The sequence below is a fragment of the Mugil cephalus genome, chromosome 4 (genome assembly GCF_022458985.1).
Source record: "Mugil cephalus isolate CIBA_MC_2020 chromosome 4, CIBA_Mcephalus_1.1, whole genome shotgun sequence".
Classification (NCBI taxonomy): domain Eukaryota; kingdom Metazoa; phylum Chordata; class Actinopteri; order Mugiliformes; family Mugilidae; genus Mugil; species Mugil cephalus.
This window is the reverse complement of record NC_061773.1, coordinates 5,587,928-6,024,016: the sequence shown is the minus strand read 5'-3', so window position 1 is coordinate 6,024,016 and position 436,089 is coordinate 5,587,928. Positions and strand designations below refer to the sequence as shown.

General features: G+C 40.5%; 38 protein-coding genes, 3 long non-coding RNA genes and 3 pseudogenes across 74 annotated transcripts; 25 read left to right on the top strand and 19 right to left on the bottom strand.

The window, feature by feature from the left end:
• Nucleotides 1–10,569: 10,569 nt before the first annotated feature.
• On the top strand, nt 10,570–16,073 carry synprb (synaptoporin b). The gene is made up of 5 exons (XM_047583437.1): nt 10,570–10,649; nt 11,176–11,300; nt 13,423–13,621; nt 13,753–13,944; nt 14,019–16,073. The coding sequence occupies exons 1-5, from the start codon at nt 10,626–10,628 to the stop codon at nt 14,388–14,390; spliced, it is 912 nt and encodes a 303-aa protein (XP_047439393.1). The 5' UTR covers nt 10,570–10,625; the 3' UTR covers nt 14,391–16,073.
• A 5,270-nt stretch (nt 16,074–21,343) lies between these two features.
• Nucleotides 21,344–23,420, bottom strand: LOC125006909 (green-sensitive opsin-like). The gene is made up of 5 exons (XM_047583423.1): nt 22,948–23,420; nt 22,694–22,862; nt 22,401–22,566; nt 22,047–22,286; nt 21,344–21,937 (listed from the first exon to the last, which is right to left on the bottom strand). The coding sequence occupies exons 1-5, from the start codon at nt 23,330–23,332 to the stop codon at nt 21,839–21,841; spliced, it is 1,059 nt and encodes a 352-aa protein (XP_047439379.1). The 5' UTR covers nt 23,333–23,420; the 3' UTR covers nt 21,344–21,838.
• Nucleotides 23,421–31,244: 7,824 nt separating this feature from the next.
• On the top strand, nt 31,245–33,310 carry LOC125006910 (green-sensitive opsin-like). Its single transcript, XM_047583424.1, has 5 exons — nt 31,245–31,708; nt 31,794–31,962; nt 32,077–32,242; nt 32,363–32,602; nt 32,725–33,310. The coding sequence occupies exons 1-5, from the start codon at nt 31,324–31,326 to the stop codon at nt 32,821–32,823; spliced, it is 1,059 nt and encodes a 352-aa protein (XP_047439380.1). The 5' UTR covers nt 31,245–31,323; the 3' UTR covers nt 32,824–33,310.
• A 2,903-nt stretch (nt 33,311–36,213) lies between these two features.
• LOC125006915 (green-sensitive opsin-like) lies at nt 36,214–38,805 on the top strand. Its single transcript, XM_047583429.1, is given in 5 exon segments — nt 36,214–36,374; nt 37,848–37,932; nt 37,935–37,960; nt 37,962–38,063; nt 38,172–38,805. Coding segments are annotated over 5 exon segments (462 nt in total). The 5' UTR covers nt 36,214–36,224; the 3' UTR covers nt 38,271–38,805.
• Nucleotides 38,806–39,967: 1,162 nt separating this feature from the next.
• Nucleotides 39,968–46,740, top strand: LOC125006913 (green-sensitive opsin-like). The gene is made up of 5 exons (XM_047583427.1): nt 39,968–40,337; nt 45,339–45,507; nt 45,937–46,102; nt 46,223–46,462; nt 46,572–46,740. The coding sequence occupies exons 1-5, from the start codon at nt 40,013–40,015 to the stop codon at nt 46,668–46,670; spliced, it is 999 nt and encodes a 332-aa protein (XP_047439383.1). The 5' UTR covers nt 39,968–40,012; the 3' UTR covers nt 46,671–46,740.
• Nucleotides 42,377–43,695, top strand: LOC125006914 (annotated as a pseudogene).
• Nucleotides 46,741–48,130: 1,390 nt separating the features above from the next.
• LOC125006911 (green-sensitive opsin-like) lies at nt 48,131–50,056 on the top strand. The gene is made up of 5 exons (XM_047583425.1): nt 48,131–48,554; nt 48,640–48,808; nt 48,923–49,088; nt 49,209–49,448; nt 49,558–50,056. Exons 1-5 carry the CDS (start codon nt 48,170–48,172, stop codon nt 49,654–49,656), a joined length of 1,059 nt encoding a protein of 352 aa, XP_047439381.1. The 5' UTR covers nt 48,131–48,169; the 3' UTR covers nt 49,657–50,056.
• A 6,184-nt stretch (nt 50,057–56,240) lies between these two features.
• LOC125006912 (green-sensitive opsin) lies at nt 56,241–58,904 on the bottom strand. The gene is made up of 5 exons (XM_047583426.1): nt 58,479–58,904; nt 58,152–58,320; nt 57,383–57,548; nt 56,989–57,228; nt 56,241–56,686 (listed from the first exon to the last, which is right to left on the bottom strand). The coding sequence occupies exons 1-5, from the start codon at nt 58,840–58,842 to the stop codon at nt 56,588–56,590; spliced, it is 1,038 nt and encodes a 345-aa protein (XP_047439382.1). The 5' UTR covers nt 58,843–58,904; the 3' UTR covers nt 56,241–56,587.
• Nucleotides 58,905–66,639: 7,735 nt separating this feature from the next.
• Nucleotides 66,640–77,210, bottom strand: LOC125006908 (sodium- and chloride-dependent GABA transporter 2-like). 3 transcript variants are annotated; one of them, XM_047583419.1, is made up of 15 exons: nt 77,097–77,210; nt 74,136–74,338; nt 73,800–73,934; nt 72,653–72,793; nt 72,482–72,566; nt 72,275–72,407; nt 72,052–72,186; nt 71,290–71,393; nt 71,059–71,183; nt 70,864–70,976; nt 70,650–70,787; nt 70,317–70,419; nt 69,938–70,038; nt 69,082–69,252; nt 66,640–67,781 (listed from the first exon to the last, which is right to left on the bottom strand). In XM_047583419.1, exons 2-15 carry the CDS (start codon nt 74,329–74,331, stop codon nt 67,617–67,619), a joined length of 1,845 nt encoding a protein of 614 aa, XP_047439375.1. In that variant the 5' UTR covers nt 74,332–74,338; nt 77,097–77,210; the 3' UTR covers nt 66,640–67,616. The 3 variants fall into 3 exon arrangements, with proteins under 3 accessions (XP_047439375.1, XP_047439376.1, XP_047439378.1); XM_047583420.1 differs by lacking the exon at nt 77,097–77,210 and having other exon boundaries at nt 73,800–73,869; nt 74,136–74,269; XM_047583422.1 differs by lacking the exons at nt 66,640–67,781; nt 69,082–69,252 and adding an exon at nt 69,471–69,861.
• Nucleotides 77,211–88,284: 11,074 nt separating this feature from the next.
• LOC125006297 lies at nt 88,285–92,489 on the top strand (annotated as a pseudogene).
• Nucleotides 92,490–98,131: 5,642 nt separating this feature from the next.
• LOC125006170 lies at nt 98,132–115,397 on the top strand (annotated as a pseudogene).
• A 1,032-nt stretch (nt 115,398–116,429) lies between these two features.
• Nucleotides 116,430–131,890, bottom strand: fkbp5 (FKBP prolyl isomerase 5). Of its 2 annotated transcripts, XM_047581968.1 has the most exons (12): nt 131,604–131,890; nt 130,496–130,545; nt 126,927–127,059; nt 126,635–126,779; nt 123,517–123,659; nt 122,620–122,734; nt 122,365–122,521; nt 121,207–121,297; nt 120,964–121,047; nt 120,687–120,872; nt 120,306–120,545; nt 116,430–118,968 (listed from the first exon to the last, which is right to left on the bottom strand). In XM_047581968.1, exons 3-12 carry the CDS (start codon nt 127,029–127,031, stop codon nt 118,867–118,869), a joined length of 1,368 nt encoding a protein of 455 aa, XP_047437924.1. In that variant the 5' UTR covers nt 127,032–127,059; nt 130,496–130,545; nt 131,604–131,890; the 3' UTR covers nt 116,430–118,866. The 2 variants fall into 2 exon arrangements, with proteins under 2 accessions (XP_047437924.1, XP_047437923.1); XM_047581967.1 differs by lacking the exon at nt 130,496–130,545 and having other exon boundaries at nt 131,604–131,885.
• A 7,575-nt stretch (nt 131,891–139,465) lies between these two features.
• srsf3a (serine and arginine rich splicing factor 3a) lies at nt 139,466–144,838 on the top strand. Of its 2 annotated transcripts, XM_047581970.1 has the most exons (7): nt 139,466–139,615; nt 140,634–140,679; nt 141,405–141,615; nt 141,693–141,827; nt 143,896–143,934; nt 144,017–144,103; nt 144,190–144,838. In XM_047581970.1, exons 2-7 carry the CDS (start codon nt 140,673–140,675, stop codon nt 144,215–144,217), a joined length of 507 nt encoding a protein of 168 aa, XP_047437926.1. In that variant the 5' UTR covers nt 139,466–139,615; nt 140,634–140,672; the 3' UTR covers nt 144,218–144,838. The 2 variants fall into 2 exon arrangements, with proteins under 2 accessions (XP_047437926.1, XP_047437927.1); XM_047581971.1 differs by lacking the exons at nt 139,466–139,615; nt 140,634–140,679; nt 141,405–141,615; nt 141,693–141,827 and adding an exon at nt 142,679–143,139 and having other exon boundaries at nt 144,190–144,248.
• A 65-nt stretch (nt 144,839–144,903) lies between these two features.
• On the top strand, nt 144,904–167,779 carry rab44 (RAB44, member RAS oncogene family). 6 transcript variants are annotated; one of them, XM_047581966.1, is made up of 10 exons: nt 144,980–145,125; nt 145,394–145,547; nt 158,925–161,320; nt 162,457–162,524; nt 163,743–163,918; nt 164,000–164,081; nt 165,310–165,424; nt 166,299–166,397; nt 166,540–166,616; nt 166,719–167,779. In XM_047581966.1, exons 2-10 carry the CDS (start codon nt 145,412–145,414, stop codon nt 166,804–166,806), a joined length of 3,237 nt encoding a protein of 1,078 aa, XP_047437922.1. In that variant the 5' UTR covers nt 144,980–145,125; nt 145,394–145,411; the 3' UTR covers nt 166,807–167,779. The 6 variants fall into 6 exon arrangements, with proteins under 6 accessions (XP_047437921.1, XP_047437920.1, XP_047437919.1 ...); XM_047581961.1 differs by lacking the exons at nt 144,980–145,125; nt 145,394–145,547 and having other exon boundaries at nt 157,652–161,320; XM_047581962.1 differs by lacking the exons at nt 144,980–145,125; nt 145,394–145,547; nt 166,299–166,397; nt 166,540–166,616; nt 166,719–167,779 and adding an exon at nt 165,881–166,289 and having other exon boundaries at nt 157,652–161,320.
• A 780-nt stretch (nt 167,780–168,559) lies between these two features.
• trub2 (TruB pseudouridine (psi) synthase family member 2) lies at nt 168,560–172,114 on the bottom strand. The gene is made up of 8 exons (XM_047581969.1): nt 171,847–172,114; nt 171,559–171,693; nt 170,405–170,479; nt 170,258–170,319; nt 170,083–170,164; nt 169,784–169,856; nt 169,200–169,336; nt 168,560–169,103 (listed from the first exon to the last, which is right to left on the bottom strand). The coding sequence occupies exons 1-8, from the start codon at nt 171,962–171,964 to the stop codon at nt 168,778–168,780; spliced, it is 1,008 nt and encodes a 335-aa protein (XP_047437925.1). The 5' UTR covers nt 171,965–172,114; the 3' UTR covers nt 168,560–168,777.
• A 927-nt stretch (nt 172,115–173,041) lies between these two features.
• hdhd3 (haloacid dehalogenase-like hydrolase domain containing 3) lies at nt 173,042–175,884 on the top strand. 3 transcript variants are annotated; one of them, XM_047584117.1, is made up of 3 exons: nt 173,042–173,126; nt 174,642–174,976; nt 175,234–175,884. In XM_047584117.1, exons 2-3 carry the CDS (start codon nt 174,647–174,649, stop codon nt 175,627–175,629), a joined length of 726 nt encoding a protein of 241 aa, XP_047440073.1. In that variant the 5' UTR covers nt 173,042–173,126; nt 174,642–174,646; the 3' UTR covers nt 175,630–175,884. The 3 variants fall into 3 exon arrangements, with proteins under 3 accessions (XP_047440073.1, XP_047440072.1, XP_047440074.1); XM_047584116.1 differs by having other exon boundaries at nt 173,074–173,259; XM_047584118.1 differs by lacking the exon at nt 173,042–173,126 and adding an exon at nt 173,309–173,916.
• A 1,690-nt stretch (nt 175,885–177,574) lies between these two features.
• Nucleotides 177,575–183,721, bottom strand: tgfa (transforming growth factor, alpha). 2 transcript variants are annotated; one of them, XM_047584114.1, is made up of 8 exons: nt 183,422–183,721; nt 182,794–182,823; nt 182,476–182,655; nt 182,139–182,324; nt 180,841–180,955; nt 179,798–179,947; nt 179,597–179,688; nt 177,575–179,161 (listed from the first exon to the last, which is right to left on the bottom strand). In XM_047584114.1, the coding sequence occupies exons 1-8, from the start codon at nt 183,459–183,461 to the stop codon at nt 179,154–179,156; spliced, it is 801 nt and encodes a 266-aa protein (XP_047440070.1). In that variant the 5' UTR covers nt 183,462–183,721; the 3' UTR covers nt 177,575–179,153. The 2 variants fall into 2 exon arrangements, with proteins under 2 accessions (XP_047440070.1, XP_047440071.1); XM_047584115.1 differs by lacking the exon at nt 182,794–182,823.
• A 2,050-nt stretch (nt 183,722–185,771) lies between these two features.
• LOC125006837 (solute carrier family 2, facilitated glucose transporter member 11-like) lies at nt 185,772–192,984 on the top strand. The gene is made up of 12 exons (XM_047583267.1): nt 185,772–185,943; nt 186,237–186,335; nt 186,909–187,069; nt 187,416–187,540; nt 188,109–188,238; nt 188,372–188,520; nt 188,695–188,882; nt 189,441–189,551; nt 190,928–191,029; nt 191,320–191,395; nt 191,546–191,673; nt 192,271–192,984. The coding sequence occupies exons 1-12, from the start codon at nt 185,920–185,922 to the stop codon at nt 192,487–192,489; spliced, it is 1,512 nt and encodes a 503-aa protein (XP_047439223.1). The 5' UTR covers nt 185,772–185,919; the 3' UTR covers nt 192,490–192,984.
• Nucleotides 192,985–194,360: 1,376 nt separating this feature from the next.
• LOC125006838 (solute carrier family 2, facilitated glucose transporter member 11-like) lies at nt 194,361–200,334 on the top strand. Its single transcript, XM_047583268.1, has 13 exons — nt 194,361–194,373; nt 195,607–195,705; nt 196,202–196,362; nt 196,955–197,079; nt 197,167–197,296; nt 197,523–197,671; nt 198,315–198,502; nt 198,615–198,725; nt 198,918–199,019; nt 199,108–199,183; nt 199,269–199,396; nt 199,493–199,751; nt 199,877–200,334. The coding sequence occupies exons 1-12, from the start codon at nt 194,371–194,373 to the stop codon at nt 199,685–199,687; spliced, it is 1,467 nt and encodes a 488-aa protein (XP_047439224.1). The 5' UTR covers nt 194,361–194,370; the 3' UTR covers nt 199,688–199,751; nt 199,877–200,334.
• Nucleotides 200,335–202,535: 2,201 nt separating this feature from the next.
• Nucleotides 202,536–215,415, bottom strand: patz1 (POZ/BTB and AT hook containing zinc finger 1). 2 transcript variants are annotated; one of them, XM_047581822.1, is made up of 6 exons: nt 212,918–215,415; nt 210,784–210,847; nt 210,516–210,687; nt 209,485–209,643; nt 206,602–206,814; nt 202,536–206,263 (listed from the first exon to the last, which is right to left on the bottom strand). In XM_047581822.1, exons 1-6 carry the CDS (start codon nt 214,165–214,167, stop codon nt 205,785–205,787), a joined length of 2,337 nt encoding a protein of 778 aa, XP_047437778.1. In that variant the 5' UTR covers nt 214,168–215,415; the 3' UTR covers nt 202,536–205,784. The 2 variants fall into 2 exon arrangements, with proteins under 2 accessions (XP_047437778.1, XP_047437777.1); XM_047581821.1 differs by lacking the exons at nt 206,602–206,814; nt 209,485–209,643 and having other exon boundaries at nt 212,918–215,253.
• A 151-nt stretch (nt 215,416–215,566) lies between these two features.
• On the bottom strand, nt 215,567–227,097 carry eif4enif1 (eukaryotic translation initiation factor 4E nuclear import factor 1). 11 transcript variants are annotated; one of them, XM_047581811.1, is made up of 19 exons: nt 226,980–227,097; nt 225,586–225,681; nt 225,433–225,506; nt 224,726–224,853; nt 223,590–223,864; nt 223,230–223,428; nt 222,942–223,096; nt 222,098–222,236; nt 220,661–220,864; nt 220,247–220,518; nt 219,684–219,758; nt 218,868–219,048; nt 218,615–218,700; nt 218,347–218,480; nt 218,074–218,149; nt 217,854–217,977; nt 217,448–217,762; nt 216,747–216,917; nt 215,567–216,518 (listed from the first exon to the last, which is right to left on the bottom strand). In XM_047581811.1, exons 2-19 carry the CDS (start codon nt 225,673–225,675, stop codon nt 216,331–216,333), a joined length of 2,886 nt encoding a protein of 961 aa, XP_047437767.1. In that variant the 5' UTR covers nt 225,676–225,681; nt 226,980–227,097; the 3' UTR covers nt 215,567–216,330. The 11 variants fall into 11 exon arrangements, with proteins under 11 accessions (XP_047437767.1, XP_047437765.1, XP_047437772.1 ...); XM_047581809.1 differs by having other exon boundaries at nt 225,586–225,721; nt 226,980–227,073; XM_047581816.1 differs by lacking the exon at nt 226,980–227,097 and adding an exon at nt 226,408–226,767 and having other exon boundaries at nt 216,747–216,878; nt 225,586–225,721.
• A 17-nt stretch (nt 227,098–227,114) lies between these two features.
• Nucleotides 227,115–235,110, top strand: sfi1 (SFI1 centrin binding protein). 2 transcript variants are annotated; one of them, XM_047581806.1, is made up of 30 exons: nt 227,115–227,682; nt 227,766–227,837; nt 227,929–228,039; nt 228,141–228,235; nt 228,327–228,444; nt 228,539–228,641; nt 228,733–228,889; nt 228,979–229,140; nt 229,257–229,327; nt 229,427–229,519; nt 229,619–229,716; nt 229,803–229,869; nt 229,955–230,085; nt 230,178–230,259; nt 230,341–230,519; nt 230,591–230,666; nt 230,828–230,923; nt 231,029–231,105; nt 231,202–231,304; nt 231,400–231,496; nt 231,951–232,111; nt 232,193–232,267; nt 232,410–232,484; nt 232,595–232,771; nt 232,856–233,046; nt 233,123–233,206; nt 233,316–233,496; nt 233,587–233,825; nt 233,978–234,077; nt 234,817–235,110. In XM_047581806.1, exons 1-30 carry the CDS (start codon nt 227,519–227,521, stop codon nt 234,988–234,990), a joined length of 3,609 nt encoding a protein of 1,202 aa, XP_047437762.1. In that variant the 5' UTR covers nt 227,115–227,518; the 3' UTR covers nt 234,991–235,110. The 2 variants fall into 2 exon arrangements, with proteins under 2 accessions (XP_047437762.1, XP_047437763.1); XM_047581807.1 differs by having other exon boundaries at nt 227,664–227,682; nt 227,910–228,039.
• A 313-nt stretch (nt 235,111–235,423) lies between these two features.
• On the top strand, nt 235,424–242,647 carry sxph (saxiphilin). The gene is made up of 17 exons (XM_047581820.1): nt 235,424–235,557; nt 235,818–235,981; nt 237,235–237,334; nt 237,419–237,595; nt 237,672–237,834; nt 238,238–238,302; nt 238,584–238,741; nt 238,837–239,023; nt 239,107–239,255; nt 239,342–239,432; nt 239,878–239,925; nt 240,014–240,196; nt 240,343–240,490; nt 241,149–241,231; nt 241,327–241,511; nt 241,970–242,156; nt 242,244–242,647. Exons 1-17 carry the CDS (start codon nt 235,503–235,505, stop codon nt 242,285–242,287), a joined length of 2,187 nt encoding a protein of 728 aa, XP_047437776.1. The 5' UTR covers nt 235,424–235,502; the 3' UTR covers nt 242,288–242,647.
• On the bottom strand, nt 242,505–244,310 carry LOC125006097. 2 transcript variants are annotated; one of them, XR_007112533.1, is made up of 3 exons: nt 244,162–244,310; nt 243,207–243,275; nt 242,505–243,097 (listed from the first exon to the last, which is right to left on the bottom strand). It is a non-coding gene; the product is annotated as an uncharacterized LOC125006097 (long non-coding RNA). The 2 variants fall into 2 exon arrangements; XR_007112532.1 differs by having other exon boundaries at nt 242,505–243,056.
• On the top strand, nt 243,513–247,014 carry sirt4 (sirtuin 4). The gene is made up of 4 exons (XM_047581829.1): nt 243,513–243,718; nt 244,177–244,682; nt 245,393–245,687; nt 245,772–247,014. Exons 2-4 carry the CDS (start codon nt 244,177–244,179, stop codon nt 245,922–245,924), a joined length of 954 nt encoding a protein of 317 aa, XP_047437785.1. The 5' UTR covers nt 243,513–243,718; the 3' UTR covers nt 245,925–247,014.
• A 249-nt stretch (nt 247,015–247,263) lies between these two features.
• c4h1orf74 (chromosome 4 C1orf74 homolog) lies at nt 247,264–248,368 on the bottom strand. Its single transcript, XM_047581830.1, has one exon. The coding sequence runs from the start codon at nt 248,137–248,139 to the stop codon at nt 247,348–247,350; it is 792 nt and encodes a 263-aa protein (XP_047437786.1). The 5' UTR covers nt 248,140–248,368; the 3' UTR covers nt 247,264–247,347.
• Nucleotides 248,369–249,399: 1,031 nt separating this feature from the next.
• Nucleotides 249,400–251,491, top strand: LOC125006096 (ubiquinol-cytochrome-c reductase complex assembly factor 2). The gene is made up of 4 exons (XM_047581833.1): nt 249,400–249,594; nt 250,615–250,689; nt 251,149–251,215; nt 251,314–251,491. The coding sequence occupies exons 1-4, from the start codon at nt 249,457–249,459 to the stop codon at nt 251,421–251,423; spliced, it is 390 nt and encodes a 129-aa protein (XP_047437789.1). The 5' UTR covers nt 249,400–249,456; the 3' UTR covers nt 251,424–251,491.
• Nucleotides 251,492–251,730: 239 nt separating this feature from the next.
• Nucleotides 251,731–254,255, bottom strand: tspo (translocator protein). 2 transcript variants are annotated; one of them, XM_047581832.1, is made up of 4 exons: nt 253,938–254,255; nt 252,723–252,940; nt 252,506–252,644; nt 251,731–252,390 (listed from the first exon to the last, which is right to left on the bottom strand). In XM_047581832.1, exons 2-4 carry the CDS (start codon nt 252,893–252,895, stop codon nt 252,217–252,219), a joined length of 486 nt encoding a protein of 161 aa, XP_047437788.1. In that variant the 5' UTR covers nt 252,896–252,940; nt 253,938–254,255; the 3' UTR covers nt 251,731–252,216. The 2 variants fall into 2 exon arrangements, with proteins under 2 accessions (XP_047437788.1, XP_047437787.1); XM_047581831.1 differs by having other exon boundaries at nt 252,723–252,930; nt 253,938–254,123.
• Nucleotides 254,256–254,475: 220 nt separating this feature from the next.
• frs3 (fibroblast growth factor receptor substrate 3) lies at nt 254,476–265,049 on the top strand. Its single transcript, XM_047581823.1, has 6 exons — nt 254,476–258,756; nt 258,868–258,956; nt 259,073–259,259; nt 259,595–259,756; nt 262,152–262,273; nt 262,357–265,049. Exons 2-6 carry the CDS (start codon nt 258,891–258,893, stop codon nt 263,680–263,682), a joined length of 1,863 nt encoding a protein of 620 aa, XP_047437779.1. The 5' UTR covers nt 254,476–258,756; nt 258,868–258,890; the 3' UTR covers nt 263,683–265,049.
• LOC125006098 lies at nt 262,472–272,998 on the bottom strand. The gene is made up of 3 exons (XR_007112534.1): nt 272,704–272,998; nt 272,555–272,601; nt 262,472–262,614 (listed from the first exon to the last, which is right to left on the bottom strand). It is a non-coding gene; the product is annotated as an uncharacterized LOC125006098 (long non-coding RNA).
• A 125-nt stretch (nt 272,999–273,123) lies between these two features.
• Nucleotides 273,124–289,818, top strand: LOC125006090 (sodium- and chloride-dependent GABA transporter 2-like). Of its 2 annotated transcripts, XM_047581824.1 has the most exons (17): nt 273,124–273,224; nt 273,815–273,906; nt 274,189–274,376; nt 274,508–274,642; nt 278,731–278,871; nt 279,084–279,171; nt 280,580–280,712; nt 281,022–281,156; nt 281,330–281,433; nt 281,979–282,103; nt 282,583–282,695; nt 282,792–282,929; nt 283,131–283,233; nt 284,406–284,506; nt 285,521–285,691; nt 286,779–286,922; nt 287,453–289,818. In XM_047581824.1, exons 2-17 carry the CDS (start codon nt 273,899–273,901, stop codon nt 287,465–287,467), a joined length of 1,842 nt encoding a protein of 613 aa, XP_047437780.1. In that variant the 5' UTR covers nt 273,124–273,224; nt 273,815–273,898; the 3' UTR covers nt 287,468–289,818. The 2 variants fall into 2 exon arrangements, with proteins under 2 accessions (XP_047437780.1, XP_047437781.1); XM_047581825.1 differs by lacking the exon at nt 273,124–273,224 and having other exon boundaries at nt 273,269–273,906; nt 274,087–274,376.
• Nucleotides 289,819–289,960: 142 nt separating this feature from the next.
• Nucleotides 289,961–305,711, top strand: slc6a11a (solute carrier family 6 member 11a). Of its 2 annotated transcripts, none has more exons than XM_047581826.1 (14): nt 289,961–291,164; nt 296,035–296,169; nt 296,257–296,397; nt 296,668–296,755; nt 297,963–298,095; nt 300,047–300,181; nt 300,271–300,374; nt 300,590–300,714; nt 300,992–301,104; nt 301,208–301,345; nt 301,784–301,886; nt 302,560–302,660; nt 302,756–302,926; nt 303,056–305,711. In XM_047581826.1, exons 1-14 carry the CDS (start codon nt 290,903–290,905, stop codon nt 303,140–303,142), a joined length of 1,836 nt encoding a protein of 611 aa, XP_047437782.1. In that variant the 5' UTR covers nt 289,961–290,902; the 3' UTR covers nt 303,143–305,711. The 2 variants fall into 2 exon arrangements, with proteins under 2 accessions (XP_047437782.1, XP_047437783.1); XM_047581827.1 differs by lacking the exon at nt 289,961–291,164 and adding an exon at nt 292,624–292,708.
• A 3,023-nt stretch (nt 305,712–308,734) lies between these two features.
• On the bottom strand, nt 308,735–310,369 carry ppil1 (peptidylprolyl isomerase (cyclophilin)-like 1). The gene is made up of 4 exons (XM_047583310.1): nt 310,158–310,369; nt 309,775–309,929; nt 309,180–309,248; nt 308,735–309,030 (listed from the first exon to the last, which is right to left on the bottom strand). The coding sequence occupies exons 1-4, from the start codon at nt 310,211–310,213 to the stop codon at nt 308,810–308,812; spliced, it is 501 nt and encodes a 166-aa protein (XP_047439266.1). The 5' UTR covers nt 310,214–310,369; the 3' UTR covers nt 308,735–308,809.
• Nucleotides 310,370–310,927: 558 nt separating this feature from the next.
• eno1b (enolase 1b, (alpha)) lies at nt 310,928–316,836 on the top strand. Of its 3 annotated transcripts, none has more exons than XM_047583814.1 (12): nt 310,928–311,078; nt 312,568–312,665; nt 312,891–312,986; nt 313,560–313,618; nt 313,715–313,784; nt 314,005–314,138; nt 314,260–314,482; nt 314,680–314,877; nt 315,578–315,779; nt 315,991–316,099; nt 316,285–316,343; nt 316,483–316,836. In XM_047583814.1, exons 2-12 carry the CDS (start codon nt 312,581–312,583, stop codon nt 316,550–316,552), a joined length of 1,305 nt encoding a protein of 434 aa, XP_047439770.1. In that variant the 5' UTR covers nt 310,928–311,078; nt 312,568–312,580; the 3' UTR covers nt 316,553–316,836. The 3 variants fall into 3 exon arrangements, with proteins under 3 accessions (XP_047439770.1, XP_047439771.1, XP_047439772.1); XM_047583815.1 differs by having other exon boundaries at nt 310,942–311,066; XM_047583816.1 differs by lacking the exon at nt 310,928–311,078 and adding an exon at nt 312,354–312,407.
• A 988-nt stretch (nt 316,837–317,824) lies between these two features.
• Nucleotides 317,825–327,394, top strand: rereb (arginine-glutamic acid dipeptide (RE) repeats b). 2 transcript variants are annotated; one of them, XM_047582926.1, is made up of 17 exons: nt 317,825–318,178; nt 319,418–319,466; nt 319,865–319,989; nt 320,554–320,653; nt 320,749–320,847; nt 321,039–321,119; nt 321,230–321,383; nt 321,499–321,585; nt 321,678–321,871; nt 321,989–322,147; nt 322,299–322,409; nt 322,552–323,681; nt 324,226–324,430; nt 324,524–325,226; nt 325,349–325,486; nt 325,591–325,765; nt 326,380–327,394. In XM_047582926.1, the coding sequence occupies exons 1-17, from the start codon at nt 318,153–318,155 to the stop codon at nt 326,411–326,413; spliced, it is 3,570 nt and encodes a 1,189-aa protein (XP_047438882.1). In that variant the 5' UTR covers nt 317,825–318,152; the 3' UTR covers nt 326,414–327,394. The 2 variants fall into 2 exon arrangements, with proteins under 2 accessions (XP_047438882.1, XP_047438881.1); XM_047582925.1 differs by having other exon boundaries at nt 317,828–318,178; nt 321,986–322,147.
• Nucleotides 327,395–328,032: 638 nt separating this feature from the next.
• Nucleotides 328,033–333,731, bottom strand: LOC125006666 (PPARGC1 and ESRR induced regulator, muscle 1). Its single transcript, XM_047582927.1, has 4 exons — nt 333,548–333,731; nt 329,496–332,371; nt 329,289–329,405; nt 328,033–328,946 (listed from the first exon to the last, which is right to left on the bottom strand). The coding sequence occupies exons 2-4, from the start codon at nt 332,344–332,346 to the stop codon at nt 328,858–328,860; spliced, it is 3,057 nt and encodes a 1,018-aa protein (XP_047438883.1). The 5' UTR covers nt 332,347–332,371; nt 333,548–333,731; the 3' UTR covers nt 328,033–328,857.
• Nucleotides 333,732–335,283: 1,552 nt separating this feature from the next.
• Nucleotides 335,284–341,299, bottom strand: c4h1orf159 (chromosome 4 C1orf159 homolog). The gene is made up of 9 exons (XM_047584190.1): nt 341,095–341,299; nt 339,721–339,801; nt 339,551–339,635; nt 338,537–338,632; nt 338,393–338,449; nt 338,085–338,219; nt 337,876–337,901; nt 337,695–337,719; nt 335,284–337,121 (listed from the first exon to the last, which is right to left on the bottom strand). Exons 2-9 carry the CDS (start codon nt 339,790–339,792, stop codon nt 337,018–337,020), a joined length of 600 nt encoding a protein of 199 aa, XP_047440146.1. The 5' UTR covers nt 339,793–339,801; nt 341,095–341,299; the 3' UTR covers nt 335,284–337,017.
• A 6,483-nt stretch (nt 341,300–347,782) lies between these two features.
• Nucleotides 347,783–361,776, bottom strand: LOC125006935 (golgin subfamily A member 6-like protein 6). The gene is made up of 3 exons (XM_047583470.1): nt 360,598–361,776; nt 351,703–351,706; nt 347,783–348,205 (listed from the first exon to the last, which is right to left on the bottom strand). Exons 1-3 carry the CDS (start codon nt 361,578–361,580, stop codon nt 347,942–347,944), a joined length of 1,251 nt encoding a protein of 416 aa, XP_047439426.1. The 5' UTR covers nt 361,581–361,776; the 3' UTR covers nt 347,783–347,941.
• Nucleotides 361,777–388,775: 26,999 nt separating this feature from the next.
• LOC125007186 (interactor of HORMAD1 protein 1) lies at nt 388,776–392,044 on the top strand. Its single transcript, XM_047583834.1, has 8 exons — nt 388,776–388,850; nt 389,085–389,157; nt 389,403–389,550; nt 390,363–390,499; nt 390,603–390,651; nt 390,749–390,833; nt 391,027–391,142; nt 391,247–392,044. The coding sequence occupies exons 2-8, from the start codon at nt 389,105–389,107 to the stop codon at nt 391,973–391,975; spliced, it is 1,317 nt and encodes a 438-aa protein (XP_047439790.1). The 5' UTR covers nt 388,776–388,850; nt 389,085–389,104; the 3' UTR covers nt 391,976–392,044.
• Nucleotides 392,045–392,699: 655 nt separating this feature from the next.
• Nucleotides 392,700–396,659, bottom strand: kbtbd12 (kelch repeat and BTB (POZ) domain containing 12). Of its 2 annotated transcripts, none has more exons than XM_047583831.1 (6): nt 396,533–396,659; nt 395,038–396,181; nt 394,678–394,948; nt 394,410–394,560; nt 393,482–393,679; nt 392,700–393,378 (listed from the first exon to the last, which is right to left on the bottom strand). In XM_047583831.1, exons 2-6 carry the CDS (start codon nt 396,108–396,110, stop codon nt 393,209–393,211), a joined length of 1,863 nt encoding a protein of 620 aa, XP_047439787.1. In that variant the 5' UTR covers nt 396,111–396,181; nt 396,533–396,659; the 3' UTR covers nt 392,700–393,208. The 2 variants fall into 2 exon arrangements, with proteins under 2 accessions (XP_047439787.1, XP_047439788.1); XM_047583832.1 differs by having other exon boundaries at nt 395,038–396,114; nt 396,533–396,553.
• A 794-nt stretch (nt 396,660–397,453) lies between these two features.
• On the top strand, nt 397,454–403,282 carry slc26a6l (solute carrier family 26 member 6, like). Its single transcript, XM_047583830.1, has 19 exons — nt 397,454–397,689; nt 397,773–397,912; nt 398,102–398,212; nt 398,287–398,462; nt 398,587–398,751; nt 399,338–399,490; nt 399,760–399,842; nt 399,929–400,076; nt 400,167–400,280; nt 400,785–400,862; nt 400,959–401,054; nt 401,152–401,258; nt 401,413–401,482; nt 401,577–401,669; nt 401,828–401,938; nt 402,071–402,493; nt 402,592–402,646; nt 402,720–402,865; nt 403,023–403,282. The coding sequence occupies exons 1-19, from the start codon at nt 397,544–397,546 to the stop codon at nt 403,047–403,049; spliced, it is 2,442 nt and encodes an 813-aa protein (XP_047439786.1). The 5' UTR covers nt 397,454–397,543; the 3' UTR covers nt 403,050–403,282.
• Nucleotides 403,197–409,206, bottom strand: p4htmb (prolyl 4-hydroxylase, transmembrane b). The gene is made up of 9 exons (XM_047583833.1): nt 408,173–409,206; nt 407,983–408,064; nt 407,094–407,284; nt 406,886–406,982; nt 406,043–406,205; nt 405,742–405,927; nt 405,411–405,501; nt 405,116–405,239; nt 403,197–404,001 (listed from the first exon to the last, which is right to left on the bottom strand). Exons 1-9 carry the CDS (start codon nt 408,503–408,505, stop codon nt 403,784–403,786), a joined length of 1,485 nt encoding a protein of 494 aa, XP_047439789.1. The 5' UTR covers nt 408,506–409,206; the 3' UTR covers nt 403,197–403,783.
• A 9,582-nt stretch (nt 409,207–418,788) lies between these two features.
• Nucleotides 418,789–429,911, bottom strand: LOC125007181 (myosin heavy chain, fast skeletal muscle-like). 2 transcript variants are annotated; one of them, XM_047583829.1, is made up of 41 exons: nt 429,891–429,910; nt 429,610–429,666; nt 429,207–429,422; nt 428,803–428,946; nt 428,572–428,728; nt 428,452–428,479; nt 427,948–428,056; nt 427,747–427,839; nt 427,596–427,659; nt 427,402–427,500; nt 427,214–427,317; nt 426,780–426,918; nt 426,586–426,704; nt 426,341–426,490; nt 426,032–426,202; nt 425,632–425,938; nt 425,450–425,526; nt 425,231–425,318; nt 425,015–425,132; nt 424,789–424,912; nt 424,543–424,679; nt 424,215–424,470; nt 423,878–424,120; nt 423,602–423,778; nt 423,367–423,512; nt 423,180–423,270; nt 422,708–423,097; nt 422,499–422,625; nt 422,116–422,234; nt 421,830–422,026; nt 421,559–421,742; nt 421,312–421,477; nt 421,078–421,202; nt 420,394–420,702; nt 420,107–420,310; nt 419,901–420,026; nt 419,638–419,808; nt 419,446–419,550; nt 419,242–419,337; nt 419,028–419,159; nt 418,789–418,927 (listed from the first exon to the last, which is right to left on the bottom strand). In XM_047583829.1, exons 3-41 carry the CDS (start codon nt 429,408–429,410, stop codon nt 418,907–418,909), a joined length of 5,817 nt encoding a protein of 1,938 aa, XP_047439785.1. In that variant the 5' UTR covers nt 429,411–429,422; nt 429,610–429,666; nt 429,891–429,910; the 3' UTR covers nt 418,789–418,906. The 2 variants fall into 2 exon arrangements, with proteins under 2 accessions (XP_047439785.1, XP_047439784.1); XM_047583828.1 differs by having other exon boundaries at nt 419,242–419,550; nt 429,891–429,911.
• A 1,031-nt stretch (nt 429,912–430,942) lies between these two features.
• LOC125007190 lies at nt 430,943–433,980 on the top strand. The gene is made up of 4 exons (XR_007112662.1): nt 430,943–431,278; nt 432,587–432,657; nt 433,407–433,485; nt 433,625–433,980. It is a non-coding gene; the product is annotated as an uncharacterized LOC125007190 (long non-coding RNA).
• Nucleotides 433,981–436,089: the final 2,109 nt, after the last annotated feature.

The window sequence follows — 436,089 nt, the reverse complement described above, 5'->3', positions numbered from 1 at the left end:
GAGAATGAAGGATGCGCGGCTCGTCCTTCACCGTAGCTCCTCATAACATCCTGCAGTGGTACACCTAAGATGGCTGCCACAGGATTTCTCTGTTATTGTCACTGACTGAAATGGGGAACATTTCAGTCAAACACAAGTTTGTGGCCAGCCTGTAGTATGCAGAACAACTGGTGTGGAAAAAAAAAGAGAAATTCAGAATGGATCCTGGGCCACGTGTTGTAGGAGGGTGGGGTAGGATAGGAGTATGAGGAGTGAACTGCTCTCTCTCCCTCTCTGAAGGTTTCTGGTGGAGAAATTAATTGTTGCAGCAGGCTCTGGTGCCTCTTGTCTGGAAACTGAATCACTAGCTTGTCATCTACTGAACACAGATTAATATTCAAGTTGAATGGAAACCTGCGGATGATTGACTAAATTACAGAATCACATGTGTATTGATTTTAAAACACAATATGAAAACACGATGAATACACAAGAGATTATACCAGCTGTACTGCACAGGTTTACAAGGTTATATGAGATATGGCCTTATAATACATCTGATTTATTAGACCGCCAACCTTAAATTCTCCAGCAGACCTGATAATGATAATAATGCATCAGTTTTGTATAACACGTTTCTAAATATTCAAAGACTCTTTACAGTGAATACATTACTCATCCACCCACACAGTCACACCCTGGTGGTGGTAAACTACCATAGTACTCACAGCTGCCCTGGGGCAGACTGATTGTGATACTGGTCGCCACCTTTTCTGATTTTCTCTTTCTGACAATGCATTTTCTCAAAATTCTGTCTAACCTCTCAGTTTTTCAAAATTGTAGAAGCAGTTTTCTGGTCAGCAGTGCATATAGACTGATGTGCTTTGCTTTGTGCCTTCAGTCTAACAGACATAGTCACCCCAAAGAGTGCAGTTATTGGGGGCAGAGCAAAACTCCCTATTATCAGAATCAGAATTATTTTATTCTGACTCTAAGAAATGAAATGAAATTCTATAAATATGAAAGAGTGCATTTATTGGGGGCAAAGGAAAACTCCCAACTAAAAGCCTTTGAAAGGAAATCCAATAGAGGACCCCAAAAAGGATTGAATCCTGTGACACTAGAGGAACTAAGTTCCTAAATCTATTTCACAGAAAAAAAGGGTAAAGTAACAATGAACATGTCTTTGTTATCTGTTGGAGGAGAAGTGCGGTCTTTTCACAACTTTGAATTGTATTAAGGACTACCTGGCATTTATAGAGCTATTGAAGATGTTCTCATCACAGGCTTGCCAAACTTCTTCTCTACCAGTCTCCCCTAAATGTGTTTGACTGTGAACGTTTTTGTTGAACAGTGGAGAATAGAATGGCCTTTACAATATGAAGCCATAGTCATGATAATACCCAAAACAGCACAATGGTGTAATGAATTCATTCATTTTCTGTAAAATGAATGGGGTCACAGGGGGCTGGAGCTTAAACCAGCTGTCACTGGGTGAGTTGCGGGGTACACCCTGGAGAGGTTGCCAGTCTGGGGCGACCTGTCCAGGGTGTACCCTGCCTCTGTGCCAATCGCAGGGCTAATACAGTGCTATCAGCCACACACCACTATGCACACTGGGACACAAGCTAGTTGTAAATAGTGAAAGAAATCTAAAGTTATGAGCTGTTGATATTAAATATGAATGTAATTATAAATCAATATGTGGTGGTCACTACAGATACACAAGTACAAACATATCTCATTTGCATGATCTGCATAACACTTGTAGTGTGTAAAAACTGTTACCGACATTTTCATGCAAAATCTACAACATTTAGATGTTTCATGAAAATATGCATTTTGTAAATAGTTTTTGTTATAAAAGGGTACATTTAAACACTGTTTTGGTTGATTGAAAACAAATACAATAATAGACCTTCCAAAAGAAAATAGGAAATAATCTAGTCCTCACATATATTTTCATTAATGTGGGACATGTGGTTAAGGAACACACATTTATTCTTGCAAGAAGAAATGCAAACATTTCAGAGAAATCTCAATCCTCCACATTCCCAATGCTCAGAACACTGACACCACAGGGGATGACTTGTTGGTAATTACACAGTGACTCCCCCTGCTGATGAGACATTTTTCTGAGGCGTGAACTTGATGTGCTTGTCTGACCCGCTGATCTCACATCTCAGAGGAATTTCTATATCTTTAACGTGGCTCTTCTTCTTCTACCCGGCTTTATTGCAGTGGTTGCCAATTTATGGTCTGACCATGTTAAGGAAACACTATCTCACAACACATAGACCAGCAGAATATCCATGTGTTGTTCCCTCTCTGGATGTCTAGAGGGTGAAACCTAAGATTACAAGAAAAGTCTGAATAAACACTCAGAAATTGTTCAGCAGGAACATGTGCTTGTTTTGTGCTGATTGATGTTGCAATATGCGAGTTATCAGCGCCTTAAGTTTGAAACAATTCCTGTATCATTGAGATGCATTTTAAATTTCTCCTGGATGCAGGGAAAATCACCAGTGCAAACAGTAACATTAAAAATAACTACATTTTGTGTCTTCAAAGTTATCGTCCTCAGTAGTTCACCAGGTCAGATAATTTATGTTATGTGCTTTCAAAAAGTTAAAATCATTGTAATCGTCACAGTCATTGTAAAGAGAGAAGAAGAAAGAGAGAAGAAATATACTTAAGTCCTCCCGACTATATTCGTCCATCCGTCATCCATTATACAATGCATCCATTCACCATATCACCATAAGATCAACATATACTATTTATCATCATATACAGCATATATATTTTAACTATTTCAAAATTAATCTTTTCATATGTCACTTGCAGCACTGGATTTGACCCAATGATGAAAAGTTTGTATTTTTATTTGAACTTTATAACAATTTCCTGGAAACTTATTTAAAATGTTAATGACTCATCCTGCTCTTTCTGCTCTATCTTTCTGTTGCAACCAATGAAATGCTTTCTTGAGTTTTCATGTACTTCCCTCCCTCTTTGTCTCTCTTACATCCGCAGCAATATAGGTTCAAACCTGAATGGGTGGTGTGGGCTCGACCCAAAGACCCAAAGAGGAAGCTACATTTTTACAGGAAACATAAGTACATAAGTACTTAAGTACTTTAGTAACTTCATAACATAAGTATTGTGAAACAAAGAGCATTCTGGTAGCTGTTAAACCAATATAGGAGATAAACTACACATTTGAACATTTCAATGCCCTGGAACAAGATGAAGCTGCTGATGATTCTAAGTTGAAAAATGAACTTTCAGCCACATTGTATAGCTTTGTTTAAGTGTTCACCAACAAGCTTTCAGTGGGTCTGTTTTGAATAAAAATAAAGAAGCCCTCTAAGGTCAAAAAACAAATTAACTTTAGGGTATGGTTTATCTTTCCCATGATCTTTCCGTACCACTCGTCAGTCCTCTGACCCTGCATTCTGTTTACCTCCCCCACCCAGCCTTGACAGCTTGTGAACTGTGAACTCAGCATGCACACGAGTATGAGCTTCATACTTCACCTCTGAGATTAAATAGAATCTGACAACTGGACTGACTAGCTGCTAGTCCAGATGTTCTCTATGCATCTGACCAGCAAATGCCCTGCAGGTAATGATGCTTTCAAGGACTCATCATCTCCAGTTCGGCTCCAAAACAAGTTCCTGTTGTCGTGAATTGGCATTTAATGGCCCTTCTCTTGGTCTCACTTGCACAGCCACGTCCTCGAGGATGCGCTGCATGAAGTTTGCCTGTGTTCCCTGTGGTCCACAGCTCATTAAGTCCTCAACAGGCCACTGCAGCTTCCTGTTGGGTGCAACGGTTTGTAGACTGACACCCCCCACTCACTGCGACTGCACACTCTTGAGATTCTTCGTAGAGGTCTAACACTGAGGCTAGCGACAGAACTCCCTAAGCCTTTTAAACATTAATAATTGACTGATGTTCTTTGCTCCGCTCTTCTACTTCAACTAGAGTGTGTACACATTAAATGTTGATGTTCTTCAGGGTACAACCAGACAACAGCCAGACAGCATGGAAGAATTTACAGTTTGTCAAACAACAATCAAAAAAAAAACATTGTTGTTGTTATTTTTTGTTTTGTATTTTAAGGAAAACCTTTATGCATTTCCACTGTCAGATTTGTGTTCTTGATTTAAAAAAACAACAACAACAGTCTCACCACCACGTCTAATTAGTATCTGTCCTGCAAACATTTTGTTGTGAAAATGTTGGAGCCTTTGAGGACGTTTCAATCATTTTATTCTGGAAATTCAAAAAACTTGTTTGCGATAGACTTGTGACATGTCCAGGGTGCCAACGACCCACACCTAGATCAGGACAGACACCCCCACCCCAGAGCAATGGCCATTCCCAGCAGGATGCAGCCTGACACACACATACATACAAAAATAGTTTAGGAACAACCCAAAAAACATGAAGAAAAGGTGTTGACCTGGCCTCCAAATTTACTAGGTCCCAAACTAATTAAGTATCTGTCGGATGATCCACAGAGGCCCCTCCCCTCAAACCATACGACTCAAAGACCCCTACTCTCAACATCCTGTTTCCAGACACCACAGGACACCCTCAGAAGACCCATGTTCATTCTTTGATGAGTCCCAACTGTTTTAGAGGCACAAAGTAGACCTACACAATACTAGGAAGGTGGTCATAATGTTATGCCTGATAATGATGACTTCTAAACTGACCTTATGGTGAGATTCTTTTCTCGGCTTCTGTTACCAAGGTCATGAAGTTTGAACCTCAGTGTTTATGAAATTCGAGGCAATGTGCTTGTCACATGACGCATCACATTACTACTTAAAAGCATCCTATTGAGTTTTTAAGCTGTGTGCATGAATGCAACCGTATCTGTAAAAACATACTGGTTGTTGAGTTCATGAAAAACACTGCATTAACCGTCAGATCAGTGAAACTGACTTGAATCGTTTGAACTCCCACTGACCCAGCCCTGGTAATTCATTATTAAACACAGTCCTACTAAATGGGGATTTGCCTACATCCATCGTCACACCTGGTGCAGTCTGAACATTTCTTAACTCCCTGTCTTTCTTTAATTTAAATTTAAATGATACATGACTTTTTTCACACCGAAGCACGAGTAGAAACTATAAAGAATAGAAGAGCAAAGGACGAGGAAAATGTAAGATCATAGACACGCAAACAGACCCAGTGAAAGCACTGAGGAGTCGTGTTTTGATCTTCAGCATGTCTGTGTGTGTTTGTGTGCACACTGTTATGCAGCTGTCTGTGGAGAGTTGACACAGAAAGCATATGTAAAGCGCACAGCGATAAACCAGACAGTGCAGCACAGCTGAAACATCACAGTCTAACTGCATGATAATATATTCATGACTTCCCTCCCTCAATTCTCCTCATGTATATATCCCCGCAGCTATTCTGTGCATATACTGAGCATGTTTGCTTTATTCGGTGTATATGCTCAAAGAATGAAGTGTAAGGGAAGTTGGGATTGTTTTTCACAGTGATTTGTTTCATGAACTCAAGTTCATGTGATTCAGCTCCATATCCCTCTTCTGTGTTCAGGTCGTGTTTAGTCATCAACAATAAGCCTGATGTTCAACTGCATTTCCTCTAAAAAAAAAAAAAAAAGAAGCTGTTTTTTCAGAAGGAAAGTGACACACCCACCCACATATCCACGCACTCACACACACACACACACACACACACACACACACACACACACACACACACACACACACACACGCTCAGAGCTTCTCCAGAGTTAGCTGAGGATCTCTTTGAAATATTTAAATGCTGGGAGCGTTTTTAATGTGAGATTGATGGAATAGGGTCAGTGTCAGCACTGCAGCTACTATACAGCCGTCTCAGACAGGACTTCACGCTCAGGAAGCGATGACGCTCGACATTTTCACATGGAATGAGTTTACATCTGGGGAGAGTGGCCATTTAAGATGCTTATGATAACATAATTTTTTTCGTGTGTGATTTCTGCATAGAGTGCAGAGACATGCAATGATTAACACTTCTAGGTGTAATAGGGGCATCACATGTTTCTTTTTTTTTTTTGTAAAAATCCTTGAAGACTTCCATGCCGTCCCACATGCTTAATACATTCATGTCCCCATCTCGACAGTAATCCTCCAGTGAATTTAAGGTGACAACCCTTCAGGTCCGGTAGACACATTCATATTTTCATTTCATCAGTAAAATGAAAAGCATCGTGATATAATCTTTTAGACATACCCAGTATTGCATGGAGTCAAATCCTGATGTTATGGGTTTACATCTTTGCATAGTCCAGATAAGTCATCAAAAAAAAAAAAAAAGTCTTATTACTTCATCACCTCATGTTGTGTGTTGTGGTAGGTGGGGGCCTCATGACAACCACTAGATTTATGCTTGTCTCTTCCCTCCTACAGTTTTCAGGGTAGAGAGAGGAGATGATGCCAGAAAAAGATTCATTAATAATGCAAGGAGAGGCTGGAGCCTCACCACTTTAGTATGACGGAAAAAAAAACAACACAAAAAAAAACACCTACATCTGTTGGACCAGCGCAATCCTCTCTTCAGCTGGAGAATACCATTTATCCAACCGGGGCACACAACAGTGGAAGAGTTGCAGTATATTTAGCTTATTGTGCATACAGCAGACACATTTGTCTGATGAATTTTGGAGCGAGACGATGGATCAAATGCAGTGTGAAAATAGGAAGAGCTCGTCACTGCAGTTTTCTTCTCAGTCATCGTGGTGAAGCACTGCCCTCTGTTGGCCGAACCATCAAAGGCCGTTCAAAGTGATCTGGTTTATTGCATCAAGATAGCAAACGTCATTTTGTGTGAATTTTAGATAAAACATCACTATTAATTTCATAAACAGATAACAAGAAGACGATGAGAAATCACGTTCGACTGGTTACAGCATCGCTTGAAATGCTTGTGCTTAGCAGGCATCAACAAGGAGACACACCCGGCTCAATGGTAGTAGAAAAGCCAGTGTAAACAACGCTTATATTAATTGCAAAGTTGGTTTTTCATTGTCTCTGGAAGCTGCATCAGCACACACAGACCCAGGATCCTAAACCTGAAGCATCCAAATCCAGAATTTATAAATAATGCATGAAAATAGAGCCTATATCTATCTCGATGAACTGTTCTTAAATAAATGAAATGGACTGGATGAAACAGATTACAAGGCATTCAGGTTGGTGTAGGACTGTCCCCCTTTCACGCGAACGCTCTTTGTTTTCTCTTAAATATAGGACACAGGTTTAAAAAAAATAATAATAACCCACACATTTCCACTTCAGAGTCAGCCTGGTTTTGTGATATAACTTATCGCATTACGCCAGCAGTGAAACTCCTCTTTAACAAACCAAACCATTACACCTTCAGTAAGACAAGTACCTGTAAATAATCTTCCAGCGACGTGTTTTGAGGGGTAGCTAGATTGCTGTCAGGCTTTTCTTGGCCGCGGATCTGACAAAAGGCTGGATGAAACTCTGAAACTGCTACAGGACTGTCTGTGGCGGCTGTTACTGCCAACACAGTGTTTTACTGTTGCTAAAAGGATCACAGGGGGGAAAAAAAAGGACAACGTCTGCACTTCACACAGCAGCTTGTTGAAATTACTGGGGTGTTTGGAATTATTCATCAAGCTACCAATTCCAGGGAACGCTGATGGACACTCACTGCAGGTAAGTGCATTTAGTGAAGCAGTGTTTAAGTAGAGTTCAAGTGGTCTACTTGAACTTAACTAGAGCAGGCCTCTATCAATTTTAATGCTCCTTTATCCTTCCACTCTGCTGCTGCATGTCAGAGGAAATAGCTAGGGCTACTTTTCAGATGTATGTCACAATCAAAATCCACAGCTTATATCTCAATATCAACATTCACTATCTGATAACTTACTAACAAAAAATTATTCTTGCAAGTACATCTGAATAGTTCTTCAGTCAGTGCTGAGAAGTGTGTGTTTTGTTTGTAGACTAGAAAACAAGCAGGCCGGGTTAGAGCTGATGCAACAGTACTGAAAAAGAAAATCTTCTTTCAGCTTAGGTGATTCACCAACAACCTCTGGCTCTATTTCATGTGTGGTGTAACTATACACATAACACCCCACTGAATCGTTACACTGGTGATTTCCTGTTATGCCTGACCCTGAAAACAGTGAAACAAGGACTTTCCTGGCATGCTGAGAGCTCCTCGCATCAAGACCTGGATGTTGCAACTCAGACCCAGTATCTGGAATCGTTATTTTAAATCAACACAGCACCGTTAGCTCATTCAAATGAAATCTATTCCTAACCTAATTTTAGGTCGTATTGTATTTGCAAATGAGCCTTATGGCACTTTTTCAGCTGAGAGATACAGAAAAAAAAAATGAAAAAGGAAAAGTATTTTTATCCCGGGCAAAACTGGAGAGGGGCTTTCATGTCTCTTCTTGTCAAGGTGGCTGCATCAACCTCCATTTTTGCACCAGTTTAATGTTCCTGTCAACCTGCAGCTTGAGCAAATCGGGGTTGAAAAGAGCCCCCGTGACGTCTTTCCTTCCCTACGCTGGGTATCAGTGACTTTCAGAAGTGATTCTGAGAGATTTCAGATCACTTGAGTCTGGCATTTCCTTTCACCTCACAGCAGGCAGCCATTCTGTGTCATGTAGACCTCTGGCAACACCAAACATAAAAATCCCGCCTGGGGGGAATGAACCCATCAAAGTCACTTCCTCTTTTTAATAACTTCTCAAGACAGATGTTTAATGAAGTCATTATTCTCAGCGTTTTAATCCTGAATTGGCTGCTGCTCTTGTTGTCCGATTACTTTCAAGCATCCCATGGCTCATTTACTCCTGTGTAGAGTATTCCAATAATCCATCCAAGGTTTTCTTTTTCATTTCAAGTCCATGTCAACCGCAAACCACTGTCAGTGTCGTACCTACGATGGCTTGAAATTAAGTCTCACAGCTGACTTAGCCACATGGAAAAATAAATAATGTTCAGATGTTTGGTTTTTTTTGCTCATGTTCATTTCTGGTAATTAACAGTCGGCAAAGCATAACACACTTCAGGAAAATATATCTCGAGAATACACATTAATAAAAGGCTGGCATGCAAAGCTGCTGTTATATTATTAAATCGGTTTAATTTATGCAGTATGATGTCACTTATGTGATGTGATTCTCCTCTTTTGTCCTCTTTAATTAGATTTTCTAATACTGATTTAGCTTTGGATTGTTTCACTTTAAAGTCTTAAATGATTTATTGTATATTTATCCTCTTGCTTTATTGTGCATTACATCTTTTAATTATTACTTTTATCTACTTTTGTCTGCGTTTGTTGCTGTCTCATCTCCCATTGCACTACGTGTGTTTGAAATTTCTTTTAAAAGTGTTTAACAGTGTTATGAGGATACTGCAACACATGCACACATGTGAATAATGTAAGTGGGAACCAAACTCCAGTGTAAAAATCTGTTTCCATTAATTCCCCTCTATTACTCTTGTTATATTTGTTCTTGCTGCCATATTGTGAAATCAGTTCACGGTGAGTAAGTACTATTTGCAAGTTAGCTGAGATATGAAATTTTCTCAAAGGCTGCGTAGGCATCATTATTTCTCGGACACTGCAGTGCAGATGTACTGTCTATGATATCACCTGATATAATATTCATTCAGTGACACTCGTTTCATTACTGCTTAAAAATAAATCTGCAATACAGATTTGTCACCAAAAGAGGTCAGCATGCTACTTTTTATAGGAGGTGCATGCGGCCTGAACATCAGCGGATCATTAGAATATAATAAAACATCCATCAGTGATAACAATCCACATCCAGATATAATCCCTAGTTCTGTTAAATACACCAATGTTTTTAAGATCAGATTAACTGGAAGGTGCTTCAAGTAATGCTTTATTCATACTGAACATTTCAGTTACCACGACAACCCATGTTTTGATGAGGAAACCAGCTGCAGAAAAGAGTGTTAAATTCAGTTAATTCCCTTACAACACCATGTCCGCAAAATCATATTAAGATGAAAAGAGGAACTAATTACTCCATTTGTGGAGCTTTTCAGTCAATTAGAGGCTGAAAGACAACAAACAGACAAATAACACATAATGTATTTGCCTTATGATGATTGCAGGTACCCCTGTGATAAAATATCCAAATGCACAGCATCTGATAAGACTAAAGTGGTACAATATGTCATGGTAATGCAAGTTCAAAGGTGTGTGTTTAAACAGCCACCAGATTTAGTCCAGAGAAATAATGAATGGGATGAAAACGCCGCTCAACATTTGCATTTGTTTCATGTTTCCAGTGTACCCGTATTTTGAAAAAGATGTTTTCAGAGTGAGGTGTCTCCATATGTTAACCCAAAGGGAATTAATATTCCAGTGCACATCATACAATTACAAACCTGTACATAGTTTATATATTATCATTTGTGAATAAATGTGGAGTTACAGAACATCTCAGACTCCTCCTTGGGGATGGCGCCTCCTTGTCAGCCCTCCTCTCTGCTGGAGGAGTCGCTCTGGTTTTTCCTGTCTATATCAGTGCCATTTCAACCTGATGACTAAAGCTGCCAGCACCGTGCGGAGTTGGGCTCTTTCATTTTTAAATGTGTATGGTTATATTTGCTCCGGTAAGATTAATTTCTGTGTTTTTTCCTCTTCTGTTTGCTTATAATGAATTCTGCTGCTGTTTAGTTGTAATGCATATTAAATTATAAATAGCAGTGTGAGTCACGTTACGATAAAATTTAATTCTTTGAATAGGAGCAGTATGCTACTGTTGAAAAGTTAGAAATACTGGCACACATTAAGAATCTTATTTGTTACAGTATAATTATGTTGCAAGTTAAAGATATATAAAGACGAAACACAGATAGACTCCAGAGGTGCATGTACAAACTAAACCTCCCTGTACTGCTGTGGCCTCCCTCCAGTGCACAGTGAGCGGCTCCGTTAGTTGTCTTCCAACCTTTCAATTATTCAGGTTTTGTTTTCAGTCCATTTATAAATCTTAATAATCAAGCACGTAATTTATTGATGTCTATACATTATGCAGGAGGCTGCAACTCAGATGAGTTGCCTGCTTCTTGAGAACCCAAATAAATGAGCTGCCAGTTGATCACTTCATGATGTTTGTTTTGTTTTCTTCTCTCATAGATTTTTGCCATTTGTGCCTTTGCAACATGTGGAGGATACTATGGTCATCTCCAGGTTAAAGTGGACTGTGCAGACAGGAGGCAGAGCAACCTCAGCATCAACATTGATTTTGGCTATCCTTTCAGGTGCAGTAGTTGCATATGTTTTCTTATACAATCACGGCCGACCACCAACCTTTTAACTCATTAGTCTCATAAGATAATTAGATTAGGAAAATTCAGTAAAGTATCTGACAATGAATTGTCATATTTTGTTTTAGATAATTTCATGCCGTTTTCAGAAGTGATTGATTTCCTTACCGGCCTGTCCCCACCAATCATCTGTGGGTATTTCAAGAGGACACAGAGAGAGTTTAAAACCCTGCACAGCTGTACTCCATCATGCTGTCAGGCTCCGAACAAAGGAGCTGTCCTGTCCTGAAGCCTGCTAAATTTAAGACAGTTAAGCAGGAAGCTGACTCGATTTAAAATACCCAAGTCGGCATCATTATACGCAATTGTATCTGAAGTTCTATCCATCAAGACTCAATCTCAGGTGCTCTCTTGTTACAGCACTTTGCCTCTTTAACTTAACAGTGTGTGACTGGAAGTAGAACGGTATCTTTCTTTGTGACCGTTAGTGAAGCTCTACTGAACATGAGACAGGGCTGTTTCTTCTTGTCAGTCTTCTTGCTATCTTAAACATTATACTCTTTAACAAAGAGATTAAAATATATTACTTTATGTTTCACGTTGCTCAGCAAGAATTTGGCATCATCCACGAATGAAAAGAAACTGCAGCTGGATACAAAACCTTGTGCCAAAAACAGATGAAAAGTTTAATTTTAGAACATTTAAATAATGAAAGTGTGGCCGAGGGCATGCATTGTTTAATCTTTGTTGATGCACAATGGAGCGAATAGTTTTGAGGTTCAGCTTTCAGTTGTGCACACATAGTTAGAAAGACTAAATTTAGCTTGATCTGAGTGTCTTCCATGTCCCTCCATATCCTGGGAATGCTGTAGAGGAAACTGTGTTTCTGATGCCAATTTACCCACCTCCAAGCTGTGTGAAGGAGGAAAATTTACATGAGGAGGTCAAGGCTCCAGCTGTACTTATAGTATATGGAACAGCTTTATCTTGCTCAGCATGTCACATTCATATCCTGGGGACCAATTTTAGACTGCTTCACTTGTGGTTGTGAACTCTATGGCTTTTTTCAGCTGCAGTGTGGTCGACCAACTCCATGTTTCTGAGTCACTGTCAGAGATGACCAATTAATATCAATAACAATAATTTATACAGTGCTGATCACACACAGGAAACTCGGATTCATTTGTGGACACAGTAGTGTGTACAGTAGGAGCAGTGGCATGCAATTTTGAGGCTAAATGCTTGCTCAGGGAACCTCGTCCTCCATGGATGCCAGAGGGGGTTAACAACATGTGACTTCTCTAATAACCGCTGACCCCAAAAACCAAGGACTTATGCTTCCACCTGGTTTCGAACGAGGGACCTTTCGCACATGAGGCAAACGTGACAACCACTACATGACAGAAGCTGTAGTGTAGTTGACTAGGCCTACTTTAGGCTTGGATTCAGAGTTATAGTCTCTGATATAAGTGCCACAATTAAGTTGATGGTTTCCATGTTAAGTGCTGCACCATATTTGAGTGTGCGTGCAATTTGAAGGCGGTGGTCCTGCAGCATTTTCTTATTGTTGTCTGGAGTCTGTTTTAATCCTTTACTTATCTCAAGCTGATACCTTGCTCCCACCCCGTGGAGACAAATGTCAAGCAACAGACCCCACACCCATACTACAAGATTACTAAACAATTAAGTCAATAATGACACACCTCAACTAAATACATAATTAATATACAATAATGTGTAGAGGATTAAAAAAAGAAAAGAATTTGACCTCTGAGACTTGCTTTGCTTTTTGCTGACAGAGTTGCAAATGGCTTTCTACTCCAAAGGTTCTTCCACTATTCTTACAGCTACTTCTTTAAATATTGTTGAAAATGTTCTTACACACACACGAGAAAACGTCTTATTTTCAATTCAGCACCTCAAGGTTTCTAAAGTGTCTTTGTTGGACCTTTCGTTTTTTGGGGCCATGCCCACTAATGAAACTGGGTCCAAAGCACCAGTAAACAATGGGAGGCTAAGGTACTATGTGTCCCGCAGAGTGAATCACTTTAAATGTCCCATTTTGTGTCAGCTTGTTTGTTCCATTCTCTGAAAACCACCTATTTCTGTTCTGTAGATTACAGCAAGTGCATTTCAAGGCCCCCTTGTGTGAGGGGAAGAGAGAAGAGGTTCTTTTCCTGGATGGTGACATCTCCTCTGCACCTCAGTTTTTTGTGACTGTGGGGGTTTTTGCTTTCCTGTACTCACTGCTCGCAACAATTGTCTATGTCTTCTACCAGAACAAGTACCTGAAGAACAACAGAGGCCCACTTGTGGTCAGTGAGTTTTGACCTTCAACACACTCTCCTCTACGATTCTACTTTTGATTTGGTATAGAGTGATGTGTTTTCTATTATGTAACACTGTCTGTGGATTCTCCCTTTATGTCTCTCTCTGTCCTGAGCAGGATTTTGTTGTTACCGTTGTCTTCTCCTTAATGTGGCTGGTCAGCAGTTGTTGTTGGGCCAAAGCTCTTCATGATATCAAGACAGCCACCAACCCAACACAGGTGCTTCTTCTCATCTCTGCCTGCAGAGCTCAGGAGAACAAATGTACGGCCACACAGGAGCCTTTCTGGTCTCGCCTTAATACATCTGCGGTAGGTATTCAGTCAACAAATGACACATTATGCGACCCAAACAAGTAATTTACACGTCTCTTTTCTACTTCCAGATTTTTGGGTTTGTTAATGTTGTCCTCTGGGTTGGGAATATTTGGTTTGTCTTCAAGGAGACAGGATGGTACAAAACTGGTCAGCGATACCCAACTCGTAGTGCTTCCGGGAAACGTTCAAGTGAAATGCGACAGCGGCTCTACAGCGAGAGCAGCTTCGACCAGCCAGAGGAGAGTTACGGCCCCTATAGACAAGACAGTTTCAGTCAGTCACAGGGGGAGTTTGGGCAGCAGCTCCAGAGACAAGCTAGCATCAACCAGTCACAAGTAAGCTTTAGCTTACCACAAACATATCTTGGTAAACCGGTAATCTATGAGAGAGAGAATACAGTAGCTTCTCAAGGGCCAATGATATTTGTAAATGAGATGTGAGTTGGATGTTCACAGTGAACTGAACATTTCTGTAACTTGCAAATGGTTTGCCATGAATAGTATTCATGATGTTGCTTGATTTCTTTGATTTGTATATTTCAACATTTGTATTTTTAGTTGTTCTCTTGAAAAGGTCGGTGTGGTCAATAAAAATTATGTCCTAGCAATTGAGGACACAGTTACAATGAGGACAGTGCAGAGAGGCATGCTATTGTATTCATTCATCTAAGTCCACTTTTCTAACATTAAATACATCAATCAGCCTTGGAACATAAGGGAATTTGATGGCACCTGAGTAAAAACAATGTAAATACTATGCTCATTATTCTTGTGAAACTATTAAATCTGTCCGCAACCAACTGTTAACACCTTGGTTACAACATGAAAGGAAGAGGAATCTTAATAACAACAACAATAATAATAATATATTTTATTTATATGGCGCCTTTCAGGTCACCCAAGGTCACCTAAAGAATATTTGTCTCAAAGCCTTGACGTTTATCACTTTATTGGAGGCAGGATGAACTTAAAGTAGCAATCTTTGGAGGCAGATATGGCAATAAATGATGAATGCAAGTGTGTTTTTGGACCTTGTTTCTCACAGACCCAATTAGTGGTGCATTAGTCTATTTTATCTATCTATTTTAATCTCGTACATAATGTGCGTGCTACTACACAGATAAGACATACGCTATCCCTCAGGTGGTTCTTCACCCGGCTCTGTTTACCTACTTCTTCTGCGACTGGCTTTCTTGGATGTTTTTGTTCTGGTGTCACACGTCACCGCAGTGGTTGTGGAGCATGCGAGCACGCGTTGACCAGTTAAATGTTTGTTTTAGCGTACACATGCCGGAAAAAAACGATTTCCAATTGCATTATCTGAGTGTCTTAATCGGATAAAGAGAACTCCGAAGTTTAGTTGAAGTAACGTGTTTGCATGCACTTAAATCGGATTAAGGCAATAATTCTTTTTTTTTTTTTACATGCATGTAAACGTACTGACTATGTAGGCACCATGAAATATAGAGAAACATATTCATGTTGTGGTGGTTTGGACCTCAGAACTAATTTATTTAAGTGTACCATACATATATCAATATATTTAAATACATTATCTTAAACCACGCTCCACTATGGTCTTAGAAATACACTAGCGTGCCAACACAAAGGAAAGGTGTAATACTGGAGTTCCCGTGATAAATATTTAATGTTTGATTGTATAATTGATTGCCTTTGTCATTATTAATTAATTTCCTGATATTATTAACTATGTAGCACCCCAGTGTCTTCATTTGAACCTTATGATTAATATTTTAATGGGTAATGAGTATTGTTTCAATGGACTTTCATATATGTTATTATTTTAAATCATGTGTGTTTTCTGTGTAAATGTATAGGTAATATAATTTTATTATGCTTGTGTTTGTACTTTAATGCCTGTACACCCATGTTTCATACTAAGACAATGACTCATAATTGTAATGTGTAATATGTTGCTCATGTAATCCGTCTCTCTCTTGTACAGTAATTTGAGGGTGTATCTAATCTGTTAAAGATATGTTAGATATGACTCCATTTCTGCTTTAAAGTTGAGTTTTCTTGTTTTGTTATAGCCATTTTCCTCTGCATATTCTGTCTGTGATATGTTTTACTGACTGACTTTAAAGTGTATGTGAATATCCACTGGTGCAGTTGTTACCGTTTTATTTGTTTCTCATGTGGTGAGAGACATCTTCATTTCTGTAGGAAAGAAACAAAAGCAGACTGCGAAGTGAGGAGATACTGAAAAGGAAATGTGGGAAATCTGCATAAGGAATCACTAATGCATTCTGACTGTTATGGAGACACCAGCATACATTAAAGCAAGCTTCACACTGTGTATCAGGATTATCTCAACTCTAAAGGCCAAATGGATAATCTCTCAGGGTGTCTGTTTCATCCCAGTTAAGTCAGTTAACATAATACTAATACCTTAAACCTCTTAACACTCTGGCCATCATACAACCCATATCACCTGGTATCTGACGGTGAGTTGTGTTTGTGTTCATGTTTTAATCAAACTATAGGTTTTACAGTCTTAAAAGTAAAGGTCAGAAGTGTTGATATTAAACTCAATCATGCATAATACGTGAATTAGGAATGTTGTGTTGATTAATTTAAACCTTGCATGAACATTAGTTGTCTACTCCTCTTTGTTAAATCAGCAGCTTCCTTCCATCACCAGTAAAGTTAATATTATTTGCTGAATAAATTACTTTGTAATGACTGTTAGTGCTACGGGTTGTGATTTAACCTTCAGCAAACCTTGTTCATCATTCATCTGAAGGGAACCTTAACTCGTTAGGAGACGTCTGTTTCCTAGGTGATGTCATCCGTGTGGTACCTGATGCCGCAATCGAACAATCAAAGACATTTTTACCACTTATGGTTTCTGCAATACTCCCACATTTTACATAATTTCCACCTGGCTTCCAAAACAATCAGATTAGTCTTTTATTATTCCTGATCCAATAAAGATATTAAAAGACTGTATGTTTGTCATTTTGTTTTTGCTCCTCTGCACAGCTTTGCTGTGAGCTGCTGTACATATCTGTTGAAAGAAAACTCACAATTTAAGCAATGTTTTTTATTTTCTACCTCTGTGTGCACGGAGCACGTGGAGTATTCAAGATGTTAGAGAAGTTGTTGCAAAACTCAACTATTCTAATGATCGAGTATCTGAACAGAAAATATGGCAGCACATGAAATGTCCTCATCTGAAGAGTAAGATTGTTTATTTAAATCTGGGACTTGGGATTGTATGAGTGGAATTTATTTTATTTATTTGAGTTGTATCTTCTCCAACAAGCTGATATCAGACTTTGACATAATTTTTCTTTATCTCTAATAATTCATGCTTTTTCTTGCAGGTGTCCACTTTTCCTTAAAACATTGCAGTGTGCTAGAACTGTTCAGTTACCAGTTTGGCATAACAAGATTACATCATTACAATGACACATGTATAAAGCTGTCAAGGCCAAAAAAATCGTTTCCATTGTGTTGCTTAGCGAACAGATGCAAACAAATCAAAGTAACTAGAACATATGTCATAAGATCAACAACCACTACAGACAAAACAGATGTAGATAGAGTTAAATATAAATTTGAATCTCAATGCTAAACCAAACATGATCTGATCGTCCTTTTGTTTGGAATCATTTTAACCCCACGTAAAATGTTGACACCATTACTGTACTACAATCCAGGTTGCTGCTCACGATGCTGTCATGTTCTTCCAGTCTTACTCACCGTGAACACTAGCCCGGGAATACAGTCAGACTATCCTCAAGTTTGTTATTAAGGCCTCTGTATGCAGTCCCTCCCCTCTGATCCGAGCAATTAGAACTAAGACAGGCAACGCTCCTTTCTGCCGGCCCCCTGACAGAGACACTAAGCACATGCAGGTGTCCAAAGCAGGCTCTTTGAAGAAAATTATAGTCCATGTACCCCCAGCATGACAATTAGGGTCAGGTTATCAGCAGGAAATAAAGGGCTAGCATGAAATAGATGGCCCATCGGGTATGGAAGAAGGGTATATTTAAATGTAATTAATCCCCTGTGAGCTGTAACATTTTACATACTGGTGTGTAACACATATCATTGGTTATGTCTGTTTTCCCTGCAGAACATGAAACCACTGTGTCTTCTTTTTCCAAATGGAGCACACTGTGCAATTTTACTTTGTAGTTGCGCCAGTACATAGGCCATACTTCACTGTTTTGTACTGACCTGCAGGGGGCATCCTTCACAAATTTATCAGCAGAGGGTTTTCAATAGAGGCACTTACTCTGCACCTCTCGGCCACATACAATTTAAATGATGTTTATCTTATTTGCCTTTGTGTACTTTAGTCCACCTGAGCTGAAATCATGAGGAAGGTTAACTCTTTTTTTTCACATTACTGTTGTTTCACGTGTACATGTTCTGATGTTCTGAAATGGCCAACCTTAGCTTGCTGCTCTACAGTAATACTGACCGACTTGCATGTTAGAAATGTGGTCTCTAGGGGGTAGTGTAACATCACCTCAAGTTCTGTATATATTGTTTGGGCCTGATTCTTTCAGAATCAATCGTATTGACAATGCTTTTTAACATAGACAACAGTTAAACACTGAAAAAGCACAAACTTAGTTGGATTTGTATTTATTTGTACTGAAGTTCATTCATCCTCAGTTCATGTGAAATATTTTGATAATTAGTACAAAATAGAGGTGAGGAAAACTGCCAATCATGGTATCGATCCGATGCCAAGTAAATGCATGGCTAGTTTCGCCGATACCGATACTTGAAATGTCGTGAGCACTGAATAACTTTGTAACTTTGCCTTCAGTTAGTTGATTAAGATTATGATAAAACACACAACAGTAGAACAGAAAGTCAGTAACAGAGTCAGTTGAGCAAATAAGTAAAGAAAAGCAATAATGTAATAATAAATATACAAATTGCTCAGACAGGGACGTATTTCAATAAAAGCATCAGTGCCAGCTGTGCAATGCTGCTGTGATGTTAGGATTTGAGCGTCAAACTCGGTCCTTATCCCACCTTTTGCTACAGGTGGGAATGGAGCAGCTCCTGTCGCACACAGACTTGCAGAGAAGCTGTGCTCGCATGAACTCTGTGGCCTATGTCACTATAATGTCACAATGTTAGCTGGAGGCAGAACAGGGCGAATCCTGATGCTGACACGTCACTTTCAATCATGAATATGTCATCTTGCTGTATTTTTTTGGTGCCAAAACTGAAAAATCAAAAACACTAACTTGAGGTTTTATCACATACCAGCCACTGCCAGTTGTAGACAACTTTGGTTTGGCTTAAGTGATTACAAGAAAGGATTGGAGTGAGACAATCAACAATGCGCACACTTCATATCAGGTCAGATTAATGTGTAATGCATCAGTTTCAGCCTGGATAACGTTAGGGGTTAGAATAAATCGTGACTAAAATTATGTTATGTTAATCATTATTTATGGGATTCTTGTTAGATGTTAATACTAATGCTAACTGCTAGGTAATGCAACGATAGTTGTGTTTCAGAGTGCCCAAGTAGGAGTTGCATTTACTACGTTATCCTCCACAGTGTTTCCACTTACTTTTTGTAACGTCTTTGTTGGAGAGACTTCACTTGATAAGACAGACCAGACTTCATCCCCTCTGTGTCCTCCATCAGTCAGAGACAACTTTTTAAAATAACACTCACATTCTCGGGAAATTAGTGTATTAGTATATTCTCTAAAATATGCGTTTTCCTCGTTTATTCTTGCCAGTCTGTTGAAAAATGCCAACCGTGGTTTACAGGCTATAATGTTTGAGATGTTTTGCATCCAGTTAAGCCCCCCCAAAAACGGACGTGAATGGGTCTATAGAGGAGCAACTGTAACAAAAGTATCGATCTCATCACGCTAGTATCGATACGATACCGGTGTTGGTCCTAGTATCGATACTATCGATATTTAGATTGATAAGCACGGCCCTAGCACAAAATAAACAATGTGTAATTAACGTTTAAATAATAATTAAAATGCCATTTTGATTTACAGATGTTGGCACATTGGCACATTTTCTCTTAGACCAATTATCCCACTGTGTGATTATCTTATCCTAAATTAATTGCAGCTTTAGTTCATTCAGTATATGTGGCATCCTCAAAAAAAAATAAAATAAAATAATAATAATAATAATAATAAAAAAAAAAAAATTAAAAAAAATTGCTCTGGGTGTGAACCTGATCATTTTCAACCACAGAAACGATACTGTGTCTCTAGTCATTTGCCTTTATGGTGTTCATTGCATTCACATGATGACAGTATTTTCAATCATGTGGGCCTTATGTCTAATATTTTTAGAAATTTTAGCAAATTGAAACATTTCTTGCATTGTGTCTATAAAATCCTGAACTGACAATATTTCACTCTACTGTAGTCCATTATCTCACTGGTACAACAGTATTTTTTGATGACAAGAATCCTCTGTGGTTTTAGAAGTACATTATTGTTACCCAAAGTGAGTGGGCAAAACTCAAGTAGTTATTAGCAGCACTTCAATACTAAGTCCCTCAATTCATATTAGCACTTTAGAGCAGTGGTTCTCAGCCTTTTTTGGGTCCTGGACCCTGAGCACATTTTTGATCTACCCTGAGGTCCCCCACGACCGGTCTGGAGGGGGTAGGGGTTTTTTGGATAACTGTGTTTATCATCCCATCTCATTTCAAGTGCTAACCTGAACAGGCTGTTAGTGGGTTTCTCACAACACCTTCCTGCAGATGTTTCACAATAAGATCATTATTAAGAAATGAATGCATGCAGAAACTTTGAACAATGCAACCTGGAGCAAGATGTCTTATCAAACAGAGTAAATTACACTTGTGAAACAGATGTAATTAGAGAAAAAAGTCCTGTTATCCTATAAAGGTCTCTGTCACATGTAAGTAAAATAATCCTATTTCTATACATGTCATATGTTATTTGTTTCAAAGAATATTTTATTTTCATGGACCTTTTACAATTACACTACAGACCACTAGGGCTCTGTGGACCCCTGGTTGAGAGTCACTACTTTAGAGGATTCACAAAGGATTACCAAGAGTGTGATTATAATGTGATGACGTCCATGTGTGCTCAAAAGCGGATCAATTACAGTCACGCATTTAGACTGACTAACTTGTCAGTGACATCAGGAGAATGTAATCACTAGGTGACAATTTGTAGACTTTATCTCAGTGTTTCTATGAGGTTCAGTGTTGATGACTTGTTTCATATGTTGCCCAGTCAAACATTTCATGGCTATATAAAGGATAATAAATTGATTTATAAATACAGTTTCAAATTACTCTTGTGCTTTGCTCAAATATGAGACTATCTCTTGAGTTTCAGCAGCAGACAATTCAAAAAGCAAAAGAGAAGACACCAGTACAATTCTTTTCATGCATGCATTTATTATCTACTCCACCCTATACATGTTTTGATATTTCATAAAATACATAAAAATGATGCCACTGGTAGACCAGCAAACCAAATGTTACCCCATATAATTACATATATACCCCACACTGGATTGCATGTTCAACAGTGCAAAAGTGTTGTCACATTTCAGCAGGTTTTCAGCTTGTCTTGAAGGATGAGGTGTTTTGAGTGTCATCAGAAACTGGGTTCACTCGCTCGCGTTTACTCATATGCACTCACACACACACAGATGCACCAATGCTGTACAAGATAACCTGCATTTCTTTACATTTTACACACATTAGCTGATGATATAGGATTCCTTAGTGTGTTTGGTTCAGAGTCCATTTGTTAAAACCTTAAATCCATTAAATCCATTTGGCAAAAATCCAAGTTTCTTTAATGGGTTCTTGTAAAATTTGAAAGCAACCAGGAAGGAAAATGTCCACAGACTGAAAAATGTCAAGATTAAGACACAGAGGACACCTCTGTCTTGCTGGTTGAAACTGAGGTCTCATCCTCCACCATGCCACCCATTCCAATAGTGCTCAACATGCAGTTACGGAACTGAAAGACACAGCAAAGAGGGCAAATTCAGAAATGGAGCACATATAGTTCACAATATTAAAATAAGCAAATGCAAATAGTAGAACTTATATTTAAATATTGAACCAACCTGTTTGTTAAACAGCACATAGATGACAGGGTTGTACAGGGCTGAGCTTTTTGCAAAGAAGGCGGGGATGGCTGCAGTCAGGGCGGTGAAGGAAGCTCCCTTGTTCAAGAAGATCCAACCGGCGAAAGTGGCATATGGTGTCCAAGCTACCAGGAAGCCCATGACCATCAAGACGCACATACGTGTCACTTCCCTCTCAGCCTTCTGAGTGGACTCTGACTCCTGCTGCTGGGCTGCAGCCTGAAGTGTTTGAGAGCAGAAAATATAACCAACATTCAATCATGCTGGATGCAGTAATGTGACATTGATTGCTCCAGAATAACTCATGAATGATGTCAGAAAAACTTCACTTACAGCTTTGACTGTCGCCACAAGGCTTCCATAAGTGAAGAAGATGAGGAAAACAGGGACAAAGAAGTGGACAATAAACATGTACATGACGTATGACTCATTATTGAAGCCTGGAGCCAGAGTGTAGTAGTCAGGTCCACAGGAGCACTGCATACCCTCAGGAAGGTACCTGAGATTAGAGAGTAGAAAGCAATCCAACTTTTTACTCTGCACCTATAATACTTTGTCATCCCATATTTTGGCGGTCTAATTGTAAAATCTAAAAGTAAATTAACATTTCTAAAGGTGAGTATTACCTGGACCAGCCAAAAAGTGGGGGTGCAGCACAAGCCATAGCCATGACCCAGGTGAAAGCGACTCCAGCTCCAGCATGTGTTCCAGAGAACTTGAAGCTTCCCATGGGTTTGCAGACGACGATGTATCTCTCAATAGCCAGCACGACCAGAGACCAGAGAGCAACTTCACCTGTAGATAGAAGAAGATAAGTCAAATAGGAAGCATCATTTTTTTAATATAATTCCTGAGAGGTGTCTTGCTTTTTGTTTCATACCTCCCAGTGTGGCCATGAATCCCTCAATAGCGCAGAAAGTGGCTCCAAGAATGAAGTAGCCATTTAAAGCAGATGTGATGGTGATGGTGAAGCCAAACATGCACATGATGAGTCCAGCCACAGCCAGGTTGACCAGGATGTAGTTGAGAGGTTGCCTGAGTTTCTTGTTCTGAGCCGTCACAAACAATGTCAGACCGTTGATGGGAGTTCCAGTGCAGATCAGGAAGAACATGTAGAAAGCCAGAAGCTTGAACATTATCGGGTCTGCCAAATAATACTGCGGGTATTCAAAAGGACTTCTAACAATCCCAGTCCTGTTGGACATGGGGATGTAGAAGTTCTTGCCCTCTGTGCCATTGGGCTCGATTCCTCCATCCCACACCATCTTCGGTTGTCTAGTTTGCTTGAGTTTGAGCTGATGGAAAGAGTCCAAGTGGTATGAGTCAACCCCACACTGGCAGTCTTTCACCTTATAGGCCTTTTATACCCTCTTGAGGCGACCCTCACATTAGTGAAATTAGATTACAAGAGGATTGTGAGGAAGTGGACAGCTCAAGCCTGGCTCATAATTGCCTTTAAGAAAGCATCAGGAGATAATTACCTTTAAGGGTCAAATAATCGAGTTACTGTATGTAGATACCTCTTGCCCCTCTTGTTGCCATTCAAAATCCTCTTCAGAATCCTGCTTTGCATTTTACTATAGTAACTTTTCCATTTCTTAACGCGTAGCAGCATAGCAAATACATCTTTTTTGTTTTATCATTTTGCTACAAACTGTATATTTTAATTACATCTAAATATTTGTCTTACTTAAAAAATATCGCCAAGATACTACTACTACTATTTAAAACCACATTTGAACTACTTATCATGTAAAAGTGACAGTAGATTTTCTTTTTCTTTTTTTTAATCCAAATTTGGTCACTCTGGATTTTTTTTTAATCCTTCACCAATCAGAGTTTATACTCAGCTTTCGCCGGAGGAAATCAACCTGAATACCGCAATATAGACTACGCCTGGAAACATGTAAGTACCCCCGATAAAGAACGTGATCATCAAATTTGTGCATGTTTTCCCATGAGCTGCAGCACATATTTTAGCGGCTGTTACAATGACTGCGTGTCACTGCTTGTTAAAGAGCACTCAGCTATTGAGATGCAATCATCTGTGTCATGTTAGTGATAACGGAGTTCAGCAGTGAAAACAAATCACCCTGAAGTATCGTCAGTGTTTTGCGCCTGTGTGGCTGCGTTGAAAAAATATATTCTCTACTTTAATACCGTAAAAATTATAGAAATAAAACTTACACATACACTTACACAAAAACATATAATAATATATAATAATAGGGATATGAGCCAAATGATTGCTGTTATTTAAATGCACATAAGGTTAAACAGATGTGGAGGAAATAATCAGATGTTTTATTTAAGCCAAGGATATACTGTAATAGATTTAGATTTCTATTCCTATCTATAAGAATAAAGTGCATATCTTGTATAAATACCATATGTAATAGTAAAGTAATTAAATATATCAAAATAAAAGTACTCATAACAGCCACTTTGTAGTTCTTTACTTTACTCTTTACTCTTTACTCTTTACAGAAAGGTGCTGACTTCCCTAATACATCTGAAACACAGCTCTGGCAAATTTGAATGAATGGAATGAAGAGTTTTTCCGGGGTGAAGCATACCTGGGGCAAAATATTACAATCAATCGATTTATATCGAGCATTGATAGTGGCCAGACTCTTTTTACACAGTACTGTCCAGACTTCCTCATCGACAGTGATTCAGAGGTCCAATTCCCTCTTCAATCCAGCTTTATGAAGCCCAGGTTTTGGACCTTCATTTAATAACAGAAGTCCATATATTGATGTTGTTCAGAGTCATGGGCATAAATTGATTTTGTCTTAAAGGTGTTTCAGGTGACAGTCCCACGTTAAATCCAAGGCTTTTGTAGACCTCATACCAGATTTTAATCAGATGTTAACGTATAAGGTTATCTGTCCTTTTGTTTACAGTTCTGAATTTATAGTTCTAAATAAAGTCACCGTATACATGTTCTTTTATTGCATTCAAAGTTGTAATAATATAAAATACTTTTCTGCATTATGAGTGCTTTACGTCATGCTTCTTGCCACTGACAATTTCATTAAAGGAAGGAGTCCAAGCAACCATCACCTGAGCATAAAGTCCCTCAGTGATTTACACCATCGTTAGGCTTATTATTAGAAATCATGCTTACTATTTATCGATCAGCACAGGTGGTTGACCTAAAATGTAGTGTTTGTATGTAGTCCGCCCTGTTTCTAGTACATATCATGTAATAATAAAAAGTAAAACTCACATAGATCTAAAACTGAAATGATTTCATTCTAATCCATGATTAAAAACAATTTCTTTAACTCAAAGAAATTTACGGTCACTCAAGGGTCCGGTGACACAGATTTGTGTGCTAACAGTCTGTAATAGGACTTGGGTTTCACAGTGACAGTCTGTCTAAAACTGGATGTTCCCTTTCACTATGTCTCAGTGTTGCCCAGGTTCTCTGTGTAACGATTGCTTCTCTTCTGCTCACAAGCGTGTGGCGCTCTCCAGATTGCTGATCCTGTGGTCTGGAACTGCTCATGGGTTCTTACTGTGCTCCCCTGTCACAACAAGAGAAGATTGTGGCCAGCACAGTATGTCAGCCATTAATCCACTGATGACATTACCTGTTGCTGAGAGTAGATACAATGGCAAGTACAAATAATTATCTTCTGTGTCTCCGCTGCTTACAAATTGGATGTACATAACACGAGCAGTCCACTTAGATCCCAGACCTTTACTGAACAACAATGCTGTAAAATTACTTCAGGAGAGACGTTGAAACCAGACACCCCAATTCATGTCAAAGCTGAAGAAATAATGTTTCAGGGGCTGAAAAGTGTGCAGATCTGATCAGAAAGATCTGTTTGAAAAAAACAAAACAAAACATGTGAGCCTACTAGTAGGTGTAGCCTATGGTAGATACAGTGGTGAGGTAGACATTACCCAAAGAAGACAGTGGGAGGGGCACAACATCACAAATGGAGGAAATATAAAAGATACAAAAATAATTTAATTAATATTATGAGGATATGTAAGGAGGATTATTATAACAAAATATTAGAGAATAATAAGAATGATACTAAGGGAATATGGAATATATACAATATTATTAAAAATAATAATATAAGCTGCCCCAAGCTCTTTATTGATAAGGATAAGACTTTGAAAACATAAGTGATAGTGGGTTTAGCAACTTCTTTGTCAATATAGAACCATAAATCGGGAGATAAACAGTGTTTCACCAATTATAGGTCAGTATCCATACTACCACAGTCGTCAAAAATATTAGACAAACTTTTTGTTGACAGACAGGACAAATTTATTGAAAAGCACAACTTGACAGTCAATATGGCTTCAGAAATAATCAACTGAAATGGCACTTATGGAATTAATAGAAGCGATAACAACTTGCACTGACAATAAAAATATTGCACTGGGAGTATTTATTGTGCTAAAAAAATAACTAATTTGACACCATAGACCACGGTATATTATTTAAAAAAAAAAATGGAAAGAGGAATCAGAGGAATTGGTTTTGATTGGCTGAAAATGTATATGCAAAAATGCCAACAGTTTGTCCAAATAGGCAGCTTTCCTAGATATAAGGTGTGGAGTCCCACAAGGGTCAGTGTTAGGGCCAAAACTATTTATTCTATATAACAATGACATATGCAGTGTGTCAAAACACTGAGAATGATATTATTCACTAATGACATAAATATCTTTTGCTCAAACTAATTATCTTTACATTTCAATAAAATTAAGATTATGTTATTTGGAAACAATTTTCAATTGCTCAAACACAAATCATGATTGGTAAATGAAACCTGATTTCTGGGTGTGATCACTGACAATAAAATCTGCTGGAATTGTACTTATCCTTGAAATGTCAGGCCATGGGATATATAGAATAGATTTTTTTGTTTTGATATGTTTTGTTACCACATAAATCCTGGAAGTTAATACTTTTGGTCATGGGAGCAGTGATTACAGTGGCCACATTCAAAGTAAGCATGAGGTTTAGAGAAAAGATAATTCTTCAAGAGGCAGCGCACTGTAGTATTCCATTTTTTCTGACAATATTTTGCTTCTGTGCTGAATTTAGTAGAGAAGAAAACGCTCTCTGAACATTGCCTAGAGCTCCCTCTTCATAAAAGGGGCTGTCGTTCAAGATTTTTTGCTTTATTTTTTGCTTTATTGGACAAAGATTTGTCAGACTTCTGATATAGCCTCTTTGATCTTCCATCAAAATCCCTATCATAAAAATCATTAGTATGAGCACATATTGGCTTCAGTCATTTTCTACTTAGCCTGACAAATATTTATCAGAAGAAAAATAATGATCGTAAGTCTATTTGTATCAGCTAAAATCTGTAACAAGATAATGTTATGATTAGAAGTCACGTGTATCACATCAAATGTTCACATCATGAGAAGTCAACAGAAATCTGATTTAGATTTTTTTAATCTCATAATTCTGACTAAACACAAACATATCTACATTCAAAGCAGTTTTCATCTGTTCATGTTTTAAACTCAATAATGTGCTTACATATGTTTGCTTCAGTGGGCAAACATATGCAAGCCCATACAACATGGGCGCCATGTTAGATACATCGATGGGAAGATTCTTCAGTGTAACCCTATGGGGCGGATAAAATAAATAGCTTATTTTCACCATTAACAGGCCCTTAAATGTTACTGACAATGTCTGTCAATATGTAAAAGGCCCACATTTAAATATAGAGCTGTGTTTACCTTCTCCTCAGTCTCCCGTGTTCATCCATCCGCTAAAAATTTGAAATTACTCTGAAAAATTCTAAATACTTAGAAGTAGTGAAAATTAAACTAGTCTCACTTATTTTTATTACATTTTATTTTAATCTTATTCTATTTTAGCTGTCTTTTTACTTTTTTTTACTGTTTTTTAAGAATGTTTCTTTAATGTGCTAAGCTACTGTGAACAAGTTATATCATTACAGTCTGTGTTATTACTAAAGCATTATTATCATTATAAAATTAGCATACTAGCCATATTAACTTAGTAGTAACAAGGCAAAGTTACGTGTCATTTAGATTTAGCTATCTGAACACAGTACATATGTGGACCTCATACCAGGTTTCACAGTATATATGACGGTAGCTGCTATTTTTCTAAGTCTTTAGTCTGGATAACCAGCTACCATAAGGCTAGGCTTGATTAACTACAAACTTAATTAATTCGTTTGTATCATGTAAAGAAATTATGGAATACATTGTGTTTGTATTCATTATTTTTAATAGTTATGTGGCTATGTCACCAAATTATTTATAGAAGATTATAGGTAGGTCATGCAAATAAATTAAAGATAAATTCAATGCTTTTTTTTTTACTGTAAGTTGCACATGAACAGCTGAACTACCTGATGTTACAAAAGACTTGGCAATGGCATTCTGAAACATCAAATAAGTATTAAAATACTTCTAACAAGTAACTAAATTAAGTCAAAAAATAAATAAATCATAAATTAAACCAATATCAGGCATTTAGAATTTCTTGACCATCAGAGTTTAAATGGTGTGTGGTCATCACCTGTCTTTTCTTAGATATTCATAATGTGGGAGCAGTCTTGGAAACATCAATATTTTTCCATAGACTAGTTTTCATTTTTCATACTTTTCCAGACAAGGTATTTTATAAAAATCAAATTCCATACTTTTCCAGACTTTTTTGAGACTTTTTTGTATGACTTTATTTTCCTATATGAAATCTTAACAAATGTCAAAGAGACAAATTGACTTTTACCTCACATAATAGGGAGAAATCAGTTGACATCCAGTTTTTCCTATTTTCTAATCTAATCTAATATCTCGTTTTTGTATTCTGGAGAAATGGAGGAGTTCCCCCGTGTTTTCCTGATCCTGTGCTGTAGCCATAGACTGAGCACTTAACTTTTAATCCAGTTTTATTCTCTGTTACTGCCACTTCTCTATGGGTGAATATTGGTTAGATGTAGCAAACATGGCGCCCATGAACCAATCCGCATAGCGCATTCCCTAGTTGGCCAGACTCCGACTCTCGGACTCTCCTCGACGGATATATCGGGCCGATATGTTGTGCACTTTACTGGTATCGGCGACGGCCGATACGCGTGTGCGTTGGCAATCGGCCAAGGCTGAAGTCGGTATCGGCCCTAAAAAAATCCATATCTTTCGATCTCTGCTAAATACGATGTATTTCAATATACCAGCCACGTCACTTCAATACAATACTCATTCCACCTTTACGCTCCTTTCATCTTTAGTATTCTATTTATTTATGTGCAGTGGCCAACCTCAAGAGCAATGGTCTACCTTAATGTGCAAAGTATTCACCTTCATGTGCGTTTTTTCTACCTTCAGTTTTCAGCCTCAAGTGGAATTACACTAGGACATGTGCAATGATTTCAAATTTACGTTAATGTAAGTACACCTGTATTTATCCCAGTGTGTGTATAGTGTACAATTGTTTTTATATAGTAAAATATATATTTTTATATAGTATACCCCCTTTTGCCTGCGATAGGTTGGCGGTCTGTCCAGGTGTCCCCCGCCTCTCACCCGATGCCAGCTGGGATAGGCTCCAGCAACCCACGCGACCCTAGTGCGGGATTAAGCGGCACGGAAAATGAGATGAGATGACACTTTTACCCCTTTTTACGGGGGTATACTTTTAACTTCTAAATTTTATTTCATGTGTCGAGTCACTCATCTTGTGAAGTTGAAATCAGACAAAAGTGTCACGATTAGAGAGTCAGTCCGTGTCTTACATGGGCAAGTAAAACGTATTCTTTTGACATGAAAAAAGAAAAAAAAAAAAGAAAAAGAAAATGCTGGCTTGCCAGGATTATTCCAAGCACTTTAACTCAGAGAGCGGCAATGAAACTCCTGGACAGCGCAGTCAGTGCAGTACTGACGCCGGTAAGGCCATCATCGTTCTGACCACAGGAGATGTTCAAGTGTTTTTAAAGATGTGTTCCTCAACACTATTAAAATCTGTAAACAAATAAGCTTAAGCCAATCAAGGTTTCTTATTTTATAAACTGTGACTGCATCTAATTAGCAAGATTCCGGGTTGGTGAGGTAATGATCTTAAGTCGTCCCTTAATTTGTTAGGTGATAAGTCAGGTAATAAGGATGCAACCTGGGTGTGAAGCTGATGAAGATAATCAAAAGCACTGTTTGTGCTGTCCTGTGCTCAGACAGTTCTTTTCTACATGTGTACACACATTCATTTAGCATGACTGAAAAGACAGTCAGTTAAATGTCAGTCTTTCTATATCTATGAAATCATCCCATAGACAGAAAATATACAGAAAACAAATGCAAAACACATTAAAAACCTACATCTGAAAGTTAACAGAACGTCACAAGCAGAATTTCTTGAATTAATTACAGATAATATGTGATGATATTGCTGTGTCCAAATTTCCTTCAATCCTCTGCGCCATTCATGCCTCATTCAACTTTTGAGAACTCTTCTCATAAACAGCCATATATATGATACAGGGCCACTGATAGTGTTGCTGTGGCTTAAGAAAGACTGGCTGAGTCTTCTTCTTCCTGGCTTGTGACAGTAAGCTTTTTGCTAGATCACAACCAAGCAACTGTGGGTGAGACACTGAGGTTAATCCAGTCAGGATAATGACACCTGCAGCTCCACCATATGGACACACTGACACTGAGGGTGAAAATGCCTGATGCTGGCCTGGCCTGAAAAATCTTCAAAGTCAAAGAAAAAAGTGAAGAAATAACTAGCTGTGTCAATGAGAAAAGAAAAGTGCATCAGTCTCATTCTACTTTATCTATTATATTTTCTCAATGGTCAATATTGAAAGCAGTACTTAAGTTATCCAGAGAATGGAGAGTACATATCAGCAGATAATGAACTTCATTGTATTATCATATCATCAATGTAGAAATATATCATCATAGATTTCTTATGATTCCAGGTTTTGATTGTTTTTTTTTTATTTTTGATAATGTCCCAACATCTTTGAAAGTTGATTGTATTGATTCCCATTGTTGAGTCGAGATTATGAGAATTCCTCGAGACTCGTAAAGTGGAGCACATTACATTGAATCCCTGTTCTCTATCCGGTGATAAGATAAATCACAGGACAATCCTGTAATCCTTTGGCACTCTGACAAAAGGGTTACTGGGCAGGTATAAAAATCACTCGCCACAGCTCTGCATTCTGTGTCCAACAGCCCATCTGGTTTGCTACACTAAGAAGCCCAACAGAGCAACTGACTAACAAAGATGGTGTGGGAAGGAGGAATCGAGCCCAATGGCACAGAGGGCAAGAACTTCTACATCCCCATGTCCAACAGGACTGGGATTGTTAGAAGCCCTTTTGAATACCCGCAGTATTATATGGTAGACCCGATGATCTACAAGCTTCTGGCTTTCTACATGTTCTTCCTTATCTGCACTGGAACTCCCATCAACGGTCTGACATTGTTTGTGACGGCTCAGAACAAGAAACTCCAGCAACCTCTCAACTACATCCTGGTCAACCTGGCTGTGGCTGGACTCATCATGTGCATGTTCGGCTTCACTATCACCATCACATCTGCTTTAAATGGCTACTTCATTCTTGGACCCACTTTCTGCGCTATTGAGGGATTCATGGCCACACTGGGAGGTATGAAAGAAAAAGCAAGATATCTCTCAGGAATTATATAAAGAAAATGATGCTTCCTATTTGACTTCTCTTCTTCTATCTACAGGTGAAGTTGCTCTCTGGTCTCTGGTCGTGCTGGCTATTGAGAGATACATCGTCGTCTGCAAACCCATGGGAAGCTTCAAGTTCTCTGGAGCTCATGCTGGAGCTGGAGTCGCTTTCACCTGGGTCATGGCTATGGCTTGTGCTGCACCCCCACTTTTTGGCTGGTCCAGGTAATACTCACCTTTAGAAATGTTTATTTTACTTTAACAGTCAACATATGGGATTAGAAAATATAGTAGGTGTACAATAAAATGGTTGGATTGCTTTCTACTCTCTAATCTCAGGTACCTTCCTGAGGGTATGCAGTGCTCCTGTGGACCTGACTACTACACTCTGGCTCCAGGCTTCAATAATGAGTCATATGTCATCTACATGTTTGTTGTCCACTTCTTCGTCCCTGTTTTCCTCATCTTCTTCACTTATGGAAGCCTTGTGGCGACAGTCAAAGCTGTAAGTGAAGTTCTTCTGACATCATTCATGTGTTATTCTGTGGCAATCAATGTCACATTACTGCATCCAGCATGACTTTTATTGACTGTTGGTTATATTTTCTGCTCTCAAACACTTCAGGCTGCAGCCCAGCAGCAGGAGTCAGAGTCCACTCAGAAAGCTGAGAGGGAAGTGACACGTATGTGCCTCTTGATGGTCTTGGGCTTCCTGGTAGCTTGGACACCATATGCCACTTTCGCCGGCTGGATCTTCTTGAACAAGGGAGCTTCGTTCACCGCCCTGACTGCAGCCCTCCCCGCCTTCTTTGCAAAGAGCTCAGCCCTGTACAACCCTGTCATTTATGTGCTGTTTAACAAACAGGTTGGTTCTTGTGAGGTCTACCTTACTTTCCCTTTTATCCAGCGTAACTTTTTAACCAGCGCAACTAATCGCGATGATAATGCAACTTTATTTCAACATGTCTTTTTTTCTTCACTCTTCAGTTTCGAAACTGCATGCTGAGCACTATTGGAATGGGTGGCATGGTGGAGGATGAGACCTCAGTTTCAACCAGCAAGACAGAGGTGTCCTCTGTGTCTTAAATGTAGAGGCATTTTCACATCTCTGGACACTTTCCTTATTACTCTCTTTGACGTGGAATAATCCTCAATGTGGACTGTATAAAGTTCATGGACGTCTGAACTACTTGACCAGTGATAAACGGCTCCAGGAACAACCTCATGAATGGAATTTTCTCTCCTCTTACTTGAGTGCTGTTGGAAAGTGTATGAATTTGTGACGCATGTATGTGGATGCTAACTTTGACTTCCCCTGCCATCCAAGGTACAGAGCCATCTTGTACCATTGAATCTACACAACATCCTTAAATATTATCCAATTTTAATGCTGTATTTATTTATTTTTTACAGCAGATCATTAACAGGGAACATTTTTTTACTGCACTTTCAAAATGAACAACTATATACAGTGTAAAACTCTATTTTTTATCACTTGTTGAGTTGGTCGTCATGAATTGTAAACATTGTACATATGAGGAATAGTGTAAATAAATAAATGCATGCATGAAAATATGTTGTCATGAGATCATTTTACAAAAACAACCTGAAACTGTGTTTGTGAAAAATGTACAGTAGAAAATGACAAGTTGCTCCCACACCGACATATAAGCGTACTCACTGGGTCTTGGGTCAACGTTTCGGTCTATCATCGAAGCTTTAAATGTGAATGCAGTAGCAACTCGGGGAATTTTTACCATCAACTTTTCTGGGGATCTGCTCCCAGCACCACACATTTCAAGGAAAGTATGCATGTTGATTGAGTCTTTTTAATGGAAAATATACATATAGAAAATGAAGAAACATATTCATTTACAGATTTCCACAGATGTACTTGTGTGCTAGATTTTGGTTAAATGAAACTCTGCATTTCTGTGTTCATGTCGTTCAGATCTAAGATGGCTGACCAAATGCTCCCTATTTAATCTCAACCTGGCACAACAGAGGTCTTGACATTGTCAGCTATTCGTTAATTCCTCTTGGAAAACCACCATACAACTTCTTGCTGTCAATTTAAGCCATTTAAACATGTATTGGAATATAGAAATTCATGCGCATGGACCTTGTCTGTTCAGTCAGTCTTGGCCAACGTCCCAGAAAAGGATGATTTTCAGTAGTTTCACACCATTATAACAGTTTCAACAAAACGAAACTGATTGGTTGGCTACAGGTGGGGAGGAGTCGTGGTTTAGACTTAACTCTCCCATCGTTGGTGGACGGGTCGGTCCCGACCCTTGGACACTCAGGTCCGCCAATCCCCTGGGACACCACCCTAGAAAGAGGAGAAAGTCCTTCCTACCTGGCCTCCCTGATATAGATCTCACATGCTCTGTACCACGCTCATCCTGTGACTCCCTCCTTTGCAACTTTTATCATTTCAGAACAGCTCCTCATTGTTCTCTATTTTGTCTCTCAGAATCGCTATATGTTTCCTTCTTGCTCTGTCCTAGTCAGCTGATTGCTACTTTCTCAACATGTATCAACCCTATGCAAGTAAACTTGAACGGGTTTGATGCTCTTGACCCTCCCATTATCTAGGAGCTCATTCTTTATTTGATTATATGAATGTTAATATTCATTCTAAATACAACCTAGGAAATCTCAACTGATTATCACACATCTAGACAAATAATAAAATTCTAATAACATCCTGGTTGGGGACACAGGTAAGTAACATCACAATACGACAGGGAACAAACGGAAGGCCGGGCTTTATAGACACAAGAGGGCTCAGGGATGACAAGACACAGGTCGAACGAATGACCGCTATCAAACCAGGCGAAACCAATAAGCAATTACCACACAAGGAGGCACAAGAGACAGGAACTCCACAAACTTAACAAAATAAAACAGGAAACTCAAAACATGCACAAATAAAGGACAAGGACCCAAAACCATGATAGTACCCCACCCTCACGGGAAGGCTCCCAGAGGTCCCTAAAAAGAAATCGGAAACCAAGAGTCCCGAACAGGGTGGGCGAAGGGGAGATCGAAGGCAGGATCAAAACAAAGTTCCGCGCAGCTGAGACAGTTGTGCTAGCTGGTTTGTATTCAAACATCAGTTCATGATAATAAAAAATGACTCGCCTTCTTTCTTCTGCCTCATCAAAAATGAAATTCTGTTGGGATTAATGATGTTGAAGTGAGGACACAAATTGCAGGACAAACGATGAGGAGGCAGGGAATCCGGGGAAATGGTATTTAATCAAACACAGGGGAAACACGGGGGGCTGCACAACACAGGTAAATAAAAAAATAGGTGCAGGAACAGGGGCATGGAAAGAGCTCGTGGAATACACAGGAAGTTACACATGGATGTAACATCATGACGCCGCAGGAAACTGTAGGGCTGTATATACACAAGAGGGCTCAGGGATGACAAGACACAGGTGAAACTAATGATCGCAATCAAACCAGGAGAAACCAGTAAGCCAGGAGTGTCAAATTCATTTTAGTTCAGGGGCCACATGCAGCCCAATTTTACCTCAAGGGGGCCGGGCCAGTTGCCCAATAGCTTATTACCTGGTACATAACGACAACTCCAAATGTTTTCCTTTGCTTTAGTGCAAAAAAGTACCGCTACATGTAATGAACAACTGTGAAATTTCTTGTTTGTCAAAGATTTTCAGCTAATATCTCCAGTGTAATTTTTGCAAATTCATCCCAGGGGCCAGATTGGACCCTCTGATGGGCCAGTTTTGACCCCCGGGCCTTATGTTTGACACCCCTGCAGTAAGCAATCAACACACAAGGAGGCACAAGAGACAGGAAATCCAGAAACTTAACAAAATAAAACAGGAAACACAAAACATGACACAGACAGACATCATGACAGAACACAAGGCATGACAGACAAGAAGTTACTAAACTAAAGGAAAGAAAACAGGAAACTCAAAACATGCACAAATAAGGGACAAGGACCTAACAATGACAGTTTCTTTAAGCAGCAACCTTACTATGACCCTGAGGCCAATCTTGTGTGGAGACAGACAGTTCATCCCCTGCTGTAGGAGCTACAGGACTCATTCTCTCATTTTACTAGATGTTTCGGAACAAAGTATGTGGAAAGTTTGATGTAAAGCAACTATATGAATTGCATGTATTTTGTATTTGTACCGTGGTGCATTTTAAAATAGACGTTTTAATCTTAACGTGGCCTCATTATTTTATCCTAATTTATTTTACATGTAATATGTAACCAAAAAAAAAATTATACCATACAGTGTAAATATGGAGTAAAACACCTGCAGTAATAAGTGACACTATGAGTCAGTAAATATTTCACACTCACGCTCACCCCCAGAGCCTCATCCTCTCTCCCCGTCTCTCTCTCTGCAATTCAGCTCTGATGAGAAAATGTTATAGGTGCAAAGGAAAAACATATAATTTCTTTCCGCTCTCTAATCTCAGGTACCTTCCTGAAGGGTATGCAGTGCTCCTGCGGACCTGACTACTACACTCTGGCTCCAGGCTACAATAATGAGTCATTCATTATCTGCATGTTTGTTGGTCACTTCTTTTTACCTGTCTTCATCATCTTCTTCACTTATGGAAGCCTTGTGGCGACAGTCAAAGCTGTAAGTGAAGTTTTTCTGACATCATTCATGTGTTATTCTGGAGCAATCACTGTCACATCACTGCATCCGGCATGACTTTTTTTGACTGTTGGTGATATTTTCTGCTGTCAAACACCTCAGGCTGCAGCCCAGCAGTGTCATGATGGTCTTGGGCTTCCTGTTAACTTGGACACCATATGCCACTTTCGCTGGCTGGATCTTCTTAAACAAGGGAGCTTCCTTCACCGCCCTGACTGCAGCCCTCCCCGCCTTCTTTGCAAAGAGCTCAGCCCTGTACAACCCTGTCATCTATGTGTTGTTTAACAAACAGGTTGGTTCATGTGAGGTCTACCTTACTTTCCTTTTCATGCAGCGTTTCAAATAATCATGATGATAATGCAACTTTATTTCAACATGTCTTTTTTTCTTCACTCTTCAGTTCCGAACCTGCATGCTGAGCACTATTGGAATGGGTGGCATGGTGGAGGATGAGACCTCAGTTTCAACCAGCAAGACAGACATATTGAAAATGAAGAAACATATCTAATTACAGATTTAGAAAGTCAGATGTACTTGATAGAATTTTAATTGGCTAAATGAAATTGTGCGTTTCTGCAGAAAGAGTCTGTTTTCATGTTGTTCAGAGCTAAGATGGCTGACCATATGTTCCCGATTAAATCTCAACCTGGCACAACAGAGGTCTTGACATCCTACCTGTAGATGGCATCAAATTTAAAACAGAAAAAAACCCTATGTACTTAAGTTGTCCAGGAAACAGAGTGTAAATATCTACAGATAATGAAGGTCATTATATTATCATATCATCAATGAAGAAATATATCATCATCGTTTTCTTATGATTCCAGGTTTTGATTGTTTTTTTATTTTTGATAATGTCCCAACATCTTTGAAAGCTGACTGTTTTAATTCCCATTGTTGAGTCGAGATTAAGAGAATTCCTCTGGACTTGAAAAGTGGAGCACATCACATTGAATCCCTGTTCTCTATCCGGTGATAAGATAAATCACAGGACAATCCCTCTAATCCTGTATTGTCAATTTGATAATAGGGTTACTGAGCAGGTATAAAAATCACTCCACAAAGCTCTGCATTCTGTGTCCAACAACCCATCTGGTTTGCTACACTAAGAAGTCCAACAGAGCAACTGACTGGCAAATATGGTGTGGGAAGGAGGAATCAAGCCCAATGGCACGAAGGGCAAGAACTTCTACATCCCTATTTCTAACAAGAGGGGATTATTAAAAGTCCTTTTGAATACCCGCAGTATTATATGGCAGACCCGATGATCTACAAGCTTCTGGCTTTCTACATGTTCTTCCTGATCTGCACTGGAACTCCCATCAACGGTCTGACATTGTTTGTGACGGTTCAGAACAAGAAACTCAGGCAACTTCTCAACTACAACCTGGTCAGCCTGGCTGTGGCTGGACTCAACTGACTGTTGGTTATATTTGCTGCTCGCAAACACTTCAGGCTGCAGCCCAGCAGCAGGAGTCAGAGTCCACTCAGAAAGCTGAGAGGGAAGTGACACGTATGTGCGTCTTGATGGTCTTGGGCTTCCTTTTGCCGGCTGGATCTTCTTGAACAAAGGGAGCTTTATTCACTGCCCTGACTGCAGCCCTCCCCGCCTTCTTTGCAAAGAGCTCAGCCCTGTACAACCCTGTCATCTATGTGTTGTTTAACAAACAGGTTGGTTCATGCAAGGTCTACCTGACTTTCCTTTTAATACTGCATTTCAACCAATTACGATGATAATGCAACTTTATTTCAACATGTCTTTTTTTCTTCTCTTTTCAGTTTCGAAACTGCATGCTGAGCACTATTGGAATGGGTGGCATGGTGGAGGATGAGACCTCAGTTTCAACCAGCAAGACAGAGGTGTCCTCTGTGTCTTAAATATAGAGACATTTTCATATCTCTGGACAATTGCCTTATTGCTGTATCTTTTCAATGGAATAATTCTCAATGTGGACTGTATACAGTTCAGGGACGTCTGAACTACTTGACCGGTGATAAACAGCTCCAGGAACAACCTCATGAATGGAATTGTCTCTCCTCTTACTTGAGGGCTATTGGAAAGTGTGTGAATTTTTAATCAATCTAAATAATGATCAGACGCATGAACGCATCTATGTGGATGCTCACTTTGACTTCCCCTGCCATCCGAGGCACACACCCAGTTTTTTACTATTGAATCTACATAACATCCTTAAATATTATATGATTTTAATGCTGTATGTTTTATTTAATTTTTTTTTTTTTTTTTTACAGCAGAGGGAACATTTTTACTGTACTTTCAAAATGAACAACTATAAATAGTGTAAAACTCCACTGTTATCACTCGTTAAGTTGGTCTGAATTTTCATGAATTGTAAAGATTGTGCACATGAGGAATAGTGTAAATAAATAAATGCATGCATGCATGGAAATATGTTGTCATGAGTTCATTTCACAAAAACAACCTGAAACTGTGTTTATGTGTGAAAAATACATAATAAAAAATGACAAGTTGTCCTCTCCATCACATTTATGCTCTGTTCACTCTGTCTTGGGTCAACTTTTTGGTCTATCACTGAAGCTTTTATTTCTTTTTTAATTTTTTTTTTCTTAGGTATTTTAGCATTTATTTAAAGTGAAATGAAGATAATGGACAGGAAAAAGGGAGGCAGAGACATGCAGAAAAGGGCACCCGGTGCGGAATTTGAACGCTATAGCCACCCTGCAGAGAGGACTATAGCCTCAACATATAGGGCAGGCACTCTACTGAGTGAGCTAAACAGCGTCTCGTCTCACAAAAGTGTTAAATGTGAGTGCAGTAGCAACTTGTGAATTTTTACCATTACCTTTTCTGGGATCTGCTCCCAGCATCATCCATTTCAAGGAGAGTATGCATGGTGATTGAGTCTTTTTTTATGAAAAATATACATATAGAAAATGAAGAAAAATATGTAATTACAGATTTAGACAGTCAGATGTACTTAACAGAATATTAAATGGTTAAATGAAATGTGCGTTTGTCCAGAAAGACTCTGTGTTCATGTTGTTCAGAGCTAAGATGGCTGACCATATGTTCCCTATTTAATCTCAACCTGGCACAACATAGGTCTTGACATCCTGCCTGTAGATGGCATCAAATTCAAAACAGAAAAAACTCTATGTACTTTAGAAGTCCAGAAAATAGAGGGTAAATATCTACAGATAATGAACTTCATTGTATTATCATATCATCAATGTAACCATATATCATGATCGATTTCTTATGATTCCAGGTTTTGATTGTTTTTTATTCTTGATAATGTCCCACCATCTTTGAAAGCTGACTGTTTTGATTCCCATTGTTGAGTCGAGATTAAGAGAATTCCTCTGGACTTGAAAAGTGGAGCACATTACATTGAATCCCTGTTCTCTATCCGGTGACAAGATAAATCACAGGACAATCCCTCTAATCCTGTATTGTCAATTTAACAATAGGGTTACTGGACAGGAATAAAAATCACTCCACAAAGCTCTGCATTGTGTCCAACAACCCATCTGGTTTGCTACACTAAGAAGTCCAACAGAGCAACTGACTAACAAAGATGGTGTGGGAAGGAGGGATCGAGCCCAATGGCACGGAGGGCAAGAACTTCTACATCCCCATGTCCAACAGGACTGGGATTGTTAGAAGCCCTTTTGAATACCTGCAGTATAATTTGGCAGACCCGATAATATTCAAGCATCTGGCTTTCTACACGTTCTTCCTGATCTGCACTGGAACTCCCATCAACGGTCTGACATTGTTTGTGACGGCTCAGAACAAGAAGCTCCAGCAACCTCTCAACTACATCCTGGTCAACCTGGCTGTGGCTGGACTCATCATGTGCATGTTTGGCTTCACCATCACCATCACATCTGCTTTAAATGGCTACTTCATTCTTGGACCCACTTTCTGCGCTATTGAGGGATTCATGGCCACACTGGGAGGTATGAAAGAAAAAGCAAGACACCTCTCAGGAATTATATAAAGAAAATGATGCTTCCTATTTGACTTCTCTTCTTCTATCTACAGGTGAAGTTGCTCTCTGGGCTCTGGTCGTGCTGGCTATTGAGAGATACATTGTCGCCTGCAAACCCATGGGAAGTTTCAAGTTCTCTGGAAACCATGCTGGAGCTGGAGTCGCTTTCACCTGGGTCATGGCTACAATAATGAGTCATTCGTCATCTACATGTTTGTTGTCCACTTCTTTGTCCCTGTTTTCCTCATCTTCTTTTCTTTACTTATGGAAGCCTTGTGGCAACAGTCAAAGCTGTAAGTGAAGTATTCTGACATCATTTATGTGTTATTCTGGAGCAATCACTGTCACATTACTGCATCTAGCATGACTTTTATTGAATGTTGGTTATATTTTCTGCTGTCAAACACTTCAGGCTGCAGCCCAGCAGCAGGAGTCAGAGTCCACTCAGAAGGCTGAGAGGGAAGTGACATGTATGTGCGTCTTGATGGTCTTCGGCTTCCTGGTAGCTTGGACACCATATGCCACTTTCGCCGGCTGGATCTTCTTTGCAAGGAGCTCAGCCCTGTACAACCCTGTCACCTATGTGTTGTTTAACAAACAGGTTGGTTCATGTGAGGTCTACCTTACTTTCCTTTTTATCCAGTGTTTCAACCAGTCGCAAGGATAATGCAACTTTATTTCAAAAAAAAAATGTCTTCTCTTTTCAGTTCCGAAACTGCATGCTGAGCACTATTGGAATGGGTGGCATGGTGGAGGATGAGACCTCAGTTTCAACCAGCAAGACAGAGGTGTCCTCTGTGTCTTAAATATAGAGACATTTTCATATCTCTTGACAATTGCCTTAATACTGTATCTTTTCAATGGAATAATTCTCAATGTGGACTGTATAAAATTCAGGGACGTCTGAACTACTTGACCAGTGATAAACAGCTCCAGGAACAACCTCATGAATGGAATTGTCTCTCCTCTTACTTGAGTGTTGTTGAAAAGTGTATGAATTTTTAATCAATTTAAATAATGATTAGACCTGTAAACGCATGTACGTGGATGCTCACTTTGACTTCCCCTGCTATCCGAGGCACACACCCATGTTGTACCATTGAATCTACACAACATTCTTATATATTGTCCAATTTTAATCCTGCATTATTTTTTTACAGCAGAGGGAACAGTTTTACTGCACTTTCAAAATGAACAACTATATAGAGTGTAAAACTCTATTTTTATCACTTGTTAAGTTGGTCATCATGAATTGTAAACACTGTACATATGAGAATAGTGTAAATAAATAAATTAATGCATGAAAATATGTTGTCATGAGTTAATTTCACAAAACAACCTGAAACTGTGTTTATTTGTTAAAAATACACAATAAAAAATGAGAAGTTGCTCCTTCCCTAACATTTAAGCTCTATTCATTGGGTCTTGGGTCAATTTTTCAGTCTATCGCCGAAACTTTAAATGTGACTGCAGGAGCAACTTGTTAATTTTTACCATGAGCTTTTCTGGGGATCTCAACCTGGCACAACAGAGGTCTTGATATCCTGCCTGTAGATGGCATCAAATTCAAAACAGGAAAAAGTCTATGTACTTAAGTTCTCCAAATAATAGAGGGTAAATATTTAGAGATAATGAACTTCATCATGTCATATCATCAGTGTAGAAATATATCATCATTGATTTCTTGTGACTCCAGGTTTTGATTGTTTTTTTATTTTTGATAATGTCCCACCATCTTTGAAAGCTGACTGTTTTGATTCCCATTGTTGAGTTGAGATTAAGAGAATTCCTCTGGACTTGAAAAGTGGAGCACATTACATTGAATCCCTGTTCTCTATCCGGTGATAAGATAAATCACAGGACAATCCTCTAATCCTGTATTGTCAATTTAACAATAGGGTTACTGGACAGGAATAAAAATCACTCGACAAAGCTCTGCATTCTGTGTCCAACAACCCATCTGGTTTGCTACACTAAGAAGTCCAACAGAGCAACTGACTAGCAAAGATGGTGTGGGAAGGAGGAATCGAGCCCAATGGCACGGAGGGCAAGAATTTATGCATCCCTATGTCCAACAGGACTGGGATTGTTAGAAGTCCTTTTGAATACCCACAGTATTATATGGTAGACCCTATCATCTACAAGCTTCTGGCTTTCTACATGTTCTTCCTGATCTGCACTGGAACTCCCATCAACAATCTGAAATTGTTTGTGACGGCTCAGAACAAGAAACTCCAGCAACCTCTCAACTACATCCTGGTAAACCTGGCTGTGGCTGGACTCATCATGTGCATGTTCGGCTTCACTATCACATCATATGTTCTATAAACGGTTACTTCACTCTTGGACCCACTTTCTGCGCTATTGAGGGATTCATGGCCACACTGGGAGGTACAAAACAAAAAGCAAGACACCTCTCAGGAATTATATTAAAAAAATGATGCTTCCTATTTGACTTCTCTTCTTCTATCTACAGGTGAAGTTGCTCTCTGGTCTCTGGTTGTGCTGGCTATTGAGAGATACATTGTCGTCTGCAAACCCATGGGAAGTTTTAAGTTCTCTGGAGCTCATGCTGGAGCTGGAGTCGCTTTCACCTGGGTCATGGCTCCAATAATAAATCATTCGTCATCTACATGTTTGTTGTCCACTTCTTTGTCCCTGTTTTCCTCATCTTCTTTTCTTTACTTATGGAAGCCTTGTGGTAACAGTCAAAGCTGTAAGTGAAATATTCTGACATCATTCATGTGTTATTCTGTGGCAATCAATGTCACATTACTGCATCCAGCATGACTTTTATTGAATGTTGGTTATATTTTCTGCTGTCAAACACTTCAGGCTGCAGCCCAGCAGCAGGAGTCAGAGTCCACTCAGAAGGCTGAGAGGGAAGTGACATGTATGTGCGTCTTGATGGTCATGTGCTTCCTGATAGCTTGGACACCATATAGCACTTTTGCCGGCTGGATCTTCTTGAACAAGGGAACTTCTTTCACCGCCCTGACTGCAGCCCTCCCCGCCTTCTTTGCAAAGAGCTCAGCCCTGTACAACCCTGTCATCTATGTGTTGTTTAACAAACAGGTTTGTTCATGTGAGGCCTAACTTACTTTCCTTTTTATCCAGCGTTTCAACCAATTGCGATGATAATGCAACTTTATTTCAACATGTACATTTTTTCATCTCTTTTCAGTTCCGAAACTGCATGCTGAGCACTATTGGAATGGGTGGCATGGTGGAGGATGAGACCTCAGTTTCAACCAGCAAGACAGAGGTGTTCTCTGTGTCTTAAATATAGAGACATTTTCATATCTCTGGACAATTGCCTTATTACTGTATCTTTGACCAGGAATAATCCTCAATGTGGACTGTATGAAGTTCAGGGACGTCTGAACTACTTGACCAGTGATAAACAGCTCCAGGAACAATGAACAGAAATCTCTCTCCTCTTACTTGAGGGATGTTGGAAAGTGTATGAATTTTTAATCAATTTAAATATTGATTAGATGTATGAACGCATGTAGGTGGATGCTCACTTTGACCTCCCCTGCCACCCAAGTTACAGACCTATGTTGTACCCTTGAATCTATGCAACATTCTTATATATTGTCTAATTTTAATCCTGCATAGTTTTTTTTTTTTTTTTTTTTTTTTACATCAGAAGGAACAGTTTTTAACTGCACTTTCAAAATGAACAACTATATACAGTGCAAAACTCTATTTTTATCACTTGTTGAGTTGGTTGTCATGAATTGTAAACATTGTGCACATGAGGAATAGTGTAAATAAATAAATGCATGCATGAAAATATGTTGTCATGAGATCATTTCACAGAAACAACCTGGAACGGTGTTTATTTGTGAAAAATACACAATAAAAAATGACAAGTTGCTCCCTCCCTCACATTTAAGCTCTGTTCATTCTGTCTTGGGTCAATGTTTCTGTCTATCATCAAAACTTTAAATGTGAGTGCAGTAGCAACATGTGAATTTTTACCAGTAACTTTTCTGGGGATTTCAACCTGGAACAACAGAGGTCTTCACATCCTGCCTGTAGATGGCATCTTATTTAAAACAGAAAAAATCTCTATGTACTTAGGTTGTCCAAAAAATAAAGGGTAAATATCTACAAATAATGAACATTCATTATATCATATCATCAGTGTAGAAATATATCATGATCGATTTCCTACGATTTCCAGGTTTTGATTGTTTTTTATTCTTGATAATGTCCCAACATCTTTGAAAGCTGACTGTTTTAATTCCCATTGTTGAGTCGAGATTAAGAGAATTCCTCTGGACTTGAAAAGTGGAGCACATTACATTGAATCCCTGTTCTCTATCCGGTGATAAGATAAATCACAGGACAATCCTCTAATCCCCTATTGTCAATTTGATAATAGGGTTACTGAGCAGGTATAAAAATCACTCCACAAAGCTCTGCATTCTGTGTCCAACAACCCATCTGGTTTGCTACACTAAGAAGTCCAACAGAGCAACTGACTAACAAAGATGGTGTGGGAAGGAGGAATCGAGCCCAATGGCACGGAGGGCAAGAACTTCTACATCCCTATTTCCAACAAGAGTGGGATTGTTAGAAGTCCTTATGACTACCCGCAGTATTATTTAGCAGACCCGATCATCTACAAGCTTCTGGCTCTCTACATGTTCTTTCTAATCTGCACTGGAACTCCCATCAATGGTCTGACATTGTTTGTGACGGCTCAGAACAAGAAACTCAGGCAACCTCTCAACTACATCCTGGTCAACCTGGCTGTGGCTGGACTCATCATGTGCACATTTGGCTTCACCATCACCATCATATGTTCTATAAATGGCTACTTCATTCTTGGACCCACTTCCTGCGCCATTGAGGGATTCATGGCCACACTGGGAGGTACGAAAAAAGCAAGACACCTCTCAGGAATTATATAAAGAAAATGATGCTTCCTATTTGACTTATCTTCTTCTATCTACAGGTGAAGTTGCTCTCTGGTCTCTGGTCGTGCTGGCTATTGAGAGATACATCGTCGTTTGCAAACCCATGGGAAGCTTCAAGTTCTCTGGAACACATGCAGGAGCTGGAGTTGCTTTCACCTGGGTCATGGCTATGGCTTGTGCTACACCCCCACTTTTTGGCTGGTCCAGGTAGTACTCAATTTTAGAAATGTTTATTTTACTTTAATATGTCTTCACCATGTGCAGTCATTTCTGTGGAATAATTTCCCGCTATGCAATAACCAATATTCAATGTTATTATAGAGCAACAACTCGGAACACAGGTTCACTTATACTTTTACATATTGTTATATATATTTCTTATATTTTTTTCACCGATGTGTGGATTCTTACTATAACTGTCTACTTACTGATTCTTATTGCCTACATTGCTCTTTGTTCTGAACACTGGTACACTTTGAGTAGGAGCTGCTGTAACAAAAAGTAATTTCCCCTTGGGATCAATTACCTAATTCTGATTCTGATATATTTTACAATTAGACTACCAAAATATGGGATTAGAAAATGTTGTAGGTGTACAGTAAAAAGTTGGATTGCTTTCTTACTCTCTAATCGCAGGTACATTCCTGAGGGTATGCAGTGCTCCTGTGGACCTGACTACTACACTCTGGCTCCAGGCTACAATAATGAGTCATTCGTCATCTACATGTTTGTTGTCCACTTCTTTGTCCCTGTGTTCATCATTTTCTTCACTTATGGAAGCCTTGTGGCGACAGTCAAAGCTGTAAGTGAAGTTTTTCTGACATCATTCATGAGTTATTCTGGAGAAATCACTGTCACATTACTGCATCTAGCATGACTTTTATTGGCTGTTGGTTATATATTTTGCTCTCAAACACTTCAGGCTGCAGCCCAGCAGCAGGAGTCAGAGTCCACTCAGAAAGCTGAGAAGGAAGTGACACGTATGTGCGTCTTGATGGTCATGGGCTTCCTGGTAGCTTGGACACCATATGCCACTTTTGCCGGCTGGATCTTCTTGAACAAGGGAGCTTCTTTCACCGCCCTGACTGCAGCCCTCCCCGCCTTCTTTGCAAAGAGCTCAGCCCTGTACAACCCTGTCATCTATGTGTTGTTTAACAAACAGGTTGGTTCATGTGAGGTCTACCTTACTTTCCTTTTTATCCAGCGTTTCAACCAATTGCGATGATAATGCAACTTTATTTCAACATGTCTTTTTTTCCATCTCTTTTCAGTTCCGAAACTGCATGCTGAGCACTATTGGAATGGGTGGCATGGTGGAGGATGAGACCTCAGTTTCAACCAGCAAGACAGAGGTGTCCTCTGTGTCTTAAATGTAGAGGCATTTTCATATCTCTGGTCTCTGGTCTGCTTTCCTTATTACTGTATCTTTGACATGGAATAATCCTCAATGTGGACTGTATAAAGTTCAGGGACGTCTGAACTACTTGACCGGTGATAAACAGCTCCAGGAACAACTTCGTGAATGGAATTGTCTCTCCTCTTACTTGAGGGCTATTGGAAAGTGTATGAATTTTTAATCAATTTAAATAATGATTAGACCTCTGAACGCATGTACGTGGATGCTCACTTTGACTTCCCCTGCCATCCAAAGTATAGACCCATGTTGTACCATTGAATCTATACAACATCCTTAAATTTTATATGATTCTAATGCTGCATGTTTTGTTTTGTTTTTTTACAGCAGAGGGAACATTTTTTACTGCACTTTCAAAATGAACAACTATATACAATGTAAAACTCCATTGTTATCACTTGTTAAGTTGGTCGTCATGAATTGTAAACATTGTACATATGAGGAATAGTGTAAATAAATAAATGCATGCATGAAAACATGTTGTCATGACTTAATTTCACAAAAACAATCTGAAACTGTGTATTTGTGAAAAATACACAGTAGAAAATGAGAAGTTGCTCCTTCCCTCACATTTAAGCTCTGTTCATTCTGTCTTGGGTCAACGTTTTGGTCTATCACCAAAGCTTTAAATGTGAGTGCAGTAGCAACTTGTGAATTTTTACCATCAACTTTTCTGGGGATCTGCTCCCAGCACCACACATTTCAAGGAGAGTATGCATGGTGAGTGAGTCTTTATTCATGAAATATATACATATAGAAAATGAAGAAACATGTCTAATTACAGATTTCGACAGATGTCTCATTTCATCTTCTACTACCACTTATCGTCACTTGTCGCTTGGAGACATCAGCGCTAACCACTGAGCATTCAGACAGATGTACTTAACAGAATATTAAATGGTTAAATGAAATTGTGCGTTTGTCCAGGAAGAATCTGTGTTCATGTTGTTCAGAGCTAAGATGGCCAATCAAATGTTCCCTATTTAATCTCAACCTGGCACAACAGAGGTCTTTACATCCTGCCTGTAGATGGCAGCACAGTTAAAACAGAAAAATCTCTACGTACTTAAGTTGTCCAGAAAAAAAGAGGATAAATATCTACAGATAATGAAATTCATTACATCATCATCGATTTCTTATGATTCGAGGTTTTCATCGTTTTTTATTCTTGATAATATCCCAAGATCTTTGAAAGCTGACTGTTATAATTCCCATTCTTGAGTTGAGATTAAGAGAATTCTTCTGGATTTGTAAAGTGGAGCACATTACATTGAATCCCTGTTCTCTATCCGGTGATAAGATAAATCACAGGACAATCCTGTAATCCTCTGGCAATTTGACAATAGGGTTACTGGACAGGTATAAAAATCACTCGACAAAGCTCTGCATTCTGTGTCCAACAACCCATCTGGTTTGCTACACTAAGAAGTCCAACAGAGCAACTGACTAGCAAAGATGGTGTGGGAAGGAGGAATCGAGCCCAATGGCACGGAGGGCAAGAACTTCTACATCCCTATGTCCAACAGGACTGGGATTGTTAGAAGCCCTTTTGAATACCCGCAGTATTATATGGTAGACCCGTTGGTCTACAAGCTTCTGGCTTTCTACATGTTCTTCCTGATCTGCACTGGAACTCCCATCAACGGTCTGACATTGTTTGTGACGGCTCAGAACAAGAAACTCCAGCAACCTCTCAACTACATCCTGGTCAACCTGGCTGTGGCTGGACTCATCATGTGCATGTTTGGCTTCACCATCACGATCACATCTGCTTTAAATGGCTACTTCATTCTTGGACCCACTTTCTGCGCCATTGAGGGATTCATGGCCACACTGGGAGGTACGAAAGAAAAAGCAAGATATCTCTCAGGAATTACATAAAGAAAATGATGCTTCCTATTTGACTTCTCTTCTTCTATCTACAGGTGAAGTTGCTCTCTGGTCTCTGGTCGTGCTGGCTATTGAGAGATACATCGTCGTCTGCAAACCCATGGGAAGCTTCAAGTTCTCTGGAGCTCATGCTGGAGCTGGAGTCGCTTTCACCTGGGTCATGGCTATGGCTTGTGCTGCACCCCCACTTTTTGGCTGGTCCAGGTAATACTCACCTTTAGAAATGTTTATTTTACTTTAATAGTCAACATATGGGATTAGAAAATATAGTAGGTGTACAATAAAATGGTTGGATTGCTTTCTGCTCTTTAATCTCAGGTACCTTCCTGAGGGTATGCAGTGTTCCTGTGGACCTGACTACTACACTCTGGCTCCAGGCTACAATAATGAGTCATTCGTCATCTACATGTTTGTTGTCCACTTCTTTTTACCTGTCTTCATCATCTTCTTCACTTATGGAAGCCTTGTGGCGACAGTCAAAGCTGTAAGTGAAGTTTTTCTGACATCATTCATATGTTATTCTGTGGCAATCAATGTCACATTACTGCATCTAGCATGACTTTTATTGAATGTTGGTTATATTTTCTGCTCTCAAACACTTCAGGCTGCAGCCCAGCAGCAGGAGTCAGAGTCCACTCAGAAGGCTGAGAGGGAAGTGACACGTATGTGCGTCTTGATGGTCTTCGGCTTCCTGGTAGCTTGGACACCATATGCCACTTTTGCCGGCTGGATCTTCTTGAACAAGGGAGCTTCTTTCACCGCCCTGACTGCAGCCCTCCCCGCCTTCTTTGCGAAGAGCTCAGCCCTGTACAACCCTGTCATCTATGTGCTGTTTAACAAACAGGTTGGTTCATGTGAGGTCTACCTTACTTTCCGTTTTATCCAGCGTTTCAACCAATCGTGATGATATTGCAACTTTATTTCAACATGTCTTTCTTTCCATCTCTTTTCAGTTCCGAAACTGCATGCTGAGCACTATTGGAATGGGTGGCATGGTGGAGGATGAGACCTCAGTTTCAACCAGCAAGACAGAGGTGTCCTCTGTGTCTTAAATGTAGAGGCATTTTCATATCTCTGGTCTCTGGTCTGCTTTCCTTATTACTGTATCTTTGATCTGATATAATCCTCAATGTGGACTGTATAAAGTTCAGGGACGTCTGAACTACTTGACCAGTGATAAACGGCTCCAGGAACAATGAATGGAATTGTCTCTTTTACTTGAGGGATGTTGGAAAGTGTGTGAATTTTTAATCAATGTAAATATTGATTAGACATATGAACGCATGTATGTGGATGCTCACTTTGACTTCCCCTGCCACCCAAGTTACAGACCCATGTTGTACCTTTGAATCTATGCAACATTCTTAAATATTATCTGATTTTAATGCAGTATTTTTTTTTATTTTACTTTATTTAATTTTTTTACAGCAGAGGGAACATTTTTAACTGCACTTTCAAAATGAGCAACTATATACAGTATAAAACTCTATTTTTATCACTTGTTGAGTTGGTCGTCATGAATTGTAAACATTGTGCATATGAGGAATAGTGTAAATAAATAAATGCATGCATGAAAATATGTTGTCATGAGATCATTTCACAGAAACAACCTGGAACGGTGTTTATTTGTTAAAAATACACAATAAAAAATAACAAGTTGCTCCCTCCCTCACATTTAAGCTCTGTTCATTCTGTCTTGGGTCAACTTTTCAGTTTATCACTGAAGCTTTAAATGTGAATGCAGTAGCAACTTGTGATTTTTTACCATTAACTTTTCTCGGGACATGTTGACTGAGCCTTTATTTATGAAAAATATGTAGAGAATGAAGAAACATATCTAATTACAGATTTCCACAGATGTACTGCACTTGTGTGCTAGAATTTGGCTAAATGAAACTGTACATTCTCCTGGAAGACCGTGTTAATGGTGTTCAGAACTAAGATGGCCGACAAAATGCTCCTGATTTAATCTCAACCTGCCACAACAGAGGTCTTGACATCCTGCCTTTAGATGGCGTCACCTCCAACAGGGGATACCTTTATCTTCGGATAATGTCATCCTTGTTACACCTTCAAGGCGCCGTTGATGAAAAAACAGAGTGTGATAAGTTGAAGGCCAGGTTAATCCATTTACCCAAGAGAAAAGCCGGGTTAAGAATCCCAGTGTGCAAGCGTTAGTTTGAACAAAGTGAACACTACTAGCGTTCTGGTAGTTATGGCAATTCATTTGGAAAACCAATATATCAGTTATATGTTTGTAACTGTGTTGTGGTTCAGGAGATAAGATCAGGAAAAATGTGTATACCATGTGGAAGGCAGCACTTGTCTGAAGCATTGTTTTGCTGTGCTTACAGCAGGAGGGAGGACAGTAGGAGAGGGGCTTGTCAGGATTATTTAACACACAAGATTGAAATGATGCACATTAATGTGATTTCCACTGTCAGCCTACTATAATATCTTAGAATAGAGTATCTTACTTTGAGAGGGAACTTGGGAAAGTTTTTTTAGACACACAATGACATGCCATTATTTATTATTTTATTTTTTTTAGATATGTGAAAATATCATTATTGCAGAAAGTATTTGGTTAAATTACTTCCTGCTGTACATGCCAGTGCTGACCAATGCAGAATAAATAATGCATGTCTGCATGTATTTGTGTTACACTTGGCTGAGTAAAATTTTATTTATCTACACCAACTAGTGTATAGATAGACCATGATAATTCACCATCATAGACTATAAGGGAATTCTATATTTTAGATGAAAAGGGTAGAAAACAATCACAAAGCATGTGTGGACAAAAAGTGTGTCTGCATTAGTGATTATCAGTGCCGGCCTGCCCAGTATTCACAGGGTGCACACGACCAGTGTTAGGGAAAATCCCTGCAGACCCCTCCTACCTTCTGCATAACCTGCTCCCTAATTGCCATGATCCTTATAAAGAGTTTAATCAGTTACCCGTCACCATAGGTAGGTTAGACTTAGTAGCCTTAGCAGCAACAATAGTAGTAGTAGTAGTAGTAGTTGTAGTACTAGTAGTAAAAGTAGTATAGTATTAGTACTAGTAGCAATACTAGTTGTATTTATTTATTTATTTATTTATTGTGTTATTAACTCAAACGGGAATAGTGCTAACAGTCTGTGCTAAATGTCAATCATTCTGCTTGTTTCACTGCCACTTAAGCCGGATTTCCATACACGGCCTACCTCTTAAACCACTCCGCATCGAACCACATTTTTTTAACTACCTTTTCCATTTCCACACTCACTAGCATTTTGCTACTAGCAACAGCAGGTTACACAGTAAAGTTATGTTCCAACAACCAGTCAGCGAAAGAAAACAACCATTATGCAGTTATGAGCTTTCAAGCAGAACACAATGAACATAATAAAAAATAAAACCTTAGCGGACGACTGTGCCAACAGTGTCATGGATTTGAGGCAAGCTTCCCTACCAGCGCTCCCTGCTCCTTTTCCAGTCATTAATGCAAATGTACCGACACAAGAGCAAAAATTGTGTCGATTTTTGTCTGACCAATCAGTAGTAAGGAACGTTTCCAAGTCACAGTTTCGGCTCCAATTTACCTACTTTGGACCGAGTATAGAGCAGGTACTAAAAAGTACCTTAACAAGTATCTCTTTGACCTCGTTCAGCCTACCTTCTAGCAATGGAAATAGCTATTTAGAGTGGGCGGTGCAGAGTGGTTTAGAGGCAGGCTGTGTATGGAAATCTGGCTTTAGGGTGCTCCCAAGAGAAGATGGTGATGCATGCAGTTACATTAGCCCTATGCTCTCCCAGTCGGTGCTTTAAATGGTTTGTTATCTATGTGTTTGTTGCCGTCCAGCACACATTCTGTTGGGTGACCGACTTCCACGGACCACGGTGGTGGTCCTCATATCTGGGGCAGATGCATCTGTCTACCGGGATGAGGTGGAGCAGCTGATAGGGTGGTGCAGGGAGAATAACCAAGGAGCTGATTATCAACTTCAGAAGGAAGAAAATAGACATCCCACCACTTCTTATCAGCAGAGTATGTGTGGAGAGGGTGATCAACTTCTGTTTCTTGGGAGTCCACCTCAATGAGAACATGACCTGGAGTGTCAACATCTCTGAGTTGCTGAAAACCACCCAGTAGAGAATATACTTCCTCAAGAAGAACAACATTGTGCAGAAACTGCTGGTGTCCTTTCATCAATGCTCCTCAAACTCACAGCACCTGCAAGGACCCCTCTCATTCCGATCAGTCCCTGTTTGGTTCAGGGAGTGAACAAAAGACTCTGGGACAGTTTTTATACAACAGTGACACTGAACATACGGCATAAGCACAGAATTTGCACTACTTTTTATTTATTTATTACATACTTTTATAGCTGCTTTTTATGCTGTTTGTATATATAGATTATTGACTCTATATACTGTGGACAAACCCATTGTGACATCACCCGATTCTGAACCTTGAAAATGAAGCCTGAAGTAAGCGGAGCCTGCGGTTGCCATGTTGGATCAATCAATCAAACTTTATTTATGGGGCACTTTTCATACAAAGGATACAGCCCAAAGTACTTTACATAATTTTTTTTTTTAAAAAAAACAACAAAAAAAAAACAATAGACCCAAGAGCAATGAGGAACAACACTGAGGAATTTAAGAGCACTGAGGAAACACAAAGACTTGAACATTAGAGACATAAAAATAACTGTAATAAAAATATAATGAATAAAATCCAATTAAAATGTATATTAAAAGGGTAAAAATATAAAATAAGTTTAAAATTAGTTAAAAGTCAGACTAACAAGATAAAATGTAAAAAGGTAGGTCTTTAGTTTGCTTTTAAAAAGGTCCACATTTTGTCTGTTTTCCTCAGGCCCTCAGGCAGACTGTCCCACAAGCAGGGACAGGCTGCTGCCTGAAGACCTGAGAGTTCTAGGGCTCATATGTTAAAAGCAAATTGGATAAATAATTAGGACCAAGACCATTAAGAGCTTTAAAATACATTAAGAGGATCTTAAAATTTATCCTGAAGCAGACAGGTAGCTGTCTTTCTGGTCCTCGTCAGAACTCGTGCAGCTGCATGTGGAGCAATACCTTTTTTAGGGAAACGAAAGAAGAGCGTTACAGTAATCAGTTCTGCAGGTGATAAGAGCATGGATTAGTGTCTCAGTGTTGGCTTGAGATAGAAACAGCCGCACTCTGGTAATGTTTTTGGGATGATAAAAAAAAAAAAAACAATGTGACAACAACAAACATGAGCATTAACATTTAGTTTTCAATCTAAAATAACACCAAGGTTTTGTACCTGTTCAGAGGCCAGGTCTTTGAATGATGTGCTTTGCGCCACCCACACTTGGATACTTCAAATATAGATATGGGGTCATGTTGGGACAAAGCTAAAGCTGCCTGGATGCTGAAACCCACCCAAACAACTCTGCACTACCAGGTTAGCTCAGGCTACTGAGTGAGCCTAATTGCCATCTGTGGTGCTAGCAGCCGGCTAACATGGTGGTCTCGCTCCTGGTTTGATACCATTTGTCGCGACTAAAATGTAATTAAATACAGAGATTGATGCCTTTAATATATAGTTGTTACAAATTATGGGTCACATTTCAATTAATTCTGTTGAAAATACAAAAATCATAATTTTAAGAGCAAAAATGACAAAGTCACTGTAACCACAATTGTGATGTGTGTTAATGCATGTGACTTTTGCACTCTACTCCAGGCTCAAAATTAAGAAATGAGAACATAAATTATAGCTATGTGGGATATACAATTGATTTGGAGGGGTATTTGATGAAAATAAACAGGATAAAAGTCGTCCAGTTCATCCTCCAAAAAAGGGCATGCTATCATGAAGAGAACAAGGAGTTGGACCTATATATACTGTGTTGCTCTCATTTGACATAAGTGAAACTCCAGAAATCTTTAAAGGTAAAAATCTAATCAACTACAATGATGCACCTATTAATCAAACCTCTTACGGCAACTCGATACGCAGCCTTTATTAGTATTCCAGTCAGGCCTGACAGTAATAAGACCTAATGAATGAAGAGAAATATTGTTGAAGATGATGTGGAACCTTTTAGATCCAACAGTAAAGTCACTTTCTTTGCCTCTTTTTAGCAGACAATTAATACCAAATTGTCTTCTGTCAGTTGCACTGTAGTCCAAATGTTTAAGTAGTGATATATTATTTTTTCTCTTTCTCTTTCCTCTATAGTTTTTTTTTCTACATCTTTTTGAAGCTTTCAATGTTGGTGTTGTATTAATAAGGAAAACATTCAAAATAAACCTTCTTGCTGCTTCTGTATCTTGCTCAAATATTTTGTCTACCGATATGAGCTTGCTGTCATTATACATAATCTGTGCTAATAAATACTACTAAAACTAAAAGTCAACCAGATAATGAAATGACTATATTTATAATATCTGGATGCAGGACGATTGAAATTATCTAACATGTGTAGAAAGACTATGGAAATGCTGTAAAACACATTCATTTCTCACGGTGTTGACAACAGGTCCAACACAGGATCGATCTTATCCTGATTCTTAGCCTGGTCTGGAGCAGGCTAGCTGCGGAGAATAAATCACCATGGTTACTTCTCTGGGATAAAGTTATCCTGCGTTTGTGCAACCAACTTGACGCTAAATTCATCCAGGAGAACAACATATCCAGGATTAATCCCAGTTTTGTGCAATACCCCTCTGGAGGTTGCTGCGTGATATAGACCCCTTTATGGTCTACGTCACTGTGACGTCACGATATGAATTGTTTACGATGTGCCAGAGGTAAAAAAGAATAGGCAAGCTAGATATTCAGCCTTCTTGCTGTATTTTTTGGTGCCAAAAATCGAAAAATCAAAAACATTACTTGAAGTCTTATCATACCAGACACTGCCAGTTGTAGACAACTTTGGTTTGGCTTTGCCGATTAAAAGAAAGGATTGGAGTGAGACAATCAACAATACACTTCATATCAGATAAGATTAATATGTAAAGCATCATCAGTTTCAGCCTGGATAACATTATGGATTAGTGTAACTCGTGACTGAAGCTACGTTAAGTTAATCATCATTTCATCATCATTTAACACGTTAATGCCAATGCTAATGCTTACCGCAAGCTAACGCAACTTTAGTTGCTGTTTCAGACATGCCCAAGCAGACTTTGCATTTACTACGTTACCCTCCACAGTGGTTCCACTTACTTCTTGTAACATCTTTAAAATAACACTCACGGTCTGAGAGTGAGTTTATTAGTATATTCTCTAAAACATGCGTTTCCTCACCCATTATTGTCAAACCAGTCCATTGAAATATGCTAACCGCCGTTTACAGGGCTATAGTGTTTGAGATGAGTTGCATCCAGTTAAGCCCCGCCCCTCAAAAGTGTCACATTGTTTACAAACCGTGAAGGGGTCTATAACTGACAGGTCTAGGCTATTTCGTTGTTTCCACAACAATGACAATAAAGGACATTCATTCCTTCATTTATTCATTCATTCATTTACTTCACATGTTACCTTCTATATCTACTTATCACATCAAAGTCACGATCCATTACTTGCAGTTCTCAAGTAAAAAACATGTGTGAATTGTGGAACTATTTAAAGGTAAATCAAGCCACCAGTGCATCTTTTCATCTTGTTTATTTAATATATATTCTCCTACAAATGTTTTTATTAGTAAAATATTCATAGAATATTATGACAGAGGCTAGCACACAGACTTTCCATGCCAAGACGTCACAAGCACATGTTGCAATTGCTATTTCTTCAGGTTGGGTTTAAGTTTAGAATTGTTTTTGTTTGTTTGTTTGTTTTTCATGTCAGATGCTCAAAAGTCAGGGTCAGATTTAAGGTTGGAATGAAAGCAGTGAAATCTGTCAATAGCCTGTATTCTGCTTGCATCCATTAACTTATGCACACTTCAAGACAGACATTAAGAATGAGGGCAAAGTTGGGAGCAATGGCGTTATTCTTAAGAGACAGAGGAGACTTCTGTCTTGCTGGTTGATACTGAGGTCTCATCCTCAACCATTGCGCCCATTCCAATTGTAGCAAGCATGCAGTTACGGAACTGAAAAGGGAGAAAAAAAATACAAAGGCAAGATGTTACAAGAAGAAATCATGATCTTGAGGTCATACTAAAACAAGAAATCAAATATTGCTGTATAATTTTCAAATGCACTTCAGCTTTTTAGCATTTATTACCTGTATGTCACCATTTTACAAATCACAAAACTGTAAATATAAAAATACAATTAAGTTATGCCACTAGCCTGTAAGAAAATAATTTACTGACACCACAGTAACCTCAAACTTGATTATCATCATTTTTTAAATACCTCTAAATGAAGTATAACAATAAACTAACAATACCTGTTTGTTCATCAGAATGTAGATAACAGGATTGAACAATGCTGAGCTCTTTGAGAAGAAGGCAGGAACAGCCATGGAGGTAGCAGAGAAGGCAGCCCCTTTGTTGAAAAATATCCATGCAGCAAAGCTAGCATATGGAGTCCAAGCAATTAGGAAGCCCAACACCATCAGGACGCACATACGTGTCACTTCTTTCTCTGCTTTCTGGGTGGACGCAGAGTCCTGCTGCTGGGCTGCAGCCTGAAAATGAGGCCATCGTTAGTTAATGTCTTTGTTTTTTACAAGTGAAATTTAAATGTAACCTATACATATTGGAAAAACTTGTCCTGCAACAACATTCTTAAAAACGCGCAATTGCATTTTAAAAGAATTACATTAAATTGAAGTCTCTTACAGCTTTTACTGTAAACACCAAGTTCCCATAAGTGAAGAAGATGGTGAAGACAGGAACACAGAAGTGACAGATGAACATGTACAACACATATGATTCATTGTTGTAGCCTGGTGCCAGAGTGTAGTAATCAGGGCCACAGGAAACCTGTATACCCTCAGGAATATACCTGCGAATAAAAGACATACAGAGTAAGATGCATGAAATGAATTAATTGCTTTCTATATTATAATACTCCATCTAATTGTCCAAACACAGCCTTGTTAGGTAGTTTATCATTCTAAACTGATTCTTAATGAATGTGAATGTGCATGGTGAGATGACATCCACACTGTACTGTACTGTACTGTACTGTACTGTACTGTACTGTTAATAACAACCACTTAATCTACTTCACACCATATTGGCTATACAGTAAATGGTGCATGTTTGTTAATATGCTCCATACTGATGTATACATGACTATATCTGCTTGTTTCAGATTCCCTGGTTGCTCTGAAATTTGAAGTTGAACCTTACAATGGGAGCATCTTATGTAGATAATATGGCTAAAACAGGGGTCACCTGTGTGGCAATGAGGCCTTTTGTATTTATGGCTCCAGTGGTATCTAGTAAAGTCACCACAGCCCAACATCTGAGTGAGCCTATTGGAGGTCAAAATCTTTGCAAGTTAAGCAGGACGAATGGACAAGATGACAGATCTGTTAAATTGGAGAGCATTGTACACTGTGCCAACACAGATGTGACAACAGATGAGGAATCATCTCATTACCTCGACCAGCCAACCAAAGGAGGAACAGCACAGGTTGCCGCCATGAACCAGGTAAATGCGCAGCCTACTGCTGAGTGGGAGGCTGTGAATTTGAAACTACCCATGGGTTTACACACCACAATGTATCGCTCAACAGCCAGGACCACAAGAGACCACAGAGACACTTGACCTGTGGAGACAAAAAGAGAGCAACGGTAGGACTGTCGACTGTTACACCAGCAAGGATCTTACAACTTAAATGAAATTAATAACTGAGAAAAAGTTTGTCAACAAACAAACAATACATTATTTGTGCGTATATCATCTAACTGTAATTTTAAAGTTTACCTCCAAGTGTGGCCATGAATCCTTCAACTGAACAGCCCAAGGGTCCCATGGAGAAATAGCCCATGATAGAAGAAAAAAAAGTGACTGTGAACCCAAAGCAGACCATAATCAGTCCAGCCACAGCCAAGTTAACCAGGATGAAGTTGAGAGGTTGCCGGAGCTTCTTGTTCTGAGCTGTTACCAGTAGTGTCAAAAAGTTGACGGGAAAACCAGTGCAGATCAAGCAAACCATGTAGAAAGCCAGTAGTTTGAATACCCATGGATCTGCCAGATAATACTGTTGATATTCAAATGGACTCCTCACAAGCCCTGTCCTGTTGTTCATGGGGATGTAGAAGTTTTTGCCCTCTGTGCCATTCTCCATTCTAGCAAGTTAAGGTTTGGGACCACACTATGGATTAACCCTGTAAATGCAGCAGAGTCTGGTCTCAGACCTCTTAGTGATGCAGTCATGGTTATATAGCCCTCCCAGTGGATATATAAGACGATGAGAAGTTAAGCTGGAAAGAACTGCAAAGCATAAGGTATAATCTCTGAATATACACTCAGCTTTGTTTGTTTGGCCTCTCTGCAGGTGTTGTACAGGCATGTACCTACTTTGCTTCCTTAATTCCTATCATGACATGAGGTGTGTAACTGTAAACTGGACAAATTCTTTCCAGTTTTCCCCACTGAAGTTACTTTCTAGTTTACGCACAGGACCATGTTTTTGAGACTGACTTTGTTTTTCTATAGTTTTAGAGATCATATTTTAAAAGTCCGTTTCTATAGCAACTATAAGCACTGGTATGGTACGTCCTGGAATTTGTCAGTTTTCTAATAGACACATGAATTGCTCAGAAATTGTGTGATAGAGACACTTAAGTTTTTATCCATCACACAGTGCCACTACCATGGGAAGCTTGAGTCATAAAGAAATATCTTGCAACAGATGGTATGGTCCTGATCTCAACATCGAATTTTATTCATTTTTATCACATTCATACCATGATTGATTTAATTTATTTACCTTTTTCCATATCTGCATATCAGATGTAATATTTTCCTTGTGCATAGCTATATGTGCTATATTTCCAAGGTATCTGGAAGGTTTTTCTAGTCTAGTCCTGGAGAACCTGTCAGGAAAATCAGGAAAATATGCCCATAGACTATAGCAACACATTTAAAACTGAGCAGATAGTTTGTGAATGTCTAGGGAAAAAATAACAACAAAAAAACAGTCCAAAATGATGTCCATATTAGTATAAACATGTACGTCCATACATTTGTTACTGCATAGAGTAGTGATTCTGCAGAGATAACAGAGACAGAGTTAATCTAATTGTTTAGAAGCAACCGAGAAGTCAAATGTTGTGATTCAGATAATGGGGATCATGCTCTTATTTAATTAGACAAGCCAGAAACCTGTTAACTCATTATTGTTGGCTTGTAAATTAAATTATTGGTAAACCAGTTGCTACAGTTGAGGACAGGATCAGAGCGCTCTCAGCTAAACACGCTGTTTTAATGAATAGACAGTGGCAAGTCACGGATAAAACTGTGTGATCTTTCAAAGACATGAGAGGTATAGGGTATTACTGTGACTAAACGGAGAGGTAATTAATAACTAAAGGAAGTGCTTTAGTAAGTAGCATCTATTTATTCCTCTGCAATGTGTTTGATAATTATATTTTCATCCCTTAGGCTTTATAAACATGTCAGATGATGTACTTTTATATCAGATAGTAGAGGTTTAGTGTTTTGTTTCACTCTGTGTTGTATTTGAAAATGACTGAGACTTTAAATCTTCTTTATAAATGCTTTATAAGGCATAGAAAGCCCTCGCTTTATATTAGATAAATATCAGTAAATGATTTATAATGACCTTCATTAACCATGAATTACAGTAAGAATTCATGTTTCCAAACCCTTTATTAACAAACTTAGTAACTATTAGTTTTTTGTGGATCTATCTATCTATCTATCTATCTATCTATCTATCTATCTATCTATCTATCTATCTATCTATCTATCTATCTATCTATCTATCTATCTATCTATCTATCTATCTATCTATCTATCTATCTATCTATCTATCTATCTATCTAATTCAGCTCACTTCACTTGTACATTCTGTGTCAAATGTATCACCTTTATTGTTTCTTTATATATGCATGCTGTCTGTATATGTAATAATGTAATGATAGCATAGTAGAGTAACAATATATTAGTACTACTAATACTACTATAATAGAGTAATAATATACTGTATATCAATATCATAATATGTAGGCCATAACACTGTTGTAGCTCTTACAGCTTTTATACAACTGATAAGTATGCAAAACTATATTTTATAGTTCAAATGAGGCTTGTGTAATAGTAAGTGATGAGTAAATGCAAGTAAGTGAAAAGACCCTCATGTGCTGATTAGATTAACTGGTGATTCTAAATTGGCCATAGGTGTGCATGTGAGTGTGAATGGTAGTCTGTCTCTTTGACCTGTCTAGGGAGTATCCTGCCTCAGCCGATGACAGCTGGGATAGGCTCCAGCAACCCCCGCGACCTATAGGATAAGCGTACGAAGAGGGGACAGATGAGTTATTGAATATAATATATGTTGTTGTTGTTGTTGTTCTTCTTATTATTATTATTACTATTATTATCTTCAATAACCACTTGTCCTCTTGAGGTTCATGGAGGGACTGGAGCTAATAATAATAATAATATTAATAATTATAATAATAATGATAATAATAATAATAAGAAGAAGAAGAAGAAGAAGAACAACAACAACAACAATGTTACAGAAACTGATGTTTCTTATACTGTGAATCCGTGTTAGTTCAGAGTTGGAAACATTGATATTACAAACTGAACAGACATTTTGGTTCATATTTCTAATCATCATATTCATCATCATATCATATTTACTAATTTGGATTGTGATTTGACAGTTTAGTTTTCTGTTTAGGGGGACTACAAATATTCAAATATGTTTGTTTTTTTGTTGTTGTTTTTTTTTTTTTTTTTACCACAATATATTTATTCAATTCAATTCAATTCAGTTTTATTTATATAGCGCCAATAACAATACAAATCGTCTCAAGACGCTTCACAAAAACCAGCCTGCAACCTCCAGAGTAAGCCTGAGGGCAACGGTGGCAAGGAAAAACTCCCTTTTAACAGGAAGAAACCTTGAGCAGAACCAAGCTCATATGGAGGGACCCATCTGCCGAAGGCCAGCCGAGTAGAAACAGAGAAGATATTGTTGGAATACGATTTCTTGGAGTGTGTAACACTTAACAGGTACAATATGGGGTCAGTTCATAATGAGAGCTTAAAGCATTGTATCATAATAAGTAAAATAGTAAAATAAGTAATTTTACTATGAGTTCTGTGTTTTCTGGCAGAATTTCTGTCTTTCTTTTATTACTCTCATAGGTGATCTACATACTATATATAGAGTCTCCATGTTATCTTAACATACAGCAGTTTCTCTGGCTCAGTGCTGAGTTTAAAGTAACACAAAAAAAGCATTATTGTAGTTGAATCTATGCCAAGCAAAACAATTTTCTTTTAAACTACTGCCACTAGATGAGAAAGTGAAATGTTAAAAGTCTAATACATTTACTGATGAGAATGCCCTGGAAACAGGAAACCATCTGTCACAGCGTTCATAAGTATGCCAATACCCACAAGTGGGATTTCCAGACCAAGAAGCTTGGGTTGATCCGCTTAGCATCCAAAAATTGTCACTTACAAGCTGTTAAACCGGAGGGGTTTGGCCCTGTCTAATCTGCAATCCTCACAAATTGGATTCACACCTCGTACGTAATTCAGAAGAGTTGAGTAGGTTATCTGGGAGTCAGGGTGCACCTTAGAGGTGACACCTGTCTCCTTCAATTCCCATGGAAAAGTGATTACCACAGCCACACAGCCTCCATTGGGTTCTCAACGGGGGCAGACGCTAGAGGTCAAACATAGTATATCAGTTTATTCACTTCAACAGTATCATGTGAGTGTACTATAATATATACTGTCTATAATACAGATCAGTACATATTTATCTGTCTATCTACAATAACAGACAGACATATAGATTGATAGATTTTCTCAAAAGCCACACTTTTATTGATTTAAATACTAAACTATATAGTTTGAAGTTTCTACGCTGAAATTAAAATGACATTAACAGGACTTTGTGATCTAAGTTAATAATAGCATTAATTACTGCCCCATATGGACTATACAGTGTTGTGCCATGTCAAATGTAATCTACAATATATTATTATCTTCTAGGAGGAACTTATTGATACTTTGATACTTACAATGATAAGTTGCACTTTTCTTTTCTCTGGGGCATCTAACACACTGTCTTCCAGTGCCTGACAGTAAATAGGCTAGTAGGCCTCACTCCACCAGTTCAGTATTGAAAGAAGCCAGCTTTAAATGATTTCACTACACAGCAGTCAGATAGGTATGTCCCTATGAACTTTAGTCCACAGCATTAGGGAGCAACTTATACATCTTCGACACTAGCCACACACTGTGGTACATTCAGCAGCAGCATAATAACAGACACTTCACATAAACGGAAGTCTCTATGTAAAAAATAAAAATAAACTGTAAAACATTTTTGTATGTTGGAAAATGGTTGGTAGGTCAAATGTGTGATTTCCTTGTAGGACATTTGGCAGAATGATAATGTGAGAGCTGAGCACTAAATGAGATTTATATAAAAGCCTGAGGCAGGTGAGAAGTCAAACCACATCTAAGATCAACTGGGTGCTGACCGCGTGTCTACATTCACACGTAAACAACAGTTAATAAGGATTAGCTCTCTGCTTCACGGCTACAAGTGCTTAACACACCAATGTAACCGGAACTAGAACTGTGGCTAATCACAAGGTCAAGGAGACACATTATGTGACTGATTCAGAACATTTTGTGGAACTGTCCACCAGTGAAAGTATAAAGATGAAATATACCATATTGCATTAATAGAATTTAAATGTTTCTACTCACAAGTTATCACATACAGCATGTGCTGAGTTTTACACTGGATTTAGTGAGGAAAAAAGCAATAAGTAAGTTTAACGAGCACAATATGAAGGAGAAGTAGGATTCTTTGAAATTAATTAGTAAAAAAATTGGATGATTAAAATATAGTTCCAGACTGTATGAATCCCAGAAAAAACATATGCCATATTTTACTTAAAATTAACCAAGGGAAAAAGAACATTGTTTATTTGAGTGGTAGGTTCCACAAGTCTAAAACTCAAGACACTTCACTCAAGAGAGTGTCTGGTTCCTTGAGGAAAGAAGAGTATGAGGCTGAGAGATAGAAGTGTAAATTAATAATTAGTGTATTCATTGTTTCAGTAAGGTGCTATTGTGATTTTTGGGCAGGACTAAATAGTAGAAATATAAGGAAGTCCCTGTAAATAGTGTCCTACTGTGTCAACAGGTTTTATCAGAGTATATGTGTGATAGGTGAACACTTTCTCTCCGGCCCTGCTGTCACAGTGTGTCTAATCTCTGCTTCCAGAGCGGGCCAGACGCTCTTGAGCATCAAGGATTAAAGTCTAATGTTCTTTTCTCCACTGCCCTACTCTCCCATGCATACGCACAGAATTACAACCCACTGAAAATGCAGCCGTTGAATTATGATCAGTTCCGACATATGCATAAAATCTCCAAACATCAAATTACAATAATGTTAAACACACATGCACAATAATGGTTTTATTTCCTTAGAACATCCACATAGTGATGTATTTTTTTTAAACAAACTGAAGAGGTCTGTTAGATGATGTAGACCTTTGACCATGACTAAATACACTCAACATCTAAATTCTTTGTTGTCACACAGAAAACAATGGGGATCTTTTCTGCACAGTAGTATCCTTTTTATGTTGATTTTATAATTATACAGTTAACATGTCAACCCGCCCGTACAGTTCATGCATTTGCCCTGTAAGATACTGTTTCATACTGCTTTACCTATATCAATGTCTGGAAATGAAAATCAAGGGAAGCCACCCACTCTTTGACCTCATTGTCATCATTATCAAGCCATTGAATGGCATAACGCAAGATTAACAAGTCTGTGTTGACATTTCATTATCAAAATTAGCAAGTGCAATGATGGAGGGTGGTGATTTGGAGTATTTAGTAAAAAACTATTTTACAAAATTACCTCTACAGCAACAACTTAGGATAAAATTTGACAGCAGCAGCACCTAAACTAAAACTTCAGAGAGGAAGAAAGTTTTTAATCTGGAGAATTACGTACAGTACGCCCAGTACTAGTGGTTGCTGGTAACGCTAAACTTTAGTGATTATTTTGCTGGCCAATGGCCACTAAAGTTACATGAAGTAGCAACGTACAAGCTGGAACATATTTTTTCTGTCCCTTACCTCCTAAAAAAAATAAATAAAAAAAGAGAAGAAGTAACTAGAAATAAGTTACTTCTTAAAAGTAATGTGCCCAGCACTGTGTCTGATTTCCATCTGACCAAAACGCATATGACATCCCATTCTTAATATTCTTATAACGTCTGCCCACCCTTTAAATCTACAACAGCTTCAACTCTTCTGGAAGGCTTTCCACAAGGTATGTTTATGTGAATTTTTGACCATTCTTCCTGAAGCTCATTAGTGAGGTCAGACACTGATGTTGGCTGAGAGCTCCTGGCTCACAGCCTTTATCTAATTCATCCTAAAGCTGTTCTGCTGGGTTGAGATCAGGACTCTGTGCAGGTCAGTCAAGTTCCTCCTCACCAAACTCTCTCATCCATGTCTTTATGGTCCTGGCTCTGTGCACTGATGCACAGTCATGTTGGAACAGGAAGGGGTTCATCCCCAAATTATTCCCACAAAGTTGGGAGCATGAAATTGCCCAAGATCTCTTGGTATGCTGAAGCACTCAGAGTTCCTTTGAGTGGAACTAAGGGACTAAGCCCAACTCCTGAAAAACAACCCTACACCATAATCCCCCCTCCACCAACTTCACACTTGGCACAATGCAGTCAGACAAGTACTGTTCTCCTGGCAACCACCAAACTCAAATTGGTCCATCAGACTGCCAGATGGAGGATTATGATTCGTCACTTCAGAGAACGCCTCCACTGCTCTAGAGTCCAGTGGTGGTGCTTTACAACACTGCATCCAACGCTTTGCATTGCACTTGGTGATGTATGGCTTGGATGCAGCTGCTCCGCCATGGAAACCCATTCCATGAAGCTCTCTACAGACTGTTCTTGAGTTAATCTGAAGACCACATGAAGTTTGGAGGTCTGTAGTGACTGACTCTGTGTCTCAGCACATCATGGCTGTTGTTCCTAGTCACTTCCACTTTGTTTTTACCGCTGACAGTTGACTGTGGAATATTTAGTATTGAGGAAATTTCACCACTGGACTTGTTGCTCAGGTGGTATCCTATCACAGTACCATGCTGGAGTTCACTGAGCTCCTGAAAGGGACCCATTCTTTCATTCTTGTAGAAGCAGTCTGTATGTTTGGGTGCTTCCCCTTATGCACCTGTAGCCATGGAAGTGGTTGGAACATATTCCCTCTCAAACGATGCAGTGCAATGTTCTCCCAGGAGGTGGCACTGTCGCCTTCAAAAAAGGAAGAAATAAAAAGAATCTGAGCTGCCAAATAGTTCTTCTTAAAATCGGGTCACTTGAAACCTCCTGATGAATAGTCCCTGTATAGTTTTTCCAAACACACTCTTGGCACCTTGCCCTTCCATATAACCCTTACCCTCTAAGTTTCCCATCGCACATAACAGAACAGAACTTTACAAATTCCATATAATGAAGTTTGGCGGACCTTGTGTACAGTAGAGACTAGTGGGTAGTATCAGCTCATTAAATCTTACCATAAAACATTACTGTTATTCACAAACAGAAAAATCAGTGACACCCTGTGCAGATGCACTGTAACTACGCTTCAGAGCCCTTATTGCAGTGACGTTGAAGCTGGGTGTCTTGAACACTGACCTGCGGCGCCTCCCAGTGGCCAAGAATCGGAACACACTACGATAAGTAATAGACACTGTATAACACAACATGTACTGTGTTTGTTTCTCTCTAATATTTTTAGGTGTCAGGTCCTTCAAAAAAGTACTACAGCATTCTTGACAAGACGATGGAGAAGCCAAATGATGTATGGCACATTTAGTCTAAGTTTATTTACAGGTAATTTCCACACACAATGAAATAAAATAAAACCTTGTTCAATGGCAGGCATATATATATAGTAATAGAGCCATATTTTTACATATTGTGAGATTTTCTAGTTTATATTATATTTATATGGTATTTCTCCAGGTGTATCACTTGAAAAGGCAGGAAATTTGAGGCAATAATTGAACCAACAACACAACAACTGTTCTACCTGTGATACCTGCTAAATTGCAGGAGCATTGTAAAGTGCTATTATCTGACACCTCAAAGTTTATCATTTGTAGATCATTTTGTTACCAACAATAAAGAAAAACGCAACAACAACAACAACAACAACAACAACAACAAAAAACTATACATCTGACATAAATCTCATCTCATCTTCTTCTACTGCTTATCTTTACTAGTGTCGCAGGGGTTGCTGGAGCCTATCCCAGCTGTCATCGGGCACCCTGGACAGGTCGCCAGCCTATCACAGGGCTAACACAGAGACAAACAACCATTTGAATTCACCCTCACACCTATCGTCAATTTAGAATCACCAATTAACCTAATGAGCATGTCTTTGGAGAAAACCCACACAGACACAGGGAGAACATGTAAACTCTACCAAGAAAGGCCCGATTCAGACTTGAACCAATAAATGTGCAATAAATTCAAACCACAATTTCTAATGTCAGCAATAATACCTAAAACTTTAAACAGAAATAAACGTTTTGTTTTCTTTTTTGATTTTACAAATTATCTTTGCAGTGGACTTTCTCAGACGAGAGTCAAGTCTTCACACAGAGTGCATCCAGCATCATCTGGATTTTGGTAGCTGGACAGTCAGCAACATGTTGTAGTAGTGAAGGCATGTTTCCCCAGTGGACACACGCCTTTGGTTTCTAGACAGCTTTGGTGTCCCAGTAACAGAGTGTTCCTCACTGATAAGGTTCTGTTTCAGTTCCCTTTCCCTTGCAGTTTAAATAATAGATGATGTCTGAGTTCTGTCATCTCTGTCGCCAGGGTTTTCTATGTTGCGAAGTGTGTGCAAATCTCTGAAACTCTGAAAGACTTCGTGGTTTGTTGCCCTGTTTAATGTTGCAGTTCGTAAGTCCTTCGCTGGAGTGCACAGGTGTTTCAGTCTCTGTGAGGTGAAAGAGAAAAACACTTCATTGTTAATAAAAGTCTTAAAATGCCAAATCTACTTTTTAGAAATTAGGGGCAATGGCCAGCAAGGACAAGGTTTGGAGCTTGACAAACAATGCAGTATTTTTATTTTATTTTATTTAAATAAATGCCGAGGACAGAGCTTGGTGAAATCAACATGATAGACATGTTGAGAGACAACATGATGTCAAATGTCCATTAAGGAAAACATTTCTAATTATACATGACAGTGAATGCATATATCAAATATATGTTTTGTTGTTGCTTTGTAATTTCTGACACACAGGACTAACCAAGCAAATTTTAGTCACTAGAACAGCAAGAGCATGTTATCTCAACAATGTCCCAGTGGTTGACTCATATTTCCTACAGGCTTTATACTCGTGCTGCATATGCCTATCATCCATGTGCCAAATTAATTGCCTGAAAAAAATTTTGTATTTATTGTTACTTCTGGTGTAGTAAAAATCTGTATGCTCGGATACACCTAAGTAAACTATTTGCACCAATCAGGCAAAACATTATGACCACCTTCCTAATATTGTGTTGATCTCCCTTGTGCCTCCAAAACAGTTGTGACTCATCAGAGAATGGACATGGGTTTTCCGAGGGTGTCCTGTGGTGTCTGGTGACAGGACGTTGTAAGTGGGGGCCTTTGGGTCCTATGGGTTGAGGGGAGGGGCCTCTGTGGATCATCCTACAGATACTTGATCAGTTTGGGATCTAGTACGTTTGGAGGCCAGGTCAACAGGTTTTGTGATATTTTTTGTTTTTGTGTGTGTGTCAGGCTGCATCCTGCTGGGGGTGGCTGCTGCCATCATTAGTGGAGTGTCATTGTTATGGGGTGGGGGTGTCTGGTCTGGTCTAGGTGGGTGCTACATGTTAGGTAACATCCACATGAATACCAGGCCCAAACGTTTCCCAACAGAACACTGAATTGTTTTGTACTGTCACAAGATGGTCAATATTGTTTACTTCTCCTGTCAGTGGTCATAATTTTATGCCTGATGGGCACATATTTATTAAGACAAGTTATTTAATATTCTAATGATAATGATAAGAGAATACAATTTATTTCGTAGCTCTTGCCTCAGATCATCCAAATTCTCTGACAGTAATTAAATTACAGTAACCTCAAGCATGCTACCATATCTAATGCAGTGTACATTTAGTTCTGGCTGAGCAGCTTTGAACTTTTTAAAACTGGGTTTTAAATTGTAACCATTCAAACTCTCAGAGCTGCTTTTGCCTGGTTCACTAAGACCCTGTGACTGTACCTGTGTCAGCGTTCCCGGAGTGACGCTCAGGGCGTAAAGCATCCACAGAGGAACCATGAGGGTTGAAGAGAGAGTGAAGAGTCCTCCAATAGCATAGCCCCACCAGGGATATTCGTAAGTGTTGTTAAATTTCAGAGGCGTATATTTGACCAGGGAGAAGAGAAATGTGCACTTTAAGAAAAAAAATAATTAAAACAGAAACAAAGGGAAGACATTAGATGACATAAACTCATAATGACAGGATTTCTATTAAAATGTGATTCATTAAAAGTCATTCAGTATATTACTAATTTATTACATTATTATTATTATTTAATTTAACAAATAATATTCATTTATAATTAGTCAAGTGTACATAGGAATTATAATCAGTGTTCATTATCATTGATAATCATCACTATAATGATATTGTGTTTTGGTTTTTTTATCCAATTTTGTTTCCTTGTCTTTTCTGTTTTATTTTGTAACTGGTATTCTTTGGTATTCTATTTTGTTTCATGTTAAAACATTTCCAGGTTTCCAGGTTTCTCTTTGATGTATGTGGTAGAAATTGCTTTTAAATAATCAAGTTCAAATCAATCAAATCATAAATCCACTCAAGTAAATACATGTAAATACAAATTCTGCCAAACAATCATATAATTAAACATTTCCTTATGTGAAACACGCAAGGGATGAGCTTAGAAGCAATGAGCCAACTTTACTTCCAATGCAGCATGTCCCATTAAAGGAACTGGTGTCCGTCTGGTTGAGACGTTACAGGACAGAAGACTCTGGCAGCTGTCAGATACACTCGCACGTTAGGATCGCAAGAACAATGTTAGCAGGCAGGCACATGTACACTTCTAACACTTACAGTGCATATAGCTGGTGTGACGTACTGCCAACAATATTTCATGTAGGGCCACGGCCGATATCCAATCATGTCGGTTATGTTGTCATACAGACGATCCGCACCTGAAGAAAACAAGAGTTTGTTACTTCAGCCATACCATCTTACTGTACTGATACTGTATGTCACCTGTGAACACAACACTGAAAAATCGTTTAATTATTGTTTTTTTATGTTATGTGCATTGGAATCAGCCATTATAACTATTTTTCTGTAGTGAAAAATGATCAGTTTTCAGGTCTTTTCATTCGCTTAAAATGAGAACTTATAGGACATCTATATAGGGTAGTCCTTAGCTGTAAAACAGGAGTTCATCTAAAGAATAAGAAAAAAACCTCCTTACCATAGACCCATCCAACACAGACAGACTGAAGAACAGCAAAAAGTAGAAGTGTCATCCCACTACAAGCATAATAGTCAAACAACTGGAAAATATATAGGCCTCCCTGCAAAAACACGAAAACATAATTTATCACGGAAAGTCGGCTACACAGTGTATTAGCACAGTGTCTAATTCTAAAAGGCTTAAAATATGGAGATAATATATTTGGAGAAGCTCAAAGTTTTTCCTTAATGGCCTATTTCTCTCTTTTATGTCTAACTTTAAACTGTTTTGAGTTTTTTTTCTACATGATGCATTAAGATATACTGTAGATGAGTATCTCAAAGCCTTCACCTCTGTTACCATCAGAAGGCCAACAAGGAAACTTCCAACACAGATGGCAAGAAGAAGGAGTTTACGGCGGCAGCTGTTTTGAAAGATGGAAGGATACATGTCGGCGATGTTTGTGACCAGTGCCTCTTGATATACAAACTGTGGGGATGAAATTTTTGTTGTCATTACAAAGAAAATGTATCTATCAGTATCTAAATAGTTCAATGTTACCTACCTCACTATCTAATCCTAAGAAGATGATCATAACAAAGAAGAATATCGCCCAGAGCTGAGGAAGTGGCATTAAAGCCACAGCACGAGGATAAGCAATAAATGCCAAACCTGGGCCTGCAAAGGTGAAATGGTCATGTTGGTAAGCAACAGATTAACTCTGGGTTCTTGTTAAATCTGTATTCTCAATCTTCCATACCAGATTCAGCCACCATCGATATATCCAGCCCTTGCTCCTTTGCCATGAAACCAAGCACAGAGAAGATAGCGAAGCCAGCTATAAAGCTGGTCAAACTGTTTAACAGGCACAGGTAAACACAGTCTCTGCAGGCAAAATAATCAAGCATAAGGAACATGTGAGCTTCAGTCATGAGCAGTTTGAACTTTGACCTGAATTCAGTGCAGCTGGCAAAGATATAACAATAGAGACCTGTAGCAGTTGTTGGTGTACTTGTTGTAACTTCCTAGTGAGGTCAGAACACCTGTGCAAACTCCATAGGAGTAGAAGATTTGGCTGCCAGCATCCATCCATACCTGAGGAATTTCAGTGAGGTTCAGTTTAGGTTCATAAAACTCTACTATTTGCTACTAGTGCAGACATGTTAATGCAGTCATAAAATCCAAAACGTCCAAAATAAACAATTCACATCTTTGACTTTATCAGACATTTGTGTTTTGGAGTAAAATGTGACTACAACTATCCCACCATTCAATTTTTTACATACACATTTAGCATGTGATGAACGTCACTAATTTTGGTGTTCCCTTTACTTACATCCAAACATTTGCGAGGTAGAACCCAAGACACCAAGTTCAGGTCAGTGTTCTCATTTATCTAACAGGGTTTGTAGCCAACAATGTGCTAAATGTGTTAATATACATTCATGTCGGACATATACTTTGTGTTTAATGGTAAATGCAAAAAGTTTCTTGCTAATGTTAGCATAGTCAGTTAGTTAGCTTGACATAGGTGCTTAGGCATGTATGTGCTTATGGAAAGGATTAGGCCTTAGTAAACTAGAGAAAGGGTAAGGAAGTGCTTCTGTGGTCTGAACAACACATAACAGTGTTCTCCACTTTCATTTGCTCTGTTTGACTCATACAAACCTGGACCACCTCCTGACTAGTAAAATATTTATTAATAATCCAAGTAGCACTTCAGTTTCCCTGTACGAATTTGTAAGAGCACTACCTCTGGATCAGTGAGGCGGGACGGGTCTGGATAGAGGTAGAACATAATCCCTTCTTTGGCCCCCGGCAATGTGAGGCCACGAACAAGCAACACCGCCAACATCACGTACGGAAATGTGGCAGTGAAGTACACCACCTGAAAACACAATTGACGCTCAGTGTCTGGTCCATTTGTTCAGATTATACAGGAATTCAGATATTTTAATGATGTCTTTGTGCTGTACCTTTCCTGTGGTCTTCACTCCATTCCACACACAGAAGTAACACAGTAGCCACGCAAGAAGAAGACACAGAGCCAGGTCCCAACGAACATTGCCAAGTTGATCAATTCCATTGGACAGGCTAAGGATTCTCCTCCTGTAACAAAATGTATTGAGTAACATGGAACAAAAAAAGTGGCATTTTGTTTCACTTTTGTTCATGACACTTACTCCCAGAATTCTACAACTGAAGTTGTTGTATTTCCGTACAGGTGCAGTGGGTGCGTTTGATTTTGTCCAGGTTCAAAACAGCCATCTTGCATAAAAGAATGAGGAATGTTCTGATTAACAAGGTAAAAGATTGAACAAGGGTTAATGCATTAGAAAATGAAGTATTCATACCTGTGTTCCAGGTGTTGTGACAGCTCGCCCAAGGAAGCTCAGAGCTGAAGGATGAAAACAGGTAGAGAAAGGCCCAAGCCAGTATGATGATGTAATACACGCCAGTGTACAAAACAACCACTTGGCTCCCATAACCTAAGCCTGCAGAGAGATAGTTTATTGATACAATAGTTAACGAAGGTTGCTACTGAGACAACAATCTAACGCCATGCAACAATCAGTACTAAGGCAGTGTTTAATTCTAGCAGCAAACTTCAGGCCAAAAGCAACTCAGTTCCATAGACCACATGTTGAAAAGCCAATTACAATTAACAGCTGGGTACATCCAAGGGTTCCTCATTCATGACATATGTAATGGGATGGAATCTTTATAATTCACCCATTTAAATTTTGCATAATTTAGCATCTCCAGCTGCTCTCTGAGTGCCTTACAGACTACCCACTACTCCTAATGTGCTCACTTGAATAGTTTAAATGCAGCAAAACATTTCTTATTTTTGTGTAAACAGCCAATAATTTCCTTGGGCACTGCACAGGAAGAGACCCACTGCTCCAAGTGTAAGCAGTACTGATGGATGGGTCAAATGCAAAAAGATAATTTCCCCATGCAACATCAGTACAGTCAATAAAATAATAATTATAATTTAATTGATTTGATTTGTATAGGGCACCAGGTTGTGTTCCTCAGAAGCCAAGACATCGCCTACTTACCTCAGTTATTTAGTGCCTTTACTTGATAAAGTTATGTCTATACTTTTGTAATTAGTATATGTAAAATTTTATTCTTGAACTTTTTTTAGTATTTGTTTTTATTCAGATTTATATTTATTTTCCATATGTTTAATTTGATCTCTGCACAGGTTACTCATTCAGAGTTAAAAATAAATGATAATAAAAAAAAAGAATTAACCATGGCTGCCAGCTTTTTACTTACAGAAAGACTTTGTGGTATATAAACTACATCGCATATATGACTGATTTGGTTACTTACATAGATATAAGTGTCAAAAACAGATTTTTGTTTATTTATTTATTTTTAAATAGCTACATATCACTGGTGACAGTTTTTAAAATCACACAAATCACATAAATAAATACAGTCCAATTTTTGTTGCTGAAAAAAAAAAAATTCAAGGTATAAACTTAACTTCAAAAAGAGGGCAGATTTTTCTCCAACATGTGATTCCACCTTGACTCGTGTACTGGCCCAAGGATGTCTCCATGAAGAAGAGTGGGATGCCACAGGTGAATAAAAACAAGACATAAGGAACGAAGAAAGCCCCTAAAGGGAAGATTTTAAAACACACCAAAGATATAATCTTTAAAGCTTTTACATTCGTTTGCTGCTGTACTTGAGTTAATGGTCTTATTTCATTGTACTGGAAAAATGCAGTCTGGCAAGCTAAGAATCAAACAATCAATGTCATCTTAATCCCTGACAAAGCCACAGTACAGTCTTTCTGGTGTGACATAAAAGATTTACCTCCTCCATTCTTGTAGCAAAGGTACGGAAACCGCCAGACATTTCCCAAGCCAACAATGTGTCCAGCCACAGCCAAGATGAACTGAATCTTACTGGACCACTGCTCTCTCTCCGGGGGTTTAGCTTGAATGCGTGTTTGATTGCTCCCATGGTTTATCAGATTAATTTTTACCAGGGAGTCCCGTTTTTGGTCCATTTCAACCCTAGGAAAGGATTCAATCAGTGTTTGTCAGTGCATAACACATTAAACAACACAGTATTAACCTGTGTTAAACACTCTGGACTCAGTATCCCCAGATATTGTAGATATATCTGTAGAGCCCCAAACTATAAATCACACTCACCATCTTCAAAATCACATTTTAAATAATTATTAAACCATGGCGCACCTGTGCTTCAAGTTAGATGTTCTGAGTAGTGAGTAAAGTTAGTATGTTAAGCAAGTCTTTACCAAACTTTTTCCTGCTAACAGTGAACACAAAACACAATGTAGAACTGGGTCTGACGGAAATGTCAGTATTTAGTTATTTCCCAAAAGTGTGAGCAGATGTTAACCATTGGCAAAATCATTACGAGTCATTCAGTTGACATGTGTAGCAAATGTGACAGCACATAGTTTCTCACAAAACAAACAAAACCCCTGCTGTGAGCAGAAAACAAAAGACAAAAGTATTCACTCTAGGGGAATCTGAAGATCATGTGTAACACAATTAGGAGAATTTTATTTTATTTTTCCATTTAAATTATGTAGTAGGGTTATACTGACTAGTTGAATTTATTGCTGTGCCATGATGCTTTACACAGGAAGTTGTCTGGTTGCAACGTGACAATAACAACACAGGCGCCTGAGAGAAGACAGGTGAAGAGCCCAGTGGTTCATCAAGTGTGTGGAAATAAAGATGAAGCCCATTCTGCTTTGATATGCATAATATGCAAGTCAGTCCTGGAATACAACAGAAGTACTACTGCAAGGGAGGGTAATTCTGTGTCCAGTAGCCTCATCACATCGAAACACATATGAAAGCTATTGAAAGATGTCCAGCTACAAAGATCCCTTCCTCTCAGTGCTGCCTCCCCAGCACACCACAGCGTAGGTGGGAGCACTGGCAGCGATAGTCTGGGTAGAACATGTCCAGCATCTTCCAGAATATATTAAATAGACATCACACCTTTTCCTGGTATGAAAACTGCAGTGGGTCTAGAGCGTGGCAGACCTGGGGCCTGATGTGAAGGAGCAGCAGTCGCTCCATGGTCTTCATGATGCTGGATGCAGCGGTGGTGTAGGCTCAAGTAAAAATACATGCTGAAGAGGCTCTCCCAGCTCAGAACCACAGGCCCTGAATAATCGCGGGGACACTCCATCTAGGCTGGCTACTTTGCTGGGACGGTGCTTCCTCAGCTGTCCACTCACCTGAGCCGAAGTGATGGTGATGGTGGTGCTAGCTTCCAGCTTTGAGGAGTGGCTACAAGCCACGTGTCTGGAGCAGTGACTGTGGAAGGGGATGGAGTCTGGTGTCTGGTTTTTCCCGGGGGCGTGAGTGCAAAAATTATCTGAGCAAAAGCAGAAAGAGCAGTAGAGGTGGCAAGGAAGTCAAACCTGTTAAAAAAGTCATTCAACTGGTTGACCCTCTCCTCATCCCCCTCCATAGTGCTCTTCTTCTTGGAGATACAGCCGGTGATAGTCTTTGTGCCATCCCACAGTTATTTAGTGTAGCCGTCCTTCAACTTCTGCTCCACTTTAGATCTGTACTTCTCCTTTACCTCAGTCAGCTGGTCCTTGAGTTTCTGGCGCATGTGCTTCAGCTCCTCCTGGTAATGGTCCTTAAGAGCCTTCTTCTTCTGGTTAAGAAAGTGTCCTGGCGATCCAGGGGTTATTGTTGAGGAAGCAGGGCACACTTCTGGTGGGAGCAACACCGTCCATACAGAAGCTGATGGTGTCGATGGTGTGGTGTCTGCCAAACTCTCTAGTCAGTGGACTGACGCAGTCCTTCCGAGCTGCCTCTGCTGACCATTTCCTGAAGGAGCATTTGGTGGTGTGTTGCCTTGCAGCCAGTGGCTTGTATTGAAGTTGGTCAGGATAAGATTGTGATGTGTTTTCCCCAGCAGTGGTAAAGGCTTAACCTTGTACGCTGTCTTCGTGTTTGCATACAGAAGATCAATAGTCCTATATCTTAGGTAGGACAATCGACATACTGGATGAATGCAGAACGCGTAGAGTCTGATGTCACGTGGTTGAAGTCTCCAGAGATCAGCAAGAAGTGCTGCATGTGAAGTCTGGCAACAGTTGTGTGGATGACCCAACTGATGATCATCTGTTATGTTTTGTTAGTTGACATTGTTCTTTCTTTTCTTTTCTTTTTTTTCCTGAGTGAAACCGACATTATGTGACAGTGTTGTTGTGGGATACAGCCGACAGCAGCCTGTGTTCAATAATCACTCATTCTGCAGAGAAACCTTTGTAGCTTTCTTTGAGTGAGATGCTACAATATGGTCAAGAATATATTTCATTGTTCATTGTTTTGGAAAAGAACAGGTTTCATGGTCACAAGAGACAGGAATGAATGTCACTGTGATGTTGGAATTTCAAAGGTGTAAAACATTGCGTCAGCATGCATACTTTACCTAATTTTGTGTGATATTTTCCATTTTCTAAATCGATCTGTATCTATCACATGTTGTGAAGGAAGTTTAGTAAAGGATTACTTGTTTTACCAAGTCCAATCTGAGGCAAGAAAATAAATAAATGATATGTATAGATAATCCTGCGTCTCACATTCTTCAAATTATAAATGGGAGCATATCATACAGATACACTTATATCAGAAACATATCTGCTTTAAATGTAACATTTCTAAAATCACCAAACACAAGATTAATCAACAGTTACTTGAAACGTTTTCTTTAACACAAGCTAAACTATTGCCTGAGCCTTTAAAATGAGAAGTAGATTGCACACTTTACCTTGCGGCCCAAACGTGTTCTTCTCTGAAACAAAATGCCAGCCTTTCTCCAAGGTTAAGTGAAGTGAACTGTATTCAGGAGGGGCCAGTCAGACCAACACAACAGAAACGAGTTAAACACACACACACACACACACACACACACACACACACACACACACACACACACACACACACACACACACACACAGTTTCTATCTGAGGAAGGACTTTTGATTGATATGTGACCCTAATCATTAACCTTATAACAAAACCTATAATGTAATTGTAACATTTACCATAAAACCAAATTTTTACGGAGTTTAACCTTTAAAAAGTGCCTGGACCCAGAATTATGTCCACATGGAAGAGCTTGGTCCCCACAATATATTAAAAACAAGAGCGCACACATACACTATTTGATGTCTGTGTCTGTTTTGTCTGTTTGTTACGATAAAAGAGATAACACTTGAAGGGGACTCTCCTTTATCTTGGGGTTTCAGACCGGCAAACAGCACACTATCCCCCCTCTTGCTGTTCTTTAAAATATATTTGAGGAAGCTGAGTCATTAAATAAAATCTGTTTAGTTTATTCTGTACTGTAGTCAGTAGTTTATCGTGAATCACTTAAAAAAATGTTTCAAAGCCAGCTGGGTGTGAATACCAGTCAGGACATGGTTTCACTCTCTTGTTTCAGTTCACATTGCATAACAAAGGAAACAATGGCACCTCATCAGAGGATAGTATTTCTCAGTGTCCCCAGTCACATTGTGTTCTCTGAAATTTGTTTTTTTACATGTGGTTGTCTTGAACTGTGTCCAGTGTGTGAGAGAGATTTTTTTAATCAGCTCAATGAAGAGGAATCACACACTAAATTAACTTAGCAACATGGTGACTTGATTTAGTTGATTATTGGTTAGGGATGCTGTGCCTGTCATGACAGAAGATCACTACAAAACAACAGACTACTGCTTTTAATCCTGTTTGTTTTGTTATTCACCTTTACAGGAAAAGAGATTAATTCTGAATGGCTGAACAGATTTTCTTTCCTAGGGTGTTATATTCTGAAAAGTGAATTACTCATTGGTTGAAACTTGTCCCGTGTACATACATCTCAGTTTAACATAGAGACACACTCATAACATAGGCCAGGGGTCGGCGACCCGCAGCTCTCCGTGGCGAGCAGTGCAGGGCAAGACCACTTATTAAAGTCATTCACTTTTTCAGTACTAAACAAGCAAGAGCTACGAAACAACTGAATGCCACTGGATGTCACACTACTCACACTCATGGTTGTAACCATAGACATTAATACGGTATCTATGTCTATGGTTCTAACATCCAACAAAAACACTGAACTCCCACAGTGCATTGCAGCACATATAGTCTACTCCTTGTTGTCGAGTATTTAATTCAAATGTATTTTATTTTACTTCGTTAGCTTTTTAAATATAATTGTAAATTTGAATTTATGGTGATCTCGTAACATTAAAATAAAATGTGTTTAATTTTTTTTTTGTTCAAAATATATGCCAAAATATATGTGCGACACTGCCGGCCTGCTATTTATTGAACATTTATTGAGCAGTTCTTTCATTTCATAAATGCAACATGCTATAGTTTGTATACATAGCTTAGATGTAAAAAAAAAAAAAAAAAAACGATATATGCTGTTATGCTGCCTAGGGATACCTTAACATAACATAAACATGTAAAGTAATACAGAACACGGAGAGATGCAGTCCAAAAACGAAGGGATTTGTTTACCCAAACGAACATAAAGTCTTCGGGGTGAGCATCACCTAAAACAATAAACAAAACGAGCTGGGTTTGAAAACTGACTTGCCTAGCCAAAAGAAAAAGAAGTCAACAAAACAACAGGTTTTCTACCCTCACTCCCTAACACCAAAACAAGAGAAAAGATGGACAAAAGTAAAAGGCTACTCACCCCTACTAATATGGTACTGCGAACTATTTCTACTATTTACGATATTTACAGGAGGGATAACAGATCTCATCCGCAACATAAATGAATCACAAGAATCACAAGAAGGTCGGTATGGATTGCGTCGGTGAAGGTCGCGATGCGGTTTGCAATGCTGCCAAAGGCGAACCAGCGAGAGAGAGAGAGAGAGAGAGAGAGAGAGAGAGAGAGAGAGAGAGAGAGAGAGAGAGAGAGAGAGAGAGAGAGAGAGAGAGAGAGAGAGAGAGAGAGAGAGAGAGAGAGAGAGAGAGAGAGAGAGAGTGTTGTCGGCTCCACTTTTGAATCCGCGGCCTCCGGACTTCCTCCAATCAGCGGCCTCCACCTGCACGCGCCCATCCTGGAAACACAAGGACACAGCTCCCCCCCTGGACAGGGAGGGACAACACAACAGAAAGAACAAAACATGCAAATTATGACCACTACGGTCATAACACCCCCCCACCTAAATTCAAACATCTCTTTCCCAAAGACATGTTTGACCTAAGATTCTGCACGTGATAGCGCATCAGCCACGACATTGTTGATACCTTTTATATGTTTTATTTCAACGTGGAAATCCTGCAACAACAATGACCAGCGCATAAGGCGCTGATTGTTATTGCGCATGCGGGACAGGAACACCAGGGGATTATGGTCTGTAAATACAATGACTGGGACGGAGCTTGAGCCTACATAGACCTCAAAATGTTGTAGAGCTAATAGTAGGGCCAGACATTCCTTCTCGATTGTACTGTAGTTCACCTGGTGTGTATTGAATTTTTTTGAAAAGAAACATACGGGATGCTCAATCCCATGGACATCCTCCTGCAGGAGCACAGCACCGGCACCATGAGCGCTTGCGTCTACCTCCACCTTAAAGGGACGCTCAAAATCCGGTGCAACCAATACTGGCGCACTGCAAAGGAGGGCTTTGGTAGAGTCAAAGGAGTCCTGACATTCAACTGTCCACAAAAACTGGCGAGAAGGACTCACTAAGCTGGTCAGTGGCGCAACAACACTAGCGAAGTTCTTACAGAACCCACGATAGTAGCCACACATTCCCAGAAACCGGCGCAGCTGCCGCCGCGTCTCTGGTACAGGAAACTCCAAAATGGCCTGAACTTTGGCCGACAGGGGGCGCACTTGTCCCTGTCCGACTTGTTTACCTAAATATGTGACCATAGCTTTACCGAATTCACACTTTGCTAGATTCACCGTCAGAGAAGCACTCTCTAAGCGGCTGAATATTTCCTGCAATGTGTCTAAATGCTCAGACCAGTTGGACGAATATGCCACAATGTCATCCAGGTACGCCTCGCAGTTTTTCACACCTGACAGGACAGTGTTCATCAGTCTTTGGAAGGTGGCGGGTGCGTTTCTCAACCCGAAGGGCATAACGGTATACTGGAGGAAGTGATCTGGAGTGACAAACGCTGAAATTTCGGATGCACGCTTTGTAAGAGGCACCTGCCAGTAACCCTTCAAGAGGTCCAGTTTAGTGACGTATTTGGCAGATCCTACTCTATCAACACAATCATCCATGCGGGGCAGTGGAAATGAGTCGGGCTTAGTGATGGCGTTCTGCTTGCGGTAGTCGTTACAAAAACGAGGAGTTTGGTCGGATTTAGGTACCAGGAGCGAAGGTGCGCTCCACGGACTGGAACTCGGTACCGCAAAACCATTTTCTACCAGGTATGCAAACTCCGTTTTCATTACCGCCCGCTTCACAGGATTAACGCAGTACGCGTGTTGCTTAATTGACTTGTGGTTCCCAACATCAATGTCATGCGTGAGGACTGTGGTCTGAGTGGGCTTATCCCCGAATAGCGCAGCATGACCCCGAATGAGGCGGCAAATATCACGTTTAGCCGGATTACATAAATATGACAAATGCTCCTCCAAATTCAAAAATTTGGAATTCTCCAAACGTGAACCTGGAACTGAAACCGAGCGCTCGCCCAGTCCATCCTCTTTCGGACTGTAAGGCGGCGAAACCACAGAGGCTACAGGTGAGGCGCAGGCACAGGACTCAGGCGACACAGATGGCGCATCAGCACTTCCGCGGACAACATATTTTTTTAACATGTTAACATGGCACACTCTGGACTTTTTCTTTCTATCTGGCGTCATGATCACATAGTCTGTGTCGCTCAACTTCCGCTCCACCTCATAAGGACCACAAAACTTGGCTTGAAGACAAGACCCAACTACAGGCAGTAGAACTAACACACAGTCACCTGGGTGAAAATTGCGACTGGGTGTGTTTTTATCATACTGTTTTTTCATCTTGAACTGTGCAGCGGAGAGAGAACTACGCGCCAGTTCACATGCAGTGTGTAACCTCTCCCTGAATGAACTCACGAAGTCGAGGATATTTTGCGACGGACCGGGCCGGTCTGCAAGCCACCTCTCTCGCAGAAGCCGTAGCGGACTACGCACCGTGTGCCCAAAAACTAATTCGGCTGGACTGAAACCAAGAGACTCCTGCATGGTTTCCCGAATGGCGAACAAGAGCAGTGGCAGACCCTCATCCCACTCGCTGTTAGACTCAGCACAGTATTTACGAAGCATTGACTTTAATGTCTGATGGAATCTCTCCAGTGCGCCCTGACTCTGTGGATGATACGCACTGGACACTTGATGCTTGATGGACAGCTCCGACATCACCTGTGCAAAAACCTTCGACATGAAATTAGATCCCTGATCAGTTTGAATGCGTTTTGGCAAACCAAAGGTGGAAAAGAACTTAACCAGAGCCTTTACCACCGCCTTAACTCTCAACGAGCGCAACGGGACTGCCTCAGGAAATCGTGTGGCTGCGCACATCATGGTCAGCATGTACTGATGTCCTGTCTTTGTTTTTGGCAAGGGACCGACACAGTCAATGATGACATGCTCAAAAGGCTCACCGATCGCTGGAATTGGACGTAACGGAGCCGGGCGAATAACCTGGTTCGGTTTGCCGGTGGTCTGGCAGATATGGCAAGATCGACAAAACCTGGCAACATCAGACTTTAGCCCTGGCCAAAAGAAATACTGGAGCACACGGTGATATGTCTTTTTAACGCCCAGATGGCCGGACAAGTTGTGATCGTGGGCTAAACTCAGCACTTGAGGACGGAACTCTTTTGGCAAAACCTTGGGTTATAAATGGCTTGAAAGAGTCATCAACCGCGGTCAGATCCTGCTGACTTATAGTAGGCTCTGAATGTATCAGACCCACAGCAGAGGGATGTTTACTCTTCGATTGTTCCTTTGACTTTAACACAGGGCAGACTGAAATTAGGTGGCCAACTTCATGACAGTAATAGCACGCTCGATTTTCACCCGTAGAGAAATTACGCCGGGAGTTTTTAGGAGACCGAGGCTTATTATTCGCCGCAGACCTAGGCGTTTCCTGGGCAGGTGACAGACGCGCGCTCTTGTGAGTCAGAGCAAACTCATCGGCGAAAACAGCAGCTTCCGACAGAGACACAACTTTTTGTTCATTTAAATACACAACGATGCGCTCTGGCAGGCACCTTTTGAACTTCTCTAGAAGCACGAGCTCTCTCAGCTGCGCAAAATCATTCGTCTTGCTGGCGTGACACCACTTATCAAAAAGCACACCTTTTTCACGTGCAAACTCAACATAGGTCTGGCTGACATTCTTCACACAGTTTCTAAATTTTTGCCTGTAGGCTTCGGGTACTAACTCATAGGCACGTAATACACTCGCTTTAACAACGTCGTAATCTAAGCTCTGTTCAACAGTGAGGGCGGCACACACTTCCTGAGCTTTTCCTACCAGCTTACACTGGAGCAACAAAGTCCAAACATCCTTTGGCCAGTTTAAGGTGGTTGCAATGCGCTCAAACGCGTTAAAGTAGGAGTCCACCTCGGACTCTCTGAACGGAGGCACCAGTGCAATGAGCCGACTCACGTCTAGACTCTGCCGGAGAGAGGGTGGGTCCTGTGGGGTGACAGGGGAACGAGGATCGACATTTGGCGGGCAGATCTCAACAGATCTCATCCGCAACATAAATGAATCACAATAAGGTCGGTATGGATTGCGTCGGTGAAGGTCGCGATGCGGTTTGCAATGCTGCCAAAGGCGAACCAGCGAGAGAGAGAGAGAGAGAGAGTGTTGTCGACTCCACTTTTGAATCCGCGGCCTCCGGACTTCCTCCAATCAGCGGCCTCCACCTGCACGCGCCCATCCTGGAAACACAAGGACACAGCTCCCCCTTTTCTTACACTCAGTAAGAAAAAAATGAAATGAATGTATTCAGCACCATACAATACAATATAATAGAATTCAGCATTACTACAACACATTTTCCAAAATGAAAACACACTCTCTCAGTTTGTTTTTAATAAAAATGCTGAACTTTCATGGTGCTAAGGTTAAGTGCAGGACTTTTTGTTTTCACTAGTGTGCATAAAGATTTGAACAAGCAAGTATGTGTCCAAAGTAACAAAATTCTGACACTGATGTCAGCTGACACTCGGAGGAACCAGTGACGCTCTAATCTTCTCCTCGAGAGTAACTCAAATCCTTCCAGTCACATTCACATATTCATATACTGTACATATTTATTTTATAATTTAAAAAGATACTCAACTGCACGTTTTCAGTTTTACTCAAGAAAATATTTTTAGGGCTCGAACACAGAACTGTCACAGAAGAATGAGTTTTGTAGATTCAGTTTGGGACAAAAAAATATCACATTTTACCGTGTTGGACACACTAAGCTGCAGTAATTATCAGTACAAACAGCTTTCTTTATTTTTATTTTTTACTGAAGAGAACCAACCAAAACACTTACAGGACAGGAATACAGAACAAAGAACAACATAGAAGGTTATGTGCTGTGTGTGTGGTTGAATATTAAGGCTGGAAGGAAGTATATGTTTTAAAATGAAAGATACATTGATAGAAAAGAAATAACTAAATAAAATGCAGGAAGGAGAAATGAAAAAGAAAACTTTGCTAAAGAAAAGACATTATTTTGTGGTGATATAGCCACAATAGTGTAGTAATTTTATGATAATAAACTTTTTTTTTTTCATGTCCATTAAATGGTAAGCCACTGTAAGGTTAATTCTTAGAAAAGACACGTATCGCCACCTAGTGTGGAAGAGGAGAACAGTTATTCGATTTTCTTGTGCTGCATGTAAACTGGGACAAGGACTTAAGTGAGAAAGTCGAATTTTGAGCATAGCTATTAAGCTCTGCATGTAAACGCACTGACTGACAGAAAAGCTATCTGGATGGAAACTTGGGCTGTCTGGACCCGTTAGCATGTTCATTATGTGCATAAGCTCCTTGGGATAGCCAGTTATTCATTACTGTTACTGTTGTCAAAGTGTCTCTGTGACGAGGAACTATTTGCTAATGAAGACCTGGATTATTACAGGGAACAGACCATTCTATGTCCTTCTGAGAGACAAAACAATCTATCCTTTACCATGCTACAAAAATACATAGGACTCACTATAAACTAAATTGTGACCAGATTCTTATCTTTTACAGGCTATAGTGGGCCATCCCTTTTATTTTGGAAACTTAAAATATAAGCAGATTGATGGAAAAAAAAAAAAAAAAAAAATTGTAGTCAGGAGACAACTGTGTTACTTTGAACTTAAGTATACCCGCACAGGCTCGCATTGCAAGAGGCTGGCAAAGATAATTCATTAATGACCCATATAATTGTGGCAGGTGGTTCAAGGTGTTGAGGTGGGGATAAGGTTTTCCTCCCTAAATGAGCTTGGAGGTGGAAGCTTACCCCAGTTGCCATCAGGTGAGAGGCAGGGTACACCCTGGTCAGGTCGCCAGTCTAACACAGACAGGTATACCTTCACACTCACAGCTGTGGCCAATTTAGATGCTGTGAGGCATCAGTGCTATTAACCATGCCACTGTGCTGCCTGGGCCCCAATGTGACAATCTTTTTTTTAAAGATTGTCACACTTAAATGTTTTAGATCATCAAACATATTTGAGATAACACAAGTAAACACAAAATGCAGTTTAGAAGGTTTATATTATTAAGAGGAAAAAATCCAAACCCACATGGCCCTGTGTGAAAAAGTGATTGCCCTCTAAACCTTATAACTGGTTGGGCCACCCTTATAAACAACAACTGCAATCCAGCGTTTGTGATAAATTGTAATGCGTCTTACAGTGCTGTGGAGGAATTTTGTACAGTTGTCGTATTGGATGGTTTTCCAGCATGAACCACCTTTTTAAGATCATGTCACAGCATCTCAGTAGGAGTCAGGTCAGGACTTTGACTAGGCCACTCCAAAGTCTTCATTTAGTTTTTCTTCAGGCATTCAAAGATGGACTTGCTGGTGTGTTTTGGATAATTGTTGCTGCTGAACCAAAGTTCTCTTCAGCTTGAGGTCACCAACAGATGACCGGACATCCTCCTTCAGGATATATTGGTAGACAACAGAATTCATGGTTCCATTTATCACAGCAAGTCTTCCAGGTCCTGAAGCAGAAAAACAGTCCCAGACCATCACACTACCACCACCAGATTTTGATGTTGCTGATGTTCTTTTTCTGAAATGTGGTTATTTTTACACCAGATGTAATCGGACACACATGTTCAACTTTTGTCTCATCAGTCCACAGGGTATTTTCCCAAAAGTCTTGGGATCATCCAAATGTGCCTTTATGTTCTTTTTTAACTCTGCCATGGAGGCCATTTTAGCCCAGTTTCTTTCTTATGGTGGAGTCATGAACACTGACCTCAACGGCAAGTATGTAATATCTGCCAATTTCAACATCTCCAGTCGTTGCAACATACATAAAATGCATCAGCATGGAGAAGTTCGCCATTGAGCGTTCACTAGCATTAGGACGTAAATGCGCATCGCCTAACGAATAGGGAAACCCGAGACAGCAATACTTGATAAAATGGCCCATGATTGGTTGAAAAATACCGTCATGGGATGATTGTTATAAAGTCACAGCCACAGCTGCCAACTGATGGCAGTATTTGGACCCATTTAGAGCCGGTCTGTCATACTGTTCATACTGTTGTGGTGACATGAAGCTGATTGGTTGGCAACAGACCAATCAAAAGCTCAGCAACCATCCTGAATAGAAAAACAAGAGGCATCCGCCTGCTACTGTACATAAGGATTTGTCAAACATGCTCATTGTAAGCTCTTGTGTCAGAGATGCACAGACAGGCACTGACTCTGGCGTGAGATCAGAAGTTTTAATATGGAGTTATAAGAACTAGAACAAGAAGAATACAAAGCAGCTTTAAGAGACCAGTGGTGAGTAGGCAAACAATCATATTCGTTTTTATTGATAAAGAACTGGCTCTGGCTTCTGCCTTGGCTTACAGTTAGTGATCAATTTAGTTCAGTGACGCAAGAGTTGTCAGTTTTGGTGTTCTCTAGTCACATTAAATCCTTCAGGATCAGACAAAAAGCAGTTTTATTTTCAGCGCCATTTGTCTGCACAGCAGGGAAAGCACAGATTGGTTCATTAACGATGGTTCAGTACAGAACCTTAAGCCGGACATTGAACCAAAATGCACGAAAGCAAGGCCTTTTCTAAGTGGTATGCCAAAGGAGATTTCCCAATTGAGCATGAATAATAATTAATTGAGCAATGAACATTTGAAGCAGTTGAAGTGCTTCAGTTTGTCATATGGATAACTTAGGGGGTGTGAGTTGTTTTAAGAGTTAAAAGTGTTGTATCGTATGTGTATTTTGTGAAGAATCACTGCAATGCAATGTGAATGATAAAGAAAGAAATAGATGAATTATTTACGTAATTAGATAAAATTTGAATTTGTGCCTGTACCACTACACCCGTCTGTAATTGTAGAGCATTACTCATAAATGTAGCAGCAAAATAAGAAATACATAAGAAGCATGAAATGATCATAAAAGTAATTTAGTATGAGAGTATTTAAACAATGTCAATAAGCCACCAAGAACATTGGTTTATTCATAGTGTACTCAGTAACTGTTTCCTCCAATGGTTGTACTGATTATTGAGAACGTACACTTTGCTTAAGACATATGTAGCATAGTCTTGTAGTTGCATGTTGTGTGCTGCAAAATGAGAGACGATTGGGTATTGTGTGTCTGCAAATATTAGCTTCTGAAAGTTTGAAACCCAACTAGTTAGGACAACACGTGGTGATAGCATATCCAGAGCATAATGTCAAGCCAGTTCACTTCTTAGAAAAACTTAGAAAACGGTTTTCACCTGCATCTGTGTCTTCAAATACTGAATACACCTCATAAGGCTGCACATAAAAAATGCACACTATGCTATGGTTATAACAATGGCTAATGAAGCAGCTAGGAGCTAAAAGCAATTCCTATATCAAACAATATCACCCCGAGGTGCATTTATGATACCATGGGGTTAACAGGGGGTCCGTGACCCATAGGGGTACTGTAGGTGGGTCACAAAATATTTAGTTGATTCGACATTTTTTATGCATTTTTAATTTTTACCCACAATTTTTGCCCCACAGGAGCTTATGACATGAAAAGTTGAGAAGTTGTAATGTTTTTAGGTCTAGGAAATGTGTGGCGCTTCACTTACCTGTGCTACAAAGATCGAGGTGAGTTTCATGATGGGAATAGGGATTTTATCTCCAAGATAAACATTTAGGCCTGACTAGAAGTTGTACAATGTATTGTCAGCCAAACCTTCAGCTCAGAACTACTATGCTAATATTACATTTACCTACTGTGATACTCACTGAGTCACTGTTTTCCTAAATAGTAAATACAGTAAGGCTGATTCAACTTTGGTACACTATTCGATAACTGTGAGTAAAGGTCATGAGAGTTTTGAGGAGTGTTAGCATTGTTGGGTGTGATTAAGTTTAACAACATGGTAGTTGTAAAATATCTCACACATCTGTGAAATTGTTGCACTGCAGCCAAGACAACGCAGTACACAGGAATATAAAAAACACAGGCCAACTGAAAAAGAAAAACACAAATAGATGAAAACGTCTCTACTCTAGAGTATACTGTTAAGACATTTAGAAATTAAAGAACAAGATAAAAAAAGTTTCTAAATATTTCTGACAGTGAAACAAGAATCCTAAATACAAGACTGTGTAAAAAAATTGTATACTTAGAAACCTAAGTACACAATTTGTCTGATGTGTTTAAATAGTGCATGATATCAATATTGATATTTGGAGATTATACACAGTGCTGTTTTTTCGGTAACGTATGACTTGTTCAGCCTAACTTAGTAACAACGTAGTTGATTTTCCCTAGGGGTGTTCTTCATCCCGTATGTACTCTTCCTCTTCACCTGTGGCATCCCCTTGTTTCTACTGGAAACGGCTCTTGGCCAGTACACCAAACAGGGAAGTATCACCTGCTGGAGGAAAATTTGTCCCCTATTTGAAGGTAATGATCTGGACTTATCTTCAGTGTCAAATAGTCATAAATCATTGGATTTAATGGGAGAAACTTTGAACACTATTAATGTGAAATTGATTGATGGGTGTTTCATGATTTTATTAGCAGATTTATTGCTAGGAACGTTTCATTCATCGGACCATTATTAAATGCAAAGTAGGAAAACAGGGCTAGCCCCTCAGTCGATATCTGTACCTGAGAAAACACATCTGTAATTCAGTGACACAGAGTGTGTGAATATATGTTATATATCTACGTGTGTGTGCGACATGGTCAAAAAATATTCTGTTATATTCTTCGTACATCAGAAAATGTGTAATCCTGAGTTGCATTCCTTGTTTGTTAATTATGTTTTTGTTGTTAAGCAAGTCTGCTGCCCCTTCATCTTCTAAGAAACTTAGTGACCTGTGTCGTGGTCACATCTTCAACATGCAGTGCATTGGTTATATATTGCCTCTGGTTTGAATCCTAGCCAAGGGACTTTTGTTGCGTGGTATAGCTCCGGTTTGTCATTTCTTATGTGCGACTCCTCTTGTGCTACCAAATAGAGGCAAATGAATGAGTTACAAACATGTACAGCATATTTATCTTGGAGCTATGTGCGTTATGTCTTTAGTAAATGTACAACATCTGAAAATGTATTAACTACACTGCATTTACTCTGCAACTACACATTCTTTACTCATCAGGTATGTGCATTGCTAAATACTGGTCACCTTTAAATGACATTCTTGTGACACTTAATGACTGTGTTACACTTTGGATGTCTTTAATCTATCACCTTAATCACAATAATTTCATTTAGGTGATATCTCTTTACAAAATTATTCAATAGTGTTCTGTATTTTCAAATTTGGGGCTTGTGATTCAAAGACTTCATGTTTGTTTGTTTGTTTGTTTCAGGCATCGGCTATGGCAGTCAGGTGGTTGTATTATACTCCAGCATCTATTACATTATTATATTGGCCTGGGCATTCCTCTACCTCTTCTCTTCATTTAGCTCTGAACTTCCCTGGGCGAGCTGCGGAAACACCTGGAACACAGGTAAGACTCAGTATGAGATCAGAGAAGAAGGATGGAAAACAGCAACATTGTTCTAAAGCTTTATTACGACCATGAATCATTTGGACCAAGCTGAAAGAATTCTTCCTGTTAGAAGCTTACTAATTCATTTTTTTTTTTTTTTTCATTTGCGATTAATCAGCTTTGGGACTTTTTAGAGCCCTATTTTGAGTCTGGGTACAAGGTCCATATGCTAGAAATGTTGTGAGGAGTTCAACACTCAAATGCTCAAATGTGTTTTATTAACTGGCACCATTTATGTTGCAAAAACAATACCATACGATAGTGTGGTATCTGAAAGAGTTTGTGTATCATTACAGTCAGTTTCTCAGTGAATGTGTGTTCATTGTTGGCATAGTGAACAACAAAGCTTTGAGTGGAAGTTGCCTTTAATCTCTACAACAGAATCCTACAAATCTAATTAATTTTCTGTAAATTGATAGCAGTCTCAAATAAAATAAAAACTCTTTTCAAGGTGGAACAAAGCTGAAAAGGCAAAACAAATGATGAAATCCTTGACGAGCATTTGAAGAATTTGACAATGACTGTACACTTCTTTTATGCACCATCTTCTGTTTGTCAGTAACCTGTGTGGAGTTTGATCGAAGGCCTGAATATTTCAACATGACTGTAAACGCAACATCGCCAGTGAGAGAGTTCTGGGAGTGAGTAAAAACTAAAACACTTTATATGTCTGAGAAGTGACTTATCATGTGGGACTTATAACTGTGATTTACAGGAGAAGAGTTTTGAACATCACTGGAAGCATCCATGAGTTAGGCAGCATTCGATGGGAGTTGGCCCTGTGTCTACTCTTGTCCTGGATCATCTGTTACTTCTGTGTGTGGAAGGGAGTAAAGTCTACCGGAAAGGTGGGGTCACTTTTTAATGTTACACAAAGAACCAAGCAACAAACTGGAGTTTAATCACCTAACAGCACAGTCTGATCATGCACGCGGCACCCCTTAAAAAGGCAGCAAGTATCGTGTGCTTACATGCTAGAAACATATTTCGCTATAGTGACTGTTTGCTAGCTTTCAAAGAGCCTCAGGTCTGTTGAGTTTTCTGTTTTATATGCTCTCCTAGTACAACAGATGGTATGAAGAAGATGCTAAAATGAGTGTGTTTACTGAATACTACAGTATTTCCAAGTCCAAGTGAAGTCAAGAAATGTCGAAGGCATTTTCTTGCTTGGCAAAAATGAACCCTCAGTGTGTCTTCTCCACAGGTGGTTTACTTCACCGCCACATTTCCATATGTGATGTTGGTGGTGTTGCTTGTTCGTGGACTCACATTGCCGGGGGCCTTAGATGGGATCAAGTTTTATCTTTACCCAGACCCATACCGCCTCTCTGATCCCCAGGTACAAACTGATTTCACTATTTGTCTTGAACCTACCACTTCTTTAACTTTTCTTCATTTCATCTAGGACTAATGTAGTATAAATATAAAGTAGACGAAGTCCAGAGCATTTAGAATATATTACATACTGTATTCAAAGTTGGCTAAATGGATATTTAAGGGTAACATCACCATTCAGTGAATGGATTGGTTACTTATACATGGTTTTAATGTACTTACAGATGATTGCTTCACTGATATTACATACTGTGTTCCCAGCAGCATCAAACATTAGCAAATGTCCAGTCGGGTTTAACAGCAGTTAAAACACACATCAACTCCTTTCATCTGTAATTTATTCAAGCTAAACCCTGTATCTGTCTGGCAGGTGTGGATGGATGCTGGCACGCAAATATTTTATTCCTATGCTATTTGTATATATATATATATATATATATATATATATATATATATATATTATACATAAAATATATTTATAGAGTCTATAACAAAAATGCACAGGGCATACTTTGTTATGATGTCCATAACGATTGACCATTGTGTTCATCACTTTGTCTCATTGTGGTTCCATCACGTTGTCTCATTGTGGTTCTATCACTTTGTCTCATTGTGGTTCCGTCACTTTGTCTCATTGTGGTTGCAGGTCCTGGATTGGCCTTCATTGCTTATCCTCGAGCAGTTGCCATGATGCCTGTTCCTCAGCTTTGGGCGATATTCTTTTTCATTATGATCATCCTACTAGGCCTGGACAGTGAGGTAGGCTGACACTTAATTAAGAGGAATCAGAAGAAGTGCCTTGTTCCTCCACCTTCCTTTGTCTATTTGAATTGGTAGAAGATTTGGATTTTGATCTTAAACCACTGACTTCAAGTGTGTTTTTTGTCACATTTGTGTATTACAGTAGTTAAGAAGCTGCTTAAGTGACGATTAAGGTTCAAGAATATTTCATAATTGTCATGAACCACTTAGTAATTTAACAACAGTCTGACTCATGTATCCTTGAATACCTGAGTCAGACTATATATAAAAGTGAAATTTGTGTTTCAGTTTGTGGGTCTGGAAGCCCTTGCAACAGCCATTTGTGACATGAATCCTGCCTTCTTCCACGTTGGCCACAGATGTAAACTACTTCTGCTTGCTATCAGTGTTTTCAGTTTCTTCATAGGCCTTGTGATGGTTACAGAAGTAAGGTCAAGTTAAACTGTGACATAATTTTACCAGTAAATACTATTCCTTATAATAATATTAATAGATTTAAAGAGTGCACTCTGCTGTCTCCCACACAGGGTGGCCTGTATATCTTCCAGGTGTTTGACTACTATGCTTGCAGTGGGATGACTTTGCTTCTCTTTGCCATACTGCAGTCTGTTTGTATCGGATGAGTGTACGGTGAGTTACCAGGCAACAGGAATGTCCACAGCTGTCTTGTAATGAATTCAAATGTTTCTCACCTCTGGGTTTCCATCGACTCACAGGTATAGACCGGTTCTATGACAACATAGAGGACATGATTGGATACAGGCCGTGGCCCCTGATTAAGTACTGCTTGAAATATGTCACTCCAGTAATTTGCTTGGTGAGTTTGCTCAGAGCACATCACACTAAAATCATGCTAATAGCCTGAGGCAAGATCTACATGACTCAAAATAGATGGCCAAATCTCAGCAAATGATTTATATCAGTAAGGAAACAGTTTTTTTGTTGTTGTTGTTGTTTTTTGAGTATTATGAGGAAAAAAATTACTTTCTTTTTTGTACAATATTTATTCATTAATATAATATTTATTATTAAACTGAACTCTTTTTCTGTCAGTAAGAACATCTTGCTGACATTCTATTACACATTCATTGAAAGTGTTTTAACTTTCTCCATATGCTCCTGGTATCACTCTGTAACTGCTCAGGATAGGAACCGCCTGCATTACATTGTCAAGGTGTGTTCTAAGATTATTGGACTCCCTGCTCACCACCTGAGCACTGTGTACGAGCAGCAGGCTAGCGGCCTGGCTCGTCAAATTCTCAAGGACTCAACTCATGCTCTGTTCCCGACATTTGAGCTGCTGCCGTCTGGTCGCAGGTTGCAAAGTCCGGCCTGTAAGACCCAGAGGAGGAGGTCAACCTTTGTTCCCAATGTTATTCTCCTCCTGAACTCTAAGAATATACGACGGTCACAGTAACTTATGTCCTCCTGTGTTACACTCAAGTGCAATATCACATGACCTCTTGTGCAATACTACTATGTCACTTTAACTACAATGTCACTTTTAATTTAAATTTTTTAACCACGCCTCACTTTATTTATTTGTCATACTTTATCTACTGTTTTACAGTTTTTTTTTACATATTGGTCTTGATATTATTTTGCATAATCCATCTCTCTTCTGTTACTGGCAGCAGGCCTGCCATTGTACATAATATGCAGTTTTTTGGCCACTTTTGCAATTTTTATTCTTTTTGTTATCTTATTCGCCGCTCTTCGCCCTCCTAATTGCCCTTTGGGGATAAATAAATTTTTTTTCTGATTCTGATATAACATGTGTCTTTCTTATTATATTTCTTTCTCATATATCCTGTTTGGCAGCCCAGGCATTGACTGCCAAGATATTGAAGCACTGATAACTAAAGACACAATAATATGTAAAAACTACAATTACCTGGAAACAATAAAAATGTTGAAAAGAAAGATTTTAAGTCAAAAAAATGCTTTTTCTCCCCATGGTTGTTTTTAGGGAACTTTGTTTTCTCTTTGGTCAAATACGCTCCTCTGAAGTTCAACAACACTGTAGAGTATCCATGGTGGGGTTATGCTCTTGGCTGGTGGTTCACACTCTCCTCCACACTTATGGTTCCCATCTGCATGGTGCACAATCTGAGGATCACTCCCGGTACTCTACGACAGGTCAGCTATTTGTGTATGAACATGGACTTAAAAAATAAAATGTTTGTGTTTTCATTCCTTACAATTAAAAACAATGTTCTTTTTTTGTTAGAGGATCTCTGCCCTATGTACTTCAGCTGAGGATCTTCCCTTGACCAAATTACAGATGAAAGCTCTCCGACTGCTCTTCACTTGACAACATGGTGTCCAAGTAAGAACAGACAACATGGCGCAGCTCCCGATATACTCAATAGTGAGGCATACGGAAAAGCTAACACTCAATCCAGAAGTCCTACATCAAGTCCTTCTAAAGAAGTGCTTTTCACTCTTTTTGGTTTGACCCCAGAAAAAAGAACTTCTTGTCAGCCACCATCAAAGACCACCATTGGTAGCCAGTCTTTGTTAGTTCAACAAAAGATATTTCAGATATATATAGTATAGGTTCAGGAACAAGTCTACGCCTCAAACTTCCAATTACCTGCACCTGCCTGTGTAGGCACATCTCTCTCCTCTCCCGTTTGTCTCAGCTCTCACGAGTGTTCGTTAGCACTGACATGACTCACCAAATTGACTACCTCCACCATGGACTGGAAGCTGGTCCTTGACGAGTGACACCAAATCATTCAATTTTCCATCAATTATCCCAGGTTCCGTCCACTTCCCTCAATCTGCCTCCGACTAGCCACTTCTCCTGAATACGCTCTGTAGTCCCCGTTTCTCATGGTCCATTATCCTCCATTTGGCCACTCGGACTATCGTTCCCCACCTCCTCTGCCACAATCAGACAGAGGCCGCAGTACCCAGCACTGCTCACCCAAGGCACGTCCACCCAGCCGACATAGCCAGCTCCGGCGTCAGCCCCCTTCAGGCCAGCAATCCAACACGCCTGACTATCATCTCAGGCTGATCAGCTGCTCGTCTTCAGCACACCCTGAAAAGATGGGAATTAAATTTTGCAACGATAACATACATCACATCATCCCAGCATCCTTTCCTCTTCTCTTCCTTCAGCCACTTCCGACGTGGTGCCTTTGGCTCCCATAGCCTCATCCACTTCTGTCATGGTTCTGTGTCTCTGTCTTTTATTTGTGAGTATGTTTTGAGTTTCCTGTTTTGTGTTACTCTCCGTGTTTTACTTTGATTGCTGATTGTTTTTTCCTTGCATGCTCTGCCCTTATTAGTTTCACCTGTGTCTTGTCATTTGCCATGTTTCTGCGTTCTTGTGTTTTTTCTTTGAGTTTTGAATTTCCTGCCTTCGCTGCAGCATTTTAAGTTGAGTTTTCTATTTGATAAATACCCTTTGGAATTTGAACCCCGACCTCATCTCCCTTTGTCCTGCAAACCTCCTCAATTTTTCCCTTTTCGGGAAAAATTCACTCATCATTCTCAAACTGCAGAGCAGAACTCAATGAACTACATGTTCATCTTCCTAGAACTTGCATTTAGGCACTTTACTTGAACCACAACCTTTTTGCTTTTGACCACTTTTGCTGGAGTCATTCCTGCCCTAGTTATTCTCACAATCCCACCAGATATACTGAAATGTAATCCTACTTGTTTGTTATATGACATTAATATTTTAATGTAACTGAACACAGCTCAACAGTTTATATAAACTGAACCAAGTCGTTGACGTTGTTACGTTGCTTATTGTTGGAGAAGCAGCGTGCTGTTTTGGAGGGAACGACAGCAACCATACAGAAGTCGATGGTGTCAATTGTGCATCCAGTGACCCCCTCCAAGTCCTCACTGCAGTCCTTCACAGCTGCCTCTGCCTCAGGCGACCACTTCCTGTAGGTGACTGATGGTGTTTATGGTGTTGATGTGGGATACAGTCTACATATTTCATTGTTGTATTACTTTCTACTGTGCGAAGTCACAACTAGTTGACATCGACTACACTTTAGACAAATTTACACAAATTAGTCAACTTAAAAATTGTTGTTGAACCCCAAACATTTAGTTGACACAAGCTTTCTTACTGTCTTAATGTCCTGAGACCATCTGTTCACTGCAGATGCAGTTATCAGTGCAGAAAACACAACTTATAAATATGTGTATGACACTGACAATGGTGAACTTGGATTGGACCTGGGTTGCATGAGAACAGGGCTCGTGGTCACAAGAAGCTGAATGTCACTGTCATTTTGGGCATTGCTATGGGTCCACTTCATGACGACATAGGCAACGTGCGCCAGTGTTTAGTTCAGGTAAACAAAATAAAGTTGGCAACACAAACTCAAGACCAACACACATCGTCTGTGCTTTGTTAGACCACAGTCTGTGAACAATACAACTGTGATGTTCTAAACACTGTGTCAGCATGCATATTCTACCTCCTTCGGTCTGGGTTCGAGTCCAGCTCTGGCCTTTCTGGGTGGAGTTTGATTTGATGTCTGTGTCTGTTTTGTCTGTTTGTTACGATAAAAGAGATAACACTTGGAGGGGACTCTCCTTTATCTTGGGGTTTCAGACCGGCAAACAGCACACTATTCCCCCTCTTGCTGTTCTTTAAAATATATTTGAGGAAGCTGAGTCATTAAATACAATCTGTTTAGTTTCACTACAAAACAACAGACTACTGCTTTTAATCCTGTTTGTTTTGTTATTCACCTTTACAGGAAAAGAGATTCATTCTGAATGGCTGAACAGATTTTCTTTCCTAGGATATTATATTCTGAAAAGTGAATTACTCATTGACTGTAGCTTTGGTTGAAACTTGTCCCGTGTACATACAGTAACTCTCAGTTCTCAGTGTCCCCAGTCACATTGTGTTCTATGAAATTAGTTTTTTTTACGTCTGTTTGTCTTCAACTATGTCCAGTGTGTGTGAGAGATTTTGACCCTTTTTATCAGCTCAATGAAGAGCAATCACACACTAAATTAACATAGCAACATGGTGACTGTGTGTTGAGGTTAAGGGCAGGACTTTTTGTTTTCACTAGTGTACATAAAGATTTGAACAAGCAAGTATGTGTCCAAAGTAACAAAATTCTGACACTGATGTCAGCTGACACTCGGAGGAACCAGTGACGCTCTAATCTTCTCCTCGAGAGTAACTCAAATCCTTCCAGTCACATTAACATATTCATATACTGTACATATTTATTTTATAATTTAAAAAGATACTCAACTGCACGTTTTCAGTTTTACTCAAGAAAATATTTTTAGGGCTCGAACACAGAACTGTCACAGAAGAATGAGTTTTTTAGATTCAGTTTGGGACAAAACAATATCACATTTTACCGCATTGGACACACTAAGCTGCAGTAATTATCAGTACAAACAGCTTTCTTTACTTTTATTTTTTACTGAAGAGAACCAACCAAAACACTTACAGGACAGGAATACAGAACAAAGAACAACATAGCAGGTTATGTGCTGTGTGTGTGGTTGAATATTAAGACTGGAAGGAAGTATATGTTTTAAAATGAAAGATACATTGATAGAAAAGAAATAACTAAATAAAATGCAGGAAGGAGAAATGAAAAAGAAAACTTTGCTAAAGAAAAGACATTGCTCAGTAGTATTTTCAATAGTGCAGTAATTTTATGATAATAAACTTTTTTTTCATGTCCATTAAATGGTAAGCCACTGTAAGGTTAATTCTTTCCCTGAACAGTTCATTACTTTTTATTCTACCTCAGGTTTGGGCCATTCACATCTATTTCCTACAACTTGTTAAACTTAAAAAAGCAACTTGTCAATATTTAATATAACAAATGTGATCCTGCAACAGATTAAGACCAGGTGTCTCCCTCAACCTCTTTTCTAATAGAGAGAAAGAGCATGTGTGGCGGAATAAGGACGTCTCTCTGCTGTATTGCTGCCTTTGCTTTCTAGAGAGAACTGTAACTATTCATATGACCACTAGAGGTCACTTGTCGCTCGATTCAGCATTTGAAATTCTTTCTTTTTTTTGGTAGACTGGACAAGTTTAAGGAAACAATGACAGAAAAGCTATCTGGTTTGAAACTTGGGCTGTCTGAACCCGTTAGCATGTTCATTATGTGCATAAGCTCCTTGCTATAGCCAGATATTCATTATTGTTACTGTTGTCAAAGTGTCTCTGTGATGAGGAACTATTTGCTAATGAAGACCTGGATTATTACAGGGAACAGACCATTCTATGTCCTTCTGAGAGACAAAACCATTTGGTAAAACCATGGTAAAAATGGTAGGAAAATAAATTGTGAGCAGATTCTTATCTTTTACAGGCTATAGTGGGCCATCCCTTTTATTTTGGAAGCATAAAATATGAGCAGCTTGATGAAAAAAAAAAAAATAGTAGTCAGGAGACAACTGTGTTACTTTGAACTTAAGTATCCCTGCACAGCCTTCCATTCCAAGAGGAGATAATTCATTAACAACCCATATAATGATTTGTCAGTGATGTTCAGTGTACGGGTCTTGTGTCCGAGATACACAGGCAAGCACTGGTTCCAGAGTAAGAGCAGGAGTTTTAAAATGGAAAAATGCGAAGCAAAGCCAGAAGAGCCCAAAGCAGCTTCAGGAGACAAATGGTGAGTAGACAAAAGATCCTTTTTTATTGGGACTGACTCTGGCTGCAGCGTTTTCATACAGTTTGTGTTTCAAGAGAACTGTCAGTTTTGGTGTTTTCTACTCATGTTAAATCTTACAGCATCCGACGGGCAGCAGTTTTATTTTAACATCTAGTGCTATTTGCCTGCTTCACAGCAGACACACAGCAGGGAAAGCACAGACCGATTCACTGGTGATGGCTCAGTACGACGCCTTACACCTGACAGTGCGCAAAAGCAAGTGATATGCCAAAGCAGATTTCACAGTCACACTGCTGTCAATGATAGCTGTGAATCACCTGAACGGTGGAGTAGTATTAGTATCCATGTGTTCCTGCACAAGCCACTAAGCGGATCTTGATGGTTGATTCGAATGAAATCAGCAAGGCTTACGTTTAAAAAGTTAAGTAATATAAATATAATGAAATGCAGGGAAAACATAATACATTCAAAGTTTACAACCAAAGTTGTCTACAAATGCCTGTCAAGCATAGTCCTTTACACTCAGTTTTGTTTTGCTCACTGTGGCACAACAAGACTGGGCCATAAAGGGGAATTAAGTAATTAGATTCTGGCACTTGGTCAAAGTGAATCATACTTAAGTGGAAACAGTCTTATCACGTATTACATAAGGCAAAACTGTGCAAAGAGCAGCTCTGACTGTCTTTTACTATAGCAGTCCACCCAATGGATTTTTTTTTTTCGTTCAGTACCAAAATACTGCTTTGCCCTGACTGCACAGCAGCCTTAACAGCTGACAGCTGTGGGGCTAGTAAGAGTCGGCCTCATTTACGTGGTTGTCTTCAAATTCTGTTGAAAAAAGTAAGCTCCGAACAGAGCAAGGTTTTAAACTTGATGCCCTACATTGGTCAGTTTCTATTTTATGAACATCGGTCAGGGGAAGACATTGGCAGGGGCCATGTCAGCAGCAAATAAAACTGTATGCAACTTAATGTAGAATCTCAAATTGTACAAATAGACAATTGAATGGATCAACAAATAAACCGGAAACACTTGATAAACGTGAAATGATCATAAAAGCCACTTAGCATGGGAGTATTTAAACATGTCGTGAAGCCACAAATTTTCTTTCACTGCTACAAGGGCACAGCTGGTGACCTGAGGTGATGTTTTCTCTCCCACCCTCTGCGTCAGTATCTGTCTCACACTGTTGTACTGATTATTGAGAACATGCGCTTTGCTTAAGGCATACGAAGCATAGTCTTGTAGTTGCATGTTGTGTGCTGCAAAATGAGAGACCATTGTGTGTTGTGTGTCTGCAGATAGTAGCTTCTGAAAGTTTGAAACCCAACTAGTTAGAAAAATTGGTTTGCACAACAGAATGGCTTATAAAAAACTGCATCTCTGTATTCAAAAGCTCAACACACCTCATAAGGTTGCACATAAAAAAAAAATGCACACCATGACAGAGGAATTAACACGTCCCTCTGCTATTGATACGGTCATAATGATGATTAATGAAGCAACGAGGAGCTAAAAGCAATTCCTCTATCAAACAGTATCATTCTGAGGTGCATTTATGATACGGTGAAGGACATAGAGGAGCAGCCTCATGACATGGTATGAGAAGGCTGCAGATAAGCTTTGCAAATGGATATGGAAATGGAAGACTGTTTACTGATAACGTACGTCTGTCTTGGCCAGGTCTCCCTTGTAAAAGGGATCAATGGGACTAACCTGGTTAAATATGGGTTAAATAAAATAAATAAATAAATAAGATGATGTGTATACATGTGCCAAAAATGTTCTTATCTACAAAAGTGGGGCAATACAGAAAAAGATTGGGAACCATTGATCTAACTGGGGCGGCACAGTGGCTTGGTGGTTAGTACTGATGCCTCTGGGTTCGAGTCCAGCTTGAGTTTGCATGTTCTCCCTGCGTCTGCGTTTTCTCCAGGTACTCCGGTTTCCTCCCTCCTCCAAAGGTGTGCTCGTTAGTCTAATTGGTGAATATAAGTTGTGTAATTGTGTTAGGCCAGTCCAGGCCTGTGCTGGGTGTACCCCACCTCTCGACGATGATGACAGCTGGGATAGGCTCCAGCAGCCCCCGCGATCCTAGTGAGGATAAGAGGTAGTAGAAGATGAGATGAGATGATCTAACTGGTATGGTTTTGTAAATGCAGTCTGGTGGCTTTGATTTATTATATTCCCCATAGTGCTATTTTCAAGTCTCCATCTATTTGTGTTAATATCAATTATCTTAAGATTCTGTAGATCATATTCTGTGACAAAGGCAAGGGCCCAAATATGGGATAAATAAACAATGTGTTGTGTCTTTTTATTCTTATCCTATTTTGATCCTTCTGAGAATGAAAGAATGTAACAAGAATGTAATAATTCGGGCATTTAAGTAGTATATGCAGTAGTGTAAGCAGTAGTGCACTAACTGTTGACCTCGTGTTGGCGCTGATGAGCATTGAAGGGGCTTTAAGAGTCAGTTGGATTCATTCAGATTAAACCACAGTGAAATATACTGACAGCTTGTATAGGCTTCTTTAGAGCCATGTGAGCCAAGGCAGCTACCATGGCTAATGCGCAAAAACAACCCTCCCCTTTCTCGCTAGACCATGTGGCTTGGCAAAAGAGTCTCCGCCTTAACTTGGTCATTCAGAAACATGTAGCACTCCCACCCCCTCCTGTCTCTGTCCTTCTCCTCTACCTCATTGTCACAGCACTGAAACACAGCTCATTCATGGACTCACTCATGCTCAGAACTGGGAAGAACACTTCTCCTGGTGAAGCTGGGGGATCTAGACGTGTATTTTTTCCAAAAGGCACGAGATAGATTCATCTGGAATGGAGGCATAAAGTAGAGGCTAAGACTACAGACGTGAAGCTATCTTTCTCAGGTACCCTTCCCTTTCTCTTAATGTACTCTTAATGTACTCTTTTCTGTATATTAGTTCTTTGTGTAAATTATGAGTGAACTATTATGTGGTTTCGTTTCTTAATAAGGAAACGGTAACTTGCAGTTGGGAGGCAAATGTGCTGCTCTAACGCTTGCCGCTTGCAGTTAGTTTGTTTCTGTGTAATGTAGGCCAAAGGTTACTGGTTACGCTGCACTGAGAGACGCCACTTCCTTTGTTTGGAATAACACCTCCGGCTGCTCTGTGATCAGGGCTGCAGAAAGCAGACATATGATTTCAACTTTGAGCAAATATTTGTACAGATTGCATAATAATAAACTTTTTAAAATGGTGTTATAGAGGTTAATTTACATTAGAAAAGAGAAAGAAATTTGCTAACATTGCCATCAATAGTTTTACTGTAGATGGTTAGTTAATCAGAGTCCTGTGGTTTTTCAGGATAAATAAAAGACTATACATAGCATAAGTGATTATGAGGTATTCATGAAACTGCCAAGTATCTTCTTAAAATGTGGTTCCACGTAGAGCAAAAATCCACCGCAAGTTGTTGACAGAAGTTATCCTAAATATTAGTCAAAAAAAAAAAAAAACTTGTCAGGAACCTGTAAAAACAAAAAAGAACAAGTCTATTCATTGACAAGTCTATAAATAATATCACAATAGTTTGTTTCTGAGTCCATGTAGTCTGGCTGAATGCTGGTTAAGGTTTCAGTTTTATGACAACCCGCTGTAGAAACTCGAATGAGTATGTCATGGTGTCCATTAGTATCCCAAAACCAGTGGGTACATCGCTGATGTCATGAACCACAATGGTCTCCTCTACCACTACAGCCACCCTTCATGTCCAATCAATAGTCCCAAGTGCATTCAGTTCATAAGGACATCCAGGTTCTTTCTTCAAATGCCTTTTGGACTGTCTTCTGTGAATTACAGTCCTATGAAACTGATATGTGATTAAAAAAGAAAAAAGAAATCTTCAAACGGAGGATTTTCTATCCAGTGACCGCCACTTTTTCTACAAACAAATCCCTATTGGCTTTTAATCTAATAGCACATACTGTATTTTAACATCTGACCATAAAAAAAAACCCAGGGACACTTTACTGTGTTAAATAAGCTACCAGCTAAGCATCAGCATTAGCATTGTCACTGTGCGCAGCATCACAGCTGTTAGCATGGTTGCATACAGTACACAAAGCACAGTATGGCCTTTGCTCATATTTGGACAAGAATGTATCTGATAATGTAAAGTACAGGAAGTAAACAATGGTGAGGGGATTTATTCAGCTGTCTACTCCCTATAGCCTTTCCAGCTGTACACATACTGTACTAGTGATGTTTCATCAGCGACACCAGGATTCTTTGCAATGGCTCTACGTACCGTGTTTTAAGATGGTGTCCATTGATGTCAGAATAGGGCAAAATATTTGGATGAAAATGTTGTTGGTTATAGTGTTGTCTCTCCAGATATTGAATACCTACCAGGTCCAAAGTTGCTGCTTTGTGTCTACACAAATATCCAGTAGATGAATAAGAGCCATTGTGCATGAACAAACTCTTCCTATGTTATGGAGGTCTTTTGTAGAAGAGTGTTGTCCTCAAGGACAACGACATCATTTACAGAGCTTAGACTGAACTGAAAACACTAAGAAGGGGAATTTCTCTAGTAAATGGAAAGAGTTGCTTCCAGCATGGAGATAAACAGAATTTGATGGGTGCTGTCAAGTTGAAATTCCAATAATGCTTTTGAGAAATTTCCTGTATCCTGTCTTTCTCTCCTGATTTCTCTTCACAAGGGAAGGACAGTTTTCACAAAGTCCAGAGTTTTGTGGCAAGACTTGAAGTGTCACACACTTCATGAAAGTTTTGGACATTCGGTGCTTTATAGAATGTTACTTTGCATCTTTGTACACATAAAGAGAGATACTCTTTAGTATTAAAACAAGGTATGAGTCCCTATCTCAACAATGAACTGGTGCTCTGTGTGCTAAATAAATTGGCAACTGCATTGACAAACACCTCATCAGTTAGAGACAGACCCACTCCACATGTTTGGTACTTATCTGAATTCTTCCACTGACCAAACCAAGGCTTACCTTCTCTTGCTAGTGTCCCCCATGCTCATCTTCCCAAGCTGGCTATAGACTGGTCATGCCAGATTCAGTCTCTGAGCCAACAAGCATCTCGGGTGGTTACATTCGGCCTGCTTTACCTCCAACTGGTACCACTGTTTGCTTTGCTTGCCTTGAGCCAACACCCTTATCGATGATTTCAGGCAGGGTTTGTTTGTGGCCTGCTAGCTTCCAGCCAGTCATGCAGTTGACTAGGGAGGAATCTTCTGTCCATAATCTGTCTGAGTCTGTCCCTCAAAAAGAGTCACCACTGCAGGGTCCTAGGCGATGCAATCAAAATGTGTCTCTCTTAGCTCAGCCACAGCTCCTCACCTGCATAGGACAATGGGGGTATTACTATATAAACCTTACCCTATGTACATTATGTGTCATCTCTTCCTGAATTGCCAAAGGCCAAAGCCTACTCCGGTATTGGCATATGTCATCTATCTTGTTCTTGAGTCTGCTCCAGTCTGGCTGCACTTTTAAAACCGGTTTCTCCACATTGTATATGGGGTATCCCTCCAACCACCACCACCTCACTTTTGTTACTTCGTTTTTTTAGAACTACCATCCATCTATGTAACATGTTTACATGTCTAGTTATCTCAAGTTCAGATTCCTCAGTTGGCAGATTTGATTTTTGAGTCATATCCGTCTGTGTCACCTCCCTGTGGCCTCAACTGGTCTCCACCACTGATTGCCATTTGATTTTTGACTTAGCATCATAAGTATCCTTACAGAGGTCGGTAATTGGAATTTGTTGCATTGAAACTAAACTATGTTTAAGCTCAGTTCCAAAGAAAAGAAAGTAGAGCATTGACAAGTTACAATCCCTTGTGCCAAAATCCCAGGTAAAACACATTTGGAAGCCCAGTCTAAGCCAAGAAAGACCAGCACACTAGCAGCCAGCAGACCAGCTTGCAACCAAGAAGACACCAGCTAACTGCACATCACTGAGTTTTTCAAGAGGGCACCTCCCTTCACCAATGTTTCATTAAGTTAGGCCCATCACTGAAATGCTTTGGCACAGTTGTTTTTGGCGTCTCAGACTTTGAAATCTTTTAACAGTAATGTAGTAGTACAAATATTTTCCAGTCTATTTGCTTCACTCCCACATCAAATCCAAAGCAGCCACACAAAAGCAACATTGATAAAAAGAATGATGCTCATGCCAAGCTGCATACACCCTCTGTTGACCTACTGCGGCAAGACTGCTGGCATTGTGTGTGTAATGGATGTTAATATACAGAGATTAAACCGTGTCAGTATTCCCGCTGTGGTAAGTGATTATGTTGTGTACTTGCTGCTGAAGGGACACAAAACAAGTGGCCTATGAATACAGAGAATGTTTTTTTTTGTTGTTGCTGTTTTCAGAAAGAAAATCATAAAATAGACCCAAATAATTATAATGAATTCACAAACCAGATGATCACTAACGTTATGAGCTTAGTAATAGTAATAGTAATATTAGACCTTTCATCTTAAAACATTCAACTTTCCTCTCTTTACAGTGTGATGGATAAGCCTTGTGGTCCAGAGGTCAAGTTCAGGTTGGACGTGGACACAGCCAATCCTGCACCCAAGACCTTTAGCAGAGGACAGTGGTCGAACAAAATAGAGTTCCTCTTGGCTGTTGCAGGACAAATCATAGGTCTAGGAAATGTGTGGCGGTTCCCTTACCTGTGCTACAAAAATGGAGGAGGTGAGTTTCATGATGGGAATAGGGATTTTATCTCCATGTGACGGCGGTCGATGGCAACACAAGATAAACATTTAGGCCTGACTAGAAGTTGTACAATGTATTGTCAGCCAAACCTTCAGCTCAGAACTACTATGCTAATATTACATTTACCTACTGTGATACTCACTGAGTCACTGTTTTCCTAAATAGTAAATACAGTAAGGCTGATTCAACTTTGGTACACTATTCGATAACTGTGAGTAAAGGTCATGAGAGTTTTGAGGAGTGTTAGCATTGTTGGGTGTGATTAAGTTTAACAACCTGGTAGTTGTAAAATATCTCACACATCTGTGAAATTGTTGCACTGCAGCCAAGACAACGCAGTACACAGGAATATAAAAAACACAGGCCAACTGAAAAAGAAAAACACAAATAGATGAAAACGTCTCTACTCTAGAGTATACTGTTAAGACATTTAGAAATTAAAGAACAAGATAAAAAAAGTTTCTAAATATTTCTGACAGTGAAACAAGAATCCTAAATACAAGACTGTGTAAAAAAATTGTATACTTAGAAACCTAAGTACACAATTTGTCTGATGTGTTTAAATAGTGCATGATATCAATATTGATATTTGGAGATTATACACAGTGCTGTTTTTTCGGTAACGTATGACTTGTTCAGCCTAACTTAGTAACAACGTAGTTGATTTTCCCTAGGGGTGTTCTTCATCCCGTATGTACTCTTCCTCTTCACCTGTGGCATCCCTTGTTTCTACTGGAAACGGCTCTTGGCCAGTACACCAAACAGGGAAGTATCACCTGCTGGAGGAAAATTTGTCCCCTATTTGAAGGTAATGATCTGGACTTATCTTCAGTGTCAAATAGTCATAAATCATTGGATTTAATGGGAGAAACTTTGAACACAATTAATGTGAAATTGATTGATGGGTGTTTCATGATTTCATTAGCAGATTTATTGCTAGGAACGTTTCATTCATCGGACCATTATTAAATGCAAAGTAGGAAAACAGGGCTAGCCCCTCAGTCGATATCTGTACCTGAGAAAACACATCTGTAATTCAGTGACACAGAGTGTGTGAATATATGTTATATATCTACGTGTGTGTGCGACATGGTCAAAAAATATTCTGTTATATTCTTCGTACATCAGAAAATGTGTAATCCTGAGTTGCATTCCTTGTTTGTTAATTGTTTTTTGTTGTTAAGCAAGTCTGCTGCCCCTTCATCTTCTAAGAAACTTAGTGACCTGTGTCGTGGTCACATCTTCAACATGCAGTGCATTGGTTATATATTGCCTCTGGTTTGAATCCTAGCCAAGGGACTTTTGTTGCGTGGTATAGCTCCGGTTTGTCATTTCTTATGTGCGACTCCTCTTGTGCTACCAAATAGAGGCAAATGAATGAGTTACAAACATGTACAGCATATTTATCTTGGAGCTGTGTGCGTTATGTCTTTAGTAAATGTACAACATCTGAAAATGTATTAACTACACTGCATTTATTCTGCAACTACACATTCTTTACTCATCAGGTATGTGCATTGCTAAATACTGGTCACCTTTAAATGACATTCTTGTGACACTTAATGACTGTGTTACACTTTGGATGTCTTTAATCTATCACCTTAATCACAATAATTTCATTTAGGTGATATCTCTTTACAAAATTATTCAATAGTGTTCTGTATTTTCAAATTTGGGGCTTGTGATTCAAAGACTTCATGTTTGTTTGTTTGTTTGTTTCAGGCATCGGCTATGGCAGTCAAGTGGTTGTATTATACTCCAGCATCTATTACATTATTATATTGGCCTGGGCTTTCCTCTACCTCTTCTCGTCATTTAGCTCTGAACTTCCCTGGGCGAGCTGCGGAAACACCTGGAACACAGGTAAGACTCAGTATGAGATCAGAGAAGAAGGATGGAAAACAGCAACATTGTTCTAAAGCTTTATTACGACCATGAATCATTTGGACCAAGCTGAAAGAATTCTTCCTGTTAGAAGCTTACTAATTCATTTTTTTTTTTTTTCTCATTTGCGATTAATCAGCTTTGGGACTTTTTAGAGCCCTATTTTGAGTCTGGGTACAAGGTCCATATGCTAGAAATGTTGTGAGGAGTTCAACACTCAAATGCTCAAATGTGTTTTATTAACTGGCACCATTTATGTTGCAAAAACAATACCATACGATAGTGTGGTATCTGAAAGAGTTTGTGTATCATTACAGTCAGTTTCTCAGTGAATGTGTGTTCATTGTTGGCATAGTGAACAACAAAGCTTTGAGTGGAAGTTGCCTTTAATCTCTACAACAGAATCCTACAAATCTAATTAATTTTCTGTAAATTGATAGCAGTCTCAAATAAAATAAAAACTCTTTTCAAGGTGGAACAAAGCTGAAAAGGCAAAACAAATGATGAAATCCTTGACGAGCATTTGAAGAATTTGACAATGACTGTACACTTCTTTTATGCACCATCTTCTGTTTGTCAGTAACCTGTGTGGAGTTTGATCGAAGGCCTGAATATTTCAACATGACTGTAAACGCAACATCGCCAGTGAGAGAGTTCTGGGAGTGAGTAAAAACTAAAACACTTTATATGTCTGAGAAGTGACTTATCATGTGGGACTTATAACTGTGATTTACAGGAGAAGAGTTTTGAACATCACTGGAAGCATCCATGAGTTAGGCAGCATTCGATGGGAGTTGGCCCTGTGTCTACTCTTGTCCTGGATCATCTGTTACTTCTGTGTGTGGAAGGGAGTAAAGTCTACCGGAAAGGTGGGGTCACTTTTTAATGTTACACAAAGAACCAAGCAACAAACTGGAGTTTAATCACCTAACAGCACAGTCTGATCATGCACGCGGCACCCCTTAAAAAGGCAGCAAGTATCGTGTGCTTACATGCTAGAAACATATTTCGCTATAGTGACTGTTTGCTAGCTTTCAAAGAGCCTCAGGTCTGTTGAGTTTTCTGTTTTATATGCTCTCCTAGTACAACAGATGGTATGAAGAAGATGCTAAAATGAGTGTGTTTACTGAATACTACAGTTTCTCCTAGTGAAGTCAAGAAATGTCGAAGGCATTTTCTTGCTTTGCAAAAATGAACCCTCAGTGTGTCTTCTCCACAGGTGGTTTACTTCACCGCCACATTTCCATATGTGATGTTGGTGGTGTTGCTTGTTCGTGGACTCACATTGCCGGGGGCCTTAGATGGGATCAAGTTTTATCTTTACCCAGACCCATACCGCCTCTCTGATCCCCAGGTACAAACTGATTTCACTATTTGTCTTGAACCTACCACTTCTTTAACTTTTCTTCATTTCATCTAGGACTAATGTAGTATAAATATAAAGTAGACGAAGTCCAGAGCATTTAGAATATATTACATACTGTATTCAAAGTTGGCTAAATGGATATTTAAGGGTAACATCACCATTCAGTGAATGGATTGGTCACTTATACATGGTTTTAATGTACTTACAGATGATTGCTTCACTGATATTACATACTGTGTTCCCAGCAGCATAAAATATTAGCAAATGTCTTGTCGGGTTTAACAGCATAGTTAAAACACACATCAACTCCTTTCATTTGTAATCAAGCTAAACCCTGTATCTGTCTGGCAGGTGTGGATGGATGCTGGCACGCAAATATTTTATTCCTATGCTATTTGCATTGGGTGTCTAACTGCACTTGGCAGCTATAATAAGTACAACAATAACTGTTACAAGTAAGTTTTGATTTGGCACCACACACACACACAGTGAACAGCCAAAAGCCTCATCCACTTGTCTTTGTTTTGTATTAGTAATAATAAATAAGAAAACACACACGTCTCACACAAAGGAAGGGTGTGGACGCTTATCTGCAAGTTTAGCACCAACACAACAAAACCCGTCAGTCAACACTTACAATACACGGCTCCTCCTAGACAAACTCTCCACTCTTCTGTCATTTCTGTCTCAATCAAGGTGCATTCACTGACATCAGGAATGTCAACCCACATTCTCCAACCATAGCAAGAATGTCAGTCACAGAGCAAACAGAACCAAACATAACGCATGAGCTAATCATCCCAGTCTGTTACAATATGATACAAAATAATGACATATATCATTTTTTTTTCTTTTTTCTTTTTGAGGGATTGTGTCTATTTGTGCCTTCTGAACAGTGGAACCAGTTTTGTTGCTGGTTTCGCCATCTTCTCTGTTCTTGGATTCATGGCATATGAACAGAACACAGATATTTCAAAAGTAGCTGAGTCGGGTGAGTAAACAAGAAGAACATTTTTAGAGTCGACAAGCAGAAAAATGACCAGGTGTTCATCACTTTGTCTCATTGTGGTTCCATCACGTTGTCTCATTGTGGTTCCATCACTTTGTCTCATTGTGGTTCCATCACATTGTCTCATTGTGGTTCCATCACTTTGTCTCATTGTGGTTCCATCACTTTGTCTCATTGTGGTTGCAGGTCCTGGATTGGCCTTCATTGCTTATCCTCGAGCGGTTGCCATGATGCCTGTTCCTCAGCTTTGGGCGATATTCTTTTTCATTATGATCATCCTACTAGGCCTGGACAGTGAGGTAGGCTGACACTTAATTAAGAGGAATCAGAAGAAGTGCCTTGTTCCTTCTTTTGTCTATTTGAATTGGTAGAAGATTTGGATTTTGATCTTAAACCACTAACTTCAAGTCTGTTTTTGTCACATTTGTGTATTGGAATAGTTAAGAAGCTGCTTAAGTGACGATCAAGGTTCAAGAATATTTCATAATTGTCATGAACCACTTAGTAATTTAACAACAGGCTGACTCATGTATCCTTGAATACCTGAGTCAGACTACATATAAAAGTGAAATTTGTGTTTCAGTTTGTGGGTCTGGAAGCCCTTGCAACAGCCATTTGTGACATGAATCCTGCCTTCTTCCACGTTGGCCACAGACGTAAACTACTTCTGCTTGCTATCAGTGTTTTCAGTTTCTTCATAGGCCTTGTGATGGTTACAGAAGTAAGGTCAAATTAAACTGTGACATCATTTATCAGTAAATACTATTCCTTATAATAATATTAATAGATTTAAAGAGTGCACTCTGCTGTCTCCCACACAGGGTGGCCTGTATATCTTCCAGGTGTTTGACTACTATGCTTGCAGTGGGATGACTTTGCTTCTCTTTGCCATACTGCAGTCTGTTTGTATCGGATGGGTGTACGGTGAGTTACCAAGCAACAGGAATGTCCACAGCTGTCTCGTAGTGAATTCAAATGTTTCTCACCTCTGGGTTTCCATCGACTCACAGGTATAGACCGGTTCTATGACAACATAGAGGACATGATTGGATACAGGCCGTGGCCCCTGATTAAGTACTGCTTGAAATATGTCACTCCAGTAATTTGCTTGGTGAGTTTGCTCAGAGCACATCACACTAAAATCATACTAATAGCCAATGCTTGCGCTGCCAAGCGGGTACAAAAAAACATTGGAGCATTGTCTGAAAATGAAAGACATAATAATAAGTAAAAAAAAAAAAAAAAAAAAAAAAAAAAACTTTGGTTCTATGAATTCCAGATGACCGCTAGTGGTGCTGCTTTAACCACTGGATATCCCCCGTAAGACATGTGCACTTCGAGTGTGTATACCAAGTCATCCGTAACCCCTGGATGACGAGAAGGAGGTGATATCTTCCGGTGTCGTCCAAGGCTCATTTCCTACTGAATCTTCTCGCAAGTGCACAAGGATTCAGAGTGACAGAGAGCTCTGGCAGCCATGCAGGATTCATAGAACCACAGTTACATTAGCAACTTTCGCTCTGTTTCATCCCTACTGAGGCGAGGCATGGCTGGTAAGGTCGACTCAGTAATGTAGGCTGCTGCAGGGCCCACACCTGCTTCAGGTGGAGGGCCGGGCTGTGCGAGCCACTTAGGCTGGTTGAGGCATGCATGAGACAGTACTTCAGGAAGAGATGCTGAGCCACTTTATGCCCTTTATGCCCTGAACCATCCGAGTTCCATCTCAAGCATGAGTCACTGACCACAGGGCATGCAGCTCACTGACACGCCCTGCAGAGGTCATGGCCAGGAGGAATGCAGTCTTGCTGGAAACCCACTTCAGCTCTGCCTGTGCCAAGGGTTCAAAAGGAGGTCTGCATAGTGCGTTCAGCAACAGATTGAGATCCCACACTGGGGCTCTCAAGACATCCTCTGAGCCCCTTTCAAAAAGAGGGAGATCAGCCTGTGGTTCCCCATCGTGCCATTGTCAACTCTGACATGGTGGCAGGATATTGCCGCCACATACACTTTCAGTGTGGAACGAGACTTAGTTCCACCCTGATGGTTGATGTGAAACACTGTTGATGTGTTGTCTGACTATATAAGGGCATACTTTACCCTCAAGCCAGGCAGGAATTGCTAGAGAGCTAGATGAATGACTTGCAGCTCAAGTAGTTGATGTGTACACCTCTTTGGAAGACCACTGCCCAGGACATGTAGTCCCTGTCCCTCCATGTGGCTTAGGCTTACGTCAGTCACGTGAGACAGAAGCAGATCGTGACGAGGGACACCTGAGTCTGGGAGGGTGCACAGACCAGCCAATCGTCCAGGTACGGTGTAATCTTTATGCCCTGAGACTGCAAGGTAGCAAGGGCTGCATTGCACCTTGTGAAGGGAGAGGGAGAGCCTGTGAGGTGCCAGTGGCGGCCCTGACAGGCAAAGCAAAGGAACTGCAAGTGTTGATGAGCAATGTGAACATGATAGCAGGACAACACTGAAAGATATCACTTCGGTCATCCAGGAGTCACGGGTGACTTTGTTTGTGTACATGCTTGAACTGCACATGCGTGAAGGGGAATATCAAGCGCTTAAAGCACTGGGCCTTGGGCAATCAGTAGGGATGAAATAGAACTGCAATGGAAACAATAAAAATGTTTGAAAGAAAGATTTTAAGTCAAATAAGTGTATTAAAATAATTGCCCTTTTTTCTCATGGTTGTTTTTAGGGAACTTTTGTTTTCTCTTTGGTCAAATACACTCCTCTGAAGTTCAACAACACTGTAGAGTATCCATGGTGGGGTTATGCTCTTGGCTGGTGGTTCACACTCTCCTCCACACTCATGGTTCCCATCTGCATGGTGCACAATCTGAGAGTCACTCCCGGTACTCTACGACAGGTCGGTTATTTGTGTATGAACGTGGACTTAAAAAGTAAATTGTTTGTGTTTTCATTCCTCACAATTAGAAACAATGTTCTTTTTTTGTTAGAGGATCTCTGCCCTATGTACTCCAGCTGAGGATCTTCCCTTGACCAAAGTAGAGATGAAAGCTCTCGAGCTGCTTGACGTTCCCTCTTCGTTTGACAACATGATGTCCAAGTGAGAAGAGACTAATATACTCAATACTGATGCAAATGGAAAAGCTAACCATCAACCTGGTGGTCCTTCATCAAGTCCCTCAAAAGAAGTTTTTTAGTTTGACCCCCCAAAAAACTACACCATAACTGACTACATGTGCCAGCCTCGGTTATTTCAACCAAAGATATTTGAACAACATTTTAAAGGCTATCCAGTGATTTACAAAAGCACAAAGTTCAAACACAATTATGTGAATACAACAGATTTTTTTTCTTTTCATGCTTTTGATAATCTTGTGAAGCATCTGATTTGAATTGCAGTCTTCACTACATTGAGCACTGCAGAGTTTGAAACTCAAGAGAAGAATTATAATCTATACAGTAAAGAGAATGCACAAAAGACAGAAAAGTTTCATTTTTCTCCTTAGTGTCTTGGCTTTCAGCATTGTGTTCTGGTCTTAGTTCTGCAAATGCAGATGTCTAAAGAATTGGGTATTAGATTTTTGATTACTGAATTAATAAAATACCAAAAGGTTGTGCTGCGGCAACATCTTCAGATTAACAGTCCACAAGCAATCCTATATCCTAGTTTTTCTATATATCATCAACTAATTATGAATCCTTTTGTTTCAGAAAGCTAACCTTAAATTCTTACATTCTCTTCATAGCCCCTTTAGCAAAAACACTGATGCTCAAATTCAAACGAATATTTGAAATTTGTGAGAAATGAGTGAGATATATAAGTGTTTTTTTTTATGTTTTGGTTTAACACTGTGGCTTGTACCATGAAGAAAGTTCAACTTAGTCTTTGTCTTTGGGGGTTTTGTATCTTAATTGAGTCTGACATGGGTCATCTTAGATCACAGAGCTGATCAAGTGGATCTGGTAACTTTGAGATTATGAGAGAGAGACAGCAACAGCAGGAATATATGCAAAAAAAAATCATTATTTACTATATTATGTTATTTTAAACATGGAGCATTTTCTGTGATGCACTTTAAAAAGCCAAGTTGCCTATCTGATGCCAGTGAAACATTGTATTTAATGTCCCGGTACCAGTTCAATAGTGTTCTATTGCTCCGAGTTGCCATGTGTTATTCTGAGGTGCTAGTTGTCAGAACAGCTCGCAAAAAGCATCTGCCACTTCAGAAATCCTAATACAGATATTACTGTAATCATGGACTTGGCATTGCTCATTCAAAAATCTGATTTAAAAGGTGAAGACACGTCACTTAATTGTAAATTCAATATGATTGGGATCCTGCATGGGTCAGTGGTTTCACCGATAGCACTTTCTGATTTGTGGTACAGGCCCCGGGTTGTATAACTGTTTGAAGTGAAGTAAGATTGCTAAAAGCTTGTCAAATAAGACAGATTAAACACTTCAGTCACTTTCAGAACACTGGGAATGACAGTGTGGACTGAAAGCAGTGGCATAAGCGTGGTGGTCAGGCACTGTACAGTAGGTTTGATTGGAACCATGGACATTATGTGCACCTTAGCTAACTGAGCCACCAAGCTGCTCCAACGCTAAAGGGTTTCTGTCTTGGGCAGAGCACTGGTACTGTAACCGCTGTGTGTATGGACTGCTCATTTAGGCAGGAAATTATCCAGCATTTCACATTTGTATTAGGTTTTTTGAAATAAAACATTTCTGGCAATGACTGTTTAAACCTGTTGGCACGCACAATAAGAATCACAGAGAATATATTTTTGACAGTTACAGTATACAGTTATAGAGATTATATTTTTACTGTTTTGTCAACTTTAACAATTTTTCATTCTAGTTTGTACAGGTTGATGTGTTTACGCTTTTGTATCATTTCGTATCATGTCACTGAAATTTATGCCAATAGACTTATGTATAGTCTTATATACAGTTTCACAAAGACGAATGTAAACCCATTGGGATTATTTGGATTTCTGCATAAATTGGTCATAAAATGTGTTCTAATCTTTCTCTAAATCACAACAATAGACAAACACAGTCTGGTTAAACATTGCCGCACAAAACATTATGTTTTGGAGCACACCATATAAGCAGTCACTGTGCAGAGTGGAGCAAGTATGTGAACCTTTGGATTTAATAACTGATTCACCTTCCTTTGGTAGCAATAGCCTCAACCAAACGTTTCCCGTAGTTGCGGATTAGGCCTGCATCAGACGGTCAGGAGGAATTTTGGATCATTCCTCTTTACAAAACTTTTTCAGTTTAGCAATAATCTTGGGACGTCTGGTGTGAATCGCTCTCTTGGGGTCATGCCACAGCATTTCAGTCGGGTTGAGGTCAGGACTCTGAGTGGGCCACTCCAGAAGGCGTATTTTCTTCTGTTGAAATCATTCTGTTGTTGATTTACTTCTAGGGAGAATAGCAAGAGTGCTGAACTTTTTCCATGTGTAGTCAATCTGTTTTACTGTGAACACATGAATGTCAAGGCTTTCAAAGATACTTTTGTAACCCTTTCATGCCTTACTTCATGCAAGTCAACTATTTTTGATTGTAGCTCATGGTTCACATCAGGCAATTCTTCTTGAGAACAGCAAACTGATGCGCATTTTTATAGGGCAGGGCAGCTTTAACCAAGACTACTAACCAAATCACATTGATTGGGCCCCAGATTGGCTGATTCCTGGCTCCAATAAGCTCTTGGAGAAGTCACTAGCCGGGGGTTTCACATACTTTTTCAACCCTGCACTGTGAATGTTTACATGTTGTGTTCAATAAAACATGAAAACATGTATTAGTTTAACCAGACTGTGTTTGTCTGTTGTCGTGACTTAGATGAAGATCACAATTTAATTTATTCAGAAATCCAAGTATTCCCAAAGGGTTCACAGAATATTTCACAATTAAGGATCAGTTGATGGTTTAGTTTTATATTAAATAAAATCCTGTTTTCAGTGGATATCTGAGTTGGAAATTGTGAGAATCAATGTTTTAAATTTTATTGCATAATCCAGTGTTACATCCTAAACAACCAGCTAATGTTTTATTTACTGTAAATGTTTGTGTCAAATATAGAATTGTTAATTTCATCATTCAAATCTTATTAAACCATGTCGTAATGAGGCAGCTGAGTGTTATTGTGAATTATTTATTTATTTACTCAAATGCTGCAGTGAATTATCTTCTCTTTTTCATGTCATTACCTGGTTGAACTCAACTGACACGAGTGGTCAGAATGAATCTTAGCATGTTACGTTCAAATAAGACGACTGCAGGAAAAACTGCAGGATGAAAGAAGCTTTGTGTCTTTAATAGAACAAGCATGTTCTATTAAAACAGAACCAGGGAGGCTGCATGTCCCTGAAAAGCGTAGTCTGGTCAGTTCCTGCTCCAAATATTATGTGTCCTTACACATTAGAGCTGCAGACAACAAATCTGCTGCTGTTAGGACATCTACAAATTATAAAGTGGTGTACAAGGTATACAAAATTTGTATACCCCCTCAAGTCCAGGATGAGTCATCAACATTAGGAGCCATCTTCAAGGAAATCACTAACTGTAAGATCTTCATCGATGGACCTTGTGGAGATACAGTTTTCTTCTCCGTCATGACCAAGTTCAAGCACAAACGTTGAGTTTTTTGTGTTAAACACGAGTGAGCATCTTTCTTATAAAGAACCAGACATTTGCCTTAAGAGCTGGTTAAGATTGAAACACACAGTGAACATTGGACTTTATCAGGTGGATGATGGATGTGTGTGTAGGCTATGGCGCTCATGTTGACAACCAATGCTTCCAATGCCCCCTAGTGGCCAAATTAAAAGAAAAAAGTGTATTACGGTAGCTAAACCGCAGAGTACAGTTCAAATACGTCTCTGATACACAGCTGTGACATTTAAAGACATGATTGGTTGAAATATGCTTTAAATTTAAATATGTATGTAATACTGATACAAAAAATAAAATAAAATAATGCGTGAATCTGAAAGCTGAGGCCTTTCAGTTGTAGAACGTGGGGAAAAAAAGTTAAGTTGTCTGTGACTCATGTATAATACTGTCATTTAACCATCAATGTGACACTATACTACAGTTCAAAGGCACTCTACAAGGATGTAATAATTATACTGTAAAATAGTGACCTGCAGATGACGTCTCTCATTAAATGCAACTCTTAGGTTTATTTAATGCTTTTAAGGTGCAAAAAAATTAAAAATATAGATATAAAGAAGACATGAACAAAGGTACCATATTTTTTCTCAGAAAATATTTCTTTTGCATAAATGCCAGATTAATACACTGATCACAATTTTTCTTTAACAGGGCAATAATCCTTTGAATGCATGTAAACATGTTTATTTCGTAACAAAAACAAAAACAAAAAAACAACGTCACTGCTGTTTAACAGCAGCTTCATTTGTCTCTTGCTTGTTTCTCAGTTCACCTGGAGTTTTTATTCTCTCTCCAAGTTATCAAAATGATGAATGCAGCACTAAGAGGCCTGTAAATTGTAACTGGGGTAAGATAGTCTGAATGTTCTTAAATACAATTCATAAGGGCTACAAAAACATCCTTCATGCTCATTTCCACTGTACAAAAGGTTTGAAGGTTCAGAGTCAGCAATACTTGAAAACATCGAGCAATAAGCTGTTTAAAAACATTGTTAACATACAACTATGTATATATATATATATATGTATGTACACACACACATATATATATATATATACTAACACACACACTTTTAGTTTTACACAAAATATTTAAGACAGCGAAGGTTTTCATTCTGAACGAATCCAATGTTTATAAAACATCTTGCGATTATAGTCCAGATCTTATCCGGACCTTTTATGAAAAGATAACAGTGTTGGTTTGACAGTTACCAAAGTGCATAATTGTCCACCACAATAACATTCACACACTTAAAAAGAAAAAAAAAGAAGAAGAAAGGAAATACAAAAAGATTGAGTATGAAATAAAGAGACACCTTTTTCAGGATTTCGGACAAATAGTAAAAACTTGCGCAGATTCAGAGTTGTGTTGAGCGGAAAATGCTAGTTGTACTTTGCTAAAAGAAATGTGCGGTTCTGATTGGGTTAAAGCTTAATTGCAGTTTTTTGCGCCCCATGTCCCGCTTCAAATAAAGTGATGTTAGAAGGGTGAATATGGAAGGTTTCAATCGTAATTACGAGGACTTTTCACCAAGAGGAATAATGCTGCACGTACAGTATCAACCCACTGAGCGATTTTTTTATGTGCATTTTATGAAGATTGTGCCATGCTCTTTCTACAACTAGCTGATAGACCAAAAAAGAATGAAGAGAAGAAGCAAAAAAAAAGACTATTCCATTAAAGCTCAGGAGCAGAAACATTTAATATGTATAGTTATATATATATATATATATTTTTTTTTTGTTTGTTTGTTTGTTTGTTTAGTTTTTGCAGCTGCCATCGGCTTAACACCTGACCAGTCCACAGGATTCTTCTGTCATTTTGCTTAACCAACTACCCGACTGGCTTCTTATAAGATTAACCTGTGTGTACTGCTTCAATGTGTTTAATGGATAACATACGAGGTATCAGCATGCATGTGTTCAAGAATCCATTAGTTTAGTGCGTGGCCGTTATCCATCCCATCCTAGGAAAACAATGTGTCATCCTTGAACACGGCAAAGAGCTGAATTTGAATTTGTATTCCTGGAAATAACCTCTCCACAGTTTGCGCCCTGATGGAGAGGTAGCAATTCGGCTTTAGAGGAAGCAGAATTTGAATTAATCTTATCTCAGCTGTTGATGGTGCTACATTTTAGATTTTAGTATTCATGCTTTGTGCTTTTAAGATTCTACTCTCTGCTTTTGGTGTCTCATGATGGTTTGTGTCTGTCATTTATGACAACGTTAAACATTCATGTCTAGGGAATACGGAGTCCTAGATTCGTTGTATTTTACAATTAACTCTACAAGAAGGCAGGCCTGTGTACTGGAACTGCCCACGCATGTATGTGGGCAAGACCGAAAAGTAGAATCGATTGTGTTTCGTTTAAAACACCGCTGATCTACCGGGATTTGTTGCAACTTTTTATCCGAAGTACATATTGCACATTAAAAGCAGAGTTTCAAGTCTGAATCCTAAAGTGTGATGCATGCAGCTGCCCCGAAAATGTGTAATACCACAAGCAAGTGAGAAGTCTAAAAGCCAGGTCCAGGTTTGTAATCAGAAACACGTCATGGAGGCACATCTCAGCTCTATACAGTAGTCTTAGGACAAATAAAACCAGATTCCTCTGCGTTTCTGGAGAAATGAAACTACAAAAAGGTAGGAGCTAGAAGTGTTCATCAAATGTAACTCACACTGATTCGACTAACTTGCCAGGGAGGTACATCCTGGCAGTTCAGCAGCCCATGTGACAGAGGAAATGCTGTTTGGCTTGCAAACGTCCCTGCTTACACTCTGCTTTGTATGCAGGAATGGTCACGGTGGATTTTGGGATAAAGAAGTTTGGATTAGAGGCAATTATTCAACTTCATTCCTGCCTCTGCTCCCTGGACTTGGAAAGCAAACAGGAGGCGTTCTCTTGTCCCTCTTTAAATGTCACTGTTACGAAAGACAGTCCTTACTCCTCCGCCGTCGCTTAATGCCCACTTCACCATTCATGCTGCTCCTCGTGCTCTCATCTCGCCTCCTCTTCGTCCTCCCAGTCTGTTCAAGGAGACACAGTGTTTCAGATGAAGGACAAATGACTAAAAGCTTAATGCAAAAAAATCACAAAAACCCACAAATCGTGGACTCTGCTTTAATATAAGAAGGTATATTCTTGTGAAAATTAGCTAAATATAAATTTCAACCAGTGAAAAGATTTTTGTTTTGTTTTAACTGTCAACATTTTCACTTCTTTTCAACAGAAGTGATGAGTTTAGATAAATAGATAGATGACTAAATAAACCTGAACACTAGAGGTCAGTGTAACACCGAGGAAGTGCACGTACTACACAGTCCATGTACTATTACTGAAAATGAAATCCTTTGATATTGTATTTATTTTTATTTATTTATACATATATATATGTTACATATATTTTACATAAAATCAACCTGTTGATACATGAATGAATATGAAGTCATTAAGTGGGTGGATGGACTCCCTCCAGTTGCATCAGTAACTCTCGCCACACTCCCAAAATGGCTGATCGCGAATTGGACCCAAAGTAAATTTATTAATTTTTGAAAAGTGAGGCGTGAAAGTCTGATAGCCTGTAATGTAGTTTCAAGAACTGAAACTAGAACATGAAAAAAAGATATAATGACACGGAATGCACTGAAATAGATTGGCTGTGTAAATATGAAGGAAGGCAACGCGATGGCATTTTATTTGCAGCTGATTTGATTTTGCCTCCATAACTTTGCTGAAATGCTAAATATTTTTTTTTTTTTCCGAAGAAGCACATGCCCATAAAAGGGCATAAAAACTCTGGAAAATTAGATGGTTTCTGTGTGTGTGTGTGTGTGTGTGTGTGTGTGTATGTGTGTGTGTGTGTGTGTGTGTGATCATGTTTTTATTAAGTTGTGGGAGTCAATTTTTCAAGGAATACTAACATTGTGGTGCCATCTTGTCGTTGCGAGGCCCATTTCGAGGGCTAAAACCCTTAAGACTTGGCTTTATGGCACAATTTAAAATGAAGTTGTGTTTAGGGTTAGAGCAGGGGTCAGGCTTAGGCACTTAGTCGAGACTGTTATTGCAGGGGAGAGGAGAGTGTATTATGTCAATGTCAACATGTCCTCACAAAGACAGAAATACTACTCTGTGCGTGTGCACGTGTGTGCGTGCATGTGTGTGTCACAAATTACATTAGTTTCATGTAATTGTGTCTTCTGACTTTTTTGTACTCATATGTTATTTTCGACAAGAAAAGGAAAAGAAGAAAATAACAGCAAAAAAGAAAACATAAGAAGAGCAATGAAATGGAAAAAAGGATAAAACACATTGACAAATCAGTGTGAGTGTGAGTTATTAAGCCAGGAATCGTGAGTTTACAGACCTTGGCGTCCCGTTCTGCAAATTTCTGGAACATGTTGGCGTAGGTCTTTTTGTCCAGTTCATGATGTTCCTTAATCTTGCGCTGGCAAATGGAAATCTGAGCACGGGCTGCTCGATTCACGGGGTTGACTTGCAGTACTTGCAGAAAGTCTGCCATGGCCAGGTTGAACTCGTTGCGAAGAAACCGGGCTTCCCCGCGGCGATACAAACCCTTCTCATTTCTCTCATCAACCTCAATTACCTTAAATAAAAACACACACACACAAATAAACTCACATTAACTGAGATATTAAAGTAGCAGGTAGAAAGATCATCCAGCAGCTGCAGCGATGGATCGTAGGTACATCGACGAGGAGGGGGGTGGGTTCCCGCTGTCGCGCACCTTATTGCAGCTGTCCACGGCTTGAGAGTATTCTTTTAAACGCAAGTAACACAACGCCAAGTTGAGGTGGGCCGTCGTGACATGTTCTTGTATCATCTGCTGCTGCTCCATCCCAACACCACACTCCATCTCTAGCCAGCAAATGATGCGCTGGTACTGGATGACTGCCTGGGAGTACCGCCCTGCCTAACAGAGGAACACGACAACAACTCAGAAAGATGTAGAGAAGAAAAACGAATCACTTGTTCAAATGGGAAGACCAGATATTTGAATGTACCTTAAAATAACTATTCCCTTTAGCCTTCACTGTGACAGCCAGATCAAGCTTTTCATTCAAGTCCATTTCCCAGGATTCTTTAGCCTAGTTAAAACATAAATCACAGAACAGAAGTTAACATTGTCTTCTATGTTTCACTTATTTAGGAGGAATTATTTATTATTATTACTACTATTTAATTTAATGAAACAAAGAGTTGTGGGGTTATTTGTTACACTATGAAAACAAGGTACTAGTGTTCACCTTTTTAAAGTCTTTGAGGGTAACTTCATATACAATGTCTTTGTCTGGTCCAACTTTGTACTCTGGTTTACCTTCGCTTCCAAAGCCATACCTAAGGGTTAAAGAAAAAAAAAGCAGTTATACTAGAGAAAAAATTATATAGCACAGACCATGTCAAGGGTCAACCCAGACCATTTAACATTTAATACAACACATACAGTAACACGGCTGGAAAACCTCATCTGTGACATAGTTGAAAACCGCTGGTAAAAATCCGCTGCATGTTACACCTCATGTTCATACCAGCCAGTGAACGCACAGTAATGTTAACTAAACAGTTCTTCTGGACACGCTAGGCGAAGCCTGTAGTGCGGTTTACAAAACAAACGTAAGGATGCATTGACGTAAATGTGGACTACTTTCTGCCAGGAACTTCTGCTATGAATGAATTTGTTTTGTTTTTTGGGGATGGTGCAGAGGGCCAGTGTGACCAAGGTTAAGAGGATGATGTTATTTGATTTGAGCAGAACACTGTGTGCTATTTGTTGACTTAAAATGCCTCTATAATTCTGTCTATTGAATTTACGATGTAAATATTTTTAATTGAGTGAATTACACAATGCGGTTAGAGCAGTACAGTGTGTGTCATTTGTTTTCTCTGTAGCTCTGTCTATTAGAGTTAGCTTTGCAATGTTTTAATTTAAGGGAATAATATCTTGTGGTCGGGGCCGTAAATTATTTAATTATTTTCCTCCACCTTTCGTTTGCATGCTGCATGTATCTAAAATAAAAAACAAAAAAGTTCAAATTTGGTTTTAAAAAAATCTTCAGAAAAAAATTACATGAATATCAAGCTGTATTAAAAAGGGGAATAAAAAAATAAATTAACATCTGCATGGCCACGTGAGAGCAAAATGCTATGAGCTATAAATACAGATATTTCCACATATGCTTTCGCTAGCTTGTCTCCGAGTCCTTAATGTCTCACAAGGATAAAATAATTGGGGCAAGAAAATTTATAAAGTGAGACTAATACTCATCTGACAGGAATCCTACATTAAGTAAAAAAGCTTTGGCTTGACAAGCGAGACATCTGTGCAATGTAACCGCACGTGGAGAATGACTCACTGTTGTGAGAGAAAACAACAGATCACGTTATAATATTTATTTGTAACTTACTTTGGTTTCAAGTAAAGTACGCAGCACTCTCCTTTCTGCATCATGTCCATGGCTCGGTCCACCCCCAGAGGAATGCCTTTATCCTCAGCCTGACCAACTATAAAGCTGACGTCCCTGCAGTCGAACACTCGGCCGTCACAGCTTCCCTCCAGATGCACTGTGGGACCCATGACATTTTTTTTTAACCTCTGTTTAATGTGCTGGAAAATTGTCCCATTAATAAGTAATTATCTACGATAGGTATCACGCTGTTACCGTCAACACATGCTCCATCGTTGGGATTGGTGTAACCGTCTCCTTTGACCTTTATTCTTCTCACGATGCCACCGTCGTCTGTAAGTATCTCTCCTTCAAAATTAAGCAGCTCCATCTGTTGGAGTTAAACATTAAATCAATCGTTGTTCTTCACAAACACTGATGTAATATTACAGCTCTGCAGATCTTGGTATGTGGTGTTCACAGCAGACGTGGGAGGAAAAATAACCACAAACAAATAAATGAAGAAATAACAATGAGCACTGGAGACCAACCAGCCATCTAAGATCAATACATGCCTATCAACTATGATTCAACTAAATTTCAGTTTTATCAGTTATATTATTATTTCCCCCTAGAATGATATAATAAATACAGACACATTAAATATAGTCTGTTTATTATGTCTGGACATGTATAAAGGAAATCTGGTGCAGTACTTTATTTAAGTTATTTGATATGGACACTAAATGAATATTCAAACCCAGACTCTTATAAGGAACTTCTTAACATCTGACAAATTTAGACTTTTTCTAGCAATGTACAGTGTTGAGTCAATGACCGAAGGTTTGAAATGGAGGGCTGAAATATACAATTGCATGAACAGTGTTTAAGGGAAGTCATTAGTAGAGCGGTGCAGTTCGCTAAATCCTTTTAGATTTTTTCCCAGAAGTTTTTACAATTGTAATTATCATTGATTATAGAGGGCAGAGGGAACCGACAAGCTAGTGGGGCGATTGGACTACGCAGGTTGGGTGACAGTAGGTGGATTAAAATAGACAAACCGGTTAATTTTATGAACTCCATCTGCTGTGACACGAGACATGCTCTTAAATTATCAGCACTCCCCGTGTCATGCCGAATCAATGCCAGACATAAACGGAGGTTCCAACTTACCTCAAACACTACCAAGGAGTTGGAAGGAATTTTGTTGGGATTTCCAGCGATTCCATAAGCATACTCGGGTTTACACAGGAAAGTGCACACCTCTCCTTGTCGCATGGACAACACGCCGATATCCCAGGCCTTAAGGACTTGTCCTGTGAGTGGAAAAAGCAATTAAAATTTTTTTTTTTTTTTTAAATGAGTGGAGATGTTGTGGGGTCATAAAAATGTCTACGGTACTGATGAATTTATGAGAATTTAAAGGAGTAATTAATTAATTTTGGTAAAGACATTTCTTTTAATCCCTTTCTTGCAGAGAATTAGATGGGACAAAACCTACCTACATCTCTAAACCTCACTGATTAGTGTGCATTCAGTTCATAGAAATGTTAGTTTAAATGGGAGACAATGCCTTGGCTTTGCGTAACATGTTAATAAGTCAGTTTCACAGGTTTGACAGGTGTATTCACTGTACAGAGCAAAGCTATTTCCAAAGAAGTGCTAACGCAGCATTACAAGATAAAAGTATGAAATGGTACACACTTCCTGTCTCCTCAGAAGTTGTTTTAAGAAATAGTGAGACACATTTGCATTTTCTTTTTTTAGCATTTACACAACAACGATGTTTAGCATTATGAAAATTAGCTTTCAAGGGAATTTGCAAGCACTTGTTGACACAAGGCAAAATAACATGGTTCCGCTAACTATACTAGACACTGGACTGTCTGCTTTTGAATCAGATAAACAGAAAACATACAGGAAATAAAGCCTGTTAATCTGAATATGTTTGAAATATGCAAACTACTTTTGGAAAACATTTCCAAGTGCCAGATCTTACAAGTGTGCTGTCGATTGAAAGACAGGTCTTGGACAAAAAATATTTTCTTATCACCTGTCTGTCTGAAAAATGCAGTTCCCATGTTCAGAAGATATGTGGCTTGTGAAAAATGGGTTCAGTTATTAGTTTTGTTACGTATGGGGCAAAAGAATTGTTCATAATCTGTGCTCACGTTCACTTCTCCCCTTGGGATGAATTAATTTGGAGCCTTTTACTAGTCTCTCGGGAAAAGTCCATATCAGGTTCGCAAAAAGAGACCATGCGAACCCCTCTTGTGGTATTCACAATCTTGTAAGTGGAAATATTCGTAAAGTTCCAAAGCTCACAATTTCTGTTTGCAGAAATGGCAGAGGTGGATGGAAAGTTAGTGTCCATCATAACTTTATAAATGTTGATATTCCCAACAGGAATGCATTTCCTGCTCACTCATTAAATTACCTGCTGGTAAACTCGTTAAACTGATGCACTTTGTGTACATCAGGTATGTTTGTGCCTAAACTTGATTAAAATCACAGACTTACATTTTAAAATTTTATTCCCAATTTTAATCTTGTCTGTCTCTCAGCCGTGGAAATTCTGCCAATGTAATTTTTTTGCCTGGGCCTTCTCAATTAAAACTACAGGTGGCTAAAGGTTGAAATACATTATATCGTGTCGCTGTTCCTTTAACTAATCTCATTTCAAGTTCGTATTCTTAGGCCTTCTCTGTGGCCTACATTAGTGTCAGTGTTTTCGCATCCTCTGATTGGAGGTTTAGAGAGCTGCTCTGTTTAAGCCAAACTAGTGGTTCATGTTCGTTTGTTACGAGCTGCACAATCAAATTGTCCCTGTTAATGTTTTCAAAGCTATGTTTTGAACACACGATGGCAAAGGAGGAGACACTATTGATTGGGTTGGAGACCCTCTCAGAAAGCCATTTTCACAGCAGACTTTGAAGGAAAAGCTGGACATTGCGTGGAAAGGCTGCCCAGTCACGGAGCTAGCTAGCCTGACCCAACCAGGAAAACTTCCCTTGCTTGACAGGCTCCAATGAGAAGTCTAAACAGTTTTTTAAGTACTGTTGAGTAAAATTAATTATATTTTATTTTATTTTATTTTTTTTGTATGATTTAAGCTTTAGCTGGATTTGACGCATGTGATTCACTACAGTCAGTGCGTTTACGTGCATGTGAAAAAAACTAATTATCGCCTTAATTGAACTCTAGCTGGACGATGTAAGTGTAAACGCGTTACTCCGATTAAAATCGGAGTTCTCTTTATCCGATTAAGACACCCAGATAATGCGATTGGAATTCGGTTTTCTCCGTCATGTATACGCCTTAATCGGACTACAATCGGATAACGCATGTGTGCATGCTCCACACCCGCACACTGGAGTGTGACCCTGGAACAAAAACATCGAAGAAAGCCGATCGCAGAAGAAGACGGTAAACAGAGCCGGTAGAAGAACTGTCTGAGGGATAGCGCATATCTTACCTGCACCATAAGTAGCGCGAACATTACGTATGAGATTTAAAAAATGTACCGTTGTCCCTATGGTTGTTGTTTGAAATGCCGGTCTGCCGCATCAACGACCCTTGTTTATTATATGACGTAACAGGTCAACCGGAAAGCAGACCATATTAAAGTGGCATTAACCCACTGAAAAGACATATATCACCACCTAGTGTGGAGGAGGAGGACATGTTCCCGTCATTGTTCGATTTTCTCCGCTGCATGTAAACTGGGACAAGGACTGTAGCCAGAAAGTCAAATTTTGACGCATAGCTCGATTAAGCTGTGCATGTAAACACACTGAATGAGTAAGAGGAGACTTACTGGATTGTTCTCAGTGAGAACATTGGGCCTAAGTAAGGGCATTCATATAAGATACGCATCAATGATGCAACGTCCTGTCTTATGCCTATGTATGTGTATGCTATGTATGTTGCTCAACTCTCCACTGCTTCTACAGCAGCAGCGTCAAACTGATCGTTTTATGGGGTGTTTTGAATAAGGTTAGAAGTCATTGAACGCCTAGGTGGGAAATGGACGGCCCACCACTGTGTTTATGCAGCCACACAGCACACGCCACAAGGCAGCAACGTACACAGAAAAGGATTTTTAAGTGTGTCGCCTCATTTCTCAACAGTTTCTGTTATTTACATCTGTTTTCACTCGTATTCCTAAATTCCCACCACATCAACAGACTTCTTAGTGGATCAATTTCATTTTAATCTTTAACTATTTCTTTAAGGGAGAAACAACACTAAAGCACCATCGTGTTTGACAGATATGAAGAAAGTCATCTACCTTTGCCCACATTGAAGCAAAAAGGTTCTTTGCGTTCTCGACTACAGTCAAATTTCTTCCCAGTGAGCAGTTTCCCAGTGTAGTGGACCGTCACTCTGTCCCCAATCATTGGGCGTTCTCCATCTAGCCCTTGACGCTTCACAACCTGTATGCAGAAAGACAAATTTCCACATTAAGTAAGACACCTTTCATCATTTGACAAAGAAAATTAAAGGCTGAGCAGCTGCAGGGTGGAACAATGTGTCCTGCTCATGCCTAAAATGTTGACATTTGGAGCAATGACAATAAATACCTTGATGACTCCTTGGTCTTTGCTGGGCGTTACGTCAATGCCCTTTGCAACAAACACTGCTGTGGCTGACTGGCCATCCATAGGTAAATCTTGATCAGTGGTCATTTCTGCGTGTGGGCATCACACAGTAACACTGCAAAAGACATAAAGACCAGAGTCTGCATGTTAGCAATCTAAACACCGTGAATGTCCTATGTCTTGTGTTTTCAATTTAAAACAGGCAAAATGACACAAATGATTAGATAAATCCAGTCTGTGGGGAAGGGCTAGAAAAATCACACTCTTGGGTGGTAAAAAAACTAAACAAAAAACAAAACAAAACAAAAAAAGACTCTCACAACCCACCCAGTAAATTTCACTTTTTCCTCCACATTATCTAATGTGCAGCTATTTAAGGACATGTGTCCTAAATCGGAGTCCCAGATTGGAAATCTACAGTTTTTCTGGAAAAGCCACATTGACATTGTTTGACGAACTCAACTGCACCACACCTTGTGTGATCGCTCCACAGATGAAGCAATTACATAACTGTAAATCCATGTTAAAGGCAGCAGCACGTGGATTACTTCACTCGTTTTATTTTGTAACACGAGCTGTACTCTTGGAGGTACAATATGTTCAAGACTGTTACTTTACGCCCCTTTCTGCTCTCTAAGAATCCATAAATGACACCAGGACACTTGATGAAGACAAAAAGTAAACATTTCAGATGTCCTCGCTGTTCCTTTTCTAATCAGACAGCTCATACGTACTAGGAAAGCGTGGGCTTGACCACACTCACACACTGATAAACTGATAAAGCTGCGCCATCACAAACAGAGTCGCGCTATCTCTCTAAGTCTTCATAATGAGACAGGTGAAAATCTTGAATTTGATCGAGACTCTGAGGTCATACACTGATAGAGTATGCGATCTGAATATGAGGCTGTTTGGGTTTTCTCTGGTTATCGAAGGATATGGTTCAAATGGCATCTTTTCTAGATCTGTCAGGCTGTATCACAATCAAGTATTCAGCTTTACTTCAAATTGTTTGACTGTTCTGGTCGGAGAAAATAAACTTTGAAGGTTGTGATGAGATAAAATAATAAGGTAATTCTTTACTTGACCCACAGCGGAGATGTGCTGCCTGAATGGCCTGCAAAGGTGTGTGATTCCAGCTTTTCAGTACTTGATCCACATACAAACACAGCTTTAGCACACAGGTTCAACACCAATCCATTTACACATTTGGACCAATTTATATATCCACACCACACATACACTAATAAAAGATTTCAAGTGCCAATTTTTAAGAGTAATTAAACAAAATTGTGTAAACAAAAGTTATCTAAACCTCTGGTAATTGGTGCTTCAAGCTATTTTTGGTCTCTCTATCAAAACTGTACTGGCATTTGATACTCAGTCTTAAGTCATTTATGAATTTTACTAGTAGATACTTGTGGCAGCAAGTTATTACAAGCTCGGTGAGAATACTTAAACAATAGTTTAGTTTATATATTTTACTGTTTTATAAGTAATTTTTTAGATACTTCACTTTTTTTTTTTTTTTTTTTACGAATTTGTTTCTTAACAAAGTACACCAGCGTTCTTGAGTATAAAATGCTGTCTATACAAAAGCAACTGCACATACATGCATGCATGAAAACATGGCCAGATGACAAATCGGAAATCATTGGTAATAAATAACAAGTCTGCAAGGTATTTGACGCTTGACGTTAAGGAAACGTCTTTGTACCAAAAACTTTCAATATCCAGCGTGACAGACAGATAGATTTATAGACGGAAAACATTTCCTGCCAACGTCTCACGCCTCCATGTGGTATAAAGAATTTCTGCAGCAACTTTGCCAGAACAATAAAACTGTAATGACATGTTGGTGTTACAGCTGCTGAATGTTGCCTCTCTCATCACAGCAGAACCGTTGTCAAGCTACGTGTTTCTGACCCCATTACAAAGGACCACTCTGGCAATAATGGTGATACTGTGTTAAGACAATGAAAAAGTTACTTAGCTATGTTGAGGATGTTGGCAAACAATGTTTGGAGATTACTATCACATGGAGCAGCTGAGAAGTGGCTGGCGTAGTATGAGATCACAGCTGTTGTGCACCGTGTCCGGATATTTCCACGGTTGTCATTTTTGGAATTGTGAAATAACATCTGAAATTGAAACTTTTATGGTGAAACACTTTGAGTTGGTCAGACCAACCAGTTCTAGGGTTTTGTTTGTTTGATTTTCAAAATGTTACCACACTGTAACCTGCTTTTAAAAACTTTTTTTTTTTTTTTTACATATATAATTTTAGATGTGAAATTTTATGAGCTAAAAGGGCCCATATTTAGCCCATATCCTTTCTAAACATACAGTGTGTCTTTTGTGAAGGAGATATCACTGCACACTTTTTGGACATGGACGAGATTTGTGTTTTTTCACACTGGCCAACAAATGTAAAATAAATACTAATTCAAAGTCGTCACATGCACAACCATACGCAGTACGAGTGGTTGAATCTTGAATGGAAGTTTGGAAGTTGTATTCTCATACAAAAAAACTAAAAAGTGGTTTGTGTGGTCTGTGTTTGTAAGAGGAGCTGTATATGTAGTGATAAGACGTTATCGTACTGGTGATGCAGGCATACATTTTACCACGTCATACCTTAATTCTCACCCAGGTTTAGGTACAGAAGTCTCGACGGACTGTTGCTGTGGTGCATTAATTTTAATTTAAGTCATGTTTACTGTAGCTTCCATGGGGAATAGCTAATGTGAGAGACAGGGTAGGTTTTGCAAAGCACTGATCAGACAGCAGTCTTGACCACAGAGATGATTTGAGGCTATGAACTTTGCTCAGGGGCAGGTTGTTTTAGTAACAGAGAGGAACAGCAGCTCCGATTCCTTGCATCAGCTTTCTGGGTTTTTCCATCAGTTGCCCCGTCTGCCGCTGAGAACATCCCGAAATAAAAAGATGCTCTGCTTTGGCAACCGGGTTCTTAAAGAGACTGTAAAGATAAACACTTAGTAACGGCGCTCGGTCTGAGTCAACATGCAACGAATCAAGTGTTCTGAATATTGATTAAGGACCTGATCTGGATGAGACCTTGCGAGGACAATGACGTCTCCCATGTCCCTCAACCCTCAAAGGTCTGTGTGAATGACATCTGGACAGTTTGTTCTGCTTCTTTAGCTCTGTGCCACTCTCAATGATTAGTGATGACTGCCGGACTCCTCAACACAAGAGCAGCACACAATGTCCATGGCTCAGAAGAAACACCTCGTCCTGGGTATTTTAAATTTCATTTTAGATGTAACTTGTGTGTGTGTCGTGTGTGTCAGAGAGAGAGAGAGTGTGTGTGTCTGAACACAATGTTCCTTCTATTCACGGTTCCCCACTGCCAAAGCCTGACGGTGTTCACCAATCGGAGACCCCCTCACGTACGACCAAGCTTGTTTTTTTGTTTTTAGACAAAAGTGACCTGATTTCAATCAGTCAAACTGTCACTCTTTTGGAGCAACACTGTTATGATTTACCAGCATTAATAATTTCACAAAAGCAAAAGTTACTCAACCCACCTTTTCTTTTTTTAGCTTTTCCAGTATGACAAATGTGCTTGCACCAAACACTGAAAATGGAAACAGGGTGCAAACAGTTACGACATAGATAAGATGGCATGTTGACTGCATGTACCTAAACTCAGATACCCTGCAGAGGAATGCAGGACAGGACACAATGAGGCAAAGACCACATCCACAGACGCACACAGTGTATCTGTACATTCTGTCTCACATCCGTACTCTGCTGCTGATTCATATGTGAACATGTGAGTACACACTGTGCATGGCAAACCTATATGCTGAAACACGGCATTGTCTTACATGAGGGAGTCTGTTTTTTGTCTCTTTCTTTTTTCTTTTTCTTTTTTTTTTGTTCAGCCAGATGGGTGCATCATGAGTTGTTAAAATGATGCAGGGAAAAGCTCGTAAAGTTGCTTTTATGAACATCTGTTTGTGGAAATGCTGCTACTGTGGCAAAGATTAGTGTTTGAAGTACTTTTAATGTGAAACTAAAGTGAAATGTTACAGGTTTTTCCAGATATAAGACAACAATAAATACAATTGGCATCCTTTAATTATAGAGCCGGCAGTGTTTATGGAGGAGAAGATATTTGTCTTCATTAAATATCTCCCTGAGGTGGTGTGATTCATCTCTGGGACGTGTCCATTTCAAAAGGCGACCTCATCCAGATCTAAATGTATGGTAATGTCCTTTATATTTCAAGTTTTATGAAGAGGCTGAATACCATCACGTCCTGCAATGTAGGCCCAACAAAATGAATGAGCACACAGTGAACTAGAGCAAATGTCATAATTCTCAGAAACAGTTCAACAACCTGTAATTCATGGGAATACACCTAAGCCTTCGGGGATTCTGGGTGTACACTGCTGTCCTCATCCACCTCCACTGGGACCCACAGCCAAGAGCCACATTCACGCACTCACACCTTTAAACCCGGTCCTATCATCATCCACTATTTTCCAGGACTATTACCTCAAATACCCCGTCGCAACATGTGTGGCAAATTCAACACCCATCCTAAATAAATAAAAAGCACGGCTTCTCCCATAATTTTAGACTTTCAGCGGCAGAATGAGAAAGGCTTTTAAAATGAAAAAGACTTACATGTATTCCTTGTGGTCCGCTTGGGAGAATTTCTTCCCCCGATCCGCTTTAATCTCACTCCGTAGATGTTTCTTTTTCGCTCCGTCTGTATGGATCCTCCTAATTCATGTCACATCCAGTGTACCAAATGTTCAGCACATGCGGCTGTTTAGTCTTTTTTCTTGTGCGTGCGTTTTTTTTTTTTTTTTCCTCCCTTCTTTCTCCGCCTAAGGATGCCGGTGTAGTAGCCACATGGCGCTCAGACTTCAAAATGACACTGGGGAGATAGAGAGGCAGAGAGACACTGAGAAAAACAGAGAGAGGGAGGGAGGGACGGAGGAGGGGGGGGGGTAGAGACGAGTGGAGTAGTTGTGGGAGGGCGTTTAGTGTAAAATTAAGGGCAGGTCTTGGAAAGCAGCCACAAAGTAACACAATGTTCCGGCTGTACTGTAGCCGTACCGCTGCCGCTGCTGATGAGAACACTGTGTTCCAATAGACACCCTGACCTGTAACCCGTTCCGTGCCGAGCCAAGCCGGGAACAGCCTGTACCGCAGCAGGCTGTCCTCTCCGCTCAGCTGACAACACATATCGTCAACACTGCTGCTGCTGCCGCTGCTGTGTAATAGCCAGTGCATAGACGGGGATGTGTAAGCACCGAAATAAAAAAGCACACCTCACTGGCCGATAAGACCCGCGGTGAGACGGATTACTGTTTCTGTAAGGGACGGTAAAAACCCCGCCTTTTATCTTTGTTTACCGGATTTTTTTTTTTTTTAATATATATATATATATGTATAATTTTAGGTTATACGTATACAGTTACTGTAACGCTTTTGGCTGTTTCTCGGTACGCGTTTTGGACAGCTATTTTTAGTGATGGCTTGTGGTAATTTTACTTTATTGTTTATTTACTGTTTTTTTTTTTACTTTTTTTTCACTCCCCACCAGAACAACCAGCGTTTACATTACTGCCGTGTTTACAGTGGTGAAGCCAGTAGTCTGCTAAAAACCTGGAAGGGTGGTTAATATTATCTAAAATTAACTCTTTTTTACTGTATTTGTTTTAATCAAATATATGTATTTAGTGTTTTCAGAGCTCTTATTTTGTAAGTCAGATGTAGTGTCAGTTAAGATACTTTCCCGTTTAGTTGTGCTAATTAAATTTCTTCCCCTTTGCCATGATTGAAGTGCAAATAAATATTTAAGTACTTACAGTGCCAGGGTGTCTGGTGACCCCAGCTCAGGTGGTGGGTGTAAAACATGTGATTCTCTCTCCGTTTATGCTTTATGCTTTATGAGCTCTTGCTTTGCAAGTCAAATCATAAAATGCCAAGAAAGTATTAAAAATAACACCTATGTTTCGTAGGCACTATGTCAGCTACGCCCTCCCTCTGGTATAACCAGTGACCAGTTTAAGAAAACTTGTTGAGAGTTAATAGTCTATTAAAATACTCGCGAGAAGCAGAAGTACTCACTGTGACGGGGAGCATTCCCTGTTAGTGTTAAATGATAAGCAATAAATCTAGGCCAGGTGGGGAATACATCTGACCATTTCTTCTTCTGCAACTCAAACATTGACATGCAAATGGAATAGCTCTGCTACACTTCACTGAAACCTATGCTCACTTGTCAGTTCATTAGGTACACTAGTGAAAGCAAATGGAGTCTAATGAAGCAGCCCTGCACGAATATTGAATTGTACTTTTTTGAAGTGTGCTGACACATTTTTCCATTATTCTGACATTTTAGTCAGTGGGTTAGACTAAATACCAGAAACACCTTTTTAATGTGTAATTCCGAGCAGTTTGACAGCACCACAAGCTACATCATAGCGGTGCCACCGTTCTTACACCCTTCCTACACGATCTGAACAGTCACAGAGGTGAATTCAGTGCAGGACTGTTATTATTACAATGTGTTCACTAGTGCACCTATTGTTTTGGCGAGTGAAAAACTGTGGCCTACTTTAACTTAAATATGTTTGCTGCCACCTAACACACAAGGGCAGCATTGGAGATGCTACAGTATTTAAGAACACTAAAAAAGTAAAATGATTGGCTGTGATGCAGGGCTTCTATTTTAAAGAATTTCATCAAAGATAACAACAACAAAAAAAAAACACTTCAAGTTTTTTGTGTTGTTGGGGCAAAAAGAGAAGTAGGCACTCATCTCTCAAAACTGTAACGTGAGTATATGTTCAGTTGCTTTATGTATCAGCTGTTGCATGTGTCAAAAGTATCAGACCTAACACTGAAGCGCAAAGTTCTAAAAGTACAACTCCTCTCTGTGAGGGGGGGCTGAGAAGATCAGACTTTAAGAGCACACGCTTTGGAAGTCAAATATTATTCTGGACAAGATTACAATAATCAGGGAAACACTGTGCAGTACGATAAATTTAACCTGAAATGTAACGGAAATGATCGAGAACCACAGCCTCTAAACTGAACAGCTTACTGGACACACACAGCGAGACACAGAGCAGACACAGTTTCATTTGGACACTTTTAACCGTGTGCTGCGAAACCTCAAAGATTAACATCAGTGTTTATGCTCAGTACAAGTAGTAGATGATATGCAGAAAACAAAGCTAATTTATGTCAAACTTGTAACAGCTGTCAGGGTCTGCTGCACATAAGTGATATACTCTGATATTATTTCACCTACAGTACAAAGGAATCCCACAAGTTCTTTTTATGTAGATAGAGACTTTGCGTAGCCTGGGAGGTGAGGCTCTGTGAGGCTTTTAACTCACAGCACCCAAATTCATCTTCATATTGATGAACTCTTGTTTTCAGTAAGCGCTGTTATTATGACATTTATCTGTTTTTTTATGTGCTGTGCTGTGTTTGAATCATGGCTGCATATAGAATCATCGTGTTTAAAAATGATTTGGAAACTCTCTGATGAACTCACATGTTAACTGAAGCCAGAATTTTACATCTGAGGCGCGTGAGAGCAGCCGAAATTCCCATAACTGCCATAAAAGAGTTTTACGGCTTTGCTCTTGTGCTTTTTGTGGTCTGAGGATACTGGTACCCCGTTGGTGCACGACGTTTGAAATGTGGCGTGCTTCTTGTTTCGGCTTAAAACCGAATAAACCTTTAAAAGATGACAAGGGATATTGGTCTAAGTGCATCTGCGTCAATAAGCTCATGTCACCCAGGGACAAAAACCTCAGCCTATGCTTTAAAAAGCTTAAACTAAGGCGTTCGAACACTTCATTGCAGGCCTCCGATGGGTGAAGCCCACAATCAGTGGCGGGGAGGACACTGTCTGACCACACTGCTAGCAGACGGCAGGCAGCTATTGAAGGGAACATGATGATCCTGTTTATTGTAAAGGTGACATAACGCAAGTGAACCTGATTCTGCAAACCCACAGGGGTGTGTTGTCGACCGGCTGAGTAATACTCTGAGCATCTGGTTATCGGAAGAAAGTAGGTTTCGCACATTCTTGTTTTAGAGCAAAACACGTCAAAAAAAAAAAAAAAAGAAAAGAAAAGGTCTAAAAACATTGCCTCATCATGCATCACCACCCACCTGAATCTACTGAAAAATATACACATAGAAATAATACATCAAAGTATATAAACATAAATATCTACATCTATCTATTTATCTATATATACTGTATATACATATATATAGATATGAATAATATATATAGAGAGAGACATAGATATATATGTCAAGACAGTTAAATATCGTGAGGGCAGAGATTTCTCTATTTTACCTAAACTCTTGAACTGTGCTGGTAGCTTGTTGGCACTTCCTCATGCTTCATAGTACTTAAGCCAGGGTTGAAATGAACTTAGTTGACCTGAGCTGAGATGCATGAATAGATTTCTATAGTGACACATGGCTTGAGATGTTGTTTTTCTTCCTGGAACATAATGAACATCTTGTTTCTGTTCTGGCAAAAGCCTCAGCCTGGTAGTAAATGTAAACAACAAAATTAGCTGTTTGTGTCTCTTTCATTATAAGCATATTGAGTGTATTTATAAGACACACACATCATTTATTTTTAGCACTTTTTAGGGATTTTTAATGCTGCTCATGTGCTGGCTGACTTTTTGTATTGTAAAAAAAAAAATTATAATAAATTGTGCACTTTGTTAGAATAAACCATTAAACAGTATGTGGGTGTCCTTGATAACAGCGCAACACATTTACTAAATGTCGTCTGAAGGAGTAAAATCTGACAGGCAGTCGCAAGAATACGTCTGTCTGAGCGAGTGTCTTGGTGTAACCAGAAGCACGCGGGTGAGTTCATTCAGGGATACAGGCTGCACAGTCATCAGGAAGTGAAACAGAACAGAATGTGCTGTACTAATCTGATTGAAAAACACTGCCCTGAGTGGATGCATGAAAGAAAAAAAAAAAAAAAAAAAAGATGTTTCATTTAAACAGCAACAAGGAAAATCCTATGGCAGCGGGAGGGTGTGTGTAAAGAAAGTGAGCTCAAGGCTTCGTTCCGTCACATAAAAGGCAAACAGTGGGGTTGAAGGAGAAGTGTGACTAAAATAAAGCTGGGCGACATAATGCTCTTTGTTTGTGTTCTAGGTATCCGTGTTACGTACATGGGAGTAATCTCCTGAGTGATCCCTTTTATCCCTGAACTTTTGCCCCCTGAAGCAAGAGTACTTTACTGCTCTGTCTGCCAAGGACCCTAAACAAATGACAGGGAAAATGTGGAGCGATAAATAACAGGGTGGTGGTCAGTTTATCATTTGAATTTTTTTTTTTTGTTGTTGGTTTGGTACCATGTTATTTAGATAATCAGGAGAAGAAGAAGATCTTACATGTAAGCATATAGTGTATAGTGTATACTGATACTGCAGCTTTCTGGGGTGATGCTTATTTAAACCTCTGCAACTCTGCATTAGACTGCATTGTGTAAATCATCCTAAAGTTGCAAAGATTTTGTGGAGCAAAAAGTTTTGTACAGAGCACTTGACCAAGCAGAGTCGTCCATACAAACATTTATTTAGAAAGTATTTTTGGCAAAGAATAGTTTATATATAGGCGAATATGTAAATACGATTTTGAAGTCCCGCCTTATTTGAGATTCACATTTAAGGTGCTTTTCTGTGAATATTTCCTCCACACACTTGTGTGGGAGTTGTGTTGCCTTGTGCCTCAGCACTGGATTCCTCTCATGCATGAAGGCCTCACAGTTAGATTAAAAACAGTGAAAGACTACTTTTGTTTTGATGGTTTTGGGTTTTGTCAGCTTATATCTATGTCCTAAAGAAATCGCTGTATCTTTTTAAATGCATTATTTAATTTGAAAAAAAAGTAGAAGAAGGAACGCAATGCTTTGTTTTGAGCTGTGGAGACACTGTGTCCAAATAACATGCTTTAAAAATGATTTATCAGTTTGACGACCTTCCCAAAATAGTAAAGATAAAATTTTTTTGCTTTAGATTCTTTTTAGCTCCCGCGTCACAGCGGTCAGCACTTCTCTAAACCATTTGATGATTTACTGCAGAACTGTTGGATCACAGTGTACCTAATAGGTATGTGTACCTAATGAAATGACAGCTGGCTTAATGTGTTCCCGCTATGTCCGTGACCACATGACTTATTTGGTGCAGTAACAATGGTTTATGGTCCTTTTTTCACATTATGTCACCTTCATCAAGAACATTTTGTGGCCATTTAGAGCGTCACCACTACAAACCGTCCAGATATTCGCTTTTAATGAAGTCAGACGAAAGAAAACAAATGTCAGACCAAGTAAAAATGGTTGATTTTGTAATTAATTGTAATTACTGTTATCACTGTCAACAAAACAAACCTTGGTGAATCAACTCTCTTCTTCATAGGGTAACTCTGAGGTTGATCAGTCTATTATTCGACTGATTTGATTACAGATTATAATAAGGGCTATTATAGTAACATAACTGGGCAATTAAGAGGTGAAAGATAATTAACTCGAGACAGCAATCGTGTGTGCAAATGTCTGCTTTCAGCATGGAACAAATAAAGACTAAACAAACTGAGAATCTTCCTTTGTGTCTTGTTTCATTTTGTGCTGTGAGGAGTGACAGTTTGTGTCTGTGACCAGGAACGTACAAAGACTTCTTTCACACCTCTTCCCATGTTCGGCACTGCTTCTCGTCTATATACGGGAAGTGTACATACAGCGTTTGCCCGCCCACCTGCACTCTTTCAAAGGGTCGTTTGTGGTGTTTTCTCCTGTTGAGCAATAACCGTGTCTGTTGATTTACTTGTGTTCCTATGCAATTGCTAAATGGCATGCAGCTGTTCTTCTCTGGTTTATCTTTTTAAGGTCAAACCAAGTGGGTATAAATTTGTGTTTTTCATGAAACAGCACGAAGCACAGCTAACGTGACATTTGTTAATGCATTAGATGCACCATGACATTTGTCGAGATCGTTATTAGGCAATAGACTTCTTATTCACATTTCTAATCCCCTTAATCCCTATATACGATTCAAGTTCAACCTGAAAAAATACAACAATAATATAAACAATAATCAGTAACAGCTGCAAGACTGCAAGGCTGAAATGAACAATCTTGAGTTGTAGATAGGAGATAATTCTGAAAAAAGAAAAAAGTCTCCTTATCCTTATCACAAGGCCAAAGTGAGATTTAAAGAAATTCCTTTGTGTGAGGATATTGGCCTTGTAACAATGAATGATGTAGCGATGTTATTGAATCTATTCTAAATTATTTTCACCTCCGCTTCAACCACGTATGACGCAACAGAAATAAAGTTGCATCAGTGTTTGGCAAAAAAACATCTTTGAAGTTCAAGTACCCCAAAACTGCCCTTTACACAAATATTTGAGTAAAATCACTCACATTCGCATATTTGGAAAAAAGAGAAATTTAGTCAGATGTTTCTTAAAGATAAAAGTGACCTGTGTTCATTCAGAAATATAATTTGATCCCTCAATATTTGCGCTGTAAACATATTTTTCTTCCTGTTGGTCCTCTGTTATGTCTGCATTTCCACTAAGCAAATTTGTTTTGCATGAGGAAGCTTGGCCTGATATATTGCAGTAATACGGGCACGTTGCCACTGACATTAGCTTGACATGGAGGAAGAGAGTATGATGAAAAGACCTTTGTCGTTCCACAGGGGGAATCTTGTATTTCAGAAATATTTGAAAAAGATCATGCACAAGGCCGGAAGGTCACATGAAGGAGACCAGATGTTAAGAAAATCTTAACCTCTGTGTTGCACACACACAAGGTTTGAAATGGAAGTAAGCAGTGTAAAGGCAGAAATTCAGTCAAAGGTCAGAAATCACAGTGCATGGCCATACCATGCTAACATGCCAACACATTGTCATTTTTCTTCATTTCATTAATATAAAGTGGTATATTCTCATTCAGTTCAATGTCCACTTGTAAGGAGGCAGCACACACGTTTTGACCTGGTGGCCTTCATCAGAGTATGTTTTGTCTACAAGATTGGTGTATGCTACCACAAGTGGACAATGAATTGATATATATGATTTTGGTTTAGCACCACAACACAAAGCACTGGGAAGGTGTATCCTCTTCAAGAACAAATATCAGATACTGTCATTATCAGGACTCAAGTTTTTAATTTAGCTTGGAGTGAGTTTTGTTTGTTTGTTTTGCTTTCGTTTTTGAGCAGTCTGCCTTCACCTTATCCATTCACAAATTACCAATCTCTTTATATACAGTTACTGTGCCCCCACTTTTATCACTTCTCAGCGTGAGAAATTTATTGAAATGCGTGCGTCTCCTGCTCATGCTCAGTACACACTGTATATTTAACACAGTTTATCACTTTTGTTTTGACGGAGCGTGTGGGTATGTTTATGGTGTTGAACAGTAGGTGGCAGTACATATTTAAGGTCGTTTTGCTGTCTGCCAATAGACACGAAGAAGAAGGAGAAGAAGAAGGAGAGTCGCTCCCTCTTCCGGTCCGCTGCTTGTGCTAATAGGCTAACAAGCTAGCCGTTCAGTTGAAAAGAGCGGCGTGAAATCTGCAGCTAACATTTTTGTCGAGCTGTAGCTACTAGGACGGGTGAGTTACAGTTTTCCAACATATTAACCCGCTTTGTCCTATTTGTGTCTTTCGTGTCACCGCGACGCTTTGCCGTCATTTGTCTTTTTAATCGTTTAACTTGCTAGCCGTGTCATGATGTGCTGGCTAACACAGCGTTAAGGCTTGTGGGTGTTGAGTAACATGGCCACGAGAATGTTTGGCAGCCAGGTGAGAGTAAAGTCATCTCTGCCTCCAGTGAACAGAGAAATGTTCATCTTAGACAAACAGAGTGTCAAAATGAAGCCTAATGTGGGGGGTTGCCTATAAGCTGTTGACGCTCAAGCTAACTTAACCCAAACACCTTAGGTTGCTTTAGCATTGAGGTGTGCAGCGTACATTCAAGTCGAAAAATAAAAACCGGATTCGAGTGTAATGAAATTTTGCTACAATAAGTCGCAGAGACAGCCATGTTGAAAGTACCTCCAGGCATTTTAGACGAGGAATGTGAAATACCTTCGAGATTATTTTGCATTGCAAATATGTATATTCATTAAATTGCATCAAAATTACATGCACATATCTTCCGACATCGGAATGAAAGATGAATGTGTAAATGTTTTTCATATAAAAAAGGTTCGGGTACAGAAAGCTTCTTAAATAAATTAAAGAGCATTGTCTTTGTGCGGTGCAGCCTTTTTTGTTGGAGTGAGTCTTCTAATTGACAATGGTTTAAAGTAGTGAATTCACAAAATGACCTTTAGGTTCACACAGAATTTCAGACTTTCTGCAGAATTTCAAATTATTTTATTGTTCTGAAGCATGTTGACTACATTATTTATTTGGTGGTATCTGGTTTTACCAAGTGTATATTGAAGTTCCATTTATTCTGTTGTCATTGATTGTGTTTTGTGGTTATCAGATCAACATTTCTTAATTTTAATGGTCCTAACGTGGTTGGAAGACTTTCCATTTTGCATATATTTGCATATATGAATATATATCTATATATATTTGTATATGACTAACATACATTTCTACTGTACTTCTGTCTCTTCAGACACATCCAGCTAGGACTCTTGCCAAGAAGATATTCAAAATGGGAGGTATGATAAGCTTTTAATTTCCAAGTTACTTGTGCATTTTTTTTCTTCAGTTCAGATGGCACGGAAATTGTTAGCCATGTTAGTAAACCACATGGATGTTGAATTAGTTTCAGTCTAGTTATCAGTTTAGTTAGTAGGCGCCTCCACTAAGGCGAGTGTGAGAAAACCTCCATGACTAATACAAGAGTATCTGCAGCATAAATGCAAACAATGGAGGGCAAGGCGGTGGTGACGCACTTGAATAGATATCACATATGACATTATGCAGTTATCTACATGAGAAAATTCACCGATGTCCGTGAAGTTGCTGGCTAATATCCTGCAACTGTTCCTGACTGGATATATGACTGAAACCTTCATGCTTCCCCCGATTAAATTTGTCATCTAACTGTGACATCTGTGTCCTATGTTTGCAGTTATACAAACAGTTACATATCTGATGGACTTCTTCCATTGGGAAGCTCTGTTAGTGCGTCTTGTAAAATGAGCTAAGTGTGCCTAAGACTAAATTTACTAGAGTCTCCTTTTTAAATATTCATGTGCACATGGAGAGAGAAATGCAATTAGAGGAAACAGTATCTGAACACCAGAAGAGTACAGCTTCCCTTGAGGTCACCACATATTAGTGCGGCCAGTGATTTACATTTCACTTACAAATCCTTGTTGGTCAAAGCAGGTTATTAATCAGATATTCTTCTACGTCTACCTTTGTGTCTTCCTTTCAGATCCATCTTTTAATCGAGACTGTCCCCTCGACTGTAAGGTTTACGTTGGGAATCTAGGAAACAATGGAAATAAGACAGAGTTAGAAAGGGCTTTTGGGTATTATGGCCCTTTAAGGAGCGTTTGGGTGGCCAGGAACCCCCCAGGTTTTGCTTTTGTAGAGTTTGAAGATCCCAGAGATGCATCTGATGCTGTGAGAGAGTTGGATGGGAGGTAAGGATTTCCTCGATACAGGTTTGAACTGCTCAATGTTTTTGCAATCTTCCACTAATTTGACGTCTTTTGTTCAGAACCATGTGCGGCTGTAGAGTGCGTGTTGAGTTATCCACTGGAGAAAAGCGCTCCAGGAGCCGCGGCCCTCCTCCATCTTGGAATAGACGCCCTCGGGATGATATGAGGCGACGGAGTCCAACAGCCAGGCGCAGGTATGCATTTCCTCCAGAACAGTTAATTTTTACTGGTTTTAGTACAGTCTCATTTGCAGTGATTGTTAAATGATACATGTATCAACCACACACATGAATTGTTTTAATTTTTTGCTGGAACAGGTGTAGATCCACTAAATGGCCATTTCCATAATATTATCTAAACTAAAAGTCTATCCTCAGATCTCCAACACATTTAAGCTTTGTCAAACTCTAAACCAAATCCAAATACGTAGTAACAGTCAAGTTTCTGATCTCTGGGTCACAATCATGTAGTTATTGACTGCCTTAGTGCTCTGGATCCCATTAGTAAAATAATAAATATCATTAGCATCCATACAGTGTTCATCAATAGGCAATCTGTGATTCTGGCTGCGTTATCCTTTGACAAGCTTCCTTTCCTATGTTTTCATTTAGACTTGAGTCTGTGAAATGATTTTAGTGCTGAGTTGAGACTTTTACAAATGCTTTGCCATAGGATCATTTGTGGACACGGCTCTGATTCCACGTAGGTTGGATTGAGTATTTTTCATTTTTTGTAATTGCACTTTTATCAGCTTCATATCAGAGGTAACATCAAATGGCAGCTTTTGTGAGCACTTGACTGTTTATGAACTCTTACAAAATTATGTTTAAAAAAACAAAAAAAAAAAACAAGCTCTACCAGAGCGATATTGCAGTATGGGGACATCTGAAGAGGCACAGTTGACATCCATAAATCATTTGAATACGTACTTTTAAAAGTACTTTCTTCAGGTGTAAGTAAGTTTTGTTTTCTTTGAGTTTAGTTGCCATTTATTAATAAAACTGAACCCCGTTGCAGAGTCACCACCACGCTTCTCACCATCTGAGTCAGTCAACTAGTCCTCTTTCAGCATCATGTGACTGCTGTCCAGCGAGCCCCAATCAGCTTGGCTGGTGTTGTCACATGACCCAGGCGCACCGCCAGTCGTCAGGTTCCACCAACCTTTTGGTTCCTGAGCATGCAGTTCCCAGCATCCTCCTCTTCTTCCTCCAACTTTTACCCAATCGACAGTGGTCCACTCCACATTATCAACCAATCAGCGTCTTTACTCTTACTATTCTGCACATCTACTGTATCAACGGGAACAGCCCCTGGCTTACATCCCTTCCCACCCCCAACCCCCCAAAAAAGGCAGGAAAAATCTACAACTACCCCCTACCAGCCACCAAGCAACTTCATATCTCCAACATTTGCATCATGTGGCAAATCCTCTCTGCAATTCGACCTCCCTCACCATCAGTCTGGCTTCCTTGCGCCATTTCTATCTTGTCCAAATCCCCCAAAATAGTAAGTTGCTTTTATCCTGCTCTTTGTAGTTTTGATGCTTAATCTAGCTTTCAGAGCTTCTTAACAGTTTTCCCTCGTCAGTTATGTCATTTAGAGCAGTTTCATTGCACAGCTGCAAAAGTCTAAAGGTCAAGAAACTTGACCGTCAGACTTTTATTTGCAAAGAGTAATTTAGTTTACTGGTTGATCAGAACACTGCTGAGTGCGTTTTCATGGCTCGACATTAAGCCAACTTGAGTAGTTTTTATGCTGCCCTGTGTTTTTGTTTCACGTCCAGTTTTCTTCGAAGTAAAAACGAAAACGACCGGTCTGTCCTGTTGCTAAAGAGTTCCACTATTAGAAACAATTTACATTGCTTCACAGGCTGTGTGCCTCCTAAGGCACTATTGTAGGACACAAGCAGATTAAGTTTTTAGTCCTTTTCAAATAAATAAATAAATAGGTGTAACACAGAAAGGTTTTAATGTCGAGCCCTGATTTTATTTATCTTCTGAAATGTGGCTCTGTGACAAGCAGATGCCCACCGAAATAAATTTCCTTTAATTAGTTGACCTTGATCCAGGTGATCCTTCTATTGACAGACAAGGAAGTATGTGTAACCACGAAACCCATGTCTCTTTAGGGATCAAGAAAACAAAATTCCAAAGGTTTCTTTAGTGATGGGAAGTGTTACATTTTCTGTCCTAATATATTTTTCTTTCTTTTTTTTTCTTTTTTTTTTCTTCGTTTTTTTTGTAACTTCACTGCACATCATAGATCACCAAGGAAGAGGAGCCTCAGCCGCAGTCGCAGCAGGTAATCTTAAAGCCGACCATCTTTATTTAACTACACTTTAGTCTGTGATAAATTACATTATTTGTTTTTGATTCCTCTCCAGGTCTCTTTCCAGAGACAAACGCAGGTATCGCTCTCTCTCCAGGGAGAAGAACCATAAGCGCTCAAGATCCTTCTCACGATCCAGGAGGTAAATATTAATCTAATCATACCACTACGCTACTCTTGTTTTTATGAATATTTTTTCATTTATTCACCAATTGCCTTGTTTTACAGTCGTTCTCACTCTACTGAGAGGAAATGAAGATCTTGGATTGTCCATCTGCAGGATCATGCCATGGTTGCAAAAATCCACATTTTTATAGTCATGTTTTTCTTTTTAGATTTTACTAGTTTGCTAGCTCAAGGCAGCCAAAGATTGGCCAAATTACAAATTGTGTAGTCTGTTAAAAGATGGCAAATTCAGATTTTACAGTCGTTTTGTTTTGGTTTTTGCGTTCTAATTGGTCACTTAAAATAAATGCATGTTCTGGGTTTAGTTTTACATTGACACCTTGTTTTTTAACTGTTGAATTAAAGTTTGTACAATGTTGTTTTTGTTTGTTTGGTTTTTCTTTTATTGGCTTTGTTTGTTTTTTTTTTTGTTGTTTTTTTGTTTTTCCTGTTGACTCTGAATTTCTTTGAATGGTCCCGATGAGATGGAGTAGAGGGAATGTACTTTATACTAGTGAAAGAAAGCCGACTCTCAACAAAGGTTGTAAATATGGGTGCTGTTATGTGTGGGCTTATCCCTAAAACATCCTCTGTAATTCTGTATTTTACCTACTGTATGTTTAATTTTGCAGCTTGTTTCTTCTACTTTGCTTGATTCTGACAAAATGTGCCGATGCAGTTCAACTGTTAAATAAATGTTTTTCCAAGGTGACATTATGTCCTTGTTGTCCATAGATTATTGCATACTGATATTATGAAAAACCTCATCAAGTACAATAATACGTTACCTTTCTTGTTTAGCGTATAAGGAGATTTAAGCTTGATTCAATAGGGGAAGCACCATGAATTGTTGGTGATAAATACTGCAAGTGTAGCCCACACAGGAAACTGTCAATGGTTGCCGTTAAGAAACACTCCCCATCTGTGAAATGTTGAGCAGAAGCTGATGACACTGCAGAGTAGCTTAAGTTGTTGGACGACCGTTTCCAGATTTGGGTGGTAAGTGCATGTGGCGTTGTTTCATTTATATAGAGAAATCGTTTAAACAGATTTATTCTAAATTTTTGTATACAAGTAGATAATAGTTTAAGGAAATGAGCTAACTACCATTTAATGTTTGTGTGCTTTGTATGTAGGTTGTTTGAGAGCCTAGTTAAATGGAGGCTTTTTTTGGATACGACATCCCCTGTATTCAGTTTATCAGATATGTGGTAGATTTGAAAGAGATTTATTAAAGCACTCCGCAACTGAATGTTTCATGCTTTAGGAGAGAAGATTAGAAGATATGTCCGCTCAAAGTGGTAGGAAAAAACGAATTGGTTCCCGTCGAGGGACTCCAAGCCAACGTGATGCATCTGCGGCTGAGAAGTTCCATGCAACAGACAGTACCTCTGCAGCACAACAACACATACCAGAAGAAGGTACAGATTTATTAAATGTACTGTCTAAACCTGACAATTCAACACCTGAAACTCAACTTCCACCTTCACCAGAAGTAGCGATGAACAGGAGAAAGCTGGGTAGTAGTCGAAAAATTAAAGGAAGGCTGAATACAAAGGACACAGAAACTGAGTCGTATGTCGAATGTGAAGAGGAAGTTGAGGGCAAGAACAGAGGTGATAAAACCTTTGAAACTACGCAATCGTCACAGGCAATCCAGCTTGAGAAGCAGGAAGAACTGAGTCAAGGGAACAAGCATGATATGGCTGAAACGCCTATTTACTATTCTGAGGTTAACCCAACGACAGAAAACTCTCCAGAGGACGGCAGGGAAATTTTAATTCCCCAAATTGATCATTTGCAAGAAAATGAGACCAAGCTGGAAGGGACTGAAAAAACTGACACTCTTCAAATTGATATAGAAAATGCCTCTGTTGCTGGTGTCTCTAATTTAACAAGTTTGAGTTTACCTTCATGTAGTCAGCAGATAATCAACAACCAAAGCTTATATAAGAGGGAGATGTCAGAAGAGGAACTCAACAAAAGATGTGAAGATACAGACTTGTCAAAGGGAGATGGAAGTATAGAGGGCATCAACTCAGTGAGTGAGTCACATGTAGGTTTAGACACTATCACACCAGTGGTAACCACAGATAAAAGCAGCCCCGATGAGAACATTGAAAATGAGAGCAGTGCTAAGCATGCAATGTTGCCATCACCAAGAGAGAAGCTGAACACAATTGAGGAAGTCAGTGATACTCAACTTTCAGAAGATGTTGTAAATGAAGTGCACAAAGGCGATGCTGAGCTTGCTGAAATGCGGGATATGCATCAAATGAATTATTCGTCTGACACTGTGATACATGATGTCACAGAAAATTCTGATACGTACTCTGGAAACTTGAAGGACCAGGCTGAGATCATAGACACATCTGAGCTGAGTGTAAGAACGGATGACTTTGCAAGTGAGCAAGAAGTTTTAAGTCTTGGGAGAGAAAAAGATGTGCATCCTATAGAAGAAAGATATTTGGATGTTTTAGAAGAGAAAAATGAGGATCATCTTGTTCATGGTTACCACAACACACGTAGTGTAGACATACAAATAGGGCAAATGCATGAGAGTAAAGGCCAGGTAGAAGATGATATGAAACATAATATTGGGCCAGCTGATAAACAAAATGGAAAAGAAAAGAAAAGCAGTCTGTCTCCACAGGACCTGACATCAGACGTAAGTGTTCCTCTAGACTCCAATCCTCAGGACGGCACTGTGAGTGCAGAGGAGCCAAGCAACACTGGTTTTGGCCTCAGTGGGAACAGAAGAAAAATGGGGTCAAGCCGTAGAAATAAAGGAAAACAGCGTGTTAATGAACCTCTGGAAGAAGATTCAGAAAACACCAGGACTGATGAAGTCCTTGAAACAATGAAAATGCCAGAGACAATGACCCAGGAAGAATCAAGTGAAAGCACAGAGTATGATACTAACCAGTCTGTGACAATTGACAGCTCCATGTTTTCAATGTCTCCACTTGGTTTTTCTTCTGATGTTCAGAACCTCATTGAAACAAACTATCCTGAGACTGACCAGGAAAGTTTAATTCCCAAAAGTGAAAATCTTCAAGATGACAAAGAAGAAATGGACTCCAAAGTGTTTGAGAAATCAATGGAAGCAACTCTGGAAGGATTAGATACATGTGACACTCTACATAGTGAGGAATTCAGAGCTGCTCATGATCCAGAACATGCTGAAAGGACGGCACCTGAAGAAGAAGTTACACAAACAGACATACAAGAAGGTTCCCGAATTGATTACACATCTGAAAGCGGGATAGATGATGCCACAGAAAATACTGAAATTGTTTACAAAACTTTAATGGATCAAACTGAAATCATTGACACTTACCAATCTGATCTGACAGTGAAAAGCGTTGATGATTCTTCAACCAAACAGGAAGTTTCAGATCCTGGTGATAAACAAGGCGAACATCAAACTGAAGAAATACATTCAGACTCATTAACTCAAGAAAATTTGGAAGAAAAGTAACTATTGGAAGATGATAGGAAGGACACGCACTGTGGTCGATACTGAGTTGAAGAGCCAAGATGATAGATCAAAGAGAACACCAAAGCGAAGCAGTTGTTCTCTCAAGACCAAAGCGAATCGTCTGAATTCAAGACAAGCAGTCTTTCTCTTCAAACCATGCAATCAGAAATAAGTGGTCATCTAGAGTCCAATCCTCAGGACAACACAGTGAGTATAGATGAGCCAAGCACCACTGGCTTTGGTGTCAGTGGAAATAGAAGAAAAATGGGGTAGTGTAGAAATAAGGAAGACGTGTTCATGAAACTCAATGAAAATGCAGAGTCAAAACACCAGGAATGAAGAAGTTCTAGAAACATGAAAATGCCAGAGACATATGACCAAGGAAGAATCAAGTCAAATGCATAGTGTTGCACGTTTCTCTCATGTGACAATTGACAGCTACCAATGATTTTCAATGTCTCCACCTGGAATTTTTCTTCTAAGTTGCAGAAAATCTCACTGAAACAAAATACTGGATCTGAACAGGAAAGGTTAATTCCAAAAGTGAACAATCTTCAGAAGGAGACAAAGAAGAATGACTCAAAGGTTTGGGAAATCAATGCAAGACAACTCGGAAAGGTTGGATAAATGAGAGAACCTCTAACATAATGAGGAATCAGAGCTGCTCATGATCCAGAACAGCTGAAAGGACGGCACCTGAAGAAGTTACAACAAACAGACATACTAAGAAGTTCCACCAAATTGATTACACATCTGAGAAGCGGATAGATGATGCCACAGAAAATACAAAAATTGGTTCTGGAGACTTGATAGACCAAACTGAAATCATTGACACATTACCAAAACATCTGATCTTGACGTGAAAAGGTTGATATCTCAACAAACAGGAAGTACAGATGCATGATTAGGCAAGCGAACTTCAAATGAAGAGACTACATTCAGACTCATTAATCAGAAAAAGAATCATTAGTTCTAAAAAAGGGATCTTGGAATTTGAGAAAAAGTTCTAAAAAACAGCAGCAATTGGTCGATGCTTGCAGGCTTGACAGGCCACGTGATGGTGATATGACAAGCAAACTGAAGCTTGTAGTTGTTCATCAGACAGAAGAAGGAATCTTAAAGGAAGTGAGGAAAGCGTACCTCTTGCTACAAACCAGCCAACAGAGATAAGTAATTCCTTAAATAAAACGCCAAGGCAAGCCTGGAAGATGCAGAGAGCCAAGCAAGCACTGGCTTTGGCCTCAGTGGGAACTAGAGTTTACAAGCTAGGTTTAAGTTGTAGAAATAAAGGAAGGCAGTGTTAAGGAACTCTCGAGAGAGGAAGAGTTCAGTAATACCAAAGGAATCTGAAGATGTACTTGAAAAGATGAAAATGCTGAGACAATGACCCAGGAAGAATCTGAAGATAAAGCACATGGAATTAATAGCTAGACAGTCTGGTGATCATTGACCAGATCCATGCTAAGACGTCTCCACTGGTTTTATTCGTGATGTTCAGAACCTCATGAACAACACGAACTGACGAAGTTAATTCCAAAATGAAAATCTCAGGACAGAAAATGACTCCAAGTGTTTGATCATGGAAGCATCGAGATGATATGAACTTATGTAGAATCAGACTGTCATGTCCAAAGCTGAAGACGGACCTGAGAAGTTACACAAACGCTACAAGAGTCCCAATGATTACCTCTGAAAGGGAAGATTGCACGAAACTAATTGTCTAATAGCAACTGAATCATGACACTTACACTGATGAGTGAAGTTGATGTTCCAACCAAACAGAAGTCGATCGTTAACAAGGGAATCAACTGAGAATCATCACTCATATCAAGAATGAGGATTATAAGTATTGAAGAAAAGAAACCGCACTTGGTCAATGCTTGAGGTTGAGGCCAGATGTGATGAAACAACAAACGAAGCAGTTCTTCAAACAAGAAGAGATCTCTTGATTGAAAGCATTCTACACAGCCAACAGAATAAGTATTCCTCTAGCCCACCTCAGACACACTGTGGTGCAGGCCAGCACCGCTTTGGCTCAGTGGAACGAGAAAATGGTCAGTCGAGAAATAAAGAAGGCGGTGTTAAGAACTCGAGAGATCAGAACACCAGCTGATGATCTTGAAACAATGAAGCAGAGACAATGACCCGGAAAATCAGCAAACAGAGTATATCTACGCTGGACATGAGCCTGTTCATTCTCACTGTTTTTTTTGTCAAACCTCATAAACACTACCAACTGACAGAAATTAATCAAAAGTGAAATCTCAAGACAGAAGAAATGACTCAAGTTTGAATCAATGAGCAACTCTAGGATTGATAGTGACCTTACATATGAGATCAGCGCCATGATCAGAAATGCGAAGGACGGCACCTGAGAATCACAGTCTTACAAGAAGGTTCCCAAATTGATTACACATCTGAAAGTGGGATAGATGATGCCACAGAAAATACTGAAATTGTTTCTAAAACTTTAATGGATCAAACTGAAATCATTGACACTTACCAATCTGATCTGACAGTGAAAAATGTTGATGATTCTTCAACCAAACAGGAAGTTTCAGATCCTGATGTCAAACAAGGTGAACATCAAACTGAAGAAATACATTCAGACTCATTAATTCAAGAAAATGAGGATCATCAAGTAAAATATTTGGAAGAAAAAGAAGACACTGCACTTGGTCAGATGCTTGAGGTTGAAGGCCAAGATGATGATGATATAACACACAAAGCTGAAGCAGTTGTTCTTCAAGACAAAGATGGAAATCTGTCTGAATTCAAGACAAGCAGTCTTTCTCTTCAAACCATGCAATCAGAAATAAGTGGTCATCTAGAGTCCAATCCTCAGGACAACACAGTGAGTATAGATGAGCCAAGCACCACTGGCTTTGGTGTCAGTGGAAATAGAAGAAAAATGGGGTCAAGTCGTAGAAATAAAGGAAGGCAGCGTGTTAAGGAACCTCAGGAGGAAGATTCAGAAAACACCAGGGCTGATGAAGTTCTTGAAACAATGAAAATGCCAGAGACAATGACCCAGGAAGAATCAAGTCAAAGCATAGAGTATGATACTAACCAGTCTGTGACAATTGACAGCTCCATGCTTTCAATGTCTCCACCTGGTTTTTCTTCTAATGTTCAGAACCTCACTGAAACAAACTATCCTGAGACTGACCAGGAAAGTTTAATTCCCAAAAGTGAAAATCTTCAAGAAGACCAAGAAGAAATGGACTCCAAAGTGTTTGGGAAATCAATGGAAGCAACTCAGGAAGGATTGGATAAATGTGAACCTCTACATAGTGAGGAATTCAGAGCTGCTCATGATCCAGAACATGCTGAAAGGACGGCACCTGAAGAAGTTACACAAACAGACATACAAGAAGGTTCCCAAATTGATTACACATCTGAAAGCGGGATAGATGATGCCACAGAAAATACTGAAATTGTTTCTGAAACTTTAATGGATCAAACTGAAATCATTGACACTTACCAATCTGATCTGACAGTGAAAAGTGTTGATGATTCTTCAACCAAACAGGAAGTTTCCGATTCTGATGTCAAGCAAGGCGAACATCAAACTGAAGAAATACATTCAGACTCATTAACTCAAGAAAATGAGGATCATCAAGTAAAATATTTGGAAGAAAAAGAAGACACTGCACTTGGTCAGATGCTTGAGGTTGAAGGCCAAGATGATGATGATATGACAGACAAAACTGAAGCAGTTGTTCTTCAAGACAAAGAAGGAGATCTCTCTGAATTTGAGAAAAGCAGTCTTTCTCTACAAACCATGCCAACAGAAATAAGTATTCCTCTAGACTCCCAGCCTCAGGACAGCACTGTGAGTGCAGAGGAGCCAAGCAACACTGGCTTTGGCCTCAGTGGGAACAGAAGGAAAATGGGTTCAAGTCGTAGAAATAAAGGAAGGCAGCGTGTTAAGGAACCTCAGGAGGAAGATTCAGAAAACACCAGGGCTGATGAAGTCCTTGAAACAATGAAAAGCCAGAGACAATGACCCAGGAAGAATCAAGCCAAAGCCAGAGTATGATGCTAACCAGTCTGTGACAATTGACAGCTCCATGCTTTCAATGTCTCCACTTGGTTTTATTCTGAGTGTTCAGAACCTCAGTGAAACAAACTATCCAGAATGAACAGGAAAGTTTAATTCCCAAAAGTGAAATCTTCAAGATGACAAGAAGAAATGGACTCCAAAGTGTTTGAGAAATCAATGGAAGCAACTCTGGAAGGATTGATACATGTGACACTCTACATAGTGAGGAATTCAGAGCTGTCATGATCCAGAACATGCTGAAAGGACGGCAACTCTGAAGAAAAGTAACAAAAGCTACAAGAAGGTTCCCAAATGATTACACATTGAAAGTGGATAAGATGATGACAAGAAAAAACTGAAATTGTTTCTAAACTTTAATGGATCAAACTGAAATCATTGACACTTACCAATCTGATCTGACAGTGAAAAGATGTTGATGATTCTTCAACCAAACAGGAAAGTTTCAGATTCTAGATGTCAAACAAGGTACATCAAACGAAGAAATACATTCGCTCATTAATCAAGAAAATGGAGGATCATCAAGTAAATTTTCGAAGAAAAAGAAGACATGCACTTGGTCAAGAAGCTTGAGGTTGAAGGCAAGAAATGAGACTATGCAGACAAACTGAAGCAGTTTCTCAAGACAAGAAGGAGATCTCTCTAATTTGAAGAAAAGCAGCTTTCTCTACAAACCATGCCAACAGAAATAAGTATTCCTAGACTCCCAGCCTCAGGACAACTTGAGTGCAGAGGAGCCAAGCAAACTGGCTTTGCCTCAGTGGGAACAGAAGAAAATGGGTTCAAGTGTAAAAAAAAGGAATGAGCGTTAAGGAACCCAGGAGGAAGATAAAAACACCAGGGTGATAAGTCCTTGAAACAATGAAAATGCCAGGACAATGACCAAGGAAGAATCAAGCAAAGCCAGAGTATGATCTAACCAGCTGTGACATTGACGCTCCATGCTTTCAATGTCTCACTTGGGTTTTTTAGATTCAGACCTCCAGAAAACAAGCTATCCTGAATGACAGGAAAAGTTTAATTCCAAAAGTGAAAATCTTCAAAGAAAAGGAATATGGACTCCAAAGTGTTTGAGAAAATGCAAGGAAATGCAAACTTGAAGGATTAAATAATGTGACACTCTACATATGAATGAATTCAAGGTATGATTCGAAAGCATGAAAGGACGGCACTGAAGAAGAAGTTGCACAAACAGATACATGAGTCAAAACTAAATGATTCTAAGACAAAGGGGATAGATGATACAGAAGTTCTGAAATTGGTCGAAAATTTTAATGGACAACTGAAATCTGCATTACAATCGACTTGCGTGAAAAGAGTTGAGAATCTTCAACCAAACAGGAAGTTAAAGCGATACTCGGATGTCAAGCAAGGCAACATCAAACTGAAAATACATTCAGACTCATTAACTCAAGAAAATGGAGGAATCAAGTAAAATATTGGAAGAAAAAGAAGACACTGCACTTGGTCAGATCTAGGTTGAAGGCCAAGTTGATGATGACTAGAACACAACAAAGACTGAAGCAGTATGTCTTCAAGACAAAGAAGGAGATCTCTCTGAATTTGAAAAGCAGTCTTTCTCTACAAACCATTGCCAACAGAAATAAGTATTTCCTCTAGAGCTCCACCTCAGGACAACATGTGAGAGGAGGGAAGCCAAGCACCACTGGCTTTGCCAGTGCAAACAGAAGGAAAATGGAGTGTAGAAAAGGAAGGCAAGTGTGTTAGGAAACCTTCAGGAGGAAATTCAACAAACACCAGGAGGTGAAGTCTTGAAAACAATGAAAAGCCAGAGACAATGAAACCAGGAAATCAAGCAAAGCAAGAGTATGATGCAACCAGTCTGTGACTTAAGACTCCATTGTATCAATGTATCCATTCATTTTTCTTCTGAGTTGAAACTCACGAAACAAATATCCGAACTAACAGAAAGTTTATTCCAAGTGAAAACTAAGATGACAAGAGAAAAGGACTCAAATTTGGAAATCAATAAGCACTCTGGAAGATTGATACATGTGACCTCTACATGTAGGAATTCAGAGCTTCTGATCCAGAACATGCTGAAAGAGGCACCTGAAGAAGAAGTTACACAAACAGACATACAAGAAGGTTCCCAAATTGATTACACATCTGAAAGCGGGATAGATGATGCCACAGAAAATACTAAAATTGGTTCTGGAGACTTGATAGACCAAACTGAAATCATTGACACTTACCAACCTGATCTGACAGTGAAAAGTGTGATGACTCAAACGGAAGTTTCAGATCGACAGGACTCAAGAGAAATCATCAGTCATTATAAAATGGGATCATCAGTAATATTGAGAAAGAGACACTGACTGGTGATGTGAGTTGAAGGCAGAGATGAGAGACACAATGAGGTGTTCTCAGACAAGAGATCTTTAATGAGAAGATTTTCTCTACAACTGCACAGAAATAGTCTAGACACTCAGACACGTGAGTAGAGCAGACATGCTTGTCATGAAGAGAAATGGTCAGTGTAAAAAGGAGGCAGGTGTTAAGAACTCAGAGAAGATTCAGAAACAGGGTATGAATCTGAACAATAAAGCAGAGACAATGACCCGGAGATCAAGCAAGCAGGTATGCAACATCTGTGACTGCTCATGCTTTCAATTCATGGTTTTTGTCAACCATGAAACAACTTCCTGACGGAAGTTAATTCCAATGAATCTCAAGACAAAAGGATCAGTGTTGAACATGAAGCAAAGAAGGATGATATGTGCTTACATATAGATGAGTGTCATCAGAATCTGAAGATGAAACCAAGCATACAAGGTTCTGACACTGAAGGGAGAGCACAGAATACGAAATTGTTTCTAACTAATGTCAAGAATCATTGAACTTACATCTGATGACAGTGAATGTGTGATTACAAAGAATTGCGTGTACAAGGCAAACAAACTGAAGAAATACATTCAGACTCATTAACTCAAGAAAATGAGGATCATCAAGTAAAATATTTGGAAGAAAAAGAAGACACTGCACTTGGTCAGATGCTTGAGGTTGAAGGCCAAGATGATGATGATATGACACACAAACTGAAGCAGTTGTTCTTCAAGACAAAGAAGGAGATCTCTCTGAATTTGAGAAAAGCAGTCTTTCTCTACAAACCATGCCAACAGAAATAAGTATTCCTCTAGACTCCCAGCCTCAGGACAGCACTGTGAGTGCAGAGGAGCCAAGCAACACTGGCTTTGGCCTCAGTGGGAACAGAAGGAAAATGGGGTCAAGCCGTAGAAATAAAGGAAGGCAGCGTGTTAAGGAACCTCTGGGGGAAGATTCAGATAACACCAGGGCTGGTGAAGTCCTTGAAACAATGAAAATGCCAGAGACAATGACCCAGGAAGAATCAAGCCAAAGCATAGAGTATGATACTAACCAGTCTGTGACCTTGAGCTCCATGTTTCAATTCTCCACTGGTTTTTTTTGTATATATCAGAACTCCAAAGTGTTTGAGAGATCAATGGAAGCAACTCTGGAAGGATTAGATACATGTGACACTCTACATAGTGAGGAATTCAGAGCTGATCTTCATCCAGAAGATGCTGAAAGTAAGGCACCTGAAGAAGAAGCTATGCCAACCGACATACAAGAAGGTTCCCAAATTTGTCACACATCTGAAAGTGGGATAGATGATGCCACAGTAAATACTGAAATTGTTTCTGAAACTTTTATGGATCAAACTGAAATCAAAGACACTTACCAATCTGATCTGACAGAGAAAAGTGTTGATGATCCTTCAACCAAACAGGAAGTTTCAGATCCTGGTGATAAACAAGGCGAACATCAAACTGAAGAAATACATTCAGACTCATTAACTCAAGAAAATGAGGATCATCAAGTAAAATATTTGGAAGAAAAAGAAGACACTGCACTTGGTCAGATGCTTGAGGTTGAAGGCCAAGATGATGATGATATGACAGACAAAACTGAAGCAGTTGTTCTTCAAGACAAAGAAGGAGATCTCTCTGAATTTGAGAAAAGCAGTCTTTCTCTACAAACCATGCCAACAGAAATAAGTATTCCTCTAGACTCCCAGCCTCAGGACAGCACTGTGAGTGCAGAGGAGCCAAGCAACACTGGCTTTGGCCTCAGTGGGAACAGAAGAAAAATGGGGTCAAGTCGTAGAAATAAAGGAAGGCAGCGTGTTAATGAACCTCAGGAGGAAGATTCAGAAAACACCAGGGCTGATGAAGTCCTTGAAACAATGAAAATGCCAGAGACAATGATCCCGGAAGAATCAAGCCAAAGCACAGAGTATGATGCTAACCAGTCTGTGACACTTGACAGCTCCATGCTTTCAATCTCTCCACTTGGTTTTTCTTCAGATGTTCAGAACCTCACTGAAACAAACTATCCCGAGACTGACCAGGAAAGTTTAATTCCCAAAAGCGAAAATCTTCAACACGACAAAGAAGAAATGGACTTCAAAGTGTTTGGGAAATCAATGGAAGCAACTCTAGAAGGATTGGATAAATGTGACACTCTACATAATGAGGAATTCAGAGCTGCTCATGATCCAGAACATGCTGAAAGGACGGCACCTGAAGAAGAAGTCATGCCAACAGACATACAAGAAGGTTCCCAAACTGATTACACATCTGAAAGTGGGATAGATGATGCCACAGAAAGTACTGAAATTGTTTCTGAAACTTTAATGGATCAAACTGAAATCATTGACACTTACCAATTTGATCTGACAGTGAAAAGTGTTGACGATTCTTCAACCAAACAGGAAGTTTCAGATCCTGATGTCAAACAAGGCGAACATCAAACTGAAGAAATACATTCAGACTCATTAACTCAAGAAAATGAGGATCATCAAATAAAGTATTTGGAAGAAAAAGAAGACACTGCACTTGGTCAGATGCTTGAGGTTAAAGGTCAAGAAGAAGATGATATGACACACACAGCTGAAGCAGCAGTTTTTCAAAACAAAGGACACCTCTCTGAATTTGAGACAAGCAGTCTTTCTCTACAAACCATGCCATCAGAAATAAGTATTCCTCTAGACTCCCAGCCTCAGGACAGCACTGTGAGTGCAGAGGAGCCAAGCAACACTGGCTTTGGCCTCAGTGGGAAAAGAAGGAAAATGGGGTCAAGTCGTAGAAATAAAGGAAGGCATCGTGTTAATGAACCTCTGGAAGAAGATTCCGAAAACACCAGGGCTGATGAAGTCCTTGAAACAATGAAAATGCCAGAGACAATGACCCAGGAAGAATCAAGCCAAAGCATAGAGTATGATGCTAACCAGTCTGTGACACTTGACAGCTCCATGCTTTCAATGTCTCCACCTGGTTTTTCTTCTGATATTCAGAACTCCAAAAAGTGATTTTGAGAGATCAATGGAAGCAACTCTGGAAGGATTAGATACATGTGACACTCTACATAGTGAGGAATTCAGAGCTGATCTTCATTCAGAAGATGCTGAAAACAAGGCACCTGAAGAAGAAGCCATGCCAACAGACATACAAGAAGGTTCCCAAACTGATTACACATCTGAAAGTGGGATAGATGATGCCACAGAAAGTACTGAAATTGTTTCTGAAACTTTAATGGATCAAACTGAAATCATTGACACTTACCAATCTGATCTGACAGAGAAAAGTGTTGATGATCCTTCAACCAAACAGGAAGTTTCAGATCCTGTAACAATGAACCATCAGAAGAAGATAATCAGCTCATTAATAATGAGGATCATCAAAATATGTTGGACACAGAAAAGAAGACAGTGACGAAATAGTCGATACGCATGAGTTAAAGGTCAGTATGAGATGGAATGCACAGACAAGATGAAAGCCATGTTCTTCAAAATCACAAAGGAAGACTCCTGAATTTGGAAACAGCGATCGAGATCTTTTCTACAAACCATGTCATCAGAAATAAGTATTCTCTAGACTCCCAGCCTCAGGACATGCACTGTGAGTAGCAGAGAGCCAAGCAACCTGGCTTTGCCTCAGTGGGAAAAGAAGGAAAATGGGGTCAAGTCGTAGAAATAAAGGAAGGCATCGTGTTAATGAACCTCTGGAAGAAGATTCCGAAAACACCAGGGCTGATGAAGTCCTTGAAACAATGAAAATGCCAGAGACAATGACCCAGGAAGAATCAAGTCAAAGCATAGAGTATGATGCTAACCAGTCTGTGACACTTGACAGCTCCATGCTTTCAATATCTCCACCTGGTTTTTCTTCAGATGTTCAGAACTCCAAAGTGTTTGAGAAATCAATGGAAGCAACTCTGGAAGGATTAGATACATGTGACACTCTACATAGTGAGGAATTCAGAGCTGATCTTCATCCAGAAGATGCTGAAAGGAGGCACCTGAAGAAGCTATGCCAACAGACATACAAGAAGGTTCCCAAACTGATTACACATCTGAAAGTGGGATAGATGATGCCACAGAAAAAACTGAAATTGTTTCTGAAACTTTAATGGATCAAACTGAAATCATTGACACTTACCAATTTGATCTGACAGTGAAAAGTGTTGATGATTCTTCAACCAAACAGGAAGTTTCAAATTTGTATGACCAACAGGGAATAGAAATCAGCTCATGGATTACTGAGGATCATCACATGTATGACACCCAGACACCACAGATAAGTGGGACAGAAATAGTCGATACAGCACAAGTACAGGTATATGAGTTTGGAAGCACAGAAGAGGATGATCTAAGAACCACTGCTGAACAAACATGTCATCAGCAGAGGGAAGAACTCCTTTTTGAAACAGACGATCGAAAATCTCCTTTAAAAATGTTTCAGTCAGAAACAAAGGCTGATTTTGATTCCCAACCTCAGGACAATTCTGTAATTGTAGATGAACAAAGTGACGCTGGCTTCAACCATGGTGGCAACAGCAGAAAAATGGGATTGAGTCGCAGAAATAAAAGAAAAGAGTTTAAGGACCCCGTATCTGAATCATATCATGAACTTGCAGCTGAAGCTGATGGAAATACGAGAAGTGATGAGAGCAGCGAAAAAACAAACATACTTATAACAAAAGAGACAGAAGAGAATGAAAAATGTGCAGAAACTGTACTTAAAGGAATGGGCACATTTGAAACTTCTCAGACTGAAGAAGAAAATGTACCTATTAACCCATTTGTTTGCACTTCTGGTTCCACTACTGCTAATGTATATTCAAGTCCTACAATAGAGCAACTGGTAATTGATCAGTCACATTACATGCAAGTACCAGATGAAAAACTTTCCATTTTGTGTTCTGTTACAGATACAGAGAGCAATGAAAGAGATGAATGTACAGACCAGTCAAGGCACACAGACACAGCTGAGATAATCACAGAAAGAAACAGCCTCAGGGAACAGACAGAGGTTGAATGCCATGTCGAGCAAGAAAAATTTCCATTGCCAAAAGAGGTGTTGGCTACAAATGGAGAACAACATGAGGTTTTCAAACTATCTGAAGTCAGCGGATCCCAGCTTTCAGAGGATGTTGTAAATAAATTGTTTGACGAGCAGATTGACTCAGCACAAATGGAAGAAGTGCATCAAATTGATTACACCTCAGCTATGGAGAGCAAATCTTCTCTACCAACACTGCCATCAGCTCATATAGACTCCCATCCTCAGAGCACCGAAGATGAAACTCACACAGGCCTCAACCCATCAAGGAACAGAAGAAAACTGGGGTCCAGCCGGAAAATTAAAGGACGGCCACAACACTTAGAGGATCCTGTTCTGAAAGCATATAACGAACCTGAAGAAGAAGTTAGAGAAAATGCCAGTGGTGATGAAGCCCCCAAAATGACAAACATGTCATCACCAACAGAGACAGCAAGGCAGGAAGAATTAAAAGACCTTAAAGATGACAGTACATTTGTGGCAACAGACATTACTGAAAATGTAATTGAGCATGCAGGATACAGCACAGTTAAACCAGACTTGATGCAATCACCACTAGCCTCAGATCAGATAGATAACATGCACAGTATTTTACATCATGATGACACAGTTATCTCAAGGTTGCGCGCATCCACAGTGCTTGACCAAGAAGAAGCCTCTCAGGTCCAAAACACAGAACCTTTATACTATGACAAAGATTCAGTGGGGGAACAAATTCAAGTTCAACAAACAGATGATGTGAGAGAAACTGTGGGATATGTTGCAACAGAAGAATTGTATATGGAAGCGGGGAGTTCAATGGATGTTCAAGGTCCTGGACAGGATGAAGTGGGAGAAAAATGTGAGGAGTCTACAGTCGTGGCACCAGAGCAAGCCGTCAGTGTGTCCTCTGAAGGTGCAATTTCTACGGCAGTGGATGCATTTGACAACCGACAAGAAAACAGTCATTCAGATCACAGTGAAAATTCACAAGTGCACTTCCAACAGAAGAGAAGAAAGATGGGTTCAACCCGCAAGAGTCAAGTCAAAAAGAAGCAAGAGGAAGACACAGACAAGAAGGATGAAACTAAACCAAGTGACTTTAACACAGAAGCTGGCGTAAGAAGTCTTGATAAGATGGAAGAGGTGGAGGAGTCACCATTAACTTCAATGGCGTTTCAGAACCAAGTATTACAGGATACTTTTAATGAACATCAACCATCGGTCTCTGTTTATAATGAGGGGCATGAGCTACAAAGCAGTTCTGCTGACCTGCAGAGCACAGAGTGTAATGTGATACCAGGCACGGATAATTTAATGGTTCTTCTTCCTGAACAGTCTCGCTCTCACAATGAGGAAGTTCTTAATTCAGTCACATTTCTTAAGCTGACTGATATAAATGATGGTGAAATAAATGTAGACATCAGTTTGGAGTCAACACAGCCAGATGACTTTACAGGCACCGAGATGCAAAAAACCTCTAGAAGAAACAGACGCTCAGTGAATCAGCTGCTTCCTGAAGAAACTGAGACAATTGCAAATACCAGCATCACAGGAGAGAGCTCAGAGTCATTTGGCGAGAGCGCTCATAGCACATTAATAGATGAGGGAGGACCACAGAGTGTACAGGTAATACAAAACCAAGATAGTGATGAACAAAATCCAAACAACATGAATGAAGGAGCTCCAAGAAGTCCAAATCTAAATTCAATGCACAGGAGAAGAAAGATGGGCTCCACCCGCAGAAACCTTGGATCACGAACCCAAGGAGAAGAGTCGCTTCAAAAAGCGGAGGTGGTTAATGAGGCAACCGAGGCCGTAACCAATACCGGTGTTGTAACAACCGAGAGAGGCCCTGGACTTGAAGAAAAAGAGCTGCGCCTCCACTCTGAATACAAAGACGATGGCGCTGAGCAAAGAAAAGAGAATGTATTTGAAACGGTGGAATATGGCCATGTTGGTGAGTCCCAGTTAAAGCCTCTGGTTCAGCAGGCAGCTGAAGAAAAGCCTGTTTCTCAAGACCAACCAGCACAAAGAGAGAATGAACTGACTCCAAATGAGCTCCCGTCCTCCTCTCCCAAACAAGATACAATGTCAGAATCAACATATGGAGGGAGGAGAAGAAAAATGGGATCTCACCGGAAGTCACGCGGACATCAACCCCAAGAAAACCAAAGAACTACAGATATAGAAGATGGGAGCGATGTCAGTATCAAAGAGGAAAGTTCGATCAAGGCAGCTGAGCAGGACAGAGACAAACCATCGCATCTGGAGAAGATATCAGAGGTAAGCAGCAAAGTACTTCTGTGGTATTTAGTGGGAATCTGTACTTCTGATCAGATTTTATTTAAAGTTTTTGCGTTGCAATACACCTAGGATACACCAATCAGGCATAACATTATGACCAACTTCCTAATATTGTTTAGGTCTTTGGGTCCTATGGGGCCTTTGTGGATGTAGTGAATTTGGAGGCCAGGTCAACCAGGGTTTTTTTTTTTTTTTCTTGTTAGTTGTCCCTAAACCATTTTTGTGACCGTGTCAGGCTGTATCCTGCTGGGGATGGCTGCTGCCATCGAGGAGTGTCATTGCTATGGGGTAGGGTGGTCTAGATGGGTAGTACATGTCTAAGTAACATCCACATGAATGAATGCCAGGTCTAAACGTTTCCCAGCAGAACACTGAATTTTTGATCGATGTTACGCATTTCTTCTGTCAGTGGTCATAATGTTGTGGATTATTGGTGTATTATATAAGGCCAGTTCTTAGTGCTGTTTCTAGACTTGTACTTTATTGTACTCCAAATCTTCTGCCTTTAGTCTGAGGTGAATTGTTGTTATTAGACAGCTGTCGGGTGCAGGCGTGTACTTCCCACTTGCATAAAACATCTTGTTCACTGGTGTAGTGTATTTCTGGAAGGACAAGATGTCGCAATGAACTAAAATGAGGAACATGTGGTGACCACTACATGTTTCACAAAATAGAAAGGAGAACATAAACACGTACCTGGCTTTTTCAGAAACTCAACAGCCACAGCCTTTGAATGAGATCAGCAAATAATTACTGGGCAGAACAGCCTTATTATTATTAAGTGAGATTATTATGCATCAGGCATGTGATACATTTCCAAAATATTAAATTAACAGATTCCTAGCTGTAACTTTTTGAATGAGCCTAGTGTGTAATTTTTCTCACTATTGATCTCCTCTTGGTGGTGCATTCATCAGACTTTCTGAAGACAAAACTAAAGGCAGAAATAGAGCAGTGTGTTTAAAAATGGCAGCAATTCCTAAACCCTTCCTCCTGTTTGATTGTGAATACAAACTGGATCAAATTAAAGCTGAGTTGTTCTCATATAATATGTTTTGGTAAACCGAACGTACTGTTCTCAGCTGTATATATAATGTATGTGTTTGTCTTTGCAGGCTGAGGAAAGTGAAAAGAAACCGTCATCCAATGTCAACATATCAAGAGAGCACTCAGCACCTGTGAGGTAAGTTCAGCACTGTCACTCATTAGAGATAAAAACACTGCAGTGTGCTTATGTATTTAACGCCGCGAGCCGATCAGAATCAGAAAGTATCATCTCTAAAAGGTTTTTCCTCGGAGGTGGTGATATTATCACCCACTTTCCCACAATTTCAGCACAATAGCCTGTCCCCCCCCTCCCCCCTCCCCCCTTACTGTAATGATGGACATGTGCCTTTCTTTTTATTTCTATTCAATTCAATTGTATTTATAAAGCACATTTCATGCACAAGGCAGACTCAATGTGCTTTACAAGAGGTATACATAGTTACAATACAAACATTTACATAAAAATCAGTTTGGAATGAATTGAAAGGTATAGGTGCAAGTAAACAATCATATGTATGCCATTTTCACCACATACAAACTAAAACTCACACAACCACACATGCACACATGCACACACACAGCTCAGCAGAATGCTGTTGAAAAAAGATAGGTTTTTAATCTGTTTTTAAAGATGGCTACTGATGTGGCATGTCTAACTGTGTCAGGCAAGGTGTTCCATTTTTGTGGGGCATATACACTAAAAGCTGCCTCCCCTTCTTTGGATCTGGTGCGAGGGATGAGTAAATTGCCACTGCCTGTTGACCGAAGTGTTCTTGCTGGGGTGTAAGTGATTGGCATATCTGTGATGTACTGAGGTGCTAGACCATGTAGTGCTTTATAAACCAGGAGCAGTATTATTATAGCAGTAAACTGATTCTTGTTCTAACAGGTAACCAGTGCAGAGCCAGAAAAGTCTTCATGCCCACAGATCAAATGCCACACGTCTTGTAATGTCAAAAAGAAAGTTTGCATTACATGGTTACACAACATTTCTCCACACTCACATCATTTGAGTCATACAAAAGCTTAAGCGTCTGACTCATGCGAGCTTTACCGTCTACACTTATCTTCGTGCACATGGTGGTTTGTTGTTGTCATCCAGCAAGCTACAAGAGGAACATTCTCAGCCGGTCCGTTCGGAGATAACAGAGCTGAAAGTGATGGCACAGTAGGCCCACTGTGTTCATACTCAGTGTAACCACTTCAAAAGATGAGATACAAAGGTCATCTATCAGGAAAATGAAAAGGGCCTGTGGGAATAACCGTAGCGTGTTTTATATTTGCTATTTTGTTTACATGAATGGTTTGATTGTTAATTCATCTTCATATGTTTGCTTGTTTGGTTTTTCCACAGGGAGAATACTCCGAGCCAGTTGAACTTTTTGAATTCAGGGGTTAATGTCAGAGGGGCAGACTCCAGATTAAGTAGTTACAACGTGGTAATGATTGGAGACAGCAGCGTCGGGAAAACCTCCTTCATGAAAAGAGCTCAAAGTGGGAAGTTTTCTCTGGATTTGCCCGCCTCTGTTGGTAAGATACAAATCCTTTATGATCACTCCCATAAATACGTGTAAATGTACAGAATTATGGCATTTTAATATATATTTTTAGGTGTTGATTCCTGCACATGGAATGTGGTAGTGGATGGAAAACCTGTGGTGCTACACTTATGGGATACAGCAGGTCAAGAAAGGTACGTTTCCTCTTTCCTTTTTGAGTGTCTGAATTAATAATAAGAACTATAGGAAGAAAGAAAATTAGATCTTTTCAGTTAGTTCAGGACACATGATGAAGTGTGTATTTTAAGATGCTGCCTTGTGGAGAAAAGTACAGATTACATCATAAATATTGGGATCGTCGGTACATCAAAGTCTAGCCTTTTATTTCTTCAAGATCTCCCCGTTGAGTTCAGGTTATCTCTCACATCTTTGTTAATTCGCTGAAAAAACAAGTTAAGGTAGAAACACTGGAACAAGAAAAGAAAAATGTGTCCATTGTCCCCTAAAGAATGTTCCAGTTTTCCCACTCAAGCGAGGGCAATTTTTCACACTTTCTTTCAAAGGTAAAATAAACAAAGATGTACGATTGTTATTTTGACGCCGAGGGCCAGTTACCAGTCGCAGTGCGATGGAGGTCTCGAATTGTGTCGTGTGTTTTTCTATTCTAGGAAGTGGCTGTGGTTTTTCTGTGTACAGACACACTTTGCTTCTCTGGTAGCCGAGGACAGATTGTCTCAGCTGTCCGGTGAGCCTCCTCGTCGCCTGGTGTGAAGGCAACACAGGGTGTTCTCAGTAGTGTGTTCTCCTTGACATTAGCCAAGAGTGCATGTAACTATGTTTACATAAGCAACATCCTCTTTGAATTGGCTTTTGCAGAGGTAGATACTGCATCGGCCTCCGTGAACATACCAGACCGTGTGCTGTAACAAAGTGTGCAGTCGCCTCCAGGCCATCAGGCAACCTGTTTCAGAACCGGTTTGGCACATCTCATCAATGGTTTGCATTCTGGGTTTACAGATTCCTGCGCTGCAAACGTATTGATGTGGTTTGAGTTCACTAATGGCCCTGCTGAGTTTACAATGAGTTTCCTCTATGTCAACACTGAGCTGCGCACACCCCGGATTCACCATTTCTCATTCCAACTATTCATCCTTTCAATGTGTGGCATTCACTGGCGAGCGGGTTGTTTAAACACTGTTTACATTATACGTCTTTCCGCGAATGGAGTCCCTATAAAAACAACTTCAGGGACGTCCATGTGAACCGTGTTATGACACAAATCTGCCACATTAGCTGGAATGGTTTTGCGAGGAAAATCGCAGAAGTTTGCAAGCTGTGTAGTCAGTGTCCTCCTGGTCTTAAAAGAGGACGTCAAATCTGAGAGCTGATTGTCTCTGATTACACTGTTTGCTGTTTTTGAAGGTTTCGCAGCATCACAAGGCAGATTTTCCACAGAGCGCAGGCCTTTCTCTTGATGTACGACATCACGTCCATTCAGACGTTTTCTGCAGTCAGCTACTGGGCGAACTGTATTCAGGTAGGAATGGATTTCAAGCTTCGGCCTCAAGTATCACTGCTCGACTGGCTTTGTTTACAGGGGTTTTGCAGATGTTAAAACTTTAGGTTTTTATTCAAGACTAAACAAGACTGTGTTTTTTTAAATCTGATTTGAGTTTTTGGTCAGAGGGAGTTTGTAATGTCACATCAATCAGCCACAACAGGAGATGTAAATAACATTGACCATCTTGTAACAATTCAGTGTGTTGGTCTGTTGGGAAACTTTTGGACCTGGCTTTCATGTGGATGTTACTTGGACATGTACCACCCACCTGGACCAGACCAGACACCCTCACCCTATAGTAATGACACTCATTGATAGTAGCAGCCATCCCCAGCAGGATGTAGCCAGACACACACACAAAAACAGTTTAGAAACAACTCAGAAAACATGAAGAACTGCACAAGGTGTTGACCTGGCCTCCTATTTCACTAGATCTCAAACTGATCAAGTATCTGTGGGATGATCTACAGAGGCCCCTCCCCTCAACCCATAGGACCCAAAGACCCCCACTAACAACATCCTGTTACCAGACACCACAGGACACCCTCAGAAGACCTATGTCCATTCTCTGATGAGTCACAACTGTTTTGGAGGAACAAGAAAGACATACACAATACCAAGCGATATCTAAAAAGTCATCATCATACAATTAGTCTTATCTACATCTATGATATAAAAAATGCAGAAATGCAAAAATATGCATGTTTATATGAGAAAATACAAATATTTAAAAACTCAGTAAAAGACAAAGATTATTTTTAGGGTTAATAGAAAAAGAAACAAAGAAAGTTTGACTAGTTCATTGACATTCTAAACAATAATTAGGATGATCCCAATGCCTGTTTTGCAGGAAGCTGCAATGGAAAACGTGATCGTTTTACTTCTCGGGAACAAGAGCGACCGTGTTCAGCGTCAGGTTAAACCTCACCAGGGGGAAAGTCTTGCTAAGGTATGAAGTCGGTTATTTCACTCAGTCCTTATTGCTTTTCTGGCAATGCCAACATGTCATTCTGTGGTTTTAATCATCAAACACCCACACTGAGGGAAGCTTCTTCTTCATATTTTTTTTTTTTTTTTTTTTTATTCCACAGGAGTACAACTTTGAATTCATGGAGTGCAGCGCTGCCACGGGTGAAAACGTGGTCCAGGCTTTGGAAGTTGTGGCCAGGTAAGAATCACACCTTGTTTATTTGTTTGCTTCATGAAAGCTTGTCTTTTAACACCCTCTGCGCAGAAATGCCATGACAGCAGCTGATTGTGTTGTCTCCAGGATGTTGAGTCAAAGAATTGGCACAAGAGAGGAAGCCACGGTGTTGCCCAAGGAGCAGGGGCAGAAGAAAAGCTCGGGTTGTTGCTGAACAAACACGTGTGTTGAAATCCTGCAAACACTGGACATGCTGTTCTGGCTCCTTTAATCCAGAGTAATGCCATTAATTTCATTTCATGTTTTCATGTACGCACACGTTGAGTAGTAAGTTAAGTTTCCTTTTTTTGTTGGGCCTAAAAGTTTCACAAGACGGGAAACCACAAAGGGAACTGTGCCTTTGTGTGTCTACTAGCTAGCCGGTGCAATAGAAGTTATTACATACTGCACAGCAAATTTATTTATTTTTTTGCACTCTTATTTTTATTATTACATGTTTTTTATTTTTTTTCCTTTCCGAAATATAAAATCCTATATTTGTGTGAACTAAATTATCACGCAAGTCCCTATTAGAGGGATCTTATTTCAGACTGAGATGTGCTCATTTCTTGAAGCTGTAACTAATGTCACCTGGTAAACAGAAGTTTTGAGTATTTAAAGAACAGTTTCCACTGATCGAATGTCTTGGATTGTACATCTGCTAAATGCTCTACAACGTCCGTTCTTTTCAGAGGGCTAAATGTGGCTTTACTTTAACACATATAATGTAACAGTGTATATATATCACTTTTTTTTATAACACCTCTCAGGTGGTTGCAGAATCTGACTTTAATATATATTTTTGAGGCTCCTTTAAGTTTTAAAGCATGCGAGAGCAAATCGTTCCATTTTAAGTAGCTGTTTAGTACAGTGTCAGTCAGTAACAATATTAACTTTGTAATTATTTTGTGTGTTTACCATCTGCTCTAAATGAACAATGCTGGCATCCGTCCTTGCTGTTTTCAAGCTGCCAGATGGTCAAATAAATGTCATGCCTCTGTAATTAAACATAGTGAGGGCAGTAACGTGATCAACGGGTTTTCAACATGAATGTGTTTTTTTACATTACAACGTTACCTGTCGTCAAATACCTTCAAGAAAAGTCTTACAGTGTGATGCCCTGTGCTTAATAAACCTCCACAACAACGTTTTGTCTCCTTGCAAACTCAATGCGGGTCCTTCTGATGGGTCCTTCTGTCAGGCGTCTCCAGCCTGACAAAGGGAAGTGTGTTCCCAGCGGAACAACAAGTCGTTCAATGTTATGAAGAGCATGACAACAATGGCGCCACTGCGATGGCCTCATAACGTCCCAAAGGAGGTTTTGTGGGAAACAGACACGCAGAGGTCGCGTCACAAGAGGAGACAGATAATTACAGCAAATCTGATATTAGTGACTGGCACCGACTTCTTGGGACACATTTACCCACCAACAAAACCGCCTTCAGTTGAAGAGGTATTTCTGCTTCAGGCTGAAACACTTTGATGAAGTTTTTTCAATCAACTAATTTACTTTTGTTTTTGGTCTTGGTGTACTGAGCGATGTTTCCAATAATTAGTTTCAAATGACAAAGTGGCTTCCAAGAAATCTCCTAAGACACAATGAGGCGATTACACAAGCACAAGATTGGAAGATGAGTTTCATATTGTAAACCGGCCGTGAGGAGGGCTATTAAAATAACCTAAAGTTCTGATTTGTTTCTCTTGTGATCATCTGAGATGAGATGATCTATTATTGCTCACAGTGGGAGAGATGGCTGGCTGCTGTGAGCATGAGGTTCTCTATTAGACATGAAAGGTTTGGAACAATAAAATGTCTTTTTTATTTCTCTTATCATGCAAAACTCACCATGCACGGTGCCAATAAATAAAACATAATTAGTACATGACGGTTAAGCTTGTAATGCAATCAAACACATTAATTCTTGTCGGTCATTTCTACTTCCATTTATTTCAAAATAGAAAACTCTTCCATATTTACAATGACAGAGACTTTTTATATCAAAGTAACTCCTTTTGTGTCCAGTTTTAATGTTCAAAAGCAAAATCTCTGCTCTGAAATGCAGCTGAGATGTGAGAAAGGATGGAGCATCAGGGCTGTTGGTTGTTGTGATCACGGAGCTGCTTCATGTTATTTAATACTACCTATCTACCTACCTACCACTGCGTCGTCACTGGCTTCATTTTGCTGAGCAGCGGTTATGTTTTCTTCACCTGCTGGTAATGCTGGTAGTGCTGGTTTCCTGCTCTGTGACTGGGAGCGTTTCCTATTTTTCTTAGTGGAGTGGTATTGTCGGATGGCCTCCTCGATGTGAGCGGCGGACCAGTGGTGACGGGTCAGAGCGTCCTGCACGGAGAACAGTCCGTCTCTGGTCCGTCTCACTCCCTTGCACATTGCCGTGCTGCGCAGCTCAAGTCCGATCTCGTGCACGACTTTCCGCAAATACTTCTGAGTTTCATTCAGACACTGCACCTCTGTGAAACCAGTAGACAGACGTGTCAAACAGGATGATTTCTTTTTTCTTGTTTACATTGCTGTTAAATTTTGTGGTCAAATGTAGACTTTTTTACCCAAAGTAAAGTTTGGGGGCTGGAAGCGAACGCAGCGCAAGCCTGTCAGTATGGGCGACGACTTCCCTTCTGGACCCACTAAACCTTGTACGGCCATCTCATAGGCTTCCTGTGACTTCATGTCTAAGTTGGAGTACCTGAATGGAAGAAAAGCACTTCAATTATGTCTTATATTCGCCGATCAACCACAACATAATGACCACCTTCCTAATACTGTGTAGGTCTCCCTTGTATTTCCTGTTACAGTTGTGACTCATCAGAGAATGGACATGGACTTTCTGAGGGTGTCCTGTGGTGTATAAACATGCATTATTTGCATTTTTATATCATAAATGTAGATAAGACTAAATGTATAATGATGCCTTTTTAAACTACTGCGTAGGTCTTTTCTTGTTCCTCCAAAGCAATTGTGATTCATCAAAGAAATATCAGAGAGATACGTGGTACATGTCTAAGTAACGTCCACATGAATGACAGGTCCAAAACTTTCTCACCACAACACTGAACTGTCACAAGATGTCATAATGTTGTGGCTGATCGGTGGATGTTAGTGTTGTAATTAATATTAAATGCAGCTGACATACATTAACAAAGTCTTTTGGTTGACTCCCTCCAGCATTGCCAGCACTCTCTCCAGCTTATCATGGCTGATGTGACCTAGTGAACGATGGACAGTGGTTAAAATACAACTGGAAGCACACAAGTGGGCTTAAAAGTTTCACTTGGCTGCTGAAAGACATGAATATTTCACCCCAAACGTTTAGTACCTCCAAGAAATAAACTGCAATAAACGTACATGAAATAATTATTGGACTTCTCAGCTGTAATGATCCAGAATTCTGTGTTTTTATGTGACAGACTGAGGAAGCTTAGAGTATCATACCATAAGTGGACCTTTCGATAACTTGACCTGTGTGTGAGAAGTCGTGTGTCGCAGTCCCAAATTCACACTCCAGCGTATAGTCCTGGTACACATAAAAAAGCATTAAACACATCAGTATCTTATTAATTACCTTTGTTTATGTGTGATGTAAAAATCAGAAGAGATGATAAATTACCCTGGTGACTCGTGACTTGTAGAGCTCATCCAGGGTCCTGTTCCCATTTCCAACAGCGAGAACTGAAGTTTAAAAATGTGTGACTATTAAATACAACACTTGCTGCCACTAAAGGATTTTCTCACATAACAAGCTTTAACATTATACCTAAAACTCCAGAGGAGGCAGCATCCAGACGATGTCCTACACCAACTTTAATATCCTGGAATTCAGGTCCAGTCACTAAAACACGGAGAAAAGGAATTTTAGTCACTGACAGACAGCGTTCACAACAGACACTGTGAAATATGTTATAAAGACACAAACTTCAAATGTGGATTGGATCCCAATTTCCCATGTCGGCATCACGAACATGTGACAAACTCATCATCCTTGTACAAATCCAATAGATTTATGGTATTTTTGTAGGAAGATTTGCTGTATTAGTGTTTTACACTAGACAGTGTCTTTGCACTGGCACGTGATGTTTTGAAGGTCAATTTTAAAGCAATAAAATATTAAAAATCTAATATTCTTTGGATACAGCTCATCGATGGTGAAATTGTTTCTTTGCCACATACATACGTTAATAAACTGTAAATGGACTTTGGACTACTGCCTGGACAAAACAAGACATCTGAATAGGTCCCCGTGGAGGAAGGGACATTCCTTCACTTATTTCGCAGACAAAAACAACTTATCCAAACACAATCTGCATTTCAACAATAATAAAAAAAAACAGTGTTAGCTGCAGCCCTAATATTCAATTTAATCATTTTACTTTTTCGGCAATTTAACAGAACTGTAGTGCACTATTATTAAATCCAATTCATACTAAAAGGAATGAGGACCCAATATTTTCTTTCTTTCTTTAAATATATATATATTATTTTGAGGTGTGTGTGTGAGGATTTACTAGAATTGTCTACTAAATCTAAGGTACACTGTACCAAACAGTCTAAGCAGAGCATTGCCCTCTAGTGTCCAGTAATAAATCACCTGTTAGCTTTGCTCTTTCTCTCATAATATTTGTGTATTAGTAACTTGTCTATGAACCTGAGGAAATAGGAGAAAATCTGGAGAGATTTTGTGAATAGCATTACCTTACAATACATCAGTGTGAAGTGGGATTTAATATAAATATATATATATATTATAGAAATGTGACTGTAAGAATAGAAGAATATAATTTTTGGCTGTGGCCTCCACTATAAATTCTTTAAGAAGTAGTTAGTGGTTTCCATACAATGATCAAGTAACTCAGGAGACACTCACTGGTGTGGGGTAGGTACAGTAAGATACAGTGAGGTGGTCATACATACCCAGAGGGTGCTTGGCCAGTACCGGCACTGAGGCTGCGGTCAGTGTGAGTCCCTTGGGTGCTTCGGTGTCACTGCTCGGGTGAGGCAAGAAGCGGACCTGGTGAGGAAGTGGCTGGGAAGGTGTTGAGTTTAAACCTGAAAGGTGACACATTTAAGGGTTAGTATGGAGCATCAACCTAGCTGAAAGTTAAAGGTAATGTTGACTTATTCCAAACATTAGCTGTATCACCACAGAAGACAGTGGAATACACGGTTTGATCATGAGATTTAATGGCACGTTATCCTCACCTTTAAGAAGATTTGTCTCGATGGTGTCCCGTACGAGCTTCCAGTGAACACCAAGGGGTTTGTAGACACAAAACAGGCCCTCCAGCCTCCGAAACATCCGAACAGCTGGAGTTGCCATTGTGATAGTAATCTCACACTGTCCCGGCGTCGTGACAAATATAAATCACTTCGCGTGACAAATTTTAAGCAACAAACAGGAGGGTTGTTTTCTAAAGCATGTAGCGGTTCCCATTTGACTTTACTACATGTGTCCCTTTGCGCACGCGTACACGAAGACACAGCTTTTATTGCCACTTTCTGAACATACTGCCACCTGTTGGCTTGGCTGTATATATATATATAAAAAACAACATTGCATAAAACTTCATAAATATACTGTAGTCACCATAATGATAAATAAAAGAATACGAAACGGTGTGTGTTAAGTGAGACAGAAGATTAAAACTGTATTTTTGTTAATACGGAAGTGCTAATAGTCCAACCGGTGACAGAAATTCTACTTGAATTAAGACAAGAGTAGATAGCAGTAACATACTGGGTAAATTTACAGGGACATGTAACACACCATCCAGTAAGCAGGGCTCTAGAACTGGTATGTGAACAAAGCGATAATATTTAGTTTGGACTGTGGAAATGAAAGCAGAAAAGATGGGGATAAATAATACATGGTTTTGTCCTTCAATGATCCTTCCACCACATGCCCTTTGGATCCAGTGGGATAATGGAAGCACAGGGAGACATTTGTTTTCAATTACTCTGTTGGTTGGACATATAAGAAAAGGAAGTAGAAACAGGAGGGAAGAGACTATTTTTACCAGGATGAGAATAGGACACAGTGGATTAAATATGACATTAAATCTTATTGGAAAACATCAAGATGGAAAATGTGACAGTGGCAGAGGAGGAGAAACTATAGAACATGTAGATCTAATCATGAAATGTAAAAAGTATGAAAAATACAGAAGAAAACTAAAAAGGAAAATAGAGAGGGAAGAAGTGTTTAGTTTTAAGAGAATGTTGATGAGTTCATCTGCGGATCAGATCACCAGATATGTGATGGAGTTTTTAAAAGAAACAGAATTTGAGATTTATATAGGCGTGTGTGTGTGTGTGCTTGTATATGTGTGTTTTGAGATACAGTATTAGATTGTCAGACACTGCAGTTATCGTCTCAAACCACAGGGTGGCGGTTATGCACTGTTGTAGTTTGCTCCCGCGAACAATATCGAAGACGAAGAAGAAGAGGAAGACCCTTGTACACTGTGACTGTTGACACTTTGGTAACGTAACATCGTTTATAAGTCGACGTCTTTGTCTTTGTGGCTCTGTAACACTGCGTCGTGTGCAAAAGGAAAAATTAAGGCACTGTCAGCTGATGGTGTGACAGTGTACAAGGACGTCTTACGTAGCTAGGTATGCTAATATAACGTTGCTCAGAACTATTTACCAAGACGACTGCTTGCAATTAGGAGACACCATGGAGTTACGGTCATCACGAGTGTTATTAATTTATTAATGGCCATTTTAAATTGCGTGTAACCTTGGCTGCAAGGGTTCGGGTTCCCTGCTCATTGTACAAGGACAGTACAGGTGTAATGGCTGCTGTCCATGTTGTTGTGTTAGTCCAGGGTTTGAGTGGCTTATGTTAACTAGGCTATCAACTTAAGTCAACTCAAGCTTTATTTATAAAGCACCTTTAAGACGACAACAGTCAATCAAGGTGCTGTACATCAGAGGGCACGGGATATATACGAAGAGGAGTAAAAAAGATAGATTACAATCAGAACAATAAATAAAAACAATAAAATTACCCCTGTCACCTCTAGACTTAAGTCTAGTTTTGGGAACCTCCAGCAGCAGCTGTCCCGAGGACCTTAAGGCTCGGCACAGGAGCTTAGGTAGATACAGAGGGGCAAGACCATTGGGGACGGTAACAACAATTAAGAGAAGTTCAAAATCAGTACGAAAGCGGACTGGGAGTCAATGAATGGAAGCTAAAACTTGCGTGATGTGGTCGCACTTTTTCTTGCTGGAGAGAAGTCAAGTGGCAGCGTCCTGAATGAGCTCAAGGTGATTGAGAGAGGACTGATCCAAGCTAATGTACAGGGAGTTGCAATAATGTAATCTAGATGTAACAAATGCACGAATAACCTTTTCCAGGCCAGTCTTGGAAAAGTAGGACGTGGTCATGGTTAAAAGACAGATCTGGCTTTTACAACAGAACGTATCTGCTCATCAAATTTAAAATGACTGTCAAAAATTACACCAAGATTCCCATCACAGGACTGAATGTTGGATATCAGCACATCAGGCTATGTTTCCTCCAGACAGGGTAATTTCTGTCTTGGATTTATTAAGTTTAAAAAAATGAGCAATCATCCATGATTAAATGTTGTTTAAACGTCGACCTTAGTGGCAAGTAAAAACAATGAAAAAAAATGTATTTGAAAAACATCACCAAGGGGCAACAAATACAATAGCAAATGAACAGGACCCAGGATGGATCCTTGAGAGACTCCACAGGTCAATGGGGGAATCACAGGAAATGTGACCTAACTGCACTAGAGAATCAAAAAAAATATGAGTTGAACCTGTCATTTTATTGCAAAAAGTTTTGGAAATCAAGCCAAATTGTTTTCTCTATATGTGACATATATCGGTTTCCACCCTGTAGTTTGTGTTGAGGTTATTGTCTGGATCTCCATGATGGTTAGATAAGGTAATCCTTTAGAGAGCATTTTCCTCAGGTATTGCTCAGCTTTCCAGTTGTCTCATGTCTGTGGTTTCTCTTGCAGGTGTGATGCGAACTCCTCTGCGCTGGGTGCTGTGGGATGTGAAGGACACCCTGCTGAAGGTACGAGCATCTGTGGGAGAGCAGTACTGTAAGGAGGCCACGCAAATGGGCCTTAGCCTCAGTCCTGCAGAGGTCAATGCTGCTTTCCTGCAGGCCTACCGACATTATTCCAGGAGGTACCCAAACTATGGCGTCGCTCAGGGTCTGAATGGACAGTCGTGGTGGAAGGGGGTGGTACGGGACACCTTCTCTCAGTGCGGGGTTCAGGAACCAGCTCTGCTAAATACAGCGGCTAAGAATCTTTACCATAACTTCTGCAATGCAGAAAACTGGGAGGTAAATAGACACAGACACATTCATACATAAAACAAATTTCAGATTTATAAAACATTTCATAATTTGGATTTGACATCAAAAAATATTGTCTAGTTTAATTTTAAATGAAGACCTCACAAAGACAGCCTTGTTTACTAATATAGGAGAAAAGACCACATAATGGATCTGAATGAGTTGCTCTTTAAAGCCATTTAATATTTGCTCTTTTTACCACTGTTTACAGTTGTGGCTAACTGTGTCATGTCTCCTTACTCCAGGTATTTCCAGACTCGGTGAAGGCCTTGGAGAGCTGTTCTTCTCTTGGACTGAAGCTGGGCGTGGTATCCAACTTTGACAGCCGTCTTGAAGCTATTCTACGTGCTTGTGGGCTACTATCACACTTCAGCTTTTTAATAACATCAGAGGAAGCTGGTGTAGCAAAGCCCAGTCCAGCCATCTTTAAACAGGCTCTGCAGAAATGTGGTACACCATCTGACGTTGTGGCTCATGTTGGAGACCATTATGTGAATGATTACCTCGCTTCCCGCTCCATGGGCATTCACGGGTTCCTTTTAGACAGACACAACAAACATAACCAAACAGACGTTCCTGAAGAGCATCGACTCAGCTCACTGGAGGGGCTACCATCACGGCTTCTGCAGCAGATGGACTAATGCTTGCAGTTATGGGCTCAAGTGCAAATCTACTCAGGCTAATGACAGTTCAGTTAAGGAACTGATATGTATATTAAAGCCATGCTCAGCCACTTTATCGCTCACATAAAAGATGCAATATTCCTTTTAGACATGTGTATTAATAAAGCCTGAATATTGTAGCCTAAATAAATACATTTATTAATTCAACACTGTGATCTGAAACCAAAGTAGAGGAGATATGAGAATAAAATAAATACTCTCACTACTCTGAAATGGACTTTTAACCATCCATAAGACACAAAGATGTCAAAGCTGACTTGATTATGACTTGAATCCACACAAAATGTATAAATTATTTATAGATTTCTAGATTAATTTAACTATCACATGGATGTAACCTGAAATCTGACTGATTGGCAGAGGTGTACAACCACAAAACTGGAGTAACTTAGAATATATTTTCTGATGTTTTGGTGAATTGTTAAAGGGTTAAAACATCCTCGTCTATAACTGCTTGTCCTCTAGGAGGTTGTGGGGGGCGGGGACTGGAGCCTATCCCAGCTGTCATCGGGTGAGAGGCAGGGTACACCTGGACAGGTCTATCGCAGCCTGTCGCAGGGCTAACATGCGAACTCCACCCAGAAAGGCCTCAGTCGGATTTGAACCCACAAACTTCATTCGTACAATGTGTATCTGTTTAATTAAACAGAGTTGAAGGGAATGTGGCACAGATGAAGATGGGAGCAATTAATGAGTATCTCACTCCACATTTAAGCATTGTTCATCCATTTATAAATTAAAATGACTCGAAAGCTGCTTGCACCTTGTTATTTGGTGATCTCAGCGTGAGCTACATCTATAGACTTACTGCTCTTCTTTAGGTGATTTGGTTGAACAAACACTTTAACTGGAGCTACTAAGCTTTGAGTATTCCTAATGATTTGTTTCAGGGCTCAGCACTGAGGAGAACAAGGCAGGGTTGCTTAACCCTATTACCTTTGTAAGTACTCTTATTTCAAACCATCTGGTCAGAGGCAGATACTGGTAATGTTGGGCTGGGGATCAAAAAGGCCCTGAAGTGGAAGCAGAGGGGGAAAAAAAAAGACCAGAGTGGCATTTCAATTCAAAGCTGAGCTCCATAGACTCTTACGGGGTATAGGGATTGACATTCGTCCAAATCAGATAAAGATAAAGGGTTACAGAGAATTTCCTGATGCTCACAAAACTACCTTCCCCATGGTGTTCATGGACTGTGTAGAACGTTTTTAATTTGCATTTAATTTAATTTTCCTCCTTTTTTTGCCTTGTTTTCAACATTTTTTTTTTAGTTTGTGTGCTAACAGGGATTGTGCATCTTTGGGGAAGCATCCTGAAGAGCTGCTTAATTCAAAGCTGGTTTAGTAGCTCAGCCAGACGGCTCTAAAGGGCTCCGCAGCAATCCAATTGCAGACATAATGGGATTGCAAAACAAAACGAAGCCTCTCGTGCATAGAGCGAAAGGGACGAGCAGAAAAGATGGAGCATGACATGAGGGAAGACGTCAACGCAGTGACGTGGAATCCCGAATGAAACAAAAGCAGCTTGCTATAGCAGGAACAAATGCTTTAACATGAATAGGTATAGATTCTATTAAATGAAAAGCATAAACAACAAATAAACAAAGTGAATACAAAAGAGGGCCAAAACATTTCCTTCAGCTATAAAAGCACTCAAGAGTTTGGCTCTTTGTTCTACTGTGCCTGGGGTTCAGGGATACACGCTGGTATTTCTGTGTCTTGACATATTCGGCGAAGGAGAAAAATAAAAAGACGAGCATCAGGAAATCAGGGTATTTGAAGACGGAGGAAAGAGCTTCAGGAGTGAAAAAAAGGGTCACGCGATGGATCCAATGACATGATCGCGACATGGAGCAGCAGTTATCGAGCACATGTCGAGGAAAAACACACACACACACACACAGACACACACTTGCATATTTAATTCTTCAGTGGAAAACGAATGGAGATAATAGAGGCTTTCCAACAGTGACAACATAAAGTAAAAGGATGATGCATCTTTTCGGGAGGTCGACACTCCATGCACACAATGAACATTTCTCAGGTTTTTATATTTACACATGGAACGGCGTCACAGACACATATAATCTGCAATGCAAATATTAACAGGTGCTGTAAACAAAGACAAGAGTATCATTGCCTCAGAGTTTTGGCATATAAACACCACCAGAATCTTTTTTTTTTTTTTAATTTCCCCACACAAAGCACATATACACGTTTTATATCAATGTCAGTTCCTGATTATTTTAAATTCCGTCACCATTAAATTATATAAATGTATTCACTACTTTTGTGGTACTTTTAAAAATGACTGGGATGGTAACTCATGATTTTCTCTAAATGAAATTAAATCCGAGGCAAGGCTATAACACACCACCTTTCAAGTCTGTGCTGTTGCTTTAAAAATACAAGCTGTGTTTAGGTGCATGCATGCTTAGGTTGACGTGCACGATACCTCTTCCCATCAGTGCTCATTAGAAACAACTCTGGCATCTCTCGAGGGAGGACGCGTTTTCAGGTGACTACATTGTGCAGGTTTTTTTTTTTTTTTTAAACAACAGTAAGCTAGCTTGCAGATTTACAAAAGTAGAATAGGGTGATATTGCCACCCATATGTGCACGTGTTGGTACAGTTATAGCTTGCAGATAAATAATAATAATAATAATAAAAAAACTCCAATTCATGAATGTGTTCAAGTACAGCTCAGGAATAAAAAATAAAACTGACAAATAATTAAGCTTCAGTAGCAACACTCATCAAGACTCATTTCCAAAATAATACTGGAACAACTTTCAGTCTGTGTGTGTAATTGTTGATTGAAGTCCAGGAAATCAATGCGCAATGTCAGTCCAGTTAACAATTCCTACTCCTGTCGGGTGAAGTGAGTTCCTTCTTTAAAAACAGACACTAAAAAAAGTTTTTTAAAGCATCAGTTTCACCCACCTTAAATGATTAAAAATCTCCATAGTGCTTGTAAAGTTCCGATGAAAAGTGTGCAGAGATATTAAAAGACAAAAGTAGGAATTGGGGACTTATGACTTGAGTAAATGAATAGCTGTCCTCCCGCGGCCTGGGATAAATGCCTTTCCTATGCAGCATCCAAGCAGGATGATTAGTGGCCTCGTAGAGCATTTCCGCTTTAGACCGGCCATAAACAGCAGTCAGGACACCGGGAGCACCTTCCCACGCAGGATTTGGCGGCAGCTTCATTCTCAGTTGCAGCGTCAGAGCGCAGTCTCACAGAATCAAAGAGCGGAAGTAAACACGTCCATAGATCGTAGCAGTCCAAAACTCCGAGTCAGCGAGCGGGAAAAACAAAACATCATGGACCAATTAACGTCCCACAAAAAAGAAGGCCTACCTCAGTCTCATTGAAGATAATACCTCCTCACCTATGGCCGATGGTGCCACTTTGGATGCCAGACAGAAGAGGAAAACTAAACACGGCATGATGAAAACAGCTCATGTTCAAGCAAGGAGTCTTCTCAAACCACTGAAAGGCAAATAATAAATCAATAAGTTAAATGCACTGTCAGCTCAATAATACTTAAATCTCATAAATTTAGCTACTCACAAGTGTTACCATAAATACTACTACTTGGAATGCCAACCATGGGCTAAAATGCAGCTTGAAATATTCCCCGACAAAGACTTCCTACGCAAAATCGCTGTGTCCAGTGGGTCGAACATAAATCCCTTTCATCCAGAAACCAGAAACAACTAAACAAAGGCTAAACAAAGATGTAGCGACGCCATCTATGTCCGTATATCACACATCCTTCCTCTGCAAATGAATAGCTGTGTCGTCACAGCCAATTCTTCACTGCTCCTGATGTGCATAGTTAATGCATCCCCTGCAGCCGGAACGTAAACGCAAATCTGACCTTAAAATACACTTTTTGTACAATAAGGAAGCAAAGACAAGTACCGCTCTCAGATGGATAGCAGGGCGCCCGCTGCTTTTCCGCCATGTAGTGATGTGCGTGGCTTCTCCTGCGACAGTCCTGCCTCCACCAGCAGCTTGAAGGAGAAAGGCAGCGTATAAACTGCTTAGACGTGATCATGGCATCGACTTCAGTTTGCTTATCAGGTGTGAATCTAATGAATCTTTTAAGAGGTAGTAACTTACTGTAAGAGCGTGCACAACACCATGATGAGAACACACCCAATCACACATAACACCAACACCGTGGCAACGGTCTGCTGCCTGTGGTTGGTTGCTACCACAGCGAGCAGGTCCGCATGCTCACACCTCATCCCAACAAAGCCTGGGTGGCACCTGCAGCATAGACAGAAAATCCAAATGAAACACGGTAGCTGATGACCTGAGAGTGCAGCAATAGAATTAAAGTATACACAGATCAGCCATTACATTATGACCGCCTTCCTAATATTGTGTGCGTCTCTCTTGTGCCTCCAAACCAGTTGTGATTCATCGGAGAATGGATGTGGGTCTTCTGAGGGTGTCCTGTGGTGTCTGGTCACAGAGTGTGTGTGTGTGTATGTGCGTGTGTGTCAGGCTGCATCCTGCTGGGGATGGCTGCTGCCATCAATGAGTGGATGGTGCATGTCTAAGTAACATCCAAATGAATGCCAAGTCCAAAAGTTTCCCAGCAGAAAAAAGGATTGTTATAAGATTGTCAGTATTATTCACTTCTACTGTCAGTGGTTTTAATGTTGTGGCTGATCGGTGTATAAACAAAAGGTAACAAAATCACTCCGATAAACAGAAATGCAAATGAACCTGAGCTACTAATGTCTTGATGAACAGGCTACTAATTTAACATTTGAATAATGTCTTTATTTAGATTCATCTTTTGGTAACGAGGACCTGGAGCCATAAAATTAATGAGGATAATTTAACAACTTCTCCGAAATGGTGTGCGGCCTAAAGACATTCAGGGCTGTAGCTAATGGAAACACAAAAACATAAAGTCATAGCTCATAAAACATACTTGGATGTGAAAGGTACTTTCTGTAGATCATTTGGTCTTTTTTTTTTTTTTTATCAGCTCACCTAGATTAAAGGCTCAGCACTATATTTCCAACATAATGTGCATTAACAGACTTCTGAACCGCTTGGTGTAAAAATACCAAAATTATCAAAGTAATTCGTAAGTCCTGAAGTTATACTGGTAAAAGAGTCATCTTTTCACAAAGCTGCTGACTTACACACATGCAGGTGTCTCCTCCAGTATCAGGAAGCGACATGTGCCGTGGAAACAGAAGTGTCGGTGAGAGTCTGGACAGTCGTCAAAATGAGACCGAACTGCCGCTGCCACAAATTCTGTTAAGAGGGAAGACCAACTTAGGATTATGTGGTCAATAGTATGCAGAATATAGAACATGACACAGGGGAATATCAAATATCCAAAAATAGCCTAAGCTTAGAGTCCTGAAACAACAGCATGAACTAAATCCTAAAGCTGACACCCACGCCACTGACGGAAGACTGAAGCCTTTTGTTCCCAGGTGCGTGTGGATTTATGGTGGCTTACATATCCCAGTACACCTTGGAGGGACAATTAGAGTCAAGAAAAGTCAAAGAAAACTCCCAGTGAGACGCTGTGCACAAAAAGCTCCATCCATCAGTTAGCATTAGGACTGAGGAGAGAGAAAGAGAGAGTACAACCCTCAAGGAACTAAAGTTCTTAAGAAGAAACTAAACCCTTCAGTGTAACATTTGTTTCCCCCCCAGGCGGATATCTCGGTTTTCACTCTGACAAACAAAACAACACGAAAATATCTGACTAAATGAGCACCCAGACAAAAACAACGTGTGCGCTGTACGTAAGCTGTACAGTCAGACAAATTCCTACATTAGTTGCTCAAACAGAAGGTAGTGTTGCACAAGCAGCCGAAACAGATGCTGCAGTGTGGCATTCGTGGTGAGAAGGAGGATGAACATCCAGACGAGATATCTGAATCACAGCCTTCGTCACACACTCCATTCCAACGGTAAATGGGCTTTTGGATTGCAGCCTACGTGCATTGTCTCCTTCTTTCAGACTCTGTGAAAGCCCTCTGTTGTCCCTAAGGCATCTGCCTACCAGCCCCTCTCTCTTTCCATGTGATTTTGGCAGCCAGACGAGAGAAACACTGGGACAGAGGCGAGCGAGATGGTTTTCAGATAATACTTCAACAATGTAGGTGCGGCCTTTGTGAAAACGCCCCGACGCACAGCTCATATGTGCAGCTAACAATCTCTCATTTGCTCCGGTTGCTGCCCTCACTCATGCTAAGAGGATCAATTATCAGTGTGCGCCATACTGTCTGCATGATGTTGATGCACTGCAGCTCAATGAGAAGCACTACAGTGTTGGGAACTCCTGCTGTGTAAGCAGCGCTGCAGTGAGAGTGGATCAGGAGCTGCCATGAGGACAACTGGCACATTTTATGGGAAATACGCAGAGTTATTTGTTGGGGGCCTGACAATGATCTCAAGCTGCAGCTTTCAACAATAAACGTACTTTTAACAGGGCGCTTGTTGGTAGAAGTAGTTGTAACGGGGCTTTTGGTTGTGGTGCTCCTGCTGCTAGTTGCCGGGGAGCTGCCCGTTGAGTTGTCTGCAGCGGCAGTGGAGGTTGTATTGATGGAAATGGTGGCATCAATAACTGTTGTATTCGTCTGCCCTGCTCCAAATGTAATGAGGGGACCTGTTAAAAAAAAAAAAAAAGATACAGTCAGGGTGTGAAATTCCACACACAATAAACCCCTGCAGGAGTGTTAGATGGGCAGCAACACCTAAAATGCACGCAGTCATTTTCTTGATTTCCTGTCATCATCACATACAGCTACGCGACTCACTTTTCTCTGTGGGGATGTTTGATGTCGTTTCAATCATCGCGGCGGTTGTGCTCATGTTGCTGGCTGCCACAGAGCCACCGCTGGTGGTGTTTGGAGCAGCAGTGGAGTTTGTATCGATAGCCATGCTGGCTTCAATAGTAGCTGAACTGCTTGGCCCTGCTCCAAATGTGAAGAGAGAACCTGCAGAGAGAGGAACACATAGTTGTTAATACACAACACAATCCTGATGTGGAAATAAATGAGGGAATAACAATTAAATTCCTGTGGAAATACAATAACGCACAAAAAAAAAATTAAAAAGGTTCACTGTAAACTCACCTTTGAGTACCACAGACATACTAAAAGTACCTATAGGAATATAAGAAAGGAAAACCAGGTGTCACATAACCTGCTATTATTATGAACAACCTAAGGGTTAGTCAATCTGCCCATGCACAGCCACGATCACCTGACCTGGTCTTCAATGTGATATTGCTGCCTCATTGAGTAACTGGTACCCAACAATAGCAATAGGGTCAAGCACCCACTAAATGGATGAGAACAAAGGACTTTAAATACACCGGGCCAGATGAAGACTTGGCAATCTCAAGAGACTGAATCCAGATTATGAAAAGGAAGGAAGGGGAGAAAGGATGTTTGTTTTGTTTTAATTATATATTTAACACGGCATCTAAATAGCACAGCAAATTAAGTTTAAACATGTGAAATAACTCAGTGAACATTAAATCTAAGTGACACCATAAAGGACAAACACACAGACCTCCAAGCAACCACACAACTCGTTCTCAACATGAGCACTGCATTGGGTTGTCTTATCTGAACTGCTGTTAACTAATAGAGACAATACGGGCCAATCTCAGATTCAGTTTTTCTTTTTAATTAATTACATAAATTATTACTGAAACTACAAATTTAACACAAATCTCCTGCGAAATTAGCAACTCACCGCTTATGAGGAAAATCGTATCCCAGAAAATGCGAGTCATCGTGAAGACTCTAGGGCTGCCTCAGTGAAACGCGGGTGTGTTAAGAAACCACATTAGTGTTGATGCAGGCTCCGGGACGAGCAGAGGCAGCAGCGAGGAGAACATTTAATCCTGCGATCACCGAGCAGACCCCTCGACTGGGTCCAAACATCGGATCGACTCACGGTTCAGGTGCAGTTGTAGAAAAAAAAAGACAGTGTAGTTATGTCCCCTGGTTTCACCTCAGGATGTCAGGGCGTTTGACTCCACACTGTGTTCAATTGAGGAAACTCCGTAATCCTGTCAGGGCTGACCAATTAGAGGCAGAGGGAGGAGGGGGGAGGAGGGGTGTTGTCTCATTATGACCTCATTTGGACACTTTCTATGTTTGTGTTTTAATTATTATTATTTTTTGATCATTATTATTTCTTTGCCGTTTTATAGGATTACATGAGTGATTTCATTCATTCTACGTAAATGTGATTTAATTTATTCTAAAATTAAACTGTGAAAGATTGTGCTCCACCTTTTTAACATCACTATGTTATCTTTATTAAATTTCTAATCAGATTTACATGAATAAATATGCATATGATCCTCTCTGAAACAACTGGCAAACCTTAAGGCATTTCAGTGGCATAGTTACACTTGCGATTAGATTCAGATTTTATCATAACACTGCAAAGCCCTTTGAGGAAAAACCTTCATTTTAAACTGCCTGAATAAAAATCCTTATCCCTATATGTATAATACTAATTAGGCTGTTTGTCTTGTTAATACGTGTTGTTTGCTTTACCAGTGGGATTTACTGTAGCTTCAGTCCAGTCCGTCTGCTCATTCATCTGTTCAGCAGACTGGTGCAGACCAAAATATCTTTTCAACTTATGGACGCAGTCCCAAGGAATGTGTGAATGTTAAAAAAAAAGGAAAAAAAGCTATAAATGACAACTTCTAATGTTTTCAGTAATTCCATGACCTTTTGTCGACAGTGCTAACAATCACTTTTACAAGTTTGAGAAAGCTGTGAAAGCTCTCCAGGAACAGTGCAACAGAGAAATTCCTCATTAGCATTTAATACTAAACACACAACAAACTTAACAACAGACCACCGTGCTTCTCCTATACTTATATTAAAAAAATATATCTATATCTATCTATATATATTCTTCTTCTCAGTTCAAATGCTTTAACTGCATAAATGAATTCTCACTTCTCTCCCTTCGAGGAATCAGCTGACTAACCCCTTCAGCGATGATCCAGCAGCTTCTTTAAAAGTGTCCAGGTACATTTCTCTCATTTGATCATCAATCCGTCCTCTGCATTTGCTTTGATGGAAGAACAATGTCACACAAAGCAAAGAGCAGCAGCAGCAGCAGCAGCAGCATTTCAAACCAGCTCCATCTGCTGGACAGAGATGCCAGTCTGCTGAGGACACATTTCAATGACTCAGTCTTGTTCATTTGAATGTGTCACTGTATTTGAATGTACAGCTAACAGGCTGCTGGTCCAACACGTCATGACAATAAAAGTCTGAATGGGAGCTTCTGCAGGTGTCCAGATCTTTTCTACAGTTTTTCATTGTCACATCCTTTCATGATCCAACACCCTGCGCATAACTCTTTTTGGATGTCTTTCCAAACTTACATACAGCAAACAGGACCAATGCGCCCTAAATCCCTTGGCAAGAAGAAAAACAAATGCCATGGACAGACCATTGCTCATACCTATATTGGACTTAATTGTAAAAACAATAACAACATGATTACATTACGTTAAAATATGTTAAACAATTATGGAGTAATGAACTGTTGATCAATTCTTTGGTTTCTCTGCACCTCCATGTGATTTTAGTTATTTCTCCACGTGTGGAGGAACGTGCTCCCGGAACGTTCAGAATCAACAGTGGTGAATTATTGTCCAGTTTTGTAGCCCTGTCTCGTGTACAAATGTATATATTAAGTCACTGTTTTGGTTTGTAGTGGGTCTGCATGTTGTACATTCCAAGAGAAAATTATTGTTTAATCAAAAGACTGCAAACTGTACAACCCTCTCAGCACAGGCTGGTACATGTGCACGTGTTGCTGGGAGACTGTTGGGTATGTATTTATTTATTTATTTATTCATTCAACCAGGAGGCACACGTGCATTACGTACACTTAGTTTCAAGTTATCCCCTCACCGTGTCCGTTTCCTGCTCCCGTGGTTGATGGGAAACTTTACTAACTTTGCTGCGCATGCGTCGTTGTAGCTCTTAATTACTTGGGCGCGTTTCTCCACAGCGTTTGGCAACTGACTTAAATATGCAGCCAATCAACGATGCCACATGCACGCTGCAGGCGCCTGCTCGGACTGGTGGGATAAGGGATTATTATTATTGTTTGAGGTGGGCTGGCCCCTGGTTTCTTCTAGGACTTCATAAAGACACCTGTTCGTTTTTTGTTTTTAGTTTTTTTTTTTAAATTCCCACCTTTGTTTAACCATGTCGCATACTGGTGCACAGAAGGTAAATCTTGATTGTTTCTCAGTATTGCTTGAAGCTGACAATTGTCTGTTTTGTTCTCGAAGAGAAGTTGAATTGCTTGTTGACTGTGTTGTCCCTGCAGCGGTGTTAGAGTGTAATTTAAAGGATTTAACTTTTTTTTTTAAAATGTGTTTTTGCTTCATAAACAGCTATGATGTTACAGAATACTTTTATTCTCCAACTAAACTAAGGTTAAATTAAACGCAGAAATATTAATCTTCCAAGTGTCATATTGCTAACTATCTGTCTACCTATTTATCTGTCTATCACAACAGAGCAGTTCTCTGACATTGGTGCTAATGGTTGCATCTGCAGCCATCGGAGGAACTCTTCAGTATGGTTATAACCTCGCCATAATGAACTCTCCCACCACTGTAAGCTTTTGTCTGTTTGTGTGTGTGTTACTGCCTCTTGGTTATGTAATCAGCTGTAGATGCCTGCATACTATATGGAGCTGGGAAGGAAAGTTTGGAGAGTTTAAAATGTATTCAGTGACATACCACATGTATGCAGAGTTGCCAGTATCTCTGTTATTTCACATTTGGGTCACAGTGTAATTTGGCACAATCAAGAATTAGGTTACTTCTGTGTGTGATTAGTCGTTCTTATTGTCGCACATCCAAATGTATTGTGCTCAAGAAGCAAAAACTGGATGCACAAGAATAAAGGGCACAAACCTTCATCCACAATCCTCAATAACTCAGTTTGCCAACAGACACAAATATTTTAATCTGAGCATTTAGAAATAGTTAAATTGACTCTCCAGTGCTGCAAACAGGCCCTAAAGATTCAAAAATCAATGCCGAAGTGATTGAGTGGAATAGCACAGAAATATAAACATGAGTAGGTAATGAGTGTCGGCTTCATGCTCTGCTCTGTTTGTGTGTGCATGTGTTTGGTTAACTCAGTAAGGCTTTAACCACTGAATATCGCTTCTTTTATCACAGTTTATCCAGACCTTTATCAATGAGACATTCCTGGAGCGTTGGGACATCCAGCTGGAGGACTACCAAGTGACACTGGTGTGGACAATCATTGTCTCCATCTTCTCGTTGGGGGGTTTAGCTGGAGCTCTTATTGCTGGACCTATGACCATATACTTTGGGAGGTAATAGAAGATGACAAACTGAGATGTTCGCCACCATGTGCAGAGAGTGAATGATCAACCTGTTGACGCAGATGTGTATGAATTGTTCACTTACTTCTCTCATTCATGGGTATGCATGCGTATGACCCTGCAGCTCTGTTTTTATAACCATGCTTCCGTACTACATCTGATCTGAAATGGACTTGGTCAATGTCCATTTTAGTACTTTCAGACTAACACACCAGTTATAAATTTTGAATATTGTCTGTTTTGCAACAATTTTGAGAATTACTTAGTATTGATGGAACATGCGTAAATAAACGGTCTTAACCTCTGACTGACTTATTACCCCGTTTCTCTCCACAAGGAAGAAATGTCTGCTGTTGAACAACGTTTTTCTCATGTCCGGTGCACTCTTGGCCCTGACGAGCAGAGCTGCCAAATCATTTGAGATGATCATTATCTCACGTGTTCTAGTTGGAATAAACGCAGGTATGTTTGAAAATGAAGTTTTCTGAATCAATAAAACGGTCATCTTACCCTCTGATATTGTATATGCATTATGTATCGATCAGCCATAACATTATGTCCTAATATTGTGTAGGTCTCCCTTGTACTTCCAAAACAGTTGTGACTCATCATGGGTTGAGGGGAGGGGCCTCTGTGGATCATCCCACAGATAGTTGATCTTTTGGGATCTAGTGAATTTGGAGGCCAGGTCAACACCTTGTGCTGTTCTTCATGTTTTTTTGTGGTTTTGTCTGTGTGTCTGTGTCAGGCTACATCTCGCTGGGGATGGCTGGGTGGGTGTTACATGTCTAAGTAACATCCAAATGAATACTAGATCCCAACAGAACATCGCATTGTCACAAGACGGTCAATGTTATTTACTTCTTCTGTCAGTGGTCATAATGTTATGCCTGATCGGTGTATATGCAACAGACTTAAATTAAAACTGGACTAAAGTCTTCTGGTAGTGATGGAGCCATGAAAGCAAAAGATGTTCAAATTAATTGAGATCATTGTGCAACATAAGCTCACAAGTGACCGTGTTTTGCAGGAATCAGCATGAACGTGCAACCCATGTATTTCGGGGAAAGTGCCCCCAAGCACTTGAGGGGGGCCGTCTCCCTTTCATCAGCCGTTTTCACAGCGTTTGGTGTCGTTTTGGGACAGGTGGTTGGACTCAGGTACAATCAAAATGGGCTGCTCCTGTCTTTAAGCTAAAAAAAGTGTTTTGTAGGTTCCTACAGTACCACTCATAATTTCAGTTTGGGGATGAATAAAGTAATCTATCTATCTATCTATATCACTTGTTCGAAGAGAGGTTCTGGGCAGTGAGCCGTGTTGGCAGTACCTTCTCGCCAGTAATGCCATTCCTGGCCTCATTCAGCTCCTCACCCTGCCGTGGTTCCCAGAGAGCCCCAGATACCTTCTCATCGACAGGGGGGACAAGGAGGGTTGCATTAACGGTGGGTTAATCTAGAATTTTATTTCAATGTAGCTTTACTTTTCATGTTATGTTGCAGAAACTTCCATCCTTTCCTCTTATTATCATATGACCTCCTGACCGTCACATGAGCTGTTTTTATTTTGAGTCTTTGAGAAAATGTTTATGACTTCCTCTGGGAATTTCCTCTGGTCAGCTCTGAGACGTCTGCGAGGCTGTGAGGTCCAGAGCAGCGAGCTGAATGAGATCCTGCAGGAACAGGCCGAAACCAAGGGCATGAGGCCACGCCGGCCCTGGGAGCTCTTTGCGGATCGCTCCGTGCGCTGGCAGCTCATCTCGGTCATGGTCATCAGCAGTGCCATGCAGCTCTGTGGTAATGACTCGGTAAGAACAACGCTCTCTGTCACAACCTCACAGATGTTTATTACACGTGCTTCTGGTCTATTACATATTTTTATATAACTAACAAAGCTCAGTGTAACTGATCCGGAGGCACACAAGCAGTATCCAATGTTACTTTGGTCTCTGCTAAGTTGGAAAGTTGACGAGGAATTTGAGAAGATCCATCAGCGTTCTGTGCTGTGCCCGTATTACTTTACACTGCTGCAGGTCACATGAATAATGTACGCTGATGTGATGATGCTCACTAAATGAGCACTATATACTGTACATGAAGACATCGGACTGTTTTGAATAAGCACTGCGGTCTAGATTGTTAATTATTGATTCTATGCTTTCACATATCTGCCCTGTAATAACACGTCTAGACTTATTTTCAGAGTTACACGTTGCCTTGTCACCAGAAAAGGCTTTTAACCACATGCTCGTGAACTGGGGTATTAGTACAGTTAATACGAGTTTATAGAAATAATCAGCTTATCAGCAGTTTCTAACTATTGTTGATGTTCTGCAGTGCTCTAACATCTTCTGTCCTTCCTGCAGATTTACTTCTATGCATCATACGTGTTCAAAGAGGCTGGAATTCCTGACAATTTGATCCAGTATGTCACAGTAGGCACGGGGACATGTGAATTCACAGCGTGCATCATGTGTGTAAGTATCAGTCCTTAAAGCTCACGTTATGTAAGCGGCTGGAGGCCAACCGAGACTGTAGTTGGCATTCTTCTTAAAGATTTAATGAAGGCTAAGGCCTCAGAATAGCCTCGAGAGGAGTACATACAGTAGGAACACATGCAGTTGAAACGCTAACATGATGTTACAGTAATAAAACAACGATTGTGTAGCTACGTAGCTTATCAGTTTTGATTTGAACGCTTGATAGGGAATATAAAACCTTTTAGCTTCAGTCACTACTTAATATAAGATGGACATTTTACATAATTGATATAGAACGCTTTTAAAGTACAACAGATTTAACTGGTGGTCTCTGACCTCTTTGGCTTCCAGCATCTCACAAAAAGCAGTGTGTACATTTCAGATGTTTATGAGTTGTTAACAGCTCCATCAGATTTTTCTCTCTGAAAGTCTCACATGGTTTCATTTTCATACATTTTGAATTAAGTGTCTCACAAAAAATGAAAGTTTAGAGAAAAAGTGTGCACAAGGACCAGAGCAGTACTTTTACTTTCATACTTTAGCTACATTTTGTTGCCAGCACATATGAGCTTTTGCTTCAGTAAAAGTTTTGCATGTTTGCATAACTTCCCTCTAAACCCACAAAGATTTGTAGATTAAAATAAAAACAAAACAAAAAAAAATGTTAATTATTATAATGACCTTTCCTGGCAGATCCTTTTAGCTTCGGAAGAGGCCGATTATGGGACTCATGGACACAGAGCAGATACAAATGTTTACTTAAATGTAATGTTATTAAAGCAATATATAACCATGAGACGATGGAGCACGCTCTGAGCTCCCATAAATATGTGCATGTGTTTATGTTTTCATCACGCAAATTAGATGACCACCATCTTTTCATCGAGTGGAACAATTCAGTTTATTATTATAGTCCATGAATGACAGAGACTGGATTGATTTTAAAGAAATGTCTTCAATTATCTTGTCCTTATCATGTATGCTGTACATTCTTCTTCTTTTCATTTTGACTGTTCCCTTCAGGGGACGCCTGCTTCCATCTTGCCACATCCTCTGTGTCCTCTTCTCTCACACCCTCTTCCTTCATGTCCTCCTTCACTACATCCATAAACCTCCTTCTTCTAGACCTCCTGCCTGGTAGCTGTAACCTCAGCATCCTCCTCTGAACGTGTCCAGTCCAGTCTCCACCTGGTCTCTCTCACTTTATCTCCAACACATCTCACATGAGCCGTCCCTCTAACATAGTCGTTCCTGATCCTATCCACCCTGGTCACGGCCAGAGAAAACCTTCAGCTCTGCCTCGTTTGTGTTTTTTATTATTTCCTTAATCTAAAGTCATTTTTGAGTCTGTGACATATGTTTGACGCTTTCAGAACCTGCTGATAGAGCGCAAAGGTCGGAGGTTCATGCTGATGGGAGGCTTCATCCTCATGACCGTGTGGGCTATCGTCTTCACAATCGCTCTGTTATATGAGGTGATCAGCTAACATGACGAATACTTTTTTATTCTGCATATCTGTCACAGATGTCTTTACTTTGTGATGAGCTGAATACTGAGTAGTTATTGCACGGTCACAGGTTAAAGCTGGAGGTTAGCTGCTGTACAGTTGTATCCCTCATTTGTTGTTGCATCTGTATTAAGGATTATGGCCAGTGTGAGATCCAGTCCAGTTATGAGCATTTGGACATTCAAGTTATATGTAACATGTTGAGGGAAAATACTGTCAGATCTTTTCTTCTCATCTATGTTCCTCCTCACAAACAGCACAAAATAAGCTGGATGCCGTACCTGAGCATGGCCTGCATCTTCACCTACATTCTCAGCTTCGGGATGGGACCAGGTCAGTTATTTATTTTATTCCTCAGGATTTCACATGTATACAAACTCTCAAAATACAAAGAATCTGATCGTCTCCAACAATGATGCACAGCTGCAGTGAAGGAATATTTCAGAACAACGTGACTGATCAGTATGTTTTATTCTTTCACAGCTGGAGTGACGGGCATTCTGCCCACAGAGATCTTCAATCAGACGGCTCGGCCTGCAGCCTACATGATCGCCGGCTCCATGATGTGGCTCAACCTGTTCATCATTGGGATGATCTTTCCATTCATAGTGGTCAGTCTGTTAAGCGACCGTCCCCCAGTCTGTGCATACATACATCTATCAAACTAATAAAACCCCTGCATAACTACATTATGTACAATGACAGCATGAGGCATAACATTATGACCACTGACTGGGCGAGTAAATGAAGTCGACCACTTTAATGACCTCGTCAGCCACATAGAAACCATGTGTCGGCGGATCTGCATCAGTGTGCTCACTGCTGTGAGCTGTGCACAGATACATTTCCAATGCATAAAAAGGCACGGACAATAAAAAAAAAATGTTACTGTGATGGAATCACAGCAGGGAAAAAAAACATAAAAACTTCAAATTAATTGTTGCAGTGCAAGATTTTCTACTCATCTTTTGCTGATTTACTTCAGCCACCTTATAGCGCCTCCCAGAGTTCAGGCATTAGAACTGAAGAGATGAGGACTATTGAGATGTTTTGTCTCAGGTCTTTCTAAGGTATAGATATTCAAGTGAAGGTTTCTGTGTATTTCAGAAAATACCTAAACATAGTCTGCACACAAACAGTTACACAAACACTCACTCATGTCTTACATCTTGTCTGACAGTTTTTTCTCTCCTTCCTACCCGTCATAGAGCGAGCTGAGTGAGTACTGCTTCGTGCCTTTCGGAGCCGTCTGCCTGCTGTGTGCGGTCTACATCGGACTGGTTCTGCCCGAGACCAAGGGGAAGTCTCTAGCAGTCATCACAAGCGAATTCCACAAGCTCAACTTCAAAGGCCAAGACAAGCATTTTGAATCGCAGACTGAAGCTCAGTATCAGCTGGGAGAAGTGTGTCATTCCACCAGTTTGTAAACAGACTTTTTACTCCTGAAACACGCACACATTCACTGTATGCCTTGGTTTGACCTGACCTGACCCGATGTGTCTTAAATGTCATGTTTTGTATGTACTGCGGTTATGTCCACATAATGTTTTGCTTTACTGTGACAAATACAAAATAAATGAAATTGCTGTATATTAAGCGAACGTGAGGAAGTGATGTGTTTTCGTGTTATCAGTCACAGCTTTAAATTGTATAATGTATATAATATAATTTTTGTTTGATTTTTTTTCTTTTTTTTCTTTTGTAATGGAACAAAAAAAAGTCAAAGGTCTGGCTTTTCTGCAGGGCACTGTATAAACATGTAGTGGGGTTAATTTACACCTTATTTAACTTCTCATGCATCAGTGTCCATATTACATGATGTGTGATGTTTAGCTCTTTTAGAAAATATAGTTTTGTTTTATCTTTGCGTGAGTGAAATATGTGAAATAGCTTTAATGAGGAAATAAAGTACATTTTTTTAACTACGTGTTTTGTTTGGCCTGACTGCAGTACATGAAACATCATTTTGTTTTGTTTGAACACTGTTGGTTTGGTGAGTTCATCATGTCAGTTATCATTTCTTTCTGTTCATTTATTTTAAGAGAAAATATTTGAATGGACAAACAGCCGGGAAGCTTTTTATTATGTCTGGGACATTAGACCCAAGCAAAACACTTCATTAGAAATATTCACAAGAACAGTGAGTTCAGATTAGACCTTGCTTTATGAAACCCTTTTCCCGTTACCTGCATCAGACCTGTGCAAGTTCATTGTATCAATATTTCCTGTGCAGAAATATTTTGACACAACATGCACAAAACACAGACTGAAGTCTAAGTTTGTTAAACATAATGAAAAAAGATATCAGCTCTAACTCGGAGCAGTCTCTGCAACTGCACATTTGCTGCACACAGGCATCCCTCAAATTCACTGGAAAACATGTCAAACTTACATTCACAAAAAAAAACATTCAAACTTTTAATTGTGCAAAGCTCCTGTTGCAAACAGAGCATGAGAGTTCTCCTGATGATGAGTATCAGACAAAGACAGAGTGATATGGTCATACATCTTATGTGGCTATTTGGTAGAACACGTGGTCTGAGCTCACAGCATGAGAACAAGGCAGACAACGTGAATAAACGACTTTCCGATGTCGATATCATCTGCTCTGTCAAGTGATTGAATTCTCTGCTGCAACTAAATAAGCCAAAGTATCAAAGTATCAGTATACGAAGTTATGCTTTTCATTTCATACTGCAAATAAACTGAGTGAAAAAGAAATGGTTCGGCTCTGAGAAGCAGCGGCTGAGATATTCTGACTTCACAGCCTCTGACATTGATGAAGATGCTGCGCCCTCCAGTTCCCATTATGTAATGAAATGTGTCTGAAACATGTACATTGTTCTAATGCAACACCTCCGTCTGCAGCCTCCATCTGCTGTTATGATTAAATGTAATGATTGCATGTGCTGTAGATTATTGATGATGTGAACTTAAACATACAGCAAATAATTTATGGCCTGCTCGTGTGTCAGACTTGCAGGTCCTTTTCCTTTGTATACAGATTTATATATTGTTTTTTTTTCTTTTTTTTTTTTAAGCAGGAAAAACATCCTCCCAGTTAAAACTAATGTCTAACCAGTAAACAGATTAAATTGGCAGAACATGTTGCAGCTGTGCCAGCCAGACAGACCAGGTCCGATCTGGTGGAGTTTTTTTGCCGTCACTCACGTCAAATCATGACAATGTTGCTCTTAACAGCATGAATGAATGACTAATGTCAATTGATGAGTAACTGTGGGAGGTCATCCTTCATATATGTTGGCACTGAGCTCCTTCTGCAGTCATCCTTCGAGCGTGCATCCGAAATGGTAAGTGGACTTTACATTACTTGATTGGGATTGAACGGTCTCTATTCATATGTCAGATCAAATATTTCTGAATACTGTGAATCACAACTGCAAATTTAAATATGTTCATCATCATCACCACTATTTAACTATATGTATGTATATATATACTAAATAGCCAAACATTTTATGTTCATTTTAAGGACCGAGTCTTGAATTAATCTTTTATGATCTGCACAAGAAAAAATTGAAATCCACTCTTCTCCGTTGTCTTTCTCCAGAAGATGGTATCTAAAACTCAAATACATGCAAACAGAAACACGACTGCATAAAGATTCAGTGCTTCAATTTTATTATGTAAAGGTTTTGGCACCACGGTGTAAAACTACTCTGTTAAAGGTGGAAAAAATTTAGTTGTGCAAAGTCATTAGGGGTTAAATGTAACAAAAGCATCAAAAGAACTCATTGTGCAAGAAAAAAAAAATCTGCATGCAACAACGCAAAAACTGGGATTTTATATTTGTTGCAGAATCACTTCTAAAACTGTCAATCCAACTGGTGAATGCTAATATCAATATGAATTCCTGCAGAGCTTTGAACAAGAGAACATGAAGGTCTAATCAACCAAATATCTGAAAGCCTTCCATTAAACTTAACAATGCATCACTTATTAAATGTCTGTTGTTTTTTAAATGTAAAATTAAAACGATAGATGTGAAAATGCTGCTGCTGTGGAGTAAAGTTTAAACTGGAAAGCTTCCATCAAGTAGATACCTCTCAAAACTACCGGAATAAAAAGTTAGAACAAATGCTTATAGGTCATTTTGCTACAAATAAAATGAGTGTAACAATAAACTGTGTATACCAAAAAAAGGTCATTAAATGTATATTTTTATCTCCAGTATGATGACTTTTTTTCCTTTAAAATAATCAGATTATTAGATATTATTAGATATATTAGTAACATTTATTGCAAGAAAGCACCGATGTTTGGGTTAACAAATAGACAGACAAGAACAAACAGTATATTCTAGGAACTCATAAAGGTTAATCTACAGTATGTGGAGGATGTTCACTATGAGAAAGTGTGTGTCCAAACTTTTGACTGGCAGCGTTAATGTCATTTATAATCATTGACTCATGTTTGAGGCCCATGTCAGTGAATCATTAAATGTTCAATCTGGTCTTTCCCTCCGTGTCTATGAGTATTATGAACATTAGCGTATATGTAAATGTCCGCTCATCACATGTCAGCTGCAGTACTGGAGGCTTTACCTGCTCTCACTGGTGTTGGGGATCGGGGGATCGTTTCAGTATGGCATTCAAGTTTCTCTCATCGCTTCACCAGCACAGGTAAGATCCGCGTTAAATAGAAATATCTAACTATCTATGACATCATATTATATTCTCATCGCAATAGTGCAATACTGCATTCTGAGTGAGCTTATATTTTATTTTCTGTATTAGAACTCAATTCATTTTCACTGTTTTTAGAACAATATGCAGCAAATATCTGTGTGTGACTGATTTCTAATTCCTGTTTGTAGCAGCAGCAGCTCCTGAATGCCATGTTTTTCAGGAGACTCTTTGTCTCTCGCGTCTGAAAATCAGAGCTTACATTTTTGATTAGACACAAAATAGATCAAATAGTAAATTTGACAAAACCCTGACAGGACAGTTGACAGGAAACTTCATAGCATCGTAGCATTGGTGCACAAACAGAAAACCTTTGTAACTGAGACAAATCAAATGTAACCTACATCTGAGACACCTTGAGATGACTTTGTGTGTGAGAAACCTGAATTTTAAACGTGCGCATGATGATCTTTGAGCCGTGCTTTCTCTGCAGCATGTCCAGAGTTTTGTCAACTACACATGGATGTTGAGGTACGCCGCTCCAGTGGACGATTCTACCAACCAGCTCATCTGGTCCTTCATCGTGGCCGTGCTAAGTCTGGGAGCCTGGGCTGGGGCCATTCACAGCGGCAGCCTCCCGGTCAGATATGGCCGGTGAGACACACACACACGCACACAGAAACAAGCATGTTGTTGTTTACAAAGAACACTCGGCAATTGACGTTTACAGTTTCCAATACATTCTCACCTGTCAATCATGGATCAATTATTTTTGGAGCCAAAAGAATCAGTACAACAGTTTGTAATGTTCACCTGGTAGCACCACTTCTCCAGGTTGCATGAAAAAAGAAAATGGAAAACAAGAAAAGAAATAAGATTTTTATAGCTTGAGGAACTGGAGTAAGTTCAGGTTTGTTCTGTTAAAACCATCATAGGAATTATTTGATATTTTGGGAAGTATGAATATTTGTCTGATGTCTAAGATCAACACCAGTTTCCCTTTTTATTTGTTTGTTAGATATGAAGGAAGAATGAAGAATGAATCTGTTTCTATGAACTGAAAATAAACTAGCCAGAAGACAGAGTAGTGCAGCACATAGACCACTGAAAACAACAAGCAAGTGGATTTGCAGCATCTGTGCTAAGCTAAGCTAACAAATTGCCAGTGCTAATTCTGTTATCTCTTGCCAAGAAAGCTAGTCTGTGAAGAATAAGTTCCTTGACCTTATTTCTTGGGATTTTGCAGGAAAAAAGCTCTTCTGATCAACAACGTTGTGGCGATGGTCGCTGCCTTGCTCATGGTCTTCAGTCGCATGGCCAGGTCTTTTGAGATGATCTTGCTGGGAAGATTTCTCTACGGATACAATGTTGGTATGTTACGATGGTGCGTGTGTGTGTAGAGTGCGTGCGTTTTCCTTTAGGAAGACTCCCACATCCTCATCTTGTCTCTGTCCACAGGTCTCGGCCTCAGTGTCCACCTCATGTACCTCGGGGAGAGTTCTCCAAAGAAACTAAGAGGTTTCATGACGCTCACAAGCTCGATCTTCATCGGCTTCGGGAAAGTCGTGGGTCAGATAATTGGCATCAAGTAAGAAGTGACTGCTCGAGCTTTAAAGCAAAGTTAAGGACTTATTGACTTTCTTGTTCCAGATTAAATTACAACACCGTGTACAGCTGGTTTTCCTTATTAGTGAGACTAAATGGTCCAAAATGCTCCTGTTGGATAGGATAATATTAGTATCAGCTCTCTTACTCCATCACAGCACATGTTTAATGCTTCCATCTTCCTTGTCTTTGTTTTGTGCTCTGCTCAGGGAGATACTGGGAACAGAGGAAATGTGGCCATATCTCTTAGCTGTCAGTGGTATTCCCGCCATCCTGCAGTTTGTGATGCTGCTTTTCTTCCCTGAGGCACCTCGATATCTTTACATTGATAAAGGAGATGCAGACGGCAGCGTAAAGGGTAAGTGGGCACGGCAGACTTAGGGTCAGATTTATAAAAGTTCTGAAGACGTTTTGGTTAAATCGAGAACTCTTGACGGGGTTTTAACTTTACCAATGATGATCCATACCCCCAAACTATCACTGATTTTTCTTTTTTAAATTTGGCTTTTATTTCTTCCCCTGAGCTTACATCAGTGCCAACAGTCTAGATGAGTGGTAGTTTTTATCATACTGCGTACTATCGCTAGAAAGCTGTGATCAATCATATTACTGCACCTACCTATTGAAATGCTAAGCAGCAGCTGTGCAATATAAATTCATAATAACACATATGAGGTAATGTACTGTCTGACTTCCAAGATCAACTTGTGCAGCGCCTGGGAAAGCACCTAGCTCTACCATCTGAGCTAACCAGACTACACAACATTGTAGTGTTTCTTACGGTTCGTCCTGTGAAATAATCATTCTTGTCTTATCACCTCAGAACTAATGTGCACTGAAAGTGTCTTAACATTACGAAAAAATGTTTGTGCATCTGTTTCTTTCTATGAATTGTGAAGCTTAATCCTTTTATTCTAAAGGCGATAACTGTACCGTTGTACAGATCCTGCTATTGAACCTGCAGCAGGGTTACTGTTACTGTTTACCGTGTGTTGTGACAGCATTACAGTGGCTGTGGCAGGAGGACGACTTAAAGCAGGAGCTGGACGACATGAGGAAAGAGAGGGAGAGCACACAGGGAGAGAAGGCCAAGAGCGTGAAGGATGTGCTCAGCTCTCGCTGCGTGAGGTGGCAGCTCCTGACCCTCGCCATCCCCTGCGCTGGTGTTCAGTTTTGTGGCATCAATGCTGTAAGTTTTTCTCCTCCATGACGAACGTCCACTGGACGCTATTTTGACATGAAGTGCTCTGGTTCCCTTTCATCTTATTGGATGGGCTCTCGCATGTCATCCCCTCGTTCAGCTGTACTTCTACGCCTTTGACATCTTCCGTGAGTCGGGAGTGCCAGAGAACCAGATGCATTACTTGGCAATTGGTATTGGAGCAACAGAGCTCATCACCATAACACTGTGTGTAAGTATCTGTGAAAAGCAGCATGGATTGAACTCTAATAATCCTTTGGACGTCGGATGAATCTGTTATCATTCTGTATCATTCTATAAAATAATCATAAAATAATCATTTATTTAGATACAATGACACAATATTGTGTGACTCAAATGTGTTCACTCTTGCTGACATTATTCTCCATGTGTTGTGTCTCAGTCGTTCTTGATCGACCGCGCTGGCAGAAAGAAGTTGATGGGCTATGGCTATTTACTGATGGGCATCACCATGTGTGTGCTGACTGTCATGCTGTCCGTCAAGGTAAATACAGGAACAGTGCACCCTACTCCACTCTGCTGTTTAGCAGATGACATGTTTTATTTATTTATTTATTTTTTTTTTTTTGCAGGATCTGAATTCATGGATCCCGTATGTGAACATCGCCCTGATCTTTTGTGTCATTTGCATCTATGGGCTCGGACCGTGTGAGTTTCCCTGCTCGTTGTGCACCTCCAATAAGAGTATCTGATTGAGCGTGCCACTGAAACTGCTCCGTAATGTTCATTTTAGCTGGAGTGTCCATGGCTTTACCTGCTGACCTCTTCCTACAAGCCTGGCGTCCTTCTGCTTACGTGATCAGCGGGACCATCAACTGGCTCGGCATGTTCCTCGTTGGCATGTTGTTCGGTTACGTGGTGGTGAGACGCCCGCTCTGCATCTCCCGGCAGCACATCTCCATCTTCACGTCACCCAGCTGTTTAATTAACACTGTCTCTTTGTGCGCTCTCTTTCAGGATGGACTCGGGCAATTCTGCTTCCTGATTTTTGTGGTTTACTCATTTTTCAGTGCAGCTTTCATGATGTATTTTGTCCCAGAGACCAAAGGAAAGACGATGGTGGAGATCATGGAGGACTTCAACAAACTGAACTTCAAGGACAGGGGAGACAACATCAAAAAGATAGAAAATGCCCTGGAAACTCAATTCTAACTGCTTCAGTTTTTTTTTTCTGCTGCTATTTTCTTCCTAAACATATATAACTCATAGAACAATCTTCTCATTTCCTTGTGTATCATTCAACACAGATAAATGTAGGTATAGTTATTATTTTCAGCAAATTGCTGAAACAACAGATACGGAGTTTGTAAAAAAAAAAAACATTGTTAAGAATAGAATAAATCAAATTTTCTGTTGTGTTTCAGTTTCTGACTTTACAGTTAAAATTATATGTAGCTGATGTGAACTATTTTTACTGTATTATTTTAACCAAAAAGAAGTAAAAACTTGTGATGATATTAATGGGTGTAATGACAGTATTTGAAAGATTGTTATTCTTGGGTTGGGTCTTTGTGCTGCCTATGGTTCAAGATCCGTTCTGAATGTCCTTTTCCGTTACAGCTTTTTTCCCCAATATCTAACCAATAACATAATAATATCTAACCAATCTTTCTCAAAATTTAGATTAAAACTAGATTTAGAAATTCATTTTGTTGTTGTTGTTGTTGTTTTCTGGATTTGCAGCATATCATGAAAATATCATGAAATTGTGAACTTTAAACTAAACAGACAAACCTCTGTTACTCATACTACTTTAAAATGTGTTTTATGGTGAGTTTAAATAAAACTTTTGGACTTGGCATTCTTTCATGTGGATGTTACTAAGACATGTACCACCCACCTAGACCAGAACAGACACCCCCACCCCATGGCAATGACACTCCCCAGCATGATGCAGCCTGACACACACACACACACACACACACACACAAATAGTTTAGGAACAACTCAAAAAACATGAAGAACAGCACAAGGCGTTGACCTGGCCTCCACGTTGTCTAGATCCCAAACTGATCAAGTATCTGTGGGATGATCCACAGAGGACCCTCCCCTCAACCCACAGGAGCCAAAGACCCCCACGAACAACATCCTGTTACCAGACACCACAGGACACCCTCAGAAGACCCATGTCCATTCTCTGATGAGTCACAACTGTTTTGGAGGCACAAAGTAGACCTATACAGTATTAGGAAGGTGGTCATAATGTTATGCCTGATCAGTGTTTATTGATGTGCTGCATATATATACAGTGGGGGAAATAAGTATTTGATCCCCTGCTGAATTTGTAAGTTTGCCCACTTCCATAGAAATGATCAGACTCTGGTTTTTATGGTTGTTTACTGGTTATGGGTATAGACAGAATATCAGTCGAAAATGCATAAAAAACACACAATCTAAAAGTTATAAATTGTTATGTATTTTATTAAGGGAAATAAGTATTTGATCCCCAAGCACAACACAAGTCAGTACTTTGTAGAGAAACCTTTGTTGGCAGGCACAGCGATGAGACGTTTCTTGTAGTTGGTCACCAGGTTTGCACACAGCGCAGGAGGGATTTTGGCCCATTCATCTTTACAGACAGTCTCTAAATCCTTCAAGTTTCTTGGCTGCCTCTTGGAAACTCGGAGCTTCAGCTCCCTCCACAGGTTTTCGATCGGGTTAAGGTCTGGAGACTGACTAGGCCACTCCATGACCTTAATATGCTTCTTCTTGAGCCACTCCTTTGTTGTCCTGGCAGTATGTTTTGGGTCATTGTCATGTTGGAAAACCCACCCACGAGGCATCTTCAGTGTTCTTGCTGAGGAAAGAAGGTTTTTGTCCAAGATGTTACAGTACATGGCTGCATTCATTGGCCCCATAATGCGGTGAAGTTGCCCTGTACCCTTTGCTGAAAAACAGCCCCAAAACATGATGTTTCCACCTCCATGCTTAACCGTGGGTATGGTGTTCTTTGGGTCATACTCACGTTTTTTCATCCTCCAAACACGGCGGGTCGAGTTAATGCCAAATAGCTCAACTTTGGTTTCGTCAGACCACAGCACTTTCTCCCAAGCCTTCTCTGAGTCATTTAGATGTTCACTGGCAAACTTAAGGCGGGCCTGTACATGTGCCTTCTTGAGCAGGGGGACCTTGCGGGCACTGCAAGAGTTCAATCCATAACGGCGCAGTGTGTTGCCAACTGTTTTCTTGGTGACGGAGGTCCCAACTGCTTCCAGATCATTAACAAGCTCCTGCCGTGTTGTTTTAGGCTGCTCCCTCACCTTTCTCATCATCATCCTCACTCCATGAGGCGAGATTTTGCGGGGAGCTCCAGACCGAGGACAGTTGATGGTCCTTTTATGGGTCTTCCACTTGCGAATAATGGCACCAATAGTTGTCACCTTCTCACCAAGCCTTTTGCTGATGGTTTTGTAACCTATACCAGCCTTGTGCAGGTCTACAATCTTGTCGCTGACATCTTTTGACAGCTCTTTGGTCTTGCCCATGGTGCTGTAGAAGTTGGAATGTAAGAAACTGATTCTTAGAGCAGGTGTGCTTTATATACATGACGAGTTAAGATCAGGAGTATTGGTAATTAGTTGACTGAGCACAGCTGTGTGCCACATGCGCACCAGCCAATCTGTAGGAGCCTGAATTCTAAGTGAATTGTTGGGGATCAAATACTTATTTCCCTTAATAAAATACATAACAATTTATAACTTTTAGATTGTGTGTTTTTTATGCATTTTCGACTGATATTCTGTCTATACCCATAACCAGTAAACAACCATAAAAACCAGAGTCTGATCATTTCTATGGAAGTGGGCAAACTTACAAATTCAGCAGGGGATCAAATACTTATTTCCCCCACTGTATATAGCCTCTGTAATTTGCTAATTGTCTTGTTCGAAACTGTGATTTCAATTCTAAATCAGTCAATTATTCAACATTAATCTTAATAAACAAAGAGTAGATGGATCTATTGTTCCAGTATCTAGCAGTAAAAAGTACAAGACAAAAGTTCGGAGATTTTCTGCTCCAATTTATTTGATGCCCGTCTCTGTACCAAGAAGAGAGGCGAGACTCAATAACAGAGTACAAAAACAAATATCTATAGAAAAGTAAGCTTATATTGAAATATGTCCAAAGACGTTATAACAAAAACATGTAGCTCACATGTTTTAAGAGCAATCTTGTCGAGTACGATGATAAAATACCAAGAGAATATTGTACATTTTGTGTTTTTATACAAAAGTGTCAATGCAAGTCACTCTGTACAATTCTTAACCTTTAGAAAAGAGGACCTTTTTTTAATCCACTGCTGTGCACAATCAGTATTTGGAAGGCACTTTGCAACAGACCAAAAGGGGAAAGCAAAAGGCCTAAACAACCTATGAAATCCTTTTTTTTTTTCTTTTTCTTTACATTTAAGTACCAACATGAGTGAAACAGATCTTTAAATCCCAGTGAGAAATAAAAAATAAAACACACAAAAGGTTCATCCTCTTCTTACAGCAAATTCAGCTTGTGTTCAAATAATAACGATAATATCAACACAACCCTTATCACCTTTTAAGGAGTAAATACTAGTGCAGAGTGGATCAAAAAAGGGTTAAAAATCTTGGTCAAAGACTCGAGTCGCGCAGCTGGCAGTGTGAGCGCTACCAGAGCAGAGTGACAGTACAAGTGAGCAGTGAAAGCGTTTAACTGCCACCAACCAGTGATCGACATTCAGTCCCCCGACCGGCTCGCATGCCAGAACATGCAGTTTACACTTCAAATGGCCATAACTTAACATCCCTCCACATAACAGACGAGGAAAGAAAAAAAAAATTTATATGTACAAGACCACCACTGACAAACACTGATCATATCGGTTGGTTCATATATATTTATATATATTTATAGAGTGTGTATATGGAAGGTATATACACTTGTTACAATCACAATATAACCATAAATAATATAGGAATGTACTGAATTTAACAGACTAAATTACTCACAATAATAATAATAATAATAATTAAAGACAAAGCAGGAAACAAAGAAACTGACAAATACACACCAGACATACACACACACTGTCAGCCACTGTGATGTCGGACTGAGTCTGCATAATGATACATGTTCTACAATACAAACAGAAAAACACCAACCTATGAGAAATATGTGGATGAGTGAGCTGTATGACAGGTCCATGTGACACCGAATAAGCACTGAAAACTTTGCAATTTAAACTGTCGTGAACTGTGCCGAACGGCCGTGATTGTACTTTGTTTCTGTGTACACACACGCAGACACACACGCACACACACACACACACACACACACACACACGCACACACACACACACAAGCACGCACGCACGTACACGAGGGGAAGCAGAGTATGTGGCGATTGCGCAAAGTCACATTGTCACATTAAGGGCTGCAACAATCTGTAGAATCTGAAATGATTTTCGATAATCAATCCGTCGTTTATGTCGAGCTTTAACCTAAAAACCCAAACCATCTAACACGCGGCAGTAAACTTAGATTGGCCGATCTTCGGATATAAGGACGGCTGGTAACACAAATAAAGCAAACTAAACACGTCATCATGGGACACAATGTTTTTCATGGATGAAGAAAAGGCAGATTAGTCAGAAACAAAAATAATGTTTAGTCGCAGCCTCAAACTGAACTAAACTTTACTGACTTAATCGACCGCACAATTTCCTTCTAATCGACTGACGCCCAGAGAAACCAATTAAAAAAATGAATGTGATACACCCATTGTGCATTAATTTAAGGAAACTGCTCCGTTAAGTTTCTTTTCATTACAGGAATGTCTTGGATTAAATACATTCTCACTTCTAGAGACAAGCAGGCCTGCTGTAACAAAAACAACTGTAACAGGAGGGGCAATACAAGGAGCGCAGGCGATGAAGGTGAAGAAGCGATGCGGAAAATCAGAAAGCTCACTTTCTTGACTCTGTACAATCTGTACTACACCTCGTCGGCCGATCCGGATCCGAGTGTGAATCCTTTTTCTAAACCTCTGCACGAAACACACGTAGCAAACACTCACTTCCATTTAACATAATTTAGAGATAAAAAAAGAAAAGAAAAAAGAAAAAAAGTGAGCAAATCACAAGATTTTTGTTTGACACTTAAGAAAAACTGTACACCAAACCAAGGGCATGAATAAGTTAATAAAATATAATCTACATTTCTCAAAATATATAGTGAAAATATACCTGACCTTGGTCCTTGTTTCTTGTACACAACGGATTTAACACCAAACAAACATTGTACTTCTAGGTGGGGTGGGGGCAAAGGTCGTTCCTGACGAGCACAAGGTACATTTCAATACAGATTTACCTCTAAAGGGATCCTGACTTGTGTAGGTCACCGCTTTCTTCTACTAAACGGTTCGTTTTCCAAATAACGGAAATTAAAAAATCATTTTTTAAACATGCTTCTTGCCTGTAATCCTGCCAACAGTAGTTCAATAAGGTCCTTGACAGCTACCAGTAAGACTCAGCGGCTGGAAATCTAATATTTTCTGAACGAAGCTGAAAGAAAACAGCTCATAATAAACGTGTCGTGAAATGTACTTCGAGCCTGTTAGGATTTCTTCCTCTAAAAAAGACTCAAAGATCAAAACTGAGGCCAATTTAAATCCCCGTCTTTAGAAAACAACCCTCTCCTTGAAAGAAGCAGAGAACGTAATAAATACAGAATTTAGCCCTCTTGTTGCTCTGAGGTAAAGACATCTGTTTACAGCTTTTAGAAGACCAAGAAATACAAAGCGTTAAAAGTCATTGTGATGGCCAGGGGGCAAATAACCACGTACACCAGAGCAGCTGAAGTGGGCGAAAAGACAAGAACTGAGGGATGCAGTGAAAAGTCATCACGTCTGTGCAGCCAAAAAAAAAAAAAAAGCTCAAAGACAAACAAGTCAAATAAACAGCGAGAAGAAACATCACTTTGAAGGATAAAGGAAATAAAAACCTTCATGTCATTTCTCTATCAAGAAAATTTAAATACCGAACACACTCATTTCATTCTTTGAAAAACAGGAATTATATGGCAATCTTTGACCCGAAAAGAAGAAAAAAAAAGTTTCGGACACACATTAAGAATCGTGACAAACAGAAAAAAGAAAAAAAAAAAAGTAGTCTTGAGGCAAAGTTATTCCCAAACACAGGGCGTCGTGCGTGGTCGACCCGGCTTTGTCCTAAGAACGAGAAGCTTCGCGACGACTCGCGAAGCCTCTAGCAAAAATGTCACTTTCCTCCGAAGTCGATTCCGCTCTGACCCGCCTCAGCGTCCACCAGTGAAGAGGCGAAAGCCGACTGGACGATCTGAAAGCCGAAGGACTCGAGCAGAGACATGTTTTGTTGAGGGGAGAAGGGAGAGGTCAGGGAGGGGGCCATCTCGCTTAAGCCAGACCCTGAAACCCCCTGGGCCTTCTGGGCTTTGTGAACTCTGTGCTGGTGCTTGTTGAGGTAGGACTTGGTGCGGAAGGCCTGACCGCAGATCCCGCAGGTAAACTTCTTCTCAGGGTCCGTCTTGGCTTTAGAACCCTCCGGGGACGCCAAGGTCCCCGCGGAGGCTCCGTTACAGGCTAAAGGGGGCATCTCCAGCTCCGGCCCGTCGGGTTTGTGTGGAGATTTGAGCTCGTCGCCGTTGGACAGTTCCCCAAACGAGGGATCCGATTCTTCCGACTCCAGGTGAGGGCATTTCCCGGCGTTTTCCTGTCCATCTGAGGCAAACACAACATGGGCGGGGAGGGAGAGAGAGACAGGCAGAAATTAGATTATGAAACAGATTCAGTTAAATACCACTTTAATCCAGTAGCTAGCAGGCACCTGCAAAAACACCAAATTTGAATTTCACTTGTCAATTCAAATTCAAAAATTCTGCCTAAATACAGTTTAGAGACGGTTCCTTCAAAAGTGTGGGAGAAGCATTTTAACCATACAATCATCTAGCTCTGTCCATTTGCCCAGTGTCCACTGAGAATTCTCCTGCGCTCATCCAAACCAGTCGGCCATGCTAGCACCATGCCCCCACCCACCCTGCCAGCCGGACTGTACTGACCTGCGACAGGCCCATGGACGGGGAAGCCAGGCACCCCGCCAGAGCGACACTCCCAGAAATATGGAGCCCCACCTGGCTTCCCCATGAGCAGCTCAGGCTGCAAGCAGAGGGATGAATGGCCAGGCTGGGGGAGAGCTGGGTGTCCAGAGAGCCCATGAAAGCGACCCTCTGCCTCAGACGAGGTGAGAAGCAGCTGGCGACTGGCGCACAGGTCTACACAACACCCAGCCGGGGGGAGGAGAAAGGAAGGGGGGAGGGACAGACACAACAGGCCGGCGGAAACCATACGCACAGAGTTACCTTCATTTCATCACTACTTTGAAAAGCTGTGTGTGAATACAGGGTAGCAGCAGGTAGGTGTAGTAGCATGAATGAGTCCATGCGGAGTGAGTTCGACCATTACAGGCGTCAGTAACAAATGATTATTATTATTATTATTAATATTCCCTTTCAGCAAATAACTATGAACTGACTGAAAAATAAATGTAGACACTTACTACACTAATTAACCAGCTGATGTTTTTGAACATCAGACTCGACTTCAGCTATTTTTAGGAAATAAAATTATATCAATTGTGAGCGGTTAGAATATAGACCATTCTCAGAGTGGACATTATGAGTTGTTAAACACAGTGTTAAATGTTGTCGGGGGCAGGTCCCAGCTACTTCTCACGCCTGCTCATGAAAAGCTGATGATCAAAGCCATCTAAAGTGTTATTAGCCCTGTGTGTCCTCTTTTAACGTGTTTAACACAAAGTCCTTGTGAGAAAAAGCCTGTACGACGTATCAAAAAGTTCACACACACGGCCTGTTTGTTTCACAAATGTAATGACACAAAATGAAAAACCGCAGTAAATACAGAGAGAGTGCACGTTTCTGGCTGAGGCCAATTTCAAGAGGAAATCAAAGCTCATGCAGTCTTTGAATTATGATCCATCCGTCACGTCATTTCAGTCAAACAGAAACTAAAATTTTACCACTGAAATGTTTGTGTTCTCATGTGTCCTAATTCACTTTACGTGAACCTGTGGTTCAAAGAACTTGTCCGCTAGTCGTTTGTTTGCTAGTAACAGACACAAAGTCACGCTGTGAGCCATGTACTTTAACAAGGGGTCTGTTCTTTAGCAACACACTGTAGCCAGTTACTACAGCTAGTTAACTAGTTACACCTGAGACCATTATACAAATACCAAATAAACTAATTATTACTTGACATTAGTGAGGCCAAATCTAAGCACGTGCACCGATCAGGCAGATCATTTTGACCACGTTCCTAATATTGTGTAGTTCTCCCTTGTGCCTCCTAAATAACTCATCAGAGAATGAACATGGGTCTTCTGAGGGTGTCCTGTGGTGTCTGGTAACAGGATGTTGTTAGAGGGGACCCTTGGGTCCTATAGGCTGAGAGGAGGGGCCTCTGTGGATCATCCCACAGATACTTGATCAGTTTGGGATCTAGGTCTGGTCAATTGTTTTTTTGAGTCGTTTCTAAACCAAGGAGAAACGAGGTGTGTCATCACTATGGGGTGGGGGTGTCTGGTCTGGTCTAGGTGGGTGCTACATGTCTAAGTAACATCCACATGAATGCCAGGTCCAGACGTTTCCCAGCAGAACATTGAATCGTCACAAGATGTTATTCACCTCTCCTGTCAATGGTCATAATCTTATGCCTGATCGGTGTATACATGCAAGCTCTCTTGCACATGGGGCATAGTGTTCTTGCCACAGTCTTGTTGGTCAATCAAAATTGATTTCAACATTTTATGATCCAGGTTTCATCTGGGATGGAACTTCCTTTTCTCTAACAAGAATGTGACGTCTACATAAAAGTTCCCATTTTGTAAAAAATTATTGAAAAGCTGCCAATTAATTTTACAAATGCCAAAACTTTGCATCACATCCATTTAAGGAAAAATGTTAGGAAACATAACCTTCAAATAGTTCATTTTTTTTTCATGGTATTTAATCAATTATTCCACCGATAAGATCATTGGATCAGTGGTTTTGACACCCTGCACCAGTTACCATCAAACAAACAGAGGGAATCATTTCCCTCCAGAGTGCTCTTATCATTTGAGGCTGACAGTTCACGTTCCACTGCCTCCATGCTACGGATCCTCCCACACAAATGGCACAACTACGAAAGTTTCAATGAATCCAGGGCAAATGGAGCACACATTAGGACGGTCATGCAACACTGTGCACAGCTGAAAAACTACTGATGAAGCGGCGAAGCAGAAACAGACACTGTTAAACCATACGGCCACGGCCATGCTGGACAGACACACACATCAACGAAGCCAAAAATGACTCAGCTCGGCCACATTGTTACCTAAAATCGAACCTAATCATGTCTGCGACTTGATTTAGGAGCATAAATGCACATGGTATCAGTTTGTCAAACATATAAACTCATGATTTCTACTGCAGATTCAGCTCAGCAGAGTGTTACGTGAGTAAATGAGTTGTCATCTGCAGATTTATTCTACTGTACCAGATGCACTGGAGCACAGCTGCTGTTTCTACCATCCTGACCTTTGATTTCAGCTGGTGAAACTGCTGTGAGCACACTGGTGTTTCCAGCTGTGTGGTTTCTTACTCACCAGCTGCCTTATCATGAGTTAGTTACTCTGCAGTTCATTGTAAAAAAAAAAAAAAAAGTATCACAGAGATTAATTTCAGAAAATACCCTCAGAGCTGTGCAATACTTGGCGTATGAAACTGCAATCGTAAATGTTTGAGCACAAAGCTCGGACGCAGGAACTGATGTGTGCTCGCGTTCTAACAAACACAGAGATGCGGCAGCATGTTTCTCCGAAAAAGCAGCAGAGCAAATGAAAGCCAGAAACATGAACGCTTGGGATGGGACGGGCGGCTGCTTGCCTTCCACTGAGCACTGGCGTCCCATGTGGTAAGGGGTGCCGTTGTGCATCTGCAGCTCCCCCCTTGGCTCAGGGAAGGTGTGCATTGTGGTAGAGGGGGGCAGTGGAGAGCCATGGTGTGTCTTTATATGCACCTTAAGGTAGGACGCAGTGGAGAAACCTGGGACCAGAAGAACAAAGAACAAGGCAGATGCTTGACACAATCAAAGCCTTGGCTATAAGAGGGGAGTCCTGAAAACAAAGACAGTCGCTGCTGATGTTCCAATTCCACGATCTGACTCTTATGATTAATTGAAACACGGTTCAATTACAAGCCAACACATTAAACTGTGACTTTCAACAGTTCAACAGCTTTGTTGGAGCATAGAGAAAGGTTGAAAGAAAGACAAGATAAAAGAGGAGAAAGGCTTGGCTGTGAGGTAATTCTGATGTAGTCGCCACAGTCCAGGACTACGTGATGAACGCTGACTCAAAAATGTTTTTTTTTAGCACTGACCACAATCATTAACACAAATACCCTGAAGTCAAATACGTATCAGTGAATTACTTTTTGCCATCCATGTATGTATAGATTCAACAAGATTTCCATCAGAGCAGTGTAACAGCAGGACAGACTCCACATGAGCCCAAAACACACTAACCTAAGAAGCTCAGAAGCCTGAAAAATGTAAAGCCAAATTGTCATGTGCACATTCAGAATGTGAAACATGAGATTTAGAAAAACAACAAGGAAAAGTATAACTTCATAATGCAACTAATGTAAAGTCATTTAGCATTGGGCTTTGAGGCGTCACTTTACACCTACATACTGGAATGAATCTTTGTCAGGTGACATGGTTCAACTTCAGTCCACAATTCAACAAAGGTTCTGGAAACCGCACACGTTTTCTTGTTCTAACAGCACAGTTAAGAGGTAGCCAAAGAAGAAAACTAGAGGGCATCCCGTTTTTATCCTCTGAAGATCCATCACTTCAATACCCTCTGAATCTCTGGACAGGAAACGTGTTACACAGGAGCTGGTACTGGGATTACCTTTGTTGCAAATGCCGCAGTAGTTATGAGTTCCTTCGCTGTGTTTCTTGAGGTGGTCCGTCATGTAGGCAGCTCGCAGGAACTTGCCACAAACTTTGCAGGGGATTTTGTCCTCATGGCATGCAAGGTGTGACCGGAGGCGATCTCGTGTGGCAAAAGAGGCATTACAAATCTGAAAAGCAGAAATAGCCATGTTTACAGCTCTCTCACAAGGTTCATAAGCGCCATTAGATCTTGGTTTCACTGACGTGTCAATTATATAGGGTACCTGGCACTTGTGGGGTCTCTCTGTGGTGTGTACTTGTTTGATATGTCCATTCAGGTGGTCTGGTCTGCAACGAAACAAAGAGCAAAAGAATTAAATCTGTGTATGATGTGGACATACACAGACACCTCGGCATCAACATACCACCACTGACATCTTTATTCTGTGGAGGCCTCTGGTGGTGTTGATAATCATTCTTTATTTAGAACCATCACTGCGGTATTTACTTTAAACGATTCACTAAACCAAGATTTTCCAAACAATCTGCACGGATGTTTCAAGGAGATTAGGGGGGACTTTACAACCAAGTATCACTGTGCACACCAGAGGCAGCTTATAAGAGAGAGGAGGCTTAGGATTCACAAAATAAATCTAAATATGCATTTCACGGTAGATGTTCGGACTTGCCATGGCAGAACAGAAAACAAGTGTTATCATTAACATTGGCTACAGTTACATGGACACTTGCGTTCAGCTAATAATCAGAATATTAGCCCGGTCAGATTAATAATAACCCATTGTGTGGACACCTCGACCAAAACAGAACCGGACTGATCCATGGGGATTTTAGCTGGAGTGACAAAGACGATGCACCCGCTGACTAACAGTTGTATAGGAAAAAATAAGTGCCTAATAACAACGTTAATGCGTGATTGGATCGTTTCCCTATATGAAAGGAATACACACAGCTCTGACCTCACTGAGCCCGTATGTAGCATATGTCACTTTATCCACAGCTGCTGTCACTTTGTGTACTGTATTTTTGTATGGTACTTTTTGTTGCTTGTTGTCTGTTTAATGTTGTTGTCCTATTTAATTTCTTCAATTCTTTAATTTCTGTGTATCTGTGTATGTTTGTGGTAATAATTTGGTGACATGCTGGTATGTGTAAACATGGCAGTAATAAAACAACAAGTTGAGATGTTGCGAACCTCTATTAACGAGTTGACCAGAAAAAAAACATGAGTGCCTAATAACCATGTAACCATTTGACACAATTATTTACCTTTGGTTATGATGAAAACATTCCTGCACATGCTTTCCCTTTTTCTTCTTCTGCGTCTTTCACACAGATTTGTCGTTCTAGACCAGCAGAAGCTTTTGCACATGTTTAGTGTAAACAGTTAAGTTGGACTCTCCAGCCTGACTGATTTCTGTTAAGTTGAATAAGGATCGTCCATATCAGCTTAGCCACTGACTCTTTTCTATAGATATGTTTCGCAGCCACCACTCTGACATTAAATAGTGGGAAAACACAGGTGCAATAATGGAGGTTGCGTTCTATTTAGGTGTAGAGACTTCATTAATGTGATGGGTAATCCCTGTAATTACTCATTACCTACTACTTTATGTCAAATTGGCTGCTGTGAAAAGGTTCTATTAAAGTGTCCCAGTAAGTCACAGCAGTGAGTCCAGATTCACAATAGGTGGGCCCCAAAACCATAGAAGCGACATAAAAGCATGGATTCAGCGCTTTAAAAAAAAGACAGAATATAAAAATACTTTCAGTCGTATTGTTTTCTTAACCCTAACCACCTTTGGGAAACTACGACTGTACAAATGGCAGCTTTATCAGAAATGTTTTACTCCATCTCTCATCAGTTTTAAGGCTTTTGAAAACCACGTGACTGCGTTTATTTATTACCTGACACACTTTCACCTCCAGGGCAGTAGATGGGGACAGTGAGTTAAATACAGGGCTGGAGGAGACTGAGCCTGTTTGACTGAGTGGGAGTAAAATGACACTGGTGTCATCCAAGTGTGTCATGTTAATTCAGGTGGTTTCAGTGAGTGTGACAGTCAGAGTCCAGGCTCACATTTTGGGACCTCGTGTTGTATGTTGATGGTGGCAGGTCCCTCGTTAAATAAGTCTCTGATCTAAGCTGTTTGTAGGACCGCAATGTTTGTGCAAAGCAGCTGTTTTGTCTGCAAAGTTGACAGGAACTTCTTTCATGTTGCAACATTGTGGTTCACTTGACACCTGCTGGTACAACATTACGTCTCATACGCAGATGCGCATAAAAACAATGCAAACGCCCTTGTTATCTGGGATGATCTCAGAAATGTACAAATCCATTCACAGAAATGTTTTTATAAGCTCAAGACGAGCCATCACCGGCCAGAAAGTTGGACTCACCTTGAAAAACCTTTACCACAGCTTTGGCACACATAGGGTTTGCCGACTGAGCCGTCGTGTGACCGCACATGGTATGACATCCTGTCTTTTCGTTTGAACCGGAGCCCGCACACATGGCACGCGTACGGCTTCTCCCCGGAATGGGAGAGCTTGTGTCGGTTCAGGTGGTACACGTCGCGGAAAACTTTCCCGCAAATGTCACAGCCGACGTGCCGCCTGGTCCTCTCCCGCTTTCGGCCGCCGTCCAGCGTCAGCCCCCCGTGTAGCTGGACGCCGTTTTCCAGCACGCCGGGCTGGGAGAGCAACGAGATGCCGCCCGGAGCTGACAGGCTGTCGGCGACGCTGTGGACGGAGCCCCCGGTGTGGGCTCCGTGCTGCGCTTCGTGGTTCTTCAAGCGGGAAGCCTCGGTGAAAGCTTTGCCGCAGGCCCCGCACGGAAACAGCCCGTTGTCTTTCTGCACGCCGCCGTGGTTGAAGTGCACGGGCTCCACTCCGCCGGGTTTCTTTGGTCTCCCTCTGCCCTTCTTCGAGCCGGGAGAGTCGGCGTCGTGATGAAACGCGTTGCCCGTTATTTCCGCTGATGGAGAAACGGGCAGTCCTTCCACAGGCTCCAGCACCGGCACCGACGACTCGCCGCCCTCCTCCAACATCACCGCGGCGCCGTCTTCGCCCCCGTCGACGTGCATTTGTGTATTGTTAGCGAAGCTTTGGCCATTCACCAGTATTCCCGTGCCGTTCACCAGAGCCTGCTGAGCCACGGGAAAACCCAGCTCCGTGGCCCCCGTGGCCTGGAAAAGGCTGGCGTCTCCTCCCCGAGAGGTCGGGACGAGGATCTGCACGTTGGACTGTTTGATCACCTCCTGACATATCTCAATGACCGACCGCATCAGCAGAAACTTGGCAGCTGTCATCAACTCCGGGAAACACTCCAGTCGCACCACAATCCTGGAGGTGTAGGCGAAGTCCAGGATGTCTTTAAAAACTTTCGGACTGATCGTGTGCATCTCCAGCTCCCTGGCGTCCCCGTCGCCCTCCGTCTGGCGACCGAACACCGACTCGAAATACTCGCTGCAGGCGGCTAACACAGCTTTGTGGGCAGGGAAGCTCTCCTCGCCGACGCGCAGGATCACATCGCAGAACCTGCCTCCATCTTTCCTCTGAATGTTGAGGTTGTGTAGCATCTCCGCACTGTGCTTGCTCACCTGGTAGGTGTACGAAGAAGTCCAAGACGGCTCCGCTACTTTCTCCATGCCGAATTCATCCAATAGCAATGGTTGTTAGCGACGACGGTCGGAGAAATGACAGATTATTCGTTGCGATTTCGACCGATGGACAGCAGCTAGCTAGAAAATCTAAAACCAGCCGCCCCTCCCGTCCTTTTAGCATCTACCGTTAAACGTTAGCAGTAGCAGCAGGGAAAAAATGGCAGCCCCCCAGCTTCCTGTGAACTTTGACCCCGCTTTCTTGAGGGGTGGGGGTCGGTCTTGTATTGTAGAAAAAATAAAAATATTTCTCTATGCTTTGATACCGAATGTGTACGTTTCAAATGAGTAGGTGGTTGTGACGGCGGGCTGTTAAAGTGGCAGCCCTCGGTGCTGCTGGGGTCTTTCTTTCTCTTTGCCTAAATGTTAAGTCGCAGGTCTCTTCCTGGTTGTCTGTAAAAAAAAAATAAAACCCCTCCCCCACCCACCAACCAGAAGCCCCCCCCTCCCTCCTTTCCTCTCTACGAGCCCAGTCTGAGCCCATTCAATGCACTGTACTGTGCAAGTCACATCAGGTAAGGTCCGGATTCACCATATGACAATGAAACGTACGTGGGAAAATTACGTATCAGAGAAATTAAACGTGATGTCCCTGAAAGCATCACTTAGTTTAATATTATCAGTGGAAATCATTTAACAGTTGATTGGTCAGGTTAATGGCGTCCAGCATTTCGTGACAAGGTGAAAAATATTAATTGTCACCTAAGATTCAATCCGAAAAGATGGATATACTGATTTTTTAAATTTAGTTCTCTCATTTACATAAAATCAACATTCAGAACTCAACAAGCTTCACAAACCGATTTTACTGCACTTAATTTAACTAGATCCTGGTTGATACTGGACATTCCTCCTTGACTCTAAGTTTTAAAATTTAAATAAGGCCATAAAACACATTAAATGTGATTATCAAAGCACTGAGCAATATGTCAAATTCAAATACTTTTGACAAAGACTTGACAAAACTTGTGAAAAAAAATCACATCTGTATGAATACATCTACTGGATGTAGCTTGTTAATCGTAGTGGTTGGTTGGGCAAAAATACTCAGCTGTAATGTCACAACAGTTTAGTACCATTTTGGGTATTGTTAATAGGTTAATTGGTAATTCTAAATTGGACATTGTTGAATGATCACCTTTCCTATGCCATTTAGAGATAAAGTGAAGGACTGGTCTATTAAAATGCATTTGTCTTCACTAGTGTACAAGTTTTGTGAAGTGAGTGTCGTCCAACACATCATAAAGTGACCTGTGCAGTAAACGCACAAGCATTGTAGAGGCATAATGCAAACTTGTATAGTGTTCTGTGAATCTATGTCTTATACAGTGGTGAGAGTGGGCATCATTTCTAGCTAGCAATAAATAGGAAATAAATTCAACAAAAGTTATACTCAAGATTTTATTTATTGTATTTGTGCTTTATATAACTTAGTAGCACACAAAAACTGAATCCCAACCACCCTCAAAGACAGTGTGAGCAGTGCTGCCCCCCTAGTGACAAGTAGGATTGGAGAGGATACAGTTAAAGGAAAAGAACAAAACAAAAAACACAAAGGCACAACCAGCTCGCTGCATCCCCCAGAGGTGTCTCGAAATGCTCAACTTCAACAGACAAGGGCCACTAGCCACAGGAACATGCCCCAAAGTCGCTCATCAACCCAAAATGTCTCATCAGCAGTGGCCCTTACTCTCCGTAGTTCAGGGGGGAGGGGTTAAGGTAGACACAACAAGGAAATGCTACCAGCTCTTGGTGACTTTGTCTCTCACAGTTTTCAGTTGAACTGGAGGATTGTTTCACCCTACCCATCCCAAAACAAAAAGAAAAGAAAAAAAAAGAGGAACACGATAGCTATATACAGAATAAGATTTTTCCCATGGTCTGTACAACTGGGGCTATACATTATTATTTACTGTGCTAATACAAAAAAAAAAAAAAAACTCAGCTGGCAAACCAAATCTCCATCACTCGCCTCTTCAAAATTCAGTGGCTTCAAGGTTGAAGACAAAGCATGACATGGTTTAAATGTTCTATTCTGTGCACCGTCTTCAAAATTAAAGTTCACATTATCACAGTAAGTAGATGGTGGAGATGGGCAAAAGAGAAAAAAAAAAAAAAAAAAAAAAAATGCTTTCCAGCACAGTGTTTTTATTATGGCCGGAATTCCAGTTCATCTACACTTATCACCTTGGCTGGCATAGAGGGGAGGGGCTGCTCAAGCACATCTGTCCCAAACCACTTGGCGAGACCTAGAGGAGGGCTGCTCCCGTGACGCTGGGAGCCATTTGTCCGGTGGGGGCCATGGCTCTGTGCCTGAGTGCCTGGGACGTTCTGATGCACTGCAAGAGAACACAAGATTATTTAATCCAAGAGCTGAGAAAATAATAGTTCATGTGTTTTTGGCTTATTCAACAGCACATTATGAATATGTGTCTAGTTTTATCTTCAAGTACATACAATTAGAATATGTAAATTTGGCCAAATTACAAAATACTTTGCATACAGTTCTATATAGAAAATCTGTTTTTAACATTGAGTTGCAACTACCAGATATTCCTTTAACTCACTTGGTCTGTGTTGTTGAAGTTGCTGCTGCATTACTGCTAACTGCATCTGAGTATTGGTTCTGGGAGGTAGAAGTGGATGCCCTGCTGCACTTAGAGGGTACAGCGGTTGTCCAAGCAGGGCAGGAGGCAAGCCTTGAAGTTGTGCAAGGTCAACATGTGGTGGAAATATACCTTGTAAGTACAATTAAAGACTTCCATCAGAAATTGGCGAGATCAAAAGGTTTAACATCAGGTCCCAAGTAAAAACTTCTTAATTAAAACATGGTAGAAGTCAATTTCATCAGTTCCTTATGTCAATTCCTTAGTAGCAGCTCGAGAAAATCATAGTTATATGTGTCGGGCCAGGCCCCCAGTAAGGTCTGGAAACAGTGTACTGCAGACAACCTACAAGGACCTGGCAACCATGGCAGTCCAGACTAGTCATGTTACCAGTGCAGTTAATTAATATTTGAACTGTAATTGAAAGAATGCAGGATGACACATATTTAAATATGTAAATATATAAAGTTAGAACGGAGATAAAAACCAAACAGCCAATTAAAGAGAAATCAACATCTGACCAGCTTTGACCCACCACAAAGAATCTCAATTTGAGGGACGATAATCACTCAGCTGAATTATGGAATATGAATATTTGAAATCCCAAAAATTAGATATTTCTTTCGTCACAATGAAAGTCAGATCAGAAAAGGAACACCTACCTGCTTGCACAAGAGCAGGTCCAAGCTGCTGGGGCTGGATACCCTGTGCCAGCATTCGTTGAACCATATTAGGGTGAAGCTGGGGAGGAGGGCGTACCATAGGTACATGAGATAGCAGCGGTACCGGGTAAACAGGACGAGGGAAAGATGAGGATGGTCCTGAAGGCACCATAGCAGGTGCATGGTGTCCAGCAGAGCCGGGCCTGACACGCTCTTGTTCCTTGCTTGGTAAGGTCTGTGACCCAGTCTTTACTCCTCCTGACTGAGCAACACTCCCATCCATTGTTTCCAGGTATAGATTTGGGGAGTTTCTGTCTGTAATCACATAACCCAAATCTCAAATGTCAAAGTGCTGCAGATCTCAAACCAAGTATAATCACTCAGCTGAAGGGTAAATTGTTACTACCATCTTGAGAGTGTGTTGCCGTCTCCTCCTTGGTCTCTGAACGACCCATGGGTTCATCCCTGCTTTTATCTTTTGTTGCATACATTTTGCGGATCACAGATGTTGGTGTAAAGGATGGTGACAACTGAAAATAAAAATAGTTACATGGTAGTTAGCCAGAGAGGAAACTTTGGAGAGAGAAGAAAAGAAAAAATATTTGGAGAATATAGTTTGTGATTACCATGCTGGTGACAGCATTGCCTGGAGAGTTTCTTCCAGCAGACTGAGGGCCAGGTGAGCGATTGACACGCTGTGGCCTGTGGATCACATACACTAATCACCTTTATGATATTGCCAACACAATCATCTTGTCATCTTGTTTGGGGAGCACACTTTCACTACGCTTAGGTACAGTTACCACTCCTCCTGTTGCCAACATTAACTGGTAAAACAATTAGTATATTATATAGCTTAAATACATCAATAGTGGATTCAAATATTTTGAAAAACAAACCTATTTCGAAAAGACTTGTCCTGTGGTTGTTTGTAGCCTGGCTGGAAGGAGTGGTGAGCATGTAGAGCAAGGTCCTGCTGGAATGCCAGAGCATCCAGGTCTGCTTGATTCACGGACAAAGAGATTGCCCTCATCTGCACAAAAACATACAAAAATGATCTTCGTAGTCTTCAAATGGTTTTATATACAAATGCATAAATAGTGTAATACTCAACAAGCTACACCTGAATTACTGAAACTTGAGAGCAAGAAATGGAACAGAAATGACCTGTTGCTGTGCAGCAGATCCAGGGCTCATAGATCTGTGTACATCAAACTGTTCTGGCAGCATGGGCTGATGGCCAACAGGAAACCCTTCAGGTAGGTGAGGGGAAAAACAACAAATTATAAAATAAAGTTTCTGGTCCAATTATAGCATAGTCTGGTCACACAATCTGGGGGTGAAACCTAATGTGTAGAGATAAATGTCAATGCATGCAATATGCGTTCTCTCCAGTTCAACAGTACGTCATTCAACTTACCTGCAGAAGGTTGCAACCGACTATTGAAGTAGTCGGGTGAAGGTGCCGTCTGTAGAAAGACAGGGGGTGAAGGGCCCTTGTGCAGTAAGCCATGTAGAGGCGCAGAAGTCGCTGGGGTCTCAGAGCTGCCCAGCAGACTGCCAAGCTGGGTCGGGGAGCTACTACGGACTCCCAAGAGCTCCTATAAAATTAAACAAATAAAACTTATTTTCCCAGGAATACTTGTTCACTTTATTGACTCTAGTACTTTGATTTAACAGTCAAATACTAAAATGTTTGATGTGATGGAATAACACCTTGTTATTAATGTCATTGTGGCAATTTATCAAGTTGGGAACTAGGAGCCTTTCTCAACATCGCTAATAAAGCTTCAGTCTTTGACGGATACGTGTTTAACAACACTTAAACCTGGAGTCCCATATCAATGTACCATTGCAAATACAATTATTTTCACACAGACGGTGGTTGAATCCGTACTAATATTAGCTGACATGTATATGATTTCTACCCAACAGTTTGGTGTGGTGCACCATTTCTATAGACTTCACATTTTCAGATTACATAAAAAACTTGGCTTTGACTTGGTATGGAAATATCGCTTGTAACAAACCGACACTGCTGGCAGTATGATTGCGCCATAAAACTGTATGAGCAGGTGGTTTGAAAAAGCCAACAAATCATTTTCCTTGCATTTCAGTGTTTGCTCCATCAGCTGCCAAAACAAAACATACAACTCATGTGACTAAAATGTGTACCCAGCCCTGACTCTTTCTACACATTAACAGCATTTGACTGAGAGGACAGAGAGAAATATACCTGAAATATGTTTTTCTGTTGCTGAGCAGGTACTTGGTCAGAACGTGTCCCCACAGACTGGTCTGAATGCTTCTGCTTTGTACATGAGAACAACAAAATGTAGTGATGCAGTGCAACAATAAAAAGTCTGCTCATAAAAACATTCTGCTATCCCATCCCAGTAAACATATACCAATGTATGGTGACTGGTGGTCTTCTTGAAACACACACTGGAATTAAAGTAGGCACCACCAAATAAAATTTGGGCCAGTAATGGGCCAGACATGGCTGAAACCTCCTCAAATGGCAACATAACAATCCCACTCAGGCAGATATGAACATGCAAGTCCAGGTCCATCTGGCCCTCGTGAAAGTCAGTAACATTTGTTAATGTACAGTTTTCAAAACTGTACATAACCTCCAAATCAAATTTATGCCCATCTTTTCATAGTTCTTTGAAAATTTCAAAAGAATTGGCTCCAGATGAAAAGCAGATAAGATCATTTGCAACATGCACATGAGTGATGTCACTTATCCAGTGCAAACCCGAAGCAACGTAAAAACTGATACACAGAAATACTTACATTGTTTGTGTTGGTTTTTGGGTGAGTTGGCAGAGTTCCACTTGCCTTCATGCTGCTGACCAGTTTATTAAAGGCCGACATGTCTGAGTCACGTGAACGTGGATGGGCACTAGGGCCGCCAGTTAGCGCCTCCTCTAAATGCTCAGCCATGAAGGGTGTACCATTTCCCCTTTGAGGAGGTGGCACCTTTCGCACATGTGGTTCTGCGCTAAGCTTCATTCCCTTCATCTCTCCCTCCACCTCCTCCAATGAGAGCACCACGCCAGAGTGAGCTAGGGACAGAAAACACAGATTTGACTTGAGCAGCAGTTCTGAGACTGAAATCTGTATCAAATGCTACTAAATAAGTGACCGTTAATTATGGGCATAGTAAAATTGGGAAAATTTAACATATTTTTGTGTAAGTAGATGTACTTGTCTGATCCATGAAAAGGGACTCACTGCCTTCCCGTAGCCGAGCCTTGTTGACCGAGAGGGTGGAAAGAAGAGGCTTCAGGTCTATTTTGGCTTTGTGCAACAGCTCCAGGATGTCCACCTTCTCCTTGCAGTCCGACGGTTGAATAGGTGTGAAGTATGAGGCAGGGCACTGGCTGGGAGATGTGCAGTGAGGCTCTAGACCTTCACAGAAGCAAAACAATCCCAGATTTATGACATCCAGCATGAGATCTTAATATTCATTTAAATAGTGATATAGCCTAGGAGGATCATCCCTGTCTTCAAGCAGCTACACCCAAGGGAGTTCAATGACTACAGACTGGTCATTCTGACATCCAGCATCATGAAGACAACGGAGCGCTGCTGCTGCATCACATCAGGCCCTCCATGCTCTAGACCCATTGCAGTTTGTGTATCAGGAAAAGGTGTGTGGAGGACACAATCCTCTACCTGTTCTGTCAGACTCTCTCACACTTGGACAGGGGGAACGCTGCTGTGTTTTAATTTTCTGGCACATTCAACACCACCCAGCTCCTGAGGCACAAGCCAACAGAGATGGGTGTGGACTAATTCCTGGGTAGCGGACTATCTTACTGGGAGACCTCAGTATGTCAGGTTGGGGAAATGCACAACTGGGTTGTACTGGCACTGGAGCATCACAAGAGACCCTGCTCTCCTACATCTTATAACCATGTACACAGACTTCAAGTACAACACAGTCATGTCATATGACATTGCAATCGGGATGTATCAGGAATGAGCAGGAGTACAAGAATCTGATGAACTTTGTCTCATGGTGCGAAGCAAACCACCTCTGGTTAAATACAGCTAAACCCAAGGAGATGGAAGTGGATTTCCAGAGGTTCAGAACCCACCTGAAGCCTGTAACATCAATGGGAGTGTGTAGAGGGGGTTCAGACCTATAAATACCTGGATCTACATTTGGATCACAGACTGCACTGGTGTGCCAACAGAGACTCAGTACACAAAAAAAAAAAAGGTCAGAGCTGTCTCCATTTTCTCAGGAGGCTAAGGTTGTTTCACATCTGCTGGACATGTTCTACCAAACCTTTGTCACTAGTGCTCTCTTCTACGCTGTGGTGCACTAAGATGGACACCACCATCTACATGACACCATAGTCATGTAGACTGAGAAGCTTGTTCAGGGAAAGGCTGCTGCCTCTGTCCTGCTGCATGGACAGGCTGAGGAAGACATTTGTGCCTCAGGCCATAAAACTCTGCAACACCTCCCTGTGAGGAACCAACTGGTATGTGGTCATTACCACTGCATATATGCACATATACATATATATGATGAAGCTACTGGACAGCGAATTTCCCACAGGATAAATCATTTTTCCCTGCCTTGACTACACATTTTTTACAAAGCTCCACTGGGGAAATCACATTTCTTACCAGCTAGTTTTTCCAGCTCTTCATGAGGAGTGGACCTCAGACTGCTGGACCGGCTGCCTGACGGGCTCAGGTTACTGGAGAACCACTGACTAAAGCGACTGGCTGATGCAGGGCCCTCCCCTAAAACTTCCTCGATCATCTACAAGACAGAAACAAGACTGTAAGACACAGAGCGAAATACAGAAATCTGCTTACCGAACGGTGCAAAAACAAAGGTGGCACTTACGTTTAGTGTGCTTTCCATCGATTTAGCACATAACGTGCTAGAAGACTGAGGGCAGTGTCACTAATACGCTGATGTCTGACATTATTGCCAATACATCACAATTTTCCTTTGTTTCAAGTCTGGTTCTCCTAACTCTCTAATTAGTAACAGCATCTCTACTGTTTGTTGATGGGCATAAATTTGAATTGTTGATTACCCTTTCAAACTCCACCCCACACGAGATCCCAGAAAAAATAAATAAATAAAAATACTGGTCAAGTCAGTCTGTTCAAGTATTCACCACAGTTCAGTGAGATCAAGCCCGTGGAGCAGAGGTAATCTTGTGCCGACACAAATTATCTGAACTTAATATTTTGATTCACAATTGCTTGTTTAGCTTCATAAAACACACTTGGATACAAGCATGCAATTAACAGTTTAAAACTATGTCACAATGCGTCAGCGCATCCACTAAAATATTGTGTAGGGCTGCAGAAAAAAGAGAAACTACACTTGAAAACCTCTACTGTTGAGCTTGAACAAATAAAGGAAAGGCTTGAGGAGTTAGTGACACCCAATTTGTAATGTTGACACCTTTAACCCTTTTAAAAAAAAAAAAAAGTGCACCCCAGTACTTACAGAGGCCAGTCCCGGCATCGTCTTCTCTAGATTGAAGAATTCATTGAAGTCGAAGTCTCCGCCTGACTGCTCTGGCAGAACGTCAGGGTGGGGAACTTCCTGATCAGCAGTAGACTGCAGACCTTGCTCAGTCTGTCCACCATTACATTCCACCACTACACAGAACACATGTGACAAGAACCAAGACGTTACCATGATAACAGTCATACTATGTTAGTTTTATTAATTACTTTATGCATAATGTTGCTAAAATTCTAATAAGCAATTTCAAACAAAGCTTTGACGTGCCTTCCTTCAAAGATTCCGTTCTCTTCCTTGATCGCTTGGTTCTGCGTTTATCATCTTCCAGGATCTTGTCATCAAATCCAATAAGCTCAATTGTCTCCGACTGGCTGGTGGGACCCCCAGAAAACCACTCTGGCTCTTCTTCTGCATACGAGTCATTTCTTCTCCTTTCACTAAACACACGTTTGTCTCCAAAATCCCTCTGCAAATGATTACACCAGTCAATGTCAATCCAACTGTAAATTAAACATTTTGTGACAAACTGAGGGCTATATGGGTAATTCTTCATAATTCTTATAATGTGAAGGAATCACAACCCAACAGCATAGGAAATTAATTATGGATGGAATGAAATCAACAGACCCTGAATCTCTTATCCTTAAAGTCTCTCTCACGCTCCCGTTCTTTCTCAGCACGAGCTTCTCTCTCAAAGACACGTGCAGGAATTATGCGCCCACTGCCGATTCTGCGGGCCCCTCCTAGACGGAGACTCTCGTTTTCTTTGTTTTCCAGGGGGCTAATTGGGCGACGGCTGTGGGGTGCAGGTGCAGCATTGCCTTGACATCCACCTCCAAAGCTACGGCGCTGTGGGCTCAAAACGACGTCCAGATCATCCTCCTTTAACCGCTCGCGAGGATCTAAATGAAATTAACACACAGGCTTGATTTCAGCCACTTGCTCCAAAGTAACAATCTTGTGCCATTATTGACATTGTCTCACTAAATATGCAATTTAATTCATTTTTGCTGCATATGCAGTTGTGGTGAGTGATACAAATACAGAAGGTTCTGACCTAACATTTTTCCTACTTCTTCAGTTGACAATAGTGGGTATTGCGTGATGTCACAGCAAGCCTCCGTGGTTACGGCCACTGAGTGGCAAAAAGTTGCATTTGATCATGAAGATTAGCCACATTTGTTTGAATCACATGCTTTAATAGAGTCTAAATTGTAAAATTAATTTAAATACAAAAAGGTGAAGAGCTGTTGTGCAACCGACTGTACCAACAGATTTGGAAAGCAGTTCATAATGCAGTGATCAATTTACTTCTTTTCTTTGGCTTTAAAAATATATCTTGAAGAAATAACTGGAAGCCAGGCACAGAAAAGTGGTGTTTGTCAGGAAATATGAATTTATGCTGTATTTTTTGATGAAGTCATACTTTAAGTTACTTCTTATGTTACATTCTGGAGGGCTGTCAGATAAGTTTGTGGATGTTGTTTTGGTGTAGTTGCTGCCGACAGTAACTATTCAAATTGTCAAATCCAGTTGCCTTTGATTTGATAATCTACATTATTCCCGGTTTGGCTGTATTTACTGATACACTTCACCATGTTTTTGCCACTCAGGGGAGTATGTCCCTGGGCGGCAGTGACATCAGTGGATACCCTCTATAGACCTCCAACACAAAGTCCTGTCGGCAACAGGATGTCCTTTGTTTTGGTTTAAACCTAATTCTGCATAGTTTTGGTACTGGCCACTATCCACTGTCATTTTACCTGGGATTCTTCGTTTTAAAGGTACTCTGTCATCCATGTAGTCCTTTTTAAAACCTTCTACTGGAGAGCTTCGCTCTGAGGTGGGATAGAGTGAGGCGTGCCATTTCTCAGGGTCCCAGACACCATCACTGTTTCAGAAACACAACGTCAACCCATAACTGAAAACAAGCACATCTACATAAAAAAAGCAACAAATAACTGGCTAAAATCTCACCTGGGCAAGAGTTTTTATAAATTAGGTATTTAAAACAAATATATACATATCAAATCTAAGCAGCCAGTCTCATTTTGCAGTCTTGTTTTTATTTGTTTTACAGCATTAGAACAACAGTACAATCTGATAACTGTAACTGGTAAAATCAATAATCTGCAAATTATAAAAACTGCCAAGACTGCCCACATGACTTCTACATAAGCACTAGCTTGTTCATTATTTCAAATACTGCCTCTGACAGTTTATCAGAATAAGCACTGAAAACTGCCGTCATTTATTCACAGTCTGTATCAGTCTATCAGAACTCAACTCGGGCTGTGCTTAAGGAGTCAAGTGAATCAAATGTAGAGCAAATGGTACATTAGTGTAACAGCTCCACTCAATCAGCCCATTTATTACAATAAAAAAAGTATACTATAAAAAAAATCTTTTCCAGCCGTCACGATTAGTTGCCGACCAAATATTAGGACGACATGAATTTAGGTATTCTTACCTATCATATTTCTCAGAGAGACATTCAGGCCTTTCATTGGAGATTGGCAGTTCTTTTATTTCCAGAAGCTCTTCCTGTGGAATTGACAGTGATTGAGTGAGGAAGCACATTGTCTATGTTTTAAATAACAATCCAGCTTGTGTATCTAATCACCTTAGAGTATCTGAAAGGAGCTGTAGCTGCAGGTTGTTGGTCCACAGCAGCATCACCATTCTTCTGTTCTACACAAGCATCTTTCTCCATGGCTGACTGCAGATGAACAAACAGCTTTTAGAAGAGTTGACACCAGCTGAAAACAAAGGTAACATTGATAAGTTAATATTGCATAACTGCAGGGACTTAAAGGTTAGCGGATTACTGCAACTGATGTGGATGGATTTATCGTTTAAGAAAGTCAATACAGGCATTTTTTAAAGTTGATGGAACATGTGTCGTTCTCGTTGCTAGCCAGACCAGAAGTTTTAAAACATTTGCGGTGAAATCAAGTGTCCCTGTCTCGAACATGACATAACAGCATGACTAGAAAATAAACAACAAACCAAAATAATCAATAAGCTTCAGCAAGCGCCGAGTCAACTTACGTGAGGACGGTTTTAGCCAATTCCGCTAGCCAATTAGCAAGTTAATTGACAACGGCCAGTCACCGTTGACGTGAAAGGTGACAGGTCAATCACAATAATTCACAAAACGTTTGTGTTAATTAAGATATTGTCCGTAACATGTGGCTTGAAAACAAAGCCGCTTCGGAAAAAAACGCATTAAACACTGACGTATTTTAATCAATATACTGCATTTCTAAATTAATCGCCTCTTTACATAGTTCAAGGCTAACAATTAGCAGATATTGGTAAAGGGCTGGCTAAATTGTGTAGCGTCCCACACACTGCTAACACTAAACAGTGGTTAGCGGTTTGAAGAACAAAATGTACAAACAGTTAACAAACTACTTAGAAAAAATACAAACTACAAACTTACTCAATTCGAATGCTGCGGGGAATACTGGTCGCTAACGGCCGGACAGCGGCAATTCACGTTAGTTAGCTAGCTAGCTAACTTAGCACTTTAAGCTAGCTAGCTAACTAACTAGCCGGGGAATGGGGATAATGCCCACCCAGCAAGTACCAAATAGTAAGCCGGTTGAGTTGTTGTAGTGATTTCAGAAAACACAAGCTGTAGTGGGGTAACTTAACATAAGAACACAGGTCCTAACAAGAAATTAAATCACACTGAAACTGTGTAATCTCGAATAATTGTCAGCTCTTTCTCTGTTTTCTAAGTCGTAGCAGCAATTTTCCTATGATCACCGCTTTAAGAAGGTCCTGGGAAAGATTACATTGTGCCCATCGCGCCTTTGTAGAATTTTAAATAGTCTCTGTGCGCTAGTGATGTCGCATTTTAACATTGTAAACCATTATATAGAAATTGGTATTTAAAAGTAAAAAGTACGTGTGCACCTATACACATTGAAAAAGAACAACTTGCTCCGTCAGGATATCATTTATACGAATACTTAGTACACTTAACAGGCAATATTTGGGTCAACTTACGCTTCTCTTAGGGTTTGCTCGATTCGCCTTTCTCCGTAGCGGTTTCCTGACGCTTCTTTGTGAAACTAGTTGCTCCGCCCTTGCGGGCGTCCGTGGTGTCAATTTGCATGCATCCGTGTTTCTGAGAGGACCCACTGTGCCTTCTTGACTGCACCGGAGTAAACATGTGAGAATTTAAACTCTTGTAGGCTGTGACGTTTTATAACTCACTTCCCCAATACGAAATTGAAAAGATTACTAAACTATGTGAAATGTTTGAACGTTAGATCCACCAGCACCCGAACTTAGCAGTACAACGTATGTACAGCACAATGCCCGTGCAGGCTGTTGCCGTTGACAACAGAGGCGATGTCACATCCGCGTTCACGTGACAAGGAAAAACAAACGCGCGGCAGTTCTTTCGCCCAAACGGTTTCTGCATCACACAGAGTACAGGGTTTGAAGTAACCTAAGGCATAAATACGAGTTGTAGTTAAGTGTTTGATGCTGTTATTTAAAGACTGTGGTTGCACTGTCCTGTGCTGGCTGGAATTATTACAATGGAAAGTAAAGGCAGAGTCCCAAATCCAGTACGACCCCGACCAAACAGTGTTAAATCTGGTGGTGAAACAAACAAAGTGCGCGGAGTTCATACGAGAAAGATTCCTTACAGAGTTGGATACAACTGGAACAAAGGTGGAAGACTCAAGGAGCTGAGAATCAGGTGCTGATATGCCTTATTTAACTTTTCCCTACCTTTCTGATTTAATCATTTATGACTTTGTCTAACTTTTCAAACATTTGCAGACACCTTGCCAGAAAGTTTCTGAGGATCTGGATACAGAACACGTTTGGTCAGATACTTCCTCATCAAGCCAAGTAATGGGTTACACTTATTTTGCAAGCTGTAGTTGGTGAAATATGAAAGCCTTAGTTGATCTCCTTCTGAAGGAAGTATTGTGTGTTGCAGGTCTCACTATAACAACTTGGTCCTGAGGCGAGCCTTTGAAGGATGGAGAGACGAGTGGTGGACGTCCAGAAGGGAGTGGACTCTTACAATGCGGGCAGAGTGTCACCACAAGTAATTGCATGACATTTTGCGAGAGTTGAACAGTCTTGTGGCCTGTCAAGCTGTGCGTTGAAGGCTCTTTGTGTGTGCTAATGATGCTGTTTGTGTTGTAGGTATTATCTGTATAACCTGACTTTCCACGGTTGGCGAAATTTTGTAACTTCTCAGAGGGAAAGGAAGAGTAAGATGCAGAAAGCTGAATCATTTGGTGTGTTCCAGCCTGCGTAAAAGGAGTCTTTTAAGATTCAAGCTACATGTTTCATGAGCAGTGTCATTAACCACCTTATTCCTATAATCAGCTGAGAAGCAGCGCATGCGTGCAGTTTGGGACCGATGGGAGGTTTTCACGGAAATGAGGAGAATGAAGAACAGAATGCTTGAATCGGCTCTCGAACAGAACAGACTCTCAACCATGCGGTGAGATTATTGTATATACAAATCAAATATTTACTCATCGTGTTTAAAATGTTGCTGGTTTTAACAGCATTTTACCACATTTTGCGTGTTGCAGTTCAGCTTGGAGCTTGTGGCAGACTCGGCTACGGCGTCATCAAAACCTGTACACTTTAGAGGAGCAAGCACTGAAACAGAGAGAACGGATTTTACAGAGCGTGGTAAAAGACACATGAAAGACCCATTAAACCTATGGTGTCAAAATTAAAAGCATTAAAAGCAGACCTTACATGTTTTATTGTATTTTCTCAGACGTGGCTTCATTGGAAAGAAATGCACGCAGCTGCTTGTTGCCAGAAAGAGAAAGAATCCAAAGCTGCACTTCACTTCATCGTAGTAGTGAAAAGAAGAGCGTTGAATCTGTGGATAACTTATGTATCCTGTCACCAGAGCAAGAAAAAAGCACAAGGCATATACAGTTCTTAAATTTCCACCTTCTTTTTCCCACGTATACACCTGATCATTCAGTTGCGTTTTACTTTTCTGCGTTTCTTTTAGCTGTGGCTGAGCATGCCAGTTGTTTACGTCTGGCAAGAGGGTGTTGGAGTAAATGGAGAAACGCGGTGGACCGCAAACAGGCTGCAGAGAACCGCCTGCAAACAGTTCTCCATTTGGCTTCACAGAGCATCCAGCGTAGAGCACTAGTGCGCTGGAGAGCTTGTATCCTATTCCATGTAGAAAACTGGAACATAAGTTTTATACAAAGCACAGAATCACACAGTGTAGCGAGCTCTCAGTGTTCAGTATCGTTGTTTGGTTCTTGAGCTCCTCATCAGATGTGACCTTGTGCAGAGAAGAGTCTGAGAGAAACCAGATTGCAAGTCAACATTTCCACCATCATTTACTGGTAAAATAAATAACTAACTAAATAAAGCAACTTCAGATAGACGTGATCATTTCATATCGATCATTTTTTGATGTTGTGTTTGTGTTTGTGTTGTTGCAGCATGCTGGAGTGCGTGGGTTGTCTCTCAACGTCACGCGGAACAGAGCCCACAGACTGAACAACAACATGGCTGTCCAACACTGTCGACAAACTGTAATTGTTGGAATCTCTCATCCTCACGCTGCTGTGTTGGTTACAATTTCTTTGAGCAAAGTCTTCTTCCCAGGGTTTAACGTTTATCTGTTTTTGTAGATGACGAGTAAATACTGGAATCTGTGGCAGGACCGGCTGGAGGAAGCTGAAGATCAGAGTTTTAAACCCCTCACAGAAATGGCACTGACTACATACAGGTGCTTTTATTCACCAGTTCCAACCAAATATTACAGGTGATAGTAATCGATTTATTTAATGTCCTGTTGTTTTTTCCCCCTCGCAGCAATTCACTGTTGAGGAGCTCTTTTTACCACTGGAGAGAGAAATTTGCTGAGAAAAGACGCATGCAGGTATTTTCAGATCCAATACAAGAAAATACGGAAAATATGGCAAACCAGATATAATGTAAATGACAGACATCTTGCTTTTCTACAGGAATTGGAGCGTCGTGCAGACACGTGGTTCCAAGAGCGCACGTTACCTCTGTGCTTCAACACGTGGGTCCAGTTCACTCTGCAGAGAAGACTGCGTGAACGGAGAAGACACAAAGCAGAAGTCTTCAATCGGTGAGTTACCAGCGGTACCTCCAGACTTTTAAATGTGTGGTAAATTGACCTGTGTTGTCTCTGCATGATTTGTGCGTTTACTGCGTTGTTAGACGTCGCCAGTGTTCCTGGGTGTTTTACACCTGGTGGGGACAGTCAGAGAAACACAAGGAGGAGATGCTTTCAGAGCGGATGGTATGCTGGCTGCAGATGGAAACTATAGCGCTGATTAGGTCCGTAGATGTCCAACAGATACTTAACCGTTCTTGCTTACAGGCAATTCTTCATGAGGAGCGATGCCACGTGCAGAGAGCCTGGGCTCAGTGGAGACGACGCACACAGCAGCAGATCAAAGACGGGGAGAAACAGGAGGCTTCACAGCGCCTGTACCTGCACAAGCTCCTCCACAAGGCAATGACCCAGTGGAAGGACAACAGCACCGAGATACGAGACAGGTGAAGCATCCTACGTTCTGTTGAGACTGGTAACGTGTCGCTGGCTAATAGATTTATTTGTTTCACATCAGGAGGAGCAGGGAGCAGCAGGCGTGTTATCAGGGAGACCTGTGCTGCATGAGAAGGGCTGTAGAAAAATGGAAAAAGGTGCTTTTTCAGGCTTTACCCCGTCCCATTTGTAAAAGGGACCATCATGTTTTCTCAAATTTATATTTTTGAATAAAATCATGGTAGTAGCTGTACAACACAAGTCAGATGCACGCTTTCTGTTTTTAGTCTGTGTTAGTCACTCCAGTGTGTGCGATCAGTTTGTTCAGATCCAGAGACTGAAGAGAAGCAGGCTGACGCAGATTCAGCGTCACCATGAAGCTAAAGTCCTCAAGCACTCCTTTATGGGCTGGAAGGTACGCAAATATCAGTTACAGCCAACGTGATAATGCAATGACACAATCATATTTGTTGGGGAGTGATTAAAAACAATGCTGAAGTCGTTAACGCTGTGTTCACAGGAACAGCACCTACAGACGTCTCAGATACGTGACCAAGCCGAGGAACTTTACATGCAGCAGACACAGTGTTTTCTGAGGTAATAAGAATATATCCTGAAAATCTGAAATCTGTGTTTGACTTTCTCTATTTAGAAAGTTGGTCAGCATCATCAATTTCTGTCATGTGTTTTTAGGAAAGTTCTTAATGACTGGAAAAAAAACGCAGCTCAACTCGCAGAAGTCCGAGCTGCTGAACAACAAGCACAGAGTCACTATGAGTTCTTCTTTCAGCTTAAGGTTAGAAAGCAGTCTTGAGGTCTCCATCTTTTCTTCAGTGCATTTGCTGATTTTCTTTAATTTGTTTTTTTTTTTTTTGCATTAAATCTCTTTAGGTGTTTCTTGCTTGGAGAGATGCAACAACACGTGCAGTGTCAATGCGCCACCAGCAGAGGGAAGCACTCAGCAAGGCTCAGAGGTCTATAAATCAAGGTAAACAAACAACAGGTGGAATGAGTCCATGCACTGTTCTTTCAGCTAAGCTACAGTATTTTTGTTTTGTTTTGTTTTTTTGAAATGATGTAGTGTGTGTTGCTGTTAAACTGTATTGAGTTAAACACAAGTTTTTTTTATTCTTATTAAGCTCAGCTCACTGACTAAAATGGGGTTGTCAAAATAATAGGAGCAGTTGTCAGTACAGCACAATACAACTCAACAGTACAACAACCCACAGCTTCCAAAATGCAAACGCTGATTCTTTGAGTTATTTTAAACTGATGTGGATGAAACTGAGTGTATGTGGCTATTATTTCCCTGCGATCCTTACCAGAGCGGCCAAGTATCAGAATAACTTTGATAATCCCATTCATGTTGCTTCCTAATCCTGATTTTAAAATAAGTTTCTGAATTGTTCCTCGCTCTTTAACTTGATATTTGCTGTGTTTAGTGCGTCTGCTGTGGTGTTTTAGACGATGGAGGAAACAAACCAGGGAGGCTCGCGCGGAGAGGATGTGCATGGAAAAAGCCAGGCGGCACCACAACTCCAAACTTCTCTCTAAAACTGTGAAAGCGTGGAACGAGCATCACTACCAACAACAGAAAAATAAGGTCGTGAAGTCATTAACCCCTGTTAGCTGTTATATGAAGTCTTACTGTTGAACTCATGTTATTTCATATTAACGTTGACAGGTGATGAAACGACAAGGAATCTTGTTGCTGAAATTAAAAATGTACCAGAAGTACTTCGAGCAGTGGAAAACGAAGGTCTGTTGATGTTGTTTTTTATAGTCTGACCAAACCGATTAAAGTGAATGTTGAAGGAAAGAGGAATCTTGCACAGTATTGTATGTGGTTTGATTTAGTGCAGTTAAACTGGGCACGACTTTGATTTTCCTCCTGCTAACAGCTGCAGCACAGACGCAGAGAGGCTAAGCAGACGGAGCGAGCGCTCTGGCACTGGTCCCTCACGCTACAAGCCAAGGTGACACCTTTTTCTGCATTCTTCTCTCATTATTGAGCCCGACGCTGAATGCGCTGCAGAAATGGTGCTCGGAGGAGCTGACGTGACGGTGCTTTGTGAACCTGTTGCAGGTGTTGTGTGGATGGAGGCTGTGGGTCACCGAGCAGCGCAGGAAAGAGGAACAGGCAGCCAGAGCTGCACAGGTCTACAGAGACCAGCTGCTGAGGGAGGGGGTCACATGCATCCTCACATATGCTGCTCATATGAATGACCTCACAACGTGCCTCGCGCAGCACAGCCAGGAGCAGGTGGGTTGTTGTGCGTTTCTAGAGGTTTTAGACATTCAGGTTTGACAATGAGATCATTCCATCAAGTCTGCCCGTGTCTTGTAGAGATCACAGCACCTCCAGAGAGTCGTTAAACGTTGCGCCATGCGTTGGAAGAAGCGGGCACTGTGTAAACCGCCAAGAGAGCAAGAGGCCAAAGCGCCGCCAAAAAAGAGTGTGACCTTCTGTCTGAGTGCGCCGAACTCCTCATCTGACTCAGCGGAGCAGGAAGCTGAAGATCGAGTGCTTAGCAAGCTGTGAGTGCTTCAGTCTGACCGCCTGTGAAACCGCGTCCAACACACGGAGTCTTAAAGAGTTTGTTATCATCTGCAGGCTTCAAACCCGAACACTTCGACGGCAGCCTCGTCGCTGCAGAGAGCTCTCTGAGCCTCCCATCAAAGTTTGGCCACTAGAAGGGTGAAGAACTTTTTTTTACACTTTCATTGGTCACATGTAACATTAACGTTTTAAAAGTTTCAGACACTCGGCAGACTGACAAATGCTTCCTTATTTTTATTTATCCTAGCATCCAGAGCCATTGTGGCAGCACAGAGGCTACTCCCGCTAGCTTTACCTCCACATGTCTGAACACCCTCACATCTGCTTCGTCCCCCTCTGAGCCTCACGTGTCCATCACAGACTCTACTCAAGAACCAGATCTACTTCTACCTCCTTCTGCTTTCATGACCACTGGGACTCCGAATATGGTAATAAAATGAGACTAGTATATTATCAATAAGTATATTAGATTAGATTCAGTATATAAACTAACTTTAATGGGTGTTTTCTTTTCCAAGTTGGGAAAATACAGCGGTTCAGATCCTGGAGATGCTCCACTCTTAACTTTTCAGTACCAGCCATCAACGTATCCAGGTTTCATACCTGCGCAAGAGATACATCAGAGAGACTCCAGCAGAAGAACGGAGTCTCCTCACGTAGAAGATGCAGCAGCTCATCCAGCTTCAGCTTTGACAGAAGAGCTTCTCAGCATTCAGCTCGACATGAAGAGTTTCCAGAAGGGCAAGAGACAGCTCCGGTAAAAAACGAAGAAAAAAAAAACAGCTGAGCCATTCTTCTCTTCATCATTGTACATTGTCTCTGTGGAGACTGATGTTTGTTTGTGTGTGTGTGTGTGTGTGTGTGTGTGTGTGTGTGTGTGTGTGTGTGTGTGTGTGTGTGTGTGCACAGGGCATGGCGAAAGCTGAAAGAGGTTCTGCAGACTTGGCTGCAGACCAGTGGAAAGGATGAAAACATGGAGAGAAACACTGTTTGCCAAGAGCTGGAGGAGGTAATGAATGAAGATAACTTTGTCAATGTTTAACAGAAAACACTCAAACGTTTCACATGACTGCACAGGTCATGATGTAATCGTGTCACCTTACATCACCAACTCCAACTGAAACTTAAGAACATTAACAAGTAAAGGTTCAAATACAAAAACATGCCGTAAATACATATTGTTATATAATCCATCGCTAGAACTTCAGTGAGATATTTTAGCTGTAAAATGTGATGTGTGATATTATTCCTTTGGAAAATAAAAGCGCATAACAGCCTATAATTACAGTTACCTTCACAAAATAGGTGCAAGTCAGGAAAAACTCCTATTTCTTTATATTTGTGTAAATTGTTCAAGATTATTTATTGTCATTTTTCACTTTCTTGGATAAATTAATTACACAAAAGTGGAAAAAAATACAACTTTAACTTATCCACTGCAATCTTTTCCCACTTTTCCAGTTTAATGACTAGAAACATTTATTGGTTCAAGTTCTGTTGATTTTGGGAACAAACAAGACAATGATCAAACCATAAATAGTGTGTGAGGTCTCGGTTATGAGACTAGTTACATGAAGTAACTTCTATAGTTACTCTCCCTGATGGCTCACATTTTGCATGCATTCCTCTGTAGCCGACAAACCTGTGTCTGTGAAGAACCAAGCAGAGATGAGAGAGGACGGTGAAACACATGTCAAACACTGCACGTTGCCGTTGATGTGTCACAGTCATGTTTTTGATGTTGACAGTTGGAGGAGCGCGTCGACAGGCTGACCGCGGAGCTGGAGAGACGGAAACCGACGATGCTGCTTCACGCACAGAGAATCCAACGTTTACAGTCTGACCTACGCACTTCAGGAGTTTATTTTCTCAGTGGAAAAGCAGATAAGATGGAAACGGATAACTGTGCCTTCACAACATGACAGGATAACTCACCTGGTGACTGTGTGACATTTTCTTAAAGCAACACAGAGACTGGCTTGAAAATTAAATGAAGAGGAGTTCACCACATGTTTCGTATTTTACTACAAACTTTTTTTTTTAGACTTCACCTTTAGAGCTGGTGGTGAAGAAATTAGTTTGCGAAGCTGTTAATTCTTGTTATGTGCCTTTTTTTTTAATGTCTTATAACAGACTCGGCAGCCTTCACCTCTTCATCTGTGCTCAGAAACGTTGGAAAGGGGTCATGCTTGTTGCAGATGGGGCGAAATATTTTCCATATGTGTGTTAAAAGTGACTTGACTGTTTCCACAGAAGCAGCTCTTGCGCAACACGTATTTGATTTCACCAATAGCACCAGTGGCTCTGATGCTCTGGAAAATCTATGCAGAAGAATCAGGGCTTTTCCTCACTAAACGAGGGGAGAAGCGTCTGTTGCACCTTCCCCACTGCACCAGAGACATTTGTCTGAATCTTCGATACAGTCGTGGTCAGAATGCGAGGGCTTTATCCTGTTTTATTTTTTTTCATCTTTGTCTGCAGCGTCAGGGGTAAGTTACTACTGCTGCTACTGAACCATCTTACATCTCTCAATGTTAACTTATGTCAGTATTCAGCCTCACTATTGTTGTTGAATGACTTTTGCATTTCAGACCATTATTAAAACTAAATTTATCAATGTAAATATTGTAAAAGATTTTGTTTGCTTAATAAATGTACAAAAAAAGGCCTGCATCTTCCTTCACAATTATGCACGACTTTATTGTCCACTTAAAGGACCGTGTGCATGTTGCTCTTCTGAACTTGGCAGCTAAGAAGGTGCGATGGTGCACAGTGTCAGATCCTGAGCAGAAGAAGTGTGCAGAGCTGGCGAAGGCTCTGGTGGCGGTGCTGCCTCAGGCTGATGTCGCAGCTTTTGGCAGACTCTCCTGCATACGAGCGCCCAGCACGGCCGACTGTGTGGATAGGATCAAGGTGAGTGGACCTGAAGTGAAATATCTTATTTTTAGCTCTTTTAGATCTCTGATTTAACAGACAAAATATTTTCATAAACTCTCACAGATGTCCAGCAGGGACATTGAACACAGGGACTAGCAGTAACCAGGAAGGAAGCTATAGAAGCTATTCCTGAAGAAGAGATAGAAAAATACTGAATAAGAGCAAACTGACTTAGGGATATATATATATACATACATACGTAAGTTTGTATGTATGTATACACCGACCACTTTATTAGGTACACCTTGCTAGTAAAAGGTTGGACCCCTTTTTCCTTCAGAACTGCCTTAATTCTTCGTGACACACTTTCAACAAGGTGTTGGAAACTTTCCTCAGAGATTTTGGTCCATATTGACATGACAGCATCACACAGTTGCTGCAGATTTGTCGGCTGCACATCTATGATGAGAATCTCCCATTCCACCACATCCCAAAGGTGATGGTCTATTGGATTGAGATCTGGTGACTGTGGAGACCATTGGAGTACATTGAACTCATTGACATGTTCCAGAAACCAGTTTGAGATGATATGAGCTTTGTGACGTGGTGCATTATCCTGCTGGAAGTAGAAAAGAAAATATTTCCCACATCATTACATCACAACCAGCAGCCTGAACCGTTGATAGAAGGCAGGATGGATCCATGCTTTCATGTTTTTTACACCAAATTCTGACCCTGACATCTGAATGTTGCAGCTGAAATTAAGACTCGTCAGACCAGGCGACGTTTTTCTTCTATTGTCCAGTTTTGTTGAGCCTGTGTGAACTGTAGTCTCAGTTTCCTGTTCTTAGCTGACAGGAGTGGTACCCGGTGTGTGTGTATATATATATATATATACACGTGTGTGTGTACTAACAGTATCACCAAGCACAACATTATATTTTTTCATTCATTTGCACTACTCTCAGGCTAATGATCTAGATAAATAATATCATTTGATTTCATTTTTGTGATCTCCTTGTCAGGTCTTAAATGTTGCTCTGAAGAGGCGCTATACCTGGTTACAGTTAACAGTACAAGATGGTTATTAAAAATGAAGGTTTTCAAAGTTTGCAAACTGAAAGTCCCTGAAACACAACCAGGTTACTGCTGCTTCTCTTTCATTAGTATCTCAGCAAATTTAGATACAAAACGTTTTAAAGTGAAGGCATTTAACTACTTTTTTTCTTTTATTGTGAATGATAAAGCAATACTCTCTCTCTCTTTCTCTCTGGATTATTCATTTCCAGGGAAACCGTGCTGACATTGTGAACGTAGATGCAGGAGAAGTTTATTCTGCTGTGAAGCAGTTTGATCTTGTTGCCATCGCCAAGGAGATCTACAGAGACGGTGGGTTTCCTTCACACGCCTGAGGCACTCCGGCGGCTCTTCAGAGGTCTGACGCTGCATCTCACTGCTTGAGTTTGCCTGCAGGAGGCTGTATTCTGTCTGTGGCGGTGGTGAGAAACGACAGCCTGGACATACGGTCCCTGCAGGGCCACAGGAGTTGTCACAGTGGGGTTCGATGGACGGCTGGATGGAGTCTCCCCCTCGGGTTCCTGCTCTCCCGAAACTACCTGAGCTGGTCTAAAGAGCATCCTCTCAGTCAGGGTAACGCTCACCTTCTCGTTCTCTCGTTTTATTTGCTTTTTCAGTTCCCTGACTTGTTTTTCCTCCTGTCTGGCAGACGTAGTCTCCTTTTTCGGTGCCAGCTGTGTTCCCGGAGCCGCTGCCATGGCACCTACTCTGTGCGCTCTGTGCCGAGGCCAGAAGTCGTACATTCGCCAGAAGAACTATCACTGTGAGACGTCTCATAGTGAGCCTTTCTACAACAACCAGGGAGCCCTCAGGTCAGGATGGACAAGGGATCAGGCGCTGACCAGCCACAACATTAAAACCACTGACTAGTAAATAACATTGACCATCTTGTAACAATACATGTTGTATTACTTAGACCTGGCTTTCGTGTGGATGTTACTTCCACACACACACGAAAACAGTTTAGGAACAACTCAAAAAAACTTGAAGAACAGCACAAGGTGTTGACCTGGCCTCAAGTTTCTGTGGGATGATCCACATTAGGTCCTTCTCCTCAGCCCATCTCTGGTGAGTCAGAACAGTTTTGGAAGCACAAAGGAGACCTACAGTACACAACATTTGTAAGGGGGTCATAATGTTGTGGCAGTTCAGTGTATCCTTGATATGCTCCTAACATGTGTAGTGCCATTATTGATGTCTTTTGTTCTGCTACAGGTGTCTCAGGTTGGGGGTTGGTGATGTTGCATTTGTGGACCATCTGGCTCTCGAAAGTATTGGTGGTAAACTCATTTATTCTGTTACAGTTTGTCGGTCTAGGTCTCTCTACCTCATCCCTTTGGGATGCACAATCATTTCGCTCTTCAAATCTGAGTGAGCTGTAACACTTAAGCATCAAGTTCTTCGAAGTATTACTTGTACAAAATGCAAATCTAATAAAAAAAAAAGCAGAAGCAGTCAAGCCATGACAGAAAAATATTACAACATACTGTTGTATAACTGACTAAAATCTCATTTTTTTTAAGGACTGCTCCATCTGTTCTTTTTATTTTCCCTCTTTCAGAGAGTGAGCGTGATGAGTTCAGGCTACTATGTGGCGACGGCACGCAAGCTCCTCTCAGCAGCTACAGGAACTGTAACCTGGGACGAGGACCAGGAGGAGGCACGGTTACCAGAGTCAATTTCCGCAAGCTGGCTCGCAAATTTCTAGCAACTGTGCAGGTACAAGTTTTCTTGAGTAACTTTCCCCAGTTTGCAGACAAATCGTCGCACGCCTCCTCTCTGGCGTGGCTCACAATCCTTCATGGGTCCCTTAGACGCTGTTTGGCCGACAAGGAAGAGAGAGGCAGCGCTTCCAACTCTTCCACTCGTCGACGTTCGGAGAGCGCGACCTTCTCTTCAAAGACGCGACGGACAAACTGGCTGTCCTGGCAGACGGCATGGACGTCAGTCAGGTGCTGGGCCTGGATTATGTCGCGCTGCTCAAAGGTCTCGGCCACGAAGGTGCCGCGCGCTCGTTCAATTTCACATTCAGAGCAGACCGGGCCTTGATTTGGTGGTGTTGCTGAAACTGTGTGTGTGTGCAGGAAGCTCCTTGGAGGACAGCGTTGTGCGCTGGTGCTGCATCAGCCACGCGGAGCAGACGAAGTGCGAGCAGTGGGCCCTCAGCATAAAGTCTGACCCCCTGGTGTGTGTCAGGGCCGTGTCCATGCGTGACTGCATCGAGAAAATTAAGGCAAGTCCAAACCGCAGATTCTTTTATTATTTATTTATTTTTTTCATCATGCTGTTAAACAGACTATAACATTTTCTTTACCGCAGAGGGACGAGGTGGATGCTGTCTCACTGGATGCAACTCATTCATTCATCGCCGGGAAATGTGGACTTGTCCCTGTGGTGACAGAATATTATGGTAAGACTGGTGCATAGAATAAGGCTTAAAAAAGAAAAATCATGTTGGAGCATTTTTCCTTGAGCACTATCCTACGTATTTACTTTTAGGGCTTTTATGAAAATTGATACAGAACAACATAACTTCAGTTTATCACACTGACTGATTAGGAGACAAATAAAAAGATCTGATTAATTGATTATCACTAAAAATGTAAACATGATGACAACTCGTGGCTTTTCTTGCTTTTAATTATAATTTAAATGAATGAAACATATCTGGGTTTTCATTCATTCAAAGACCGAAATATATAGGCACCGCCGTGCGAAAAAACATACAGATAATGAAATAACTGTGGCTGCAGCTAATGATCATTTTTCATTTGAGCTCATGTGCTGGTAATTCAGAAAACTGACTCAATCGAAGTATTGATTAGTCTCCACTCTGTTGTCTTGATGTATCTCAGGAAGAAACTGTGTGCCTGCTAACGGATCCACTCACTTAGAAACAGATGGTAAGAAGATGAATAATAACAATAATAATCTTTGTCGCTGATGTCATTTTTGTCCTCACACACGGGCCACCTCTGTCCTTCCTCCCAGTCTTGCCCTCAGTGGTGGGGGTTGCGGTCGCAAAGCGATCCAGCAGGAACGTACTCATGGGGAATCTGGGAAGCCGGCGCTCCTGCCACAGTTACACTTACAGCCCTGCAGGCTGGCTGCTGCCATACAGGCACAGATTAAGTCACGAGCACAACAGCAGCTCCCCCTGTGATCCAAACCAAGGTACTGATTCAAAACATTCACAAAGAGTCAGACGTATTCACCGACACCAGCTGCTGATCTTTGATCTTGATATCGATATCTTCTCTGGTTGTAACCTTGTGAGCTCAGCTTTCTGGACTGCGGTCTTCTCCTTTGTGTCTCAAAAGTGTACAACCAGGTGTTTTGGAAAGGCTGTCTTCCTGGCTCTCAGGGGAATCTGTGCAAAGTGTGTATGGGAGGCACAGGGGAGGCCGCCACCAAACGCTGCGCTGACAACCACAATGAGCGTTACTATGGCAACATGGGGGCTTTAAGGTACTCGCAGTGGCTTACCTGAACCAGTTCACTGTTTTTCATCTGTGGTATAAAGAGCTAAATAATAGACAAACCAAGCCAGAAGGCAGCTACAGACACAGTATGTTCAAAGTTGTTATTATAATTTATGGTGAGGTCAGCTATTAAACCAAACACATTTTATAAAACTTTTTAACAACCTGCAAACTTTTTACAGGCCCACACTGTCATTCAGTCAAATTCCCTGTCTTTAACCTCTGTTTTGGTCTCCACCAACTTGTGAGAGCAAGTGTTCACCACATATCTTCAAGTTTACGTCTGCTCAGCAGGGAATGCAACCTGGGACTTTAGAGCTTTTTCTCTCCATCAACAGGCAACAACACCGATGGCAAAAATGCGAGTGAATCAGGACAATAACGTTTTAGGGTTTAAAGGCTGTTAAAAAGAAAGAAAGGAAGCTGCAGAGTTTAGTTATTATTTGCTGTTTAGTTAGAAATAGTGGACATATCTGTTATAATTGTCTATAACAAAATGGGTCAAATTATTATTTTACCACCTCTGTTACATTCATGTCAAGACATTAATTTAAGAGACTAATACCCATGTAGCAAATAAACCAAGAACTATAAACCTCTTCATTTTTCTGAGCTGACCCTTTAATGTCATCGTTCCCATTCAGGTGCCTGGTTGGAGATCCCAGTGGTAAAAGCTACGGCGACGTGGCCTTCCTCGAGCACCACAACCTCCTCGACAACATCCTCAGTGAGATATTGGAGATGAGGATCGACGGTGACGATAAACAACGTGCACTGTGTGATGGTTGTGTTACAGCGGGGTTTTGTCCTGTTGTACGTCAGGTTTGGGTTCCACCGGCTGGGCGGACGGGTGGTCGTCGACGGACTTCGAGCTGCTCTGCAGCGACGGCCGCCGCGCCCCGTTGTCGGAGTGGGAGAGCTGCAACCTGGGAGTCATCCCTCCGAACACCGTCATGACGCGGCCGGTCCTCACAGCGCGAGTGTACGACTTCCTCATGAAGTCACAGGTCAGTTTTATCTAAATAAATGGAACTTTACTCATCATTATCTGAAAGATAATACTGCTCCTCTGACACTTAAAGGAAGGAGGCAGCCGTAGATAGCGCTGTCCATAGCTCAGAAGCCCTTCAGCAAACCTTTAAACCTACAGACACTTGCTTGGACAAACAGCATGAATGTCTCTAATGTTTCCCTTTGCATTAAGGACTGTTTGATTCTTTATTTTAAAAACTAAAATCACATTTTACTGCAAATATTTCCCCTTTGGATCCAGTAACTTAAATGATCACAAACAAGTCAGGAATGAACTAGTAAAAGACTGAATAGCTTTTGGCTCTTACATGACACCAGCAGTGGTTTTTAACCAGACATCCATTTGTCAGTATTACAGATTGAACATGGGAAATTGCTAAGATTAATAGTCTTTTTTCTCTTTCAAACTGATTATTTTCTTTTAATCATTCAGGAAACTCTGGCAGCCAGCCCCAACACGGACTTCAAGCTCTTTGAGTCTCAGCAATATGGAGAAAGTGATCTGCTGTTTAAAGACGCAACCCAGTGTTTCGTCCACACAAGCCACATGGACTACCGCTCCATCCTCGGAGAGGAGTTTTACACTCATGTCGAAACCGTCTTCAACTGCACGCAGTCCGGTAGGACGACGACCAAACACACTGCCCGATTGTTGTCAGATATTTAATCCATCATCAATCTAATGTTTATGATTTTTTTTCTTCCAGATATCTTGGAGTTTTGTATTCAGGATGTGTGCAGCATATTGTAATGGAAGAAAAAAACAACACTACTTTTCTCTGCTTCTGGGTGGTTCAGCTCTTCATCCATGTATTTTATTTCATACCAGAAGACTCTAATCAGTCACTCGTACCATTGTGTTCATGAAAAAAACTGCACTGAAGGACTGGTTAAACATAACGAGGCCATATCGCTTCAATTATGATGTAAGATGATTCACTAATCTTTGTGTCTTTTAAACATATTAATACAATAATAAAATATTTTTATGGCAAGAAATATCAACACAAATACATATGAATGTAAAATGGATGTGTTTAGACTGTGAACATATCCAAATGTATACAGGGCCAGTAAAATCAAGTTTATATAATAAATGTTAAAAAACAAAGTTTCATGCTTGTCCAGCCCTCAGAATTTATGTGTAAAAAGACACTAGTCCTGAAAGTGGACAAAGAGAACGCAACCGAATACTGACCCCAATACTACACACAAACAGTTGTGTGTTTGTTAATTCAGTATAATGAACCAATATCACATATCTGTGAGGTATCTTAACTTTTAGGCCAAAGTAGAATCCATCCGTTCAAAAGTGTTTCCAATCCATGAAAATGGAGACGAAACAACATTCCAGCATCAGAATCCTGATCCCGTCCACAAACCATGGGGGCGGTGATGTCCTTGTTTGGGCCTGTTTTGCTTCATCTGGACCAGGATGTCTCATCATCATTGATGGACCAGTGAATTCTGAGTTATACCAGAGAATTCCATTTGAAATTATCAGAAGATCTTTCTGTGAGCTGAATGAAGAGAAACTGGGTCATGCAGTGAGACAAATAGCCTAGCAGACAAAAGAATGGTTAAAGAACAAAATGAATGGTTTTCAGTAGAAATCCAATAGAAATGTCACAGAAGGACCTGAAGGAAGCAGTTCATGTGAGGAAACTCACCACCATCTTACAACTGAAGCAGTTCTTTACTGAAGAAGAGGCTCCTCCAAGTCCAAGTCCAAGTCCAATCTGGCCCGTGAGATGAATTTGCAAAGTGTAAAAATTAGAAGTCATTGAGAGTAATTTTTCAAAAACAATTGGCACCCCTTCCAAAATTTTCCACTAGATCTAGTCACAGTGATAGACATAACAAATAAACAATGGCATAAATACTAGAAAAGAGATTTAGTGATTTTTTTTTTTAACAATGATTAATGGTTTCTCCATTCACCATGAAGCACCGCAGCGATCTAGAGATGAACTGCCCTGACTACTACTCCCAGAATACAGCGCGGCTGTGTGTGGTGTTACGTTAAACAGGTACTTCCTGTCGCTGTCAGGGTCGCTCTGACAGAAGTTCCCGTCTTATATCAGCCTGGCTGCTGTTTGTCATGTTATTCAACGACTCCTTGTAGCCGCGGACACTTTAGTGGAGCCGCTGTTTACAGAAACTTCACACTGTAGCTACCACTGTAAGTCACACACAAGGGAAAGTAGCTAACGTTGCTAAACGAAGTTCGCTAGCTGTTAGTTGCTGGTTAAAACGAGCTGTAAAGACAAGTAGTACTCCTCCGAGAGTTGTTAGAATATCTACTTTTTATGTCATGCATCTGTTTTACCGATATTAACTCTGCACAGCGAACCATTAGCTACTGCTTATGATTTATGCACCGTTTAATGATCACTTTATATGTATTTTGTATCGCCTAATTGTGTAAATTGTGTTATAATTCCTGTTTATAGTCTATTTACATTTAACACACAAATCCATCAGTATAATATGTTCATCCTGTACCACACCGCTCACATACCACACTATTTATGCTGGTTAGATTCTGGTTACATGCTAAACTTGCTCTGTATCTGTACATAATGTAATGACAATAAAGTTGAATCTAATCTAATCTCGTTTTACCTGCTCCTACCTCAGATGAGGCTGCCATGGCGGGTCCTCCTCACCCCTCACTCCTCATCATCATCCTCATCAACCCCCGTGAGGACAGCCTCCTCAGTCCCTGCGGGGAGGCTGGACTTCGTCCCCGCCTGCGGCCACACCGACGCCCACTCCCTGGAGCTGCTGCAGGACTTCGTGAGCCGAGCCAGCCGCCTGTTCGTCATCAGCGGAGCGGGCCTCTCCACGGAGTCGGGCATCCCCGATTACCGCTCGGAGGGGGTCGGACTGTACGCGCGCACCGACAGGCGACCCATGCAGCACGCGGAGTTCGTCCGCAGCGCCAAGTCCCGTCAGCGGTACTGGGCCAGGAACTTCCTCGGGTGGCCGCAGTTTTCCTCCCACCAGCCCAACTCCGCGCACAAGGCCCTGCAGCAGTGGGAGGAGAGGGGCAAGCTCCACTGGCTGGTCACGCAAAACGTGGACGCTCTTCACTCCAAGGCGGGACAGAAGAGGCTGACCGAGCTCCACGGCTGTACACACAGGTGAGGAAACACAACCAGCAAGGTGTTCAGATGCCTAGTTGTAACTTAAATTGTGTAACTTTTATTTGCAAAATTGCAGAATTTGGTTGCTGTGTTTGGTAGTGGAGGACACGGTGGTGCTGCATGAAGATTGTGAGATCTGAGCTGTATTTATTTTATTTTTTAATGCTTTTAATTACTTGCATGTTTTCAGCATCACTAAAGTTCAGCGTGGTGTGTTTTAAAAGTTGAGCACACGTATCTCTTGAAGATTTGAAAAGTACATTTTAGGTAAAACTACCTATTATCAGCTACCTACTAGCAAAATCCATACTTTTAAAATGCTGCTACCTTACACTTAAATGTTCAGCTGTATTGATTTAATCGTACTGTGCTCAAATCAGCGTTGTTAAGCTTTTTGAACTAAATTGGAATTGTACACAACATAATATATCCATATGGGTCAGCTGATAATAACAATGTTGGATCTATATGAACATAGACAGATTATAGTTCCATGCGACCTCATTAAAGGCCACATATTATAATAAAATGTAAGCTTACAGACACTATGTTGTAATTAAACACGCAACAAGTGTCGCTACAGACAGGAAATGTCAACAACAGTGGTGTGACATGTGAGAAGTTCCCCGCTGGAAAATGAAATGAGAAAACCGGTGGCTAAACAAGCTTCATGAGTCTTTTGAAGGATTAAATATTGGTGCCTTCAGGGTGCTGTGTCTCGGCTGTGGCGCCATCTCGGCGAGGGAAGAGCTTCAGAGGCGATTCATATCACTGAACCCAGGCTGGAGAGCTCAGGCGGGTGCTGTGGCTCCGGACGGCGATGTCTTCCTGGAGGACGAGCAGGTCCTCCATTTCAGGGTTCCCTCCTGCGTGGACTGTGGAGGAATACTGAAGCCAGAGGTCACGTTTTTTGGAGACAGCGTAAACAGAGCGACTGTGCAGTTTGTGCACGAGAGGCTGGCGGAGTCGGACGCCGTGCTGGTCGCGGGGTCATCGTTACAGGTGGGTTTCAGTGAAAGCGCTTTGATTAAATTAACACTCATCAGACTTTTACATTTAGATACGTTTCTCTTCTTGCTTCCAAAGGTGTACTCAGGATACAGATTTCTGCTGGCGGCGAGTGATCGTAAAATGCCAGTCGCTATCCTGAACATAGGTCCCACCAGAGCAGACCATCTGGCCGAGCTGAGAGTGAGCGGCCGCTGTGGTGAAGCGCTGCCGCTCATCCAGCCCCTCTGACGTGGACGTCATGTGTCTTTTCATTTGTTTTCATCTGCTCAAAACTACCTCCAATTTAACGGATTAACCAACTTCAGGAGGAAGTCATTTGAAAGGAGTCAGCTACACTCCTGGAGAACTCACTTTTATCATGAAGAGGGACAAAAACCTACATCTGCACTGTCATACTGTAAACAGAGCTACTGAAGGGTAGTTCAACTTCTCTGCACAGGCTGGAGTCAGGTTCTCACATCTTGGTCCATCAAACAGACAGATAATCACCAGTTGGTCGGGAGGAAACAGAAAAGGCTCTTTTTATTTCCAAAAAGAGCCTTGATAGAAAATGATGCCGCAGTCTGAGATGAATTATAAGTAGGTGGAAGTTGTTGGGATCGTCAGAGACCATGAAATGCAGACCTAGATTTATGAACTACATAACAGACGTGTTATAAAACTATGATTATTTTAAATTTATTTCTATATAATAAAACAACACCTCCAAAGAGAGGCGTTTCGTGTCATCAAACGCCTGTTGCCTGGCCTCCTCTCTCCTCGTGCCTCTTCTTCACCTCCTCCGCTCCCGGCTGAGGTGGACTAAAGGCCGTTACATACTCCACCAGAAGCGAAAAATTTGACGTCATTTTCTTCTGTCAACCCTCGTTTGGGAGATCTCGCAGCTTGTTCTCGACACATCAACTGGGCAGAACTTTTTTCTCGTGTGGCGTCCGGTTACGTTTCTGTTATTAGAAACGGGAAGAGGAGGTGAGGAAAGGGAATGTGTTTGTTGTGTTGTCGTTGTCGCGGAGCAGAAAATGGGGAGCCATTAGTTTGTCCTTCCAGACTCTTCTTGCTTACAAACAGTTTGCACCATCTTGTTTTTGAGACAGCACTACAGAAGGTTTTCAGAGGTTACTTTGCATTAACTTTAAGTTATTTTTTTAGGACTTTTAATTTAATGTAAATCATAAAATATACTGCAGTCAGGTCTGATTTTAAAGGGGGTGTTTGGTCCTATCCTAGAACGGTTCATGTCAAGATGCTTGTTAGATTTTAAAAGCTGCTATTTAAAACCAAATTAAATAAAGTCACTTTATTGGTGAAATGCATGGTGCTCAAGTCAGTTTTGTATTTTTTTTTTTTTTATGAATTGAATTTTACTCAAATTTAAGCAACAGCATTGTAAATTAAAGTTTTGACCACTTTAATCACATTATTCTTCATGCATAACAAATAATACTATGAAGACCAACGTATGCCTCAAGAATATAAATGAAGTCAATCATCCCAGGAAGTGTTTTGAAATTCAGATTCATGTGAAATGATTAGTGATGTATTTAAATACACACACAGGAAGCAAACACCTGTTTTCACACAGTTTAATGTTGTGATAAATAACCCCACATATTCCAGAGCATTATATTGCAAAAACAAACTTATGATGGCATCACAAACAGACCGAGGACAAAGTGACTATGGACTGGCTGATGGTGAGATCTTTTAGGACGTGCTGCTGCTCAAATCTCTCTTGCAGACGGTGCCTCCAGTTTTCCAGGTTGGACTGCGTCTTTTCATGCAGAGCAGCTGGGACGCTGAAGGAATACAGACGACATTTGTGAGCTGCGGTGTTGACGTGCCACGTTGCCGAAGCTGTGGTCACACTCAGCGGAGTCATAGACAAACAGTTTTCAAAGCTCTTGGTCTGGTCGAACCAGTAGGTGACGGGGTAGCCCAATAAAAGACCAAACACTGTGCACAGGTTCCACTCCTCACATTTCTCCCCAGCATTAAGGAGTTTTCCATCCTCCTGCAGACGTTGAGTTGGGCCCAGAAGCAGCAGTAAATCTTGTGTCATTCTCTGAAGCTCTCCTCTCAGCGGATCGCTGATGGACGGCTTATCCAGAGAGTGGCAGACGTCAATCACAGCCACGTTGCCGTCGCTGAGCACCTTCTCTAGATGCGACCTGACTGTAACTGGATTCACAACAATGCTGTTTCCACTTAAATCCAGAGTGAGAAGCGATTCAGACACGAGCTGGAGAGACTGCAAAGAGCTCAAATACTGCTGCAGCTGCTCTGCACAGGCGCCGTTGCTGTCATACAAGAGGGCGGGCTTCAGCCCCAAATCAACGGCTGAGACCTGAGCGGCCAGGTCCAGACTCTGAGGAGCAGAGAGAGATTTTCTACCGGTGCACAGATATTTACGAGCTGCAGCAACAAAGAGCTCCTGGGTGGACATGGCTGCATTAATCAGGTCCAGAATTTATTAAAAAAAAAAAAAAAATTAAAAAAAACTGTGGCTAGTATTGATTTAGATGCAGATTCCAAAATGGAGAGTAACTAAATGGATCTGAGTTAAAGACAACATTAACATAGACACCAATTAAGAGTAACTGCTTCTTTTCAGCCCTACATCTACGCTGAGTGTTTATTCATGTCCCTTGTTTCTTCTTCGTTTGGTCCAAGACGCCTAAAGGAGAAAAAACATCATGTCAGTCACAAACAGGGTCCACTTCAAACCAAATAATTCAATCTTCAAGACAGACTAGACCACTAGTTGTGGTCATCAGAAGTGTGCAGAGGCTACACGACCTCCCTCTAACTCGAAATCAGAACATGATCCCACCTTCATCCTGGCTTCGGCTGTGACACTGTGGCAACATTATGTCACCGGCTGAGGAGACATCAGGTCGAAGTCTGAGAGATTCCTTGCAACCCAAACACCAGCAGCAAATAAACCCAAGTTGACCAGAAGATTCCTAGAAAGTAAAGAAAAAAAGAAAAAAAAAATACATAAAGAGGTCAGCTGACAGTAAAAACATTATTCAGTAACATATTAACCTCCAGTGAGACCAGGAGAACCAATGAGCTGCTGGACTTCAATTAACTGTTTTTTCATAAAATGGCACATACAATAACATTACTTAAGCTGACAGACACAGAACAAGTGTAGGAACAACCAGGAAATGTGGAGAGAGGAGTGTCACAAATAAAAAGCTCCCAAGCAGAGAAAGCCATCTCAGACACAGTGAGTTTCATGAGTTTCATTTTGTCTGATCAATAAATTAAAAACTCGGTCCAAATATTCAGTAACATTTCCAAAAACAAACGATTGCTCGGACTTCTTAATTAATTAGTACAGTTCTGTATTTTACAGGCCAGAAATGTGAGAGTCTGGACCAGGCAAGGACAAATCTCCTAATTGACGTAATGTGTGCTAACGCTAGCCACACGGCTAACCATGCCACACAAATACACTCTTATAAAATTATCCACATTATCTCACCTTCTGAAGTCGTTTCTGTCTGTCGCAAACCGACAAGCCGTGCTTATCCACTCCACCACGCCGGAGGCAGGGCCCTTTTTACCCTCTGAGCCACTCATCTTGCTAACGTGGGTTCGGCCGTAAGACTGTAACAACGAGGAGAGGAACACACGGACGGACGGACAGGAAAGAGGGGGGACGGTTTTAGATGTAACTCAAGTACGGCGCGCGATAAAGCCCAAATCTGAGAGACGCTTCTCACGCAACGCGATTGCTATTACATGACCAAAGATGTCTGCGACCAGGTACCGTCGGTTTCTGAAGCTGTGCGAGGAATGGCCCCTGGACGAGGCCAGGAAGGGTCGTGATTTGGGGACGGTCCTGCGGCAGAGGGTCGCTTTAGCCTTCCGCGAGGGTGAAATCACACAGGTAGAGGCTTAGCTGCCCGCAGTAACACTTCTCCTCCTCTGCTCCACTACACCCAGCTAAGCTAAGAGGATAACCAGCGAGTTAGATCTCTCAGCTGTCGACCTTGTCTCTGTTTGTTGTTGCCAGTGAAACAGGCGAGACATTGTGTTTGTAGATACTTAAAATTATTGATGTGCACAGTGAGTCACTTCTAACTTTAAACCTGAACCAGACGCTTAGAGGGGAACCACTTTGCCCTCGTGTAAACACTGTTTTCATAAGTGGTCCCTTTACTGTATGCAGTGTATGTACTTTTTCGTTAGCCTATTTTAAAGTTTCTCTTCATATCTAATAAGATATCAAATAATGTCAATTTCAAAACTTAAAAATATCTTTGTTTATTAAAATCACTGCATTTCAAGTTATTAACTGACATTTTGTTATTTATTTAACCAAAATTAAGGAAATGGTTAATAAATCTTCACAAAGACACCAAAATATACACAAATCAGCCACAGCATTATGACCGCTGATCAGCAGAACTGAATACCATTGATCGTCTTGTGACACTTAACTGTTCCACTGGAACACCCACCCCCATACCACTGACACTCCATGATGGCAGCAGCCATCCCCAGCAGGATGCCGCCTAACGGACACACACACAGAAAACTCAAAAAGACATCAAGAACAGTGCGAGGTATTGTCCTAACCTCCAAATTGATTGGCTGATCCACAGCCCTCAGCCCATAGGACCCAAAGGCCCCCCACTAATAACATTCTGTCACCAGACAACACAGGATACTCTCAGAAGGACCATGTCCATTCTCTGATGAGTCACAACTGTTCTGGAGGCACTAGAGAGAGGTGGTCATAATGTTATGCCTGATTGATGTGTAATATAGTGCAATTTTCTTTCTCCTTTCAGACAACATATTTTTGAAACATGACACTTCATATTAAACCTATGTTCATACAGATTTAATTGCTGGTGTCTCTCTAGTTGCTTGTGTTTTAATCACTAACACTTTTTCCCGCCAGATCTCAGATCCAGAGAAATGTGACCAGATGTATGAAAGCTTGGCTCGCATTAATGGCAACGTATACAGACAACGGGTAAGCATATATTCACAAACTGAATATATTGTGTCTGAACTTCATTTGTGCACCGTCATGAATTAGCCAGTGGCTCCTGAAGTGTATTACCTAATAAATAACTTCTGGATCCCATCCAGAGATGCATTATTTCGATGAGGATCATAAAACATGTTATTTTTAGTACAAAGGTCTCGTGTGTTTTGTGCTAGAAAAAGCTTTCCTGGTTAATGTTTAAAGATTGCCCACCTCTAAATTTGAACTATAAATGACGGCAAACATTCGCATGGGAGTCGGAGATCGGCAGATGGTCTGTCTCCCTCTTCTGGATGACTCATGCGCCTTGGTTACCACTGTTTGTTCAGAGACAGCCCATTTCTTTGAAAAACTACCACAAAGATTATTAAATGGTCACATGTTCCTTGTGCTTGTAGTAGTGTGAAATGTATTGAGCGCAGACGTGTCTTTGTGTGTCTTCAGTTTCCACGCGTGAGAGACACGAGCTTCACTGGAGTCACCGTGGAGGAGTGTAAATTGCTGTTGTCAGGTATGAACTGCATATTCTTCTAGACCACTCCCTAAACATAACTTTTGCAACTTGTAAAATGGAGGGAATTGAAGGTTACTTTTGTAATCGTTTCACAGGGAGTAAGCAGCCGACGGACAAGGAAAAAAAGGATTTGTGGAAGGCGTTAACGCAGAGAGTGTCTTCCAAATCACCAGAGGACAGTCCAGAGAAAGCTCCGGAAAAATAATTAACTTTTATTTAAGTCCTTTTTTTTTTCCTGTTGCATGTATAGAAATAAAGCTTATTGTTAGTGTCTGTATGGACTGTAGTTATTTTTAAGCGTTTATTATAGTGTTACATATTCTGCAGATGTTTAACTGGAGCTTCATATAAAAAAAGAAAGAATTTCCTATGCAAACAAATTTTAACTGAGGGATTTTTTTTCTTTCATGTATAAAAAAATCTATAGTGAGTTGTTTTGTGACATTATTAACTACTTGTAAACCTGTACTTTTATTATTATTATTCGAAATGAACAATACAATTATAGATGATTATATTCAAGTGACATCATTTTATTTGTTTTATATAACAAATCAAACTCATAAGTGCAACTCAGACCAACTACAACTTTCGCATAGAAAATTCTTCATGAAAAAGCAAATACATTCAGGCTTACACTTTACTTGACAAACGGCAAAAAACAAACGTTTCATTTCAATTGAATTATGTAGTCAATTGCTTTTAACGTCTTCCAGTGTGGACTCACAACAATTCAAATCAATGATTCATTTAATTTAGGATGGAAAATGTTAATGAGAGGCAACTGCATTTACGGTTTAACATCAGACTTACGATGCCTTCTCAGGTGTAAAATGCTGCCTGCTCAGGTGCTGCAGAGGACAGTAACCAGCTGGAAAACTCTACCTCTAAATAAACTCAAACTGTAAAAATGTGCAGGAATTTTTGTGTAATAACTGAGCGTAAGTAAGTGATTAAATAATGCCTTAGCAGACATTACAAAGACATTACAAAGTCCTCTACTCTTCTTTAGTGTCAGGGTTGTCTCTCCATATGCAGTAGTTGAGGGCAGTGGCGAGGCCCAGCCAGGACAGATATGGCGCCATGAGCAGAGTAGCAGTGCGGCTGATGGGATACCAGGACACCATGGTGGCTGCCACGGTCCCAGTGAGGAGCACAATCTCAAACAGAGCCTAAAGTTTGCAGAGACGGAACATTTAATAGACAACCACATATAATATTGAGTTTTCACACTACCCACATTCTATATTTTGAGTTGCATTTAAAAAACAAATCTGTCGAACCTACCCATTTCAGCTTGTGTGCGCCAAAGAAAATAGGAGTCCAGGCCCAGTTCAAAGCCAGTTGTGCCCCATAAAGTCCCAGAGGAACCAGCGCGTCCTCAGTGAAACCTCCAAGCTCTTTCCACACCAGGTAGGAACCATAGCTGCACGACAACATTCAAAATAAGATCATTTAGCAAAATTTCACCGAAATTACAGGACTCACTGGCGAGGCCTCTTACCCCATGCCTGTGTACAGGCAGGTCCACACTATGGGGAATGCAGCATTCGGTGGGCGCCATGACGGTTTCTGCAGTGTCGGGTACCAGTCCTTCACCTCTTTGCGTGTGATGTAACCGCCATAGAACCCTCCCAAGTGTGGGAGGGCGGTCATCCCTACCATAGCCTTCCACATGGTCTGAGATAAGAGCACCGGTTCTGTAACAAAGGCTATGAACAACTGATTAAGCTTCTGTTAAATGAATATAAAGACAGTTTGCAGGAAAAAAATCATGTTTAACATCTTTTAATATGTATTACACATTTAAAGTGCCATACTTAACACTTATAGGTTAAGTTTTTTGTTTTTTTTTAATTTGCATGGGTCAATACGTCATTGCATGAATTGCAGTTGAGGACATGTAAATGACTACTTTGGATGAAATTTCAAAGGCTTTGACACAATCATCTTAACACTGAGCAGACAAAGTGAAGCCGTGAAGCCTGACAACCAAAACAATGAGCCGAAAGAGGCTAAAATATACTCTGTTAAGTTGGGTGATAACATACAAATAGCTCTTTAGTCTGCTGCTAATATGAACATGTTTCTTATAGCAGTCTGTGTGATGCTGCTATGGCTTTTATCGCTTTAAGTTTTTTCATTGTAGCTGAACTAGAGAGCGGCTAACCTGTATTTTACTGTTTGTTTGTTTATACCAGACAATGACAATTAAAACTTATTTCACATCACACAGTTACAATAAACGTATCAGGCTGAAGTGAGTTTTTATTTTTTTATGACAGGAAAATTGTAGTCCACTTCCCGTCAGTTGAAGCTACTGCATGGAAGTTAATGATCCTTTAAAAAAGTCTGCACAATGAGCTTTAGATAATACAAACTTTCTACATTTTTAACCTTGAATCATAATTATATTAACAAAACGTTGCGCAATATTGTTGTTTGTCCAAACTTTACAGCCACGTGACTGTTTTTCTTTACATAACAAACAAAAAAAATAGTTGCAAACATATGAGAAGTGCATGATCATTTTAAGATGACCCCCCTTTTTTTAATGCGCACATACATTGTGCGTTCAGGCTCATTTAAGCCATGCAAAGAAGAAAGGCACAGAGAGGTTAAATGTTAGTATCGTAAAGTTTCTTAGATAATTTTCCTATCAACAGTGAAGGTGACCGTCGGGTGGTTTTCACGAGCTGTACTTAGATCAGCTACTTACCCTTCAGTCAAGATGTCAAATCCTCCGCACAGACACAACAGTGTTTAAGTGGTATTGTGGATCTAAAGCTGCACAAATACCGACAAATCCTCTGGCATGCTGGTGTATTGTGATATAGTAAGTGGAGCGGGCAGGGCCGTCTTATCGGAGCGGTCAGTGACTCTCCTCGGACACTCCCTCCAGCCTCGCAGCGACGCGACACGCAGCCAAACTACTGACGTCTGTTAGCGGCGTGGTTAGCAACGAGCGGGGGAGCGAAGCATCGCTTTGAACGCACAGAAGCTATATAAATATGTTGTATAACCTTAACCGCAGTGGTCCAAAGGCCAATGTATCCAGAAGCCAACGGTGTCTTCGCTTCCTGCTCGTTCACTTCTTTAATATTTCCTCATTTGCTTACGAAAACACACAAAGCTGAGGACAGTCAAAGGTTACAGAACAGTCAAGATAGTTCTCGCCCCTCTGGTGCGACCGGTTTTGTAGCGTGTTTCTGTTCTCCACAAACAGTACTGCTGCAGGCCTGGCGGGGGAAAAAATGTTTAAATTGTCGCAAAAGCAAATTCTTGGAGTCATTGGACACTAGTTATATCTTCAAATCATTTATATAAGTACAGATGATTGCCCTTTTAGATTAGATGGTTATAGAGAATGTTGAATTCCAATTAGCTTGTATGAAAATCAGATGCACTTCCCCTCCAAGTTAGTTAGTTTGGGTTAGTGTGAACACTAACTATACAATAGTACTCCGTCCCGGAACAAATACACAGAGCTAAGACTGGTGAGAGAGGGTGGTCTAAGTGTGTGAACGTAACTTACGCCTATCCTACTCGCATCTTATCTTGTGTTTTCTCCTTCAGAGGTGTCTGGCATCAACAGTAGGCCTTGTTGATCAAACTGAACATGTTGTCCATGAACCACAGAACAGCAATAAATGCCAGTGCACTGACATTCAGGTCTGATGATGCTTTTTCGGTTAGACTATTCCTGATTTCTTGAAATCCAATAATCACGCAAAATTATCAGAACTGTGTCTCGACTGCTCTGTGAACACAAACCAAGCTGAGGTTAAATCTGTATTACCCTGTATACAATATTGTATCAATCACTCCCTGAATGCAAAAGACAAACTAGGTGTAAAAACAGACATAACAGTCAGAGACACTTTAGTCTGTATGTCTGTATTTGTATCTAGGTTTGCTTTCATAATTCCTACTCTCCACGAGTACATATGAGCCAAAGGTCTAGTTTGTAAATGTTGCGTACCGTACCCTTCAGAAATACATGGACTAATGTTCAGATTGAGCGTACCTGGCGTTGGCATACACTGGGTGTGAAAGGTTGCCATATGAAACAAGACACCAGGAAGAGTTCTGATCTGTGCAAAAGTTTTTGTGCTGCTTCTAAAGTGTGCTATTCCACATTCATTACACAAGGCATGCCTACAAAACATTTCCCAGAATTTTTTGCACAACAAAGGACGACCTATGTACGATGCCTGTAGTTAGGAATTCTCACTACTGCTACATTTTTAAGAAACAATGTCAGGTTTCAATCATTGCAGGAACTTTATGAAATATAAACTCATCCACAGATACCAAAATAACTGAGCTCCGAAACTTTGGTTCATTAATATGGGAGCATTGATAACTGAACTATGAGGTGTTTTATGTTTGTACAGTGAATATGAAGCTGCAACCAGCATTGCTTAAATAAACATAAAGAGAAAGAATCTTGAGACATCTAGGGTGACTCTTAGTCCAATGACAACCTGACAAGGTCTGACCACCAGCATGTGAAACATTCTAATAAAACATTGTACCTAAAAACTAATTGTTAATGTTGATTTGACTAAAATACAAGCCAGGTCAGATGTACTTGTAACGTTTCCTTGAAGGCATTTTGTCACTCAACCCGCACAGACGACGTCAGTGTATACGTCGACTAAAGCTGCCAAATGAGTTTGTGTTTTCTGTGTTCACAAGAAAACTCTCCATCAACTTTGTATGTGGAACTATGTACTGAAGTAAAATGTTAATGTTCAAATGCGTCATGAAAGGCTTCATCCATTCATGACACATTTGTATTTGGATTATAGACAGCAGTTTAAAGATGGACGCCATGACAGCTCCTCAAAAGTGATGCCTAAACTTGTTGATCTCTGCCTGGTTGCTGTATAGGTCATTAAGCCCTGTCTCCTCCACGTTGTTCAATGGGATGTGAGCAAAAACATCAAAGTACACATGAAATGATCTTCCCCAAAGTTGGTTTCTGGCATGTTACACAGTTATTGACATGTCAATACTAAATCAAGAGTTCCTTTTTCTGATGAGCAATTATTTGATGCTATAAAACAGTGGCTGTGATTACCTGGGGACTTGCATCGAAATGCAGTGTTAACTTTAAATAGCTTCACTAGCCAAACTGACACAGTGTGTGGATAAATACAGTCTGTGCTTCAAACCTGCACGATGGCGCCGGCAGTATGCCTGGATTTTGGGCTTCACTTTGGCCAGTGAGAGGAATGCTTGGTGACGTTGTTTGTTCACTACAAAAACTGAAACACACAATACCCCAGTTTTTGCAGTGAATAAACAAACAGTACAATGTTAAGTGGAATTTTGTTATCTTTGGACAGAGGTCAGTTAGTTGTAGCTAGCTTCGCATGCAACAGACAGCAAAGTGGCGCCTCATTAGACTAGCTAAGGCTTGAAAAAAGAAATAAGATAAACTTATTTTCCAAAATGTTGAAGAAGGACACTGCAACAAGTGCAATACATTTCTGAATTGGAGAAGAACAAAACAAAAAGGAGCAATGCAGAGGTAGATGCGTTAGAAGGCAAAACACAAAAGACATCATAAAAGTAAAATGACTGTATGCTCCTTCCCTTGATTTTTTTTTTTTTTTTTTTATTGCCCCTCCTCTCCGTCCGCCAGGCAGACACACCTTCCTTCCTTCCTCCCTTCCTTCCGCGGTCCTCCAGCGTTTCTTACCTTCTTGTCGCTCCTCTCAGCCTCGTTGTCTGCTTATGAACTTTCACCCCAGCTGCTTGGGAAATGTCATACAGGCAGAGGCCCGTGCTGCAGTAGGGGGGCGTAATAGGAGGGAAAAAAAATAACAACATTTTTTTTTTTTTTTTTTTTTTTTTTTTTTTTTTTTTTTTTTACTGCTTCTCACTGCATCTTTTATTCGCGTCTCTGCCGTGCAAGTGCCACATCCCGCTACCAGCAGCAGCAGAAGCAGAGGCAGCAGCCGGCACCGATAACTAACCGCAGTCTCAATGCTTATTTCGCATTAGGGCTAATATATTTATATATATATTTATATATATATATATATATATATAAATATATATATATATAAATATATATATATAAATCCGTGCCAGACATGTGAGTAGCAAACCATCGCTGTCGCTCTCCACTCACGCTTTTGTATCCTCACTCCAGCAAGAACAAATGGTCATTGAACCGTGTCGTGGTGCATCTGGTGTTGGTGTGCGTGGTGTCGTGGTTGCATGGCTCGAGTGTGTGCACATTGACGGGGCAGATGAAGCCTCGCAGTCGGCTCGTTGTGTCAGGGGCTCTGCGTCGGCTCGGCTAATTGGGCAAAAAGAAAGCTGTGATTTTTATCATCACCATCATTATTATTGTTGTTATTACTAATTTTCAGCCGCGAATAGCTCGCAGCGGAGGGAGAGCCCATTCAGGCAGTGGTCGCATGATGAAGAGTGTGATGTAGCTTTGCTCTTTAGCCTGCTCGCATTGATTGGAGGTGGCTGTGATTTGGTGTGAAGGAGTCTCTCCAGCCTGGTATCTCCAGTCAGATGTGGAGGCCCGGGTTATGGAGCACACATAATGCGGCGGTGTTGATGTGTTTTAAAAATAATAATAATAATGATAATAATAAAATCAGTTTGGAGCCTGTGTGAGAAGCTCAAAGCACTCTGTGATCACACACACTCACAAAAACTGTTGATATTCAGTGCAGTATTTTCACTGAGATAAACGTGTGTTTTTCACTCCTGATCTGAAGATGCACAGCTGGAATGAAGTGATTCTGAGATTTCACTGATCGTGTTCACTCCACTTTTACAGTTGATCCTCATGTTATTATTGTATTTTGAAGCATTGTGTTTTTGTCCGTAACTGTGCGTGGGAGATACCAAAAGGTTCCCTCACTAGCCTTGCAAAGCTTTTATCCAACTTATTCTCGTCCTAAAGCTCCTTCGTGTTTTTGCTGTCCTACTGAAAATTGACTCCAGTGTTGATGTATAAAACCTACAGGCTAAATAAACTGCATGAAATTGAAATGTCACGGCGTGTAGCAGCGCCAGCGCTGATTCTGTGCATCCACGACTTTTAACTCATTTCATAGACTTCATTGGCTAATTGCTCCATAATTCATTCAAAAGTAGGGCAAGTTTCACAATGTTGAAAACCAGTAAAGAGCTAAAATACTCCAAAGAGCCGCTTTGTCGGTATACGGTCTGATTTTGAAATGGTCGTAGTTTTAGGGTTTAGGTGAAAGTAATTCTTATCATGTTTTTGTTGAGCTTTTATTTTGTGAGTGGAATGAGTGCAACAGGTTCAGCGTCTTGCATCACGTCAAGTTTTATGTTTGCCTTCTGCTTTCAGATTCTTGTAATGAAATACACGTCCTCTGCCTCGACCTGAATTTCTTTGGTGGTTTCAGGGGGGAATGCGTTAATCTTCGCCTGAAGATGTCAGTCCAGCAAACTAACTGGCCCGTGACGGCAATGCCCAGTAGAAGATCCTGGGATTGAGACGTGAATCCCTTTACCCTGATGGCCTGGACTGAGTAAGAAGTTTGCGTGTCATTACTGCTCGAAAAATAAATGTTTTGCACTTAATAGCTCTAAGTGGGCGACACTCTTAAAAGCTGTGTGTGATTGTGTTCATCCTGCAACAGGTTTCAGCTGGCCTGCTGAAGCTATGGGGAGCTGTTGGAGCTGTCTGTATAGAGACCCCATCCGAGACAACCATCTCACCAAATTTAAGGTTAGTGGACTGCCGGTGATTTTATTAATAAAAAAACTCTTGTCTGTTAGTGTATTCCAGTAATCTCCAACTCTCAGGCCCTTCTCTGTATGTCGTGTTATTCCTCCCTGTGCTAGGTCACCAATGTGGATGATGAGGGCAACGAGCTGGGCTCTGGTATCATGGAGCTCACCCAGACCGAGCTCATTCTTCACACACGTAAAAGAGACGCCATCCGGTGGCCGTATCTCTGCCTGCGACGCTACGGCTATGACTCCAACCTGTTTTCTTTCGAGAGCGGCCGCCGCTGTCAGACTGGGCAGGGTAGGCAGCGGTTTCACTCACTCTCTCTGCTTCTCTCAAATGACTGCGGTGGTCATGATTATTGTGTTCTTACCAGAGCAGCAGATCACTGTTCAGACGTAGGGAAATGAGTCTGTTGATCATACAAGTTGTAAAAGCTCTTAAAAGCTATGAAAGCATGTCTCACACCAAGGTACGAGTGCAATTTATGCATCTGTGATGTTAATTACAGATTAATTTCATGCTGTAAATATTTCGAAAAACAAACATGTTGTCTGATCTCGGCATCAGCTTTTTTAAATGTTTCAAACGTTGCTGGATTTGCTCTAACAGTGTTGTCATTCTCGATCAATTAGGAATCTTTGCATTCAAGTGTTCCCGGGCAGAAGAGATTTTCAATCTGCTCCAGGAGCTGATGCAATGTAACAGCATCAACGTGGTGGAGGAGTCAATGATGATGAGTCGCGGTGGCCACACACCAGAGATGGACATGTCTCGCACACCACAGACTCCCAACAGTGAGTCACACACACACACACACACACACACACACACACACACACACACACACACACACACACACATACAAGTCTAGTTAATTATACACTTGATTTGAGATAAATTGTGGAACTTGCATGCAGCAACGCAGTAATAAATTTAGCAGAAAGTCAAATTGAGTCAGAGGTACAAAGGGGTCATCTGGTGGAGCTTAGCCTCAGCCTATCAGCTTCAGACATGCACCAGTTAGGGCTGGGTGACCATTTAGTAATGTTACTATCATTACTAAATATCTCCCTTTTTGACTGTAGTGTGAGAAAATGACCATATTGGGAATTTATCCCTTTTACAGAGCTGCTCTTGTTCTGACAGACCGATTGTACACAACATGCTCATCACCAAACAGCAGACAGACACAGTGATAAGAGGGGGTTTTCAGAGAGGAGCATTTAGCTGCAAAACAATCAGATTTTTTTCTGGAGTAAGCGGAGACCAAAACAAAGCTTAAAAAAAAAAAAGAAGAAAAGAATGAATGTTGGACTTTGGATTGAATGGATTCATCAGGTGGTCAGAGGCATGACTTCAGACAATGACAGTTTTGCTAGATGCAATATTTGCTGTTCACAACATCAACTTAAAAGAAGTCGACTTGTTTTCGCTGCCCCCAAGTGGAAAAAGAAATCACTTACTGCAGATTTAAACACAACAAATGACAGATCTGTTGACTGTGGCACTGACTTCTCAACTTATTCAGCATTTTGAAATACCAAGTGGCCAGACAAACGTTCCTCCATGAAGCAGTTACACTGATTAGCCACAACATTAAAACCACTGACAGGAGAAGTGAATAGCATTGACGATCTTGTGACAATACAATGTTCTGCTCTGGAGCTTTTGGACCTGACATTCATGTGGATGTAACTTAGTCTACTTAGTCAGCCTGACTCAGGCACACACAAAAATGATCTAGGAACAATTCAGAAAACATGAAGAACAGCACAAGGTGTTGACCTGGCCTCCAAATTCACTTGATCCCAAACCGATCAAGTATCTGTGGGATGATCCACAGAGGCAGAATCAATTGGCGACCAAAACTGTCTTTCACCGTATAGTATGATATTCAAATTACACTCACCGACCATTTTATTAGGTACACCTTGCTAGTAAAATGTTGGCGCCCCCTTTGGCTTCAGAACTGCCTTCATTCTTCGTGACACACTTTCAACAATGTGTTGGAAACATTCCTCAGAGATTTTGGTCCATGTTGACATGACCGTTCCACCACATTCAGATCTGGTGACTGTGGAGGCCATTGGAGTAGAGTGGACTCATTGTCATGTTCAACAAACCAGTTCAAGATGATATGAGCTTTGTGACATGGTGCATTATAATGCTGGAAGTAGCCATCAGAAGATGGGTTCACTGTGGTCATAAAGGGATGGACATGGTCAGCAACAATAACGGTTTTCCAACCTTGTATTGTCCAGTTTTATTGAGCCTGTTTGAACTGTAGTCTCAGTTTCCTGTTCTTAGCTGACAGGAGTGGCAGCCGGTGTGGTCTTCTGCTGCTGTAGCCCATCTTCTTCAAGGTTGGACATGTTGTGTGTTCATAGATGGTATTCTGCATTCCTTGGTTGTAACCAGTGGTTATTTGTGTTGCTGTTGCCTTTCTATCATCTCCAACCAATCTGCATATTCTCCTCTGACCTCTCACATCAACAAGACCTTTTCATCCACACAACTGCCGCTCATTGGATATTTTCTATTTTTTGGACCATTCTCTTTAAACCCTAGAGATGGTTCTGCGTGAAAATCCCAGTAGATCAGCAGTTTCTGAAATACTCAGACCAGCCCGTCTGGCACCAACAACCATACCACGTTCAAAGTCACTTAAATCCCCTTTCTTCCCCATTTTGATGCTTGTTTTGAACTTCAGCAAGTTGTCAAGTTGTCTTGATCTCCTCTACATGACTAAATACATTGAACTGTAGAGCCAGGTGATTGGCTGATTAGTTATTTGTGTTAACAAGCAATTGAACCGGTGTACCTCATAAAGTGACCAGTGAGTGTATGTCTGCATGATATGTGTTAAGATGCTGGCAATAAAGCTCAACTTGACTCCAGGAAAGACTGTGCACAACATCAGAGTATTGGACTTTGGAATTTGGGCTAAAATTATTTAACTGATTTGAAATTGCATCCATTTTGAAAGTGATCAGAGAAGGTGATCATTGTACAATGACAGTAACACGTGAACTTAAAGTGAATGAGGCCTGTTATTTTTTTCATAGAATACTTTTACTCATCTTTTACCACAATGACAACAGGCACTGAAACTTAATTGTCCATGTCGAATTTGGTAAACCTTCCACTTGAACTCTCTTTTTATGTCTTTACATTGTCACACGAATGCAGCTCCAGCATTTCCTGTCCAAGCTTTCCCAAATGGATTCCCTGGTTATCCAATCAGAGGCGAATCCTCCCAACCCTCTCTTGCCGATGATCATGGACATAGCCTCATGGGTCTGGAAGACCAGGTAAGACTCATCCATGCACACCATAGTTCACCTTATAAGTGCAGGGTCACGACTTGATTCTGTTTGTTCTACTTCCCTGACAGACCCACACTTATGTAAATACCGTGAGTATGGAGGGGGATCTCTCTATGCGCCACTGTGTGCACTCTCTACCTGAAGTACGGCCCAGCACCTTTCCTGAAACAACGCGGGGAGCCATGCCTGTCGGGGGCCAAGGAAATCCACCGTCCAACCTGCGCTGCTGTCCCCTTGAGGAACATAAAGATCCCCAGGTGTTCATGCAGCCCTCTTCGCAGGAGGTCAAGTTCATGCTGGGCCCCACTCCAGCACAGCGCCATCTGCTGGAGAGAGAGAGGGAGAGAGAGAGGGAGAGGCATGGGCTCAATCCTCACAACCTTCAGCCAGTAGAGGGTGCTGCAGGCTCAGAGACGGAAGGGGACGAGCCGTCTATGCACCTGTGCAACTCTCACTCCTATCACCATTTCCATCACCACATGCACCGGCACCCGGGCCACGAGCATCCGGACGGCTGCCAGGGCACCGAGCTCACCTACGAGAACATCAACGGCCTGCGGAGCGGCCGCAAGCAGCGCCTGAGTCCCAGCAGCGTGTCGCAGTCTGTGGGCTCAAGCAGCAGCAGCAGCACTGGAGACAGCCACTCCCACTCCCTCCTGCACTCGCACACCCACGGCGGCTCATCATCTTTGCCCCCGCAGGGCTACCCCTGTGAGAGAGGCATGGGCGGAGGCCATCGACGGACAGCTCTGCTCAACTACGAGAACCTACCGTCTCTGCCCCCGGTGTGGGAGTACAGCGCTCTGCAGCGGGACGACGAGCAGGAGGAGGACGATGACGATCAGGACGAGGAGGAGTACGAGGAAGAAGAGGAAGACTTTGATGAGTACGAGTTCTCGGAAGGCCCTGGGACGCCCAATGGGTACCACCAGGACAGTCGGGGCATCCACAGAGATGCCCTGCAGAACTATGTCAACACAGAGCAGGTCCAGCCTTCTCGGCTACGACACGCCTGCCCCCCGCACCCACGGCCGTGTCAGCCAGACAGAGGGGGGCGCATATTTAGTTTTGATTTCCGCAGACGATCGAGGTCAGGGGTTGGAGGCTGTGAGCACGGCCACATGCCTCCATCGCGGCAGCTGAATTACATCCAGGTGGACCTGGAGGGAGAGCCTCCCTGCCAGGGCCTCAGCAGCGGGGGTGCCCAGAACCAGCCACAGCACCAGCGCCTACCACCCAAAAAATGTGGTCCGCAGGCACCCCGGCGCAGTGAATGCTACGCCGTCATCGACCTAAAGAAGACCGCTGCCATGTCCAACCTGCAGAAAGCTCTGCCCAGGGATGATGGGACTTCCAGAAAGACTCGCCACAACAGCACAGACCTGCCTCTGTAAACGGTGTTCAAACTGAAGAGGAGCGATGAAGACAGATGAAGGCTTATCCTCATTTTAGCACACTGGACCCTTCACTTCATCCATCCATTCAACTGTCGGGGCTGACTAATACAGTACAGGTACCTAATTAGAAACTTACTGAAACCTATCTGTGCATATAAGAGGAAATGAGGAATCTCCGAGGAGAATTTGCCATTTTATTCTGTGTTCTTTATCAGACATTTGATGTGAAGCTCTCTTGAGAAATCTGCAGTTTTTACTGCAAATCATGTTTGCTGGATATGAGTGTTTATATATATATATATACAAATAAGCATAAAGTCTCATATATATATATATATTTATGTATATGAGACTTTGTGCTTAGCTATGAATAAGCAGAGAGCTGGGTTTTCAGTGGAAGCAGTCATACTGTATTAGCAAAATTTTAGGTCCCAGAACCATCTACAATCACGGATATTATTGCTCGTACCATTAACTTTCATCCATGAGATTATTTTGTTGTTTTTTTTGTTTTTGTTGTTTTTTTACTTGAACACTCCGAGCGTCAGAGATGTGACCCTCTTTACAGCAGACGTGGAGTAGTTGTTGGCATGAAGGAAGGTTAGTGGTTCCTCCCAGATACTGGCCAATGCTCATACCTCATCGCAAGCACTTAAGTCTGAAGTTGTGGCTAGTAGAAGAGGCCATTATTTGTTACTGTATGCTCACAGAGCATTTTGCACACAATCCTATGGAATTGTATTTTATCATATTTTGGGGATCGTTTCATCCAATCCAAGTTGAAAAATAATGGGATTAAATGAACAGATTGTGACATTTGGAGAATTGTACTAAACTGAATGACGGTGAAAGTAGCACACATGGATTAAATGGGCTTTGGCTCCCTGCTATCGGCATGCAGCAATTGTAAAAGTAGCATATCATCTTCAAACGCGCCTCCTGCGTTTCATCCCAGACCTGCGGGAGGTTCACGCTTGTCACGTTGCACTTTTGACCCTGGGCCCCTGAAAAGCTCACTACTCCCACGCCACTGGAGCGTACAGGTCATGTTCTTTACCAAAAATAACCAAGGGGGGCCAAATATTCCGTGGACATTCTCAGACAGCAATGTAGATAGGGTTTATTTAAATCTTCTTGACGGAGACGCCGATAACCTCAAATAGTGGCATTAAGCTATAACCTCACAGGAGACGTGCGGGGCCTATGATTTGTCAGTTGATCAGGTGTGAATGGTCTGTTTTAAAGAGTATCAAGTAAAGTCTCGTGAGGCTATTCGTCAACCTTCTCACTCAGATATTTATTTATTTATTTCACTCTTATTTATTCATACTTTTTAAAAAAAAAAAAATAATTGTAATCATTTTGTTTTCTCTGTGCGATTAACCAGTGTTTTGTAGTCCAGTCAGTAATATGGAGACCAAAGCTTCACCTCAAATTATCGCTGGACACACGTGTGTGTTACTGTTATAACTGTGCTCAATTATATTTTCAAAAAAAAAGAAGAAGAAGAAAGGAAGACTGTATTTATATTTTAAGTGCCAAAACTTAATTGCAAACTGTATGATGAGTAAAATCTAACGTGCCACTCGTAGAAACTATAGGACAGAAAGGCATAAGATGACAAACAGTCGGGGGACAAAGTTTTTAAAAAAAACTATATATATATATATATATATATATCCAGCTTTTTCAGGATAAAAAAAGCTAAAATAATGATAAAAAGAAAAAAAAAACGCACACTCCACCTCATCCACATCGACAGCCATTTGCGAGGGAGACGTAAGAATGGTAATGTTGTAGTCTGATAATCACTGTCAGGGTGGTTTTTTGCTGCTACATGTACATACTAACAGTAGCCCGTGTAAGCTATAGGTACTTGTCAAAAAGAAAAAAGAAAAAACTACGTGATGTCAGATCCTTGACCATATTGTTAATAGAAGTAGCATCGTTGTGTTCTTAGATTATTTCTGAGCAGCGGAAATGTCACGCACCATTTCAGAGAATGTTTCATTCAGCCCAGATTTCATTTCATGGAGATGGGTTATGGGGTTATTTTCTGATAAACTGTCTGTTTTGTAGGAGGAGTGACTGAAGCACAGGCCCGTCATGTTTGTTTTGTTTTTTGTTTCGTTTTTTTGATCTGATCATGGAAAGCCAGATGCCAGAGCCATTTTTTTTTAACTGAGAATCAACATGAGACTTGAATAGAGACTCAGCTTCTCATAAGGGTCTTTTGGCTTCTGTGTCACATAATTAAGGGTATCGGAGCTCAGAATGAATGATTTCATTAAAATTCATTCATAACATGTAATACTAATGTGATGTTAGCCATGGGTGCAGTATCCCTGAACCCAACGTATTCCAGATGTGGACATTTAGAGCTCTAAATCTGCTGCTATTGTTACTTTTAGATATTTAACATAGTATTTGTCATTTTTCCGTGACTTAATAGAAATGAATAATAATAAATGTCCCATCACAATTCTCTAGAGACCATTATGTCGTTGTTAACTGTTTTGTTTTTACTATTTTTTGGACAAAATACAGTTAAAACACTCAAATTATTGAGTTTACACAAAAGTTTTCTTTGATAAAAACAAATCTGAGATGCCGTGACTGAATTTTCATTCTTTTGCTTTAAAAAAATTATTCATCAGTCATCAAAAGTGAATTAATGGTTTCAAAGTCAAATATTAATAATAATCATTTTTGTCATGTATTTATCTTTATTCACTCCTTTGACAGACATCACCAAACTTATTTTTGTATGAATGATCTGAGTCATTGATTAAGCTGACTATATTCTTGTCATTTAATCCATCAGATGTTTGGTCTCTAAATGTCTGGAAAAGTGTCATAAAATGACATTACTTTACATTTTTATGAGATTTTCTCACCATTCAGTGGCTGAAATTGAAAATAATAATAATAAATATCCTCTCAAGTAATCGTGTCAAACAGTTAACCGACCATTTATTTCAGCGACCTTTAATCAGTCCCATCACACAAGCTTCAAAGGACCCAAAATGAAAAGTTGATAGTTTGTATTTTCTTTCTGGTTTGAACGTGAGATTATAATCTCATCTCCTCTAGTGTAAAAAAAAAGAAGAAATAAAGGACCACTTGTAGCTGATACCTTTGACTGTATTCACAAAGACATTGTCATGATAAGTTGGAGGGATGTTTACATTTTCGCAATAATAGGTGAATCATTGTTTTTCTGTAAACCGGACCAACTTGTGACATGTGAAATTTAAACAGTAGTTTGTAGAGATGTGGGCTTCTTCTGTGAATCAGCAGTTTTATTGTTTCAGGTGCGAGGTCTACTTTGAGCCTTCATGGAATTTTCTTTGGATTGTTGGTCAACTCTCATTAACGGTGCCATACAGTATGCGACCATTGCCAGTACTTAAATCTGATGTCGTCGTTTTTCAAAGCGTTGGCGATGTATCGTACAGGAACTGGCAAGTGGCTCATCGAACATTTTTGGAATGTTGTGTCATGTGGTTTTATGATCATTTAAAAAAAAAAAAGGAGAAAAAAAAAAGAATCCATGTTGAAATGTGTTAATTATCTTTGTTATAATACAGTTAACCTAGCCGCCACCTGGAGCAGTCATTACAGCATCATCACCCCCTGTGCTTGATGATTAATAATCAAAAAAAGACAAATTAAAGTGTTTTTCATTTCACTCTAAGCACTCTAAGCGCAACTGCCACCTTATTGATCATTGCGATAGAGTCACTCGTTGATGCTATCTCAGGCATTGTACTGTCATAAACCTCGGTATCTGTGCCCCAGGCGTGATTCACACAGGTGTTGATGAGCTTGTTAGGCACCTACTTATAGGTGTCATTAGGTGTAGAGGTGTAAGTAGTGGGGCAAGTAGCCACAAGTTGAGATGTAACAGCTCCAGGTCTTTGAGTTCCCAAAATTGAATTTGCTGAAGGGGCTGTTTCACTAAAAGGGCTCGCTTTGTGTTTACGTGGAGCGCCTGTCTCGTCCAGCTAAAAATGTTTCTCACTGTGCCTTTCATATTCACGCTGGAGAAACATTTTCACTGTTGCTTTGTGCGGGACAATAAATGCGACAGCTCGGCACCCGTTTGAAGGCCTGAAGACTGAAGCGGTTTCACACCTCGGGTTGTGTTTCACGTGTGAAGCTGTGTTCTGACTTGAATCCCTTGATTGTTTTATGCCATGGTGTGTTTGACATTTAGGAATATGCAGCACGTGTGTAACACTCTAATGCCTGTACATTAGTCATACACTCCTTTGCCACTTCGTTACGTACACAGGTGAAAATGAATGCATTCCTAGCGCAGTCTAGCAATAAATCCCCTTTAATGACTATAATGTAATGTTCATTTAAGGTTGAAAAGGTGTAAGAAATGTGGTATTTAAACTATATGATCATTTTGGATGATGTACTTTGTGTTGCTGTTAAACTCTAAAGCAGGGGTCTTCAATGTTTTTCAGGGCAAGGACCCCAAACTAATGGAGGGATTAAGTAGGGACCCCCCACCTACTACATGTGCTATTTAGAAATATACATTGCTATCATCATTTTGCATTAGTATTAAGCTATCCCTTATCCCTTTACTAAAACATGTTAGATTCATGTTAATGTGCATTTAAAGAAAACTTGTGGGGGGAAATAAAATATACATATATATACATACTGTACCCCTGAAGATGACGATTTAGTGCGAGACTGTTATATTGGAATGCATTCTCCAGTGTACCTAATGAACTGGCAATTGAGTATTTAAGCTTCAGGCGGCAGCTGGGTAGCATAGCTTAGCTCCTAAAGCTTACTGCGTCTGTCACTGTACTCCCACGCACTGTCACCATTTACCCAAGTAACTACTCAAGTGAATTTTGAAAATTCTTGGTTTTTGGACAAGCTGTCGATCAGTCGCTGTCCACTGACACCACGAAGCTCAGAGGAATGAATGGAGCCTTAACAGTTTGACACTTGACAGATGTCATACAGTCAGCAGTTGACAGCAGAGCCTATTTAAGCCATTAGAAATGGTTGTGTAGAGGATCTGCATACCTGAGAGACAGGTGAATCCGTACAGGATGCCGTTTAAAGATTCACCAATCAGGCATAACATTACGACCACTGACAGGAGAAGTGAATGTCATTTGACCGTCTTGTGACAACACAGTGTTCTGCTGGGAAACGTTTGGACCTGGTATTCACGTGGATGTTGCTTTAGATGTGTTCCCACCACCTAGACCAGACCAGACACTCCCACCTAATAGCAATGACACTCCTTGATGACAGCAGCCATCCCCAACAGGATGCAGCCTGACACAGACACATAAACGTTGTTTAGGAACAACCCAGTGTAACACTGTTAGTCATAATGATATGCCTGATCGGTTTATGTGGTATTACTAGGTGTGGTATTACGACTCAAGTGTAGGTTTCTGCTACAGCTCTGGTCCTATCATCACGACCAACTGAAAAATATTGTGCATCAGGTGTAAGTGTCACTACTTTTTAGACGTGGGACAGGCTACGTGTTTCCATTGGTTTGCAGTCTTTATGCTAAGCTAATCTACCAGTTTCCAAGCTGCTGCCTTATATTTACTACAAGGTCTCGAGCGTCGTATCAGTCTACGAATCTTAACTATCGACAAGGGGAATAGGCATATTTCCTGAAATGTGCAACTCTTCCTTTGAGTTGGAGAAAAAAAAACTGTTCGACTGTGAAAAAGTGTCTGGAAAGGTGTGAATCATGACCATTGTGTTGTGCAGCATACATCCTTAATATGAGTAAAGATTAGTGTGTTTGTCATTACAATGTCTGGTGACCACGCTGAACTCCATCTGATTTCTCATCAGCTGCTATTTCCTCTCATAGTGTTTCAGAATGTGGAAATAAAACTCTTTTCTGAGATTATTCTTTTTTTTTGTTCATTTTTCTGATTTGTAACTTGCGTGTAACATAAAGACAAAAACACTCGCACACATAAGTGAGTCGGATTATAAGAAGACAGTGAGAGCAGAACAGAAAGTTGAGGGCCAGCGTTTTCCGCTACACATCATCATCCTCGTCATCACCACGCCAGTGATTTTTGTATCATCATTAAAAAAAAAGAACTATAATCTCAATGACATTGTAAAACCTCATCTTCCTGCCCATGCTGATAGATCTCTGACAAAATACTGAAAATATCACAAAACTGTAATATCTCATATTATTACTGTGTTTTGTTTAAAAAAAAAAAAAAAAAATATCTGGGTTGTTTTTGGTGTAATCGCCACCAGAGGGTGATATACATGTACGGGTCTGAGCTGTAAATTCTTTTTGTGACTGATTTGTGTATTTTCCATACAGGTTGGCCTAACTTTGTGACTATAACAGAATTTATGAATTGAATGAGTGCCAAATATGCTTGAGCATGACAAAACCCGGGACCTACAAGGATCTGCAGGTACTCCTTGACTCTTCAAGTGAGGCTCGAGTGACTCACTGCTCTTAGACTCTTCTTGTGACACCGAACGCACAGCTGAAGGTTTTACCATGCTTAATATCTTCACTGGAAGAGGGGAAACTTCTTTTTTTTGTTTGTTTGTTTTTTTTGTCTCCATTTGAAAAAGTTTCTTCTAATATTTATTGTATCGTTCTGTGTCCATCCATGGCTTCTAAATGAGTATGCAGTGGTGGTCTTATCATGCTGCCATTAAGGGTGAATATTAAAAAAAAGAAAAAAAGAAAAGAAATTAAAAAAAAAAAAAAAGCCGATTTGCTTCATTTGTTTGGACTGTCAACGAAGACATTTGGGTCAATTTCATTCTTCAATCATTCCACACAGAGATGCGTTGTATGTTACCTGATCTCCTCTTCATCCCAAAAACAAAGTGAGCTTGACTTTGGTGAATTTTACCCTGAATTTTATCAATTATAAAGTGTGGATTTGTCCAAAATGTAAAAGTAAATGTAATTCTAATATTAAAATGAAGCTATGAAAATAACTTCACTGCACTAAACGGTGTCTATTTTTTCCCCTCCCTGTCTCAAACGAGGCTTTTTGCCCTCCAGGATCATGTGCCTCCTCAGTTCAGAGCATGTGCAAGATATGTTTTCCTAGAATATTTTTATAAAATATACCACACCGCGACTGCTTAACAATTAAAACAGTGCATGATCAAGTAAAGAAAAAAAAAACACATTTTTAAGAAGGGAATAAATGAGTCAGGGAAGCTTCTTGGTCTGTAGGTGATCAAACCCTCTCGGAGGTGAAAAGCTTTGCTCGCTCTATTTATTAGTTTCTAAGGAAACACAGAAGCTTGACGTGACACTGGCCTCTTCAAATGTGTGAAATATAATACTCAAGCCGTTGAATGATCATTCATCCCCCCCCGGCCCAGGAGCTGAGGAACATTGTGTGATGGATGTCTGTGGCCCAAGGAGACAAATGATGATAGCTGTGTGAACACCATTCAGAGCAGACCATGAAAGACTGTCTGTCACTCAACAGCCAGCCCAAGATAAATTACTCGATATCCAGTTATGTTCTTCATATCTGCTTAGACCGTCAAATAAATAGATTTAATTCAAAAGTTGTTCTTACAGCTGGATATTAACTTCTCTAGAGTATGTGTCCAGCCTGTGTGTAAGGAATTTTAATAACTGAAGGTAGAGCGAACATGGTCCCAGCTAGTGCTAGAGATTTACAGCATACTGTAAATATAGGCCTCAAATAGCACCTGTCTTGTCTTTCTACTTTTTACGTGGCTGGTGTTAAGTCCGGAGTGTTTTAACTTAACTAAAAGCGTTCAATAATTGATTTTGTTGTAACGAAACACAGGCAGATGCCACAATGCCTGAACGTGAAACTGGTTCTTCACTTTGTCTTTTGAGTGTTGGGTTTCTGTTTCACATACTTATCTGAAACGTGATCTTCTGAAATTTCCAGTTTCTCCGCAAAGTTTTCACTACAAACACCCCAGTTATTTGACTGTCCGGCCACCAGAAGAAGCATCCTACATGGGTTCAAACGTTCACACACTTAAAGGTTGATGTCGGATAAATCAGTTTAGTGGAATTATACACAGACCAGGCATAACATTATGATAATATTGTGTAGGTCTCCCTTGTGCTATGGTACAGGCAAGGACGAAAACAAATTCATGACTTGCCTGCAATGGCGTCACACGGGAAAAAGCCACAGGGCAAAAGTTAGAATTTCACAATATTTCAAACTGATCACTGACATTTGTCAAGATATATTAGTTTGGATGTATTAGTTTGGGTGTTACAAAACCAAAAAAGCCACTGAACTTTTGGTCCAGGGTTTCACCACATTTGGAACATGTGTTGAAAAAGCACTTAGTCAGTTTCAGACAGTCAGCGCTCACACATGATCTTTAGATTGCTTGACAGACTTGACAGAAACCTGCTGAAATGGAAAGGCTGAAACTGTGCAACGTTAAGAACCAATTTATAAATGGTGGAGACACTTGTTGTTCGGGCGTGCCTCAAATTCACAAACAATTAATCAGTGACCCTAATTACTTTCCAAAGTAAAACCACTGGGTACAAATATCTCTGAAAGGAAAAGGTATGTGACCAGTTATCTGGAATGTGTATTTCAGGCTTTGTCAAATATTTCGCATCTTTGGTGGCAAAGGCAGTTTTTACCCGCTGAGTGACGACCCTTATTCAGCCTTGTTCTAGAAACAACATTGTGCCATTCATTCCACTAAAACCTTGCTAATTAGGCAGAACATGAGCTGGGTTTCAGTCTAACCCTCTTACTCAATAATATAGAGGCTGTTCAGTCCAGTCATTATCATCAGATTGAGTTTAACAAGCTTGTAGTATATTTTACAAGCATTTTATGTAGCCTACCTCAAAAGACTGCAGCCGTCTTCTCAGTCGCTTTAAAGGCTGCTCATCTAAATGAGGACAAATGAACTGTGAGGCCAAAGGAAAAAAAACAAAAAACATGAAAAACAATAAAGAATCAGTTATCAGTTACATTATTTTATATGTATTACCAGACAAAATATTTTAGTAGCATGTCCAAAAAAGAAACAAAATGATAATAATCCAAGTTGAAACAGTTGAAGTTGAAGTTGAAAGGACAGCTGCTGTTGTAAAGATGATACAAGTAGCTTCTGAAAAACTGGGCAAGTTGTCAGGTCAGACATGTTTGGATGCGTGTCGCAACGTCTTTGAGAAACTCTGACCTGTCCAGCTGACCTACTTACGGCTTTTTTTATTTTTATTTTTCTTTTTTTTTTTAAATCTTCTGTGATATAATATGACTTCGATGGCTGAGAACGCTGACTTATTTTAATATATTCTCAATACATGAATAGTATCACTTTGAACTGCCTCCCTGTAATTACTCACTTAACGGCGTAGATAAGACATTCCAGTCTCCGTATGTGGAGTGTTGATAAAGATAAGCTGAACTTTGATGCCACAGTGCCACATCAATGAATATTATTTAAGAGTCACAGCAAAGGGAGGAGTACCGTACAGGCAATCCTTGTACAAACTGAAAAAAAGGGAAGTGAGTACACCACTAAAGCTATATATAATATAATATTACCACGTTGTAAAAAAAAAAATGTAGAAAACGCCATAATTCAGCAGTGATGTGTCATGTAAATGCATTTAAAAATAAAAGAAAATACATCGGGTGAAGGAAAAGTAAAGAGAGCTCCAAATATTTGTGCTGTTTAGGAAGTCTAAATGATGACAAGAAACCTGATTGTCAGCTTTCTCCATGCATTATTTGCATACAAGACTTGTTCTCATGCGATGCATGACACACAGCAACAAATTCCCAGTTGGCAGTTGAAGGAAGTCTGTTTACTGACAAAGCAGAGACTGCTCAGCTGCTTTGGTTTAGTTGTTGGTTCTACTGAGCTAATCTCCATAACTCAAGGTTCCCCCGTCTCAGTGGAAAATTACAGCAAGGAAGTAGTGGCTTTATCAAGACCCATTGTCAGTGCCAAACACTTTTTTTTTTTTTTTTTTAACTGAGGCAGCACAGTGTGCAGACGAATCCGACAATAATTAGGTCATAGAGGAGCCAAAGGAAACCATAGCTACTTTGTTTCTCACTCTGGTGCTGCTCATGACATGTTGTTTGTGTAGAGATTCAGCGGTGCACCCAGCTGAGAGGAATACTGATCACTTTGCCGTTGCTACACTGGTTTCCTGAGGGAGGGGAGCTTTGTGATGGAGGGGTAAGTGTTCGCTTTGACTCCAGAATGTGCTCTAATAAGTTGCAGCTTTCTGTAAAACACTTGCCAGGGAAAACTTTCCATTCCTTAATTAATAATGCAAGCATCCAGTTCAATGAGTAAAATAAAGCCTTTGAGAGCCAAGTGCCGAAGAATCAGCTGAGAAGTTTTGTCTGTGTGCAGACAGTCCTTGTCCTATAAATGTGGAGGTGGTGTGGGCGGACATTTCAGGTCAGGTTTCATTGTATCTGTTGGGTGATCCGCTGGTGTTTTGAACACGTCAAGGGAATTTCTCAAAGGAAACAGCAGCATGGAGGTGCCGGGCCAAGACAACAGCCTTGTGAAAAAGACTCAGCTGTTGGACCGTGGCCAGTGGGCGAACAAAGTGGAGTTCCTGCTGGCTGTAGCAGGAACTCTGGTGGGTCTTGGAAACCTGTGGAGGTTCCCCTACTTGTGCTACAAAAATGGAGGAGGTAAGCAGGATTCCTACACGAGTGAACATTTTATTCATTTATATCCATAAAGCAATCCTCTTCAACTGAATGTGCCTGGCAACACTGTAAAAAGAGTGATGTATCTGACTTAAGCATAATCTTTCTCTCAGGAGCATTTCTCATTCCATACGTCCTATTTCTGCTCTCTTGTGGCATCCCAATGTTCCTCCTGGAGACGGCCATGGGGCAGTTCACATCTCAGGGTTGTATCACCTGCTGGAGGCACTTCTGCCCCTTGTTCGAAGGTCAGTGTTTGACAGGAAACTGCAAGTAGCAGTAGATGATGTGTACAGGTATCCCTTGATCCACACAGTTTCAACATTTGCCTGTATGTGTGTTAAATGTACAAAAAAAATAGTGTGTAAAAGAAATATTCTGTCATTCTTCCAGAGCAAAATGTTGCATTAGAGTGTTGAGGCTGATACCATAGATGTAAAAATGGCTTTAGCTGATTTGACTGTTAAATGTATTGACTAGTGGTAATGTTTAATAGGCAAATCGAACAAAACTGATTCAAACAATGTTTTTTATTACTCGGTTAGATAGTGATGGTTGACTTAAGAACAAAGACAAACCTGTACGCTGCTCCCTGAGAGCAGTTGTTTGTTCTCACTCCTCAGTAACCGGACACTGTGGTCACAAAGGTCTGTCTGTGGGTGCTTAACTTCTCCATGCGACAGATTATGGAGACAGAGAACTGTTTGATTGTCTCCATCTTTACAGGCTCATGGACTCAGATCCCTATTCTCACCAACACACCTGTTTTTTTTTTTAGAAGTGTTTAAGCACTTCCCAACTAGTTGAAACACATTCAGCATGGTTAAGCCAGATCCCCACCCATGTTTTGCAAGGGAACACATAGTCACGTACGCCAGAGTGGGTAATATGAATGATTAACACATTGGGTAAAATGTGCACGATATGTTCTTGTTATAGTATCAATTAAAGTGTGGTACTATATGGCTATGGCTTTGGCCTCCTTAATGCAATTTGATGGCAACAAATAAAGTCTCACAAAGGTCCAGATGAAGGAAAACTGACAGCTGCCTCTTGCGACATTACTTCCTCTCTCTTTAACATGCTTCAACATAATAACCGAACCTACACATGTCAGTTAACCTGAACCTGACTAGTTTGCCATCTGGAGGAGAGGGACAAAATTCTATACCTTCAGCTGTTGTTTAAAGATTACTGATCGTTGCTACATGCCCACCTGCCCCAGAACAGCTGCACTATTTGACATAATGCCGTAGTTAACTACACCAAAATGAGCTTAACATGCTAACTCTCTGAGTTTGTATAGTCCTTTACCTTTAAAGTTCTATAAAGTGTGACAAAAACACAATTAGACACTTGAGCCTTGCTTCACAAATGTCTTTAGATAACAAGTTGTCAAAGAGTCAGTGTTTTAAAGTGAAGAAGCGCAATCAAACTTCAAGCTGAGTATTCCATATAAAGAAGTCCCAAATATAATTTCCTGGTGGGTGGTGATGTTAAAGACCGACCTGGAGCCAGGGAACTCAGCCGCTCCTACCAGCAGAGATAGACAGTACGCAACGTGTGTCTTTCAGTTTATTTAAAGGCAGTAGTAAATGTTTGGGGTTATTTTTTGACCAGTCTCAGTGGTGGCACTAAGTGCATTTTTGCTTTATCACTTGCACCAATAAACTGCAGATAAAAGCAAATATCTTTCACAGATCTTAGATAAGCTAAGTAAGAGGTACTGATCTCTGACTAAAAATAGTTGACTGTCCGTCAGTTTCAAATTGCATATTTGACACATTGCCTCAGTCATGTCAACGCCCAGTCCTCTCACACAGCGGAAATCACAGCTAAGGCGAACAGAGATATCACTGATTTGCTGAGAGTGAGTCAGTAGTGAGACATTTTACCAGTGTAATTTAAGTAAGTGATGTATATATTACAACCATACATACCAAAAACATTTAAACAGCGACAAACATGCTAATTTATCTGAACAGTCAAACTTCTGGCAAAAAAAAAATAAAAATAGAAAATTAATTTGAAAAGTCAGCAGCAGCTTCACTGAAGATGACAGCAGCCCTTGTGGTTGCTATTCTTTGATATGTATTGAGGTTACCGGTACTGACGATAATCGTGGTATTAAAAAATGAAATTTCAATATCGTGTTAAAAATGCGCATATGATAATATCATGTAATTCCTGGTCAAAGTTGACCTGCTCGCATTGAACATTATTTATTGGTGCCCTTCCACTCATGACCAGAGAATACCATTGTGATACATTGTTGATAGGGTGGCGCTGTTGAGCTCCTGAAGATTCTACAGTCTAACCCTATGGGGTGGATGGGTTGATATGTTGAAATAAAATTTTCACCAGTGACAGACCTATAAATGTTACTACCAACTTCTGTCAATATGCAAGAGGCCCTCACATAAATCCCAGCGTCTGCTTACATTAAATATCTTAAATGAGCCTGTAAAATGCCCAATGGGTTAATCAGTCATGGAGCTGTGTTTACCTTCTCCTCAGACTCTGTGTTCATCCATTGCAGTTAAAAGTTTGAAATTACTCAGAAAAATTATACATACTTAGAAATAGTGATTCCTGTTATTTAGTATTATCATTAGGGTTGTCGTTATAACATTAGCACTAGCGTAGTAACCAAGGCAAAGTTGCGTATCAATTAAATTGGATATAAATTACATGCACACATGGGTTTCACAGCGTATTTGACGGTAGCTGCATTTTTTCCCCAAGTCTTTAGTGGAGATAACTGGCTAGCATAAGGCTTGGTTAGCTTCATTCATTTGTAAAGCGGTGTTGGGCGTTTCTGAGATCAAAGTACACATTAATGATTGTATAACTTTATTTTTCCTATGTAAAATCTTAACAAACGTCAAAGAGAGACATTGGCATTTACCTCACATAATAGGTAGAAATCAGTTGACATCCAGTTCTTCCGTTTAATCTTCTGCTGCCATGACTTTTTCCGTTCTTCTTCATTAGGGAAATGGTGGCATTTCCCCCGTGTTTTCCTGATCCTGTGCTGGAGCCGTAGGCTGAGCACTGTGGCATAATTAAACTTTTAATCCAGTTTTATTCTCTGTTAATGCCACTTCTCTATGGGTGAATATTGGTTAGATGCAGCAAACCAGTGCCACTGGAACACAGTGTGTGTTTTTCATCTGCCCCTGTTTTCTTCCGTTGCACTGTTATTTTGAGTGTAATTCCTCGCCCAAAAGAGAGAAAACGACATTAATAACGTTAAAGATGCATTTCCTGGATTTTGCCGTTATTATTTACATTTTTGTTGATATCGTGATAATATCATTATCATGACTGTTTTTGTCTACAATAATCAAGCAGTGAAAATCTGATATTGTGACAGCCCTAATTAAGGTATAACTTATGTCTGAATAATACCTTGATTGTTTTCTTCTTCTTCTACTTCTTCGTACACCTCTGAGTTTATTCTGTGGTTTATAGTGAATGTTTTCCTACAATACTTTAAGAAAAACCACCCCCCTCCATAATCTGCCCGCACAGTGACTGCCGCCTGCTTGGAGGTCATGTCCTGCAGTAAACTGAATGCTGAAGGCCACACGTAGGATGTGTGTTATCATTATTTCAAATAACCCATATCTGTAAAACGTTTTCTGTGCATACATGAAGTGTGCAGTGCTTCTTGGTAATGGCTGCATTTCTTGGATGTACTTAAATGTCACTTCTCCAACGTCTAGGTTCCACTGAATTCGTCCAAGGCCCAAATCAATAATCAAGGATGCATGTGCGTATCTTAAATCACCTGCAGTCCTATGGGCATGTGCCAAGTGGGGACCTTTTTCCAATGATGCGCACTTGATAGATTCTCAAAACAGGAAGGAGTCTCGCCGAGCACCGACTAGGCATCTGACTAAATCCCAGCTGTCTTTGTACTTTCATTGTTCCTCTGTACCCATATTCCGAGTTTTGTCAGGTAACCGTCCCTGCTTGTTTCCCGTCTGATTTCTCTCACTGTTGTGTTATGCCCACTATGATTTTTGGGTCTAACTGTGCACCTTTTGCTCTTGGCCGCAAAATGTTGTGACTACATGCACAACATTTCTTTGCAAAGAGAAAAATAGCATGAGGTCTGACCTTGCTTTGTTTTTACTTGTTGCACTAAAGATATAGTCATTTAAAGTAAATATAAATTCACTTAATTTCACATTTAAGTTCAAACAGTTTTCTGTGTATGGAACATTACATGGAATAATGGAAGTTATTATCGAAATAATAATTACTGCACACTGTGTCAGTTTGTCTATGCTTATACTCTTAAATGAGCACACATTGTCTGTGTCCTCAGGGATCGGTTATGCCACCCAGGTGGTGATTGCCTATGCTGCAGTGTCATACATCGTTATCCAGGCATGGGCCTTCTTCTACCTCTTTTCATCCTTCAGCCCTGAGCTTCCCTGGGCCAACTGCAGGAACACCTGGAACACAGGTAGATATGCAGGCAGATGCAGTATTCCTGCCCCATTTTCTTACAGTACTAACAGAAAAAGATATAGAATAATTTTGATCATAATATTAATCATAAAATTGACTTAAGGCCTGGTGCAGCTCCCTCTTTATTATCAGCAATATACTCCACTTTGATAAAATGTCTCCTGTTTTCTGTTTTGTTTTGTTGTTTTTTTCTTCTTTTTTCCTTAGATGCTTGTGTTGAATTTGGTAAAGCAAATGTTTCCTCCAACTGGACAGCTGCTGCAAATGCAACAACTCCTGCAACAGAATTCTGGGAGTAAGTGTAATTCACTCCTGCCTTCTTTTATGGAGAACATTCAGACCCCATTGTCTTGTGTGTTTGTCTTTGATGTGTTTTGTACCACCCGGTCACATTTTAAAATTTACACATCTTTCAAGAATTCAAAAACAGGTTTTTTGCAGTCACTGGGAAGCAGCAAACCCTCTAGTGCTGCCAACGTGTCAATGCACTCAATTCACAATATCTCACTCTTGAATTTTTATGTGTCCATTTGTCCACATTTTGATCTGAAATGTCTTAACAATTACTGGATAGATTGTCATGATTTCACAGGTATCCACAGAGCCCAAAGGATGAATTCTACAGATTCTGGTGATTTCCAGACGTTTGTGCCACCAGGTCAAGGTTGGGATTAAGACTGGAGATTTGGTCCAGACATTAGTGATCGCCTCAAGGGATGGATCCTAATCAATGACTTTTTCTCTATTTCTACCAAGGTCATTTTTTTTTTGTTGTTGTTCAGTTTTAATACTTTGGCTTCTGACTAAATACTTGCAAAACCTTCTCATCTGCCATGGTTGTTTATTGCCGCTTGGCAAATGTTAGCATGCTAACATGCACAACTGTGATTAGGCAGCAAAGATATTACCTGCTAAACACCTGCATGTTTCTGTTAATATTTTAACTGTGTTCGCATGCAAGAATTAGCATTTAGCTCAGGATCACAGTGGAGGCCTCATGGAGCTACCTTTCATTTAACTGAGTCAGGACTGGCTGAAGAAATGAAGTTCAACCACTTATTTGAGATTTATCAAATGATGGGAAAAGACGTAAAATGAGTATGTGACTGGCCAGTATTTCTTATAGATAACCCAATACGGCAATATATTTCAGCACGTCACTGGGATTGCTTTGTTGTGGCTTTTTGCAGGGACAGTATCACTGTCTTACAGCGCAGAACTTTTGTCTCCTCCGCAGGGGGAGACAAAAGTTCATTTTTGTGCACACTGCATGAGATACACCATAGATTACCTTGGTCCTTTCCCAATATTCAGTAGCCACACCACACACAATCATTGTTTGTTTTCGCTATAAGTCACTTTCTTTTTTTAGACAGTAATCCTTCCTCTGAAAACTCTGAGTCTTTTTTGACAGAAATATTGGAACCTTGGATGCTTCATACTTTCCCCCAATCACCAGAGAAACTTTGTTATATTTGTATCTTTCATTTTTCCGCCATAGGTTCCATGTACCCCGTCTCCCCGATCACTGCAGCCCCTTTCAGCTCAGTTTTTTCTTCTGCAGGGCTATCCACGTGATAAGTCACATTGATCTTCTTCATCATAATGGCCTTCTTTATTACTCTAGGATCACTGATAGTAGCCTTGAACAAAGCCCTCAGTGTTTTTGTCTCTAACATGCTCCTGTTCTGTGTCTTTTCCAGGAGACGAGTGCTGGGAATATCTCAAGGGATTGAGGAGATTGGCATCCTGAGGTGGGATTTGGCCCTGTGCCTCTTACTGGCGTGGATCTTGTGTTACTTCTGTGTTTGGAAAGGAGTTAGATCCACTGGAAAGGTAGAGCAACTTCGTCAAAAGATGATTTATTGCAGCCTGTCTTAAATATGACAAGAATTCCCTGATGGTGATCACTCCATTTCCTTTGGTGGTGTTAATCCAAAATCATGGTAGACACGGCCTTTTTCATCAGTTTTATGAATGTATGAATGAAAAAAAGAAAAAGAGAAGTGTGTAGTAAAAGCATTAACGTACTGTAACAGAAATAGAAGCTGAAAGATAAACAATATTTTCCAAAAGCAAAGGAAGAAATATTTTACAGTTTTCCCACCTACACAGATGTAACCCGCCTTCGTTTCACATCGACAGGTAGTTTACTTCACAGCCACTTTTCCGTACCTTATGTTGGTGGTGCTGTTGGTGCGTGGACTCACTTTACCTGGAGCTATGGATGGCCTAGCTTTCTACCTGTACCCTGACCCCACAAGGTTGGTGGACCCTCAAGTAAGTAATAAAAGATAAACCACTCATAATAATACGTCGTAAAGATGAACTGCAAGTTTGTTTGCACCCCACGGAAATCCAAACACTTTACACTAATTTCACATTATATTTTACAGCAGGTGGATTGGTGTATGTACAATAATATATGTGTCTGTGTGTTGGGATCTGCTTAGGTATGGATGGATGCCGGTGCACAAGTTCTTTTCTCATTTGGGATTTGTCAGGGGAGTTTGACGGCTCTTGGCAGTTATAATCAATATAACAATGATTGTTACAAGTAAGTTTATTCTGCTCTGCTTTTTGCCCTTTATTTAACTATATTATTAAAACATATGTAAATATAAGTTGTTATTAAACAGCTAAATCAATCAGCCACAACATGACAGGAGAAGTGAATAACATTGACCATCTTGTGACAATACAATGTTCTGCTGGGAAATGTTTGGACCTGTTATTCGTGAGGATGTACCCCCCACCCCATAGCAATGACACTCCTTGATGGCAGCAGCCATCCCCAGAAGGATGCAGCCTGACACAGTCACACACACAAAAACAGTTTAGGAACAACTCAAAAAAAAAATTAAGAACAGCACAAGGTGTTGACCTGTCCTCCAGATTCACTAGATTCAAACTGATCAAGTATCTGTGGGATGATCCACAGAGGCCCCTCCCCTCAACCCACAGGACCCAAAGGCCCCCACCAGACACCACAGGACACCGTCCTCAGAAGGCCCATGTCCATTCTCTGATCAGTCACACACTGTTAGAATCAAACTACACCCATGGCTAACGATTGTGTCATACATTTTTGTGCTTCCTCAGGGACACATTTCTTCTGTGTCTGGTGAACGGTGGTTCCAGTTTTGTTGCAGGGTTTGCAATCTTTTCTGTTTTGGGCTTCATGTCCTATGAGCAAGGACTGCCAATATCTGAAGTGGCTGCCTCTGGTAAGAAAACCACAGTTATATTTAATAAAGCGGCCACTGGTTACGAATGTCATGAATGAAAGCCACCCGTCCTGGAAACTCCCTTCCAGGACAATAATGCACTCCAGGACACAATATCCATAATCCACAGACAAGAGAACTCTTATGTTCAAGTGAAGCTTCACAAAATGTCTTATTCCATCCATCAGTCTTTAAAAAGTACATCTGACATGAAAATATGAAAATATGTACAGTATGTAGATTTCAAATACTGTTAATACACAGTATGTCTCAGGTGCAAGGAAGATTCCAACAGCAAAACTGTCAAAGTAGTAACATGTCTCTGCATACATATATTTTTTTCTTTGCAAAATGTAATCTTAGATGAACAGCAAAGAAAATGTGAACCTGTGTGCTAGCTTCACACTAAGGGGGTGACTTATCTCAAAGATTTTAAACTAAATGATTGAACATATGATTGAATATATTCCCACATACAGGACCCGGCTTGGCATTCATTGCCTATCCACGTGCAGTAGCCATGATGCCTTTTCCTCAGTTATGGGCTATATGCTTCTTCGTCATGGTCATCTTGTTGGGTGCAGACACACAGGTACAAGAAAAAAATATTTTCACTGAGCAGTTTAGAAACCTGTAACCCGTCTTTGGTCGTCACTGAACGTGTTTCATTACCCTCTGTCTCCGGCAGTTTGTGAGTCTGGAGTGCTTGATGACCTCCCTCACAGATATGTTCCCCACTGTGTTTCGAAGAGCGTATCGCAGGGAACTGCTGCTGCTCTGTCTCTGCACCGTTTGCTTCTTACTCGGCCTCCTTCTCGTCACCGAGGTGTGAGCACTAACTTTTCACAACTTTTCTTGTGTCTGTGACAAAGCCTGAGTTTAAAAAAAATAAAATAAAAAAACAGACAAAAAAGGTCTCTTTCTAAGGCATTAAATGCTAAAAAAGCTAATCACAAACTAATTAAGCAAAAGTGTATTTCTGCATGTTTTGACACGCCACCACAGTCTAATGTTTATCTTCCTGCAGGGAGGCTTGTATTTCCTCCAGCTCTTTGATCACTATGTTTGTAGTGGCAACAACCTTCTCCTTCTTTCGGTGTGTCAGTCTATAGCGATTGGATGGATTTATGGTAAGTCACTGAAATAGTTGCTTGTCTTGTGATAAGCCTACATGCACGTCGTAATTGTTGTTCAAATAACACGGCGACATTAAGCCTTTGTTTGCTGGTTAGTCCATTTATTTGTTCAACAGAAAGAAAGTCAAATGAATGTGCAACACGCTGGTTCAGTCTGACCTCCTGTCAGTTGGTTTTTAGCAAAACCCTGAGGCACCTGATTAAATGTTTAGCTGAAGCCACAAAAATAAACACTGCTGTTGGTTTTCAGGCTCGGCACCGCTCTAAACAAAATCTTTACTTTGGAAACGCTTTCTCTTTGGGCTCAGTCATTGTTTTAAAGCTCACAGCATGATTAGTCATGTAATTATATGGGAATGTCTAAAGCTCACACACCAGTTCACCCTGTGAGGATTAGATGCTTATCGTGAACTGTAATATATCTGATTCAAACCCAGCCAAGGACTTTTTATTACTCTCTTCATCATCTCTCAACCTCGTATATTGTAAAGCTGCAACATGCGTGAAAACCTGACAGAAAACATTTGCTGGGACGTTTTTAGTCCAAAAAGCGAAACCCTCTGATTATACACTGACTCCCAGATGTATGGGCGGGTTTTATCGCAACGGCTAATACAAGAATCTAATCCTCGCTTTAATTCACGTTCCCTTTTAGTGCTGAGGTTTGTTCCCACCGTCACATGTTCAAGCTTATTTAAGCTTGATGGGCATGTCTTAAGGAAGGGCGTCTAGCCTGTTTGGCAGTCTTTTTCTGAATGACAATGAAAACAAAAGAACTTAAAGTGCTCCAGACATGCACTGTACAAAAACACGTACTCCACTCTGCCCACTTGTCCTTGTGGTCTGAAATACTGCCTCACAAATGTTGGTGGTTAAAATGGGAAAACATCTGATAAGTGAAGAGGAGACTTCAGCTAATGGGCCTTTATCTCTCTTTTATATGCCTAATCAGTCGGTTAATCAGCTCACAGAGGAGCGTGTTTTGCTCACGTGTAAAGTGTGAAGTAAAATCACAGTAGATTGGCATCGACGTCAAGAGCACACCGACTCTAAACTATCACAAGATGTGATTATTTGTCCAAACTTCATTCGCTCGCTTGCAACAAAAATATAAACTGCATATATGGATAATTCGTTGTTATATGAACTTTCCCTATCGTGAACAGGTGCAGATCGCCTCTATGACAACATTGAAGACATGATAGGTTATCGTCCATTTCCTCTAATGAAGATATGCTGGCTTTACATTACTCCTGCTGTTTGTATGGTGAGTAAAGGAAACACATAATCTATTAATAAAACAACAACAACAACAAAAAGTATTTTCCATAGAATAAATTCAATGTTTTTTTATTATTATACATTATTTATTATTTTTGTCTTTTGGTTATTCACATTCATACATTGGTTTGGACGGTTTGTAATATTGCATATGGTTGGAAAAGGGGAAGCAGGCATACACATGACCTTGGCTTTATTTGGAATATATAACACAGGAACAACACAGGACATGCTGTATTTTCCGTTCTTCCTCAGTCACTCTCTTACTAAAATTAATTTTCCCCAACCAGCCACCTCTGAGTAACAAATGAAGGGATGGGATGAGTCAAGACCGAGTAATATACATCAAAGGAGGAAGGAAAACTAGTAACAGACAAGATTCTACCACAGATTGAAATATTTAAAGCAATAACCTCAGCTTTGTTCTGTTTTTGGTCTTAACAATGAAACCACAAACCAGTCATTCAAAACCGATCAGCTGTTTACATTATGAAGTAAATAACATGTTATTAAAACACATGTATATATAAGTTGTTATTAAACAGCTAAATCAATCAGCCACAACATTAAGACCATTGACAGGAGAAGTAAATAACATTGACCATCATGTGACAGTACAATGTTCTGCAATGAGCCTCCCTGATGGTAGCAGCCATCCCCAGCAGGATACAGCCAGACACAGACGCAAAAACAGTGTAGGAACAACAGAAACCTGGCCTCCAAACTCACTAGATCCCAAACTGATCAAGTATCTGTGGGATGATCCACAGAGCCTTAACCCATAGGACCCAAAGACCCCCACTAACACAGGACACTCTCAGAAGACTCACGTCCATTCTCTGATGAGTCACAACTGTTTTGGAGGCACAAGGGAGACCTACACAGTATTAGGAAGGTGGTCATAATAAGTCAATGCTAGACTTCAATCATAAGTTGTAACTATAAATTCTAAACTATGTGAGAATGACTACTCCTGTTGTGTTGTTACCGTTGCTCTCAGGGTACCTTCATCTTTTCCGTGGTGAAATACCAGCCTCTCAAGTTCAACAAGACCTATATCTATCCGACCTGGGCGTACGCTCTGGGCTGGTTCCTTGGACTGTTCTGTGTTCTCCTGGTTCCTCTGTGGATAATTTTTAAAGTCACTCAGATGAAAGGGACAGTTATCCAGGTATGTTGTACTCTCTGAAGAAAAACTTTCAAAACACAACGTGATCACAGTAATGAATCACTTTTTATGGACCTGTTATATGCGTAAAGAATTGTGAGGTGATTCCTACTAACAGGAAGTAAAATGTTAGTCCCTCAGAAACAAACATTACATCCAACACCATGACCATATGTACAGGTAAGGTTTGTAACGCCACATTATGACGTAATGCGGCGTTACAAGGCTGTAAGAGAAGCATTCAGATTTGAGCCATAAAGTATCTACATCAGTCATGTCAATGTCATGAACATGCCTGAAGACTGTACTTAAGCTGACACCTAAAAAAGGTTTCGAAACCGAACCTCTGTTTGAATTACACACAGACTCATATATTATTATTTTATTATTTGACAGTTAAAAGTAAACTCTAAATATTTCCTTTAGATTAATGTCTGTAAGTTACCATCCATCTCCTAAGGAGGACTTTAACCTTGCATTCCCAGTGTTATGAACTGCGTGACTGTGATGACAAGAATGCAGCAGTTATCTGTCTCTGTCTGTCTGTCAGAGAGGGGGAGCTGAGCCAGTGAAGCTTCTTTAATGTACCCTGAACTGATTATTGTACTGCTGAGGTGTTGAGCAGGTCCCAGTTGACGGACAAACCCTAACTTTGTGTAACAATAACAATACTTCCAGGTAGATTCCCTTAATTCACCAGTGTTGACAGACAGCCAAATACTCAACATCCGATTTTACTGGTTCGCAGAGCACCAGAGCACTGTGTTTATACAGGGCATCTCTATGTAAACATGAAACCACAATGAAAATCCAGGGATCAAAAAAAGTTATTACAAGCCGTCACGGGGGCAGTGTGGCATTAACATCTATGATAATACATCTGGTGGTTTAGAGAGACGTTTCCAGTAAAAACACAAATGGGTAGTTCATTTTGGAGCATAAGTCGGGGGATCAAACACAAGTCCGACCCCGCGGGCTTCCCCCCTATTTGTTGAGCAATAGCTATATTATTTTTTAGCATGTGCAGTGTCTGTGTTCGGTACTGGGTTCTTTTAAGAACTGTGTAAAAATCCCAAACCTGTTTCAACAGAATCTCAGGCAGCTTTGTCGGCCTGAAAACAAGACACACAGCGCGGCAAAGCAACCGGAGCAGTGCCCTTTGAACCCAGACAACAATCCTATGCCCGCTGCCAACGACTACAAGGGAAGCAGTGGAGCAGAGATGGAGATGCAAGTATGAGGAGCCACTTTTGATAAGACTTTAAATGCAGTGTTTCAAACTCCAGGTTTTGCAAGCTAAGCATCTTTGAGAAATTATGTCCAGCAATGCATTCTGCTGACTTCTAGTTCAGATCAGGTCTGCAGCCTATACAATCAAAGACCTACAATGTAAACACAGTATTGAGATGCTTCAGGCTGTTGCCTTCATATAGGATCGTAGGATGTCATTTCCACCAAGATGCGAATCTCAGACAATACCAATCACAACATATAAAAGTTCTAAAACATCTCCTTCTCCAAAGGAGGTTGCAGCTGATTTGTTGGTTCGGTGCAGCAGAATGACTCATAGAAATGTTCAATATTTCCTAAATATTATGTGTCTTGTCTGGCTATATTAACTATCCATGTTTAATATTTGTATTTTGTTACGTTTATTATTTACATTTGTTTTATTTTCATCCATGGTTTTGTCAAAATTATGGAGGGCACCATAAATGTATGCCTGCTTCTAACAAATATATTTTTCTTTGTTGTATGTACTAGTTCTCAAGGGACTAGTGGTTAGTAAGGCAGCTTGACGACCGTGAGGTCATTGGTTTGATCCCCTGTATGGCCAAGGCTGAGGCCATGTGAGCAACAACCTAAAATCATCTCCCTGAGCACCTTGCATTTGCGTATATGGCATAAGTTGATGTGATTTCAAGACCTGTACTGCCACAGTTGCAAATGAGAGGTAAAGGACTTGTGGACAATGTGTTCCCGTTTCCTTGCATAAACTGACGGGGATACGGGCAGCGCCATCTTGCAAGTTTGAAGCCAGAGTCTGCGCAATGCAGTCCAACAATGGAACCATGAGGAGCCGCGATATCAATGACCCGACCACAATGCTCTACCTCCACCAGTTACAGAGAAATGTTGGCTTATACACTGTACTTTTTTTTGATTGAAACTTGAACATTCATCAACAGTATATTAACTACCTAAAATGACAGAATCCATCCTCATAAAAATATATTTGACGTGTATTTTAGTGTTTTAATTTGGCCCAAGTCCCATCCACTAACATGAGGAGGTGGAGTTTATGACCTATACCGCAGTCAGACACCAGGGGGAGTCCTACTTGCCTTGGCTTGACCTTAGAGGAGCAGTTCTGTGGTCCATCTTTATACAGTCTATGCTCTGCCCTCAGAACATGTTTTGATATATAACATACTATATATAACCAGTATATTATATTTCAGTGTCATAGGCGCACATTTTATAGGAGTGGTCTCAGACTTTTATACTGCACTGTGATTGTTTTACTGATGATGTAAGTATGATGACAGCTGATTCCTGGAAAATTAACTTCACTTTTTGGGTGACATCAAAGATGTTAAAATAGAAAACGTAGTAAATGTTAGTAACTGCACAAAGAATCACAAAATACATATTCACTGCCAGTCAGTTCAAGTGGAGTTTTGTATAAGCCTGGTCAAATTATTTTACTGAATTATACCCATGCTCTAAGAAATTAAAATAAATGACGTGTTATACTGTTGAACTCATATGACTTAATGTTACAATCCCTAAGAATAATCAGCAATATCAGTGATATATGTGATGTGTGATATATGGGCTATCCAATGTGGGGTGACCATATGGGGCCTTTCTCTTGATCCAAAGCCAGGTGCTGCCTCTCTCTGCAGACTTCACGCCTTGCCAGAGGGTCTGGCCTCGAGCCCCCATACTAGAGAAGAGCCTTGTTGTTGATGTGGCTCCGAATCCTCTACATCCAACCCCTACTGTGTCTTAATTCGTGTTGACCTGTCAAATTCTTTGATCTTTACAATTGTAAAGCATGTGTCGTAATTTACAAGTTTTACACCGTGGCCTAATGAGTTTCATGCATGCACTGCAAGCAGAGGTACAAAGTCATTTCATGACATTGGTCCATATAATCTAATAGTTCCTCTACACTAAATTATTCCAAGAGCTGTGTTATGCAGTATAAAAGGATCTAGTCATGTAACGCTTTTAATTTTGATTTCTTAAGTACATTTACGCAAAACACAAAGTACATTCAGTGTACAACTCTTCATCCTTTTATAACTGGGCTGTGCTCACATTCTTATCAAGCTCACATGAAATAGTAGACACCTGTCCTCGCCTGAAGCAACTTGGATTGACTTTAAATACATATCAGTCGTTCTTGGGTTATTTTTATGACATCTTGGTTCCATGCAACTAAAGAGCTTTAGGGCACAAATATCTTTAAGCCTTACTCACGTGTGATATACAAAAAAAAAAAAAAAAGGATGCGATTGATGGGAAGTGGTGAAGACAGTCGACGTCAAGTGGAGACAGGTGGCACAACAGTAGCATTACCAAGAATAGGACGACCCTCCAAAATACAGTAGATGCGCAAACTGGTCGGGGAGATTTTTGGACTCACACCAGCAGTAGAGAACGACAGTCACTATATCTTGTTTTTGGATGTATTTTTTCTTTGTCTGGAATTGGGGATTTAGTGAATAGGTCCAAGTAGCACTGAGTTATGGAAAAGAATCTGCTATAAAGCTGACAACTCTTAGCTTCCATCGTGACAATGGTCCAAAGCACACATCAAAATCAAAGAAGGTGTCACGTGTTGGTGTAGCCCAGTCAGAGTCCATGCATGAACCCTTTGGAAAATCTTGAGGTGGATGTGGAGTGGACCCAGCACAGGAGCCGTCCTCACAATTACGACAGATCTGGAAAGTCTGACTGACCAGCTGAGCACTTCCACTAAGTTTACGGGTGTACATGGTTATGGAGTTAGGTTGTTTAACGTTTTTTATTTTTACCATTTTTCCTTTAAATGCTGCACTTTGATGGTCGGTGTCACTGTGGTGATTGTAATTTTCAAAATAAATGTACAAATATTCTGACATGGTTCAAATTTGTTATTTTTTGAATGCACAAAAGATGTTTTAATGGGGCTGTATAGATTTATTTTTAATATCCACTGTAATCAAAAAATTCTGGATAGTTCAGCCAAAGGTAAATTTAAGAGATTTAGCTGGATAGAATTAAAACTCTTTAAAGCCCACATTAGTAACCAATAAGCTGCAGCAGCTATTGGGAATATCACTCTGCACTCTGGAGAGGATCAAAGATACTGAAGTGCCCCCTGCTGTGACTTTGAAATACTGAGCTGCACAAAAATAGTCCTCCAGTAGAAGAATGGATGGAGAGGCGTAATAGTGACTGAGTATTGGGATACTAAGAGGCAACATTATACTCGGACAAGTTAGGAGAGAAGTACATGAAAGCATAAATGTAAAACTGTAGATTAAAAAAAAAAAACAAAAAAAACAAAAAAAACACCTTCAATCTGTTACATGCCGCCTCCCTCCTCTCAGGCGCAGCTGCCCACAACGCTTAAAATCACATGGCAGTGTGTATATATTTCTCTCTTTAAATACACAATATATAAATACAACTTCTCTATAAAATGTAATGTAATTCAAAGTGACTTGGTGATTGGACAGTCAGTTTGATTTTGGACTGGAGAAACAAATAGTGAAACAAAACACAGAGCCAACGCTTAGAAAACAGATTTTTGACCCCCAATCCTGGAAACACCTCAGATGGGCCCCTTAAGCTGTAAGTACGTTGAATACATGCCATGTTTAATTACAGAAAATGATGATGATGCAGTGTATTCATATACAATAATACTGACTTAAAGCTGACAGGACAATCTGTGTAATTAGCTGTAATAGGAAGCCTCCAGGTAAAAGATCTCTCTACTGTAGTTATAAGTCGTTCATTCCTTGTGTGAGTCAAAAAAAAAAAAAAAAAAAAACTTTTCAAATGCTTTAACACCTATGTCCTAACAGATATTAGTCACACTGAATATTTCACTCCTCTGTTTGACATGCATGTGCTGCTAAATTAGTCTAGCACAGCTAGAGGTCCCCCTTGTGGCTAAAATATCATGCAGTCTGTCAATTAGGTAACCCCATTCAAATGCGCATCAGACAGTCCCACCGAGTCAGTCCACGGACTCAAGGATCTATGTTAGTCTTGCCGTTAGACCATTTCTCACTCAGCAGCATGGCCGACACTCTGTACCAGCTGTGCCATCTACCCACAAAGACCACTTCACAGACTGTTAAGGAGCGTGGCAAGTGGGGCAGCAAAAAGGAGTTCATCCTCTCTGTGGCTGGTGCTATTATCGGACTTGGCAATGTGTGGAGATTTCCATATCTTTGTTACAAGAATGGTGGGGGTGAGTTTTTCTTTTTGTCTGTTTTCCTGATTTTCTTTTTTAAAATAACAGTTTGTTACTCTGCCTGTAAATTTAACGTGAGAAAAAAAAACTATAAATTTGTTAATTGTAAACATAAACATACATGACAAGTCCTTCACAGTATTTCACGCTTTTATTATTATTATTATTTGGCTTGTAAGGCTGTCTCTTTAAATGTTTTAAGACTGGTGAAATGTACACTGGACTGAGCAAGTGATTCACGAATGCATTATTAAAAAGTCATCGCAGCTCTGTTTTTATCCCAGTATTTACAGTCACAGACAATAAAAGCTGTGGGTATCACAAAACTCATCTGCTTTCCTACTGTGTCTCCTTTTGCTTCAAATCTGATGATTAAGGATTTGACAGGTTATGAAAGCCTGTGAAAATAACTTACTGCCTGTGTTTGTGCAAAGATCAGAGTCACATTCTTTGCTGGCTCCCTCCAATTTCTGTTGCAAAACACCTCGCTCCTCCACCTGATCGCCACTTGATTGTGGCTTACTGAGCAGGTTCTTAAACGTGTTTACAGCATTCAAAGGCTGCAATAAGGCTGACCTACGCTCCTGATATCTAATAAAATCTGCTAAGGATTTAAATGTACTCTAGTGCTCTTCTTTGATAGTCCAACTCTTCAGCTCACATAACTCTATCCAGTGTCTCTTTTGCTGTACCGCAAAAGTTAGATTTTCTTAAGGGGTTGATTGCAATTAAGGTGTGCAATGGGACTAACAATTTGTACAAAAAAGATTAATTTATGTCATCAAACCCTCTGGGGTACAGAGCATAATTGTCCGTTTTTGACTACTTTTGGTTTTACCTTTATATTTCATCTTAAAAATGGTTTACATTACCTTGTTTAGTATAATTCTTTTCAGTACAACCTCACCTGGGTCATTTTGCAATTACTTTTTCCATTTTGACAAACTGCATTAACACATTGGACCTAAAACCACACTAAAACCGTAAAAGCGGAAGTAGCAAAAAGGTAGAATTTTTCACTGTGAAAACCACAAACTTATTTAACGAACCATTTTCATAACTTAGAATGTAAGTAGAGTGTTAATATCAAAGGCTTGTGTACAAATTTAGCAAACAACAAATGTATTTAGAACCATTTCCATTAAAATGAGGGCAATGCATCACGCCTTTTAGTACAACTATTTACTACCATTGACAAAACCATCAGGTGTGACAATTAGTAATAATATCTAAAGCCCCAAATCTCTGGCTTCATTTCTCTTCGGCTGCAGTCGCTCCTTAAACTGAATATAGCGTCACTCCCACAACTGTTCCCTCTCCCTTAGCAACCATTGACACATCATTTTCTGATTGGTCGATGGGATGCATTTTTCCACCAATAGGAAAGGGGGTGTCATGAGGGGGAGGGGGTTGTCGGGGTTAAGGGAGTCGTGTTTTGTTTTGTTTTGTTTGTTTGTTTTTTTGCCTTCGAGCATTTAAAGCTGGCTAGCCTTTCCAAGACGCGCATCAGCATTACGGCAACATTCAGGAAAAAGTGTGCGGTAAATTATTTCTAATAAGTCTGACTTAGTTTTACTTGGCCTATCGACACAGTTGAAAAACTGGTATATAGTTTGAAGTTAGCACTTTCTACAAAAGTTGAAACGAAGATTCAGTGACGCTGCGTCTTGCTGCGACGTCATCTTGAATTGGTTATGTGATTTGGATGCTTCGGCGCGTCCGTAGACCCCAGAGGGTTTAAAGAATGAAGCAAGAATGAAGAGTGAATTTGGCCCGCAAATTTTAATAAAAACTTAAGACTACACGCATACGCCCACATAAAAAATAAACAAAACAAACAAAATCAATTGCTACAACATCCAAGTTATGTCACTTCGAACTCTATCTCCTTTACATACTCATACAGAGAGCGAGACAGGCACGACAATTCAGGAAAAAAATGCTTGGGGCCTCAGCGCGAGGGCTTACAAACTGTAAAATTAAGATGTCACAAGTCTGTGACACCTGAGTCCAATTCAACAATACAACTATAGTATATATAGTATACTACAGTATACAACTATACAGGAGCCCCTTAAGACATTACCATGATGTTCAACTTGTCTCAAAATGTCTAATAGGAGTTAAATGCATAAAGCTGGCAAAGTAAAGCCTAATTTAGGCTTCTGAGTCAGTACGTTTACATGCACGTGAAAGACCCGAATTATTGCCTTAATCGGGCATGAGACTTTAAACAGGAGAATTTAAGTGCATGTAAACACGTGCAGTTCTCATTATCAGATTGAGACACCCAGATAATGCAATTGGAATCGGAGTTTTCAATTGCAACCACAACCACTGCGTCGTTAGCATGTGACCCCGGAACAAACACATCCAAGAAAGCCGGGCGTAGAAGAAGAAGAAGAGAAGAACCGTCTGAGGGATAGCGCGGATGAATGCGCGGAACAAGATGTACTATTATCCGTCCTGTTGTTGTTTGAAATGCCGGTCCGCCGCATGAACGACTCTTGTTTATTATATCGCGTAATATGTCAACCGGAAATCGGGCCGTATTAACGTGGTATTATCCCGCTGAAAAGACACCTATCGCCACCTAGTGTGGAAGAGGAGAACAGTTATTCGATTTTGTTGCGCTGCATGTAAACTGGGACAAGAACTGTAGCGAGAAAGTTGAATTTTGAGCACAGCTCGATTAAGCTCTGCATGTAAACGCACTGAGTGTTACAGAGGCTCCAGCGTCAACGCAGACACCTTCAGCCATGCAAGGACCCCTCCACCAGTGCAAGACATTTACACTTGTGTGTTCGTCAGTAACAATGTCGTCTGAAAATTTCAGCCAAATTCCACTGAAATTTGTCTGTATCTACAAACCTCCTCAGTTTACGATTCTTTATTGATCCAATATAATCAATTCGAAAGCCAGAAATACTAAAGCAGAAACACGTGATTACCAAGCAGACCAATCACAGCTCTTGCGCTCTGCGTCGCCGTAGTGAGTAGTTACATTTCTGAGGAGGTGCACATTAGCGACGTTGTGAGGTTCATGCACTGTTGCTGGATGTAATATCCACCAGGATTAACCCACACTCTGAACATTAGGTAGCAAGTAACACAGCCACGCAGAATTCAAACAGGGAAACAACTGATTTTTAACTATAAGTATTATTTTTTTTGACATTTTACAAATAATTCAAGTCTTTGTTTAGAAGCTTGGTGGCCCTATCAAAAGACAGAGTCAACTGCCTAACTATTGCTTGAAACCACGATTTTACCACCATAGTAAATGCACCTGCGTATTCATAACTGAGACTTACAACTGATGTAGGAGGAATCAAATTGTGTTGTTTGTAACCCACATCCGTTAAAAACACTTGTCGTTTCACCAGCTAGCAGCTGTTGCTGTTAGCATTGAAGGCTAACACTGCACTTTAGTCATCAAAGACACTTAGAAAATGTTTTAAAGAAAGCATTCGTATGAGACTTTAGTTAGGTTAGGTACTTACAACATCCACTCGTTGCTCCTGTCCCAGTAGCACCAGTCCATAGAATAAACATTGGAACAAATCTCACACTAGCGAAATAAAATACAGCCATTTTGTGTCATATTCTTGAATACAGTGTGAAAAGCAGTTAAGCCAGGGCAGTGATCTTTAGGTTTGATAATGAAAACAACACCTGAACTGAATAGTGGCACAATGGCATTGAAATCCTAGCTATCACTTCCGCATAAAGGACACAAAAGGTCCGCTCTCGGTCTCGAGTTTGTGTTGCGTTGATTCACTTCGCAAAGTTAACTCACAAGAGCAGTTGTCTTTCACAGAAGGTTACTGCAATAATCCCCACATGTGTGTATAGCCGTGTCTTTCAAAAAAAGACCCCAAAACAAAGCTCCATACAATAGTTAGGATTTGGATTGGACCTACTATACCCCTCCCTGCAGAGAACGATTGGTGGCTTAGGGATGTTGCTCATGTTTGTCCACCAGTGTCCACCAAGGCTGCATTTGTGCGTTTATCTCAGAATGTATTTGATCAGAACACTCTGTAAGATAATATACATACAAACATACATCAATCACGCATAACATTATGACACCTTCCCTATATTGTCTAAACCTCCCTTGTGCCTCCAAAAGAGTTGGGAGTCATCAGAGAATGGACATGGGCCTTCTAATAAGGGTGTCGTGTGGTGTTTGGTAACAGGATGTTATTAGTGGGGCGTTCTTTGGGTTGAGGGGAGGGGCCTCTGTGGATCATCCCACAGATACTTGATCAGTTTGGGATCTAGTGAATTTGGAGGACAGGCAGGGGCGGTTCTAGCTTGAATAGCGCCCTGGGCGAGATTACGCTCTACCCCTACTAACACTCTGAAAATGAAATTATGAATGCCATGTTCCTACTCCTGAAATACAAAATTTTATAAGAAGAACTTTACAAATGTAGGCGGGCCTTGTTGTTTTTACAGTTTTGCAGCCTGTTTCTCTACAATGGACTTCACTTTTTTTTTCTGTGAGGGAGTATTGACCTCTCTCTGTCATGTGGCTTCCAAACCTCCCTTAGAACAGCCTTTTCCACAGCAATTTCCAACCAGGTGGAGAAAGTGGTTTATCTCCAAAAAACTGTATTTTTGACAAATGTCAACATCACCTTCCATTTGTGGCTGTGTTTGAAATATGTGCTTACTGCTTCTGTTAAGAAAGACTAAACAAATATTTCCAGTGTTCCCCAAGGTACAGTCCTGGTCCTCATTGTTTTCTTTTTAGTAGATAATGCATTTTAGCTGTATTACCTTGAGACATGGTATTTGTATCTCTGTATGTCTGTATCTCTGTATATATGTATGTTTACAGTGTTTTTCACATGTATAGGGGCCTTCTTCATCCCTTACCTCCTGTTCCTTGTGACCTGCGGTATTCCTCTGTTCATACTGGAAACAGCGCTGGGCCAGTATACCAGTCAGGGGGGAATCATGTGCTGGAGGAAGGTCTGCCCGTTGTTTGAAGGTGAGGTATAGTTACCAGGAGAAGTGTTTCACAAGTTAAAGAAGAAATACTAATGGAATGCAATCCTAACAGTTTGTTTTTTTCTAGGCATGGGATACGCCAGCCAAATGATCATTTTCTATGGAAGTATCAGCTACATTGTGATTTTAGCCTGGGCCTTTCTTTACCTTTTCTCTTCCTTTACTGGAGATTTGCCATGGGCTACCTGTAATAACACATGGAATACAGGTAAAGCAATTGGTTTTCATGAAACATCTGTCTTCTGCACATGCACTACAAACAATTAGCGGCTTGTTTATATTCTATATTTTCAGTGTGTATATATTTGTTGGACTTTAGCCCTTTTGGACCTCTTTAATATCCTGTGTCTTCAAACATATTTTTATTACTTAGAGAAAGTGTTCATACTGTTACATTGTATCCATCTTAACCATTCATATTTTAGTACCAAATGATGTGTCAATGCAGCATGTTTAATCATTCTTTGATACATTTCAGACCGTTGCGTGGTTATAAACAACTATAATGTCACTGGTAACTGGACTTCACCTGTGAATGCATCATCATCTGTTTTAGAGTTTTGGCAGTAAGTTTTCATCCAATTGGAAATTAATTTACTGCAAATCAGTCACAAATCACAGACATTTTTAAAAAATGCACGTGTACTTGTTCACAATAAAGAAGACATCTGAATCTGAAAAGCAGCTCTGGATTTGAGTGATTTTAGAAAAACACATTTGTTTCAAAGCTACATCACATGCCTGCTCAGACACATGGAGGAATAATGTGGCACTGACAGCATTGTTAAATGCCCTATTCACCGATGCTACGCCCACACAGTGGTTTTCAATGTGTGACACATGCTTGGGGCTGGTTACACCTGCTCAAGACAAATCAAACTCATTGACATCATTGTTAACTTCCTGTTGGCACATGTTGTGTCTGGGCAGCTTCCACTTGAATTCTTTAGAGTATGCTCACACGACTCCTGGTGTGCTGCACCTACATTCACCCTGAGCAGATTTTAAATGCAAACTCCCTCAAACAGTTCTGAGTGATCACATTCACAAAGTTACACAATTAGATATGGTGAGTCACAAAGTCACATGATCTGCTCTATTACATACTGTATTTACTCCATTAGCTGCCCGAGAGTCTGCATAACATCAGACCTATGCCTATTATTCATCTGTTGCCTATTAAGTAATCTAGGAATTTGAGATATTTAGGATCTTCTTAATTTTCTGTATGTCAACATAAAGAGAAATTCCTGAAACAAATATGGATGCCGCATGTACCAGTATCTAGAGCTATATTATCAGTGTACATTATATTTAATCCACACAGAAACAACTCCGCTGTCATAGGTCCATCTTGAGTTGTATATGCCTACCAGCATTTGAATCTGGTAGGACAGGTTGGTTTAAATCTAAAACACTGAGAAGGGATCTAATCAACCAGAATAATGGAAATAACCTGTGTTGTACTGAGGGTGTAAAGGGCATTTAACTATGCATTCAAGCATTCATCACACATAGTTTTTGAGCATTAACAGATTCTTCATTATGGACTTCTTGTCTTGTCAATTAAATGTGTGATATCATTCAGGTTACCCATGATCAGTGCCCTGTATTTAATGCTATGCACTTGCTTCCCATTATCAGTGCCTCTCCTCCCTTACGAATATTGTTTTTTCTTATTTGGTTATTAACTAACATATGATTTTGTCATATTGCATTTAAATCTGTTTGTGTGATTGGTTCACATACTCTAACAGAATATCATCCTTACAGAAGACGGGTATTAAATATATCGACTGGCATAGAGAACATTGGAAAAATACAGTGGGACCTTTCCCTGTGTCTCCTTCTGGCCTGGGTTCTCTGCTACTTTTGTGTCTGGAAGGGAGTGAAATCCACGGGAAAGGTAAATCTGAAATGACAAATGTGTCCCTAGATGTATTCACAATTTCATATTCAAGAATATACAAATAAAGGCAGGGGATATATTTGTTCAATAACCCGCAAATGTTTCCGGTATATACTACTGTAAACATCTACATTTGTGGGTTATTGAATAAATCTGTCCCCTGCCTTTATTTGTCAATCACATTATGTCCCTTACAACATTGCGACTAAATGATTTGGATCGAGCCTGTGGAGCTGCAAGAGTAGATGTTTAGATGTATTCTGTCATCAGTGGTCACCAAGTTGTTTCCTTCAAATGACTGGTTAATTGTCTGTGGGGTAATTGTTTGCCCACAAGACTTTGCATGTCTCTATCTTAGCGGCAGCCATAGCTTAAGGCATCATGTGTCCAGGTCGTCCGTTCGTCCCATTCCAATGAATGCAATATCTCAAAAACGTTGTGAGAGAATTTCCTCAAACATTTCACAAATTTTCTCTTGGCTTCAGAGATGAACTCTTTAGAAGTTAGTGGTCGAAAATTTATGGGCATCTGCGCCTGACTATTTTATGTGGGAATTCCATTACATCAGAACAAAACACGCAATTTGTGGACCATTTCTCCAGAAATAATACACTAGTGTGACAAAATTTCTGTCTGCTACAAGCTCATTGGTTTTTGCACCCACTGAGCTTCAGGTGATGGTAGTTGCAGATAGTTCTCCTACCTCTGTACTCCTGTATGTAAGTGAAGACAGCATGTTTCTGACTGGTATTTATTCACTAGAATCCTGCATGCCAATGTACTAACAACTTCCATTTGGGCAATTAAACTAGGACAAAAGAAAGAATCCTTTCTTCTACATATATTATCAGAGTCTGGCAGGGGTAGATGTAAACTGCAACTTTATTATGTTTGTGAGGTCGTAATTCTAGTTGCAATCACTGGCAGATTCAGTACAAGTATTCCTAAATGCAGGCACAACAAAGAGGGGGCATAGTCTCAGACTGTTTCACAACTAATTTGAAACTGCTTATCTGCCACAACTTGTCTTCAGTGAACTGGGTAGTACCAACTATTTGACATGAAAAGAAAAGAAACTCTGAAAGCACTCAGGCATCTGCTGGTTATTTAACTCAGCTCACTGCCAGAGCGAAACTGGCTCTCACATATCCACATGCCTGACTTTATTTTATTAAAACTAACACAAACCATTTAGGTTTGCAAGTTCATGCAAAACAGGTTTTCAACACAAGCTAACAGCAGTTATGGAATATATTACACACTAATTTCATCACTTTATATAAAACGCTGCAAATGACCTAAATTCTATCCCTGGAAATTTTCATTAAATAAGAGCGCTGTTATTCACCTGTGGTTACGGTAAACCTGCAGTCACATGCAGTCAGAGCATTGCAAAACAGTATGTCTACAGGATATTTATTTCTTAAGTGTGAAAGGTGGTTTGAAGCCAGGTCTCTCAAGAGCCACTTTTTTCAGTTTATGCTCAAGACTAATGTGTCGGTTTGCAATTGTGAGAAAGTTAGGTGGTAAATGCTACCTGGCTAATTGCCCTGTGAGAAAGATGATTGATCCTGGCTGTCTGTGCCACATAGCTGTCTACTATTGCATGACTCACCCCTGACTCCTGAACCTTTCCTGAAAGAATTACATGCAGATTTCATTACTGCTGTAATTAAAGTCTCAATCACACCTTTGCTGCTTTCCACGGATAACTTTTCAGTCACGCAAGTGTCACGTGTCACGTTTTATGATTTTGGCAGGAAAGGGTGTGCAGAATATCCACAGTGGAAAAAAACTGATGACACTCTGGGTTTCTTAATGGGTTACAAAACTACCACGAGCAGATGACATAACAACATTACATCACCGCAGCATGACCTTATCAAATAAATTATTTGTTTAAATCTGTTTGTCATTTGTATTAAGTGATTTTTCTCTTTTAATGCAGGCTACCTACTTCACAGCCACATTCCCCTTTGCCATGTTACTAGTGCTGTTAATTAGAGGAATGACTCTCCCTGGAGCCTTACATGGTATCAAGTTCTTCCTGTACCCCAATCCTGCAAAGCTTGCTGACCCCCAGGTATCTTTCAGAACGCATTCTAGTCTAATTCGCCTTCTGCAGCAATAATGCTGGTGTTCTCGGACAAATCACATCTCACTGTCTTGTAGGTGTGGATGGATGCTGGAACACAAATATTTTATTCCTATGCCATATGCCTTGGGTGCCTGACTACGCTTGGGAGCTACAACAAGTACAACAACAACTGTTACAGGTGAGTACTTCATGAAGATATGATCAGTGATATAACAACTTATTTCATTATATGTTCAGTGACTCTATTCATTTTGATTTATGGAGTATAAGTATGAGTCAACAGCAGGTAGTTGCATGCAAACGGAGGTAATTTATAGTATGCAAAAGTAATTGATATATCTGTCATCTGCCACCAAGAAATAATGACATAGCACTTTGTTTTTGGCTTTGCAGAGACTCCTTCTATCTTTGTCTGCTGAACAGTGGAACCAGTTTTGTGTCTGGCTTCGCCATTTTCTCAATTCTCGGCTACATGTCTCAGCAGCAGGGTATCGACATTGCAACAGTTGCTGAGTCAGGTACAGATGTGCATCTGCTAAATACAAGCGAGATTTGATGCGAGTTACAAAGACCCCGTGCTGCCTTGCATATTTTTTCATAACTGAATTGCAGATTTTTTATCATACAATAAAAATGTTAAATGTCTACTTTTAGTTTGTGGTGATTAATCAACCTTGAAATTTCAAATTCAAGTTTAGCAACTAGTTCAACATCATCTGACGCTTCTGTCACAGCTGAAGAATAAAAACACGGAGGCAAACCAGAAATGACTAACTTGTTGTTGCCACTCTGCAGGTCCTGGCCTTGTCTTCATTGTCTACCCTCAAGCTGTGACCCTGCTGCCATGGCCTCAGGTCTGGTCCGTGTGTTTCTTCGCCATGATCATCTTGTTAGGGATCGACGGCCAGGTCAGATGGGAGCTCATGTCTACTTGAAAAAATGTGGTGCAGTGTTTATTCTTTTTGGTTGACGTGACTCTCCACTAACCTCCGTCTTTATGTCGTTCTCCAGTTCGCTGGTCTTGAAAGCATCATGACCTCTTTGACAGATATCTACCCCTCCCACATCCGGAAAGGATACCGCAGAGAGTTTTATCTGATGCTGATCTGTATTCTCTGCTACTTATTTGGCCTGTTTTTGGTGTCAGAGGTGAGCTGAGAGTGTACATTGAAACATTTCTTTCGCTTTTTTGATTAAAACTAACAGCATTTAGTTTTCAGGTCGAAATAAAAGGCCAAGAGGCACAGTGGCTCGGTGGTTAGCACTGATGCCTCGAGGGTGGAGAAGGTCTGGGTTTGAGTTTAGCTCAGGTCTTTCTGGGTGGACTTTGCATGTTCTCCCTATGTCTCCCTGTGTCTCCCTATGTCTCCGGTTTCCTCCCACCTCCAAAGGTATGCTTGGTTCATTGGTGATTCTAAATAGACCCTACGTGTGAGTGTGAGTGTGAATGGTTGTTTGTCTCTGTGCCTGCGTGCCCAGGGTGTACCCCGCCTCTCGCCCCATGACAGCTGGGATAGGCTCCAGCAACCCCCGCGTCCCTAGTGAGGATAAGATGAATGTGTCAATGTGTTACTGTTTTCATTTTAGGCTGGAGCATACATTCTGCAGATCTTTGATCACTATGTATGCAGTGGTCCCACTCTTCTTCTGATGGCAATCTTCCAGTCAGTGATTATTGGATGGATTTATGGTAAGAGACAGTCCAAAAACTGCTTTGAATGCTGGCGAAAGTTTTTGGTACATGATTTGCAGAGCTGTGTACGTCATATACTGTATATTTCGACCTCCTAGGTAAGATGACAAGTGGACCGGCGTTAGACTTCTACTGTACGTGCACACACTAGACTTGGTCAGGGGCAACAGAGCTGCACACGCTGCTCCTGCCTCACTTATCACTGTCTTACTTTCTGCAGTCCTCCCCCGATTTCTGTTTTCATTCCTAGAAGGATATTTTCTTTTTATTTTGAAATGGGTGATATTCTACGTACTTATCTGTGCTTACAGTATCAGTGTATGTGTCCTTAGGACTGGACACTGCAGTAGTTTGTCAGCACTCAGGGGCCCCCCAACAAGTGTCTGATACCTGCTGACAAGACACACCTCTTCTTGGATGTCTTTTGAGAAAATACAGCCATGTTTATAATTAATGTCCATAAGTCACAGATCCCTTGATCTTTTTTTATTTGCTCTTTGATGTCATGCAAATACTGGAAACAGCTTACAACGTGCATGGTGTAAAAAAAAAATGTCTGTTAATGTACCAGAGTAGTACCTATGCTACTTGTCTCCCCATCACATGATTTCCTTGAAGAACATTTAAATATCTGTTTCTGTTTCAGTAAAATAGTATTTCTCTCTTGAAGGTGCCAAACGCTTCTGTGACAACATTGAAGACATGATAGGTTACAGACCTATGATACTGATCAAGTACTGCTGGCTTTACGTCACCCCTCTGGTTTGCAGTGTAAGTGTCTAAAGTTGGCCGCCATATTTGTGTGATTCATGTGTAAAATGGGACCCCACTGTGTTCATTCTTTCTGATTTTTTTACCCTTTTAAGGGAACACTCGTGTTTTTGATCCTGAGATACACCCCAATGAGGTTTAACAACACCTACGTGTATCCTTGGTGGGCTTACTGGATCGGCTGGTTTCTGGCATTGTCGTCCCTTTCTATGATCCCAATCACCATGATCTACAAACTGATCCATGCTAAAGGGACTCTCTGGCAGGTAAGAGTTGTTTTTGTTATTCACCTATGACATTTAATTAAGTCACAATTTCTCACCTAGAACTGTTTGTTGTGACCTTTTTGTGGCTCCAGTGGGTATTTTTCGATCTGACAATATACATTTCCTTAGCGTCTCAAGACCACCTCACAGCCTGCAGATGGCCTTCAGGTGTCGGCAAAGGAAATGGCAAGCATGACTGCTTCACCCATGAAATAATCACCTGTTGGAGGCACAAAGGAGACCTACACAATATCGAGATGGGCGTCATAATGTTATGTCTGATTGGTGTATATGGTGCTTAGTATTAAATTGACAGTATTTTTTAAAGTGATGTGACCTATCTCGAGCATCAAATGTCTAAAATTTTAACAATTGAAATGTACTGGTGTCTCCTTTCTGGAGTTTAAGTTCCAAACACCTCAAAACCTAAAAGCTAAAACCTGAAGAAATGCCAGTGTGGCGACAGCGTTCCCTCAGGTTTTAGCAAACTCTTAAGTAAACAAATTCTTAAGTAAATTCTCTACAGTCAGGGTGTTTAACCCTGCTGTAGATTGTTAACGACTATTGTTCACATCACAGTTCACGTCAAAACAACCGTAACCTCATCAAAAGAATACGTTTTGCCATGTACAGTACATCACAGGGAACGCCAACTGATAAGAGATAAACTTTTAAATACCAACCTGATGTGCTTCCTTGGGATTGTATGAGTCAGGTTTATTAATCAGTGTTCACCATGGCAATGTTTGCAAAAATGTTATGTCCTGGTTCTGACGGTTCTACTTTCTGATTGGTGCAAAGCGGGAGTGTCAGTTATTCATCAGGGCCCCCCTTTCTCCGAACACAATGAAATAATGAGGAGTTTAAGGATCGTACTTTTCATTTTGGGTAAAGATTGTTTGCTGTACGTGCTTTGAATGATATTTTTGAAAATATTGCACTCTTCTTTATTAATGCTTTTATTACTAAAAATGTATTGAGATGCTGCTGTGTTTCAAGGTTTTGTTTAAACTGCCTACCTAGCTGGTCTAGCCATCTACGGACAGCTTGCATTTAAGAGGTTTAGGGAACATTATTAGAGTTGTGCTACAGGAAATAACCTGTGTTGAACTCTGTGGACATTGGTCACATGCTGCACCGTCCACTGGTGGATGGTGCCGCGTCTGGTTTTCATTTTATACCACAGAATTGTAAATTGTCACCAAGTACATTGCAAACCTGTGGAAAACAAGTATGGCCCAGACGAGAATCAGATCATTTGCAAACTTGACAGCATTCCAACGAATATGGTCGACAAATGAGACTTGTTAGCTTGTAGTAACGACACGTTCGAAAACGTTAACGTCATAATTCGTGTAAACGCTGCGCACACTGCTGCTGTTTAGTCCTGTCCACATGTAATGCAATTGCCTTTGTAGCGGACAGTTGTTCACTAGAGGACATTCATCTCTCTGCTTCATTAGGTTATGGTTGGTATATTTCGCACCTCAAATGTTTGAAGTGAAACAACCAGAACCTAAGGATCGCTAATCTAGGACGGCTTTCATAGCTGCGACGGCTCTCTATTGGAAATATTTGATGTCACTCCATCTGGGTTTAGCCGACACTCCAAGCCTGCTGTCAGTGGGATGACCTTAGTAGCAGTAATAGAGGCGGTCTAAGTTGTTTCCACGTAGTGAGCATGTTGGGAAATCTGTGTTTTCCGCAATCATCTGTATCAGTCAGTCCCACTGATCACCTCAGAATTGTGTCATCTTAAAGTTGAAAGTAGTTTACCTTTGCTCCTGTTGGCAACCTGTCGGTACGACCTGATGGATTTCATCAGGATTGGATTTTGTGTAGGACCTCATGGCCTATCATAAGAGCTCTGATGAAATGGTCAACTGTATTCTCATATTTTAGCTAAGCGTATCACAACAACTGTAAAACATTTGAAAGAGCTCAGCTGATTCTGTCTTATGCTGACTTATTCTGCGTTATCACTGCTGTGCACAGCAAATTGATTTATTTGCGTTTTTTTGTGTATTTTTCGAGGGATGGTTTTCAGGTCTAAAAGATTTTTCTACCTTTGGAAGTAGCCATGTTCGCTGTTTCCCCCTGTTTCTGTTTAGTTGTACTTGCTTCATTCCTTTCCATTGTCCCCCCTGATCTCCTGTTTGTGTAACTGGACAGGCCTGAGCAGCGATGGGTCTTTTGATATAACAGACTGAGTCATTCCTGTGATTTCATCTGTGAAACACTCCAAAGCTCCTCAAACTCTGGCATCAACATTGATGTTGGCGGTGCTCTCATTACCAGTTTTCTCTGACACAGATTTGGTGATCACGGTAAATTCAGTTCATGACCAACTAAAATAAGTAAATGCACACACATTCAGAGGAACTTCTAAGAGTTAATCTGTTTGACAGCTTTATATTTTATAAACACAGAGTATATTTTATTGTGTTTACATTTTTTACATATGATAATCCAAATAAATATACCTCCTTGTGCCTGTCAGAAAGTGTTAAACTACTACTGCTTGAATTTATAGTGAACATTTATAATAACACCTTATAGTGCCTTACTTTTAGGTTATATTTTTAGGTACTTGTTTTATATATATATATTTTGTGGATTACTGTATTGATAAGAGCTTCTTCTTTTTTTTTATTTAACTTTTGTTTTTAAATTTGTGGAATAACATAGTATCTGGGGTAAAATAACTTGCACATTGTTACTGTGTGCATATAGGTGAGGTGAGTGAGCGGAATTGCAGAGTTATGAATAAAAGAATACAAGACAACAATGAGTCTGTGTTTGTTCTGGACCAGAGGGTTGTCCCACAAAAAAAAATACAAAATCACTTAAAATGTGCTATGTACTTGTATTGTACCATCTTTTTATATGTAATTTTACATTTTCAAGTACTTATTCCTCCATGCCACTACCTTTTTTTTTTTTTTTTTTCAACAGCTTTGAAACTACTTACTTTTATACAATGGCTAAGCTTTTAAAATACAACACAGGCTTAAGCAGTGCTCTTCAGCCTGTTTTGCCTTCTTACGTCTTCAGGGGTGTCAGGTCCACATTTCAGATCTGTGCAAGGTTTTTACGCCTCCAACAAATAGTGCCTTTCTCCCTCTACACTTCACATGGTTTAATTTCAGTAAATATTCACATGATCCAATATCTCACCAAAAATCAAAGATTAGAGAAAAAGTCCCAAAACTGAAAATACTTGCTTTCTTACTTTCACAATGAAGCTTCAGCAATGAAAATCCAATAATGAATAAGTCATATGAACAGAATAAGAGTATTTTTCTGGCAGTACATATGTACATCTACTTAAGCAGACTTTTTCAAGCTGAACATTTACTTGTAATTGATTATTTATAATTTGATGTATTGGTACTTTCAGTTTAGTAAATGATTTGAACTCTTTTCCACTACATTTCCACATTAGCTTGTTTTACACTTGATTGTGCTATAGATTTAATCTTAAATGATGAGCTAAATCACCAGAATTCAGTTCTGTCAAGATGAAAGTCCAAGAAACTGTCTGTTCCCTCCCTTCATCAGTATGTGCCAAAATATAAATATAGGCATGGTTTAAAACAACCAGAAGAAGCCTACCAGCGCCGGGAGTGTTTACGCAAATGGTGTCATCAGGAGGATTACTGAAAATCCACGGCCCACTTTTTAAAAGTTTCAGGAGAACAATGAGGATGATTTTCAGAGACACGCTCTATGTATAGCAGACCACACATTGTGTTGTGTTCCCGGAGGACGGTGCAGTCCGCTGCTGAACATGAAGAAGAAGAAAGCTTTCATGGCATGAAGCACTGTGGAATCCATGTAAGAAAGGCAAGGCAAGCTATTTATATAGCACATTTCATACCAAGAGGCAACTCAATGTGCTTTACATAAAGACAAAGCATTTAAAAACAGCAGCATAAAACAGAAAGAAATTGCAAAGAAAAAAAGTACAAAAAATAAAAATGTATAATACACACACACACACACACACACACACACACACACACATACACAAATACATACATACAAATAAAGCAATTAAGAGGACTTACAGTGCAGATTACGATTTAAAATGATTTAAAACAGCTCAGCCATAAGCACATGGAAATAGAAATGTTTTTAACCTGGATTTAAAGGTGCTCACAGTTGGGGCTGATTTGAGTTCTGCTGGTAGTTTGTTCCAGTTGTGTGCAGCTTAACAGCTAAATGCTGCTTCACCGTGTCTGGTCTGAACTCTGTGCTCCACTATCTGACCTGAGTCAGTAGATCTCAGAGCTCTGCTGGGTTTATACTCTGTTAACATGTCATTCATGTATTCTGGACCTAAACCATTCAGTGATTTGTAAACCAGTAGCAGAACTTTAAAATCTATTCTGTAACTGACTGGGAGCCGATGTAAAGACTTGAGAACTGGGGTGATCTGATTTGATCTCTTTGTTCTGGTAAAAACTCAAGCTGCAGCCGTTTGATACTTTTTGGGGGGAAGTCCAGTCAGAAGACTGTTACAGTAGTTGAGTCTATCGGACACCTCAGTATTTAAACACCGAACTTTGTTCATCAGATCAGTAAAGTCTTGTTTTAATACCTCTAAAGACCTCTGAGTACTATGGTGTTTTCTTGGTGCAAAATCGTTTTATTTCATTGACAGCTCCGTCACCCACTATCAGAGTTTGAGGCACAGTGGTTAGCTCTTTCGTTAGCCTTTTAGCATAAGATTTAGCCTCATACCTTTCTCTGGTACTGTGAGATGAACCTGGGTTCAGGGTTATGTGAAAGTGGGTCAAATCTGTTCTCTAGTAGAATCCCTGCTGTGTCTTGGGGCAATTTGCTGTTTGCTTTTGTAATAGCTCAGAGGGAGGCGAGGAGAGCTAAAAGGGGAGGGCTAAAAATTGTTATATGAACAGGTGTGGGGGTGTGAGGAACTTTACTGGCATTAAGATGAGATGAACCAGTTCTTCAACCCTCCCCTTGCCTCCTTTCTCATTAACACCCTGGCTGCTTCTTGTCTGCAGGCCTCGCTGTGGTGCCTCTAGAGGCCTCCTATCCCTGCGCCCCCTACCAACACTGCCCACACCCAGGAGGATAGCTTCCCTATCAACCTCCTGTTGCAACACCCATCATCCCCATACTCGTCCTGTCAGGTGAGATGGCAGCTCTCCAGGATTATCAAGACCAGAGGACCAGACAATCGTGATGAAGGTATATGTGTGGAGCAGCTAGCAGGAGTCTCTGGCATCTCTTTGACCTTTGAAAAGCTCCCCTAAAACCTACGGTGACGACCAGCAGGTTGTGTGTAAGGCTGACATTGGTCATTGAACTCCTCCACAGAGCTTATACACACCTGGAGAAGCCACAGAGCCCTCTTAAGACAGCCGCTCTGATTGGCTCTCTGTGATGCAGGTGAAGTGACTGCATGCAATATTTTCCTAAGAAGTGCTCTAGAAAAAGATGAAGCGTAAGATGGAAGCCTTGGTGAACGACATCTCTCTATTTATATTTAAGGGAGGTAGTCTAAGAGCATTTCCAGCAGCAGAGACAAACACCTAATAGCCTCAAAGCATCTAGGAGACCCTGTTTTTATCAACAGTCACCTGACTCTTTAGTCTTTTAGCTATAGATGCACATTACACTGCAGAAATATCCATATTTTAACATTAGTCTCGTCATTTCACTTGATAGTGAGTTTAATGTGTTGATAGTTCTCAAATTTCCCCATATAAAGTTTTTTTTCCCTCTATTATTCTATATGTGTTAAACACATATATTACTGGAAAAAAATCTGGACATTCATATATTTTACAGACATTTATTTAAAAAAACAACAAAACAAATTAAAAAAAAAACAGTGTAAAAAAAAATGTTTCTTTAATTGGGCAGATTAGTTCTGATAATTTTGATATCATCAACTGGACGATCTTGGCCGTTTGTCTCCACCATCCCAATTCGGTTCAGCACTCCCATCCCCTGGTGTACTCTGCCAAAGATAGTGTGCTTTCCGTCTAACCACTGAGTGGGTCCAAGAGTGAGGAAGAACTGACTTCCGTTGGTGTCCGGTCCTGCGTTGGCCATCGCCAGAATACCAGCTCCTGAAAGACACACAGATGAAACCCAGTGATTGCATTTAATTGAAGAAATGTTTAAGGCAACGCCACAAAAAGTTTCATGAACTTAAACAAATATTCCGATATTTGGAAGTGAGTGTTCTATTCAGCTGAACTTTTTACAGTGTGATTACCTGTGAATTTCAGTTCTGGATTCAGTTCGTCCTCAAACTGTTTACCATATATGGAGGCTCCGCCTCGACCTGTCAGATAAACAGACGTCACAAAAGGAAGGAAAAAGAAAAACGTGATGTTGAATCGTTTGAAGAGAGTGGGAAAATATTGTTTTCTGTCTGTGACTTCCAGAACAGATGTTGTGTTAAAATAGCTGCTGTAGTTTTGAGTTTGAACAATAAAATTAAAGATTTCTACAGATATGGCAATGAAGATGATGTTGAGATGTTGCTGACCAGAAAGAAAAAGAACGATGCATTCACATCCAGCTCAAAATCTAAGATCAAAATACATCAAACACTACCAGCACACTCCTGGCAAACTGAATCTTCAAGTATTTGGAATTACTTATTATACATTATTTAACCTCTAACCAATAATATCAAGGAAATTATTTGAAGTTAATTGTATCTAGCTTACAAAAGAGACCAGTAAAATAAAATGCTGCTTGTTTACCTTTAATATTAATGGAAACAATGGACCCACTTAACCTCAAGTATTTCTGAAAGTGGAGTCTGAATACTTTTAGCTGTGTTGTGTTTGTATTGATCCCACCTGTTGCTGTAGGATCTCCACCCTGCACCATGAAGTCTTTGATTATCCGGTGAAACTTTGTGTTGTTGTAGTATCCTCTCCTGGATAGCTCTGCGAAGTTCTTGCAGGTTTTTGGAGCATGATTCCAGTACAACTCAATCACAACTGTCCCCATCCTGCAATACACGATGCTTGACATTAGAAATTACAATGGCACCATTTGACTAGTTAGAGTGAAAATATTCATGTAATGTGATTCATAAGTTCACGTGGTCCAATAAAACATAAAACAATATGAATATAACAAGAGAAACAAAGACACCAAGTACGCCACAAAATGAACAGTAACTTCACGTTACTGGGAGCTAGCTAAGTTAGCATCCAGTGTTTCAATATGAACTTACGTTGTCTCCAAAGCCACTGTGGGCGGCTGCCATGTGTCTGGAGGTATCCCTGACATTATCAGCCGAAACAATAACCTTCAGCACAAATTAATTCAATCTGTATGAATTAAAAGTAATAGGGTTTATCAACTTAGCAGGTTCATTCAATTCACTACAACTGGGGAAGGTTCTTCTTCTTCTATGGTTGCCGCTCGTTTCCTCTGCGTGTTGGAAAAACAATGACGGATTTCCCCCTACAGGACAAATCGGTGAACGGCAGGTTGGTGAATTTCATAATCTACGGGATGACCTTTGAGATTACGTATTTAAAGGTCAAGAAAAAATCTTTATCAAATTATTTAGAAGAAACTGGATTTTGCGTTTTTGTTTAACTGTCTATTGTTCAAATGCTCAGACAATCATGAAGTAAACTGAGTATTTGTCAAAAAATGTAATGGGTGTTTATTATGGACCAATTCTGACAAAACAAAAAAGAAATAAATTGATAAATAAATATCATTTATGTAATATATTTAGGTATTTATTTATTTGATTAATTGTTTCTGGCATATATTTAGGTATTTATTTATTTACGTCAGGTATCTATTTATTTATTTATTTAGTTATTGTTTTGTCAGAATCGGTCCTCCATAGTTTATGAGGTAAATCTTTGATGTAAAAAAAAAAGACAATATATTTTTGAGCGCATGAACTAATCCACGCTAAAATCTTCACGGAAATAAAGCTCGAGGGGTTCTGGTGTAGTTCTCTTTGAAAACGCTGGGGGCAGGAACACGGATTCATGGCGTGTCGTCCGCTCGTGTCGTAGAAGAGAAGAGGTTTTCTCTTCCACTTCCTCTCTCTTACTAGCAGCTTTTCTTCCGCTCTTCAAGTTTTCCTCCCAGGTGGTCTCTCCTCATCTTATCTGAGGTCGATATCAAGGTAGAGTCACTGGTTTATCCCGTTTCAACTGTATGTGATGAAAATATGTCATTTGTTTGCTTGTTATACGCCCGTGGTGTGTTTTTGATGTGTAAGTAGCTGATGTTGGTAACGATTTAGGGAGGTTGATCTGACACTTTAAGCAACGCGGTGTTTGTGGTCCGGAACCAGCTAAAATAGGAGGTACATAAAAGTACTTTTAATTAATTTATTTTTTTATTGATACAATTTCCTTACCTTAACATGCATTTAATAATGTCGAAACCTAACATAACATTATTCATCTATGTCCAAAGTCAGTTTAGGAGTCATGTAAGTGGAAATTACAAAATGAGAAGCACGTGTCACGGATATGACGAAATGTAAATCATTTATATCATTTTTCCCACAAAGGAAATATTAAACATTTTAACGTTTCCAAAAATTAATTTACTGACTTATTTGCTTTTAGTTGTAAAATGTGAAGATGTTTAAGGAACATACAAAATGTGTTACTTGTGGAAGTGATGTTGCTGGAGCACATGTGGCCCCAGATGGACACTTTGCTGATAACTGCCCAGGTTTACAGTTTGACACATTTGAGACATCACATTTGATGTCATGGAATATATCCAAATATTATCCACAGTAATTCCTACTAGAAATGATCCGTCAGTGTGATTTGACTCACGTTTGTTTCAAAAATGTGAATAGATGAAAGAAACATTGATACAAAAAAAAAATAATCTCGTATTAAGAGTATCTAACAATGACAGTTAAAAATGCACACAACAAACAAATACAGGAGAAATTCTTGGATTTTGATTCATATTTAAATTCAGTTGATAACCAAACCCAGCAAAGGCTTTAATAGGAAACACTAATGGAGTTTATTCATTGTTGGAGGTGGAACAGGAAGCTCTGTTTCCTGAAGGTTTTCCTCTTTGGTGTATAGCAGAGTTTGCAGGAAGGGCCATTAATATTAAAGATTGCTTGTTTATCTGGTACACAAATGAAAGGGGTTATGTGAATATCCTGTCATGTGCCCCAAGACACAGTGACCTTGTTCTGGTATAATATCTCTTGTTATCCAGGTGATATTAGGACTCTTATTCTAAAACTTGAATTAATGAACCTTCATCACCACACAAACACAATCTACCTGTTGCTACAAGCTTAACCTTCCTTAGACGGATGCAGCAATTTCAGCATCCTCACGGCCATGTGATTAATCAGATGAGGACTCCTAATCCAATTAGAGCAGTAGCATGCCTGTTAGCACTCCTAAGCTTGCAGCTAGGTCAGGATATTTTTGTGGGTAAGCTCCAAGGAGGAAAGAGAGTAAAAAAGGTAAGCCAGCTGGTTATAGAGAATTAGGCTTTCGGATTGTTTTGTGTTTTGTACTTGCATTATTCTTTTGTCTGAAACCAGATTTGGCAAATGACTGCAGTGTATGTTTGTCCCGAAGATGATTAAACCATAACAAGTTCATCTCCTGTCTCATTTCAAGGTCCTGCAGCACCATGTCCATTGTCAAGATCCACGCTAGAGAGATCTTTGATTCTCGCGGTAACCCCACCGTGGAGGTTGACCTTTACACGGACAAAGGTAGGACTAAATCTGAAAATACGTGACCATTACACTATCCATAAAATGGTGGATTAGATTACTTTTAAAGCTGTTTTAATAACAGTCAGCAACAAGATTTATTTCTTTTACTACTACTCTAATGTTTTGGTCATTTCATTAATAAAAAAAATTCATGCAATCATTTGATTTAATTTAGTATTTAGCGAGTCTCATGTCTTGTTGCTGCTCTCGTGTGTTTCTCAGGTTTGTTTAGGGCGGCTGTACCAAGTGGGGCATCTACTGGAATTTATGAAGCCTTGGAGCTCAGGGACAATGACAAGTCCCGCTACCTCGGCAAAGGTTTGTACATACGTTCATTTTGGAAAGATTTAGTCATTTGTGGTTTATTTTATATTTACAGAATTTGCTGTGAATGTCCACACTTTCTTCTGCCTTCACAAAATGTATTATTTAAAACCTAAACTCTATTTTCTCCCGTTGTGTCGTCTGTTCTCTCCATTCTTTCTCTTGTCGTCTTTTCCAGATGTGAAAGGGTTAGTGAGTTCATTGCCTGTCCCTCTCAATTTAAAAACTCAAAAAAAAAAAAAAAAACAAAAAAAAAAACATTGATTACATGATCATAATACCTGATCACTGAATGCTTTGGCAAACAACCACATGTAATGTGCATGGTGAATTGATTGTAAAGCATGCTGTTGGTACGGTGTGGATATTTAGCCTGGGGATTGAACTTTCAGTGAAATAAAATATGTGGAGTGGGAGCAATGAATTAAAAACCAATAAACTACAAATAACATTTTGACATGGTTTAATTTGAGAATGAAGAGTTGCATATTTTGCTAAATGTGTGGATCTAATGTTTGCTTTGCATGGTTTGCCTAAAATGAATAATCATGAATCTATCAATCACAGGTGTCTCACAGGCTGTAGAGCACATTAATTCATCTATTGCACCTGCACTTGTTGGCAAAGTAAGAGAGTTTTTCTTTGGTTTAACTACCTGCATGCCACATAAATAGCTTACGAGTATTTTAGTTCTCATTGATTATGTGCTAACGTCTCCTCAGGATGTATCTGTGGTTGAACAAGAGAAGATTGACCAGATGATGATCGACATGGATGGCACAGAGAACAAATGTAAGTGATAATATTATTTCCTATAACAGCCCTAAGATTTATAGTGCAGTGTTTATGATTATCTGGTTAATAAAATATTTCTGGTGCATGTAACCTCAGTTAACCTGCATTAGTCGTCTCTGGTGAGACTTATTACATGTCTTCTTCCTAGAGCCTCCTTATCAGTGACTTGTCAATACAATGGAAAATTACATTTTGTTTTTTGTTTTTTTTTCCCCAGCCAAATTTGGTGCAAATGCCATCCTGGGTGTGTCTCTGGCCGTTTGCAAAGCTGGTGCAGCAGAGAAGGGGGTCCCCTTGTATCGCCACATTGCAGACCTTGCAGGAAACCCAGAGGTCATCTTGCCTGTACCGGTGAGACTTTGTGTGTCAGCTAACCACAATGCATTTTTTTTTTTTGGTTTCTTCATGGAGCTCCCCCACCAGTTTGTTGTAAAGTCACCAATCTCATTCGTCTCCTGTCCACCTCCACCAGGCCTTCAATGTGATCAACGGCGGCTCTCATGCAGGCAACAAACTGGCCATGCAGGAGTTTATGATCCTGCCCATCGGCGCAAGCACCTTCAAAGAGGCCATGCGCATTGGAGCAGAGGTCTACCACAACCTCAAAAATGTCATCAAGAAGAAGTATGGACAGGACGCAACTAATGTTGGTGATGAAGGGGGCTTTGCTCCAAACATCCTGGAAAATAAGGAAGGTAGATATTCTCCTTTTTTTGGTTTCTTATACACAAAATGTACAGGGTAGAGAGCTGCTAACTCATGGCACTAAGGAAAATCTGTTGTCATCATACATCTCCCCTGACCTATAAACAGTCGGCAACAATAATGATTCATGAACAAATACATTGATTAAAAGTGTTTCTCTTTTTTGTGTATTTGTTTGTTCTTGCAGCTCTGGAGTTGGTGAAGGAAGCCATCTCCAAAGCAGGATACACAGATAAGGTTGTGATCGGCATGGACGTGGCTGCATCTGAATTCTACAGGGATGGAAAATATGACCTGGACTTCAAGTCGCCTGACGACCCGAGCCGTTACATCACTCCTGATGAGCTGGCTGACCTCTACAAGAGCTTTGTGTCCGATTACCCAGGTGACCTCCTGACACTCTCATTTTACACGTATTTGACAAATAGCAGAGGGAACACAACAGAGTAGTAATTTCAGTCCCGCTTTTTTTTTTTCTGTTCCCCATTGATTCAAAGTTATTGTTCATTACTGTCAACACTGGTTTATGGCATCAAACCATTTCTTTGTGGGAAATGTGACAAGACAGTGATATTCACATCTGTTTTTGTTCTCTCTCAAGATTGATCTTTCTGCTGTTTAAATATTAAAAGAAATAGGAAAAATCATTTGTCATTTTGAACTTTTTGAAGAATATGAAAGAGAAAAGATGAAGGAAGGGCTAACAAACAAACAGTTGCAAGTATTCTCATCTTTTAAGCAAATGAAAGTGCATTTCATAATGGGTTACACATATTTATCCTTTGACTCAGCAGTAGAAGTCATAACTGTTGAATTTCAGCGGTGGGTTAACAACAATCTTGGTCCTAAAAAGCCTTCAATTTAAGGATGTTCTCACATTATAGCTATTAGAGGATTAATTATCTTATTTACAGATAATGGTGTAAATGCATATTCATTGGATTTTTATGTCATGGGCACTTTGATTGAAATGCAGTCTGGTAAAATGTCGTTCTAGGTAATACATATTTATTTATTCTTTAACGGCTTCCTTTAGTTTTCTTTAGGACCTGTGAATGATTGTCTGTTTAACCATTTATTCATAGTGGTGTCTATTGAGGATCCATTTGACCAGGATGACTGGGCGGCCTGGACCAACTTCACCGGCAGCACGGACATCCAGGTTGTTGGAGACGATCTGACAGTGACAAACCCCAATCGCATCACCAAGGCTGTAGATGAAAAGGCCTGCAACTGTCTGCTGCTTAAAGTCAATCAGATTGGCAGTGTCACCGAGTCAATGAAAGCGTAAGTCAAAATGAAAAATGTACAGTAACATAACTGAAAATGAGAGATTGCTGCATATCCACACTGACCTATTTTCAGTTCTTCATGTTGTGGATCAGCACATTTTGGCCACAACAAATGTCCAGACAGGGACAAGCAAAACAAACAACAAAAAACGACAATGATGTTCGAGATGATTTAAGTTAATCATCAGAATTTCTTTCCCCTGCAGTTGTAAGATGGCCCAGGAGAGTGGCTGGGGTGTGATGGTTAGTCATCGCTCTGGTGAAACTGAAGACACCTTCATTGCAGATCTGGTGGTCGGATTATGCACTGGACAGGTAACGTTTATTCGACGAGTGGGACTTTTTTAGGACACAATAAAGTGCTCGTGCATGGCTTAATTTGTGCATTTCTACTTCACAAATGTCTTGCACTTATAGCTGAGTTCAGTATCACATATGTGAGACTGAAACAATAATAATAATAATACAACAGCTCAAATATACAATGTTTTTTCACACAGATCAAGACTGGAGCTCCCTGCCGCTCTGAGCGTTTGGCCAAATACAACCAGATTCTCAGGTTAGTCTCTTTTTTTTTTTTTTTAAACATGTATGTAACCTGTAGTTGTATTTTTGTTCTAAGAATATCTTAGACAATAATATATTTTGTATTATTACTGTGTAGATTGAAAGGTAACTTTAAATTTTCTTTATTGTAGAATTGAAGAGGAGTTGGGAGACAAGGCTCGGTTCGCTGGGAAGAACTTCAGGAAACCACTGGAGGCATAAATGAATAAAAGATTCACTTCACATATGAGTGAATTCATAGGCGTCCAAGCAGTAACGATGTAGATGTGCTTACATACTACCTGCTGTAATAACTTAATAGAGAACATACTGTAATTAATGCAAATGTGACACTTTACAATCAAGTTCTTGTTTTTTAAGGTGAAGTAAGATATTAGACCTAAAATAGAACGTGACTGATATTTATTTACAGCATTTAAAAACTGTATTAACAACAACTGCACTTGGAGACAAAATTAATAAAAAAACTTTTGTTAGTGATAAAATATGTTTCACCATGTTTCATTTCATTTTATACATCATGTAAAAATCTGTGTTATCTGTCTTGATGCACTTGTATTCAGGGATTAAATATAAGAAATACTGATATCTTTAGGCATACCTAATGTGATCTGAAAGGTTGGTAGAAATAGATGCCTCCATTTTTGTATGTAACGCATATTTCACATTTCACGGAGCTATCTGACAAGGTAGTATTACTTTTTCATAATTGAAAAAAAAACTTTAATAATTTTAGTCATTATTGAAATCAGCATATATACAAATATAGTAGAAGATATTATGCATAACCAAGTATAAAAATCTACAATATATAAAATGAATTTAAATTAGCTGGATTTACAAAAAATAAATTTAGTCAAAATCTAAAATTACGCAACTGTTTATACACCAGGTTTTAGTTTTAGTCTATTTCAAAAAGCCTCTCAACAAAAAATAACTATTGTTTTTGGGTATTCTGTGTAATAATAAAGCAGTATTATTGTTATTGCTCTAATGTTGCTGTGACTTACCAAATTTTCAAGCAATTTTAATTGTCATTATTAATATATCACTGTCGTTATTATTCTATTCTAATATTACTATATATAACTATTTTTGCTGTAATTACAAAAACTATTTTATTACGTTTATTATTAATACTATTATTACTATTAGTAGTAGACATTACTATAATAATTTTATAATAACACTTTATACATTTTTTAAATTAACATTATTATTGTTAATATTAATAAGATTCCATGTACGTGATATTGCGTTAAAGGATTTATTTATTTATTTATTTATTGAACAGCTTCTTTCGCTGACTATCATGTAGTAGTTAACACAAAACCAAGTGTTGTGTCTCCACCACAGACCGACAGGACTATTTGTGTCGATGGGTGTCGATGTGCTTCCTTACATAATAATGTTTAATAACCGCAGCGGTTCACACAGTGTGATACGTTGTTTGATTCATGGCCTCCTGTGCAGCACCAGCAGCTGATGATGATGATGATGATGGTGGTGGTGGTGGTGGTGGTGATGATGAAGCCCCAGTGTCGTCGTCTGCTGCCTCTGATCCGCGGCACATGCTCAGTTATGTACACCCAGATAACTTTGAAGGCTTAGCTGTGGCTGCTGAGGTCATTGCGCTGGGAAGAGGAAGAAAAAACACACACACACACACACGCACAGCGAGTCCCTCCGCTACGCCGCCTCCATTTTGAATAGCCATGTAATAGCGGAGTCGCATAGTTTGTGTGTGTATCGCCCACTGCGCTGCGTAGTGTCAACAAGCCACATCCAAACATCCTTCGACATGGACGACCTGTTCAGTCCGCGGAGGTAACTTCGTTTGCTCGCCGTTTGCATTTACGTTTGCAGCTAGAGTCTCTTAATTGCTCCTTTTATTGCCGTGTGGCGTCACTTTGAGAGGCGTTTGTGGGGAATAGTCGGAGTGTCAGTGGTCACGAAGTTCGTGTGTGGCTAACGAGCTAGCCAAATAACAGCGTATTTCTGTCTCGTTAGCAGCTAGCACCTCACCCTGGAAACACCTTTCATCGGGCTTTTTGCTAACACTTAATTTTATATTTGTTGCATCCATTGTTTAAATGATCCCAAACTAATCAAACGCGTGTGCGTCGTACGCAAATGTGCTCGAATGTCTCCGCTGCGAAAATCGGGCTTTGCTTGCATTTTACACGGGTCGCTGCTAATTTGTGTCGGCATGCTAACGTGGATATATATTTATTTATTGATTGCACACTTTAGCTCGGGTTAGGCACGCGGGGCAGGCTCGTAGCTTGCGTTACTGTCAAACCTGTCAGCTATCGGCCGAGCTAGCACACACTGTTCTCGTAATGGTGACCGTAAAAAATTAGCAGCTCGCGTATGATTGATTGACGGTGTTTTGCGGTGGCTGTGGCGTCGGGTTTCATTCATGTAATACAAGGAAACGGCGCAGGTCACCGCTGAGATTGGACCGCGGCGTGAGAAGGGGCGGGATGTTGTTCTGAAATCACGGCGCAGACAGCGGGAGGGAGCGTGCTCCTGACAGCTTATTCACTCACTCATCGGCTGCGCGTTACCTCCTGCGTTAACATGGCGCTAAACACCTGTTTATTAAAAGTGTTCGCACTTCCCAGTTCGTTAGGCGCACCGGTGAACGCACATTTATTCTGTCATCCGGCACTAAATCTCGGCTTCGTGGCTCTTGTAATGTTCGGTTTGGGTTGAAACAGCGTGAAAAGGCTGGTAATAAAACCGTGTGATGGTTTTATGAAGATGTGCTCCGTGGCGCTGTTGAACTGTATTGAATTTAAGACGCTGCCCAAAGGGAGAGAATAATAGAAACATCTGTCCTACAAACTACAACCCGTTCAAAATGAAAACAGAGTTGAATCAACAGTTCTCTCGGTTATTTTAAACAGATCGTAAATGCCACGACCTTTGTGAAGCTAGGATTTAGTGCAGGACTGTTATTTTAAAATGCATTTGTTTATTTTTTTTTATCGAATGTCTATCTAATAAACTGCAAAATAATCAAGCTGCTGAAATGTAACATGTCATTTCTTTTCGTTTTAGGAGCCTTAACAGCACACAGGGCGAGATACGAGTGGGACCAAGCCATCAGGTATAGTAACCACGCTCTTCATCATATGTTTAAAAACATCAACATACGTAATAATGAAATGCAGACTGTGTAGTTGGAGTGCCTTTTTTTTTTTTTTGAACCTTCCCAATTTTCCAAAAGAACCACAAGGATAAGATGACTGGATAATCTGCTACAAACCCTCTTAAGAAGCGTTTTCAACTGAGATGAACAAATCAAAAGATGTTACATTTTAGTGTCTTCTTAAAGGCCTTGTGTAATGTATGTAAAATTATTTTTTTTCATAACAAAACCCTCAATCCACGATTTGCATCGATTTTAGGTTCATAAGACAGAAGTTAATATTTGTCTAATCTGGTGACGGAGCCTTTGGAAATGTCGCTGTTTTACGTTTTATCTTTTCCGTGCTCTCGCTGCAGGCCAAGCTTCCTGAGTTGCAGCCACGACCTGCGCCGGTTTTACAGACTCAGACAGAGAGCGAGGAGCTCATGTGGACGCCGGGGGTGAATGACTGCGACCTTCTCATGTACCTCAGAGCCGCCAGGTCAGTGTGTGCACTTTATAGCTTATAAAGGGACTGTAACACCAGAAGGTATTACAATAGCATGTCTTTACTGAACAACAATGTGCAGCTTTATTGTTTTTATTAAACGCTTTCGATTGAAAATCTCTCTTTTTCTTTTTTTTTAAACCATTTTTGTTTATTCCTGTGCTGTTATTAAGTGTCTGAAAAAATGTCCCAAACAGGGAAAAGCGTGTGATACAGTAATTTTCACTCACACTGGACTGAGTGCATCTAGTGTTGTTTTCAGCCCGAATATCTGTGGGTGACTTGATATATTCTTCCAGGATTACAGACACATTGTCCTTTGTCTGCAGCGCCCGCGTCAGTTAAAAAGTGCAGAATAAGCCGATGCAGTCAGTCAAACAGCCTGGTCGTTGTCCACTTCCTTTATTTCTTTATGACACGCATGTGAGAAACGCAGCTTTAAATGAGGAAAGGGATTAAGTGGAAGCCTATTAACTGTGTTAGTGTGTTTGCTGCAGATGCCTGTGTTCAGAATCACAGTTGAAATGAAACTAACACAGACGTGTTTTATTTTTAAAGGAGCATGGCAGCGTTTGCAGGCATGTGTGATGGAGGATCCACTGAGGATGGATGTTTAGCAGCCTCCCGTGACGACACCACACTCAATGCTCTCAACATGGTGTGGAGCTCAACTTCAATAGTTGTCCAGTAAATTTAACAATCAATTCATTTTGAAATGTAAATATATTTATATATTTTCTGATCTATTTTTAGCTCCATGCGAGTCACTATGATGCAGCGAAGGCCCTCCAGCGTCTGGTTAAGAAGCCTCTACCGAAACTTATTGAAAAGTGCTGGTCTGAAGATGACGTGGTGAGACGTCTTTTTGTAGTTGAACAGTATTGAGTAGTGATTCATAGGGTTTTTAATTTGTGCTCTTTGGGAATATTTCAGCATGATACAAACAATTACAATTGATTCTGTTTGGTGTTTGATAAAGTCTAATGTCCTGTCCTGCCTGAATGTCATTTAATTTAATATATCTCTCCCATGTTTTCCCACAGAAACGCTTCATCAAAGGACTGAGACAGTACGGAAAGAATTTCTTCCGTATTCGAAAAGACTTTCTGCCCAGCAAAAAGACCGTAATTGTTTTTGTTGTTTGTGCATACAGCACCGCATACAATAATTCACTGACGCCATATCCTTGATCAGAACGTTCATTAGTAATAAACATCTGTGTTCTCATCACCAGGGAGAGCTGATCACTTTCTACTACCACTGGAAGAAAACTCCTGAGGCCGCGGGAACGAGAGCTTATCGGCAGCAGCGTCGGCAGCCCTCGTCTCGCAAAGCGAAGACTCGGTCCGCGGCCACTCCCGTGAACACCCCGTCTCGAAATTATTCAGGTGATTGCCTCTCAGCGCTCCTCAGGAATGTGATGTCAAACGCGTTGAAAGGATGAAGAGTTGTGTGTTCGGGATGATGCGTTCCGTTTGTCTTAACCGATATTTTCTTTTGCAGTGGATGCGAGTTCTGCCAGCGAGGATGATCTTGACAGTGAAGACAGTGAGCAAGAAATCAAGAGCTGCAGCCACTGTGGAACGACGAGTGAGTTCCAGTCTCCACTTTTGATTTCTCAAATAAATCAGTACTTGATGCAGATTTCTGTGAATCCTCAAACTTTGCATTTCTCTACCTAGGTTCTAAGGATTGGCACCAGGGCGGGAGAAACAACCCTTTGCTGTGCACGAGTTGTCGCACATATGAAAACAAACATGGATGTCTACCGCCGGCTTCAAAAGCTGCGAATGCTCCGTTCATGTTTAAACCTGTTAAAGCGGAAGAGGAGGTGAACAGCAAGCACGGCATGAGGACACGGCGTAGCAGAGCACCTGTAAGCCTGAGGCTGCCAGATCAGTCTCCTAATCATCTCTGCTTTTTTTTTTCAGTCATACCAGAAACATGTCACCTTGGTTTTAACAGTATTATTTGGTGTCTGTCTCTAAAGCAGCTGTCATCTTTAAGAAGTGGTCACAGGAGGCTCACAGGCTCCCCAACCAGCGAGGACCAGCAGTCCAGCAACCAGCCCTCCCCGAGTGGATCAATATCTAGTTCTCTGAGATCGTCTTCCACTGATAATAAGAACGAGTCCACTAAGAAAACAAACAAGGTAAACATTCATGAACAGGTTCTGTACCAGTTGGACCTGTGTGACGACACCTTTTGTAACTGGTAGTTAGATTATTTGCAGTTTGTTCAGTGGAAAAGCGGTTTGGCTTCTGTGTCAGTCATCATCATTAACCCCGCTGTCGTTCCTGCAGAAGATCAAAGAGGAAGTGGCGTCACCAAAGACAACTAAACGTGTGCGGGAGAGCGCTGTTCAGGAGCCTGATGAGCCTGAAAAAGTTACACCTAAAAGACCAAAGACCCAGGTGAGAGACTTTCAACAAAGAAAGACAAAAATAGACAGTGTCTTGTGGTCTTTCTCTCTGTGTCAGAAGAAATCATGCACTTATTTTATAGGGCATGTGAACATTTGTGGAACTAATTTAACAGCTTTGCTTGTTCCTCCAGGACCCACAGGGCTCCAGGTCAGAGGGAGAGGCTGAGGTAGAGGAGGAAAGCTCTTCAGAAAGCCGGAGCGCTCAGGACGACGGCAGCAGCGACGCCAAAGACATCGATCAGGACAACCGTAGCTCCTCCCCTAGCATTCCCAGCCCCCAACAGGGAAATGAAAGCGACTCGGACTCGTCGGCCCAGCCAAACGGCATCCCCTCAGAGCCCGCTGCCCCCGCTGCCGTCCTGGCTGACGCACCAGTCTCACAAGCCCTCTCCTCTCAGGGCCCCCCCGTCACTCCTCAGCCACCACCACAAAGTACACCCTCCATCGACCCACCTCGGAGCCCCACTCCTCCTTCTCTGGACCCTCCTCAACCTGCCGTCGGCCAGTCAGCTGCCTCAGCAAGCTCAAACAGCCGAGCGCAACCAGCCCCTCACCCTCTCTCAGCGATGGGACAGGACTCTCCTCTTTCTCCGGTGTTTCAGGTCCCACCCGCTCTTAACTCTGCGCTGCCTCTGCAGCCGCACGGCCCTTCACCTCAGACCCCACAGCGACCACCACCCTTCTTTAGGGAGGCTCAGCTCCCTCAGCCTCCTCTCTCTGGCGCCCAAATCAAGCCTCCCCCCACCACCCCCATTCCACCCTCACACAAACAGCTGCCACACCAGTCTTCTACACCTTTCCCCCAGATGCCCTCCAATCTCCCCCCTCCTCCAGCCCTTAAGCCCCTCAATGCTCTACCCAACCAGCATCCTCCGGGAGCCCCCCCCCCACCTCTTCAGCTCATGCCACATCCTTTGCCAGTGCCGTCAATTCCAACCCAACTTCCTGTGATCTCTCAGGTGCAGACCCACCCGGGAAAAAGCCTAACTTCTTCCCACCCCCCCGCTGCAACATCACACCCCATGACTCCTGTGACATCTTCCACCATCGGCCCCGTCCCGAGCCTCCAGCCGTCATTCCCGTCTCTCCCCCTGAGACCCTCACCCAGCGGCGCATCGGGGGCAGGAGCATCGCAGATTCAGATTAAAGAAGAGCCGCTGGATGAGATGGAGGAAGCGGAGAGCCCGCCGCCTCCGCCGCGGAGCCCCTCGCCAGAGCCCACCGTCATCAACATAGCGAGCCATGCCAGCCAGTCTGCCCGGTACGTTTAAGGATATCGTCACATATATATATATATATATATATATATAAGTAATATCAAGTCAGATCAGATCGTTCCGCCAGGCTTTGAGCAGTGATGGGACCAAATATTCACCTTTTCATGTTTAGAAAATCTGAAGCTTTTGTTGTAAATATCTAAACCGTATTGTTCGCATACTGATGCTAAATAGAAAAAAAAACTCTATTAATAATGGGAACATTTTCTTTGCAAAAAGAAAATTGACACATAGTTTACCCCTGCTAAAAGAGATGCAGCAATAACAGGCTCTAAACACATGACGTGGTTAATGTGGCACATTTGTCATTAAAAGAGAGTGATTAATACAAATGTGCCACATTAACTACGTCATGTGTTTAGAGCCTGTTATTGCTGCATCTCTTTTAGCAGGGGTAAACTATGTGTCAATCTTCTTTTCGATTTGTACCCACTATGTATGAAGCACTTAGTACGTCTATAGTACATCTCATTAACCTTCCTACCTGAGTGAATTTCATGTTAAATGCTCATTGGTTATTTCTTTCAGGTTTGTCAAACACTTGGATCGTGGCTATAACTCGTGCGCCAGGACAGACCTTTTCTTTACTCCACTGTCCTCCTCCAAGCTGGCCAAGAAGAGGGAGGAGGCTGTGGAGAAGTCCAGGAGAGAGGCCGAGCACAGCGCCCGGCAAGAACGTGAAAGGGAGAAAGACAGGGAGAGAGAACGAGAACGGGAGGCCGACAGAAACGCTGTGAGTGCAGTGTTTCACGTCTTATTTGAACATCTTTCATCACACTAAAAAAAAAAAACATCCGTTTTCTCACATCACTGTCTTCTCTCACAGAGACCCTCCAGCTCCTCCCACGACAGTCGAATGAGCGAGGCGCAAATGGTGTCTCAAGGCCACGGACGCCCGTCCTACGAGCAGCCGCCCACCACCGTAGCAGCCGTGCCCCCCTACATCGGCCCAGACACGCCCGCCCTGCGCACTCTCAACGAATTTGCACGACCCCACGTCATGTCCCCGACCAACCGCAACCACCCGTTCTACGTGTCCCTGACCCCCGGGGACCCCCTGCTGGCCTACCACATGCCCGGCCTGTACAGCGCCGAGCCCAGCCTCAGAGAGCGGGAGCTGAGGAACCTCAGAGAGCGGGAGCTCCGCGAGAGGATGAAGCCCGGCTTCGAGGTCAAACCCCCAGACCTGGAAACTTTGCACCCGTCGGCCAACCCCATGGAGCACTTCGCCAGGCACGGAGCGCTGGGTCTCCCCCACATCCCCGGTCCTCCCCACCCCTTCGCAGCCTTCCATCCTGGACTGAACCACCTGGAGCGGGAGAGGATGGCGTTGGCGGGACCTCAGCTACGCCCTGAGCTGAGTTACGCCGAGAGACTGACGGCGGAGCGGCTCCACGCTGAGAGGATGGCCTCTGTAGCGACCGACCCCGCCACCAGGCTGCAGATGCTCAACGTGACGCCGCATCATCACCAGCACTCTCACATTCACTCCCACCTCCACCTGCACCAGCAGGACCCCCTCGGTCAAGGTGAGGTTAACTAGTAGACGCTGATTTATCTGGAGGATAAAAGGCTACTTACAGATTTTTATTTGTCACATGCATAATGTGCAGGGACACCAGCATTTACTGTGCATCACTTCTTTGTACAGGTTCAGGTCCTCATCCTCTAGTGGACCCTCTGGCTACAGGACCACGTTTGGCCCGATTCCCCTTCCCTGGTCCAATCCCCAACGCTTTACTCAGCGAACTGCCTCATGACCATGAGATGCTGCGCCACCCACTGTTTGGTTTGTCACCTCAACTCTTAACACTGACCACAACTTGTTTTTGTTTTTTTCCAACTGGTTCAATTTTATTTATTTATTTATTTTTGCATTTGTGCTTTCTACAGGAGCTGCATATCCACGGGAGCTGCAGGGCCCAATTCCCCAGATGTCGGCCGCCCACCAGCTCCAGGCCATGCATGCTCAGTCTGCAGAGCTGCAGAGGATGGCCATGGAGCAGCAGTGGCTGCATGGCCATCACCTGCATGGAGGCCCACTACCAAGTCAGGAAGATTATTACAGGTGAGGTCTTTGAATGTACCACATCACTTGAGGAACTTTGGTTAAATTATTTTATGATGTTACCTGACAGTAATTATTGAATAGGTGTGGGTTAATTCAACAAGTTTGAAATAAACAAAAGACACAGTGTAATTATTTACTTAAATAAGTCATTTTTCAATCATGACCTACCTAATATTTCTTCAGTGTATTCTCATTAGTTTCCCTCCAAATGGAAAACCAACTTTAACCAGATTTCCAGAAAACATGAATTAATGCAGATTTCCTTTCACAAATATTATGGTTCTTGCACATTTCAAACACTCAAATAATTGAAAAGATGTGAAATATTCGGAATTACGGGATTTCATTTTGTTTCGGGGGAATCTGTTGATATACACAGTATTCAACTTTTTGTCTGCGCTCGTGTTCAGTAAAAATGTGGATGGAAACGCTTATGAAACGTCATTCTTACTCGCACTACAACAGTGAAACCTACTGAAGCAGTGAGCTTATTGGTTAATATGCTGTTGCACATCAACGGAGCCAGAATGGTGGACGTGCAGTCTGCGTGGCTCAGTTAAATTCATCAGCTGTTCTGGGTATTTACTTGTGTTTTTTTCTGTTTTTTGAAGCCGCCTGAAGAAAGAAGGTGACAAGCCATCTTGAGTCCCAGGTGGTGCATGCCCTGAAACTCTACACTTATACTCAATACTGTGTACTTTTGAAACTGTAAGAGAATATTTTGTGTGTCTTTTTCTTTTGTTTGTTTTAATATATTTTAGAAAAAAATATTTGTGGATCTTTATGTGCATTCCTCGTTCAGCACTTAATGGGGCTGTCAAAGTCCGTCTGAGATTTTCATATCGCGTAAGAATTTATACTAGTTTTATTGTCAAAATAATGAACAGTCTCACCCATTGACGTGAGATTCAAAGTGGCAGGTTTTCTCAAACTGTTTCTTATGCAGTCGTATGAATTTGCTAAAACAGAGCTCTTATAAAGGATATGAAAACAGACTGACTTTGGTTTTGACTTTAAATATCCCTAGAATGATTTCTAAAAGAGTTCCTTGTACAGAATGACATTTAAATCCGTGTGTGGATGATTGTAATAACCTAGCATGACTCAGTCTTCATTTTTTTCACCAAACTAGCGTAGCAAGTTGCATTGTGGTGTTTAGAAAGCTTAGTGGAGGTTGGTTTTACTCTTAAATCTGCTAAATATTTGTTTAAATCCTAAAGTTTTATATTATCAAGATATCTTTTCACAGTATAACCGAAGCTTTTATTCACTCATTTTTGAGATTGTAAATATTCCATCTTCACAATAATCTATATGAATTAGTACTATTGATATATCAGTAGATGTGAACACCTGACCCTTGATTCAGCAGTAAATCATAAGCTAAACACTATATATAGTATTATAAGGTGTGATACTTAATTAATAATTGGACCATGATCTGTCTCTGTTGACAGAAAGTTGTATTATTAGACATTGTTTTAATGAGTATAGAACTCAATTGGTTATAAACTAAATCCTAATCCTGGATTTTTAAAAATCACTGTCTAAATTCAGTATTTATGTGACATAATATGAAAGTGTATCCATGGCATATTTATTTCAATAAATATTTCTGCAATGACACTGTATTCTCCTCCTACATGTCCTCGCTGCACAATACGTGCATAAACACTTTGTCAATTCATTAGGCACACTTGTAAAGTTCAGTTTGTGTTTAGTAAGTCTGCTGTTGAATTGTGTTGTGCTATTGCGTAGGCTAGATAACAAACCAAACCGTTAAAACATCCTCTAAAATGACCATTGAGTTAAAAAAAAAAAAAAAACAGACACAACATAACCTTCATTGAGGATTGTTTAATTAAACATATACCACATTAGTTTGAGCTTCCAGCAAACCTGCATTCATCCCTTATCTTTAACCACTTAAACTGGAGAGATCAGTCAGTCATTTCTAAATGACTTGCGCCACGAAATTTGTTACTTATGGAAAATCATATGACAAGAAATGTCAACAGAAATGTGAATGACAAGGGGTCAAAAATGTTCATTTTGAAGGCAAGTTAATTTGTTAAAGCGTGAATTTAGTTCCAGTTCAGGATAATATGCAACCTAACAACAGACTTTTGACCTTACAGCAACATAGGAGCTCTACTACAGGGGCTCTGAATTTAATCTAAGGGGTTGTGAGTTGATAACTGAAGAAGAACTTGACTAAATCTACAAGTTAACCACATGTATTTTTCAGTCTAGTTGTCTAGATGTCTATTTGTAAAAGAGCAATAAGCAAAAAAAAAAAAAAAAAAGAGATCAGCTTCCTTTGATGAAGCTTTTTTTTTTGTCTCACACAGCTGCAACAGTTACTTGCTTAATCTTTTTTTACGACGTGCCACACATCCAAACAAGAGCAACATCTACAACACTACTTCCTTTTAGGCTTTTGTCCCATTTTCATCCTCTTCACAGACATCCCACGTACTCTGCAACTGTCACCTACACGCTGCTGTTACAGTTTCCGTTACACATGCAGCTGTGTGTGCCTACAAAACTATGTTTGGAGCAAAACAGGACATTTAAAAAGTGGCAACTGTGCTAAAAAACTAAAATGGCTTACTGTACAGTATGGTCCACATATTAGTAGCTGGTAAAACTTTAGTCACTTCTTAAAGGGTAAGGCTGGCAATACAAATCCTAATCTTTCAGTGCATTTCTCTGTACTTTCTGACTTCGCAGCGTTTGCGTCTCCCAGTACCTCCCCACTTGGCTCCTAATGATGATGATGTTACTTTTTAGGAGGGAATCGTTCATCTGTCGGGGATTTGGTGCACTACTGTGTACTCGTAGGATAGCTTCCACACATTTCACTGTAATGAGGTAACCAGGGCGGCTTATTGATGGAGCTATATGACACTAAGGAATGAGATATGTATATCAGACGTTTTCACCTCACCACCCAGTTTCAGGCTGAAAACAACTTTGCTGAACTCCTGCCACTACACGCTGCACTGAAGCTGTAGATACTTAGCAGATAGATATACACAGCAGATATATTTTTACGAATGGGCCCGTGATGTGTTTTGGACGCAACTTCAGGGTTCATCTCGAGGAGGCGTCGTCTTCTTCACATACTGCCGCAGGTACTGGATAGCCGACAGCGCGCTCACATTCGCTAGCAGAGCTGGACACATTTGAATGAGTTTAAATTAGACTTCAAGTCACCAGATTCTACTTTTCATATAAAGTCATGTTCGATACTTAAAGCCTCTGAAAACTTAAGTGTAGATAAAGTGTTGGCCGTTCATAGTTATAGTAAGAGGAAATGAAAAGACTGTAAATCCACCTTCTGCTAAACTCTAATTTGTCCTTCACCCACAGAGCCCACCCATTTCAAACAACCCAAACTTTGCTCTAATTGTATAAAAGCAGTATTTCTGTGTGAACCTGGTGCTCAGAGTTTTCACACGATTTCTGTTAAATTGTCAGAACAATGCCAACAACATAAATGCTACGAGTTTCATACCTGCTTTCCAGGTATCAGCAGCGTCAGGATCAGAGGATCTTAGCACCCAGGAGGCAAAGGCAATGCACACTAAACACATATCTGCCTGCTTCAGTGTGGAGAAGATGCCCTCTCGTTCTGTATGAGTCGTAGACATGAAAAACTGAAGTGAGTTTGAATGTATTTTTACTCTTTTTGTTTCCTTGTGTTGTTAGAGCTCAGACTTACTTGGCGTCCATACACTTTCCAAAAGTCTCTGCTGCTCTTCTAGCTCTGCAACCACTAGAGAAGAAACTGGGCGCACTCTTCCCCCACTGAAGACGGCCGCATCCTCTCTCCTCGTCAAAACGCCCCGCGACTCGACGGGAGGCCCCCAGCCACCAGAACTCCTGTACCAGATGCTGCCTTTGTCCTGGAAGCGAATCTTCCTCAACGCCAGCAAACTCTTCCAACCGTGAGGTCCGCCGCCGCCGACCGCTGTCGCGTATCTCCACTGATCGGCCCGGATAAAGGAGTGAGACACGACCCTGAAGGGCGAGACGTCTTCGACTCCCTCGCAGTTTGATCTCAGGAAAACGCGGTCTGCTTTCGGGAGCGTGAGTTCTCTGACGGTGGGATGAGAACAGGAGAAGATGGGGATGGGCTTCTCATCGGTGCAGTAGAGAGAACATTCATCTCTACGTGTGCAAAGAGTGTCTTCAAAGGCAGGAGCCACTGAGATGTTCTCTGGATCATAGATGGTGACACACAGGGACTCTGTGTTTGCTTTGTCTTCCGTGAAAAAGTATTCAAACACCTCTGGGAAAGATATTTGGTAATGGGAGTCTATCAAGCCTGTGCTGGATGAAGTTGGTGTTCCCAGGGTGTCGCTCATTTTCAAAATGGTGTTTTCCTCTAGAGGTTTACAGCTGAGCAACAGACTGCTCTCGTCACTACCGAGTAAAGATGACAGCAAGAAACCTTCTCTGTGGAGAGCTTTTACATTGTGCATACTTTTGCTTTTTGTCAGCCCTCTCGGCGACGGAGGTTCACCGGAAGTGCGAGTGTGGATCTCTTGATCGTCAGAACATTGTTCGTCAAAGTTCTCCTCCGAGGGCACGGGTGTTTCCTTCCCCTCGGAGCTTGTGGACTCCAGGTCACGAGAGAGCAAAGAGTCATTTCTGCTTTGCCGTCTCTTGCTGTCGGGGTCGGGGCTGGGGTTCCGACTGGCGCTGATGAAGTGCCAGTACTCCTCTTCAAAATCCGAGGTGGAGAAATCGCAGCTGGAGTGATCTGGCTTGGAGTCGTCGGTCTGCGTGTAGTAGTCTGAGTCCGCGGCGTCGGATGTGTCCATCAGGGCGCTGTCGGACGTGTCGTACTCACCGCTGTCGAGCAGAGGGCTGAGATTCGCTGGAGCGGCGTCCGCGTTGGGAGTCGCCGCTCCTTGTGTTTCTCTGCTCGGCGTGCTCGAGCCCATCTTGAGCTGCAAAATGTCATTTATGGTCAGTTTTTCCATTTCGTCCCAGAAGGCAGAAATGGCGTACACGGGTCGAGTTTGGCCTGTGGCCTGGGCGAACGTTTCGGGGCTGTCTGCCTCAGAGCAAGGCGTGATCATTAAATCGGGGACGGGGGGAGGACTGAGCTCATCTTCCCGAGACCAACCGCACTCTGACAGATTCATGTTGTGTTTATGGGGTCCAGTTGTGTCTGAGGGCGTGTAGAGCAACGCGCTGTGTGCGTCGTCGCCGCGTGTCGGGCTGTCATCTGGCGTTGTGGTAGCTGCTTGAGCAGCAGATGGAAATGTCAAGGAAGGCTCAGCGCCGGCGCTTTCATAAGCTTCACAGTTGGGAGCTGTTGCGTTCCCGGAGAGAGCGCCATCATCGTCCCGCGTGCGCTCGGCGTCGGTGTTCTCGGTCAGGCCGAACACGTGCGTCAGAGATAATGAGCAGCCCAGCTGTTGCTTCGTCGTGAGGGGCTCGTGAAGAAGACGCTGAGGCTCCTCCACTGATTCAGCAGCCGACAAATAGCTCTCAGAATCGTAACTGTGGACGGAGAAGAAGTCGGCGTTCTCCACGAGCTCGTCGGACTCCACGCTCTCCACCTCTCCGAATGTGTCTGGTGATGTGGGTTCTGAACGTCCATCCACCCTCGGCTCAGTGCTCGGTTCGTTGGGTGGATGAGTGGTTTTCATTTGTGTTGATGAGGTGTCTAATTCGCTTGAAGTGGAAGCCGTTTGCGTTGAACCTGAAATGACTCCAAGCTGGAGGATCTCGGCGTTTACTGATTTTTTTTGTTTGAACTGCGTATCCTTACGTCTTTCAGGTTTCCTTTTATCACCTGAGTTCTTATCTCCCTCACAAGTTTTTTTTTGTCGTAGTTTTTTTTTCCTCTGTCGTGCAGGACTGACGCTCATTGTCACGAACCAGCGCTCCTTCTCCGCTCGTAGAGACGCGCCGCTTTCATCCTCCCTGACAGCTCTCTCTGTAGTGCCTGCGTCTTTCACACTGAGGCCTGTTTGGTTGCGGGAAAGTAGGTCAGGCTCCTCTGTGGCTTTGAGGCCGCTCTCTGCCTGCACACCTCCATCTTTTGCCAACTTGTCTGATTCTCCTGAATTCTGATCATTCACAGATTCAATTTGCAGCGTGTTTGTAACAATGATGCTCGTCTCTTCTTCTTTGGTGTCTTCTGCAGCCTTCACACACACCTCTTCTGTACTGATGGTGTTTCCTCCAGAACAATCAAGACGTATTTCCTCGTGTGATGTGTTGCCCTCTTCAGGTTTCGTTGCAGCCTCTTCTCCTCGTCCTCTCGTACCACTTTGGTTAAGCTGCACTGACAGCTCCAAGCAAACGGCGCTCTCTTGCTCAGTGGGGCGTCCTGCAGCGCCGCGTTCAGCTCTTCCACTGGTTGCGTCAGGCCTCTGCTGAGTCTCCTGCCAGCCCGCGGAGAAGACCGAGTCTTCTGAAGTCTCTGAATCGCTGAGGCTGGCGTCATCGGGGCAGGCGAGCAAAGCCTGCAGCAGGTCGCACTCCTCACATTCCTCATAAAAGCTGGTCCAGTCGTACTCTGAGATGTGAATGCTGTGATCTAAGTCATCCATTCTGATCCCTCACATGCTCTTCAACCTCAAAAAGATATAAGAAAATATATAAATTTAGACATTTAGGTTTAACTTTTGCATAAAAATGTGAAACTAGAATGTAGCCGTCTATCCTTGGTATGCTATGGAAACACATTTAAACTAAATATAAAAATCAGGCCTAGATAAAATATAATATAATATAATATAATATAATATAATATAATATAATATAATATAATATAATATAATATAATATAATATAAGATAATATAAGATAATATACTAATATGTGGTCTCTAGCTACACAATGTTATTAGTGGGGGTCTTTGGGTCCTATGGGTTGAGGGGAGGGGCCTCTGTGGATCGTCCCACAGATACTTGATCGGGTCTGTGATCTAGTGAATTTGGAGGCCAGGTCAACACCTCGCTCTGTTCCTCATGTTTTTTTAGGCGTTCCTAAACTGTGTGTGTGTGCGCGCAAATTTCCCAGCAGAACACTGTTTTGTTTCAAGACGGTCGATGTCATTCGCGTCCCCTGTCAGTGGTTTTAATGTTGTGGCTGATCGGTGCAGATTTTTCCGAGGCTTGTAACATTACTTCTAGTTGTGTTATCATGAAGCTGCTGAGCAGAAAGTGGACTTTTATTATCTTCAAAGCGTAAGAAATGAGCGAGACCTCAGAGCCACCGCAGATCACCTCCGTCACCAGCTCCATAACAGACCCTTAAATACTCCTCAGTCCTGCTCTTACAAAACAGGTCATATGATCTGATAGGAATAAATCAGCTGTCCACTCAGAGTACAACATATCATCTTAACAAACATACTCAATGCTGCTGAGGAATTAGACTTGACCAAATGACATATAGGATTAAAATAAATATATATATATATAAATAAATATAGATGTGTATATATATATATATATGTGTGTGGGTGTATATATATATATATATATATTTAATGCCAGCTGCTCTAATCATTTCTCAAAGTGCATATTACACGTTGACAAACACATTTTTCTGCAGTTCGATTTTAGCCACAAGGTAGAATGTTATTGAGATCACCTTTAGTATGACGGTGCTGTTCTTACTGAGCTGCTGTTTGTCAAAGTCATGAAAGGTCTTGTCTGTCAACAAACCCGTGACGACGCGTGAAGCTACAGTTCAGTAGAGTCTCGTCAGAGTTTTCCACCACAGTCCAGTAAACAGGAGCCTTACCTGTTGCAGAAGGACAAATATTCCAGTTTGAAGGTGTCAGTGCTTTTTCCCTGCAGGGACATTTCAGTTATGATGTCCATCTGTCCTTGCATATGTCAGACTGGGCTCTTGCACTCAGCTGTTATAAATAGAGTAGTATGTCCTGTCACATGTAGCTGCTGGTGCCAACGTCCTTCCCTCCACTACCTCGAGCCGTGACATTTCAGTTCCTAAATACCAACCCTCCTAAAAAAAATTCCATTAAAATTACCTAAAATTAAATTGTTTTGTCTTTACTTCCAATTTTGTGCTTTTAGCAGTTCAATGAAATTTAATATTATTTTTTTTGTGTGTTTTTCTCTATTTACAGTTGAAACCAGAGGTTTACATACACTATATAAAAAGGCACATGTCTTTTTTTTTTTCTCACCATCTACCATTAAATCAGATTAAACTTTTCCTGTTTTTGGTCATTTAGGATTACCAAAATTATTTCTATTTGCTAAATGCCAGAATAATAAGAGAGATCATTTTTTAGACTATTTATTATTACTTTCTTGAGTGTCAGAAGTTTACATACATTTCATTAGTATTTGGTAGCGTTGCCTTTACACTGTATGACTTGGGTCAAATGTTTTGGATATGCTTCCACAAGCTTCTCACAATAGTTTGCAGGAATTTTGGCCCATTCCTCCTGACAGACCTGGTGAAACTGAGCCGAGTCTGTAGGCCGCCTTGCTCTCTCATGCCTTTTCAGCTCTGCTCATAAATTATCAACAGGATTGAGATCAGGGCTTTGTGGCTACTCCAAAACATTGACTTTGTTATCCTTAAGCCACTTTGTAACCAGTTTGGCGGCATGCTTAGGGTCATTGTCCATTTGGAAAAACCCATTTGCGCCTGAGCTTTAACTTCCTGGCTGATGTCTTCAGATGTTGCTTCAGTATATCCACATAATGTTCTTTCCTCATGATGCCATTTATTTTGTTAAGTGCACCAGTCCCTCCTGCGGCAAAACAACCCCGCAACATGATGCTGCCACCCCCATATTTCACAGTTGGGATGGTGTTCTCAGGTTTGCAAGCTTTTTCCTCTAAATGTAACGATGGTCATTATTATAAAGCTCAATTCTAGTTTCATCAGAATTATGTTTCTTCTGGAGTAATGGCTTCTTCTTCTCTTCCTGATATCTTGGCTGATTTCTTCTGATCTTCCCATGATGTTACACAAAGAAGTAGTGTGTTTCAGGTGTGCCTTAAAATACACCCACAGGTGTGCCTCTAATCAACTCAAATATTGTCAATAAACCTATCAGAGGCTTCCAAAGACATGACATCATCATCTGGGCTTTCCTAAATTGTTTAAAGGCATAGTAATCTTAATGTGTGTAAACTTCTGACTTGAATAAAGTAGTGAAAAATGTCAAAAAAAAACAAAAAACATTAATAATAATAATGTTCTCATTATTCTGGCATTTAGCAAATAGAAATAATGTTGGTAATTCTACCTGACCAAAAACAGGAAAAGTTTAATCTGATTTAATATTAGATGGTAAGAAAAAAAAAGGTATATATATTATATTATATTTTGTATGTAAACTTCTGGGTTTACTGTACTGTATTTCCTTTGCTTTGGTGGTGAAAATTACTGATCAGATATTTACAAATTACTAAATTAAAACACTTAACTTAGTCATTGGATATTTTTTTGTAGATAGATTATGTCTGTGATTTAAGCTTTTACAAATACACACCACATTATGGAAAGGTGCTTTATTTCTGCAAACAATACATACATCTTCTGAACTTTCTTTATGGCACTGAAACTAGAATATGTACATCATTACAAAAGCATTTGTATAAAACAATATGTACATGTATTCAGCTTATGGTGGTCTTTACAACGGTAAACACATAAAGGAAAAAAAGGGGAATAGTCATGGAATGATCTTTTCTGATGTTCAACTTTAGATGGCTCCACATATGCTGGAGATGGAAATGGCTTTTTTCAGCCGTAGTGTTGTCATGATACAAACATAAAAATAAAAAATGATGTTAAAATGAAACACCATGTAGCAAAAAAGCTCGGATAACTTGGTTAATAAGGTTTAGAGTTGTTGATACAGTAAAGGCCACTGGATATAAGTCAAAATACCCAATAATTCACCACAGATACATCATGATTAAACTCCTCCCGGCTGCATTTAAAGCTCATAATGGCACAGTTATCACAGTAATGGCATACAGTAACGGCCAGTTTTTGTTCAAAACATTTGGCAATGGTAACAGTAGTCAAGTAACGATCACAAAGCAACTATAATGTTGCTGCCTACACAACAACAACAACAAAATCTCATGGCAACGACCTATTTTGAGTATTTTTTTTTCCGAAATGAAGGTCCAACGTTAGCTGAAGACCTGAGAGGAATAAAGTGCGCAAGGTCTTGGAATTTAAAATGAACTTCATGGAACAGTGTTGGTTATTTTAAATGCTGGATCACGTAACGTTTTACTAAAAATTATTTTCTGAATTTCTGCTTTCAGGACCGAACGCACAAGGAGTGCGATACATGACAATTATGAAAATACATTCACCTCGGCTGATCACAAACATAATAAATACGATGGCGAGAAGGAAAACACAATCAAACAAACAATCGTCAGTACAGTGCCCACGGTAGCTCCCCCTAAAACATCCCGGTCCACTAGAAGAACTCGAATGCTATTAGACACATCGTTGATTCGAAGAAGTAAAACTCAGTGCATGGTTACAAAATGGAAATAAATAACACACATGTAAAAACCCATCAGATGTTACTGTGCTCTCACTTTATGCCCAAAAACAATCACAGCTGCTGAACTTGGTCACTGGCTCCATTTGTCTTTTTTAGTTGGGAATGAGGAAACAGTCAGACAGGTTCTGTGTAAAGGTCACAAAAATATGCTGCCCAGACTGGACAGAGCCAGAGGACCCGTTTCCTTATTTGTAATTTTTGTCATAAGCTCAGTAACGTTTGGCTTTTGCCTTCACAATTTACACAGAGGCATGAGAGTGATATTGATCTTCTCATCTAACTCTCAAACTATTCCTATTACAGACAGGTCCACATGTTCAAACTAGTAAGACTTCTTATTGTCAGTGTTTCCACTCATTGAGGGACTTTCATTCATCGCAAAAAATGACAGAAAATATAACCCAACCCGTCAGTTTTTACACAGACCACAGAGAAGCAAACTGTTTATCCCGGGAAATAAACACAAATGTGCTCCTTTTCAAAGAAAAGCTAAATGATCACAGACAGTTCGGAGCAGGAGATTGACAGGTTGGTTTCTGGATACTTTTTAAACTCTTATTAAATACAGACGAGGCAACCGCAGATGCTCGCGCACGCTGTCCAGGCCTTTGTCGATTATTCTGAAACTAACAAAAATCTAACCTCGTTTCTGAGCTCTCCGTCCTCTCTGCACCTGAGCCCCCTCCAACCCTCCTCCCTACACATTGTAGACCTGGGTCGTGGACTCTGTGGGTATGGTGGCACGGTTCATCGTTGACGTCGCCGAGGGCCGCTCCCTTCGGACATATCTTGGCTTCCTCACTTGAAAAAAAAAAAGAAAGAAAGAAAGAAAGAAATGCTAAATTCTGCAGGAGTATCAAGAGTCCATCATTCGCTCTGCTGAGAGGGCGACTCTCTGAAGCCTGTCTGGCAGGACCGGTTGCTGCTGGCCCCCCCTCACCATGGACACAAACTAACCAAGTCACTTCCCTCTGGCAGGAGGCTGCTGAACATGCTGGACAAAAACCTCCTGCTACAAAAACTGTTTCTTCTCATGCACAACTGGACTCATGAATAACCACCCCACTAATTCACTATACCTTACATGTAAGTTAGTCACACACCCAACCTGTGTCTATGTTACAGTAATGCACTATTGTATTCTTTATTTAAATTCTTATGTTTTTTGTACCAATCACTAAGCATACGTGAGCATATCTGTCAAACTAACCTAAACTAACAAACGTTATTATTGCAGCAGTGGTCAGGACTCAGGACTGCAGCACTCCTCAAAAAAAAATACTCTGCTCCACTAGCTCCACCTAACACCACAACCCGTTTAGCAGGAGTTTCAAACCAGGTAGTTCACACAGTAAAACACTAAAGTCGTCTTACCTGACGAGGAAGGGATCATAACAGCCTAGAAGGTGGTAAAAAAAAAAAAAAAAAAAGTTTTAAGCATCATTAGGCTGTATTGTTGTAAAATTATTCATTGCAGCAAATAAAATATTTTACAGTCTCTACACACAGACTGAAAGGGTGTTTGATTAGCTACAACACAATACAACATACTTACTGTCTCACTTGGTTGGAATATGAAGGCTGTAAAAGCAGACAGGCAGACAAAAACATAAAGTTATTTCAATAAATCGAAGCAGCAACACTGCGTTTTGCATCTTACTACAGTCACTTTGACGCTTCATTCATTATAAAGGATTTGGTTCATGTGGAGGGACAATAGGAGTTACGTGTCTCCTCAGCGTGTCAGAGCTGTGCAGTGCTCACCCTTGTTGCGGCGGTAGAAGATGCTCGGGAGCCGGTTGGAGCGTTTGAGGTAGAAAAAGGAGGCAACAGAGAGGATCAGGAACAGGCTGATCAGCAGTGTTCCCAGAAGAAGAGAAGCTGCCACACCGGGGCCTCCTGCAACAAAACACAACACACAACACAGGCATCAAGGACGACAGCATCAAAACTGGACCAAACAAGATAATGCTAATGCTGTTAAGGCACGTGCTTAAAAACAACGCACAGAAATACAGACACCTAATGTGATGTGAATAGTAATAAATCTGCAATGACTGCTCACATCTTACCAATTTTAGGAATGACAGTAGTTACAGTTGTGTGGTTTTTACGCTCCACTGTGTAGTCTGGAAAGAACAAAACAGAGACAAGTTAACCAACACAATTCAACATTCTGATTTCTGTCGACTTAAAAACTCTCTTAGAAACCTTACTGTAGGTGCAGACTGTTATGTTCTCCAAATCCACAGCCGCTGAGTCGCAGAATATGCAGACAGTGTTGCTGTTCTCAAGGACGCGCAAGAAGCATCCTGAGGAAATCAAGAGATACAGTGTACTGCACACTATTTTTGGATATGTACCAACAAAAGGTTAATTTATTCTTGAAATATCTATGAGGAAAGACAAATCATAATATTACATTTCAGTCCATAAACAAACCAGCAGCTCTAGATCTAGAATAGATTAATATATTCTACACTGTATATTATGTACCTCATTCATCATCAGTGAATCCGTGTATTCAACAATTTTCAATTATGGTACTTTCATTTCTACGTATTTAAAAGGATAAAGTTACCACGTACAACACAAACAATACATAGTGGTTTGTAAGTAAGCACATACAGCAAAGCACAAGGCAACTGTTACGCATGTCTCCCCTAAAATTCACTTCGTCAGTGTTAATATGTCATTATGTGTTTGCGGAAGCATGTAGAACCTGTATTTCTGTTCATGTAACTTGATATCAAACTGTGGAATAAATCAACTACATTAAGCAGTCGTATCATTTTAAATCTGATCCCACTTCCTCTATTGTTGCTAGTTGTTGTATTACACTCACAATACTAATAAACTGGCAAATCTATTATTAAAGGAAACCATGCTGTATGAGAATGAGCACACTAGTTCAAAGTTTGATAGCATAGTAACGTGGCAAACACAGAAGTCTGAGGAGTCAGTCACACTGGCCGTCAGTATGAGGAACAGCTGCATCCATCTATTAATAATTATCAAATACAGGGAATAATGTGAATAGTTTAAAACTGGACTGAACATCTCACATGGACCATGAAAGGCCTTGTTGCTCATTTAAATTATACTGTAGGACTAAATCTGAACTCTACTGAGGTGCAGCTCTACACTCAGTGTTTTCAACAGCCTTTGACTGATCTCATACTGGTGATAATGGTGGGGTCATAAAAGGTCACCGGTATATCCCATGTTACCTGGTTCACAGTGAGTGTCGTTGGAACATGAACCGTTGGTTCTCTGCTTCTCGCCACAGCACTCGAGCGAGTTCTGGTGCAGAGCCTGCGAGCAGAAACGGCACAGGTGAGCAAGTCAGCGAAACAAGACCATGCTGGCCTTTTGGCTTGGTGTGACACCCATTTACTACCTTAGTCACAGGTGTCTCAGGTCTGATAAGAATCACAGTGGCAGCCAGGACCAAAAGGAATGACAGAGCCATAATCAACCCCTTGGAGATTAAACAGACTTGAATTAGACAGGCATCAATCCCTTCCACTGGGCACATAACCAAAGCACACTTGAGAAAAATATTCAGAATAATTCAGCTCTTTAATTATAGCCACTTGTCTTTCCACAGCTATTTTAACTTGAACTTCCTTAATTTGATAAGAGAAAAACAAGTCATATTTATACACTCCCTTACCAGTTCATTAGGAACAGTAGAAAAAAACAAATGTATTTAACAGTCCTGCACTAAATCCCCATTCATGACTCTTATAAGGGTGTAGTCTGTGGTGCTGTTCAACTGAACTGAATTAAAGACAAAAGCCTTTCTGTTAATCAGAGTTAACAATTCATTCACTACAAGCGAACTTTCACAATCATATCAACAACTCTTACACTTTTCTTTTAAACTAATTCTGAATACAGTTTTCTTCATGAAGATAGTTCCTCATATTTGTGAGCATTGTTGGTCATAAATCTTATTCTGATCAATTCATTTGACTAGGCACAGAGAAGGACAAAAAACATTTTATTCCCTTTAACCATATTTAATTTAGTATTCTCCGTGTTGTGTCTTTTCAATGTCTGTGTTACAAAATAAACTACACCAAAAAAGTTCTGTTTTGTATTGCGTCACAAAGATGGAAATGATACCCACAACTGTGCCTTGCTAAGCTGTGTCATCAGATAGCGTCTAAAGCCTATTTCTAGGGTATTGCTGCCCTCGCAAATCACAACACGGTTTTCGGTAACTGCACACTCTCTTCTTAAATCAAAGGCTATTGCTTCCTTAACTTGGCTAAAAAAATAGAGTTAAGTTAGGTTCAAAAGCTAACTAGCCACAAGAGGCTAACCATGTTTATGTTTGATATGAACCAGCTTTGAGCAACTCACAAGCAGTTTGAACATACATGAAAACAGTCTTAAAAAAATAACTTTTCTTATACGTGCACTGCGACTTTTACGTGTTACACATAACAATACGTTTCAACGCAAATACACAACTTCAAGAGTGAAGCTACTGTGTCAGAATATTAACTAACATAACATATTGTGCTAAGGTCAGTGGGGGGACACAAGGTGCTCAGCTAGCTAGTAGCACCTGTCACTGGGATGCAGTCATCCTGTGACTGAGCCAGACTAAAAACACGGTGGTCAGCGTTAGACATCTGCTCATCTAAATCCATCCGTCCACATTAGCGGACACGGTCACACTCGCAGGACCACCGACGTGTTCACAATTAGAATCTGTAGCTGCGCAACATTGGATGTCTAAACAGAAAAAAAGTTAACTCACCTGTCACAAAATACACCAGGCTTTGGCCCGACCAAACTCCTAGGTGTGGTTCAACAGGCAGATCTGGTCCGCCGCAGAGGTATTACCGCACCGTCACTTGTATCTGTTGGCAGATTCGTCATCAAACACACCTCTGCAGCTCAGACACAAACAGACGAGCTACGGCGAGAGGCTCGGTGCTGTTTGCTTTCATCGAGCGTGGCCCACTTCCCGGGACGCTTTTCAAATTAAAAGTCGCGAAGCGCCGTTTTCATAGTTCGCATCTCCTCCTCTTCTAACCAAAAAGTTTTCATTAACAAGCTTTACAGTAAAGCCACACTGACATACGCGTCATTGGATTAAAAATAAACCTGCATTATATGGCAATTTATCACTGTATCTGAATGGAACACAACTATTAATTAATTATTTTAGTTACATCAGAGTAGAACAAGTCACAATGTTTGACCTCACAATTTGCATGAAAACGTGTTCTTAGCCAATACCAGTCGGCCACGTACCATCCTTTTAGGGGGATTAGGTTCACTGGGAAAAAATGTAGTTAGAGGAAATTATTATTATTTCTTTTTAGTTCTGACTTTAATTTCAGAATTCTGACTTTTGTAGTTACAGATTAATTATTTATCTATTCATATTACTCATAAATCAACTGTCTGTTTAAATTCTGGAGTGTGAAACGTTTTTTGAGGGGCGGGGCTTAAATGGATGCAAAACATCCACGTTTTTTGTTGACACCCCTTCAAGTTTTGTAAACAATCTGACATTTTCTGAGGGGCGGGGCTTAACTGGATGCAACATCTCAAACACTTTAGCCTGTAAACAGCAGTTAGCATATTTTGGACTGATTTGGCAAGAATATACAAGACGCATATTTTAGAGAATATACTACACTCATTCCCAGAGACCGTGAGTGTTATTTTTAAAAGTTTAAAAGATGGGACTACATTAACTGACCTCCACACTCTCACTCCCTGGATGGATAATTTGACTGAAGGAGGACACAGAGGGGATGAAGTCTGGTCTGTCCTTATGAAGTAAAGCCTCTCCAACAAAGATATTACAAGACGTAAATGGAACCACTGCGGAAAGTAATGTTGCAATTTCTGCTTGGACACCAATGAAACAATTGTTTCAACCACTGTGGAGGGTAAAATAGCAAATGCAACTTCTGCTTTGACACCCCTGAAACACGCAACCTAGTGATTAGCATTAGTGTCAACATGTAACAAGAATCCCCTAAATGAGGTTTAAGTTAACATAATTTCAGTCGTAATTTAATCTAACCCATAACGTTTTCCAGGTTGAAACTGATGATGAATTAAATATTAATCTGACCTGAAATTAGGTGTGCATGTTGTTGATTGCCTCATTACAATCCTTTCTTTTAATTGCTAAAGCCAAACCAAAGTTGTCTATGATTGACGGTAGCTGGTGTGTGATAAAACTTCAAGTTAGTGTTTTTGATTTTTCGGTTTTAGTAGCCAAAAATACAGCAAGACCACATTTCCATGGTTGAAAGTGACAGTGTTCGCCTCTACTTACTGTCAGGCTTCCCTCTGTTCTGCCTCCAGCTAACGCCATGAGGTCACAGTGATGTAGGCCATGAACGCAGAAATGATGGACACCACACGCCAGACAGGTTTTAATTCATCTGTTATTCAATTTGTCCTAATTTGATGTGATTTCAATTATTTTACTTAGTTTACACTTTACTCAGTAGATTAGATACAACTTTATTCTTAAACTCGTGTATAGGTACAGAGCAACAAAATGGAGTTTCCCAGGTAGCAAATAATTTTTGCCCAAATTTGGGCATAACAACAAATAAAAGAAAAAAAATCATCAGAAAAACTTAATCTGGGTCAAGTAGCATGGCAAACAGCTTGTCCTATTTACATCATGATCACTATACAGAGGCCATGAGCATGTGGAAGATTTAATTCTACTTAATAAATAAATAAATAAAATCTGAGTCAACATGGGTGCAGGATAATCCATACCTGTCACAACTGCTCTAAATAGCAATTTGCCAAACGCGACCTTCCCATTCAGGCCACGCCAGGAGATTTTCTTGGCGAGCTCATTTTTTATGTCTTGTTTTAGAATGCGCCACACAGTGTCCTTGACTGTTGGTTGTCCCCCCTGCCAAGCCAAGTGTGATGACCTATGAAGCAAAAAAATAAATAATTAAGAATTCAAAATAAGTGAGTCCCATTTTTCATCACCCATTCGGCATTACTGTCAATTGGAAAAAATAAATAAACAAATAAAAATCAAACGCAGCTCACCAGTTCATGACAGAGGTCTGGTTGACTTTCTAAATCTCTCTCCAGGGTGTACAGGGCCCTGGCCCATAGTCCAAGAGGAAGTAGGCCACATGAGTGGTGGGAATCCCTGCAACTCCACTGGTGGCTCTTTTCATATCCGGTATCATCCGAATTATATTCTTTTGTTGGTCTATTGTAATTTGTTGGTTAACCAGGATCTCTCTCAGAAGAGGTGAAGGTGAAAATAAGAGAAAGTGTTGTTTAGTTCAAAAAAGTAGTTGTAAATTATCAAGTCATGGATGAAAAAACTGGCATCCTTGAACTTTTTCAAGAAAGTACACAGTCAGTACAAATATTCACAGGTTCACAGGTGGGGTGAACTAAACGTAGGCTAATTTGAGGTTACTACTTTAAGCACTAGAGATCTTGTCTGTGTACATGGCATCATGAAATCTAAACACTGATAAAATCAAAGTCCTAAAGTGACCATCAAGTCTATATCCAAGTCCCATAGAACACCTGAGGAGAGATCTCAAAACAACAGTTGGGAGAAGACACCCTTCAAACTTACATCCACACATTTGATCGCAGCCACTCATGGGCTCAGGATACGAAGGACTGACAGACTGGGCTGCTGTTGTCCCTGTCATGTTGCTACTCTGACGCTGCCATGTCACCATAACTACTTTCTAGTGCCTGGCGGAGGGTTGACCCCAGGGTCATTACATGCACAAGGTGATCACACTTCCTGCCTGCCTCTGTGGCAACCATGAGATAAGTAGTACCAGCCTTTGAGGTGACCTTGTCATGGTTCTGTCTTGTGTTTCCTGTTTTATTCTGTCAAGTTTCTTAGTTTCCTGTTTCTCGCGCGTCCTTGTGTTTCTGTCTTGATGGCTGTTCATATGCTGTTTTGGATTTCCTGTTTTAGTTTGTTAAGTTCTGGATTTCCTGTCTTGTGCTTCCTTGTGTTTTCCCTTGATTGTTAATTTGTCTCACCTGCTGTAATTGCCCTCATGCTCTCACCTGTGTCTTATCAGCCCTGAGCCCTCTTGTGTATATATATCCCTGCCTTTTCCTTTGTTCTCTGTCGTGTTGTTGTGTTACCTACCTTATATTACCTGCTGACGTGTTTCTCCTGTTTCAGTATCATGTTTCTGGACTTTATTTTTAGTCTTTGGATGTACCTGCCTGTCTGCCTCGCCTTCTGTTGGATTTCTGTTTCCATTAAATACATTTTTGATTGAAACCTGGCCTCATCGTCAGTCCTGCACTTGGGTCCTCACCTTTATGACCTCCTCCAATCCTGACAGACCTGCTCCATGGGAATATTGACATGCAGAATGCAAGTTCTCCTCCGCCTTGCAATTGTTTCCATGGAACATAGCATCCTGGCAGCTGCTATTTCACTTAACAACAGTAAAATCACTGAAAAACATATCGTTAAACAACACGGTACTAACAATAACAATTAATAAATTCCCCTATGTCACATTAACGTTTCTCCACCTCCACTTGGCCTTGGAACAGGCCTCAACTATCTGTCCCTGGCCAAACAACAAGAGAAGAGAAAGCTGAAATAACTGATCAGCACATTAAATTCTTAGATTAGATGCTAATCAATATCTAAGAAGAAAGTGCTTTAAGCAGAATAAATAGTACAAATAATGTCACCTTGACACTGTTTTGCTAATGTTCATGCTAATTCTGTACATGTTTTTGATCAGTTTGTTTTAATTTTACTTTTGTCTAATCTTTTTTCCTGTCTTGTGTTTTTTTTTTGAGTGTTTTATGTGCAAGAAGCTACGGCAGGCATGTCAAACTCAGTTTGGCTCTGGGGCTGGATTCAGACTTTCTGTTCTCAGGTGGGCCGGATCAGTAAAAGAATGTCAACTCCAAATATTTAGCTTTGTTTTTCAGTACTATGCTTTATCATTCAGCCTACATTTGTAGCCTACCCTACATATTATAATCACGGATGACAAGGGATCTTTTCTGAGCACAACACATTTATTCAAAAACAATGGGAAAAAAAATATTTTTCATGTTTGGCCGTGAATGTGTTCACAACTGGTTTATTTTAACAGTTGAGTGAATGCAGTTTTACACCTGAACCAACTCACCACACTAAACAAACTCAAGTGGGAGCTATAAAAAAAAAATATTTTCGCCTTAATTGTCATACTGCTTTGAAATAAATAAAAAAAGAAATACAAAATGAAATAAAATAAATAAAATAAAAAAGTTATAGCAGTGCATGGGCAATAGGATTAGACTACATCAGATCAAACTACTAGGCTGGGCCTACTGAGGCTGAGAATATACTGCACAATATTAATTGTCTTTAATATGACATACTTGTCTTTATGATGAGTGGCGCCGAATATTAAACTCTTTGAACACTGCAACTTGCTGATTACATACCAAGCACACTGGTTTTGCATTCACTTCTGTGAATAAATACTTCCCGGTCCATTTCTCCTGGAAAACTCTGCACTCCGTGTCCACTCTTCTTTTTTTTGACAGTGCCATTTTGGGAAGGGTGTGTTGACCGATAACTTGTTTAGTAGTGGTGAATGGTGAAGCAAGATTGCCGGTTTATTTTTACTTGGACACATCACGTTGCGAATGTTTATTTCCTGTGACTAACTCGTGTCAGTGCCGCATGCTGACGTGAGCGCTTTTACACATTTACTGCCCTCTAGCGGCCGGAGGGAGCATTTGGTTTGTATTTATTTTAAAAAATCACAACTTTTAATAGAAATTAGCTAGAGACTCGCTTCTTTTTCTGACATACTCAGAAATTTATGCCGGGCCGGATTAAATGACCGGGTCCGGCCCGCGGGCCGTATGTTTGACATGCCTGAGCTACGGTGACAAAGTAATTTCCCTCGTGCATCATTAAAGTCTGTCCAAGTTTAAGTCTAAGTCTAAAAATCCTGACAAAAACCTTTGTAAAAATAAATAAATAAAGATATTGACAAAGGTTTAGATGCTAAGATGCTGAAGATGCTATTTTGAGATATTGTCAAATTGTATTACTTCACTGGACAAACCTGTATATGATGGATTCAATGACTCATTCATTTCTATTAATATTGATATTATTTTTGGGGACAAATCATAATTATTCCAACAGCTTCTTTGTCATGTGTTTTTCCGTGTACTGTTTTTTGATGTTCACAGACATTTTTTTACAATGTGTGCATTGTAAAATTCATCTCATCTGTACCATTCTTTCAAGAAAAGCTCAAAAATAGATGAGATAATCCTGCACGGAAACGTGAACCCTCTTAGTCAGTGTGCTTGGTAGTTTTCCAGCCACTGCACTGGAGCCCTCAGATGTCATACTGAATAGACAGAAGTGACAGCCTTATAAGAAACAACATGAAACTCTTACCCCACTGACTAATTGGACAATTAAAATGTATTAACATGAAGTTGTTGTTGTGAGAACTCTGTAATGTGTTGCAGTTGTATTTTGCTCTTAATAGATAGTGAAACACACACATTCACACATTGAAAAGGATTGTTTGTATAACATGACAAAATTGTAAATAACATGACAGACTAAAAATAAATGAAAAGCAGAAACACATTTTTTTTTTTTTTTTTTTTTTAAAGGTAATTGTGGGACAAACCGGGGTAACCCGGGGAAAACCCACAAGGAAGGGGGGGGGGGGGGAGAAGGGGAAGAAGGGGAAGAAGGGGTAAGAAGGGGAAGGGACTAAGAGGGTAAGAAGGGGACCCAGTGTGGGACAAACCGGAGTAACCCGGGGAAAACCCACAAGGAAAGGGGGGGGGAGGGGAAGAAGGGGGTAAGAAGAAGGGGAGAAGGGAAGGTAAGAGGGGAAGGAAGGGGAAGGGAAGGACTAAGAGGGTAGAAAGAGATGTAGGGACATTAACCGGGGTAACCCGGGGCAAACCCACAAGGAAAGGGGGGGGGGAGAAGGGGAAGAAGGGGAAGAAGGGGAAGGGAGTAAGAGGAGACCCAAAAGACGTAGAATAAAGGCAAATGGACTTGTAGAATTTCTTGAAGATGTTTCGCCACTTATCCCAGTAGCTTCTTTAGTTCTGATAAACTACTGGGAAATTGAGGTTTAGATAGTTTTCCTATTTAAACCTCAATTTCCCACTAGTCTATCAGAACTGAAGAAGCTACTCGGATAAGAGGCAAAATGTCTTTAAGAAATTCTACAAGTCCATTTGCCTTTATTTAATGCCTTTAGGGTCTCCTCTTTTGGGGTGAAGAAGGGGGATAAAAGAGGGGGAAACAGAGATGGGAATGGGGGGGGGGGCATAGAGAGGAATAGAGGGGGGACATAAGAGGAGGAAATAGAGATGGGGGGGACATAAGAGGAGGAAATAGAGATGGGGGGGACATAAGAGGAGGAAACAGAGATGGGAATGAGGACTTCTATAGGGGAGTAGAGTAATGGAAGGAGGGTGAAGAGAAGAGGAGTGAGGGTGTGTTAGAGGGAGGGGAGACAGTCATGGTGGGGCAGGGAGGGCAATGGAGATCTACTGTGGAGAGGATAGAGAAGTGAGGATGGTTGAGATGGAGGAAGGATGAAAGGAGGAGGTTACATGGAGGGTGGAGGGAGGGCGGAGGTGGAGGGAGCAGCTGAACAACTAGGAGCCTCCTCGTCCACTCTCGTGTTGCTGGATCTGCACTTTCTTCGCAGCCAGCTCCAGAAACCCTTCTTTTCTTTCTTTTTTGACTTTGGGGGCTCAGTGTCTTCCTTTACTTCAAGATCTTTCTCCACCAGGTCTTTTTTCTTCTCTTCCAAATCACTGTTTCTCTCTCCCAGTGTCTCACCTGTCTCCTGCACGTTGTTCCTGGAGGAGTCCAGTTCTTTCATTTTCTCTTCCAGTTCTCTATTTTTCTCCTCCAGCTCTTTCAGCTTGCCGTTTAGTTCTTCACTTCTCTCAGCCATTGCTTTATTGTTGGTCTCCAGGTCGTTCTTCTCCCGCTCCAACTCCTCATTCTTCTCTGTCAGTTTTTCGCTTCTGTTTTCCATTTGTTTCACGGTCTCTTCCAGATGTTTAACGTTTTCCTTCAGTTGTAAGTTTTCTCGCTCAACGTCTTCACTCTGGTTTTTCAGATCTTTCATTTTCCTCCCCATTTCTTTCTTAGCCTCGTCCAGATGTTTGTTCTTGTTCTCCAGTTCTTTCATCCTTTGCTCCATCTCACCGGTCTTCTCCCACATCTCACGTCTATTTTTGAACATTTCTTTCTTAGTCTCGTCCAGCTCTTTATTTTTCTCCTCTATTTCTTTATTCTTTTCTTCAAGTTCTAGGGCACGCCTGTCTGCTTCCTCGTTAAGAGGGTCTCTCTTTTCCTTCCTCACTTTTTCCTTCTCCTCCTCCAGAGACTTCTTCTCTTCCTCTAACTTTTCTTTCTCAGCCAGCAGCTCTGTCCTCTGAGACAAACTCTCCTTCTCCTTCTGGAGCTGAAGGATTTGTGAGTCTCTCTGGCTGAGCTCCTTCTTCAGCTCAGTAACCTCCACCTGGAGCTTGTCCAGCATGGTGTTGTGACTCCGTGGAGGTGTCTTGACCATCGGCTCGTGTGCTGTGGTGTTTGTCTGCTTCTCCAGCAGCTCCTTCAGTCTTTCATTCTCATGCTTGATGAAGCTGTAGTTGTTTTGGAGCTTGTACTTTTCGCTGACAAGCCGGCCGTTCTGCTTGCGCAATGAATTTACGTGGTGCAGCAGATCGCGCACTTGAATGCACAAGTCCAGGTCAGTTTCGTCCCCAGTGAAGGCAAAGAATCTGGGGGGGGTGTTATTTTCAGGAGTCATTGAAGACTCCTGTCTGTTGATTGGGTTGTATCTTTGGGCCATTGATGCGGGTAACAAATACAACGTAGAATTAGCCGTACGCTTTTTTTGAAGTCTGTAGATGTCTGATGTAGAGTCAAGGTCTCTCACAGGTAGTTTTATGTCTCACTAACCGTTAGTCGATAATGTGAACAATGTTAAGTAACTGTGCGGGCAGTCTAGTATAAAGAAATCTGCAGTGTGAGATCGTCATGTGATGTCGTCAATTTGCCTTTGATGTCACCCTTAAGTGATCATGTGACCACACTTATTTTGCCTTTGATCTCAGGCTACATTCACTTGTTTGCTCTTGAACATGTTGCCTAGCAACGGGGGTTCCATGGGCAGTGCTCTTAAACATGGCCGACACGGTTGTTCTAAACAGAAACACAACATTTACTTGAACTTTCTACAACTGAAGTAGTCTGTTTTAAAGTGACAAAATGCTGTAACCTACAAGTTAAATCTATCTTATTATTGCTTTTTAGTAAGGTAAAATAAAAATAAAAAAAATATGTAAAAAAATGTATGTATTAGATTTTTCTTTTATTAATTTTTGAAGTGTTACAAATCTTTTATTTGTAAACGAAATAACACACAAAACGACACCTTAGTGTCATTACATTGATTAGAAACGGTGTTAATTTTGACAGCCATTTTTGATTTAGTCTGAGTCATTACTCCACCGGACAAATCAGACAAACCTCTTTATATTGGATTCAAGGGCTGTCAGGACGGCCCTCTGCCTTGTGTTCTATTGGTTTGCATGTCTGATTCAGGACACATCAGGATTGGCCTTATCTTTGCTTCCTAGGCTGAATATGAGACACCAGCTGTGTTTGTCCCTCTGTACTCGACAACTTCATATTTGTAATAATGATCTTTATTTCTACCTCACCTTTCAAATCCAAGGTGAGGCAATGACCACAGTGCCCTAACTGTGACCCTGCTGGAAGTTGACATTTTCCAGTTTCACTTGGAAACATTAATACTGTCTACATTTACGTGCTGTACCTGTTGTGACAACTGAACAGTTTCAAATCAGACATGTTTTTTTGAAAACTATTAAATTTTTGTAACTGTACTTTACTATATACTCTGCTACTGCACAACCTCTCTTATAAAACACATCATGTTGCGAATGTTTATTTCCTGTGACTAACTCGTGTCAGTGCCGCATGCTTGACGTGAGCGCTTTTACACATTTACTGCCCTCTAGCGGCCGGAGGGAGCATTTGGTTTGTATTTATTTTAAAAAATCACAACTTTTAATAGAAATTAGCTAGAGACTCGCTTCTTTTTTTGACATACTCAGAAATTTATGCCGGGCCGGATTAAATGACCCAACGGGCCGGGTCCGGCCCGCGGGCCGTATGTTTGACATGCCTGAGCTACGGTGACAAAGTAATTTCCCTCGTGCATCATTAAAGTCTGTCCAAGTTTAAGTCTAAGTCTAAAAATCCTGACAAAAACCTTTGTAAAAATAAATAAATAAAGATATTGACAAAGGTTTAGATGCTAAGATGCTGAAGATGCTATTTTGAGATATTGTCAAATTGTATTACTTCACTGGACAAACCTGTATATGATGGATTCAATGACTCATTCATTTCTATTAATATTGATATTATTTTTGGGGACAAATCATAATTATTCCAACAGCTTCTTTGTCATGTGTTTTTCCGTGTACTGTTTTTTGATGTTCACAGACATTTTTTTACAATGTGTGCATTGTAAAATTCATCTCATCTGTACCATTCTTTCAAGAAAAGCTCAAAAATAGATGAGATAATCCTGCACAGAAACGTGAACCCTCTTAGTCAGTTTGCTTGGTAGTTTTCCAGCCACTGCACTGGAGCCCTCAGATGTCATACTGAATAGACAGAAGTGACAGCCTTATAAGAAACAACATGAAACTCTTACCCCACTGACTAATTGGACAATTAAAATGTATTAACATGAAGTTGTTGTTGTGAGAACTCCTGTAATGTGTTGCAGTTGTATTTTGCTCTTAATAGATAGTGAAACACACACATTCACACATTGAAAAGGATTGTTTGTATAACATGACAAAATTGTAAATAACATGACAGACTAAAAATAAATGAAAAGCAGAAACACATTTTTTTTTTTTTTTTTTTTTTTTTTTTTTTAAAGGTAATTGTGGGACAAACCGGGGTAACCCGGGGAAAACCCACAAGGAAGGGGGGGGGGGGGGGGGGGGGAGGGAGGGGAAGAAGGGGTAAGAAGGGGAAGAAGGGGTAAGAAGGGGAAGGGACTAAGAGGGGAAGAAGGGGACCCAGTGTGGGACAAACCGGAGTAACCCGGGGAAAACCCACAAGGAAAGGGGGGGGGGAAGAAGGGGTAAGAAGGGGAAGGGACTAAGAGGGGAAGAAGGGGAAGGGAGTAAGAGGAGACCCAGTGTGGGACTAACCGGGGTAACCCGGGGCAAACCCACAAGGAAAAGGGGGTGAAGAAGGGGAAGAAGGGGAAGAAGGGGAAGGGAGTAAGAGGAGACCCAAAAGACGTAGAATAAAGGCAAATGGACTTGTAGAATTTCTTGAAGATGTTTCGCCACTTATCCCAGTAGCTTCTTTAGTTCTGATAAACTACTGGGAAATTGAGGTTTAGATAGTTTTCCTATTTAAACCTCAATTTCCCACTAGTCTATCAGAACTGAAGAAGCTACTCGGATAAGAGGCAAAATGTCTTTAAGAAATTCTACAAGTCCATTTGCCTTTATTTAATGCCTTTAGGGTCTCCTCTTTTGGGGTGAAGAAGGGGGATAAAAGAGGGGGAAACAGAGATGGGAATGGGGGGGGGGGACATAAGAGGAGGAAATAGAGATGGGGGGGACATAAGAGGAGGAAATAGAGATGGGGGGGACATAAGAGGAGGAAATAGAGATGGGGGGGACATAAGAGGAGGAAACAGAGATGGGAATGAGGACTTCTATAGGGGAGTAGAGTAATGGAAGGAGGGTGAAGAGAAGAGGAGTGAGGGTGTGTTAGAGGGAGGGGAGACAGTCATGGTGGGGCAGGGAGGGCAATGGAGATCTACTGTGGAGAGGATAGAGAAGTGAGGATGGTTGAGATGGAGGAAGGATGAAAGGAGGAGGTTACATGGAGGGTGGAGGGAGGGCGGAGGTGGAGGGAGCAGCTGAACAACTAGGAGCCTCCTCGTCCACTCTCGTGTTGCTGGATCTGCACTTTCTTCGCAGCCAGCTCCAGAAACCCTTCTTTTCTTTCTTTTTTGACTTTGGGGGCTCAGTGTCTTCCTTTACTTCAAGATCTTTCTCCACCAGGTCTTTTTTCTTCTCTTCCAAATCACTGTTTCTCTCTCCCAGTGTCTCACCTGTCTCCTGCACGTTGTTCCTGGAGGAGTCCAGTTCTTTCATTTTCTCTTCCAGTTCTCTATTTTTCTCCTCCAGCTCTTTCAGCTTGCCGTTTAGTTCTTCACTTCTCTCAGCCATTGCTTTATTGTTGGTCTCCAGGTCGTTCTTCTCCCGCTCCAACTCCTCATTCTTCTCTGTCAGTTTTTCGCTTCTGTTTTCCATTTGTTTCACGGTCTCTTCCAGATGTTTAACGTTTTCCTTCAGTTGTAAGTTTTCTCGCTCAACGTCTTCACTCTGGTTTTTCAGATCTTTCATTTTCCTCCCCATTTCTTTCTTAGCCTCGTCCAGATGTTTGTTCTTGTTCTCCAGTTCTTTCATCCTTTGCTCCATCTCACCGGTCTTCTCCCACATCTCACGTCTATTTTTGAACATTTCTTTCTTAGTCTCGTCCAGCTCTTTATTTTTCTCCTCTATTTCTTTATTCTTTTCTTCAAGTTCTAGGGCACGCCTGTCTGCTTCCTCGTTAGAGAGGTCTCTCTTTTCCTTCCTCACTTTTTCCTTCTCCTCCTCCAGAGACTTCTTCTCTTCCTCTAACTTTTCTTTCTCAGCCAGCAGCTCTGTCCTCTGAGACAAACTCTCCTTCTCCTTCTGGAGCTGAAGGATTTGTGAGTCTCTCTGGCTGAGCTCCTTCTTCAGCTCAGTAACCTCCACCTGGAGCTTGTCCAGCATGGTGTTGTGACTCCGTGGAGGTGTCTTGACCATCGGCTCGTGTGCTGTGGTGTTTGTCTGCTTCTCCAGCAGCTCCTTCAGTCTTTCATTCTCATGCTTGATGAAGCTGTAGTTGTTTTGGAGCTTGTACTTTTCGCTGACAAGCCGGCCGTTCTGCTTGCGCAATGAATTTACGTGGTGCAGCAGATCGCGCACTTGAATGCACAAGTCCAGGTCAGTTTCGTCCCCAGTGAAGGCAAAGAATCTGGGGGGGGTGTTATTTTCAGGAGTCATTGAAGACTCCTGTCTGTTGATTGGGTTGTATCTTTGGGCCATTGATGCGGGTAACAAATACAACGTAGAATTAGCCGTACGCTTTTTTTGAAGTCTGTAGATGTCTGATGTAGAGTCAAGGTCTCTCACAGGTAGTTTTATGTCTCACTAACCGTTAGTCGATAATGTGAACAATGTTAAGTAACTGTGCGGGCAGTCTAGTATAAAGAAATCTGCAGTGTGAGATCGTCATGTGATGTCGTCAATTTGCCTTTGATGTCACCCTTAAGTGATCATGTGACCACACTTATTTTGCCTTTGATCTCAGGCTACATTCACTTGTTTGCTCTTGAACATGTTGCCTAGCAACGGGGGTTCCATGGGCAGTGCTCTTAAACATGGCCGACACGGTTGTTCTAAACAGAAACACAACATTTACTTGAACTTTCTACAACTGAAGTAGTCTGTTTTTAAAGTGACAAAATGCTGTAACCTACAAGTTAAATCTATCTTATTATTGCTTTTTAGTAAGGTAAAATAAAAATAAAAAAAATATGTAAAAAAATGTATGTATTAGATTTTTCTTTTATTAATTTTGAAGTGTTACAAATCTTTTATTTGTAAACGAAATAACACACAAAACGACACCTTAGTGTCATTACATTGATTAGAAACGGTGTTAATTTTGACAGCCATTTTTGATTTAGTCTGAGTCATTACTCCACCGGACAAATCAGACAAACCTCTTTATATTGGATTCAAGGGCTGTCAGGACGGCCCTCTGCCTTGTGTTCTATTGGTTTGCATGTCTGATTCAGGACACATCAGGATTGGCCTTATCTTTGCTTCCTAGGCTGAATATGAGACACCAGCTGTGTTTGTCCCTCTGTACTCGACAACTTCATATTTGTAATAATGATCTTTATTTCTACCTCACCTTTCAAATCCAAGGTGAGGCAATGACCACAGTGCCCTAACTGTGACCCTGCTGGAAGTTGACATTTTCCAGTTTCACTTGGAAACATTAATACTGTCTACATTTACGTGCTGCACCTGTTGTGACAACTGAACAGTTTCAAATCAGACATGTTTTATTGAAAACTATTAAATTTTTGTAACTGTACTTTACTATATACTCTGCTACTGCACAACCTCTCTTATAAAACACATCACGTTGCGAATGTTTATTTCCTGTGACTAACTCGTGTCAGTGCCGCATGCTTGACGTGAGCGCTTTTACACATTTACTGCCCTCTAGCGGCCGGAGGGAGCATTTGGTTTGTATTTATTTTAAAAAATCACAACTTTTAATAGAAATTAGCTAGAGACTCGCTTCTTTTTTTGACATACTCAGAAATTTATGCCGGGCCGGATTAAATGACCCAACGGGCCGGGTCCGGCCTGAGCTACGGTGACAAAGTAATTTCCCTCGTGCATCATTAAAGTCTGTCCAAGTTTAAGTCTAAGTCTAAAAATCCTGACAAAAACCTTTGTAAAAATAAATAAATGAAGATATTGACAAAGGTTTAGATGCTAAGATGCTGACAAGTGGTGTTTTTAGGTTAAGAAAATGTCAGTCTTATTTTTTTTATTTTTTTTTTTATTTAACAATTTACTGCATTGTCCATGAAAAAAAACAATGAAGAGTCTCCACTGTTATAGTGGTTCTTGATTTTATTTATGTATTTATACTGACCAATGAATTATTGCCTCAATCATTTTCACTAGTTCACAAGTATTTAAATCTAGAAAAAATATAATAATAATAATGGAAAATTCATAACTACTTCTATTTTAAATCTGTAAGAAACAATGTGATTTAAATAACAAATAAATTTAAATAAAATGAAAATAAAACCAAAGTAAATTCTTATTTTATAAACAAATTGATTAGTGACTAATTATTTAACACTTACATATTCAGATATATCAAGCAAAAATAATAAACCTTTCTGATTTAATCACCGCACGGTTTAAATTAAAACATTTTTATGTGAAATTGAAAGAATCGCTGGATGGTGATTGTCATGGTTATGGTTCTATATTGACTCTTTGCTTGATCTTCTTTGCTCGAACGTTTTCAACTTTGTTGCTGAACAAACTCGGAGAATCCCGAGAGAAGTCTGTAATTCAAAGAAACTGCATCTGAAGCGTAGATATCTTCACTCGAAATTCACCAAAGTCTGAGAAATGGCCATCCATAGGACGCGAGAAACTACTCCTCACCTAAGATCTGGCATGTTCTGAATGAACGCTATGGTAAAATCACAAAGATAACCTGTATGTAAACGAGGAGAGATACAAAGAGAAAAGGAATGCACGAAGGAGAAGACAAGGAGAAGAAAATAATATTGCTAATTTAGTATTTTGTGGTGATAATAGTATCGTAGTAGTATAATAATATAATAATAATATCTGACATCTGGTATAACATACAAACAGCTAATTAATACAGTTTAAGTGTCGTAACAACGATGGATTACATTTGTGTGGTACACACACACATTAAGAAAGAAAGAAAAGATTATATCTTTAAACATTAAGTTAGGGGAACAGGGTTTCAGTGAGAGTGGTGTAGCAGAAAGACATATATTAGACATTAATCTCAGAACTAATGCACTAGATATTTTTACAGTGAGCTTGTCTACAACATGCTCAGTTAAAGAACAAAAGTGAACTCTGACACTCTTAAAGAATACTTCAAATGACTTAAATGATCGTAAATGAAGTTTGTGAAGAATGGTGATTACAGTGAAGACTGCACAGCCGCCTTGACCTTTGAACTCAGGGTTTAATTGATCTGATGTCATAATTAACATGTCTGTCTTTGTCTCCTTGTAGCTGATCTGCTGGAGCCAGACACCGTCCTGGAAATGTTCCTCATCAACATGAGAAACCTCTGATCCTCTGATCGCTGCAGCATTGACTCCATTACCAAGTCGGCCCTGAGCCTCTACCTCAGCCTGCTGACGGGATCCAAAAAGTTCCCTGTGATCGATTATCGGTCACAGATATATCGGGACCCGATGGGATGTCTCCCCCACTCTACACCACGAAACCTCCCAGTCATCTGACCAGTCAGTCGAACAACCAGAGGACTTTTCCCCCTCTTCCACAAGTCACGGTAAGTTAGTTCATGAAATAAGTAACTGTAAACATGAAAACATCATTAGGACAACAATTTTAGGCCACACTTCATTGTCCCTTTCAAAAGTGTCCCTGGCCAAAATCTCCGGTGTAAAATAACTTTGCTATATCATCGCAGGTTTTGTCTCAGTAGTAGCATTACATGAGTGACGTTAGCAGTTTGCAAATAAGCACTGAAGGTTTACAGCTTAATATATGATAAAAGGATTTGATGAAGAAAGCACTAGTCTCCCCGACACGACGCGGGATCACTTATATTTTATCGTCGTCATTTTGTGTTTGTGTGTTTGTGTGTTTGTGTGTGTGTGTGTGTGTGTGTGTGTGTGTGTGTGTGTGTGTCCACAGCTGGGTTGGTTTATGGAGGGGACGAATGAACGACGTGTTTTGGGCATGCATTGCTGATCGGTGCATTGTTTCTCAGTAAATTAGAAAACCCTTTCCTGTCATTCCCCTTTTCCGTGCATGGTTGAAGGAGATTGGCTCACATCCACGCTCCACTCCGTGTGTCCCCTTGAGTCACATAAACCAGCACGGGTGTGTACAACCACTGCATCAACTCGCCACCCGCATCTATTTAAACTCCGTCACTTTGATACGTCCTTTTGCCCCGATGAAGACCTCCAGCTGCAAACCTTGGCTATGTCTGTTCGATAACACAATAAATTAAGTAACGTCAGGCATATTTAACATCAAGGCTATGAGTGTGCGGCGTCACTTCTCTAAATTCGGTGTTCGTGTTGTCAGTGTCTGTGTCTGTTATTTGTGGGGCTGCCAGCGCCACACGGGCTTTGCCTTTCAGCAATCAAGCGCTGTTTTAGACTTTGTTAAAAACAACAGCAGCAGCTGTAGTCAGCTGAGATCACGGTGCCGTCAGTTTTACATGCAAATATGAATTACGAACAATGAATGGTTCTCTATTTACAAATATAAAAATGCCAATGTTAAATAATGTAATTTTTTTCTTTCCTTTTTTTACACAGATGGCTAAAAAAAAGTAGCAAAGTCTGGAACTATTTTTCAAAAGCAGTGATAAGCCAGGGGTCTGACAAACCTGGCTAATACCACCAATATGTGGTATCACATGGAAACAAAACACAAAGCTCTCCGTGATGAGGCTACGCGAGTGACTGAACCAGCTGCACCAAAAAAGCTTGCCAGTAATACAATGCAGCAGGGTCTACCACAGATGTTTGACAAATGAACAAAATGGACCCTTGCAGATCCAAGAACAAAGAACAAATTGGTGATGGAGATGTTGGCCACAGACATACAACCATACAACATGGTTGAAGGTGTTGGAGTTTTCAAAAAGGTCACAGGCCTCCACTGAAGGTGATTACAGAACAAAACAATGGACAAGCCCATATAAGTATTATTGTTTGTTTAATATCTGGTTGCAGCAAAGCAAATGAGGTTGTTTTTTCTTTCGAACAGTAAAGGACTCAATCGCCTTGATAAAGGCTTTACCAGACATGTTTCCTTCACCTGTGGTTCCGCCATAAGTTAGGACATGCAAGTGAGGCTATGCTTCACATCCTTGAGGTAAGAAAAATGGTCATGTATGAGAATTAACAGAAAATAACAGAATATAATTGTGTTGTCACCCAGAGACAACATATTGACAACTCTCAAGAGTTTTTCATAAAAAAATAAATAAATAGATTTATCATTTTTAATGAGAAGGGTCGTAGAGTATGATGTTTCACAGACATTTTGATGAAATTAAGAAATACTTCAACACATACTTCACAGTGCAGGTAGTCTCTTATTCTCTGTTCTCTTCTGCTCAAAAGACAACTGTCAAATCATTTCAGAATAATAGAAAAATAACTGAATATCAAAGAGAATTATCATCACACCAAGTAGATTTACCAACCAGAAGAAGTTGTGGGGAAGTTGTTGTATTTAATGAAAAGCAAGAAAGTCAATCCATGCAGAGATATGGCATATCATGGTTCAGTGGATAGGAAATACTTCTTCTGAATTGTATTTGGATGTGTTAAAAAGGGCAAAGTAATATCATTATTTATTATTTGATTTGATTTATCTAATGAAATAATGTACGTCACTTCTGGTTGTATATTAATATTTTGAGGGAAATACCAAATTGTATTACTTCACTGGACAAACCTGTATATGATGGATTCAATGACTCATTCATTTCTATTAATATTGATATTATTTTTGGGGACAAATCATAATTATTCCAACAGCTTCTTTGTCATGTGTTTTTCCGTGTACTGTTTTTTGATGTTCACAGACATTTTTTTACAATGTGCGCATTGTAAAATTCTTGTTCCCTTGGATTTTTTTTTTTTTTTTTGTCTCATCTGTACCATTCTTTCAAGAAAAGCTCAAAAATAGATGAGATAATCCTGCACGGAAACGTGAACCCTCTTAGTCAGTTTGCTTGGTAGTTTTCCAGCCACTGCACTGGAGCCCTCAGATGTCATACTGAATAGACAGAAGTGACAGCCTTATAAGAAACAACATGAAACTCTTACCCCACTGACTAATTGGACAATTAAAATGTATTAACATGAAGTTGTTGTTGTGAGAACTGCTGTAATGTGTTGCAGTTGTATTTTGCTCTTAATAGATAGTGAAACACACACATTCACACATTGAAAAGGATTGTTTGTATAACATGACAAAATTGTAAATAACATGACAGACTAAAAATAAATGAAAAGCAGAAACACATTTTTTTTTTTTTTTTTTTTGTTAAAGGTAATTGTGGGACAAACCGGGGTAACCCGGGGAAAACCCACAAGGAAGGGGGGGGGGAGAGAGAGAGAAGGGGAAGAAGGGGTAAGAAGGGGAAGGGACTAAGAGGGGAAGAAGGGGACCCAGTGTGGGACAAACCGGAGTAACCCGGGGAAAACCCACAAGGAAAGGGGGGGGGGAGAAGGGGTAAGAAGGGGAAGGGACTAAGAGGGGAAGAAGGGGAAGAAGGGGTAAGAAGGGGAAGGGACTAAGAGGGGAAGAAGGGGAAGGGAGTAAGAGGAGACCCAGTGTGGGACTAACCGGGGTAACCCGGGGCAAACCCACAAGGAAAGGGGGGGGGAGAAGGGGAAGAAGGGGAAGAAGGGGAAGGGAGTAAGAGGAGACCCAAAACACGTAGAATAAAGGCAAATGGACTTGTAGAATTTCTTGAAGATGTTTCGCCACTTATCCCAGTAGCTTCTTTAGTTCTGATAAACTACTGGGAAATTGAGGTTTAGATAGTTTTCCTATTTAAACCTCAATTTCCCACTAGTCTATCAGAACTGAAGAAGCTACTCGGATAAGAGGCAAAATGTCTTTAAGAAATTCTACAAGTCCATTTGCATTTATTTAATGCCTTTAGGGTCTCCTCTTTTGGGGTGAAGAAGGGGGATAAAAGAGGGGGAAACAGAGATGGGAATGGAGGGGGGGGACATAAGAGGAGGAAATAGAGATGGGGGGGACATAAGAGGAGGAAATAGAGATGGGGGGGACATAAGAGGAGGAAACAGAGATGGGAATGAGGACTTCTATAGGGGAGTAGAGTAATGGAAGGAGGGTGAAGAGAAGAGGAGTGAGGGTGTGTTAGAGGGAGGGGAGACAGTCATGGTGGGGCAGGGAGGGCAATGGAGATCTACTGTGGAGAGGATAGAGAAGTGAGGATGGTTGAGATGGAGGAAGGATGAAAGGAGGAGGTTACATGGAGGGTGGAGGGAGGGCGGAGGTGGAGGGAGCAGCTGAACAACTAGGAGCCTCCTCGTCCACTCTCGTGTTGCTGGATCTGCACTTTCTTCGCAGCCAGCTCCAGAAACCCTTCTTTTCTTTCTTTTTTGACTTTGGGGGCTCAGTGTCTTCCTTTACTTCAAGATCTTTCTCCACCAGGTCTTTTTTCTTCTCTTCCAAATCACTGTTTCTCTCTCCCAGTGTCTCACCTGTCTCCTGCACATTGTTCCTGGAGGAGTCCAGTTCTTTCATTTTCTCTTCCAGTTCTCTATTTTTCTCCTCCAGCTCTTTCAGCTTGCCGTTTAGTTCTTCACTTCTCTCAGCCATTGCTTTATTGTTGGTCTCCAGGTCATTCTTCTCCCGCTCCAACTCCTCATTCTTCTCTGTCAGTTTTTCGCTTCTGTTTTCCATTTGTTTCACGGTCTCTTCCAGATGTTTAACGTTTTCCTTCAGTTGTAAGTTTTCTCGCTCAACGTCTTCACTCTGGTTTTTCAGATCTTTCATTTTCCTCCCCATTTCTTTCTTAGCCTCGTCCAGATGTTTGTTCTTGTTCTCCAGTTCTTTCATTCTTTGCTCCATCTCACCGGTCTTCTCCCACATCTCACGTCTATTTTTGAACATTTCTTTCTTAGTCTCGTCCAGCTCTTTATTTTTCTCCTCTATTTCTTTATTCTTTTCTTCAAGTTCTAGGGCACGCCTGTCTGCTTCCTCGTTAGAGAGGTCTCTCTTTTCCTTCCTCACTTTTTCCTTCTCCTCCTCCAGAGACTTCTTCTCTTCCTCTAACTTTTCTTTCTCAGCCAGCAGCTCTGTCCTCTGAGACAAACTCTCCTTCTCCTTCTGGAGCTGAAGGATTTGTGAGTCTCTCTGGCTGAGCTCCTTCTTCAGCTCAGTAACCTCCATCTGGAGCTTGTCCAGCATGGTGTTGTGACTCCGTGGAGGTGTCTTGACCATCGGCTCGTGTGCTGTGGTGTTTGTCTGCTTCTCCAGCAGCTCCTTCAGTCTTTCATTCTCATGCTTGATGAAGCTGTAGTTGTTTTGGAGCTTGTACTTTTCGCTGACAAGCCGGCCGTTCTGCTTGCGCAATGAATTTACGTGGTGCAGCAGATCGCGCACTTGAATGCACAAGTCCAGGTCAGTTTCGTCCCCAGTGAAGGCAAAGAATCTGGGGGGGGTGTTATTTTCAGGAGTCATTGAAGACTCCTGTCTGTTGATTGGGTTGTATCTTTGGGCCATTGATGCGGGTAACAAATACAACGTAGAATTAGCCGTACGCTTTTTTTGAAGTCTGTAGATGTCTGATGTAGAGTCAAGGTCTCTCACAGGTAGTTTTATGTCTCACTAACCGTTAGTCGATAATGTGAACAATGTTAAGTAACTGTGCGGGCAGTCTAGTATAAAGAAATCTGCAGTGTGAGATCGTCATGTGATGTCGTCAATTTGCCTTTGATGTCACCCTTAAGTGATCATGTGACCACACTTATTTTGCCTTTGATCTCAGGCTACATTCACTTGTTTGCTCTTGAACATGTTGCCTAGCAACGGGGTTCCATGGGCAGTGCTCTTAAACATGGCCGACACGGTTGTTCTAAACAGAAACACAACATTTACTTGAACTTTCTACAACTGAAGTAGTCTGTTTTAAAGTGACAAAATGCTGTAACCTACAAGTTAAATCTATCTTATTATTGCTTTTTAGTAAGGTAAAATAAAAATAAAAAAAATATGTAAAAAAATGTATGTATTAGATTTTTCTTTTATTAATTTTTGAAGTGTTACAAATCTTTTATTTGTAAACGAAATAACACACAAAACGACACCTTAGTGTCATTACTCCACCGGACAAATCAGACAAACCTCTTTATATTGGATTCAAGGGCTGTCAGGACGGCCCTCTGCCTTGTGTTCTATTGGTTTGCATGTCTGATTCAGGACACATCAGGATTGGCCTTATCTTTGCTTCCTAGGCTGAATATGAGACACCAGCTGTGTTTGTCCCTCTGTACTCGACAACTTCATATTTGTAATAATGATCTTTATTTCTACCTCACCTTTCAAATCCAAGGTGAGGCAATGACCACAGTGCCCTAACTGTGACCCTGCTGGAAGTTGACATTTACCAGTTTCACTTGGAAACATTAATACTGTCTACATTTACGTGCTGCACCTGTTGTGACAACTGAACAGTTTCAAATCAGACATGTTTTTTTGAAAACTATTACATTTTTGTAACTGTACTTTACTATATACTCTGCTACTGCACAACCTCTCTTATAAAACACATCACGTTGCGAATGTTTATTTCCTGTGACTAACTCGTGTCAGTGCCGCATGCTTGACGTGAGCGCTTTTACACATTTACTGCCCTCTAGCGGCCGGAGGGAGCATTTGGTTTGTATTTATTTTAAAAAATCACAACTTTTAATAGAAATTAGCTAGAGACTCGCTTCTTTTTTTGACATACTCAGAAATTTATGCCGGGCCGGATTAAATGACCCAACGGGCCGGGTCCGGCTCGCGGGCCGTATGTTTGACATGCCTGAGCTACGGTGACAAAGTAATTTCCCTCGTGCATCATTAAAGTCTGTCCAAGTTTAAGTCTAAGTCTAAAAATCCTGACAAAAACCTTTGTAAAAATAAATAAATGAAGATATTGACAAAGGTTTAGATGCTAAGATGCTGACAAGTGGTGTTTTTAGGTTAAGAAAATGTCAGTCTTATTTTTTTTATTTTTTTTTTTATTTTAACAATTTACTGCATTGTCCATGAAAAAAAACAATGAAGAGTCTCCACTGTTATAGTGGTTCTTGATTTTATTTATTTATTTATACTGACCAATGAATTATTGCCTCAATCATTTTCACTAGTTCACAAGTATTTAAATCTAGAAAAAATATAATAATAATAATGGAAAATTCATAACTACTTCTATTTTAAATCTGTAAGAAACAATGTGATTTAAATAACAAATATATTTAAATAAAATGAAAATAAAACCAAAGTAAATTCTTATTTTATAAACAAATTGATTAGTGACTAATTATTTAACACTTACATATTCAGATATATCAAGCAAAAATAATAAACCTTTCTGATTTAATCACTGCACGGTTTAAATTAAAACATTTTTATGTGAAATTGAAAGAATCGCTGGATGGTGATTGTCATGGTTATGGTTCTATATTGACTCTTTGCTTGATCTTCTTTGCTCGAACGTTTTCAACTTTGTTGCTGAACAAACTCGGAGAATCCCGAGAGAAGTCTGTAATTCAAAGAAACTGCATCTGAAGCGTAGATATCTTCACTCGAAATTCACCAAAGTCTGAGAAATGGCCATCCATAGGACGCGAGAAATTACTCCTCACCTAAGATCTGGCATGTTCTGAATGAACGCTATGGTAAAATCACAAAGATAACCTGTATGTAAACGAGGAGAGATACAAAGAGAAAAGCAATGCACGAAGGAGAAGACAAGGAGAAGAAAATAATATTGCTAATTTAGTATTTTGTGGTGATAATAGTATCGTAGTAGTATAATAATATAATAATAATATCTGACATCTGGTATAACATACAAACAGCTAATTAATGCAGTTTAAGTTTCGTAACAACGATGGATTACATTTGTGTGGTACACACACACATTAAGAAAGAAAGAAAAGATTATATCTTTAAACATTAAGTTAGGGGAACAGGGTTTCAGTGAGAGTGGTGTAGCAGAAAGACATATATTAGACATTAATCTCAGAACTAATGCACTAGATATTTTTACAGTGAGCTTGTCTACAACATGCTCAGTTAAAAAACAAAAGTGAACTCTGACACTCTTAAAGAATACTTCAAATGACCATTTCACATGTTTCAGTCACTTAAATGATCGTAAATGAAGTTTGTGAAGAATGGTGATTACAGTGAAGACTGCACAGCCGCCTTGACCTTTGAACTCAGGGTTTAATTGATCTGATGTCATAATTAACATGTCTGTCTTTGTCTCCTTGTAGCTGATCTGCTGGAGCCAGACACCGTCCTGGAAATGTTCCTCATCAACATGAGAAACCTCTGATCCTCTGATCGCTGCAGCATTGACTCCATGACCAAGTCGGTCCTGAGCCTCTACCTCAGCCTGCTGACGGGATCCAAAAAGTTCCCTGTGATCGATTATCAGTCACAGATATATCGGGACCCGATGGGATGTCTCCCCCACTCTACACCACGAAACCTCCCAGTCATCTGACCAGTCAGTCGAACAACCAGAGGACTTTTCCCCCTCTTCCACAAGTCACGGTAAGTTAGTTCATGAAATAAGTAACTGTAAACATGAAAACATCATTAGGACAACAATTTTAGGCCACACTTCATTGTCCCTTTCAAAAGTGTCCCTGGCCAAAATCTCCGGTGTAAAATAACTTTGCTATATCATCGCAGGTTTTGTCTCAGTAGTAGCATTACATGAGTGACGTTAGCAGTTTGCAAATAAGCACTGAAGGTTTACAGCTTAATATATGATAAAAGGATTTGACGAAGAAAGCACTAGTCTCCCCGACACGACGCGGGATCACTTATATTTTATCGTCGTCATTTTGTGTTTGTGTGTTTGTGTGTGTGTGTGTGTGTGTGTGTGTGTGTGTGTGTGTGTGTGTGTGTGTGTGTGTGTGTGTGTGTCCACAGCTGGGTTGGTTTATGGAGGGGACGAATGAACGACGTGTTTTGGGCATGCATTGCTGATCGGTGCATTGTTTCTCAGTAAATTAGAAAACCCTTTCCTGTCATTCCTTTTCCGTGCATGGTTGAAGGAGATTGGCTCGCATCCACGCTCCACTCCGTGTGTCCCCTTGAGTCACATAAACCAGCACGGGTGTGTACAACCACTGCATCAACTCGCCACCCGCATCTATTTAAACTCCGTCACTTTGATACGTCCTTTTGCCCCGATGAAGACCTCCAGCTCCAAACCTTGGCTATGTCTGTTCGATAACACAATAAATTAAGTAACGTCAGGCATATTTAACATCAAGGCTATGAGTGTGCGGCGTCACTTCTCTAAATTCGGTGTTCGTGTTGTCACTGTCTGTGTCTGTTATTTGTGGGGCTGCCAGCGCCACACGGGCTTTGCCTTTCAGCAATCAAGCGCTGTTTTAGACTTTGTTAAAAACAACAGCAGCAGCTGTAGTCAGCCGTCAGTTTTACATGCAAATATGAATTACGAACACAGCAAAATGAATGGTTTTCTATTTACAAATATAAAAATGCCAATGTTAAATAATGTAATTTTTTTCTTTCCTTTTTTTACACAAATGGCTAAAAAAAAGTAGCAAAGTCTGGAACTATTTTTCAAAAGCAGTGATAAGCCAGGGGTCTGACAAACCTGGCTAATACCACCAATATGTGGTATCACATGGAAACAAAAACACAAAGCTCTCCGTGATGAGGCTACGCGAGTGACTGAACCAGCTGCACCAAAAAAGCTTGCCAGTAATACAATGCAGCAGGGTCTACCACAGATGTTTGACAAATGAACAAAAATGGACCCTTGCAGATCCAAGAACAAAGAAAAAATTGGTGATGGAGATGTTGGCCACAGACATACAACCATACAACATGGTTGAAGGTGTTGGAGTTTTCAAAAAGGTCACAGGCCTCCACTGAAGGTGATTACAGAACAAAACAATGGACAAGCCCATATAAGTATTATTGTTTGTTTAATATCTGGTTGCAGCAAAGCAAATGAGGTTGTTTTTTCTTTCGAACAGTAAAGGACTCAATCGCCTTGATAAAGGCTTTACCAGACATGTTTCTTTCACCTGTGGTTCCGCCATAAGTTAGGACATGCAAGTGAGGCTATGCTTCACATCCTTGAGGTAAGAAAAATGGTCATGTATGAGAATTAACAGAAAATAACAGAATATAATTGTGTTGTCACCCAGAGACAACATATTGACAACTCTCAAGAGTTTTTCATAAAAAAATAAGTAAATAGATTTATCATTTTTAATGAGAAGGGTCTGTAGAGTATGATGTTTCACAGACATTTTGATGAAATTAAGAAATACTTCAACACATACTTCACAGTGCAGGTAGTCTCTTATTCTCTGTTCTCTTCTGCTCAAAAGACAACTGTCAAATCATTTCAGAATAATAGAAAAATAACTGAATATTCAAAGAGAATTATCATCACACCAAGTAGATTTACCAACCAAAGAAGTTGTGGGGAAGTTGTTGTATTTAATGAAAAGCAAGAAAGTCAATCCATGCAGAGATATGGCATATCATGGTTCAGTGGATAGGAAATACTTCTTCTGAATTGTATTTGGATGTGTTAAAAAGGGCAAAGTAATATCATTATTTATTATTTGATTTGATTTATCTAATGAAATAATGTACGTCACTTCTGGTTGTATATTAATATTTTGAGGAAAATACCAAATTGTATTACTTCACTGGACAAACCTGTATATAAATGGATTCAATGACTCATTCATTTCTATTAATATTGATATTATTTTGGGGACAAATCATAATTATTCCAACAGCTTCTTTGTCATGTGTTTTTCCGTGTACTGTTTTTTGATGTTCACAGACATTTTTTTACAATGTGTGCATTGTAAAATTCATCTCATCTGTACCATTCTTTCAAGAAAAGCTCAAAAATAGATGAGATAATCCTGCACGGAAACGTGAACCCTCTTAGTCAGTGTGCTTGGTAGTTTTCCAGCCACTGCACTGGAGCCCTCAGATGTCATACTGAATAGACAGAAGTGACAGCCTTATAAGAAACAACATGAAACTCTTACCCCACTGACTAATTGGACAATTAAAATGTATTAACATGAAGTTGTTGTTGTGAGAACTGCTGTAATGTGTTGCAGTTGTATTTTGCTCTTAATAGATAGTGAAACACACACATTCACACATTGAAAAGGATTGTTTGTATAACATGACAAAATTGTAAATAACATGACAGACTAAAAATAAATGAAAAGCAGAAACACATTTTTTTTTTTTTTTTTTTTTTTTGTTAAAGGTAATTGTGGGACAAACCGGGGTAACCCGGGGAAAACCCACAAGGAAGGGGGGGGGGGAGAGAGAGAGAAGGGGAAGGGGTAAGAAGGGGAAGGGACTAAGAGGGGAAGAAGGGGACCCAGTGTGGGACAAACCGGAGTAACCCGGGGAAAACCCACAAGGAAAGGGGGGGGGGGGAGAAGGGGTAAGAAGGGGAAGGGACTAAGAGGGGAAGAAGGGGAAGGGACTAAGAGGGGAAGAAGGGGAAGGGAGTAAGAGGAGACCCAGTGTGGGACTAACCGGGGTAACCCGGGGCAAACCCACAAGGAAAGGGGGGGGGTGGAAGGGGAAGAAGGGGAAGAAGGGGAAGGGAGTAAGAGGAGACCCAAAACACGTAGAATAAAGGCAAATGGACTTGTAGAATTTCTTGAAGATGTTTCGCCACTTATCCCAGTAGCTTCTTTAGTTCTGATAAACTACTGGGAAATTGAGGTTTAGATAGTTTTCCTATTTAAACCTCAATTTCCACTAGTCTATCAGAACTGAAGAAGCTACTCGGATAAGAGGCAAAATGTCTTTAAGAAATTCTACAAGTCCATTTGCCTTTATTTAATGCCTTTAGGGTCTCCTCTTTTGGGGTGAAGAAGGGGGATAAAAGAGGGGGAAACAGAGATGGGAATGGAGGGGGGGGGGGACATAAGAGGAGGAAATAGAGATGGGGGGGACATAAGAGGAGGAAATAGAGATGGGGGGGACATAAGAGGAGGAAACAGAGATGGGAATGAGGACTTCTATAGGGGAGTAGAGTAATGGAAGGAGGGTGAAGAGAAGAGGAGTGAGGGTGTGTTAGAGGGAGGGGAGACAGTCATGGTGGGGCAGGGAGGGCAATGGAGATCTACTGTGGAGAGGATAGAGAAGTGAGGATGATTGAGATGGAGGAAGGATGAAAGGAGGAGGTTACATGGAGGGTGGAGGGAGGGCGGAGGTGGAGGGAGCAGCTGAACAACTAGAGCCTCCTCGTCCACTCTCGTGTTGCTGGATCTGCACTTTCTTCGCAGCCAGCTCCAGAAACCCTTCTTTTCTTTCTTTTTTGACTTTGGGGGCTCAGTGTCTTCCTTTACTTCAAGATCTTTCTCCACCAGGTCTTTTTTCTTCTCTTCCAAATCACTGTTTCTCTCTCCCAGTGTCTCACCTGTCTCCTGCACGTTGTTCCTGGAGGAGTCCAGTTCTTTCATTTTCTCTTCCAGTTCTCTATTTTTCTCCTCCAGCTCTTTCAGCTTGCCGTTTAGTTCTTCACTTCTCTCAGCCATTGCTTTATTGTTGGTCTCCAGGTCGTTCTTCTCCCGCTCCAACTCCTCATTCTTCTCTGTCAGTTTTTCGCTTCTGTTTTCCATTTGTTTCACGGTCTCTTCCAGATGTTTAACGTTTTCCTTCAGTTGTAAGTTTTCTCGCTCAACGTCTTCACTCTGGTTTTTCAGATCTTTCATTTTCCTCCCCATTTCTTTCTTAGCCTCGTCCAGATGTTTGTTCTTGTTCTCCAGTTCTTTCATCCTTTGCTCCATCTCACCGGTCTTCTCCCACATCTCACGTCTATTTTTGAACATTTCTTTCTTAGTCTCGTCCAGCTCTTTATTTTTCTCCTCTATTTCTTTATTCTTTTCTTCAAGTTCTAGGGCACGCCTGTCTGCTTCCTCGTTAGAGAGGTCTCTCTTTTCCTTCCTCACTTTTTCCTTCTCCTCCTCCAGAGACTTCTTCTCTTCCTCTAACTTTTCTTTCTCAGCCAGCAGCTCTGTCCTCTGAGACAAACTCTCCTTCTCCTTCTGGAGCTGAAGGATTTGTGAGTCTCTCTGGCTGAGCTCCTTCTTCAGCTCAGTAACCTCCATCTGGAGCTTGTCCAGCATGGGGGTTGTGACTCCGTGGAGGTGGGCTTGACCATCGGCTCGTGTGCTGTGGTGTTTGTCTGCTTCTCCAGCAGCTCCTTCAGTCTTTCATTCTCATGCTTGATGAAGCTGTAGTTGTTTTGGAGCTTGTACTTTTCGCTGACAAGCCGCCGTTCTGCTTGCGCAATGAATTTACGTGGTGCAGCAGATCGCGCACTTGAATGCACAAGTCCAGGTCAGTTTCGTCCCCAGTGAAGGCAAAGAATCTGGGGGGGTGTTATTTTCAGGAGTCATTGAAGACTCCTGTCTGTTGATTGGGTTGTATCTTTGGGCCATTGATGCGGGTAACAAATACAACGTAGAATTAGCCGTACGCTTTTTTTGAAGTCTGTAGATGTCTGATGTAGAGTCAAGGTCTCTCACAGGTAGTTTTATGTCTCACTAACCGTTAGTCGATAATGTGAACAATGTTAAGTAACTGTGCGAACAGTCTAGTATAAAGAAATCTGCAGTGTGAGATCGTCATGTGATGTCGTCAATTTGCCTTTGATGTCACCCTTAAGTGATCATGTGACCACACTTATTTTGCCTTTGATCTCAGGCTACATTCATTTGTTTGCTCTTGAACATGTTGCCTAGCAACAGAGGTTCCATGGGCAGTGCTCTTAAACATGGCCGACACGGTTGTTCTAAACAGAAACACAACATTTACTTGAACTTTCTACAACTGAAGTAGTCTGTTTTAAAGTGACAAAATGCTGTAACCTACAAGTTAAATCTATCTTATTATTACTTTTTAGTAAGGTAAAATAAAAATAAAAAAATATGTAAAAAAATGTATGTATTACATTTTTCTTTTATTAATTTTTGAAGTGTTACAAATCTTTTATTTGTAAACGAAATAACACACAAAACGACACCTTAGTCATTACTCCACCGGACAAATCAGACAAACCTCTTTATATTGGATTCAAGGGCTGTCAGGACGGCCCTCTGCCTTGTGTTCTATTGGTTTGCATGTCTGATTCAGGACACATCAGGATTGGCCTTATCTTTGCTTCCTAGGCTGAATATGAGACACCAGCTGTGTTTGTCCCTCTGTACTCGACAACTTCATATTTGTAATAATGATCTTTATTTCTACCTCACCTTTCAAATCCAAGGTGAGGCAATGACCACAGTGCCCTAACTGTGACCCTGCTGGAAGTTGACATTTTCCAGTTTCACTTGGAAACATTAATACTGTCTACATTTACGTGCTGTACCTGTTGTGACAACTGAACAGTTTCAAATCAGACATGTTTTTTTGAAAACTATTAAATTTTTGTAACTGTACTTTACTATATACTCTGCTACTGCACAACCTCTCTTATAAAACACAGCATTTACTCCTGTTTTGGTAGAAGCATTGTGACATTTTACTAAAAGAAAGTTTCAATATCAGACTGTAAAAACACTGTATCATGTAGTTAAACTTAACCATAAACCATATAAGTGCCATTTATATTTCTCGGTTGATTCATTGTGTTTCCACTTGTTAATACTGTAATCACTTTTAATAAGGTCTTATATGTTGTTTTAATGTGCTAATGTGCTTTAATGTGGGTAACTGTCTGAGATTTTCTTCTGAATGTATGGAGAGAAAATTACATAGAGCCAAAGAAATATTCAAACATATTGTTTAGCGCTACGTAGGACATTATTATTTACCTTTTCCGCCTTATTCCATGTGCAATAATATGCACTAATCAACAAAGATCCACTTTTTCAAGAAGGAAACTGAGTGGGATTACACCTGAAAATGATTTAATATTTAGTATCATCCATATAAAAGTGTTCTTGTGTGAATTTTTAATGTCACTTGGATGTGAATTCATATTTAACCGAACCACGCGAACACAAAAAGGAAGTGGTGCACGTTGGTCAGTGATATACATATGGACTCCTCAGCTTGAGCCTCTCCCATCTTTGCTGCTAGAGGGGGAGCCGCCTGACAGCACTGAACAAGCTTATTTTCTTTATTCATAAGAAATAAACAAAAAAAGGGGGGTATTTATTCAAGGCATCACATTGTCGGTTTATAATGTTGCAAATATTAAGGCCTACATTTGTTGTTTTTGCTTTTTTTTTTTTTTTTTTTAGCCTGGACTGAACCTGTGGAAAACCTTCTCAGTTATTCCTCCATGGAGCTACAGACGACAAGCTTGTCCACTTCAAGGGGTCGGGATCACCAAAAATGATTACAGGCACCAGTTCATTCCTCCTCCGTCTAGCAATAGAGATAGTGTCTGCAAACTCATTACAGTGTTAAATAACCAGAATGCATTTGCAGAGCTGACAAAAAAAATCCAAAATTTGCTTCTTTTTGTTTTTTATGTTTAAATGGAATGATTTTGTCAAAAAATATCTGCAACGATTAGTACTGTTGGGGCAGTCAGTGGTGCCCAACTCGAGGGTCAAGAATCTCAATTGGGAGCTTGTAACATAGATAAGGAAAGACAACTGTAAGACAATAATACAACTGCGCGGTAAGAAAAATGTGCATGTATGAGAATTTTCTAGGGATGCACAATAACTTTTTTTGAAACCGATACCGATAACTTTCTGCTTCCAAAGGCCGATACCAGTACTCATACCGAAAACTGGTAACATACCTGGAGATAAGAAAGACTAATGAACAAACAGTTTTGAAATGAAGATATTTATTTTTTTCAGATGAAAAACTATGTACAAACAAATGTAGCAAGCAAACATTTGCTAAAAGAACAAGGTCATACAAAACTATTTGATATGTCAAATGAACATCACAAAATAAAGGCCTCCAGATCTGAAATACTTTCCATCAGGTTTAAAAGTAAATAAAGTGATAAAGTGCATTCCATACGTTCTAAAAACTAAATAATGCACTGAAACAAGTTAGAATCAAAGATTTCTATGCTATTTCTCCCTCCCCGTGGTATTTTCTTTAAACATTTATTGGACTCAGCCAGCGAACTGTCGTCCATGGAAACTTTAAAAAACTCCCACACTACTGCCCCCATCTTGTATATTTACAGACGTATGCACGTTGTGATGCATTGACGTGGTGACGGAAATTCCCCTTTCCCGGTTTGCGAGTCCTTTCACCACCTTTTTATGTCCATGTTTCTATGATTTATGTCTAACATCCAGGGCAATGAGTAAAATACTGTGGATAAGAAGTTGATATCAGTCAGCTACCAAAATTATGACAGAGTTGACGAGTTGTTTTCCGACCTGAGGGAATAATACATTTTTTCTGTCAGAGGGTTGTTTTTCCGATTATACTGACGCCACTTGATATCGGACGTATCGGAATGATGTCATAATTTCTTGATATCGGGCAGATAATTATCGTGCACCCCTATAATTTTCACATTAGTGTATGAATTGTGGTTATGTTTTCTTTTCTTTTTTGTGTCAGTCTGCAGACGACCCTAACACCTTTCTTCAGACAAGACCACTCTCCAGTCCTGTCATTATTGTCAGTGAAACCAACTGCATACTGACTCTTGGAACTATGCCCGTGCTGACTTTCCCAAAAGATGACATTTATGCCAGTGTGATGTATGTAATGCCATGTTATTACACCTTTCATCTCTAAATACATTAGTTTTAAGACGTCTGTGGGATTTTTAAGGCTAGATATATTTACTTGTTTTTAAAAACCTAGCCAAGTCAAATTTTCTTGTTGTCTTGGCAGATAATTTTGCTTATTTTAAGCAAAATATTATCCTATATATCCTTTTATTACTTTTTTTTCTTGTTTTTGTAAGTCGGGTTTTTGCAGTGTGTTCAGCTTTGTAAGGACTTCTCCCTTTCTTTCCAAACATATTTGCATTTATAATTGCATTTAAAAAGAATGATACGCCAGCCAATACTAAATGTAAAGGATTCTTTACATTTGACCAATTAATGAATCGCAGTCCAGACTTGAGCTCATGTCAGTTCATCGGTGCGCAGTCGTATTATTGTCTTACAGTTGTCTTATTTCCTTATCTATGTTACAAGCTCCCAATTGAGATTCTTGACCCTCGAGTTGGGCACCACTGACTGCCGCAACAGTACTAATCGTTGCAGATATTTTTTGACAAAATCATTCCACTTATACACATAAAAAACAAAAAGAAGCAAATTTTGGAATTAATTTTGTCAGCTCTGCAAATGCATTCTGGTTATTTTACACTGTAATTAGTTTGCAGACACTATCTCTATTGCTAGACGGAGGAGGAATGAACTGGTGCCTGTAATCATTTTTGGTGATCCCGACCCCTTGAAGTGGACAAGCTTGTCGTCTGTAGCTCCATGGAGGAATAACTGAGAAGATTTTCCACAGGTTCAGTCCAGGTTAAAAAAAAAAAAAAAGCAAAAACAACAAATGTAGGCCTTAATATTTGCAACATTATAAACTGACAATGTGATGCCTTGAATAAATACCCCACTGCTTTTGTTTATTTCTAATGAATGAAGAAAACAAGATGTCGGGCTGCTCCCCCTCTAGCAGCGAAGATGGGAGAGGCTCAAGCTGAGGCTCTTAATGTGAAGCTGCTCCTTTTCAAACGCTAGCTGAGGTTTCTGTTTTTCGTTTGGCCGGCTGACTTGACGGGAATGTAGACACGAGGATGGAAGCCGTCACTCCAATCTACTGATAAACTGAAAGGGAATGGTACTTGCAGTGTGGTGGGGGGAGGTGGGGTGGGCATCCTTCTTGGGGAAGACTGAGCAAAGTTAAAAGATGCTCAAAAAGCTGTGAACGCTCCAACAGCCCAACCCCACTTCTCTCGGACGAGATGACGGAGATGATATTTTCACTTTTCCTGTTACTGCTTCACTATAAGCTGCAAAAACATTAAGATATCACTGACCAACGTGCACCACTTCCTTTTTGTGTTCACATGGTTCGGTTAAATATGAATTCACATCCAAGTGACATTAAAAATGCACACAAGAACACTTTTAAATGGATGATACTAAATATTAAATAATTTTCAGGTGTAATCCCACTCTGTTTCCTTCTTGAAAAGTGGATCTTTGTTGATTAGTGCATATTACTGCACATGGAATAAGGTGGAAAAGGTAAATAATAAGGTCCTACGTAGCGCTAAACAATATGTTTGAATATTTCTTTGGCTCTATGTAATTTTCCCTCCATACATTCAGAAGAAAATCTCAGACAGTTACCCAAGGTACTGGGATGTCACATTAAAACAACATATAAGACCTTATTAAAAGTGATTACAGTATTAACAAGTGGAAACACAATGAATCAACCGAGAAATATAAATGGCACTTATATGGTTTATGGTTAAGTTTAACTACATGATACAGTGTTTTTACAGTCTGATATTGAAACTTTCTTTTAGTAAAATGTCACAATGCTTCTACCAAAACAGGAGTAAATGCTGTGTTTTATAAGAGAGGTTGTGCAGTAGCAGAGTATATAGTAAAGTACAGTTACAAAAATTTAATAGTTTTCAATAAAACATGTCTGATTTGAAACTGTTCAGTTGTCACAACAGGTGCAGCACGTAAATGTAGACAGTATTAATGTTTCCAAGTGAAACTGGAAAATGTCAACTTCCAGCAGGGTCACAGTTAGGGCACTGTGGTCATTGCCTCACCTTGGATTTGAAAGGTGAGGTAGAAATAAAGATCATTATTACAAATATGAAGTTGTCGAGTACAGAGGGACAAACACAGCTGGTGTCTCATATTCAGCCTAGGAAGCAAAGATAAGGCCAATCCTGATGTGTCCTGAATCAGACATGCAAACCAATAGAACACAAGGCAGAGGGCCGTCCTGACACCCCTTGAATCCAATATAAAGAGTTTGTCTGATTTGTCCGGTGGAGTAATGACACTAAGGTGTCGTTTTGTGTGTTATTTCGTTTACAAATAAAAGATTTGTAACACTTCAAAAATTAATAAAAGAAAAATCTAATACATACATTTTTTTTACATATTTTTTTTATTTTTATTTTACCTTACTAAAAAGCAATAATAAGATAGATTTAACTTGTAGGTTACAGCATTTTGTCACTTTAAAACAGACTACTTCAGTTGTAGAAAGTTCAAGTAAATGTTGTGTTTCTGTTTAGAACAACCGTGTCGGCCATGTTTAAGAGCACTGCCCATGGAACCCCCGTTGCTAGGCAACATGTTCAAGAGCAAACAAGTGAATGTAGCCTGAGATCAAAGGCAAAATAAGTGTGGTCACATGATCACTTAAGGGTGACATCAAAGGCAATTGACGACATCACATGACGATCTCACACTGCAGATTTCTTTATACTAGACTGCCCGCACAGTTACTTAACATTGTTCACATTATCGACTAACGGTTAGTGAGACATAAAAACTACCTGTGAGAGACCTTGACTCTACATCAGACATCTACAGACTTCAAAAAAAGCGTACGGCTAATTCTACGTTGTATTTGTTACCCGCATCAATGGCCCAAAGATAACAACCCAATCAACAGACAGGAGTCTTCAATGACTCCTGAAAATAACACCCCCCCCAGATTCTTTGCCTTCACTGGGGACGAAACTGACCTGGACTTGTGCATTCAAGTGCGCGATCTGCTGCACCACGTAAATTCATTGCGCAAGCAGAACGGCCGGCTTGTCAGCGAAAAGTACAAGCTCCAAAACAACTACAGCTTCATCAAGCATGAGAATGAAAGACTGAAGGAGCGCTGGAGAAGCAGACAAACACCACAGCACACGAGCCGATGGTCAAGACACCTCCACGGAGCCCACAACACCATGCTGGACAAGCTCCAGTGGAGGTTACGAGTGAAGAAGGAGCTCAAGCCAGAGAGACTCACAAACCCTTCAGCTCCAGAAGGAGAAGGAGAGTTTGTCTCAGAGGACAGAGCTGCTGGCTGAAAAAGAAAAGTTAGGGGGAAGAGAAAGTCTCTGGAGGAGGAAAAGGGAAAAAAGTGAGGAAGGAAAAGAGGACCTTTTTAACGAGGAAGCGACAGGCTTGCCCTAGAACTTGAAGAAAAGAATAAAGAAATAGAGGAAAAAATAAAGACTGGACGAGACTAAGAAAGAAATTTCAAAAATAGACGTGAGATGTTGGGAGAAGACCGGTGAGATGGAGCAAAGGATGAAAAAAACTGGAGAACAAGAACAAACATCTGGACGAGGCTAAGAAAGAAATGGGGAGGAAAAGAAAGATCTGAAAAACCAGAGTGAAGACGTTGACGAGAAAACTTACAACTGAAGGAAACGTTAAACATCTGGAAGAGACCGGGGAAACAAATGGAAAACAGAAGCGAAAAACTGACAGAGAAAAATTGAGGAGTTGGAGCGGGAAAGAACGACCTGGAGACCAACAATAAAGCAATGGCTGAGAAAGTGAAGAACTAAACGGCAAGCTGAAAGAGCTGGAGGAGAAAAATAGAGAACTGGAAGAGAAAATGAAAGAACTGGACTCCTCCAGGAACAACGTGCGGGAGACCGGTGAGACACGGGAGAGAGAAACAGTGATTTGGAAGAGAAGAAAAAAGACCTGGTGGAGAAAGATCTTGAAGTAAAGGAAGACACGAGCCCCCAAAGGTCAAAAAAGAAAGAAAAAAAGGGTTTCTGGAGCTGGCTGCAAAGAAAGTGCAGATCCAGCAACACGAGAGTGGACGAGGGGGCTCCTAGTTGTTCAGCTGCCCCCTCCACCTCCGCCCTCCCTCCACCCTCCATGTAACCTCCTCCTTTCATCCTTCCTCCATCTAAAATCATCCTCACTTCTCTATCCTCTCCACAGTAGATCTCCATTGCCCTCCCGCCCCCCATGATGTCTCCCCTCCCTCTAACACACCCTCACTCCTCTTCTCTTCCCCCCTCCTTCCATTACTCTACTCCCCTATAGAAGTCCTCATTCCCATCTCTGTTTTCCTCCTCTTATGTCCCCCCCATCTCTATTTCCTCCTCTTATGTCCCCCCCATCTCTATTTCCTCCTCTTGCCCCCCCCCCCCTCCATTCCCATCTCTGTTTCCCCCTCTTTTATCCCCTTCTTCACCCCAAAAGAGGAGACCCTAAAGGCATTAAATAAAGGCAAATGGACTTGTAGAATTTCTTAAAGACATTTTGCCTCTTACCCGAGTAGCTTCTTCAGTTCTGATAGACTAGTGGGAAATTGAGGTTTAAATAGGAAAACATCTAAACCTCAATTTCCCAGTAGTTTATCAGAACTAAGAAGCTACTGGGATAAGTGGCGAAACATCTTCAAGAAATTCTACAAGTCCATTTGCCTTTATTCTACGTGTTTTGGTCTCCTCTTACTCCCTTCCCCCTTCTTCCCCTTCTTCCCTTCCACCCCCCCCCTTTCCTTGGGGGTTTTTGCCCCGGGTTACCCCAGTTAGTCCCACACTGGGTCTCCTCTTACTCCCTTCCCCTTCTTCCCTCTTAGTCCCTTCCCCTTCTTCCCCCCTTTCTTCCCCTTTTTCCCCTCTTGGGTCCCTTTCCCCCTTCTTACCCCTCCCCCCCCCCCCCCCCCCCCCCCCCTTTCCTTGGGGGTTTTTTCCCCGGGTTACTCGGTTTGTCCCACACTGGGTCCCCCTTCTTCCCCTCTTAGTCCCTTCCCCTTCTTACCCTTCTTCCCCTTCTCTCTCCCCCCCCCCTTCCTTGTGGGTTTTTCCCCGGGTTACCCCGGTTTGTCCCACAATTACCTTTTTAACAAAAAAAAAAAAAAAAAAAAAAAAATGTGTTTTTGGTTTTCATTTTTTTTTTAGTCTGTCATGTTATTTAAAATTTTTTGTCATGTTATACAAAAAAAACCTTTTCAATGTGTGAATGTGTGTGTTTCACTATCTATAAGAGCAAATAACAACTGCAACACATTACAGCAGTTCTCCGACAAACAACTTAAAGTTAATACCTTTTTAATTGTCCAATTAGTCAGTGGGGTAAGATTTCATGTTTTTCTTATAAGGCTGCCCACTTCTGTCTATTCAGTTATGACTCTGAGGGCTCCAGTGCAGGGGCTGGAAAACTACCAACCCACCTGACTAAGAGGGTTCACGTTTCCGTGCGGGATTACTCATCTTTTTTTTGAGCTTTTCTTGAAAGAATGGTACAGATGAGATGAATTTTACAATCACACATGTAAAAAAATGTCTGTGAACATCAAAAAACAGTACAGGAAAAACCAATGACAAAGAAGCTGTTGGAAAAATTATGATTTGTCCCAAAAAAAATATCAATATTAATGAAATGAATGAGTCATTGAATCCATCATATACGGGTTTTGGGTCCAGTGAAGTAATACAATTTTGGTATTTCCCTCAAAATATTAATTATACAACCAGAAGTGACGTACATTATTTTCATTAGATAAATCAAATCAAATAATAAATAATGATATTACTTTGCCCTTTTTAACACATCCAAATACAATTCAGAAGAAGTATTTTCCTATCCACTGACCATGATATGCCATATCTCTGCATGGTTTGCCCTTTCTTGCTTTTCATTAAATACAACAACTTCCCCACAACTTCTTCTGGTTGGTAAAATCTACTTGGTGTGATGATAATTCTCTTTGATATTCAGTTATTTTTCTATTATTTCTGAAATGATTTGACAGTTGTCTTTTGAGCAGAAGAGAAAAGAGAAAAAGAGACTACCTGCACTGTGAAGTATGTTTGAAGTATTTCTTAATTTCATCAAAATGTCTGTGAAACATCATACTCTACGACCCTTCTCATTAAAAATGATAAATCTATTTACTTATTTTTTTTTTTGAAAAACTTTTTGAAGTGTCAATATGTTGCTCTGGTTGACAAACACAATTATATTCTGTTATTTTCTGTTAATTCTCATACATGACCATTTTTTCTTACCTAAAGGGATGTGAAGCATAGCCTCACTTGCATGTCCTAACTTATGGCGGAACCACAGGTGAAGGAAACATGTCTGGTAAAGCCTTTATCAAGGCGATTGAGTCCTTTACTGTTCGAAAGAAAAAACAACCTCATTTGCTTTCCTGCACCCTGATATTAAACAAAAAATAATATTTATATGGGCTTGTCCATTGTTTTGGTCTGTAATCACCTTCAGTGGAGGCCTGTGACCTTTTTGAAAACTCCAACACCTTCAACCATGTTGTATGGTTGTATGTCTGTGGCCAACATCTCCATCACCAATTGTTCTTTGTTCTTGTATCTGCAAGGGTCCATTTTGTTCATTTGTCAAAACACCCTGTGGTAGACCCTGCTGCATTGTTTACTGGCAAGCTTTTTTTGGTGCAGCTGGTTCAGTCACTCGCGTAGCCTCATCACGGAGAGCTTTGTGTTTTTTTTTCCATGTGATACCACAAAATTGGTGGTATTAGCCGGGTTTGTCAGACCCTGGCTTATCACTGCTTTTGAAAAATAGTTCCAGACTTTGCTACTTTTTTTTAGCCATCTTTTGTAAAAAAAGGAAAGAAAAAAATTACATTATTTAACATTGGCATTTTTATATTTGTAAATAGAGAACCATTCATTTTTTCGTAATTCCCATATTTGCATGTAAAAACTGACGGCCCGTGATCTCAGCTGACTACAGCTGCTGCTGTTGTTTTTAACAAAGTCTAAAACAGCGCTTGATTGCTGAAAGGCAAAGCCGTGTGGCGCGGGCACCCCCACAAATAACAGACACAGACACTGACAACACGAACACCCGAATTTAGAGAAGTGACGCCGCACACTCATAGCCTTGATTTTAAATATGCCTGACGTTACTTAATTTTTGTGTTATCGAACAGACATACCCAAAGGGTTTGCAGCTGGAGGTCTTCATCGGGGCAAAAGGACGTATCAAAGTGACGGAGTTTAAATAGTTTGCGGGTGGCGAGTTGATGCAGTGGTTGTACACACCCCGTGCTGGTTTATGTGAATCAAGGGGACACACGGAGTGGAGCGTGGATGCGAGCCAATCTCCTTCAACCATGCACGGAAAAGGGAATGACAGGAAAGGGTTTTCTAATTTACTGAGAAACAATGCCCGATCAGCAATGCATGCCCAAAACACGTCGTTCATTCGTCCCCTCCATAAACCAACCCAGCTGTGGACACACACACACACACACACACACACACACAAACACAAAATGACGACGATAAAATATAAGTGATCCCGCGTCGTGTCGGGGAGACTAGTGCTTTCTTCATCAAATCCTTTTATCATATATTAAGCTGTAAACCTTCAGTGCTTATTTGCAAACTGCTAACGTCACTAAATGTAATGCTACTACTGAGACAAAACCTGCGATGATATAGCAAAGTTATTTTACACCGGAGATTTTGGCCAGGGACACTTTTGAAAGGGCCCAATGAAGTGTGGCCTAAAATTGTTGTCCTAATGATGTTTTCATGTTTCAGTTACTTATTTCATGAACTAACTTACCGTGACTTGTGGAAGAGGGGGAAAAGTCCTCGGGTTGTTCGACTGACGGGGTCAAATGACTGGGAGTTTCGGGGTGTAGAGTGGGGGAGACATCCCATGGGGTCCCGATATATCTGTGACCGATATCGATCACGGGGAACTTTTTGGATCCCGTCAGCAGGCTGAGGTAGAGGCTCAGGACCGACTTGGTCATGGAGTCAATGCTGCAGCGATCAGGGGATCAGGGGTTTCCTCATGTTGATGAGGAACATTTCCGGGACGGTGTCGGGCTCCAGCAGATCAGCTACAAGGAGACAAAGACAGACATGTTAATTATGACATCAGATCAATTAAACCCTGAGTTCAAAGGTAAAGGGCGGCTGTGCATTTCTTCACTGTAATCACCATTCTTACAAACTTCTTTTACGATCTTTTAAAGTGACTGAAACATGTGAAATGGTCATTTGAAGTATTTTTTTAAGAGTGTCAGAGTTCACTTTTGTTCTTTAACTGAGCATGTTGTAGACAGCTCACTGTAAAAATATCTAGTGCATTAGTCTGAGATTAATGTCTAATATATGTCTTTCTGCTACACTCTCACTGAAACCCTGTTCCCCTAACTTAATTTTTAAAAGATATACTCTTTTCCCTTTCTTTCTTAATGTGTGTGTGTACCACACAAATGTAACCCATCGTTGTTACACACTTAAACTGTATTAATTAGCTGTTTGTATTTATAGATGTCAGATATTATTATTATATTATTATACTACTACGATCTATTATCCCACAAAATACTAAATTACAATATTATTTTCTTCTCTTGTTTCTCCTTCGTGCTTTCCCTTTTTCTCTTTGTATCATCCCGTTTACATACAGGTTATCTTTGTGTTTTTTTCCCATAGCGTTCATTCAAAACATGCCAGATCTTAGGTGGGGAGTAGTTTCTCGCGTCCTATGGATGGCCATTTCTCAGACTTTGGTGAATTTCGAGTGAAGATATCTACCTTCAGATGCAGTTTCTTTGAATTACAGACTTCTCTCGGATTTCTCCGAGTTTGTTCAGAAACCAAAGTTGAAAACGTTCAAAGCAAAGAAGATCAAGCAAAGAGTCAATATAGAACCATAACCATGACAATCACCATCCAGCGATTCTTTCAATTTCACATAAAATGTTTTAATTTAAACCGTGCGGTGATTAAATCAGAAAGGTTTATTATTTTTGCTTGATATATCTGAATATGTAAGTGTTAAAATTAGTCACTAATCAATTTGTTTATAAAATAAGAATTTTAATTTGGTTTTTATTTTCATTTTATTTAAATTATTTGTTATTTTTAAAACACATTGTTTCTTACAGATTTAAATAGAAGTAGTTATGAATTTTCCATTATTATTATTATTATATTTTTTCTAGATTTAAATACTTGTGAACTAGTGAAAATGATTGAGGCAATAATTCATTGGTCAGTATAAATAAATAAATAAAATCAAGAACCACTATAACAGTGGAGACTCTTCATTGTTTTTTTTCATGGACAATGCAGTAAATTGTTAAATAAAAAAAAAATAAAAAAAATAAGACTGACATTTTCTTAACCTAGAAACACCACTTGTCAGCATCTTAGCATCTAAACCTTTTGTCAATATCTTCATTTATTTTTTTTACAAAGGTTTTTTGGCAGGATTTTTAGACTTAGCTTAAACTTGGACAGACTTTAATGATGCACGAGGGAAAAATTTCTTTGTCACCGTAGCTCAGGCATGTCAAACATACGGCCCCGAGCCGGACCCCCGGGCCCTTGGGTCATTTAATCCGGCCCGGCATAAATTTCTGAGTATGTCAAAAAAAGAAGCGATGTCTCTAGCTAATTTCTATTAAAAGTTGTGATTTTTTAAAATAAATACAAACCAAATGCTCCCTCCGGCAGCTAGAGGGCAGTAAATGTGTAAAAGCGCTCACGTCAAAGCATGCGGCACTGACACGATTAGTCACAGGAAATAAACATTCGCAACGTGATGTGTTTTATAAGAGAGGTTGTGCAGTAGCAGAGTATATAGTAAAGTACAGTTACAAAAATTTAATATTTTCAAAAAAACATGTCTGATTTGAAACTGTTCAAATTGTCACAACAGGTACAGCACGTAAATGTAGACAGTATTAATGTTTCCAAGTGAAACTGGAAATGTCAACTTCCAGCAGGGTCACAGTTAGGGCACTGTGGTCATTGCCTCACCTTGGATTGAAAGGTGAGGTAAAATAAAGAAACATTATTACAAATATGAAGTTTTTCGGTACAGAGGGACAAACACAGCTGGTGTCTCATATTCAGCCTAGGAAGCAAAGATAAGGCCAATCCTGATGTGTCCTGAATCAGACATGCAAACCAATAGAACACAAGGCAGAGGGCTGTCCTGACAGCCCTTGAATCCAATATAAAGAGGTTTGTCTGATTTGTCCGGTGGAGTAATGACACTAAGGTGTCGTTTTGTGTGTTATTTCGTTTACAAATAAAAGATTTGTAACACTTCAAAAATTAATAAAAGAAAAATCTAATACATACATTTTTTTTACATATTTTTTTTATTTTTATTTTACCTTACTAAAAAAGCAATAATAAGATAGATTTTTAAATTGTAGGTTACAGCATTTTGTCACTTTTAAAAACAGACTACTTCAGTTTGTAGAAAGTTCAAGTAAATGTTGTGTTTCTGTTTAGAACAACCGTGGTCGGCCATGTTTAAGAGCACTGCCCATGGAACCCCGTTGCTAGGCAACATGTTCAAGAGCAAAAAAAGTGAATGTAGCCTGAGATCAAAGGCAAAATAAGTGTGGTCAACCTTTATCACTTAAGGGTGACATCAAAGGCAAATTGACGACATCACATGACGATCTCACACTGCGATTTCTTTATACTAGACTGTTCGCACAGGTTACTTAACATTGTTCACATTAAACGACTAACGGTTAGTGAGACATAAAACTACCTGTGAGAGACTTGCTCTACATCAGACATCTACGACTTCAAAAAAAAACGTACGGCTAATTTCTACGTTGTATTTGTTACCCGCATCAATGGCCCAAAGATACAACCCAATCAACAGACAGGAGTCTTCAATGACTCCTGAAAATAACCCCCCCCAGATTCTTTGCCTTCACTGGGACGAAACTGACCTGGACTTGTGCATTCAAGTGCGCGATCTGCTGCACCACGTTAAATTCATTGCGCAAGCAGAACGGCCGGCTTGTCAGCGAAAAAATACAAGCTCCAAAACAACTACAGCTTCATCAAGCATGAGAATGAAAGACTGAAGGAGCTGCTGGAGAAGCAGACAAACACCACAGCATACGAGCCGATGGTCAAGACACCTCCACGGAGTCACAACACCTGCTGGACAAGCTCCAGATGGAGGTAAATGAGCTGAAGAAGGAGTCAGCCAGGAGACTCACAAATCCTTCAGCTCCAGAAGGAGAAGGAGAGTTTGTCTCAGAGGACAGAGCTGCTGGCTGAGAAAGAAAAGTTAGAGGAAGAGAAGAAGTCTCTGGAGGAGGAGAAGGAAAAAGTGAGGAAGGAAAAGAGAGACCTCTCTAACGAGGAAGCAGACAGGCGTGCCCTAGAACTTGAAGAAAAGAATAAAGAAATAGAGGAGAAAAATAAAGAGCTGGACGAGACTAAGAAAGAAATGTTCAAAAATAGGCGTGAGATGTGGGAAAAAGACCGGTGAGATGGAGCAAAGGATGAAAGAACTGGAGAACAAGGGAAAAAACCCTCTGGACGAGGCTAAGAAAGAAATGGGGAGGAAATGAAAGATCTGAAAAACCAGAGTGAAGACGTTGAGCGAGGAAAACTTACAACTGAAGGAAAACGTTAAACATCTGGAAGAGACCGTGAAACAAATGGAAAAAAGAAGCGAAAAACTGACAGAGAAGAATGAGGAGTTGGAGCGGAGAAAGAACGACCTGGAGACCAACAATAAAGCAATGGCTGAGAGAAGTGAAGAACTAAACGGCAAGCTGAAAGAGCTGGAGGAGAAAAAAAGAGAACTGGAAGAGAAAATGAAAGAATGGACTCCTCCAGGAACAACGTGCAGGAGGGCAAGGGGAGACACTGGGAGAGAGAAACAGTGATTTGGAAGAGAAGAAAAAAGGGCCTGGGGGAGAAAGATCTTGAAGTAAAGGAAGACACTGAGCCCCCAAAGTCAAAAAAGAAAGAAAAGAAGGGTTTTGGAGCTGGCTGCGAAGAAAGTGCAGATCCAGCAACACGAGAGTGGACGAGGAGGCTCCTAGTTGTTCAGCTGCTCCCTCCACCTCCGCCCTCCCTCCACCCTCCATGTAACCTCCTCCTTTCATCCTTCCTCCATCTCAACCATCCTCACTTCTCTATCCTCTCCACAGTAATCTCCATTGCCCTCCCTGCCCCACCATGACTGTCTCCCCTCCCTCTAACACACCCCCACTCCTCTTCTCTTCACCCTCCTTCCATTACTCTACTCCCCTATAGAAGTCCTCATTCCCATCTCTGTTTCCTCCTCTTATGTCCCCCCATCTCTTATTTCCTCCTCTTTTGTCCCCCCATCTCTATTTCCTCCTCTTATGTCCCCCCCCCCCTCCATTCCCATCTCTGTTTCCCCCTCTTTTATCCCCCCTTTTTCACCCCAAAAGAGGGGACCCTAAAGGCATTAAATAAATGCAAAAGGACTTGTAGAATTTCTTAAAGACATTTTGCCTCTTATCCGAGTAAGCTTCTTCGTTCTGATAGACTAGTGGGAAATTGAGGTTTAAACAGGAAAAAATATCTAAACCTCAATTTCCCAGTAGTTTATCAGAACTAAAAAAGCTACTGGGATAAGTGGCGAAACATCTTCAGAAATTTACAAGTCCATTTGCCTTTATTTTACGTGTTTTGGGTTCCTCTTACTTCCCTTCCCCTTCTTCCCTTCTTCCCCCTTCCCCCCCCCCCCTTTCCTTGTGGGTTTGCCCCCCGGGTTACCCCGGGTTTGTCCCACACTGGGTCTCCTCTTACTCCCTTCCCCTTCTTCCCTCTTAGTCCCTTCCCCTTCTTAAACCCCTTCTTCCCCTTCTTCCCCTCCTCTTTGTCCTTCCCCTTCTACCCCCCCCCCCCCCCCTTTCCTTGTGGGTTTTCCCCGGTTACTCCGGTTTGTCCCACACTGGGTCCCTCCTTCCCCCCTAAGTCCCTTCCCTTCTTCCCCCCTTTTTTCCCTTTTCTCCCCCCCCCCCCCCCCCCCCCCCCCCCCCCCCCCCCCCCCCCCCCCCCCCCCCCCCCCCCCCCCCCCCCCCCCCCCCCCCCCCCCCCCCCCTTCCTTTGTGGGTTTTCCCAGGGTTACCCCGGTTTGTCCACAATTACCTTTAACAAAAAAAAAAAAAAAAAAAAAAAATGTGTTTCTTTTTGCTTTTCATTTATTTTATCCGTCATGTTATTTACAATTTTGTCATGTTATACAAACAATCCTTTTCAATGTGTGAATGTGTGTGGTTTCACTATCTATTAAGAGCAAAATACAACTGCAACACATTACAGCAGTTCTCCCCAACAACAAAATTCATGTTAAAACATTTTAATTGTCCAATTAGTCAGTGGGGTAAGAGTTTCATGTTGTTTCTTATAAGGCTGTCACTTCTGTCTATTCAGTATGACATTGAGGGCTCCAGTGCAGTGGCTGGAAAACTACCAAGCACACTGACTAAAGGGTTCACGTTTCCGTGCAGGATTATCTCATCTATTTTTGAGCTTTTCTTGAAAGAAGGTACAGATGAGACAAAAAAAAAAAAAAAAAATCCAAGGGAACAAGAATTTTACAATGCGCACATTGTAAAAAAATGTCTGTGAACATCAAAAAACAGTACACGGAAAAACACATGACAAAGAAGCTGTTGGAAGAATTATTATTTTTTCCCCAAAAAATAATATCAATATTAATATAAATGAATGAGTCATTGAATCCATCATATACAGATTTGTCCAGTGAAGTAATACAATTTGGTATTTCCCTCAAAATATTAATATACAACCAGAAGTGACGTACATTATTTCATTGTATAAATCAAATCAAATAATAAATAATGAGATTACTTTGCCATTTTTAACACAACCAAATACAATTCAGAATAAGTATTTCCTATCAACTGAACCATGATATGCAATATCTCTGCATGGATTGACTTTCTTGCTTTTCATTAAATGCATATATTCAGTCATTTTTCTATGATTCTGAAATGATTTGACAGTTGTCTTTTGAGCAGAAGAGAACAGAAGAAGGACTCAAGAATAAGAGACTACCTGCTCTGTGAAGTATAACTCTTGAGAGTTGTCAATATGTTGTCTTTTGTTGACAACACAATTATATTCTGTTATTTTCACTTAGTCTTTTGAATAGAGGAGAAGAAAGAAAGAACAAATTTAATTGTATCACGTTATGTACCCTTTATCTCACAGAAAGAGAACAAGAAGAAGAAGAAGCCAAGTACCTGTGAACACCTGTACTTTGAAGTAAACATACTATATTTCAGATTTCCTCATCATTTATATTTATCTTATTCTGAAATAATTCAAATGGGTCAATGTTTTGTTTAGTTTTTCTTTTAGAAAGAGTAACAGCAGTGCTGGCCTATACTTTATCAAAAGCACAAACTTACTGTCAATATTTTCCCATTAATCTTATTAAATATTTAATCAATATATGAATAAATAAATATATAAATAAATATTAAATATACACTATTCACAATTAAAACTGCAGACGGCAGAAGTTTGAAATACATTGTAATTAACCAATCACATTTTAAGTTCATGTTCTTAGGCCGTTTCTGTTGCCTATGGTAGCATCATGTTCTTTTATGTAGATTTTTTGCCTTTTTCTCGGGTTGACATTGATGCTTCTGCTGGATGTGTATGTGGCACCGCTGGCTACAGTGTAATGCGGTAATGATCCCGCTATAGGAGATACCTATCTATGATGCACCCTGTCGTTTTATTGCGTGTCCTTATGATGGTTATGGTTTGTATTGCAGTGGTGTCATAACGATCGTATTAAGAGGTGTTTTGAAGGCATTGAAGGCCGATGTGTCCCCCTGACATTGTCCACTCATTTTTGTCTTTTCTCTTTTCTTTTTGTGCACTGGTTCACTAAACTGAACACAGTCGGTGAAATCAACACGTGCCAACGTAACATGCTCAGTTGGATGAAAAGTTGCAGACGGGAGTGCGTAACACTCGAGCCAACAGCGCGTAACACCACAAAAACTACAGCGGCAGAGGCCCACCAGTGGCCGACACTAGCCAACGGACAACAGACGTTTTGGTGTTTCTTGACCTAAGAAGACATATACTGACTTCCCATTTGACAATCTGTAGGAGAATATAGGAGAACCCAGTTGCTGTTAATGTGCATTTCACAAACTGCATGAGCTCAAAACTATTATTTTGTCAATTTGTTGCGTTTCTGCCTGTCGATTTGTTCATGAGCTCATAGGTCAGTCACAGCCCTCAAAGTTCCTAGTCCCTGCTGTTCGATTTCCAGTGGCTGTAAGTAGCTTAATGTAAATGTCACAGATTTAATTGCTACAGCATCACAAATAACCTTCCACTGTGCCCTGGACCAATTAAAATCTTAGTCACGTGACTACAAACAAAAAGTTTTTTGTTTTTTTGTTTTAGTTCATCATTTGCTCTAACTACATTTTTTCCGTGGCCCTAATCCTCTTATTTATAGGAATGTGCATAATGTAATAATACTTTGAATACATGCGCAGGGGTCCTACCGTCCTACTCCCACGGAATTAGGCATTGATCAAAAGTCTGCTATTGCTGAGACTGTAACCAGCTGTGCAAATTTCCTCAAAAAGTTGCGGTGCATTTAAAGTGAGACGTGAGGCACCACGTTGCTAATCTAATTTTATCCATAACAAAAGACCCTTTCATGACAATCTTGTTTTGACAGCTGCACTTCTGTCAAACTCCAAAACAAGTAACACGGCGAGTATTTACATTTAAAACAGATCTCAGTAAAATTACAGATATATCGACAAATTAAAACATAGAGTAAAAATAAGTATATAAGCGGAGTTTGTGTTTGTTCGACGTTTACTCTGACCCTACCATGCAGCAGGTAGTTGGAAGTTTTCCCACGGCTCCTGAATGCGTCTTAGGCTCGCTCAAAGGGCGGGAGATTTAAAGGTTCTCCGGTTTTTCGCCGACACATATTCATCGCGTCTTTTGGAACGGTGAGTTCGTTTAAAATGTATTTTAATTATATTAATAACCATAGCATATGTGTGGTCTTTATCCTGACTGGCGTGTATTAGATGTTTAGTGAGATTTCCTACCATTTAGATGTTAGCTAATGAAGCCTTGACGCTAACGAACATAAACCTGTATGACTCAACACGCAAATCAAGTGCTTTATTGATGCTGTCATTTAATGACACATATTTAGATAAAACATGTTATATTCGCAGGTCGCGGGTATCACAACACAATGAATCAAATAAGGAGTATAAAGGAAATGCTGAGCATCCCAACTGGAAGCAGGTGATTAGCTTAAGTGTGCTAATTGTCTGTTGCCTCTGACCTACAGCAAATATATGAAGCTGTTTAAGTTTAAAAGCTCAACGTAGCAATAATAAACTTGGTCCTTGTATCATAGCAAATGTATAAAACAATTTTCCTTGTGTCATAAATGCTACACATGCAACAACGTTTTATTTATTCACCCGCTGTTTGACGATTAAACCGTGTTTGTTTACTTCCTCCGTCAAAACATGTGGGAACAAAAGCGTGAACAGAAATGCAGCTACCAGCGGCTACTGCAGCACAACAGACTCTCAGTTCTTGTTCGGGTCTCAGTTTTGGGGTGAAAATTCTCAGGGCACGTCTCAGGATGTGAGTTTGTCCTCCAGAAACTCCCAGCAAAGTTCCCAAGAGGTGAGGTTTTCCATTTTTATCTTGTTAATGGTGGCTGTGATCACACGTCTCCTTCATAACGAGGTCTAACGACAAGTTTTAAGAGTTTTAAACTCAGAAATAATTACTTATATCCAGTTACATCCACGATGCAGAATGTTCTGTAGCGTTGTAATGTTGCATAGTTTCATGTGTAGTTTAGTGGCATTGTTGGGTGTGTAAAAAGTACGGCATTTACATCCTTGCTTGTGTGTATGAAAACAGTGCTGCGTATCTTCAGAAAGTATCTATAAATACATACAATTTTATTGTCAATCTTCTATATGTGAAAATAGCTGCATCTTTACTCATTTTCCTTTTAAGCATCTACGTGTCCATTTCACTGAATTGTATAAGGAATACAATTATGTAAATATAGATAAATAAACAACTTAAAAGGTCTGGAGCATGCAACCCCTCTCATTTATTATTAATACTTTTATGTTATGCATCCTTTAAAGTGAGTCTGTTGCATTTCATAAGGGTGAATAAATAAGTTTCTTTGCACAAAGGGCAGGAGGTTGTTAACTTTTTAATTACACCTTTTATAATTGAAAGTAGATTTGTGTTTTAGCAATTTCTCAAAAGAATGAAAATAATTCAAAACAGAAAACATTTTATAATTAACTAAATAACTTTGAAGTAAATATGCTTCTGTGTGTTCACGCTTCTAACAGACTGATTTCTGGGGAGTTTTTAAGTAGTTTTTCTAATAAATAATGCAGTTTTCCTTTGCTAAAATGTAACCTCAGCGTTGTCGTATCTTCCAACATCCCTGTTTTGTCTCTGTTTAGGGAAGTGATCCAAAGTTTGCAAGCACTTATCACACCAAACCTCTCTTGTTTGGAGACTTGAAGGACAAAACCAGAGGTTTGGGATTTTCAGATCAGTTTGAAGAGGACAAGAAGAAGGCAAAAGAAAAAAATGACTGGTCTGATCACTTGAATCATTCAACCCTGGTTTAATTCACACTATTCTAATGAGTGAGAAAAAGCTGGTATCACCTGTTATTTTTTCTCCTTTTTCTTTACCAGTGATCTTTTAGTAAAAGAATGCCAACATATCAGAGAAACTCTTAACAGTGTAAGTGAGTGACTGGAATCCGTTCTATCGTTCATTTTCAGAGCTCTAGTTTTCTTGATGTAAAATGTTTAAAAAAAATACGCAAAATGTTTTGCAGATTCAACAACTGGTCGTTGGCACAGAGAGAAATACAGCCGTGTGCCAGACAGTTCTACAAAAGTTTGACCAATTTTCATCAACATGTACGTATTTTTGTTGAATTTAATAATATTGATTTAATGTTTAATGTTATTGTAGATCAGGTGCATTTAATGAAAAATGCACTGAGCGTCCAGCAGATGGTGTTGTTTTTCCACTGACTAAACTTTTATTTTATTTATTTTGTCCACATTAAATATGTTTTATATGCTCACTCTTTTCATTCTTTCATGCCAGTGCAAAATAAACTAACCAGTCTTCAGAGTGATATTTCCCAGCAGCTTGAGGCTCTGGCAAATAACCTGAATTCCCAGAAAGATGTGACGACGGAGCTGGAGGAAAGGGTGCAAAAGGTGAGTAGTGTACAGCTTATTACGTAGATATTCACATTTTTACTGAGGTCAGATCAGATTGTAATGGCTAATAAATGTGTTTACTATAATTTGTTGTCCTGTAGAATGGAGACACAACAGCAGAGCTTGGCTCACACCTGCAAAGCTTGAAGAACAGTCTGGAAAGCTTGAGAGAGGAACAGGAAAGAGAGCGTCACATGCTTGAAGAGGCCCTGAAGCTGCTTAATACGTTAGTCTCAGAACATTCAGCCAGACCTGTTACAGAGGGAGGGGTAGACAGCGCCATCCAGACGTCACCCGTGCCCGAGCCGTCAGTCTCAGACATCCTGCAAGCGAACCAGCTTGAAGCCACACACAACCTTGAACGAAATCACGTGGAAGTTCCCCCTCAGGGTTGTAGCCGCGTCGTCGGAAAGAAGAAAAACATTCTGAGACGCTACAGGATGCGCAGAAAACGGCCCCTGGTGCTCTCGCGGAGGAGCAAGTGCACGGTCTCGGATGAGAACACCCGACCTCTCGTGAACTGTAACAAACAGCTGAGTGTTTCAGTGCCTCTCTGTGAGCATCGTGATGTGAACACAGTAGCCAGCCAGGGCAGGCTCAGCCCAGACGGCGTGGTACTTCGGCAAAGGGGACACAAATCCAGTGAAGAAGCAGGATGTTTCATCAACCCTCTGAGCTGCTGGTCTCAGGACAGCAGCAGCTCCATGTGCCAGGCCTTTGAACCCATCTTAGAGAAGCTGTCAGCTGAGTCCAAGACAGAGATGATAGTGAAACCTGAAGGCTTCTGGGAGTTGTTTGACATGAACTTCGATTCTGATTTAGATGTTTAAAAGACGAGTTAACCACTCACGTAACCGTTTTCTCATTTTTAGAGAAGAAATAAAATCCCTAAACGTTAACCATAGTTTTTATTTCGACTGACTTATGTTCTGCTGAAAAGTTATTTCGTTTTTTGAGGAATGAACACAGTAATTTTTGTCTTATGTTGGAAGAAGCAGAAGAACATCTAGGTTATTGTTACATGTATTTGAAGCTTTCACTGTTCGTCTTTGCTTACACAAAAATATTATATTTGTTCAGTGTCTGCTCTGCTTTTAAAACTAATTTATTCCTATTTTGCTGACTTTACATTGTAAATAAACTAAAAAAAAAAAAATCTGAATTAATTGAATTATGTGGACTAAATCTATCGCGTTCTTAGTGACCTATGTATGAATCCTGACCTATAAAAATACACAGTATTTCATGGTTACTAAGCGTACAGTAAATAATTTGATGTGAAACTTTTCAACTCTACAGAAACTGTTAGATTCTTGTTCATAGATGTTATTAATGTTGTCCACAGCATTAATCTCACTTGCTTATAGGCTTCATGGAATATTAGAATCATACCTCTATTGGATACGGTACATTTGAAAAGCAGTAAATTAAATAATCAATGAAATCGGAATTTCCTAGATTATTTCAGAGATTTAAAAACTGAGAATAATATAAACTTGCACTACCTATAAAGACCGCTGATATTTGTGTGAAAAGAGTGTGTGTGCTCCAGAACATGGATAAAGTCCACATTTATTTGCAAAACGATGCACATTTTACTCTACAAATAAAGAAATGACTATGATAGGAAATATATATATTTTACAAATGTCAATTCACTGCTAGCTTTAATAGCCATCCTCTAAAAGCAGCCATATAATAGAAGTAAAGCATGATCCAGATCAGACCCAGGTGTCCACCATTGCAACCATCCTTTATCCCTGTCAGAAGGAAATCCTTCCCTGGCTTTGCTAATAATACTCCACATAGGCCACACATACATCTGCAAGTAATCCTCTCTGTAGATGTTACACGAAATAACAAGAAGCTAAAATATTTTATTTACAAGTTACCTTTCTGCTCACCAATGTGCAAGTAAGCCATTACCCACAGACTGTCTTTCATGCAGAGCTCTAAGACTTTTTCTGCTTGAAAAAGTGCCTTTGGCCCAGCAATAAGTGCATTAATAATTAAAATCTATCACTACGTCTCCCACGCAGACTTCCAGCTGACTGACAACAGTGTCACTGTTTCACTAAGTCAGCAGGCGGGGACATGAGTCCCCTTGGGTTGAGGCTGGCCACTAAGCAGACGTCATAGTTGTCATGCATCAAAGCGCGCCGAGCCACCACTGTCCACCGGTTCTCCCATGGATCCAGCTCCAGAATGTCTTTTGTTATATCATCATGGCGATCTAAGGGCAGTTAAGAAACAGAAGGGGGACCGTTAGGTAATTGCTACATGGGAACACTTTTCAAATATATTTTATACACTGGTCTTGGATATTCTTTTGCTACCTGCTCCTTTGTAGTAGCCGCAAACATAAATCTTTCCTCCCACCACTCCTGCATTGGAAGCATTGCTGCGCAATGAAAGCTGGGAACATGGGAGAGGAGGTCCGTCCCTCCAGTAATCTCCATCAGGGTTGTAGATCTCCACAGCATTGAGGCAGTGACGTGACTGGCCACGGTCCACACCCTCACATCCAATGCCTCCTGCAAAATGTCAATAAGTAAACAGCAAACAGTCAGTGTGTTTACATGCAGAGCTTAATCGAGCTATGCTCAATATTCGACTTTTTTACTACAGTCCTTGTCTCAGTTTACATGCAGCAGAAGAAAATCGAATAACTGATGGGAACATGTCCTCCTCCTCCACCCTAGGTGGCGATATATGTCTTTTCAGCGGGATAGTATCACGTTAATATGGCCTGTTTCTGGTTGACCTATTACGTCATATGATAAACAAGAGTCGTTCATGTGGCAGTAGTAAATTTTTTTAATCTCGTACGTAATGTCCGCGCTACTTCTGGTGCAGATAAGATGCCTTCTATCCCTCTGACGGTTCTTGTATTGGCTCCGTTTACCTTCTTCTGCGTCTGGCTTTCTTGGATGTTTTTGTTCCGGGGTCACATGCCAACGCAGTGGTTGTGGAGCATGCGCACATGTATTATCCGATTGAAAACTGCAATTACCGTACACATGCCGGAGAAAAACGCACACATCAGTCACATTATCTGGGTGTCTTAATCGGATAATGAGAATTTTAATCAGAGTAACGTGTTTACATGCACTTAAGTTCTCCTGTTATAGTCCGATTAAGGCAATAATTCGCTTTTTTCACATGCATGTAAATGCAGTGTGCGTCTATGTATTCACTTCAAAATACTCAACCGGAAAATGCAACAAAATGAAATCATTTGCGGTTTATCTCAAGAAATCTTACCCATCACATAAATTTCCCCATTAAGCGCCACAGCACTGCAGCGGTACTTTGAGTACTTCATGGGGCCAAGTTCTGTCCATTTATTTAGATTTGGATCATACTCCAGGAGGCGGTTACTAAGACGGTCGGGTTCATCATCCATCCGGTATGACTGGAAGGTTGAAGGGGAAGGGAGGGTACAGTCAGAGAAGAGTCATTTACAAAGACAGTCTGGTAATGAAGTCCATGTCTCTACATTTTGCGAAAACTAAATTCAGTGTATGAATACCTGTGGGGTTCGACCACCCATCACATAAAGGCGATCTTTCATCATGACCACGCTGTGATAGGCCAAAGGCATCGGAAGGGGCGCTGCGCTGCGCCAGGGTCCGCCTTGCATAGACCATCGCTCCACACTGTTAGTGATGAGAAACTGGTTCTTCAGCTTCATTTGCCCACCCAACAAGAACAGAGTGTCACCCAGTGATCCCAGAGCGTATGAATCGCGGTACTCTGCTGACGTCAAGCGTTCCCAGCTTCCTTGGGCCTCCACTTTGTACCTTGAAATACAATCAGACAACATTCAGTGACGTCTGCGTAGGTCAAGCCAGCATGCTTGTCAACTGTCTCGCCTAAAATCAGTTCTTACCTGTAGATCTCAACGCTCATGTCTTTCTGTCGAGCCATTCTGCGTGCACTTGCCTCTCCTGCTACAATAATGTCATTATTTTCAGTCACAACCCCAGCACACACGTACCCCATGGCCTCCCCGTAGCGAGGTGACGTGATGTAGTAGGTCCGGCCTGTGGATGGGGCGTAGCAAAAGCTGCGCTCAGCGTAGTTGCCGTACCTTGACCTGATCCCACCGCCGTCATTACCAACACAGAGCAGTAGGTCTGTGGTCTCCATGCCATACCGCAGCTTCAGTTTGCGTGGTGCAGCTGAGGGATGCATCGATGTGGTCTCCAGAGCTTTGTTCAGCATCTCTAGACACTCAGCGTCAGACAGCAGAACCGTGTTTCTCTTCATTGCCTCTCTTAAGTAGTCAGGGCTTATCAGTGGCAGACGGACCTTCCTCAGGAGCTCTGGAAGATGCAGAATGCGCACTTCTCCATCTCCCATAGTTCTGTTGTTGACCCAGCGAAGAACCACATCCAAGATGGTTTCTTCTCGCGAAACATTCAGGTCATCACAAGACAGGAGCTTTCCCAGCTGATAGGCCTCCAACTCCAGGACCTCCTCATTCTGGCAGACTTGGACGAAGTGTTGCCTCAGGAATCGCTGAGCGTGGTCGGCCAATTCCTCTGCACCGAGGTCACGGGCGAAGTAATAGACACCAAGGCAGTTAGAGGCGTCCATGTTCTCGGTCATGTGCAGCTGACAGCGAGCGAAGACGTCATCCATCTGCAGAAGAAAAGCTGCGATGGAGATGCCTTGTACGTTGGCGTTAGTGAGAGGAAGATCTGAAGTGTACATGTAGTTCAAGAGGAGAGCCAAGCTGTCTGCAGGGGTGTCGCGCAGGAATATTTCCCTGTTGTTGCATTCACGCAGACCACAGGTAAACATAACACGGAAATATGGACTGAATGCAGATAGAACGACTCTGTGGCAGGGAAAGCTGATGCCCTCAGCAACCAGCACCACATCTGTCAGATGCTCAGTCTCCCTCATCTTCCTTAGCTGTTGAAGCAGCACAAGTCCATGTTTGGCAGTAAGATCCATTGTTCTTTACAAAATTAAATTAAGATATTATTTACAAAGGGGGTATACCCAGACACAAACTTAGGTTGACTCTGAAAAATAAAGAACAAAAAAAAAATTAACCATCATCTCTACAAACTGTTTCCTAAGAACATACTGTAATCTGAGGTAACTCAGTTATAGTCATATGAACTCTGGATTTTGCAACAGCTTCTTCATCTTGTGACATGACATGGGTGGGTGTACTCTCATGACATGAAAAGAAAAGGAATTTTACAATCAAGATTAATAATGAAGTTTATTAAAGCATTAAAATATGCATTCAGAAACCAAAATTTAATCTTTAATCTCATTTCCTAGCCTTTCTATGATAGCATGTGCACTACGACAAGTCACTATTATCAAAGATCATGCACATATTCGTGTTTTTTGAGAAGTCTTACCAAAGTCATCAGCTTCTCTATCTCTGTTGTTTTGCGCAGTCTAAAACCAGAGGTAAGTGTCCATGTTTTTCATCAGGCTGCGTGTGTTGTTGTCCAGAGTGTCAGCCAGTAGGTCTACAGACCCCTGAACAAACGCAAGCTAAAGGTATGCGCCCCCTCCACTGCTGCTGCCCTCTGAGCTCCTGACCCAAAAATAGACAGTGTCGAGGCAGACAGCAAGTGGGTCAGACTGGTTTTGGTGATCACTAAAGAGAAGGTTTTGAGGCAGCCACAGCAACAAATGTTGTCATTTACGTCATAAAGGATGATTTGACTTTATCACTGACTTTATGTGGTACTTGGTTTGGGTTAAGTCTCCTTGTTTGCCCTGGTCACGTGCATGCAGCTCTGGAATGACTGAAACATTGCTCCCAGCTCGGATTCAGATTTCATGACAGCACTCTCTTAAAGAACCAGAATATACTGCGTGGCCACGTGTTTCAAAAAAACCTTCCTGTACCACATTTGAGACAGTTGAGACTAAATCTGATATACCGAATTTGTTTAGACATCTAACTTTCTGACCTGCCACTGGTGGATTTTCAATATATACCCCATTTGAATTTCACATACTTAAAGCAGTTTGTCAGAAGCAGTCTTCCATGACGAGGTTCATGTGCCGCGTTGTGGGTCATTAGCCTCAGTTTTGTTGTTGAATGGAAAAAAACAGTGATGATGGAAACACAATTGTCAAAATTCAACCGAGTTAATCTTTTTCCTTTTTTAAAACACCATCACATCCTTTGCTCCTTCAGGTCAGCCGGTTATTGCAGAGGAGAGACTCTGCCCACCACATCCTGACTGTGGTTAACTGTTAATCAGTATGGTGTACATATGCAGAAACAGCCGTGTGCTTTGATAGTAGTCCTGGAGCATCTGGACTTGGTGGAAAGTTTGCGGTGATCAAGAATCTCTGACAAACATCCATTTTATGGCCATTTATTTAAAGATTATAAAAAAGTGAACAGAGTTATGCCAATGGATTCTACATACCGATATGGGAAATACAGAATTGAGAGGGACGTGCTGGATGAGCAGAGACTGGAGGAGGTAACACAGCGGAAAACATATTCTGACCTCCACCCTTCTCTAGCTAAGCGACTTAAGGATTCCTTAAGGTAAGGCAAACACTCCCATATAATATATGTTCAGTTGATTTATGGTATGGTTTATAGACTTTCTTCCTTCCAATCTCTCAAAGATGTACAGTACCTAAACTAAAGCGAAGTGTGATGAGCAGCTTTCCTTTGTTATACTGGCTGCCCAAGTACTCAGTGTGGGACTACGGCATGCCAGACCTCGTCTCTGGGATTAGTGTGGGTATAATGCACCTGCCACAAGGTATGACAATAATCCACGGTGGTTGTGTCAGTATGAGCAGTATTGCAGAAATACAAATTAATTCAATGACTTGACTCAGAGTGTTTTGGAAAAGCAATATTATTCTGTCAGCAGAACATTTCACTTTGGCAGTAATGTTAAAATACCACTGATCTTTAAGCATGTCTATGCCTTACCTGTCTCCATCAGGTATGGCTTATGCATTATTGGCTTCATTACCTCCTGTATTTGGGCTCTACTCTTCTCTCTATCCACCATTAATCTACTTCTTCTTTGGTACGTCGCGTCACATTTCCATTGGTAAGTAGTAACAAACATTATACCACGACCTTCCTGATATAGTGACATTTACTGATGTGTTTTACTGTGCTCAGGTACATTCACTGTTCTCAGCATCATGGTAGGTAGTGTAACGGAGAGACTCGCTCCAGACGTGAATTTCCTTATAAGTGATGGGACCAACACCACTGCAGAGGTGGACGTAATAGCCCGCGACTCATACCGGGTGCAGGTGGCAGCAACTACTGCTGTCCTAGGAGGACTTATTCAGGTTAGCCAAACAGAACATCCTTCAAAATAATAATGCCATATTTTGTTGTTACAGCTATCAAAACCCACACTGTGTATATTAGACACAAATGCTCATGTCTAATATACTAAATATCCTACTCTAGGTGCTTCTGGGTGTGGTAAAGTTTGGATTTGTGGGAACGTACCTGTCTGAACCTCTGGTCCGGGCTTACACAGCAGCTGCTGCAGCCCACGCTGTGGTGGCACAGCTGAAGTACATATTTGGAGTTTCCCCCACACGGTTTAGTGGTCCACTGTCACTGGTGTATGTGAGTACTTTGTTCTGCCTTTTGATGATGAAACAGTCCTGACTTAGTCACTCTATCCGTGTTGGCAGTTTGGCTGATATGACAGAATCTATTGTAATTACATATCGAACCGCTCTTATAATAATGGCCTTAGTCAGTTTAATATTGATATTTAATATTAAATATATATGATATTTAATATTAAAATAATTTTGTCAAAAAAGACTTAATTTTAGCTCATTTTAAGTGGTTGTCAACATGTTTGTTCACAAAGAAGTTCCATATTCTATCCTTAAATGTCAAGTTCATGACAAAATCTACATTATTGCTTTACATTTCTTGGAAATCTGTATGTTTTATCATACTCCAGAGCCACAAAAGGTTTTATACATGTACACTATACTATGTGACCTGAAAACAGACTCAGTGAGACTGCAAAGGTCCCTGGTAGCATTTTTAATGTAAGTGATGTACTACTTTATGTGGCAGAATCATTAATAAAAATAGGACAAGATGTACTTTTATTCTAAATGTGCAGCTCTGCATGTGTGTTTTTATGTGTGCAGCAACGAGGCGTAACCTTCCTCTCCCAAATTCTTATTCTCAGACTCTGAAGGATGTTTGCTCTTTGCTGCCGCACACTCATCTCCCCACGCTGCTGCTCAGTGCCGTGACTATGGTGCTTCTGATTGCAGCCAAGGAGCTCAACGCGTTCCTCGGCCCGAAGCTGCCAGTGCCCGTCCCAGTGGAGCTCATCACGGTCAGTTGACACGAGGACACGTTCTCTAGCCTCTCTTTATATTATCACCTCACTGCTGATGTTGCAGCACTGAAAAACGCAGAGACACAGTGGAAAGAAGCAGCTGAATCAGCAGGGCCTCTGAGTTTCTGCAGTTCACAGCAAAAATAAAAGACAGAAAAAGAAGGGGTTTATGGCTAATAATTAGTTTGACGTCCAGCATATGATTACCTTCATATTAATGATTGAAAAATGTTTATGACCAGTGTGTTTTCTGTGATCCGCTTCAGATTGTGGCAGCAACACTCATATCATCCTATGCACATTTAAACAGCAACTACACTATTTCAGTTGTTGGAGAAATTCCTAGTGGGTAAGTATTTCAACTTACAATACTGAGATCTTAGAACACGTATTTGCACTGACTGGTGTCCCTCTTACCCTCTGACTGTGTGTCAGTTTAAGTTCTCCCATGGTACCAGATGTGAGCATTTTTGGAGAAGTGATTGGCGACGCATTTGCACTGGCTATCGTCGGATACGCCGTATCTGTTTCACTTGGAAAAACATTTGCACTGAAACATGGATACAAGGTGGACAGTAACCAGGTGAACCGAACTCACATCGAAGATGTATTTTTGCCGATGAGGCCATTTTCTGTCGCTTTGCTAATTAATTCTGTGCGTATCCTGGTGCAGGAACTTGTGGCGCTGGGCCTCAGTAATGCAGCGGGCGGCTTCTTTCAGTGCTTCTCTGTCTGCGCCTCCATGTCCCGAAGTCTCATCCAAGAGACCACTGGTGGTAAAACACAAGTGAGTGAGCAGCGGAAGTAACGTCACACAGAGAGAGACAGTCAGCAGCAACAAGCCATTCTAAATGGGCACCGTAAACATGTAGTTATTGTAAATAAATATACAGCTGATAGATCCTAGTTGAGGATGATGCGGTGGGATATGATAATGATTATATTTATTTACATATAAAAGGAAATTAACTGACCTGAGCAGCCTGAACTTACAAATATACCAATTAAATATGGATTAAAAACATTTTTAAAACCTGATGGCTAGTTTCAGAAATGTACTATGTAGCATTTGCTGTGTAAAATATATTTATATATATTAAAATATATATGTATATGTAAAATATATTTTACATATACTAATAAATCAGGAAATTTCTAAAAAATAGAAGCACTGCAAGTTGGAGGAACAAATATCCTTCAACTCCAAACTTAATCCATCTGACCTAAATACACTAATATGTCAACACATGCACAGTTTTTAAATCAGTCAGTCTGTGTGTTGTTCTTGCAGATGGCTGGCGTGGCCTCCTCTCTAATTGTGTTGGTGACTATACTGAAACTTGGAACATTGTTCCAGGAGTTGCCAAAGGTGTGTTTGTTCTCCAGTTATGTGATATGTCAGATGCCGTGCGGTAACACGTGCTGCGTTGGTTTACATTTTGTGGGCACACGTCTGTTGTTTCAGGCCGTCCTCGCATCGATCGTCTTTGTGAATCTGAAGGGCATGTTCAAGCAGCACTTTGACATTGTTACACTGTGGAGGAGCAGCAGGATTGATCTGGTGAGACCGTACATTCAACATGTGATCCCGTCTCTATGCACGTGTCATCATGACCATCACATTTAACGGTAAAGCCGTGTCGCCATGTGTAATCCAGGTGGTGTGGTTGGTCACTTGGGTGTCAACCGTGCTTCTCAATCTGGACCTGGGTCTGGCAGCGTCCATCACCTTTGCCCTGTTTACTGTTATCTTCAGGACTCAGCTGTAAGACTCCTGTGAACCCTATCAAAGTATATGTCTCTCTGCCGCATCTGAGTCATAGTGTGTTTGAGAGAGATGATGTTAATAACATGGCTGCAGAATCTATACCCAAATGTCCTGCTCACATACACCAAGCTGTTCTTATTTCATTCTTCAGGCCCACATACTCAGTTCTGGGAAATGTTCCAGGTACAGAACTATACGTGGATATAGAGACACACAGAGACGTAAGACAGAAGGATCCAAAGCCATAAATGAAAGCTTATCCACCGTGACTGCAAGTAATAAAAAAATATATAACAATGTTCCTCTATCTGACAGGCAAGGGAGGTTCCAGGTGTTACTATATTCCGCTCCTCTGCCACAGTGTATTTTGCCAATGCTGATCTCTACCTCGAGGCCCTGAAAGAAAAGGTTTGTTGCCTTTTCAATCCACAACTTTAAGTCTGTGGTGTTATTTCTCATTTTACTTTTCATGTTTTATCATATTTGTGACCCTGCTTTATTTTTTGACTAATGCATGAATTGACTAATTGTTTTGGTTCTGATCTTTTTTCTTTATCTGTCTGCAGAGCGGCCTTGACATCAGTAAAATGATTATCTATAAGAGGAGGCAGGAGGCCAAACAGAAACGAAGGGAAAGGAGGGCTGAGAGACGTGCGAAGAGGCGCGCCAAGAGAGAGGTCATGTGGCAACATGGAGGGTTTTTGTCAAAACGTTTGAGTGAATTTTTTGGTCTGTTTGATTACATTGCCTTTATGTGAAGATAGGACTTCCAAACCCCTTATATATATGGGTCACATTGTGTAATACAGAGACGGGCACAGAGGACGGCTAAGCAACTGCCTGTATCGCCTGACTTCTCCGTGGAGGAAGAGGACGGCTGCTGGAGGGACACATGTATCGACGGGACGGAGAGGGAGGAGCAGGACTGGCCCGAGAGGGAGAACGGGACAGTGTTTGTCATCCCGACCACTCCGCAGACACCGGACGGCCACTCTAGGTGGGAGTACCTGAAAGGAGGAGATCCAGACTGCGCCAGCTTAGGGTGGATGTCAGAGCTGCAAGACGGTGACACCACCACTCTGGGCTCCAGCAGTGAGGACACGCTCAGTCGTGACCTGGAACGAGTCTCTCTGGGGTCCCTGGGCAAGTGGACCTGGGACATTCACTCCATCATTCTTGACCTCTCCACAGCGAACTTCATTGACACGGTCGCTATCAAGACCCTGAAGAATGTGAGTAGTGAAGAGGCAAACATTATAAGACAATGACTCAAGCGATGCCTTTGTCTTTTCTAGTTTGGACTAACTTACTTAATGTTAATCTATGACAGATTTTCCTGGACTTCAGTGAGATTGATGTGGATGTCTACATGGCTGGTTGTCAAGGTAAGACAATACCTTCACAACTCACTACATGAGAAGACTTTACTGTGGTGACAGTTTGCCCGTTTCTTCTCAGCCTCTGTTGTGGAGCAGTTGGAGCTCGGTGGCTTCTTCTCAGAGACAATAACAAAGAGACGCCTCTTTGCCTCCGTTCATGACGCCGTGCTCTACTGTCTGAACCATCGTGGAGCAACATTGTTCCCCCGATACGACCCGTCTCCGGTATGTATATTTCATCACTGGTGCACACGCTGAGGCGTCTTTGAGCAAGACATGGAACCCAAAGTGGCTTCCTGTGCTTGGTACTGATGTGTGAATGAAGACTATTTGCCATTATGTCAGTTTGAATGAAGTAATTCCTGAAACTGTTTGTTTGCAGGACGTGCAGTGCAGCATGAGATTTTAAGACCCTTCAACCACAGGATGGGTGAACACTCACTGGAGGGACTATCTGAAGCTGACGAACTACTTCATCACGTTGTTTTAGCGTGTGGCTTTCAACTGTATTTATATATTTCGTGTTTATGCAAAATGAAGAGTAATGCTGAGGAAATAGCTTAATTTAACTTTATTCGGTGTCAAGAGTGTGAGACATTTTTAAGAAATATACAATAAATAAAATGGAACCTGACCATCTGAGCAATACGTTGTGCATTTTCAATGTCATTCTACAAGAAGAGATAATCATGAATTCAAGGAGAAAAGACAAGGCAACATGCATCACACTGAGTGTGTGTGAGCCTCTTTTTGGTAATGGCAGCAATAACAAGGTAGGACATTGAAATGTTTACAACTGTCATTTCAATTTTCAAGTGCAGTAGTTGCTCATAGCAACGGCAGAACATGTGAAGACGAATCATGCAAAGGAAAGTCGTCGTCGTTTTTTTTAAATTGCAACTCCTTGATTGAGTTTCTAGTGCAACACTCCTAACGTGGGGAATAATAAAGTACATAAAAAATAAGCAATATCCAAGCAATATTTACCAAAAACTTCTCTTTACTGTTGCATAAACCCATTGTGACCTCATTCCCTGAAGAAATCTTGTCTCTACGTACCGGCCACAGAGGATGCTACGAAAAAACATTGTGCACAGGACTGAGGAAGGCTAGGAAGATTTCTGTATAAATTTGGTCTCTAAGCTACAAGTCTTGGTGGATGCTGGGACTTGATGTCTCCGTGCTCTCAGGCAGACCTTCATCGTCCTCTTCCTCTGGCTGCTGTGACACCAGCTGTTGGTAGCGAGCCTGCCGCTGGTAATCTGGATCGATGTTGATCCATTTATTGGCGACCCACTTAATGCCATTGGTGACCACACAGCCTCCATGCAGAGCATATTCATCCTGCTCCCCCACCCAACCTGATGAGGAAAATAAAAGCATGCGTGACTTTAATTAGCTTTATATATTACATGTTTTCAAAAAGTAAAAGATGTTTGTTTATCAAACTAATTTGACTGATTATTAGAGCATTTGTTTTCCCAGCTGTTTAAAGTTCAGTTTCTTTGGAAGCTATTAAACCTTTAGCCTGAACCTTTAAGCATACCTACAGTTGATACAGGCTACACTGGGACCAGGATTTGACTGCATTGTATTCAGTTATAATTTTTTAATAATAGTTTTTTTTTGTTTGTTTTCGTATTAATTCTCGACAGCTGATCTGTCATGAAGGTAATAACTCTGGTGTTCTGTTCATCTCATGCTACCACATAAAGGTTTCTCCTGCATCTATATAAGAGAACATTCCCAGAACGTTTCCAGACACTTCATCCATGTGGGACAAAGTGGAACCTCTATGGCTGAATGAATTCACACTACTCGTCGAAGTTCCTCAAATGGCCACTGGAGGCTGCTCTCAGGAGTGAGTCAGTCACTGCATTAAAAGGCTCAGCTTTACAAGAGACATAAAAAATGTTCGCTGCCAGGGAAAAAAAATTCTAGTCTTGATAGCCAATTTCCCCAGTCATTACAGGGTATTTTATGCTACTTACTTGATTAAATAGCATTAAGGTTTGAAGTAATGTTTTGAGTGACCGGCAAGGGTTGTTGCTCTCTGTGCCACCCGCCTGCCACAGCTTGACTTACCTGCCACGCCTCTGCACCCTCAAATAGGGTTGTGTTAACCATGTTCATGAAAAAAGCAAATATGAACAAACCCTTCTTGTGGCATTCACACCAAAAAGTTAAAACTCCTGAACTCTGACCTTTTGGAAAAATCCCACTTTTTTGCAGACATTTTCAGGACTGGCAGAGGTGGAACTTTAAAATGAATATATTACAGCAATTATTCTCATTTTCATTTATTTAGTCTTATATTATATTTTATGCATATATTTGCATAATGCAAATTGCCTTTGGGTTTACCAGAAAAGCCTGGCTTTTCAAATTAAAATACAAAATGAGTTCTTACACATAATTTGTAACCTTGCTGCTTTGTTGATATCATCTTTGGATACTGTACTTTAATTGACCAACCTCTTCCATCAGAAAGGTAGTTGTACCAGAAAACGGCTGTCCCTTTGCTAGGCTTCACTCTCAGGTTGCTCTTGTCACAGTTCCTTCTGGTGTCCAAAAGGTCCACGTCGTTCTGTATCAGAGACTAAAACAGACACTCAGACTTGGTAAAACTGTTGGCTCAGTGCCTCGCCCATGCACCCACTGACTCACAAACAAGTGAGCTAACACCGATGTGAAACACATGCACAGTATGTACACAATACTTTTGCAGGTCTCTCTGTACACGTTTCCAGACCCAGACACAACTACGCACCACTTCATCATAGGTCCTGTTGTCTGCCACAGGGAATGCGGTCTCCCCGCCCCCATCAACAGAGTTCAGGTAGAAGAGAACTGTGATGTACCTAAGTGTGCAACACAGGTTTAAATTGACACACACATGTATGGTGCAAACAAACAGTACACATACACGCATACTGACACTTAGCACAACAAGTGGCAAGCGCGCGCACTTTTCTGAGTTGACAATGTTGAGTCACACAAACTAACATGCCAGCTTTCCCAATGGAGAGTCAGTGCACAGCTTAGTAAGGACATCAGATGAAGATGAGTCTGAACATTCAGTCGGCGTTCGGCGAACCCACCTGCAGGACGTCTCAAAGGGGGTGGAGGTGTTGGCCGCGAGGCGCGTGTGTGTGCACGCCGTCTCAGGGTAGACGGGCCCGCTGTCATGGTGGGCGTGGTAGTGCCCCCCCTCCTCATAGCGGACCACCTGGAGCGGCTCGCTGAGGTCCACTAAATGGGGCGGGAGCCGAGTGAGGCGAGTCACCCTTTGATGAGAAAAAGTAAAGAGGCTGTTTTATTCTTAAGGAAAGCAACAGTCAAAGACTACAGCAGAACCACAGATGTGGTTAAGTCTGACGAATACTGCTGCGTCTTCCTCACCTTGTCTTGATGTCCTGGAGGACCTGGTGAGATCCTTTGCCCTGGTAGAGCCACGTGTGTCTGCTGTTCCTCACCAGCTGACTCCTTTTCACCCCGCGCTGCATCAGGAAGCGCTGGAAGGCGTCGTTGCTCAGAAGTCTGAACTCTTCTAGACTCAACAAACCTATCCAAAATATGAGAACGTATACATGCAGTCTGGTGCTGCTGAACCTCTGAATGACCAAAATCAATTCCCACAATTATTGTTATTAAATCACATCGTTACATTGGGGCCAATATGAGATTAAAGTAGCCTTTAAACCTCCTTTCACATCCACATCCATGAACAGTTTTTCCACCTGCATACTGCATATTGTAAAATGTATTGTACTGCAGGGCAATACAATGAGCCCACAGTGTTGAAATTTAAATACTGCATTATTTCATTCATTCTTTTTCATAAGGGTGTTGACCTCCTGTGAGTCCAACACAGCTCTCCCCCGCCCCAACCTGAACAAAAGCTTAACTTGCCAGAATACACATGATTACAGCCTTGTGTGACCTTTAACCTTTGACCACCAAATTCCAATTCTTTAATCTTTGAGTCCAAGTGAACATTTGTGATGAATTCTAAGTAATTCCCTCAAAAGATTTAACATTCACGAGAGTAGGGCACACAGACAAAAAACACAATCCACAAGGCGAAAGCTGTTGCTTAACAACAAAGGAATCTGTAGAATTTATATTTCTATTATTTTCCTATTTCCATCAGACGACATCACGTCTAAATTTAAAACAACAGGTCTATGTGAAAGTGAAAAGCCTCGGTTAAAACTGAAAACCATGAATGACTTTCTTTCATACCATTGCCATCTTTATCAGCTTTGAGCCCAGCGTAGATTTCTCTCAGATTCTCTGGTGTGAGCCAGATGCCGTCCCTTACTCGAGAGTGTGTTAGTATCTGTCAGAAGCACAACAATAAAGACGGAGTGAGTGAACCAGCTCAAAAGCAGGAAGTCGATCCGTGCTGCACACCACAGTACGAGCTCACGTTCCACAAACTGACACACACCTCTTGGAGCTGCAGTTGTCCATCCTGGTTGATATCAAGGAGGTTAAAGATCTCCTCCGGGCTGAGGTTGAGCTCCTTGGCCAGCTCCTCCTGACCATCTTGCACCATTAGCTGGCTCTCCATGAGACCCTTCAGCTGCGCCAGCTGCATCACCACGCGACACTCGTCCTCTGACAGAAACCCAGGGATCTCTGCAGCAACGCACAGAGATGAAGCCACAGAGGAAACTCTCTGGATTTCACCGAGAGTACATGTTTGCAGGGTTCGTTCTGCTGCATTACTCTTACTTCTGTATTTGAATAAAACTGAAATGATTAGTCACATAACTATTATCAACGTAAAATGAATCTGCAACAGCAAACAGGATTTGATACTTTGAGTTGTACTATTATAATATATAAAATATTTTCCGATTTAAGAAAATCATTCCTAACCATGCAGACAATTATTCAATCGGTCACTAGTTCATTAATCCATCTACTAATATCAACAATCAACCAACAACATATAAATGTAATATTAGTACAAAACTAATGAAGAGAACAGAAAACAGCTGAATAAACTACAGGTACATGTTGTGTTTATTATGTGTGCATACCATCTTTACTGCATGCCATATGCTGATGAACTGTGTTCTTTGGTACAGATGCATTTCTGCCCTTTAGCCAGTCAGCTAGAAGCATTTAATTGGATCAAAGCTGTGGACAGCAGTTGCCTCAGGACTTATGTTGCTATTGGATGTAGCATTCATTGATCTAGGTCGGGGTGTGATGAAAATGAAAAAAAAAAATGTGACCTGAAAACACATGTTCGTTTTCATCATTCAGTAAACCTGTTTGACCATTAGAAGCTACAATCTGTTTATCCACATGCGTGTCCCGGGTCTTACCAAAGAGCAGAGGTTTCAGGCTCAGAGTCCGCATTTCATGCACTTTTCCGGGAACCAGTGACACCTTCTGGACATGTCCCACCTGAAAGAGAAATCCGAGGTGATTTGGTGATGCATGGCTGTGTCAGGCAAACACAGGGGGAGTAAAAGTAAACTGTCAGTGACGAATCTTAACAGCTGATCTACGCACTCGTATTCCCTCTATCCTCGTCAGGGAAACGTCGCGCTGGAAGTCGGGCTTTGATGGCGGACGTCGCGACTCGGAGCGCTGGTGGCCACCGGGGGGAGCACCGCCGCTCCGGCTCGCGTCGTCCTGACCGCTGCTGTAGTGCACGTAAAAGAGCAGCGCGATAACGTTAATGATGTACACATGGAAAAACACCATCACGACCACGAAGTACGAGCGGGAGCACACGCTGCTCTTGTTGCACTGGAGGCGGTCGCACGGTGGCCGGAGCGGCAAGGTCGCGCTCCCGGACTGAGTCGCGTCCTCAGCCTCTGGGGGTTCCTGGCCGTCAGTCATTGCGGTGAGATCGGAGGAGTTGATAGTTCCTCAACTGCAGAGTCCATCGGATTAATCACACCAGATCTGGTGTTTGCTCAGAAAGTAGCGGATGTAAAGAGTGACAGATGCGCGGTTTAATGGAAAGAGGAAAACCTCTCGGGCCAATTCCTCCCCCTGCGGAAATTAAACTGAACTCGTTGCGCGTTGAAAAAAACAAACAAACAATGGTAGCGGGGATGAAACTGCAGTCTGATCGTTAAAGCTGCAACGTCAGCAATCACCGGAACAGTATGATTATATTTTCTCCCAAACAAATCAGTGCTGCAGCCTCGGTCAGTCTTGTTTACACTGCAGCAGCGGTCCCAGTCCCAGTCAGCAGCAACGAAGCGCACTGCGCATCCAACACCACAGCGGAGCTCATCTCAGAAACCTGCTCCATGGACCCGAACCAGCGTCATCCGGCAAGCCGCAATAACCCAATACAATACCAGCCTAATGCTCTGAACATAACAAAGCGGCCTGCGCTGTAAACTCATTATTTACACGGCAGTGCCAGAGGTTCCCCGTTGACAGCAACAGTCTGCTCGCCGTGCAATGCTGACCTCTGTCGACCCAACGCGGCAATAACATCTTCCTGTGTGTATCCCGCACAGTGCAGTGCCTCGGTATCTCTCCACCGTGTTCTTCCTGGCCAGCCAATAACTGATTCGTCGAAAACAGTGCAACCAACATGCTGGTGGTCTACTCCAGTTTGCTTGAGTTTAAATGTCTGCTTGCAATGTAAAAACAGGCGAGTGACATTTTTTTCCCTGTTTATTTATAAAGGTCCCCATGTAGCTTCATTTGTTCCACTAGAATTTACTGTCCAGTGTCACAATTTTACACAGTACCGTGTTTGTCTTTGTCTGTGTTTTTGTCTTTATCTGAACATTTTATAATATTTGAAGACATTAAAAATGATAAACATGTTTTATTAACTAATACATTACACTAAAGAAGTTGTACATGACTATAAACACTAGAGGGCAGTATTTACCATCGTAGTAAATTAATCTTGTACTGTAGGTTTTACATTAAACGCTTGCTGCTTTTGTTTCAATCAAATCAAATCAAATCATATCAAATCATACTTTATTTATATGGCACATTTCATGCAAAACATAAAATGCAACACAAAGTGCTTCACAAATAAAAACATAAAACATTATAAGAAACAAATTAAAAACAAACCCGCTCCCTCCCCATCCCGCTCCCAGCCCAACCAAAGGGGTGCCGCTGCACCCACCCTACTCCTAGTTGAAAATAAAAATCAGGTGGTCAAGCCTCAGTTCCAAGCCATGTTTCTGTTAGTAGTAAAATCACGTTGTTGATGTGATACTTTTGTTGAGTTATTGTTTTATTTCCTCTGAGAGTAACTTTTTCATGTATTGCTATTGTATTATTGTATAGTCTGTCTTATTCAGAATAAGAAGTCGCACAGACACACACAATGACATGCTGTTGCATGAAATGGACACTGGGTGGCAGCATCACTGGGACTCATTGCAATGCACCGCGAAGTAGCGCTCATAATCCAGATGAATGGAGAATGAGCAATAGTTGTCCTGCATCGCTGATTTCTGTCTTATGAGCCAAATGTTTTACTTTCATTTGTTTCTTTCGGCTCCCGGCCATTTGTGGATTATTACTGTATGTGTGGAAATCAGTTGTGTGTGTGTGTGTGTGTGTGTGTGTGTGTGTGTGTGTGCATTGCCGAAATGTTCAAGCTAATGCTAATGCAGTTTAAGATCAGCTACGGCTGCAGCCTTGGTTGAGGGCACACACATATATTGTAAACAATGATAAGGTGCACATGTTAAAGCGGTAAGCTATGGGCTAGCGATGTTTATTATTTTAGTTTGTGTTCATACAATGTAAACGTGAAATACTTTAACTGCAAGGGAGATTTATTCAGTTATATTAAGTGAACACTTAATGTACTGAACGTACTTCATGTACAGTTATAGAACGAAAATACTCCTTCAATGAGAGGTGATAAAGATGATGCGTGTTAGGGTGAAGTGCATACATGATTGAGGATAGACAGATTACATGATTACAGAGGAAAATTTTTATTTTTGGTTTAACACAAATTTGATAAGTTTATTTCTTGAAAGTATGTGAAAACAGACATTTAATGTGAATGTTATCTTAAAATGTTTAAGATTTGTGCTTTAATGCAGATAAAATAACAGAAATAATTCATGATTGCAGTGAAGGGGTTGAAATAAATGTGACAATAAACATAATCCAGATGAATGGCGAATGAGCAACAGTTGTCCTGCTTCGCTGATTTGTGTCTTATATTTCCAGAGGATTATCTATATATCTGCCAGTGGAGACCAAGCCGGGACCCGCTACATTTATAATAAAAGTTTTGTTTAAAAGAGAGCGCACGTTCAGCACAGCCAACTTAATGTCCGTGCCATTAGCACGCCTGTGCCCACTCCGCCCCCGGAGCAGCAACCGCAAGACCGTGCCAGTCCACGGACCCGTGGGGGTGGGCCTACGTGAAATGGATTGCCAAAAGTTGGTTATTACCAGGATTGTATTGCAAACTGTTGAGTTATTGTTGTGGGGTTCAGTGGGTCCTAGTCCGGTACAAGTGGGAGTGGTACTGAAGAGACAGTCAGTGCGTTTACATGCAGAGCTTAATCGAGTTATGCTCAAAATTCGACTTTCTCACTACAGTCCTTGTCCCAGTTTACATGCAGCGTAAGAAAATCGAACTGTTCTCCTCTTCCACACTAGGTGGCGATATGTGTCTTTTCAGCGGGATAATGCCACGTTAATACGGCCCGATTTCCGGGTTGACCTATTATAATAAACTAGAGTCGTTCATGCGGCAGACCGGCATTTGAAACAACAACCAGACGGATAATAGTACATTTTTAATCTTGTACGTAATGTTCGCGCTACTTCTGGTGCAGGTAAGATCCGCGCTATCCCTCAGACGGCTCCGTTTCTCTTCTTCTTCTGCGATCGGCTTTCTTGGACGCATTATCCGATTGAAAACTCCGATTCAATCGCATTATCTGGGTGTCTCAATCGGATAATGAGAGCTCCGATTTTAATCGGAGTAACTTGTTTACATGCACTTACGTTCTCCTGTTATAGTATAGATTAAGGCAATAATTCGTTTTTTTCACGTCCATGTAAACGCACTGAGTGACTAGGACCGGGGTGACGTCAAACACTGAGGGACGGAGTAGATGAATCGGGTGGGCGTGGCTCGGTGTTTTAGCAGTCAGTATGAGATGCAGGCCGACAGCTGACGGCTACCAGACTTATTGAGGTGGAGACCGTCAGCACTGAAAAAGACTCCTTCTATCCCAGAAACTGTTATAATTGCCAATAAAAACGACACCATGGGAGGCACATTCCGAAGCCAGTCAGGTGTTGAGGCTTAAGAGCCTACTGAAACGTCCCATCCCCGGCCACAGGTGGGGGTGGGGCCAAAGATGTGGAAGTTGTGGTGAAACGGTTTGACTGAGTGGAAAAGTTTTGGGAAATCATTTGTGCCAACATGTAATATTATTTTATGAGCTTCGGTATTCGGTCTTGAGCACGTAGGGAAGATTAGTCCGAGGTGTAGGTGAGCTGCGGGGCCCACAGGGCTGCCGACATGGGGACCGACAGGACCGGGGCCCGTCATCCAAAGGAGGAAAGTCCTCGAGGCTGAGAACATCAAACTTATTTCGACAATGGACTAGGGCTCTGGCTGGGATGGAGTGAAGTTGACCGGGACCTTGGGTCTGGCTCCGTGCCGTGCCCAGGCTAAGAAGGTACCGGCAGTCCGTGTGAGGGCCTCCGGACTGATGTTGTTGATTCCTGAAAAGCTTCAGTGACCGTGGTACATCTGCACCTATCACTTTAGCCAACACTCTTAAGAAAAGGTACTTCACAAGTGCTCTGGGGCACTTTTAGTGCTCTGGAAATCCTTAAATAATGTCTGAGAATCCTTTCTTGCTGTATAAGGTTCTTTGGGGAACTCAGTTTCAAAAAAATAGCTCTATAGACCCTTAATGGCCTACGTCACTATGACGTCACTATGCCAGCTGGAGGTAAGCTGAGAGAGGCTTGAGGTGAACACTGTCACACACTGTTTAAACCAGGGGTGTCAAACTCTGGCCCGTTGTAATTATATTTGGCCCGCGAGACAATACCAAATGACTACGAGAGCTGGCCCCCGGTATTATACTGTACAGCGCATTAACCGCTCATACTACAAATCCCATAATGCCCTGCTGTTGTTTTGGCGCGTCAATCAGGATGTCACTGTGCTACCTCTTCCCAAAAATGACGAAAAGAAAGGCAGAAAACAGGAGCTTTCTGGACAAGTGGGAGGCAGAATATCTATTTACGTATGTAAAAGACAGGCCCATTTGTCTTGTTTGTGGGGTCAACGTGGCCGTTACAAAGGAGTACAACATTAGACGACACTATGAAACGAAACACCATGACAAATACAAGGACCTGGAATGAATCAAAGGAGCCAGAAAGTAGAGGAGATGAAAAGAAGTTTGGTTTCACAACAGAATATGTTCCAAACAGCCACATCACAAAGTGAGGCTGCTGTCAAGGCTAGTTATATTGTGGCAGCAGAGATCGCAAAATCAGCCCGGCCCTTTAATGAGGGAGAGTTTGTGAAAAAGTGCATGATGAAAGTTTGTGACCTCATATGCCCAGAGAAAAAGCAAACATTTTCCAACGTGAGCCTGAGCAGAAACACAATAGCTGATCGCACTTGTGATCTTGCCACTAATCTGTATGACCAGCTGATGGAAAAGGGAAAAGATTTCGTTGCGTTCTCCCTCGCTGTTGATGAGAGCAGCGATGCATCTGACACTGCTCAACTGTCAGTCTTCATCCGTGGAGTGGACTCAAATCTGTGTGTTACGGAGGAGCTATTGGGATTTAAATCAATGCATGGCACAACCACAGGAAAGGAAATCTTTGAAGAGGTTTCCAAATGTGTAACCGAAATAAAGCTGCCGTGGAACAAACTCGTTGGATTAACAACAGATGGTGCGCCAGCGATGTGTGGTAAAAAGAGCGGACTGGTGGGCAGCGTGCGGGAGAAGATGCTGGAAGAGAACTGTGCAGGTGAGCTCACTGTTTACCACTGCATCATACATCAGGAATCACTGTGTGCCAAAGCCCTAAAGATGGAACATGTTATGACCACAGTAACACAGGTAGTTAACTTTATAAGAGCCAAAGGTCTGAATCACCGCCAGTTTAAATCTTTTCTGGAGGAGTGTGGTTCGGAATACGCAGACGTGCCGTACCACACAGAGGTGAGATGGCTAAGCAGAGGAAAAGTGCTGAACAGATATTTCGAGCTGCGTGAGGAAATATGTCAGTTCCTGGAAACCAAAGGGAAGGATACAGCAGAGCTCCGGGAGCAGAAGTTTCTGTGTGAGCTGGCCTTTCTGTGTGACATCTCAAGCCATCTCGATGCTCTGAACCTGCAGCTTCAGGGGCGGGGCCGCATCATCACAGACTTGTACGCTGCAATTTGCAATTTCGACGATTTGCCGACTGTAATGTCCAGAAATGGAGGTTTGAACTGCTTAGTAATCCCTTCGCAGTTGATGTGGAAAATGCACCAACCAACATCCAAATGGAGCTGATTGAACCAGTGCAACGACACGCTGAAGTCAAAGTATGATGTTGTAGGCGCCGCACAGTTTCCACAGTTCATCCCTGACACAATGCCTCAGCTCCGCACCCAAGCTGCTCAGATGCTCTCCATGTTCGGCAGCACTTATCTATGTGAGCAACTTTTCTCCTCGATGAAGATGACCAAAACATCTCTCAGGAGATGTCTGACTGATGAACACCTTTGCTCGATACTGAGGATTTATTCAACTCAGAGCCTGAGCCCAGACATTGATGAACTAGCATCCAAGAAGAGATGCCAGGCATCTGGCTTGGGCACATCAGAGTAGATAAGTATGTAGCAAACTTAACAATAATTAACGTTTTCTTTATGCACTTTTTCTTGAAATTCGAAGGCATGGGCTTGAATGGTTGATTTATTTATTTTAAAAATTATCCAGTGGAAAAATTTTATTTTGATATTTAATTCAGAAGGCTGCGAATAGAAAAATGTTTTAAAATTTTATTTCATAAATGAATGCCATTGATGTGTTTTTTTATTTGAAATTTGATTTTGCATGTCTCCACTATTAAGTTATATATAATGTAATAAGAGTTGCTTGTTCCATATTCAATGTTTAAGCAAAATTCGTTTCGTTCCATATTAAAAGGTTCATTTGTTCAACCTTGGCCCGTGGCTTTGTTCAGGTTTTAAATTTTGGCCCACTGTTTTTGAGTTTGACACCCCTGCTCTAGAATGTGGATGTTTACAGATGAGAAGCACTGGTTCATTTCTGCAACCATCCTGTCCTGTAGACAAGGAAGGAACAGGTTTTTCTTTAACTTTTCTGAGTCACTGAGATCACTTACTCCAATACAGAATCGTCCATGCGTTTCTGCTTCTGCCTCTGTCTGGAAGTGCCACATGGTTCAGGAGTCTGATTTGCTGCACACAATCAAAACCTGTACATCAACTGTTCTAAGTATTTAGAAACAGCCCGATCCCAGCCGACAGAGCAACGTAGGCTATGGTAGGTCAGTGTGTTTGTCCTGTGGATAGCTGAGTTCTTTCTCCCGAAATGATTCCCATTAATTTAGCTTAGTGCAAAAAAAGCTAAACCTACCTCTCTCCCTGTCATTATCATTTCTCCTTCTCCATGCTTCTTTGTCTCGATCACCTCTGTTTTTAAAGAACTGCCTGATGTCCATGTACATCCAGGCAGTCCGCTGACAGCGCATCCCTATCTATGATCCACAGCAGTGTTTCTAGACTATTTCAATTTTCTCGTGCTACGTGTCGCCCGTTCCATTCAGTATCTACTGTGATCATAAATTCTCTGTGATGAAAAATAGACTCATTCGTGAAATTTCATCCGGTAAAAAGAGTCTGGCGACGCGCATGGGCAAGGCAATTCAAAATCTGCAAGAGGAGAGAATGGGGAGACACAAGATGTGTCCTGAAAAATGGCTCAGGTCTCCCCACAAGTGTGTTGTATTTACATTTCTAAATTACAGAAACATTCAGTGATTTACACAGTAAACTTAACACTATGCAATCTGAAAACACGCAAAACCAACACGTTTCACAATATGGTAAGACACACTCGAAGAGTAATAATTACATGGGAGTTGTAGTTCAAGTGTTAATCTGGCAGAAGTTCACAAACATTCAAAACAAGGCTGAGCAGCCGTCCATTACAGTTTAGCCAATCTGCTATGATAACAGTCACATAGACAACACTGCAAGTTTTGTTAATCCCTCGAAGTTCCTTAAAAAAACTTTCTTATTTGTCCCTGGTGACAAAAAATGGCCTCTTCCTGAAAAACACTTTAAAAATAATACTATAAATTGATATTTATTTTCACTTTAAAAGACACAATCTTGTAGAACTACTTCAGCCTGACATATAAAAATATAATTCTTTCTTTGTTTTTAAGCCTTTAAATGCCAATATGTTCACCAAACAAAAAAAAAAAAAAATCAGCTAATCTCCATAAAACACATTTCACTGAATATTTTCTTATCATTGTTTTAAGGGCCTCTGATGGATCAATGTTTGGAAGCAACACTGATTTTGATGCATCATTATTTTTTCCACAGTGTCAGATTTAGCGAAGTCACCAAAAGCCAAAAAATGTGTCAGTCTCAGAGTTGTTGGAGGAGGATGAGAAGCCGTCCTTGCTCTCAGACTGTATGATCATTTCCGGAGCCTCCTGTGTGCTGTAGTGGCTTACCATCTCATCTCATCTTCTACTACCGCTTATCCTCACTAGGGTCACATTTTTTTTATTGAATAAGTTTATAAGGCAAGTATAGCCTTCTAAGACAAAAGACTTTTGAAGTTGGACGTGCACACACATACACACACGCACACAAACTAACAGACACATTCTTGTGTGGCCATCTTTGTGAGGACACTGCACAATCTAGTAGACAACTATAAAAATGTTTAATTGAAGGCTACTTAGTCCACAATGAAATCTTAACCTGAAGAAATGCATTGACTTATGTTGAGATAAAAGTGGGACCAAAAAGTTTATATGTAATGGTTTTCAATGGGGCACTTTTTGCATAGCTTAGCCATTTTAGGCTAATTTAAGAAACTAGTTTCTATCTTGTCAGCTGACATCAGAATGGTTAAAATGGTTAAAAAATGGTTTTGCCAGCTTTCAGCAATATTCATTCAACACAGCAAAAATGGCTTTAAGTTAAAAAATGAAATTGCACAATATGTCCCCAGGAACTCTTAAGGGTTAACTTACATAGGCCAGGGCTATGACCCTTTTCAACACGTGTTCTGATCATACTCGTCTTATTAATAATCATGTGTTTGTTATGATTTTAATATTCCACCGACCTGTTTTTCAGGAGAAATGAAGAGCAGAGAGCTATTTTTCACGACGGCAACTCTCGAATGAATGAGGAGTAGCTTCCTGGTCACAGAAAATAGACGCAGCAAGCGAAGTCTCCATGGTTACGGCCGCCGAGTGACAAAATGTGACAGTTGATCCTGGAGATTAGCAGCATTAGTTTGAATCATAGACTTTAATAACGTCTCAATTGCAAAATGAATTAAAAAAAAAGTGTGACGATTGACTGTAGAAATAGATTTGAAAAGCCGTCAGAGACGTATCTTTACAGATATCGCCAACTGCCAAAGAGAAGTAAATTGATCGTTGCATTAAAAGAAACAACTGGAATCCAGGCACAGAAACCTGGTGTTGTGGATCCCATTTTGTGTCAGGTAATGTTCATTTATGCTGTATTATTTTGATGAAGTCATACCTTAAATTACTTAAGTTCTGGAGGGCTGTCCGGTAACTCTGGCAATGTTGTTGTTTTGTCGTAACAGTTACCGCCGACAGTAACTACTTCAGTTCCAACAATAAAATAATAAACGGAATATTTCCGACCACTCCTCGTCATCCTTTTAGGTGCGATCGGACGCTACAGTATTATATGGCTAGCGTCACTTCTCAGAAAAGCTCTTAGCGTTAGCATCTTTTATTAAGCTACATTTGTCATAATATAAAACTAATTGAAACTGATGCTAACTCACTTTTCCAAATCGACATCAGTTCGTATGAATCATTGTCGAGGCCAGTTGTCCTTAAGTTGATCTGATGACCCACATCCCGCGTTTACTAATAAGTCACCATGTTTTTGTCACTCAGGTGGGCGTGGCCCCGGGCGGCAGTGACATCATTGCGTACCCTCCACCTATTGGTGAACAAATGGGTAACGCTGCTGCACAAAGAGGTCAATTTTAAAAAGAAAATATAATTTAAAAAAAACGAATGTGACCTTTGATGATAAAGTTTTCAGATTACTTTATGCAAACTAGCGCATGTTTAATAAGCTAATGGATAATTTAGTGTTTTTGTTATATGTAAACTGGGGAAGTTTCATGGTGATATCTATCAGTTAAATCATGTCCAGAATATGGAAATATGTTCATAACTACACTACCTGGCCAAAAAAGAGATTTACTTCCATCCAATTATTTTTTCACCAAGATTTTGGAGAGTCTGACCACTATTCAAAGCCTTCTCCAGCACATCCCATATTTGGGATTTGGGATTATGTCTTGGAATATCTTGGAATATGTCCATGCCAGCAGGGAAGAAATAATCCATTGATTGAATAACCTGGTCATTCAGTGTATTGAGGTAGTCAACAGACCTCATTCGTTGGGCATAATGTTGCTGAATCTTACTTTCACTATTAAACACAGCCCTGAGTTCTACTGTTGTTTTTTTCAATTTGATTTCACCAAATGCAGATCAATCAGGATTTTTTTCTGACAATATTTCTTCCTCAAAGACAATGGTTTCCCACTATCCTTCCTCAGTTTGGACAGTTCTTAACCCAGTTTTAATAGTTTCTGCTTCAATCTCCTAGACAAACATCTTTTCCACGACCATGGGACGTGTTTTTCAACATGGTTGTTAAATTTGGGGTTAAATAACTAGATTAATAAATGAATGAATTCATTCATTCATTTATTTATTTCTGGCCAGGCAGTGTACATGTGTATGTAATATATGTAGATATTAAAAGACAGAATGACGTCATTGTACCTGCATACAGAATATTTGGTATAAATTATAAGAGTCTTAAGGTTTGAAATACATATCAATTACTTCATCACAGATAATATTTGTCACAACAACTTTTTATTGACTTTAGGTTATGACTTAACATATTAAAGAGAACAAGTAACAAGATACTCATATTGTATGACTTCCTGTTACTGTATAATCTTCATTTCTTCATCACTCTTCTCCTTCCTTGCTCTGAAATAGCATAACAATGATATGTTGAAGATAGGTGAACAAGGTTTAAGACAAAACATTTCCACTAAATGGATTTGAGTCAGATACTGTTATTTTTTACCTTGCCAATTTCGCGACTCTTTGCCCTCAGCTTGTTGACCTGGGACTCGGCAATGTCAGCACGCTCCTGGGCTTCCTCCATTTCATGCTGCACCTTCCTGTACCTGGACAGGTGAGAGTTGGCCTGTTCCTCCTGGAAAATGAGCCACAATAATGTCAGAATCAGTGGGCTGAGTGACACTGTCCAAATATGTGTGATGATTATCTGTACTCACAGCCTCCTCAGCCTGTCGCTTGTAGGATTTGACTTTGAGCTGCAGCTTGTCCACCAGGTCCTGGAGTCTGGTGATATTCTTCTTGTCCTCCTCAGTCTGTCGTAAGAAATAACAGAGTATTGTAGTACAAATGTAATACTCACTCAAATGTGGTAATAATTTGACAGTTTTGCTATAATGCTTGAGATGTATATAGCAATTGACCTGATAGGTGAGCTCCTTCACTCTTCTCTCATATTTTCGCACTCCCTTGACAGCATCAGCACCACGTCTCTGTTCAGCATCAACTTCAGCCTCCAATTCACGAACCTTGATGGAAGAAAAATGCAATGAATTTTTAAAAAAGTCTTTTCTAGCTTTACAGCAAATGAGAAATAGGGTTCTTGTAGTACTTGCCCTAGACTCCAGTTTCTGGAGCTGCTTCTTTCCACCCTTCATGGCCAGATTCTCAGCCTCATCCAGACGATGCTGCAGGTCCTTCACTGTCACCTCCAGGTTCTTCTTCATCCTCTCCAAATGAGCACTGGTGTCCTGCTCCTTCTTCAGCTCTTCTGCCATCATGGCAGCCTGAAATCATAAACATGTTGTGTTGTTTTCAGTTCTTACTAAGATAAGTGTGTACTGGATAAATGGTTTAGATGAGCACCAGGATGACTCACATCAGTGATGGCCTTCTTTGCCTTATCTTCAGCATTTCTTGCTTCCTGAACAGCATCTTCTACTTCACCTTGGATCTGAATAAGGTCAGCCTCCAGCTTCTTCTTGGTATTGATGAGGCTGGTATTCTAGACAAGTGATACTTTGGATTAAGTACTGTCATTTTAAGTAAGTTGTTAAACTTATTTTTATTTAATTCTTCTTGTACCTGGGAGTGCAGCAGTCCCACTCGCTCGCTGGCATCCACCAGCTCCTGTTCAGCTACTTTGCGGCCTCTCTCTGTCTGCTCTAGAGCAACTCTCAGCTCCTCAATCTCAGCCACCATCAGGTTGTTCCTGCGTTCCACCATTGCAACCTGCTCTTTCATGTCTTCCTGACCTCTGATGGCTTCATCAAGGTGCAGCTGGGCATCCTGAATTGTACAAAATTGATAGATATCAGCTTTCAGCTACTTTTTTAAAAAGAAAGTGCTCTGTCACAAATCTTCCACCTTACCTTAAGCTGTCCCTGCACATTCCTCAGCTGTTTCTGGGCTTCAGCAGCCTGGCGGTTGGCATGGCTCAGCTGAATCTCCATCTCGTTGAGGTCTCCCTCCATCTTCTTCTTGACTCTCAGAGCATCATTCCTGCTTCTGACCTCTGCATCCAGAGTGCTCTGCATGGACTCTATCACTCTCTGGCTGTTCCTCTTGATCTGTTCAATCTCCTCATCCTTCTCTGCAAGTTTTCTGTCAATCTCACCCTTGATTTGGGTCAGTTCAAGCTGAACACGGAGAATCTTGGATTCCTCATGCTCCAAGGTAGCCTGTGAACAAGTGTGAAATGTATGAGATACAACACAGAACGTTTCATTCATTAAAAATACAGAAACTGAGTCATTGTGAAGTATAGCTTAGACGACCAGCTTTGCAGGATGAGTCTCACACAGATATGCTGCTTATGTTTTAAAAATAAACTCAGAGCTTCAGCAGCACCAGGACTATAAGTTGTAATTTTTTCTTTTTTGCAGAATTTTAGATTTGTATCTATGAGTCAGATTCTATCTGAGTTTGGTTGAGAGTTTTACATTTCTGTTTTAACTCTATGTTGCTCTATTGTTCAGTGTCTGAATTCAATTTGATATTTGGTTGTGGTGGTTCGTCTGTCACTGTAACAATATATAAATGGAGTTGTGTTTTACCTCTGCCTCCTCCAAAGCAGTCTGGATTTCTGACTTCTCACCTTCCACCGTCTTCTTCCCCTTCTCCAGTTCATGGATTGTCTTACCAGTCTCACCAAGTTGTTCACTCAGGTCTGAGATCTCCTCTGTTGGAGCAGATTATTGTTGACAAACTTAAAAAATGTCTTTTTAATGATCACAATACTTAGGACAGACTGTATATTAAGAAAATAAGGACATGATCCATTGTCTTACGTTGCAGGTTCTTGTTCTCCCTCTTCATGGTCTCCAGTTGGTCCAGAGATTCTTCATAAGAGTTTTTCAATTTGAAAAGCTCAGTGCTCATTGAGCGAGCCTCTTTTTGAGCTCCTTCCAGCTCTGCCTGGCTCTCCTCATACTTCTGCTTCCACTCAGCCAGAACCTAAAGGTGTAAGAAACCAGTGAGTGCTGTCTGTCACCTCACCTTAACTGTATGAAGATGTGTACAACAGAAATATCTGACCTTGTCAAAGTTCCTTTGTTTCTTGTCAAGGTTTGCAGCCAGAGCGTTAGCTCTCTCCACGTCAATCATCAGGTCCTCCACTTCACCCTGCAGTCTCTGTTTAGTCTTTTCCAGAGAGGCACATTTGGCGTTCACAGCCTCGATGGATTCCTCTGCATCCTGAAGACGCTGGGCAAGCTTTTTCCTATTAAGAACAATCCATTTTCAAACTTACAGTGTATCAAAACTTAAACATGATTACAAGTGGACAGAGATAAAACAGAAGACTAACTTTGCCTCCTCCAGCTCCTCAGTGCGCTGAATAGCATCAGTCTCATATTTGGTTCTCCACTGAGCCACCTCGCTGTTAGCCTTGGACATTGCACGCTGCAGCTCAGCTTTGGCCTCCTGCTCCTCCTCATACTGCTCTCTGAGCAGGTCACAGTCATGGCGAGCTGACTGAACAGCATGAGCCAGAGCGTTCTTGGCCTATAAAATAAATGTGATTATTATTTGAAACCAATCATTACATGGCCTCTTATCTCTGTGAGTATGCTGCCTCTTTTATAAATTGTTACCTTCACTTCCTCCTCGATGTGTCTCTTCAGCTCTTCAATCTGCTGAGTGTAAGCCTGTTTGCCTCTGGTCAGCTGAGACACAAGAGCTTCCTTCTCCTCCAGCTGACGTGTACTTTCACCTATTCAATGATCATCATTAATAACACGTACATCAGAGGATCACAAGATGTAGATTTCACATAAAAGTTGCAACTGTAGAAGAACTTAAATCTTGAAGTTGTCAATTTGCCATGTCATAGCCATAACAACTACTCTCAGAAATGACATGTCTCTATTTAATTTATAAAATTTTGTTAGAAGCCATTAAGGGATGCAGGTGTGGCACCTCTTGTAGGAGATATATTTTTGCAGGATAACATAAAGCTGTAAAGCGAGGCTCATACCATTTTCAGTTTGAAGTCGTGCTTTCTGTGAACTAATGTCATTCAGCTGGCGAACATTCTCATCGTTCTTGGATTTGAGCTCACTCAGTTGATCTTCTAATGTCCTGCACATCTTTTCAAGGTTGGCCTGATAAAAGAAAACATCTATTAGTTAAAACAGAAAGAGTGCTGCAGGTTCTCCTCACTTCATGTAAGATTATCCTTCTCACCTTTCCTTTGGCAATAGACTCCATATTGCTTGAGAGGTCATCAATCTCCATCTTGTATTCGCTCTTCTCTTTCTCCAGCTTCTGTTTGACTCTCTGGAGGTTATCAATCTGTTCTCCCAGTTCTGCCACGCTGTCGGCTTGCTTCTTGCGGAGAGCTGCAGCGGTGGCCTCGTGCTGCAGGGTGGACTCTTCGAGATCACGACGCAGCTTCTGAAACTCAGCCTCACGCTTCTTGTTCATCTCGATCTGAGCTGCAGTTGCTCCACCAGCTTCTTCAAGCCTCTCGCTGATCTCCTCAAGTTCCCTGGCGAGATCAGACCTCTGCTTCTCCACCTTGGCCCGAGCGGCCCTCTCAGCCTCAATCTCCTCCTCCAGCTCTTCAATGCGAGCCTGAAACACACAAAAGGTTTAAGAGAAACTTCCAAAAGAAATATGAACTTTCTCTTGCTATAACTGATACATCTAACTGTACCTGAAGTTCCTTTATCTTTTTCTGTAACTGGATTCCAAGAGACTGCTCATCCTCAATCTTACTCAGGAGCTGACTTGTCTCAAAGTCCTTCCTAAAGGCAAGAACAGGTTTTCCAAAATTAAACATGCGTTTCTGTAAAGCCTCTCATAGGAACTCTTAGTACCAATACACAAATTCTTATTCTTACTTCTTTATTTTCTCTTCGGACTGCTGCTTGTCATTCTCCAGATCCATGATGGATTCCTGAGCCAGTTTCAGATCTCCTTCCAGCTTCCTTTTTGCTCTCTCAAGATCCATACGGAGCTTCTTTTCTTGCTCCAGAGAACCTTCAAGCTATTGGATGTATCAACAATTTGTACAGTTTGAAGGGGGTTTTATTTGTTGATGTTGTTTTAAAATGTACAGTATTCATAAGCACTCACATCGTCCACTTGTTGCTCCAGCTTGGTCTTGGCCTTTGTCAGAGTGTTGACTTTGTCTTCCTCTGCCTGCAGATCATCAAGGGTCTGCTGATGGGCCTCTTGGAGGGCTTTCTTTTCTTTGGTCAACTTGGCAATGATCTCATCTTGAGAAGCCATTTCCTCTGTAAGGTTTTTGACCTATAAAATTTGACATGAATTTTAATCAACACAAACTTTTTTCCATCTTCACAGAAGTAAAATTATATCTTACAGTGTTAAAGGCACAAGTCTTGGTACCTTGTTCTCAGTGGCATGTTTCTCCTTTTCCACTTTGGCCAAGGTGAGCTCCAAGTCATCAATGTCTTTCTTCAACTCAGAGCACTCGTCCTCCAGCTTCCTCTTCTTGGCAGTCAGCTCAGCATTCATTTCCTCCTCATCCTCCAGTCGTTCGGTTGTCTCTTTGAGTTTGGCCTCAAGCTGTATTTTTGCTTTAATGAGCCCCTCACACCTTTCCTCTGAGTCAGCAAGGTTTTCGCTTTCCTAAAAGTCAATGTAAGTATGTTTGTTAATGAAACGATTTATTTCATTTTAAAAATTTGGCAGACGTGTGATTTCAGTTTGGTTTCAAACTCACAGACTGCACTTGCAACAATAAGTCATTCTTCTCCTGTAGCAGAGAAACCATCTTCTCCTCCAGTTCTTTCTTCTTAGCTAGAGCCTTTGCTAGGTCCTCTTTGGTCTTTCCAAACTCCTCTTTCATTACGGCCATCTCTTTCTCAGTCTCAGCACTCTTCAGCAGAGGCTTAATCTTGAAGTACAGCTTCATCCATGGCCACGTTTTGACATTCATGAATGCACGGATGTTGTACTGGATGGCGAAAATAGCCTCTCTGATGGAAAAAAAGTTGGAAAATCATCATATGTTTCATAACGTTGAAATCTGCAACAGACAGATGAATTACCTTCTTTCCATCATTTTGACGAACTCTGTCCTCATGAGGAAACCTCTGCAGAGAGCCTGAGTCATTGTGACCAGCTCAGCCAGTTTCTCATCTCTCATCTCCTCCAGAGTTCCCAGCAGACCAGCTTTGAAGAATACCTGAGAATCAGCAAAACAAATGACTTTTTAACGTTGTTGATTAATGACAATAGCTTGAACTAACCCACTCTATAAACAGCTGTTTTATGGCAACATTTTTTTGCTGTACCTTTGTGTGTCCAAATTTGTACTGAGTGTGGTCAACATCAATAGAACCCAAGAGTTTCTCTGAGGCCTTCTTGTTGTCAATGAACTGTCCCTCAGGGATGACACTGGCATTCAATACTTTGTATCTAAATGCACAATATTTCAGTACTTTAGTCAGATACATTGCCTTAAAGATAAAACAACAACAAAACATGCTTTAGTGGTCGTGAAGATGAGACTTCCTCTACCTCTGCTTGAAGTCACCGTAGAGGATCCTGCTGGGGAAACCTTTTCTGCAGATTCTGATACCTTCCAGCACACCGTTACACCTCAGCTGGTGGATGACCAAGAAGTTCTCCATCAGACCTGAAATATAATGTAAATTTATAAGATACGTTTATCAGAACGTAGTAAAACTGACAAATGTTTAATACAATAATACTGTTCTTCTGAAGATGAGATACCTGGTGTCTTTGATTCGTTGGGAATCAAACAGCGTACAAAATGAGGATGAGTGCTCCTCAAGTTGGTCATCAGCTTGCCCAAATTCTCCTGAAGAATGAACATTTTATTATGCAAATGCATTAGACTTCAGACTTTAGACTTTATTTGTAGACTGAAGACATATTCAAACACAAATCAAGCATAAATGAGAATGCATTGGTCGTTCTTTCATATCTTACACGGAACAAAGCAGACACCGTCTGGAAGGAGCCTCCCTTCTTCTTGCCACCTTTCTTGCCACCACCGCCACCCTCAGCTGTCAGTAAAACAATAACCGTGTAAGCATTAAATTTACAAGTAGTTTGATCCTGAATTAAAATTTTTAGTATTCATTAATATAGAGATAGAAATCAGCAGGTACCATCAGCTGAGGCGTGTGATGCATAAAGGAAAGCCAACAGCTTTGTTGAAGACTTCTGGTACAGCTGGACCACAGAGTCGTTCAGAGGGTCTTTGTTCTTATCCAGCCAGCCATTAACATTGTAGTCAACAGTCCCAGCATAGTGCACCAGCGAGAAATGCGCCTCAGCCTTGCCTTTGGTGGCTTTGGGTTTCTGGAATGGGGCACTTTTTCCAAGATGCTGATCATAAAGTTTGTTCTTGAAGGTTGTATCTGTTGCCTTAGGGAACATGCACTCCTCTTCAAGGATGGAGAAGATGCCCATTGGCTGTCAGAATGAAATAAAATCATCATTTTAAACAACAACTTTCAAGGCATTGGATGGTCTTCTGTGATTGTGAATATACAGCAAATGACTCACCTTCTCAATAAGCTCAATGCAAGCAGCCAAGTCCATACCAAAGTCAATGAACTCCCATTCAATCCCCTCTTTCTTGTACTCTTCTTGCTCCAGGACAAACATGTGATGGTTGAAAAACTGTTGCAGTTTTTCGTTGGTGAAGTTGATGCACAGCTGCTCCAAGCTGTTGAACTGATAGTCACAAACAGAAGGTGGATTAGGGATTATTCAAGTCCACATACCATTAGGATAATCACATTAAATACATTTTGATCCACATCTCTTTATGCATTACCGTTTAAAAATACTAAATGGTTTAACTAAACTTACATCAAAGATTTCAAACCCAGCAATGTCAAGCACACCGATGAAGAACTGCCTTGGCTGTTTGGTGTCCAGCATCTCATTGATTCTGACGACCATCCACAAGAACATTTTCTCATAGGCAGATTTGCAGAGAGCCATCACGGCATTGTTGACCTGATTTTACAGAAACACATGTCATTGATTATTTTTTTGGAGGATAAAAGAAAAACATGATAACGTGATCTCCAGATTGTATGAGAACATTTCACCTGTGGAACAGTCTGACCCTTGGTAACAAATTCATTTCCAACTTTCACTCTTGGGTAGCACAGAGCCTTCAGCAGGTCTGCAGAGTTCAGGCCCATGAGGTATGAGATTTTATCCGCAACTGAAAAAGAAAGACAAAAAACTAGTAAAACTGTTTTCTTTAAAATGAACAAAAGAAAAGTCAAGTGCAACATACTCTCTGTGCCATCAGGTTCAGCCTGCTCTTCTCGCTGCTTCTGCTTGAACTTCATGTTTCCATGTTGCATCACAGCTCCAGTCAGCTTATACATGCTGATCTTCTCCTCTGCAGTGAAGCCCAAGATGTCAATGGCAGTCTGTGTATTAAATTAAATGGGAAAAAAAACAGATTTAAAAAAAAAAACAGACATTCCTTTCAGATGTTTTAATAGTTGTATTTGTTCACAAACAGGATGCATCTTCCCGGTGCTTTGTGTTGTGGTGCTGAACCAAAATCATCTATATCCTTTTGTAGGGAGATAGCACACACTAATTTATTTGGCCATGTCAAACGTCTCAGCTTGGTGGCCTTCATCAGAGCATGAAAACCTTATGCCTACATGAAAGAACATTGAATTGTTTTACTAGTTGTGTATATTTTATGATTCTTACATCAGTAGCAATGAATTCTTCAACATCGTTGATACTCTTGACAGTGATTTCCCCCTGACTAACCATGGGGTAGTCATAAGGGTTGGTAGTGATGAGGAGAGCCTCTGAAGAATAGAAAAAGTGAGTTCCTGTCAGCAAATGTCCATTACACAGCAGAGAATGATGTTTATAAACATTTCATATTCTACCCAGTAGCTCAGGTTTGTGGCCTGTCATGAGCTGGTAGAAGATGTGGTAACTTCTCTCAGCAGACAGCTGGAACGTCACTCGAGACTTCTCCAGCAGATCTGTACAACAAGACAAAACAACATGTGAGTAAGAAAACAGTAGGCTGAGCTGAAGGCACATAAAAAAACAAGTGCTCTATCATTATTAGCCTTACATGTTTCAATGTCTGCAGAGGCCAACTTTCCAGTTGTTGCAAAATGGATTCTGATAAATTTACCCTATCCAAAAGAAGAAGAAAGAAGTTACTGTATAACTTCTTGATTTTTGTGATGTTGTTTTGAACAACTTAGTTAATGAAGACTTACAAAGCGCGAGGAGTTGTCATTCCTCACAGTCTTGGCATTACCATAAGCCTCCAGCAGTGGGTTGGCTGCAATGATTTGATCCTCCAGTGACCCCTTCATTTACAAAAAAAAACAATGCTTCATACCTGATGGTCCTAGGTCATGATCAATATGTCTGTGTGAGCTTAACTGACACTTCTTTCTTGAGATGAGTTTATTTACCTGCATTTTTCCAGGAACAGGCTCAGATTTCTTTCCAGGAACTGCGATTGTCGCAAAGTACTGGATGACACGTTTGGTGTTGACAGTCTTTCCTGCACCAGATTCTCCACTGGTTTGAGAAATGTGATCAGTGAAATAATTAAGAAACTTTTGATATGGCTATTGTTGGAAATACATTGATCAGCTACAACATTATAACCACTGACAGGAGAAGTAAATTGACATTTGAAATTTTTTGACCTGGCCTCCAAATTCATTAGATCCTAAACTGATCAAATATCTGTGGGATGATCCGCGTGGCCCCTCCCCTCAACCCATAGGAGCCAAAAACACCCTCTTGTTTTTTCAGACACCACAGGACACCATCAGAAAGCCCATGTCTATTCTCTGATGAGTCGCACTTGTTTTGTACACACAAGGGAGACCTACACAATATTAGGACAGTGGTCATAATGTTGTGGCTGATTGGTATATGTGTCATCATGCAAAACTGTGGACACTTACGTAATCAGGATTGACTGGTTTTCTCTATCTGTAAGACATTAGAATGATAAACAATAGTTGACTTCTCTAGTGTGGCCTCTGTACGTCTAAACTCATACCATCTTACAAAGTGATCAGTACCTTGGAGCATGAACTGATAGGCGTTATCAGAGATAGAGAAGATGTGGGGTGGAGCCTCAATCCTCTTTTTGCCTCTGTATCCTGCAACAACCACTGCATCGTACACTGGGAGCCACTTGTAGGGGTTCACAGTGACGCAGAACAGCCCAGAGTAGGTCTGTGGAGTAGGAGAGATCATCAGTGACACATCTTCCTGTAATAACTTTCATCTACTGATGAAGACAAACTCACGTAGATCATCCATGCTGCATAGCGCTCTTTGAGGTTATACAGCACAGCAGGCTCGTTAAGGTGGGTCATCATGGCCATGTCCTCAATCTTATCAAACTTCGGAGGGTTCATGGGGAAGATTTCAGTGTCTTTGACGGTGATGCTCTAAAGCAATGACAGAAATGTCATGAGTGTCTTAGACACCGGTTGATAAATTTGTGCAACTTATAATTTGGAGTCCACAAACCTACACACACAGTGCTAACTCAAAAACATGATCACAACACAAAGACATCTTCTGCATTCATTCACTCTTATGTTGACTTATCTTTTAAACTTTCTCAATTTATTTAAAGGACACCTTTCAGCCACTCAGTTCTACATTCAGCTGTGCTTAGAGGAGTTATATGAGGTCCCCGTCTTACCTTCCCACACAGAGTCTCCACGGTGGCTTTGCCCCCCTCTTTCTTGATAAGTTTCCCCTTGAGGTACATCTCAGCGGGCTCGCTCACAAAGTAGGCTGTTTTAGCATCAAAGGGGGTGTTCTGGGCCTCTATACGCTCCCTTTCCGGCTTCCGGAGGTAAACGGCCGCCGGGCCAAAACACTCCATTTCCGAATCACCACTCATGATGACCCTTTACTGGAAGTGAGTAAAAAAAGATGGTTAGTTAGGTAAGACAAATCATGTCTAGTTAAGGATGACTACAGTCAAATGACTGTACTGCATAGCTACTGTCATACCAGACTTTAAAGAAGTCCTTAAATTTGTGATGCTCATCACACAAAATCTTTGTATTCCATGACAACAGGTAATTAGTAGTATTTACCTTGGTGAACACCAGGTGAACGGGGGTTTTTCTTCCTTTAGACTTCAGTGCAGACTTCTGAAAAAAAAAATAAATAAAGAATAAATACGAAAAAGTTAATCTTAATATAATTTATCAATTCATTTATTAATTCATTTAAAATATGGTGGGGGAAAATGTAGATACATTTGATAACCTTACCATCTGTTTTAAAAAGTTTATCTTTCATATTAGAACAAATAAATAAATCAGCTTGATATATACTTGCAGCATTTTAATACATAAGACCCAGAGGGACTTACCTTTGCTTGGTGCCTGTACTTGGTGGTGGTATGCTGTCCCTTTTATAGGGACTGATGGGAGTCTATCACATGCGACTTGCTGTATTTGGTTATGTCCCCTGCTGTTATGCTTGTGTGGTATTTCTTATTACTGTCTGTGTCCTTACACAGTTTATGTGATGTTCTCCTGGCCAAATAACAGCACTGCCAAATGGGTAGAGTTTGTAGGGAATTGGGGCTTTATTTTTTCTGTAAATTATATTTCTTCTGAGTTCCTTGTTAATGACCCTTACTAATATGTACATTTTTTACGTCATCTTGAGAATTTCTTAAAATAACAATGATTGCCAATTTAAAGGCAAGAGTGATATTCTGAGATCAGTCCATATATTTATTTTATTATTGTTGTTGTTATTAAATACGTCAAGTTGGCAAGTTTGTGTGTATTACTTTGTATGGAAAGGAAACAAAGATGTGAGGTTGGGTCAGTGCACGTACAATGTCCGGAGTCACAGACAATCCAAAGGTGTGACTAATGCATTTCTGGCACATCAGTAGGCAGTAACATTGCATTGGAGGAGCCTTGAAAAGTCACCGGTATACTGTTTCAGAGTCCTTGCAAGTCAGAAATTATTAGAAAGTAAAATGAGTGCCAATGAGCTTTAAAGAAAAGAAGGGATTGCCAAAGGATTAGTTTTCACAACAGTGCCAGCAGCTGTTCTTATTCTTGTTCTGAAGGGATACACAAGGGAGACTGAGACAATCCCTATATGCAGCAGCTGAATGATGGATTCCATCTCCTCTTCTGTGTTTTCCTTATACACTGTCGCCCATAAAGTTGGAATACCATATGTTTTACCTCTTCTCATGAAATGATTGTGGTTTGTAAACAGGAATAAAAAATAGGAATGTGTCTAAAAAAACAAAATATTCCAACTTTATGGGCAACAATGTATGTCAATGGTGAGCATGTTTCTCTCTGACCACTGCTCAGACATACAATTCTAAGCTGCTTTGAAGGTGTTGTCATTAAGTGTGTTCTATTTTTTCCTCCAGGTGCTTGACAACAAAGCCGGCAGAATTCAGTGATGTGGGTCCACAGCCTTTAGGAGCTGTTTCCACTGGAAAGAGGATCAACTTACAGCAGTGAATAAGAAGAAATTCTAAAGTGGTTACCCTCAAGATATAACAAGCCTCTGTCTTCAATGAACATGTGATACACGATACCTGCCTTGAAATCTTCTGTCTTATTAGGGCAAAACTCAAATATAGCTCCGGGCTTGTGTTGATGCTCAAGCCAAATGCCACATGCTCAAGAGGCTTATTGTGTTTTTATGGTCTTTGATCTACGTCTGTCAGTTTCTTCATTTGCCAAAGAGCAACAACTGGGCTGGAGATAATAAACCAAGGTGAGTGTTAAACAACATTCCACTCTATGGTTTGACACAAACAACATGGATGTTCATTGTATATTAACTTTAGTCTCCATATTTAATGTTGTAAGTACATTTGAGTGTGTTTTAGACTAACTTTTGGGTATTTGTTTGCTGTGATTTCTAATTTATTGTGTGATGTGATGAATTCTGCAATACATGTTTATGGTAAGTGGTCTTGCTTTCATATAGCGCCTCTCTGCCTACTCAAAGGTACTCAAAGCCTTTTACAGTCAGAGCAACTGTAGGTAAAAAGTGTCTTGCTCAAGGACACTTCGGCATACGGCACATTCCAGGGATCGAACCACTAACCCTTTCACTTCGTGGGCAACCCGCTCTACCTACTGAACCACAGCTGTAGACTGTTGGTCTGTGACATTTATGTTATGGCAACTGCTCAGACTGATTTGAATCAGACCTAATGTCTGTTTTTTAAAACAAGGATGTGACCTTGTTAAACGTTTCGCATGAGACTCGAGGTCATAATCAGTCAAGAATTAGGGTTTGTTTTTTAGGATTTCTTCAGTCTGCATTTACAGAACGCTTGTCATTTTTTTCCAGCATAAATATTGTAATAATGTCTTGTATGTCTTGACCCCCAGCTGTAACCATCAATATTTTGAACCACACATTTTCCATTTGCTATGGTTTGTGTTGTCTTATTTTGATTTGATGTGGGTTTTGGATGTTGGCAGCAGAGCTCTGGGATCAGCTGTGATATGCTGAGATAAGTGGGAGGTGACTGAATCTGTCTCCAACAATCCAATAATCATACACAATATTTTGGAAGCCAATTGCTTCATGTAGATAATTTTGGCCTTATCGTGCCACTAAACGAGTCATGTTTGAAACTTTTAAAAACTAAACTGGCAAACCTTAATGTCAACACTTATTTCTGTTCTAATTATCAGCTGATTGTCACTTCGTGCTGCACCTTGAAGCAGACATATATATATTACCACATTAAAAGAAGGTGGGAGGAGTGTTGTCAGATCCTGGTGGTGCTAATGACTGTCACACGGATGTGTGTATATAAATGGGATTGGTAGGGGTCAGTGATATCATATAAACAGAGGGAGCCTCAAGTTGCAAAGGTGTAAACATGTTGCTTATGTTACCAGCTTCTCGGTCATCAGCTCACCCTTCCATAACATAACACCATGTCATCAATTTACAGTGAGCGCAGGCAATAAATAGTATATCGGCTATCATAAAGCAGTGATTGCTAATGCAGCTATGTTAATGTGCATATAGACATGTTAACATGTTTTATGTTTTTCTCAGGTTCACAAAATGCATTGAATGGGAAGCAGAGGAACTCTCCGGACAGCCCATCACACGTGTCCTAAAATATGGTATGGGATATTTTTAACTCTACACTTCTATGCACGGATAGTGATTCATGGTTAAGAGTGTTTGTACATATGTATCAGCCTTCTATTGTTTATCACTCTGCAGGTGAGTTGATTGTTATTATTGACTTTATATGTGTGTGCACACTTGCTTGTACTTATTTTTCCTAGAAGAAGATATAATCCGGTAATGCCATTCCTGTGTAGACTGTCTGGTTGTAGTGGATTACTGATTACATCACTGTTGTACTCTGTCATTTCAAATGACGTAAACAACAGTGAACTGTCATCTAAGTGTATTTAAAGGAGCAGGGTGGCATCACACAGATTAAAAGTGACAGATTAAAAGATGAGCACCAGGCTTACACACACACGCACACGCACACACACACACATATATATATATATAGATACAGTATATGTCACTGGATCAGGAACACTTGATCCTTTCCCCCCCTTCTAAATGCCCGCTTATTTCAAAACCCCTTTCAATCAAAGATTTAAACTCTCAACTCTGAAACCTGGAAACTTTATCAGGATCATTTTTTCCACATTTTGACAATTTTGTTTATTTTTTTCATTTAAATCAAATGTCATATGAACAGTTTAATCAATAGTCCATTTGCAGAGGTTCATAACAACCAAACAGTGCATACAAACATGACACAAACAAGATTTTTACCGTATCTTCTTCGTCATAATTAGGGGATAAAGTTAACCAAAAAGGACGTATTATTCTTTTATCTACCCAGGAAGGGAAAGAAGAAAAACGGTGTGCAACACCTGCCAATTACTGCCAAATAATAAAACTATCAAAGTTCAAAAAAAAAGGTAAGTACAAATGTGACTACTTGAAAATGTTTAGCATACACTTAAAATAATTTAACAAGTAGATAACCCACTGGCTGTTCAAACACACAAATAATACAGACAGCTCCCAGAAAATCACCCAAATATATTTTATTGGCAGATATTCCTGGATTGAGCAAATGTTGGTTCAGGATTACAGGTCATTCAGAAATGTGCAAAACTGGAACCACATCTTCAGACCAACAAAGAGACCCACCTACCCCGTGGACAACAGAAAAGACCTGAATGAAAATCATGTCAATATACAAATAAATCTATGAATCAATAAAAGACAAGGACATGTGACAAAAAGATGAGTAAAATGAAATGAAATACTTTATAAAGCAAATTCTATTTTCAGGTATACTTCTAGTATCTGGTAACTGACAGTGCTTTATGGATGGGTATATTCATTCATATTTGGGGTCCTCAATTCTGTGACACAGATTTATGAGTTTTATTTTTACAGTTCCTAAAAAAAAAAAAAAAAAAACTTTGTTATTAGTAGTTTTTTCAAGCAAACTTACCAAATGAAGCCATGGCCACACTCTTTGTTCAATGAAATCTAGATAGCTGGAGATCTGCAGGACAGACTAATACTTGTGGTGTTAAAATGCAATCACACCATATATTCGCATTTGGGGACATCAAACTGGTTTCATGAAATGTCGCAACACCAGGCTTCTTCGCACTTATCTGAGCATGGTATGTTGGGATTTCACGAAATTCACCCAAACTAAATGCGCATTTATGCAAAAAAGGGAAAATGTCTTTCCCGGTAAAAACCCAATCATACCCAGGACATTTAAGTTTTAACAGAATCACACATGATGCTGTCAGTATACAAACATCCTGGCATCCTACATCATTCAATAACATAAATTGGTAAGACACCAAACACTACACATAAAATTACACACAATGCCATGACAAATCCAGTGCATTTCACAAGATTTGACAAAACTATGAAGGCCCACTTGTGTTTTATATATAACTTACCTGAACCTTCTGCTCTCCAAACTGTCAAATGAGTTCTAAATGGTTCCATTTAATATCAAGAAAACCATCACACATGCTCAGTGTCTATCCCCTTGTGCTCTTACTAATTTGGATTTCCTCCTCACAAGACTAAATGGACGCACACACACAAACACACACAAACTGAGTTGTCAGTGTGCTGCGTCACACCTGCACAGAGACGTCTTATTTATCACACACAGGGGGATATTTGGTCTGTTGGAATTCAGAAATATCACTGACTCCCAAAAGGCAGCGTCTATGTAAAACTAGCAGGTGGTGAACGAGTTGCTCCTTTGTTTTCATTCAGCTGATTACTGGCTTTATCTTAAGTTATTACTACAATGGTTTCAATTTAATGCCTTTGATGAAACCAACAGAGAAAATAAAACATTTTGCATTAGTGCATTTTTTCATATCTGTGCAGATTATTCTTTAGACTGCGTTGTTGTGTATGACTGACATTAGGGCAGCTGCATAGGCCAAATAACTTTGCATCTCAATTTCATTCGTGCATGTGGGCTTTCCAGGCTTTTGTTTGTTATTTACCTTCTTTTCATGTGCCTAGTTTACTTAAGAGGTGCATTTAATGTTTGTTGAGAGACCATAACAAGTTCCTGTTGAACACTGAACTTCTTTTATATTTAAAACTTACTATACGAATTACAATTACACATATCTCATTTATGTGTCATATTTTTCCAAATATCTATAGCATAAGCATTTGAAGCATTAGACGCTCAAACAGAAGCAGTGCCACCATGCACCTAACAGAAACAACAAAAAGCTTGTATAGATCTCTACTTACCATGATACAGAACATAACTCTACTGAACTTGGTGAGTTTATGTCCAACTCACAATAATGACAGTCAGGAATACAGAGCTTCACAACCTGGACATTTTCTGATGGTGCTTAGTAACAGGACGCTGAAAAACATCTGCCATGTAATTAACTCAAGCGTTCGATGAATTCGTCAACAATTTCAATAGTAAGAGCTCGGGCATTTGTGAGCCGAGGCTATATTTGCTTTAAGTCCTAATAAGACTGGAAAGGAAGGCCAGACATATTGAATGTCCCTTTTTAATGCAACTTAATCATACCACAAGAGAATACTTTCACAGCATCTAAGGTGTCTTCTTTCTTTGGAGAGAAAGCAGAACAGCATAATGGACCATAATGGAATCTTAAAATAGAGTCAACTAGTCAGCTCGGGCCCCAAGAGATGTTTAAAATAATATCACTGCCAAAACTGAGTTTGATGATATAAATATTCTCTATGCAAGGGGAAAACATAATCTCACCTATAAAGATTCGGAGTATAAGTAATAATTTGCAATTTTGCATTAACGCAGAAGAGTCCTGTAGTGTCATGGAAATACAGTATATCTGAATGAATTTGAATTTCTAATCAAAATCCTTCAGTGTAATTTATTAAGGTATTAAATCTGCCCTTTGGTTAGGACATGGTTAGTTTTTGCACACATCTTTTTGACCTGGGGTTCATGTAGTTGTCATGATGAAGTGGGGGGTAGCCATCTGATAGCATTCTTCAAAGTTAAGCTCAGT

What these genes read in the sequence shown, in the direction of transcription:
- synprb (XM_047583437.1), top strand. Translation starts at nt 10,626, where the DNA reads ATGTGTATGGTTATATTTGCTCCG. An exon ending in ACAACAGAGGCCCACTTGTG is followed by an intron (nt 13,622 to 13,752) that starts GTCAGTGAGTTT and finishes TGTCCTGAGCAG; the next exon opens with GATTTTGTTGTTACCGTTGT. An exon ending in CTCGCCTTAATACATCTGCG is followed by an intron (nt 13,945 to 14,018) that starts GTAGGTATTCAG and finishes TTCTACTTCCAG; the next exon opens with ATTTTTGGGTTTGTTAATGT.
- LOC125006909 (XM_047583423.1), bottom strand. Translation starts at nt 23,332, where the DNA reads ATGGTGTGGGATGGAGGAATCGAGCCCAATGGCACAGAGGGCAAGAAC. An exon ending in CCACTTTTTGGCTGGTCCAG is followed by an intron (nt 22,567 to 22,693) that starts GTAATACTCACC and finishes CTCTAATCTCAG; the next exon opens with GTACCTTCCTGAGGGTATGC. An exon ending in ATGTGCTGTTTAACAAACAG is followed by an intron (nt 21,938 to 22,046) that starts GTTGGTTCAATA and finishes TGTGTCTTTCAG; the next exon opens with TTCCGTAACTGCATGTTGAG.
- LOC125006910 (XM_047583424.1), top strand. Translation starts at nt 31,324, where the DNA reads ATGGTGTGGGAAGGAGGAATCGAGCCCAATGGCACAGAGGGCAAGAAC. An exon ending in ATTCATGGCCACACTGGGAG is followed by an intron (nt 31,709 to 31,793) that starts GTATGAAAGAAA and finishes TTCTATCTACAG; the next exon opens with GTGAAGTTGCTCTCTGGTCT. An exon ending in TTGTGGCGACAGTCAAAGCT is followed by an intron (nt 32,243 to 32,362) that starts GTAAGTGAAGTT and finishes CAAACACTTCAG; the next exon opens with GCTGCAGCCCAGCAGCAGGA.
- LOC125006913 (XM_047583427.1), top strand. Translation starts at nt 40,013, where the DNA reads ATGTCCAACAGGACTGGGATTGTTAGAAGCCCTTTTGAATACCTGCAG. An exon ending in ATTCATGGCCACACTGGGAG is followed by an intron (nt 40,338 to 45,338) that starts GTATGAAAGAAA and finishes TTCTATCTACAG; the next exon opens with GTGAAGTTGCTCTCTGGTCT. An exon ending in CCACTTTTTGGCTGGTCCAG is followed by an intron (nt 45,508 to 45,936) that starts GTAGTACTCAAT and finishes CTCTAATCGCAG; the next exon opens with GTACATTCCTGAGGGTATGC.
- LOC125006911 (XM_047583425.1), top strand. Translation starts at nt 48,170, where the DNA reads ATGGTGTGGGAAGGAGGAATCGAGCCCAATGGCACGGAGGGCAAGAAC. An exon ending in TTGTGGCGACAGTCAAAGCT is followed by an intron (nt 49,089 to 49,208) that starts GTAAGTGAAGTT and finishes CAAACACTTCAG; the next exon opens with GCTGCAGCCCAGCAGCAGGA. An exon ending in ATGTGCTGTTTAACAAACAG is followed by an intron (nt 49,449 to 49,557) that starts GTTGGTTCATGT and finishes ATCTCTTTTCAG; the next exon opens with TTCCGAAACTGCATGCTGAG.
- LOC125006912 (XM_047583426.1), bottom strand. Translation starts at nt 58,842, where the DNA reads ATGGAGAATGGCACAGAGGGCAAAAACTTCTACATCCCCATGAACAAC. An exon ending in ATTCATGGCCACACTTGGAG is followed by an intron (nt 58,321 to 58,478) that starts GTAAACTTTAAA and finishes TTGTCTCCACAG; the next exon opens with GTCAAGTGTCTCTGTGGTCT. An exon ending in CCTTTGGTTGGCTGGTCGAG is followed by an intron (nt 57,549 to 58,151) that starts GTAATGAGATGA and finishes TTTTATTCGCAG; the next exon opens with GTATATTCCTGAGGGTATAC.
- LOC125006908 (XM_047583419.1), bottom strand. Translation starts at nt 74,331, where the DNA reads ATGGACCAAAAACGGGACTCCCTGGTAAAAATTAATCTGATAAACCAT. An exon ending in AATCTGCCCTCTTTTTGAAG is followed by an intron (nt 72,794 to 73,799) that starts TTAAGTTTATAC and finishes ATCTCTCTGCAG; the next exon opens with GCTTAGGTTATGGGAGCCAA. An exon ending in CCCGCCTCACTGATCCAGAG is followed by an intron (nt 71,394 to 72,051) that starts GTAGTGCTCTTA and finishes GAAATTCCTCAG; the next exon opens with GTATGGATGGATGCTGGCAG.
- fkbp5 (XM_047581968.1), bottom strand. Translation starts at nt 127,031, where the DNA reads ATGACCACTGATCAAGATTTACCTATGGATGGCCAGTCAGCCACAGCA. An exon ending in AAGACCAAGGAGTCATCAAG is followed by an intron (nt 126,780 to 126,926) that starts GTATTTATTGTC and finishes TTCTGCATACAG; the next exon opens with GTTGTGAAGCGTCAAGGGCT. An exon ending in TTGCTTCAATGTGGGCAAAG is followed by an intron (nt 123,660 to 126,634) that starts GTAGATGACTTT and finishes TTCCACTCACAG; the next exon opens with GACAAGTCCTTAAGGCCTGG.
- srsf3a (XM_047581970.1), top strand. An exon ending in AGTCCAACAGCCAGGCGCAG is followed by an intron (nt 141,828 to 143,895) that starts GTATGCATTTCC and finishes TGCACATCATAG; the next exon opens with ATCACCAAGGAAGAGGAGCC. An exon ending in CTCAGCCGCAGTCGCAGCAG is followed by an intron (nt 143,935 to 144,016) that starts GTAATCTTAAAG and finishes ATTCCTCTCCAG; the next exon opens with GTCTCTTTCCAGAGACAAAC.
- rab44 (XM_047581961.1), top strand. Translation starts at nt 158,024, where the DNA reads ATGCCAACAGACATACAAGAAGGTTCCCAAACTGATTACACATCTGAA. An exon ending in ACTGGGCGAACTGTATTCAG is followed by an intron (nt 165,425 to 166,298) that starts GTAGGAATGGAT and finishes CCTGTTTTGCAG; the next exon opens with GAAGCTGCAATGGAAAACGT. An exon ending in AGGGGGAAAGTCTTGCTAAG is followed by an intron (nt 166,398 to 166,539) that starts GTATGAAGTCGG and finishes TTTATTCCACAG; the next exon opens with GAGTACAACTTTGAATTCAT.
- trub2 (XM_047581969.1), bottom strand. Translation starts at nt 171,964, where the DNA reads ATGGCAACTCCAGCTGTTCGGATGTTTCGGAGGCTGGAGGGCCTGTTT. An exon ending in CGAGACAAATCTTCTTAAAG is followed by an intron (nt 171,694 to 171,846) that starts GTGAGGATAACG and finishes GTCACCTTTCAG; the next exon opens with GTTTAAACTCAACACCTTCC. An exon ending in AACCAAAAGACTTTGTTAAT is followed by an intron (nt 169,337 to 169,783) that starts GTATGTCAGCTG and finishes TCTTCCATTCAG; the next exon opens with GTACTCCAACTTAGACATGA.
- hdhd3 (XM_047584117.1), top strand. Translation starts at nt 174,647, where the DNA reads ATGCGAACTCCTCTGCGCTGGGTGCTGTGGGATGTGAAGGACACCCTG. An exon ending in GCAATGCAGAAAACTGGGAG is followed by an intron (nt 174,977 to 175,233) that starts GTAAATAGACAC and finishes TCCTTACTCCAG; the next exon opens with GTATTTCCAGACTCGGTGAA.
- tgfa (XM_047584114.1), bottom strand. Translation starts at nt 183,461, where the DNA reads ATGACTCGCATTTTCTGGGATACGATTTTCCTCATAAGCG. An exon ending in AAACATCCCCACAGAGAAAA is followed by an intron (nt 182,325 to 182,475) that starts GTGAGTCGCGTA and finishes TTTTTTTAACAG; the next exon opens with GTCCCCTCATTACATTTGGA. An exon ending in GTGTTGTGCACGCTCTTACA is followed by an intron (nt 179,689 to 179,797) that starts GTAAGTTACTAC and finishes TTCTCCTTCAAG; the next exon opens with CTGCTGGTGGAGGCAGGACT.
- LOC125006837 (XM_047583267.1), top strand. Translation starts at nt 185,920, where the DNA reads ATGTCGCATACTGGTGCACAGAAG. An exon ending in TAATGAACTCTCCCACCACT is followed by an intron (nt 186,336 to 186,908) that starts GTAAGCTTTTGT and finishes CTTTTATCACAG; the next exon opens with TTTATCCAGACCTTTATCAA. An exon ending in ATGACCATATACTTTGGGAG is followed by an intron (nt 187,070 to 187,415) that starts GTAATAGAAGAT and finishes TCTCTCCACAAG; the next exon opens with GAAGAAATGTCTGCTGTTGA.
- LOC125006838 (XM_047583268.1), top strand. An exon ending in TGCAGACGGCAGCGTAAAGG is followed by an intron (nt 197,672 to 198,314) that starts GTAAGTGGGCAC and finishes GTGTTGTGACAG; the next exon opens with CATTACAGTGGCTGTGGCAG. An exon ending in TGTTGTTCGGTTACGTGGTG is followed by an intron (nt 199,397 to 199,492) that starts GTGAGACGCCCG and finishes GCTCTCTTTCAG; the next exon opens with GATGGACTCGGGCAATTCTG.
- patz1 (XM_047581822.1), bottom strand. Translation starts at nt 214,167, where the DNA reads ATGGAGAAAGTAGCGGAGCCGTCTTGGACTTCTTCGTACACCTACCAG. An exon ending in AGAGACCCCACAAGTGCCAG is followed by an intron (nt 210,688 to 210,783) that starts GTACCCTATATA and finishes TCTGCTTTTCAG; the next exon opens with ATTTGTAATGCCTCTTTTGC. An exon ending in CTGCGGCATTTGCAACAAAG is followed by an intron (nt 209,644 to 210,515) that starts GTAATCCCAGTA and finishes TTCTGGTCCCAG; the next exon opens with GTTTCTCCACTGCGTCCTAC.
- eif4enif1 (XM_047581811.1), bottom strand. Translation starts at nt 225,675, where the DNA reads ATGGAGAAAGATGCTTGTGTAGAACAGAAGAATGGTGATGCTGCTGTG. An exon ending in CTCCTTTCAGATACTCTAAG is followed by an intron (nt 225,507 to 225,585) that starts GTGATTAGATAC and finishes TCAATTCCACAG; the next exon opens with GAAGAGCTTCTGGAAATAAA. An exon ending in CGATGCCGGGACTGGCCTCT is followed by an intron (nt 222,237 to 222,941) that starts GTAAGTACTGGG and finishes TCTGTCTTGTAG; the next exon opens with ATGATCGAGGAAGTTTTAGG.
- sfi1 (XM_047581806.1), top strand. Translation starts at nt 227,519, where the DNA reads ATGGAAAGTAAAGGCAGAGTCCCAAATCCAGTACGACCCCGACCAAAC. An exon ending in CGGGCAGAGTGTCACCACAA is followed by an intron (nt 228,040 to 228,140) that starts GTAATTGCATGA and finishes TTTGTGTTGTAG; the next exon opens with GTATTATCTGTATAACCTGA. An exon ending in ATGGCACTGACTACATACAG is followed by an intron (nt 229,717 to 229,802) that starts GTGCTTTTATTC and finishes TCCCCCTCGCAG; the next exon opens with CAATTCACTGTTGAGGAGCT.
- sxph (XM_047581820.1), top strand. Translation starts at nt 235,503, where the DNA reads ATGCGAGGGCTTTATCCTGTTTTATTTTTTTTCATCTTTGTCTGCAGC. An exon ending in TGTGGTGACAGAATATTATG is followed by an intron (nt 239,433 to 239,877) that starts GTAAGACTGGTG and finishes GATGTATCTCAG; the next exon opens with GAAGAAACTGTGTGCCTGCT. An exon ending in CCCCTGTGATCCAAACCAAG is followed by an intron (nt 240,197 to 240,342) that starts GTACTGATTCAA and finishes GTGTCTCAAAAG; the next exon opens with TGTACAACCAGGTGTTTTGG.
- sirt4 (XM_047581829.1), top strand. Translation starts at nt 244,177, where the DNA reads ATGAGGCTGCCATGGCGGGTCCTCCTCACCCCTCACTCCTCATCATCA. An exon ending in CTCCACGGCTGTACACACAG is followed by an intron (nt 244,683 to 245,392) that starts GTGAGGAAACAC and finishes TGGTGCCTTCAG; the next exon opens with GGTGCTGTGTCTCGGCTGTG. An exon ending in TCGCGGGGTCATCGTTACAG is followed by an intron (nt 245,688 to 245,771) that starts GTGGGTTTCAGT and finishes TTGCTTCCAAAG; the next exon opens with GTGTACTCAGGATACAGATT.
- c4h1orf74 (XM_047581830.1), bottom strand. Translation starts at nt 248,139, where the DNA reads ATGTCCACCCAGGAGCTCTTTGTTGCTGCAGCTCGTAAATATCTGTGC.
- LOC125006096 (XM_047581833.1), top strand. Translation starts at nt 249,457, where the DNA reads ATGTCTGCGACCAGGTACCGTCGGTTTCTGAAGCTGTGCGAGGAATGG. An exon ending in GCGAGGGTGAAATCACACAG is followed by an intron (nt 249,595 to 250,614) that starts GTAGAGGCTTAG and finishes TTTTCCCGCCAG; the next exon opens with ATCTCAGATCCAGAGAAATG. An exon ending in GTGTAAATTGCTGTTGTCAG is followed by an intron (nt 251,216 to 251,313) that starts GTATGAACTGCA and finishes ATCGTTTCACAG; the next exon opens with GGAGTAAGCAGCCGACGGAC.
- tspo (XM_047581832.1), bottom strand. Translation starts at nt 252,895, where the DNA reads ATGTGGAAGGCTATGGTAGGGATGACCGCCCTCCCACACTTGGGAGGG. An exon ending in TGCCTGTACACAGGCATGGG is followed by an intron (nt 252,645 to 252,722) that starts GTAAGAGGCCTC and finishes GTTGTCGTGCAG; the next exon opens with CTATGGTTCCTACCTGGTGT. An exon ending in GCGCACACAAGCTGAAATGG is followed by an intron (nt 252,391 to 252,505) that starts GTAGGTTCGACA and finishes TGCAAACTTTAG; the next exon opens with GCTCTGTTTGAGATTGTGCT.
- frs3 (XM_047581823.1), top strand. Translation starts at nt 258,891, where the DNA reads ATGGGGAGCTGTTGGAGCTGTCTGTATAGAGACCCCATCCGAGACAAC. An exon ending in ACCATCTCACCAAATTTAAG is followed by an intron (nt 258,957 to 259,072) that starts GTTAGTGGACTG and finishes TCCCTGTGCTAG; the next exon opens with GTCACCAATGTGGATGATGA. An exon ending in CACACCACAGACTCCCAACA is followed by an intron (nt 259,757 to 262,151) that starts GTGAGTCACACA and finishes ACACGAATGCAG; the next exon opens with CTCCAGCATTTCCTGTCCAA.
- LOC125006090 (XM_047581824.1), top strand. An exon ending in CAAGGTTGGTGGACCCTCAA is followed by an intron (nt 281,157 to 281,329) that starts GTAAGTAATAAA and finishes GGATCTGCTTAG; the next exon opens with GTATGGATGGATGCCGGTGC. An exon ending in ATCTGAAGTGGCTGCCTCTG is followed by an intron (nt 282,104 to 282,582) that starts GTAAGAAAACCA and finishes TCCCACATACAG; the next exon opens with GACCCGGCTTGGCATTCATT.
- slc6a11a (XM_047581826.1), top strand. Translation starts at nt 290,903, where the DNA reads ATGCGCATCAGACAGTCCCACCGAGTCAGTCCACGGACTCAAGGATCT. An exon ending in CAAAGCTTGCTGACCCCCAG is followed by an intron (nt 300,182 to 300,270) that starts GTATCTTTCAGA and finishes ACTGTCTTGTAG; the next exon opens with GTGTGGATGGATGCTGGAAC. An exon ending in TCACCCCTCTGGTTTGCAGT is followed by an intron (nt 302,661 to 302,755) that starts GTAAGTGTCTAA and finishes TACCCTTTTAAG; the next exon opens with GGAACACTCGTGTTTTTGAT.
- ppil1 (XM_047583310.1), bottom strand. Translation starts at nt 310,213, where the DNA reads ATGTCAGGGATACCTCCAGACACATGGCAGCCGCCCACAGTGGCTTTG. An exon ending in ACAGTGGCTTTGGAGACAAC is followed by an intron (nt 309,930 to 310,157) that starts GTAAGTTCATAT and finishes CGTGTATTGCAG; the next exon opens with GATGGGGACAGTTGTGATTG. An exon ending in TCCAGAACTGAAATTCACAG is followed by an intron (nt 309,031 to 309,179) that starts GTAATCACACTG and finishes TGTGTCTTTCAG; the next exon opens with GAGCTGGTATTCTGGCGATG.
- eno1b (XM_047583814.1), top strand. Translation starts at nt 312,581, where the DNA reads ATGTCCATTGTCAAGATCCACGCTAGAGAGATCTTTGATTCTCGCGGT. An exon ending in TGACCTTTACACGGACAAAG is followed by an intron (nt 312,666 to 312,890) that starts GTAGGACTAAAT and finishes TGTGTTTCTCAG; the next exon opens with GTTTGTTTAGGGCGGCTGTA. An exon ending in CACCTGCACTTGTTGGCAAA is followed by an intron (nt 313,619 to 313,714) that starts GTAAGAGAGTTT and finishes ACGTCTCCTCAG; the next exon opens with GATGTATCTGTGGTTGAACA.
- rereb (XM_047582925.1), top strand. Translation starts at nt 318,153, where the DNA reads ATGGACGACCTGTTCAGTCCGCGGAG. An exon ending in GACCTGTTCAGTCCGCGGAG is followed by an intron (nt 318,179 to 319,417) that starts GTAACTTCGTTT and finishes TTTTCGTTTTAG; the next exon opens with GAGCCTTAACAGCACACAGG. An exon ending in GCAGGACCCCCTCGGTCAAG is followed by an intron (nt 325,227 to 325,348) that starts GTGAGGTTAACT and finishes TTCTTTGTACAG; the next exon opens with GTTCAGGTCCTCATCCTCTA.
- LOC125006666 (XM_047582927.1), bottom strand. Translation starts at nt 332,346, where the DNA reads ATGGATGACTTAGATCACAGCATTCACATCTCAGAGTACGACTGGACC. An exon ending in GGAAAGTGTATGGACGCCAA is followed by an intron (nt 329,406 to 329,495) that starts GTAAGTCTGAGC and finishes CGACTCATACAG; the next exon opens with AACGAGAGGGCATCTTCTCC. An exon ending in TGCTGATACCTGGAAAGCAG is followed by an intron (nt 328,947 to 329,288) that starts GTATGAAACTCG and finishes AAATGTGTCCAG; the next exon opens with CTCTGCTAGCGAATGTGAGC.
- c4h1orf159 (XM_047584190.1), bottom strand. Translation starts at nt 339,792, where the DNA reads ATGGCTCTGTCATTCCTTTTGGTCCTGGCTGCCACTGTGATTCTTATC. An exon ending in TACTGTCATTCCTAAAATTG is followed by an intron (nt 338,220 to 338,392) that starts GTAAGATGTGAG and finishes GTTTTGTTGCAG; the next exon opens with GAGGCCCCGGTGTGGCAGCT. An exon ending in TATGATCCCTTCCTCGTCAG is followed by an intron (nt 337,122 to 337,694) that starts GTAAGACGACTT and finishes TTTTTTTTCAAG; the next exon opens with TGAGGAAGCCAAGATATGTC.
- LOC125006935 (XM_047583470.1), bottom strand. Translation starts at nt 361,580, where the DNA reads ATGGCCCAAAGATACAACCCAATCAACAGACAGGAGTCTTCAATGACT.
- LOC125007186 (XM_047583834.1), top strand. Translation starts at nt 389,105, where the DNA reads ATGAATCAAATAAGGAGTATAAAGGAAATGCTGAGCATCCCAACTGGA. An exon ending in GCAAAAGAAAAAAATGACTG is followed by an intron (nt 390,500 to 390,602) that starts GTCTGATCACTT and finishes TTTCTTTACCAG; the next exon opens with TGATCTTTTAGTAAAAGAAT. An exon ending in TGGAGGAAAGGGTGCAAAAG is followed by an intron (nt 391,143 to 391,246) that starts GTGAGTAGTGTA and finishes GTTGTCCTGTAG; the next exon opens with AATGGAGACACAACAGCAGA.
- kbtbd12 (XM_047583831.1), bottom strand. Translation starts at nt 396,110, where the DNA reads ATGGATCTTACTGCCAAACATGGACTTGTGCTGCTTCAACAGCTAAGG. An exon ending in TGGGGAAATTTATGTGATGG is followed by an intron (nt 393,680 to 394,409) that starts GTAAGATTTCTT and finishes GACATTTTGCAG; the next exon opens with GAGGCATTGGATGTGAGGGT. An exon ending in CGGCTACTACAAAGGAGCAG is followed by an intron (nt 393,379 to 393,481) that starts GTAGCAAAAGAA and finishes AACTGCCCTTAG; the next exon opens with ATCGCCATGATGATATAACA.
- slc26a6l (XM_047583830.1), top strand. Translation starts at nt 397,544, where the DNA reads ATGCCAATGGATTCTACATACCGATATGGGAAATACAGAATTGAGAGG. An exon ending in TCCTAGGAGGACTTATTCAG is followed by an intron (nt 398,463 to 398,586) that starts GTTAGCCAAACA and finishes ATCCTACTCTAG; the next exon opens with GTGCTTCTGGGTGTGGTAAA. An exon ending in GGAGCAGCAGGATTGATCTG is followed by an intron (nt 401,055 to 401,151) that starts GTGAGACCGTAC and finishes TGTGTAATCCAG; the next exon opens with GTGGTGTGGTTGGTCACTTG.
- p4htmb (XM_047583833.1), bottom strand. Translation starts at nt 408,505, where the DNA reads ATGACTGACGGCCAGGAACCCCCAGAGGCTGAGGACGCGACTCAGTCC. An exon ending in CGAGGATAGAGGGAATACGA is followed by an intron (nt 408,065 to 408,172) that starts GTGCGTAGATCA and finishes TTTCTCTTTCAG; the next exon opens with GTGGGACATGTCCAGAAGGT. An exon ending in CCCTTTGAGACGTCCTGCAG is followed by an intron (nt 405,502 to 405,741) that starts GTGGGTTCGCCG and finishes TTGCACACTTAG; the next exon opens with GTACATCACAGTTCTCTTCT.
- LOC125007181 (XM_047583828.1), bottom strand. Translation starts at nt 429,410, where the DNA reads ATGAGTGGTGATTCGGAAATGGAGTGTTTTGGCCCGGCGGCCGTTTAC. An exon ending in GGAGAACAAGAACCTGCAAC is followed by an intron (nt 421,203 to 421,311) that starts GTAAGACAATGG and finishes CTGCTCCAACAG; the next exon opens with AGGAGATCTCAGACCTGAGT. An exon ending in AGCGACAGGCTGAGGAGGCT is followed by an intron (nt 419,160 to 419,241) that starts GTGAGTACAGAT and finishes CTCATTTTCCAG; the next exon opens with GAGGAACAGGCCAACTCTCA.